The sequence below is a fragment of the Ovis canadensis genome, chromosome 2 (assembly GCF_042477335.2).
Source record: "Ovis canadensis isolate MfBH-ARS-UI-01 breed Bighorn chromosome 2, ARS-UI_OviCan_v2, whole genome shotgun sequence".
NCBI classification, from domain to species: domain Eukaryota; kingdom Metazoa; phylum Chordata; class Mammalia; order Artiodactyla; family Bovidae; genus Ovis; species Ovis canadensis.
In genome coordinates, this window is record NC_091246.1 from 36,180,825 (window position 1) to 36,725,504 (window position 544,680).

The following is a 544,680-nucleotide window of genomic DNA, read 5'->3' on the forward strand; positions in this document are numbered from 1 at the left end:
TCAACAGTGAAAACCCTCTACCAATATAATTTTTAACTCTTTAGAAAAGGCTCTGTATCTTTAAGATGCTTTTAAGCTTTGTGCCTCCTGCGGTTGGGGGGCTATAAGCAATTCACAAGCTGTAAGAGGTCTGGGGAACCTGTTAGGCAGGCTAGAGAGCTATCAGAGGGGTTTAACTGAAACATCCCTTTCAAATGCAGAAGACTAAAGCCCTGAATTGACTTTTTCCAGAGAATATCAGAAAAGTGGAGAAGCAAAGCACAAAAGCCGGCAGATGCTTATTATTGGGGGCGGGGGGTGGGGGGAGGGTGGGTGGATGCTTAGGAAATGCCAGGGGGAAAACCTGAGGTCTGGTTAGCCTTGCCATCAGAGCTCTTGCCGCATGACCTTGTCACGGGTGGTATTCCTCATGCTGGCTCCCGGCAACACACACTTGCTCACGGTATCCATTTAGAGAGAGCCCTGTTTCCTTGAACCTTCCCCCCAGTCACCTAACTTGCCCAAATTGTAGGTCCTTGTAACAGCTTACAGAGATATGCCCTCGTGGTTCTGAAGGTATGTGTTCTTCTTTATGCAGTGAGCAAAAAACCCAGCTTGTTTAATGCAGGTGTGTTCCTCATCACCTGACAATGAGTTGTGGCTGCCCATTTTAGATAAAGCATGCATTTTCCATTTTGTCACAGTTCTCCACTCCTCACTGTCTCCCACATCCCACTGTAACTGTTTTTGTTAGGTCCTTTGATGCTGGGAGAGATTGGGGGCAGGAGGAGAAGGGGACGACCCAGGATGAGATGGCTGGATGGCATCACGGACTCGATGGACGGACGTGAGTCTGAATGAACTCCGGGAGATGGTGATGGACAGGGAAGCCTGCCGTGCTGCGATTCATGGGGTCGCAGAGAGTCGGACACGACTGAGCGACTGAACTGAACTAGGCATTCAAGTATGCAAATCCTGGTGGGGACTGTCATGATTTTGGGACCTTTCCCCTAGCACCAGCTGATTGGATCCTTGGTTAAGGTATGTGTTACTCATTATTAGGTCTGGGGTCCTCCTGAGTGATGGCCCCTGACTTCTCAACCTTCATTCCAAAGTGAAATTTAACTTCTACAGCAGGTAAGATACACTGCATGAGAGGAAAACACTGGAGGAATTAGATTATCCGGAAGGAAATCAGCAACAGGCTACATTTCACATGAGATTCTATAGGAGTTGAAACAATCCCCTATGTTGATGCCCAATGCAGCCTGTGGGCTGGATGTCTAATCAAATTATAATTCCTTGGTAATTGTTAGGCATTCATAACGCCCATAACAGTCAACATTCCAATCTCAGTAATTTTAAATTTACAGATTTGCTCTTCAGTGAAAGAACGAGGGCTTCCCAAGTGGCACTAGTAGTGAAGAACCCACCTGCCAGTGCAGGAGATATAAGAGACCTGGGTTCTATCCCTGAATCCGGGAAAGGGCATGGCAACCCACTTCAGTATTCTTGCCTGCAGAATCCCATGGACAGAGGAGGCTGGTGGGCTACAGTCTGTAGGGTCACAATGAGTCGTGCATGACTAAATGACTTAGCATGTACTCATGCACAAAGGGAGAATAAACTTACCTATTAGTTTCAGAAAATTAAAGTCCCTGGTCGATGGTATCTTTGAAGTCAGGCTGTTTTAATTTCTTGCTTCTTGCACTCCCATCCACTGAAAATTTTGCTCATCAGGTAATCTCTAGTGAAGCGCAGAATGTGAGCACTGAACCTCTGAAGACACCTGGTGACACCCTGTAGGTGACCCAAGGAGTCTGTGGCAGAAACCAGAACCAGAACCCAGCCTTTTCAGCATCCCAGTTCCTGAGCCTGCTTGCTGTACTGCAGGTCACCCTGTTATCCAGGACTTCAAGGATATCATCCCAGATGTTGCCTGATTTGACCTGACCAAGGCCTGGGAAGGTGGAAGGAGACTCTGGCAGGAATTAAGAAGGAAGACTATCAGAGCGCAAAGACTTAAGACTCAGCAGGGGTTCATAAGTTGCCACGCATTCAAGAAAGCAGAGGAATGGGTTTTCAACCTCTGACCTCAGATACCTGTGGATGACAAGATTATAAGAGCTAACATTTGTTGAGCCGTTAGCGTGTTGAGTTTTTATCTCAGCACTTTGCATGTGCTATATATTAGTTCCACAAGCTTATGAGGCAGGCAGCCACCCCATTTTATAGAAGAGAAAAATGTTTAGCCTGAGCTGACTCCAGTGGTGGGGAGTGGAGAGAGAGTCCTACCAGAGGAGATGGTAAGTGGCATTGCAGGACTGAGGAAATATTTGGTTGACATCTGTTTTTGCACCACTGCAAACGTTTTTTGCCTGTCCCTTCTTCCTGGGTGTTAGTGGCTGGGCAGGGGTGTGGGCAGGGCCAGGTGGGGAGCAGCTTGGGTGGGCGAGTTGTTTGAGCTTGCTGTGTCCCTGAGGGCCACCAGAGGGCAGTACTGGTTCACACCACAGCCTCCTTGCGACCATTCTTGGCAAGACTGGAGCTCTGATTCTCAGTCCTACCAGACTCCTTTTTTAGAAAAACAAAACTATTTTCTAATGCCCCCTTTACCATCTTGAAGTGAAATTGACTCCTCTGAAAAGGAGGGAAAAAAAGGAAAGTAATATGTAATAAACTGATGGGGTTCAGTAATATGATGCTTGGACATGGCTACTCTAGATGAACACCATTGAGCTAGTTTGATGCTTTGCCCATCAGATCACTGAGAATGAACAATTACAAATGCAGCTGGATATAGGTTGTTGTGTCTGACAGAAATTCACTCTGATTTTCTGAAAAGATAAGTCATTCTTAGTAAGGTTAAAAATAAAATAGGATACAAATGTCCCTTTATTGCATTCTTGGAAATTTCAGTGTGTATTAAAACTGCAAAGAACAAAACTGCTTTTACTTACGTATAAAACAGAGTTAGCTTCAGTGCTTCTTTAAACAGCCTTAGCCTTTTTCATTTGATCCTATGTGAAGGTTTGGCCTCCCCAGGTGGTGCTAGCAGTAAAGAATCTGCCTGCCAATGCAGGAGACGAAAGAGACACGGGTTTGATCCCTGGGTTGAGAGGATTTCCTGGAGGAGGGCATGGCAACGCACTCCAGTATTCTTGCCTGGAGAATCCCATGGACAGAGGAGCCTGGAGGGTTACAGAGTTGGACACGACTGAAGTGACTTAGTATGCACGCAAGAAGATCCAGGAGGATATTTGAAAATCAATTATTTCTTGTGAAGAACTGCCTTCCCTGAGAACTCTAGCTGGTACTAGAGAATATGAGATGCCCTATCTTTCCACCCCAACTTGGGCTCCCCGAGAGCCAGGGCTTTGTGTTACAGGTGCTCAAGCCCTCCAGAGTGCTCCTCAGAGTACTCACTGAGTACACGGAACTGATTGAGTCCTTTCTCTACAGCTGGAGGTGACTCTCGTCCAGCCTGAGTATATTGGCTGGACAGTTTGAGGGCCTAGACCCTGAGTATGAATGCTGATGTAAACTGAAGCCAGGCAAGAGGTGCCCCAAATAGTCCGTCAGGAAAATCCATGGCTCTACATTTTCTTAGGCAAGACTCGTCCAAAAAGGGCCCTTTCATTCCGCTGGCACCCCATGCATATATTTCATTTGTGGTTCTTGAGACCAAAAAAAAAAAAAAAATGCATATTCTTGTGAAAGAAAACAGGGAATTGGTTCCAAAACTCACTTTCTGGCCAGAACCAACCAAGGCCTGTAAAGCAGCTGGGTCTTGTGGCCCTGATTAGATAGAGAGATAAGGATGCTTCTTCCTGGAGCCCTGTCAGGGAAGTGCTCAAACCCAGCCCACGCTGGCCACACTGCACCTTTCCCCACTGGCGCCTGGTAAGCTGCATGCCAGCGACACATGAGCACCTCTAAGCCCCCCATCGCCTCGCCTGACCCGGCTGCCACTGGCATAACGCCACCTGCTGGCACATTTTCCTGTCAGGTTTTGGCCACAGCGGCTCTGGTGTTGCTCCCTCACCTGCCTAGTGTCCACCACTGACAGCTTTTATAGCAGGAAGGTGGGCAGGTTAACACAAGCCTGGTCTCACAAGAGTCTCTGTAAAGTGGAGTGGGGACTGGGGGCAGACAGTCCTGTACTTCATTCATTCAAATTCCACCTTTGCAGTTTTTAAAAAAAATCCATGAACTGTATGTGTTTTTTATTTACTTTGAAATGGCCCAAAGAGAGGATGAAGAGGTGTGTGGTGTAACGGAACTGCTGGTGAGTGCTCAATTCTGTATGCTTCTCAACTGAGACCAGTCTCCAGAGGGTGCCAACAATAGCCAAGTTTCATTTATTTGTCCAAGTACAAGCATGATCAAGAATGTTCTAAATAAGGTCAGCGTTTACAGCTTTGACTATAGGAGTTCCTCTCTGATCATTTGATTGGGTCACATGAATTTAAACTTAAGTGAAGCTTCATTTCAAAGTTTCCACTCCATTTCTCTGAATGTGCCACAGCATGATGATAAAAGTCTCCCAGATTCCCCCAAATCCACCTGAATAATATCTCAACACATTGTGGTTTATTCACCTTAAGAAGAATCTGGAGAGAACATGGTTTGGGATGGGAGACAGAGTTAACGCCTGATGGGTCTGGACCACTGATATAAACGATTCTCATTTCATTTTAGAGTTTCCATAATTGTAGCAATTATCTCTGAAAGATTTTTGTCCACATTGATTTGGATAAAGTTTTCTGGAGCTGATGGGGTCTCCAGAGTATCGAATTGGGACTGCAGTAATTCAGGGGGCATAAAATGGTCTTTTCTTCTGAGTAAGCGTCCAGAGATGATGTCAAATGACCCAGTCAGATGGACCACAAGGAGCTTCACCTCAACTGGCTTTTCTTCCTTCCCCAAGTCATCACACTTCAGAGGTGCATCATCTTTTCCTTGTATTAAGATGTCTCTATACACTCTCTTCAGAGCTGAACAGGCTAAAACTACATGCTGCCCAGAGGCTACATCTCTGTTTTAAAAAAAAAAAAAAAAAAAAAACCTGGGGAGATGGGGAAGGGGAGATCACAAAGAATGAAGACATTTAAAATAACTGGTGTCAAACCTAGGCTGAGGACTTCAGTCCCACTTCTCTGACAGTAGAAGGTGTTACAAATGGTGGCCAAGTATCAGGCAGTCTTGGCTTTGAGGTAAAGATCTTCCACCAGTGAGCCCTCTCGGGTGATATGTTTACTTCTCTGAGCGTCAGTTCAGTTCAGTCACTCAGTCATGTCCAACTCTTCGCGACCCCATGGACTGCAGCACGCCAGGCTTTCCTGTCTATCACCATACTCCTGGAGTTTACTCAAACTCATGTTCATTGAGTCTGTGATGCCATCCAGCCGTCTCATCCTCTGTTGTCCCCTTCTCCTCCTGCCTTCAGTCTTCCCAGCATCAGGGTCTTCTCCAGTGAGTCAATTCTTTGCATCAGGTGGCCAAAGTATTGGAGTTTCAGCTTCAGCATCAGTCCTTCCAGTGCATAGTCAGGACTGATTTACTTTAGGAGCATCAGTTCATCATCTGTTAAATGTGGCTACTCAAGAGTACCTGCCCACAGAACTGTGGTGGGGAAGTTTATCATGGTGCCCAGCACACAGGAAGTGCTGAGTATCAGCTCTGCCCCTGGGCTATAGGATGTGACTGAGCCAGCACCTGTGGACATGGGTGGCTGCTGGCAGGCACCTGTGTCCCCCACACGGCATGACTCAGGCTCTCCTCAGATTTCCTCCATTCCTACTCTGCAGTATGCTGGACCAATCTGGGGAAGTTACCCATGCAGAGCTGGAGAAAGCAGGAAAAAAGAGAGCACCAGTCCCTCTGTTTTCAAGGTAAGCAGAGAGTGAGTAGTTTTCAGAGATGCTGAAAACTAAGAGAAAAACCTGAGTCAGAAATAGAGGTAGATTGACAAGGCACCAATAAGGGAAAACCTAGACAGCATATTATAAAGCAGAGACATTACTTTACCAACAAAGGTCTGTCTAGTCAAAGCTATGGTTTTTCCAGTAGCCATGTATGGATGTGAGAGTTGGACTATTAAGAAAGCTGAGTGTGGGAGAACTGATGCTTTTGAACTGTGGTATTGGAGAAGACTCTTGAGAGTCACCTGGACTGCAAAGAGATCCAACCAGTCCATCCTAAAGGAAATCAGTTGTGAATATTCATTGAAAGGACTGATGCTAACACTCAAACTCCAATACTTTGGCCATCTGATGTGAAGAACTGACCCATTGGAAAAGACCCTGATGCTGGGAAAGATTGACAGTGGGAGAAGGGGACAACAGAGGATGAGATGGTTGGATGGCATCACCAATGTGATGGATGGGAGTTTGAGTAGGCTCTGGGAGTTGATGGACAGGGAAGCCTTGCGTCCTGCAGTTCATGGGGTCACAAGGAGTCAGACAAGACTAAACGACTGAACTGTACTGAAGGGAAAACCAGTGTGGTCCAACACCATACATGAGGATGAGCCCCCTGACACTAAGCTGATGTATACCAGCCCTGGGCAGGAGAGGTTTGTCTTCTTAGAGCCAGGAAGGAACTAAATAAAGTGGTCAAGGGTCAATGCTGGCTTGGGTACTTAGTAGAGATTTCAGTTCAGAACTGAGAACTAAGAATTCTGAAGGGGCCTGCCTTGATCTATGGCCATCGTAGACTGGAGACCCAGTGGTTGGTGTGTCATCAGCAATAAACCAACGTACTTGAGCCTCCCAGCTCTTCTCAAGGGCATGAGTGAGAGCTTGTTAGTTCTGAGCCTGGAGGTCTGATCTCCGCTTTCCTGACTCTTCACTTTGGCTTCCATCACAGGTCAGAATCTTTGATCTGACAGTCTATTTATGTTAGAGACCCAGTTGGGTAGGAGTTCTCAAATCCTAAAACCTCAAAGCCTTAAAACCCTAAACCCATACAAAGACAGGACTGCCAGCCATGTCTGTGCAGTGTTTTAAAAAAATGTAAACTGAATTTTTAATAAGTATAATGTCATATGGCTCATATGGTTTTAGATTTATAAAACGTGACTTCATCTTAGAAAGCAAGATTTGGAACTCACTCACTGCCACTCCTTTGTCTTCCAGGATTCCCAAGGGCCAGATCCACAGATGGGAGAAGAGGGTCGTTTGCTCGGAGGCATGCTACCGAGCTGGACAGTTTGAGATTTCAGTCCTGGTAGCGAGTTATCTGTTGATTTGCAAATGACCCCAGATCTTCCTGGTTGTCAGAGCTTGAAGTAGGAGGCAATACAAGCGGTGGCTAAGATATGGCTATAACAACATTATTATTTTATTTAGGACTCACTATATATATTAGGTACCATTCTAAGTGCTACCCACGCTTTATTCACTAATTCCTCACAACAATCTGTAAGGACTGTTGTGAGTAGGAACTATATCCCTATTTTTCAGAAGAATAAACAGGTTTATGGAAGCCAAGTTGCTGAGTAAAATTCCCAGCTAGTAATTATGAAGTTGTCTAGAAGGCTGACTCTAGAACCCAACACTCTGTGGCTGATTTAAAGTCATTGTTAGTCACCAGATGGAGGTGCATTTCATTTCTGGGATCCTTTATCATTAGTCAGTTATGATTTCAAGAGTGGTTTCCTTTACTCACTGGCTTATGGGGTCTGACGTTCTCTTACCTTCGTAAAATATCATGCAATTTGCAGAGCCATGGAATTCTGTCCTGAAATTAAAACAAACACAAAGTGGCTTTTCTAGATTTTATTTGTACAGAAACATGTTCATCATGTTCATCAATGTTAAAGTCCAGAGAAATCTCAGTGGTTTTGAGGAGGAGGCCATGCACAGGCTGAGGAATTAAGTCACTGGGCAGTTCAGCACAGAAACATGTTCCTGGTCCAGGTGTCAGAGGTTCTTTCCACAATGATAAAAATTACCCTAAAATGCCAGTATGTAACTCCCCCATGTCAATCTTCCCATTATAAATACACTTTCTTTGGTTCTGATATGTTTGTGTGTGTGTGTGTGTGTGTGTGTGCTAAGTTGCTTCGGTCATGTTTGATTGACTCTGCGACTGCCAGGCTCCTCTGTCCATGGGATTCTCCAGGCAAGGATACCGAAGTGGGTTGCTGTTTTCTGATACACTTACAGATCTTTTATTGTATTTGCATGATTCTTCAGGTGCTTCTGATCTCAAATGCAGAGAGGTATTCATAGAAACTCTTAAGTCAGCTGCCCCCTGGTCCTATTCTTCAAACCCTCTAAAAACAGAGCTTCTTTTGGATAGAAGTATTTTGAGAGTTTTGTATTTTTCCAGAGAAGGCAGAAGAAGTTTACATAGGACACCCTAGAGTGTTACACAAAGAAGTTCCCCTGGGGTAAATACTGATTGGCCGTAATGCATTAAAAAAACCTTTTTATTATGCGAATTTAAAACATATATGAAAAGAGACAAAATGGTACAAAACAAACCTCTCTGTACTCATAACCCAGCTTTAATGATTTTCAGCTCACAATCTGGTCTTCTATATGTCCCAACGCCCATTCTTTACTTATCATTTTGATGCATATTCAAGAAAGAGCATGTCTTTATTATTTAAGGCTTTTTTTTCCCCCCCCCGGCTGCTTTGGGTCTCCATTGTGGCGTGCAGGCTCTCAAGTTGTGGTGTGCAGGCTGGGTTGTGGTATGTGGGATCTTAGTTCTCCAAACAAGAACTGAACCCACCCCTGCACTGGAGCATCGAGTCTTATCCATTGGACCACCAGGCAAGTCCCCATGATGCATCTTTAAAAGTCCTTGCTCTTAACATTTTATAACTACCATTTTATTTAGATTTTTGTATCTGTATAATTGAGATTGACTTGCATTTGTTTTCTTGTGTAGTCCATATTAAATTTTGGTATCAAGGTTATTCCTGCCTCCTAAAAATAAGTAGGGCAGCTTTCCTTCTTTTTTCTCTTCTTTAAAACAGCTTGTATACAATATATTATTTTATGGACTGAATGTTTTTGTTTCCCCAAAATTCATATCCCCCATGTAAGAATATTTGGAGGTAATCAGGTTTAGATGAGGTCATGAGGATGAGGTCCTCGTGATGGGATTAGTGCCTTTATAAGAAGAGACCAGTGAGCTAGTATATACTCTTTCTCTCCTGCTGCCCTCCCCTTCAACCACCCAGTGGGGATACAGAGAACCTCCAAGCTCAGAATAAACAAGAAACTGACCATGCTGGCATCTTGATCTTGGACTTTCCCCCTCCAGAACTGTGATAAATACATGTCTATTGTTTAAGTCACCCAGTCTATGTTATTTTGTTACAGCAATCTGAGCTGAGTGAAACTCATCTGAAAAACTATCTGGGCCTATCTTTTACTTATTTATTTTGAGGAAATATCTCTGATTATAGATTGAATTTATTTAATGAACATTGTATTATATTCAAATTTTTCTATTTTTAATTCAGTTTTGGTGACTGAATACTTTAGAATCAACAAGGTCATGTTTTCACTTGGAGATGGGGGAAGGGCTGAGCAGACTGTGTCCCTAAGCATTGTAATCCTCACCTGAAGAAAGTCTTCCCTTATATACATTATACAAGTCCTCACACTTAGGTTCAGGTCCAGCTCCATGCCTCATACAGGTATCATCTCCCATCTCTACAGAAACATCAAAAATCGTCCTTCCCACCCTCCTGCCTTATATGCATTCTCAAAACCTAGGGGAAAAGGTTATTTAGGTTTAATTAAATCTTGCTACTTTGATTCTGGCACCTGAGAATTTCTCATTTTGCTTTTGACCTTGGGTAAGCCCTTGGTTATATCCCCCATCCCACTCCCCTAATCTTTTCCACCAGGAGCCTTTCAAGTTCTCGAGCTCTGGGTGAGGTCTTTCAGCTCCTGAATATTTCCCCTGGCTTAGGCTTTCCCTATTTCTTATTCAGAGTAACTAGCTCCCCAGTAAGTTAAGTTTCATTCCACCAAGGCCATCACTCTGTGCTCAGCAAACTAAAGACCTTCTAGTTACTAGGATCCACCCTTGTCAGGAAGCAGAGCAGGATTTTGTACACACACATGCTACATGCACACACACTACACACACACTACACACACACTACATGCACATATGCTACACACACACACAGTTAAAATTTTTTCACTATATGTATCTTTTCATAGTAAATAATATTTTTTAAAAGCACGGTGTGCTAATATTGGGTTAAGAGTCCTGGAAGTTTTATTAGTCACATAATTCTTTAAAGACTTTACCTCTGCGTACACATTACTCAATCAGAGACCACTTAAAAGTTCAAATGCAACAGCTATAAAATCTGCACAAGACAGAGATCAAATGACAACTATTACCTAACTTACATGAATAGTATCTTAAATAACAATAACTACATAATTCAGATACTATTACTCAAATTATAACAGCTACTACAATGTACACACGATAGCTGAAATGTATTTAATGAAAGCCTTGTTTATGTTAGCACTTGTCTGAGTATTCAGTGGACCCAGTGTGGTTATTTCTAAACAAAGTAACAAGATGACGAGGCTTACCAGTTCTAAACTTGCAGACCATAAAGAACTTTGTGCTCTATGGGGAGACTTACATGCTCCTGGAAAAGTGTATATGTTTAAGACTTATTCTTGCCAAGATTTTCTGACATCGTACTCAAAAACTAAATGTTCTAGAGAAGTCTGTGAGGAGAAAAGAAGTTGTAGCAGCTGTACTTATGGAACCTGAAATTGCCACCGTAACACAGTATTTTCTAGACTCAAGCCCAGATTTGGATTTCCCTTTCCTTCGTCCATTTGCAAGTATCTGTTGTGTGCTTAGGGAGACCCAGACACTATTCTGGGGCCTTTCTTTCAATACTCTACACATGATCACCCTGAGTTTAACTTCTAAGATTCCATTTGCACCCAAATTTCTAAATTCCTTTCTCTTCTGTATTCTCATTGTGAACAGCTAAGCTTTTCTACTACATTCATGAACTAATAGGGATAAAAAAGAAAACACTATCATTTATACAAAGACCTTAAAAAAAATTTTTTTTAACCTCTTGGCTGTATCTTCCAAAACAGCTTCTCCAACAGAAGGCTGCAACAGAGCAGGGTGACTGGGCCTTGAAGACTCACATGTCAGCAACATGACCAGTTTCCTACCTAGGACCCAGACCTACAAAGATACGGTGCTTTCCAAACCCGTAGGAAGGCCTGCACAGGCAACTTACTTGGCAAAGTGCTGTACTAATTATCACTGGGACTAACTTCAGTGTGTGTTTTACATGTAAATAGAGGTGTCCGGCTTCGAGTTTAAGAAATGATGTCAACTTCTATAAAGTTAAGGAGTCTTACAGCATATGGGGGCCACAGTGAGGTATCTTCCTAAGCACTTGGAACAGAAGGAAAGAAGCTTGTTCTTTTAGTCTTTAAAGATCAACACTTAATAGAAAGGGACAGAGATGTCTAAACTCATCTGAAGAAGTAAAAAATGACCCTCAGGCTAGCAGTGCATCACTATGATCCAACTATGTATTTTTACACACATAAAGGAAGCACGTGAGGCTTGGGAGTGAACACCCAGGGCAGGAACACTATAGGATTAGACAGCAAAGTACTGTCCAGAGGACATGGAGCTCTGGCCTTATGACTTCAAACATCATGTTCTCATTAGCAAACGTCTTTGTCTAATGGGGTGGGTGGTCTCACCATTAGAAACTTAAGCTTTAACTCTCCTACTCTTTTGATTGCATGTTCACTGAGATATCTGACTGCATTTTGGCTTCTGAAATCAGATTGATGTGTTATGGGCCACGTGGCAGTTAAATTTCTCCTTGTAAATTAATCAACTGGCATTCTGGTTTTATGTAGAAATCTTGTGAACCTGACTAGTGGGGTTCTCATATGAGACATGAACCTGTGTTCAATGTGTTGACAGTATCAGGGGTTGAGCCAGCAAGACAGAGCCTGACTACCCTGGTCCCATCTGGGTAGTCAGGCAGCCTTTTCCACAATGCATTCCTGTCACTGTGCATGTCTCTAGGTGAAACAAAATCCTGAGACTAGTGCTGATCTCCATTCAGCAAGAATGCTTGGTTTGGAAGAGGTAGTAGGAAGGTTGCTCAGTCATGTCCGACTGTTTGCGAGCCCATGGACTGTATAGCTTGCCAGGCTCCTCTGTCCATGGAATTCTCCAGGCAGGAATACTGGAGTGGGTTGCCATGCCCTTCTCCAACTTGGAAGGTTCAGACGGTCAAATGGTAATCACATATTCAGTATTCACATACCTACTTAAGAGTTCAAGAAGCAATTATAATGATGCACTAGGACTGATTCACAGATGAAAACACAACAAAAAATGAGCTGTACTTCTGCATGAGTAAAATGTTCATAGTGGCTTTGGATGCACCAAGGAAGGGGGATAATTTATTTAATTCCTAGTACTTGAGCTGTCTTACCTTTCTTCCCACTAGCAGAGGAGCAACCTTGTGTTTTGTTATTTTAATTAGATTGCACAATTCCTCCAGCCCATCAGCACCAAATCTCTTTGTCCAGAGATCAATCTCTGTATTATTTTATGGCTTATGTTATTGCATTAAGCTGGATATTGACTTTATTAGTCATTATATTTTCTGCATGCCTGAAATATTTCACAATAAGGATGAGACAAGTGAATTAAAAAAAAAAAACAGAAAACATTTGGGTAATAAACTTCCTACCCTTTGTACAGGTAAACAGAACTTTACTTTGAATCCCTGCTTTTTTATTATTTACCAGTGTCTAAATACGTGCCTTAGCTGAGAATTACGCATGTTGCTTCACTTAGTCACAATAAAATTCCTCAGAAGCTCAACCATGAAAACTAATATTAATAAATGGAAATATAAAATAGATGCTTTCAGACATCTGCCCAATCAGAATGCATGTTGGACCAGTTTATTCACAGCACCAGTAAGGTCTGGGTCCACCAGCCACAAAATCAATGAGAGAAGGCTGGAGAGAGCAATGAAGTACTTTCAATTTTATTTTACAGAAGTTTCCAAGTATTCAGTCACAGTTATTACACAGTTGGGATCCTTCCCTAGAGGGTCACAGGAGGCCACAAGGAGAGAGTTCTTCCAGAGTCGCTCCAGGTGCTACGTGAATTCCCAGGGGGGACACCAGCATTCTCATCCCTGGTCTGTGTGAAGACAGGCATCACCTGCCTCAGGTACCCATCCAGGCCTAGATCCCTCCAAGGGATGTGCTCGCTGAGGGCTACGCCTCTCTTCTGCTCTATCACCCTCGCTTTCACCCTTTCCGTCTCCATTTAACCAACCCTGACTCATTTCTCAAAGATTGGGTGTGTGTGGAGTATCAGGGCCTTTAACACAGTAGAAAAAGTAGGGTCTTAGAGGTTAGATCCCCTTGACTCTGTGCCTCCCTTTGTTCATCTGCAAAATGGGGGAATCATGTAATTCACTGATCTGCTTTGGGATTTAAACAGGAAAAGGAGTAGACTTCATTTTAAACATTATCTTTTGGGGCTGATTTTATAGCTGCAATAAACGGCATCGGTTTCCAACTTTGAATCTGGAAAAGACCTTTAATAAATGAATTTGGTATGCAGTAGATTCTAATTCCACAAATAATGAATATTTAATATGTGCAAAGCGCCATATAGAGCATTGGGAATATAATATGAATGGTGTGGTTCCTGTCCTCAAGGGGGTCACAGCCTGATGATGGGTATCTATCAGTTAAACTACACGTAAGGCAGAGATGAGGGCTCCAAGGGATATACCAAGAAGGGCTCTGACTGGAGAGTAGAGGGAGAGATCAATTTTAATCAGGCCCTAGGAAGACTAAATCTTCAAGGGTAAAGAGGATTTTAACGGAAACAGGGCCTGCTGAGCAGAGGGCAGGGTAAGACTGGGAGTATTAAAAATTAGAGATGGAAGACTCTAGTAAGCGGATGAGGTAGGAGCTTAGCACTGCCGACCAGATGTGGGAGTTGCTATGTGAGGAGGGTGAGGAGAAACTCTCAGGAAGGATAGTCAAGACTCTGAGTGAGCTGCTAAGGAGTCTGGCTTTTACTCTCAGGTCTTAGGGAGAACTTGACACATGAGATCCAAATTTTGTATTCATGCTGGACCATGGAAAAAGCAAGAGAGTGCCAGAAAAACATCTATCTCTGCTTTATTGACTATGCCAAAGCCTTTGACTGTGTGGATCACAATAAACTGTGGAAAATTCTGAAAGAGATGGGAATACCAGACCACCTAACCTGCCTCTTGAGAAATCTGTATGCAGGTCAGGAAGCAACAGTTAGAACTGCACATGGAACAACAGACTGGTTCCCAATAGGAAAAGGAGTATGTCAAGGCTGTATATTGTCACCCTGCTTATTTAACTTATATGTAGAGTACATCATGAAAAACGCTGGGCTGAAAGAAGCACAAGCTGGAATCATGACTGCTGGGAGAAATATCAATAACCTCAGATATGCAGATGACACCACCCTTATGGTAGAAAGTGAAGAGGAGCTAAAAAGCCTCCTGATGAAAGTGAAAGAGGAGAGCGAAAAAGTTGGCCTAAAGCTCCACATTCAGAAAACAAAGATCATGGCATCCAGTCCCATCACGTCATGGGAAATAGATGGGGAAACAGTGGCAGACTTTATTTTTTGAGGCTCCAGAATCACTGCAGATGGTGACTGCAGCCATGAAATTAAAAGACGCTTACTCCTTGGAAGAAAAGTTATGACCAACCTAGATAGCATATTCAAAAGCAGAGACATTACCTTGCCGACTAAGGTCCGTCTAGTCAAGGCTATGGTTTTTCCTGTGGTCATGTATGGATGTGAGAGTTGGACTATGAGGAAGGCTGAGAGCCAAAGAATTGATGCTTTTGAACTGTGGTGTTGGAGAAGACTCTTGAGAGTCCCTTGGACTACAAGGAGATCCAACCAGTCCATTCTGAAGGAGATCAACCCTGGGATTTCTTTGGAAGGAATGATGCTAAAGCTGAAACTCCAGTACTTTGGCCACCTCATGAGAAGAGTTGACTCATTGGGAAAAACTCTGATGCTGGGAGGGATTGGGGGCAGGAGGAGAAGAGGACGACCGAGGATGAGATGGCTGGATGGCATCACGGACTCTATGGACGTGAGTCTGAGTGAACTCCGGGAGATGGTGATGAACAGGGAGGCCTGGCGTGCTGCGATTCATGGGGTCGCAAAGAGTCGGACACGACTGAGTGACTCAACTGAACTGAACTGAATGTTTGTGAAGAAAGGCGATGACTAAGATTTTCTCTTCACAGAGCCAGAAACTGAGGCCAAACAGAGATACTAGACCAAATTCACTGAATTCTGTGTATAAATACTACAGATAGTATCATAATTAGTAAAGTCAAACACAGAAAGTCTTAGAGGAAAGAGAGGAGGAAACAACATAATCCAAATGAGCATCCAAGTTTACTGGATTGCTATTCTAGGTCCCTTCATTCCTGATAGTCCCTATATGCAGGGGTAGGGGTGCAGTGTACCCTGAGCCCCCAGTCCAGGGCTTAAGCACTGAGGGCTAAATCAGAGCATCATGAGGACAGAGAATGCTTCCTTGGCCTATCTAGAAAAAGAAAGTGTCTTCTGGAAGGGGATGACAATTAAAGGGCAGGCGCTCAGAGGAACAGATGGAAGAGGAGTGTGTGCAGCATTGCTGGGGGAGGTGGAGAGAGGGCAAGGAAAGTGGGAGGGGAGCAGTGGAGGTGAGGGACCGGTTTTATCTGGTGCAAAAGTGAACCTAAGCCCAGAGAGGGAAAAATGCATATAAACAAAATATATACCCCCCAAAGATGGGTATACATATCAAATTCAATTAGTAGGTATTTTTGGAAGATGAAACCAAGGGTGATCTATTCTGTGAAAGAATTTGTAGGTATTGGTCAAATGTCTTATACAGGATAAGTATTATATTTGTAATCAGGAACAGAACTGTCCAAAACCTCTCTTTTAAATCGACTCTCAGGTTGAAGTCTGCTCAAGTGTCACCCCATGGGCTGCCAGAGCATGGACCTGGCACATCAGGGAGACTCACAGACAGCTTGGAAATCATCATCTCATCATGTTAACCACGCATCCCTGCCTGGGTGGCGTATCCTTCTCCACCAGCGCTGTCCAACAGAGCTTCCTGCCCTGATGGAAATGTTCCCTACCTGCGCCGTCTGGATTAGCAGCCATCAGCCACATGTGGCTTTTGAACACTTGAAGTATGGCAGTGCAATCCCAGAACTGGAGTTTACATTTAATTGAAATAGCCTTAAGGTGCCCTTGGTATATTCAGCTCAGGTTCTTGATCTTCAAATCTTAGCCTTCTGAGTACAATGAGTGTGTATGTGTGTGTGTGTTAGTCACTCAGTTGTGTCTGACTCTTGGTGACCTCATGGACCTCCCCAAACCATCCTGAGAATCTCCCCCAAGGTATACCATTACCTCTGCCTCTAACAGTCTACCTGAAGCTCAGCACAGTATCCTCTGGGGGACAGGGGCCTGCGGGCTGGTTGCCAGGGCAATGAGGTCGTGGTGCCAGCTCAGCTGTGACCCACACCTTCGCGCATAGACTCCCTGGGCTCTCATCAAAAACATTAGCCATCTGCTGTTTCACTGCATTCCTCTCTGCTTCACTCGAATATCAGGCAAACTTGTATAGCTTCCTCTGAATATATTTAGTAACTCATTATGTTTCTTCCAGTAATTGATAACCTTCTTTTCTGTACAATAAATTCCTCCTCTCAATTCTCCTCAGCCCCCAGCCCCATCAATACTGCTCACTTAACAAGACTCACTTGTGAATAAGAGGAACGATGCTTAAATGCCATTATAAAAATCTGTCCATTTGGGGTTGCTTTACTTTGTTAATTTTGTACTCAGCAAGAGGAAAAAGAAAATAACTCTAGCACGGTCACACTTTACACACTCCACAGAAATGTGTGACATGTATGCATATATAGATACGGTATTGACAGCAATAGTAAGTGATATTCACTGAATGCTTCAGGTATGTCTCTGTGCACTTTTCACTTTATCTAATCCTCTCAAGGACCCAATAAAATAGATCCTGTCACCATTCCTACTTCACAGGAGGAAAATGAGGCAAAGAGAGACCAAGCCATTTGCCAAAAGTCACACAAGCTCAGTGGTGGGGCCAGGTTATCCGCATTATGTTTACTATCTCTAGTACAGTACCATTGTTAGGTTTAAGTCGTTACTCTGTGTCTGCTTTTGGCTGCTCTCCTCTCACCTTCTAAAGTCGAAGGTTGTAAACTTAAATTTTGATGGTTTAATGTTTAAACCTGGGGAGCACTTCCTGAAACAAACAGAAACCCTCAGAGTGCTCTAGAATTAGACCTAATATGGGTTAGTGACTCCAGTCCTTCAAGGCTGAACAAAGAGAAGAAAGTGGAGCACAAACTGGGGGAGCTGAGTTCATGAAAGTACAAACACCAGTGTTGCTCTTTGGCCAATTCCATCCCAATACTGGTCCTTTGGACACGCTTGGCATGTGGACCTGCCTGGGGCCCCTGCTGCCAGCTGCTCTGTGGACCCACCCTAGGCCCTGCCCTCAGTCTCTCCTGGGTTACAGCTAGTTCTATGAATCCACAGTTTGTGACCCTGGTTTGAGAAAGACCCTCTGGAAAAGGCCCTCACAACAGTGCATAAAGGAATGAGATGTCAGGCCATTCATTCTTTCACTTATTCTTTCATTCACAAATTTGCCACAAATATTTTCTGATATACACTGTGTGTCAGGCTCTGGGGATATACAATGGTTAACAGAAATGGCCACAATGCCTGTCCTTTTGGAGGTAAAATCTAGTTACAGCAACAAATATTAATCGAATTCTCACACCATCAAATGTCATGTTACAACTGGGACATGGATGATAAGGGATTTGCTGCCCTGAGAGTTCATTAGAGGAGGTTTTATCTAGAAGTCAGGGCGAGCTTCCCTGAAGAAGGGACACAGGTGCTGAGACGTGATGCATGAGCAGGTAACTGAGAAGAGTGGGGAGGCGCATCCCTCACAGTGGGAACAGCAGACACAAAGGTCCCGGGGGAGGAGCATGGCAGCAGAGCCACTGCAAAGGGCAAGGATGGCTCCAGTGGAGATGGGGGTAGGAGAGTGGGGGTGGGATGTGGGAGGGTGGGGTGAACCCAAAGAGACTGGAGTTGGGCACTGCCAACTTGGCCTGACCATGTACGTGTAGGAGTTTATGTGTCTGGTCTTGACGCTGAGATAATGGGAAATCTCCAGAGGGCCATCTGAGTTTGTAAAGATCACTCTAGCTTTGGGGTGGGCACCAGGGCCTGGAGAGGTAAGGCTGGTAGGTCCTGGGAAGAAAAGGTGAACTTCCACACATATGAGCTACAGAGGAGCCTGTGCCCTCTCAGGAATTACACTCTGCAGATTCAAATCCCTCAACGAAGTGTTCTGGCAGATCCTGCCAAGCTGGGGCTGATGGTAGCATCAGTCCTGATGTCAGTTTAGAGTTTAGACAGGAGTTCGGGGCCACAGCTCACATACATGGCAGAACTGCTGTGCGCCTGGCTTCTGGAGCACTGTCTTGAGTGCGTGACTTAGGGACTCTACTGCACCAAGCGCTGCAGGCATCTTCACCTGCATCACTCAGCTGGGACATCTGTTGGAAATAAAAACAGACAGTGCACCTTACCTTGTCATTCAGTGCTATCCCTTTCTGCATCTTCATTCGATTTTCCTCTGGGTGGTAGTCATCTGCATCGTAGAATTTCCATCCTAGCTTTAAGAACAAAGTGAAAGAGGGTACGTAGCAGGTCATGCGGCCCATGTGATGGGCACCGTGGGTTCCTAACACTAACAGCAGGTGCAGAAACAACCCAGCCACCCTCTTTCCCACCGGCAGCCACGTGCAGGAGCAGGGAGGTCTGTAAGGATGTTCACTAATCCCACCCACTGGGTTGCTGCAGCTGTTTTTTCATTCATTCATCATTATTTTCCATGACCAAGGAGAGAAACAAAATTGCTCCAAGGGGTTTCAAGCTTTGTGGAGGTGTCTGCGGTGAGTTTACAAACCACACAGGCCAGAAGCAACAAGATAAGATGAGACTTGCAACTGGGAGTGTTAGCACAGGTTACCTCAGATGCCAGCAGGGCGCCCACGGTGGATCTGTGGAGAGGACACAGATGCCATGTGACTACCCTTCCCCCATCTGCCTCTTCCATCCAAGGAGCCGTGGGAAGCACACGGCTGCCCCACCGATATTAAACACCAACTTACAATATTGAAACTGAGACACGTGCTCCTCACCCTGGAGTCTAGAGAATGGCTTTAGTTTTCTCCAGGAATTTAAATAATTATCCATTTTTCACTAAAATTTCCCCCAAAAGCAATACATAAGATCTCATTAAACTCCTAAGTTTTTTTTTTTTTTGTCTCTTAAGTTTTTGGTCCCTGTTTTGTAGATAATTATTTTTTGAAAAAGAACAGGATGAGATGGTTGGATAGCATCGTGGACTCAATGGACATGAGTCTGAGCAAACTAGGAGGTAGTGAAGGTCGCAAGGAGTCAGACATGACTTAGTGACTGTCATGTCCAGTCACTACATAGACAACAACTGAATAAAGTAATAAATTCTACTGAGGATACTGGAGGCAGGGGTCTGACAGGGAATTTAACCTCTAAGCACCCACACAAGGTTCACAGAGCTCATAAAAGCATTAGAACATTGGGACTTAAAAGGGACACATGCTTCAAATAAAGGACTTGGAGAATTACCAGCATTCATTATTAAGTATGGGAGTTGAATGCTTTCTGTTCAAACCCTAACAACTCCAGGTAAGTGAAGAGGGTTTCGGTCCCAGAGCTTGAGATCTGGCCACAGTCTCCATTCTGCCACTAAATGACTATGCCTAGCCTGTCCTCTAAACCTCAGTTTTCTCACCGGTAAAACAAGGGAACTGAGCTACATTTATCCATTCATGTTCTCATTTCATTCAGCCAATATTTAATGAGCACCTACTAGCTCCCAAGACATAATGGTCAGCCCACTGAGACTGGTTTCAGCCATCTTGAGGTTTACGGCTAGTGCAATGGGGGTAGGGATGGAGGCTGGCAGGCGATGAGTTAGAAATGAAGCCTCCTCTTGCTCTCAACTTCTGAAATATTACCCAAATGCCAATCACTGACATAAAACCTTCAGGATTTTTTTATTGTACCCTCCTACTAGTTCATCATGCCTTCTCACCTAAGTTCTACATGCTACTTTTAGAATTACCTATGTGTTACTTTTATTTAATTGCTTCACTCTTTAAACAAATGTGTTAAAGAAGGAAATTCTTTCCGTCCCTTATACAGTAAGCCATCCTCACTTGCCTTAAGTAGGAGGTCACTGAAAAGATGCACACAATGAAAATGAAACTTTATGAAGAAATTCTATACTGTTAATTACCAAGGGTTCTCTCTTTTGTTAAGAAAGTATCTGGAAGGTGTTAAAAAGACACACTGAGACCTCCTCCCTAAAGTGACCACAGGATTGAGAGAACTAGAACCTCTCCCATTATGTTTACTCCAGTGGAGGCTGCATAGGGTGATATGTTGCAGCCTGCTGGTGATTAAACTGTCCCAGCCAAACTCCAGGGCTGGAGAAACCAGTGCTGTGTACAACAGAAATCACACTGAAGACCAAGTTAGACTAGCCAGGAATGAACATGTCAGCCACCAGTTACAATTTAAAACAAGAGCTAACTAGACTAGGGTGTAGATGGGCAGAAAGGAGATAGAAGGAAACTGAAAAACCATTCTCTACCACTCTAACCAAACTTCTTAACCAGGGGACATGGTTTGAAGATGGACCAAGGACCCTCAGTAGAAATAAAGCACAGTGCTCGCCTCACAGGAGACTGGTCAGAGTGGAGCATTACAAACCAGTTTGGCACCCAAATGCCACAGTAATTTTTGTAAAGCTAAACCTACCTACCTACCTGGAGCAAGGAGTCTTGGAAATACACTGGACCGCATGGGCAGTCCCAGATTCAGAACATTCTAGAAGGGTGAAAAGCCTTTGGAGGTTGTGAAACTTAAGTTGTCTTTTGGTGCCTCTGGTTTAAGGCTGCCTGTCTTTTCTGATAAAGGGCACTGCCGGACTCTGGACTAAGCGGGAAGCCAAAGGCTTCCTCGGCACCTCCAAGTTGGCCAGACGGGCCTGGCCAGGGGCTCTGTCGTGTGGAATGCTCTTCCTTCCTCACAAACCTGGAGCACTCTTCATATTTAATACTCCATACTTCTAGTTGAATGGGGGACACAGTAGGTTAGATAGTTACATTCACTTTCTAAACTCTAATGGGAAAAGTCCAAGGCCAGGAAGGAGGGAGCTATGTCCAGCCTGACAAATGTCTCTAGGTGCTTGCGAGGTTTGCCCGTTCTCCGTGGTCCCTTGTTCTCCTGCACGCTGTTCTGACTTGAGGCCCCCAACAACCTGCCCGGGCCGCTCCAGGGGCCAAGCAGAACCCGTTACCCCAGCAGGCGCCTCTGCCTAAATTCAGAGATGCAGAGCCCGAGTCTGGGATGTGGCCCCGGGCCAGGCGCTCCCGGAGCGAGCAGGTTGGCAAGTGAGGAGAGGGAGCAAGGTGCTCTGGGCCTGTTTCCTCATCGGCAAAGGGAAAGCAAGGGGGCTCCCCAGGGAACTCCAGTCGCCACGGGCCCAAAACGGCGGCAGGTCTGGCCTCCGCCGCGCGCCGCCTCCCCATTGCGCCTCCCGAACCTGGCCCCCAGCACCTACTTCCCCGAGCCGCTCACGCCCATCACCAGCAGCGCGTTGGGCGCCGCCATCGCCCCAAATCCGGTTCCTTCCCTCCGCCTTCCGGAGCCCGTCCGCCCCGCCTTCCCAGCCGCGGAGGGCGGAGCCGCCCGTGACCCCGCCCCGCCCGCGGACCGGACCGCGAGGAGCTCCCGGGCCCCTCCGGGCCCCCGTCTGGACCCCGCCCCAATGCGCCTGGTCCCCACCGGCGTCGAGACCCGCCCCACCCCGCGCCCCTTCCCTGTCGGGACACGCCCCTGGCCCGGGCCCCGCCCCCAGGCGCTCCGCCCGCCGCAGCGCCGCGGAGACCCGCACACACGGCGCCCCACCGCTTCCCCTTCTCCCACCTCCGTCCCTTCCCCGCCGCGCCTTGCTTCCCTCGCCTCTGTGCGGTAAGTGGAGCCCGCCTCAGGCAGGGGAACGGGCCCCGCGTCCCTCCATCTGCGGTCCTCTTCGCCTAGCCTCTCTCCATCGCCTTTACAGGCCGGACCCTCCTCCTCCTCCACCACCAATGAGCTTTAGGAAGAGCTTTAGTTTATTTTCTAATGTAAAAGTAATAAGCAGAAAATAACACTTTACCACACCACGCGGCAGCAAGCATCAGTTCCCCCGTCCTGTATAGATAAACGGGTAGGAATATTGTTTGAAATTAGGATCGTGCTGTACACAGCGAATACAAGGCAGATTTCTTTTGATGTCAAATATAGAGTGGGCCATAGCGGCATATGTTATTATGGCTCTGCTATTTAATCTGCTTCCTGTTTTCGGGTAAATTACTTAAGCGGAAGAAGCACCCCCTTTAAAGGACCCTTTTGCTTTAAAGCAATGTGTTAATTATGTGCCATTTAAAATGTTTGATTAAAAGAACATCCAACGACATTCTGCCCAACTTCCTTTGTTTCCCAAGTTCATACTACTCTGTGTCTTTGAAAACAATGAAGCTGACATAAAAGCATTTAATCAATATGTCGATTACCTCTGCAGTGCCTTTTTTTCTTAGCCCAAGTGGGTGACATTTCGATGTTCCTGGATAGAGTTTGTACAGATGAAGTACCTGAGACCTGGAGAGACAGGTGACTTGTGTAAGGGCTTACAGTTCAGTTATGCTTGAGGAACATTTTTTGAGCATCTACCATCCACAGAATTCCAAAGGTGAACATCGTAATTCTCCAGGTGCTCCCTGGCAGGAAGGGGGTAAATAGATGTGTAAGCACAGGTGTTACTTGTGCTCTGCTTTACCAGCTCAGATAAAAAAAAGTGTTCACATTTCTCTCAAAGTTCAAATCAGAACGATCAGCAGAAAGTCTGGTTCTTCTCCCCAGATATCCAACCCAAGACATGTCCACGGACCTCATGGTTTCCGTACTAGTCAGGGTGGTGGCGCGAAACAACACACTCGAGTTGGGTCATTTGAAAAGGATTCAACAAAGATCCTCTTTTCAGAGATGCAGGTGGGGTCAATGAAAGCAACGGGATCTCAGTACGTGAGGGGAGATGTGAGGGGGCAATAGAAGGGAGTCTTTATTGGGCTAGGCTGGGAGGAGAGACAGAGAGGAAAGGAGGGAGAAAGAGCACGTACATGTGGATAGACATGTCTGAAGTGAAATGTGGCCTCAGAAAGAGAGAAGGATACCCCTATTGACCCAAGAAGGGAGGAATCAGGAGAATCAATGACCTCCCCTCCCCTTCTCTTGACCTCTGATCTGCTAGTGACCGAACCCCATGGGCCAATCCCAACTGGAAGGCAGAGAGCCAGGGAGTCTGTTGAGTTGGCCCATGCATGCCAGTCTCCCAGGCACAGAGCCGGGAAGAGAAGGTTGGAAAGTGTATCTGAGTGATGGGGCAAAGAAAAGATATCCAGCACTGTTGTTCTCAAGAGTTCAGTGAATTAATTCTCCTGCACTTGCCTCCAGGACATCAGAACTCCCAGGTGATGCTAAGGGCTGAACTTCTCATTTTTTACTTCTGAGAGTACCACCTACTGGTCCTAGTTGTCTCAGGGCTTCTCAGCTGTTGAGCAGCCAGAGACCCAACGTTGGTCTGATGTTAGGTTCTGTCTGTCTACTGCAGGAATTGCTATATTAGCTGAGGCACATGATGCCTGGAAGCCTAAAGAAACTCTTGGCGAGCCACTGTTTCCTGCATGTGTGACCCAGATCCCGATCACCCCCAGACTGAGGACAGCCTGCATTGTGAGTCTTGTCCAGTAATGGCGGCAGTGGAAAGGTTCCTGTAAGCACCCCGCATTCCGTGGGGGTTAGCTGGGGTGTGTGTGGGGGTGGGGGTAGGGGGGAGCATCTTCTCACAATGCACACAAGGAATTCCTGGGAAGCAAAGCAGCTATCAGGATGGCTGGGAAGGGCAGCTTTCCCATTAAAGTGGCATCACATCTGACAGGTCTCATTAAGAGAAGAGGTTTCATCTGCACCTCTTCCCTTTCAGACGGTCTTTGATCTTGGTTGAATTTTGAGAATTCAAATAATTGCATGGACGCGTTCTCCATACCAAATCACAGGTCTTAACCAAGCCCCAAAGTAGCCTGTGGTACCTTCTTCTGGAAGTAATGGTTGTAAACTTGCTTCACATGTTCATAATTAAGGGTCACTCAAAGGGCCCAGAACAAAGTTTGGACAAAGGCAAGATGATTTTTGCTACCTCAGTAGATGCAGAAAAAGCATTTGAAAAATTAAACATCTCTTCATGATAGAAGTACTTAAAAAACTAGGACTACAAAATACTCAGCCTGATAAAGAGCATCTATGGGCCCCATAGGAGATATTTTACTTAATGATGAAACACTGAATGTTTTCACTATGATTAGGAACAAGGAAGGGTGTCTGTTCTCACCGCTTCCATTCAACATTCTATTGGAGGTTCTAGCCAAGGCAATTAGACAAGAGAAAGAAAAAAAAAAAAGCATCCAGATTAGGAAGGAATAAGTAGGGACTTCCCTGGTGGTCCAGTGGCTAAGACTTCACACTCCCAATGCAGGGAGCCCAGGTTTGGTCCTTGGTCAGGGAGCTGGATCCCACTATGCCATAACTAAGAGTTCACACACTGCAACTAAGAGTTCTCATGCCACAGTTAAAGATCCCTTGTGCCATAACTAAGACACAGTGAAGCCAAGTAAAATTTTTTTTAAAGAAAGAAATAGGTAGAATTATACTTCCAGATGATATGATGTTGTATACAGAAAATTCTGAGGCATCTACAAGGACCCTTTTGCTGCTGCTGCTAAGTCGCTTCAGTCATGTCCGACTCTGTGCAACCCCAGAGACGACAGCCCACCAGGCTCCCCCATCCCTGCGATTCTCCAAGCAAGAACACTGGAGTGGGTTGCCATTGAGCTAATAAATGAGTTCAGACAGGTTGCAGGCTACAAGGTCAACATAAAAAAGCAATTATATTTCTATACACCAGCAATAAACACCTGAAAAAGAAATTAAGAAAAATCCTATTTATAGCAACATCAAAAAGAACAAAATAATTTTTAAAAAGTTTAATAAAAGAAGTACAAAATTTGTACTTTAATGATATATATATGGGATATGAGAAATTAAGAACACTCATCCTAACTTCCACTAGAAATGTAAACTGATATCACCTCTCTTGACAGTTTGGCATGATAGAATAAAGCTGAATAGGTATATATTCTGAAAATCTGCAATTTTATTTCTAGGTTAACACTTGAGAATATAAATACTCTAATGTACAAGAAGTTGTGTTCATAATAGCCCCAAACTGGAAACAAATGGAATATTCATCAGCAATGAGATGGTTTAATAATCATTGCATATTCAAGTAATGAAACATTGTACAGCCAATAATATGAAAAAGCATATCAAAACCATAAAGGGTTAGTTGCTCAGTTGTGTTTGATTCTTTGCGACCCTGTGAACTGTAGCCCATCAGGCTCCTCTGTCCATGAAATTCTCCAGGCAAGAATACTGGAATGGTAGCCATTCCCTTCTTCAGGGGGTCTTCCTGAATCAGGGATCGAACCCAGGTCTCCCACATCGCAAGCAGATTCTTTACTGTCTGAACCACCGGGGACGTGCCTAATGCTGATTAGAAGAATTCGATCTATGTAAGTACCATTTCTTTTTTAAAAACAAAATTAAGCAGTATGTTTATGTTCTAAAGATATGTATACATATAAGAAAACTATGCAGAAAAGCAAGAGAATGATTAACCTAAAATCCAAGATGATGGGAGTCAGAAGGGGCACAAAACGTCTTCTGGTAAATTGGCAGTATTCTGTTTCTTAACATAGACATTGGATAGTGTGATGGTTAATTTTATGGGTCAACTTGACTCGACTAAGAGTTGCACAGATAGCTTGTAAATATTATTTTTGGGTATGTTGTGGGAGTGTTTGCAGAAGAGTTTAACATTTTACTTGATAGACTGAGTAAAGCAGTTCATCCTTGCCACTGTGAGTGGATATCATTCCGTCATTGAGGGCCCAAATAGAACAAAAACAAGGAAGAAGGGCTTGTGAAATCTTAGTTTGCTGAGATCAAAACCCAGGCCTGTGGGAGTCTAAGCACCAAGTCTTAACCACTGGACTGCCAGGGAATTCCCTAATTTGCTCTTAAAAAAAAAAAATTCAATCCTAGTAAAACACATATGTGAAATTTATCATATAAACTATTTTGAAGTGTGCAGTTAAGCAGTGCTGAGTATATGCACAGGTCTCCAGAACTTTCCATCTTGCAAAATGGAGTGATTTTTTTAAAAGCTATATGTCTTAAGTGTTAGCAAATAGCATCACCCTGATTTGGTGCTCTGTTTTGTTTTAGCAACTTATTATTTCTGCATGTCTGAGCCAAAGCCTTTGACTATGTGGACCACAACAAACTCTGGAAAATTCTTAAAAAGATGGGAATACCAGACCACCTAACCTGCCTCTTGAGAAATCTGTATGCAGGTCAGGAAGCAACAGTTAGAACTGGACATGGAACAACAGACTGATTCCAAATAGGGGAAAGGAGTATGTCAAGGCTGTATATTGTCACCCTGCTTATTTAGCTTATATGCAGAGTACATCATGTGAAATGCCAGGCTGGATGAAGCACAAACTGGAATCAAGATTGCTGGGAGGAATATCAATAACCTCAGATATGCAGATGACACCACCTTTGTGGCAGAAAGTGAAGAAGAACTAAAGAGCCTCTTGATGAAAGTGAAAGAGGAGAGTGAAAAAGTTGGCTTAAAGCTCAACATTCAGAAAACTAAGATCATGGCATCTGGTCCCATTACTTCTTGGCAAATAGATGGGGAAACAGTGGAAACAGTGACAGTCTTTATTTTATTGAGCTCCAAAATCACTGCAGATGGTGATTGCAGCCATGATATTAAAAGACTCTTGCTCCATAGACGAAAAGTTGTGACCAACCTAGACAGCATATTAAAAAGCAGAGATATTACTTTGCCAACAAAGGTCTGTCTAGTCAAGACTATGGTTTTTCCAGTGGTCATGTATGGGTGTGAGAGTTGGACTATAAAGAAAGCTGACTGCAGAGGAATTGATGCTTTTGAACTGCGGTGTTGGAGAACACTCTTGAGAGTGCCTTGGACTGGAGATCCAACCAGTCCATCCTAAAGGAAATTGGTCCTAAATATTGATCAGAAGGACTGATGCTGAAGCTGAAACTCCAATACTTTGGCCACCTGATGGGAAGAAGTGATTCATTGAAAAAGACCCTGATTCTGCGAAAGATTGAAGGCAGGAGGAGAAGGGGATGACAGAGGATGAGATGGTTGGGTGGCATCACCAATGTGATGGACATGAGTTTGAGTAAACTCTGGGAGTTGGTGATGGACAGGGAGGCCTGGCGTGCTACAGTCCATGGGGTCACAAAAGTCAGACACGACTGAGCAACTGAACTGAACTGAGGTATATTGACGATTCTTCCTGTTCTTCCTGTGCTCTACCCACACCCATTGCCTTTGCCATGTAACTTGGCAGCTACTCCCCCAGAGCTGAGTGTAACTTTCTGCTCCTTGAATCTGAGCTTGGCCATCTGATTGACTGACTGATGGAATATGGGGAGAAGGCACAGTGTGCGTATTTTGAGCTGAGGCTTTGAGAAGCATTGTGTTTTTCTTTTTGTCCTCTCATGCTTCTGTCATCACCTTCAGAAGAGTTTGTGTTCAGTAGCTGTTGTCCTTTGAGTTAGAGCTCCAGACTTGACACACACAGAACTGACCTGAGCCTAACTCCCTGTGAAGAGCCGCACCTGTCTGGACCTGCAGTTTTTTTGTTTTTTTTTTTTCGGACCTGCAGTTTAAAGCCAAGTCACTCAGGTGAGCTTTGTCTGGACCAGCCAAGTGCCACTCAACCTACAGACATGTGGAAGGGCTTAGCTGAAATTGCCTGGGCTACCCCCAGTCATGAACACAATGTTTTATGCTGCTGATATTTTGTGGTTATTTGTTACAAAACATTATTATAACATTGGGAAATGAATATTCTGCCCCTTTCCACTCTGGTCTGTCTGCCAGTGAGTTCCCAAATACACTACACACACACACACACTCTCGCATATATCACATTGTTTTCACCTCTGCTCTGTCATGTCTGCTGTTGGAATTGGCTTTAGCAGGGGAGTCCATGATGGCTCAATGAGTACAGAATCTGCCTGCAGTGCAGGAGACACAGGAGATGGGTATCGATTGCTGGGTCTAAAAAATCCCCTGGAAGAAGAAATGGCAACCCACTTCAGTATTCTTGCCTGGTAAATCCCATGGACAGAGGAGCCTGGGGGCCTACAGTTGAAAGGATCACAAAGAGTTGGACATGACTGAGCAACTAAGCACAGCAGAGGGTCTGAAAGTAGTATGTTCACTGAAAATAGGAAGGAAAAGAATAACAGTTCCTCATAATTACAGATGAGAAAAGCACCTCAAGAGGGTTTCTGCCCTGCACAGGGTTTCTGGAAAGCAGCTGATTCTGCCATGAATGTTTGGTTTCCTGATGGGGAGTAGAATCACACTCTGCAGGCACCCCTGTGGAGTACTCTGGGGCAGAGTCTTTGCCATGGCTCTCTGCAAGATAGGGTGTGCTGAGTAACTGTAGACAGTTTGTGATTGATTGTGATGGATTCAATATGGATAGATTTGTAATGGATAGTGATAATATTTGCTTTATGTGTTGATTATTCAGTTATTTCCTTCACTTCAGAGGATCATTCATAACCATTTCCATAGCCTTTGTCCTCCTGCACCCTTTCCCCACTTCTCCTCAAACATTGGTGTCTTGAGAAGGTGTATCTGTAAGTATATTTCACCTTCGCTGTGCCTCATGTTCATAGCACCTAGCACACTGTTGAGTTCACAATGGATGCTCAAATATCAATGAACTTACACACTGCCTTTCATAGGAAGTGCTAAATAAATATTTGAAATAAATATTTGAATATTTGAATATTTATTTCAAATATTTATTTGAATAAATAAATATATTGACTAGATAGAATAAAAATGAATCACTTCTCTTGGCCTCAATTTTCTCAGCTATTAAGTCAAGGAGGGTGGAATGATAAAGTAAATGATTTCTAAGATCCCTCTCCAGCCTCAGCCAGTATTATACTTGTGTGACACAGTACTGTGGAGCTAGCTATTGGCCCAACCCCTGAAATCCTGCCACATGGGGAATGGGAGAAGAGGGGGTGCTCACACGGTATGCTTAGTATTAAAGAGCATGGCACTTTCATACACTGTCTCCTTTACTTTGCAAAATGATCTTGTGAGATAGGGATTTATCAGATGAGAAATGGCACAGTGAGGTTAAAGAACTAGTTAATAAATGGTGCAGCGAGAGCTAGAAAAAATATTTGCCTGAGTCCAAAAGTTCAGTTTTAACCATAGTTTTAACCACGTGATCCACCATTATTTATATCAGGACCTTGGTTTTGATAGTGTCCTATTACACATTTGAGATGGAAAGTTCTAAACCAAGTTGTTTTTACAGTATGTACCTTATTACTTTTCAAAAATATGATTAAATGTATTTAGAATAAGGAATATTTATACAAGTGCAAGATTATAATATTTTACATTGAACACAGACAGCCAGAGTTACAGAGATGATGAATGTTCTTAGCCCTTCAGGAGAAGTGTGTTTCTGCAGTCTGCCACTCATTACTGGTGTAACATTGCATTTTTATATGTCATGCAGACAGAATGGTCTCAGTCCAAATTCTTGCTCATGTGGGTGATTTCTCTTGAGAATAACTGGCTGTTAGCCAGGATATGGGATTTGGTTATGAAATCAGGACTCCAACAGGCAACAAAGGCAAAAATCAATAAGTGGAACTAAATAAACTAAAATGCTTCTGCACAGCAAAAAAAAAAAAAAAAAACAAACAATCAACAAAATGAAATGGCAATCTGTGGAATGGGAGAAAATCTTTGCAAACCATATATTGGATAAGGGGTTAATACCCCAAATATATAAAGAACTCATATAACTCAAAAACAAAGCAAAATATAATAATCTGATTCAAAAAAGGGCAGAAGAGTTTGGCACATGGAAAGTGCTTAATAATTGTTGGAAATCATGATTGTTATACCAGCTCCACCTGCGACAGTCTGACCGTTGTTTGTAAATGTTGAGGTTCCCCAGCACTCTTCTGGGTCGTGTTCTTTTCTCTTTCCACCAGGTCTCCAGTGCCAGGCTGTTGTCTACACACAGAGACACAGATCCCCCGTGTCCTGAGTTTGCCCATTTCCATGCCAGCCCCCTAGTCCTAGGTGCCTGGTTTCTCCCTGAATTGCTGCAATTGGCTCCTGTTGCTCAGCCAACATCCACTCCGGAGGTACCCTGCACCTCCCCACCCCCAAATCCATTGCGTACCTGGTAGCCACAGGGTCTTTTTAAATTAGACCATCCCACTTCAATGGGGAATCACCACACTAAGAATGAAATCCAATCTCCTTTACATTACCTACAACATCCTTTATCCTTGGTCCTTCCCAACTCTCTGGCCTCATCTGGGGCCATTCTCCTTCTTTGTCACCACGTACTGGCCTTAGTTATACTTCTGTGTCTGGTCAAGTGCTTCTTCTCCTGGGACTCTGCACTTAACTGCTTCTTCTGAAAATTCCCATTGCACTCCTCCCCGCAACTCCTGTTAATTCCCATGAGTCTAGCTCACATTCTGTGGTTGCTGAGCACATCCAAGTGAACACAGCCCCTACAGAGCTCATGGCCACATCAACCTTTCCATGAGTTCTCCCTGCTGCATTGAGATGATCCTTATTGAAAAAGAGCACATTGTTTCTAAACTAGAAGAGGAGGTTGCACAGAAGAAAAATACATCCTAGGTGAAAGTGAAGAAACACAAGCTTATGGCCTGGAAATAAATTCCACAAAAAATAAATGTAAATAAAAGTTAAAAAAAGAAACTACAGGGAGAGAATTCCGGGAGCATAGAGAGGTCTGAGAGGGCACGTTGAGGAGAAGCCATAGTGTTGTCAGGGAGAACATTCCTTGACTTGGCCAGGGGGGGGTCAGGTGGGGTCCAGGTGAAGCTAAAATTAAATATAGAGTCTGGCTGTGTCTGTTGAAGTGCTGCTGGATGGGGAGTCCCCTCTCAAAGCCACCATTTGTCTGAGTTGATGTGAGTATGAAGGAAGAGGCTCTGTAATGAGAGATGATCTGCATGACAAAGAGGGTGGTGGGCAGCATGGCATCCGACCCTGCTGGGTCTCCAGACCGGGTGTGGAGTAGGACGCTTAACCTGGCGGGCTGATGCTTGACTCTCAGCATGGCTCCTGGACAAGGAGGACCTCGTGAGGGCTTCACTCTGGGTCATCCGGAAACAGCTTTGTAGTCCACTCCTCACACCAGGGCTGGCATCAGAAAGGCCGTCCACTGGGAAAAACCTCAGAGGAGCCTGAGAGCAGCACCCTGTTTATTGCTAACACTCTTCTGGTTTTCCATAGTGACCATCTCAAACCTTCTCACTTCTTCTCAAAGCTCAGATTATCCTCCACCCACGGCCTCCTTCACTCTGTAGATGGCTTCCTTTAATTTCTCATTGGCAGAGACAAAAGAAACCTCAGCTTCCTCCCACCGTTCTTTTAAGATGGTGGTTCTGAAAGTTTTTGGTCTTAGGACTCTTTTCCACTCTTAAAAAATTTTGAGGGCTCCAAAGTGATATTTTATATAGAGATTATGTATATTGCTATTTACTGTATTAGAAATTACCATTGGGACACTTGAAAATATTGTTTAAAAATAATAAATCTATTATATGCTAACATAACCAATTTTATGAAAGGTATATTTTCTAAAACAAAAATTATTAAAGAGAAGAGTGGCATTGCCTTACATTTTTTGCAAACCTTGTATCTGGTTCAATAGAAGACTGGAGGATTCTTATACCTACTTCTGCACCCAATTAATATGTTTTTGTTTGAAGAACATGAAATTCTGGCCTCACATGGAGATGGCTTCCCTAGTGGCTCAGATGGTAAATAATCTACCTGTAATGTAGGAGACCTGGGTTCAATCTCTGGGTTAGGAAGATCCCTTGGAGAAGGGAATGGCAACCCACTCCAGTATTCTTGCCTGGAGAATCCCATGGACAGAGGAGCCTGGCAGGCTGCAGTCCATGGGGCTACAAAGTGTCAGACAAGACTGAGCAACTAACACACACATGGACATGTGTTGGAAATACCAGGTGGGGCATTTTAAAAGCCTTTTAAGAGAATTATCCTTATTCTTCTTTGATATTATATCAAAACTTGATAAGTGGTAGCTTCTTAAAGTCTAGTTGCAATGTGGAACATGAAACCATGCAAATGAACTTTTTATTCTCTCTTACATTAAAATCTATTCATGTTCTTGTACTTTGAAAGGATCTTTTACCCATGCAATGATTTTGTAATATCATGCATGGGTCACTTGGAAAATATTGATTCACAGGTGCAAATCACCCAGATGTTGACACACTTCATTACACAATATATTTAAAAATCACTTTTGTAATATCAGCATTGATCTCATCAGAAAAGACTCCAAGTTTTGGCACGCCGCTGTCAAGCTCCCAAGGAGCTTGTGGGGACCTCACTTGAAGAACTGCTGATTTAGGAATTGTTAGTTAACTGCTGACTGAGGTGACTGAGGCAGTTAACTTCTGTTATGATTACCTTTTCTAACCAAGATTAAGTTAAAGAATACAAGGTTTGTAATTTCATTTCCATGTTTACTTTGTTACAGGTCTGCCTTCAGGCTACTTCCCTCTCTGGGACTGTGGGAGCCCTGTGTGTATCCTCAGAATCTGTTGCTATGCCTGGTGAACAGCAAGTGCTCGAAATACACCAGGTAAGTGAGGAGCTGGGAGAGGAGGGAAGAATGAAGAAAGGAAGAGGGGGATGGGAGAGAGGAAGAGGAAACTTACCTCTGATACCTCATTGGCAGGGTAAAGCCTGACCCCTAGTGGAGCTAGTTTGTTGGGTAAGTTGGACTGAGAACATTTCAAGCCGAAAGCGATGCTATTATTTCTCCTTAGACCTCCCTCAAGTGCATTCTTTTATCCTGTTTTTCTCTGCCCTTGTATGAAATTCTGAGCATATCCCATAGCCTTTCTGTTCCTCATTGGAATCAACATATTCCTAATAAAGTGTTTGATTCCTGTTTTGCAATTCCCTAATGGTTAAGGAAATGGCAACCCACTCCAGTATTCTTTCCCGGAGAGTCCCATGGACAGAGGAACCTGGTGGGCTATAGTCCATGGGATCGCAGAGTCAGACATGACTGAGCAACTGACACTTGCGGTTCCCTAAAACTGATGTCTACGTGCTTGGAGAAGTGATTCTGAAGCAGACTTACGATAAGTAACAGATTTATTTTGTTATCTATAAATTTCTGTTTCAAAATGTCAGTTTCTTTTTAAATTTTGAATTGAGATATAATGGACATATAATGTTTTTTAAGCTTAAGGTGTATGTTTATATATTACAATATGATTAGCTGACACCTGATAGAGGTGTTAGCTGACACCTCTATCACGTCACATACTTATTACTTCTTTTTTGTGGTTGTAGGAAAAATTAAAATCTAGCCTCTTAGCAACTTTGAAGTTTATAATCCAGTATCTTCGTCTGTACCAGTTCAGTCTCTCAGTCGTGTCCGACTGTTTGCAAGCCCATGGACCGCAGCATGCCAGGCTTTTCTGTCCATCACCAGCTCCCGGAGTTTACTCAAACGCATTGAGTCGGTGACGCCATCCAACCATCTCATCCTCTGTCGTCCCCTTCTCCTCCCACCCTCAATCTGTCCCAGCATCAGGGTCTTTTCAAATGAGTCAGTTCTTCGCATCAGGTGGCCAAAGTATTGGAGCTTCAGCTTCAGCATCAGTCCTTCCAATGATTATTCAGGACTGATTTCCTTTAGGATGGACTGGTGCACTGGATATCCTGTATTTATATCTACCAGTTGTGAGTTTGTACCCTTAAACAACATCTCTCCAGTCCTCCTACAAGTTAGTTGTTTGTTTTTTTTTTTTTTTAATATGAGACTGATGTATGAGCTAATTTATGCATTGGTGATTTACAGTTCATCTCATCCCATTCAGGTTCCAAAAAACCCGAGAAAACAAATTATTAATCAGAAGATTATTCGGTGGGCATGGATTCAGAGGGAAAATTATTGAATGGGTTCAGCAGATTTACCACAAGCTGTGAAGATTCCAGTGAGCTATAGTCATTACTCTGTGCTGCCACTGTTTCCTGTCCTGGGAGTTCCTGGAGACTTGAAGAGACCTGTGTATTTGTAGTTCCTTTTATGAGCAATGCCTATTCATGACCCTTCTCCATTTATTATTGGTTGTTCATCTTTCTTGTGTTGGTAAAGCCTCTTCTGTATTTGTTTGTAATTTTTTTCCTATTTGTCTTTTATTGTCTTATTTACAATAACTACTTGGAGTAGTTTAAGAGTTTCTTTAATATAATTAATATATAATTAATTTTAATATAATTTCTGAATTTTTAAAAAGTGAAACTCAAAGTCATAGCCCTTTTCATATAATCCCCTGAAACATGTAGATGGTTATTTCTGTCACGTTTACTAGAAATCATTTTACCAGCAGAAAAAAATGTTTCATGCCTATCAGAAAAAATATATATGGTTAAAAGATTCAGCAGAATTTATTGTTATCAGTTTATTGTGGTTTTTTTTGGCTGTTTTTGGTTTTTGGCTCTGTGGGCTCTGGGGTATGGGGGTTTCACTAGTTGCAGTGCATGGCCTTAGTCACCCTGTGGCAGGTGGGATCTTAGTTCCCCATCCAGGGGTCAACGCTGCATTGGAGGCATGGAGTCTTAAGCATTGGACCAGTAGGAAGTTGTCTCAGTTTATTGTTTTAATCATTTACTGATGATGCTCATTTATAGAGAAAGTTGGCATGTATCAAAAATGTGAGAAAACATCTGAGAGAAAAACAATCTTGAGAGAATTCTATCCATACATTTCCTTTAACTATGTGTATTGGTAAGATGTGACTTGTCACTGTATGACTTTAATTGGTCCATCTCATAGAAAAGTGAGTGTTCCTTGTGAACATAGTTTGCCAGCCCCTGTGTCATAATTTTGATTTTTTTCTGTCTGTAGGAACTCTAATGAGTATTCAAGACATAGATGAACCAAAAAATTTCAGTTAATTAAAAAATATACTTGTCACACATCTCTAAATCTTAAAGCCAAATCTTTAAAAATTAATGATAAAAATGATAATGTGTTTCTGTTGATAGGAAGAATGACATTGTTTGATATCCTTCACTGAAGCCTCTCTCTATGACTTGATAAAGTTTAAGTTACAGGTCAAGTTAAATACTTCATTGATTTATTTCCTTAGACTTGACTTCTGTGAATTTAGAGAAGCAAATTCACAATGATAAGTCATCAGGATGACAGCAAGCACTGGGAGCTCTGTCAGCACTGGTGTTGGATTGTACAGAGATGATGATGGAGCTCCTTGGGGAGTGCATTCAGATGCTAAGCCAACCAGCATGTCGCACATATGTTGCCATAGAGAAGGATTCCTACCCCAGTCTGGCTTCATTCAGCCTTAGAAAGTCATTTTCATGTTCTGTCACAAGAATATGCGTATGGTGTAAAGATATGTCCAGCAACATGCTCTGTTTTTATTCTTGAGCAAATGAAGGGTCATGAACTGTTGGGAAAGAGCCAGATGCCACATCAGTTGTTTGCACAATTGTCATTATTCTTAAGATATCCTGATATCCTTGTTTTTTTCATTATAAGTTGAGAAATGTTAGCCCTAAAGGGAATAGATAAGATAATTTACTTGAGGACTATTAAGCAGGCTAGTTGAAATAATAAAAACTTATCCTTATCTTGAGTTATTTATATCATAAAATAATCCTTGGTTTTGAAAAGTGTTGTGCCTGATGTAGTTCATAAACAGCAATGAAAAAAAAAATTGATGGCATTTCAAATGAAATTAGTCCCTTGTCCTCAGTACAAAGTGATCTGAAATAAAAGCAAAACCAAATTCTCTAAATAATTCATCTTTGTAAAAAGAATGGTAGTTTCTCTTGCATTGTATTTCAAAATTAATGGAACTACCATTAATGGATCAGCTTTGGGCATACCACTTAAATTAGTAGGTTTACAAATAATGAACTGTACTTGTTCCATCTTACAGTGTTATTTAAATGAAACTGAAAGCATTTGAAAATTGTAAAATTTTATGAAAATATTGGAGGCTTTATTAGTTGATAGCAATTTAGAAGAAAATTGTTCAATTTTATTCCTATCTTAGCTACTACAGAAGAACTATACAAAAAAGATCTTCACGACCCAGATAATCACGATGGTGTGATCACCAACCTGGAGCCAGACATCCTGGAATGCGAAGTCAAGTGGGCCTTAGAAAGCATCACTACGAACAAAGCTAGTGTAGGTGATGGAATTCCAGTTGAGTTATTTCAAATCCTAAAAGATGATGCTGTTAAAGTGCCGCACTCAATATGCCAGCAAATTTGGAAAACTCAGCAGTGGCCACAGGACTAGAAAATGTCAGTTTTTATTCCAATCCCAAAGGCAATGCCAAAGAATGCTCAAACTACCATACAATTGCACTCATCTCACATGCTAGTAAAGTAATGCTCAAGATTCTCCAAGCCAGGGTTCAACGGTACGTGAACCATGACCTTCCAGATGTTCAAGCTGGATTTAGAAAAGGTGGAGGAACCAGAGATCAAATTGCCAACATCTGTTGGATCATCGAAAAAGCAAGAGAGTTCAGGAAAAATATCTACTTCTGCTTTATTGACTATGCCAAAGCCTTTGACTGTGTGGACCACAACAAACTCTGGAAAATTCTGAAAGAGATGGGAATACCAGACCACCTGACCTGCCTCTTGAGAAATCTGTATGCAGGTCAGGAAGCAACAGTTAGTACTGGACATGGAACAACAGACTGGTTCCAAATAGGAGGAGTACATCAAGGCTGTATATTGTGACCCTGCTTATATAACTTATATGCAGAGTACATCATGAGAAACGCTGGGCTGGAGGAAGCACAAGCTGGAATCAAGATTGCCGGGAGAAATATCGATAACCTCAGATATGCAGATGACACCACCCTTATGGCAGAAAGTGAAGAAGAACTAAAGAGCCTCTTGATGAAAGTGAAAGAGGAAAGTGAAAAAGTTGGCTTAAAACTCAACATTCAGAAAACTAATTTCGCAGCATCCAGTCCTATCACTTCATGACAAATAGATGGGGAAACAGTGGCAGATTTTATTTTATTGGGCTCCAAAATCACTGCAGATGGTGACTGCAGCCATGAAATTAAAAGATGCTTACTCCTTGGAAGAAAAGCTATGACCAACCTAGACAGCATATTAAAAAGCAGAGACATTACTTTGCCAACAAAGGTCTATCTAGTCAAAGCTATGTTTTCTCCAGTAGTCATGTATGGATGTGAAAGTTGGGCTGTGAAGAAAGCTGAGTGCCGAAGAACTGATGCTTTTGAACTGTGGTGTTGGACTCTTGAGAGTCCCTTGGACTGCAAGGAGACCCAGCCAGTCCATCGTAAAGGAAATCAGTCCTGAATGTTCATTGGAAGGACTGATGTTGAAGCTGAAACTCCAATACTTTGTCCACCTGATGCAAAGAACTGACTCATTTGAAAAGACCCTGATGCTGGGAAAGATTGACGGTGGGAGGAAAAGGTGATGACAGAAGATGAGATGGTTGGATGGCATCACCAACTCAAGGGACATGCATTTGAGTAAACTCCAGGAGTTGGCAATGGACAGGGAAGCCCGGTGTGCTGCAGTCCATGGGGTCGCAAAGAGTCGGACACGACTGAATGGCTGAACTTAGCTACTATGTTAGATATTAATCTTGTATCAAAAATAAGATGCTTGGGCTTCTCTTGTGGCTCAGTGGCTAAGAATCTGCCTTGCAATGCAGAGGACACTGGTTCAATCCCCAGTCCAGGAAGAGCCCACATGCCATGCAGCAACTAACCCGTGGGCCACAACTAAGTCTGCACCCTAGAACCCTTGAGCCACAACTACTGAAGCTTGCACCTGAAGCCTGTGCTCTGCAACAAGGAAAGCTACTGCAATGAGAAGCCTGTGCGCGACAGTGAAGAGTAGCCCCACTTTGCTGCAACCAGAGAAAGCCCATGGGCAGCAAAGAAGACCCAGGACAGCCAAAAATAAAATAAAATAAATCTTAAAAAAGAATAATATGCTAATGAGGTGAAAATACACAGATTATTAATAAAAGACAAAATCTTGGAAGTATGTATACAACTTTAAAAAAAATAATGGCTATTAAGAATAATAGGATGTCTGTAAAAATTGTGATTTAATATTACATTTAAAATTTTTGAAATCTGTGTCAACAAAATGATTTGATCACATATTCCTCTTAAATGGCCAGACTGTCAAAAAATACTTGATAGACCTTTGGGGACCACCTATGCATGTGGACAGTATTGGAAGGAGCACAGCCCCCTATTAATGGAATGGAATCTGTCCCCTCCAAGGGCATAGACTGGAAGACCTAAGACTGCCATCATCTTAAACCTGGGTAATAAGGCTTTTCTCAGCTCGTTGGTCCAAAACATGACAGTTTCAGTGCTCCTTGTAACCTCTAGTTCATCATCTTTCACTTAAACAGTGTTGGGTGTCTTGAGTCAAGTACATATTATTAATGATCATTTATGGGTGGAAAGAAATTAGATGAAGATTTTCTCAAGGTCACAGAGCAAGTGTAACTACCATCTAAATTTAACTCAGCTCTTCTACTTGAGTGTGGGTGAAGTTATCAGGTGGAGGAAGTTTTTCACTTTAAATTCACAGAAAACTCACTTTATTTTATATATTGTTACTTGGCTTTGTTTCTTGAGTTATCTGACTTTTATCACATGGTGTTAAAACGAGACACCTGAACCAAGCTTACCATGTTTCAACCTCACCAAAATTTAGCACACCATGGAATGGGAACCTCCCTTGAACGTGCCTTCAGGTTGGAGTGAAAGGAATAGCAAAGCAACCAAGACTGAATTGCCGGGGTCCAGCCCTGGTGGATCCAGGGAATTTGAAGCAGGGACAGCGTTGGCGAGGAAAAATTTATTTAATTAGAAATATAAAGAGATTAAGAGGAAATAGTATAGTAGGAAATTTTAGTGGAGAAAAGAGACTGAATAACTTGTTTTACATGGAAGTCAATAAAGTTTCAGACAAGGAGCTTGCACCATCTATGTTAGGCCACTGGTGTCCTCTTGAATAACAGAGGGTGCCCCACCTTGGGCTCCCTCTTGCGTGGATCTTAGAAGCCGGGACAAGTAAGTAGACATGGCGAGCCTCCACGCCCCAGATGGGAATCAGCCTGAAATTAGAGTAAAGAGGAGACACGGGGGAAACCAGTCCTTCCAATAATTGGCCTGGTCTCTATTGTCTAGAAAGGCCTTTTATACCTTTTTGATTGTACATAGAGATCAATGGGTAATACAAAACTATTCAGCGTTAGCAGCCCAGACTCTTATCAAAACCAGGCTTTTCTCTCTGCATACCTAGTTGTATACACAGGTCTTAGGTGATTTACATCATCTTCCAGCCAAAAGGGCCAATTAACATTTTACGGCCCTTTCCTGATAAGGGTTTGTCAACCAGAAGACTTATTTGTGTTGATCTTCCCGAAGTCTAGTGCCACTCTCAGAAAACACTAAATAAAGTTACATTCTTACATAGCAAAGATACAGCAATTTATAACAAGTAAAAGGAGTACAGTGATTTATAATGAAAAGTAATTAACTCAAAAGTCTAGTGTTGCTAACATCAAAACTATTATATATCTTTTTCCATATCCCGTTTACATTGATTAACATCCTCCCAGGTGCCTAAAGATAAAGAATATGGAGGCCTGGCAGCAATCATTGAGTCAACAGTGAAATCCATCACCAATATGATTTTCAGCTCTTTAGAAAAGGCTCTGTATCTTTAAGATGCTCTAAGCTTTGTGCCTCTCGCGGTTGGGGGGCTGTAAGCAATTCACAAGCTGTAAGAAGTCCGGGAAACCTGTTAGGCAAGTAGAGAGTTATCAGAGGGGGTTTGAACTGAAACATCCCTTTCAAATGCATAAGACTAAAGCCCTGAATTAACTTTTTCCAGAGAGTGTCAGAAGAGTGGAGAAGTACAATAAGGCAGGCAGATTCTTATTTTTGGGGTACATGCTCAGGAAATACCAGGGGGAAAACCTGAGGTCTGACTCGCCTTGCCCATCAGGCCTCTGCCGCATGACCTTGTCACGGGTGGGATTCCTCACGCTGGCTCCTGGCACTGAATCAGAGCAAATGAACCGTGAATCATCTGAAAAGCCTGCTCGGCCTCAGATGAACTAGAAAAGTGTTGACTCACTAACCTATATTCTGCTCGGCTTACACCATTAGCCTGCTTTAATTACACAGTATGTTAAATAACTTGGATCCTCAATGTGCAGCAGTTGACTTAAAATTTTTTGCTTCTATAGTTGTGTGTGGGAGGTACATTGTCATAAGCATATAAGAACAAGGGGGTAGATGTTGAGAGAGAAGAAGGAGAAGAATCATGTCTCATATCGTAAACATGGTTCTGATTATATATTCAAGGAAAACAGTTAAATTTTTGCCAGTCTTACCCAGGGAAAAGGAAGAAAAATGATCACGCAAGTGAAAGGCTTTCTTGTTCAGCTCCCGAATATTTACTGACATCCAAGCCAGGTCATTGAATTTCTTCTTACCCTCACTGGTTGGGTGGAAATACCTCCTCTCTCTCCTAAATGGCAGGGATGGAGTATGACAGAGTCCAGATGAAACTACCACCTTCTTTCTGTTTGAGACTAGGAAGCATACTGAACAAAACTGTGAAATGAGAAAAAGCTTCTCTTTCTTGACTTTACATTTTAAAAATGTGGTAAAATACACATAAAGTAAAATTTACCATCATAACCCTTTATTGTTGTGCAACCAGTCTCAAGAACTTTTCATCTTGTAAAACTGAAATTCTATACCCATTAAACAACAACTTACCACTCATTGCATGGACAGGGGAGCCTGCCTGGCTACAGTCTAGGAGGTCGCAAAGAGTTGGACACCACTGAGTGACTAACACTTTCACTTCACTCTCACCACTCCCCCAGGGGCCATCATTCAACTTTCTGTCTCCGTGAATTTAACTCCTTCAGATGCCTCATTTAAGTGAAGCCATACTGTATTTGACTTTTGTGACATGTTTATTTTACTTAGCATAATGTCCTCAAGGTTCTCCTGTGTTGTAGCATGCATCAAAACTCCCTCTTTTAGGATTGCATAGTGTTCTACTATATGTATATACCGGATTTTGTTTATTCATTTGTTGATGGACATTTGGGTTGCTTCTACCTCTTGGCGATAGTGAATAGTGTTGCTGTGAATGTGGGTCTGCAAATATCTCTTCAGAACCCAGCTTTCCGTTCTTTTGGATATATACCCAGAAGTAAAATTGCTGCGTCACATGGTAGTTCTAGTTTTAACTTTTTGAGGGACCTCCATAATGTTTTCCATAGCAATTGCACCATCTTTCAATCTCACCAATAGTGTAATGTGTTCATTTTTCTTCTCATCTTTGCCGACATTTCTTTTTCTTTTTTTTTCCCTCCTTTTTTCTTCTTCCTGCCTGCCTATCTGCCATCCTAATCAGATGTGGTGAAATATCATTGTGGTTTTGATTTGCATTTTCTGTACAGTTAGTGAAGTTAATCATCTTTTTATATGCCTGCTGGCTATTGTATATCATCTTTGGGGTAATGTCTATTCAAGCCTTTCTTGCACTCTTTCTCCATCTTAGTGGACTTGTCCATGTCTTCTCTTATTTATTTATGCCCCACCTATATCCTGAAATAGGAGTTGTGGCAGCTTATGAAGACATGTATAAGAACACAAAAAGTAATAGTTGAGAAAGTGGAGTAAAGGGAAACAGAACGAAGAGAAGGTGAAGCCAGGAGCAGGATGAGTGCACAGGTACGTTGCAGAGGACCTCGCTTGCTGTTGTACTGTAAGCTCCTTAGCAGCCAGGACGAGGAGGCGAAAATGAACATTCGTCGTATGGTAAAACCAAACCAGTTTCTCAAAAGATCACGGCCCTTTCTGTCGCTGCAGCCTGAGAGAGATTCTCCTTACACAGGGGACACTGAGAAACGCTGAAATAGAAGTAAATGACACCCTCTATTCCTCCATTACAAACAATTAGAATTAATAAGAATTATTTATCTTTACTTTTGGCTGTGCTGGGTCTTTGTTGCTGCGAGGGAACTATTTTTCTGTAGTTGCGGCAAGCAGGGCCTACTCTCTAGCTGCATTGGTTCTCATTGCCATGGTTTCTCTTGCTGCAGAGCACAGGCTCTAGGGCTTGTGGGCTTCTGTAGTTTTGGCTTCCAGGCTTTAGATCACAGGCTCAGTAGGTGCACAGACTTAATTGTTCCACGGCATGTAGAATCTTCCTGGACCAGGGATCAAACCCATGTCTCCTGCATTGGCAGGTGTTTTTTTTTTTTTTTTTCACCACTGAACCATCAGTATGTGCCATGCTTAGTTGCTCAGTCGTGCCTGACTCTTTGGGACCTCATAAACTGTAGCCCACCAGGATCCTCTGTCCATAGGAATTATTCAGGCAAGAATACTGGAGTGGGTTGCCCTGCTCTCCTCCAGGGGATTCCCAACCCAGGGATCAAACCCAGGTCTCCCACATTGCAGGCGAAATCTTTAGTGTCTGAGCCACCAGGGAAGCCCCTATTTTTGTATTGTTTATTCACTAAGTCGTGTCCAACTCTTTTTGCGACCCCATGGACTGTGACCCACCAGGCTTCTCTGTCCCCGGAATTTCCCAGGCAAGAATACTGGAGTGAGTTGCCATTTCATTCTCCAGCAGATCTTCCCGACCCAGGGATCGAACCTAAGTCTCCCAGATTGGCAGACAGATTGTTCACCGCTGAGCCACCGGGGAAGCCCAAAGGCCCCATTAAAAACAATTTAATAGTAGTTTTAATAAGCCTCTTTCTTAACACATCCCTTCGCATCAGGTAGTAGCAGGAGAAGACGGTTATCTCAGCCCATTCAGTCAGAGAAAGAGAGGGAGAGAATTTAATTCTCAATTCAATTCTCAAAATTCAAGAATTTTGCCTTTCTGTTCTACTTGGATTCTCAGTGGGTTGAATGATGACTACCCACATTGAGGAAGACCATCTGCTTTACTGAGTCCACTGATTCACATGTTTTCCCTCACAGACACACCCAGAAATAGTGTTTATACAGCTCTGTGGGCATTTGTGACCCAGTTAAGTTGACACCACACCTCCCTCAGCAAAATCCTTCCCCATTCCAGTGCCAGAGTTCTCCACCACTGATCCCAATACACTCACTCTCCATCCAAACAGCCTAACTGGCTTTTTGTTACCTAGAGCAGAATAGCCAAGCCTTTTCATGTCAAGGGATAGAGAAAGTTAGTCTGCATTGTAGGTAGATTCTTTACCACTGAGCCACTAGGGAAGCCCGCCAGATACCTGGGAAGACGTGAAATAAGTAATTGGCATTAAACTCCAAAATAATGCCTCTTCCATTCATTTATTGAAGTATAATTTATATACAATAAATACAGATAAATGTGATAAAATTTTACACATACACATATCCATGTGCTCACATCCCGGAAGGAGATATGGAATATTCCAGCATCCCAGGAAGCTCCCTCTGCTCTGCTTCCAGCTCATGACCTTCAAGGTTTGAATGCCCTTCTTACCTGTATCATCGTAGATTACTTTCATCCATCTTTGAGCTCCATATATATAGATGTGTGCCAGAACAGTATCTGAAGAGTACTAGAGTATAGACTCTGTAAATGATTTCTTTTATTCAAAATCACATCTATGTCATTGATGAACGAACTGTATTGGCCAACCATTTCTTTTTGTTGCTGGGCCATATACCGTTGATTAACATAACACAATTTATTCATCCATTCTGCTGTTGATAACCATGTAGGTTGCTTCCAGTTTTTTGGCTATTATAAATTAAGCTGCTGTGAATATTCTTACACTTTTGGTGGGCATAAGAACTCATTCGTTTGGTACATACCCAGGAGGGAGTTGCATTGTTTAAACCTTCAGCATTATTACCACTTTTTCATTTGTTTGCTTGTTCTATCTATTAGCTAAGAAAAATTATTAAAGTCTTCTGATTTGATTGTGAATTTGTTTGCCTTTCCCAGTATTCTGTTAGTTTTTGCTTATATAATTTGGAACTATGGTATTAACTGCATACAAATTTAAGATTAAAAAAATCTTCTTATTGAAATTGTTCTTTCATTTTTATTTAATTTTTAATATATATATTTTATTTAAGTATAGTTGACTTAAAGTGTTTCAAGTGCACAACAGGTGATTCAGTTGTATATACATATACACATATATTATTTTTGAAATGATTTTCCATTATCAGTTCAGTTCAATTCAGTCACTCAGTCGTGTCTGACTCTTTGTGACCCCATGAATCGCAGCATGCCAGGCCTCCCTGTCCATCATCAACTCCGAGAGTTCACTCAGACTCGCGTTCATCGAGTCAGTGATGCCATCCAGCCATCTCATCCTCGGTCGTCCCCTTCTCCTCCTGCCCCCAATCCCTCCCAGCATCAGAGTCTTTTCCAATGAGTCAACTCTTCACATGAGGTGGCCAAAGTACTGGAGTTTCAGCTTTAGCATCATTCCTTCCAAAGAAATCCCAGGGTTGATCTCCTTCAGAATGGACTGGTTGGATCTCCTTGTAGTCCAAGGGACTCTCAAGAGTCTTCTCCAACACCACAGTTCAAAAGCATCAATTCTTTGGCTCTCAGCTTTCTTCACAGTCCAACTCTCACATACATACATGACTACTGGAAAAACCATAGCTTTGACTAGACGGACTTTAGTCAGCAAAGTAATGTCTCTGCTTTTGAATATGCTATCTAGGTTGGTCATAACTTTTCTTCCAAGGAGTAAGCATCTTTTAATTTCATGGCTGCAGTCACCATCTGCAGTGATTCTGGAGCCCCCCAAAATAAAATCTGACACTGTTTCCACTGTTTCCCCATCTATTTCCCATGGAGTGATGGGTGGATGCCATGATCTTCATTTTCTGAATGTTGAGATGTAAGCCAACTTTTTAACTCTCCTCTTTCACTTTCATCAAGAGGCTTTTTAGTTCCTCTTCACTTTGCAAACCACTTCAGTATTCTTGCCTTGAGAACCCCATGAACAGTATAAAAAAGCAAAATGATAGGATACTGAAAGAGGAACTCCCCAGGTCAATAGGTGCCCCATATGCTACTGGAGGTCAGTGGAGAAATAACTCCAGAAAGAATGAAGGGATGGAGCCAAAGCAAAAACAATACCCAGCTGTGGATGTTATTGGTGATAGAAGCAAGGTCTGATGCTGTAAAGAGCAATATTTTCCATTATAGGTTATTACAAAATATTACAATATCTATAGTTCCCTGTGCTATACAGTAAACCTTTATTGCTTGTTGCATATCTATTTTTTAATTAGAAATCTAGCATGCTATTCATGCTAAGTCAAACAAGTCGAATCAAAATGTCATAAATTTCTTAGGCAAAAATTCATAAGTTTTCTAAAATACATATGTATTATACATATTATTTATATATGCGTATACAAAAACTTTCCTGCTACACTTGATAAAGACTTGAGAAACATCATTAAAAAAAGATGGAGAAATTGGAAAACATAAACTAAATGAAATGGGAACACTGAATATGAAATAGAAAAAGTGAAATGAACTAGATAAAAGTAAAAAGTCATCATATAGTCCAGTTGTTTCTAAACATCAGTGCTCAATGGAAATATATCTGGAACTCTGGAGACAAAAAGCAATACCTGGGCATTTGTATTTTTCAAAAAATGAAATTATTCTTCCATTATTATGAAAGTTCCTTCTTTATCTCTCATTTGCCATTTGGGATACTCACTATTCCTTTCTTCAGGAACCAGCATCAAATATCTAATTTCCCTAATTATGTTGTACATTCACAAGCCTAAAAAATCTTATGGGATAACTTATATGTCAAATTTCTGTACCGTTTGGGGTTATATTTGTCTGCATGTATCAGAAAAGCAAAAAAAAAAAAAAGAGGATTAACTAAATTGAAAATTTATTTTTCTCTCATATGAAAGAAATCTAGAAGAAGGCAGTTCAAGTCTAGATGGCAGTTTCACAAAATTGTAGGGAACGCAGGCTCTTGTCTATCTCTCTGTTAGCACAGGCTTCCAGACTCATGGTCACCGCGTGGTTGAAGATGGCTGCTCAGAGCTCCAACCATCATGTCTACATTCCAGGCCACAGAGAGGAAGAAGAGAGAAGAGTGTAAACTCACTTCTGCTTACATCAAAACGTCAAAACTTAGACACATAGCCACACCCAACTTCAAAGGATCCCAACTTAAAGGATCCCAGTTATATGTACAATTGTAACTGTTATGTATATGTGTTGTACTGAGCCCTGGTGGCTCAGCTGGTAAAGAATCTGCCTGCAATATAGGAGACCTGGGTTCAATCCCTGGGTTGGGAAGATCCCCTGGAGAAGGGACTGGCTACCCACTTCAGTAGTCTGGCCTACAGAATTCCATGGACTGTATAGGGTCATGAAGAGTTGGCTACTACTGAGCGACTTTCACTTTCACTGTGTTTTATTTAGTATTTTTTTTAAAGACCATGTCTGAAAGCAAGGGTATCATCAGTTAGATTTATTAAACTATATCTTGCTTAATAAATAAGTACTGTAATCTGCCTTCTCTGACTAAGCTCACTTTAATTATATTGCAAAAGCTTGTATGTCCTTCAACTGTCACCTGGCCTAAATAATAAGGTGTTTGCCCAAGCTGTTATTCACGAACTTGGAGGCAGCTGTGTTCAATTTGAGCTTGAGCCGGTTAAGACTGGTTGGGATCCACGATGCACCAACTGGGCATGTGCTTGAGTGTGCTTTTGATGTCATAAGGCCCAAAACTCAACCCTCAGAACGTGCTAACACATCGTTTTCTGAACATGAGTCAGGTGAGAAAGCTTGCAGCTTAGTTGCTCTTGCCGCGATTATCTCACCTTTTTCTTATTTCCAATCACCTTTCCCCAGTGCTCGATAGGACTCAGCTTTATCCTGTAAATATCCTGAGTCTCTGGCCTTCTGGGAAGTGGATTTGAGATTTGGTCTCCTGTCTGTTGCTTGGCTGCCTTGGAATAATAAACCCTTTCTCTGCTGCACACCTTGGTGTCTCAGCATCTGCCTTGCTGCAAGCTGGGGAAACACCTGGTTCGGTAAGACCTCTGTCTCTTGTTGGGTTCTCTGGGCACTTAGGCCTTCCTCCTGGGCTGCTTGTGTTGCTGTATTCAAGGAACCACCCCACTCCTCCTGGCTGGGCGATGTCTCCATTTTGTATAGAGTGAGTCTGACCCCTGGCTGCCTTGTGGATTTCTGATTCACTCGCATCCCTTCTTTATCTGTGGGTAAGAGTGCTACCTGTCCTCCAAATGAAAATGTAAACCTTTCCAGGGATTTTTTTGTGGTTCTAGTTTAAGAAACCTTGGACAAACACAAGAATCCAAATGCTTTATTCTTGTTCCCAGGAAGCCCTTGTCTTTCAGTGTCTATGATATCATTTATTTAATTCAATTCAATAATAGGAGTTCTGGTATAATGGTAACAGCTAACACTACCTGCCAGGGATCTTACTTGTACTAGTATCACGTTATTTCACAGACCAAAAACTGACATACAGAAAGGTTAAGTAATTTCCTGAAGTTGCACAGCCAATAAAAGGCAGAGTCCTAAGCTTGTGTCCTGGGAGAGCCACTGGCCATCCCTTCTGTTGCCTTTTGAGAGAAATTGGAAGAGTTATGGCATAATTCTGAAAGTAAAGTGAAACTCGCTTAAAATCTACCAAGACACTGGTTTTGAGAAATGGTAACTTTCTAGCCTCTTTCCTCCATCCCGGTTAGTGTTAGGAAGAACAGCACTAGGGTATTTCTGTTATCTCATCTCACCTTCCCTTGCAAGAGCTCAACCGCCTCCCTCTTGCTCTCAGCTGGCTGATCTTATTGCCACTGAAGTATCAGCTGACAACCATGGAGGCTGTCATGCCCAAGAGGCAGGGATCTGTGGGAGAATTACAGACCTGGATAAACCCTGTGTAGGTAGGATGTGTTTCTTCAGAAAGGAAAGTTGTGTCTTAAGTCATCTCAGATCTAACTTTCCCTCTCAACTTGCCCTTCTCTGTCCATATTTTTCTCTGGTTAGAAAACAAATCTATATTTTCCATTATAGTAAGTAATGATTTCCTAAAGGAAAGCAGTCCTGAATATTCGTTGGTAGGACTGATGTTGAAGCTGAAACTCCAATACTTCGGTCTCCTGATGTGAAGAGCTGACTCATTTGAAAAGACCCTGATGCTGGGAAAGATTGACGGTGGGAGGAGAAGGGGATGACAGAAGATGAGATGGTTGGATGGCCTCACCGACTCAATGGACATGAGTTTGAGTAAACTCCCGGAGTTGGTGATGGACAGGGAGGCCTGGCGTGCTGCAGTCCATGGGGTCGCAGAGTTGAACATAACTGAGTGACTGAACTGAACTAATAGTAATAACGTGAGATGCTTCAAAGTCCCCTCTGTTATACAGTTTACAGAATACACACACAAACAGCAGTCTGAATATACTCTTTCCCTCAAGCTTTCAAGGAGGAAGCTCATTTCCTCTTTTAAAGAGTCCCATGCCTTCCACAGGCAGCTCCTCTGTTCAAGTGACCTCCAGCAATGGCCCCCCTTAGGGGAAAGCAGATACCTTAAGGCAAAGATTCTGATTTTTCTGCATCAGATTCCCCTGGAGGGCATTCAAAATGCAGATTGTTGGGCCCCCATCCCAGATTTACTGATCTGGCTGGTGTGGGGTCTGAGAATTTCCATTCATAGCAGGCTTTCAGGCGATGCTGCTGATCCAGGGACCAGCTGCCCTGTTGTCTCCAGCCATTCAGGCATTCCAGGGAGACCAAGGAATACTCCAAGCGTCACCCAACTTTGGGGACTCTCTCCATCAGCTTTCTTCTTCCCTCTGTCAGAGGGTAAGGGAGGAAGAGGTGTTAGGATGAGGATTTTCAAGTGTCTTTTAAAGACTTTGCTACTTGAAGTTACTGGGATTGGGTGCTTACGTGTGTGTGTGAGTGTGTGTGTGTGTGTGTTAGTCTCTCAGTCATGTCCAGCTGTTTGCGACCCCATGGACTCTAGCCTGCCACGTTCCTCTGTCCATAGAATTCTCCAGGCAAGAATACTGGAGTGGGTAGCCATTCCCTTCTCCAGGGGATTTTCCCAACCCAGGGACTGAACTTGGACTCCTGCATTGCAGGCAAATTCTTTACTTTCTGAGCCAATAGCTGGCCCCAAACGTTCCTTCCTTTTGTTTATATGTTAACAGTACCATTGTATGGAGAAATTGCTGTGTTGGATCTGTTTTATACAACATCAAGTTAGTAATTTACTGGGATCCTAATGCTCTTCTAGAAGCTCAGGGAGAGCAGCAAATCTTTGCTGTTTTTGCTTGATTAAAAAAAAATCCCCAAAGTGAAATATGTTCACTGTAAAAAATTTAAGTGGTATGAACTTGTATAGAGCATAAAATGAAAGTCTCTAGAAGTCTCTCTTTTCTTTCCCGAGTCATCCCATGATAAAGTGTTTCCTTTTGGACCTGTCTTTGAGCACATATTTAGGACATACACCTGACTGGTTTCCGACTATAGGGCTGTCCTAATATTGCTACTAAGATATTGAAATGCTTCTGTGAGCACCAGTAAACAGCCTCTGTCTGAGCCCCTCTGAGTTCCCTGCCTTCCAGGTTTCACACTGCAGGGCACAGTTTAAATTTGAGTTGTTTTTTGTTTTATTGAAGTATAACTGACAGTCTCAGATGTACAGCATAGCGATTCAGTATTTTTATACATTGCGAAGTGGTCACCATAATCAGTCAACATTTGTCCCCATGCAGAGTAATTGCAATATTATTGACTATATTCTGGGCTGAAATATTACATCCCTGCGACTTGCTTTTAAGGCTGGAAATTTGTACCTCTTGGTCCTTTTTGCCTATTTCGCCCACCTTTCTTCCCTCTGGCAACCACAGGTTTATTCTGTCTCTATGAGTTTGTTTCTGTTTTGTTACGTTTGTTTGTTTTGTTTTTCAGATTTCACATAAAGTTAAATCATATGATACTAATTTTTCTCTGTCTTATTTCACTTAGCAAGGAGCCCTCAAAGTCACCCATGTGGTCATAAAAGGCTGAATAATATTCCATTGTATGTATACACCACATCTTTTTGTATCTTTATTTACTGAGGGACATTCAGGTTGCTTTCATATCTTGGCTATTGTAAAAAATGCTTCAGTAAGCATGGAGGTGCATAAGTCTTTTTGAATTAATGTTTTCATTTCTTTGGCTAAATATCCAGAAGTGGAATTGCTGGATTGTATGATGGTTGTATCTTTAATTTTTTTGAGTAACTTTCCTGTTGTTTTCCGTTGTTCAGTTCAGTTGCGTCCGACTCTGCGACCCCATGGACTGCAGCCCCCTGTCCATCACCAACTCCCGGAATTTACTCAAACTCATGTCCATTGAGTCAGTGATGCCATCCAACTATCTCATCCTCTGTCGTCCCCTTCTCCTGCCTTCAATCTTTCCCAGCATCAGGGTCTTTTCAAATGAGTCAGCTCTTCACATCAGGTGGCCAAAGTATTGGAGTTTCAGTTTCAGCATCAGTCCTTCCAATGAATAGTCAGGACTGGTTTCCTTTAGGATGGACTGGTTGGATCTCCTTGCAGTCCATAATGGCTGCACAAATTTTAACATTCCCACCAACAGTGAAATTGGAGTTCTTCGTGAACTCTGGTCAAAGGAAATCTGGTAGGGTGGCCACAGCATGTCCAGTGGATTCGGTGACACAGTTTAAGTTATTCCTTGAGAAAAATGATAAAAATGTGCTTTCCTTCTGGCCAAAATATAGCAGAAATATGTCCAGTACTGTGGGAAAATTGGGGGAAACAAGCATTTGCATTTTAAGATTGCTGCTAGCATTGCTCTACTACTCCCTCTGGTGACAGAGATGGAACCTAGCTGGTTTTGTGTTTAGGAGAATCAGGTGTGAACAGGGTGATTAAGTTCTTAGGGCTGAAGTTTTCCAGAGTGGAATTTAGCCAGCTTTTTTTTGAGAATAACCTGAGCAAAGTAAATTTTTACAGGGAAAAGTTTGTGTGCAGAAAAGGCAGTAAAAATAGAAAAGAATAATTTCATTGAAATGAATTCTCAAAAATAGAGGAAATTTGAACGTCACAGGATTATTTTTCAGATGAAAATAATTGTTAATTACTGTTGGCTCTGGAAATAAGTGAAGGGTCAGGAAGAATTCTAATATTACCTGAAAAGGACTTAATATTTACTGGAGTAACTTCAATTTTAAAAACATGTTGCTTTCTCATGAGTGAGATATATTCCACATTCAAAACTTCTGTGGACAAAATGACTACAGACTGCAAAATGACTACCTCAATTGCAGTTTCTCCTATTATTAGAGATTGATTTCTGGGTCTGTTTGAGAAGTTTCCTCAACTCCTTCACTAATCGCACCTGATCTTAATTCTAAGTCACAAAAGGAACTTAAGTTTGAGAACTGACTCACTGTTACTGAAGTTAATGTTTGGAACCTTTCCAAATACTACCAACTCTGGGGAATTGAAATGAAAATATAGCATATCACCAATATTTCATTCTACTACTTAATTTACGTTAAGCTTATAATCAAGGACATGTGAGTAACTTTCGTCATGCTTTCCTTTGTTTAGGTTAAGGGAGTCCAGTGTGGAGAGAGCTTTGTCCCTCATCCGAGATTGTAATCAGAGCACACTGTTATATGGAGAAGTTGGTGACATTGGGGATGTTCCAGTGTAAAAGGAGGTAACATTTTTCTATCTTAAAATTTTAAAATGAAAATTCTATTCTTTATAGCAATATCCAAATGCTAAGTTCCCTAATTAGGCGATTTTAAGAGAAAATAAACTCTATGATATCACTTTAGCTAAATTTAAGATCAGAAGTTTTCTTAAATTTTTTTTTTTATTGAATTATAGTTGATTTACAATGTTAGTTTCAGGGTATATTCAGTTATATATATTCCTTTTCAGATTCTTTTCCATTATAGCTTAAGATATTGAGTATGGTTCTGTCACGCGAGTGTATGTTCCTAGATTCTTTGTCTTGTCAAAACAAAGATTTGGAGTGACGGACATTAAAGCCCCCTCGGCGTGTCACAGCTCTCAGGTCTTGGATAGACCGTGTTATAGCTCTTAGACAAATCAGTGTTACAGCTCAGTGTTACAGCTCTATTTTATTTAGAAGATAGCAGGAAAATCCATCTTCAAGGCGTGAGGGCACATAGATCCAAAGACAGGAGTAGAAGAGCGCCCCAGCGCGGGAGGGAGAGAGAGCTAGCTTTGGCTCTTCTTTTTATATGTTTCTCTCTCCCTGGGCCGGTCCTATGTAAATTGGGCCAGCCAGGAGTGTGGTTTGTTTTACCTGAGGTCCTCACTCCGGTCCTCGGACCTTCTTTTGTTCTATTTTTGGGGGCTTTTCTCTTCCTTGTCTTGTAGCCACCGCCATTTTGGACTCCTTTCCCCTGTTTAACCTACCTAACAGTTCCCTGTGCGTATACAGTAGATCCTTGTTTGTCTGTTTTATATGAGCAGTGTATATATGTTAATCCCCAAATCCTAATTTATCCATCTCCCCTGCTTTCCCCTTTGGTAACCATAAATTCATTTTCTATGTCTGAGTCTATTTCTGTTCTGTAAATAAGTTCATTTGTATTATTTCAGAAGTTTTCTTAAAGATCCACTGCTGTCTTTCACTGAACCTGGAATGCTTCCAGTTTCCACATCTGATATGGGTCTTGTCTCAAGACTTGAGGACTGGATTTACTGTGGTGATCCTTTCATATAGTACGCAGAATGTCAAATCTCTACATTTCAATAAAAAGACTTGATTTAGATAATTCTTTTTATAATGGCCTTACTGAGATATAATTCTGATAGCATACAGTTAAAAGCATACAGTTCAGTGGTTTTCAGTATATTTGCAGAGTTGTACGAGCATCATCATTGGAGCATTTTTTTGTCACCCCTGAATAAAACCCTGGACCCATTAGCAGTTCATCCCATTTCTCTTGGGGAGAGAATGCCCCTGCATTCTCTAACCCATTCTGGGCATTACATATAAAATATTCATTAAGTATGTGGTCTTTTGTCATTTAGTATAATATTTTCAAGATTTATATTACATGTTATAACATATAGAACTTTGTTTTTATTTTCAAATGCAAGTTATTTGTATTCATTGTATGAATACATTCATTGTATGAATATGCCATATTTTATTTATCCAATAATTAGTCGATGAACTTTAGGGTTAGTCCCACTTTGGGGAAGCATTTTGAATAATGTTTCTATGAACATTTGTGTACAGGTTTTTGTGTGGACATATGTCTTTATTCCTGTTGAATATACATCCTGTAAAAAATTATTTTTAAAGTTTTTGGCCATGCTATGTAGCATGTGGGATCTTAGTTCCCAAACCAGGGATCAGACCCTTGCCCCCTGCGTTGGAAGCACAGAGTCTTAAGCACTGGACCACCAGGGAAGTCCCTGTTGGATACACATCTAAAAGTGGAATTGCTGAATCATTTTGTAACTCCCTACTTTATATTTTTAATCTTCTGATTAATCTCTTTAATCATTTGGTAACTCTGTGTTTAATCTGCCAAACCGTTTCCCAAAGTGGCTGTATCATTTTACATTCCCATTAACAGTATATGAGAGTTTCATTTACTTCACATCCTTGTCAGTACTTGGTGTTGTCTGTCTGCCTGATTATAAGCATCCTAGTGAGTGTGAAATGATATACAGTTGTGATTTTGATTTACATTTGCCTAATGATTAGTGATGTTGGGCATTTTTTCATATGCTAATTGGCCAGTTGTATACCTTTGAAGATCTGTGTAGTTACCTTATTTTTCCTGCACCATCATGTATTGGGTAGGGGTCGGTTACACTGATCGTTTTTCTACTAGTTGCAAAATCAGGAAGAAACATATCTGGGCCAGGTTGGGAATTTACTAAAGAAATAATAGATATTACCTAAAGATCTTGAATGCAGAACAGTGACTCTGTGAAATCTCTTCTCAGTGCAGTAGCTGGGTGTGACTTTGCCATTGGGGAGATGATAGTTGTATGTTAGGTAAGGTCATTTTTGGAATTTTATGTGCACTAGAAGAGTGTATGTGTTAGGTAGAGAAGGCAAGGATCTACAAAGATATCTACTGAGATGACAGCCCTGCTAATTTTGAGGATGGTCTCTTCCTTTCATCCACATGCTTACAGTGGTGGGACTCCCAACAGCCATGTTTTAAAAATACAACACAACACTTTGGCTGCTTTTGATTGATTCAGAGGTGTCTGTCTGGTCCCAACTTGGCCAAAGTTTCTTGAGGAATGAAGGCAAAGCGGAAGAGATATGACAGACAGACAGACGAGTCGTGCTGTGTTCAGGTCTCTTCCTCCAGCTTACTCCCAGGGTCCTGCTGTTTATCGTCCTTCGGCTCTGTGATCCAGTCCTTAAGTCAGACCACCCTTTTTGGTTTAGTCAATTTTAGTAGATAGCAACTACTACTTTATTGTAGTTGTTTGTAACATTCTACAACTAAGAGAATATTAACTAATGTTGTCTGTTAAAGAGACTGACATCCTATTTGCCGCATAGTTTTAGTATAATGGCTTTATTATGCAAATCAAAACATATCGATATCATTCTTAGCCTCTATGCTTCCTAAGTAAAAGGCTACTATAATTTCTCCTTCCCTTCTTCCTTCTTTTTTGCATCCTTCTTTTTATATATTTTTTGTATTCTTGGAGCCTAGCTCAGTGTCCAACATCAGTAGACACTCAATAAATGTTTAATGACCTGAATAGAACATCGGATAAAAGGAAAGTAAGAAATTCCCTCCAAATCCTGCCATTAAGTGAATTACACAATTTTACTTTTCCCTGGACTTAGATTTCGTCCATATCATTTTTATTTAAGTGTAATCCCAGAACAGACTCAGTTTTGTATACTACTTTTCCCCCCAATAACAACATGTCATAAACATGTTTTCATGATGTTCACAGTCTCCAGGTTGCTATTATCATTGCTTCAATAATGGGAAAGATAAATTTACAAAGTATTTATACTGAATATTTCATAAGGCGAAACAGAAATTGTTTTCATCACAGCCAGCAAGGCAAATCTGCTCTTCCCTTGCTGTATTGTCTTTCCTTGCAAAATCACATACCACTCAAATCCAACTCTTCTCTTACACCATGCCTGCTCCTGCACTTCTGAATATGACTGGAGAAAAAAACCACAGCCACACTGGACAGTCTCACTGTCAGTTCCTGATCGCTTAACCCCTTGATGCTGCACAGCAATAATTCCATATTTTTTGAATCTATTCACAGTCCTATTCTCCAAAAGTATTTCATTCTTTTATTTTCAACCTCTAACATGGTCTCCCCCAACCACTGTGTGAGCTGATGACCTTTCTGTTTCATAGAGATACAAGAGGCAATCAGAAGAGAACTTACAAGACGCAACTACCATCTCTCTTAGCTGCGTTCATATGTGCCAATATGCTTTACTTCTCCTGTTATTATGAATGAACCGAACAAATTCCTCTATAAGGCCAGCTCTTTCTTGGCACTTATTCTACCCTCTTTTACCAACTCAAGGATTTTGCTTCAGCAGTTCCCTACCATCCTTCCCACCCTTCACTGTAAGGTAAGCAGACACTTACTAGTTTTGTTTATGCTGTATGCTCAGTGTCTAGAGGAGTGAGTGACCAATGGTAGCTATTTAGTAAATGTTTGTCCCATGCTGCATGAGTGAGTGCAGGTTGGTGGAGGAGAAGGGAGTTAGCCTGAACCAACTTGCTGGACAGAAACTCATGCTGAAAAATCTGGTGAGAACTTGAGAAACACCCCAGAAACTTTGTGAAAGTGAAGGTGTAGTCACTCAGTCATGTCCGACTCTTTGCGACCCCATGGACTGTAGCCTGCCAAGCTCCTCTGTCTGTGGAATTCTCCAGGTAAGAATACTGGAGTGTGTACTTACCCTTAAACTTTGGAGTTTTCAGAAACTAGTGTTCCAGAGAATTTTAGCCTCTGTGTTGAAATGTTTTCAACTCAACACAAAATAACTGAAATAAAAAACTAGCATGGAAAATTCTCAAGTGATTTCACCCTCAGATGACCAGGTCAGAAAACCTGAGAGCTAAATTGATAAAATTGGGAATGGAAACAGCAGCATCAAATGGCAGTTTTCCTTCTTCGATTTGAGTCTCGTGGCCGGACAGAGGAAGGAACCGCTGCAGACTTCTGAAGATGGGCTGGACGTGAGGCAGCACGCTCTCACCTCAGCCCCCAGGACAGGTGGATGCCTGCGGAGGGGTCCAAGCTCTTCAGAGTGGTTTGGAAGAAAGTCTATTTATCCAAAAAATCACCTACCAAAGGAGAGAGAGCTCCTTGAGTGTTACCGAAGTCTCTCAGCCCATCTAAGATAAACATGCTTGATAAAAAGATGGCATGAGTCTTTTTTAAAATTAGCATTAACTACCTACTTGTTTTTTTGGTACAGTTCCATATCTGAACACTTGGCAGCTCCTCAGTCTACCTTCAGAGAGTCTCTGGAACATTCAGGCTAGAATGTTTGTGACCAAGTCCTCCCTTTTCTTAGACTATTATCTTTGCACACAAAAAAGGCTATCTGGACAACTTCAAGAAAACAAAACTGGTTGTACAATCCTACTGCATATTGTCTTGACTGTTCATATTTTCTAATACTATGTCACATGTTTTGATTTTTTCATATAGCATAATTTAAAATATACTCAGGTATATTTCTGCATAACCTTTATAATTTTTATGTCAGTAGCTGTACTAGATTCTCCAGAATTAATACATGGCCATTTCCGTATGTTTGAATAGTTGGACTGTTTATCATAAATAATGCTTTACACTCCTACTTAGGAGCCTCTAAAGTGAAGTCGCTCAGTCGTGTGCATCTCTTTGCGACCCCATGGGCTGTAGCCTACCAGGCTCTGAGGAGCCTCTCAGTGCATGGAATTTTCCAGGCAAGTGTATTGGAGTGGGTTGCCATTTCCTTCTCCAGGGGATCTTCCCAACCCAGGGATCGAACCTGGGTCTCCCACACTACAGGCAAATGCTTTACCGTCTAAGCCACCAGGGAAGCCTTTAGGAGCCTCTATTCCTCTCACAAATGGAGTATGCAGAACTGGCTCTGCATCAGCTGACTAACTGATGGTTTCTTTGGTGTAAAATGAGAACAGATCCCAGATTTCTCTATTAGCCTACTATATTGACTAAAATCCCTATCATTAGTGAAAGTCAGGTCAAGGCTTACACTTCAGTTTAAGTGTGTGTTAATTTAACTTGGCAGCATGACAAACATGTCACTATCACCCATCACGTCCATGTCACTCACTAACAGATTGACCTGACATTCACCAGCCAGATGTGAAAGGAATGGACTGGGGACACCTGGAGTTTGGTCTAGGGTCTGGACAGTGTCTGTGCAGGGACTAAGTGTCTTAGACCCAGGAACCCTGTGGCTGGGGAGGAGGCCCTGGGAAGAAGAGTCCTGCTCTGGGGGTGGACGTCCCAATGCTGAAATCAGCTTTCTTACACTTCACCTCTGGGTCACATGTTCCTCCAGCTCTCCTTCTTCCTCATGGGCCTATTGTGAAACCATAGCATGTACCTCCAATAGTCCAAAGTAATGTTGACATCAATATAAGACTTTAACACTAGGTACTTTCATATCTTCTCATGATGACTGGGCACAGCAAGGCCCAGTGAACCCTAAAGGATTGGGCATGCTGCCACTGTGATGGGCAGTGGTCTCTGCCCTTCACTTCCATTTCAGAAATAGCATCAGACATCTCCAGAATATTTCAGCAGAATAAGGGAGAAAGGAAGGCCCCTGGAACGGTTGTGTACATGATAAAATCTCCTTCTTCTTGGAAGATGGGGTTTCAATGAACAAATTCACACTGTGGTTACATGGGGAAAATTAAGTTAAATATCTGTGGCATCAACAACTAGCCAACTCCAACTGGGCAAAGGCCTTCAGCCTAACATAGAACATGTTTCCAACATCTTCTGTCTTTGTTTTGAGGGGATTATTTATCAACTTTGCTCAGCGCCCTCAACTTGGCCGGCCTGCTCCACATTGATGTTAAATTCTCCAAGCCAGGCTTCAGCAATACCTGAACCGTGAGCTTCCAGATGCTCAAGCTGGTTTTAGGAAAGGCAGAGGAACCAGAGATCAAACTGCCAACATCCGCTCGATCATCGAAAAAGCAAGAGAGTTCCAGAAAAACATCTACTTCTGCTTTATTAACTATGCCAAAGCCTTGGACTGTGTGGATCACAATAAACTGTGGAAAATTCTGAAGGAGATGGGAATACCAGACCACCTGACCTGCCTCTTGAGAAATCTGTGCAGGTCAGGAAGCAACACTTAGAACTGGACATGGAACAACAGACTGGTTCCAAATAGAAGGAATACGTCAGGGCTGTATATTGTCACCCTGCTCATGTAGCTTATATGCAGAGTACATCATGAGAAATGCTGGGCTGGAAGAAGCACAAGCTAGAATCAAGATTGCCGGGAGAAATATCAATAACCTCAGATATGCAGATGACACCACCCTTATGGCAGAAAGTGAAGAAGAACTAAAGAGCGTCTTAATGAAAGTGAAAGAGGAGAGTGAGAGAGCTGGTTTAAAGCTCAACATACAGAAAACTAAGATCATGGCATCTGGTCCCATCACTTCATGGCAAATAGATGATGGGGAAACAGTGGCTGACTATTTTGGGGGGCTCCAAATCACTGCAGATGGTGATTGCAGCCATGAAATTAAAAGATGCTTACTCCTGGGAAGGAAAGTTATGACCAACCTAGACAGCATATTCAAAAGCAGAGACATTACTTTGCCAACAAAGGTCCATCTAGTCAAGGCTATGGTTTTTCCTGTGGTCATGTATAGATGTGAGAGTTGGACTGTGAAGAAAACTGAGTGCCAAAGAATTGATACTTTTGAACTGTGGTGTTGGAGAAGACTCTTGAGAGTCCCTTGGACTGCAAGGAGATCAGTCCTGGGTGTTCATTGGAAGGACTGATGTTGAAGCTGAAACTCCAATCCTTTGGTCAGCTGATGTGAAGAGCTGACTCATTTGAAAAGACCCTGATGCTGGGAAAGATTGAGGGTGGGAGGAGAAGGGGACGACAGAGGATGAGATGGTTGGATGGCATCACCGACTTAATGGACATGAGTTTGGGTGGACTCCAGGAGTTGGTGATGGACAGGGAGGCCCGGTGTGCTGCGGTTCATGTGGTCACAAAGAGTCGGACATGACTGAGCAAATGAACTGAAACTGAAACTTGATGTTAAAAAGCTGATAGTCAACTTTGCTGTTATCCTGGGTTTTCCCTTTGATAAGTTAAGTGGAGTTTCTTTAAGAAATATATGCGGTTTTTTTTTTTTTTTTGCCAGCAGTGAGAGATATCTGATGACTGAAGTGATGTGTGTGTGTGTGTGTGTGAGTCGCTCAGTTGTGTCAAATTCTGTGAAACCTCATGGACTGTAGTCTATCAGCCTCCTCTGTCCAAGGAGTTTTCCAGGCAAGAATATTGGAGTGGGTTGCCATTCCCTCCTCCAGGGGATCTTCCTGACCCAAGGATCATAACTGGGTCTCCCACATTGCAGGCAGAGTATTTAACTAACTGAGAAATGATGGTTCTTTTTAAAAAAATATGTATTTGGCTGTACCAGGTCTTAGTTGTGGCATGTAGGGTCTAGTTCCCTAACCAGGGATTGAACCTGGGCTAAGAGCCACTGGACCACCAGCAAAGTCCCTGAAGTGTTGGCTCTTGAGAACGAAGAATGGGTGTATTTCTTTCTCTACAAATGGTCCCATACCTGCCAGTTCAGCATAGACCAACCCACAAGAAGCTTTGGATAACTGAAGCAGATCAGGGATGTACTTTCCTTGGAATATCAGATTTCTGGTACTTAGTCTTGGAAATCAGCCCTTGTTTTCACCTACTGCTCTCAGTTGGGCTTTTGTATCAAGCTGCTGGGTTTTAGACAATCTGGTTGTGATGGGAGACTTTGAAGTCATGCAGATGTGCAAATAGAAGAAGTGGAGACCTGACCCTGACAATGGTTGCTTTCCCCAGACCATCCAGAGCGTGGCACTTAATGGGGATTTAAAAAATTCCTCCCTCCTTTCCCTTTCTTCCTACTTATTTGGAGTAGAATAGGAGAGGAATATTTAGGCAGAAAGTGGACACAGTTTTATACAGCAGTGGAGATTATTTTTTTTTAAAATTAAGGACTTCCTTGCTGTTCCAGTGGTTAAGAATCTTCCTGCCAATGCAGGGGACGTGGGTTATGATCCCTGGTCTGGAAACTACGACCTCACATGCTGAGGAGCAACTAAACCCATGCACCACAAGTACTAAGCCCACGTGCTAGAGTCCGCAAGCTGAAACTACAGAAGTCTGTGCTCCCATTACAACAGAAGTCACCACGTGAGAAGCTCATGCAGTGCAACTAGAGAACAGCCCCTGCTCACTGCAACTAGAGAGAAGACTGCACATCAGCAAAGACCCAGGTTAGCCAAAACTAAAATAAGTTAAAAAAATAGATGAATTGCCAGTGTTCTCAGTAGGTCAGTCAATGACTCTTTGCTTATGGTCTCCACTGTTGATGTGACTGCTGTACTTCTAGATACTTGTGGACTGACTCAGTCAGAGAATCAGCCTCAAGACTCCTGGAGGGTAGATGGGACAGAGACCTGAACATGTCTTTCTAACTGGCAATAGCCTTTAAGTATTTAAATATCATGACAATGACTCTAAAGCTGTTAAAGACTAAGGAACTGTTTCTGGTGATTAAGTTTCATCAGAGGTGGACTCACTGAGTTGGCATAGCAAAGTAGGAATACCATCAGGTGACTGATTTTAAATACATGTGTCAGAATGTATACAGCAAGTATGTTCTTGTTTGGATATTCTTAGTCCAATAAAACGCTGCCAGTGAAAGTGCTTGGAAGACCCTCACACACTTTGGAGCAGAATGATGTTTGAGAGGTGGACTAGTCTCCCGAGCCCCATGTCTCTTCATCTGATCTTAGAAGTCAGAGAAAAGAAGCCTTCTTCCTGGCTTTGCCTTTAGAAAACCCATGCCCTCTGTGACCTGGAGAGGATGGGGGCATAGCTAATATGCTGGGAAGCCATGGAGAGGCCCTTATCTAGACTCGCTGGGGTGGGTGGTTGAGCTGCTAAGAGAGTAGATGGCCAGTGGAGCCGGGGGGAGGCATTTTCCCTCAGGGGCCACCAGGAGCTGCACTGTGGCCTTGGTTTGAGCATCAAGGAACCAACCGGGATCCCAGGCAGTGCTCACCGTTGAGTCAACATCCTTCACCATCTGAGCCAGGGGCTAGGATAACTCAGCTTTCATCAGGGTCTGTGGAAATGTTACTTTCACTATCACCAGCACTTAACTCAGAGGCTGTGCAGCAGGACTCTCACACTGTGAGGACAGTCCCCTGTCCCTCTGTCAGGGCACCTGTTGGACCCAAGAGAAGTGGCATGGAGTCTTAAGACACCCAGCAGGTGGGGGTGAGATGAAGGGACAGTTCCTCAAACTCTCCTGGAAAGTGGAGAAGTTGGGCAGGGGGACAACTTGGGAGGCCTTCAGGTGGGACAGTGGTTAACCCAACCTCGTTATACCAGAAATGGTCTGGGTTGGATGGTAGAGGGCCTGGCTCTTTTAAACAATTAATTTATTATTATTATTTTATTTTACTATTGGAGTATAATTGCATTACAGTATTGTGTCAGCTTTGCTGTATAACAATGTGAATCAGCTATATGTATACATATATCCCTCCATCTCGAGCTTCCCTTCCAACACCTTTCCCCCACCCCATCCCTCTAGGTCATCACAGAGCTCTGGGCTGAGCTCCCTTGCTGTACAGCAGCTTCCCACTAGCTATCTACATTACACATGGTAGTGCATGTATGTAAATGCTGCCCTCTCAAATCATCCCACCTTCCCCTTCCCCTCTGTGTCCACATTTTTAGGGCCTGGATTTTAATCACAGCTCTGCTTCTAAGTCACCATGTAATCTTGGGCACAATACTGCCTTTCTTTGAGTCTCAGTTTCCATGTTGTATGTGTACATCTCTTCAGTCTCTCATTTGAAATTTTAAAAAGTTAATATTTATTTACTGTTCACATCTCACTTGTTCAGCAAACATTTATTGAGCACCATTCATAGATGAAACCCTCTGCTGGCCACTGGATATACAAACAGACATGACTCTGTCCTCAGGGAGCTTCCATCCCAGAGCTGTAAGATGAGGAGGCATAGGCTTTTGGTCTCTAAGCTTCTGCCAACCTGACATTCCATAATTCTATTATTATTGCAAGTTTTGCATTGATGTCTTGCCTCCCCCTCCCCCAAAGTGTAAAATCCTTCTTTCACAGAGCCTATGGTTCAGCGGCAGCAAATTCTTGCCCTAAGGGATTGGTTTCAATAGTTGGAAATGGCTAAAGGTCATGTGGAGCCAGGTGCAGTGGAAAAGGCAGCTAAGCCTAGAAAAGAACCAAGTTCCAGGTGTCCTGGCAGTGGAGTCTTAGGATCTTGTATTTATTTCTGGCCAGAGTCACCTTGAGCACCGCTTTGAATGCCTGGTGGTGGTCTGTCCAGGGATGTGGTTTCGTTAAGCTTTCAAATCGTTTCCCCAGAGCACACTTGCTGATGTCACAAGCACCTCCCAGCTGCTTGTGGCAGCCTCTGTCCATGAGGTCACTGCGGTGACCTGCTTTGTCGTCAGCTTCTCTCTCTCTGCCTTTGCCACAGATAGTACGAGTTCATCTCCTCTCTCCCCCAGCTTCCTTCAGAGACTGACAACCAATTCAAGTAGTAAAGGATGACGCATCTCTGAACGTACTCATCATAAATGCTAATTACGTGCCCACTCTCATCTCAGTTTATAAATACTCTTCTATTTTCTGGGCAAAGAAGACTATTGAATTGAAGAAGTCGCTGTGATTCCGTTGGTATTTCATAAATATCTAGTCAGATTGTCCTGTGAGTGTTCACTTGCATATCTCACACCTTCTCTAGACTGGGAGCACTTGATTCTGACCACACCTTTATTCCTTTATTCTCCAAACAAATAATAGTTACCTGGTAACAAGCAGTGTGATAGCCTGGGATGATGCGTAAGACCTGACCCTGTCTCTTAAAGCTTATGATACTGGAGATGGAATGGCCGTGTAATACAATTACTTGTGATGCCACATAGTAAGTACAGATAGAGGAGTATATGAGCAACAGTGGAAGCACAGAGGAAAAGAGGGCAGCCTGGGTTTTTCTTTGTGGTAGATTGTGTTCTTCTTTGCATAAATACACTCTGTTCTCTGTGGCAAGGGTTATATTGGGTTGGCCTGAAAGTTTGGGTTTTTCCATAACGTGTTATAGAAAATTTCAAATGAACTTTTTGGTCAACCCAATACTTAACATATTATTGTTATTCTGCTTCTGTTACTGTCAGGCTTGGCTATGAAACTTATTTGGCTGATTGAATGATATATGTATCATTTTGAGTCACAAGCTTTAACATCCAGCATGTGAGCTGTCATATACTTTCCTTTTACTCTTTGCCATGATGACTAGCTAATATTCCAGATTGTTCTATCAGCCTGGGTCCTGGAGTGGAGCTGACATGTGACAGCTACAGAGTAAGCAAGAAATAAATTGGCTAAAGTCATGAGATTTTAGGGTCATTTGTTACTGCAGCATAACCTAGTAAATTCTCATTGATAAACTTTTATTTGTCTTTGTACCCTGGTGTCTGGTGCATACTAACTACTCCATAAAACTTTTTTTGAATGAATGAAGAGTTGAAAGGATCAGATAGGCTTGAAGGAGAGAGTAACTAAGGGAGGTTCAGTGTGATCCAGAAGGCCTTATGTAAAGAAATTCCACTGGGGCTTGGCCATGATGAGTGTCATAAACTTCTTGATGAACTGGACAGGAAAGGCTCACAACACTATTGTCTCTTAAAGTCTTCTGTTAGATTGCTATGTCACAAGCAAGATTTGGAAGCTCACTGATTATTCAGAAAATAAATCATAATGTGTGTGCTTAGTCACTCAGTCATGTTTGAGTCTTTGTGATCCCATGGACTGTAGTCTGCCAGGCTCCTCTGTCCATGGAATTCTCCAGGCCAGAATACTAGTGTGCATAGCCATTCCCTCCTCCAAGGTATCTTCCCAACCCAGGGATCAAACCCAGGTCTCCCACATTGCAGGCAGATTGTTTACCATCTGAGCCACCAGGAAAGCCCCATAAGTGATAATAAAAGGAAACTATTATCCTTTAATATAGTATTATTTCTATAATACATGGGCTTCTCAGGTGGTGCTAGTGGTAAAGAATCCACTTGCTAGTGCAGGAGACACAAGAGACCCAGATTTGATCCCTAAATCGGGAAGATCCCTGTAGTAGGAAATGGCACCCCACTCCAGTATTCTTGCCTGGAAAATTCCATGGGCAGAAAAGCTTGGTGGGCTATAGCCCATGGGGCTGCAGAGAGCTGGACATGATTGAGCAACTGAGCACAGCACAGCTGTTGCTGCTGCTGCTAAGTTGCTTCAGTTGTGTCTGACTCTGTGTGACCCCACAGACGGCAGCCCACCAGGCTCCCCCATCCCTGGGATTCTCCAGGCAAGAAAGCAGCATTTGCATGTTATTATTATATTCTTTTATTAGGGTAGCTCATGAAATCATTGGGGAGGGGGATGCAGGATAGAGAAGCAGAATTGGGGCTAAATCTTTTAGGAGTAACACCTCAGAACTTCCCAGAGAAGGCAGTGTCTCCCAACTTCATTAATAAGGGTAAAACAGTGGCTATAACAAAAATGCTCAATAAACTGTGGTTTAAAGACTGTGGAACTTACTCTTCTTCCATCTAACAGTTCCATGGAGAGCAGTCTAGGTTGGTGGTCATCTAGGGACCCAGAATATTTCCAGGTCATTGTCCCATTATTGCTTAGGGAATTTTCATCATATGAATTATCAAAGCTGAGTGGCTTCCATATCTGAGTCCTTGCCATTGGGCAAAGAGAAGAGGAAGCACATTCATGGTCTTGCCCAGATCTGAAAGTGATATCTAACACTTCTGCTTACAATTTTTTTGGTAATAAGTTTGTCACATGCCTGTACTTAACTGCAAGGTACTTATAATGAGGCGGCCATGTGTCCAGCAACAGAACTATTAGTATGTGTGTTAGATAACAATCATAGCAATAATGCTGTGTAACAAACCCTTCCTAAACTGGTGGCTTTAAACCACAAGTATTTATTCTCATTCTTACAAATTTGCTCATTGGTTACTGTTCAGTTGACCTAAGCTGAGCTGGGTGGGAAGGCTCTGATTAAGGCTACAGGTTGGCTGGGCATGGTTTCAGGCTGTGGGTTGGGTTTAGGCCTGTTTCACATATATTTGTTCTGGCATCCAGGCAGAAAGTGCAGTGTTTCTTTGGGACATATTCTTCTCATAAGAGAAGGGCACAAGAGTGCTTAGGAATGCTTGATGCCTCTGGAGACTCAGTGCAAAATGCCACATGGTCACTTTTACTCACATTCCATTTATTGAAGCAAGTCACATGACCAAGCTCAACATCAATAGTGTAGGGAAAATATTCTGCCTACTCTGTTGGGAGATGCTGACAGCTTAAATAGCAAAGGTGTAGATATACAATTCTAATACAGGGAGTATATGAATAATTGAGAACAATAATTCAACCTACACCCAATGAGTTAAGGGGAAAGTAGTATATTTTGGTTGAAATATAGAAATCTCTGCCATACTTTTTTCATTTCTTGGTAGTCATAGAATTTGTATAGTACACTGGAAGGAATTTGAGGCCATCTATGTGGGACTTGGTGGAAAAATTCAGTATATACTTATAACAAGATACATAAAATATAAAAATATTAGGGAAGATAGTAAATATTAAATGAATATTAAACTTATAAATAAAATATTTTTCAATTTTTAATGAGAAACATGGGTATCCTTATGTGAACCTAATTATTGAGGTATAATTTATGTATGAAAATATATCTTTTTAAAGTATATAATATATAACTGCTTATAGATATAAAATTTTATACTTGAAAAGGCTAGTTTCAAATCTTGTGGAAATTTCTTGTGATAATGGTGATAGATTTTAAATAATAGATTGGGCCATGTGAAACAGCCAGGATTAGATTATTCTTGGCCTTCAAAAAGTGCCAATTTCATGTGGTTAAACCTAATATAACCAAACTTTGTCTAACAGAGATTTAAGAATGTAGTTAAACCTTTTTGTCTCAGCATATATTGATGTCAGTTAATATAATTAACTTAATAATTCATTCATAACACTAGCCAAGTGTCATATGTGAACCATTTTAACTTCATCAAAGTTGGCATTCTGCTTTGAATCCATAACACTTGTTAACACACACATATTTTACACATTTTTAAATTTAATAATTTTGCAGTTTTAATTTCATTTCAGGAGAATTGAAATGTTAGTAAGTTACTTAAGTTAGGAATATCTTTCAACAAATCTGCAAGGTGAGATTCATTTATGAAAAATTGTAATTTCAACTCATACATTCTTGACAACTCTTGCTTTGAATGCCAACACACTTTGGTATGAAAAACAGAGTGGTACTCTGATCCTGTGCTTCACTGAAAGCTGAAACCAGATGGACTCTTAAAAGCTTGTGTTGTGTTAGATTTCCCCATTTTGGTTTCATCATTCAATGTGCAATTCAGAGCTATAGACAAACATTTACATATGCGAGCTTCTCTCTGAATAAAACAACATGTGTTACTTGAAACTCAAGATTTCAGACAAAATTCATGCCTTATAAGGCCTTTACATCTTTCTGACACTGCAGCAAAATCATGAGTGCACAACACTTGCAATGTTTCCATCATATTTCATGTTAAAGGAGTCTTCATTTATTACCTCAAATAATTCATCAGCAGTAGTTGATTTGGCACTTTGCTTATGGAACAAATAGTGATCCTCCAAGCACTTCTTTCTGAGCCTTATAATTAGCACTATTAGCTGACACAGTTATTGATATCTGTAGTTACATCAATCAATTGATAAGCTTCTGAATTAGCATGATTTCTCTATTATATGAAATGTCACCTGTGTGTCTGCTAATAGTATCATGTGATGGGGGACTCTTTTCTTTTCCCTTTACTTTTGGTGGTCCCAGTTAGTTAGGTTTTGGACAATTCCCATGCAGGCAGATAACAATTTTGCTTTTATGTGAGGCATTTTAGGTTTAACTACTAATTATATGACTTTGGTTTCAGCATTCTGATATTGTTATCAATCTCATAAAATAATTTTATTTCTTATTTTGAGTGTTCAGATTCTTAGAAAGGATTACATCTTTTCAGTTTAATATGTAGGAATTGACCTGAGGTGGTGATGTAGTTTTCATGGGGCCATTGCTTTCTTTGCTAATTGCAAATATGACATCTAAGCTGAGGATGAGAAGATTTATCAGGGCAGACAAATCCAAAGTTGAGGCATTCCTTATAAATTTATAGCTATTGACTCAAAATCACCTTTTTTTTAATGCTCTATTTTATGAATCAAATAGCTTTTAAATTTTAGTTTAAAAATTTCATAAATAATATATATAAATATAAATATTTAATTATAAAACACTCAATGAAACTAGACATCTCTGTTGCTTCAGAAAATCTTTAGATCAACTTATTTCTAGGTCATATTCATTCTTTAAAATATTTTAAAACAAATTATGGTGGGGGGATTCTTGGAAGATGGTAGAGTAGGAAGTACCAGGAATCTGTCTATACACCTAGGCAATAATTAAATTGGTAGAATCTGTCTAATGTAACTATTTTGGAACTTAGAAATCTGTTGGAGGCTTACAACTTTCAGACGAAGCTTGGACAGTAAATTATAAATTGTGGTTAATTTTAATCAATTACAGCTCTTAGCATAGTAACAGCTACCCTTCCCCATCCTCTAGCTCCATGGCAGAAGACCTGAACAGAAATTATCCCTGAAAAAACATGATGGCAGATCTCCTAGGCAAGGGCTTTAAAACAACTCTCTTAAAGATGCCTCCAAACTAATGCAAGATATGGAGAAAGTAAAGAAAACCATGCATGAACAAAATAAAAATATCAATTAAAAAACAATTAAAAAACACCAAAAAGTAATTCTGGACCTGAAAAGTACAATAAATGTAATGAAAAAGTCACTAGAGAGATTCAAAGGCAGACTTGAGCAGGCAGAAGAAACAATCAGTAAACTTGAAGATAGGACAAGAGAAATTTTCTAGACTGAGAAAGAGAAAGAAAAAGATTGAAGAAAAGCAAACAGAGCCTAAGGGACCTGTGGGATACCATCAAGCAGACCAACATAAGCATTATGGGAGTTCCCAGAAGGAGAGAGGAAGGGGCAGAGAGAATATTTGAAGAAACAATGGTGAAAAATCCCCAAATTTGATGAAAGACATGAATACAAACGTCCAAGAAGTTTAAGTAAGATGAACTCATATAAATCCATGCATTAAAACAGTAGTCTAAGGTCTAGTATCATTGTGACTTTAGGTTGTAACTACAAAGTTAAGTTTCTACATAATTCAAGAGACTAATGCATTGAAAAGAATTGTTTGTTTATGGTTTGGGGTACACAGGGCACAAAGATATACTGTGACATCAGTAATTAAAAGGGGGTGGGGACAGAGCTGTGAAGGAGCCGAGTATTTGTATACTGTTGAAATTAAACTGGTATAAATTCAAATTGGAGTTTTGTAGCTCTAGAGTGTTAAATACAACCCCCATGGTAACAACAAGGAAATAGCTATAGAATTTACATAAAAGGAAATGATAAAGAATTTTAAAAATTCTCAAAATTGTGAAAATTAAAGAACACAGTCTTAACTAGAGGAGCAAAGAAAAAGTAACAAGGGAAATTAGAAAATACTTAGAAATGAATGAAAATGAAAACACAACATATCAAAATATATGTGATACACTGAAAGCAGTGATAAGGGGGATATTTACAGTTATAAATGCTTATAGTAAAAAATGACAACCCAAATCAGCAAACTAATTTTATAGCTTAAAGGACAATAAAAAGAAGAGGAAGCTAAGCCCAAAGTTAGAACAAGGAGGAAAATAATAAAGGTTAGCACAGAGATAATTAAAATAAAAACAAAGAGAAAATCAATGAAACTCAAAGTTGATTCTTTGCAAAGATCAACAAAATTGACAAAACTTTAGTTGTAAGGAAAAATAGACTCAAACTATGAAAATCAGAAATGAAAGTAATTACTGATTCTAAAAATAAGGATTATAAGAAAGTACTAGGGACAATTGTATGAAAAAAATTGGATAATCTGTATAAAATGGAAAAGTTTCTAGAAATTCAAAATCTACCAAGGCTAGATCACAAAAAAATTAGAAACTCTGAATAGACTATCTGAATAGTAAGGAGACTGATTCAGTTATCAAAATCTCTGAAGAGAAAGCCTGAGTCTGATGGCTTCTCTGGTTAATTCTACCAAACATTTAAAGAGCTACAGCTGGTCTTTCTCAAACTTTTCCAAAAGTTGAAGAGGAAGGAACATTTCCCAAGTCATTCTGTGAGGCCAGCATTATCTTGATACTCAACCCAGAGTCACTACTTGAAAACTACAAACCAATATACCTTATGAATATTGGCAAAAGTCTTCAACAAAACATTAATAAATGGAACTCAGAAGCATATTAAAAGGATTATATACCATGACCAAGTGGTATTTATTCCTGGAATGCAAGGTTGATTCAATATGAAAAGTGATAAATGTGGTACACCAAATTAACAAAAGAAAAACCCATATGATCATCTCAATGGACACAGAGAATTTGACAAAGTTCAGCTTTTTCAGAGTTCATGATAAAGACACTCAACAAACTAGGAATAGAAGGACATTGCCTCAACATAATAAGAGCCATATATGAAAACCCCCAGTAAAAATCATTCTCAATGGTGAAAGACTCAAAGCTTTTCCTCTAAGATCACAAGAAAGGCTAGGATGCCCAGTCTTGCCACTTATATTCAACATTGTACTAGAGGTCCTAGACAGGGGAGTTAGGCAAGAAAAAGAAGTAAATGCACCTAAATTAGAAAGGAAGAAGCAAATTTACCTCTGTAGATAATATGAGCTTATGAGTTCAGTTCAGTTCAGTTGCTCAGTCATGTCCGACTCTTTGTGACCCCATGAATCACAGCACACCAGGCCTCCCTGTCCATCACCATCTCCCGGAGTTCACTCAGACTCACGTCCATCGAGTCCGTGATGCCATCCAGCCATCTCATCCTCGGTAGTCCCCTTCTCCTCCTGCCCCCAATCCCTCCCAGCATCAAAGTCTTTTTCCAATGAGTTAAGTCTTCGCATGAGGTGGCCAAAGTACTAGAACTTCAGCTTTAGCATCATTCCTTCCAAAGAAATCCCAGGGTTGATCTCCTTCAGAATGGACTGGTTGGATCTCCTTGTAGTCCAAGGGACTCTCAAGAGTCTTCTCCAACACCACAGTTCAAAAGCATCAATTCTTCGGCTCTCAGCCTTCTTCATGACCACAGGAAAAACCATAGCCTTGACTAGACGGACCTTAGTCGGCAAAGTAATGTCTCTGCTTTTGAATATACTCTCTAGGTTGGTCATAACTTTTCTTCCAAGGACTAAGCGTCTTTTAATTTCATGGCTGCAATCACCATCTGCAGTGATTTTGGAGCCCCATAAAATAAAGTCTGACACTGTTTCCACTGTTTCCCCATCTATTTCCCATGAAGTGATGGGACCGGAGGCCATGATCTTTGTTTTCTGAATGTTGAGCTTTAAGCCAACTTTTTCACTCTCCTCTTTTACTTTCATCAAGAGGCTTTTTAGTTCCTCTTCACTTTCTGTCATAAGGGTGGTGTCATCTGCATATCTGAGGTTATTGATATTTCTCCTGGCAATCTTGATTCCAGCTTGTGTTTCTTCCAGTCCAGCGTTTCTCATGATGTACTCTGTATATAAGTTAAATAAGCAGGGTCACAATATACAGCCTTGACATACTCCTTTTCCTATTTGGAACCAGTCTGTTGTTCCATGTCCAGTTCTAACTGTTGCTTCCTGACCTGCATACAGATTTCTCAAGAGGCAGGTCAGGTGGTCTGGTATTCCCATGTCTTTCAGAATTTTCCACAGTTTATTGTGATCCACACAGTCAAAGGCTTTTGGCGTAGTCAATAAAGCAGAAATAGATATTTTTCTGGAACTCTCTTGCTTTTTTGATGATCCAGCGGATGTTGGCAATTTGATCTCTGGTTCCTCTGCCTTTTCTAAAACCAGCTTGAGTAGAAAACCCTAAAGATTTTTATAAAATCCTGTTATAAGTAATAAGTGAATTCAGTAAAGTAGCAGGATACAAGATTAACATGCAAAACTTAGTTACATTTCTATACACAAGGAACAGTATGAAATGGAAATTATAAAAATTCAATTTACAATAGCACCAAAAAGAAAATGCTTAGGAATTAACTAGGTGGCGCTAGTGGTAAAGAACCTGCCTGCAAATGCAGGCGGCATAAGAGACCTGGGTTCAATCCCTGGGTTGGGAAGATCCACTGGAGAAGAGAATGGCAACTCACTCCAATATTCTTGCGTGGAGAATCCCATGGACAGAGGAACTTGGCGGGCTACAGTCCATAGTGTTGCAAAGAGTTGGACACGGCTGAAGCAGCTTAGCACGCAAGAAGGCAAAAGACTTGTACAGTGAAAACTACAAGACATGTTAAGATAAACATGTTTTAATTTTATTTTCCTGTGTTTATATGCTAGAATATTTACTATTCTTAAAGAGAGTATAATGTCACCCAAAGTGACCTGCAGATTCAGTGTAATTCCTGTCTGAATCCTAATGATGATTTTGGTAGAAATAGAAAAACCCATCCTAAAATCCATGTAGACACTCAAGGGACCCTGAATAACCAAAGCAAACTTGAAAAAGAACAACAAAACTGGAGAATCAACACTTGCTGACTTCAAAGCTTGCTATAAAGCCACAGTAATCAAAACAGCATATTACTGGCATAATTAATATAAAGACCAACAGAATAGCATAGAGAGCCTAGAAATAAACTCGCATATGTGGTCAAATGATTTCTGACAAGGATGCCAAGACCATAGTTGGGAAAATTACAGTCTTTTCAACACATGATGCTGGGAAAAGTGGATATGATATGGACCAGAATTAAGTTGGACAATTAGCTAACACTGTATACAAACATTGACTCAAAATGAATCAAGGACCTAAATGTATGATATAAAACAATAAAACCAGTAGAAGAAAACATTGGATGAAAACTTCATGGCATTGAATTTGGCAATTATTTCTTAGATATATCAAAATTACAGGTAACAGGAAAAAATAAAAAAATTGAACTTCATAAAGATTTTAAAAACTGTACAACAGAATAAAAAGGCAACCCACAGAATGGATGAAGATATTTGCAAATCATATATCTGATAGGAGATGAACATCCAGAATATAAGAATATATCAGTTCAGTTAAGTCTCTCAGTCATGTCCAACTCTGCGACCCCATGGACTGCAGCACACCAGGCCTCCCTGTCCATCACCAACTCCCAGAGTTTACTCAAACTCATGTCCATTGAGTCGGTGATGCCATCCAACCATCTCATCTTCTGTCGTCCCCTTCTCCTCCCACCTTCAATTGTTCCCAGCATCAGGGTCTTTTCAAATGAGTCAGTTCACATCAGGTGGCCAAAGTATTGGAGTTTCAGCTTCAGCATCAGTCCTTCCAATGAATATTCAGGACTGATTTCCTTTAGGATGGACTGGTTGGATCTCCTTGCAGTCCAAGGGACTCTCAAGAGTCTTCTCCAATACCACAGTTCAAAAGCATCAATTCTTCGGCTCTCAGCTTTCTTTATAGTTCAACTCTCACATCCATATATGACCACTGGAAAAACCATAGCCTTGACTAGACGGACTTTTGCTGGCAAAGTAATGTCTCTGCTTTTTAATATACTGTCTAGGTGGTTCATAGCTTTTCTTTCAAGGAGCAAGCATCTTTTAATTTCATGGCTGCAATCACCATCTGCAGTGATTTTGGAGCCCCCTCCAACAAAGAAAAATACAGAGAGAGAAATACTACAGAATACAAAACAACCCAAAAATGGCCATAAGACTTGATAGACATTTATCCAAAGACATATAAGTGACCAATAAGCACATGAGAAGATGTTCAGCATCACTAATCATTTAGGTAAGTATAAATCAAAACAACAATGTTTACGCCCATTTGGGTAACTACTATCAAAAAAACAGAAAACAGCAAGTATTGGAAAGAATGTGGTGAAATTGGAATACTTGTGCATTGTGGGTGGGAATATAAAATGGTACAGCCATTGTGGAAAAGAATATAGTGGTTCCTCAAAAAATTAAAACTACCATGTGATTAAGCAATTTTGGATATATACCCAGAAGAATTGAAAGTGTCTCAAAGAGATATTTATATACCTATGTTCATAGCAATACTATTCATAGTAGCTAAAACATGGAAGCAATTCAAGTATCTATCAGTGGGTGAATGTATAAGCAAAATGCGGTATACATATAATTTAATGATATTCAGCCTTAAACACAAATTAAATTCTGTAATATGCTACAACATGGATGAACCTTAAGGACAATATTCTGAGTGAAATAAGCCAGTCACGAAAGATAAACACTGTATCATTCCACTTATGAAGTACATCGAGTTGTCAAAGTCACAGAGTGGTGAGTGCTAGGAGCTGGGGGAAGGGTAGGATGAATAGGGAGCATTGTTTAATTGCAGAAAGTTCCTGGAAGAAAGGCGTTCTGGAGATGGATAGTGGTAGTATTCGGTCACCATTATGAAATACTACTGAACTGTACCCTTTAAATGGTTATGATCGTGGATTTTATGTTATCTGTGAGTGAAGTCACTCAGTCGTGTCCGACTCTTTGTGACCCCATCGACTGTAGCCTACCAAGCTCCTCTGTCCATGGGATTTTCCAGGCAATAGTACTGGAGTGGATTGCCATTTCCTTCTCCAGGGGATCTTCCCGACCCAGGGATCAAACCTGGGTCTCCCGCATTGTAGACAGACGCTTTACCATCTGAGCCACCAGGGAAGCCTGTATTTTACCACAATAAGAAATTTAATAACATCAAAAATTCAAAGAAATGAGCGTGCAAAAAATAAAATGAAAAATTGAAACTTTAATTTTCACTTAAATAGCAAAAATTCTGACAAGGGCACAATATGTAAATAGTACTGCCTTCATATAGCATAAACTATTTTGAAAAATCAATCTCCTGAAGTTGCAAAGATACATTTGATGAGTAGAATTCATTAAATTATGTTTCTTCTTCTGTTTTTTTAAAAAAATTATTTATTTTAATTGGAGGCTAGTTACTTTTCAAGATTGTGGTGTTTTTTTTTTTGCCATACATCAACACGAATCAGCCATGGGTGTACACTTCTTCTGCTTTTAGAAATACAAGGAAATTCCAGCAATACCTGAATTTGGCTAATGCGAATTTCCAAAGCAAATAAAAAATGAAAAGAAGCAACAGTGGAAAGAAATAATGAAAATCAATAATTTAATATCAAATATTATCAACAATGAAAAACCAAAAGTATTATGTTAATTGAAAAATTACAAAAATTAATTTAATAACACTAAATATTTTATATTCATCTGAAAGGCAAAGCATCTTACTGATCAAAACCAAATTAGTTAAATTAACCATCAGATGAATATGATGATATGACAGGCAATCCAAGGCACAGGCAGGTGCTATGTAGTGATGCCACTGCTGGGTGATCTCCTGTGATGTCAATAATGCATGGAATTATACGTCCTCAATTATGATTTACTCAATGCAAGAATTTAATAGAAGGAGCCATATAAATGGTGTTCAAAATATTTTCAGTGGCAAGTTTTTGTTGTTGTGGGCTTAAACAATGGAAATTAGTTTCCTCACAGTTCTGGAGGCTGGGAAATCCAAAATTAGGTGGTGGCCAGTTGGTTTCCTGGTGAAAGCTCACTTCTTCTTGCAGATGGCTGCCTTTTCTCTGTGTCCTCACATGGTGAAAATTGATCTATTTTTAAGTACTCTTAATTTTTTTAAGAGCACTTTTATGTTTATAGAAAAACTGTGCAGTAAGTACAAAGGGTTCCTACATATCCTACCTCCTCCCTCCCACCCCTGCTTTCCCCTATTATTGTCATCTTGGCCTTTCCCAGAATGTCACACAGTTGGAATCATACAATATGTAGCCTTTTCAGACTGGCTTCTTTCACTTAGCAGTATGTCCTGGGTTGGCCAATAAGTTTGCTCGGGTTTCTCCATAACATCTTATGGAAAACCCAAAGGAACTTTTTGGCCAACCAAAAATTTGGGGTTCCTTCATGTCTTTTTGTGGCTTGATTGCTCAATTTTGAGAATTTACTTTTATTGATGAATAGTATTCCATTGTCGGAATGTACTACAACTTATCCACCTATTGAAGGACATCTTGGATGTTTCCAATTTTTGGCAATTGTCAACAGAAAGAGCTGCTGTAAACATTTGTGTGCAGGTTTTTTTGCGGACATAGTTTTCTTCTCATTTGGGTTAGTACCTAGGAGTACAACTGCTGGATTGTAGGGTAAGCCTGTGTTTAGCTTTGTAAACTACCTGTATTCCAAAGTGGTTGCACCATTTTACATTCCCACCAGCAATGAATGGGAGTTCTTCCTGCTCCATATTCTTGTCAGCATTTGGTATTGTCAGTGTTGTAAATTTTAGCTATCTAATAGATGTGTGCTGCTGCTGCTGCTGAGTCACCTCAGTCGTGTCCGACTTTGTGCGACCCCATAGACTGCAGCCCACCAGGCTCCCCTGTCCCTGGGATTCTCCAGGCAAGAACACTGGAGTGGGTTGCCATTTCCTTCTCCAATGCATGCAAGTGAAAAGTGAAAGTGAAGTCGCTCAGTCGTGTCTGACTCTTAGCGACCCCATGGACTGCAGCCCACCAGGCTCCTCCATCCATGGGATTTCCCAGGCAAGAGTACTGGAGTGGGGTGCCATTGCCTTCTCTGAATAGATGTGTAGTAGTATCTTAATATAGTTAATTTTGCAATTGTCATATGAAGTTAGATGTTGAGAATCTTTTCATATGTTTATTTGCCTTCTTTGGTGAAGTGTCTGTAAAGATCTTCTGCCTATTTTAAAATTGGATTATTTATTACTTTGAATTGTAAGAGTTGTATATTTTAGATATGTATCCTTTGTCTGATATGTGTTGTGCAAATATTTTCTTTCAGTTTGTAGTTTGTCTTCTCATTCTCTTAACAGTGTCTTTTGCAGAACAAAAGTTTTAAATTTTAATCAAGTCCAACTTATGCTTTTGTTGTTGTATCTAAAAGTCATCACTGAACTCAAAATTACCTTGATATGTTTCCTATATTATCTTCTAGAAGTTTTATAGTTTTGTATTTTACATTTGGCCTTATGACCCATTTGAGTTAATTTTTATGACTAGTATCTAGATTATTATTATTATTTTTTTGCATATGGATATCAGGTTTTTCCAGCACACAGAAAGGGTAGTGAAAAAGAAAAAATCCGATGACTATTATTTTTCCACTGGATTGACTTTGCTTTTTCATAAGAGACCTATTTGTGTGGGTCTATTTCTGGGCTCTCTACTCCATTCCATTAATTTATTTGTCTGTTCTTTCACCAGTACCATGTTGTCCTGATCATTATAGCTTTACACTGTTTTAAAGTCAGGTAGTATTAGTCTTCCAACTTTGTTTTTCTTCAGTATTGTGTTGGCTATTTTGGGTCTTTTGCTTTGCCATATAAAATTTAGCAAAAGTTTGTCAATATCTACAAAATAACTGCTGGAGTTTGATTTGAATTGCATTGAATCTATTGACAAGGATGAGAAGACTTGACATCTTAACAATGTTGAGTCTTCCCACTCGCAGACATGGAGTATCTTTCCAATTATTTAGTTCTTTGATTTTTCAGTAGTGTTTTTATATAGAATGTGTATATATTTTGTTAGACTTATACCTAAACCTTTATTTTTCAATCATCAATCATGAAAATACTTTAAAATAATTTTTTAAACTCAATGCACAATATTTACAGCCATCAGTTTTTAAGTATTTTTTAATTCTCAGATTTATTTATTTTTTAACTTTACAATATTGTATTGGTTTTGCCATACATTGACATGAAATTAGGGGACAATTGCTTTACAGTCTTGTGTTGGTTTCTGCCATACATCAACATGGATCAGCCATAGGTATACATATGTCCCCTCCCTCTTAAACCTCTCTCCCACCTCCCACCCCATCCTACCCCTTTAGGTTGTCACACAGCACCAATTTGAGCTCCCTGAGGCATATAGCAAATTCCCACTGGCTATCTCTTTTACGTATGGCCTCTCAATTTGTCCTACCCACTCCTTCCCCTACTGTGTCCACAAGTCTGTTCTCTATGTCTGTGTCTCTATTGCTGCTCTGCAAATAGGTTCATCAGTACCATCCTTCTAGATTCCATATACATATATGTGTGTGTGTTAATATACAATATTTGTTTTTCTCTTTCTGACTTACATCACTTACATCACTTTGTATAATAGGCTCTAGGTTCATCTACCTCATTAGGACTGACTCAAATGCATTACTTTTTATAGCTGAGTAATATTCCATCGTGTGTGTGTGTATATATATATACACACACACACACCACAACTTCCTTATCTATTCATCTGTTGATGGACATGTAGGTTGCATCCATGTCCTAGCTTCTGTAAATAGTGCTGCGATGAACATTGGGGTACATGTGTCTTTTTCAATTATGGTTTCCTCAGGGTATATGGCCAGTAGTGGGACTGTTGGCTCATATAATAGTTTTATTCCTAGTTTTTAAAGGAATCTCCATATTCTCTGGAGTGGCTGTATCCATTTACATTCCCACCAATAGTGTGAGAGGATTCTCTTTTCTCCACAACTATCAATCACTCTTTTGTGGCTATTTTCCAGTGGCTCATCAAAGGGCTATGATGCATGGGCTGGGATTTTTTTTTTTTTAATGTTTGGAAGTCCCTTAAGAGTTTAAGGTTTGCATTAAAATTTTTTTTAATCTATTTATTATGGGCTGTGATGGGTCCTCACTGCTGCCTGAGGGCTTTCTCTAGTTGTGGCCAGCAGGGGCTACTCTGCGTTATGGTGCATGCGCTTCCCATTGTGGTGGCTTCTCTTGTTGCTGAGCATGGGTTCTAGGGCATGCAGGTTTCAGTAGTTGCAGCACGTGGGCTCAGCAGTTTTGGCTTGTGGGCTCTAAAGTACAGGCTCAGTAGTTGTGGCACATGGGTCTTAGTTGCAGCATGTGGGATCTCCTCAGATCAGGGATCAAACCTGTGTCCCCCCTGCATTGGCAGGCAAATTCTTAACCACTGAACTGTGAGGAAATCCTGGGAAGTTTTTGATAAGGAACTGCAGCTACTACCACTGAGCATGAGGTTTTATAATCTCTTCCACTGCCACTTCTTTATTAAGAATTGGACCTTGGCAGTTCTTCTATGCTGTGTCCAATTTCTTACTCCTCAGGTTGATTTATCTTTCCTTCACTCAAATGTCTCTGCTTGTCTGTAGGGATGGGTGCAGACTTGAAAATTTTTTAGGAGAGTTTAATGTGTCATTTATTGGTTAGACCTAGAAATTTGTCTGTTTTACAGATCAAGGACTTTAGTTGGATGTCTAGTGATCCGCAAATTCCTGCGGGTCATATTACTCTGAAGCGATTTGGGTCCCCCTACTCATGAGTGTGTCCCCATGCCCTCCCAGGCACTGAAAGTTAAGTATCACTATTTGTCCTCTGCTAATCCAGGTTCCCATTATCTCCATTTAAATCAGGGAGCTCCTTTCAGCTGCAGGGTTTTTCACAGCACCTCTGGTTACAGAGAAGAGCCACTGTGGTACTTTTCAAAGATGGTGTTGCTTCCTTCACCAACAATTCTCCAGAAGCCGTGGTGGAGGCCCCCCTCAGGTTCATCATTACGGGAGATGAGCTGTCTATATATGAGCATTTACTTCAGTATTTCCTTCTCCTAGATTCTTTGGACGTTTTCCTTTACAAATATCAGGGAATTTCCTTCTCATTTTTATTTAGCTGAGACCAGAAGTCAATCAATTTATATAAAAGGTACATTGAAACCAGAGTCACTGGGACCTGCACTCAAATCAACAGATTTAGGTTTATTTATATACATACTTTGCAGTTTAAATTAGCAAGACCTTGCAATTCTTTCTCTCCTTGGGGTTGACTTTGTAATTGGCTTTCTGTGGGTGTCTGGATCTGACTCCAGTATAAAGAGTGAGAGTAGTCAGAGTTGGTGGGTGAAGTGTGGCAAGGAGATTGGCTGCCCTTTCCAAGGTAACTGCCTCAGGTGAGATCAGAATAGGGTCTTCAACCAAGGCAGGAACAACCTAATTAATATAAGGGAAGAGGCTTTGGTTCTGCTATCAAGAGGGGCTTGGGGACTTGATTTCCTAGGAATTATCCAAATGCTCCTTTATGGATTTATTTCTACACCCAGATTCCCACTCTTTCCTGATGGTAACTATCTCTCCCACATGAAATCTGGTGAGGCTGGTAACTCAATTGACTTTATCATTTGGAAACTTGTAGAAAAGATTTTGAGTCTGCTTTTTAGCGATTCAACTGATAAAGAATACTTTTATCTCTGTCATTGAAAGAATACAGGTTGTGAAAAGGTTGTGAACTGAGAATTTCGGACTCTGAGTGTGTCATTGTTTTTCTTTAAGTGGTCCAGTATTAAGCTTATCCTTGAGTTCATTCTTTGAATACATCTTGTTCTTCATGTTATTTTTTGACCATGGCCATTCAGTTTTTAAAAGCCTTCTCTTCAGTGATATTTCACCCCAGGTGACCATATACGGTAATATCCCCAGCTTTTTTCCATGTATTCCAAGGGCTTCCAAACTGTACATTAAAGTTGTTGAATCTCAGCCTTCCAAACCAGGTCAGATAGCCAATCTCAGATTCTCCTCATTTCTTCAAAGACTGTTGCTTGCAGTTCTGCTTTGGGTGACCTTGGTGCTGTCCTTTTTCCTCCTGTCTTTCTTCTGCTTCCTTTAAATTTGAGGAATTTCAATTTTGGGGGTATTGCGTTTTAGGGTATTGAGCATGACTCTTTCAGAGATAAAAGGTTGCTACAATAATGAGGGACAAGGATATAGCTTTAAAAGAGAAGTTTGGGTTCTCCGTCATGGTGACTTTTCCTTGATCTCTAGGCTATCTTAGAACTGCTCTTTGGGTTGGGAGAGACGATTCAACCCCAAGTGTACTTTTCATATGGGATTGGAACACTCAACACTTCCATCTCATATGCACATGGAGCTTTACAGAGTATAGACTTGTCTCGCCTTGCTTCATCCCAGTTTCTCAGCCACCTGTGACATGTGCTCATCTTTGAAGTTGAGAAAAGAAATACAGAGACTTTCCCAGGATTCCTAGGGTTGGCCAGTTGAATTCCCAGCTGGGCCAAGACTGCAATCCCAGACTCTCCACACTGACCTTCCCTTCAGGTCCTGCCTTAACATTCCTCAGCCCAGGAAAGACTACACATGGAGGTCCACATACTACTATCTAAATGGTAACAAGCAGTGATCTCCTATCTTAAGTTTGGAGTTTCCAGAAGCAAAGGCTGAGACTGAATTTGGCCTGTTGGGTATTTATTTGTTGTTCAGTTGTTCAGTCGTGTCTGACCCCATGGACAGCAGCATGCCAGACTTATTAACTATCTCCCAGAGTTTACTCAGACTTATGTCCATTGATTCGATGATGCCATCCAACCATCTCATCCTCTGCGGTCCCCTTCTCCTTCTGCCCTCAATCTTTCCCAGCATCAGGGTCTTTTCCAGTGAGTCAGCTCTTCACATCAGGGTATTTATACTAGCTATCAACACAGGGAAGAAGCAGGAGGGGGTAGAAGGAGGAATCTGACTACAGTGCAGACCTCAGGCAAGCCTCAGCCAACCCCAAGGGGGTGTCTGAGAGTATATATGGTCCATCAGAGTGTATCAAGTTTAGGTGAAATGACTAGACCGTCCCTCCCCACCCAAAGACAGGGCATATCTTTGGATGGGGGCCTCTGAAGCAAGAGCTGACAGTTGGGCAATGAGCCATTCCTGCAACAAATACCCCGTAATAATGACCTATTGAGCTCAGAAAAGGGCAGCAGGGAGAGAATCTCCCTCTTTCCCCACTGCCGGATGGCTTGGTCTCCATGTCCAGTCTCAGTCCATCTGCCTCCATAGCTGCCCCTTGGATCTATGGGCACATCACACAGGGGCCTGAGCCACCCTAGGAAAGACAGAGGGGCAGGAGACTCTCATCCCCAGCATCCTGGAGGTGGAATCTCGGTCCCAAGTGCAGAGACTGGCCTAAAACTGGATGCGTCACACCTCCATTCTTAGGCAATAGAATCCATTCCTGGGGAGCAGAAGGAAATCTCAAAGGGGAAAGGGCCAGGATAAAGACCTTCTCCTTGAGGTCTAAAGTACTGCTGTGTGCTATGCTGTGCTTAGTGGTATCCAACTCCTTGCCACCCTATGGACTGTAGCTGCCAGGAGCCTCTGATAGTGGAATTCTCCAGGCAGGAAGACTGGAGTGGGTTACTATGCCCTCCTCCAGGGGATCTTCCCAACCCAGGGATCGAACCCAGGTCTCCACAGTGCAGGTGGATTACCAACTGAGCCACCAGGGAAGTCCGAGAATACTGGAGCGGGTAGCCTATCCCTTCTCCAGGGGATCATCTCAACCCAGGAATCGAACCAGGGTCTCCTGCATTGCAGGCGGATTTCTTCATCAGCTGTGCCACCAGGGAAGCCCAAAGTGCTGCTACCAAAGATCTTAGCGAGGTGTTGGGAGACATAAACGAGAAACTGATTAAGGAAGGTTCTGAGTTTCTTAGAGGAGACTGACTCTCAGTTAATATTAAACAAAGGCTTACAAAAATCCTCACGAGTACCAGCGACCGTGTCTACTAGCCTTAATGCTTTTGTAGCCAGGCAAGGGCCTCATGCTACTCTCGGGGTTCCTGAGGTCCAATAATCCGCTCCCACGGTGGAATCCTCCCTGCGGGTGTAGGTCGGGATCGCCCTCCACGCCCCCTTGCCCGCCGCCAAGTCGCTGGGGCCAAGCAGAGCAGGGCGCTGTCGGGCGCGTGGGGGAGCCGGGGCAGGGACGAGCTCTCTCAGGAGCCAGAGCAATCGCGGCCGGAGAGGGAGGAGGCTGCCGGGCCCAGCCTGACGCAGAGGCGGCGGCGGCAGCGGAGCAGGCCACTGCCGGGGCGTCCCGGCCACCAGCGCCAGCCCGCTTTCCGCCTTCTCCTGCCGCGGCTCCTCAGGCGTGGGAGTGAGTGGTTCGCGCGCCCGCCTGGGGTCACGGGCTCTGGGCATCTTCGGCCAGCGAGCCCGAGCGGAGGGAGGTGCAGGAGCACTCTCAAGGGGCGGAGGCGGGGAAAGGAGCGGGCGAGGCGGAGGCGAGGGAGCGGAGGGAGGGGACGGTGGAGAGGGAGGGACCCGCCTGCCGCGCCCTGGCCGCTCGGCATGTGTGGCTGCAGGCGCCGGTTGTCGCTGCTGTCCGGGGGCTGAGCCGCGCCCGGGTGTCCAGGGCAGTGTGTGTGTGTCCGCGCGGGCGAGTGCCGCGCCGGCCCCGAGCCTCCCGCTCGCTTCCCCGGGCCGCGGTGCATGTTCGCCTCCTGCTACTGTGTGCCGAGAGGCAGGAGGACCATGAAAATGATCCACTTTCGGAGCTCCAGCATCAAATCGCTCAGCCAGGAGATGAAATGCACCATCCGGCTGCTGGACGACTCGGAGATCTCCTGCCACATCCAGGTGCCGGGGCGAGGGAGTGGACTACGCGCCGGGCATGGGACTCGGGGGCCTCTACGGGTGGGCGTGCGCGTGGAGGCAAGGAACCCACCCGGGGGCCTACTAGAAAGCCAGATTTCTCTTCCTCCGCTCTGAGTCTAGGAGCCCTACTAAGGGATGGGGTGGGGAGGACTGTCCCCCTCAGGCACCGGGCGTGCGTTATCAATTGCCGGGGCCCCTTCCTCTGGCTTAGACACTGCGCGCTCACATCTCGCTGCACCTAGGACAGTGGACACAGGGCAGCTGCCTCCTGGGGGGACTCTAACCCCTCTGTTTCCTAACCTGTCGGGAAATATGAGTTCTGAGAATCCAGAGGGGTACCTGCATGTCGCCCAGTCTTCCTTCTTCCACGTGGAGAAGGCATGCATCAGCATGGATCCACTCATTCTTTCTCTGGTGCCTGGGCTCCGAAGGTGCCTTCAGTCCCAGGGACCTGCTCCAGCTCCCTGCCTCCCCTCTACCGGTGGCCTTTACTTCTTAGCGTGGGGCAGCAGGGAAGTTTCCTGGGAGTGAGAGAGGCCAGGCAGCCCGGTGCTCCAAGCCTTAAGGGATGGGGCACTCTGCTCGAACTGGAGCTACCTTGAAAGGAATCCTTTGAAATCTGAGTGTTTCAGGGAAAGGAAAAGGGCTGTGAGGCCAGCAGGGAAGGAATGCTGCAGGACCTGGGTCCTGGGAGAAATCGCCCTTTGGGATATTGGTGACATGTGCTGGCTACCAAGTTGGAGAAGGCCAGAGTTGTGCAGGTGAAGGCAGCTTTGATGGCAACTCCATCCTCCAGTACTTAAGTGCCTCTGGGCTTGCAGGAGATCTGTGAGATGCAATGGTGTGTGTGTGTGTGTGTGTGTGTGTGTGTGTGTGTGTGTGTGTGTGTATGTGTGTATGTGAGTGAGTGCACTCTCAGTGTTTGTGTATGTAGGCAGGTGTGTGCCCTCTCCCAAGATTCAGGACACACAACCTGGAAAGGTCATGTTAGGGTTAAGCACTATTAGCTTTTGACTTTTAAGTATCTTTACTTATTTATCTCTGGAATTTCCTCTTCTCACCTACTCAAGTCTTGAAGGTCTGAGACTGAGTGAGCTGTGTTTAAAACACTGGGCACCCATTCTGTTGAGAGATGAATGGGAGCAGCGTCTCCCAGTGGCAAGAATCTGCCTCTGGGCTGTGTTAACTAAGAATGAATGAATGAATGGTCTCCTCTTCCCCCCCTCCTTTTTTATTTTTTCTTTTCGTGGGAGCCTGTGACACGGGGACAGTGACTCCTAACTTGTAAGATGACAACGGGGTAAGTTTCACTGCGGGAATTTAGTGCCCCATGACCTCCCGTTAAAATGGGCTCCCACTGACTTTTCTGGAGAATCTTGGATTTCATTTTGAACAAAGGACTGCTATTAAACTTAATAATAAAAGGATTAATGGGATAGGCAGTTTTTCTGCTGCCACAGGGTTGCATGGAAACATTTGGCATGTACTGTCTTGTATTTCAGAGAAAGGAGTTTGCACATTTTACCTTAAGTCCTAAAGTGGGTGTACAGGAACTTTAACCCGTATTGAATATGTAGGTAATAAAGGGGTCAGCCACAGAGAGTGGGGCTGTTGACTTTTTCAGAGCTGTCTCCACCCTCTCTCTGCCGTTTCCTGTCCCACTTGGAGTTGACACTACTGTTTTGTTTTGTTTTTCTGTTTGTGGGAGGGAATCTTTCTTAGAATGGATAAATAGTTCCCAGATGACATGTATGTGCTGTCTCATGATCTGGCAAACAGTAGATTGTAGCCAATCTAATAACAGTTTGGAACATTAGAGTTTGTATGGCCCAACTGATGCCAAAGAGGTTAAAATGCTATGTTCCAAAGTGTTGATTTTGGCATTGCTTGAGAAAATCAAATGTTTTATTTGGAAGCACATCTGCCCCCAAATGGTGATTATCATTTAATCAATTAAAATGAATCAAAAGGTGATTTTGGTGATTTTGGTGATTTTGGACATTATATCTGCCTAGACTATTTCAAACCTGGGAATTGATATTATACTTCTGAACATAAGGTCACAAAAACCTTCCTATTTGTTTAGGACAAAGACAAAGTTTCTTTTTTTTTTTTTAATTATATAGAAAAGATTTATTTATACCATAAATATTTCAACAAATTCCACTTTCTACGATGAGTTCAATCTTCACAAAAGTAGGATGAACAGCACCTGTTTCCACTAGGATCCATAGCATTGCACAAAGTGACAGTGAGCGTGAAAATCTTAATGATGACCGCCAGAAAGAAGGTCAGCACGGTTGATATCACAGATTTTTCAGTGTTCCAATACAAGTTCTACCCAAATCCATAAAGAAAGACATATGCATAGGAAACTACAAATTGAAAGCAAGTCTATTGAGATAAATATTGGACATCAATTGTATGAATCTTTAAGGCATAACTGCAGATATTCTTCAGACATTCTTCAAATTCATAGAATGACAACAAAGTATGGCTACGTACAATCCATTCGGTTTTATAAACCACTCATGAATAACCTCACAAGCCATTTGAAACTAGATGACAATTTCAAATAGCTTTGATCTATAAACAAGGCTGTAAGACAGAAAATTAAAATCAAAATACATGAAGTAAATCCTCGGTAGATATGAAAACATCCCATGGTAGTGAAGTCAATTAGCATTAGTTATTAGGGCTTTCATGCACAGACTCATCTCTGATCGATGTGATCCCAATTCATATTTGGCAAAAAATACGAAAGCTGATCTTAACAGTCATATTATTTTTCTTTGTACCCCTAAAAAGAAAAATGAACATGAAAAACTAAATTAAGCTTGGAGGCTCACATTTCCCAATCGGTATACAAAGCAACAGCATGTCAAACTTTCTAATTCACATATGCATTTAAATGAAATTGGATGAAATATCCCTAAATAAACACATACTTCTATGCCCAATGTTTCACAAGGCAGAAAACGCTCAATGAATGAAACTGAGAGGGTAACAGCCAGGAAGGCCAGGGGTCTCCAAAGGGAGGAAATGGGGTGCAAGTGTCAGACAGTTGTTATCTGTCACTTCCGAGGCAGGAGGAAACAAGCTGTTATCTTTTCTCCCCTTCTTGATACAAATTTAAAAAGAGGTTTTCTCTTACAATTCTGTGTTGCTATAATGACACCTGGTTCCGCCTGAACTTCACTTTTCTCATACTTTGAGCTGACCAAGGCATTTTTCTTATGGAAAGGTTTGCCTTAAGCTATGTGAATGTACTATGTATTTACCCTAGACTCTATCTTCAAGTAGGTTCTGCCTAAAGGCTCAGAACTGACTTGACAAACCAATATGCGTTACTCATACATGGCTCTCCTGATCTATGTGAATGAAGCTATCCATTTGCTCATATCAATCGTTTTATGGCCCAGGATGACTCACCTGGTGCCACGGTCATCTCCATATATCTTGTGGGTGAGGGGTCTGCTGCCATTCCTTTCTCTAATGAGTAGACTGCTAGTAGCTAGATAACATCCAGCCAAAGATGAGTAGGGGGCACTCTTTCTGCCCCCTTCTGATGTCTATGTCAGAAGCTTTCTCTCTTTTATACTTTAATAAAACGTTGGGACACAAAAGCTCTGACTGATCAAGCCTCATCACTGGCCCTGGGTTGAATTCTTCCTCTAAGGAGCCCAAGAATTCAAGCATCTTTCATGGTTAGACAACAACCTTTCCAAACAATGGTCTTTTCAAAAAAAATGATGATAAGTGATGAGTATGCATATGTCTACGAATGAAATGGGACCCATATGTCAAACCACATAAAAATATATCTTCCCTCAACATACATATAACACAACCAGGCCTTCACATGCATCGATTCTCCAACTATCAAGTCATACAAATATGGATGTAAAATATCACAATACATTCCAAAGTTTAAAAGTGATGGATATTGACTTTCGCCCGCTGGTGCTTCTTTTTATGTCATCTCCATTATATTAGCTATGACAACGAATCATGTGCTGTGCGAAGTCACTTACATTGTGTCCAACTCCTTGGGATCATATGGACTAGGCCCCACCAGGTTCCTCTCTCCATGAGATTCTCTAGGCAAAGATACTGGAGTGGGTTGCCATGCTCTCCCTCAGGAGATCTTCCTGCCCCAGGGATGGAATCCATACCTCCCATGTCTCCTGCATGGGTATGTTCTGCATGTTCTTTACCACTAGAACCACCTGGGAAGCCCCAAGACACATGAACATCAGTGGATTTGGGGATCCACGGGGCATATACAGAACCATTCCTCCAACAAAACTGAAGAATGACTTTAAAATCTCAAACAAAACATGAGTATATGTGTTCACAAACTTCATGGAGCAAGGGTTTCTTCGATCTGAAAACTGGCATCGATGAAGGACTGTGTGAAGAATACTTCAAAGTCTATTTGGCAAACACAGCCTACGTTGGCTATATTTAGTCCTCAATTGAATGGAATGTCATGAGTACTGGTCATTTCAAATAAGTAGCCTGTGAAGCTGTTTACACTTATTGGGACGCGTGGTATACCACATTCACACATTTCAGTAGCATTGGTGCAAAAACGATACATTTCTCAGGGGAAGCTTCTACATGGACTCTTGGGATCAGAGCTCTAACTCATACACACATACTTTTCCTTTTAAAATGATCCTGCATGATAAGCAAACAAAACACTGGATGAACACCTAGACGGTGAGCTCTGTACTAAATGATTTTAAAGCCAGTAGATGGAATGAGCTGATGAGGAAGACTACAAACGAGTCATCTTCTTCAACTTGGTCAAACTGCTCATAGTCATACAAGTGAATGAAAAGTTGAGCCTGTTGTCATTAAATCCAGATGAAGTTCAAGGGAAGCTGCGATGCTCACTGCCCGTGAAGGAGTCCACGTGGAATGAAGAAGTACTGTGGGAAGTCTATTAGTAACCACCATGTCTTGGGTCCTCTGGATGACCTACTCCCAGGATCCACTTCGCTGGAATCCATCTCAGCTGAGTGATGCGTGTGCCCCCAAGAAGGATCCCAATTCAGAATGCCTTAAAGACATGGACAGATACTCCATAGCGATGAAAAGGCTTCAGTTGGCAATACCATGGAATGCATCTTCAATCTGTGGCCCACAGCCCTGCGCTCTGCTCGCTGGATGCCAATCGACGGGGACCCAGGAGCCCACGAAACGAGCATTCCCAGCTGCAATGGCGAGCCCTGAGAGCCCTGGCCCCCGTCGCGCCGCCATGTTCATCCCCTCTTTTTTTTTTTTTTAAAGAACCTTTGAAGTCACTAGTATATGCCCTGGGGAATCCATCTGTGTTTCGTTTCTTGTTTGCCTTTCTCCTCCAGTCTAGAGAATCACAAAGTTAAGAGAGTGTATAGAGTGTTATACAAATTTTCCCTCTATAACTTATGCAAGGTGTGAGTTATGTTTTTTCTTTTTTTTTCAAAACAATAGCTTTTAAATATTCTTTTCCAAAGTATATGATTTGTGTGGTTATTGACAAAGAAAACTTTCAGTGCAATGGCTCAGCAGCCTGATAGCCACTTGCTCTGTCTCTTCATAGGATCTAGGATGCTGTACAAACAATAAATGTGTTTATTGTTTATTTATTGTGTCATTTGCATGTGTCTGTTTAGGTGGAGTGAAAGAGGAATTCCCACTGGATAGGGAGCAAAAGGAGAGTCTAGGGCACTAGACAGGGGCCTGGGGAAGGAAAGGAGTTGCTGAATGTTCCCTATTGTTGTTGTTCAGTCGCAAAGTCATGTCCAACCCTTTGTAACCCCATGGACTGCAGCATGCCAAGCTTCCCTATCCTTTGCTGTCTCCTGGAGTTTGCTCAAACTCATGTCCATAGACTCGGTGATGCCATCCAACCATCTCATCCCCTGTCACCCCCTTCTCCTCCTGCCCTCAATCTTTCCCATCATCAGTCTTTTCCACAGAGTTGGTTCTACTGGTCTTTTCCAACGGAGCCAACTCTGCAAGTCTGGAGACTGTGGAAGGACATGGCTTAGTTCTCCTTCTTTGATTCAGTTGTGCTGTTCAAGCAGAGTAGAGTTCTAGTCATCTTCCCCATTCCATCCACGTTTTCAGATGCTGGCAGGGTGTTCACCACTCCTTCTAATGAGCTTGCCATTTTTAATACTGATTTTTATTGTGTAAGTTGTAGACTTTTCATATTATTTATTCTTTATTAAGTCCTGGTAAGCATAATTGTTATTATTTGAATTGACTGGAAAATTATAAAAATTTATATTTGAATAGAAACTCTGGCACTATGTGAAGCACCTAGTACGTGCTTAATAATTATTTGTAGATGTAGAATGCATAATTTGTGTCTGGGCTGTTAAATTCATGAGGGTAGGAACTCTTGTTATGGTTGTTGTTCTTCAAGGAGTCCTCAGTACCTAGAGCTGAACCTGACATATAGTTGTGGTCAATAAACACTTGCTGAATGAACAAATGCTACTGACCCAGTATTTAATATAGCTCATTACCTGTCATCATGAGGACAGCATGACAGCATTGGGTTGAGAATAAGGAGATACATAGTTTAGTTATGTTACCAACCAGGGTGACATGTAGTGAGTCATTTGACATTTGGAATCAGTGTTTCTTCTTTTGTAAAATAAGGGATTTGGGTTAGAATGTATGTCTCCGGTTTATGAAGTCTACAGTTTATCTGTTACCTAGACCAATTACCTTTGACTAAAACATTGCTATTGACAGATTATATACATATTATCTCATGTGATTTTCATTCCTGTCCCGGGTTATCTCCATTTTATTGTGTTATTGAATATTTTCTCAATTTTATGAGTATAGAAAATGAGGTGCCAAGAGATGAGGCAACTTCAGTCACCTGGCAAGTAAGTAGATTGAAGCCATGTCATTTTACTTAGAATCCAGAACCCTGTCTTCTCTTCAGCTGCCTCCAACTTGAGAGTTAGGATGTTTAGGCTGCAAGTGAAAAAGCAGCTGAGTTAAAGTGGCTTGAGTAATAAGGACTTATCATCTCACCTAATGAGAAGTTCAGAGGTAGGGTAGCTTCAGAGTTGTTCAGCAGCTGTGCATGGTCCAGGTGCTTTCCATCTTTCTACTCTGCCTCCTCAGCACGTCTCCTTTGTCACTTGTAGTTCTCATTATAAGGTGGTTGTGAATGTCCTTCAGGTACTAACACATCCACCATGTAAGAGATGGGATTTCCTCTTGCATTTCTTTTTATCATAGAGGAACACCATTCCTGGAGGCTCCCATCAGTCCTCCCATTAGAGTCCATTGCCCAGGATTGAATCCTATACCCATGACTTAGCTGTAAAAGAGTCTAGAAACATGAATATTTGGTATTTGTACTCCTCACTCTCTATAATGAGAGGTGGGCTTTGACTTCATGGAAGCAGTGGAGGGGTGGGTGTGGGTGGGTGGGTGTGGGGGGGTGTGTGTGTGTGTGTGTTAAGGGGCGGGGAACTGCTGGTGGCTAAGCAAGCAGTAGTGTCTTTCAGAATAGGTCAAATTGAGTCATAATTATTGTTACAACAAAACTGTCAGTAACGTTTAATGAGATGTTAGCTGAGCCCTGGCTTATTTTAGGCAATCTTTGTATGATCAAATTCTGCAACAAGAACAATTATTGGATAATCCTTTATAGCTTGTGTTGTTAAATATCAGTTCAGCTCTTACTGAGCCCATGGGTTCTGTGCAGCTACACACTGTCTTGTGTAGAGCAAGCATCTCTGCTCTTGCTGAAGTGGCAGTATGGCCAAGTGGTTGAGAGCTTGTGGTCCAGAGAACTACTTGCCTGGGTTTGAACCCTGGCTCTAAGCATTGACTAGTCAGGTGACTTTGGACAAGTCACTTTACCAGTTTGGTTTCAGTTTCCTCATCTGTAAAGTGGGGGTAATAATGGTACAACCTCATGGTCTTGTTGTAACAATCAAATATGCAATATATAGTGCTCATGCTAAGTTGCATTCAGTTGCGTCCGACTCTTTGTGACCGCAGGGACAGAAGCCCACCAGGCTCCTCTACCCATGGGATTCTCCAGGCAAGAATACTGGAGTGGGTTGCCATTTCTGTCTCTAGGGGATCTTCCCAACCAGGGATCGAACCTGTGTCTCTTATGTCTCCTGCATTGGCAGGCAGATTCTTTACTGCTAGTGACACCTGAGAAGCCCATGCAATATATACCAAGTACTTAATACCTGGCCCATAGTAAGAGATGAAAATATACTGACTGTTGTCTTACTATTATGTGAAGGTATATTGGATTTAATCCTAAATAGTGTGAAGGCTCTGGCTTGGAATCTAATGTCTTTAAGCCCAAACTCCATCACTTTCTGACTGTGTAAGACCTCAAGTGAATCACTGGGCCTCCTGTTTTTAATCTGTGAAATGGGCATAATAATTCCTCAATTGCCAATCTCCATTGGGTTGTTGAGATGAAATCTATAAAAGTGTGTTGTAAATGCTAAAAAATCACCCAAAAGCAGAATGCTATTCTAATTAATTTAGTTAAAAAAGAGAAAGTTGTTTACTGCATCCTAAGTTTCTTATCTGTTTTTAACAGGAATTGGTGGTCACATGCAAACATACATATGTGCTCAATATCGGGCCCCATGATGAGGCTGCAGGTGAAATCCACACTGGGTTTGGATAACAGCCACACATGTTCTGCTAATAAGGACGACTCAACTCTTTTCTCTATCAGACTCATCTGGAGTGCCATTCAGAGTACAGTGAATATCAGACACTAAAGGAATAGAAGAGAGAGGCAATTTGTTAAATACCGTGGTCTAGCTCTGATGTATTTAGGTCTAGATTACATGGGCCAGCTCTTTGTGTTAAGTATATTCTGACAGAAAAGTAATGTTATTTCAATACTCTCCTAAGATCTTATCCCTTGATGTCCTCACAGCAAAGGCAAAGTGTATTGACCATGGGGAGGATGCAATCCTGTTAGCTCCACATCACTGAACAATATATCAGCTGGGTGCTTTTAACTGACAAATTCCAACTCAAACTGGCTTTAACATTAAAGATATTTACTGGATCAGCACTTCCCTGTTGGCTCAGATGGTAAAGAAACTGCCTTCAATGCAGACCTGGGTTCGATCTCTGTGTTGGGAATATCCTCTGGATAAAGGAATGGCAACCCACTCCAGTATTCTTGCCTGGAGAATCCCATGAACAGAGGAGCTTGGCAGGCTGCAGTCCATGGGATCACAAGGAGTCAGACACAACTGAATGATTAACATACACAAACACATACAAACACACACAGGATCACATGTCCAGAAATTCTGAGTTAAGTAGGGACCTAATTGAGAAACGCTGGGCTGGAAGAAGCACAAGCTGGAATCAAGATTGCTGGGAGAAATATCCATAACCCTTATGGCAGAAAGTGAAGAGGAACTAAAAAGCCTCTTGATGAAAGTGAAAGCGGAGACTGAAAAAGTTGGCTTAAAGCTCAACATTCAGAAAACGAAGATCATGGCATCTGGTCCCATCACTTCATGGCAAATAGATGGGGAAACAGTGACAGACTTTATTTTGGGGGGCTCCAACATCACTGCAGATGGTGATTGCAGCCGTGAAATTAAAAGACACTTACTCCTTGGAAGGAAAGTTATGACCAACCTAGATAGCATATTCACAAGCAGAGACATTACTTTGCCAACAAAGGTCCATCTAGTCAAGGCTATGGTTTTTCCAGTAGTCATGTATGGATGTGAGAGTTGGACTGTGAAGAAAGCTGAGCGCCCAAGAATTGATGCTTTTGAACTGTGGTGTTGGAGAAGACTCTTGAGAGTCCCTTGGACTGCAAGGAGATCCAACCAGTCCATTCTAAAGGAGATCAGTCCTGGGTGTTCTTTGGAAGGAATGATGCTAAAGATGAAACTCCAGTACTTCGGCCACCTTATGCAAAGAGTTGACTCATTGGAAAAGACTCTGATGCTGGGAGGGATTGGGGGCAGGAGGAGAAGGAAATGACAGAGGATGAGATGGCTGGATGGCATTACCGACTCGATGGACGTGAGTCTGAGTGAACCCCGGGAGTTGGTGATAGACAGGGAGGCCTGGCGTGCTGTGATTCATGGAGTCGCAAAGAGTTGGACACGACTAAGCGACTGAACTGAACTGAGGGACCTAATTCAAGAACTATCCTGCCTTTTTGTGAGGCTTTATCCTCAGACTATAGTGAAATGGTTATAGTAGTTCCAGTTCCGAGGGACTTAATTCGAGAACTATCCTGCCTTTTTGTGAGGCTTTATCCTCAGACTATAGTGAAATGGTTATAGTAGTTCCAGTTCTCACACTTTCATGGGACACCCTCCAGAGGAATTGAAAAACCACTTCAAACTCAGCATTCTAAGCAAAAGTCCTGCAGTCATTTCAGTCAGACCTCCTGGGTCACCTGCCACCCTGAACAGTGAGTGAAATCAATTGAAATGAGTGTGTTGAGTAGCTTAAGGTGCCTTCAGACTCAGTGGAATCAGCTTCCTTCCTGGTGGTGGTCTGCATGGAGGAGAGAGGTCAATGCCTAGAAATCAGGGTTCTCTTCCAAAGGAGAAAGAGGGGGAGGGGAAGATGGCTGCTAGGAAGTTTACCATACTAGATGTTTTGTCTGGGTCAGTGATTCTCAAAGTGTATTCTGGGGACCCGCAGGAGTCCCTGAGATCCTTTCAGGGGGTCCTTGAGGTTCAAACTATTTTCAAAATAATACTAAGATGTTTGCCTCATTTAGGTTAGGAGTTTTACATACTATAGTTTACATACTATAAAATTCATCCATTTCAAGTGTATAACTTTAAGATAGTCACAGAATTGTGCAACCATCACCACAATCAGACAATCCCCCAAAGAAACCCTATGCCCTTTAATAGTCATACTTCCTTTTCCACCTAAACTTCCCAGCCCTAGGTAACTGCTGATCTACTTTTTGTCTCTATAGATTTGTCTGTTGTGGCCATTTGATGAAAATCAAGTCACATAATGATCTTTTGTGTCTGACTTCTTTCACTTGCATAATTGCTAGGCTCATCCACGTTATATCGTGTATCAGTATTTCTTTCCCTTTAATTGGTGAATAATATTCTATTGTATGGATAGATCACAGTTTACCATCAGTTGATGAAAATTTGGGTTGTTTCCACTTTTGGGCTATTTTGAAGAATGTTGCAGTGAATATTCTAGTAAAATTTGCCATTTTCCTTGGGTATATACCTGGGAGTGAAATTACTGGGCCATATAGTAACTCTGTTTAATCTTTTGAATTGAATAGTTTGCCAGACTATTCTCCCAAGCAGCTGCAACATTTTACATTTCCACCAGCAATGTATAAGGGTTTCAGTTTCTCCACATTCTTGTCAACACTTGTTATTATCTATTTGATTATAAACTGTCGTAGTGGGTGTGCAGTGATACCTTATTGTGGTTTTGATTTGCATTTCCTTGATGCTAATGATGTTGACCATCATTTCATGTGCTTATTGGCTGTTTGTCTATCTTCTCTGGAGAACTGTCTATTTGGATCCTTTGGCTATTTTAAAATTAGATTGTTGTTTTATTATTGAGTTCTAATAATTCTTTACATATTCTGGATACAGACTCCTTATTTAGTAAATGATTTACAGCCATTTTTCTCATTCTGTGGGTTTTTTTAGTCTGATGGTGTCAAAATTTTAAAAATTTTGATGAAATCCAATTTATCTGTTTTTTCTTTTTTTTCCTTGTGATTTTTGTGTCATAGCTAAGTAACTGTTGCCTAAGGTCATGGGATTTATACCTGTGTCTTCTTTAAACAGTTTTATAGTTTTAGCTATTATATTTGGGTCTTTGATTCATTATTTTACTGATATGTGATTTGGATATCATAAATGTCACCATTTTAAAGTATAAAATTCAGTAGCTTTAGTATATTCACAATATATACTATATATACAGCCATCACAGCTAATTCCAGAACATTTTCATCATCCCCCAAAATAAAACTGTTCCTGTTAATAGTCACTCCCCATCTGATCCATTTTGAGTTAATTTTTATGTATGATGTGAGGTAGAGGTCCAACTTGATTCTCGTGCATGTGGATATCCAATTGTCCCAGCACCATTTGTTGAAAAAACTATTTTCCTGTATGTCACTCTTGTTGAGATGTTGATCGCCTTTTCCACTCTCATTCTCTCGTAAGTGAACAATGGAGTTTTCCAGAGGCTGGATAATATGTGCCATAACAACACATTAACTACAGAAGCAGATGGGAGAATCCAGCTGTCTTCTATTGAGCCAGACACTAAAGATGCTAAAAATGTAGAAAGTGCTACTGTTCTCAATTAATTGGCTTTATTTTGTAAAACAAAGCTATTTTTCATAAAAGAATGCTATTTATGTTCATGTGCAATGGGTTTGTTATTTTTTTAATGAATCAATTATTGATTATTTTAAAAAATTATCATCAGCAAGTATTGAGATATACCACCCAAATAAACAAAAGTTCTATAGACCCTCAATAGTGTAAAGGAATTTTGAGGCCAATAAGCTCAAGAATTGCTGGTTTTGGTGATTGTCAATTTACTGAACTTCCTGAAAAAATTTTAATAGTCCTAAGTAAAAGAACTACTCCTGTGCATCTTGGGTCTCCAGCACTGCAAATTATAAGTATTTGAAATGATGTCAGTTAAGTAAAAAATCCCAGCGTTGCATAAAAATGTGTATATGTATATTTGAAATTCTAAATATTAACCATATACCTGTGTGTGTGTGTGTGTGTGTGTGTACATTGCAATGTTAAGAGTAGAAGATCAAGGGCAGGCTCTTCTGTCATAAGCATTTCCCAATTACACTTGCTCTCCAGCTGAATCTCATTTTTTTTCAACTCTAATAATTCGAAGTCTTACTTTGAGACCTCTCTTTTGATTACAGAAAATGTACAGCAACAGTGCATTGTGTTTAACATATAAACTGCTTGAATCAAGTCCCTCAGTCACTGAATTCTTAAGTTGTTACTTCTTGTACTCACTAGGCATTTTGGGAAGTCTTGGAAACATGGCAGGAATGGAAATATCAGGATTTGTTGCACAGAGAATCTGAGATTCACATGCATGAGTGACAGGCATTCGTAGCTAGCATGGTCCTCTCTCTGTTTCTACTTTGTGTGGGAAAGGATGCAAGTTGCTCCTCCTATGAAATAGCAGAGAGCTGGATGTGGAGTCCGTAGATGGCGGAAAATGGGATTATGATCAAGAGCCTTAGGGCAGGTTTTGCAGCTGAGATCTGAATTTAATTCAGGCTAAAAGGAGTTGGCGTTCAGCTCCTGGGAGGGACGTGTAAATGCTTCGCAGTTTCGGATAGTCTCATGGATCTTCTGTGCCACTGTTAAAATGCATATTTCTGATTCAGGCGGTCCTGAGGAGGGCCTTGAAATTATGCATTTCCAGTACTCTTGCCTGGAAAATCCCATGGACAGAGGAGCCTGGTAGGCTGCGATCCATGGGGTCGCGAGGAGTCCGACACGACTGAGCGACTTCCCTTTCACTTTTCACTTCGATGCATTGGAGGAGGAAATGGCAACCCACTCCACTGTTCTTGCCTGGAGAATTCCAGGGACAGGGGAGCCTGGTGGGCTGCCGTCTATGGGGTCACACAGAGTCGGACACGACTGAAGTGACTCAGCAGCAGCAGCAGCAGCAGCAGGCTTCTAGATGCCTCGTTCTCTGAACCACATTCGGAATAGTAAGGCTTTAATGGAAATTATCTATTTCATAGTAATATTAACTTCCTTGAGTGTGGAGCTTTTTGACCCTTAGCTCTCTGGATAATACCTCACCTGGCACATTTCCCTTGGTAGAGGGTCAGTGAATGTTTGAGCAGGTGAGTGAATGAATGAGTGAATAAAGAAATCCATCCAGGTGTGTCTATCACAATAAACTGAAGTACCGATTAGACATTGATGCTGGAGATGAAATGCCTCCTTTTGGTTCCCATCCCCTGCCAAATCAAGAGACTGTTTTTCAAACAGGATTTCCTGTGATGACCAGTCTGATGAAGTGTCGAATGTCTGTGAGAGTGTTTATGGGGGCTCAGAGTTAATGAGAGAATTCTTGTCCCTCTGGGCCACGTTTCCCACTCTTGCCTTCCTGTATCCTGGACTCTTGGTGGCATTGTGGAAGAGCTCTGGCAACTCCTTGGCACAAACAAATCATTGTGTATAGAGCCAGCCATGCCTGGAAGATCCCAGAGGCATAGGAGGCCCAGCTGTTCTCACTGGCAGGAGTGACCTCAGGGGACTGTGACCCCAGAGGACAGTGGAAAAATGCCTTCGAGGTGTAATACAAGCTCTCAAGCTGTTTGTTTGGTGACTCTGCCTGAAGGTGCAGGAGGGAAGTGAGAGGATCACTCTGGGAAAAAATGAAGCTCATTCTAAAGGAAAAGAGCATTTGTATAGATCAAGTCATCATGCTTTTCAAAAGTGGATTAGTAAAGGTTTTTTGAAATAACTTCAATCTTAGTCAATAAGCATTTAAAAATATCTTCTATATGCCAAGCACAGAGCTAGGAACTGGAGACAAAAAGAAAAGAAAATCAGACCTCAAGAGGCTCACAGTCATTTGGAAGAAGAGAGACAAGATAATAATTCAAGGACAACGTGACAGACAAAGGGACAGGTGTATGGGTGGAGGACCAAGAGGAGGCATCTGTATCAGACTGGGGCATCAATCAGTATCTCTGGTATAGATGAGTCTTGATTAGTAATTAAAGGGTAAATGAAAATCAGTTCTTTGAAGAAGGGAAAAAGGCATGCAGAACACGGTGAGCTTGTGCTTGATATAAAACCTTGGGCATGGTCAGCGTGACTGGATGTAGAAATGAGGGGAGGGGGGAATCTTGGATTAGTCCCAGGTGGTTGGTTTCAGGGACAGGGGTCATGGTGTCACCGATACAGTACAGGCCACAAGTTTGGGGGATCCACTGGAAAATAAAAATCTGAGGCCTCTTGTCAAAAATTATTAAGAATTTCAAGATCACAGTGAAAGTGAAGTCGCTCAGTCATGTCCGAATCTTTGCGATCCCATGGACTGTAGTCTCCCAGGCTTCTCTGTCCATGGGATTTTCCAGGCAAGAGTACTGGAGTGGGGTGCCATTTCCTTCTCCAGGGGATCTTCCTGACCCAGGGATTGAACCCAGGTCTCCTGCATTGCAGGCAGACGCTTTACCATCTGAACTGTGAGGGAGGAGACCATTAAACAAAGCATGGGTCCCACACCCACGAAGCTGATTCTGAGAAGGCAGAATAAAGGAGAAGCAGATGAGGGGAGGAGTTTGGGCATGTAGACTTCATAGTGCCTGTGGAGTATCTGGGTAGAGAATTCTCAGGTAGCCAGGCAAGAATACCAGACTGGGTTGTGGTCCCGAAGGGAATGGCAACCTATTCCTGTATTCTTGCCTGGAGAATCCTGTGGGTGGAGGAGCCTGGGGAGCCCCAGTCTGTGGGGTTGCAGAGTCGGACATGACTGAGCAACTAACACACATACACAGTTGGAAATAAGGAATGAAAGTCAGCAGAGATGTCTGACCTGGAGACACAGAAAAGAGAATTCTTGGTATTCACGCAAGTGGTTGTAGAAGTCATGTGGTATGAGAGGAACTATTACATGAGTCTTACTTTTTTGTCTGTCTTTCTGTTTGGGGCATCCTTGTAGATCAAACCAATGGAGTTTGAGTTTTGGAATTGTTTCCAAGAGTGCTTGATCATATTCCCTTTGTTTGGCAGTTCCCACCTGAATGAGAGCTTCTCCATTTTATTTTGCAAATAGAGCAGCTGCCTCAGAGGTCTCAGTGGAAAAGCTCTTTGCTTCTCTTAATTTTCATTTTCTAGCTTGGACTAACAAATGACAAAAAGTCCTCTCCAAGCAATAAGACTCTGAGTTACAAAACATAGAACTTTCACTCTAGGGAAGTTACCCTTTGAGACAGTGCCATGGACATTATATAATACATTTTAAAATCCTATCAAAAGGATACAAACTTGAAGTAAACATGTCATGGTTATGCTGCAATAATTTATCTTTTCTTTACTATTTATGTGTCTCAGATATATCCAATGGCAAATTTTGTTTCCTGTTTAGTTTCCAGGAGATTATTGTGAATGTTGATTAAAATAAATTCAAGGTCTGTAAGATCCCTCAAAGAAATAATTTAATATTGGTAACATGATTTGGATATTAGATGTACGGTAGAGCTTTGTCTGAATAGACCTATTATTATGCTAAGGTTTTAAATATGATTATTCTGTTGCAGGGGAAGCAATTAACATATTAACAGATTACGATTTGGTCTATTACCTCTCATTTCAGAAGTGTAATTTGCATCTTTGAGGCACTAGACCTTAATGGTGAATGTTAGTGTGAAAAGGATTGACTGAATCAGAATTTTCACATGCAAACTGTGAAAATTTGAATACAATATCAGTTACAAATGGATTGATAATAAAATTAAGCAATCTTAAAAAAATCAGTAACTAATTAACTTTTTTAATAGAAGAGAGGACGAAAGCCTAATCAATAAATTGGCTAGTAATTTTTCCTTGATGTTACTAGCTTATGTTATTTTTGAGGGCTGGGTTTTACATGTATGCCTGCCCATTGTTCTGAAAATAATGCTAGTCTTTGTGATCTTTATCATATGTAGGTATCATCTACAGTGTTATGATGTTGGGAATTATTGATTCTTTATTTAGCAACATCTTTCTCTCTGTTCATGTGCCTCTTGATTTTCTTGAGTTGTATGTTCATAATGTGAATTAGTTGATTAAATTGAGATCCAGAGGTGTGATTTGCCTGAATTTGCTTATTTAGCAAAATTAGGACGAGATATGTTGTCTTGGGGAGAAGGCAATGGCACCCCTCTCCAATACTCTTGCCTGGAAAATTCCATGGACGGAGGAGCCTGGAAGGCTGCAGTCCATGGGGTTGCAAAGAGTCGGACACCACTGAGCGACTTCCCTTTCACTTTTCACTTTCATGCATTGGAGAAGGAAATGTCAACCCACTCCAGTGCTCTTGCCTGGAGAATCCCAGGGACTTGGGAATATGGTGGACTTCCGTCAATGGGGTCGCACAGAGTCAGACACGACTGAAGCAACTTAGCAGCAGCAGCAGCATGGTGTCTTGGATTATTGCTAAATACTACCGTTATTGTGTTTTTGAATCTTTTTTGGTAGTCTAAGGGATATAATTCTTTTCCACTGACAACTGTTAATAACACAGGGAGAAAACCTCACAATGACCACATTTCTGGGTAAAGAAGGTAAATTGATTTCTTAAGCGTCATCGAAGGACCTCAGTTTTAGTTCTCTACTTTTCTGTAGTCAATATGTGGCTTAATGTAGCTCAATGTACCTCCAAATGAAAATTACCATCAGTTGTTCAGGTATTTTTGAATATTTTGCCATCTAACATTCCTACACAATTAAAAGAGATCTTCCTTTTCCCTTTATAAGTTTGGCATGGGACAGACATTGCGTGTATTTTGAACTTTAAAAAAATTACAAAGGGAAGGAAAAGAGGATGGTGTCATAGAATTATCTATTTATCCAAAGTAAATTTACCTTGTAGTCTTCGGATTGACTCTGGAAGTCAGTTCTTAGTAATCCTAGGCCATGGTATTTAGAAAACTTCTAGAAAAATATGAAAATAAAGTTTTTTTTTTGTTTAGGTACTAGCTATGTCCTTGTCAGGCTCTGTTTGTTTTGAGGGCTTAGCAAGAAGCGTAATAAAATCTCTGGAGTCAGAGGAGGAAAAAACACTGTATACCACCTGGAGCTGAGTCAAGGATAACTTCACCTAACTTTTGTGTTTCCAAACCTCAAGGGAGATTATTTCTGCTAGGGGATCATGGTGGTAGGGGGTGGGGGTTGGTCGCCTTGACAGACACCTTTTGTCTCCATGTTTGGAGACACAGGGTTCTCACCAGGTGTAGACGGCACCTTCTTGGTTCAGTGCTGATTAAAAGGGAAAAAAAGGAGGAAAAGTTGTACAGTAATTCAAGGGCAGCCACGAAGTCTGAGTTTGCAGTGCCAGCAGCAGTGTGGTAATTTGAGAATAGCAAATTAGAAGGACAAAGCAGATTTTAATCAGATGCCACGGAGAGGAAGGTGGTTTAGGTTTGTCTCCAAATTGTACCTCCATTAGAGTAAGGGAGGTTTTTAATGCTGTAATTCAATGTTTATTGTTAAAGATTTCTTTGTTTCTTTCCTCCAGTGTTTCTTTAGCACAGTCACTGGGTGGGAAATGCCAGCTTTTTTCCCATCAGTGAACTCAGCAGTTGTTAAATATAAAACATTTTCTTGATGTTATTGGAAATAGAATGAGGGAGAAAGAGAGACAGAGCTTGAGATTCAAGAGCGCTACCCTTTTGGAGACTTTAGTCTGAAGGCATAATTGTCCCATTCCATCCTTTCTGTCCATCCATCCATCCATCCATCTGTCAACCCATCCACCCACTTCTCCACTCATTCATCCAATAGCACCTCTCTAAGGACTGGTCTGGGTACCAGAGATAAAACGGTAAGTAAGAATATGGTTCTTTCCAGTCTGGTAGAGAAGACAGACACATAATTTCAAGATGGTACTGTTATGATTGAAGAACACTAGGATATTACTGGAGCAGAGAGAGAAACCAAGGTATCACTTAGGGGAAGGTATAACCCTCCTTTAATCTCTAGTCACCCTCTGCTAAAGTCACTACTCCTCAAAAGGGTGGATCACAGATATTTTCTTTGAAATGGATCACAGATATTTTCTTACTCCCATTTAAATGCAAATAAGAGCATCTTGAAGAACTTTGTGCTTCTGCTTGCAGATATCTCAGCAAAAGTTGTACCTTGCTATAAAAGGTAATTTCAAGAGAAGTCGCACATCCCCTTTCCTGCTTTCTACTGGGTCTTCATCCTCACAGTGTCTCCTGTATAGAAATTCTGGAGCAGCTGCTGGGGCTCCCAGTGCAGCCTCAGCAGACCAGGGAAAATTTTCTGGAGGATATCATGGCTTAGATGAGTTTAAAGAAAAAGTAAGCATTGTCTGGCTGACAGACTGGGGGAATGTGTTGAGAAGGCGGTATAGTTAGGGAAAGAAGGGCCTCTGGCAGAAGGCTGTGCATAGGAAAAGGCATAGTATTTGTGAGGAACTCGGAGAAATGCACTGATTTTATAGGTCACCAGAGAAGTCCATAATATGCAGTGGGGAGCTGGCAATTATGTGATCAGACTGTGCAGACAATGGAGTGGACAGCTGGAGTCTAGAAAACAGTACTGGCTACTGTTGACTACAGAATAATTAGGACAGCCCTACTGAGGCATGGTATGTATGGTTCAATGACCATTGCCATTGTTTTGCAGGGTCAGCTTGACTACTGTACCAGGGCGAAAGAGTGTTTTGTCTCAGACACTACCCCAAGGAACGCTGGAGGTTTCAAATTCTTAGCTGAGGTTTTACACTTTCATGTGCTGTTGAGAGCGGCAGTAGTTCCATGATCCGTGATCTTCAGTGATGAAGCAAATCTTTCTTAATTACAGATCAGAACATTGACAGGCTTTTCCAAAGCATCCCTTTAAAGTGTTGTGGGCTAACTTGCTTCAGTCGTGATCGACTCTCTGCGATCCCATGGACTGTAGCCTGCCAGGCTCCTCTGTCCATGGGATTTTCTGGGCAAGAATACTGGAGTGAGTTGCCACGCCCTCCTCTAGTGGGTCTTCGTGACCCAGGGGTCAAAACTGCATCTCTTTTGTCTCCTGATTTGGCAGGTGGGTTTTTTTTTTTTTTTTACCACTAATGCCACCTGGGAAGTCCTTTAACCTGTTCAGTTCAGTTCAGTCGCTCAGTCATGTCTGACTCTTTGCAACCCCATGAACTGCAGCATGCCAGGCCTCCCTGTCCATCACCAACTCCCGGAGCCTACCCAAACTCATGTCCATTGAGTCGGTGATGCCATCCAACCATCTCATCCTCTGTTGTCCCCTTCTCTTCCTGCCTTCAATCTTTCCCAGCATCAGGGTCTTTTCCAATGAGTCAGCTCTTCGCATCAGGTGGCCAAAGTATTGGAGCTTCAGCATCAGTCCTTCCAATGAACACCCAGGACTTATCTCCTTTAGGACGGACTGGTTGGATCTCCTTGCAGTCCAAGGCACTCTCAAGCGTCTTCTCCAACATCACAGTTCAAAAGCATCAATTCTTTGGCGCTCAGCTTTCTTTACAGTCCAACTTTCATATCCATACATGACTACTGGAAAAACCATAGCCTTGACTAGATGGACCTTTGTTGACAAAGTAATGTTTCTGCTTTTTAACATGCTGTCTAGGTTGGTCATCACTTCCTTCCAAGGAGTAAGCATCTCTTAATTTCATGGCTGCAGTCACCATCTGCAGTGATTTTGGAACCCAAAAAATAAAGTCTGACAATTTTCCCCCATCTACTTGCCATGAAATAATGGGACCAGATGCCATGATCTTTGTTTTCTGAATGTCGAGCTTTAAGCCAACTTTTTCACTCTCCTCTTTCACTTTCATCAAGAGGCTTTTTAGTTCCTCTTCACTTTCTGCCATAAGGGTGGTGTCATCTGCATATCTGAGGTTACTGATATTTCTCCCGGCAATCTTGATTCCAGCTTGCGCTTCATCCAGCCCAGCATTTCTCATGATGTACTCCGCATATAAGTTAAATAAGCAGGGTGACAATATACAGCCTTGACATACTCCTTTTCCTCTTTGGAACCAGTCTGTTGTTCCATGTCCAGTTCTAACTGTTGCTTCCTGACCTGCATACAGGTTTCTCAAGAGGCAGGTCAGGTGGTCTGGTATTCCCATCTCTTTCAGAATTTTCCACAGTTGATTGTGATCCACACAGTCAAAGGCTTTGGCATAGTCAATAAAGCAGAAATAGATGTTTTCCTGGAACTCTCTTACTTTTTCAATGATCTGGCACATGTTGGCAATTTAACCTGTTAGGGTAGTCCTAAGTCCAGCCAGAGAGGACCTGATGGAACTAGCTGTGGGGGCTTCTGGAAATAAGTATTGAACAGAGGTGAGGGGAATTGAAAAAGCCTCTTTCTGTACTTTATTTACATTAGCACTCTCCAGTAGAACTTTTGTGATGATGAAACTGTTTTAGATTTGTGCTGTTCATTTGGTAACCACTAGTCTCGTGTGGCTTTTGAACACTTAATGTGTGACTAGTGTCACTGAGGAACTGAATTGTCAATGTTAATTAATTTAGTTATTAACAACTAAATTTAAATAGCTACATGTGCTAGAGGCTGTCATACTGAACAGCATAGTGTTAGCCTCTTAATGGTGGTTAATGGTACCTCTCTTGAATGAGAGAGACGTTGAAAGTCAGGGTGGGAATAGTATGGGAAAACTTTTCTGCTTTTCTCTCTGTACTTCCATACCATTTGAACGTGTGTATATGCAGGTCAGGAAGCAACAGTTAGAACTGGACGTGGAACAACAGACTGGTTCCAAAGAGGAAAAGGAGTACATCAAGGTTGTATATTGTCACCCTGCTTATTTAACTTATATGCGGAGTACATCATGAGAAATGCTGGGCTGGATGAAGCACAAGCTGGAATCAAGATTTCTGGGAGAAATATCAATAACCTCAGATATGCAGATGACACCACCCTTATGGTAGAAAGTGAAGAGGAACTAAAAAACCTCTTGATGAAAGTGAAAGAGGAGACTGAAAAAGTTGGCTTAAAGCTCAACATTCAGAAAACTAAGATCATGGCATCTGGTCCCATCACTTCATGGCAAATAGATAGGGAAACAGTGGAAACAGTGTCAGACTTTATTTTGGGGAGCTCCAAAATCACTGCAGATGGTGATTGCAGCCATGAAATTCAAAGACACTTACTCCTTAGAAGAAGAGTAATTACCAACCTAGACAGCATGTTAAAAAGCAGAGACATTACTTTGCCAACAAAGGTCCATCTAGTCAAGGCTATGGTTTTTCCAGTAGTCATGTATGGATGTGAGAGTTGGACTGTGAAGAAGGCTGAGCACTGAAGAATTGATGCTTTTGAACTGTGGTGTTGGAGAAGACTCTTGAGAGTCCCTTGGACTGCAAGGAGATGCAACCAGTCCATTTTGAAGATCAGTCCTGGGTGTTCTTTGGAAGGAATGATGCTAAAGCTGAAACTCCAGTACTTTGGCCACCTTATGCGAAGAGTTGACTCATTGGAAAAGACTCTGATGCTGGGAGGGATTGGGGGCAGGAGAAGGGGACGACCCAGGATGAGATGGCTGGATGGCATCACCGACTCGATGGATGTGAGTCTGAGTGAACTCCAGGAGTTGGTGATGGACAGGGAGGTCTGGCGTGCTGCGATTCATGGCATCGCAAAGAGTAGGACATGATCGAGCAACCGAACTGAAGCATGTGTTGCTGGTGGTGTAGTTGCTAAATCGTTTCTGACTCTTGTGACCCCATAGACTGTAGCCTGCCAGGCTTCTCTGACCATGGGATTCTTCAGGCAAGAATACTGGAGTGGGTTGCCATTTCCTTCTCCAAGGGAAGCACGTGTTACTTTTGTATTTATAAAAACTATATTACATTCTGGAAAAGGCAAAACTATCGTGACAGTGTCTGCTCACAGTTAACACCCCTAGGGATTATACCTTCATTGCTTGAACTTGGTGGTCTTGGACAGACCAAAGTTCATACCTCAGCCCACTGCTTACTGTCTGTGTGTCCTGAGGGGGGATGCATTTCTTGGCCCATTTTCCCAACCCATAAATCGGGATATTAAGTCCCCATTTCGTAGGGCTATTTCTGAGGATTAAATGGAATGAAAGATGCTTTTTATCATCATGATATTTTTGCTTTTTCCAGTTTTTTGTCAATTCTTTCAAATTTTCTACATAGACAATCATGTCATCTGTGAACAAAGACTGTTTTATTACTTTCTCCCAATCTTTCTCTTGCCTTTTGCACTGGGAAGGACTTCTATTATAGTATTGAAAAGGAGTGGTGAGAGGGGACTTATTGATCTTAGAGGGAAATCTTTGAGTTTCTCGTCATTGAGGATGGTATGAAATGTAGACTTTTTGTAGATTTTTTTTAAAAATTAAGTTGGGAAAGTTCCCTTCTATTCTGAGTTTACTAAGAGTTTTTATCATGATTGGATGCTGGATTTTTTCAAGGTTTTTCTGCATTTATTGAAATGGTCAAGTGATTTTTTTCTTTTTTAGTTTGTTCTTGTGATGGATTGCATTCACTGATTTTGGAATTTGATCTTGCTTTGCATACCTGGGATGAATACCACTTGAACTGGGTCATCTAATGATTTAGACAAAAGATATTAGCTCCTAACACTTGTCATTACAGATAAATAAAACAACACATCTCAAATCAATTATTTTCCCCCCATTGTTTATTTTGGAGGTGATATCTTTCCTCTTTAATAATTACCATGGAGCACATATTATCAGTTCAAACAATACAAAAGATGCTTTTTTTCTTTATTTTTTTATTGAAGGATAATTGCTTTACACAATTTTGTTGTTTTCTGTTAAACCTCAACATGAATCAGCCATAGATATACATATATCCCCTCCCTTTTGAACCTGCCTCCCATCTCCCTCCCCATCCCACCCCTCAAGATTGATACAGAGCCCCTGTTTGAGTTTCCTGAGCCATACCGCAAATTCCCATTGTCTATCTGTTTTACACATGGCAATGTAAGTTTCCATGTTACTCTTTCCATACATCTCACCCTTATCCTCCCTTCTCCCCATGTCCATAAGTCTGTTCTCTATGTCTGTTTCTCCATTGCTGCCCTGAAAATAAATTCTTCAGTACCTAAATAATACAAAAGATTCTTAAATGAAAAATAAATGTTCCTCTAACACAACACCCCAGACACATTCCTCAGAAGCCACCACTCTCCAAGGACTTTTTTTTTTTGGTACACCCTTTCAGAATTTTCAGAAAACAGTAATAATTTCCTTTTATTAGGGACTAATAACAATGCTATTGATGTGTAGTTTGTAGGGCCAGGGGACCTAGAGACTTTTTTTATATGGCTAGCTTGGCTGACACTTCTAGAACTAGAGGTAAGATGCACTGGGTTTTTGTCTCAGGCTCCACATGCTCTCAGAAATGTCGGGGTCCGCTTAATATTTCAACCCCTTTATTCTCTTTGGTGGGCTTGTTTTTGTGCTGGATGACTGATAGTTACATCCTGGATATTTGGGAGTATCCTTACTGCTTCCATTGTGTCATTTTATTTTTCTCCTTGTAGCTTGACTGGAATAAATAAAGAACCTATCTGTTCTCTTCACCTTCTCTGTTCACCTCTATGTCCTGCAGACTTAGGATGTCTTCTGAGAGGACCTTTCCTCCCAAAGACCCTGTGTAAGATTCCATTCCCTCAGTGATGTGTGAAGAACAGTCAGAAATGCTGTAAGACATTTGACATGTGAGATTCATTCTGGGGAATAGTGACTTATTTAGATCCCAGAGGACCCCAGTCAGTGAGGGGCAAGAAGAAAGGAAACTTGGCCTGAGGATAAAGGGGAGCAGAAAGGGAAGGTGAAGGCATTTGTTCAGCAGGTGTGTGAACGTGCCTGGCAGTGAAGGTATTGGGTGCCTCTGTGACCACGGTGGTTCCTATGAATGTTGTTTTTTTTTTTTTTTGCAGGAGGGAAAAGAAACATTTTACAGTCACAGTTGATCAGCCAGTAAGCATTCACTAAACCAACAAAATTTTAATGCCTCATCACATACACTATCTGAGTCTTCTCTGCACTAATAAGTGATTAAAGCAAGATTATAGGATACAAGGTTAATATAAAAAAAATCAATCTCTTTCCTATATACCAGCAATGAGCAGTTTAATTTGAACTTAAATCATAGTATGTCACTTAAATACACTTAGATAAGTATGTCACTTAGATACACAGAAAAAACAGTGATATTAACCAAGCGCACATAAACAATGTCCTAGAATGAAGCTGAAAGAGCTATGAAAACGGAAATCTAGATGCCTGGGTCCTAGTCCTTTGTCATTCACCAGGTTAAGCGAATCCCTTCTCTTTTCTGGACCCCAGATGCTCCCTGAGAAAGCTGCAGGCATTGGGCTAAAAATCTAAAATCTTTTCCAACTTTCTAAGCCCTCTCTGAGAATAAAGGCACATATTTATTCTCCAAAATATCTTATTTTTTTTCTTTGTAGAACAGTTTTAGGTTCACAGCACCATTCAGAATAAGGTACAGAGATAGCTTTCCCTTATACCCTTCATCCCTGTATATGCAGAGCCTCCCCCATATCAGCGTCTTCCACCAGAGTGTTACATGTGTTGTAACTAAAACTGATAAACCTACATTGATACATCATTAAAATCCAAAATCCAGAGTTTACATTAGGGTTCACTCGTGATTTTATACATTCTGTGGGTTTGGGCAAGTTTATATTAACATGTATCCATCATTAAAGTATCATATAGAATAGCTTCATTCTGTGCTTTCTTACTATACATCTCTCCTTTTTCTATCCCAAGCAACCACTCAGCAGAAAGGGGCCTTGCAAGAGGCGCAGGTTTCCACCATGGCCGACCAGGCATCTGCTCTTCAGGAATTTAAATAGAGACACCCAGACAGCCTTCAACACGGCACTGCGGGGTGGGTTTATCCCTGATGCTTGCAAGTTCCTGGTAGATATTTTGAGCAGTTGTGAATTATTTAGGTGCTGAGGCAGAAACACTTCCTGGAATTGAATCCTGAGAATTGTGCATGAAATTGAAGTCAAGAGGTTCGACAGTTATTTATTTATTTTTCCTGTTAACAAATGGGGAAAAAGCCTTATGTTTCATCTCTTGCTTCTCTTTCCTGGCTCTCCAAGTGGCCTCTTGGCACTTTGTGAATCTTCTTACTTTTATTATATTGTATTTTGCAAAATGCCTGAGAGCTGTTTTCACCATCCTGGTTGCCCTAAGAGTGCTCAGCTTGATCCACTTTCCCACCAGGAGAGAGAAATGAGGTCTAATGAGCCCCTCATCATGGCAAACTTCCTCCTCCTCCTCTGGGCCCTCTGCGAGCCTCACTGCTTTTGCTCCTCCTGGGCTCTTGTGCTATTTGGGGATCGATTGAGCTATTATTGTGAATTTATACACACATTATATGTTGTAAAATGCCTCATATTCAATTTACCAGTCTTTTCTCAAGTAAGTCGCTAACTAGGGAAGGAGAAGAACTCATAAGAATGTAGGTCCAACCTGCTGGCTTATCCTAGCGGATTAACCTGGTGAGGACAAAACTTGTAAGAGGGATGAAGTGCATCTTCTTAATGAGGGTTGGTGCTGGTCAGCGTCTCTGAGAGGGATCCTCCCATGTTTTCACGTCTTTTTTTGGGGGGGGGCTGTGTCACTTGGCTTGTGGGATCTTAGTTCCCAGACCAGGGATCAAACCCAGGGCCAGAGCAGTGAGAGTACTGAGTCCTAACCGCTCGAGCCAGGGAATTACCCTGTCTTTTTTTAAAAAGCAGTTTTATTGAGATACACTATACATACCATACAAATCACCCATATGAGGTGTATAATTGAGTGATTTTTAGTATATTCACAAGGTTGTGCAGCCATCACCGCAGTCAGTTTTAGAGCATTTCATCACCCCCAAAAGAAACACCAGACCACTGAGCCATCACTCCCCACCTACCCCTCAGTTTCCCCCAGCACAACTAATCTACTTTCTGTCTGTATAGATTTGCCTATTCTGGACATTTCATCTACATAGAATCATAAGATATACGGTCTTTGTGACTGACATCTTTCAGTTAACATAATGTTTTCCAAGTTCATTCATGTTATATCAGTACTTCTTACTTTTATCAGGATGTTTCAGTAAATTTATTTCTTTTCATTGCCAGATAATATTCTATTTATGGATATACCAGTTTGTCCATTTTTTGATGGACATTTGAGTTGTGTCCATTTTTTGGCTGTAATGAATAATGCTGCTTTTAGCATTTGTATGCAAGTTTTTGTGTGGACATGTGTTTTCATTTACCTCAGAGTAGAATTACTGGTTCATGTGGTGACTCTATGTTTAAGTTTTAAGGAACTAGCAGACTGTTATTCACAGTGACTGGACTGTTTTACATTCTTGCCAGCAGTGTATGAGGGGTCCATTTCCTCTACATTCTCACCATAGCATTGTTATTATCTGACTTTTTGACTGCAGCTATCCTAGTGGGTATGAAGTGGTAAAGTGGTTTGGGTTTGCACAAGTGGTGGCTTCTACTGTATTTTGACAACAACTTTTTATATATATTTATTTTTGGTGAGAAAACTTTAAGTTCTGTCCTCTTAGCATATTTCAAATATGTAATACAGTGTTATGACTATAATCACTATGTTTAACATTAGATTCTCAGACCTTATTCATCTTATAGATGAAAGTATGTACCCTTTACCTACTGCTCCATATTTTCCTTAGCTCCTGGCAACTACTTCTTAACTGTTTCTCTGAGTGTAACTTTCCCCTCCCACCCCGACTTCCCATATAAGTGATACTATGCAGTTGTTGTTCTCTGATTTATTTCACTTAGAAAAGTATTCTCAATTTTTATTCATGTTGTTGCAAATGGCAGGATTTTTTTCTTTCTCATTGCTGAATAATATTTCCATTGTTACGTATATATATGTATTCCCTGATGAACTCTTAGGTTGTTCCTATATCTTGGCTGTTGTGAATAATACTTCCGTGAACATGTGGGTGCAGTTATCTCTTCAACACCCTGCTTTCGAGTCCTCTTGGATGTATATGCAGAAGTGGGATTGTTGGGTCATATGGTAGTTATGGTGCTGGACAAGACTCTTGAGAGTCCCTTGGACAGCAAGGAGATCAAACCAGTCCATTCTAAAGAAAATCAACCCTGAATATTCACTGGAAGGACTGATGAGGAAGCTGAAGTTCCAATACTTTGGCCACATGATGCAAAGAGCTAACTCATTGGAAAAGACCCTGATGCTGGGAAAGACTGAGGGCAGGAGGAGAAGGGGGTGACAGAGGATGAGATGGTTGGATGGCATCATCGATTCAATGGACATGAGTTTGAGCAAACTCTGGGAAATAGTGAATGACAGGGAAGCCTGGTGTGCTGTAGTCCGTGGGGTTGCAAAGAGTCCGGACATGATTGAGTGACTGAATAACAAATGGCAGTTGTATTTACAAAGTTGTTTTTATTGAAGTGTAGTTGATTTACAACATTGTGTTAGTTTTAGGTATATACCAGAGTGATTCAGTTACATACATATATTTATTTTTCAGATTATTTTCCATTATATGTTATTATGAGATATTGAAGATAGTTCCCTGTGGTTTAGTTGCCAGGTTGTGTCTGACTTTTGCAACTCCATGGACTTTAGCCCTCCAGACTCCTCTGTCCATAGGATTCTCCAGGCAAGAATATGGAGTGGGTTGCCATTTCCTTCTCCAAGGAATCTTCCGGACCCAGATTTTTTACTGACTGAGCTACCAGGGAAGCCCCCTGGGCTATACAGTATAGTGTTATAGTACCCTGTGCTATACAGTAAATTTTTGTTGCTTATTTATCTTATATATAGTAGTGTGTATCTGTTAATCCACATTCCTAATTTGCCACCCTTTCCTTCTTTCCCCTTTGGTCACCAAAAATTTGTTTCTATTCCTGTGAGTCTGTTTCTGTTTTGTATATATAAATTCATTTGTATTAGTTTTTAGAGTCTGTGTAAATGCTATCATCATATAGTACAATATTTGTCTTTCTCTATCTGACTGACTTCACTTAGTTTGATAATCTCTAGGTCCATCCATGTTGCTGCAAATGACAATATTTCATTCTTTTTTATGGTTGAGTAATATCCCATCTTAAACCAACCATCTATTGATGGGAATTTGGGTTGTTTCCATGTCTTGATAATAAAGTTTGAACTTAGGCAGTTGGATGTTCTGCTGGGAGTTAATATTGAAACAGGCAAGGAGAGTGTCTATCATTGGAACCCTCCTCTCCTCAGGCAGCCTCACACCCATGGGACAGCCCTCATCCTGGAGCTTTTTCTGTCTGTAGGTCTGGGGGAGGGAGCGGATCATGACTGAACCACTGCTTCAGGCCTTCACTCCATTAGCCACCTTCAGAGTTGGCCTTCTGCTTTATTGGTCATTCTTAATTATCCCTGACTCAGAAGAAACATGAACATTTAAACCAATTTGTTTTTAAAATTCAATTATAGATGTTATCCTTTCATTACTATAACCTAGGTTATGAAAGTTTCTTAAGTCACAAGTGTTTTTATGAGGATACTGTATGTTAAGCCCTCGGCACAGAAGAAAGTGTGTGTTTTCCAGCTTTCCTGTGTCCTCAGAAATGAGCGAATAAACTGAGCTATAATCCTTGGAAATATTTTTTTTTTTAATTCTTGAGACAGTTGTAGATTCATATGCAGTTGTAGGAAATAAGACCAAGAGATACCATACTTAGGCTGCTTAGCTGTGGGAGAAAATGAAGATTTACTGAGAGATTGGAAAATAACTCTGGAAGCATGCCAAGAATTTCAACTATTTCTGCTGCCATCAGCTCCTTGCTTTTCCTGGGGTGAGGACCGTATGACCCAACAGTCAAATAAGCTGCTCTCAAGGAGTGGTTACTTATTGGCAGCAGTCCCTCAGGGTTGCGATTTCTCTTCTTCAAGTAGACAAACCTCATAGCAGCACCCACCCCTCTCTTCCTTCTTGTTCTTAAGGGTCAGTTGCTAATACTGAATCTTTCCTGTCATGACTGCTGCTGCCGCCCCTAATCTGTTGCACCTTAAAAAGACGTTAAGCCTGCCAAAGATATTTTAACTTAGACCTGCTCACACTGGGAAAAAATCCTCTAAATGAGGCAAGGAATGTAAATAAGCTAATGAATATAAAATTGGTCAGTGCAGTACCTGGCATTATCTTTTGAGTTTCTTTCATTGACTCGACACATATTTATAGAATTATAACTCTGTGTTAGATACTGTTTGAGATGCTAGGAGTACAATTAGAAAAGAAAAAAAACACAGAAATTTCTGCCCTCATTTAGCTTATATTCTCCCTAAGGGAGACCACTAAATTATAACAGAAAACAGCCAAAAGTAAAATGCTCTATCAAAAGTTGGGAGTGGGGGCAAAGTGGTGAGGGAGAAGGAGTGGAGATAGATTCCACTAAAAAAACCCCTCTTTTAATATTATGCTGTACATCACATAGAAAGATTGAAGGCAAAAGGAGAAGGGAGTGGCAGAGGATGAGATGGTTAGATAGCATCACCGACTCAACAGACATGAATTTGAGCAAACTCTGTGAGATAGTGGAGGATGCAGGAGCCTGGTGTGGTACAGTCCAACTCTATGCAAAGAGTTGGACACAACTTAGTGACTGAACAACAGTTGTATCACATCCCCAGGACTTATTCATCCTATAACTGAAAGTTTGAACATTTTGACCCCCTTTCACCCATTTCACACCCCTGTCCCTCTTACCTCTCACCTCTGGCAACCACTTATCTGTTCTATGTGGGAGTTTGGCTTTTTGCTTTTTAGATTTCTCATATACGTGAAACCACACATTATTTGTCTTTTTCTGTTTGACTTATTTCACTCAGCACAATACCCTCCAAGTCCATCCATGTTGCATATGGCAAATTTCATTCGTTTTTTATGGCTGAGTAGTATTCCATTGTGTGTGTGTGTGTGTGTGTGTGTGTGGTTGTGTGTATGTGTATGCTGTCTTGTTTATCCACTCTTCTGTTCATGGACACTTAGGTTGCTTCCATATCTTGGCAGTTGTAAATAATGCTACACTGAACACCAGCGTGCATGTATCTTTTCAAGTTAGTTGATGTTTGTTTTGGATATATACCCAGGTATGGGATTGCTGGGTCTCATGGTAGTTCTATTTTTAGTTTTAGAGAAGCTTCCATACTGTTTTCCACTGTTGCTGCACCAATCTGCATTCTCACCAGCAGTGTATGAGAGTTTCCTTTTTGCCACATCTTTGCTGACATTTGTTATTTGTGTTCTTTTAAAGATAGCCATTCTGACAGGTGTGGTATAATACTGAGGTATTATACCTCAGTATTGATTTTGATTTGCATTTCCCTGATGATTAGTAATGCTGAGCATCTTTTCATATGCCTGTTGGCCATCTGCATTTCTTCTTTGGAAAAATATCTATTCAGTTCTTCTGCCAATTTTTTAATCAGGTTTTTGTTTTTGTTTTGATGTTGAGCTATTTATATTTGTTGGGTATTAACCCCTTATCAGTCAGATCATTTGCAAACATTTCCTCCCACTCAGTAGACTGTCTTTTCCTTTTGTCAGTGGTTTCCTTTATTATGCAAAACTTTCAAGTCTAATTAAGTCCCATTTGTTTATTTTTGCTTTTGTTTTCTTCAGGAGATAGATCCAAAAAATATTGCTGATTTATGCCAAAGAGTGTTCCACCTCAGTTTTTCTGTAGAAATGTTATATAGTATCTGGTCTTTCATTTAGGTCTTTAATCCATTTTGAGATTTTTTTTTTTTTGTATGTGGTATTAAAGAATGTTCTGAGTTCATTCTTTTACATGTAGCTGTCCAGTTTCCCCAGAATGACTTACTGGAGAGTGTATTTTCTCCATTGTATATTCTTGTCTCCTTTGTCTTAGGTTAATTGACTATAAGTGAGTGGGTTTATTTTTGGACTTTATACTGTGGTTCCATTTATTTGTATGTTTGTTTTCATGCTAGGACCATACTGCTTTGGTTACTGTATCTTTATTGTATAGTCTGAAGTCAGGAAATATGATTCCTCCAGCTCTGTTCTTCTTTGTTAGGATTATTTTGGTTATTTGGGGTCTTTTTGTTTCCACACAAATTAGAAAAATTTTTGTTCTAGTTCTGTGGAAAATGCCATTAGTAATTTGATAGAGATTGCATTGAATCTGTAGATTGCCCTGGGTAGAATGGTCATTTTAACAATATTGATTCTTCTAACCTAAGAACACAGTATATCTTTCCATCTGTTGGTGTCATCTTCAATTTCTTTCATCAGGGTCTTATAGTTTTCAAAGTATAGGTTTTTGCCTCCTTATGTAGGAAATGACACTTTCTTTATCCATTCATCTGTTGGTGGACACCTTGGTTTCTATGTCTTGGCTATTGTAAATAATGCTGCAGTGAACTTGGGGTTGCAGATATCTTTTCAAGGTACTGATTTTGTTTCTTTTGGATAAACATCCAGAAGTGGAATTTCTGGATTATATGGTAGTTCTATTTTTAATTTTTTGAGGATCTTCCATAATATTTTTCATAGTGGCTGAAAAAATTTACATTCTCACCAGCAGTGCACCAGGGTTCCCTTTCCTCCACATCCAGTAGATTCCAGTTTTAAATGAAGTCAGGGCAGACCTCACTGGGAAGGTGGCATCAGAACTGGGGCTGGCAAAGCTTTTCTGTAAAGGGCAAGACTTTGCTGGCCAAGTGCTCAACAACTTTTTAGTGCAAAAGCAACCCTATGCATTACATAAAGGAATGAACATGGCTGTGTCTTACAAAACTTCATTTATATGAATAGGCAGAAAAGCAAGTTTGGCCATGGACTGCAGTTTGTCAATCCCTGCACTTGAATAAAAATGTGAAGGAGGTAAGAAATCAGGCCCTGTGGATGGATATCTGCAGGGAGAGCGTTGCAAGCAGAAGCAACAGACAGTGAAAAGGCCCTGAGATGGGTTTATGTCTGGGGCCAATCCTATGGGAGTTTGTAGGCCAGGGTGCACTCAGTGCATGTTAACTCTGTGTGTGTGTGCGTGTGTGTGTGTGTGCGCGCATGTGCTCAGTTGTGTCCGACTTTTAGGACCCCATGGACTGTAGCCCAACAGGTTTCTCTGTCCGTGGGATTACCCAAGCAAGAACACTGGAGTGGGTTGCTATTTCCTACTCCAAGGGATCTTCCCAACCCAGGGATCAAACCTGTGTTTTTTGTGTCTCCTGCATTGGCAGGAAAATTCTTTACCATTGTGCCACCTGGGAAGCATGTTTACTAAGAATATTCATAAGAATAAACAATGAACTACTTCTTCAACAGTTGAAGTACCTGAGAGGCACACAGAAAGGTATGCAAGCATACATCATGACACACTGGTATAAAGTGAACTCTTCAGGTGACAGTACCCAGATCCAGAAACACAACTGGACTGGCACCTCAGAAGCCCTCCCCAGGCCTCCTCTCAGGCACTGTCCAGTCAGGTGACCACCAGCCTGAGGTGAGTGTAGGTGAGTTGTGCCCATTGTTGAACTTGATATGACTTTTCATAAGAGGTACCTGCACTATTCTGTCTGTTGCCTGCATGCATCTATCTCCTTGGACTTAATGTTATATTTCTGAGATTCATCCTTGTCGCTGCTTGGGGTTATAATTCTTTAATTCTCACTAATGTATGTGAGTCAGTATTATGGAGATGATATTACTTAGTTGTTTTTTCCACTGTTGATGGACATTTCTGGTTTTGGCCATTACAACTGCTTTGTTAGCTTTACCATAAAAAAACAAAAGAAAATCTCAAGCACAGAATCAGCTAAATATTTAGGGGCTTTTGGAGTTTTGGGAAACAGTTCAAAATGTTTGAGAACAGGACACGGCTGGATCATTCAGACTATCCAGGGATGAGGTTGTTGCTTTCCTGCTGCAGCTCAGGAGGTCTGAGGCAGCCAGCACTGCAGCTGCCACAGGCCTAGCTGTGAGGCCCCCAATCATGAAGTTGGTACAGTTGGTTCAGGTGGCCAAGCCACCCTCCCCTGTGGCATTCCCCTAGGTGACGTCTGTCGTAGTGTTCCAGAAAGAGGCTCTTGTGGTGGGGCCTCTGGGGCGCCCATGAGCACTGCTGCAACCATGGTCTGTAGGGTCACAGAGAACGCGTATTCCCTAAATCTGAAAACCTGTGATGCAGAAACATGAACTTTTTAGGCGATGACACTTTTCTTCCCACATCTTTGAAGAGCATGTGAAAGTTTAGGCAACTCAAGATTGAATCTGCTGGGAGAAGGGAAGACTGTTTTGTGAATATTCTTCATGAAGTGCTCAGACAGCCCCATGAGCAGATCACTTTCTGATGATTCGGAAGCTGACCTTTCCAAGCATGCAGGTCTAATGCTGAACATACGGGCCAGGTGCACTTTGCAGCTGCAGAGTCACGAGGTGGAAATCTGATCACTATGAGGAGGACCTTGGTGGCTCTCACGTTTCTCCCAATTCTCTCGGGCCACCTGTCCCGTTGCCCCTCTGCTCAACCAGCACACCCCTCCCATCTCCGTCACCACCTCATGACACATCATGGCTCCAGCTGCCCAAGTGCTGGCCTCAGCGCTTGACTAATCTTAGGACACTCCTGGGTCATCACTGGGGCTTCCACAGCCTCCGTGTCCTTCTTGAGCACTTTCTGATTCAACTGGAGGGTGAAAACTTCCTCCTTGTGGACTCACTCTAAATTGAGGAGTCCAAGAAGACATACCAGTAGATAAAGACACACCAGATACACACCTGAGGATATAGGTAGGCTGGAAAAAGCTAGAGAGAAGGCAACTCTCCGTGTTAGTAATGCTGAATGTTCTCACCTGTTGAGAGATGTAGGCTATGTTTTACAGGATTTCCCAATAGCATGAATTTTTCTAGACCATTCCATCACTTCTCAGTTCAGTTTGGTCACTCAGTCGTGTCCGACTCTTTGCGACCCCATGAATCACAGCACACCAGGCCTCCTTGTCCATCACCAACTCCCGGAGTTCACCCAAACTCATGTCCGAGTCAGTGATGCCATCCAGACATCTCATCCTCCGTCATCCCCTTCTCCTCCTGCCCCCAATCCCTCCCAGCATCAGAGTCTTTTCCAATGAGTCACCTCTTCTCATGAGGTGGCCAAATTACTGGAGTTTCAGCTTTAGCATCATTCCTTCCAAAGAAATCTCAGGACTGATCTCCTTCAGAATGGACTGGTTGGATCTCCTTGCAGTCCAAGGGGCTCTCAAGAGCCTTCTCCAACACCACAGTTCAAAAGCATCAATTCTTTGGCACTCAGCTTTCTTCATAGTCCAACTCTCACGTCCATACATGACCACTGGAAAAACCATAATACCCTTGACTAGACGGACCTTTGTTGAGAAAGTAATGTCTCTGCTTTTGAATATGCTATCTAGGTTGGTCATAACTTTTCTTCCAAAGAGTAAGCATCTTTTAATTTCATGGCTGCAATCACCATCTACAGTGATTTTGGAGCCCCCCCAAAATAAAGTCTGACACTGTTTCCACTGTTTCCCCATCTATTTGCCATAAATAGGGGACCAGATGCCATGATCTTTGTTTTCTGAGTGTTGAGCTTTAAGCCAACTTTTTCAGTCTCCTCTTTCACTTTCATCAAGAGGCTTTTTAGTTCCTCTTCACTTTCTGCCATAAAGGTGATGTCATCTACATATCTGAGGTGTTCTAGGAGAATGTAAGGGCTTCCCTGGTGGCTCAGAGGATAAAGCGTCTGCCTGCAATGCAGGAGACCCAGGTTTGATCCCTGGGTTGGGAAGATGCCCTGGAGAAGGAAATGGCAACCCACTCCAGTATTCTTGCCTGGAGAATCCCATGGACAGAGGAGCCTGTGGGCTACAGTCCATGGGGTCACAAAGAGTTGGACATGACTGAGTGACTTCACTAAACACCCCTTTTGTTATGCTTTATTATATGGGGATTGTGCTTCTTCTTTTGTATGGAAGAAATTCTCATGACAGGAATAGACACTAGGCATAGAGCAGATGTGTGGAAATTGTTTGCTGAAAGAATGAATAAGGAGAGTATGACTTTGAACTTTCTACAGCAATTCTGATATCACACTGTGTTGTGGTCTCCTGAACTCTTGTTGTCTGACTCTAGCTGACCCAATCTGATGGCCCAACATCACTTAGAACAGTGGTTCACAGCCTTTTTGGCACAGGGATTGGTTTCATGGAAGAGAATTTTTCCATGGACAGGGTTGAAGGGGTCGGGTGGTTTGGGGATGATTCTCTTAAGGAGTACACAACTTAGATCCTTCACATGGGCAGGTCACATTAGGATTCATGATCCTATGAGAATCTAATGCTGCTGCTGATCTGATAGGAGGTGGAGCTCAGGCAGTAATGCTAGCAATGGGGAGCAGCTGTAAATACAGAGGAAGCTTTGCTTGCTTGCCCGCTGCTCACCTCCTGCTCTGTGGCCTGATTCCTAACAGGCCATGGTCCATGGCCCAGGGATTGGAGACCCTTGTCCTTGATGACTTCTTGTTAGTCATTCATTCCCATTCATCAAATATGCTAATTTGTGAAGGGTCCTGAGAGAGGATCTGGGGATGTATTATAGCAGTGAGTGAGACAAATTACTTTGCTGACTAAGGTCCATCTAGTCAAAGCTATGTTTTTTCCAGTAGTCATGTATGGATGTGAGAGCTGAACTGTGAAGAAGGCTGAGTGCTGAAGAATTGATGCTTTTGAACTGTGGTGTTGGAGAAGACTCTTGAGAGTCCCTTGGACTGCAAGGAGATCCAACCAGTCCATTTGGAAGGAGATCAGCCCTGGGATTTCTTTGGAAGGAATGATGCTAAAGCTGAAACTCCAGTACTTTGGCCACCTTATGTGAAGAGTTGACTCACTGGAAAAGACTCTGATGCTGGGAGGGATTGGGGGCAGGAGGAGAAGGGGACGACAGAGGATGAGATGTCTGGATGGCATCACGGACTCAATGGACGTGAATCTGAGTGAACTCCGGGAATTAGTGATGGACACAGAGGCCTGGCGTGCTGCGATTCATGGGGTTGCAAAGAGCCGGACATGACTGAGCGACTGAACTGAACTGAAGACATGTTCATGGAGCTTCTATTCTAGTGAGAGGAGCTGGCAATAAACAAACACTCATACCAATAAAACTCATGACAAGTGGTGATGAATTCTATGTAGAAAAGATCAGTTGGGTTAGAGGGATGGGAGAGTGAGGTAGAACAGGGTTGAGACAGTGTTCTTTCTAGGGTGGCTGGGAGGGTTTCTCTGATGAGATGGTGTTTGAGCAGAGGTGTGGAGGAAGTGAGGGAGAACCAAGTGGGTATTTGGGAAAAGAACATCACAGGAAAAGAGAAGAGGTTCAATGGTCTCGAAGTGGAAGGGAGCATGGTGTGTTCGAGGAACGGGAGCGGGTGAAGGAGTGAGGGGAGAGGGCCAGGAGGAAAGCCTAGAGAGGTGAAGATGGGCCCACTGGAGGATCTTCCAGGTCACTGGAAGCACCTGGAAGCCACTGGGAGCTTTTGTAGAGGGTGGCATGGTCAGACCTGTGTGTTTTAAGATCACTCAGTTGCGGTGTTGAGAATGGAGCCAAGGGGGACAGGAGCACAAGCAGGAGGCCCGTCAGAAGGCTGATGCACTCTTACCAATGAGAGATGTACCCGTGTGTGGTGAGAATTTGTAGAATGTCCGTGTCTGCCAAGCTGTCCGATGGTCCAGAACATGGTGCTCTACTTTTATGTGAATTTCAAGCTCAGGATATAAACATCAGCCTGCAGTTGGAGAGGGAGCTGACAAGGGCTTCCCTGGGCCCCTGCTCCTCTTCCTCTCCAAGGGCCTTTACCTCGGAGTGCTCTGGCGCACAGACCCCAGGAAGCCAGGTGGAGTCTGGGTGTCAGCAGCAGTTGGTGCACACCTGAAGTGACAGCAGGCCCCTGACCATGTTGTCACCAGCTTCAGGGCAGCCCCTTCCTCCTCCTGTGAGGAGGAGTTGCACCTAGCATTCATCACACAGGGCCCCCACAAGCCACACTCCCCCTTCGCCATCTTGCTGGAGTGAACTGGGCCTTTTCTGTCCTCCCTCTCTCCCTTCCCTCTTCTCTCCCTCCCTTCCCCTTCTTTTTCTGTTTTAACTGAGATATAATTTACATATGGCATTGAATGAAGCATACAATGTGTTAATTGGACACATTTATACATTGTGATTTGACTACCACTGTTGCTTTAGTTAACACCTCTAACGTCACATAATTATCATTTCTTTTTTGTCATGAGAATACTTAATATGTAATCTCTTAGCAATTTTGAAGTATATAATATAGTATTGTTGGCTATAATCACTGTGCTGTGCATTAGATCTCTAGAATTTATTCATCTTCTAGTTGCAAGTTTGTGCCCTAAACATCTCCCCAGTTTCCCCACATCCCAGTCCCTGGTCACTACCATTTTACTCTGTTTCTGTAATTTCAGCTTTGTTATATTTCACATACAAGAGCTATTATGAAGTATTTATCTTCCTCTGTCTGGCTTAGCATCATGCCCTCGAGGTCCAACTGTGTTGTTGCAAATGACAAGATTTCATTTTTTTTAATGGCTGAGTACTATTCTATATGGCATAAAGATATTTATACCATCCACTTATCCCTTCATTTACTGACACTGAGGTTGTTTCTGTATCTTTCCTATTGTGAATAATGCTGCAATGAACATGAGTGCAGGTATCTTTTCAATACCTTGTTTTTGTTTCCTTTGAATGTATACTCCGAATTGTGATTGCTAGATCATTATGGTAGTTCTATTTTTATTTTTTGAGGAACCTCCCTACTGCTTTCCATAGTGGCTGCACCAATTTCCATGCCCACCCACAGTGTACCGGGGTTCCCTTTCTGCTATGTGCTTGCAGCATCTGTTATGTCTTACCTTGATGATTGCCAGTCTCCCAGGTATGAGGAGTAGTTGGGTCTTTTCTGTCCATGATTTCAACCGTGTCATCTGGGGTGCTGCTTTTCTTCCACATCTCTGGATCTCAACTTACCCAGTTCACTTAGATGCTGGAGATGTGGCCCTTAAATGTTGGCCATACCAACCCTCAGGTCAGTTTACACTGTCTTATCTTCACCATTTGGATTCTGTCTTGGTTACCTACTGCTATGTGACAGATGACCACACAATGAGAGTCTTAAGACAACATCCATTTACTAGCTCTGAAGGCCAGGAATGTGGTGAACTCAGTTGGGTTCTGTGCTCATGAGATCATAAATCCACAGTCAAGGTTCAGCTGGATTGGCCTTTTAGTTGGAGGCTCAAGATAAAAATCTATTTCCAAGGTCATTCATGTTGGTGGTGGACCCAGTTCTTTCTGGTTGTAGAACTTAAGACCCCATTTTCTTGGCTGTGGCCAAGAACTACTCTCAACTTCTAGAGGTCACCCACATTCCTTTTCAGGTGGCCCCTTCTGTCTTCAAGCTGCAGTGGTGCATGGAATCCTTCTCATGCTTTGACTGTCTCTAGCTTCCCTTCTGCTACCAGTTGGAGAAATTGCCCTACTTTTAGGGGTCTTGTGATTATATCTGGCCCATCTGGATAATTCAAGGTCGTTTCCCTACCTGAAAGTGGGCTGTGCTGTGTAGCACAGCGTAAGCACAGGAGTGCTCTCTCATCATCATCATTGGCCTGGGGACAAGGACAGGACATTGTTAGGGCCATTTAGAAATTCTGCCTACCCTGACAGATTCTTTTGCTTCCAATTTCTATAGTATGTGTGAACCTGACTTTGCCCTCATGACTGATATACCTTGGTGATTACTGCAGTGTGCTTTTACTTCTAGGACCTGAGTTTTCTTTTTTAGAGAAACAGTTGGTATTTTGAAGCCATGTGGTGCCCTTACAGCCCAGCATAGTGACCAAAAATCAGTGTTTAATGTTTCTGACTCTGAATGGGAGAGAAGCAAGGAAACAATTGCCTGTTTTATCATTTTATGATCATTAAAGCTTCTCATTCAAGATAAAATGATAAGGGCTGAGATGTTCAAGGCACCATGTGTTTGAAGTCTCCTGGATCATGAAATGGGAAGTAATCTCTAATGTCCTAGTGTGTCTGCTTTTTCCTGTCGCACCCAACATCCAGGAAACATATTGATGTGTCTTCCCACCTCTGCTGGAAGCTCCCACGACTGGGAACTCATTACCTTACAATGCAGTCTCTGCCATTCTTGGACAGGTCTATTTATTAAAACATATCTTCCTTCTATCGGCCAGTATTGGCTTCCTTCTGACTCACGCAGTGTTCCTATTTATGGTCTTTTGCTTCTTTTCTCTTATGAAATATGGTTCAGAGGTTTAGAGGCAGGCATCAGGAGTTGGAGCATCTCTTCTTCAACTAAACTCCAACTTTGCCAGGCAACGTGGTACGTGGCCTTCTCTTCTGGTGCTGGGTACTCCTTCGGAATGCAGGCTGGGTTGAGGGCAGGGGCATTCTCAGTTGTCCTCACCATTGTATCCCTGGCTCCTAGCACAATGCCTTGAACACAGTAGATAGCAGTCGATTTTTACTGATGGACCACAGTCTCCTTTGGAACGTGGGTGTTTGCATGTTCTTCCTGATTGGCATTGCCCAGTCTTGCGAGCCATCCCTAGTCTCTACCTAGACACAGTTACTATTTTCTGTCTTAAATCTTTTCCAGAACTAGGCACACAAACAAATAAAACAAGTTAATGATTCAGGTGCTTGAGAGAAGTTGCTTCCATAAGTAACACATTTTGGTTCTTGATTTAAATTGTACCTCATTTGGAGCTGCAGCAGGAAGGAAGAGGTAACTTCATTACAGATAAAAAAAGACCATATTAAACTTGGAATTGGTTTGCCTTCTCCTCTCTACTCAAGGGCATGGCGTCATTTAATCCGATGCATCTCTCAATGCGGGCACTTGCTGCAGGGATGGGAATGAAGTCCCACTGACAGTAAGAAATTCTTTTCCAGAGGAAGTACATGTGGTTGCCTTGCTGCTTGTTTACATAGCAGTCGCCTTGGTACCTAAAGGTAGCAAATGGTGGGTACTTGATAGAATATTCTAATATTACTGCTTTATTTAAAAGGCTTAGTTTTGTGTAATGTAACTATTGACACATTTGCATCATTTTTCTCCAGGAAAAAGTGTAGGTAATTGTATTTGTAAGAAATTGCAAGTTAGAGCCCCTAGCTTGGTAGCTCAGCTCTCTAACCTGAATGCTTCTATGAAGGAATGATCCACACATAAAAATTTCAGGATGTAGCTCTGCTCTTTGAAAAGTGAATGTGGTACCTTCTATGTAAAATAGGGGTCTTATCTTGTCTTTGTAACATTTCTCTTTCGTTCTTCCAACAGATATTTACCAGCTCCTGTAATATATAGAGACGTACAGATTTTAAGTAGAATTTTTAAAAGAAAATCTCTAGTTATATCCTTTAAGAGTGAAAGAAAAGAAATTATAGAAAAGTCATTTATTGTGTTTGAATACTGTTTGATCATCAGACTAAATTAGTTTGTTATTGACAACTTTGATCTGGAAATAATGTATTTCACACATATTATGCAAATCAATTTAAAATAGAGCTCACTATTCTAGGCAGGAAATTTCAGTTGTTTAGTTCTTTGTATTTTCTCCCAATAGTGTTCCTAATAATTAACTGACATGATTATACAACTTTGAATTATAAGTTACAAAGTAATAGAAGCTAACTCCTATTTTCCATTCTTATCCTCTTCTCCAAACTCATATTCTTCTGTCTTTAGATTTTTGCATGTAGTTAGAGTCCAAAGACAGAGAAGGCAATGGCACCCCACTCCAATACTCTTGTCTGGAAAATCCCATGGACGGAGGAGCGTGGTGGGCTGCAATCTATGGGGTCTCTAAGAGTCAGACACGACTTCACTTTCACTTTTCATTTTCAGGCATTGGAGATGAAAATGGCAACCCACTCCAGTGTTTTTGCTTGGAGAATTCCAGGTATGGGGGAGCCTGGTGGGCTGCTGTCTATGGTGTCACACAGAGTCAGACACGACTGAACGACTTAGCAGCAGCAGCAGCAGCAGCAGCAGCAGCAGCAGCAGCAGCAGCAGCAGCAGAGTCCAAAGAATACTTTAATTCTGCAGCCTTTTAAGGCATATTTCATTGACTAATTAACTCAGTTATTCAGCAAACATGTATCAGGCCTGCCTTGTGTTTAGATCACAGTGCTAGAGTTAGAAGAAAAACTCCATGAGATAGAAAAGTTTTTTTTTTTTAATGTCAACACATCCATCACCTCACGTAATTAATTTTTGTGTGTGTGGTAAGAAGTTCAAGATCTAACTCTTAGCAACTTTCAAGTATGTAATACAGCATGGTTACTATAGTCACCATGCTGTTCATCAGATCCCAAGTACTTATTCATCTAATAACTGGAAGTATATACCCTTTGACCCACATCATCCCATTTTCCCTACCTCAGCCCCTGCAACCACCACTCTACTCTTTGTTTCTTTGAGTTTAGCTTTTTTTAGATTTCACATATAAGTGAGATCCTAAATTATTTCTCTTTGTCTGCGTATTTTATGTAGTATAATGCCCTTGATCCATCTATGTTGTTGCAAGTGACAGGATTTCCTTCTTTTTAATAGAGGAATAATATTCCATTATGTATAAAACTATCACACATCTTTATCCATTCATTTGTGAATGGACTCTTAGGTTGTTTCCATGTCTTGGCTATTGTAGATAATGCTGCTATGAATGTTTGGTTACTGTAGACAGTGTTCCTATGAATGTAGGCATACAGATATCTCTTTGAGATACTGGTCTCCTTTAGAGGAGCCTTAACTGTAATGGGTGTGAGAGTTGGACTGTGAAGAAAGCTGAGTGCCGCAGAATTGATGCTTTTGAACTGTGGTGTTGGAGAAGACTCTTGAGAGTCCCTTGGACTGCAAGGAGATCCAACCAGTCCATTCTAAAGGAGATCAGTCCTGGGTGTTCATTGGAAGGACTGATGCTGAGGCTGAAACTCCAATACTTTGGCTACCTCATGAGAAGAGTTGACTCATTGAAAAGACTCTGATGCTGGGAGGGATTGGGGGCAGGAGGAGAAGGGGACGACAGGATGAGATGTCTGGATGGCATCACTGACTCGATGGATGTGAGTTTGAGTGAACTCTGGGAGTTGGTGATGGACAGGGAGGCCTGGCGTGCTGTGATTCATGGGGTCGCAAAGAGTCGGACACAACTGAGCGACTGAACTGAACTGAGCTGACGGTAATGACTCTCCAGAGCAGTAGTTCTCCAAGTGTGGTGACACCCCAGTGTTGATGTTGTGTATGTGTGTGTGTGTCTGTGTGCACTCACATGCTTGTACTGTGCACATACTGATAGCTCTGGAATTTGCTAGAGTAGGAAATGGACATTCATGAAGATTTAAATAAAAGTAGTGCACTTTGTTTTTTAGAGCAGTGTTTGATATAAAGAAAAACTGTGTCGTATATACATAATTTCCAGTACCCCTTCTCTGTCCTCTCACTCTCCTCTATTATTAACATTTTGCCTTAGTCTAGTACATTTGTTGCAGTTGATGAACAAATATTGATACGTTATTATTAACCCAGAGTTAACATCAGGGTCATTCTTCCCGTTGTATATACTTTGTTGAGTTTTGTCAAATGCACAATGTCCACAATAAGAGTCATATAGCATAGTTTCACTGCTCTAAAAATCCTCTGATTTCTATCTATTCATCCCTGCCTTCCTTCCTCCAAACTTAAGCAACCACTAAAAATTTTACTATCATTTCTATAGTTTTTCCTTTTCCAGATGGTAGTGTAGTTGAAATAAGATATTCATAGTGTTTTTAGACTGGCTTCTGTCACTTAGCAATGTGCATTTAAGGTTCCTCCACGCCTTTTTGTGACTTGTTGACCCATTGAATAATAAATATTCCATTGCCTAGATGTGCTATGATTTGTTTATCTATTGGAGGACATCTTGGCTGTTCCCAAGTTTTGGCAATTGTGAATAAAGCTTCTATAGACATCCATGTGCAGGTTGTTGTGTGAATAGAAGTTTTAAACTTACGTGAATAACTACTAAGGAACACAGTGCTGGATCATATTGTGAGATTATGTTTAGGCTGTAGATTCTGCCAAAGTAACCGTAATATGTTATATTTCCACCAGCAGTAAATGAGAGTTCCTGTTGCTCTACATCCCCACCAACATTTGGTGTGAGCATTTTGGAATTTAGCTACCTAATAGGTGTGTAGTCAGATCACACTGTAGGATATTTATTTATGTTAATTGAAGTAAAGTTGATTATAAGCTATGTAAGTTACAGGTATACAATATAGTGATTCATATTCTTTAAAGTTTATACTCCATTTATAGTTATTATAAAATATTGACTATATTCTCTTATTGTACAGTGTATCCTTGTAACTTATTTTAGACATAATAGCTTATACCTTTTAATTTCCCACCCCTCGATTGCCTTTTTCCCTTCCTTCTCTCCAGTGATAACCACTAGTTTGTTCTCTATATGAACCTGCTTCTTTTCTGTGCTATTCACTCATTTGTTGTATTTTTTAGAGTCTACATATAAAGTGATATCATATAGTATTTATCTTTCTCTGTCTGACATTTCATTAGCATGCTGCTGTTGCTGCTGCTGCTGCTGCTGCTGCTAAGTCACTTTAGTCATGTCCGACTCTGTGCGACCCCATAGATGGCAGCCCACCAGGCTTCTCTGTCCCTGGGATTCTCCAGGCAAGAATACTGGAGTGGGTTGCCATTTCCTTTTCCAGTGCATGAAAGTGAAAAGTGAAAGTGAAGTCCCTCAGTTGTGTCCGACTCTTAGTGACCTCATGGACTGCAGCCTACTAGGCTCCTCCGTCCACAGGATTTTCCAGGCAAGAGTACTGGAGTAGGGTGCCATTGCCTTCTCATAATACCCTCCAATTCAAACCATATCGTTGCAAATGGAAAAATTTCATTCTTTTTATTGCTCAGCAGTATTCCATTATATGTCTGTATATATATACATCTGAATATAGATATGGATACCACATCTTTATCCATTCATCTGTTGATGAATACTTAGGTTGCTTACATATCCTGGCAATTATAAATAGTGCTTCAGTGAACACTGGGGTCATGTATCTTTTCAAGTGAGTGTTTTAGGGTTGTTGTTTTTTTTGGGGGGGGAGTGGGTATATACCCAGGAGTAGAATTGCTGGATCATATGTAGTTCTATTTTTAATTTCTTAAGAAACCTCCATACAGTTTTCCACTGTGGCTGCACCAATTTACATTCCCACCAACAGTGTATGAGGATTCTTTTTTCTCCACATCCTCACCAGGATTTGTTGTGTTCTTTTTGATGCTAGCCATTCTGACAGAAGTGAGGTGATAGCTCATTGTAGTTTTGATTTGCATTTCCCTGATGATTATCTATGTTGAGCATCTTTTCATGTGCCTGTTGGCCATCTGAATTTAGGCTAATTTATTTTTTAACAGAGCAGACTAGGCACCTGAGCCTCACAAGTGCACGGCAGAGATAGGCAGGAGTGGAAAGCTGTGACTTATTAATGCATTCCAAGTCCTGCATGATTAAAAAATAATTTTCTTCATCATCATTTGTATTCATTAATGTAGCTAGTTTCAGTCAAGTGTCAGAACTGATGAGCACTCTCAGAGGCCCTCTCACCCGCTCCCCCATTCATACTGAATTTTTTTCCCCTTGCAGCACATCCTTCACTGATCCTCAGTTTTAGAGAGCTGGTCCTGTTGGGCTTTTCATCTTATTGTCAGTGCAGTGAGTTTGCAGCTGATTTGCCTGCAGGGGAATAGCATCTTGCTGGAGGCATCTTCTGGTGTCATTTTGGACAGTACCTCATTGAGTTTGTGTTTAGGTAGATGGTCTGTCGGAATTTTCTGGCTTTAGTTTTCTCTGGTGCCTGATGGAGGTCAGTGTCAGTAACAGTCATGATTGTCAGCTCACCAACTCTGTTTCAGGATTTTTGCATCTTGGTGGTAAAAACCAAAGATCTGGAAAATCAACAGGATATTCCCATGTTAGAGGTAACATACACTTTGTACATCACGTCCCATCTCAAAAATCTTTTTAAAAGCCCTTCTAAAAAAATCTCAGAGCTATTTCTCCAAAGTTTTGCCTTTCTCAGTTTTATCTCATTAATAGAAATTATAATACTAATGGGAGAGGGTGCTGGGAGTCTTAGAGCTATTCTTGCCTAGAAAATATAATTCTTTTGGTCTTATAAACATATGTATGTATTGTTCATATAAAATATATGTGTACATATGCATATTATATATAACAAACATATATATATATATATATATATATATATATGCTTCCTGGTGGCTCAGTGGTAAAGAATTCACCTGCCAATACGGGAGACTTGGGTATGCTCCCTAGGTCAGGAAGATCCTCTGGAGAAGGAAATGGCAACCAGTTTGAGTATTCTTGCCTGAGTAATCCCATGGACAGAGGAGCCTGACAAACTATAGTCCATGGGGTCACAAAAGAGTCAGACATGACTTAGAGACTAAACAACAACTATATCCATATATATATGTATATGTGTGTGTGTGTATATATATATATATAATTATCTAAGGTATTCTAGGCCAGCACTGTCCCATAAAACTTCCCTGATGATGAAAATTTTCTGCACCGTATACTACGGAAGCCTCTTGCCACATATGTCTATTAAACATTTGAAATGCAGCTAGTGCAACTGAGGAACTGTATTTTTCATTTTTAATTAATTTAAATGTAAATTATATGGTCCTATGTGCTTAATTGCTGAGAAATATAGGGGAGGACATAGATTGCTTGTTCAGTGCTAACTCTTTCCTTTGGCAAATTCACAGATATTTTATAGGAGGTAGAAATAAACTAAATTTGGAAAGCTTTTGGCCTATTAACTTTAACTATGAAATTTGAGATGCTTACTTAAAAATTTGTTTCTTGATGTGATTTTCTGTGTCAAGTTTGGCCCCAGATAGTTCTTAAGAAGTTTCGTAAATGGTGCACAGGACGTTTTAGGAACATGAGGCTTCAGTCTTTCTCTTGATGTCTTCTGTGGGCTGGGGTAAAGAGCCAAACAACGCTGAGCTTCAGAGTCCCATGTATAACAGGAACCACAGAGAGTAAGTACTCTGTTAAGAGGTCTAGCATCAGTGATGGATGGGACTGAGCAGAGCTATGGAATGAATTCCCTTTGCTCTGGAAATTTCTGATTTGGAAACCAGAGAAGTCAGGTGACTGGGAAGTGTATTAGTCAGGACTGGCTAGGGTATGCTGTGATAACAACAGGTTCAGCCTGAAATCTCAGGGACTTAATATCACAAAGGCTCAGTTCTTGCTCTTTCCATATCTAATGTTATTGAGCAGCTGTTAATAGCCTTTGTCCCTCATGCCGTAACTCTGTGATCCTGGCTGTTGCCATCTTGCTCTTTCATCATTGAAGCCACCAAGTTCCATGCAGGAGAGAAAAAGAGTGTGAATGGTGGCACACACCAGCTCTTAAGTGTTTAGACCCAAAAGGGACACAATCCCTTTTGCTCACACTTCAGGGGCCAGTGCTTGACCTTGGCCTTGACTGTGTAAGGGGGCTATAGAATGTGGAGGAGCACAGAGATATTTGGTAAGTTGCGAATTTGTTAAGCAATTAACAAAGCCTCTGCATTTAAAAAATTCCAACAGTTTAGAATGATTTTGGAATTTTCAACTGTTTCCATTAATTCCCTTAGATATAATTTGGGAGGTTGTGCAAAATATTTTATCTCTAGGCTTTTGTCCCAGTTTGGAATTTACTGGGATACTCTGTTTATGTAAATTTGACTTCTGTTTCATTTTTAACATTTGGTGTTACAATGCTAATTCACCTTAAGATCCTTTGGGCACAGGCATTCATAGATTTAAAAGAAAATTATGATAATTTCATTATCCATTTGAGCAGTTTTAGTTCACATCTTTTGGCATGTCTATTGGAGAAGGGAATGGCAACCCACTCCAATATTCTTGCCTGGAGAATTCCATGGACAGAGGAGCCTGGCAGGCTACAGTCCATGGTGTCACAAAGAGTTAGACGTGACTGAGTGACTTACACTTTAAAATACAAATGGAAAGAGTATCGTACATAATTTCCTCAAGCTTGTACTGTAGTTGGGCATTACTATAAAATTTTAGAAGCATGCTATGATTTGTTTTGTTTATTTTTAGCTTTGCAAAACCAAGTGTACTACAGATATGGTGAAATGCATTCTTCATTCATAACAGCCAGCTTTAAAGTGGCAAACATGGAGAAATCACTGTTTTCCCTAAATCTCTTTTTCCCATATCACATCTTAAGCCAATCATCTGTTGATGGGCACTTGAGTTACTTCCATGCCTTGGCTATTGTAAATAGTGCTGCTGTGAACATTGAGGTGCATGTTTCATTTTGAATTGGAGTTTTCATTTATTTTCCAGATATATGCCCAGGAGTGGACTTGCTGGATCATATGGTAGCCCTATTTTTAGTTTTTTAAGGAACCTCCGTATTGTTCTCCATAGTGGCTGCACCAATTCACAATCCTACCAACAGTGTAGGAGGGTCCCTTTTGTCCGTATCATTAGCATTTGTTATTTGTGTACATTTTCAAGATGGGCTTTCTGACTGGTGTGAGTTGGTACCTCACTACAATTTTGATTTGTATTTCTCTAATAATTAGCAATTAACAAGCACTTCTTTTTTCTCCTCTTAAAATTTTATTTATTTTAAATTAGAAGATAATTGCTTTACAATGTTGCGTTGGTTTCTGCTGTATCACAGTGTGAATCAGCCATACATAGGTATACATAAGTCCCCTCCCTCTTGAACCTCTCTCCCACCTCATCCCACTCTTCCAGGTTGTTGCCGAGCACCAAGTTGAGCTCGCTGCGTCACACAGTGAATTTCCATTGGATATCTATTTTACATATGGTGATGTACATGTTTCAGTGCTCGTTTCTCAGTCTGTCTCACCCTCTCCTTCCCCCGCTGTGCCCGCTAGTCTGTTCTCTATGTCTGCGTCTACTGCTGCCCTACAACTGTGTTAATCGGTACCATTTTCCTGGATTCCATATATATGCATTAATATATGATATTTAATAAGCACTCCTTGATGATTCTATATGATATTTAATAAGCACTCCTTGATGATTCTAACACTGGGATAGTCTAGGAACTCTGCTTAATTTTATTTTGAAGTAACCAAGTTTATCCAGGAATAGGAGGTTGAATTCTTGTCGGGTTGAAAATAGGACTATTGTTACATAAATAGGGTTAATGACAAAACACTAGTTAGTGTCCTTGACAAAGTACAGGTGATAAATTGGGTTGTATTTAATCAGTTTCTCAAACTTCAGTCATTACTCTGCAATTTTCACAATTTTTGCATGGTCTCATAATTTGTACAGTTATTTGTTTAATGCTTTTCTTTCCAATAAACAAACCAACTTATTGAAATGGGAAATTTCATGCTGTGAAATTGTGATTTTATCATCAAAAAGTTTTGTATACCACTTTTAATTATTTCAAGTACTCAGTGTGGAACCTGCAACATATTTGGGGGACATAGTGTAAATTAATTCATTGTTCCAATGTAAGAAGGTTACTGCTTTTAAGTACCAGTTTATGGATTTATTGGCTGAATCCCTGTAAGCTTGGGATATGCAAACACGCTTGTCAGAATTCAAGCATTTACGTTTCATTCGTAGCCTTCATTAAAGCAGAACATTTTTGGTTACACTAAGGAATGGTTAATCATAATAAATGATCATTACTGACATTTTTAATGTAATCATTTGTTTGACCTCACTTTTGGTTGGCCATGTTCATCTCTCTATTTGCTTATGGTGACCACAAAAAAATTACTATTTTCAAATAGCCTTTTAAAAAAAGTAAATACTAAGTCCATTCACCATGAATTTTGTTTTAGAAAAGTTGCTCACTCTACAAATCACTAGATACATGTACTTTCAGACATGGAACATTTTCTATGTTCTGCAGAAGGTTCTATAAGGTAAATGTGTGCACCATTGGTATTTTTGGCAATTTGAAATAATATCTAATAATTCCATCTTAACTGAGAGCTACATTTTTTCAATTTTCTTGTATTTACCATCAGCCTATCACCCTCTCTTGACCCTGTGTCCTCCTCAATTACTACCTTGAAAGGAAATTTCTCTCCACCCATGCAACCCACTCCAGTGTTCTTGCCTGGAGCATCCCAGGGACGGGGGTATCTGGTGGGCTTCCGTCTATGGGGTCACACAGAGTTCGACACGACTGAAGTGACTTAGCAGCAGCAGCAGCAGCAGCATGCTTCCTTTGCCCACTCCAGGTAGGTTTTTCTCCTCTTATTAAGGGGATCAATGGCTTTTGCTTTATTTAATTCAGCAGCTGGTTCTCAGATCTCATCTTACTTGACCTATGGGCTGATGTTGACACAGATGGCTATCTCTTCCTGGAGACTTGTTGTTACTTGGCTCTCAGGACCCTTTCCCTCCACCTTGATTTCCTTGTATCTCTGGGTCTCTACTTCTCCATCCCCTTGGCTGAGTCCTCATCTGTCCTCATCTCATCTGAGTCCCTTTATCTGGACTCAGATAAAGACAGTGAAATAAGGACAAAGATGCATGTAGAAAGATGTTTCATAGCATAATTTAAGTAAATAATTGGAAAAAATAGGAAGGTTAAATAAATTATGAAATGTCCATGTGATGGAATATTGTACACCTGGTAAAGTATTTTTTCAAAGAGTAATGGAGGATACTGGAAATATCAGTGATATTTTAAATTAGGGTATTCAACTGTGCTTATAGAATTATGCAGTTTTATAGAAAAAAAATCAAATACATGTTCAGTTCAGTTGCTCAGTCATGTCTGACTCTTTGCAACCCCATGAACTGCAGCACACCAGACCTCTCTGCCCGTCACCAGCTCCCAGAGTTCACTCAACCCGTGTCCATTGAGTCAGTGATGCCATCCAACCATATCATCCTCTGTCATCCCATTCTTCTCCCGCCCTCAATCTTTCCCAGCATCAGGGTCTTTTCCAATGAGTCAGCTCTTCGCATTAGGTGGCCAAAGTATTGGAGTTTCAGCTTCAGCATCAGTCCTTCCAGTGAACACCCAGGATTGATCTCCTTTAGGATGGACTGGTTGGATCTCCTTGCAGTCCAAGGGACTCTCAAGAGTCTTCTCCAACACCACAGTTCAAAAGCATCAACTCTTTGGCACACCCCTTTTTTTTATAGTCCAACTCTCACATCCATACATGACCACTGGAAAAACCATAGCCTTGACTAGACGGACCTTTGTTGGCAAAGTAATGTTTCTGCTTTTGAATATGCTATCTAGGTTGATCATAACTTTCCTTCCAAGGAGTAAGCGTCTTTTAATTTCATGGCTGCAGTCACCATCTGCAGTGATTTTGGAGCCCCCAAAATAAAGTCTGCCACTGTTTCCACTGTTTGTCCAGCTATTTGCCATGAAGTGATGGGACCAGATGCCATGATCTTAGTTTTCTGAATGTTGAGCTTTAAGCCAACTTTTTCACTCTCCTCTTTCATTTTCATCAAGAGGCTTTTTAGTTCCTCTCACTTTTTGCCATAAGGGTGGTGTCATCTACATATCTGACATTATTGATATTTCTCCCAGCAATCTTGATTCCAGTTGTGCTTTTTCCAGTCCAGCATTTCTCATGATGTACTCTGCATATAAGTTAAATAAGCAGGGTGACAATATACAGCCTTGACATACTCCTTTTCCTATTTGGAACCAGTCTGTTGTTCCATGTCCAGTTCTAACTGTTGCTTCCTGACCTGCATACAAGTTTCTCAGCAGGCAGGTCAGGTGGTCTGTTATTCCCATCTCTTTCAGAATTTTCCACAGTTGATTGTGATCCACACATTCAAAGGCTTTGGCCTAGTCAATAAAGCAGAAATAGATGTTTTTCTGGAACTCTCTTGCTTTTTCCATGATCCAGTGGACGTTGGCAATTTGATCTCTGGTTCCTCTGCCTTTTCTAAAACCAGCTTGAACATCTGGAAGTTCACGGTTCATGTATTGCTGAAGCCTGGCTTGGAGAACATACGTATATATGCACACTCAAAATATATATATGCACAGACAAAAGGCAGGTATAAATATATCACAATTTTGACAGATGTTAACTATTTGAAAAATTCAAAAGGATTATGCATTAATACCGTCCACGGAATTCTCCAGTCCAGAATACTGGAGCGGGTAGCTATTGCCTTCTCCAGAGGATCTTCCTGACCCAGGAATCAAACCACGGTCTCCTGCATTGCAAGTGGATTCTTTACCAGCTGAGCTATCAGGGAAACCCATAAAGGAAATAGTTTTTGTGAAAGCAAAAACCTGTCAAGATGGCAGAAAGAGCTGTTTCCCTGGGTAGGTTTCCAGGGAAGAGTATGGCAAAGGGATCAGTGGAGAAACATCCCAGATTTTCCTGAACCACTTCTTTTGATGTTGCCTTTTTATTTTAAACTAGTGTGAGGTCCAGGGGTATACTGCACATCACATTCTAATCTTATAAGAAAAATACCCATGGAAAAACTTGATGTGATTTTTCTGAATATCCATGACCTAAAAATATTTTACTCCTGGAGGACTCAAAACAAAGGGAGATGGAAGGAAGCCTTCTACACTGTACTGGCTGGAGTCACCAGCTTTGACTCTGAGCTTAAGGTATAGGACCGAGTTGTAAATACCCATCCACACCTGTTCTAACATCTTTGAGTGACCAGAAAGTTATGGAGTGTAGACATCTTTCAGTAGGAAAGTGGAGTTTGATGAGGCACATTTGGGGCCACTTTGCAGGGAGAAACCAAGACAAATCCCATACCATGTTTAAAGCCCAATGAGACGAGATTTTTTTTTAAAAAGACTATTTAATTAATTTATCTGGTTGTGTCTGATCTTAGTTGTGGCACGCAGGATCTTTCATTGTGGTGCACAGGTTGCTCTCTGGTTGTGCTGAGTGGACTCTGTAGTTGCAGCACGTGGGTATAGTTGCTCCGCGGCATGTGGGATCTTAGTCTCCCCATCAGGGATTCAACCTGTGTTCCCTGCACAGGCAGGCAGATTGTTAACCACTGGACCACCAGGCAAGCCCCGGAGACAAGATTTCTTAATGAGTAGGTTGTAGGTGCTTTATTATCATGTCCCCTGTGAAGTGCTGCCGTATTAACCAGGACTTATGGTGTGGTTGCTGTCTTTGTTGAACTCTCTCAGTGTGTCACTTTGCAGTTTCAGAAGAAAGATATTTCAATCAAATCACCTTCCATTTAGGATATTAATTAATGAGGGCAAGATTGCCCTGCAGTGACCTAGGAGAATGACAGGAAGTCTTGATTTATTCTTAATACATATGGGACTTTTCCCCTTGGGCCCAGGCTGTGATACATATACATTTTATAATTAAAATTATGTATTTCACAAATACATACAAGAGTAGATAGTAACTGACACCATCAACCGCCATCCAGTTTCAGAAGCAGCATGTTAACAAATATATTTTAAAAGGATTAACAAATATGTGAGCCCCACCCTATGGTCGCTGGTCCCTGTCCCTTTTCTTCCCTCTCTGGCATTACTGCCGTCCTGAATCTGGTGTCACATGCACAAGTCAATTTGCTTTGGGGAGGATAACTTTTCCTGGCAACCATACCCAGTTAAGTAGACGAGAGCTCAAAATACCACTTCCTGACAGACTGTAATGTAATCGCTCTCCTACAGTGGTCAGGGTGAGCCTCCAAAGTGGTTTTCTTGGCTGACCTTCCCATTTTCCATTGTGCCGGTCCCACAAGGGTTTGTGTGGAAGGACATGGATCGACAGAAGCTTTTGGTGTTGCTGATGTGCAGAATCTTTCAGACAGGTGACCCTGATGACTCATCACAGACCCGGAGTCCTGGTTGGTGCCCTTCAGCATGTGGGATCTTTCTCCAAGATGGGTAGGTGAGTGTGTGTGTGTGTTTGCGGGGGCAAGGTTCACTGGGCAAAGCTCCTCAGTATGCCTGTCCTTCCCAGGGCTCTGGCAGAGTACATTGAGTCCAGGGAGTCAGGAAATCCAGCAAGCATCACCTTTATTGTCTCCAATCACGTTTATGATCTTTTCTTGATCAGAGTTCAATTTGTTATCAAAACCCTCCCCTCTTATGCCTGGTGGAACAGCAAACTAATCACTGTTTCCTTTTATCTCAAGTTCCTGTAGTCAGATGTCCTAATTGATGTAGCTAAGAGGATACAAATTAAGTGCAGTGATACTTCCTGAAATAGTCTAGGTATTCCACTAAAAAAGGGGTTTCATGGGATATGCTAGTTTAAATAAACATGTTGAAAAATGGCAGAATTTCACAGAACCGTCAGTGTCCTAGTGCTTCTTGGGATTCTCCAAGAGTGAAATAAACATACATGGATGATTATCAAAGTCATCTGACATGAAATTTTTAAAACTGAAGCACCTCATGAAATGATGAACTTGGGACAGACTTTGGGCTCTACTGGAGTGTAGTATTTACTTTCCATGCATTTTCCCCCACTTTATTATGCTTGCTTTCTAAATGGTTGCTTTGGGCAACCACAGGAACTCTGTGTGTACGTGTGAGAGAGAGAGAGAGAGAGAGAGAGAGAGAGAGAGAGAGAGAAAGTGAGGGGAGAGGGAGAGAGAGGTGTGTTAACAAGTTGGATATTTCACAAACTGGTTAATTAGTCTGTAAGTCTGCAAATTATAGAAAGCTCACTAAAGGCATTTTTTTGGAAGGATTTTGGTGTTCTGGCATCTGCATCTCCTCATTCTCCAAATCCCAGTTGTGCCAAATAGATGAAAAGTTAATTCCAGTATGGAGTGCAGAACTGCAAAAGGAAGTTCAAAAAAGGCCCTTTTGTTTTTCCATAGCAACATTTCCCAGGAGTGTCCATCTTTGGGACCTACTCTGCCGCTAACGGTCTAGTGTTTTTGACAGATTTGCGGTTGTTTCTGCTTCTGGGATGAGCAGACTGCAGGGGAAGTTCCTGTAATGACTGTGGGGAAAGGCAGAGTTAGCAGATAAAAAGCCAGGTGATAGAAAATAAAAAGAGATTGGGTGTTAAGTGTGTTTTAGGGTTGGACACGACTGAGTGACTGAATTGAACTGAGAGTGGGGGGATTGACGGTAAGAAGATCAGGAAACACAAATCATATTTATTGGGATTGGAACAATGTTTGGCTGTCTCTTGTCTTTGAGATTTCAGTGATCTGCCCCTGGGGGTGTCTGACCTGGGAAGGCCACTTTGTTTCTCTTATGTTGATTGGACTTGGTTGTTACATTTATTGAGATTTTCATTAGTGAATTTTTTACCTGAAGGCATTAATTTTTAAGAGTATTATTATTTTAACATACTATTATTTTTAGCAGTATTGTATACATTTTTTCTCAGCTACTTGAAGGTTGAATCAAAAATAACAATTTTTAAAAGTGGTGAGTTCAGTATAGCTGTATAAAAGACCAGTTTTTAAAAATCTCATGTTGAATGACTAAATTTGCATTTGAAGATGGTAAAGTCAATGGCACTGTGTAGAGCTAATGTCTGAGACAAAGGGAAATGGCACCTTTGATTGTTGTGGGCACCAGACAGTCCAAGTGGCTCTGCTGAGTTTTGTGATGAACTTATATTAGTTTGTTACTCTAAATGCCCAACTCTCTCCTAAAACATGGTGCCCAGGCCCCATAGTACAGTGGTTGGAACTTTTCTTTCTTTCCACCTCTGCTTACCTAATATGAGATCTTGCAGGCTTCTGCCACAGGTCACACCAGGGCCACTTGACAGGGCTGTTGAGATGGCTGGAGACTTGAGCAGAATAAAGAATATCCTCTTTTCCTCCTGTCATTTATGAAACACACACACACACACGTCTGTGGGAGTGAGCTTCTGCTGAAGGGGGAAATGGGGGACTTCTGACAGTTTCACAATTTAGTCACTCTTAATTTCTTTCCCCCATTTTCCTTGTTGGATCTTCTTCATTATGCAGCATGGACAACGTCTAAATTATTTCCTGTTCCTATTTTTCACTTTGTCAAACATTTAGTGGGGGACCATTAAATGGGAGGACCATGCTGATGGTCCAGCCTTGGGTTTTGTGGGTGGGAAAGAGATTTTTCAATGAAGGAGACATGGTGCCTGCTCTTAAAAACCTCACTATTGAGTGGGTAGAACTTGTGTGGGTAGCTGGAGAGGCCTTCATGGAGAAAGTGAGTTGTGAGTGTGAAATGAAGTGAGGAGAATGATTCAAATATCAGGAGAGTGCAAGTATTGTGACCATTTTTTTTTCAAACATGATTCCCCTTTTCTAAATTGTAGATATTCTACTTATGGCTTCATTGGCCATTTATCTTCTTGTGTAATCCCTTGTGTTCTAATCCATAGGATTAAGCAATGAAATATTTCTTTTCACTGTTGATCAATTCCTCTGTGGGTTGCAGTTGCATCCAGGACTAAATTTGCTTTGAAAGATGGCTAAGCTTCAGTGGAGCTGTGTGAAATTAATGTTAGCTTAGGACTAAATGCAGAGTAAAGTATTTCAGAGGGGCTCCAAACAACATTTTTATTTCCATCTTTCCTTTTTGTGCATTGGTATGTTCCTTCTGTAGCTGAGTTGAAGGAGAGCATATTACCAAGATGTTTGTGCATCCTTGATGCCAATTATTTCCTTGTATGTAGGTTATGTAACTATAATAGAATTCTAGGGAAAAAACCTCAGTGGTTCAGTGTACTTCTTTACAAAAGAGATAAAAGCAGTATATATTTTAATAGAGTCAGATGTAGGACTACTGATGCTATAGGAAAACCTGTGAGAGTTAATAGCTTGGGCTCTGTTTCTGTTCTGGCTAAAACCAAATATTGGTGAAAATTCAACCTTTGTTGTTCTTGATGGGAAATTGAGAGAAAATTCATTTTGACCAGCCTTTCATTGCTGTGATGGGTGGTTAAACCATGGTAAGTTTCTGGTGGTGAAGATACTTTGGTGAAATTTAAAAAATAATTTTTGGGGTGCTAGATCCTTGAATTTACCCACTCCAGTACTCTTGCCTGGAAAATCCCATGGATGGAGAAGCCTGCGAGGATACAGTCCATGGGGCCGCAAAGAGTCGGACGTGACTGAGCGATTTCACTCACCCCAAACTTCAACTCTATTCATATGCAAAGGCCCCCAATGTGTAGTCAGACCTGGAAAGTCTCTTTGCACTCTCCTGATACATTTAATCATTCCTTTTTCTGTGCTAGCTCCTTATACAGAATGATTTGTGGTTAAATCTCTCTCTCAGGGACTCTCCTCGTATGTCTGCATTCCTCAATCTGCAGGCCAGGACTGTCATGTAGGGAGGGCTTAGAAAATATTTGCTGCATTCAATTCATTTGTTGAGGCTCCAGCAGTATCCTGGAGATCTGTTATTACATCCCATCTATGTCTTCAGAAGCCTTTCAGAAGATTTCTGAGATGAGGTGGTTTGTATTAAAATTCAGTTTCTTACAAGTAGAGAGAAATATACAGATGGTCTTTATCTCTTATTCCACTGAGATAGGCTTTTTGGAGTGGGGAGGAGAGAGGGAGGTAGTGAAGTCTTGGTGCTTAGGAATAATCAGAAGTGCTTTTGACAAAACCTGTTTGATTCATTTGGTAAGGTGGCTTTTTGGTGACCGTTCATAATCCACTACTAATGGTATTTTCCCCACTGGCATAAATTTTACTTTCTGTTGATGATAACTTGGGTGACGCCATTAATATTCTCTTCTTGCTCTTTTGAAAACAACAGCATGTCAAACGAGATGAATGGCAGGGGTTAGATGGGAAGTAGTGCTGTTTGCAGTGCAAGCAGTGTTGAAAGGATCCCTGCTAACGAAGTGCTTAGACAAAACATGCTTACAGCGGTGCTTGGGAGGATATTCAAAATCAGTCTATGGCATCATGTTGATTCAGGATGTCTTTGTTAATGCAAGAATTTATTTCAAATTTAGGCATAGTGCTGAATATTCAGTGATTGCTATCAAAGGACTTAGTGGGGGGTGTGTGTGTGTGTGTGAATGGAAACATTAACTAATGTTCTTTTAAACAAAGGCATAGAATAAGTCCCATTATGTCATAGGTTTTAATGACTTAGACATAGATTCATGGGCCAGTGGAAACAGGTGGGCTCACCTGGTAGAATACATAAGCTGAGATGAGCTGGGGAAGGATTTGGTCACTTGACTGGCAAGCACCCTTGAACTGCCATGTTTGAGAAAGTGCATTCTTTTCCCTGCCGCCTGCTGGCTGCCAAATGTAGCTTCCCAGGGACTCTGGAGGCCCTGATGATGGGCAAAACCTTAGGCTATCGTAAAGTGTACAGCCTAGAAGAGATGCTCAGTGCTGGTCTGCCTTGGCGAGCTATTATAAGTAGGCAGAGTATGTTTTTATAGCCCCTTTGGTCTCAGCTTCAAAACTGAGTCTCTGTATCCCACCGCTGCCACCTCTATAGGGCTTCCCTGGTGGCTCAGAGGGTAAAGCATCTGCCCGCTATGTGGGATACTGGGGTTCGATCCCTGGGTCAGGAAGATCCCCTGGAGAAGGAAATGGCAACCCACTCCAGTATGCTTGCCTGGAGAATCCCCTGGACGGAGAAGCCTGGTAGGCTACAGTCTGTGGGGTCACAAAAAGTCGGACACAACTGAGCGACTTGACTTCACTTCATGGAATTTAGTGAATGTATGTTATTCACTGTTGATCAACAGAGATGTTTTGCCTGTACAAGGGGGTAATGTGAATAATTTTTTGCGGTAGGATTATACATTAATATACTCATATATGCATTATAGTATATTTTACATTGAGCTTCCCTGATGGCTCAGATGGTAAAGAATCTGCCTGCAAGGGAGGAGACCTGGGTTCAATCCCTGTGTCAGGGCTCTTCTTGAGAATCTTCCCCTGGAAAAGGAAATGGCTACATTTCCTTGGAAATCCATGGACAGGGGAGCCTGGTGGGCTATAGTTTTTGGGGTTGCAAAGAGTTGCACATGACAAACATACACACATTTTTTACATTATGTATAATATATATGATACACATTGAACTTGGTACCATATATCCATTAATATATTAGAATCTGGTAAAAGAGCTTTAAACCACTCCAGTGTTCTTGCCTGGAGAATCCCATGGACAGAGGAACCTGGTGGGCTGCTGTCCACGGGGTTTGCACAGAGTCGGACGTGACTGAAGCAACTTATCATGCATGCATGCAAGAGCTTTTTTCCTCAAATTTGTTGAAGGTGTTTAAGAATCACTGGCATGTAGGGAACTTGTATTCTCTTGGTTAAATCCACCTAATTTTTATAGATCTTATGTGTGTGTGTGAGAGAGAGAGAGACATGATACATTAGTGCCTGAGTACAGAGCTGGAATTCAGGTTTTGTGACACCTGGCACAGCACTCTTTTTACTGTACTGTGCTGTGCTCAGTTGCTCCAGTCTTGTCCAACTCTTTGCAACTCCATGGACAGTAGCCCGCCAGGCTCCTCTGTCCATGAGATTCTCCAGGCAAGAATGCTGGAGTGGGTTATCATGCCCTCCTCCAGGGGATCTTCCTGACCCAGGTATCGAACCCGAGTCTCCTGCATCTTCTGCATTACAAGCGGATTCTTTTCCTACTGAGCCACTGGGGAAGCCCCTCTCTATGTACTACCCCAGCTAGCCTGTCCTTTCTTTGCTCTTCCCTGAGTCATATCTCAGTAGTGGGAATCCCAAAAGTGAACTCTTAATGATGCAAAGTAGTATTTCCCAATGGGCTTCCCTGGTGGCTCAGACAGTGAAGAATTTGCCTACAATGCGGGAGACCTGGGTTTGATCTCTGGGTTGGGCAGATCCCCTGGAGAAGGGCATGGCAACGCACTCCAGTATTCTTGCCTGGAGAATCCCATGAACAGAGGAGCCTGGCGGGCTGCAGTCCATGGAGTCACAAAGAGTCAGACATGACTAAGCGCCTTTCACTACCACTAAGGAGTATTTCCCATCTGTCCCCGCAACAGAGGATCAGTGAGGCTGCACCGCACCCCAAGGGTTTGACAGGAAAGCCAGCTTTAGCTGTGAGACATGATACGTCTCTCATTCAGAATTTAATGATCTGAAGAACTCAACTACTTCTAAATTATTTTTCTCAGTTTTAATGAAATTGCTTAGTGTAATTAAGTGCTATGTGGCAGTAAAGCACAATGGACTATTTACAGATCTCCTATCTCCTAAAGATCAAAATGGGATTGGAAAATTAGTCATGTTCCTGTTAAATTATTTATGACTTACTCTGTGGTTTAATGAGATGGTTGTTAGTATAAGGCAAGCCAGCTGATTTTCTGCATCAGATTACAGAAGGACATTTTAGATCAGAAATATAAACTATAAGTGTATATAATTTTACACACCAGTGAGAAAATGGCATAACTCAGGTTGGCTGTCTGTGAACAATCTTCTCCAGCCCCCTGTGCAGAATTCTGATCTAGGTTCATGTGTCTGATGTCATCTTGATGAGGATTTATTAGTGAATGCCCAGACATAGCTAGTCATTGATGTTTGTTTCTCTGCCTGAAGCCTAGGGACAGAATTACACCAGTCCTCCAGAACCCAAGGAAGCTAAGGCATTGACATATGTTTATTTAGTATCCATAGCAGTGGACTTTATTATATGTGTTTTTCTTGGGGAGGGGGGAATTAATAGACTATATCTCTAGATATATGTCAGAGCCTTTCTCTATATTGTTTCTTTCTTTCTTTCTTTTTTTTTTTAACAACTGCTTTGGTTTTACTAGGGTGCAAATAATATTTCCCAAGCTCAAGTCATTTCCCTTCCAGTAGATTTGAGACTTTTTCTTGACTAATCATTGATATTTTTACTTCTTTAAAAATTGGCAACACGTTTGTAAAATACAGATGTCTACGCTTGACTGAGTCCTTTTTCCTTTGCCACATTTCCCCATGATTGATTGAGGGGATTCTGTGACTGGGAAAAATTCCAGTGCCTATGTTATACTCTGTATTGGCAAGGAATATTATTTAAAAACATGCTTACTTGCTTAAGGTTCCTTCCTATAGCTAGTGTGGAAACAGAAGGAACATATCTAGATAAATTCTTTAAAGAAATTTATTAATATAAAGGGTTGTGGGGGGAAGTTTTATACTAATTGTTAAGAAAGACTTTAAACATATTTTCCTAAGGAATGCTTCCCTGGTGGCTCAGAGGTTAAAGCATCTGCCTGCAATGCGGGAGACCTGAATTCGATCCCTGGGTTGGGAAGATCCCCTGGAGAAGGAAATGGCAACCCACTCCAGTATTCTTGTCTGGAGAATCCCATGGACGGAGGAGCCTGGTGGGCTGCAGTCCACGGGGTCCCAAAGAGTTGGACACGACTGAGCAACTTCACTTTCTTTCTTTCTTTCTCTTAAGGGGTAAGCACTTACCCTTTTTTTATTTTTATGAGTTTTTAAAAAATTTTATTGGAGCACAATTTCTTTACAATGTTGTATTGGTTTCTGCTGTCCATTAAAGTGAATCAGCTATACATAAGCATATGTTGCCTCCCTCCCACTCCACCCCTACCCCACCTTCTAGGTCATCACAGAGCTGAGCTGAGCTCCCTGTGCTATGCAGCATATTCTCACTAGCTATCTATTTTACACATGATAGTATATGTATATGTCAGTGCTAATATATACTCATAATATATATCTTTCAACTTGTCCCTCCCTCTCTTTCCCCCACTGTGTCCACAAGCCCATTCTCTATGTCTGTGTCTTTATTCCTGTCCTACAGATAGGTTCATCAGTACCATTTTTGTAGATTTCATATGTATGCATTAATATAAAGGATTTGTTTTCCTTTTTCTGACTTCACTCTGTATGACAGACTCTAGGTTCATCCATGTCACTGCAAATGACCCAATTTCATTCCCTTTTTGGTTGAGTAATATTCCCTTGTGTATATGTACAACATCTTTATGCATGCATCCATCAATGGACGTTTAGATTGCTTCCATTTCCTGGCTATTGTAAATAGTGCTGCAATGAACACTGGGGTACATATATCTTTTCAAATTTTGGTTTTCTCAGGGTGTATGCCTAGTAGTGGGATTGCTGGGTTACGTGATAGTTTTATTCCTAGTTTTTAAAGGAACCTCCATATTGTTCTCTACAGTGGTTGTATCAACAGTGCAAGAGGTTCCCTTTTCTCCATATCCTCTCCAGCATTTATTGTTTGTAGATTTTTTTGCTGATATCCATTCAGTCCACTGTGAGGTCATACCTCATTATAGTTTTGATTTGCATTTCTCTAATAATCAGTGATATTAAATATCTTTTCAGCACTTATCCTTAAGCTCCAAAATTTCACCAGAAATATTCTCTTCCAGTGATGAAAATAAATTCTCTGTAGTGACTCTGAAGGCCTACTGTGTGCCTTTAGAATCAGAAGCTTTGTCTGAAACACATTTTCCATGGCCCATAGGGGTGTGTGCAGGCTCAGTACTGCACTTGGATTCTTTACACCCAACATAGTTTTAAATTCACACCCTGTCATTTTACACTGTGCCACAGTTTACATTTGCATCAGACAAGGTTTTAGACATTAGAATCAGACGTTAGAATCCACAATAGCTCACTTAAACACAAAGGGGTTTATTAAGTGGTGTAGGCTCAATGGCAGGGTGGTAAATGGATTCAAACAGATTCAGGGCGGAGCTCCCAGGAACAGTTCCAAAACCACACTGTCGAAGCAGACTGTCAAAGGTGCTGCTGTCGCTGCCATGACCAGGAGGCTGCCTGCCATGCCAGGGTGTCCCTGCGACAGCTCCTGGTCCGGAATCACGCCTCCTCTGCCACCTCCTGAACTTACAAACACAGCTCATATGGCTCTCAGAGGTGGGAGTGGGCCCACATTCGTGGTTGGATTCTTTGACTTAAATTGGTTTGCTGGTGGCATCTATGCTCCTTCCTGCCCGTGGGTGTGCACGAGCTCTTCCACCTAATTGGGGTACCTCTATTTCTTCCCTTCTGATTGAATTTCCATCCTCCTTCCTTTTTGGTTTGTAGCCCAAGATACCTTATTTCCGAATCCACCCCTATAGCTGCTGGCTTCAGAAATGTTCCTATTTCATAATGTTCTACAATACTTTTTTTAAAAATAAAAATTGTGTATATTTAAGAATGTAAAAATGATACTTTGATATATATATTGTGAAATGACTACTACACGTCTATCACATCACATAGTTATCATTTTTGTTGTGAGAACACAAGATCTACTCTCTTAGCAAATTTTAGTATAAAATGCCATATTATCAACTGTAGATACCCTGCTGTACATTTAATCTCTAGAACTTATCATCTTACATAATTGAAACTTTCTTCCTACTGACCGGCATCTCCCATTTCCCCTACCTCTCTGTCCTGGTAACAGTCACTATACTCTCTGTATCTATGATTTTGACTATTTTAAGATTCCATATATAAATGAGATCAGACAGATTTTTTTTCCTTTCTGTATCTGGTTTATTTCACGTAATATAATGTCTTTCAGGTTCATCTATGAGGACAGAATTTCCTTCTTTTTTAAGGCTGAATAGTATTCACTGTGTATACATATATGTTCCACAAATTTGTTCATCTGTCGATAGACACTTAGGCTGTTTCCGTATCTTGGTTGTTGTGAATAATACTGCACGGAACATGGGAGTGAAGATATCTCTTCAAGATACTGATTTCATTTCTTCCAGATATATATGCTGAAGTGGGATTTTTGGATCCTATGGTAGTTCTATTTTAGTTTTTTGAAGAATCTTCATACTATTTTCCACAGTGGCTGTACCAGTTTACATTTCTAGCAACAGTTCACCAGGGTTGTTTTTCTCCATATCCTTGCCAATACTTGATGTCTTTGTCTTTTTGGTAATAGTTGTGCCAACAGAGTACTTATTGTATTTATGAAAAGTGAAAGTGTTAGTTGCTCAATTGTGTCTGACTCTTTGTGACCCCGTGGACTATAAACTACCAGGCTCATCTGTCCATGAAGTTCTTCAGGCAAGAATACTCAAGTGGGTTGCCATTCCCTTCTCCAGGGGATCTTCCTGACCCAGGGATTGAACTCAGGTTTCCTGCATTGCAGGCAGATTCTTTACCATCTGAGCCACTGGGGAAACCCATCATATTTATGTACCAATTATTTATGTTGTACTATTAAGAAGTTTACATGTCCTATTTTCCTGAGTAGTAACTCCACACTTTATACCTGTTTTCATCCCCTAAACCTAGTAGAATATACTATAGTAGACCTTTGTTGTTGGTGTTAACTATAATCATTGACAGCATCAGTTCAGTTCCGTCACTCAGTTGTGTCTGACTCTTTGCGACCCCTATGGACTGCAGCATGCCAGGCCTCCCTGTCCATCACCAACTCCCAGAGTTTACTCAAACTCATGTCCATTGAGTCGGTGATGCCATCCAACCATCTCATCCTCTGTTGTCCCCTTCTCCTCCCACCTTCAATCTTTCTCATCATCAGGGTCTTTTCAAATGAGTCAGCTCTTCACATCAGGTGGCCAAAGTATTGGACCAGCTTCAGCATCAATATTCAGGGTTGGTTTCCTTTAGGATTGACTGGTTTGATCTCCTTGCAGTCCAAGGGACTCTCAGGAATCTTCTCCAACATCACAGTTCAAAAGCATCAATTCTTCGGTGCTCAGCTTTCTTTATATCCAACTCCCACATCCGTACTTGACTACTGGAAAAACCATAGCTTTGACTAGAGGGAACTTTGTTGGCAAAGTAATGTCTCTGCTTTTTAATATGCTGTCTAGGTTGTTCATAGCCTTTCTTCCAAGGAGCAAGTGTCTTTTAATTTCATGGCTGCAGTCACCATCTGCAGTGATTTTGGAGCCCCCCAAAATAAAGTCTGACACTGTTTCCCCATCTATTTGCCATGAAGTGATGGGACTGGATGCCATGATCTTAGTTTTCTGAATGTTGAGCTTTAAACTAACTTTTTCACACTCCTCTTTCACTTTCATCAAGAGGCTCTTTGTTCTTCTTCACTTTCTGCCATAAGGGTGGCGTCATCTGCATATTTGAGGTTATTGGTATTTCTCCCAGCAGTCTTGATTCCAGCTTGTGCTTCCTCCAGCCCACGTTTCTCATGATGTGCTCTGCATATAAGTTAAATAAGCAGGGTGACAATATACAGCCTTGATGTACTCCTTTTCCAATTTGGAACCAGTCTGTTGTTCAATGTTCAGTTCTAACTGTCGATTCTTGACCTGCATACAGATTTCTCAGCATGGAGTCTGGTTTTTCTTGGAATATTCCATCAACCCTCTTTCAGGCTTTCTACATAGTAAATGCTTAAGGATGCTGTTGGCCACTCCATAGACAGATTTTAGTATCCATCTATGTCTTTAAAAAAGAACTCTTTGCCCATTGTTACTGTATGTAACTCACAAAAAACTTTACAGTCTTTGTTGAGATCATCTGGTGGGGAATCCAGCAAATAAATATCCTTTGAAATTTTCAAACAGGTGGATGCTGCTTCCAAAAATATACTTGGTAGGAACTCCCTGTAAATGAACCTTCCTTATGGCTTCCCAAGTGATTCAATGGTAAAGAATCTGCCTGCCAATGCAGGAAATGCAGGAGACGTGGGTTTGTTCTCTGGGCCATGAAGATCACCTGGAGAAGGAAATGGCAACCCACTCCAGAATTCTTGCCTGGAGAATCCACAGACAGAGAAGCCTGGCGGGCTACAGTCCATGGGGTCACAAAGAGTTGGATATGACTTAGTAACTGAGCACATACACTCATCTGCAAGCCTTGTCACCAATGGTTAAGTTGTCCTGGAGACAGTGAAGAGCCTCGAAAGAAGAAAGGCTGGAAAAGTGCTAGTGGTTTGCTCTCTTCACTTCTGTTTGTTTGCCTTGAGTCTGATTTGTTAGGAATTTACTTTATATGTAATATATATTTAAAAAACCTAAAACACACCAACAGGATTTCCCAAGTCAGGATATTGGCTGTCTGCACAAAGGGTTCTGTGATCAAATACCACTGGAAAAGATTACAATACCCTTCTTGGTGATCACAGGGCTCATTAGCATGTAAAGTGCTGTGGGAAAAAGAAACAGGTTTGATTTTATTGAGCTTTCAGAGTTTCCCTTCCTTGACTGAGGACTCCTCTTTTCTAAATTACTTTGAAACATCTCATAGAATTATTCTTGAAGTGAATACCCTGGAAATTTGGGACAAACCAACGTTTCATACATGGAATTTGAGTTTAAACAAATGATGGTACTTACCTTGTAAAAAAGTTAGTATTGAACTTCTTGCTAATGTGAATTTGTATATACTGATTTTCCTTTAATGGTGTCATTGTAGTATTTGGTTTGACAATGTATGGATAGTCTTCTAAATAACAATCATTTTAAAAAGCTGAAAGTAGATTTTCTCTTAGAGAATTGTCCTTTTTTATCATTATACCTAGAAAAGCCATTTTCCCCCTTTGATTTTTGTTTTTCCTTTTTTTTTTTAATTTTAAAATCTTTAATTCTTACATGCATTCCCAAACATGAACCCCCCTCCCACCTCCCTCCCCAGAACATCTTTCTGGGTCATCCCCATGCACCAGCCCCAAGCATGCTGCATCCTGCGTCAGACATAGACTGGCGATTCAATTCACATGATAGTATACATGTTAGAATGTCATTCTCCCAAATCATCCCACCCTCTCCCTCTCCCTCTGAGTCCAAAAGTCCATTATACACATCTGTGTCTCTTTCCCTGTCTTGCATACAGGGTCGTCATTGCCATCTTCCTAAATTCCATATATATGTGTTAGTATACTGTATTGGTGTTTTTCTTTCTGGCTTACTTCACTCTGTATAATCGGCTCCAGTTTCATCCATCTCATCAGAACTGATTCAAATGAATTCTTTTTAACGGCTGAGTAATACTCCATTGTGTATATGTGCCACAGCTTTCTTATCCATTTTTCTTTAAAATGCCTCTGGTACACAGAATTCGATCAATCATAATTCCTAGTTTATGATACACTCACATCATTGGAACATGGAAGATATTCCTCTTTTTTGTTTATAATAATGTAATTAGTATCCATTAACCTGGGACCTTAGCAGTAAATAACATCTAACATATACGTACTCTCCAACCCCATCTTTCTGCTGCATTCTACCTGGGATAGAATAAGAAGGAAGAAAGGACAAAGTTTGTTAAAAATTACATGCTTAAAAATAATCATTTGATATATTAGGCAAGAGTCAGACACAACTTAGTGACTGAACAGCAACAACAACAAATAGTACTTCTATTTTAATTTTTGGAGGGATCACCAAACTGTTTTCTATAGCAGCTGCACCAGTTCACATCCCACTAGATCTCCAATTTCTTTACATTCTCATCAACACCTGCTGTTTCTGTTCTCTTTTCAATCAATAACCACTCCAGTGGATGTGAACAGGTATCTCATCGTGGTTTTGATTTGCGTTTTCCAAACGACTAATGATTTTGAGGCTCATTTCATGTTCTCAGGACTCTCTTGGAGATCTTATGAAAAATATGGACTTTCTCTGCTGCTGCTGCTGCTGCGTCGCTTCAGTCGTGTCCAACTCTGTGCGACACCATAGACAGGAGCCCATCAGGCTCCACCGTCCCTGGGATTCTCCAGGCAAGAACACTGGAGTGGATTGCCATTTCCTTCTCCAATGCATGAAAGTGAAAAGTGAAAGTGAAGTCGCTCAGTCATGTGTGACTCTAGTGACCCCATGGACTGCAGCCTACCAGGCTCCTCCGTCCATGGGATTTTCCAGGCAAGAGTACTGGAGTGGGGTGCCATTGCCTTCTCCTGGACTTTCTCTATAGAAAAGCAAACATATTTTCCCCACATACATTTGCAGAGCATCACAGAGCCCCTGAAACCTGTATGTGGAGTCACAGGCCTAGATTTAGAACCCTCCTTAGGGGATTGATATTACGGTTAGGTGGCTCTCTCTAAGCCATTGCTGTAAAGAGAATGAACTGTATAGTTTTACCTTTTGTTAAGCGTGAGAAATTCATAGTTCTAAATGGAAATATAAGTCTTTGGACACAGGAGTTTTCATTTGTCAGAATATAGTTTTGGGATAAGAAATAGAAGTAAGAAGGGAAGCCAGTCCTAGAAAGATGAATAGGGCTATGGTTCAGGCAAAGAAAATTGGGCTAAGCCTTAAAGCAGTGTAAATAGTATTTTAGGATGTACTCATGGGGTGAGATGAGAGTCTGATGGCTCTTCTCACACTGGGAGTTCAAGTCTCAGTGGAAAAGGACAAACAGTATGTAGATTCTTTTAAGGAAAAGATCCAGACAAGGTCCAAACCTTGGAATGTCTAAAGTGTGTGGAGGAGGGGTGGATAACTGGAAGTCCCAGTAGGCAGCACCGGGGAAGCCTAAAAACAGAGGTAGGGATGGTCAGGGGACTGAATATTCAGGTCAAGAAGCTAATCATGAGTTGTGGATAATATCTAGAAATACTAGGGCAGAGAGAATACTTTTGCTCCATAGTTTCAATCAAATGATGCTGATAGTTGAGACAAAAACCTTTTCTTCATCAGAAGAAAGACCTTGACATGGGAGTGTCTTGGTAATCAGCTAAGAAAAGTACAATCAAGGATTCATTGAGGATGCTGGCAACAAAACCTTTGTGTTCTAGGAAGGGGAGCAGAATGTGATCAAGTTCTGTGTGAGACCAGCAGCCAGCTGGCCCAAGGTCAAGCTGGTCATCTGCTGCCCTTAGGGCTGGGCATAACCCATGACTGGAGAGAGGCTTGGACACAGTCTGGGGTACACCTGATTAAGAGGCTTCAGCTGTAGTATTTGGAATTATCCAAGGCAGTGTTTTTCAACCTTGGCTGGGCATTAGAGTCACCTGGGGAACTTTACAAATCCTTGTGGTCCAGCATGCTCCAGACTCATTAAATCAGAATTTCTAGGAAGATGAGGTGAGATCCAGGTATCAGTATTTTCAAAAACCATCAGTGATGCTGAAGTGACCCTAAAGAAGAACCTCTAATTTAAGGGCAAGCAGTCAGACAGTAGTTACACAACCTAGTTGATTTTGAAAAATTTAGCTCTCAAGTAATTTTGGTTAAGGGCTTCCCTGGTGGCTCAGAGGTTAAAGCCTGCAATGCAGGAGACCTGGGTTCAATCCCTGAGTCGGGAAGATCCCCTGGAAAAGGAAATGGCAACCTACTCTAGAATTCTTGCCTGGAGAGTCCCATGGACAGAGGAGCCTGGTGGGCTACAGTCCATGGGGTTGCAAAGAGTCGGACACGACTGAGCGACTTCACTTTGAAACCAGGTTGCTGAGTTCAAAACCATTTCCCTCATCTCCCTCTACTCATTCAGGGGGAGATTTTCCTGGTCTAGTTATAGAAAGCATCTACAGTGAGCTTTTCAAATTTCACGTGCATACAGATCAGCTGTGGGTTCTGATGCAGTAGGTCGGGGGTAGAGCCTGAGAGAGTGCATTTCTAACAAGCACTCAGGGGATGGTGATGCTGCTGGATCACACTTTGAAAAGCAGGATTCTGGGCTCATAACCATGGAGCTGGTTTTCCTTGTTCTTTTATTCATCATATTTGTGGAATGGTGCTTACTACCTGCAAGATACTTTGCTGGGTACTGAGAATGTGATGGTGAACAAGAGACAGCCCTTTCCCTCCGGGATCATAAAATCTAGGAAGAAAGGCAATACGTTCATTGCTTCATCAAACATTACTTAAATACAATTATGATTAGAGCCACAAAGGAAAAAGTACAAACTTCTATGAAACCATGTGATAGGGAGTCTTGTTCTAGTTAGTGGGACAAGATTGTGACTCACGAGGTAAAGTAAGCCCCAGGAGACCCATGTTGTGTACTGATGCTCACTCTGGTTGTGGGAAACCGGTGACTTTTTCCTGCAGTTTCCAAAAGTATTGGCTATATTTAGCATATTAACCCTCTTTTCCTGCTGTACATTTTCCCATGGTGGCCTCAGCCAATCTCTTGACTTTCCTTATCCACCCCATCTCCACTTCCACCTCTCTTCTGAGCTCCAGGTTTCTATTGATGAACATCTTCAATTTGGAGACACCTTAACCCTTAGAACCCACGTATTCAGGGGGCAAACTCCTTATCTTCTTCACCACACCAGCTCCGACAGTGTCACCACTATATTTTTAACCATTCAGGCAAACACCCAGCATTTTGTTTGAACCAGTGTGGACTAAGGTTTTAGCCAATCGTTGTTGTTGATTCAAGGAAGCGGCACATATTTTTCTCATGTTGTTGTTTGGTCTCTCAGTCGTGTCCGACTCTTTTGTGACCCCAGGGACTTTAGCCCACCAGGTTCCTCTGTCTGTGGGACTTTCTAGGCAAGAATACTGGAGTGGGTTGCCATTTCCTACTCCCCAGGGGATCTTCCCAACCCATGGACTGAACCTACGTCTCCTGCATTGCAGGATTGTTTACTGCTGAGCCACTTGTCTACATTTTTCACATAGGATCTGAAATAGGTACGCGTTACACTCATTTGATTCGTGTAGTTACTGAAGCTGGGTATACTCAGCCAATACCCAGTCAGTGAATACTGTTTAAATAAGTGAGACCTGGAGAAGAGAAAAGTCAGAGGCTGTTCATTTAGTCTGGGTATTTTTGTTGTGTATTTTATATGCCTTTAACTCGTTTGCTTCTCCCAGGACCTTTCTAGGCAGATATTGTTGCTTTTCATAGACAAGGAAATTGAGGCTAGTATGTCCAGGTAGTGGATGACAATAGCATGTAAACTGAGTTTATTCCAACTTCAAAGACCATTGTGTCCTTTTACTAGGCACCACACTTCATACACTGTAAAGTGTTCTCTAAACTTGTTATTATTGTGAATATATTTTTGAAACCAAAGCTCTTTCAAATATTATAAATGCTTTTCCCTGAAATTTGTCAAATGAAAATCAGTGAGTAATGAAATCAGATTTAATTACTTGATAACTGTGTCTAACCTGCAGCATGTACTCAATAAATATTTGTCCTCTTTCGTGGATTCAGATATTCTCTATTTTGGTTTTCTTTGGATTTTTCCTTTTCCTTTCCATGCTCTACTCTGGATATTTTCTTCTTCTTGTTGTGGTTCAGTCACTCAGTCATGTCTGACTCTTTGCGACCCCATGGACTGGAGCACGCCAGACTTCCCTGTCCTTTACCATCTCCCGGAGTTTGCTCAAACTCATGTCTATTGAGTCGGCGATGCCATCAGCCATCTCATCCTCTGTCGCCCCCTTCTCCTCCTGCCCTCAATCTTTCCCAGCATCAGAGTCTTTTACATTGAGTCAGCTCTTCACATCAGGTGGCCGAAGTATTGGAGCTTCAGCCTCAGCATCAGTCCTTCCAAAGAATATTCAGGGTTGATTTTCTTTAGGACTGATCTCCTTGCTATCCAAAGGACTCTTAAGCGTCTTCTCCAACACCACAGTTTGAAAGCATCAATTCTTTTCTGCTCAGCCTTCTTTATGGTCCAACTCTCTCATCCATACATGACTACTGAAAAACACCATAGCTTTGACTATATGGACCTTTGTTGGCAAAATAATCTCTCTGCTTTTTAATATGCTGTCTAGGTTTGTCATAGCTTTTCGTCCAAGGAGCAAGCATCCTTTAGTTTCATATTGAAATTTTTTCTACTGAAGCATCTTCCAGAACACTAATTCTCTCTTCAACTGGATTTATTCTGCTGTAAATCCACCTGTAGCATTCTTAATTTCTTCAATTACACTGCATCTTAGTTCTAGAATTTCCATCTAATTTTTAAAATATATGCATTTCAGTATTTGCTGAGATTTCCATCTTGTCATCTATTTTCTTAAACATGCTCTTCAGTGATTTTTAGGCTAAGTCTAATAATGTCTAATAACCCCACTATCTGGATCAACTCAGAGATAATTACTATTGTCTGATTTTATTTTCTTCTTTGTCTTGGTAGTTTTAAATTGGATCTTGGGTATTATAAATGAAAAACTGGGGAGGCTCTTGATGATATATTCTTTTACAGAGGATTTTTTTCTTTAGCTTCTGGCAGGCAGGCAAAGTTTTAGAATAGGAGCAGATAATTTTAATTCAATAATAGAAGGTGTAGCTCTTCAACTGAACAATTGGAGTGTATTACAAAGGCTTCTTTGCTGTGATGGTTTCTGAGTTCCAATGATATCTCCTTATTAGTGGTGAGAGCTCTGCTTAGTTTACCATCCCTCTAGCAGGTGTTTTTTTGCTCTGCTCCTATTTTTTCTGTGAAGTTTACAAATCAGCAAATGCCTAAGTGGTGGTGGTGGGGAGACACTGTGGGGAAACTTCAGGCTTCTTTACTCTGGGAACTTGGCCTTTCAGGCTTTGGTTGTCTTAGTAACTCTTTGAAACCTTGAAAGAGAATTTTTTGTTTGTTTTAATGTTTTGTCTAGGTTTTCTATTTGCTTGTCTATCATTGCTAGAAAGTGTTACCTTTTTTTTTTTTGAAGTCTTAAAATTTAATTAAAGTTGGATTTTGATTCATCAGATTGCCCCAGAAACAGATGCCATTCAGATGCACAGGTGAGAGATCTGTTTGGGTTGTAGTCTAGTGTGCTATGGGCTCCCCAGGTGGTGCTAGTGGTAAAGAACCCACCTACCAGACCCTGGAGATCCTGGTTTGATCCCTAGATCGGGAAGATCCCCTGGAAGAGGGCATGGCAACCCACTCTAGTATTCTTGCCTGGGAAGTCCCATGGACAGAGGAGCCCAGTACAGTCCATAGTGTCACAAGGAGTCAGACATGACTGGAGTGACTTTGCACACCTGCTAGTGTATTACATGTTCGCCCCACAAGAATCTTGGACTTTTCTCTCATCATAACTTTTGCTTTGCATTCTGAGGAGGTAACTCAAAAATGAGTGAATAAAATATTATATACTTTATCAGATGTAGAATGTTGGGTTTATTTAGCAGGAAATGGGCTTAAATAAATGATAGAGACAAGAGTAACTCAGGCTCTAATTTCTAGTTTGGTCTCCCAGACAGTAACAAAGGCAGTAATTCTTTCACAGGGAAAGGCAAAACTATGATGATTTCTAGTGGTCTCACCATGCTGGTATTTTTAGTGTACTTTGTCTTTTTAAAGGTTTGCAATTTTGAAGGGTGTGGTAACACACATTGAAGTGTTTTCAGTGCTGTTTCTCTGTGTTTGTGTCTGTGTATTGATAACATATGTGTGCATCACACACAGAGTACACAGCCTTGTTTTTGTGCCCTCTGCTCTCTCATAAGCACTGAATGCAAAAACATGAGTTCTCCTCAATCTCAACTTCTAGGAAAGAGAAGAAAATGTAACCCAGAGGTTGCCAGGAGTTTATGGCTGTAGGATTTCATCACCTTGCTGTCCTACCTGGAACAGATGGATCTGTCCCCATTTATTTGTTTTTCTACTTCCTTCTCTGCCAACACTGAGCCTGAATCCTGAAGGTGGCCAAGACAAATTCCTTGTGATAATTTTGAGGGAGGAGCCCCAGCTCTTTGGAGAGCAGTTCAGTTCAGTTCAGTTCAGTCGCTCAGTCGTGTCCGACTCTTTTCGACCTCATGAATCGCACCACGCCAGGCCTCCCTGTCCATCACCATCTCCCGGAGTTCACTCAGACTCACGTCCATCGAGTCCGTGAAGTCATCCAGCCATCTCATCCTCGGTCATCCCCTTCTCCTCCTGCCCCCACTCCCTCCCAGCATCAGAGTCTTTTCCAGTGAGTCAACTCTTCGCATGAGGTGGCCAAAGTACTGGAGTTTCAGCTTTAGCATCATTCCTTCCAAAGAAATACCAGGGCTGATCTCCTTGCAGTCCAAGGGACTCTCAAGAGTCTTCTCCAACACCACAGTTCAAAAGCATCAATTCTTCGGTGCTCAGCCTTCTTCACAGTCCAACTCTCACATCCATACATGACCACAGGAAAAACCATAGTTGGCATGAATGCTTTCCTTCAGAGCTTGGTTTTTCCCATTGGAGCTTACTGACTGGCCTCTTCCTTTTCTCTCCCCCTCCTCTTGTTTTTATTATTGTTAGTGGGATTACAAATCAAGTGGATGATGCTGTTTCTAAGAAACTGGAGTTTCATTGCATGGAAAGTCAAAGACATGAAAAATGAAGCATTACTAGAAAAAATTAAACAGCAACAGAAGTTAGTACAAGAGGAAGTATGACATGGAGAGTACAGGTTCTGCTGTAGAAATCTGATGAGAGGGGGCACTTGATTGGAGTCACATGTAAGATTCTGTGGACTTGAGAATTAGGAATTGAGGATTAGGATTTAGAGTTGGGTGGCCATCTCTGTTGGCGAGACTAGATTACAGAAAGGCTTGGGTTCAGGAAGAAGCAAGGTGAGCTTAGGACCCTAGAGTGTCGTATAAGACCATAGGGAAGACATGGGGTAGATGAAGTCCTACTATGGAGAGCCTCAAAGTCCAGTTGCTGGTTGTGTTTGGACATCCTACAAACAAAGAGGGGACCTCCAAGGTCTGCAAGGGGGTGTACAGTGATGCTTATTTTAGGAAGGTTGAGTCAACCAGTGCAGAATGAGTTGGGAAGGGTGATCCTATAGGCATGGCTGTGATCCCAGTGAGTGTGGTGAGGGTTGGTGACTTGAAGAGGCAGGTTGGAATGTGCTTTTTTGAAAGTACACTGGTGAAGGGTTGGCTATGAATAGAGGCTATTGGCACTTTATGCAAATGAAAATTATGTGCATTTGAAGTAGTATAATGTAAAGATATTAACAAAAATTGTTTGATAGGAACATTTTTAAAATGACCCCAAACCCTTTTTTCTCACCTATGGCAGTCACCTCTCTTGGTCTAGCTTCTATACTTTACAAAATGGATCTATTCACGTGAAAAGCAGTTTTTCTGTAAGAAGAATCTGACTTTTCTGTTAACTTGCAATATAAATTTAGAGAGTTATTCTCATTAAAAAAAAAAAAAACACCAAAAACCAAAACCCTGATGGAATTCCCCTGAGCCTCTAAGAGGAGGAGCTGGGATGGGATGTGTCTGACCTCCCTGGGGTGGATGCTCATGGCCTCACGTGAGCTGGTGTGGTGTTCCTCTGGCTGGTGTTCCCCTTTCTTGGTAGCATTGTCTTCATTCCTGACTCCAGAATGTCTCCTCCATGGTGATGGTGCCTGGGTAGATGCCAGTCAGGAAACGTCATATCCCACAGGGTGTCTGAGTGAGCCACTCTCTCACATGCGTTCCTGTTGTAGTTTGTTCTGGATTAGCATTTCCTGAACTGTGGGCCATGGGACTCTCTTCTTTTGTCAGGAAAGGAGTTCTTGTAGAATTCAGTTTGAGAAATGCTGCATACTTTATGCCCCGCCTTGAGTCTTCTCTGAAGATCATGGTGCCCATTAGTACCTTCATGGCTCTGAGAAGTTGGGCAAACCAAGAAATTGGCTGAACATTGTTGAGTGCAGTGTTCCCTATACTTATTTGCCCATGGAACAGTACTTGCACATTATGCTTAGTGACGCTGGAATCCAGTTCTTCCAGGTGGCCTCTCTGAAAGCAGCAGAGTCCGTCCAGTGGATGAACAAGTGAATGTGCGTGAGGTCCTGCTCTGCACTGTCACGGAGCAAGGGGATTTACACCTATTCTTGCCTTCTCAACTCAGAACAGCCCTCCCAGATCTGAGGAAACTGAAGCTCAGATGAGTTGGGACACCTGTCTAAAGTGACACAGTTAGGAGTGACAGGGCCAGAACCAGAGTCCAGATCAACCCAAACCCCCGGTGGGACACCTTTGCTAGCTCTCTGGAGAGTTTTGAGTTCTCTCAATAAAACAGCAGCCGCTTCATTCAGAGATGTCCACCGCTTAAATACAAATATCTCTGTTGGTAAATAGACATCCCACGTATTTTCAGAGGTGACCTATTTCATTGTGGTCAGAAGTTTTGAACCAGGTTTTGAATGTGTCGTGGCTCCTTTTCAGCCTTTTCTTATGGGAGAGAACCTGAATACCAGTGCCGCCCACTGACTCCTCTCTGCCTTTGGACTGAGCGGTGTGGATTCTCGAAGACCTGTCTGTTCAGCCCTCAACATCCTGCTCTCATTCTTCAGAAACTGGTGTCCTGCCCATCCCCATTGATCCGCCACTGTGTCCTCAGGTCCTTCTCTGTGAATGATAGCTTGAAATGGTGAGAGGAACATGGTCACCTCCCAGGCATCCTCGCATAAGGCCGAACATTCTGATATAAGACAACGAACAGGGACATGCAGGTCATCATCTGTTTTTCCAGTTGCTTGAAAGGTTGCAGGATATTCAGATGGGCCCAGGAATTTCTGACTTGCTCAGAAAGTTTCAGTTTATTGTTCTTGCTTCTTCTTACCAGTACTGGTCCCCTCTTGGCCAGGCAGCCAGACTGGCTTCCTGTGTTGCTGAATCTGTTCTGTGTGTACTTATAGAGCAACTGCTTGTTCATTCATCTTTTTTCCCCTCAGTTTCCTATTACTTGTCAAGAAGTGGAGGGTTGTCTACCTTGCCCCTCTAATTATCATCGGATAGAGTTAGGTGAATTATCATCGGATGGAGTTAGGTGTGAGCAGTTTTCTTCTAGCAGTTAAGCAGGGCCATTTAAGTCATTTGCGTCTGTTCTGTTGTTTTTGTTGTTAGTCACTCAGCGTGTCTGACTCTTTGCGACCCCATGGACTGTAGCCCACCAGGCTCTTCTGTCCGTGGGATTTTCCAGAAACAAGAAAACTAGAATGGGTTGCCTTTCCCTTCTCCAAGGGATCTTCCCAACCTAGGTATCGAACCCGAGTCTCCTGTACTACAGACAGATTCTTTACTGTCTGAGCCACCAGGGAAGCATGTTCTGTTAGTAACAGTTAATTAATTTTAAAGACTTAGCAACTAAATAGATGAGAGGAAATGTTCCATCTTGTTTAAGACTTGATCTTTCAGTCAGTTTTGTTGAAAGTGAGGGAAAAATAGAATAACCCCAAAATGAAATCCACAGGTTATCTCCAACCTTCGAGTCATGCAGCCCTCAAATATTAACTTATTGCTTGTTGACAACATGCAGAGCACTATGTGAGATCTTGGACATCAAAAAATCATCTCATCAGATCTTCCAGATCAATGTGTGTGCTCTGTTTGTCAATGTGGACCCTCCAGGGATGTCAAAAGGAGCTTCCCTGGGGCAAGATGTGCTCTGTGCTGTCACCAAGCAAGGTGAGTTACATGTATTGTCATACTTAAATCTCAAAACATCCCCATGTGACTGATCTGAGGAAATTGAGGCTCAGAAGAGTTAGGGAGCTCATCTAAAGTTACATGGGACATGGCAGGGTCCGAACTGGAGCCCAGATCAACCCTGAGTCCCCTGTGGGATCCCATTGTCCTTTTTCTTATGAGATTGGATCCAGAACCTTCTTCCCTGGAGCTCTTCTAGATGTGCTCTGGGGGAAGAGAGACTTCTGTTGGAGCTTCAGGGCAGTTGCCCTCAGGGGCTGTGTGTAGCAAGATCCTTTCCTTCATTAAAAATATCTTTTCCACTTGCTGCATCAGTTTTTCCTGGAAAATTGGAGGTGGTTAAGAGCTCGTAGATCCTCTTAGCCAGCCTTATTGGCTTCAGCACTCTGGACCAGCTGCATTTTATAAAGTACAGATGCCCAGTGCTGTCCCCAGAGGTCCTTGTCTTGGGAATGTCTGCTTTTGCAAAGCTCCATGGGATTCCGGCATACATACAAGTTTGAGAACCAGTGGACCTGCGGTGACTCATTCTGACCCTTTAACTCATTACTGCTCATCCAGGCTTCCTCCCCACCCCTATCTTAGTTTTCTGAGACATCCCATGAGTGAGGAGGCATTGGGTGCATGAGTTTTAATTATGTATGACTATGGAGCCCTTATCTGACAACGACTGGTTTCTAATTTCCATCTTAGCTTTGAATTCAGTCATCTCTCTGACCCTTAATTTAATAATTTAATGCTTATTTTTTAAAGGATGCTCATGTTCTTATTTAGTTTTGTGCATTTAATAAGATGTTTGGGCATTTTATCTTTTTTTTTTACTTTTATTTAAAAAAATTTATTTTTAATTGGAGGATAGTTACTTTGAGTATAGTGTTGGTTTCTGCCGTACACCAACATCAATCAACCATAGGTGATACATATGTCCCCTCCCTCTTGAACCTCCTTCCCACCTCCCATCCCATCCTACCCTTCTAGGTTATCACAGATCATACATCAGATTCCCACTGGCTATCTGTTTTACATATTGTAATGTATATGTTCCAATGTCACTCTCCCAATTCATCCCACCTTCTCCCTCCCACAGTGTATCACAAGTCTGTTTTTTAGGTTTACGTCTCCTTTGCTGGGCATTTTACCTTTATCAGTGACTTGGAGGTGGTGAAATGATTAGGTTTTAAGTTTCTCTTCCACAAGTGATAGCCTCATGAATAAGCTATGACTCCTTTCGCTCACCAGGCACTTCTGTACTGCCCTGCACTCTCTAACTTGCCTTTGCAATTTTGGGCTGTAGAAATTAAAATTCCTCATGGCATGGGAGATATCCTCAAGCCCTTTGACCTGTAGCTATACCATCTAGTGATGGTCCAAGGAACATGCTGGCTTTCTCAGAACTGGCGTTATCAGGGTGTAGTTTTGCTTGAATCTCTCCTGGGTTGAATTTGCCACAGTTGAGCTCTTTCAGAGCAACCTGAATAACAGTTAACCCTGGGTCATGAACTGCTACATACCAGCTGTGGAGATGAGATTCTATCCTTGGCTTGCTTTGGGTAAACCAGAGTTTTAGTTTTTGTCTGCGTCTTTCTCTGACTTGGGTGGCCTTTATTCATTCGCTTGGTAATGGGTTGTCTCCAACCAGTGTAATTCCTCATCCCTGTTGACAGCTGTACGTTGTCAGATTTTAGCTGAACCTCCTTTGACTGTCTACATAGTTGGACGTTGGTAGGACAATTTGGGGTGGCCTGCTTGAATTAGCTATAGCAAGGGCTGTGTCTTTGCTCCTGGCATTTCCAGAGCTGGTGTCTTTTATCAGCTTGGAGTGTGTGGGTATGTTCATGAGTGTCTTCAGGGCTCAGGGCAGGCCTCCAAGTCAAAGCCACAGCTGTCTTTTGGCTGCTTGGCTGCTGTCATGGGTTCAGAGGATCTTCCTATCCCTTTCCACTCACTCCCAGGCCCTGTGCTGCCTGGGTGCCTATTCCTCCCTGGGCCCCAAAGTGGGGGCACAGGTCAGGAGACTGGGTGAGCAATTATGTTTATCCTTTCTGTTAATTGCCCAAAAGTTTCTACAAACAAGTTTACTAATCTTGCTGTTGGACGAGGGTGGGAACAGTTTGTTGTTATTCAGTTGCTAAGTTATCTCTGACTCTTTGGGATCCCATGGGCAGAAGCATGCCAGGCTTCCCTGTCCTTCACTGTCTCTCAGAGTTTGCTGAAACTCAGGTTCATTGAGTCGGTGATTCCATCCAACCATCTCATCCTCTGTTGCCTCTTGTCCTGCCCTCAATCTTTTCCAGCATCAAGGTCTTTTCCAAATGAGTTGGCTCTTCTCATCAGATGGCCATAATAATGGAGCTTTAGCTTTAAGTTTTTACAGTAAAATTCATGGTTAGTTTCCTTTAGAAATGACTGGTTTGATCTCCTTGCTGTCCAAGGAACTATCAGCAGTTTACCAAGCCTCAGGTTTTCTGAGGAATCAAGGACAGTAGGGATTTGTGGAGTTCCCATGCACTGGCATCTAGATCTAGCAGGACTTGACTTGTCTGGGCTCTGAATCTAAATGGTTTCTCATGGTTAATATAAAGAACAAACAAACTTACTCACTCCCGATGCTTGGGCCAACTCTGTTCACCTCGCTGCCCTTCTCTGTGTGGCATGTGCTTGCAGAATCATTTAGTTCAGAACTCTGCTGCCTGAAATTCCTGGTTGGGTTACTTCTGTCTGTAAAGCAAGGATTCACTGAATGTGATTTGAGAATTTAACTTCAGGTGGTTGTTAAGGTTTTTGGTGATATTCCTGGAAAAGACACATAAATTGAAATGACTTAAGTTCTATTTTCTCATGGAAACAAAGTTTATCAAGGGGCTATCCTGGATCTCTCTTTTAGCTTCTTCATTTGAAATAATTTCAAATGACTACAAAATTTATAGTTCACTTTCCTATGGAAATGATCACAAAACTACATTTTATCAAAGGGCCTTAGCTTTAGGCAATGTCATTTTAACATGGTGTCTAACAAGATGTATTACTGACAGTGAGCTCAGAATAGATTTTTTTGGCTGATGTCTTTATTCTCAGATTAAAACAATTTTTTTTCTTTCTAATGGTAGCTGGCACTGAGATCTTGGCATGACCCACATCCATCTGATGTTGTATGACAGAGAAACAATAAAACTTGCATCTTAACATCTAGCAAGACCTTGGATGATTAAAAGCATCTCATGTTTGTTAATACTTCAAAAAATCAAACTGTTCACTATGACAGAAATCAGTGGATAGGATTTTGGTGGCAGGGAAGTTTCTGTGAGTTAACAATGCAGTATTCAAACTGAGAAAGTCTCTGGTGGAGCCCATGAACTCTCTGGAGACAAGAGTCAAGAAGGCAGAATTCTGTAGAGCGCTGGCCAATCACAGAGTAACCACTTCATCCTGTGTTGGTGAGGCTAAAGGAAGTTTGGTTTGCTTGCACAGCTTTCAAAAGTACACGTCAGCTGGGATTTCCCTGGAGGTCCAGTGGTTGACACTCTGTGCTTCCACTGAGGGGGCACAGGTTCAATCCCTGGTCAGAGATCTAAGTATGTATGGAGCAATTAAGATGGAATCAACTCAGGTAAACTTTTGTCTAACATGGTGCATGCTGTGGACTGCTATGCAGTGTTGACATTATTTTACTGGGACAAATTAGAAGGAGGTGTGAATTTCAAAAGGATCTCTTTTGGTGAGCTTATCACAGGTGACTTAGAAGAATCTTTTAGTTATGCTTGCTTAATGGCCTTCTGAGAAATCAAGTCAGAGCTTTCTGCTTTATTATTACTTTTCACTCAGAGCAAAATTTCTCCAAATCCCTGCGATGATAATAGTTTTGAAGATAGTTTGTTTTCTGACCAAACACAGAGAACAGGTACTCAGCCACTGGGTTTCCTGTTGAGGTCAAATTGTGCTGTAATTCTTTCAAACTAGCCAGAAAACATCTTTTGGTTTGGCTGACACCTGCCCATTTCTTCACCATTTATGAAAGACATGTTTCTAGCACTAATGCTTTCTTTAAGGATATCTTTATGGGAGATGGTTTAGTGTTTTACCAAAGGATTGACACATCGACATTCTTTTGCTTGTTTAAGAACCTGCTGGATATTAAGATGCAAGTCTTTAGAGGACAAACTTATGGTTGCCAATGGGGAAGGATGGTTGGAAGGGCTAGTTAGGGAGTTTGGGATTAACATAATACACACTGCTGTATTTAAAATGGATAACCAACAGTAGGATAACTTACTCTGCTCAATGTTATGTGGCAGCCTGGATGGGAGGGGAGGATGGGGGAGAATGGATACATGTATATTATGGCTGAGTCCTTCTGCTGTCTATCAAAAACTATCACAACATTTTAAATCAGCTGTACTCAAATATAAAGTAAAAAGCTTAAAAAAGATGGAAGTCTTATGATGTCTCTATTAAACCTAAGCACAGTTACTGATTAGCTGGGAGAGGGAAGATTAGGTGGAAACTTGCCTGTCAGCAATGGGAATGTGATTTTTCTAGTCCCGCTTACCAGCATCTTTTAGGGGTGGTCCAGATTGGATTCTTCCATTTCAAACTTTCTCACGAAAACTCACAACCTCCATCAGGTTTACTGAACAGTTGGACATTTTGTAGTTAATCTACCCTCTATGCGTGTGAGTATATAGCAAGTGTTAGAATTATTCTGGGTTGCTCACAGGGAATTTGAGTTGAAGTTCAACATGCAAGAGATGTGTTTTGAAATGATACACCTCTAGATACTGTTTCAAGCTCTTCCGTATTTACTCATACCAGTTGGCACCCATTTCCTTTGCAATCTTTCTATGAACTGGGTTACCTAGAAAGGTTTGACTCTCAGTGGCCTGGTGGGGTGTGGCATCTGTTTAGGTAAATGCTCAGCACACAGGGTATAAATCTGCTCTTTTCCCTGATGAACAAGCAGATCCCTTTCTCAGAAACATGCAGCAGACAAATATGCAGCACAGGCCCAGAACTTTGGACCTGGGAGGATCACAGATCTCAGCCTCATAGCCTTTCTGTGTCATGTGAGAGTTTACAACAAGGATTTTGCCAATTTGTTAGGGGCTGGAATCAAGATTGCCGGGAGAAATATCAATAACCTCAGATATGCAGATGACACAACCCTTATGGCAGAAAGTGAAGAGGAACTAAAAAGCCTCTGATGAAAGTGAAAGAGGAGAGTGAAAAAGTTGGTTTAAAGCTCAACATTCAGAAAACAAAGATCATGGCATCCAGTCCCATCACTTTATGGGAAATAGATGGGGAAACAGTGGAAACAGTGTCAGACTTTATTTTGGGGGGCTCCAAAATCACTGCAGATGGTGATTGCAGCCATGAAATTAAAAGAAGCTTACTCCTTGGAAGAAAAGTTATGACCAACCTAGATAGCATATTCAAAAGCAGAGACATTACTTTGCCGACTAAGGTCCACCTAGTCAAGGCTATGGTTTTTCCAGTAGTCATGTATGGATGTGAGAGTTGGACTGTGAAGAAGGCTGAGGGCCAAAGAATTGATGCTTTTGAACTGTGGTGTTGGAGAAGATGCTTGAGAGTCCCTTGGACTGCAAGGAGATCCAACCAGTCCATTCTGAAGGAGATCAACCCTGGGATTTCTTTGGAAGGAATGATGCTAAAGCTGAAACTCCAGTACTTTGGCTACCTCATGCGAAGAGTTGACTCATTGGAAAAGACTCTGATGCTGGGAGGGATTGGGGGCAGGAGGAGAAGGGGACGACAGAGGATGAGATGTCTGGATGGCATCACGGACTCAATGGACGTGAGTCTGAGTGAACTCCGGGAGTTGGTGATGGACAGGGAGGCCTGGCAATGAGGTCGCAAAGAGTTGGACATGACTGAGTGACTGAACTGAACTGAGGGGCTGAATTGAGTCCTAAAATCCATGTGTTGAAGCCCTAGTCCCCAGTACCTCAGAATGTGACTGTATTTGGAGATAGAACCTTTAAAGAGATGAACATTAGGTAAAATAAGGTCATGTGGTGAACCCTAGTCCAATAGACTGGTGTCCTTATAAGGAATGGAGGTTAAGTCATGTGTAGCAGAGTTGATGGACCTACAATGCAGAGTGAAGTAAATCAGAAAGAGGAATACAAATGTCATATATTAATGCACATATATGGAATCTGGGAAATAGTAGATGAACCTGTTTTCAGGGCAAGAGTAGAGACCCAGACATAGAGAATGGATGTGTAGATGCAGACAGGGAAGGAGAGGATGGGACAAATTGAAAGAGTAGCATTGATATATATATGCTACCATGTAAAATTGTATAAAGGAAGATGGATTCCCCTGGTGGCTCAGTGATAAAGAATATACCTGCAATGCAGGAACCACAGGAGATGTGGGTTTGATCCCTGGGTTGGAAAGATCCCTTGGAGGAGGGCACAGCAACCTATTCCAGTATTCTTGCCTGGAGAGTCCCATGGACAGAGGAGCCTGGCAGGCTACAGTCCATAGAGTTGCAAAGAGTTGGACACAATTGAAGCAACTGAGCACATGTGTAAAGTAGCTAGTGGGAAGCTGCTCTGCTGCACAGGGAGCTCAGCTCGGTGCTCTGTGATGACCCAGAGGGGTGGGATAGAGGTGGGTGGGAGAGAGGTTCAGGAGGGAGTGGATATATGTATACTTATAGTTGATTCACTTTGTTGTACAACAGAAACCAATGCAACATTGTAATGCAATTATATGCCAATAAAAAATAATAATAAAAAACAAATGGAAGTAAAAACACAGACACATACAAAGGGAAGACCCTGTGAGGACTCAGGGAGACACTGGCCATCTACAAGCCAAGGAGAGAGGCCTCAGAAGAAACCAGCCCTGCCGACATCTTTACTCAGACTTCCAGTCTCCAGAGCTGTGAGGCAATAAATGTCTGCTGGGTAAGCCACCTAGTCTGTGGTGTTTTGTCATGGTGCCCCTGGCCACTCGATATACACCCTGCTAGGCAGTCTTTGTTGCCAGAAGGAAAGCAAAATGTCTTCTGGAGGTATTTGGCTCAAACCAGAATACAAATTCTTAAAGAAATAAATTGCTGAAAAGCCAAACCCACTTCTCCTGGTGGTGATAACTTCATAGACAAGACCTCTGCTCTCGTCAGGGGGCCCCCAGGAATCACAGAAAAGCCCGCTAATGTCCAGACTGACTGACAGGGTCTCGACAGTTCTGCTTGTCCATTTGTGTTTTGTTGCCTTTTATTTGCCCCCAGGATTGGGTGCTCGCAGTCCTCATGTTACAGAATGTTGAGGACCTGGATGGCTGCCTGAGGTGCAGCAGTTGGTTTTTGCAAATGAGATGAGGCACTTCCAAGTGGAAACCATTTCTTATAGAAAGCCCCAGAATGGTCTAAACAGATGAGCCCTTTTAAGGCATTTCATGATTTATCTTCAAAGTGTCTTTGAGAATTTTGTTGTTGGTCAGTTTAAAGTGCATGATTAAGACTTTTTCTAATTAAATAAAATTTTACAAATGAGTTGAATACCAGTATAATTGATTTGCTAGAAAATAGGCCTTACTTTCTAGTACTTTATTCCCCACTGCCGGGAGCCAGCGTGAGGAATTCCACCCGTGACAAGGTCATGCGGCAGAGCTCTGATGGCAAGGCTAATCAGACCTCAGGATTTCCCCCTGGAATTTCCTGAGCATCCACCCCCCCAAAAAAATAAGCATCTGCCTGCTTTTCCACTCTTCTGATATTCTCTGGAAAAAGTCAAATCAGGGCTTTAGTCTTCTGCATTTGAAAGGGATGTTTCAGTTAAACCCACTCTGATAGCTCTCTAGCTTGCCTAACAGGTCCCCTGAACCTCTTACAGCTTGTGAATTGCCTACAGACCCCCAACCTCGAGAGGCACAAAGCTTAAAGCATCTTAAAGATACAGAGCATTTTCTAAGGAGTTAAAAATCATATTGGTAGAGGGTTTTCACTGTTGAGTCAATGATTGCTGCCAGGCCTCCATATTCTTTATCTTTTTGGCACCTGGGAGGATGTTAATCAATGTAAATGGGATATGGAAAAAGATATATAGTAGTTTTGATGTTAGCAACACTAGACTTTTGAGTTAATTACTTTTCTTTGTTATATATCACTGCACTCCTCTTGTGTCCTTGCTATGTAAGAATGTAACTTTATTTAGTGCTTTCTGAGAATGGCACCAGACTTTGGGAAGATCAACACAAATAAGTCTTCTGGTTGACAAACCCTTATCAGAAAAAAGGCTGTAAAATGTTAATTGGCCCTTTTGGCCGGAAGATGATGTAAATTACCTAAGACTTGTGTATACAATTAGGTATGCAGAGAGAAAAGCCTGGTTTTGATAAGAGTCTGGACTGCTAATGCTGCATAACTTTGCATTACCCATTGATCTCCATGTTTATCAAAAGTATAAAAGGCCTTCTGAACAATAGAGGACGGAGCCAGTCGCTGGACTGGTTTCCCCCGTGTCTCTCTCTCTTCTTCTCTCCCTTTCCCTCCTTTTCCTCTTTACTTTAACTTCAGGCTGAATTCCCATCTGGGGCGTGGAGGCTCGCCAAGTCTACTTACTTGCCCTGGCTGTTAAGACCCACATGAAAGGGAGCCTAAGGCGAGGCACCCTTAGATATTCAAGCGAGCACCAGTGGCCCAACGTAGATGGTGCAAGTTCCTTGTCTGGAATTTTATTGGTCTTCCACGTAATCCAAGTTATTCAGCCCTCTTTCTCCACTTAATTTTCCTACTATACTATTGTTTCCTAATCTAATCTTATATTAATAAATAAGTCTTTCCTCTCCAACGCCGTCCACCCTTCCAATTCCCTGGATCCACCAGGGCTGGACCCCGGCACCCCACCATATGCTGGATTTTAAAGGTGAGAGAGAATTTCAGTTTAATCAAGGTAGCTGGATGCCAGGGGAAGCATGTAGACAGGTTCCATTGTTAGGCCTTTTATGATATTAATGTAAAAGTTTGTTTCTGTGACTTATATGCAGATTTCCCCTTTCCAAAGAGTTTTGTTTCAGCACATAGAGGACTGTTTTTCCAGAACACTGGAAAAATGAAAAAGAAAAGAAAAAGTCAAGCAGAAAGGCCTGGAATTTTCCTGTAATCTGGAGAATGATTTGTGGGGTATCTGCATTAGGGAGGGAAGAAAGAAGGAAGGAAGGGAGGAAGGAAAGAAAGGGAGACTGGAGTTTGGGGAAGAACCTGGATCAGGAGTCAGGATGCTCAGCTGTTTTGAATGCACTATGCACTTCCAGGCATGTTCATTACCTGTTCCCCATCTGTCCCATCTTCATCATCCCCTATCAGCTCACAAGGTTGTTGGTGAGATTGAAAGGAAAGAGTGTGAAAATAAAGAACGGAGTGCCAGTTGAGTTTAATAAGAGTCTCTAGGAGTCAGTGATCCTAGAGAACCTCATTAATCTTTGATCAGTTTTATTGTCCAAGTGGGAGAGAGCATCTCAGAGGGGCTGAAAACCCACGACATGGGAACAAGGTGTCAGTTAGAAAGAGCTATTCATGGTTAAACTGCCTCTGACACAGATGAGTCCTGGGAGGCCTTTAGTCAGGCCTTGGTGTGTCTGGGAAGCTTGAGCCCACTTTCTGAGAGCCTTTTCTCCAGGAAATGCTGACCAAGAAGATCCCAGACCTTTTGAGGGAGTGAGTGCATTTAATCTCAGGGTGGGGAGGTGTGACCTGTGAGATCTCCTACACTTCATCATCTGATGTGAGAGAGCAAGTGCCCCACTTGGGAGAGATGCTGATTCCTGAACCAGCAGGTGAGACTGAGGCTTTGGGCTTAGATCTGGAGGCAGCTGAGGGTTACTAGCTGGTGTAGTGGTAAGTAGGAGATGCTAGAGACACAGGTTTGATCCTTGGGTCAGGAAGGTCCTCTGGAGTAGGAAATGGCAACCTACTCCAGTATCATGCCTAAAAAATTCTGTGGACAGAGGAGTCTAGCGGGCTATACAGCCCATGGGGTCACAAAGAGTTGGACATGACTGAGTGACTGAGCACATAGCATACACTCACACACTGGAAGCAACTGCCTGGTCCTTTGAGAACCCAGAAAATGATGGCTGGATAATACTATGGTCTCTGATCAGAATTAGTTTGCCAGCCTTGAAGAAGAGGCTTCTGAATAATTCAGGAGGATTGACGACCTTCAGCAATAACAATGGGAAAGGCTCAGTCTGAAGTTCAGAGGGTGCTGGCTACTCCTGGCAAGTGTCACATGTATTATTCTACAGTTCTAGAGCTCAGAAGTCTGAAATGGATCTCACAGGGCTTAAATATCAAGGTGTCAGTAGGGCTATGTTTCTTCTGGAGGCTTTAGGGGATAATGTTTCCTTGCCTTTTCCAGCTTCTGGAAGTCTGCTGCACTCCTTGGCTTCTGGTTCCTTATACCATTTTCAAAGCCAACATCTTCAAGTATTTCTTTAGCTCTGAATATCTTTGCCTATTTCCACATCTATGGACCCTGTGATACTGTTTGGTTCACCTGGATAATCCAGGCTCCTCTCAAGGTCAGCTGATTAACAACCTTACTTCAACCTGCAACACTAATTCACCTTTGTCCTATAACCTCACATATCCATGATTTCTGGGGAAAATGACATGGACATCTTTGGGGAGCAGTTCCTCTGCCTACCATACCCATCAGCACTCTTGTCACTCATATGGTAATTGCCTCTCACTTTGGTTCTCTTGTAGACTCCTAGAGCTCAGGGTTTGTTTGTTTCTTGCTGCCTTTCCAGCAATTTGTACAGACATTTCAGACTGGAAGCTTTGAGATGATGGTGTGATCTGTGCAGTGTTATGAATAGATTAAAATTGTTTACCAACATTGAAAAATTAGATTTTTCATGAAAACTGTGAGTCCTTTTTTGTGCAAAGCATGAAGCTTGGCAGCACTGAGCATGTGGCACAAGGGGATGTCTTGGTGGCCTCTGTGTCTTGGGGAAGCCCTGGGGCAGAAGTGAGGATGAGACGCTGTCAGCATAAAAATGAGCTGGAGCCTGGGTCAAGCTAGGTTGAAATAAGGGGTGAGGCTGAGAGCATGTGAGTCAGGGCACCAGATGTGTCTGCTCGCAGAAAGTTGGAAATGTTCCAGCTGGGGATCAGGGTTCAGGGGGCCCAGGATTAGGAGACAGGGGGTGAACAAGCAGACAGGCTGAACTCACTGATAGAATGTCAAAGTCCAGGGCCAAGTGGCCAGAACTCTGAGGAGTGTGTGGGTTAATGGCCATGAACACTCTTAAATGATGAATAAATGGAGTCTGTCGATTCTCTTAAGACTCAACTTCAATTTTCCTCTCCCAGCTGCCTGGATTGCATCACATGACCTTTTACTATTGCTGTTTACCTGAGTAAGGTCAACTGCCAGGAGTTTAACTTTTCCTTCTGTTCACTCTGTTGGGTGGGGGCCAGCTAATGAACAGTGAAATTACCTGATGGCAGGTGGCAGAAAGCTAGCTGAGTATAACCAAATGTCTATAATGATAAACATTTATTAAATGAAAGAATAATTACTTCATAAATGTAAACTGACCATATTTTTTCTTATTGTAGGTCTTCAGTTTGTTTCCTTAGATTTTTTTCTGCTACCAAGTTCCTTGTTTCATCTAGCAGTTTCTTTGCCTGTGGAATTTCTGTATTTGATAAAGCTTGCCTTATGACTGTATTTTTTTCCAGATTTATTGAGGTATAATTAACATATAATGCTGTGAGTTTAAGGTGTACAATGTAATGCTTTGATACACATATATATTGTGAAATGTTTACCACAATAAGGTTAGTTAATACCTCTATCACTTCACATAATTACCCTTTTGTTGTTTCTATTATGGAGAGAACATTAAAGCTCTATTCTCATAGTAACTTTCAAGGGTACAATATAGTATTGTTAGCTATAGTCCCCATGCTGTACATCAGATGCCCAGAACTTACTCATTACTGGAGGTTTATACCCTTTACCCACATCTCCCCATTTCCTCCACCTCCTGTGACCCTTGGCAGTCCCCATTCTACTTTATTTTTCTGAGTCTGATGTTTTTAGATTCCACATAAAAGTGAGGTTATATGATATTTGTCTTTGTCTTATTTCACTTAGCATAATGCCCTCAAGGCCATTACTGCATCTTGATTTTGAATATTTTCTGCTAACTTTTCCATTTTTCTGGATTTTAAGTTAATTCAATGTAGTCTTTTTGTTTCCCTCATCCCCTTGCCTTTTATTTCTGTGAATTGGGCCCCTCCTGGAAGTCCTCAGGACTCATTATCCCATCACAGGCTTTGCAATTGATGACTTGGGAATCCATTTGGTGGAATCTGTCTGTTTGGCTTTATGGCAGCTGTGTGTACAGATGAGATAACCAGTACCATTGTAAGGGTCTTGAGCTGAGTGAGTTCCATGTCCTCATAGAATTTATCAATTCCAGATTTCAGAATGCATTTCTCATCCCCCTCAGATAGAAGGGGGTATGTGATAGAACAGACACTCCTGTCAGTTGACGCCTTGGACAGGTCCCAGGGCACATAGAAATCTCTGTTTTTTGGTTTCAGTGGTTACTGACCCCCAAGCTGTAGCCATACATCCAGCAAATGCATGTCAAAAGTGAAGGGGAGTGAAGGCCTCTTTACCCAACCACTTTTAGAAAAGCCACTCATCATCCATTAATCATAATACCAGGAATATATTTTCAGCTGGGAGGGACCTCAAGGAAAAATCCACTTCAGTGGATTTATTTTCAGTAGTCTAATAGATAAGGAGCTGGAGGTCACAGGGGTCAAGTGATTGGGCTAGGTTCACTCAGTGAACCGGTAGCTAAGACCTGTCTCATTCAGAACCCAGGTGACCTAACTGTTGCTGATCTGAAGGATGGGATTTCATGGGGTCAGTGAGAGTGTGTGCAACATGTGAAGAACCACTTTGTTTTACCCTCAGTTTGGCCTCCATCTGTTTTTTACTGGTTAAGTGCAGGAAAGTCATATAGCATAAAGCAGACTTCCATGTATAGCACTGATATTTCTGAGTAGTTGAACTTAGGCGGGTGTTGGGTGGTATTCTCTCTACAAGTTTTTATAAGGCTTTTACCTGTGTCAATATTATACATTAGTTTATTAGAAGAGATTGGGCAATATTGTAATTAGGTGTTTGTCTTTATTGCTCATGTGAACCTAATATATCCCTTTATAGAGTAGTGTCATGCCTTGAGTTTTATAGCTTGGTTTCTGTTAACAAATTCAGAGTGTTTCATTCATTAGCCTTCTTGTATCCCTTAGCTTGTATTAAGTTGTACTTTTCCCTATTGAAAAAAAATTAAAATTACAATGTATGGCAAAACCAATACAGTATTGTAAAGTAAAAAAATAAAAAATAAAAAATAAAAAATTCAGAAGTTACCATTTCAGTGAGATGATATTTATCACTTAGCTCAGTGAACACACACAATACGTTGTATTGACAAAGAGGAAGTGAAGAAAGATGCTCTTATACCTATCTGGTAGGAATTAAATTGTATAACCCTTTGGAGGACTCTTTTGTAACCCTAATCAAAATATTAAGTATATGTATATATATAATATATGTATATAGTAACCACTCTTTGACTCAGCATTCATTCTAGGAATGTGTTATGGACATTCTTGAGGATTCTGAAATTGCATATATTTGGGAGTATTCAGAGCAGTACTGTTTGCTTCAGAGGATTTGAAACTACCTCTCCACTATCTATGGGAGAGAATCTAAATCAAACATGGCACATCTATGAGGTAGTATATACAGATATTAAATCATTACTGTACACCTGAGACTAATACAATGTTCTGTGTCAGTTTTACCTCAGTTAAAAAACAGAATGTAGCAGCTCCATACACACTAATCTGAAAAGATCTCTAAGATAAACCATTAAATGAAATCAGCAAGGTGTCACCATTTGTACTAAAAGGGGCAGATAACATATACATGATTGCTTATTTATGTGTGGAATCTCTGGGCATATGCATAAGGAATAATATTGGTGATAGCTCAGTTGGTAAAGAATCTGCCTGCAGTGCATGAGACCCTGGTTCGATTCCTGGGTCAGGAAGATCCCCTGGAGAAGGGGTAGGCTACCCACTGCAGTATTCTTGGGCTTCCCTTGTGGCTCAGCTGGTAAACAATCTGCCTGCAGTGTGGGAGACCTGGGTTCAATCCCTGGGTTGCAGGAAGATCCCCTGGAGAAAGGAAAGGCTACCCATTCCAGTATTCTGGCCTAGAGAATTCCACGGACTGTATAGTCCATGGGGTTGCAAAGAATTGGACATGACTGAGTGACTTTCACTTTCACGTATGGGGATGGCCACAGGGTGGCTGGGATCAAGGGCAGGAAGAGGCTTACTTTTCACTGTAAACACTTTTGTATATTTTGTACCATTCAAAAATCCTAATGTAAAGTTTATTTTGGGAAGGAAAAAAGACATATGTAAGTAATTTCCAATCTGTCCACTAAAAGCTTTTAATGATTATGAAATACACTGAACTCTTCCTACTGTTCTTACTGTGAACTGTATGCTATGGGTATGAACATTTGTAGTCATGTGTAATATTTAAATTTATATTCCTTTATATGTTACTTGGGTGGTAACTTAAAAAAAATTATTTTTCTATCTGAAAGCTTAGTAAAAAATTTCTACTGTCACTTATCTCAAGTTAAAAACATCTTTTAAAACACACTTATACATATGCAAATCTAAAATATGCCAAGTCACATAACTGCTTAGGGAGACATGAATTTATAGTGAAAGTATGATGAAATGTACATGCATCCTAAACACTAATGCTGTGAGATCAGTGATGAGGGAAAATATGGGGTAGAATTCAGGAGGGATGGGTGCATGGTTGTTCATTACATTTTAAAAATATCTTCTTGTATATTTCAAACATTGCATAATAATTACAAACATTAACCTGTGTTTCTAACTGCTGAGAAATTATAGTCAGGCTTCTGTGAAATCATAGGATGCAGAAACAGTGTGGGCATAGATCACTTTTGTTTTCCTTGCTTTCTGTTGTATTACATTAGTACCTAGAACAGAGCCTGGCAGAAGGTAGGCCCTAAAAATATTTGTAAAAATGAATAAACAGGCATTAAAGCCCTTTGAAGTGAAGTGGTGAGTGATGGGTTGTGTGATCTCCCAGTGTATCATCTTGTGTCATGGGAACCCAGGAAAAAACATGGATGGAACTGACAATGAATGCCTACCACGATTTGAATAGGTAGGAAGAAAAGAACCTTGGGAATTTCTTGGTAATGGATAAAGATGACATAGAGAGAGGTGATTGGGTACATAATAAAGTCCATTTGCCACACTGACATTTTAGGAATCACTGAACTAAAATGGACTAAAATGGGTGAACTTAACTCAGATGACCATTATATCTGCCACTGTGGGCAAGAATCCCTTAGAAGAAATGGAGTAGCCATCATAGTCAACAAAGAGTCCGAAATGCAGTACTTGGATGCAATCTCAAAAATGACAGAATGATCTCTGTTGGTTTCCAAGGCAAACCATTCAATATCACAGTAATCCAAGTCTATGTCCCAACGAATAATGCTGAAGAAGTCGAAGTTGATTGGTTCTATGAAGACCTACAAGACCTTCTAGAACTAACACATGAAAAAGATGTCCTTTTCCTTATAGGGGACTGGAATGCAAAAGTAGGAAGTCAAGAAACACCTGGAATAACAGGCAAATTTGGCCTTGGAATACGGAATGAAGCAGGGCAAAGACTCATAGAGTTTTGCCAAGAGAACTCACTGGTCACAGCAAACACCCTCATCCAACAACACAGGAGAAGACTCTACACATGGACATCACCAGATGGGCAACACCAAAATCAGATTGATTATATTCTTTGCAGCCAAAGATGGAGAAGCTCCATACAGTCAGCAAAAACAAGACCAGGAGCTGACTGTGGCTCAGATTATGAATTCCTTATTGCCAAATTCAGACTCTAATTGAAGAAAGTAGGGAAAACCTACTTGATGAAACTAGACCATTCAGGTATGACCTAAATCAAATCTCTTATGGTTATATAGTGGAAGTGACAAGTGGATTCAAGGGACGAGATCTGATAGAGTGTCTGAAGAACTATGGATGGAGGTTCATGACATTGTACAGGAGGCAGTGATCAAGACCATCCCCATGGAAAAGAAATGCAAAAAAGCAAAATGACTGTCTGAGGAGGCCTTACAAATAGGTGAGAAAAGAAGAGAAGCAAAAGGCAAAGGAGAAAAGGGAAGATACACCCATTTGAATGCAGAAACCCAAGAATAGCAAGGAGAGATACAAGAGCCTTCCTCAGTGATCAATGCAAAGAAGTAGAGGAAAACAATAGAATGGTAAAAATTAGAGATCTCTTCAAGAAAATTAGAGATACCAAGGGAACATTTCATGCAAAAGATGGGCACAATAAAGGACAGAAATGGCATGGACCTAACAGAAGCAGAAGATACTAAGAAGTGGCAACAATACACAGAAGAACTATACAAAAAATCTTCATGAGCCAGATAATCATGATGGTGTGATCACTCACCTACAGCCAGACATCCTGGAATGTGAAGTCAAGTGGGCCTTAGGAAGCATTACTACGAACAAAGCTAGTGGAGGTGATGGTATTCCAGTTGAGCTATTTCAAATCCTGAAAGATGATGCTGTGAAAGTGCTGCACTCAATATGCCAGCAAAGTTGGAAAACTCAGCAGTGGCCACAGGACTGGAAAAGGTCAGTTTTCATTCCAATCCCAAAGAAAGGCAATGCCAAAGAATGCTCAAACTACCACACAATTGCACTGATTTCACACACTAGCAAAGTAATGCTCGAAATTCTCCAAGCCAGGGTTCAACAGTACGTGAACCCTGAACTTCCAGATGTTCAAGCTGGATTTAGAAAAGGCAGAGGAACCAGAGATCAAACTGCCAACATCCACTGGATCATGGAAAAAGCAAGAGAGTTCCAGAAAAACATCTATTTCTGCTTTATTGACTATGCCAAAGCCTTTGACTATGTGGATCACAATCAACTGTGGAAAATTCTGAAAGAGATGGGAATACCAGACCACCTGACCTGCCTCTTGAGAAATCTGTATGCAGGTCAGGAAGCAACAGTTTGAACTGGAACAACAGACTGGTTCCAAATAGGGAAAGGAGTACATCAAGGCTGTATATTGTCACCCTGATTATTTAACTTATATGCAGAGTACATCATGAGAAATGCTGGGCTCGCAGAAGCACAAGCTGGAATGAAGATTGCTGGGAGAAATATCAATAACCTCAGATATGCAGATGACACCACCCTTACGGCAGAAAGCAAAGAGGAACTAAAGAGCCTCTTGATGAAAATGACAGAGGAGAGCAAAAAAGTTGGCTTAAAGCTCAACATTCAGAAAATGAAGATCATGGCATCTGGTCCCATCACTTCATGGCAAATAGATGGAGAAACAATGGAAACGGTGACAGACTTTATTTTGGGGGGCTCCAAAATCACTGCAGATGATGATTGCAGCCATGAAATTTAAAGACGCTTGCTCCTTGGAAGAAAAGCTATGATCAACCTAGACAGCATATTAAGAAGCAGAAACATTATTTTGCCAGACATTGCTTTGTCCATCTAGTCAAAGCTATGATTTTTCCAGTAGTCATGTATGGATGTGAGAGTTGTACTATAAAGAAATCTGAGTGCCAAAGAATTGATGCTTTTGAACTGTGGTGTTGGAGAAGACTCTTGAGAGCCCTTTGGACTTCAAGGAGATCCAACCAGTCCATCCTGAAGGAACTCAGTCCTGAATATTCATTGGAAGGACTGATACTAAAGCTGAAACTCCAATATTTTGGCCACTGATGCAAAGAACTGACTCATTGGAAAAGACCCTGATGCTGGGAAAGATTGAGGGCAGAAGGAGAAGGGGACGACAGAGGATGAAATGTTTGGATGGCATCACTGACTCAATAGACATGATTTTGAGTAAGCTCTGGGAGTTCTTGATGGACAGGGAAGCCTGGTGTACTGCAGTCTGCGGGGTCGCAAAGAGTCAGACATGACTGAGCAACTGAATTGAACTGAACTGATCCTGTACTCCAGAGTACATTGCTTGAAAAAGATCTCTTTATGATTCTTAGTAAGACTTTATTTTCTCTCATTGTGTCACACTCAATGACCCTCTTTTAAGTATTTGGTTAAGATAGCTAAAGTGGATGTAACTCTTGAGCTCCTCTTAGCAGTGTTGGGACTGTCTGTCATGTAATTCTGCCCAGCCCAGGAGCCAGGTCGTGGAGTGACTCGCATTTACTGTTGCCCACTGTCAGTGGTCGGATAACCTTTGCTTGTTTATGTAGCCGTCAGTCATTTGGTTCACATATTTTTTAATATTTAGAGGTAGGATGAAAAACGTACGGGAAAATAATAAACATTACAATAATACATTACTATTACAATAATACAATAACTACAAAAGTGTTACTGTATGGAGACAATAAATGAATAATATGCTATTTTTGCTAGTTACCCCACCATATGTAGCCCACTAGAGCAGCGATGTCCAATCAAAGTGTAACGTGAACCACATATTTAATTTAGAACTTTCTGGTAGCCACATTAAAAGATAAAAAGAGATGAAATTAATTTTAATCATATATTTTATTTAACCTAATATGAAATATTTACATCAAAGGCTCAAGCAGTAAAGAATCCTCCTGCAACGTAAGAGATGCAGGAGATGAGGGTTCGATCCCTGGGTTGGGAAGATCCCCTGGAGGAAGGCATGGCAACCCACTCCAGTATTCTTGCTTGGAGAATCCCATGGACAGAGGAGCCTGGCAGGCTACAGTCCACAGGTTGCAGAGTCGGACACAACTGAAGTGATTGAGTATGCACACATGAAATATTTTCATTTCAGTACATAATATTAAATATTAATGAGGTTTTATATTCTCTTTCTTTGTAGCAACTCTTGGGAATCCTATGTGTATTTTACATCTCCAGTAGGGTGCTAAATTTTCATCAGAAATACCTGATCTGTATTTAGTGTTTATAGAATTTACAGTTGAGAAGATAAATTCACATACTCAGGTTGTTCCATAAATACTTAAAATTATTTTCTAGTAACAGAATCAGATACTCATTTTATAATTAAAATTAATTAAAATTAAATAAAATGAAATATTTAGTTTCTCAGTCTCAGTAGTCACATTTCAAGTGCTCAATACAGTGCAGAGCTAAAATTTATTCATAAATTTCTATAATAGATTTTTTTCTCCTTGATTCCAAGAATCTGTCAGTGTGATTTTGAGAGTATGATTGAGGTTAGACATATTCTTACTCTTGAGTAGATTAGAAATGAATAAAGCAGATGTAATGTATTGTTTTCAGTTAAATTAGTTTTCTGAGTGAGTCTTATAGCTGTTTTGACAAATCCTGTTCCAAGAAGTCAGATTTAAGATCTGAGATTTAAGGTAAATAAAATTCTGGATGATATTTAAAAAAATTTTTTTAATTTTATATTGGAGTACTGTTGATTAACAATGTTGTCTTAATTTCAGGTGTACAGCAGAGTGATTCAGTTATATATATACATGTATCAATTCTTTTTAATTTTTTTCCCCATTTAGGTTATTACAGAATATTGAGCAGAGTTCCCTGTGCTATATAGTAGGTCCTTGTTGGTTATTCATTTAAAATGTAGCAGTGTGTACAGTCAGTCCCAAACTCCCTAACTATCCCTTCCCCTGATTCTTCCCCCTCTTGAGGGGGGTTGGGGGGGATAGGTTCATTCTCTAAGTCTGTGAGTCTGTTTCTGTTTTGTAAATTTTGATATGCTTTTTTACATATATACTCAAGCTCAGGTCAAGAGATCCGAGTAGCTCTTAGCCTAAGAAGTGATATCTAATTTTCTAGTTTTTGGAGAAGAAGATGATACATTTGGGGACAAAAGAAAGATCTTTTCACAGATAATCAAACTGAACTTCAAAAAACATGGAAAATATAAACTCATGGTTTAAATAAATCTCAATTAGCTAACAAGGGGATGACTAATTTAACTACTAGTATAGTAAACTAATAGAATTGAAACCAAGCAGGACCCTACGGGGCCTTCTCCAGGGACAGACCTGCTTCTCAAATCTGTGCTCTCCTTGCCTCTTGTTTGAAAAAAAAAAAAATGCTTTGGCTTCCTGGGCCTTTCCTGAGTTCTGAAGAGCAAGAGGAGTGAGAAAATGCAGAGACAGAGAAAAACAGCCAAGCAAGATAAAATAATAATAGCTTAGCCATAAAACTAAGTCAAGGACCTTTAGTTCCTCCTCAAGGGCTTGGAGAAGGAAATGGCAACCCACTCCAGTGTTCTTGCCTGGAGAATCCCATGGACCAAGAAGCCTGGTGGGCTACAGTCCATGGGGTCGCAAAGAGTTGGACATGACTGAGCGACTTAACTTTAACATTTAACTTTCAAGGGCTATAGAGAATATCCTGAGCCATAGCCTTGAGTTGTTCTGCAAATACTAAAACCGCACCAGCTGGAAGAAGTTAACTGCACGCTAACCACTGGCATGTAGACATCAGCCCAGTTGTAACCAGGTTGATGATGGAGACTCTAGAAACATCATCCTGTTAACCTCCCCATCAACCAATTGGAGGATCATGCGCGAGATGATGACAGACCCTGTGACCCTCTCCCTCACGCTGCTTTTAAAAACCTTTCCCTGAAAGCCATGGGAAGTTCAGGTCTTTTGAACATCAGCTGCCTGTTCTCCTCGCCTGGCTCCAACACTGGGTACCTTGCAATAAGCATCGTACTTTCCTTTGAAACAACCCAGTGTCAGTAAATTGGCTTTGCTGTGTGTCAGATGAGTGGACCCAAGTTTTGTTTAGTAACAGAATTTGAAATTGAGCACACCTACTTTGAGTATAGATTTTATTACAGACTTTCGACACCTCCCATATCATGTAGGAGACTATTGATATAGTCTGCTGCACCAGAGGTGAGAGTTACTAGAAGAGGCTGTTGGAGGAAGGTCACAGTTACTGTTTCCCACTGTTTCCATGGCTGCTGGAAAGTTCTAAGAACCCAGAGGAAGTGGTCTTAGGGCCTCTAGTCTCCCTGCTGATTTCTTATTATCTTGAACCAAGTCCTGGGGCTTGAGCTTTTCAGAGAAAATAGAATTAATTCTTCCCCTTACACTCACAAACCACCAAGAATTCACCAGGGATCCTTGAAATAGTCGTTAATAATGTACAGGCACACTGACTGGCACTTTTATCTGTCAAAATGAGGGTCAGAGCAGGGACCGGATCTGATTTGAGTGCTATTTTGTGGGATGGATCCTGTGAACAAGTCATTTTCAGGAGAGAAATGGCTGCCTCGTCTCACCTCACCTCTGCCGCTTCACTCTCGCACCTGGTTAAACCATCAACCTGATTGCACAGCCCGTTCTGTAAGAAGCTAGCATGGGTGCCTCCAAGAAAAGTCAGCGTGCCTGTCAGACGCCTGCTCTGTCTAGCTGGCGGCTACCCTCATGACACAGTGGTTCTGCCTCCCTGCAGGGTTTCAGAGACAATCACCAGGGAAGTAGTTATTGTTCCCTGTTCGAACAGAGACCCAGCAGGGATCCTCAGTATTCACATGTGTGCGTGTGTATGTGTGCACTGGGGCAGTGGAACATTTCTTTCTAATGCTTGTAAAAGAAGTTCAAAAACTATCTTTTCTGAAAAACATGTACATATTCTGGGAATATGGAAACCTACTAAGATCAATATAACTTCTCTTAATCCTCCCTCAAGATAATCACTGAGGAAGCCTGTCTTTGCACTGTTTTAAAACAGTCCTTTACAAAGATTTCCAGTGACTTTGTTTAAAAGGATAGGGTTCATTGTTTTCCATCATAAGAGCTAGCAAACAAATGGCTTACAGCACATAGCACGTGTGCTCTAGAGTTGAGGATAATTTTGCAGTGGCCTACTTATGCCTCTGGGCTTCTGTACAAACCATATTTTGTGTGTAAAGTGTTAGTCACTCAGCTGTATTCCAACTCTTTGCAACCCCATGGACTGTAGCGCGCCAGGCTCCTCTGTCCATGGAATTCTCCAGGCAAGAATACTGGAGTGGGTAGCATTCCCTTTTCCAGGGAATCCTCCTGACCCAGGGATCAAACCCAGGTCTGCTGCATTGCAGGCAGATTCTTTACCATCTGAGCCACCAGGACAGCCATACTTTGTGTGTGGGTACTTTTTAAATGGGCATTCATTAAAGTCTCATTTCTTATACTTTATCCCTGTGGGGAGATCTTGCTCCCTGCTCCTCCAATTTGAAATAGTGTCTTTTTTTACACTGCTTCCATTTTGAATTATCTTGCCAGTGCAAAAGCATTGACATGTCCTGGTTACTGGCTCTGGTGCTTGAGTTCTAGTGTGGTATTTTTCTAGAGATGCCACTTCCTAATTATTTTGTTTCTCCTGCCCAGGAAGATGGACAGGCAGTCTCTGCAGCAGCAGGCACGGCCGATCAACATCCAGCCCAGTGGCCACCGAGACCCTGGGTCTACCATGTCCCCAGGGTCTCAGCCCTCCTCTCCCTCTTCCGAGGGAGCTGAGGGTCTTTGTTCCAGGCTGCCACATGGAAACCCTGCTGTTCTGAAGAGGAGTAGAGAGAAGGCTGATGAGATGCATTTTGCCCATAACTGCCTTTTGGGCAATGGTCTTAGAAGAAAACACGAAAAACGAATGTGGAAACTGAGAGTGACAGTTGGGATCTCGTTAGCGTAGTGGCTGTCACAATATATCCAGCAAAGAGGCAGCGGGCATGCGGCCGACTGTCTTAGGAGCCGAAACAGCACGTGTGTGCATGTATATGCATGTGTATGTGGTTTTGTGTGTGTGTGCGTGCGTGCACCTGTGTGCCTGGAGGTGGCTCAGGCTTTGCTATGTAATTACTTCCTTCAGCTTTAAAAAAAAATTGTCAGTTGCGTTGCATCAAGCTTGGTTGTTTTTTCTTTATGGATGCATCTGTGAATATCTTTAAATTTCAGCTTAGGTTGTTTAGAAAGGCATTCACTGTGAAGAATAAACCTGCTATGGCTTTGCTTTTGTTTTTTACCTTGTTTTGCGGCTTGAAATGCATGCAGCAGATGCCTCAAGTACAGTATCTTAAGCCAACAGCCTAGATCAAGGTGAGAGTATTTTAGTTGAACCCTAGATCAAGTTCAGAGGGTATTCTGAACTCTGGAGGGTATAGGTCCTGACTTGGTCATTCTAAGAATAAATTATTTCTAGTTACAGTGAACCACTCCTGTCCTTCCCTGCCAGTCCAGTTCCCAATTTCTGAATCTTCCTATAAAGCTGTGGGATGAAGCCTTTCACTTGGTTGTGATTTCCAACCAACCAGAGTGATTCTAGTGCTGAGATATGTCTGCACCTGTTTTCACTTCAGATGAAGCTGAGGTTGATAAACAGTGCACAGGGTTTTGGAGATCAGAGAGGCACAAATGGGGGGATCTTGTTGCCTGAAGATTTCTGGAGTGGGAGTCAGAGTTCTGCGTGCTGGAGTCAGCTCTGTTGTGCTGGCAGGGATCCTCACTGTGTTTGGGCTTGATGTCTGAAGTCCTACTCTACAATTTGATGGCAGTATGATTCCAGTGGAAATATGACCTTTCATGTAAAAAGGATAAGCCCCATAACCCTAGAATTCAGCCAGGAAACTTCCATGATCTGTGGACGTGACCAGATGTCCCTCTTCTAAAAGACACTTTACAGCTGTTCACTGGCCTCATTCTGTCTTCCTGGAGGCAGTGGCCAGGCCTCTCAACAGGCTAAATGGAAGTTTATAAAGCCATGCACTGGTTGTGTGTTTGTCTTTTTATTTTTTAATTTTTAAAATATTTGGCTAGGTTTCCGAAACCTCAAAATGTGGCTAATAATATTCCTTTCTCCAAGGGTCTGTGGCTGGTTGGGGACTCATCCTGGTTCGGTGTGCTGCCTTGCTGTTCCCTGTCGTAAAATATTTTGAACACGGCCCGTAGCCCCTGAGAACATCTGATGAGACCCCGAGCATATCCCCTCAGGAAATGCAATTTTCCCCCCTGATTTCCCTACTGTCAGCGGTGGTTCAGAAAGCCTTCTGCTTGTGAACACAATCATGTTTCAGATGAGTAAGACCCCAAAGCCTGTTTGGCTACATCATTGCTGTGAGCTGAGCAAGACGGCAGGTTGTAGGAGATCCGGGAGTCTCTAAGGAAGGCTGGATCTGCTCTCTGGGTGTTTTCTGCCTTTGCTTCTCCCAGCTATACCAATGGAGCTACAAGAAATCCCAAGAACAAACTGTTTGTCGCTGCTGCCAAGATCGTTGGGGATTTGTGGAGACTGGGTGCTTTCAAGGTTTGAATAGCCTAAGTCAGCTTAGCAAAAGCAGAGTAGAAGCTTGAAAATCAGATCCCATTTCAAGCACTTTTTTTTTTAACCTCCAAGGAAAGGATTTTTTCCCCTAAGGAAAGGATTGGAAAGTGGCTCATGTGCCTTAATTTACCTGGGTAACTGGTTCTATTATGAGGTTCAGTGGAGCTTTGGAGACTGAGCTGATGTTGACTTGCTGTTTGCACTGGCCACCCTCAAAGGCTGAGGAGCCACCTCCTTTTTTTTCCCCTCCCTTCTCAAGGCTGCTGTGTGCCTGGTGCCACCTGAGGACTTAGGGCTGCTCTTCTGGGGTTGGCTCTGCTGCCAGGGAGTGTACTGTAATGTCTGTGGACATGCTGTCTGTGGCAAGGTCTGGGATGGGCTGGATGAACTGTTGCTCTTCTTTGACAGGCCTAGGCCTCTGCCTGCTGCTTGCTCTGATTCTTGGACAGGGGTCACAAACTCAGATGCCTACAGGACCAGGCAGGTAGCATAAATTGCAAATTGGGCTGGGGCAAGACAGTAGGGAGTAGGAGACTGTGGCAGAGATGGGCATGTCTCTCATCAGATGACGATGTTTATTTTTAGGTAAGTGATATAATATCTCCTGGAGAAGTGTAGGGGGGCATACCTGTAGGAAGACTAGAAAGATGTGAAGGCTGTAGGGAAAGTAACATTGAAACTTGACTTTTATACGTACTCAATAACCAATTTTTTGATATTCAAACTTAAAACCCCTCCACTCACATCTGCAGGTATTTAATGCTCATAGAAACCCTGTGAAAGAGGTCTCTTATATCCAGTTTTTAACTGAAGAAACATGGGCACCGTGACGAGAAGCCATTGGTTTGGGGTTACTCAGGCAGGACAGAGTAACGTTAGGATTTGACACTCTGACCTCCATCTTCTGGTCCAGAGGCTCTTGCCCTGCCCCAGTGTTGCTGGGTTGGTGGCCTCTGTGGTCCTCTGGTTTCTTCCATCACTGTTGATTGTCCTTTGCCCTCCGTGGGGTCTGTCTGCCTCCTCTGGACTGACTGTCTGACTTCCTGATCCAGGCTGTCATCCACACTCCCTGCTGATGCTGATGGCAGATCCTGTCTGCTCCCATGATGGGTCTTGCCTCAACCATCATGGCGCCTTGGGCCTCTAGCTGGTATTCATCCAGCCTGGCCTGGTCCTATGGTCCAATTGCTGGTTGGGGCTCCTTGGGTTTTGATCCCTCTCTGCTTGGTGTGGGTGTTAGCTCGGCCTGGATGTGGACCTCAGCCCATAGACCATGACTTCAGGACCACCAGGCCCACCCTGCAGGGGCCCCACTGGAGGAGAGCAGCTGTCTCACTCTCATTTCATTAGAACTGTGATCTGCCGCTGTGGGGAGGGCTGTGTGTGTGGAGAAGGGGCAGTTCACTGTTCAGGGTTGCATTTTCCTTCTCTTTTGCATATTCTTGATTATAAATAAATGAGAACATTTGGAATCCAGTAAATTTAACATGTCCTCCTCAAGTGCCCCAGAAATGCTTTCCTGTACATGGGGTAAATACAGAACAATTGGTGGAAAGTACAAGAAAAGGACTTTTCTACTTGGCATGTGTTTTCTTGGGTGTGGATGTCAGCTGCAGCAGACGGAGATTTTTATTTTCAAGCATGGGTTTCAGTTTCACTCAGAAATCTGTATTTCGGGTTAAAATGGCTCCCCACTCCAGTACTCTTGCCCAGAAAATCCCATGGATGGAGGAGCCTGGTGGGCTGCGGTCCATGGGGTTGCGAAGAGTCAGACATGACTGAGCGACTTCACTTTCACTTTTCACTTTCATGCATTGGAGAAGGAAATGGCAACCCACTCCAGTGTTCTTGCCTGGAGAATCCCAGGGATGGGGGAGCCTGGTGGGCTGCCGTCTATGGGGTCGCACAGAGTCAGACACGACTGAAGTGACTCAGCAGCAGCAAGAATGAACTGCATGGAGTGGAGCCATGTGGGGTGGGGGGATGGATCACATGAGAGCAGGTTTGACACCCTGGGGCCTCCTGTTCCAGGGTTCCTGCTCTCTGTTCCACGGGCACCACAGGGTTACATTTTCTGCTGGAAGTGACCTGTACTTTTATCTCCCCTCTGTTGTAAATGAATTGTGTGCTCTTGGACAAGTTACTAACCTCTCTGAGCCACAGTTCTCATATTTACATCATAAGGAGAATAATGAAAACTTACACAGTTGTTTTGAAGATTGTTGTTGTTTAGTCGCCAAGTTATGTCTGACTGTTTTGTGACCCCATGGACGGTGGCCCACTAGGTCTCTCTGTCCATGGGATTTCCCGGACAAGAAAACTGGAGTAGGTGTCATTTCCTTCTCCAGGGAATCTTCCCGACCCAGGGATCAAACCCATGTCTCCCGTATTGCAGGTGGTCTCCGCCGTTGCAGGCAGATTCTTCACCCGCTGAGCTACCAGGGAAGCCCATTTTGAAGATTAGATGAGATTCAATCTATAAAGTATTCCTTGTCAATCCTGTCATGCTCTTAAGCACAAGCTACTGTAAACATCGAGGTCTTCAGACTTCCAGGGTTGTGTTTGGATGTTTGTACCAAGTGATAAAATACGTGAGTGACTCTTAGCCCCTTCTACTCCCTCTCTCATGTATGCAGAAGCTTTGTAGTCTGTGAGCTTTCCTGTCCAAGAAAAGTAATTCTCCAACCATGCAAATGTTCCTGATCCCCAGACATTCCTCTTATCTTTCATCAAATTCAATCATTCTTCTTCCATTTTTCTCTTTTACTAAATCCACACCTGTGCTGAGTTATGCATGATTAGACAGGATCAGAATAAAGTTCTTTGCAAGGATAAATAGGGAGAAATTGTTCCCAGGTATATTTACTTTCTTACCCAAGAATAGAAAAAGTAGTTTTGCTAAATGAATGGATTTCAAACAGTGAAGCAACATAAGTTTGAGACAAGGTTGCAGTGAAAAAAGGGGCACCTTTCTGGTGCCTCTGGGGGCCTACCCTCCAGATGGCACCTCTCTTACATGGTTGGCCTGGTGTCTTGTTAATTTATTTCAAATATATTTTATGTAGGATTAGAGTTGGCTAACAAGTGATATTAGAATAAAAATATTAAGTAATGATGGACGTGAGTCTGAGTGAACTCCGGGAGATGGTGATGAACAGGGAGGCCTGGCGTGCTGCGATTCATGGGGTTGCAAAGAGTCAGACATGACTGAGTGACTGAACTGAACTGAATGATGAACGTGAAAGAGGAGAGTGAAAACGTTGGCTTAAAGCTCAACATTCAGAAAACTAAGATCATGGCATCTGGTCCCATCACCTCATGGCAAATAGATGGAGAAACAGTGGAAACAGTGGCAGACTTTATTTTGGGGGGCTCCAAAATCACTGCAGATAGTGATTGCAGCCATGAAATTAAAAGACGCTTACTCCTTGGAAGGAAAGTTATGAACAACCTAGACACCATATTGAAAAGCAGAGACATTACTTTGTCAACGAAGGTCCGTCTAGTCAAGGCTATGATTTTTCCAGTGGTCATGTATGGATGTGAGAGTTGGACTATAAAGAAAGCTGAGTGCTAAAGAATTGATGCTTTTGAACTGTGGTGTTGGAGAAGATGCTTGAGAGTCCCTTGGACTGCAAAGAGATCCAAGCAGTTCATCCTAAAGGAGATCAGTCCTGGGTGTTCATTGGAAGGATTGATGTTGAAGCTGAAACTCCAATACTCTGGCCACCTGTTGCGAAGAGCTGACTGATTTGAAAAGACCCTGATGCTGGGAAAGATTGAGGGCAGGAGGAGAAGGAGATGACAGAGGATAAGGTGGTTGGATGGCATCACCGACTCAATGGACATGGGTTTGGGTGGAATCCAGGAGTTGGTGATGGATACGGAGGCCTGGCATGCTGCGGTTCATGGGGATGCAAAGGGTTGGACATGACCTAGCGACTGAACTGAACTAATGGGGACAGAATTTCAGTTTTGGAAGGTGAAAAATTCAGAAGATGGATGATGGTGAGATTTGCACAACCATGTGAATGTACTTAGTGCTGCTAAAGTGTACAGCTAAATATGGTAAAAATAGTATGTTTTATGTGGATTTTACCACAGTAAAAAAATGCAAAGGAACAGTCAGGATAGATGGAATGTCAAGACCATACGGAGAAGATGAATGCAAGTTTGTGGGCGGTGTGATTGTGCATTTGCTGTGGGCAGGCCATGTGTTTGGTTGTGAGCTTCCTGGAAGGCAAGTTGAAAAGGAAATAGCAATCTAGCCATGAGAGAAAAAAAAAAATCATCAGTTTCTGTGGAAGGCAAACATTTCTCAGTGCTTAACTCCACTCTGGGGCTGCACAGACAACAGGAGTTTTAGTCAGCAGTGGCCTCTACAACATCACAGCAAACTCAGAAGTGGCTTTCTAATCTCCCATTTCTTGGCCTATGACTTCCAGAATCTGGTGTTAATGGGAGCCTGCCACCTTGGGTCAACATGGTCCAAAGACACAGCTCTCTATGGCTGTCTTGACTTTGGTTTGGGATGATGAGAACAGACTTCACTCGTGAGCCAAAAGACACATGTGTTTTGAAGGAAACTCCAAAGATAGTCCACAATGCTTCCTATTGTGCCTGGGAAGATTTGAAGAGGACAGGCTGTATCTTGTTCTCAGCTTGAATTTTCCCAGGCAGCCAAGAGCCTTGACTGGGAGAACCATCACTGAATGAGTGACATGGAGGCTAAGCTAGACCTAAGCTTGCCTTTATGTGTAAAAATGGTCACTTTGGGAAGGGTAGGGGGAAGGTCGTTGATTTGTCAGGAGGAGTATAGAAGAACCTGACTCACTGACTGAGGTCCAGCCCCCTGTGTCATGAGAAGAGGTCCAATGGCCATGGTCTTGGGTCCCCCCATATCTCTCTGTAATAAATGCTGTTCTCTCAGATCCACTAGGGTTAACACAGCCTATTCACAGTGTCAAAGGGACATGAGGCTAATCAGCTTTAAGTGCAGACTGGATTTTTCCCTGTGCATTAATTGTAGCATGTGAACATTCTTTTAAGTAAGTAAAAACAAAGAAACATATTTTTAGTGACCGAAATACCCTTGTTTATTTTGGAAACAGTAAGTGCAAATGTTAAAAAAAAATTAAAAAGAGCCCAGTAATTTTCTTCTATGGCTTTGAAAACAACTTGATTTTTTTCCTGCTTCCACCAAAAAATGCACTCATTAGACATAAAAAAACTTAAAAGATGGTAAGTTTTAGTTAATCTCAAATCTCTTGATTCTACCACCTAGGCATAATCATTGTTAACATTTCCTTCTATTTTTCTATCTTTATATATACATGTCCAAAGCCATTTATATTTTTATGTTGCTATCTGTATCTTCTTAGGTCAATGGGAAGATTAGTATAAACATTGTTATGTTTCAGAAGTCTTTTTAAGACTACTGAAGATTCCAGTTTCAGAAGTAATATTCCAGATAAACCATTGGGAAAAATGGTGAAAAGGTAAAAAGGAGCTGGTGGGTAGACTGAGTTGGATAGAAGAAGGGAAATGAGAGAAAGGAAACTAACACTGACCGAGTGTCCACTCTGGGTGGGGGCAACACTGTGATTTCTATTACCCTGAGAGTAGGTTTATGGAGTCAGCGTCCTCCAGAATAAGAGTTCAGGTTTAGGAGCCAAACGGGTTTGAATTTGCATCTTGACTTTACTTTCTGCTAGTTTAGAGCCTCATTTTTTTTTTTTTAATTTGTAAGATCCATGTTACTCCTTCCTTCAGTCGGTTATTGTAAGGATTTAAAAGTAAAATGCACAGGAATTACTTATGCCTGGCATATAGCAGGCACTCACAAATGGTAGCTCTTATAGTTAGCATTTGGAGAAGGAAATGGCAACCCACTCCAGTACTCTTGCCTGGAGATTCCCATGGACGGGGGAGCTTGGTGGGCTACAGTCCACGGGTCGCAAATAGTCAGACATGACTGAGCGACTTCACTTCACCTCACTGCATAGTTAGTATTTTTCTAAATATGAGTAAACTGAATCTAAGAGAGGATCATGTGCCTCAGGTCATGCAGCTAGTAAGTGATAAAGATGGGATTAGAACTCAAATCTGCCTGGCTTTTGTTGTTTAGTTGCTAAGTCATGTCTGACTCTTTTCTGACCCCGTGGACTGTGGCCTGCCAGGCTTCTCTGTCCGTGGGATTTCCCAGGCAAGAATACTGGACTGGGTTGCCATTTCCTTCTCCAGGGGATCTTCTTCATCCAGGGATCAAACTTGCTCTCCTTCTTCATCGAATGTCCATAAGGAGTGATTGTCAGTGCTTGGTTGTTCATATTGACCTTTTCTGGTAACTCTAAGGAAAGTGAAGCACTCTGCTCTCTGTTTGGATGTAAAGCTCCTCTCCTGTAGTGGCGACTATAGCTGATGGCATCTGCAGATGACAAGGGAGGAAGGCTTAACGTGTGTTTGTTTTCCCCCAGGAAAATGGGAATGAATTTCATGCTTGGGATGCTGACTACTATTTAGCAATAAAGCTTTTTCCCCCTCCTGGATTAGGAAACAGATGTTTTCTGGTCCATTGAGGAATTTGAAAGCTGGAAATACTTAAGACTTATCTTTCAGGGCTGTTGACCTCAATTCTTGGATTATGATCATTCTGGCTGGGGCCCAGCACTCTAGAGCTTTCAATCTGCAGAAACTCTGTTGTGTATTTATCCTACTCTGTTCAGTGTGACCTTTTAAATCTGTAATTCATGGCAGTATATTTCAGTATTAGGAACTGAGATTATTTATTTTTGCTTCTTTTAAGTTCTGAATAACTAATGTATGAGGGTCCTTGCCTGGTGAACTGCCTAGGGATCCATTTTTACCCAGTTCAGTTGGAATCTTTGACTTCTCTGGCATTCCCACCTTCGTTTTGAACATAGCATTTTGGAATAACAAAAGCAGAATCACATTAGCTATAAATCAATGAGGTTCTTTTTTTGCTTCAGATGGTTTCTTTTTTAATTAATTTCTTTTAATTGGAGGATAATTACTTTATAATATTGTGATGGTTTTTGCCATACATCAACATGAATCAACCATAGGTGTACATATGTCCCTTGAGTCCTGAACCCCACTTCACACTCCCTTCCCACTCTGTCCCTCTGGGCTGTCCCAGAGCATTTGTTTCATGCATCGAACTTGCACCAGTCATCTGTTTTACATATGGTCAGGTATATGTTTCAATGCTATTCTCTCAAATCATCCTATCCTCTCCTTCTCCCACTGGGCATGTACCCCAAGGAAACCAGAATTGAAAGAGATGCGTGTACCTCAGTGTCCATTGCAGCTCTGTTTACAATAGCTAGGACATGGAAGCAACCTAGATGTCCATCAGCAGATGAATGGATAAGGAAGTTGTGGTGCATATACACACTGGAATATTACTCAGCTATAAAAAGGAACACATTTGAGTCAGATCTAATGAGGTGGATGAACCTAGAGTCTATTATACAGAGTGAAGTAAGTCAGAAAGAGAAAGACAAATACAGTATATTAATGCATATATACGGAATCTAGAAAGATGGTACTGATGATCATACATGCAGGACAACAATGGCAAGGCAGACATAAAGAACAGACTTTTGGAATCATTGAGTTTTATTCTCTCAGTATGCGATAGGTTTTGCTGCAGTAACAAAAACACTCCCAAAGCTCAGTGGCTTCATGTAACATTTATTTTCTTGCTCATACTGTTTCCTTCTATAGGGGATTTCTGTTCACCATGGTCACACAGTGACCCAGGAAGGCAGAGGCTTCATCTGGGAAGCTTCTCTGCTCACCATAGTAGTGGGAAGGGAGTGTGGGAAGGGAGTGAATATCTCACTGGCTCTTTAGGTTTCATTGGCCAATGCAAGTCATGTACAGGCCAAGATCCACCTCAAGTGGAGCTGGGAAGTGTTGTACAGAACCAGAATACATGAGGACCTCCCAGGTGACTGTTGCACCTCCTGGGAACCAGACTGTGCTAGGTGCCTCACATATGTCAACTGTAATCTTAACTCTAATTTCTGCAAAGTACAGGTCCTATTTCTACAGACTCAGAGAGATAAGGTGAGTTGCCCATGGGCACACAGGGTTGGTGCTGAAATCCAGTCTGTCTGATACTAAAATTAATGCTCTTCTGAGATAATGAAGGACAGGGAAGCCTGGTGTGCTGCAGTCCATGGGGTTGCAAAGAGCCGAACATGACTCAGTGACTGAACAGCAACAACATCTGGCTCCTCTCAGCTCCCTCTTAATTTATACATGCTACTGCTTGTGTTACCTTTGTTAACTTTGATATAACTAATTGTTATATTCGTTGATATATATTCATGTTGATGTATAACTTTGATATAACTAGTTGTTATATGACTGAACAATTTCTGTTGGCTTCTCATTGACTACAAAGTAAAGGTCAAACACTTTAGCAAGGCACACATAGCTCTTCATGATCCTGCCTCCACATACTAATCAAACGTTTATAATATTGCTGAGGCAGTGCCCAGAGGCAGATGCCAATCCCGGTGACACACAGAATACACAGAACAAGGACAGTTGTTTCCGTCTTTCTTTCTTCCTTCCTTTTTTAATTTAATTCTTCCTTTCCCTTTTATATTTTTGAGTGTGCTGGATTTTGGGTGCCACATGCGGGCTTTCTCTAGTTGCGACAAGTAGGGGCTACTCTATTTGCGGTGCACAAGCTTTTCATTGCAGCGGCTCCTCTTGCTGTGGAGCATGGATTCTAGAGTAAGAGGGCTTCAAAAATTGCAACACGTGGGCTCAGTAGTTGTGGCGCATGTGCTTAGTTGCCTCGTGGCATGTGGGATCTTCCTGGACCATGGGTCAAACCCATGTCCCCTGCATTAGCAGGCAAATTCTTTACCACTGGACTACGACGGAAGTCCCAGGAAGACTGTTTCTAAGTCTTGTCGCTAATGAGGTTGTTTGGCCTAATTTAGGTGCTGCGCCCTGGGTCAGGCCTGACTGTACAAGTCCACATTTGCACGGAGAAAGCATTTTCCTTCAGAGACACATAGACTGGGCAAAGGGAAACCACCTGTGTCTCCTTTTCAGTGCCCATGTTCAAGACCCATTTAGGACATCTTCTGTAAGGAAGAGTCATGATTTTCCCTAAATAGACAGTTAAGCGTTTATTTCAGCAATGAGAGAAATGGAGTTCATAGGTTTTATCCCTTTGGGGTAGTGCTCTATGTGCTTAGTCACCCTATATTTTGTGGTTTACTTTGGAAAATACATTTTCTTTCCTTAAAAAAAAATCCAGTAAGGTGTTTCCTTGAGTCAGATCTTTTCTTGGTATGCTTAATAGTAATTTAGCAGAAATTTTTAGCCTCGCACTGGCACTTCCAGCCTCACTGGGAATCTGCTTATAGCACCAGAGCAGCCAGTGTGTGGGAGGTGAGGCTGAGAGTAGAGGCTAATTCTGCAAAAGTAAGTGTGTTCCCACATGTGCCCTTGCATGCCCTCATTCTCTCTCTCCCCTGGCTTCCTTTTATTCCACTCCCTTTGGGGCTCTTGAAGCAAATGTGGTTCAATGCTTCATTCATTTAACTTGACTCTACCACTTCCCATGACTTCATGTTCTTCTAAAATGCTAAGTCTGATACAAACTTCATGCCCTAGAGCATAAACGAAATAGAGTACTGGACTTCAAAAGATGTAAGGGTGTCTTGGCTCTGTTTTCTTTGCATTTTGTTCTGCTCCCATGGAAGACTCAGTTCTGTGCACCTTGCTTAAATGCTGAGTCTGAGCCTGGTCCAAGGATGACAGGATCGGTAGGAAGGACTGCTTGGTGCTGGCTGAAGAAGGAGCCACTATGAACTAGGTCAGTGGTGATGGGCCAGAGAAAATTGTGAGCTGGATGGAAACTCCTTAGGCTTCATGTTATTATGAAAATAACTTTCAAGCTCAGACTTCAGCGAGAAAGAACAGAGCAGGCATTTGTTTCCAGGACAGGAAGATGGGTAGGCCAAATGATAAAGAAAGTCTCCATATATACTTTTCAATAAGTTAATATGAATAAGGCTTTCTGAGACACAATTTCTGACATATGTAATGTTACATAAAGTGATAAAACTATAATCTTGGTTTAGTTCTTTTGTTGGACAGAAATAATTTGTAGCTTATCAATCTTCTACAAGTTAACATCTAACTTTACAGTATCTAGACTCTACAGAACAGTGACTATTAAGTTAAGCCAACTGTCTTCCATAAAGCATCAGGTGCCGTTGTGTAGCTTTGTGAGACAGTGCTCTATTGCTCTATGTGACCTGGGAAAAAGGGTGCCTAGTCATATTTTTGCCTTATCTCTAAATTTCAGATAATATTTCCAGATAGTACCTATGGAGCTATTGAACAGTCTTCTGATTTCTTGTTTGACATTAATTATAAATGGCTAGCTATTTCAGGGGTACCCAGGGTTGGATGTGGTCTCAATTTGCTCCATCTGTCTATATTTCCAGTGTGATATGTTGTGACTATTTTCAAGTATGATGATCTTTGGAGAAAACACTTGGATCAATATTCTTTCCTTGTCCAGTTCTCTTGTTGTTTTTTAGGTTGGAAAACTTGGTCCAGGTTGGAAAACTTCAGTCACAGGGTAAAAATGTGTATCTTTAAATGGCGTGATTATTTTGGGGAAGGCATGAGTTAGAAATAAAAGTTTGTTTCTGTTGAGGTCCAAAACAGAGTTGTTATTCCTTGTGAAATAACTGGCTTTAGTCTAGATAAAATGGCTATTTTATCTTTAAGTTTATAGGCAAAAACTTTTCTTACTTTTAACTGAAAACTTTTAAAATCATCTCTATTGCATGAAGCAAGGTTTTCTTTGCTAATGGGTTGATCCCTTGTGCATGCACAGGAACACAACACACAGATATACCTACAATAAATCTTATTAATTTAGACTTCACCAAAGAAAAATGTTTGATTAATTCAGACATGCTAGCTTCTTATTTAGGAAAAAGCTAAATATTGTCCTTTGTAATGCCTGCTGTGCAGATGGTTTTATGTGTCAATTACTTTATTTAATTATGTTTCAAGAGCTATGATTTGACCCTGAAAGTGACAGAAAAGCAAACAGTTTTACTAGATTTACACATTTGTTTCTTCTGGGACAACTTAATCTCAAGGAAGATGCTGCAGAGTCAGAATCCAAGATCAGAACCTCCTGAAGGGGACTGAAGGGGATAGGAGCAGGGAAAGCTGGAGCCAGAGTGAAGCTAGGAGCTGTGAGTCAAAAACAAGACCCAACTCAGCTCTTTGTCATCGACAAGAAACCCTCTTCAAATATAGAGACACATACAGGTTAAAATTAAATGGATGGAGGAAGATACACCATGATAACACAGATGAGAAGAAAGTGGGAATAGCTGTATTAATTTCAGACAGAGCAGATTTCAGAGCAAGGAAAATGATGAGGGATAGAGAGGGGCATTACAGAATGATAAAGGGGTCAGTTCTCCAAGAAGATATAATAATCCTTAACATGTATTCACCTAACAATACAGCATCAAACCAGGTTAGGCAGAACTGACAAAACTGCCAGGAGAAATAGATGATCCACGTCACAGTGTCATGGGCTGTAATAGTGTACACTCAGTCATGTCCCACTCTTTGTGACCCCATGGCCTGTAGCCCACCAGGCTCCTCTGTCCATGGGATTTTCCAGGCAAGAATACTGGAGTGGATTGCCATTTCCTCCTCCAGTAGTTGGAGACCTCTCTCTCAAACGGAACTGTGGGTGAACAAAGTTGGTGTGGTTCAGGGCTGCGAGGGAGGCCTTGGCACTCCAAGAATTCCCAGATGTGTGCATATTCCAGGGTTCTTTTTCCTACTAATTAGTTTTGGGGGATTTAACTTCTGTAGCAAGCCAGGTTCTAGGGATTTTTGAATGGTACAGCCCAGCCAGTTTTTCTATATTGTGGTTTGAAGTCCACATTAGGGTCACAGGAACAGGGGAGGTGTTAAAAATATGTATACTCATGTTTCCACCTCAGATTTACCAAATCAGAATCTAGGGGTACATGGGTATCCATTTTCAACAAGCCCTCCAAGTGAGTCTCACAAATTTGAAAAGTAACTTCCCGGGTGGTCTGGTCGTTTGGGAGTCTGCACACCAGTGCAGGAGAAAGGGGTTCAGTCCCTGGTCCAGGAAGATCCCACGTGCTGTGGAGCAACTAAGCCTGAGGGGCACGACTACTGAAGACCTCATGTCCTAGAGTGTGTGCTTGGCAACAAGAGAAGCCACCATGATGAGAAGCCCAAGCAACACAACTCAAGAGTATCCCCCACCCGCTGCAACTAGAGAAAGCCCGGGAGCAGCAGCAAAGACCCAGCACAGCCATAAATAAATGACACTTAAAAATTTGGGGGAAATGAACTGAGGGCAGTTGTATGTTGACTAAGCGGGAAGGAAGTGGAAGCCTATGTGTGCAGAACTGATGCTCCACGTGAGCATCTGCAGAGCTGGAGAAAACATTGCGCAAGGAGCACTGCATATGGGATTCAGGTGTTAGCATCATATGTTAATTAGAGGTTCCTTTTTATAGGAAAGGTCATGGTGAGACCCTTTCCCCTTTGCTTTACTTTGGAAACCGCAAGAATCACCAAGCAATGTTAAGTCTAAGACACTGGGAGAGAAGTGTTCATACACATGGCTTGAGTCTGCATTGGTATGAACTAGTTTGCTTTTAAAAGCTTATTAAGATGACTGAATAGTTCAGAAACTCTGCTGGCCTACTATGGTTATGTTGTGGCTGAGGGATAGTTGAGTTGAGGTTTGTTTGGCTCCTGCCAGCTGTCAGGTAGGGTGCCGAGTGCTCCATCGTGCCATTTCATTTAATGAGGGACACATGCCAATTTGGAGGTGAGAAAACTGAGGCTTGGAGAGCCAAGTGATGTGTCCTAGGTGACACAGCCAGGAATGACCAAGGCTGGGTTGTGAACTGAAGTCCCTTTCTGTCTATTGGCATTGCGTGAGCAATAGTCAAACTCTTTTTCTGACCTTGGAGACCAATGGCACAACGTCCTAAAAGGGACTTAGCACTCTACCTGGGACTCGGGACCAAGCGTCCAGTAATCAATGCATAGAATAAGCCAGGAGTAGCGTTCATTTTCTAGTTTGCAGAGAATTTGATATTTGTGAAAACAAATTACTAAGTCAGTGGCCTTGAGGAAATAAGTCAGTGAAGATGCCTCTGCCTCCCTTCAAGCTCACACAGAGCGCCCCCTGCTGCTGTAAAGAAGAGTAGGCAAAGGGGGAATTTGCAGAGCTGAGCAAGGTGGCAGCTCTTGATATATCCCCTCTAAGGAGTGTAGCCTGTGAAGAAGACAGGAGAGGGACAGGGTGTGGTTTGGGGGGATGGTCTAATCTTTCTTCCCCTTATATTGTTTTGTTGTTGTTTAGTCACTAAGTTGTGTCCGACTCTTTTCTACCCCATGGACTATAGCCCACCAGGCTCCTCTGTCCCTGGGATTTCTCAGGCAAGAATACTGGAGTGGGTTGCCATTTCCTTCTCCAGAGGCTCTTCCTGACCCAGGGATAGGGCCTCTCTGTCATGCTTGTCAGTAGGATTCTTTACCCTCTGAGCCATCAGTGAAGCCCCTTATCTTAGCTTCTATCCAAACCTCTTATTTCACCATTATTGCTGAGCATGCAGAATTTTACAAAGTGGCTAAACGTCCCTTCCACCCATGTCCTTTGTTAATACAAGGCAGGAAGCAAGCTCTAATGGGCTTCCTTACTGTCCCTAGATTTTTTGTTCATGTTAAGAATGAAAATGATTCAAACACTATCACGTTGCACTCGAACTTACACTGTACTTGCATTTATATACCTTTGATATTATACCTGCAAGCAGATATTTCTGCAGGTTTTGTGTGAGTGATCTACAATCCTTGCTTAAAAAGTTTAACCTGCTGGGCTGCATAGCTTTGCAAGTTCCAGAGAGCTTGGGGCTGTGGGTGGCATTGTGGTGTGGTGATGGGGTTATGGGGTAAACTGTGATTCACACATTAGACTTAGGAATGTGAGTGGGCCATTGGGGAGTGTGGGCCTGGCCAGACTATGGGGAGGCAGCCACACAAAGGACACACAGTCACATTCCTCTGGGGCCTCTGGGCAAGCGTGGTGGCTGCCTGCCACTTGGCAGTGGTCTCTGGTATTTGCCTGGGAGAGGTTTCCTGGATTCCTTGGTTCAGGGAAGCACAGTGGCCCAGGCAGAACACTGTTTCTGGCTCCGTGGCAAGGCCAGAGCTGAACAAGCAGTTTTTGGAGGAGCCTGCAAGGTTTCTGAAGGACCATCATCGTGGGAGGGGGCTAGGCATACAGAGGGTAGGAGCATGGGGAGGACTCTTGAATTGCAGGGTTTTGATTTGGGCCCTCCTAGGTGTGGTGAATGGTCCCCTCCAGCCTCCAGATTTGGGAGTACATTGTGGAAGGAAGGCTGGGTAAAGGGTTCAAGTAATAAATGGGATGTTTGGTGCCTCAAGAGGATTGTCTGTGCTTAGAGTTACCACAGGTTCCTTCTGAAGAGTCACAGGGTTTCTCTGAATAAGGCATGGCTTCACGTTGAACCAAATGGCCTTGTCTGTATAGTGGCGGGCTAGCAGCTGGCAAGCAAACATATTTATGACTTGGTTATCTTTTGATAACTGCTCATTCCTGAAAGGCAAATGGAAACTTCCAGTTAGAATTCATGTCAGGTCACAGGGTGAGAGTATGGAAAAATATCACCAAATGCAGGCACAAACTAGGAAAGCCAAAATAATAAGGGAGCTACAAGATTGTAGAAATGTAAAGAGGCATTAGAATCCAGAGGAAAGGGAAGGCCAAGGTAACGGACACTCTCTTCACCATTATATGTTCAGCAAAAGCTGATACTCCTGGGGACTAAAATAGCAGAGATGTCAAATGTTTAACCTCAGTGTTAAACAAACAAACAAAAATGGAACCATAAAGCTTTTTAAGGTTATAGCTTATGGACTGCAAATTAAAAAGTTAAAATAGAACAGAAAAAAAAGAAACAGAATAGAATAAGGAAAAAAGGACTGAAAACAAACTAAGATAAATTCAAGCTTTGGAATTTGTTTGTCTTAGAATTTTTAAGAAAAACAATCTTGGACGGCAGAACAAATCATCCTAACTCATATTCCTGGAACTGTGCTAGAATAAATTATTCACAAGGGAATAATAAACACTTGGTGCACACTTGGTTCTAGTATCATTTTGCAAAACAAGAAATATATTACACTGGTATCGTACTCATTTATGATTGGAAGTCTTGTTGGATGAAGGAAGTAGTAGTACCTTTAAAGTGGCTGATGGTATGGGGAGGGAGGATGGAGGGGGGTTCAGGATGGGGAACACGTGAATACCTGTGGCGGATTCACGTTGATGTATGGCAAAACCAATACAATATTGTAAAGTAATTAACTTCCAATTAAAATAAATTTATATTAAAAAAAATAAAGTGGCTGATGTTTTGAGATACCCACACTATCGGACAATCTGCACAAGCTAGAAATACACATTCTGAAACACACATGTTCCTTAAATGGGTTCAGTCAATCCCACCTACAAGGAAGGCTAGTTATTGTTGTTTTAAAACATATATACACATATATACAGGATATATTTTGTGTGTCAGAGGGCTCTGAAGTCATATAAATTGCAATAAAACTTCATTGTTTAAACTAGGGATTAAAGCATGTAACTCCTAGTGGGTCAGACAACATGATATTAATGAACTAATGGAAAGAAAGTGGATAGCCTGGCCAGTGGGTGGCCATTGTTATGCTTTCTGCCATGGGCATGCTGAGCCAGTGTTACCTGAGCAGGTGGGTTTTCAAGGCAGACGAGCTGTTTCAGATTTTAGGGGAAATCTAATTTTTAAACATTCGCTTTTGGATATCAAAGATAATGGCTGTCTGGTCACCAGTGTGCTAACTCTGGCTTTAAATGTTAGAGTAATGAGATAACAGGTGAATGTTTTCTGGCTCCTTGGCATGAAATTAAAAAAAGAATTAAAAAAAAAACCTGAAGCAAGTTTGTGAATGTAAACAAAGTTCTTCTTTTATCAAGGTCATAATTGTACAATTTTAACAACTTGAAGGATGGATATGTGAAGAAAAAGATGGTGTGGCATTTCTACTCTGAGCCTTAGTCAGGTAGACCTTTGTGATCCATATGTACCTAGATACATATATATTTATATACTTATACACATGTCTATAGATAAAAATTCTCCCACTTGGCTCTTGGTACTGATTACTCCCTTTCTACCAAACTGAGCTGATTTTGGCTTCTATTTGGCAGATATGGTGGGCTGCAGAAAGTGCGAAGTGGCAGTACAGAGCTGTACTTTATGAAAATCCCTCTGAAGTGGTTTGGAGGATAAAGAGGAGGAGGGAGAGTTTAGTTAGACAGGAATCTCTTGAAGTTGTTGCCACTAGAGTTGTCAAGACTAGGAGTCAGGGATAAAGTAGCTTCAGTTTGATAAGGAAGGGCTTGATAAGAACATTATGGGTTGTATAAAATAAGACTGAACTTAGTAAGTGGTTAGCAATGGGGAGATAAAGGAGTTTCTGATGGTTGCCAAGGCTCAAATATAAGAAACTGGCAAGTGGTGGCAAGCAGAAGCCATCGGTGAGAACTGGGGATCAGAGTGGTCCGTGGTGGTGAGTTTGGTTTGGGACCTGTTGATTCACAGGTGAGACTTCAAGTCTGAATCTAGAGCTTAAGTGCCATCTGCTTCTCTACACAGAGGTCACAACTGGATCCAGGGGATGAATGAAGTCCCTCAGCAAGTGACAAACAGAAGTAAAGACAAAGATCCTGACCCAGGGAAAAGAATAGGGAACTGAATGGAATCTGGGAGAGAAAAACACTTCAAGAAGTGGAGGACTAATGAGCTCCCACTTGGTACCTGGCATCATATACACGTTCTCACCGAAGCCTCTCGAGGAGTTAAGAGACAGGGTTGCCCAGTTGTTATAAATGAGGAGGCAGTTAAGCCAGGAGAGGCTGGCAAGGAAGTGGGACCGTGGGACAGACAGGGTTCCTTCAAGAAGTGGGTGATGAAGGGAGTGAGGGGGAGCTTGATGGGGAGAGCACAGCTGAGAAAGGAGGAGATTCTGGAGGATGTCCTGAGGAGCATGTTTGTCACCCAGTGGGAAGGATCAAAGGAAGAGGGAGATACAGAAGATGAAAGCTGGAGATGGGTTACATAATGGATGGAGCTGAGAGGAAAAGCGAGCATGGGAGATGGGATCAAGAGAGATCCGCAGAGTGACAGGAGCCAGAAAGGAAGCTGTCTATGGACACAGTACCTGAGCCCCAAGCCCTGGGGAAGCATCAAGCACCAGGGCCACAGGTTTGAAAGGAGTGACCAGTTTGGGAAGCCAGTGGCCAATTCCACATTACCTGGAGTAATGTTGTTAGTCATTTATTTTCTTTTTATCTAAAGATTTTCTATGAATTGTTCACATTAATTCTCATGAATTATAGATACTTTAGTATTGATCCTGTATTCAGGGTTAATACATGAATCCAGCCTAGATTCAGTAAAGATGACTTTACCTTTCGTTTTTTTTCCCAAGGAAACTATGCTATTTCTAGGTGCTATCACAAGATTTTGTTTTTTGCTTTTTTGTTTGTTTGTTTGTTTGTTTTTCACTTCAGTGAAGAACAGGGCTACACAATCAAGAGCAATATAAGAGGAGTTAGTGATTGTGTTTATATCATTATCAAGACAATGGGTTTAACACATACTGTGGAGATTAAGATTTTTCTGGAAAAAAGCTTCCAGTTATATGTTAAGAAGGAATTTGGATTTTGGAGTTATTGGTACACATATGAAAATAGTATTTCCCAGTGAGGTGATCTTGGGCCAAAGGAATTGCTTTATATCCTCTAAGGTGGAACTCTTACAATGTTCCAATGATAATTAGAAATCTGTGAAAATGCCTAGAACCTGCCTTAATAAATGGTGAAAATAATAGTAAATCACTAAATGAACTGAGGACTAAATTTACAAAAGATATCAACATAAAAGCATACTATGTGTGTCTGTAATTTGTGTATGTGTAGTGTGTGTGTTTATGAACTTTATTTTGCCATTCTCTTACTGGATATTTGAATTGTTTCCAGTTTTATTCTATTACAAAGCATGCTGCTATAAACATTTTCTTACATATCTCTTGGTACACACCTGCTAGACTTGTTCTAGGCTTTCTCCCAGAGAATGGAAGGACTTTTGTGCTCACCTTCACCTCTGCTAGGTGTTGCCAAACAATTTTTGAAATTGGTTGTACTTATTTGCATACCTACAGGCCAAACTTTAAAAATTTAGCTTGCCAATCTCATGGGTGTGAAATGGAATCTTGTTCTTTGATTAGTATTTCCCTGATTGTAGATCAGTTGAGCATCTTTTCAAGCTTGCTAGCCTTATGAGTTTTCTCTTCTTTGAAATGCTATTTATGCTTTTTGCCCCCTTTTTTTTTTCTAGACTCGTATTTTAAAAGGTATAAAAGGTATAAGGGCTCTGAATCAGGCATCTATCTATCTGTCTATCATCTATCAGAGTTCAAGAGTCAGTTTATATTATCATTAACTGATACTTTATCTGGCAGAAGAATCAATTGCTTGTACATATGATGCTGAATGATGAGTATCAGATGAATCAGATATGGGAGAAAAATAAGCCTGCCGTTAATGATGTACAGTGGCACATCAAGTGTGATATCTTTCCATAGGGTGTGACCCCAGGAATCTGAATTTTAACAAATGCCACAGGTAATTCCTATTTCTTGATGTCTTCAGGAAATCTGGCTCAAGCCCCATTCCCGAGACTGATGTTCCGTGAGGGAAGGTCCTTTGGGTGCTTTTCTTATTTCTTTGGCACAAATCTAGCTGAGAAGCGGTATAATTAGGGAAAACAAATGGCTCCAGAAAGAAGTGTCCTTGGTTTCATATAACCAGCTACGCTCCCCTGTCCAAGTGATCAAGCCTGTGCCAATGATTCTTGGCTCCTGCTGACCCACTGCTGGCCCTGGGCCACCTGACCTCCTTGGTGTCCCACAGCCGGGTACAATGACGTGTGTTGTGATTTTCTCCATGGTCCTCCAAAGTTGCTCTTTCCCTGCTATTGCCAGGATGTTCTTCCTAAATGTCTCCTTTCAAGGAATTTGAGAGCTCTTATGAGAGAGACCTTAGAGAAGGGAATGGCAACCCATTCCAGTATTCTTGCCTGGAGAATTCCAAGGATAGAGGAGCCTGATGGGCTACAGTCTTTACAGGGTTGTAAAGAGTCAGACACGACTGAGCGACTAAAATTTTCACTTTTTTCACCAGCAACCTGGCTGGGTCCTATCCCTTTTCAGAAGCACTTTCTTTGACCACTTCTTGCCTCTCACTTACTCTGTGCTTTGAACATGTTGATCTCTGTACTTTTGGAATGTGGGACCACCTGTCTAACACCAGTCAATTTTCCTCTGCTCTTTCCTCTGTCTTAGATCTCCTCTCCACTTCTCTGCTTCCCTGGTAACTCAAGTGGTAAAGAATCCACCTGCCAATGCAAGAGACGTGGGTTTGATCCCTAAGTTAGGAAGATCCCCTGGAGGAGGAAATGGCAACCCATTCCAGCATTCTTGCCTAGAGAATCCCATGGACAGAGGAGCCTGGCTGGCTACAGGCCATGAGGTTACAAAAGAGTCAGACATGATTGAGTGCCTAAACAACAAAACAACCCACTTCTCTCCCTCTGGCTACTCATCCTTATCCTTGAAGATAGTATTTCTCAGACTTTAACATACATGCAGATAAACCAGGGATCTTGTTAAAATAGAGTCTGATTCCACTGGTCTATGCTGGGGCCTGAAATTCAGCTTTCCTGGCAAGCTCCTGGGTACCACAGGAGGCTGCTAAGTCTGGGGACAACACTTTGAATCACAGAATGTAAAGGCACAGCTTGGCATCACCTGCTTCTCCCTGAGTTGTAAATGCCCCTCCTTTGTGTTCTTAACACCTGGGCCGGCGTTTGCCATGCTTCTCACACTGTATTATGACAATTGCCTTATCTGTCAGTAAGTTCATTGAGGGCAAGAATTGTGCCTTGTTTACTTTTATTTATATTTGCTGTGCCTGGCATGTAGGAAACACTCAACAAATATTTGCTGAATGAATAAACGATTCCAGCAATCCAGACAGATATTTGTCTGGCTGCGTTTTGCTGTTTGTGGCTGTTTTCCTGTTGAGCCCAATGACTCGTTTCTTTTCCAGATGGCGCCCTGTGGCCTGAAGGGTTGGCTCTACTTTCTACAAAGCGGCAGACCTTGCCAGGGGAGGATCAGCGGAGTGGGTGGTTAGCTTTGGCGTTGGAAGGATCCCACTTCTTTGTGCCTAATTTAGGTCAAGATTAGTGGGTTTAAAATTAGCCCTGAATTTTGCGTTTTCTCGGTAGGGTTTGCTCATGCTTGTGAACACACACGCACACACATCTCTGAGGTTGAGTAGCCTCTTCCTTTTCTGATCCTGTTCTACATAGATGCTGGAATGAGTTTTCCCAAATAGAAATTTGGGTTATGCCACTCTGGGTGGCTCCCTTTCCCTTTAGGGAAAAGTCCAAATCTCTCTTTCTGGCTCATGCATTCAGTGCCTGGGATAATGCGTGCTTACTCCTGCTGTCCCTGAGTGCCTCCTTCACTATCCAAGTCGTCTCAATTAGGGTGATGAATAATGTGACTGCCCTACTCCTAAGCCTCCCCCACCACTTTCCCCCACACATCTCATGCTTTACCTTTTCAGTGAAGTCACTGGGTTGTGAGAATGTTTGCATTGCTGATCCAGCCCCAGGCTTCCAGCTCCAGCTGCAGATTCTCATGATGGGGACCCTGCTACCAACTCACTGTTGCCTTGGCTCTGGACAGCTATTCTATGAACTGGGATATATGTTTATTGTAACCTGTAAGCTGTACGTACTCTAAAACCCAGCAAGATCAAATAATGAACACAGTGGTTAAGGTTCTCCCTTAGCACTTTTGGCAGAAATCTCTTAATGATGGCATTAATCCTTTAATGGATGAATGGGTGAGGCATTCCACTTATGGGTGAGGAAATAGTAGCTAGATGGGAGAAGAAGTTGCTGGTCTGTAGTAGTTATTTTGCTTAGAGTGTGTAATCTCCCTCCTCTCATCTCTTCATGAACTTGTTCTTCAGTGCTAGTTGGAAAGACTGAGTTGGAAATCCAGAGCGATCTGGATGAGGCCCACATGGTTTCTCAATTCTTCTGAGAGTTAGTATTCACACCTGTCAAAATGAAAATAGTAAGACTTACTTTGTGTGGATAGTTACGTTGGTTAATTGAGATAATGTGGAAATGTGGAATTATATTTAATGTAGGTAAGACTTTCTCCTTGTTTTCAAAGACTAAACCAACTGAGTTATTTCAGTTAGAAAACAACGACAGTGCTTCAAACATATTATTTGGTCCTGAGTTGTGGCACTAGGATTTTTCTGTTTTTAAGCTGGGAGAGCTTCTTTCTTTCCGTTTGTTACTCTGTGTATTTCACTAATGCAGCCACGCCGAATCCCAGCACATGCCTGACTGTTCCTCTCTGCATTACCACTGTGTCTGGTATATAAAAGGGCTGCGCTTATCTTCTGAAAACACAGCTGCTTCAATTATATCACGCCAAGCTTTCTGTCAAGGAAATCTCCATTGCAGATTGTGGAAACGTCGCAAAGATCGAGCTTCAGTGCTCTGCACAGTTTTTCTGTAAATCTTGGAATTTTTTAAAACCAGAGAGTGCGAAATGGAGAGGTAGGCAAAGGAGAAGGATTTAACAACTTCTATGTGGTTGAATGCTCATTATCTTGAGGAACAGTGACGTGAACATAGAAGGCACTCTTTGTATTAGAATAGGGCAAATATTTACCATTCAGTGCAAGGAGAGCATTTAACAGAGTTGCTGTGAATCCACTCCAGCCTCTCAGGGGTCCACAGGCCAGGACTATGAGTATCACCGGGAGCTTGTTGGAGATTCAGTCATAGGCCCCATCCCAGTCCTACTCAGTCAGAAGCTGCATCTTAACAAGATCTTCAAAGAGACTCAAAAGCAGATTAAAGAAGCTTTGCTCTTGGCTAGCGCTGTCTAACAGAACTTTCTGTGATGATGGCGATGTTCTGTATGTGTGCCATCTAGTACAGTAGACACTTGGCCATATGTGGCTGAGAATTTGAAATAGGACTAGTACAACCAAGGACTAAAGTTGAATCATATTTAACAATTATAACTGGAATGTAATTAGTCACATGTGGTGTGTGGCTACAAAATTGGGTAGCACAGCATGAAACTTTACCAGGTTTTGCTTGCAGGATTCCTGGGGAGAGTAATGCTGTCTCCCATCACTGCCAGGGCATAGTCAGTTTTTCCCACGTGAACAGGAAGTACCACTGCCCATTCCTCATCCTCGCTGTGACCATGGTCCATGCACAGTCCCTGGAATAAATCCAGGAGCTTCGGCATTCATAATACCCTTACTCTCTCCCGGAGGCTCCGAGTGGTTAGCTGGATAGGAAAAAAGTAACTTCAATTGCACTAAGCCAACACAAGACACTGATAACTGTTCCTTTTCTAATTGTGTTATTTCTGTTATTTCACAAATCCCTGAGTATCAGAAGATTTTATTTCTCTACTTTGCTTCATCTGCAATGTATCTAACTTGCAAACTAGAAATTGATGCTTTTTTATTGATCTTCTTTCTCCTTTAATATTTTCACTTTCTCCATGGAGAACTCTAGTTCAAGTTATTTTCGTTATGGTCCCCTGAAGGGGTCTTGAGAAACTTTCCTTTCCACATCTTTGCTCAAGCATTCCTTCTCAGTCCTCCTAAGCCATCCCCCTATGGGGCATCTACTCCATAAATACCACCTGTGCTATTGTGAGAGGAGACGGCAATGGCAACCCACTCCAGTACTTTTGCCTGGAAAATCCCATGGATGGAGGAACCTGGTGGGCTGCAGTCCATGGGGTCGCTAAGAGTCTGACACGACTGAGCAACTTCACTTTCACTTTTCACTGTCATGCATCGGAGAAAGGAAATGGCAACCCACTCCAGTGTTCTTGCCTGGAGAATCCCAGGGACGGGGGAGCCTGGTTGGCTGCTGTCTATGGGGTCGCACAGAGTGGGACATGACTGAAGCGACTTAGCAGCAGCAGCAGCTATTGTGAGACACAGGTTCTGTAACTTTAAGATGTCTCTTGTTTTTGCTACCTTCTCCATGCTGATCATCTCTAATCATCGTTTCAAACGTAACTTCTTTTCTATCAAATTTGGCAACACAAAACATTTCCCGGCTGTTCACTGGGGACACATAGCCAAGCGATGATGCAAACATCTGTTCTGGTTGGAACAGCCCTCATAATTCACCAAATGGAGTTCTGGGACCATCTGTCTCCCTCTCCTTCCATGTGACCCCAGAGTTCTGTGGAGGTCAGGGGGAGTAAAGAATCATTTGATGGATGAAAATAAAGTTTAGTGTGATAGCAAACTTTCATTCTAAAATGGAAACATTTATCAATCAGTGTACATTTGGTTACACCTCCTAGATGTTTTATTATCAGGTATAGGGTTGTAATTTCTTTATATTAACGTTTGTCCTTAAATAGTGCCTGATTAGGAGACCACCCCCATTTAGACCCTGAGCATGGGAAGAGGCTGGAGTGATCATCTCAATGTATGGAGAAGTAAAGGGCCTTCCATAGAGCTTCCCTGGGCGTGGCCTAAGAGTCAGCTTGTAACATTTTTGTAACATTCAGTTTGGGTCTCTTGACATACTGGTCTGTAAGTGGGCTTCAGGGAGTCCATGAATCCCTAAAATTGTAGCAAGGTTTCGTGTGTGTATGTGCAGTGCTGGGACAAGGAATTCAATACATTTATTAGAGTCTCAGCGTTGCATCATGCTATTCTTATCCTTTTGAATTCTCCTGATATGGTGATTAGTTTGACCAACTTCTCAGATTTAGGATGAGGCATATAGAACATTTGCTAGAAAATTATAATATGCACAGAAGTTAGCATTACTGGTGGGGAAATTTGTTACAAACCATTCTGCCATTGGTGACTGCTGGCTTCAAGGAAGAGAGGCTAAGAATATTTAGCCTGATCAGAGGAAAATCAGCTTCCCAGATGGTACAGTGGTAAAGAATCTGTCTGCTAGTGCAAGAGATGGGGGTTTGATCCCTGAGCTTGGGAGATCCCTTGGAGGAGGAAATGGCAATCCACTCCAGTATTCTTGCCTGGGAAATCGCATGGACAGAGGAGCCTGGTGCGCTATAGCCCACGGGGTCTCAATGAGTCAAACACGACTGAGCATGCACTCAAGAGGAAAGTCATCACTGTGGTAAGAAAAAATAAAGCCCAGCCACTATCTTATTGATCAGTAGTAGCTCTTTGCATGGTTTCTACAGAGTTTGGAGCCAAAGACTTGATCTTGGATCTCTGCTCTGCTGCTCCCTGGCTATGTGATCTTAAGCGAGTGGTTTGTAGTTTTTCTTTGAACCTCAATTTTCTCATATTAAAAACTTAGGGATAGTAATATGTGCTTTGCAGGGTTGTAATGAGTCACTGCAAGAATGTATACAGGGTTCTGAGGACACAGCAGACCCTCTGCAAATGGTCACTGTTTCCATTATCTCTGCTGGCCATTTCAGAGCTACTGAGGACTTGCGTCTTTCTAGATCAAAAGGCATCTTTCAGATTCACTGTCACCGTTAGCAGAGGAGTGGGCTACTGAGGAAACCCGGCTGCTGGGACAGCCTGCCTTCGAACTCCTATGGGAATATGTATATTTGCTAACTTGGAGACAGCAGGAGGTATAACTGTTTGCTTATAGTGCCTGATTGCTTAAAACGTAAATGCTCAATGCCCACATCTCTGAAGTCAGCTTGTCCACTCTCTGCTGTTCAGCCTTTTGAGGGAGTTCAGGATGCTATGGTGGATTATTCTTTTCTCGGCTAGCTCTTCCACTTTTTCTCACCATCCACGGTATGTTCCCGTCTATCTGCTGGAGTTATGTTTCCTGCAGTAGAGTTTACAGGCTAACAGAGCACATGATCTTCCAGGAAGTTCAGTGCTGGCTGGACGCATCCTTTGGGGAACAGAGCCATTAAGACACTGTGTTTCTGGCAAATGTGATCTGTTTTATAGTGATACATAGGAGAAGGATATGGCTTTCTATTTTAAGCCACAGATGAACCTTCACGTGTAGGGAGCAGGCAGAGCTTCTGTCTGTGGTCTACCTTAGGTTGTTCTGTGCCTTGGGTCAACTCAGTTTCCCTCCTCTGTGGAAAAGAAATGACTTTAAGAGGTGGTATAAGGTACAAACATTTGTTTTATAATAATAATAATTGAGCATTTGGGATTATCAGAGGCAAACTATTATGTATAGGATGGATAAACCACAAGGTGCTACTGTATAGTACAGGGAGCTGTATTCAATATCCTGATACATCATAACAGAAAAGACTATGAAGATTTTTTTTTTTATTTTTTAAAATTTTAAAATCTTTAATTCTTACATGCATTCCCAAACATGAACCCCCCTCCCACCTCCCTCCCCATAACATCTTCCTGGGTCATCCCCATGCACCAGCCCCAAGCATGCTGCATCCTGCGTCAGACATAGACTGGCGATTCAATTCACATGATAGTATACATGTTAGAATGTCATTCTCCCAAATCATCCCACCCTCTCCCTCTCCCTCTGAGTCCAAAAGTCCGTTATACACATCTGTGTCTCTTTCCCTGTCTTGCATACAGGGTCGTCATTGCCATCTTCCTAAATTCCATATATATGTGTTAGTATACTGTATTGGTGTTTTTCTTTCTGGCTTACTTCACTCTGTATAATCGGCTCCAAAAAAAAATAAAAAAAGAGACTATATGTGAATTACTATCACTGTGCTGTACAGCAGAAATTAACACATTGTAAATCAACTATATTTCACCCTCCCACCCCCCCCACACAAGCCACTTTGCTTTCCACAATCCCTACTATCACACCAGCCCTTCATGATCCTGAATCCTGTGATGACATCTCTTACCTCTTGTGAGACTGGGATATCTATCGTAATACCTGTTCAATACACATATTTTCTTTTAAGGTTTCTCTCTTCCCAAATTAAAAAAAAAAAACTTACAGCAAAAAACTCAGCTGTAGACTATTTAAAAGTAACATACTTCACTAGTCAAGTTCTCTAGGAATGGAAAATTCCAATTCAGGATAAAAATTAGCCCTGGCTTATGTGTCTTGCCACCAACACAAATCTTATTTTCCCTCCAAATATATAACAAATGCATCCCATAGAACATGTCCGTGTTTTTAGCTCTAGGTGTTTTGAGTTAATATTCAGTGCATTCTCGAGAGAGCAGCACTGGTGAAAGGAATGATTCTGATAGGTGCTGTTTCGTTCTCAGCTGGAAAGAATTTCTTTCGTAAGCACCACCCCTGTGGTGGTACTTTCTTCTTCTTCTGTGTGAGACCTGAGAGGCTCGCTCTAGTGACTGAAGGTAGCTTTTCTCCTGTCTACCACCCTCTCTCTCTCTTCCCTTGGGTACCCTTGCAGCTCACTCCTCCCCATTTCTTTGCTTCACCCAATCTTCGTTCCCTGTCCTTCCTGGAACCCGTGACCTTGAATTTCCATTGTTAGCCAGCGTCATCCTACACCAGTGTCCTCAAATTATGGCCCCAAACTAGAAGTCTCAGCATCATCCTGCGTGCTAGGCAGGATGATGACCTTCTAATGAGGTCTGCATCCTGATTCCTGGAACCCGTGCACATGTGCTCAATCATGTCTGACTTGGCGATCCCGTGAACTATAGCCCACCAGGCTCCTCTAGCCATGGGATTCTCCAGGCAAGAACACTGGAGTGGGTTCCCATGCCTTCCTCCAGGGGCTCTTCCTAACCTAGGGATTGAATCTGCATCTCTTGCATCTCCTTCATTGGCAGGCAGATTCTTTACCACTGTGCCACCTGGGAAGCCCATAGAACCTGTAGATATGTTAAATTACAAGGCAATAGGAAATTAAGGTAGCATGTATCATTAAGATGGCTTAGCACTGACCTCAAAATAGGAAGAGAACCCTGGATTATCCAGGTGAGTCCAGTGTAATCACAGAGTCTAAGTGTGGAGGAGGGAGGCAGTGTCAGAATGATGCAGGAAAGACTTGCCCAGCCATTGCTGGCTTTGAAGATGAGAGACTGTGACCATGAGCCAAGAGATGCAATTCACATCTAGGAACTGGAAGAAGCAAGAAAATGGATTATCCCTAGAGCCTCCAGAAATAAAGACAGCCCTGGAGACAGCTTAATTTTAGCCCAGTAAGACCTGTTTCGGACTTAACGTTTTGAATTTCAGAACTATAAGGTAATCGTTTTGTAGTTTTAAGTCATAATTTTGTGGAATTTCTTATAGCAGCGATTGGAAACTAATACCTCTGGGAATTTCTTACAAACAAAAATTCTAGGATGCCTCCACTCCAGACCTATTATATCAGAAGGTTTAGGGGTAGCGTTCAGAAATCTGCATTTTAACAGCCCTCTGGGGGAATCTGATACATGTTAAATCTGAGAATCTCTAGGGCATCTATTTTCCCTTATGAGGTCTGAGTGGAAGGGAAAAGGAGTGGTATTTGGAGAATGTGGTCAGGAAGATGCTGTGGGTTAGATGAAATGGCATGGTCAGGTGGCTGCATGTGGGTTCACCATTGAGATGGCTGGCCTTACATGACGTGGTTGTCCCTAGTAAGGGACAATGTGTAATTTATGACGTGAAACAGCATGGCAAACTCTGCTTCTGCAGCTTGTCAGCCAGCTTTTCAAAGAGATGTTTTAGGGGCTTCCTTTAGTCTCTTTAACTTATCACAAATGGACTCGTTTATTACAAACATAGCCAAGTTAGAGTGGGTGGTAGAATTAAAGCCAGGTGCTGCCAGTGGAGAAGTTAGAAAATGTCACATCCAGGGACTTCCTTCATGGTCCAGTAGTTAAGACTTTTGCTTCTAATGCAGGGGACACGGGTTTGATCCCTGGTCAGGGAACTAAGATCCCACTGTGTGGCCAAAAAGTTTTTTAAAAAAGAATGTCATGTCCAATTACTCATGTATTTGGCATACATTTAGCCTTCAGTTCAGTTCAGTTGCTCAGTTTTGTCTGACTCTTTGAGACCTCATGAACTACAGCGCGCCAGGCCTCCCTGTCCATCACCAACTCCTGGAGCCTACCCAAACTCATGTCCATTCAGTTGGTGATGCCATCCAACCATCTCATCTTCTGTTGTCCCCTTCTCCTCCTGCCCTCAATCTTTCCCAGCATCAGAGTCTTTTCCAATGAGTCAGCTTTTTGCATCAGATGGCCAAAGTATTGGAGTTTCAGCTTCAACATTGGTCCTTCCAAGGAACACCAGGACTGATCCCCTTTAGGATGAACTGGTTGGATCTCCTTGCAGTCCAAGGGACTCTCAAGAGACTTCTCCAACACCACAGTTCAAAAGCATCAATTCCTCTGCACTCAGCTTTCTTTATAGTCCAACTCTCACATCCATACATGACTACTGGAAAAACCATAGCCTTCAATGGATGGACCTTTGTTGGCAAAGTAATGTCTCTGCTTTTTAATATACTGTCTAGGTTGGTTATAACTTTCTTTCCAAGGAGTAAGCGTCTTTTAATTTCATGGCTGCAGTCACCCTCTGCAGTGATTTTGGAGCCCCCCAAAATAAAATCTGTCACTGTTTCCACTTTTCCCCATCTATTTGCCATGAAGTGATGGGACTGGATGCCATGATCTTCGTTTTCTGAATGTTGAGCTTTAAGCCAACTTTTCACTGTCCTCTTTCACTTTCATCAAGAGGCTTTTTAGTTCCTCTTCACTTTCTGGCATAAGGGTGGTGTCATCTGCATATCTGAGGTTATTGAGATTTCTCCCGGCAATCTTGATTGCAGCTTGTGCTTCCTCTAGCCCAGCATTTCTCATGATGTACTCTGCATAGAAGTATATACAATGGAGTAAAGACAATCTCTTTAACAAGTGGTGCTGGGAAAACTGGTCAACCACTTGTAAAAGAATGAAACTAGATCACTTTCTAACACCGCACACAAAAATAAACTCAAAATGGATTAAAGATCTAAATGTAAGATCAGAAACTATAAAACTCCTAGAGGAGAACATAGGCAAAACACTCTCAGACATAAATCACAGCAGGATCCTCTATGACCCACCTCCCAGAATTCTGGAAATAAAAGCAAAAATAAACAAATGATATCTAATTAAAATTAAAAGCTTCTGCACAACAAAGGAAAATATAAGCAAGGTGAAAAGACAGCCTTCTGAATGGGAGAAAATAATAGCAAATGAAGCAACTGACAAACAACTAATCTCAAAAATATACAAGCAACTTATGCAGCTCAATTCCAGAAAAATAAACGACCCAATCAAAAAATGGGCCAAAGAACTAAATAGACATTTCTCCAAAGAAGACATACGGATGGCTAACAAACACATGAAAAGATGCTCAACATCACTCATTATTAGAGAAATGCAAATCAAAACCACAATGAGGTACCACTTCACACCAGTCAGAATGTCTGCGACCCAAAAATCTGCAAGCAATAAATGCTGGAGAGGGTGTGGAGAAAAGGGAACCCTCCTACACTGTTGGTGGGAATGCAAACTAGTACAGCCACTATGGAGAACAGTGTGGAGATTCCTTAAAAAATTGCAAATAGAACTACCTTATGACCCAGCAATCCCACTGCTGGGCATACACACCAAGGAAACCAGAATGGAAAGAGACACATGTACCCCAATGTTCATCGCAGCACTGTTTATAATAGCCAGGACATGGAAACAACCTAGATGTCCATCAGCAGATGAATGGATAAGAAAGCTGTGGTACATATACACAATGGAGTATTACTCAGCCGTTAAAAAGAATTCATTTGAATCAGTTCTGATGAGATGGATGAAACTGGAGCCGATTATACAGAGTGAAGTAAGCCAGAAAGAAAAACACCAATAGAGTATACTAATACATATATATGGAATTTAGGAAGATGGCAATGACGACCATGTATGCAAGACAGGAAAAAAGACACAGATGTGTATAACGGACTTTTGGTCTCAGAGGGAGAGGGAGAGGGTGGGATGATTTGGGAGAATGGCATTCTAACATGTATACTATCATGTAAGAATCGAATCGCCAGTCTATGTCCGATGCAGGATACAGCATGCTTGGGGCTGGTGCATGGGGATGACCCATTGTGATGTTATGGGGAGGGAGGTGGGAGGGGGGTTCATGTTTGGGAACACATGTAAGAATTAAAGATTTTAAAATTTAAAAAATAAAAAACTAAAAGAAAAAAAAAAGAAGTTAAATAAGCAAGATAACAATGTACAGCCTTGATTTACTCCTTTTCCTATTTGGAACCAGTCTGTTGTTCCATGTCCAGTTCTAACTGCTGCTTCCTGACCTGCATACAGATTTCTCAATAGGTAGGTCACGTGATCTGGTATTCCCGTCTCTTTCAGAATTTTCCACAGTTTATTGTGATCCACACAGTCAAAGGCTTTGGCATAGTCAATAAATAGATGTTTTTCTGGAACTCTCTTGCTTTTTTGATGATTCAGTAGATATTGGGAATTTGATCTCTGGTTCCTCTGCCTTTTCTAAAACCAGCTTTAACATTTAGCCTACCAGGTGCCAACTGCTATGTGAGGCCCTGAGGAAGGCTGAACAAGACAGACAAAATCCCTGCTTACAAGGATCTTTGTTCTAGTGGAGTTGACAGCAGACACATACTTTGATAAATAAGGGAATTTTTTTTCATGTTCATTAAGTCTCCTGCATAGATTCACTTGGTTTTTGCTTTGTACTGTAATACAGGGGGTTTCCCAAGTGGTGTTGCTGATAAAGAACCTGCTTGCCAGTGCAAGAGAAGTAAGAGACAAGGGTTCAATCCCTGGCTCAGGAAGACCCCCAGGGGAGGGCATGACAACCCACTCCAGTATTCTCACCTGGAAAATCCCATGAACAGAGGACAGACTGTACAGAGGATAGAAAATCACATGGACAGACTGTTGCCTGGAACACTACAGTCCATAGGGTCTCAAGGAATCGGACATAACTGAAGCAACTTAGCATGCATGCACAATACAAGGAAGTTTAGAGTGGGAAGTAACGGAACTATGTCCCAGATTACCTTATAGACTGAGGCTGGTGAAAGAGAAGTATGTATCTGCGTGCCTCTTGATGGACACTTTGAAAGTCTTCTAAGAAAATCAATGTAGACAACATCTTGGATCCTGCACTAATGGAAACTGTGGTTGAGAACTGAGTGGGGGGTGGATAAGGAAAGTTGGCTCGTGGGAGCAGGGTGTGGCAGCTGAGAAAGTATGTTATGATGGACGGGAGGTGGGAGGAGAGGTTGCAAGGTCCCTTTCAGGCTGTTCAGACAAAGAAGTGGGTATTGAACAGAAGATTCACTTTATATCTTTGGGATAATAACCTTCCCTGAGTACCCAGATACTAGCTCTGAAGCAAGTTTAAAGAACAGCCCTCTCCAAGAAGGTATATCATTTATTCCTGAGGATGTCTATTTCACTTTTGGACAGGAGTCAGCTCTATATCTGATCGATAGAAAATAAATTATGCAGGGCATTATCTTGGCTGAGTATATAATAATGAACTGCTATTCCTTTCCCCTCCTCTTCTCCTTCATAAATTGCATATGAGAAGCTTGTATAATGTCTATAACGAATCCCCTTTTTTGTCTCCCAGGAGCGTAGGTTTACTGGTTGTGGTCTCTGTTCATGATTTATTCCCTCCATATTTAGAAAGAGATTCCAGGCACCTTGCAATGGCATGCCAGGTCCCTTCCATTTGCCCCTCCAGAGCCACTCTACCTTCTCTGACCCAGGAGACTGATCTGATCAAAGACATAGGTATGAGCTGCCTTGTTCTTTGGCTTCTGGTTGGGTTTGACCGATAGGGGTCCCAGCCAAGAGGCCACATGGATGACGGAGTGCGGTGTGGGTACTCTAAATTGAGTGCACCATTAACTTTCTGTTGGGATTTTGAGAGATGTGGATATCAAAATATATAACAAGGAAATAAGCACCATTAAAGAAAATGAAAGGCATAGGAATCAGAACGAGGAACTGAGGTAGCCATCATGTCTGTGTATCTTTTTGTGTGTGTTGGACAATTAGATCTGTCTTTTGTGAATAACCTGTTCAAGTCTATCGCCCATCCTAAAATTGGGTTGTTAGTCTTTTTATTTGTAGGTGTGTCTTAAAAATAAAATCTAGATATCAGTCTTTTGTCAGAAATAAGTATTGCAAATATCTCTCCCCAGCATGTGGCTTGCATCTTCACAGTCCTAATGATGTCCTTTGTCTAACAGATATTCTTAATTCTAATGAAGTCCAGTTTATCATTGTTTTTATTATATGGTTAATACTTTTAGTGTTCTATTTAGGAAATCTCTGCTTCCTCTAAGATCATGACGATTATATTTTCTTCCAGAAACTTTATTGTTTTACCTTTCACATTAATGTCTATGATTCAACTCAGATTGATTTCTTTAAAAAACAGCTTTATTAAGGTATAATTTATACACCATTAAGTTTACTCATTTTAAGAGTACCATTCAATGATTTTTTTAAAAGTGAATTTACAGAGTTGTGCAACTATCTTCATTATCTAATTTTAGAATATTTTCATCACTAAGGAAAAAACCCTTGTCTGCATTTGTAGTCATTCCCCTTTCCCACCCGGTTCAGTTCAGTTCAGTTGTGTCAGACTCTTTGAACCCCATGGACTGCAGCACACCAGGGCTCCCTGTCCAACACCAACTCCTGGAGTTTACTCAAACTCATGTCCATTGAGTTGGTGATCCCACCTTGAGCGCCAGGCAACTACTAATCTACTTTCTCTCTATATAGATTTGCCTTTCAGATTCATGTATATGTGTGTGATGGGTAGTTATTAAGCACAGACCTTTAATGCCAAGCTTTCTAGAAGCCAGAGCAAAAAGAGAGTCCCATTTTTTTCATAGTCTTCCTGACTTAGGACTTCAATTCCATCATTTCAGGAAGAATCAAATATTTGTGTCAGGTCTTACAACAGACATTGGGTAGTATAACAGGCAATGTGTTTGACTACATCTTGGCATGAGATAGGAAAAGCTCAAACAGTTATTTCTTCTGTTGGCACCCTCTAAGAGTTAAGGGATTATCAATCCCCCAGTTGAGATTAGGGAAAGCACATCTGTGAGAAGCTATGATAATAAGGATTGTGCACATGGATTTCTGGACGCACTGGGGGAACTTCAGGCAGCTAAGGCACAGGCAGGCAGTGTGGTTCTGCTAAACACGTGAGTCTGAAGCAGGGTTTGGGTGAGGATGGATCAGTCTTTTTCGTAGTTGGATTGTCTGATGGGTAAGTGCCTGAAGTGCCAAAGAAGTCATATTATTTATTTTTCTTCTAAAATTTTCCCCCAGCTTTGTTGAAGTATGATTGACAAAAATATAATTTTAATATATTTAAGACCTACAATGTGATGTTTTGAGATACATGTACATCATGAAATGATGATTACCACAATCAAGCTAATTAACACAAATCTCATTTCACATAGTTACTATTGTATGTGTATGTGTGTGGTGAAAACAATTAAGATCTAATTCTCTATTCTCATAGCACATTTCAAGTATACATGCAGTATTAACTGCAGTCACCATGCTGTTCTCTAGGTTTCCACAGCTTTTGTTGTTCAGTCGCTAAATCGTGTTCAACTCTTTGCAACCCCATGGACTGCAGCGTGCCAAGCTTCCCTGTCCTTCACTTTTCCCCAAAGTTTGCTCAAACTCTTATCCATTGAGTCCATGATGCCATCCAACCATCTCATTCTCTGTCAACCCCTTCTCCTGCCTTCAATCTTTCCCAGCATCAGGATCTTTTTCAATGGTTGGGTAGCCAGCATCAGGTAGCCAAAGTATTGGAGCTTCAGCATCAGTTCTTCCTGTGAATATTCAGTGTCGATTTCTTTTAGGATTGACTGGTTTGATCTCCTTGCAGTCCAAGGGACTCTCAAGACTCTCCTCCAGCACCACAATTCGCAAGTATCAATTCTTCAGTGCTCAGCTTTCTTTATATCCAACTCTCACATTCATACATGACTACTGGAAAAACCATGGCTTTGACTATATGGACCTTTGTGGGCAAAGTGATGTCTCTGCTTTTTAATATGCTGTTTAGGTTTGTCATGGCTTTCCTTCCAAGGAGCAAGTATCTTTTAATTTCATGGCTGCAGTCACCCTCTGCTGTGATTTTGGAGCCCAAGAAAATAAAATTTGTCACTGTTTCCACTTTCCCCTCTTCTATTTGCCATTCCAAAGCTTATTTATCTTATAATTGAAAGTTTGTACCCTTTAACCTTTATCTTCTCTCCCCTGCCCCCTCCCCATCCTCTCCCAGCCCACAGCGACACCATTCTATTCTTTGTTTCTCTGAGTTCAATTTTTAGCTCTATTATTTATTAAAGTAGGATCCATGTGCTGTATATAACTACAAGACATACAGGTGGCAGAATTGACATATTGTGAACATATATGGGGTCTGGTGTGTCCTTATACTTCTGCTCATCAGTAGCTCGCAGCTTTATCCCCTGTGCATGGATGCCAGGGGGCCATGAATAGGGCCAACACTCCTCACTAGAAAGAACCTTTCATTCTGCTCCCATGCCTGGAAAAATAGATGGCTGGTTCCTGAGATTCTTATACCATGAAGTATGAGAAAAAATAGTTTGGGGCCTACATAGTTTTAAGAGTTCTTACCACTTGGTCACCTCAAAAGATGCACTTAAACTTTTGATATACCCAATATGATCACTTAATTTTAAAATATAGCCTTGCATAGCTGTTTGAATTGACTAGCTGAGCAGAGTTACTTATAGGCCATCAAATATTGAATACCTGCCAACTGCAGTGATTTATTTGGACCATAATTTGATGTTGAAATGTTTTCAAGTCATCATTTAGCCGACATGTTCGGCTACTCACAAAGGCTACTCTTCTAGTCAGTCATGGCAAAAGCCATATTACTGGCATGGAGAAGTTTGCTTCTCTATCTGCTGCAGTAGGGTATGCAGCCACTGTATCCCAAAGCTTCATGAACCAAACGTGCTTAAAAAGGACACTCTTGCACTACCAGGGAGACTATAAATTGGTATGACCACTTTAGAAAGCTCTCTGGCAGAATCTACTAGAGGCAAACATATACATCCTGCATGTCTTACTAATTCCACTTCTAAGTATATACCCAATAGAAATGGTTATGTATGTTCACCAAATATATGTCCAAGTATGTTCATAGCAGCTTTACTTGTAATACATAAACAAAACTGAAAACTACCCAAATGTCCATCATTGTACAACTGTTGAATATATTAATGAATTGGGTAATCATACAGTAGAAAAACTGTACAGCAATAAAGTCAATGACCACACAACAACATGTAGGACTATCAGAAATTACGTTGAACTAAATGTCACTATAAGGTTCTATTCACTTAAAATTCAGGAATAGGCAAAACTGATGATAGAAGTCAGTAATGGGTGTCTTTAGGGAGATGATGACTGAGGGTGTGAAGGGGCTTTTGAAGCATGAGTAATGTTTTAATGTTTTATCTGGGTGGTGGTTATATAGATTTGATCACCTTGTAAAAATTTGCTGAGCAGCATCCTTATGGTTTGAATAATTTACTGCATGTATGTTATATCCATAAAAATATTTACTGAAAAGAGGGCAGCTAGAACAGTCCTGCCTTATGTGTTGAGGATTATCTGATAGAAGTCCGTTTCTGTACATTCACTGATTCTAGAAACGGTGCAGATTTTGAAGAGTCATGAATAACCTGATATAAAATATGAATGGATAACTTGACTCAGAGAGAGTTTCTGTATTTAGACTCAAAGTTTGACAAGAATTAATGAAGTAAGAAATTGCACATTTTTCCACGTTCACCTCTCTTTGAGATGAAATAATCTATAATAGTGAGCTTCAGTGAAGTAGCTGTGTCTCAAATGGCTGAGTTCTCACCTGATATTAAACTGAGAAATTCAGGTTTGTGCCCTCCACCCACCTAGACAGAATGGCAGCCCAGCTTTACAAAGGGATATCTGGCAGAGTAATGGTCTGTAGTTTGAGGACTTCTCTCCTCTATCCCTCCCTCCATCCCTCCATCCCTCCATGAGAAACTGGTGCAAAATATTATGCTTCATGGCCTTGTTAGGGAGTTGAATCATTCAGTGTGCTTTGGGGCCTACCTTTTTCTTGATCCCATAGGATCTGTCACCTTCCCTTCTCTACCCTCATCTGCACCTGCCTCCCTGGTTCACTCTGCTCCAGCCCCACTCCATCCTCCTGACACTCCTCAGACTCATCCTGACACTGCAGCCTTTGTACCTTTGCCCAACCTGCCCGCCCTCTGGGACACATGCCCTCCTTCATTTCTACCCCAGATGCCTTCAAGTTCTTCAGGTCTTTGATCAAATGTCATGCACCCAGTGAGGGCTATTCTGACCGTCCTATTTAGAACTGCAGTCAGCGGCCCACCCCCGCCCACCGCCTCACCGGACTGCTGAGAAATTTCTGGACGTATGTAGGAGACAACATGATGGGATGGAAGAAACATGGGCTTTGGAACAAATCAAACTGGAGTCTGAAATTTGGATTTTGCGACTTGCTTCCTATTTCTCTGGGTCTAGTGTCCTCAGATGTAAAATGAGGCCACTTCATAGGATCATTGCCAGGCAGGATACTGTAGGTGAAGCACCTAGCCAAGGGCTTGCACGTGGCAGTTCTCAGTAAATATAATCTCTCATCTGTTTCTCTCTAGCAATTTCTCCCTGCCTCAGTAGGGACTGATTTACACAGTAAAATATTCTAGAAAGTCAGTTCCAAATAGGATTAACATATTTTCGTAGGATAAACAAACTAGCATTGAAAATTGAACCTCTCATATATTAACTGAAATTATTATGGTTAACTTTATCTTACCTACTCAAAAATGACTTTGTTAGAAGCCTGGGAGGGGAAATGGCCTAAAGCCTTTGACACAGATGGGAATTGACTATTTAACAAGCCAAGTCTCTGATGGGCAGCACTAGAGGAAGGTGAGACAGTAAAGATCTTCACTCTTGCCCCTGACACTCTGAGGTATTCCAGGGAGGAGCTGTGTTGTGGACAGTTATGTTCTGAAACACCCTGAGGATCAACAAAAGGTACCATTTGCCTCTGGGGCACAGGGATGTGTGTTCTAGTTACTAAGCAACTTGGCCTTATGAGCTGGCTGGGCCTCATTATTCTGCCTGTGGTGGTGGGAAGCAAATCTGTTGTTTTTGGAAAGAGAAGCTGAGGCTTCCTGGTCCTTCCATTTGTTTTATTCTTAAACTTTTAATTTGAATTGGAGTAGAGTTGATTAGCAAATTAATGTAATAATTTCAGGTGAACAGTGAAGTGACTTAGCCATACATATACATGTATCCATTCTCCCCCAAACTCCCCTCCCATCCAGGCTGCCATATAACATTGAGCAGAGTTCCATGTGCTATAGGGTAGGTCCCTGCTCTTTTAAATATGACAGTGTGTCCATGTCCATCCCAAACTCCATAACTATCCCTTCCCCTCAATCCTTCCCCTTGGCAACTGTAAGTTTGTTCTCTAAATCTGTGAGTCTCTGTCTGTTTTGTAAGTAAGTTAATTTGTATTATTTCTTTTTAGATTCCACATGTAAGGGATGTCATATGATATTTCTCCTTCACTCTTACTTCACTCAAAGATCCTTGTGAAAAATGAGTAAGACCTAGGGATGATTTTATCACTTATGTGGTAAGAACAAGATTAGGAGGGGTCTTGACCTGTCAAGAGAAAATTGAGGGGCAGGTATCTGTCCACTTTTACACTTGCTGCTGCTAAGTCATTTCAGTCATGTCCGACTCTGTGTGACCCCGTAGATGGCAGCCCACTAGGCTCCACCATCCCTGGGATTCTCCAGGCAAGAGTCCTGGAGTGGGTTGCCATTGCCTTCTCTGACTTTTACACTTAGGCCAGTGAGTAACTGGGAAAGACTGTTTGGGTAGCAGAAGCACTTACTGAGAAAGAAGCATTCTCAAAGTGTGCACACCAACGTTTGAGAACCTGTGAAATTGGTAGGAAGGAGCAGAGGCTTTAGAGAGGCATAGAAGGGAGTTTAGGTCTTGGTCCAGATCATATTTGTTGTTTGAGTCTCCATTTCCTCATCTGTAATGTATCCACCAAAGCGATTGTGAGGATTCAATGAGCTAATACATATCCATGACTTAGCATAGCATATATTACAAAATGTTTGCCTTTATTGACAAATTTGAGAGGTTGTAACTGTATACAAGAGTATGCTGTGGCCACTCTCTTCATCTCACATTTTCTTACAAAAGCTCTTGTCCATCTTTTTCTGAACCAACATGAGAAGAATCTGGTAGAGCTTTTCCCTGTGCTGATGGAGAGTTTTTTTTTCCTTGGTGAGGGGGCAGAAGCTGGTCAGAGAACAATTAGGAGCTTCATAAATAAGTGTTAGGTTAGATGGAAATGTGAGGAAGGGAGATGTAAGCTAAGGGCAGCAAGAGTAGATCAACGGATTCTATTTGCAAGCCAATAACTTGCAAAAGCAGTAGTGGGCATTCAGTTCCGGTGGTCTGGCATCTTACCCTGGGTTGGATATTGTATACTTTAAAGACATTTTGTTTATTTATTTATGGGCTTCCCTGGTGGCTCGGACGGTAAGGCGTCTGCCTGCCATGTGCTGCGTGTGGGCTTTCCCTGGTTGCAGCGAGCGGAGGTTACTCCTTGTTGTGGTGCACAGGCTTCTCATTATGCTGGCTTCTCTTATTGTGGAGCCCTGGTTCTAGGCCTATGACCTCAGTACTTGTGGCTCAGGGGCTCTAGAGCTCGGTTTCAGTAGTTGTGGTGTTCCACCACATGTGGGATCTTCCCAGGCCAGAAACTGAACCTCTGCCCCCTGCATTGGCAGGTGGATTTTTAACCACTGCACCACCAGGGATATTGTGTACTTTTAAAACACCCTGTGCTGCCATCTTCATGGCCTTTCTGCTCCGCATCCCTCCTCCATCAGGGCTTCTCTCTGAGATCCTGGCACAGAAAAAGTTAGCCTTCATGTCTGCAGACCCACAACTTTTACACTCCCAAGTGTGCTGCTGATCTGTGCAGAACTGATTATTTTGGAAAATGGAGTAGAGTGTATAATTTATTGTAACATTCTTGGAACTGCCTAGGGAGAATTTGGGGACAATAGATTAGGTATTAGATTGGTTTTAGCTGAATAGCTGTCCTCTTCCTTCTCTTCTTTTCCCCAGGGTGGGATGGAAAATCCATCTCCAAGTTGAGCTCTGGGTTAGTCTCCCTGTCATCTTCTCTGCACTTGAATGGCTGAATTTTCAGTCTACGTGCTGCTGTGTGCCTGTGGTAGCTTAACTTTGCTCTGGTAATTGTAACAAAAGGAGACAACCAGAGGGCTCAGCTTTGAGAGATAGAATCTCTCTTTCTGAATACTCAAATTGGAAGCAGTAAAAATCAAGGTCCGATACCCATGTTATGACCGTGTCCGTCCCCAGTGAGGGAAGAAGTCTGAGCAAAGGGAGAGAAAATAGGGATTAACAAATTCCTTAAATTAGCATCTAAAAATTTCACCCTTGCCCAGTTTAATTTTGACTTCCATTAGGATGTAATTCCATTGTTGCACTCTCCATGGGGTTGGCTATTTTTATATTCTTTTGGGTTTGTGAAATTGATAGGTACAATTTTAAATCATGTACTATGTACAAATTATTCTGTGAATTTCCTATGAAAAGTTCAAAGAAGACATTTCCTTGAGAAAAGAAAGCTGAGAGGACTGATAAACCCCGAGTTATACCATCGTATATGGCAATGAGAGGACCAAGGTAGTGCTCCATCAATTTTTGAATGAGATCAGAGCACAGAGGTGTCATTGAGGGTGTGGTAGTCTCTGAGGGCGCTAGCACAGGGACAGCTCCTGCAGTGAATTCTCGAGCTTGAGCTAGCAAATACCTCAGTGACAGAATTTTGTTAAGTAGAGGCAGGAGGGCTTTGTTCATGCAAGGGATTGGCATGAGTGAAACCACTTTGAAGAGTATTTGAGTGATAAAATGAACTGGAGGAAAATAAACAACAACAATAATAAAAGCTAGCTGAACCACAGATACATAGAGTTTGCATTTCTGAATTTGTCTGTTCTCTTCATTGGTATGTGTCCTTGCTGACACTGGCCAACATCTGCTGACCACCAAACAAGACCCTTTGGCATCCTGTTCATTGTTTAGTGCCCAGGGAAGTAACTTTTTGAGATGTAGCTTATAACGTGAGGGAGTAGCATTCATGGGTTGGAAGTGTGTGTTCTGCTCTGGGAGGACTGTCACCAGGATCTTTCTTTGATTTGCAAGAGAACCTCATCTTTCTTTCTTGAGAACTTTGTATTAATAATTAACCATTGATTTTTACTTGTAGGGACTTTCTTCCCTCCCAGAAGGCCTAGGTGGAATCTCTGGTGGCTCAGATGGTAAAGCATCTGCCTACAATGTGGGAGACCCGGGTTCAATCCCTGGGTCGGGAAGATCTCCCTGGAGAAGGAAATGGCAACCCACTCCAGTATTCTTGCCTGGAAAATCCCACAGACAGAGGAGCCTGGTAGGCTACAGTCCATGGGATCGCAAAGAGTTGGACACGACTGAGCAACTTCACTTCTCCTTGTTGGCACAAAGTATGTGTCTGAAGACTCTGCAGTGGCACACTGGACTCAGAATAAGACTTCCAGACTGTTCTACAGGGCACGTCAGGTCGTGGTAAAGAATCCTTTGGCTCTGGTGGCATTTGACCTATGTCCTCATTTTCCAAATTTTGGCTGTGTAGATGATGAGGAAAGACTGGGGGGCCCTTTGCAAAAAGAGACAGGAGCCAGCAAGTGCAGAGTCGGGGACGGTAGAAGAAGCAGGAAAACCCGGTATCCGCATGGCTGGAGGTGAAAGAAGCAGAAAGGGACTATGTTCTAAGAGGCCTAAAGATACATAAAGTTTCTAAGCAGTGCTCTTAATCTGTTTTTCTGATTTCCTAACCTTGGCTGCTTTGCATAAATATCACAACCAACTTTTCAGAGTGTGTGTGTGTCGGGGGGGCAGCAGGGGCAGGCATGGAAATAGGGAATGGAATTTGATAGAATTGCTGCAAAAGATACAAAGTTGTTTACATAAAACAAAACACAAGTTACTTTTTTTTGGCTTATAGTTTACCTATCGATATTAAGAGGTTGGTGGTTTCTGACTCTTGTGACCCCATGGACTGTAGCCCACCAGGCACCTCTGCCCATGGAATTCTCCAGGCAAAAATACTGGAGTGGGCTGCCAGTTCCTTCTTTAGGGATATGAGGTTAGTCATGGTATTTTTCTGTTTCTTACCATCTTTCCGGCTTTATTAAGGTATAATTAACATATAACATTGTGTAATGTTAAGGTGTACAACATAATGATTTGGTTTATGTGTATAAGATGCAAAATGATTACCACATCTATCATCCCGTATAGTTGTCATTTTTTGGTGTGTGGTGAGAATGTAAAAAAAAAATCTCTTACTAACTTTTGAATACACAATACAGTATTAACTGCAGTTAATATGTGGTAACTGCATGTTATTATATCCCTAGAACTTGTTCATCTAATAACTGGGAGCAAGTACCATTTTCACACTTTCCCCTCCCTCCATAAATTATTATTTAATCTGTGATTGAGTAAAACTGTCAGAATTTCCATCAGGACAGAAAGCAAGAGCCAGTTATGCAGTTCTGCCCTGTTCCCAACAACATTTTCAAGCTAAAAGCCTCTGTCAACCCTGGTTCCACCCTCATCACAGACATTGACTTGGAAGAGGGGTGGTGGACATGTTCAATATCATCTTTCATTATTCGAGAGCCTCTCCCTCCTTGTTCCATGATGTCAGTTTCAAGGGGCACCCCTGCTAGTTGGGTTTGGGTGTGAATGAATCCACATGAGTGCTAGACAAAGTAGGGCAGCCCTCTTCATAGGAGGCATTGTGGAAACCCAGAACTGCTGGAGCTCAGGTCTGGGATGGAGGCTCACCATCATTAGGACCAGTCTGTTGTTGCACACCTGGGCGCCTGGAGGCCCAGAAAGTTTGGTTGGTGACTTGTCTGGGGTCATCAGTTGGCAGAGGCAGGGAACTCTAAGTCAGTACTGAGAATTCACGATAAGCATCTTCCCTACCTGCAACCTCTTATCTCTTGCTTCTTTTACTTCCCTGATGAAAAGGAGGTGAGACTTTTAGATAATATGATGATAACTGGAATTCTGGTTTGTGAGTCTTAAGGATACCTCAGGCCAGTGGCACAAGGGAGGATAGTCTTTATGTTCCCTTCAGAGAGGAAGCCAGTGATTAAACCTTAGCAATTAAAAAGTGATTAGAAAGAAATACCTTATACTGATAACCAATCTATTGCTTGTTATTTGTAGAAAAGCTGGAAAATGCAAATAGGCACAAGGAAAAACTAAAAATAACAAGCTCTCATCTCCCGCAGATATCATCATGAATAGTTATTTTAGCTTTTAAATCTTTATTATTCATGTCTACATGCACATATAATGCATGTGTATAAATACACACATGTATGTAAAAATGAGAATTTTTAGAAAATGTTCATCCCATCTTACAGTCTTACTTTTCCCATTTTATGTTGTTGTCTTTAATATCTTCTCATACGTTCTTAAGAGTGAATTCCTGATGGGGTTCTCACTTTCATACTTGTATTTGAACAACAGTGTCTATGCATTATTATGTATTTATACAGCACCATGAGACTCTGTGCTGTGCACTGCTAAACAGTGGGCCCAAATTCCTTGGTATAAGGAGCTGGCAGATTGCATCTTATATTTTCCTTCTTCCAGGAAGCTCCTGGCTGCTGGAAGGAGTGAAAAGAAAAAACAGGCAAAGGAGAGTTAAAGAAGACTGATTTGTAATAGTTGATAATGGCTGTTATTAATAAAATTCACATCAATCATTCTTTATACTTTAAATTTCATTAGGAAAAAAAAAAAAAACGCTTGGCCTGGGTTGCTGTGTAGTCAGAAGAGATGTAAATATAACCAAGATGTTGTTCCTCCTTTGTGACTCATCTCTTGCAGAGAGGGGGAGTGTGATAGTCGGGGAACCCAGCCTACATCTTTCAGTCTTTAAATATTTGTGATAAATCATTTGTGTGTGAGTGTGCATGTGTGCGTGCGTGACCGGGAATTCCCCCCAGTACACAGAGGGTTGTTTCAGGAGTTTCAGAGGCTATGTAGACTACAGACCAGCTAATCGCCTGACTAGTGATGCGAGAATCTTCCAGAATTGAAGCACAGACATTAGGACTTCACAGAGTGTAAGTTAAGGACCATGCTGGGTTGGTCTTTAGCCAGAATAAAGAGTGGCGTCTGAGAGGGAAAAAATTGTAGCTTAGAAGAGTCAGGAATGGAAGTGGGTGGAAATCATACATTTCTAGAAGGTCATCCACCCAAATAGGGCTGATGCTAGCTAGGGTTGTTGGAAAGAGCAAATGACGTAATCTCTGTGCAGCCTTTAGCGTGGCCCTCTTTATAGTTAGCACGCAGTCATCTGTAGCTTTAATTCTCACTGTGATGATGGCCTTTGTCATAGTACTTATCACACTGAATTAAATTCCCAGTGGGGCAGCCATGCCTAGATATATTTATGCTGCTGTAGTGCGAGATATTCTGGGACTAACTCACTAGTTCAGTGAATCTCCTCTTTCCTTCCCAGCCTATTCCATCCCCAGTCTTAGCAACTTTGTCAGGATACTTCCTGGGTGGTGATGTGTCCTGCACCATTGCAGAGTGCCCTTTCAAGAGTGAGATGGTTGAACCTAGAGGCTGTTATATCGGAGAAGGCAATGGCAACCCACTCCAGTACTCTTGCCTGGAAACTCCCATGGACGGAGGAGCCTGCTGCAGTCCATGGGGTCGCTAAGGGTCGGACACGGCTGAGCTACTTCACTTTCACGCACTGGAGAAGGAAATGGCAACCCACTCCAGTGTTCTTGCCTGGAGAATCCCAGGGACAGGGGAGCCTGGTGGGCTGCTGTCTATGGGGTCATAGAGTTGGACACGACTGAAGCGACTTAGCAGCAGCAGCAGCAGCAGCAGCAGCAGCAGCAGCAGCAGCAGCAGCAGCAGCAGCAGCAGCAGCAGCAGCAGCAGCAGCAGAGGCTGTTATATAGAGTGAAAAAAACATAAAGAGGAAAAAACATATCATATATTAACGCATTATCATATATATGGAATCTAGAAAAAATGGTACTGATTTGCAGGGCAGGAATAGAGATTCAGATGCAGAGAACAGACTTGTGCATGTAGTCGGGGAAGGAGACGGAGGGACAAATTGAGAGAGCAGCATTGACATATGCACTGGCATGTGTAAAACAGATCGCCAGTGGGACGCTGCTGTACAGTACAGGGAACTCAGCTCAGTGCTCTGTGATGACCTAGAGGGCTGGGATGGCAGGGGTGGGATACATGTATACTTACAGCTGATTCAGGTTGTTTATAGCAGGAACCAACACAACATTGTATAGCAATTAACCTCCAATTAAAAAAAGAAAAAAAAAGCCTCATCACTTCTGTAGTTCTAAGCATGCATGAACTTTCAAGTTGCCCTTCTGCCCAGTTTCTCCCTCCTCCTTTCTCCTGGGGAGGAAAAGTTATTTCTTGTTGTGAATAAGGCTACCAACATGTATCTTAATAGGGGAGAGAAAGGGGATGGGGATATAAAAGATGAAGCCTTTAATTCAGCAATGGAGTGGGAATTTGGGAATAAGAGTTTTCACAGCACCTGGAGGGCAAAATTTGGAGAGGCAAAAGAGGGTTTGGGAACTGTTGTGGGTTAGACCTTGGATTCTCCTAAATGTTACTTGAAAACAGATTCTGGAGAATTGAATTTCTCTTCAGTGCTTAAATGTGTTCGGGTAGGGTGTGAAGACAGCCATGTCGAAGCTCATGAATGTAATAGAGCTACATGTATATGATCTGCTTGCAAATTCATCTCTTTGCCTTTGTTTAGTTTTCTTTCTTTTTTAATTGCCTGGATGGGGGAAAGTCTTTCCTTAAGCTGAGTTGGACTGTGAAGAAGGCTGAGCGCCGAAGAATTGATGCTTTTGAACTGTGGTGTTGGAGAAGACTCTTGAGAGTCCCTTGGACTGCCAGGAGATCCAACCAGTCCATTCTGAAGGAGATCAACCCTGGGATTTCTTTGGAAGGAATAATGCTAAAGCTGAAGCTCCAGTACTTTGGCCACCTCATGCGAAGAGTTGACTCATTGGAAAAGACTCTGATGCTGGGAGGAATTGGGGGCAGGAGGAGAAGGGGACGACCGAGGGTGAGATGGCTGAATGGCATCACGGACTCGATGGACGTGAGTCTGAGTGAACTCCGGGAGATGGTGATGGACAGGGAGGCCTGGCCTGCTGCGATTCATGGGGTCGCAAAGAATAGGACACGACTGAGCGACTGAACTGAAATGAACTGAACTGAAGCTGAGCAAAGCCTCACTAACAACATAAGTGGTTTTGAATTTCTCCAGAAACAATTCAATGACTCTTGTTCCAGCTGCTTTACTTCATCAGAGGTTAAAGCGTCTGCCTCCAATGCGGGAGACCTGGGTTCGATCCCTGGGTTGGGAAGATCCCCTGGAGAAGGAAATGGCAACCCACTCCAGTATGCTTGCCTGGAGAATCCCCTGGACGGAGGAGCCTGGTAGGCTACAGTCCGTGGGGTCGCAAAGAGTCGGACACGACTGAGCGACTTCACCTTCGCCTTCACCCTTTTGAATGGACCAAGATCTGACTTGTCAGATTAGTCTCAGAAGCTGGAGGATCCCTCTGCCTAGGGCTCTAGACAGACAGATGGGAGGGACCATGAAGGGGATCTATGCATAATGAACCTGAATGGGTTTTTTTCTTTTTTTTAAACTATTGAGCTCACTGTAGATATCTGTATGTAATTTCAGGAGGAAGTCTATCTTCCTTATTAAGTTCCTGGGTACCTTGAGAATTCCATAAATAGAAATGATCTCTTTGCTCTCCCTGCATTTGAATGGCAGCTCCTAGTTCACTATTGCCATGTTTTTCTTAAAGCCCTATATTCTTACATAATTTAAAAAATAATGTGATCGGCTAGTGATTCCAGGTAAATCTCAGACTCCAAAGGCACTGAATTCCTTAAGTAGTTAGAGGTGCCCAAGGTAAATTTGTGAAGATTGCAAAGTGGGTGGCAATACTGTAGTTCTAGGTGAATATTTAAAAAATTCTCTTTCAGAGGGCAAATCTAGCATATTATGCTGATTAAGTTAACTGTCAGACCAACCCTTGTGTGATAAATATTAGGATTCTTCATAAGTATTTCATTTCTCATCCTTATGGGCACACGGAATTTCATTTCCCAGCCTGGCATGTTGCAGTCCATGGGGTCACAAATAGTAGAACACAACTTAGTGACTGAACAGCAATAACTCATCTTAAAGTCAGGCAAGATTTTTAGCTTGCTTTGGCTAATGAGCTGAGGTGACATACTTTTTGTTGAAGAGCTGATTTATAGTGCTGTGTTAGTTTCTGGTGTACAGCAAAGTGATTCAGTTATGTATACATGTGTGAAACAGTTATATATATGTATGTATATATTTCAAATTCTTTTCCATTATTGTTTATGGTATTGAATATAGTTCCCTGTGCTATACAGTAGGAATTTATCTATTTTATATGTAGTACCTTGCATCTCCTAATCCTAAACTCCTAATTTATCTCTCCCTGCCCCTTCCCCTTTTGTAGCCATAAATTAGTTTTCTAGCTCTGTGATTCTTTCTGTTTTGTAAATAAGTTCATTTGTATCATTTAAAAAATTCTACATATAAGTGATATCAAGTGATATTTGTCCTCTGGCTGACTTGCTTTGCTTTAGGTTCATCCATGTTGCTACAAATGGCATTATTTTATTCTTTTTTATGACTGAGTAATATTCCTGTTCCTCTAGTCAAGGCTATGGTTTTTTCAGTGGTCATGTATGGATGTGAAAGTTGGACTGTGAAGAAAGCTGAGCACCAAAGGATTGATGCTTTTGAACTGTGGTGTTGGAGAAGACTCTTGAAAGTCCCTTGGACTGCAAGGAGATCCAACCAGTCCATTCTGAAGGAGATCAGCCCTGGGATTTTTGGGGAGGAATGATGCTGAAGCTGAAACTCCAATACTTTGGCCACCTCATGTGAAGAGTTGACTCATTGGAAAAGACTGATGCTGGGAGGGATTGGAGGCAGGAGAAGAAGGGGGCGACAGAGGATGAGATGTCTGGATGGCATCACTGACTCAATGCATGTGAGTCTGAGTGAACTCCAGGAGTTGGTGATGGACAGGGAGGCCTGACGTGCTGCGATTCATGGGGTCACAAAGAGTTGGACACGACTGAGCGGCTGAACTGAACTGAATATTCCTGTGTGTGTGTGTGTGTGTGTGTGTGTGTGTGTGTGTGTGCGCGCGCGCACCACATTGAAGCAACATGTTTCAAAGCAGGCATAGGATTCACCATATTCCCTTCCCACTGCTGTGGTCATTGCTAAAGCTGCTTCCAAGAAGAATTCATCATCTGGAACCCCTAAGCTATGATGAGAAAAGCCCTCCCCTACAAAATCAGCATCAGCTATGTATTGCAGACAAGAAATAAACCTTTGTGATATTAGCCCAATGACATGTTGGCCTTTTTATAATGAAGTGATTTTTTAATTTTATATTTATTTTTGGCCATGTAGGTAGTATGTGGGATTCTAGTTCCCAGCCATGGACTGAACCTGCACCCCCTGCAGTGGAAGTGTGGAGTCCTAACCTGGACTGCCAGGGAGGTTCCTGGAATTTTTTGTTACTGCAGCTTAACCTAGGCTACCCTGACTGGTATATCTTGGCTCCAATTCTTGATTCTATATCTTGACTCCAACTCTTGATTTCAAGTCTCAGCTCCAACACTAAGTTATTTCATTTTAACCTCTCTGAGCCTCAGTTTCCCTATTTCTGAAATGGTTTGGATCAGATTCTCTCTATAGTATCTTTCAACTCTAACATCCTATGATTCTTCCCCTTTTAAATAAAGTAAGAACCCTCCTGCCAATGCAGGAGACATAAGAGACTCGGGTTTGATCCTTGGGTTGGGAAGATCCCCTGGAGGAGGAAATGGCAATCCACTCCAGTATGCTTGCCTAGAGAATCCCATGGACAGAGGAGCCTGGCGAGCTATGGCCCATAGTGTCACAAAGAGTCGGACATGACTGAAGCGACGTAGCAGGCAAGCATTGCTCCTTTAAATAATTCTGGTCTTTCCTTTCCAGACTAACTCCAGGCTGGAGTTCAAACCTGAATTTTGCCATTTGCTTGCTGTGTGACTTTGGGCAAGTTACTCAATCACTCTAAGCTTTATTTTCCCCTCCTAAAAATGGAAAAGCAGCTAGCTCTTGGGCTCATGTGGATTAAATTAAATGCCTAGTTGAAGTAATTTAAATAGTGTGGCCCACAATGCCAGCCACTCAGGGGTCTCTAAGCAAATTCCTGCCCATTCCAATCTCAGAAGAAGAGGTAACGCTCATGCCTGCTCTCCTAATGCTGGGGCTCAGGGCAACATGAAACCCAGAGGGCTTGGCCTGTCTATTTCACAACACCTGTTAGAGAGACAAATGTTGCAGATCATAGGCTAGACTAAGGGAAAAAGCAGGTATTAAGTGAAGATGCACTTAAATTCTGGAAGTATTGATTAATGAAGACAGCTTGAAAGCACTTTGCTTAAAATCTTGTCTCAGCTACCAAAGTGGAGATTACTTAAAGCTGTACTTTTCCCCTTTGGAACTTTAAATAATGAAAAAGAGATCGTTATGTTCAATTTTATTCTGGATAATTACGAGATTATTTTGTTAAATTTATTTCCTTGGTCAGTCTCCCGAGTTGCAAGTTTTATGTTCATATCCCCTGAGGTGCTCTGCCGGTTTCCTCCTCCCCTCCCTTCTCCCTCCCCCCACTTTCTCTTCCTTCCTTTTTAGGTTGATAGACTCTGTTTTAGAGTAGCTTTGCTGCTGCTGCTGCTGCTGCTGCTGCCAAGTCGCTTCAGTTGTGTCCGACTCTGTGCGACCCCATGGACCGCAGCCTACCAGGCTCCTCCGTCCATGGGATTTTCCAGGCAAGAGTCCTGGAGTGGGAGAGTAGCTTTACATTTACAGAAAAATTGAGTAAGTAGAGATACATCCCCTCCCCTCCTAGTTTCTCCTGTTACTAACATCTTGCATTAATTAGTGTGGTACATTTGTTAGCTTGATGAACCAATAGTGATACATTATTATTAACTAAATTCCCTAGTTTATATTAGGGTTCCACTTTGTTATATAGTCTATAGATTTTGACAAATATGTCACAAATCCACCTCTAAGTGTCACACAGAATAGTCTCACTGCTCTAAGATGATGTTCTCCCTCTTCACTCCTCCCTCCCACCTTAATTCAGTTCAGTTCAGTCGCTCAATTGTGTCCGACTTTGCGACCCCATGAACCGTAGCACGCCAGGCCCCCCTGTCCATCACCAACTCCTGGAGTCCACCCAAACCCATCAGTTGAGTCAATGATGCCACCCAACCATCTCATCCTCTGTCATCCCCTTCTCCTCCTGCCCTCAATCTTTCCCAGAATCAGGGTCTTTTCAAATGAGTCAGCTCTTTACATCAGGTGGCCAAAGTATTGGAGTTTCAGCTTCAGCATCAGTCCTTCCAATGAACACTCAGGACTGATCTCCTTTAGGATGGACTGGTGTGATCTCCTTGCAGTCCAAGGGACTCTCAAGTGTCTTCTCCAACACCACAGTTCAAAAGCATCAATTCTTCGGTGCTCAGCTTTCTTCACAGTCCAACTCTCATACCCACACATGACTACTGGAAAAACCATAGCCTTCACTAGATGGATCTTTGTTGACAAAGTAATGTCTCTGTTTTTTAATATGCTCTCTAGGTTGGTCATAACTTTCCTTCCAAGGAGTGTCTTTTAATTTCATGGCTGCAATCACTGTCTGCAGTGATTTTGGAGCCCTGCCAAATAAAGTCTGACACTGTTTCCACTGTTTCCCCATCTATTTGCCATGAAGTGATGGGACCAGATGCCATGATCTTCGTTTTCTGAATGTTGAGCTTTAAGCCAACTTTTTCAGTCTCCTCTTTCACTTTCATCAAGAGGCTGTTTAGTTCTTCTTTCTGCCATAAGGGTGGTGTCATCTGCATATCTGAGGTTATTGATATTTCTCCTGGCAATCTTTATTGCAGCTTGTGCTTCTTCCAGCCCAGCATTTCTCATGATGTACTCTGCATAGAAGTTAAATAAGCAGGGTGACAATATGCAGCCTTGACGTACTCCTTTTCCTATTTGGAACCAGTCTGTTTTTCCATGTCCAGTTCTAACTGTTGCTTCCTGACTTGCATATAGGTTTCTCAAGAGGCAGGTCAGGTGGTCTGTTATTCCCATCTCTTTCAGAATTTTCCACACTTTATTGTGATCCACACAGTCAGTAGCCACTGATCTTTTTACTGTCTCTATAGTTTTGCCTTTTCCAGGATGTCATTTGTATACAATATAATAGGTAGCCTTTTCAGACTAGCGTCTTTCACTTAATAATGTGCATTTAAGTCTCCTTTCCTTGGTGGCTCAGATGGTAAAGAATCCTCCTGCCAATGCAGAGGTCCTGGGTTTGATCCCTCGGTTGGGAAGATCCCCTGGAGAATGAAATGGCAACCCACTCTAGTATACTTGTCTGGAGAATTCCATGGAGAGAGGAGCCTGGCAGGCTACAGTCCATGCTATCACAAAGAGTTGGACACGACTGAGTGATTTTTACTTTATTCTTTCATGTCAGGGCTTAAAAGCGAATTTCTTTTTACCCCATTATATAGATGTACCAATTTTTTAATACATATATCTATTGAAGAACATCTTGGTTGCTTCCAGTTTGGGGAAATTGTGAATAATGCAGCTATAAACACTTGTGTTTACATTTTTGTATGGCCATAAGATTTTTACTCATCAGGGTAAATATCTAGGAGTAAAATTACTGGATTGAGCCTACATTTAACTTTGTAAGAAACAGCCAACTGTCTTTCAAAGTGACTGCACCATTTTATGTTTCTGTCAGGAGTGAATAAGAGTTCCTGTTGCTCCACGTCCTTGTCAGTATTTGGTGTTGTCAGTGTTTTGGATTTTAGCTATCTAATAGGTATGTGGTGGTATTTCATTGTTGTTTCAGTCTGCAATTCTCTGATGACATACGTTGTGGAGCTTCTTTTCATGTGTTCGTTGATGAATTGTCTGCTAAGGTCTTTTGCCCACTTCTAAAACTGTTTGTAATTTATTGTTGAATTATGAGTGCTTTGTGTATTTTTGGATACAAATCCTTTGTCAGATATGTGTTTAACAAACACTTCAAATCTTGGCTTGTTTTTTCATTCTCTGAATAGTTTTCTTTTGCTGAATGAATGTTTTAAATTTTAATGAAGTCCAACTTATCAATTTTTTTTTCTGTCATCAGTTGTACTTTTTGGATTGTATATGAAAAGCCACTGAAACCCCAGGTCACCTAGATTTTGTCCTATATTTCCTTCTGGGGGTTTTATAGTTTTGTGGTTTACATGTAGGTCTATAATCCATTTTGAGTTAATTTTTTTAAAGGTGTAAGGTCTGCATCCGGATTTTTTTTTTTTTGCATGTGTATTTCTAGTTGTTCTAACACCATTTGTTGAAAAGACTTTCATTTCTCAATTGAACTGTCTTTGTCTATTTCTGGGCTCTGCTGTTATGGGCTCTTTATTCTGGTCTCTGCCTTATTTGACAATTACCCTGCCAATAGCACACTGTCTTGATCACTGAAACTTTATACTAAGTCTTGGAGTTGAGTAGTGTCAGTCCTCTGATTTTGCTCTTCATCAATATTGAATTGGCCATTCTGGATCTTTCCGCCTTTCTGTGATAACATTAGAATCGGATTGTTGACATACACAAAGGAATGAAATTGTGTTCTTTGGAAGAGATGATGCTAAAGCTGAAACTCCAGTACTTTGGCCATCTCATGCGAAGAGTTGACTCACTGGGAAAGACTGAAGCTAGAAGGGATTGGGGGCAGGAGGAGAAGGGGACGACAGAGGATGAGATGGCTGGATGGCATCACCAACTCGATGGAGGTGAGTTTGAGTGAACTCTGGGAGTTGGTGATGGACAGGGAGGCCTGGCGTGCTGTGATTCATGGGATCGCAAAGAGCTGGACACGACTGAGCAACTGAACTGAACTGAATCTGTAGTTCAAGTTGGGAAGAACTGACATCTTGACAATATAGAGTCTTCTCTGCCTGAACATGGAATAGCTCTCCATTTAGTGAGATATTCTTTTGCTTCTTTCATCAGAATTTCATAGTTTTCCTCACATAGATTTTGTATACATGTGTACCAGTGTGTTTAATATTTTTGGTGTAATGTAAATGGTGCTGTTTTCAATTTCAACTTACAGTTGTTCTTTGCTAATATATAGGAAAGCAATTCACTTTTAGGGGGCTGTGCTGGGTTTTCATTGCTGCACGCAATGAAACTCTCTAGTTGTGGAGAACAGGAGCTACTCTAGTTGTGGTGTGTGAGCTTCTCATGGCTGTGGCTTCTCTTGTAGAGCACAGGTTTACAGTGTGCGGGCTCTAGTAGTTGCTGCATGTGGGCTCAGTAGTTGCAACACATAGGCTTAGTTGCCCTGCAGCACGCGGGATCTTCCCAGACTAGGGATCAAACCAGTGTCCCCTGCATTGTAAGGTGGATTTTTAACCCCTGGACCTCAGGGAAGCCCTCAATTCACTTTTGTATATTTTGCTTTGTATCCTGCAACCTTGCTATAATTACTTTTTAGTTCAAGGAAATTTTCTTTTGTCTATTCTTTTGGGTTTTCTACAAAGACAATCACGTAATCTTCAAATAGAGACAGTTTTATTGCCTCCTTCCCAATCTGTCTGCCTTTCATTTACTTTTATTTATTTGGCTGCACCAGATTTTAGTTGTCTTTTATTTCCTTCTTACTGTATTAACTAGAACTTTCAAGATGATGTTTTAGAAGTAATGAGGAGGCTGTCCTTGCCTGTATCTGATCTTAGTGAGGCAGCATCTAGTTTCTCTCAGTTAAGTATGATGTTAGCTTTGGCTTAAAGCGTCTAGTTTTTCTCTGCTAAGTATGATGTTAGCTGTTTTGCAGATGTTCTTTATCCAGTGAAGAATCATTTCATATTTAATCATTGGCTATAATAACCAAATCAAGCAGACTTGGTTTTAAATATTGACGTTGCTACTTTCTAGCTGTGTTGACCCTGAATAAGTTAATTACACTTTCTGAACCTTGGATTCCTTAGCTTGAGATAAAAAAACAAAAACACGACAAAACACTTTTTGAAATTGTGGAAAGGACTGGAATTGGAAAACTCTAAAATCATTCAGAGGTTCAGTTCAGTAGCTCAGTTGTGTCCAGCTCTTTGCAACCCCATGGACTGTAGCACGCCAGGCTTCCCTGTCCATCACCAGTTCCCAGAGCGCTCATTCAGAGGTGAGTGCCCTTAAAAATTGGGGCTGACAGTGTCACTAAACTCTGAAACAGGAAGAAGAGTAAAAGATGGGGAAGAAAAAACATTTTGAGTATTGGGCAGTGGTAGAAATTGCTAAGAACAGTGGATACATCAAATATGATTTCTCAAACATTGGAACGGATCTGCGTGCCAGTCAGAAGAGAGACAGCCCTCTGACTCAGTGCAGACACACAGCCCATCCTTTAGGATGGAAGCTATGGAACACTGGAGAGATAACTGAGGTGGAAAACACTCAGAAGAAAAGCGAATAGATGGAACCATGACTGACTAAACCACTCTGGCAGTCACCTTGGTCTCCCTTCAGAAGACGCCATTCAGGACTCGGGCAGTGGAGTGAGTGGCCAACCTGTCCCGGCTGCTTTATCTTCTTGTGGGTGTAGTTTTGTTTTATTTCTTCCATGGGACCCCTTTATCTTCCCCAGCCTTGATACAGGTACGCTACTAGCTGTGAGGATGGCAGTATATTTCTGTTTCCTCAGAGAGTGTAGAGGCTACCACAGAACTGAGGTAGTGGGTTTTGACTCTCTACCAAAGACCCTGGTGGGTCTAGGTGGCCACTTTTGTCCAACCTTTACTTTTAGCCAGATACTCATTTTCAGGCAGTTGTTTTTTTCCCCAGTAAATGTCTGGCTTTGGTATTTGTTTTGTTATTTTCTAGCTTTTAGGTCACTGCTACAGTCATAACTATGCCCTCCCTTCTCCCACATTATAAATATGTATTGTTTACAAAAATGCCTATCAATCTAGCCTATATTTTCCTAATTATATTAGCCATAATATGCTGATTATTACTATAAAGGAGATAAATATTCAGAATTAGGTCTCCAGCTTCTTGAAACCTTGGTTTTACCTTTTATATTTCTGAAAAGAATAACATAAATGAAAAACTTTTAATTTCTGTGTAAGAACCACAGGTTGAACCATGAGAGATTATACTTGTTTTTCCTTTAAATTTCTCTTCATTTAAACAGCCTTCATATTACTTCTTTCCTCACTGTCTGAGTATGATACAATTTCCTGAATATATGTTCCAGCCAGATATTAAATACCAGTTACTGGCTGCAATAGGAAGGAACAATTAACAAAGTGATATATCACTTGCTATTTAAATTCCAATTATAAAAGCTAATTCCTTTCTAACACGATACTCTGTTTTGGTTAAAGCTGAGGTGTCTCCCAAACAAAATGTATGAATTTACACAAATACGGTTGAACTTTTTAAGCATAGATATAAACAGAGCATTTTTTATGTTATTCAATGAAACCATAATCTTTCTTAAATCAACAAATGCTTTTTCTTCACAATAGAAGCAGAACTATTCAGTTTGCCAGTTTTCTAGTTCTATCTTTCATTTATCTTCCAATGAAAGTGAATGGACTGAGGCTCTTAATTCATGCAAGAAATGTAACCACCTGTTCCTAGAAGACACGCACGCATGCATGCTAAGTTGCTTCAGTTGTGTCTGACTCTTTGTGACCCCATTGATTGTAGCCCACCAGGCTCCTCTGTCTGTTGGATTCTCCAGGCAAGAATACTGGCGTGGGTTGCCATGCCTTCCCCTAGGGAAATCTTCCTGACCCAGGGATTGAACCCACGTCTCTTAGTCTCCTGCATTGACAGGCAGGTTCTTTATCACTAGCACCACCTGGGAAGCCCAGAAGACATGCTCCTGGCAGCTAACTGAGTATGCGGTTGCTGTTTTGGGCCTCACCATTGTCTAGAAGCCCCATTTGGAATCTCTAGGTATCTACATGGGAATTGGATTCTTCCTTCTCAGGTGAAAGACCCAGCAGAGACTGACCAAGCTGCTCTTCCCTATACGTGCAGACACAGGGGCCGCTCCTTCTCAAGAGCAGCTCCTGCAACTGAAGAGTTCCAAACAAAAGGGCCCTTTGAACTGGAAATTCACAACCTTTATTACTAGAAAACTAGGTCTGGCAGCCCCACTTCTGTTTGTCAGAGACGGTTCCTGGGGTGCCAGCCCCAAAATGAACTGTTTCCAGTGTCCTGGTCTGTGCTTCAGATTCTTCAGACCACTGCCTGTTCCCCTCATCTCAGTGATCCTCCCTACAGTCTGGCCTGTGTTGGGGCCTTTTTCCCTCCAAAGGTCCTAGAACTTCAGTGGCTGGACAGCTTCAGAGGGCAGCTCAAAGCTGTGTCCACTGAGGACTTTTCCTGGCTATGAGGATGCTTCTGAGTAGTTAAAGGAAAATTCTTCCAAGGAACCCTTTCAAAAGCCTCTAGTTTACCTCAGATTAGGGTTGTAAACACATTTCTCTAGGGGTTAGAGAAGTGAACATCTGGAAGTTCACGGTTCATGTATTGCTGAAGCCTGGCTTGGAGAATTTTGAACATTTTTACTAGCATGTGTGCGGTAGTTTGAGCATTCTTTGGCATTGCCTTTCTTTGCGATTGGAATGAAAACTTACCTTTTCCAGTCTGTGGTGTTGGAGAAGACTCTTGAGAGTCCCTTGGACTGCAAGGAGATCCAATCAGTCCATTCTGAAGGAGATCAGCCCTGGGATTTCTTTGGAAGGAATGATGCTAAAGCTGAAACTCCAGTACTTTGGCCACCTCATGCAAAGAGCTGACTCATTGGAAAAGACTCTGATGCTGGAAGGGATTGGGGGCAGGAGGAGAAAGGGATGACAGAGGATGAGATGGCTGGATGGCATCACTGACTCGATGGATGTGAGTCTGAGTGAACTCTGGGAGTTGTTGATGGACAGGGAAGCCTGGTTTGCTGCGATTCATGGGGTCACAAAGAGTCAGACACGACTGAGCGACTGAACTGAACTGAACTAGAGATGTGAGGGAAGTGGAAGCCTGGGTGATGATATGTGGAAATGTGGTGGATTGCAGGGTTCCCCCACCATAGAAGAGGCAGTGATCCTGAGCTGAGCAAACCTTCATAGTCTACCTTCCAGACCCTCTACCTTTCCAAGAGCAGCTAGCATCCAGATATCATATGCAGTCTCCCAGTTTAAAGACACAAAAACACCATGTTGGCCAAATAGAACCTGTTGGTAGATGGACTTAACTCTCTGGTTCTTTAGTCAGTAACCTCTGACTGTGTTTCACATCAGCACTGTCATTCTCCTCGTGCTCTTCTGCTTGTCTTGAGGCACTGCTTTACCTTCTCACCAGAGGCAACATGTTGAGCATGATAAGCAGAAAGATCAACTTGTACTGTCAGAAACAACAAGGAATGTTGTTGGGATCCTTGGAAGTTCTCACATAGGGTGAACTTCCTGATTGATGATCTGCAAACACAAGCTCCACTTTCCTTGTAAATTGTTTGGTTTCAAAATGGCTGCAGCAGTTCCAGGCCTCAGGCTTTTATGTAACAACATCCAGAGTGAACAGAAAGTCTCTTCCATAAGCTCTTTCAGAAGAGCAAGTGAGAACCGTCTCAGAAATGTCAGTCAGGTGCTCCTCAGGTCTCATTGGCCTAAACTAGGTCATGTGTCTTTTCCTGAACCAATCAGATAAGGGAGGTGTGAAAATCCTTTCACTAACTCAGCTTGAGTCCAGAAGATAATAGTGGCTTATGGTTTCCTGAGGCTCATGTTCTTTGTGTCCACTTGTGTTTGCATATAACGTTTATACACATGCATGTGCATGCCTGAACTGAACAAAATCTGGGTTCTTTTAGGAAAGACAAAGGGGTGTATCAATGTTGGGCAATTAGCCTGTTGACGTCTATGCTAATATGGTTTGTGCTTTATAAAACTGCCTCTCTCTAGATCTGGTATAATGGTCGATAACCCAGTGCTTCTTCCTACCAGGGTCCAAATTCTAGTAACTGGGGCACTTGATACTGTTCCCTAATCCTCATACCATTGTTTTCTTCTGTCTCTACATAGAGAAAAGGGGGAATATTGCAAATTGGGTTCCTACAACTGCTTAGGCATGTTGGACCTGGGTTTGACACACAAACAACTTTTCTGAGTCCATTTAAAAAATCTGTGACATGGGGAGAACATGAGTTACCTGTTAATCTACCTGTTATTAGGAGATTAAATGTATGTACCACAGTTCTTGGGGTACAGTAAGTGTTCAGTATATAGTAATTATCATTGTTATGCTCATACCTTCATTTCTGAAGTTACCTATTCAGACCCTGAATATTGGTTTATAGCAACACATTAAGTATTTTGGGGGTTGGTACTCTTTTCCTCATTTAACCAATATCTAAAATGTAGCAAAATGTCTTGAATATACATATGTATAATGGAATCACTTTGATTTACATGTGAAACTAACATAATATTGTTAATCAACTATATTTCAATAACATTTTAAAATTTTATATAAAAAGGAATTCTTCAGCAAAACAAAAACCTTGAACTGAAGTTTTAGGAATTAGGGGTTGAAATCTGCCATACTTTTTCACTGAAGACAAGCCATGGCTGATTTAGTCAGTGGATTTTTCATGTTCTTTTTCTTTAAGCACAAATATATTGTTGTTTTAACCTTGTCATTGAACCAGGGAGTTGAAGTAAATGCATCATCAGCAACTGAAGACAAGGAGTTAAGAAAAAAAAAAGAGTTATTTGTCTCTTTGTTCAGTTTTTCTCCCATAGAGGCCAATTCTCAGAAGTGAATACAATTTCTCTCAACTTCTTTGTATATTATTATTAGTAGTAATGATATCTTACATTGGTATAGTGCTTTACAGTTTGCAAAAATGCTTTCATGTTTTACAAACCACAGATTTTTAAGGTCTGTGAGATTATAGATTGTGTTTTGCTCATTATTTTTCTCTAATTCCTATCCCAATGCATGTTGTATGACAGATGTTTAACAAATATGTGAATGAGCCTCAAATTAACCTGGTGGGGTAGATTTGGGAGTTATCATTGTTATTCCCCTTTCATGCAAGAAGAAACTAAGTCTCAGAGATTTCATGACTTAAGGCTTTCTAGTACAAACTTTGAGGTGAGGAGGAGAGAGGGATTTTCTGAAAAATAGTCTAGTTTTTGAATGTGAAAATTAGGTTCTTTTCTAATCTGTGAAAAGAGAACCCTGAGATATTGTGGGATTACTGGAAGAAGTTCAGGGATCACATGAAAAATAAAGATTGTCAAAAAAATGGACAGAGGAGGTGGAGAGAGGGCCCAGCCCCCTTCACTGTTTGAGGCTCTTGGTATAAAGAGACCCCACACCAAACCCTCAAACATGGCAGCCTGGTTTAGGTCAGTGTGTTAAACTCTGGTGAGAAACTAGTACTGGATTTTGTTCCCCCAATCTGATTTTGAACAATACTTGTAGAAAACACAGTACAATAAATTACTGTAATGTCTGCTCTTATGATGGCCCAGTAACAAAGATTCTACATTCTAGCAAGTCCATAGACCACACCTTGACTGGATTGGTTTAGATTTTTAACACACTAAAAATGTGGTAAAGAAAGAATCCACTTGCCAATGCAGGAGACGCAAGAGATGTGCTTACGATCCCTGGGTTGGGAAGATCCCCTGGAGGAGAGCATGGCAACCCACTCCAGTATTCTTGCCTGGAGAATCCCATGGACAGAGAAGCTTGGTGGGCTACAGTCCATGAAGTCACAGAGTCAGACATGACTGAGCAACTGAGCATAGTGCATACAAAAATGTTAAACAACAATATTTACAATATTTTAGGATAGTCTTTGTAAGTATCAATTCACAGTGCACTGTTGGTTGTGTGGACCAGTTTTGGGATGCGAGTTTGTGTATGGTAAACAGATTATTCTTTCAACCCCGAGACTATATAACTTCATTTAGAGAGGGCATCAAAAGTCTGTATTTCAAGTGCTTTCTTGAGATGTGGACCATAACATCCTACTGACCTTTGTAGAAGACCCTGCTCACACATTTGTGCCCTATTGTTCTCCACATGTGTGAAATGCTGTTGTGATTAATAAATCACAACTTGTGTAACAGCTCTTAGGAAGCTAGTTGGTTTTTCTTTACTCTTCAGTTGGTACTAAAAATATAACTGCTATCTTGAGGGAGAATCAACGAAATTTTGACATTAAAAAGAAGTCTTGATATTAATACTTGAAATCCTTGGTAACCACTTCTCTGTGTAGACCTTGAAGGATTAGGGTGAAAGTCAACTAATTCTACTATGTTTGAAGAATCTCTAAAAATAGAACTGGGTATCTTGCCTGAGACTCACTGTTAGTTTCCAGAACCTAGGTTTTCCATGAGAGAAAACAGTGCCTCATTTTTTGATTCAGTAACACTCAGTGTGCTAGACACTGGCTTAGGTAGACACTAAGAGTGTGATTAATGGCCTCTACTATCAGAAACCTCAGGAGGAAACCAATGGAAGGTCTGAGTCATTCACCAGAGTTCTAGGGGTGAGAGGTGTGGGGTAGAACCAGCGATCACCCCTAAGCTCATTTGCTGAACTGAGGTGTGTGGGACTGGCCACTGGACTTCTACACCCTTGCATTACTGATCGCCGAACAAACCTTTCCAGTTCTTGATACTGGGTCCAGGTGGTCTTTTTGTTTAGGCAAGTGCTGGGCTTCATGCACAAAAATGAGACTGATAGGAATTTCCATGACTTCAGAGCATTGTCATGCTCTCCAGGCAGGAGTGGAACAGAGCAGAACATGAAGATGTAAACTGGCTTCCTTGGCACGAGGAAGCAACACAGAGCATCTAGAGATGATGAGATTGGCTGACAGCCTGCAGATTCTGTTTCTGTTTCAGATTCTGGGCAGTTTCTGTTCTCTAGGCTGGAAAAATCTTTGATCTTTCTGACTGAGGAATAGACAATTCACAGGGGAAAATGGACATTTTTTTTCTTCTTGAGAAAAAAATGTACCTTCTGGATACAGATACAATTTTTACACTCTTCCCAGGGACAGGGGAGCCTGGTGGGCTGCCGTCTATGGGGTTGCACAGAATCGGACACGACTGACGTGACTTAGCAGCAGCAGCATATGGGAAAGTTCTCTAGACCAGTGCTTCTCAAACCTGAATAAGCGTATGAATAACCGAGAGATCTTACTGAAGTGTAGGTTAGGTTCACTTGGTCTAGGACAGTGCCTGGAATTCTGTGTTTCCAACAAGCTCCCTCCTAAGTCAGGCTGAGTTTGCTACAATATTGCTGGACTGAGAGTGGTGCTCTGAGGAGCACAGACCTGGAATCCACGTGGAAGCCTAGACCCATGGGAACTGGCCTCATCTGCTTTGGCGGGAGGCATTGATCCCTGTTTCTGATGCAGGTGTATTATCCAGTCAGTATACTGTCTGCATTGGTGTTTCCTTCTCTCAAGGTTCTTACGTAGTCAGAGATATTGCTTTAGAGTATATATTGATTGCTATGCTTAATCATTAAAAAAAATCTTTGTTGTGCTTTGGAATACTACTTCTTCTTTAGGGCACAATGCTAGCAGTAGCTGTCTTGCACAATCAAGGCCTGTTCAATCCCCCGTCATTAGAAGGCATTGCCTTAACCCACAGGTCTTGTGTGTCTCGCATATGTTGGGGGTAGTCCACCATAGTAAATTCTGCTGTGGAGAGCTTGGCAATCTAATCATAGAATGATGAACTCGTGTTATGTTCAGTGACTTGATCCTAAAGCTGCATCTAAGATGGACAGGTTGCAGAATAAATCTCTGAAAGGTACTATATCCATTGATTATATTCTGGACATCAAATGTAGCCGTCATCAGATATAGCTTGTCATTTGAGCCTCCTGGTTTAAAAACTGTTACAGAAATCTATCCATTTTGACGTTTTGTCCCTTTTGAGCTACATCAAATGGGTTCTGTTAGAAAGAAAGAAAAGGTTAAAAGCTCATCTGAATTTATACTCAAAAGCGATTTCAGGAAAATTGAGGCTTCACATCAGTATCTGCTTATAAGCACTAATCCTCTGTTCAGTGCACTGCATCCCAGGCCAGTGAATGACTTCTTCATCTGGTAGTAGTGGTTTCTAATGAAAAAATAATCATGTAGCATAGACCAAACCAATCTTCTGAAATTGTTTTAAAGTGGATTGGAAGAGTGGCTCACTTAAGGTCTCTGATTTCTTCATTTACTTTTGTAGGTCACATTCCATCCCTACAACACTCCATGGGTCTGTCAGCGACTTTGATTGAAGCAGAAAGTTATCAAATATCCTGATGAGGGCTTGGAAGAGTCCTTGCTATTAAGGAGTTTTGTTGTAATATTTATCTTAATCAGATTTGGCTGATATGTCTCTTACTCATAGAACTTTAGAGGGCAAAATCATCTAGCCAATTTAGAATCTAGTCCAACCAACTCATTTTACTGATATGGAGACAGCTGGGAAGTTTGCTCAAGGTCACCCAGACCTGTCTCTGAATCCCGGTCCTGGTCTTCCCCTCAAACCCTGATCTACCACGTGCTTTTGTATGTTGATTTATGGGTGTGACGTCTGTGAGGCCTGAGGCAGCAGGTTTTCCACCTTCCCTGATGGGAATTGGGGTGGTTCCACTGATACATTCATTGCATTTCCTTACCATCTAGACCCTGTGTTCTAGCAGAGTCCCAGTAGGTTCACCAATGCTCTAGAAAGGCAAAATGACACAGAGCCCAGATTCTGCAGCCTGGTGGTCTAGGTCAAATCCTGCTTTGCTCCGTACATATTTTGTGACTTTGGGCAAGCCACTTAACCTCTCTTTAAATATAAAATGGGGACCTTCCTTGTAGGGCTATTGTGAAGAGTGAATGAAAGGATACTACAGAGCAGTTGGAGCAAGCAGCCAGATGTGTAGTATGTGGAATTGTGTGTGGTTTTGTAAACTATGGATCTCTACTAGGCACTAAGCTCTGAAATCAGTGTTCTAAATCATTAATAGCATTCTAGAAAGTAAATGGCAATGCTAGAATCAAATAGTCAGATGTGCTGCATCTATGCAGGGCGTTGTTCGGTGTTCTTTTGGTTCCTTTTTTGGTGTCCCTTTGGTTTCATGTGTGTGTGTGTGTGTGTGTGTGTGTGTATAAAATGACTTACAGTGTGAAAATGAATTTCTCACTGTGGATTGCACTCAAGAGTTTGGAAGCCCAGCTCCAGAGACTGGAATGAGTGAATTGATTTCTGTATATGCAGCCCTATGGGAGTGAATGAGGCACATGTTAGACATGAAAGTACAAGGCAAGCTCTGACTGAAACATAAATGTGCTTCTTTTGCAGAGGGAGACCAAAGGGCAGTTTCTTATTGACCACATCTGCAACTACTACAGTTTGCTGGAGAAGGACTACTTTGGCATTCGTTATGTGGACCCAGAGAAGCAGCGGGTAAGAGTTCCATTTTGGGGAGGGACTCAGCCTTTGAGGGTGCTGAATAGGTTCTTCTTAGAGCAACTGTGATGCATTTGATCTCATAATTATTGATCACATGGTTATTGACCAGCCCGGGGCATGTGTATATATGTCTGTGTGTATATAAGAGTTTGGCACTGTTCTCACTGGACTTATTGAGGCAGGGGGAAGGGAAATTTAACCTTAGGTCTTTCCAGAAAGCTGCTCCCACCTGACTGAAGAGAGAATGTTCTTGTGCCCTTTGAACCTAGAGTTTGCCGAAGCTTCTCAGACAGTATCTTATTATAGAGAAAAAGCCACCTTTCGCTATAAAAAGCCATTGTTAGAGCAGGGAACAAGGAAGTGATTGCCTGATGGGCACGAGGTTTTCTTTTAGGGTGATGAAAATGTTTGACACTTGATAGAAATGATAGATATATGCCATTGTGAGTGTTTTAAATACCACCTAAAATGTATACTTTAAACTGTTATGTTAATGAGCATTGCCTCAATTAAAAAAAAAAAAACTTTGGCAGATTATGGGTAAAGTTACTTTGAAAAGTGTTAGTTGTTCAGTTGTGTGTCTGACTCTTTGTGACTCCATGGACTGTAGCCTACCAGGCTCCTCTGTGCATGGGATTCTCCAGGCAGGAATACTGGAGTGGGCTGCCACTTCCTCCTTCAGGGGTTCTTCCTGAGACAGGGATGGAACCTGGGTCTCCTGCATTACAAGCAGATTCTTTACCATCTGAGCCACCAGAGAAGCCCAAAAGTTACTTTGAAAGCTTTCTCCTTAGGAACCACCAAATTTGACAGCCCCCATTGTATTTCTTGGAGTAGGAAATGGCAACCCACTCCAGTATTTTTGCCTGGAGAATCCCATGGACAGAGGAGCCTGTCAGGCTACAGTCCATGGGGTCACAAAGAGTCAGACACAACTGAGTGACTGAGCATATTGTATTCCTATTCCTGGACAATATATCCTTCATGGCCTCTGTTGGTGCATGAGTAGTCTTGCTTTTTGAGCGGGGGTACCAGTCTAAGAGTGTTCAGGTATGACAAACTCACAGTGATATGTGTCCCTCACATTGAAAAGACCCCAGGAATCTCCATCCAAGCTCCTACCACCTAGGGCTTCTCATTCCTGCATGAGTCCCAGCTATGCATAAAAAGGCGCTGTATCTGCTCCAGTCTATGTTCTTACCCTGCCCTACTGATAAGCATGGCAGTGTGTGAAGGGATCAGCTGAGGGTGACTACTTTTTTTAATTTGCTCTCTTCCTTACCAGTGGCCCTGGTCATCTTCCTATTTCTTTTTCCCCTCCTGGTTCTTGGTTTTGTGTTTACTGACCTTATACAGTGAAGGAGAGGCTCACAAAGTGTATTTTTGTAAAGGAGGAGGATATTGAAGGGATAGATTAGTTTTCTGAAACATGGAGAATCTTATTTGCATTTCAGTAGGACCTAACCTTCTATAAAGGGATATAAGGCAGTGGCTCAGAAGAAGGAGATTTTGGTTTCCTGTAGCACTTGCAGGAACCCTTGAATGAACCAAGTATTTACCTGAGTAAGAGGAACGTGGCAGGACACTGTGAGGATGTGGGACTGCTATGAGACCACAGAGGGGATTTGTATGGCGTTTACTGTTGAGTAACAGTGACTCCCAGACTAGCCCTGCAACTAAGTCAGTTTAGGTGTTTGCTAAAATCGGTTAGTATGGACCTTATTCTAGACCCCCTGAATCAGAATTCCTGAGGCTAGGGCCAGGAAAAGGTATTTTAATTCATCTTGATTCTAATTTTGATGCAGCCATCCTAGCTTTGACTTCTGGCCAGTGTTGGAGACTATGGCATAAAGACATTCATAGACATAATTTCTTATGGCCTATGAAGATATTACTTACTCTTGTATGGAGAGAGTTCGAATCTACGTCTCTTGCGTCTCCTGCATTGGCAGGTGGATTCTTTACCACTAGCGCCATCTGGGAAGCCCCATGGAGAGAGAAACCTGCTCAAAAACATTTGTTACTTACCGGCCCTAAGGGTAACAAGTGATGAAGTAAGTACTTGAATTTAGAATTATGGTTCAGAGTTCCCCTGGCCACACAGGCTCTGTGAACAACATCAGTCATCTAACCACTGCTGAAAATTATTTTTATACAAAATTAACAGCCTACCTGCAGAAGTAATTCTAGCTACCATTCAGTTCAGTTCAGTTCAGTCACGTCCAACTTTTTGCGACCCCATGAATCGCAGCACGCCAGGCCTCCCTGTCCATCACCAATTCCCAGAGTTCACTCAGACTCACGTCCTAGTTGAGCATTTATCATATGTAAGGAAATTTACTCATATGGTCTTTAGTCTTCCCCCCAAAAGGGGGAAACTGAGGCCCAGAGATACAAGTACAGCTAGTAATTGTAGAAGGAAGAATGGGATTTAAAACCACACTATTTCCATTTTATCTCTCAAGTGAAAATTTGAAACACAGCCTAGATTAGGAACCTGTGAATCCTTTTTGTAAAGGGCTATACATAAAATATTTCCAGCTTTGTGACTGATAAAATTTCTGTTGCAGTTCCTAAGTAATTAAATTCTAATGGAAAGTAGCCGTAGACAGTACCTAAATTAGTGGATGTGTGTGTGTTCCAGTAAAACTTTTCTCCAATGAAAGTATTTCTCAAAAAAGACAATTGGCCATAGTTTGCTGACCCTTGGCTTAGACAATAACTGGATACCACTTAAATGCATAAGCCTTTTTTGTCCCTCTTAACCCTCTCAGTGGGGAGATTCTGGATAAAACATTAATAAGCAAAGCCTTTCAAATTAGATTCAGATATGAATATGAATTTGTGTTCTTAAATATACAGAGATAAATACAGAAATAAATATGTATGTGTATTAAGGTGGATAGCTAGTATGTATACGTATATTTCCAAGTTCCATCCACGGAGCTGGCTTAGAGGCAATGATACCACAGTAGTAATGAGCACACCTAGCTCTCAGACCTTGGTTTCAAATACCATGTTAATAAAAGGAAGAAGAGCTTCTTGCAGAAATGGCTGACTCTAGAGCCAGTATAGGGAAATAACAAGGTGAGCCTGGAGCATCATGCAGCACCAGGAAATTAAAAAAAACAAAACAAAAAAAACCTCACAAAACCAAAATGTAGAGCACTAGGAAAGGCACTGAGCCAACATGAAAGAACTGCCAATGACCGGAACTGAAGAAACAGAAGTGACCAAAACAGTAATAGTATTGAATTATAATCCATAGAATAAATATTCATGACTTCATACTGATATAAATAAATAACTTAATAGATAAATAAAAGAAGTGGTAGCTCTTCCTTACAGAGCAGTTCCAATTAATAAATATAGAGAGAATGAGAAAAATAAAAAGCCATTATTAGAGTGCCAAAATAATAATTGCTGTGGGCAAGATCCATTAACGAATGCTAAAATTAGTGGACAAAAATTTGAGGAGAATCAAGATATTTGTGCAGTCTCAAGGTATCCTCTCCCCCAACCCACTCTCAGCCTGGTATTTTTTAATTACAAGAGGAAAAAGAAAAGCTTTATAGTGGAGACTCTTGGCAGACATCACTTTAACCAAGCGATCAGGATTAACATCAGCAATAAAAAGCCTTACCAACATCATGGACTCCTGGATATCAAGCACTGAGAAGAGCACTCTTTCTCTGTGGTATTCTTTGCAATAATGCATAATTTCATTCAAATCTTGAGGGAACATCAGACAAACTAAAGGGAGAGACATTCTCCAAAACAATTCACCCACACCCTTCAAGAATGTTCAGGTCATGAAGGACAAGAAAAGATGGGGAAACTCTTACAGAGTAGAGAGCTACATCACCTACGATAATGTGGAATCCTCGACTGGATACTGGAACAGAGAAAAGTGTAGGAGTGGAAAAACTGGTGAACTCCAGGTGAAGTCTGTAGCTTAGTTAATAGTATTGGGTTAATATTAGTTTCTTAATTTTGACAATTGCTCTATGGCTATATAAGATGCTAACACTAGGGAAAGATGAGGCACCTTTTCTGTATATCTACAATTATTTTTTTAACTTGAAGTTTCTGGGTTATGTGCTTACTGTTCTTTATATTTTGATGTGGCTTAGCTTAATTTTTAGTGTCCAGATTCAGATAGTAGATTAGTGGAAAAAATAAGGGCCACTCCAAAACAAAACCATTTTCTCTGATGTATTCACTAAACTGCTTAGAGGGTTACTGAATAGTTCTGATTTTCCTGTAATTTAGCTGTTACTGCCTTTTGATTTTGAGGATGCAATGTGAGTGTATCTTCCACATGGACTGCAGAGTAGTTACTATTCAAAATTGTATGAACTTTGTACACAGAAAGAGGCTTGGACTTTTTGCTTAGAAAGATGCTTGGACTTTGTAATCACATGGATGCAAATTAAATCCCATCTCTGTTGGTTAATAAGTGTGATCTTGACCAAGTTATGAGCTTCTCTGAGTCTTTGTTCTGATTGTTAATATAGATAACAACACCTACATATGAAATTGATATGGGAATTAGATACGATATGTAAATGCTGAATAAATGATATATATGGAGTACTACATAGCGTGTACTATTTTTATTATTGATTGTTATTATTACTGTTACTATGCATTAGCTGGGCTTCCCAGATGAAGCTAGTGTTAAAGAAATCACCTACCAATGCAGGAGACATAAGAGACATAAGTTCAGGTCCTGGGTTGGGAAGATCCCCTGGAGGATGGCATGGCAACCCACTCTAGTATTCTTGCCTGGAGAATCCCATGGACAGAGAAGCCTGGCAGGCTACAGTCCATAGGGTCACAAAGAGTCAGACATGACTGAAGCGACTTAGCATCCTTGTACACATGCATTAGCTAGGTCTAGGTGAGGCAATTACATGAGGAAATACAGCCATGATTGGCAAGTCTAAAACCTAGAAATGTTAATGATAACTGCTTTCAAAGGCAGGATGGCCATTATTATGATCTTTGGGGAGAGAAGAGGGAGGAAGAGAACCTTGGATAATTAGAAAAAGGGCCCAAAGACAAAGCAAAATGCTGATATGAGAGTCTTAAGCAGAGATTAGTTGACAAACCTTAGTTTGTTTTTTGTTTATTTGTTTTTAACCAGCTCATGTGCTTTTTCTCCATGGAAAATACTGAATTATTTAGATAGAAAGCTAATCAAGAAAAAATCAAGTTAGTTAGAAAGACTGATGTGGAACTTATTCTGTTGTGGGAGTTGGTGGTTTGCCTACAACTCTTCACAATTTGATTTACAGTACACTATTGTGGAATATTAAATATTTAGCACTATTACATTTGGAATACCATATGTTTGACAAGATGTCTTGTGTCCCATATGCTGTGAGAGTGGTGAGGACTGAATCAGTAAATGATGACTACCTTTACTATTTAAGAGCAAAGGCCCAGAATTTCCATTATTTTAAAATATTGATGTAAGAAGGGACAAACTGAATACTGGTTAATAAAATCCTCTCTAATGCCCACCACATTTATCTTCTAAAGAATTCATATAATCTTAGTTGCCTAAGATTAGGAAGAAAGTGAGTAGTATTCTCCTCATTTACTGAAAGAGAAAGCTGAGACTACAAGTGTGGAAGTCTTGGGAGAAATAATTCCAGAAGAAAAAGATCTTATTTGGCTTATCCAAGTATTTTTTTTTCCTTAAATGCAATCTTTCTACTACTTCTGCTCAGGTGCTGAGGTAACTTCTCTTTGGAAAGATGAAGTTTTGAAATAATTAGTTGGGTTTCATATTTCTAGTTCTGTGGCTTTGATTTTATGTTCATCCTCTGGATTTTCCTGCTTACTCTTCCACACTTCCCCTTTCCCCAAACCCAGCTAGGGAAGTCACCCTCACTGCTTTAGAGCTAAGGACATACCCCAACCCTAGCCAGTCAGAGGAGGAATTATGCCAGGGCTTTGATGTAGGTAGTTGGTTTATAGACTTCAGGGAGACTGAACCCAGTGCTTTTGATTTTTAACTTCCCTATCTCTAAGCATCTGTTTAACCCACTTACATGAGGGCCATTGACTTTTCTAACTTAAGGGATATTCTGAAACATACCCAAGGACAGCAAATTTACTTTGTAAAATCACACCTCTGGGGCAGTCTCTGCAAGCACCCTTGTTTTAGGGCATTCTGTGTCACGTGGCCACTGGATGTCCTTTCTGATAGGATGACCTAGGAAATCATGGATGCAGGGACATGCTGAACTTCCTCCAAATATAATTACAGCCTTGAGGTTTTTGTGTTGGCAGCCAGAAAGAACTAGTGAGCCTATCAGTGAGTTTTGTTAACAATGGGAAAAGATCTTGCCTATGTTAGAGCAATTTGCTTTTGTTGGAGGTACCTTTGGGGGAGGACATGGAATGGAAAAAGAAACAGGACCAGTGATTTGAAATTTCACTCTGGGGATGGTGCCAGGAAGCTAGATAGCATTATGTCCCACCAGCTGCTCCTTCCATTGAAAGGCTGCTTTCTGCTCCTGGGGAAATGGCTTCACAGATGCTTGAAACTAGGAATGAGAGGGGTACCTGAGATCTAGGACATCCCTAAACTGAAGAGGAGGGCTGTACTTCTGCCTCAAGTCATTGGTAATGAATTTGTCTGCTTAATGAGTCCTCTTTTTTTAAAAAACATTTTTTAAAATTAGAGGATGATTACTTTACAGTATTGTGATGGTTTTTGCCTTATATCAACATGAATAGATATTAGGTATACATGTGTCCCCTCCCTCTGGAACCCCCCTGCCATCTCCCTTCCAATCCCACCCCTCTAGGTTGTCACAGAGCAAATGATTCCTCATTTAAGTATCAGGGGCATCAAAAATCAAGATTACTTGGATGTCTGTTTTAGGAGAGGTGTGGACAAGTAGGAATCAGAGAACTAAAATGGACTGGAATGAGTGAATTTAACTCAGATGACCATTGTATCTACTACTGTGGGTAGGAATCCCTTAGAAGAAATGGAGTAGCCATCATAGTCAACAAAAGAGTCCAAAATGCAGTACTTGGATGCAATCTCAAAAACGACAGAATGATCTCTGTTCGTTTCCAAGGCAAACCATTCAATATCACAGTAATCCAAGTCTATGCCCCAACCGGAAACGCTGCAGAAGCTGAACGGTTCTATGAAGATCTACAAGACCTTCTAGAACTAACACCCCAAAAAGATGTCCTTTTCATTATAGGGGACTGGAATGCAAAAGTAGGAAGTCAAGAAACACCTGGAGTAACAGGCAAATTTGGCCTTGGAATGAATCAGGTCAAAGGCTAATAGAGTTTTGCCAAGAGAACGTGCTGGTCATAGCAAACACCCTCATCCAACAACACAAGAGAAGACTCTACACATGGGCATCACCAGATGGTCAACACCAAAATCAGATTGATTATACTCTTTGTAGCCAAAGATGGAGGAGCTCCATATAGTCAGCAAAAACAAGACCAGGAGCTGACTGTGGCTCAAATCATGAGCTCCTTATTGCCAAATTCAGACTTAAATTGAAGAAAGTAAGGAAAACCACTAGACCATTCGGATATGACCTAAATCAAATCTCTTATGATTATACAGTGGAAGTGAGAAATAGATTTAAGGGCCTAGATCTGATAGACAGAGTGCCTGATGAACTATGGATGGAGGTTCGTGACACTGTACAAGAGACAGGGATCAAGACCATCCCCATGGAAAAGAAATGCAAAAAAGCAAAATGGCTGTCTGGGGAGGGCTTACAAATAGCTGTGAAAAGAAGAGAGGTAAAAAGCAAAGGAGAAAAGGAAAGATATAAGGATCTGAATGCAGAGTTCCAAAGAATAGCAAGGAGAGATTTTAAAAAAGCCTTCCTCAGTGATCAGTGCAAAGAAATAGAGGAAAACAATAGAATAGGAAAGGCTAGAGATCTCTTCAAGAAAATTAGAGATACCAAGGGAACGTTTCATGCAAAGATGGGCTCGATAAAGGACAGAAATGGTATGGACCTAATAGAAGCAGAAGATATTAAGAAGAGGTGTCAAGAATATCCAGAAGAACTGTACAAAAAAGATCTTCACAACTCAATTAATCATGATGGTGTGATCACTCACACTCACCTACAGCCAGACATCCTGGAATGTGAAGTCAAGCGGGCCTTACAAAGCATCACTATGAATAAAGCTAGTGGAGGTGATGGAATTCCAGTTGAACTATTTCAAATCCTGGAAGATGGTGCTGTGAAAGCGCTGCACTCAATATGCCAGCAAATTTGGAAAACTCAGCAGTGGCCACAGGACTGTGACCAATCCCAAAGAAAGGCAATGCCAAAGAATGCTCAAACTACCGCACAATTGCACTCATCTCACACACTAGTAAAGTAATGCTCAAAATTCTCCAAGCCAGGCTTCAGCAATACATGAACTGTCAACTTCCAGATGTTCAAGCTGATTTTAGAAAAGGCAGAGGAACCAGAGATCAAATTGCCAACGTCCGCTGGATCATGGAAAAAGCAAGAGAGTTCCAGAAAAACATCTATTTCTGCTTTATTGACTATGCCAAAGCCTTTGACTGTGGATCACAATCAACTGTGGAAAATTCTGAAAGAGATGGGAATACCAGACCACCTGACCTGCCTCTTGAGAAACCTGTATGCAGGTCAGGAAGCAACAGTCAGAACTGGACATGGAACAACAGACTGGTTCCAAATAGGAAAAGAAGTACGTCAAGGCTGTATATTGTCACCCTGCTTATTTAACTTATATGCAGCATACATCATGAGAAACGCTGGACTGGAAGAAACACAAGCTGGAATGAAGATTGCTGGGAGAAATATCAATAACCTCAGATATGCAGATGACACCACCCTTATGGCAGAAAGTGAAGAGGAACTCAAAAGCCTCTTGATGAAAGTGAAAGTGGAGAGTGAAAAGGTTGGCTTAAAGCTCAACATTCAGAAAACGAAGATCATGGCATCTGGTCCCATCACTTCATGGCAAATAGATGGGGAAACAGTGGAAACAGTGTCAGACTTTATTTTGGGGGGGCTCCAAAATCACTGAAGATAGTGACTGCAGCCATGAAATCAAAAAACTCTTACTCCTTGGAAGAAAAGTTATGAGAAACCTAGATAGTATATTCAAAAGCAGAAACATTACTTTGCCAACAAAGGTCCATCTAGTCAAAGCTATGGTTTTTCTAGTAGTCATGTGTGGATGTGAGAGTTGGACTGTGAAGAAAGCTTAGCACTGAAGAATTGATGCTTTTGAACTGTGGTGTTGGAGAAGACTCTTGAGAGTCCCTTGGACTGCAAGAGATCCAACCAGTCCATTCTAAAGGAGATCAATCCTGGGTGTTCTTTGGAAGGAATGATGCTGAGGCTGAAACTCCAGTACTTTGGCCACCTGATGCAAAGATTTGACTCATTGGAAAAGACTGATGCTGGGAGGGATTGGGGACAGGAGGAGAAGGGGATGACAGAGGATGAGATGTCTGGATGGCATCCCCGACTCAATGGACATGAGTTTGAGTGAACTCCGGGAGTTGGTGATAGACAGGGAAATATGGCGTGCTGCGTTTCATGGGGTCACAAAGAGTCGGACACTACTGAGCAACTGAACTGAACTGAACTGATGGACAAGTAACCTGGCTTGCAGGAAAAGACTTGGGGTATTCAAGTTACGAAGAATACATCACTATCATAACAGCTTGAGAACCAGAATTGTTGTCAGTAATTTAATTGTGGTCCAAGGTATTAATGCTGACAGATTTTGAGAAATTGTCATTTTCTTTCAGAAGAAAGCAGAATATGATGTTTAACTAAAATGATTGCTTGCCAATGACTATCTACATACACCTGATGTCTTCTCTTCAGAAGGAATGGGATACCTGATCAGAGGTTGCAGTCTGAAAATCACTTAGCCAACTGAGATATTATAATTTTAGTGACAAGGAGGAACCAATTCATGAACTGGTCATCTTGTTCAGGTCAAAATGCAGAAATAAGGAAGAACTTCTGAGAATATGCAGAGTAGGAAGACCCTGAATTCACTTTCTTTTGTGGGCACATCATAATTATAACTGTTAAAGGGCAGCTATCTATGAAAACAAGCTGATGGAGAAAAGATCTTCCACGATTAAAGATACAAGGAAAGAACCACAATGTGACAGGTAGAAGGGGCGGTTACACAGAATGGTCACACCCAGGGGAAGCAATCCAAAAACAGGAGGATAGTCACAATTGTAGAGATTTTCTTTAAGAAGTTTAAAGTGTATGGCGGGGATGGTTTGGTATACATATTCATTGTAAAAGGAACCCCCACCCCTTTGAATTAGTTAACATATTCATCATCTCACATATTTACCTTTATTTGGGGGGAGTAGTGAGAACATTTAAGTTTTACTGTCAGCGAATTTCAATTATATAATACAGTGCAACTATAGTCACCATGTTATACTTGAATTCTTGGACCTTATTCCTCTTATAACTGAAAGCTTATACCCTTTTACCAACTTCTCCCTTTGTTTATTGTTATATGTTTTCTGGTACATATTTCTAGTTATGAGTCTGTAAATATTCTTACCTTTATTCAAATTATATAGTGTATCTTAATTGCACTCATCTCACATGCTAGTAAAGTAATGCTCAAAATTCTCCAAGCGTGAACCGTGAACTTCCAGATGCTCAAGCTGGTTTTAGAAAAGGCAGAGGAACCAGAGATCAAATTGCCAACATCCGCTAGACTATTGAGAAAGCAAGAGAGTTCCAGAAAAACATCTATTTCTGCTTTATTGACTATGCCAAAGCCTTTGACTGTGTGGATCACAACAAACTGTGGAAAATTCTTCAAGAGATGGGAATATGTATGAGAAATCTGTATTCAGGTCAGGAAGCAACAGTCAGAACTGGACATGGAACAACAGACTGGTTCCGAATCAGGAAAGGAATATGTCAAGGCTGTATATTGTCACCCTGCTTATTTAACTTATATGCAGAGTACATCATGAAAAATCCTGGGCTGGATGAAGCACATGCTGGAATCAAGATTTCTGGGAGAAATATCAATAACCTCAGATATGCAGTTGACACCACCCTTATGGCAGAAAGTGAAGAAGAACTAAACAGCCTCTTGATGAAAGTGAAAGAGAAGAGTGAAAATTTGGCTTAAAGCTCAACATTCAGAAAACTAAGACCATGGCACCTGGTCCCGTCACTTCATGGCAAATTAGATGGGGAAACAGTGACAGAGTTTATTTTTTGGGCTCCAAAATCACTGCAGATGGTGACTGCAGCCATGAAATTAAAAGATGCTTACTCCTTGGAAGAAAAGCTATGACCAACCTAGACAGCATATTAAAAATCAGAGACATTGCTTTTCCAACAAAGGTCCATCTATTCAAGGCTATGGTTTTTCCAGTAGTCATGTATGTATGTGAGAGTTGAACTATAAAGAAAACTGAGCGCCGAAGAATTGATGCTTTTGAACTGTGGTATTGGAGAAGACTCTTGAGAGTCCCTTGGACTGCAAGGAGATCCAACCAGTCCATCCTAAAGGAACTCAGTCCTGAATATTCATTGGAAGGACTGATGCTGAAGCTGAAACTCCAATACTTTGTCCACCTGATGTGAAGAGCTGACTCATTTGAAAAGACCATAATGATGGGAAAGATTGAAGGTGGGAGGAGAAGGGGATGACAGAGGCTGAGATGGTTGTATGGCATCACTGACTCAATGGATGTGAGTTTGAGTAAACTCAGGGAGTTGGTGATGGACAGGGAGGCCTGGCGTGCTGCATTCCATGGGGTTGCAAAGGGTCAGACACAACTGAGCAACTGAACTGAAACCTCATTCAGTAAATTTCTTATTTCAGAGTTTTTTGGCTTTAGAAGTTTCATTTGGTTACTTTTGTATCTTTCATCTCTCTCCTCTTTATGTTAATGCATTCTTTAGGTATATTAGCTATTTTTATTTCTACCATAGCTGTTTTGAAATAACTGTCTTCTAATTACATTGTCTATAGAATTTATGGCTGTTTCTACTGACTGAATTTTCTTCTGGTTTGGGTCAGATTTTCCTGCATCTTTGCAAATCTGGTAATTTTATATTGGATGTTAGATATTGTGAGTATTATACTGTTGAATGTCTAGATTTTGTTGTCTTTAAAGAGTATGCAAATTTGTTTTGGTAGATATTTTACCTTATAGTCTTATTCAAAATTTTTTTTTCAAATAAAACTTGTTTTTAGACTTAGAAAAAATGAAGACCCTGAGCCCCATACCAGGTTTCCCAGCACCAGGAAGATGGTCCCCTTAGAACATTTTGTTTTGAAGATAAGCAGGGCTTGCATATAGGAGAGCCAGAGAGATATAGGAAACAGATCCTGCTCTTAAATGGTGCATTTTATATGAGTATAAAATCTCATATACTCCAAATCCCAGTACAGGGGCAGTGATTTGAAAGGATCCTGGATTAGATCCAGTTGCTGATCTTAGAGAGCCTCCTGGAGAGGCAGAGGCAATTGGGACTCCTGCTAGGTACATAGACACTGGTAGCAGCCATTTGGGGAAGCTCATTCTATCACAAGGACAATATATATATATTCTATCACAATATTAATATATTGCCAAGCACTATTTTGGAGCCCTTCTCTAACCTATTAGCACTGGGGGCTTACCTGTACACCAGTGGGCTGGCACCAACCAGGGGACCCTCTAGGCCCTGCAGCTAGTGCCTCAGAACCCGGCCTCTCCCACCACCCCAGATCCTGCAGCCAGACTTCTTGATACCCAGGCCTGCCTACCTACAGGCTCACACCAGCTGCAGGACCCTTTAGGACTCTGCATAGTCAGCTGTACTGAGACCTGGCCCTTCCTACCTGTGGACCAGCAGCCAATGAAGCAGGGCTTGACAGCCAACTGTGCTGGGTACCAGCCTTTCCTATGAGCATGCCCACAATAGTCAACTCTGCAATGATAAAAGGTGGGGAAAAGACCTAAACTGACTTTTCTCCAAAGAAGACATACAGATGGCTAACAAACACATGTAAGGATGCTCAACATCGCTCATTATTAGAGAAATGCAAATCAAAACTATAACAAGATTCCACCTCACACCAGTCAGAATGGCCATCATCAAAAAGTCTACAAACAATAAATGCTGGAGAGGGTGTGGAGAAAAGGGAACCCCCTTGCATTGCTGGTGGGAATGTAAATTGATGCAGCCGCTATGGAAGACAGTATGGAGATTCCTTTAAAAACTAGCAATAAAACCACTGCATGACCCAGCAATCCCACTCCTAGGCATATACCCTGAGGAAACCAAAACTGAAAGACACGTGTACCCCAGTGTTCATTGCAGCACTATTTACAATAGCTAGAACATGGAAGCAACCTAGATGTCTGTTGACAGATGAGTGGATAAAGAAGCTGTGGTATATATATATACAATGGAATATTACTCAGCCAAAGAAAAGAATGCATTTGAATCAGTTTTAATGAGATGGACAGACCTAGAGCCCACTGTACAGAGCGAAGTACATCAGAAAGAGAAAGATAAATGTCATATACTAACACATGCATATGGAATCTGGAAAGATAGTACTGATGAATTTAGTTGCAGCGTGGCAGTGGAGAAACAGGCATAGAAAACAGACTTATGGACAGAGGCGGAGGGGAGGAGGGAGATGTATGAAAAAAAAAAAAGAGTAACATGGAAACTTCTAATACCATATGTAAAATAGATAGCCAATGGAAACTTGCTGTTTGACTCAGGGATCTCAAACAGGGTCTCTGTAGCAATCTAGAAGGATTGGATGGGGAGGGAGATGGGAGGGAGGTTCAAGAGTGAGGGGACATATGTATACCTATGGCTGATTCTTGTTTATGTTTTACAGAAAACAACAGAATCCTGTAAAGCAATTATCTTTCAATTAAAAAATTAATTTTTAAAAAGTAATTAAATGTAAGTGGACTAGATGCTCCAATCAAAGGACACAATGTGGCTGAATGGATTAAAAAAATAAGACCAATATATGTCCTGTCTACAAGAGTTTCATTTCATATCTAAACACACTCACACAGACTGCCACTGAGAGGGTGGAAACAAGTATTTGTGCAAATGAAATGAAAAAAAAAAAAGGCTGGAGTAGCAAGACTTTTATCAGACAAAATCAGTTTTAAAACTGTAAGAAGAGACAAAGGAGATATTATGTAATGATCAAGTGATCAATCCAAGAAGAAGACAGAAGAATTGTAAATATACAGGAGTTCCCAGGTGGCACTGGTGGTAAAGAATCTACCTGCCAATGCAGGAGACACAAGAGACATTGGTTTGATCCCTGGGTTGGGAAGATCCCTGGAATAGGAAATAGCAACCTGCTCCAGTATTTTTGCCTGGAAAATCCCACAGATGGAGTAGTCTAGCGACAACTGAGTGACTGAGTCCACATACACATGCTCCAATAGAGGAGCACCTAAATACATAAATATTAACATATATAGAGAGAAACTGACAGTAACACAATAATAGAGGACTTTAAACACCCCAGTTACATCAATGGACAGATCAGCCAGCCAGAAAATCAATAAAGAAACACTGGCCTTAAACTATACTCAAGACCAGAGGACTATATATTAGCATATGTATGTGTACACACACACACACACACACATATATACATATATGGCAACTGCATACACATTTTTTCAAGTGTACATGGAACATTATCCAGGATAGATCACATGCTATGCCACCAAACAAGTCTCAGTAAGTTTAAGAAGATTGAAATCATATCAAGTACCATTTCTGACCACAGTACTATAAGACTAGAAATCAACTGCAAGAAAAACTGGAAAAAAAAAAAAAGAATGTGTAGAGGCTAAACAATATGCCACTAAACAACCAATGGGTCGGTGAAAAAAAGAGAGGAAATTTAAAAATGGAAAAAGAATGATCCAGAATCTATGGGACACAGTGAAAACAGTTTCAAGAGGGAATTGTATAGTGATATAAGCCTGCCTCACGAAACAGGAAAAATCTCAAACAATCTAAAATATCTAAGTGAAAGTGAAGTTACTCAGTTGTGTCTGACTCTTTGCAACCCCATGGACTGTAGCCTACCATGGGATTTTCCAGGCAAGAATACTGGAGTGGGTTGCCATTTCCTTCTCCAGGAAATCTTCCCAACCCAGGGATTGAACCTGGGTCTCCCGCATTGTAGGCAGATGCTGTACCGTCTGAGCCACCAGGGAAGTCTAAGGAACTAGCAAAAGGGCAAGCAAAACTCAAAGTTAAAGAAAGAAATAATAAACATCAGAGCAGAAGTAAATGAAATGAAGACTAGAAAAACAATGAAAACAATTAATGAGACTAAGAGCTGGTTCTTTGTAAAGATGATAAACCAGACTCATCAAGAAAAAAAAAAAAAAGAGCCTAAATAAGTAAAATCAGAAATGAAAGAAGAGAAATTACAGTGGACACAATAGAAATACAAGGGATCATAACAGCTGGCAGCAAGGATACGCCATGTCCAAAGTCAGGGGCGGCCGCTGAGAGGAGCTACCCCACGTCCAAAGTAAGGAGCAGTGGCTGCACTTTGCTGGAGTATCTGTGATGAGATACAACACGTCCAAGGGAGGAGAAACCCAAGTAAGATGGTAGGTGCTGAGAGAAGGCATCAGAGGACAGACAGACTGAAACCACAATCACAGACAACTAGCCAATCTGATCACATGGACCACAGCCTTGTCTAACTCAATGAAACTAAGCCATGCTGTGTGGGGCCACCCAAGAAGGACGGGTCATGATGGAGAGGTCTGACAGAATGTGGTCCACTGGAGAAGGGAATGACAAACCACTTCAGTATTCAGAACCCCATGAACAGTATGAAAAGGCAAAAAGATAGGACACTGAAAGATGAACTCCCCACGTTGGTAGGTGCCCAATATGCTACTGGAGATCAGTGGAGAAATAACTCCAGAAAGAATGAAGGGATGGAGTTAAGCAAAAACAACACCCAGTTGTGGATGGACTGGTGATAGAAGCAAGGTTCGATGCTGTAAAGAGCAATATTGCATAGCAACCTGGAATGTTAGGTCCATGAACAAAGAAAATTGGAAGTGGTCAAACAGGAGATGGCAAGAGTGAACGTCAACATTCTAGGAATCAGTGAAATAAGATGGACTGGAATAGGTGAATTTAACTCAGATGACCATTACATTTACTAGTGTGAGCAGGAATCCCTTAGCAGAAATGGAGTAGCCATCATAGTCAACAAGAGTCTGATATGCAGTACTTGGATGCAATCTCAAAAACGACAGAATGATCTCTGTTCGTTTCCAAGGCAAACCATTCAATATCACAGTAATCCAAGTCTATGCCCCAACCAGTAATGCCGAAGAAGCTGAAGTTGAATGGTTCTATGAAGACCTACAAGACCTTCTAGAACTAACACCCAAAAAAGATATCCTTTTCATTATATCGGGCTGTTATGTAAAAGTAGGAAGTCGAGAAACACCCGGAGTAACCGGCAAGTTTGGCCTTGGAATACGGAATGAAGCAGGGCAAAGGCTAATAGAGTTTTGCCAAGAACACACTGGTCATAGCAGACACCCTCATCCAACAACACAGAGAAGACTCTACACATGGACATCACCAGATGGTCAACACCAAAATCAGATTGATTATATTCTTTGTAGCCAAAGATGGAGGAGCTCCATATAGTCAGCAAAAACAAGACCAGGAGCTGACTGTGGCTCAGATCTTGAAATCCTTATTGCCAAATTCAGACTTAAATTGAAGAAAGTGGGGAAAACCACTAGACCATTCAGGTATGACCTAAATCAAATCACTTATGACTATATAGTAGAAGTGAGAAATAGATTTATCAGATAGACAGAGTGCCTGACGAACTATGGACGGAGGTTCATGACATTGTACAGGAGACAGGAATCAAGACCATCCCCAAGAAAAAGAAATGCAAAAAAGAAGAGTGGCTGTCTGAGGAGGCCTTACAAATAGCTGTGAAAAGAAGAGAAGCAAAAAGCAAAAGAGAAAAGGAAAGATATACCCATTTGAATGCAGAGTTCCAGAGAATAGCAAAGAAAAATAAGAAAGCCTTCCTCAGCAATCAATGCAAAGAAATCAAGGAAAACAATAGAATGGGAAAGACTAGAGATATCTTCAAGGAAATTAGAGATATCAAGGGAACATTTCATGCAAAGATGGGCTCAATAAACGACAGAAATGGTATGAACCTAACAGAAGCAGAAGATATTAAGAAGAGGTGTCAAGAATACACAGAAGAACTGTACAGAAAAGATCTTCATGACCCAGATAATCATGATGGTGTGATCACTCACACTCACCTACCGCCAGACATCCTGGAATGTGAAGTCAAGTGGACCTTAGGAAGCATCACTACGAACAAAGCTAGTGGAGGTGATGGAATTCCAGTAAAGCTATTTCAAATCCTGAAAGATGGTGCTGTGAAAGTGCTGCACTCAATATGCCAGCAAATTTGGAAAATTCAGCAGTGACCACAGGACTGGAAAATGTCAGTGTTCATTCCAATCCCAAAGAAAGGCAATGCCAAAGAATGCTCAAGCTATCACACAGTTGCACTCATCTCACATGCTAGTAAAGTGATGCTCAAAATTCTCCAAGCCAGGCTTCAGCAATACATGAACCGTGAATTTCCAGATGTTCAAGCTGGATTTAGAAAAGGCAGAGGAACCAGAGATCAAATGGCCAACATCCGCTGGATCATCGAAAACACAAGACAGTTCTAGAAAAACATCTATTTCTGTTTTATTGACTATGCCAAAACCTTTGACTGTGTGGATCACAATAAACTGTGGAAAATTCTGAAAGAGATGGGAACACCAGACCACCTGACATGCCTCTTGAGAAACCTGTATGCAGGTCAGGAAGCAACAGTTAGAACTGGACATGGAACAACAGAATGGTGCTGGCGACGGAATGAAACACCAACACTGCAGAGTGGTTTGAATCTTTGTATTTTAACACTCGCTTCTTACAGCTGCTTTATTTTATATCCCTTGCACAACAATCTACAGGGCAAGTTGCCAAACACCATAATTCAGCGACTATACAGTACACAGGCGCAGGGCGAGATAACCTTTACCTTGACTTATTTACAGCAGCTAAGACTTTGTTTTGGGGAACTTCCTTATCAACTTAGAATCCGTTTTGTCCCTGGGTCTGTTCCTTTTGAGGAATCAGAGAAACATCCTTGTGTGCAAGAAATGTTCTTTTCCCACGGGAACAAACAGAGGATTCTTAGCTGAACATCTTGTTTGCAAGAATGTTCAGCCCTGGTTGAGAGTCTCGTTTGCAAGCACTTCTCAACCTTCCTTATACCTTGTTCCCTACATCTCCCCCTTTCTTTTCTTGTAGGTGCTGAATAAGCGCTTGAATACGCAAAGCTTCTTCTCTCAGTTGTTTCCCTTTTTGTCAGCGCCGGTAGACTATAAAAGCAATAAAACATAAAGCAACAATTAACAAAGTATTTACAAAGGATGTTGTTAACAATGTAGATATAGTCCTAAAGGATTAAGGTTATCTAATCTTTTTTGAAAACTCTTCAGTATATCAGAACCAAGAATATCAGGCAGCGTCTTACTAAAAGTTGACAGTATAGTTTGTTCCAGTTCCATGATTTCAGCAGTTAAATTCTGGTGTCCCACTAAAGACCTTTTCACCTTTTCCCAACCTTCACTCATATTAAAGGGAACAGGGGTTACACATAGGTGAGATGAGTTCCAATCACATTTTAACACACTCTTTGTAGCTAACACAGTCACTTGATCTCCTAACCAGGAAACAGTGTGTTGTAAATTCAATACATCAGTAGCCAATTGAACATCCAAATCATGCTGTTGTTGCCACAATAAATGAGCATCTTTATGCCACTCCCTGACAAAATCAGCAGTCTGTATGCCCTGATGCAAAGCAAGACCTGCTACCATTGCTGTTGCTGTTACTGAAGCCACGGTGAGAACTGATGCGATGACAATGCCAAGCATTCTTCGAGATCGATGGAGAAGAGTTTGTACAGCATTCACAAGATGAGTGACAGCAAAAGAGTCCGACCAAGGTTGAGTAAGATTAACAGGCAACCAAAGTTCAGTCCAGGCTTTCACAATGACCAAAGAGTAATTACTGGAATGGACCATCTTGTTTTCAACATTTTCCCACCAGGAACGATTTATACATTGAGTCAAGTTACAATCAGAACATGATATAACTCCCAGAATTTCATTCCAAATCCATTGCCCATACAGTAAAGAATAAGGAAATTTTACACATGCTATAGCAGAGTAAGATTTATTAATATGCAAGTGAACTTGAAATGGCCCCTTAGGATCATTAATATTTAAAGTAAAATTTCCCATCCATATAGTAAGGTTACCTGACACTGCCCATGATTATACACTGGAATAGTAAAAGCAAATTTATTTCTATCTTTTATTTGCAAAGGAATATTAAAAAAAACAATCCTTCAAATCTAAAACCATCAAAGACCAATTCTGTGGAATCAAAGCAGGAGAAGGGAGACCTAATTGCAAAGCTCCCATAGGTTCTATACATTTGTTAACTTCCCTTAAATCAGTCAACATTTTCCATTTACCAGATTTTTTCTTAATGACAAAAACAGGAGAATTCCAAGGAGACGTGGAAGATTCAATATGGCCAGATTGAAGCTGTTCTTCTACTAATTGTTCTAAAGCCTCGAGCTTCACTTTTGGAAGCGGCCACTGCTCAACCCATTTAGGGACATCAGTTAACCATTTCAATGGGAGAGCTCGAGGAATCTGAGCAGTGGCTACAAGTTTTCCGACAAGATGGTGAGCGTTGTTCCTAAAGAAAATAAAAGATCCCTTCTCCAGATAGTAATAGGTATATTAACAATGTAAAAAGAAATAAATACTTTCTTTCCATTAGACAATTGGCACGACAAAGGTTGAGCGCTTTTCCACACATCTGCTATAGATCCTAAGCCTGTTAAAACAAGAGGAATTTTTTCTTTTTTCCAATCATTAGGCCACTGCTGGAGAGAAATAACCGAAACACCTGCTCCTGTATCCACTAATCCTTCAAACTGTTTATCTTCAATAATCAGTGACATTAAAGGATGAGAGTCATTAATAAGCATTTCCCAAAATATACTTTGTCCCGTACTTCCAAAACCATTGACTCTCTCTTCCTACCTCAGCCTTGTCGGCAGCTACTGGAAATAGGGATGCATAAGGTGGTGCAGAAGGGTTAACAGCCTTGGAAGTTTGTTTTTTATTTGATAAAACCTTCCGAAAGGCAGTAGTCATTGCCTCTACAGAATTTGAATCCTCCCCAGAACTCACATCTCTATCTGTCTCAGTGGATGAATTTATACTATCATCCGGAGGTTTGGGCGGAGGCCGAGGTGAAGCCCTCTCCTCAAGATAACATGAGGTGGCCTCACTGTCAGCAGCCATTAATTTTAAAGCCTGCGTTATAGCGCTACATAGAGTCCACAGCCTTAAAGGAATCACATTTCCTTTTTGATGCTGCCTTCTTAACTCCTGCACCACTTTCCATTCCTTCAAATTCAGCTGTACTTCTGTTTGATATTGAAACCAATAGCAATGCTGCTCTATAAGGCAGAACAACTCACTCAAGCGGTGAGCAGACGTTTTAATTCCTATAGAATGCAGGAGCCCCTTAACCAGCTCCATATATTGTGACTTTAAAGACGGGGAATTCCCGTCATTTTCTTTTTCTCGACAGTCCCCCTTTCAGCGTTTCGCTCCGGGGTGCTCACCCTTTCAGATTTTTTTTTCTCTTCTCTTTTTCTCTATTTCCCCGAAAGTTCCCCTTTCAGCATTTTGCCCCGGGGTGCTCACCCTTTCGGTTCCTTCGTGCCCCACGCTGGGCGCCAGATGCTGGCGACGGAATGAAACACCAACACTGCAGAGTGGTTTGAATCTTTGTATTTTAACACTCGCTTCTTACAGCTGCTTTATTTTATATCCCTTGCACAACAATCTACAGGGCAAGTTGCCAAACACCATAATTCAGCGACTATACAGTGCGCAGGCGCAGGGCGAGATAACCTTTACCTTGACTTATTTACAGCAGCTAAGACTTTGTTTTGGGGAACTTCCTTATCAACTTAGAATCCGTTTTGTCCCTGGGTCTGTTCCTTTTGAGGAATCAGAGAAACATCCTTGTGTGCAAGAAATGTTCTTTTCCCACGGGAACAAACAGAGGATTCTTAGCTGAATATCTTGTTTGCAAGAATGTTCAGCCCTGGTTGAGAGTCTCGTTTGCAAGCACTTCTCAACCTTCCTTATACCTTGTTCCCTACAAATGGTTCCAAAGAGGGAAAGGAGTACGTCAAGGCTGTATATTGTCACCTTGCTTATTTAACTTATATGCAGAGTATATCATGAGAAACGCTGGGCTGGATGAAGCACAAGTTGGAATCAAGACTGCTGGAAGAAATACCAATAACCTCAGATATGCAGATGATACCACCCTTATGGCAGAAAGTGAAGAAGAACTAAAAAGCCTCTTGATGAAAGTGAAAGAGGAAAGTGAAAAGGTTGGTTTAAAGCTCAACATTCAGAAAACAAAGATCATGGCATCCGGTCCCATCACTTCATGGCAAATAGATGCAGAAACAGTGGCTGACTTTATTTTTGGGGGCTCCAAAATCACTGCAGATGGTGACTGCAGCCATGAAATTATAAGACGCTTACTCCTTGGAAGGAACGTTATGACCAACCTAGACAGCATATTAAAAAGCAGAGACATTACTTTGTCAACAAACATCCATCTACTCAAGGGTATGGTTTTTCAGGGGTCATGTATGGATGTGAACGTTGGACTATAAAGAAAGCTGAGTGCCAAAGAATTGATGCTTTTGAACTGTGGTGTTGGAGAAGACTCTTGAGAGTCCCTTGGACTGCAAGGAGATCCAACCAGTCCATCCTAAAGGGGATCAGTCCTGGTGTTCATTGGAAGGACCAATGCTGAAACTGAAACGCCAATACTTTGGCCACCCGATGGGAAGAGCTGACTCATTGGAAAACACTCTGAAGCTGGGAAAGATTGAGGGCAGGAGGAGACGGGGACAACAGAGGATGAGATGGTTGGATGGCATCACTGACTCATTGGACATGGGTTTGGGTAGACTCCGGCAGTTGGTGATGGACAGGGAGGCCTGGTGTGCTGCATTTCATGGGGTTGGAAGAGAGATGTTGTGGGGAGGGAGGTGGGAGGAGGGTTCATGTTTGGGAATGCATGTAAGAATTAAAGATTTTAAAATTAAAAAAAATATATACTTTGAATTAATGTAAAAAAAAAATAAAGTGAACATTACCCATGTGAAGATGCCAAAAAAAAAAAAAAAAAAACAAAGAGTTGGACACAACTGAGTGACTGAACGAAACTGAAGAGCAATTATATGCCAACAAAATGTACAACCTGAATGATGCATAAATTCTTAGAAATGTGCAATTTTCCAACACTGAATCAGTATGAAATAGAAAATATGAACAGACCAAGTATCAATAATGAAAATGAATCAGTAATTAAGAAAAACCTCCCAACAAATAAAAGTCCAGGACCAGATGGCTTCTCAGGAGAATTCTACAAAGCATTTAATACTTATTCTTCTCAAACTATTTCAAGAAATTGAGGAGGAAGGAATGCTTCTGAACTTATTCTATGAGGCCAGCATCACCCTGATACCAAAACCAGATAAAGTCACCAGAAAAAAGAAAATTACAGGCCAGTATCACTGATGAACACAGATGCAAAAATCCTCAACAAAATACTAGCAACCAAATTCAACAATACATTAAAAGGATCATGTACCACAATCAAGTGGGATTTATGCCAGGGATGCAAGGATTTTTCAATATCTGTAAATCATTGTGATATATCACATTAATAAATTGAATAATAAAAATTATATGATCATCCTAATAGATGCAGAAAAAACTTTGATAAAAGTTCAATTCTATTTATGATAAAAACTCTTAACAAAGTGGGTATATTGAAAACATACTTTACATAATAAAAGCCATATATGACAAGCCCATAGCTAACATTGTACTCAGCAGTGAAAAACTGAACACTTTTTCTTTAAGGGTAGGAACAACACATGGATAATCAGTCTCACCACTTTTATTCAAGTCCTAAGCACACCAGTTAGACAAGAAAAAGAAAGAAAAGAAAAATGGTAAGGAAGAAGAAAAATGTCACTGAATGCAGATGACATGATACTATATATAGAGAATCCCAAAGTCACCATGAAAAAACTATTAGAACTAATAAATGAATTCTTTAAAATTGGAGGATATGAAATTAACATACAGAAATCTGGTGTGTTATTTTATACTAACAATAAACTATCAGAAAGAGAAATTAATAAAACAATCCCATTTATAATTGCATTGAAAAGTATTAAATACAGAGAAAAAATTAAAAGCTAAAATTCCTACACTCAGAAAACTATAAGACATCGATAAAAGAAATTGATGACAACACAAACAAATGGCAAGTTATAGGGTTATCATGGATTAGAAGAACTGACATTGTTAAAATGACCATTCTTCCCAAGGTAATCTACAGATTCAGCACAATCTCTATCAAAAAACCAATTATATTTTATACAGAATTAGAACAAATAATTTTAAAATTTGTATAGAATCAAAAGACCCTGAATAGCTAAAATAATTGCAAGAAAGAACAAAGCTGGAGATATCATGCTCTCATTTCAAGTTATATTATAAAGCTATAATAATCAAAACAGTATGGTACTGACATGAAAACAGACACATAGATCAATGGAACAGATTGGAGATCCCAGAAATAAACCCACATTTATATGGTAAACTAATCTATAACAAATGAGGCAATCATATACAATGGGTAAAATATAGACTCTTCAATAAATGGTGATGGAAAAATTAGACAGCTACATGCAAAGGAATCAAACTGTCCTACTTTTTCACACCATACACAAAAATAAATTCAAAATGGATTAAAGACTTAAATGTAATAAGACCTGGAACTATAAAACTCCTAGAAAAAAGCATAGGCAATATGCTCTTTGGCATCAGTCTTAGCAGTATTTTTTGGATCTATCTCCTCAGTCAAGGGAAACAAAAGCAAAAATAAACAAAATGGATTGTATTAAATTAAAAAAATTTTGCACAGTGAAGTAAACTGTCAGTGAAATGCAGCCTACTGAATTGGAGCATATGTTTGCAAAGATATCCAATAAGGAGATAATACCCAAGATGTACAAAGAACTCATACAGCTCAACATCAGAAAAACCAGATTAAAAAGTGAGCAGAGGACCTAAATAGACATTTTTCCAAGGAATACATACAGATGGCCAACAGACACATGAAAAGCTACTCAAAATCATTAATTATCAGAGAAATGCAAATTGAAACCACAGTGAGACATCACCTCACATCTGTCGAAATGACTGTAATAAAAAAGATAACAAACACAAAGTGTTGATGGGGATATGGAAAAAGGGAATCTCATGCACTGTTGGTGGAGATGTTTATTGGTACAGCCACTGTGGAAAACACAAGAGATTCCTCAAAAAGTTAAAAGTGAGATTGCCATATGATTCAGCAGTTTCACTTGTGGATATTTACTCAAAGAAAACAAAAACACTGATTTGAAAAGATATATATACTCCAGTGTTCACTGAAGCACTATTTACAGAAGCTAAGATATGAAAGCAACCTAAGTGTCCACCAACAGATGAATGGATAAAGATGTGATTATATATATATGTGTGTGTGTGTATATATATATATATATATATATATATATATATTTCACTTCAGTTCATTTGCTCAGTTGTGTCTGACTCTCTGTGACCCCATGAATTGCAGCATGCCAGGCCTCCCTGTCCATCACCAACTCCCAGAGTTCACTCAGATTCACGTCCATTGAGTCAGTGATGCCATCCAGCCATCTCATCCTCTGTTGTCCCCTTCTCCTCCTATCCCCAATCTCCCCCAGCATCAAAGTCTTTTCCAATGAGTCAACACTTTGCATGAGGTGGCCAAAGTACTGGAGTTTCAGCTTCAGCATCATTCCTTCCAAAGAAATCCCAGGTTGATCTCCTTCAGAATGGACTGGTTGGCTCTCCTTGCAGTCCAAGGGACTCTCAAGAGTCTTCTCCAGCACCACAGTTCAAAAGCATCAATTCTTTGGCCCTCAGCCTTCTTCACAGTCCAACTCTCACATCCATACGTGACGACTGGAAAAACCATAGCCTTGACTAGATGGACCTTAGTCGGCAAAGTAATGTCTCTGCTTTTGAATATGCTATCTAGGTTGGTCATAACTTTTCTTCCAAGGAGTAAGCGTCTTTTAATTTCATGGCTGCAGTCACCATCTGCAGTGATTTTGGAGCCCAAGAAAATGAAGTCTGACACTGTTTCCACTGTTTCCCCATGTATTTCCCATGAAGTGATGGGACCGGATGCCATGAACTTCGTTTTCTGAATGTTGAGCTTTAAGCCAACTTTTTCACTCTCCTCTTTGACTTTCATCAAGAGGCTTTTTAGCTCCTCCTCACTTTCTGCCGTAAGGGTGGTGTCATCTGCGTATCTGAGGTGACTGATATTTCTCCCGGCAATCTTCATTCCAGCTTGTGTTTCTTCCAGTCCAGCGTTTCTCATGATGTACTCTGCATAGAAGTTAAATAAGCAGGGTGACAATATACAGCCTTGACGTACTCCTTTTCCTATTTGGAACCAGTCTGTTGTTCCATGTCCAGTTCTAACCGCTGCTTCCTGACCTGCATACAGATTTCTCAAGAGGCTGGTCAAGTGGTCTGGTATTCCTATCTCTTTCAGAATTTTCCACAATTTATTGTGATCCACACAGTCAAAGGCTTTGGCATAGTCAATAAAGCAGAAATAGGTGTTTTTCTGGAACTCTCTTATATATAAAAATATATATAATATATAATTTTAAATTTTATATATTTATGTATATACACAATATTGTGTATATAATTATATATATATAATTTAAAAATGAAATCTTGTCATTTGCAATAATATGGATGGATCTAAAAGGTATTAAGTTAAATGAAATTAGTCAGAGGAAGACAAATAGAACTTGATCTCACTTATTGTAGAATCTAAAAAACAAAACCAAAACAGACCCATAGATACAGAGAAGGAACTAGTGTTTGCTGGAGAGGAGAGGGTGGAAGGATGAGTGAAATAAATAAGAGAGATTAAGAGATACAAACTTCTGGTTATAAAATAAACTATGGGAATATAATGTACAGTATGGGGAATATAGTTAATAATATTGTCATAAGTTTGTATGGTGACACATGGTAACCAGACCTACCATGGTGATATTTTTTAGTGCATAAAATTATTGAATCACTATGTTGTACACTTGAAATTTTTTAAAAAGCAGACAAAAAAATAAATAGGGCTGGGAAATACCATTTTATATCTGTTTGAGTTAGAAAAAATGCGAAGATATCCAATGTAGGACAGTTTTTCTCCTTTGTAGTGGGAACCTCCTGGGTTTGGTTCAGATGAAGATAGAAATTAATTTGGGAAATAAGATTTAAGTACCATTATTATAAAGAAAATCACTCACTAGAGACTTCCAGTGGCAAGACATTCAGAGCTGAATGTACACAAGCAGGTTTGGAAATAATATTAAAGGCAGTTTTTAAGTTCAGCTGAGAAGAGACTGGAATGTAAGTGTGAGCATAGTGTATAACTTAGATTAAAAACAGTATAGATTAGGAAATGAGAATTTGAAGCAGACATATTTCTTCTTCATTTATGCTCCAGCAGATAGATATCTTTCAAAGTTCAATTGTAATTATATATGGATGGAGGTAATAATGAGAATGTCTTAGGCGTCTTGGACCGCTGCAAGAAAACACCATAGATCAGGTGCTTAAGCAGGACATTTATTTCTCATAGTTTTAAGAGGCTGGATAGTCCAAGATCATGGTACTGATGGGTTTGTTTCCTGGTGAGAACTGTCTTTCTGGTTGGCAGACAGCTGCCTTCTCCTATGTCCTCACATGGTGGAGTGGAGTAGGAGGGCTCAAGAGAGTTCTGGTCTTTCTTTGTTGTCTTATAAGGACACTAATCCAGTCGTGTGGGGTGTACTCTCATGACTTCTTTTGAACCTTATTACTTCCCAAAGGACTTACCTCCGGAATCATCACATTGGGGTTAGGGTTGCAGCATGTGAGTATAATGGGTGGGGGCACATTCAGGTCCATAACAAGGAGCAAGAGTTCTAGTGATCTATTGCTATGTAACAACTCTCTTCAAAACTTGCTGATTTAAAATAACACAGTTTTATTAAATTTCAGGATTTTGTGGGTCAGGAATTTGATTAGGGTTCAACTGGATAATTCTGCTCTGCATGGGGTTGTCTGGGCTCACTCAGCCGGTGGCTGGTATGGTCTGAGTGTGTCCAAGACGTCTTCATTCATGTGCCTGGTGCTTCAGTGGGGGTGACTAGAAGGTGGGGCTTGGGGACTCCCTTCCTCTGCATGTGTTTTCAGGGCCTTTTCCACATGGCTTTTCTAGCAGAGTGTTTGGACTTCTTACATAGGTTCCAAGTACAAGTGGAACCATTTACCAAATAACTGTACAAAAACATTGGATTGATAAGTTTTGGACATGTTGAGTTGGGATGACTATGAGCTGTTGAGGCAGAGAGGTTTACAGTTTTCTAGTATTCATGTATGCATGTGAACGTTGGACTATAAAGAAAGCTGAACACAGAAGAATTGATGCTTTTGAACTGTGATGTTGGAGAAGACTCTAGAGAACCTTGGACTGCACTGAGATCCAAACAGTCCATCCTAAAGGAAACCAGTCCTGAATGTTCATTGGAAGGACTGATGATGAAGTTGAAACCCAATACTTTGGCCACCTGATGCAAACAGCTGACTTATTTCAAAAGACCCTGATATTAGGAAAGATTGAGGTGGGAGGAGAAGGGGACAACAGAGGAAGAGATGGCTGGATGGCATCACCGACTCAATGGATATGAGTTTGGGAAAACTCCAGGAGTTGATGATGGACAGGGAGGCCTGGCATGCTGCATTTCATGGGGTTGCAAAGAGTTGTACACAACTGAGTGACTGAACTGAATTGAACTGAAATGATATCAAATCTGGTTTTGAATTAATCTAAGCAATGCCTCAACCTAATGGAAATTTGTTTAGTCACTTCTGTGGAATTTCTTTGGTCCTGTATTGCATATCTGTCTAAGCATTGAGTGTTAAAAGGTTTTAATATGGTCAGCAGAGGTAAAGGGACCAGATTACACTCTGAAATGAAACAGTTTTGGACATCAGTGTCTGATGATCTCCATTTTCTGAGAGTTTAATGATCAGAGATAGACAGTAAATAAGTGTTGTCATCACTGAATTAAAATAGCAAGTTTGTTAAGTACTATGAAGGGCAAAGATGAATTACTACTAACATGTAGGACAGGAAAACCTTTAGGCTGGGAGTCAAAAAAGATCAGAGACTAAGAGAATTGCAGCTGTTAACTATGTGGGATTAAAATATGAATGAGACTTAGAGCTCCATATAATAAGATGAATTCCAACTAGAGAAAAGGATACCCCATCATTTATCTAAAATATGTTATAATTAAACTTTATAATAAATTAATGCTGAGATTAACTTAAAAAAAGAAAATATAGATCTGAATCTTAGGCCCTAAAATGAAATGGATCTAAAATTTTAAAGAAATTTAGGTTACAGATGGAGATTTTGGGAGTCAATGAGCTCCTCACTATTTTAAAGCCCTGAAGAATAGATTGCAGTGTTAAGGGAGAGAGTATAAGTTGAGAGGAGAATCTGAAAGCTGAATAAATGTCCATATTTTAAAGGATGGTCCAGAAGGAGAAACCTGCAATGAAGACTGACCAGGAACATACAGAGAAGAAAGAATAGAAGGAGGGGAGAGGGAGAGAGAGAGAGACATTTTAGAAGCATGGGTAGTTACAGAATTCATAAAAAGGAATGAACTGCAATTATTGCTCAAATGCTAAGAGATTTGGCCCCAGGAAGGCTGGGTCAAATCCTGTCCCTGCCATCTGCTGTTTGTATGACTTTGACAGCCTGTGCCTCAGTTTCTTTACTTGTTTAATGAGGATCCTAAAAGCAACTGTGCCATAGGGTTGTTGTTTAAATGCATTATTCCAAGTTATCAACATATAGAACTTATCCTTTTACTTATTCCATGCTTTAAAGAGTTTGAAAAGATCCATGAGTCTGGCAACTAGGAGAGCTTTGAACTTTAGAAAAGTTTGGTGATAGTATTGTTAAATTTATATGACATGACAGCAAATGTTCCACAGTATGTAACTGGGTACTGATAATGGTAAAATCCATTGTAACAAGCATGAAAGAAGCCCATAATTTCCTTAATGATTGCATTTTGGTATTTTAATGTACTTTAAAATGCACATCAATAAACTTTTTTTTTTTTTTTTACAAACTCTATTGTATTTTCAGACCACTATTAGTTTTTTTCTCATACACTATGGATTTCTTGAGGTTGGCACGCAAGGGTCAGGATGACACTCATCTGTTTTTGTAAATAAAGTTTTGTTGGAACACAGCTACTTCTATTCATTTCTGTATTGTCTGTGGCTGCTTTTATGTTCCAATGGCAGAGTTGGAGTCCTGACAGAGACCATATGGATCACAAAGCTTAAAATAATTACAATCTGGTTCTTTATGTAAAAAAAGGTGCTTTTGCTCTCCTGCTCCTACAGTGTTTCTTCTCTTGGCAGTTACTTCTGTTTTGCTCATCCCTAGGAACCTAGAAAGCAAACGCAGTTATGGCTGAAGGAGTGAAAAAACACTATTCCAAAGCCATGGAGGCTTTCTTACATAGATTGGCTTACAAAAGAACAATAACTTCTGAGAATACCTGATCTACAGATATTTTTGTTGCTGTAGATTTTATTGAAACTGGAGTGGAAGTCATTGTTACTAGGAGTGAAATGACTAAGGCCTAGGCTAACTTTCTTATCCAGGACACTGTTAAGGCTGCCTTCATTTTGATGGCATTCTTTTTTTCCCAGCAAAGGGCTTAGAAATGGCATAAATTGGCTAGCTAATGCAGGGGCTGAATTACTCTGGGGCTTTGTCCAGGTGGGACGTGAGAATCAGGCCACCTTTTCAGATCAGATTTGGTTACTATTGAGGAGAAAAACAGTCTCCTGTTTGGGAAGGTCTATTCATTATTGTTTAAAGCCCCATTGGTTACTTAACACATTTCTCTAGTCTATGGATTAGTTTTGTGTAGAGAACCAAGGGTTTTGAGAAAGATAAGAGAGAGGTGTGTAATTTATTCTGTAATCATAAGCTAGGTCAGTTTCAACAGAAGCCCAGCCTTGAAGATCACTAACTTTTACATTGTTTACTTTTGGTAGCTTTTAAAAAAATCTACCAATTTGAAAATCAGTCTACTCAGTCATAAATCACCAACTCATTTCTGCCATCTTTTTCTCCATATTTGCCAGAATTAGAGAGTATGAAAGAAATGTACCATTTCTATGATGAGAAAGAGAAAAATTATCTTTTAGAGCTAAATGCAGCAGCAAAATTAAAAAGAAAGAAATATTTGTTGGCAACATTCTCATCTGCTTCAATTCATAGTATATGAAATGTGAGACCTAAAGGAACCTTAGAGGTTCTGAAATCTGCTACCCCCAACCCAGAGATAAGAACTGGCTTGAAATGTGGTCAGATTTTCAATGCTGAAACCAGTGCTGAATTGGAACCCTTCACAGGGAACTTTCAGGCTACTAGGGCTCAAGTCTAAGGCAAAAGGAATAAAAGAATTTGAGAATTCTTCTTGAGTAGAAGAATTTCAAATACCATGGAGGGCAGTTTTGGGTGGAAAGTTAGGGAGGCTGTCTTAGGTTCAGTTCCGAGAACGCAAATCCTGAGATAAAAATTCCAGTTTTATTAGGAAATGTTCCCAGAAGGAGACTTGTAGGGGAGTAGGGGATTGGGACATTAAGAGAAGGAGGGTGTGCCAGGGTACGATGTTAGGCAGTCAGAGAGAGAGTAACTTGGGCTCAGTTCCACAGAGGAGTTCAGGAAGAGTGTAGGTCATGGCCAAGGGAAGAGGGAGTATTTAACCTCCCACATCTGTCCCTTAGTTGTTGTTGTTGTTCAGATTCTCAGTTGTGTCTAACTCTTTGTGACCCCATGAACAGCAGCATGCCAGGCTTCCCCATCCTTCACCATCTCCTGGAGTTTTCTCAGACTCATGTCCATTGAGTCAGTGATGCCATCCAACCATCTCATCCTCTGTTGCCCCCTTCTCCTCATGCCTTCAATCTTTCCTAGCATCAGGGTCTTTTCCAATGAGTCAGCTCTTTGCATCAGGTGGCCAAAGCACTGAAGCTTCAGCATCAGTCCTTCCAATGAATATTCAGGGTTTATTTCCTTTAGGATGGACTGGTCTGCAATGGATTCCAGTAACCTGAGGGCAGCCTTCTTTAAAAAAAAAAAAAGTTAACTCTTGTATAACTAAAGGAAAAGGGAACCTGGGCTGAGCCTTCAGACACTCTTCCTGCAGACATCTTCCTAATACCTTCAAATCATGCTAAGGATGCCTCCTCTGTTTCATCTTTCTGTTGAAGCTCAGTAAGTACAATCAGTGATTGGGTATTACATTCCTTAGTCTTTGAAAATTTTATTCTAAATAAGATTCGAGGAAATGAAGCTTTCAGCCACAAATTCAGATATTTGGTTGGCAGGTTTTCGTTGCTTCCTCTCTCTAGGAATATCAGTTTTCAGCAAGGAAACAGACTTTAAAAGATCACATATATTCCAAATAGCAATTGAAGGGAAAATAGCAATGTGATAAATGTTCTAAGCCTTACATCTAATTACCAAGCACACCACAACATGGTTGTTATTTTCTCATGGGCGTGTAATCCATCTGTACATGCAATCTCAGCAGGAGGTGTTGGTATAGTACAGACTATTTCATTGTTCAACTCCTACCTCTAAAAGGAAGAATGAAAAAATGAAAGTGAATTATCTGTTCATGTAGCACAGAAGGCAGGTGGGGTAGGGAGGGAGAGAAGAAGAGAGTGACAAATATGGTCTCACTGAGAGGGCCCATGTCACCAACTTAAGAATATCTCTCAGTGAATGGGAAGAAGATCAGAGGGAACAGCTGGTGTTTATTCAGCCTTCACTATGATTCAAGCTCTGTTCTTAGAGCTTCTAAGTGAGTTAACCCACTTAAACCTCATATGATGCTATAACTGAGGAAACAGAGGAACCTGATGGAGGTCACACCACTCACTAGTAAGTGGCAGAGCTGGCTTCTGAATCCAGGCCTTCTGGCTCCTGAGTCAACCCTGGGTGCCTGGCTAGATTTGGCATTGGCCTGTTATGTATGGATTCTTCCTCTTGAGTCTAACCTACATGAAATCCACTTTTATTCTTTGGATGATGTTATTTGGATGTTCAGTCTTGTCTGACTCTTTGCAACCCTATAGACTGTAGCCCTCCAGGTTCCTTTGTGCATGGGATTCTCCAGGAGAAAATACTGGGGAGGGTTGCCATTTCCTTCTCCAGGGGATCTTCCCAACCCAGGAATCGAACCCATATCTCCAGCAAGTCTCCTGCATTGCAGGCGAATTCTTTACTGTGAGCCATTTTCATGATGGAGTTTAGCTATTTCTTTTCAACTGATTTTTAAACAGTCATGTACTGTACAAATGCATGTGACAATTGAAGTTAAAGTATCACAGATAAAATGGAAGTTGTGGTTTCATGGTTTTCTTTGACTAGCAACCTTAAATTCCTGTTCTCTCCCTGTAACCCACCTCACTGGGTCAGTTTAGTATCACTTCAAATGTTTAAAAATACATTTAGATGCTTGTTAAGTCTTCTTTGAAAATATATGGTACTGTTTTGTACTTTTTATTTAAAAAAGAAAACACATTTAATCATATGATACCATAGTTCAGCTGCTGCTGCTGCTAAGTCACTTCAGTCGTGTCCGACTCTGTGCAACCCCATAGACGGCAGCCCACCAGGCTCCTCTGTCCATGGGATTTTCCAGGCAAGAATACTGGAGTGGGGTGCCATTGCCTTCTCCAACCATAGTTCAGAGGGTCTCAAATTGTCTTGGTTTATGGCTCTTTCAGTATCTTAGTAATTATTTCATGGTGCTCTAGGTCAAAAGAATATTTAACAGTTCCATCTAGTGAGAATTAGATCCAAAGAACTTAATAAGTATTTATGTCCTAACATAGCCATTATAGCCTTAGTAGCCATTCAAAATATTACACACATGAAAATAGTATCCAGTTCATTCTTAACCATAATTACCTACTAACTGTATGTGCCTATTGGACACTTCATGGCTCTCAAACCCTGGGATCAGATCAGACACTGCCACACTCGTTGCCTGTTCCACACCAAATTTCTGATTTGCACAGAACTTCTTCTTCTTCTTCTTCTTCTTCTTCTTCTTCTTCTTCTTCTTCTTCTTCTTCTTCTTCTTCTTCTTCTTCTTCTTTTAATCACAGCAACCATGGGAAACCCAAATTTTGAAAAAGTATGACGTTAAAAGGAATTCAGTGTGTGCTAATATTGGGACTGTGGACCTCCTTGAGCTCAGGGTTTGCACGGAGTCCTGCAGATGTCTACTGTGGCTGTGCTTCCCTGTGCACAATTTGGGAACTAACTGTGGTCATGGTTATAAATTTTGCAGTTCACTTTTTTCATCCTACACTTTGCCTTGGGGATTCAACCATGTTGCACATAAAGATCTACTTCCTAGAAAAGACTGCCACAGAATCTCCCAGATTTTATTTACCCATTTTCCTGATTATGGCCATTAATGTTATTTCTAATATTTTGTAATTTTATATAATATTGCAGTGAAAATCCTTGTTTCATTCCTCTTCATTCACATGGCCAAATTAGGGTAAAGGAATTGCTAGGCCATAGGCCAGTCAGGTTTTTAAATTTTAGTGAAAGCATTAGTCACTCAGTTGTATCTGACTCTGTGATCCCATGGACTGTAGCCCAGCAGGATCCTCTATCCATGGACTTCTCCAGGCAAGAATACTAGAGTGGGGAGCCATTCCCTTCTCCAGGGGATCTTCCCGATCCAGGGATCAAACCCAGGTCTCCAGATCTAGGGATAGATTCTTTACCATGAGTCATCATGGAAGCCTTTGAAATTCAGTGCATACCAATAAATTGAGCATGACCCTCTTTGAAGAAATGATTCCCTAAAATTCTCTAAAGCATGATTACTTCCAGCTTATTTTTCTTATAACTCTATATCCTATGACTATCCCATTGGGGAAGAATAGTTGTTTTGGAAATGTATGTAGTAGTTAAATTTTAGACAAAGGTAATTGAGAAACAAGGGCAGGATATGAGTAGGCTGAGAGGAAGAGGAAGATAAGAGCTGATCAGAAACTGCTGGACATATTATGTAGGACAATGAGAAGGCCAGATCATTTATAGTAAATAATTTATGTAGAGCACAGATGGTAAATACCTTGCAGGCATGCCTTAAATGTTCCCTCCCCTTCCATGGGAGACATAGCCAATCCATCATGAATGGCAGACATAACCAATCCATCATGACATTCATTCTCCCCAAACCTTCACCCAATCTTGAGTTCTCCTCACAACCCTGGGAGATTACCATCAACTTTTGTGAGCACACAAAATGAAATTTGCCTGTCATGCCTGGGGGCAGCGAGAAGGTGGGAAGATAGGTTGAAATTAGGCAGAGAAGGGCTATGGAGTTTAAAGAATGCCAGGCAAGGAGCATTTGGATAGCTTATTTACATTTCAGACTCTGTTGACAAAATGACTGGCTATCCTCCTCTGTGAAACAATAGCAGTAGGTATTGATCTCAGGCTGCTATTATCTGTTTTCGTGCCTTAGTTCTAAAATCACCAAAGGCCCCTTTTATTATTCTTTTCATGTGTCCCATATATTGAAAAATGTGGTCTCCCAATTAAACTGTACTTATTAAATAGCAATGACAATATCAGCAAACAAGCATTCACTGAATATTTTTCACATGACAAGCACTGTTTAAGCAACTTACATTTATTAATTTTTAAAATCTTCACAACAACCTTACAAGGTAGGTACAATTACTGATCTCATTTTATAGTTGTAAAATAGAGACAGAAAGTAAACATTTTGTAGCTGGTAGGTGGTGTAATCAATACCTTTCTCATTGTTCAATTTTAACTGTGTAAAGTCCAAGCATAATTTCTGATTAGAAGGAGATAACCAAAAGTACAGTGGTGGTTTCCAAGGTCTGGGAGAAAGGGGGAAATGAAAGTTAATGTTTAATAGGTAATTTAAATTTTACAAGGTGAAGAGTTCTAGAGATGGATGGTGGTGATGGTAGCACACCATTATAAATGTGTTTAATACGCCAAACTGTACACTTAAAAATGGTTAAGTTGGTGAATTTTATGTTATGTATGCGTGTGTGCGTGCTGACTTGATTCAGTCATGACTGACTCTTTGACCCTATGGACTGTAGCCCACCAGGCTCCTTTGTTGGGTTTCTCCAGGAAGAATACTGGAGTGGGTTGCCATACCCTCCTCCAGGGGGATCTTCCTGATCCAGGGATTGAACCCACATCTCTTATGTCTCCCATACTGGCAGGCATATTCTTTACCACTAGTACCATCTGGGAAGGCCCATGTTAGGTATCAGTTCAGTTCAGTCACTCAGTCATGTCCGACTCTTTGCGATCCCATGGACTGCAGCACGCCAGGCTTCCCTGCCCATCACCAACTCCCAGGGTTTACTCAAACTCATGTCCATCAAGTCAGTGATGCCATCCAACCATCTCATCCTCTGTCATCCCTTCTCCTCCTGCCTTCAGTCTTTCCCAGCGTCAGGGTCCCAATGAGTCGGTTCTTCACATAAGGTGGTGAAAGTATTGGAGTTTCAGCTTCAGCATCCTTCCAATGGATATTCAAGACTGATTTCCTTTAGGATGGACTGATTGGATCTCCTTGCAGTACAGGAGACTCTAAAGAGTCTTCTCCAACACCACAGTTCAAAAGCATCAATTCTTTGGTGCTCAACTTTCTTTATAGTCTGGCTCTCACATCCATATGTGACTACTGGAAAAACCATAGCTTTGACTAGATGGATGTTTGTTGGCAAAGCAATGTCTCTGCTTTTTAATATGCTGTCTAGGCTGGTCATAGCTTTTCTTTCAAGGAGCAAGCATCTTTTAATTTCATGGACGCAGTTACCATCTGCAGTGATTTTGGAGCACAAGAAAATAAAGTCTCTCACTGTTTCCATTGTTTCCCCATCTATTTGCCATGAAGTGATGGGACCAGATGTTATGTATATTTTACCACAAAAATATAAGGGAAAAAGGAGTTAACCAGGGTTTCCAACATAAGTTGGTGGAATTCTGGCCAGAAACAAAGAAATTTGCTATATTAGTTTGATTGTGCAACAGGTCAGGGATAAATGCACGGTTTTCTGGCAGATTCTTCATTTAGAAGAATTAGATTTAAATAGCCAGGAGACCCCATTTTTCTTTAAAGAGTGCAAAGATCTGAAACCCTAGACTGGAATCTGCTGACTGGACACTCAATTCTCTAGTTCCTAGGAAGGTAGGGGGTGTTCACCGAGGAGAATAATACATTTTAGAATGAACTGGCCAGTGGGGAAGCCACAAACCCAAGGTAAAGGGCCTCTGCACTAGAATTGCACTGAAAGCTGGCGTCACCATTTCTTCACTTTGCCATTTCTTTGGCAAGTTCTTTAACATCCCAGGCTCCAGATTTCTTGTCTGTAAATGGGGTAGTAGTGATGGCTCATAGAAACTCTGGCACTTAGTGAGCCCTCAACAATACTAGCTCCTAATTCAACTTCATGGCTATGTATTTACATCAAACAATAGGGATAATACAGAATCCTGAGGCTTACTGGATCCTGCAAATGAGATAAACTGAGGTGTAAGTGCTTGACTGATGGTAAGTTTCCTCCTCTTCTTTTGTCTCCAGTATCTAGTGAGAGAGGGTGCCCCATAAGTGAGGACTCCCCAACATCTTGATGGATACTCAGTGGCACCCCTCTTACCATCTGTCTATCTAAACTTCTGGTGTATAAAGTGATGCTTCCTGATAGTCCTTAAGCAGCTTCAAGGGCATCATGTTTTGTAACATCAAAGGCTGCCCTGGGGTTGGCATGTCAAAGTGACCTTCACTCATGGAGTGGAGAGAGCTGGTTGCTGGGTCCAGCATTGTGTCTGCTTCAAATACTTATTGGTTACATGATTCTGAGCTATTCAGGATTTGGGGCTTCTTTGTTTTGTGTTGCAGCTGATTTTTCTTCTTGACAACCTCAGGCCTCTGAAATAAGATGTTTGAAATAATTTGTTCCTCCCTACTGTGAAGGGAGAACTGCCTCTGTGTGTGACAGGGCTAATGGTTGCTTGCCCCACTGTTAACTTGAAAGGATGGTCCTGGACTGTGACTCTTAGAGGTCACAGATGTCAAAGTCTTTAACAATCTGTGGCTTGCCCAGAGTGATGGAGCTCAAAGAATCACCTAGGAGCCAACAAGAGCCACTGGAACATCCCATTTAAGTGCATATTTTCTCCCTTGTCCTTCTCTCCTAGCAACTGTATGACTCAAATACTACTCAGAAAGTATTAATTCTCTGTAATTTATACACTTGCCTGTGATATTATTACTGTCCAATTGCTCATGTTGATCTTCAGAGGGTGGAACCCCAAGGAATATCTATGGGGAACTGAGGCTGTACTTTGGAAAAAGAATATCTTTGTTAAGTTCCTTTTATTAAGTATGCATCACATGGTCCAGCCATTTGACCCACACTCTCTGCTTTTTTTTCTCCCCAGCACTGGCTTGAACCTAACAAGTCCATCTCCAAGCAAATGAAATGTAAGTGTCAATCTGTGGGTTCGCTTTTGGTATGAAATGTCCAATGATAGATTCTGTTTCTTTACGAAGTTTCTCTTGCCAGGAAAGAAATGGATGGAGTTAAAGATCTGGGGGTGGGGAGGCTTCTCCCTCCCTGTGAGCGCTGTGTAACTTCTCCTCGCTTATTTGCTGGCTTTGGTGCTCCCCATGGTCACTATTCCTAGAGGCCTGTGTCTCTCCCCATCCCCACCATCTTACCCTCATGTTTCATGGTCGAACAGGGGCACAGGTGCCTAGTTCCCCTTTGATTGTGGGGTTTGGTAGTAAATGGTTCAGAGTGGAAAGTCAGTGTTGTGGGGGGATGGTAAGAGGGGCAGGTGTATTTTGAAATTAAAATCTTGCTGATAACGTTAATGAAGATTGAAGTATTCTTGTCCACCCCTCAAGCTCCCCAATATACTTTCCTGAGTAATGTTTTCAAGCTCTGGTGTTGTGACCTGCCTCCCCTCCTCCCCCGATGAGCTCTTGGAAAAGCTGGCTTGGGAGACATCTCTGTAGTGCATAGAATATCTGGCCATCCACTTGGGGGCATTGTGAATAGGGTGTTGCCTGCTGGTCCTGGGTGGCATGCTGTTTTGTCCTGGTCACCTGTGCTAGGCTGTAGTCAACCTGCTTTTACTTATGGTTTAGAGGAGAACTTCTGAAATGCACCTCAGAAATTCATTGCCTGCCCTGGAGTCCATTTATCCCTTCATGTCAACCTTCCCAGGACTCTAAAATGTGGGTGATAAGTCAGTTTCTCATCAGAGATCAGGTTAGTATGTATTAGCTCACTAGTCATCATTCAAGGGAGTCTTTTCTTTTTTTAAATATGAAGAAATTATTTGAGGCAAGGTTTTTAAGTAAGAGAAGGAAGAAACTGAATTATGATGGCAAACTAGTAACCAACATATCAATTCCTTAACTCTTCCCTTTTACTCTCCTGCTCTCTCCCTTTTCTGTCCTCACTCAGACCTCTGTCTGTCCCTTGCCTTTCTTTTCCTGTCTCTCAAGAATAGACTGTCTGATCAGTGCAGGACTCACTGCCAGCCGGGCTGTTCAGGCTAGCACCCAGAACTGCTGTGGGTGAAAGATGCTGCAGGGAGAGGGCAAGAAAGATGTGTGAGGTGCAGGCAAGGGGCAGCAATGCATGGAAAGTTCAGAGAAGTCAGCCCCTTGAGGTGAGGCTGGAACAGAGTTGGGACAACCATCCAAGATTAAGCAGCAGGACACAGGTACCAGGGAGCTCTGTATAGAATGACATGTAGGCTAATGAGAATAAACTAATTTATCTGAAAAAAACTAGTTGATCCTTGGCTTTTATCCCTTAACTACTTTATCCCTTAAAGCTTTAATATTGTTTTTATATATTTTAAAATATTTAGGCAAATTTCCAGTAAAGTTATTTTTAGTAAATCGTTCTTTGACTTTGGTTCTTAAATGTCATGAAATAGTTTCCTTAAGCCACACACATTTTTAAAATATAACATCTATAAAGTAAGATGTATTTCAGTACTTAATAGAAGAGAAAATTTTAAATTGGTGAATATTTTTCTGCTTAAGAGCTTTGTATCTACAATTAGTAAATCTGAACAACCAATTCAGAATATATAATGTTTTGTAAAAATAGTTTCAAGATTGACATATGACTACTGGCTGGTTTTAATCTAACGACAAATAGAATCTGAATTTGGAAAAATAATTGTGTAAAATTCAGTTTCTAACCAGACATGGTGACTCACTGATTCTAGGAACTAGTAAGGTTCTTACCCGAAGGGTAAGGGTCTTACCTGTTACCTGGTCCTCTGTTGTATTGTTAAGAACATTAGCAAACAAAAAATTATGTAATTTTTCTCAAGATCACAAGGCTAGTTTTGTGGTTGTTGATGATGTCTTTTAGCATCAAGAATTTATTGTTTTCTTATACATGTGTCCTAGAAACAGTCACTATAATGTAAATTAGGAAAAAATTTAAACTAAGGCATATAGACTGTTAACCCGGAAAAAATGGGTCCAACCAATCCATGGAACTCATCCATGAACTTATCAACAGATCTGGTTGCAGAACCCCAGGCAGCTTCCTCTTTGGTTGTTGTTCATTCGTTGTGTTCAACTTTTGCAACCTCATGGACTGCAGCACACCAGGCTTCCCTGTCCTTCACTATTCCTGGTGTGCTCAAATTCATGTTCATTGAGTCAGTGATGCTATATAACTATCTCATCCTCTGCGTCCCTCTTTTCCTTTTGCCTTCAATCTTTCCCAGCACCAGGGTCTATTCCAGTGAGTCAGTTCTTCGCATCAGGTGGCCAAAGTATTGGAGGTTCAGCTTCACCATCAGTCCTTTCAAAGCATCAAGTCCATTCAGGCTTGATTTCTTTTAGGATTGACTGATTTGATCTTACTTTGGTTGTGGATATGCAGTTTATATTCTGACTGCCTTTGAGGAGATAGTAAGAGAATAATTCCTTCAATGAAGAATTTACTCCATTCCCATCTCACTCATGAGTGATAACCAGCTTTCCAGTCCTTTGCCCTGACCTCATTAAGATCCCTCAGACTATGTGGATTACCAGAGTAGTCAGGAGACCAGCTCTCCTGATGAATAAACTTTCTACAAAATCGTTATTATATCTTACTAGTATTTTTAAAAATAATTTTTTGATAGTATCATGCTTGTGGTTTTTCTAGCAGTTCAGAAAAGTTTAAACTATTTCCTTTCTCTTCTCCCTTATATCTCCATGCTTACTTCAAAGAGATAACTAACAATATTTGTATATCCTTCTGGAAATTTTTCTTTACATATAAGTTCCCCCAACTTATATAAGGCCTTTTGTAAACAAAAATGAAATCAGTCTCTATGCATGACTCTTCATCTTGTCATTGTCTTAATAATTTTAGAGTTTTTAAATCAAAATGAGTGATTGATGATTAACTTCTTTTAAAAAATGGTTTTCAGGAATTCCTTAGTGGTCCAGTGGTTAGGACTCTGAGCTTCCAATGCAGGGAAGTTGGGTTCTATCCCTGGTCAGGGAATTAAGATCCTGCATGCTGTGTGGAGAAGGTAAAAAATGAATAAACAAAAATTTTAAAATGGTTTTCTGATATTTAATTGTATACATCTATGTGATTTACTTATTAATGAACATCAACATTGTTTATAGTCTTTTCCTATTATAAATTATGCTGTAGTAAACATGCTTATATGTATATTCTTGCATATTGTCCATCTGTACTAGAATTTCCTAAAAATAGAATTGTTGGATCAAAAAGAATATACATTTAATCTTTCCTTAGAGATAAATACCCATCCAAAGAGCTTATAGTAATTTACTCCTCTAATGTTACATGAGAGTCCTTATTTCCCCCAAATCTTGTTAAAAATAAGTATCATCAAACTTAACTTTTACGGTGACCTCAAATCTATTAGGAAAATGCAATATTTGATTTAAAAAAACTGGACAGTCATTAATTATAAATTTTAAAATTGAGAAACTTCTTAAACTAGTCTTATTTCTCCTCTGAACTTAGGAGTTACTTTAAATTTGGCTTTTTAAATGAATACACGGTAAAACTGGCTTCGTTTTGTTCTATAGTGCTGTGAATTTTTAACACACAGATTTGTGCAACCATCTTCACAGTCAGGATACAGAACACATCTCCCCAAAAACCTTACTTTTGTGGTCCTTTTGTAGTTACTCTCCACTCCCCAAACAACTAACAACCACTGATCTATTCTCTGTCAATATAGTTTGTATCTTTTGAGAATGTCACAAAAATTGAGTCATACAGTTTGTAATCTTTTGAAACTGGCTACTTTAACTCAGCATGAATAACTCAAATTCATCCAAGTTCCTGTATTTACCAATATATGATACAGAAAATTAAAAGAATAGTTGGTCTTTGAAAAAATCAAGAAAAATTGATGAACCTCTAGCAAGACTCATGAAAAAAAAAAAAAGACACAAACTACCAATATCAGGAACAAAAGAGGAGGTGTCACTACAGACCCCACAGAACAACTCTAGGTATGTAAGTTTGACAGTTCCTCAAAACCCACAAATTACCAAAGCTCACCCAATATGAAATACAAAATGTGAGTAGTTTTACAAGTAAAGATACTAGATTTAAAACCTTCCTGAAAGAAAATCTTCTGCCCACTTGCTGCTATTTTTGTTGCTGCTGGAACCCCTTTTCTTGCTCTTCAGGCCTTAACTAGGAGCTTCTAAGTTTGTACTGATGTCCAGGTATCTCTGAGTTCTGTCCAGGGGACACAGAAGAGAATATGTGATGATCTCAACACTGGTTCGCTGATCCTTTTAATTCTTGTCTTTGTTTCCAATCTTCCTGCTATTGTTTACTTTCCAGAGACCTCAAATTGCTGCTGCACTGTATTCTGTCCAGGTATTATAGCTGCAGTCAATACAAGAAACAGAATGGGGTGTAATTAGTCCATACTACCCAGAACTGAAATTTTAAAGTCAACTTTTAATCATTCCTTGTACATTAGGTAAGAATTTAGATAGGCTTTATTTACTTGGGAAGCACTGAGGGAATATCTTTCTCATTTCCCTTTTCTATCATTGTATCCATAGGTACAAATGTGGAGTGAGCTGGTGATTATTATTTTCTTTCTAAACTACTCAGATAATAGACTGCCTGTAAGCAAAGTGTTAAATGAAGTGCGTATTTTGAATGTTTTGTTTTCAGAGTCCTTGCTTTCCATGCAGGAATGTTGCTATGTAATACACACTGACTTCTCACTTCAAACCTACTAGCTTTTAGCCTTGTCCCCATGACTCTGGAATGTAGCCCAATGTGTATATATAGAGAGACACACATCAAGAGGACAAAAATTGTATGTCCAATAGGATCTATATAATCACACAAATTATACAAGCATGTAAAGGTTTTAAAAAGTTATTATGACTCAGAAGTATGGAAGTGAAGTGAAAGCCGCTCAGTCGTGTCCAGCTCTTTGCGAACCTATGGACTAATACAGTCCATGGAATTCTCCAGGCCAGAGTGGGTAGCCTTTCCCTTCTCCAGGTAGAAGTATGGAAATGGAACCTTATTTCCCCATGATTGAATTCCACTTGCTGTGTACCCCTGTCTCCTCTGAAAAGTTTAACCTTGTTACTTCAGGGTAACTCAGGATCTGCCAGTTTAGTATTTGATCTCTTTCAGCAAATTACTTAGTGAATTCATAATTTAAGTATGAAAATGCATACCATATGTTGTCCTTCTCCGCAAACAGTATCATGTGGCACGAGAAGCAAACTTAGCATCCATCATGGCTGCAAGGGTGACATCTCTCAAGCCCAGAATCCTCTGAGTCCTGCAGGACTCCTGTGTCTTACACGATTTGGCCTCTGGTTGCTGGCACCGCTCCCATTGCATCCTCTCTGGATGCAGTGGTGCCACTAGAGTGTGCGCTGGCATGTGCTGCTGAGACCTCTGGCTCCTGCCATGGTCTTGACCTTCACGGCTATAGGCTATAGACTCTGCCCTCCTGTGGTCCCCACTGCACGTCTCTTTCACTGGTTGCATCTCAGCACATCTGTATTCACCACTGAGACAAGCTGAAATTGCTTAGCCTCTTCCATGCCATGCTTCAGCCTCAGGGTTGAAACTTGGCACACTATCTATAAGGCTCACTCTCTGCTTAAACACGTCATGCTGCCATTTCCTTGGTGTGCTCCAAAGTTCCAAAGGGTCACTTTCCCTAAGCTCTGGGATTTCTTTGTCTTGCCCGTACCCTTCACTCTGTTAGCCAAGCCTAGGGTGCTGAGGGATCTGAATTCCTTCTCAGAGCTCCATAAAACATCTTAACCTTGGTTACGTCCTCTCTGGATCTCTCCAGGTTCTCCACCTGCCTTACTTCCCTACCCCTTTCCAACAACTAATATGGCTTTTAACCTTTGATATAAAATTAACATTCTAATACAATAGCTTTTTTATATACAAGCAGTAACAGTTTCTCAAATGTAATAAAAAAGAAGTGCTATTATTTTTAATAGCAATAACAAGTAAAAACATAAATTTCTTATAATTTGTAAGATCTATATAAATAAAACTATGAAATTTTACTGTGGAGTTACTGTACCTAAGAGAGCTCAATAAATGCAGACTTCTCATGTTTCAGGTTAATATTAATGAAATCAATTTGTCACATATTAATATATACATTCAATAATTTTTCACATCACAGTTTCAATCAGGTTCTCTATGGCATTTAACAAATTGATTCTAAGGCTTATTTGCAAAATAAAATGCTCAAAAGTAGCCAATAAATATGCAAAAAAGAACAATGAACAATGATGGAGTGCTTGTTCTGTTAGATAGCAAATCAAGGACTATGAGCTATAGTAATTAAAAGAGGCCTCATGATAGACTCATAAAGTAATTAAGATAGAGTTAGGAATAGGAAAAGAATCAGTAGAACAGAGAAAAACAGTCCCATTATGTTTGGAAATATAGGTTGTAAGAAAGGTTATATTTTTTATCAGAAATATAAAGATTCAAGGTATAATTTTAGGGTTACGTGTTCACTTGGGGAAAAACTAAAGCCATCCTTCACATCATGCATGGGATTAATAACAAATGAATTCAAAAGCTAAATATATTTAATAATTTATAGGAAGTTTAAGTAAAAATTTAGGAGTTTTATTTTTTGGTAATACTTTATTTTTTGGCCTTGTTAGAGGATGTCAGACATGACTTAGTGACTAAATAACAACAGAGGATTATACAATAAGCAAGTGATTTGCTATTAATCTATTAAAATAGAGAAGGATAATTGAAAAAATTGTGATATTTCAATTGCTAAGCATCAAAGATTATGATAAAACTAACACTATTGAAGAGACTGTTCTTTTCCAATTGTGTATTTTCTGGTCCTTTGTCATAAATTAATTGACTGTATATGGGTGGGTTTATTTTATGGCTCTTTCTTCTGTTCCATTGGTCCATGTGTCTGTTTTCATGCAAATACCATATGGTTTTAATTATTATAGCTTTGCAATAGAGTTTAAAATCAGGGAGCATAATGCCTTCAACTTTATTCTCCTGTCTCAAGATTTTTTGGGGGGGTTATTTGGGGTCTTTTGTGGCCCTATACAAATTTTAAGATTAAACATTTTCTGTTAAAAAATGTCATTGGAATTTTGATAGGAATCGCATTGGATCTCTAGATTGTTTCAGGTAGTATGGCTATTTTAACAATATTAATTTTTCTAATCCATGAGCACAGAATATCTTTCTATTTATTTGTGTCACCTTCAACTTTTTTCCTTACTGTCATGTAGTTTTCAGTATACAAGTCTTTCACTTGTTTGGTTAAATTTATTCCTAGGTGTTTTATTCTTTTGATACAACTATAAATGGGATTGTTTTCTTAATATCCATTTCCAGTAGTTTGTTATTAACTTATAGAATCACAACAGATTTTTCTGTATTGATTTTGTATCCTGCAACATAAATGAATTCACTCATTAGTTCTAATAGTTTTTTGGTGGAGTCGTCAGGGTTTTCTCTATATAACATCATGTCACCTGAAAGTAATGACAGTTGTACTTCTTCCTTTCCAACTTCAATTCAGTTCAGTCTCTCAGTCGTGTCCGACTCTTTGTGACCCCATGAATTGCAGCACGCCAGGCCTCCCTGTCCATCACCATCTCCCGGAGTTCACTCAAACTCATGTCCATCGAGTCGGTGATACCATCCAGCCATCTCATCCTCTGTCGTCCCCTTCTCCTCCTGCCCCCAGTCCCTCCCAGCATCAGAGTCTTCCTTTCCGACTTGGATGCCTTTTATTATTTTGCTTGCCTAATTAGTGTTGTAAGACTTCTAATACTATGTCAAATGAAAGTTATAAGAGGGATTATCCCTGTCTCATTCCTGATCTAGAAGGAAGAGCTTTCAGCGTTTCACTGTTGAATATACTAGCTGTTGTTGTTGTTGTTCAGTTGCTAAGTTGTGTCCAGTTCTTTGCAAACCCATGGACTGCTGCAGCACACCAGGTTTCCTTGTCCCTATCTCCCAGAGTTTGCTCAAACTCATGTCCACTGAGTCAGTGAAGCCATCCAGCCATCTCATCCTGTCACCCTCCTATCCTCCTGCCCTCAATCTTTCCCAGCTTCAGTGTTTTCCAATGTGTCAGCTCTTCGCATCAGGTGGCCAAAGTATTAGAGCTTTAGCATCAGTCCTTTCAATGAATATTCATGGTTGATTTCCTTCAGGATTAACTGGTTTGATCTCCTTGCTGTCCAAGGGACTCTGAAGAGTCTTCTCCAGCACCGCATTTCAGAAGCATCAGTTCTTTGGTGCTCAGTCTTCTTTATGGTCCAACTCGCTCATCCATACACAACTACTGGAAAAACTATAGCTTTGACTATATAGACCTTTGTCAGCAAGTGATGTCTCTGCTTTTTAATATACAGCCTAGGTTTTTCATAGCTTTTCTTCCAAAGAGCAAGCATCTTTTATTATCTGTAGCTTGTCACAAATGGCCTTTATTGTGTTGAAGTATGTTCCCTTTATACATACTTTGTTGAGAGTTTTTTTAAAGATCATAAGTAGATTTGAGTTTTATACATCTATTCTGATAGTAATATGATTTTTATTCTTTATTTTGTTCATGTGGTGTATCATATCAGAAGTATTTTTTTGTAATTATGGAGTCAAATAGGATTTCCTAAGGAAAACATCAAACCCAGAAGTAACAAAGCAAAATGCTAACAAATTTATACAAAATTTAAGTGTTTGTACTAGAATATTTGGTTTGTTTTCTCTACAGAATCGATTCCTAGTAAATATTTGTTGGATGAATGACTATGAAATGAATTATAAATGAATTAAAATACAAGCAAAATAATGGGAAGAACATTTGTCAAGTATGTAAAAAGTAGTAATATGCAGACTATAAAAAGTCAATGCTATAAGCCCAAAGAAAAACTCAGTAGAAAAATGTGAAAAAACACATAGAAGGAATAAAAATAAGTGGGCGATAAACTTGTAAACAGATGTTCAACATCGTTAGTAACAATGAAAATACAAATTAGAACAAAATATTTTTATACTGCTATTCAGTCACTTCAGTTGTATCTGACTCTTTGCCACCCTATGGACTGTAGCCCACTGGACACCTCTGTCCATGGGATTCTCCAGGCAAGAATACTGGGTTGCCATGCCCTCCTCCAGGGGATCTTCCTGACCTGGGGATTGCACCTGCATCTCTTATGTCTCCTACAGTAGAAGCCAGATTCCTTACCACTGAGTCACCAGGGAAGCCCTTATTTTACCAGGAAAATTGTAAATATTGATAATAGCCAGTTGATGAGGATGAGGGTAACACTTCTGGTGGGAGTATATAAACTGGTAAAGCCATCTGGGAGGGAAATTTGGCTGTATCTTTCAAGATTAAAAATCCCTATGTCTTTGGTACAAGGTCATTTGTGAGTCTGTTGAAAGCAAAATTTATTCCAGCATGTGTATATATTATGCAAGGATGTCCATTGTGTCCATTGGAATATTGCTTATCACACTGGGAACTGGAAGGAATAAAAAGCTTAGAAGTTTTGGCCAGACTAAATAAATTATGTGGAGTGCATGTAGTCATTTAAAGAAAAAAAAACAGACATATTTTATTGACACAAAAATATTTATTAGATATATAGTAGAGTTTAAAAAGCAAGTAAAATACCAAGTATAGAATGATCATAAATTAAAATATAAAGATCATTATTTGGAAACAAATACATATTATCTATATGACTATGAAAATGCACAGAAGACGGACTAAATAGATGTATACTGACTGTAGTTACCTCTGGGAAAGAGAATGAAGTAGACAGAGGTGAGGCCTTCATGTCTTACTACATATAGTTACATTTCACTCTGATCTTTTCAGTGAGAATATATTCATATATCACTTGATAATAAAGAGAGAACATAAAAGGGGAGGGAGCTTTATGCAAAAGTCAAGAAAGGAGTAAAGATAGGAAGAAAGGAATCAAAATGCATTATGCATTAAGCATGTACTACAGAAATAGAGACCTGGATGAAAGAAAGCCCACTTAGTCTTCTAAACAGACTCTTTGCTTAATCCTGGCTGGTGCCTAGTTAGACCAGGAGAAGAGTTAAAATCTTATTCTTGCTCTATATATCAAGTACTATGGTGCCACCAAGCACTGTGAAGGGATAAAGGTTCTTGGAAATGGCTTCTGCATGCAAATCAGGGTGCAGAGAACCCCATTCTCTGTATAACACATGGACTTGGGTTCAGCCATAAGAACACTGTTGAGTCAAGTTGCTGGCTGATATCTTTGGTGCTTCCTCCCCAAAGTTATGATTGTTTTTCATGGAAGCCTGAGATGGTTTATAATTTGTGTTTCTGGTAATATTTATGACACTTTATGCTTGTGTATCATTCCTTGGTTTTCCAGTAGTCCTGGGGGCTAATGTAATTTTGTTAATAGGGAGCATGTACTCTGCTGTAGCACAGACAGAGGGTACCAGGAGCATTTCCTGGTGGCTCAGGGGTAAAGAACCCACCTGCCAATGCAGGAGATGTGGGTTCGATCCCTGGATTGGGATGGCAACCCACTCCAGTATTCTTGCCTTGGAAATTCCGTGGGCAGAGGAGCCTGGTGGGCTACAGTCCATGGGATTGCAAAGAGTTGGACACGACTGAGAAACTCTGCATGCATGCATACACCAGAAGCATAGATTTTGCTCTGGTGTCAGGAACAGGAGAACAGCCACAGGTCCATACCCAGTCATGGGACTCGTTTGGATGATAATTCTATTCTTCCAATTATTCCCTTTGCTATTAGTTCCTAAGGCTGCGAAAACAAAGTACCATACAACGGCTGGTTTAAAACAATAGAAATTGATTCTGCCGCAGTTCTGAAGGCTAGAAGTCTGAAGTCGAGGTGTCAACAGGGCCGTACCCCCTCTGAAGGCTCCTCTCACTCTTGAAGATCCCTGGCCAGCCTTGGCATTCCTTCCTCAGCTTGAGGCTGCCTCACTCCAGTGTCTGCCTCCATTTTCACATTGCCTTCTCCTTATGTTTCTCTGTGTCTGTATCTTAATTTCCCCCTCCATCTTTTATAAAGGATATCAGTCACTGGATTTAGGGCTCACCCTAACCCAGTATGGGGCTTCCCAGGTGGCACTGGTGGTAAGACGTGAGACTTGGGTTCAGTCCCTGGGCTGAGAAGATCCCCTGGAGAAGGGCACGGCAACCTGCTCCAGTATTCTTACCTGGAAAATCCCATGGACAGAGGAGCCTGGTGAGCTACAGTCCATAGCATTGCACAGAGCTGGACCCAACTGAAGAGACTTAGCACACATGCACACAGGCTAACCCATAATGACCTCATCTTAATTAATTGCATCTTCAAAGACCCTGTTTCCAAATGAGGTCACATTCAGGGATTTCAGGTTTCTATGAAATTTGGGGGTTACACTACCCAGCTCACTGCACCAAGCACCCCAATTTAGATTTCCCACACCCTTTATCATTCCTATTTACTGTTTGGGTAGCCTTCATGATTTTGTTTTGTGGCTCATTTCTTCTCCTTTGTATATGTGTTATTCTTTGTTGACCTTGATCATATGTTCTGACAGTAAAACTTCAAACATTTTACTTCTTCAAACACGCCTTGGACTGTAGCCCCATCGCTAGATCTTTGGGGGCCTGGCCTGTTGTCCTCAGGCATATAGATATACTCATCTAATCCCTAGTATTTAGTTTGGAAGATTTCTTACTTGGTCCATGGCTTACTATAAGCCTCTGCAAGTGGTAAGTTCATAATAAATGCTTGTTGTCTAGAACCAAACTGCTCCTTTTAGAGAACAGGCAGAAGAATTTAAACTGCCATATTCTTTAAAGACAAAGTAAAACTCACACATCTGAACAAAACCCCTTGCATCAGTCAAGTGCGTAACACTAAGTCCCCGGCTGCTGTGGTTTAGTTTTGGCTGGTTTTGCCCTCTTCAGTTTTCTTCTCTCCAGTGCTTCTTTCCAGCTTTAGGGGCAGGTTTTTTTTATTCTCATCATAGCTTAGTAGGTTTGGCCAACTGTCTTCCTTTCTCCCAGGTTTGACTATTTCATCTAAAACTTCTTTTTTTTTTTTTTTTGATCCTTCTCTGAAAAAGTCCATTTATAGGCAGTTTGGGCCTATAAATAATTTCCACATTGTGTTCTTTCTTTATTTCACAACATGGATAGAAATAATGATAACAAAAGTAATGACAAAATACCTAAAATTTATAATGTACAATTCTAATTGACTTGCACATTTGGTAAGCCATGGGTTTCTAATTTTTAATAGTGTGGTTGGTGGTGACATGGATGTCACTTTGATTGAGTACAATGTTATGCTTTGGGGAGGACCCAGCACTTCTTATGGAAGAGAGGGAATGTGGCAGGAATGGTGGAGAAAGTGGAGGAAAAGGAGCATCCTCCAGCGGAAGCCTTTATGGCACCAGGGAGATACTTTCAGGGCTTCCTTTCTCCTTCCAGAGTGCCCATGTTGTTTCATAATGGGTGATGTGATTCAAAACTTCATGTGTTGGCAGCACAAAAGTCGAAATGATAATTGTGATGGGCCAAGAGAGTCCATGCTTGGTATATGAATCCTAGAGGTGGTTCAAATCTGGGTCAACTGGGTTAGGAAAGCTCTATTCATTTCTGTTTCCCTTTGGCTGGAAATACTTTATAACGCCTCATTTTTAGATGCATTTTTGTGGTAAGAAAAAACACCTCAGTACCAAGTTACATAAGTAATTTTGCATTTTGCTGTTATAATAATAATTATTATTATTACTAGTTGATTTATACCAACCAACATTACTCCTGAGGGGCCAGTGAGTTACACAACATCTGCAGCAAGCAGGCACCTGGGTCTCCTGCCTTCGGTTTCATGTACTTTTACTAACATTTTTTGACTGAAATTCTCAGGTCCTGCACCCTAGTCCCAGGCAGCAAAGTTCCTCTTTAGAAGCAGAACTGCCAAATATCTCTTCATCTGGGCACCTATTTCATGAGTATTCCATCCCCACTCCTTCCTAAGAAATGACAGTCCCCCTCTCTCCCTTTGAACCAAGATATGTGACTTAGGTCAAGTTAAAAGACTCTACGACATCCACATGGGTTTCTTCTTCAACCTCTAGGGTGATAGTAACTCCTCTGGTTTGAGTGTGAAGGTCTCAGGCAGTCTGCTGGGCACTCTACTTCATGAACTGGTGTCATCCTCATCATGGTCTCTGTTAACAGGACCCCTGGGCCAGACCCAACCTGCCATCTGGTTTTGTATGGCCATAGGCTGGGAGTAGGTTTCATATTTTTAAATGGTCAGAAGGAAAGAATATTTTGTGACATGAGGAGTGTATTAAATTCAGATTTCAGTGTTTTATTAGAACACATCATGCCATTTGTTTACATCATGTCTGTGGTTGCTTCTACCCTGCAACTTCTGATGGAAGTAGTTGAGATAGCTGCCATGATGCCAGCAAAGTGAAAAATAATTACTCTCTTATCCTTTATAGAGAAATTTCACAGATCCTTACTTTTAGGTGGTTGGTTGCATTCTTATCCCCATTTTGCAGATGAGGAAATGAAAGTTGAGAGTTTTAAGTTTATACCAATTTGTTCAAATGGTGAACTTGAGATTGGGCATGTTGAATATCAAAGTCCCTGATGGAGCTTCTCCTGTGCAGCACAGGCAGTCAGAGAATTCCAAGAACAAGCATTTGTGAGGCAGCTGCTCAGCACTCCAGTGTCCCCTAAAAGAGTGCTTAGAGGGTGACTTCATTCTCCCCATGCGGGTGTGGGTGTGTGTGTGGGTGTGGATGTGCCTGTGCCTGTGTGTGTGTGTGATTAAAACATAAGAGAGAGCTATAACAGGAGGAAGATGAGTTAAAGAAATGTTTTTAATCTCTGCTTTGGAAGTAGAGGAGGTGCAGTACCAGTAACATCTTGGAGGCTGCTGCATGTCATTTTAGTCAAAGAGGGATGGAGGGATTACCTGTGCCATTGATGATGATAGTAACAGTTGTCACTTAATGGTAATAATCATTTCCAACTAGAAGAGAGCAGTTGTTAAGAGAGCAGTTCTCGGTGGCTGATTTATTTGAGTTACAGTTTGTTATGAGTAATGCTTTGCCCTTTCAGCACGCAGTGCCTTTTTCCACATACTCAGAAAGAGCATGTGCTCCCGAGCTGTTTCTTCACCGAACGTGGCTCATCAGTGTCCCTTTGCACTGCTGCCCAATGGAGACGTGGGGTGTGGACCTCAGCTCTCAAGCTAAAGCCCCTGAAAGGACCTGGGAGGGACTTTTGGTTAGGAATAAAAAGGTGTCAGTTGTGCTGAACAGGCCAAGGACCCCTGATGCCTGCCTGATGTCCTTTGAAAAGTAAGCCTCTTACTTGCAGTGCTAGGGGTCCTTTCTGCAACACCAAACCCTTTGCAGTGGTTTTTCCAGAGTCTGAAAGTCTGAAAAATGGATCACACTTCTGTTTTCAAGAGTCCAGAGGGAGGCATGAGAGACACATTCTTAGGTATAAGTACTGTCCTGACAAATGCCTGTTGGAGCCATGGGTGCTATGCTTTAACTGCTGTTGAACAGAGTTGGGGTGGGGGAGGTGTGTGGTGGGGTGGTTCATAGCTGTCAGCCAAAATGTGCATGAGAAGGATCATGAGTTTATATGTACGTTCCCAAAGTTATGTTTTTCTACTGTTCTTTATAATGATTGGAGGAAGACCACTGTATTTTAGGAAAAATTGCTGAGGTATGTTTCACCAGCCAAAAAATTATTTATTTTTATAAGATTTGAGGATGGTTACTGGTTAAAAATCCCTGGAGATGGGAATGGCAACCCACTCCAGTATTCTTTCCTGGAGAATTCCATGGACAGAGGAGTCTGGCAGGCTACACTCCATAGGGTCACACAGAGTCGAACATGACTGAAGCGACTTAACATGTTTGCATGCTGATTAAAAATAGAAAGTCTTTTTTTTATTTGCATTTTCACCGGGGAGGCTGCTCACCTAATCGTTTCTTATCCCTATCCTCATTTCTGGGCAAGATCTCAAAGTGGAGATGAAGTCTGTCTCTGCTTTATAAACGGTTGTTCCTCTCCCCATGTTCTCACTGTTAACAAACCACCCAAATGACAATGCCCTGGGATCTGCTGATGCAAAAAAGGGGCCCCTGAGCTTCCCTGCAGTGGCACTTGGCCTCCCCAGCCTTTGTCTGGCAGGTAACAAAGGGTTGTGCCAGAGGAGCCCTGCTGTTCTTGGGGCGATTACCTGCTCCCAGCATTTTAAAGTGGATTTTACATTTTTCCCTACTCTGCTCCTCAGTGATGTTCTCATTTTTAGCACTTACATGGCTGAGTAAATGCTTTTCAGCTGTTGACTTAAGTGCAATTCAGTCTTCCCTTCCCTCCCATATCCAGCCTTCCTTTTCCTTCTGTTCTTCTGTTAGGAGTGCTTACCTAAATGTGAACTTTGTTGGGATGCTGTGCCATGTGTGTGTACCAAGAACCTGCTGGATCTGTCCAAACACCTCTGGGGAGGTTGACATGCCCCCCGGTGCTGTTCCCTCTTCCAAAGCAGGAAACAGAGACGTTAAGTGTCTTGCTTAAGATCACTGTCTGAAGTCTCTTTTGAGGTTTGAGCACTCCTGATGGGCTTGGGTTTCCCGTCATCCTGTGTGCTTCTGTCACTGATGCCAGAGCCTTAGTACCACAGTAGAAGTGAACGAGGGTGTTGTCCCCTGTGGGGTGCCCCATGTAGTAAAGCCACATAGTGGCTTTTCATGATGACACTGTTGGGGAAGGGCCCCGAGCAGAGCATAGGAGTTACTGCCTACATGTTACCTCTGTGTTGGGTATTTCTTGTTCTATAGATAGCTCCTTCATCAGACATTTCCAATTCCTCTTCTGAACCAAATGTTTGGGCAGATAAGTGCCATCTTTTACCCTGTTCCTCTTTCTCTGTAGCTTAAGAATAAGGCATGGAAGCTGGAATAGCAGAGAGACTGAGCTGCTAGACAAAGGGAGTGGGCTCATCTCCACAAGAGGATTTTAACCTTAGACTAGTCCTGGGGAGCGCATGCCAGCTGTCAGCTGGAGCCTGGAAAAGCTCCTTTTCCAGCATTTATGCAGCTGGTGGTGTGTCTGCCAGTGCTCCAAAGCTGAGCTTTTGACCCTAAACCACTGCCAACATATTTAGGTTTAATGATTTAAAATTTTACATAATTGTATTTCTCCCCTTGTTTAATTTTCTAGAAGGTAATAAAGAGAATTGCACTTAGGTTGGGGGATTTGCTTGTGTGGAGATGAGAAAAGGTAACAGGGATGGGAATGGTCTTCCCTCTCCCCTTAAATTCTTTATTCTTCTCCATAGCAGTTATGAGCTTCAAATGTCCTACATATTTCATTTATTTATTTTCATTTTATATCTGTTTATCCCACTAGAATGTGTTCTCCATGAAGACAGAATTTTTTGTTTATATCTAAACCTGTGCCTGATACCTAGGAGGTGCTCAAAATTTTTGTTGATTTGAATTAATCCTCCCACTAGAAGTAGCTATTGTGAACAACTCCAGAGTCCCTGAATCTGTTCCAGCTGTTGAAGGGCAGAGATGGATTTGTAGGACCTGAGATTGTTCAAAATAGAAATCCTAGAAATTGCTGTAGTGACTCAGACTGTGGACCTTCTAGACCAGTGTTCTAATGGGATGAATGTGATAGCAGCACATGGCTGTTCACCTTAACATCTGCCTCAGAGGTTGGGCACCATCATTCATTCATTCATCTAGACAGGGAGAGAACTAACCCTTTATCAATAAGCAACTCTGAGGTTGGAAACCTGAATAACACGTATAGGTCCAAACCCTCATAAATCTTGTCATCAACATTTTAGGGGGAAATGATTTATCTTTTCAGCTTCTTCCAGCCCTGTGAAGGAGCATTCCTTGGCTTTACTTCTTGCTCTATAATATAATTTTGCATCCACAGCCTTCAGTGTGTTCTCTAAGGAGAAGCCTGCTACTACCTGTGGTTCATTATGTCAAGATCATGCACTTCTTTTAACCTATAGGAAAATTTTTTTCTTTCGTTGGCAACACAGGGCCAATGATGCTGGATCAGTATGAGACCACAGTGGGGGTATATATGATGGTAGAAAAAAATGGGTAGAAAATTTCAGACTTGAAAAGTGCTACGTCTAGGCTTCCCTGGTGGTTTAATGGTAAAGAATCCGCGTGCCAATGCAAGAGACACAGGTTCTATCCCTGATCTGGGAAGATCCCGTATGCTATAAAGCAGCTAAGCCTGTGCACCACAACTATTGAGCCTGTGCTCTAGAGGCCAGGAGCGGCAACTACTAAAGCCTAAGCACCCTAGAGCCTGCGCTCCACAACGAGAGAAGCCTCTGCAACAAGAAGCTAGCACCACAACTAGAGAGTAGCCCCTGCTCTCCATAACTAGAGAAAAGCCTGTACAGCAATGAAGACCCAACCCGGTCAAAAATTAAACAAATAAAAATATTAAAAAACAAGAAAAAAGCCACCTCCTAATTCTTCTGCTACCTGCTTGGCATCCCTTCTCTGATAAGGGGTCTAGTGGTGAGCCCACCACTGGAACCTTGTATTAATTTCTTCCATGATCACATCCCAGAAAATGGAGGGGGAGATGGCAGGAGCTTAGTGACTTTTTCTGTCTGACTTAGCAGCAACATGTATGAAAAGAATTACAGCTGTTGGTCTGCTGTAAACTCAGAGTGAATCAGCACTGAGAGGAGGCTGTTGATAGGGAGCAACAGTTATGTTCAACAGTTATGTTCGAAGCCTGTGATGGTCCCCTCACCTGAGTAGCTCTGGCAACTGCTGGGGCTCCAAGCTTGAGGAAGCACAGGGGAGGCAGGAGTATATCCAGGGTGAGGGCACTCAAAACTCCCATATGAGGAGCAGTTACAAGAACTGGGGATATTAATTTTATTTTATTTGTGTTAATTTTTTGGCAGTGTGAGCTTTTGATTGCAGCGTGCCAGCTCCTCTAGCTGTGGCACATGGGCACAGTAGCTGTGGTTTATGGGCTCTCTAGTTGTGGTGTGCACGCTTAGTTGCCCCACAGCATCTGGGAATCTTGGTTCCCTGACCAGGGATAGAACTCACATCCCTTGCATTGGAAGGCAGATTCTTAACCCTTGGACCACCAGGCAAGTCCCTAAGGATGTTTATTTTAGAAAAGGCTCAGAAGGACCTTGAGCTGTGTCTTCAAATGCTGGAAGGGCTCTCCATGTGGGAGAAGCATTAGATCATTCTGAAGCCTCAGGTCTTGGAACAAGGATGGCTGAAAGGCTAGCCTACAGTCATGGAATTCAAAGATGGCTGCCTGGGGACCACCTCTGAGCCTCACTGCGTGGTCCCTTAGGAGGAATGCAAATCCCAGTTTGTATCCAATTAGCTCAGATACCTATTGAAGCCAGCCTAGGGCATGGCAAGGAAATACACTAACCAGGTAGAAGAGAAAATGACAGCTCTCATTTGAGTCTACCTTCTGTGAGCCTCCTTTTCTCTATTTGCCTTCAGCCAGCTGATTTTATTCCCCCAAATTCAAATATTGGGAGTCTATATTAAAATATATATATTTAATAATATATGAAATAGTTAATGATATATGGAATAAAAACACTTGCATTTAATGATATAACTCATTATTACATATATCAATAATATATATAGTATACATTATAGAATGCATGTATTATAATGTTGGAACAACCTGAATAATTAAAAAAGGTGAATACTAGTGTATCATATGAACTATTATGCAATTGTTATAGACAGTGAGTTAGATCTGTACCTGATGTCCTAGATGGATGGGCAAGATAGTTGAATGAGATAAGAGAAACATACATAGTATGATCTCATTTTGTGAGAATAAATTAAAAAATTACTTATGTGTGTAATCATGTGTGAGGATGGCAAAAGTGGAGAAGCAGAGAGATGAAGTGGTTGTTAACAGTGGTTGGCGAGTCTGGGGTGGGGTGAGGAGCTGGGGGACAGAAAGGGCAGGAATGGAGACAAAAGTGAAGGAAAGTGAAAGGGGAAGGCTCATCTGTCTCTCTATCAGTATCCATCTGTCTATCTGTCTTTCATCTCTTATCTGTCTCTCTAGCTTCATTGGTTGTGCTTAAACATGTATTAATTTTGAGGACTTTAATAAAACAGGAAGAAAGAAAAGAGAAAAAGCCTTTTTTAAATGCTGTTTTCTTTTTTGTTCTGTTGCTTGTATAACAACTGTCTCAATCTTTCTATTAAGGACACATTTTATCATTAAAAACACTAGTAGTTCTCATTTTTTAGAGATGATGATTTAAACAAATTGAAAAAAACCTGGGGAACATGTAAAGATAAAATATTTTGTATCAAAACCGAGTATCCATTTGTGTTTTTCTTCATTTTTTGCTGTATAAGAGGTGTACATTTTTCCCTAGTGCTCCAGAAAAATGCTCCCTTTCTTTTTATTTATTTTGTTTATTATTATTATTTTACTTTATAATACTGTTTTGGTTTTGCCATACATTGACATGAATCCGCCACTGGTGTACGTGAGTTCCCAATCCTGAACCCCCCTCCCACCACCCTCCCCATATCATCTCTCTGGGTCATCCCAGTGCACCAGCCCCAAGCATCCTGTATCCTGTATCGAACCTAGACTGGCATTCTTAAATGTAGGGAACATATGGTCAGTTAAGAAACAGTTAAGTCAAGTCAAACAACTCAGTTAAGAAATTTGCTAGTTTCTGGTGGAGAAGTGGAGCATTGAGTAAAGGGTTCTGACACCTGTGTGTGTGCATGTGTATTTTTAATCAGTTTTTCTTTGGGGAGGTACCTAGCAAGATGCTGCTATGTTTTCCTGGGACTTGGATGCTTTCTTTCAAACTGTTTTAAATAATTATTTTCCAGATTAAATTATCCTCATTATACATTCATTTTTGATACTGATAGTCCTTTCTACATAAAGAATTTGTCTACATACAGAATAGTCCCAGACGTTATAGAATTGACTGGTGATTTAACCCCTGCTTATTATGAAAGAAGATTTGAGACAGAAGAGAGTGCTGTTTCATAGTCACATTTGGATGTAAACTCAGAGATGATGTCAAGCATCATCATGATTCAGAGACAAATAATAATGTCAGGTCCATAGAAATAATAATACTAACCATCGTACTTCTTTGATTTTAAGATGCTCATTTTGTATATTAACTGAAATCTAAATGTATCTTATGATACTTGTGTGCATTTATTAGGTTAATATTGCAAGTCAACAGTGGTCTTATAATTAAAGGTATCAGAAATCCTATAGAATCCCCTTGGGAGCTTACTGAGTTCTGGATGTTTTAATGCAATTAGTACATTCCAGAATCAATAAACCTCAACCAGAATTTTAGTCTACATATAGCCATCTTGATTCAGACAAAGCAAGAAGTTATAAAAGTGTTTCTTTTCATGCAAGCGACTGCCTCATTGATAGATAACACTAAAATAATAGTGAAAATTATACAGAGTAGGATCTGTACATGGCAGACTGCATTTTAAGAATCTTGATTTTAGTTCAAAGGCACTATCACTTTGGGAAAACTAGTCATGTATGGTGACATTTTTCCATCTCACAGGCTAAAAAAAATATTTCACTAGGCCAAAATCCTGAGTGGTACTTATAAACAATGTATGTGTCAGAAGAGAGTGAAAAGAAGTGGAAGAGAAAATGTTATTTGAAGCTGTGGCCTGGAGAGAAGGAAGGAGCCGTGACATGGAAAGCTGTAATGACTGACCAGGTTGCCCGTATCCTAGTTTGCTTTAGGTGTCTTGTCAAGCATTTCCATTGAGTTTTGTGGTCACTGTTGCTTTGTTTCTTCTTCTTTCAGAAAATCCTCCTCCCGCTCCCCCCAGGCTCGATGGAAGGCTGCATGGCTGACTCGCCTGTGTGTGCTTGAGTTCATGGTCTTTGCTGCTTTTCTCATGCTGTTTCTTTATGATGTTTCAGCTCATCCACCATACACCATGTGCTTTAGAGTGAAATTCTACCCACATGAACCCTTGAAGATTAAAGAAGAGCTCACCAGGTATTTTGCTTGTTTGTTTGTATGTTTAACGTGCCCCCTGAACCAAAGCCAGGGCCGCTGAGTCTTCCTCCTAAAGCAGAGCATCTCCACCAAGCAGGCACCTCAGCTCAGTATTTGGCTTGGAATTGTTTCTCTTGCTCTTAATTGTCTTGGGATTTTTCAAACCATTGTCATTAGGAGTGTAATTAACTGTGCAAAAAAGCAGTGGGTATAAGGAGGAGCTGCTCCCTGAAAACATCTGACAGTGGGTTGCTAAAAATAAACAGAAGATGACTGTCTTTAGGATATGGGCAAATTCATAGCTAGTGCAGCCCCTAGGACTTATCTTGGGGAGCTAAGATTTTCTGGAGAGGAAAAGATCCCTTGACAGAATGGAATGTTTGTCATTCCACATTCCACTTGCTAAATGACCAACTGTGGAGCCAGCTACCCTCTCCTTGTAGAGTGTTCTCAGCCCAGCTATTTGTATTTTCTAGTTCTTGGGCCTCCCCCACTTCTTGTCCCTTTCTGCCGCAGCCACATGCAAATAGTCTACCTTCTGGAGGTTCCACAAGCAGCCGTGGCAGTGCCACTGAGCGGAGTCCCAGGAGGGCCAACTCGGTGGATAAGAAGAGCCCATGCTCTTAGTGCTTAGTTCTTAATGAGGCTTTGATTTGATGCTTAGTTCTTAATGAGGCTTTGATTTGACGAGTGTAAAAAGTTGTTCCCTCTAGTCTTCTCAGAATAATCTGTGTGGGTCCAAACGCAGAAGAGAAGCAAAGGCAGTTGGCCCTGATCATTGTGTGCAGAGGCACGTGTAGGGTTCTTGGAGGTTGTGTTATCTTATTATCCATGAGGGGCCAGTCAGGCTCCACCATACTGGCAAAGGGTGACATTGGAAGGGAGCCTTTCTCTATTAGTAATTTGTGCAAAGCCATTGGAGGTTTGTGCTTGGGGGTGGGGCAGGGTATCCAGGGGAAAGGAGATGATGGACATCGTAAGTGGTGGTTGGCATTTTGCAATCTGGCCTGTCTTTTTAAAAAATTAAGATAAAATTCATGTAACAAATTATTTTTCGTTGTTTCAAAGTGCACAATTCAGTGCCATTAAGCACATTCACCATGGTTGGGCAACCATCACCATTATCTAGTTCCAGAGCATGTCATCATACCCCTGACCCCCAGAAAGCTCATACCCATGAGCAGTTACTACTCACTCTCTCATCCCCCTGGCCCAGGAAACCACTCATCTGCTTTCTGTCTCTATGTATTTACCTGTTTTGGACATTTCATGCAAATAGAATCAAATTGTATGTGGCTTCAGCCTGCTTTTGGCTTGAAAAATTTAATCATTTATTTGTTAAGTTCTTCCTCAGTTCTGCTATCTGCAAGGGCTATATGAGCTACTTACATAAATAGAGAGAGAGACATATTTGAAGATATTTGGCCTGCCCTCTGGGTGCTAACAGTGTAATTAGGAAGATCAAATCAAATACTCATGCCAGGCATTATTTTATCAGGGGGCCAAAAAGGCTCACTTTTGTCACTTGTTTTCTTTAAAATCTTTTCTGGAGGATAAAAATTGAATATGTATCACAATATAAATTAAGGATGTAATTTTTTTTTGTTGATGTTGAGAAAAGCCCCTTTTGAAAGTAAAAGGGTACAAAGTTTTAGTTACTAACTCCAGTTAAATCCCTCTTAGTTAGATTTGCTAGCATTTTCCTACTTTTGTCTGAATAGCTAAGGTATTAACAGTGGAATATTTTTATGTCTCTGATGGAAATTAAGATAATACTGTGTCCTTGCACAGGTAGAAATGGGCTTTTCTGAGTTAACACTGTCCTTAGAATTTGAAAGGAATCTGCAAACTGTGGAATGACTCAGATACTTATGTTTAAACCCTATCATCTTGAAAGAGTTTAGTTTTTCTTGTTTGATAAGTTATTTTATCATAAGTTAATCTAAAATTTAAGAAGAATTTAATAAATGAGAAGCTAAGATCACATTTACGACCAGGCTTAGGTGTAAATAAACCCTGAGAAAGAGAAGCAGTTTTAAAAGAGCAAAACAAGAATACTTCACCAAGAAGGACATTTGAAATAATTTTCTAACCTTTTTATCTCTCCATTTACATAGTCACCTTACAATCTTTTGGATTTCTAGGGCTTAAGTAAACGCTATATACAATTGAATGTAATAAAAGCATATTGCTTTAAAATTTTTTGGTAAGAACCATCTTTAAATTCATATTAGATGGAGAAGTATATCATTAATGGTGACATAATAATGTGTGGCCCCAATCCTCTTGTGTTTTCATTGCTTAATTCTTTCATTCAGGGAGGGGTGAGACTAAATGTAAATGCATTATTATTGTGGTTTTGTGGTGACTGTTACATTAAAAAATGAGTATCTAAACCTGAAGCCATTTGCAAGGCTCAGTGGATTATGTGGAACCCATAATAATCCATGATTATTTCTAGAGTTTGCTAATTTGAGCAAGGACCCAATCTCAGCTGTTGTGAAAGCTGATTTTCTTTCTCAGGAAGCTTTCATCAGACTCAATATCTGAGTTATGGGATCAGAACCCAAACCTCTCATTTATGAGTAAATATTTATTTGAAACCATTTTTCACTGCTAAACTCACCAAAACGTGGAAAGGAATGCTTTTTGTTTAATGCATACATTCAGCATGTAGCAAAGAAACTTGATGGCATTCAGCCTGGTAGTTTAAAATCTTTAAGAAAGATTTCATCATCTCAAGTATTTGTATGACCCTGGTATTCTGAATAGTCAAGGGCCTTGGTCCTCAAAGTCAGGTCACTGGATTAACAGCAACAGCGTCACCTGGGAACTTGGTCTCTGCCCCAGGCCTGGGATGGGATCCTGCAATCTGTATTTTCATAAGCACTCCGGTAATTGTTGGAGAAGGAAATGGAAACCCAGTCCAGTGTTCTTACATGGAGAATCCCATGGACAGAGGAGCTTGGCAAGCTATGGTCCACAGGGTCTCAAAGAGTCAGACACAACTGAAGTGACTTTGCAGGTAATTGTAAAGCATGTTAAAATTTAAGAACCACGAAAAGTTATGACCAACCTAGACAGCATATTCAAAAGCAGAGACATTACTTTGCCAACAAAGGTCCATCTAGTCAAGGCTATGGTTTTTCCAGTGGTCATGTATGGATGTGAGAGTTGGACTGTGAAGAAAGCTGAGCGACAAATTGATGCTTTTGAACTGTGGTGTTGGAGAAGACTCTTGAGAGTCCCTTGGACTGCAAGGAGATCAGCCCTGGGACTTCTTTGGAGGAAATGATGCTGAAGCTGGAGCTCCAGTACTTTGGCCACCTCATGTGAAGAGTTGACTCATTGGAAAAGACTGATGCTGGGAGAGATTGGGGGCAGGAGGAGAAGGGAATGACAGAGGATGAGATGGCTGGATGGCATCATTGACTCGATGGATGCGAGTCTGAGTGAACTCCAGGAGTTGGTGATGGACAGGGAGGCCTGGCGTGCTGCGATTCATGGGGTTGCAAAGAGTCAGACACGACTGAGCGACTGAACTTGAACTTGTGCTGTGCTGTGCTTAGTGACTCAGTCATGTCCAGCTCTTTGCAACCCCATGGACTACAGCCCACCAGCTCCTCTGTCCATGGGGATTCTCTAGGCAAGAATACTGGAGTGGGTTGCCATGCCCTCCTCCAAGAACCACTACTGCAAAAGTAGTGGATTTTCAAAAGTATTAGTTCCCTTAGGTAGACATTAGAGCATACAGTTCAGGGGGTTTGGTATGTTCCCAGAGTTGTGTCACCATCACTGTGATCCCCTTCCAGAACATTTTTATCACCCCAGCAGCAACCCAAGTACTCAAGCGGTCCGTTCCCATTCTCCCCTCCCCTCGGCCCCTGGCAGTTATGAAGCTGCATTTCTATCTCTGTAGATTGGTCTATTGTGAAAATTTTATGCAAATGGAATCATACAATATGTGGTCCATACACCTTTTATGTCTGACTTTTCACTTAGCTTAATGTTTTCAAGTTTCATCCCTGTTGTAGCAAGAAGCAATAGGTACTTCCTTCCTTTTATGGCTCAATAATATTCCATTGTATGGATATACCACTTTTCTTTATCCTCTCATCAGTTGATGGGCATTCAGCTTCGCTATGATGAAGAATGCGGCTATGAAAACTCATGTACACATTTTGGTGAGGAACAAGATTCTGATTTAATTAGGTCTGGGTAGGATCCATGTTGGTATTGTCTGAAAGCTCCCCCATGTAATTCTGATGTGCAGTCAGGCTGAGAATCTCTGGTTTAGAATTTTTTTACTCAAGTGAGGGCCATACACCTGCAGCTCAGCATCACCGGGGAGCTTATTAGAAATCTGGACTCTTGGGCCTCACCCAGACCTACTGAACCAGAATCCACATTCTAACAGGATCTCTGGGTAATTCACAAGCTCACTAAAGTGTGAAAGGTGTCAGTTTATGGAGATACTCTGGGTCCTTGACAAAATGGGTCCTTTGACAAAATGCACACTAACCCAGACAGGAAATTTATTAGGGACTACCTTTATGTCCTGCACAAAATTCCATAGAAAGCTGGGGACAGAGAGTGTCATTTGAGCTTCCACTGTGTCCCCAGTGCCTAGCACTGTCTCAGCCTAAAGCAGGTGTGAGATAGATTCATCAGAAGAACCACCAGGGAGCCACTGAACTCTTCAGGGAATCTAGTGTGCTTTCAGGGAACCAGTGTCCAGAAATGGCGCATCCCAGGGCTCTGGGGGTGGCAGCACCCAAAACACATGGCAGGGAGTAAAAAATGAGATTATTTGAGCTCTGGAGGTAGTGACTGGGACTGGGGTGCTGCCCCCACCTGGCCTCAGGAACCTGGGAAAAAAAGAAAAAAGAAAAAAGAAAAAGATTGGTCTCTGCGACTTAAACTGTAAAATAAGCAGAAAGAATCTGCACATGTCTATAAAATTACTTTAGTTAGAGATAAGGACCCTAGTTAGAGATAAGGACCCTAGGCCTGACCCTTCAGTGAAAGAATCAATCCAGCTAAGAAATAGGAGGAGATCTGAAGAGGGCATGATTGGTGTGGAGGAACAGAGGGGACAGCGGTGAGATGACCTGAGCTAGGAGTGACAAGCTGACACCCCGCCCCTCACCCATCCCCAGCTGAATCAGGCCAGGCATATTCTTTTTTGTTTGGCACTACAGTGTTTTCAAAAATAGAGTTTGCTGCAACATTAACATTCAAAGGAGTTTACCTCTCAATGAGTCTCTGCGATGCTGAAGCTGCACCATGCTGACCCTTCCACAGAAGCCGGCACCCTCTGTCCTCTGCTCCTCGACCCCTCACCCCTGCCCCTGTCACTCAGAATCAGGTTTGTCTGACCTGGAGAAGATGGCAGGAGAGGATACTAAACAGATGACAGCTCTCACTGAGAATAAGCTGGCTTCCTGGCCTTGTAACCACGTCTTTTTGAGGTTGATTGACTGGGACTGGTCTCCATAAGACTGAGTGTATTTCTTGACTCCTCATTCCACCAAGAGCTCAGGCATCCTGTACCTGAGGTGCTGATGGGGGTGAGGGCAGCTGTGGTTGTCACTGTGTGGGACTTTTCTCCCAGGGACGGTGGCTGCTAGGCCCCGTGGCTCTCCTCTGTCCTCCCTGTCTCTCTTGGAAGTGGCTGCAGACACTTCAAGTTTTCTGAACTCTGGGGGCCCCTCCCAGTTTTCCTCTGCTTGCCCTCCAAGCAGTGCAGGTAGGGTTCTGGTGACCCAGATGGATGAAACATAAACAATCCTGCTGCTGCTTGCAGGCCTCAGCCAAAACTTATGGCAACTCTTTCTCCTTTTTCATTGCAGGTACCTTTTGTACCTGCAAATTAAAAGAGATATTTTCCATGGTCGACTGCTCTGCTCCTTTTCAGATGCTGCCTACCTGGGTGCCTGTATCGTTCAAGGTAAGTGTGGGCCCAGCTGCTGATCCCCACTGTTGTATGGGACAGCAGAGCTTCGGCTGTTCAGAGCCTCTCTCCTCCCCAGCCTGTGCTCATCCTGTCTGTGCCATGGTTGGAGGTCAATCAGGGCTGGGTGGTCAGCAGTGGAGCCCCCCTCATTACCTCCCAAGCCCCTGGGGTCCTGGTGGAAGATGGGCTGTTGTGGTCCCAGGGGCCTCCGCATGAACAGAGTCCTCAAGGCCCCAAGGGAGAGCTCAGAGTCTCTGTTTCGAAGGGGACGGAATGCATGACCTTATAAGAAGCTCTGAAGGATTATGGGATCTTCTATGCCCTGAGCTCCAATCACGAAGTATGGGGCATGCTGGGTATATTGAGTGGGTGATCTGTGTCCAGGAAGGCAGGTGTCAAACAGGTGTCATTTCAAACCTTTGATGAATGCCTTGATGAAATGTCAAGGCATTTATACAGGTATATCCACATGTGTAGTATGTGTATATATGTATGTACCATATCTAATTCTTCACCTTTACAACAGTCACATAGCGTGGTGAGGAGAACCCCAGGCTCATAGTCTGTCATTTCCCAGTTTGAGCCTGAATTCCCATTTCCTGGTTATTTCACCACAGACAAGTGATTTAAACTCTTTAAGCTTTAATTTCTTCACATATTGAAAGAGGTGGTTATACCTTCTTCACATCTGCATGATTTCATGAGACCTAAGTCTCAGGGTTGAATAGGCCCCCAAGGGAAGTGACAAACACTTAGTGGGAAGTGGCAAACACTTAGTGGGAAGTGGCGAACACTTAGGACCCAAGGTTGGTTTTCATATGTTTCTACCTATAAGAAAAAGTTGTTGGAGGGAAAGCAGTCTCCAGGACCCAAGGCAATGCATTGCCATGGGGAAGGGCTCAGGACACAAGTGGAGAATGACTCAGATGTTCTGTTCTCCTGGGCTTGCTGGGAGGCAGCTGGGCCTGTTCGGAGGGACTCAGGTGTTCCAGCCATTTGTAGCTTGGATGCTGATGACACATTTATGAGAAAAGGGGAGGGTGGAGAATGGATGAGGGAGTAAACCAACCACTCTTTCCCAGGTACAGAGATAGAGCATTCTCTGGTGCAATTTATGCAAGTGCCCTGGTTCAATTAACATAGTGGAGAATTTACTATGTGCCAGAAACAGGGGTACTGCAGTGAAAGAGACTCCCAGAGTCCCACTCCCGTGCAATTTAGATTCTACATAAGAAGCAATGCATAATAAGCCCCCAACCAACTTAACAAGATAATTTCAGATATGAGTGCTTATTAAAAGACAACAAAACAGAGACACTAAAAAGAATAATGTGCAGAGAGAGGCTCCTTTAATAGTCCAGAAGACTTCTTAGAGGAAGTGACATCTAACAGAGTTCTGAATAGCTAGAAGGAGCCACAGACCCACAGGGATTGGGCATACCAGGAGTAGGAGATAATATCAGTAATCCTGACATGTTACTGTTTTGCAGAAGCAACAGGAAAATAGGTGCACCAAGAAAGGCCAAAAATAGATCCCTAGGGCTTTGTGTTTGTTTTGAAATTTCCATTATGAAAGCAATGCAAAGCATGCATTGAAAATACTCACATTCATTGTGTACAGGTAGCAAAACTCTGGGTGGCTGCCTGTTTTATATACTCAGAACATTCTGAAAGCTTAAAACATGCTCCTTCAAAGAATGTTAGCAAACAAGGTGTCAATAAAAAGTCACATGTCCTGGGCTTTCTAATCCTTTACCCCACATTTCCTATCACTCTGAAAGCATAAGCAGTTCTGACAAAGCAGATCTTTATCTGCATTTGCAATGATCTCCAAGGCTGCTGTAATAACTCTCCCAACCACAGAGAGTTTTATGAATCCAGCTTTTACTAGATTTGCTACAAATGGCCCGTGGACACCACTGCGTTTTAGAGCTAAAAGGCTTCTTTGAGGTCTGCCAGTCCATTTCCAACTCTACTCTCCAGACAGCATCTGTGAGTGTGGCCAGTGATAATAGCAACGAGGGTTGAAATGGGACCCTGATCATCTGGATGGGGGCTTTGTGGTTTTATCTCAGACATAAAACAGGATGGAGAGTTTCCCATTACAGATCTATATTGAGCTTGCCCTTGGAGAATTGACCATGATTCGCTAATGCTTAAATGCGTTCTGAAACGCTCATAGGCTAGTCTGCTGCTCAGATTAGTATTGATTTGCTTTTCCTTTATGGAAGACAGTGCACCCTAACCAGGAACTTGCAGTCTTCACAGGAAAAAAGAACCATGAGGTTCGAACATTCTTTAGCTCTGTGTATGAGAGGCAGCTTTCAGAAGCACACACTCCACCTTGGAGTAGATGGAAGGACTAAATCTCATCAGGGCATCACTGTCATCTTGATTTTTAACTTGAATATCTCCAAGGGTTTTAACAAAACCTGCTGAGCAGCACTATGTTGCTCCCAGAGGAAGGGGAAAAGCAATACAGATAGACTTCAGATTTCTCAAAGAGTGCACGCACCCAGAAACAGGGTCCTAGGAACCATTTCACAGCACAGAGCATCCCCTGGGGATAGTGGTGAGTGACAGTGAAACCCCAGGAGAATGATGGGGGTTTCTCTTAAGCTGTGAATGAAGCCTGGAATTGTGATCAGACAGGTGACTGTCATGAACCACTTATGACCCCATCATAAGCTCCTTCATTATTTCAGATCCTTTATAAGGGTGACATGCTCACTTGGTAATCTCTCTCTCACCCTGTTCCCTCCTTCCTTCTTTCCCTCCCTTCCTCTCTCTCTTTCCATCCGTCCTCTCTTCTAATTCCCATGTGTTCTCCAAACATTTATTAGACACTCCTAGGTGGCAGGCATTGTTATGTGAAGTCCCTTTGCAGGGTTGGGGCAGACAGGTAAACAGGAAGTTTTGATGGTGTCTCAGTGTCTACATGGAGGGACGCAGGGGGTCCCCACTGTGATCCCATGAGGCCCCTCTTCAAGCAAGTGTGGTGAGGGAAGTCTTGTGCAGAAGTCGACCCTGGAGCTGTAATGTCTTGTATCTCAAGTTCTTTTGCAACAAACTCTCCCCAAAGAAGGGAAATGCTGCTGCCATGTGTGCCCTTTACAGTCAATACTGATTTTGCCATCATCTGACCACACTCATCATTTGACTTCAGCTCTTTGGATTTTGCTGACAATTAAATTCTCTTTTATTTTAATTTAATTTTACATTCTCACATGCCGGCCCATGTGCTATATGTTATTTGTTGAAACTTTGCCCTCAATACCATGTGCGGGAGAGAATCACATGCTGCTTACCCAACTCCTCTTGGGATGGAAAACAGAATTTTAAATGAGCTTAATCATTCATAAGCTTTTGCTTCAGGTGAAGTCAAAGGTAAAGATAAGCTTCAAAGAACAAGAAAGCAGGGCAAGTGGTGGGGCAGATGTTGACATTTACCTTGTCAGCAACCCTGTGCGGGTTCCATGGTGTTCCTTCTCTTAGTTTGCTGGCATTTGCCAGGCTACTTATTTGCTGTGTTTGGCAGTTCAAGGCCATTGTATCTCACAAGTTTTTCTGAAAGGAGAAGTACCCACCATAATCAATACAAACGCAACACAAAACAAAATAAGCACAAACAGTGCTAACCACTGTGCAAGCTGACATTTGCATGGGATGTGGCATAGTTTACTATCAGTGATCCATTCCCTATGGAAAAGTAGGCTCTGAGTTATACCATTTCCTAAATTTTTGGGTCCATAGTCAGCTCACAGGGGTCATGTGTATGTGTGTGTGTTTGTATGTGTTGGTGTGTTATGGGTGGGTTTTTTTTTTTTTTGAAGATTAGATTGAATTAATCACTAGTTGGTGGCTCACTTTCATCCCTGGTTCCATTGGCCCCCCTATTGGTTGAGTTTCCTTTTATTCATTATTCTTTATTTTCATTCCTAAAGGCAACAGCTGGATTCTTGTATATCATTGACTTGACATACATCCTTATAAAATGATTAATATGGTTTTATGTGTATGTATTCTTCAGTTTCATAAATTAAATGGGGCTATATTTAATCCTTCCTTTTTATGCTCAGAACGCTGTTTGGGGAATCTACTCACATTTCTGGGTATAGTTCTATTTTGTTGCTTTTAATTGCTGCAGAGAGTCCAGTGGGGGTACATTGCCCTTGTGCTATTTACTGTTCCCAGCAGTAATGAACACCCAAGTTGCCCCATATCTTTTGTTGCACCTAGAGTTTTTCTAGAATATATGTCCAGAAATGGGCTTGCTGGGTTGTAAGATTAGACAAAATACTCTCAGCTTGCTCTCTAGAAGAGCTGCATGCATCAAGAATCTTCAGATATGTCATAAGCAATCATCCGACTTACTAAACTTTTTGTTAATCTTATAGGTATAAAGTGACGTCTTCGAGTTTTGGTTTGCATAGCCCCTAGCACTGATGAGTTTGAGCAACTCTCCACACACGAGCTCTTTGGGTCTCCCCTTCTGTGAACTGGCTGTTGACATCCCTTCACCTTTTCATATTGGAGTTCCTGCCCATTTACTTACAGATTTTAGGAATTTCTTTTTCTTTATTCTAGATATTAGCCTTTGTCAGATTTCTATTTTGCAAATATGCTATTTCAACTTATGATTTCTACTATATTCGTGAAATATTTTAATATTGATATGATCAAATTAATTTCCCCTCTGTGGCTGATGACATTTGGGATCTTATTTTGAAAGTCCTTCCTCATGTAGTGTACATTTAGGTTGTACTGTAATTTGAACTCTGTTGAGAAGCTTTAAAGAGCTTTGCTTTCCTCTCAGTTTTGTCCTTTTACCATCATTAGATGATTCAACAGTACAGGGACAGTATATGCAAATTACAGAGTTGGATGTGATTTTGCAGATGTGCTCAAGGCAGATTGATTTCTCTCTACTTCAAAGTCATGTTGATGATAAAGTTCCTCCAATACAGTTTTCCCACCACCTTTAATTTACTTTCCTGGGCTATTTCTGCCTGAGATACTTGCCCCTTCTGCCTCGTTTTTCTTAGAAAGCTTGTGGAGTCAGTAGAATGTATTCCCATCCCAAGAACAGCCCCTTTGCTGCTTCAGGCTGTGGTCAATGCTCATCCTTAGTCCATCTTCTCATAGACCTTCTGGGGGCTCAGAAATGTGCAGGCATTTCTTTTTACCCCTAGAGACCCTCTGTAGGAACCCTGTATTAGAACCCAGCAACTTTAATCTGGGATGTGCAGCCATACTTAGACACACATTCTTTAATTTGAAGAGCAATCCATTTATTTTTAAATAAATAAATCCTCTTGGGTCCTTTATGTTTTGATTTGTTTCATTGAAAGGGCCACACCTGCACAAATCTCAGAGTAAACAGCTCCAGTCAGGGAACTCTTCGACTCAGAGAAGATGAACTGTGAAAGGAGGCTTGAGGAACACTCAGTGGGTTCCAAATAGAGGTGGTAACACTCCTATCATGGGGAACACTGGAAAATATTGTGAGGCATTTCGCAATAATGGGTGTGCTACCACCACCTAGAACCTGAAGGGTGGGAGTGCTCAATGTCTTACCATACCTTGGAAGGTCTGAAACATAAATTCTTTTATGTATAGTTGAAGAAAATGAGACTCAGAGAGTTCATTCAACAAGTGTCCAAGATCACACAGCTAAATCTAAACTAGAATATGACCTTCTAGACACTCAGGCTGTAGTCTTTCCATAGAGACAAACACATTTTATTTTGTGAGCTTGTTCCTCTCTCTTCTTTTGGGTGGCAGGAGCTGTTCCGTGTATATCCTGTTTTTGTTGTTTTTAATCTTTCTGTTTATTTTTTATTGGTTACAGCTGAGCTTGGTGATTACGATCCTGATGAGCATCCTGAGAATTACATCAGTGAATTTGAGATTTTCCCCAAGCAGTCTCAGAAGCTGGAAAGAAAAATAATGGAAATCCATAAAAATGAACTCAGGTAATAGCGGTAGACATTTGTAGGAATGATAGAGGTGAAAGAGTATTCATACTACAGGGAATGTGGAAATCATGTCGTGAACTAAAAATATTTATAATGTGGGGGCAGACTGTTTCAGGAGGCAGGGCAGTATTTCTGGGCCCTGGCAAGGTCCCCCATCAGTGACAGTCTCGATGATGTGGGGTCCCCGGGTAGCTGTTTATGAACCATCAGCAATTATTAGAGCCATATATTTTCTTATGGGTTTTGACTACCCTGAGTTTCTGAAAGTGAAATCTAGGATAATTAAGTAATCCTTTCTGTTTTGAACTTTGCATTGCCTCTCCCCTGTCCGGTGGTCTTTACAGAAATTTTGACCCCAAGAATTAATAAAATAGAATCCATTGGCAAGGTTTCCTTTACCGAGCTGCTTTCAAGATAACAGATTCAGTGTCTGCTTCTCTTTGCCTTGTCTGTGAGGTTCTAGGATGATTGTTAACTACAGGGTAGTACCATTAAAAGGAGCAAAATCACATACAATATTTATTCACTGTGTATCAGACACTGTTCTAAGTACTTGTGCATATTGATTCGTTTAATCTTTGCAGTAGTCCAGGAATTAGGTGCCATGGTTCTTCCATTTTACAGTTGAGGGAACTGAAGTGCAGCGAGATTAAACATTTTACCGAAGATCACACAGCTAGCAAGTGATAGAGGCAGGATTTGAATCCAGGCGGCCTAGCTCCAGGCTTTTGAGTATTGTGGTACATCTACTATGCATAGGCTAACAGGTAGGAATGAAGCATGGATAGGAATCATCACCAGTTTGGAATCCAGGTAACTCAGGTATTCTAGTCTGTAACTAGAACTTAGATTCCTGCAAATCACAGGGAATTCATTCTGATAATAATAGCAAGCATGGGCTGTGATATGACAAGTATGGATGAAGAACTACAAGTGATGAGATGCTTCTACTTTCTGGGATCCTGGTAATTATATATATGTGTGTGTGTGTGTGTGTGTGTATAACTAATGTCATTGGATTATGAGCCCTGGAATAAATAACTGTCCCCTTGAGAGGGAGTGTCGAGATCCTGCTTTATGCAGGCACTCCCCCTTCTGGTGAGTTTGAGAAGACTGTACATGTGGGCCTTAAAGGTGGCAGCATGATTCTGCTTTAGCAAGACCTTTGCACTTACGAGATAAAGATGATTAGACACCAAGAAATTGTACCAATTTCAGAAACTAACGTACCTTTTCCGGGAGTAATTTTAGGGTATCGTCTCCTAATGAAAGTTTTGTTGAAAATATGACAGTCTGCCTACTCTTTCTCCATTGCGGGGACTAGCAAGCTGGAGGTAAAAGTAAAGTCCTGATGTTGCCATGGGTCTTCCCGGGAGGCTCAGTGGTAAAGAATCTGCCTGTGATGCAGAAGATGCACGAGATTCCACGAGTTTGATCCCTAGGTCAGGAAGATCCCGTGAGGGCGTGGCTCCTCACTTCAGTATCCTCACCTGAAGAATCCCATGGACAGAGGAGCCTGGCAGGCTGCAGCCCATGGGGTCACAAGGAGTCCAACGCAACTGGAACAACTGAGCACAAAGTTGCCATGAGGGCTGTGGACCAGCAGCATGTGAGCAGCATAGGATGAGACCCTTGGGACGAAGGAGTCACAGCCACTGTGTAGTTTAATAGTGAAAGGAGGTGGAACAGTCTGCTCTGAACATAATTTGCAGGGCCTCAGATGCTTGGATCATATGATAATAAATGATTGTTGAGCTCTTACTGGATGCCACAATACTGTGCTAAGCGCCTAATATACATCACCCCACTCAGTCTTCCCAAACTCTACGAGATAGTTTCCACTGTTGTTCCCCATCTGAGGTGAAAAAAGCACAGCCTGGAGTGTAGGACTTGTTAGCAGCAGAGTCTGGACTTGAACCTTGTTCTTACCTAACACTAACACCCATGCTCTTATCCCCTGGGCTGAGCAGCCATAAGGCAACCTGGTAGTCATGTTGATGTTCCGCAGTGATCACCATGGTGAGGGTGGAGACTGTGATAAGAGAACCAGTTAGTTCTGTCATCCAGGTCACATGCTGGGGACCTCACAAGAATAGGAGTAGAAAAAACTAAAGAGGTTCTTGAGAGACATTGAAGCAAGACTTGGTGACCTACTGAGTTTCATGAGTAAATGAGTGGATCAAAGAAGATTCCAGATTGCTTTTCGTAATCAGAAAGCTGTAGATTGGACCTTGTGCCAGCTCCTGAATTTGTTGATAACCCTGAAAGTAGTCATCATGCATCTAGAGAATATAGGGCATCAGCAGTCAGCCATGGTTTGTAGATCCCAGAAGTAAATGCCATGGCTTGGCCAACACTGCTTTGCTGTGTTGCGACACGTTTGTAACGCCCAGAAGGCCCTTGTGAATAGGTCAATGTTGTATGTGTGGAGGATGAAACAGCCAGAAATCGTGTGATACTGCAAAGAGAGATTCAGAGGATATTTTCCTGTGTGTCTTTGCTCCTTTTTCTCCTTAAGTAGACATATGTTTGCTTCTGCATCAGTGCAGCAGAGAGAGATTTCAGGTTTGATGAGAAGATAAGAAGAGCAGCCAAGCTGATAAGGTAGAAGAGAAGGGGCTTTCTAGAATTGGCTGGAAACTTGCTGCAGAGACTGGAGGTGACCCTGGGGATCAGCAAGCCCTTTGTGCAGAGGTCATGAAAGTATTGATCTTCTTGTGTGGGGAGTGGACCTTTGGCTGGACTGCTCTGCACACCTAAGAGTGCGGGGGAAGAGTCATAGATGGTAGAGACCCATCTGAGACTTGGTGAGGCTGCACCAAGGTGTTACTATCTTACTCTCCATGGTTATCACAACACCTGTGACCCTCCCACACAACAAAGGGATAAAGCATGATCAATGATCTGTTGTTATGGAAAATTCCTGAAAGGTTTCTAGTTGGCCTGTATTGGGGTTTGAAGGGCCCTCCCAATAATGTTACACTCCTACCTGTTTTCTGAAAAAATCCAGAAAGAAAACAAAAGAGACGGCAAGAGAGACTCTCAGACACTAGCAAAAGGACCATGATTTGCCAGATAAACAGTACTAGCTCTGGGGGTTCACAACCTTCTCCACCCTTTTTACTTGGTTAGAATCATTCTCTTCCTATGCTCTCTGTTGAAGGACTAAAGTTGTGATTCTTGAGAGAAAATTAATCAGAGAGGAAAAACTTTCCTTCTTAGGAGGCTACAGAGCACTTGAAGGTGGACCCAAGGTGGCTTGATGGACAGGCCTTAATAAGAGAGTTCTTTAAGGGGGAAGAAAGAGAAAAAGAGAAAGACTCCAGAATTTTGAGGTGCTTGAAAATATAAGGCCAAGATTTTAGTAAGGGTCTGCTTGGACTAAGTGCTTAGACTCTTTTAGATGTTGAAGAGACTTGTGGATGAAGTTCATGGGTCAGCTTTGCCTCTTCAAAAGTGCCACGTCACTGCCTGACAGAGGGGAGGAGATGTAGTTTTGCAAATGTAATGCTGCAATTATTGATCATCTCTGTATCAGTCAAGGTCAGCTAGATTTTCCTGAGGAAACAACTCCTAAGAGCTCAGTGGGTTAGAACAAGAAATGGTTGTTTCTTGCTCTGATGTACACCCACGAGAGGTCAGCTGGGGGACTTGATTCACCATTGGCACTTAGGGCAGTCATGAGCTTGGATTTGCCAGGAAAAAGAGAGCTATGGAAAGCCCTGCTTTAGCTTGGAAGTGATACATGTCACTTCTGTTCATCCACTGTGCCAGAACTAGTCACCTGGCCCCACTCAACAGCCCGCCAGGCTCATCTGTCCATGGAGTGCTCCAGGCAAGAATACTGGCGTGGGTAGCCATTCCCTTCTCCTGAGGATCTTCCCAACCCAGGGATCGAGCCCAAATCTCCTGCATTGCAGGTGGATTCTTTACCATCTGAGCCACCAGGGAAGCCCGAACACAACCGCCAGGAAGTGCAGTTCTATCAGGCGTCCAGAAGGTGTGACGTGGAAACAGCTGGCAAACATCTCTTAATGGCCTTCACAATCTCATTGACTAATGGAGTTTTTGTTTTAATAGACTTTACTTTTTAGAAGACTTTTAGTTTCACATCAGAATTAAGAAGAGGAAATTATACAGATTTCCTCTATATTCCCTGCCCCTCTACTTGCACAACTTCCCCCATACCTATGCCCATCCTCCACCAGCATGGTACATTTGTTATAATAGATGAAACTACATTGATTTGTAGGTATTATGCACAGTCCACATACTTTAGGATTCACCTTTGAGGTTGTACATTCTGTGGATTTGGACAACAGTATAATAACATATATCCACTATTATAATACCATACAGAAAATTTTCACTGCCCTGAACATATTCTGTGCTCTGCCTTATTCATCCCTCCCTAACCTCTGGCAACCACTGATCTGTTGCCTGTCTCCATAGTTTTGCCTTTTCTAGAATGTCATGTAGTTGAAACCTTATAGTGTGCAGCCTTTTCAAATTAGCTTCTTTCACTAAGCAGTGTGTGCTTACGATTCCTGCCTGTCTTTCTATTGATAGTTCACTTCTTTCTACTGCTGAATAATATTCTGTTGTATGTACCACAGTTTATTTATCCTTTTACCTAGAACATATGGTTGCTTTCAAGTTTTGGAAATTATGAATAAAGTTATTATAATCATCCATGAGCAGGCTTTTGTGTGGGCATAAATTTTCATCTCCTTTGGGTAAATATCAGGAAGCATGATTGCTGGGTTGTATGGTAAGAGTATATTTAATTTTGTAAGAACTGCCAAACAGTCTTCCAAGTTGGCTGTACCATTTTGCATTCCCACCAGCGATGAGTTCTTGTTGTTCCACAATCTTTACCAGCATTTGGTGTTTTCAGTGTTCTGGATTTTGGCCATTCTAGTAGGTATATAGCTGACAGAGGTTTACTTAGAAAGATTTTTTGTGAAGACATCTTTGGGCCTCTTAACGTCCTCTGAACTAGAGAATGTAGGTACGTATCATTCACATTTTCGAATATACGTCAGTGCTAAAGCTTGCTGAAGGCAAATGCTTCTTTTAGATCAGGGGCAGTTAATGAATTTGTTTGGCTCTTTGGGCTGTATGGTCTTCATTGCATCCGCTCAACTCTGCTTCTGTAGTGACATAGACAGTACGTAAATGAGTGAGTGGTGATTCACTAAAACTTTATTGACGAAACAGATTGTGGACCAGATTTGATCCGTGGGTTCTAGTTCGCTGACCTGTTTTAAATATCTGACTTCCCTGGTGGCTTAGATAGTAAAGAATCTGCCTGCAATGCAAGAGACATGGGTTCGATCCCTGGATCAGGAAGATCCCCTGGAGAAGGGAATGGCTACCCAGTCCAGTATTCTTGCCTGGAGAATTCCATGGACAGAGGACAGTCCCTAGGGTTGCAAAGTGTCAGACTGACAGACTACAGTCCCTGGGGTTGCAAAGTGTCAGACACGACTGAGTGACTAACACTGACTTTTCAGGACAGATCTAGAATCAACTTTTTCTTCACTGTCCTGTCTCTGGTTGGATGGCATCACCGACTCAATGGACATGAGTTTGAGCAAGCTCCAGGAGATGGTGAAGGACAGTGAAGCCTGGTGTGCTGCAGTCCATGGGGTCACAAAGAGTCAGACATGACTGTGTGACTGAACAACAAATCCTGACTCTGCAGATAATTTTAAGGCAAAAAGATCCATATTTGTTTTTAAAATCTGGTATAAGAAACAAGCTCATGATTTATAGATTTTGAGTTTGGTATGCAGAGATGAGATTCTAGCAATGGGATTGCTTGTGATTGTGAAGTCACTCAGTCGGGTCTGACTCTTTGTGACCCCATGGACTGTAGCCTACCAGGCTCCTCTGTCCATGGGATTTTCCAGGCAATAGTACTGGAGTACTAGGACTGCTTCAGTTCAGTTCAGTTCAGTCGCTCAGTTGTGTCCGACTCTTTGCGACCCCATGAATCGCAGCACGCCAGGCCTCCCTGTCCATCACCAACTCCTGGAGTTCACTCAGACTCACATCCATTGAGTCAGTGATGCCATCCAGCCATCTCATCCTCTGTTGTCCCCTTTGCCTCCTGCCCTCAATCCCTCCCAGCATCAGAGTCTTTTCCAATAAGTCAACTCTTTGCATAAGGTGACCAAAGTACTGGAGTTTCAGCTTTAGCATCATTGCTTAGAAATAGGATATTCCTCCTTCTAGAGCCTTCTGGTGGTTGGAGGATGCCATTGCCATAATCCCTGCTGAGTGTATGTGCTGTTGTGTCTGACTGTTTGCGACCCCATGGACTGTAGCCCACCATGCTCCCCTGTCCATGGGATTTCCCAGGCAAGAATACTGGAATGGGTTGCCATTTCCTTTTCCAGGGATCTTCCCAACCCAGGGATCTAACCTGTGTCTCTTATGTCTCCTGTGCTGGCAGGCTGGTTCTTTACCACCAGCACTACATTGGAAGCCCCCACAATCCCTGGAGATGTGACAGTTATGTTTTACTCTCTTGGTTTCCGTTTTCCACAGCTTTAATCCCACCATCTGGGTTGAGAGGGATGACCTCTGCCATTAGCCCTGCGGGTGCTTGGAGGGGGTTGAAGATCAAGAATAAGAGAGACTTTACTATCAGGAACCCTGATAGGCTTCCCTGAAGTTTTTCCTGGAGTTTCTACTTAGCTAATCCTCTCAATACCAGTTCATCAGGTTTCTCATTAGAAGCCAAGATTTTTGAATCAGTTCCAGTCACAAGCCATCAGCTTTTAAATATTCAGAAATCTCAACTGGCAGTGAGGTGGTTTGATGGTGTATTCCTTGACTTAAAGAGCATAAAAATGATTGGATTAGCCATCCCCCATAATGATCTAATACAGTGTGTTTTGTGCTAGAAGTAATGACGACACTGGATGTATTTTAAACAGACTTGTTATCTCTTTTTATTTCTCAGAACTCACATTCTGTGTAAATCATGTGCCCTGGCTTCCTGGCAAGAATTTATAATTTCAAAAATGTCTAGCTTTCCAGAAATAAGTCCCCTGCTATGGAAGTATCCTCTACCTGTTCTTCCAATTAGTAGTTTACAGGAGGCCTCTTAGGAAACTATTTCATACAGTTTTGTGAAGAATGTTTACTCTGTAAAAGAAAGAGGGGAAATGTCAGATTATTTTACTACTCCAATCTTCCTTAAAATGTGCTTTTGCTCTGTCAGCCCTCTTTCCCTTTGCCCTGTATCCTTTCCATTCTCAAGGCTCTCATTCCCAAAGCCTAGAATCTCCTTTCCTCTCTTCCTCCCGCCCTCTACCCTCCTCCTCCCTAACCCTGCCCCTGATTCTCTTTCTCCTTACCTTTCTCTCTCTCCCTGCCACCCCTCTCCCTCTCTCTGGTAGGTTATCAAATCCATTTTCATTCTCTGGTATAATACTCTTCTTAGGAATGGGAAGATGGAATGATTTGGCATCAAATGCTCCTCCTGTAGAAGCTAAATCTTTATATTATGTGGCTTAGAGTCAGGGACATTTCTAGAAAGCCTTGAAAGAAAGAAAGTTAGCGCTAAGTCATCTCCAACTCTTGTGACCCTATGGACTATAGCCTGCCAGGCTCCTTGGCCAGGGAGAAATGATGTGTGCACCCAATCCATCAACATTTCTTATACAGATGACATCTGGCTAAGGTGACTTGAAGGGAGAAAGCAATGTCATGGAAATGCAACATAGCTTTGAAGAAGGACAGAAGGGTAGTATTAAAAGCTGGACTCAGTCATTACTTATTACACTCTTTGATTACCCTTGACATGTGGTTCTAAATTATGCATAGAATCAAAGACATTTTGAACTTTTAAAAATATAAATTTATTTATTTTAATTGGAGGTTAGTTACTTTACAATATTGTATTGGTTTTGCCATACATCAACATGAATCCACCACAGGTATACATGTGTTCCCCATCCTGAACCCCCCTCCCTCCTGAACTTTTGATGAAATTATAACAGTGTATTTATCCATTCGTCTATCCACACACTTATCCATGATACATCCATCCATCCATCCACATATCTGTCCATCCCTTCATGAAGCAAATGTCTGTTGAAGAGTAATTATGTGTCAGAAACTGCAGAAGTGTTGGATGACCTACTTAGCCCAGTGATCTTCAGCTGCTTCTCCAACAAGCTGGAGCCTCTTCATCATCTACGTGCTCCATGACCTGATGTTTTTGAAAGATTCTATCTGAAAACAATATTCATGAAGCAACAACTAATTTGCTTCTGAATTTTTTATTGGTCATCCATAGCTATAATTAACATTCAAAGCCTTTGAATATCAAGAGGTCACTAGTCCAAAGCAAAGAAATTTGACAGCTAATTATGACACTGGAGAGACTATTGGAGTCCAAAGCAGGGGTTATAATGATAATCCTTGGACTACCATCTGACACAGATATATGTTTTTAGGCCAAATAATAGTTTTGAAAAATGGAAATCAGTTGGAATAAAATTCGAGCTTTACTTGCACCTGGGGGATTTGTTAACACAAAGCCCTGACACCACAGCAAAGCTAAGCAGCAGTGCCCTTTAAAAGAGTCATTTGTTCCCTGAGTCACCACCATCCTGCTCAGCCTGTTCGCATTCTTCCTTCCTCCGTTTGATTGTTTGTGACCACCTTGTTTCACCAATAAGGAAACAGAGACCTGAGAAACTCACTTATTCAAGGCTATACAATTATGAAGCAGTAGAACTTGACCTGAAACCTAAGTGTTCCTATAAAGTACCCTGAAGTTTATCTAAGTGGCTGCTCTTCTGTATGTCTTGTCCCTGCCTGGCCCCAGAGCATCACCACCGTCTCCTCCAGAGCTTGTCAGTCACCCATATTTGTAGCGTTCTAATGCTCTGCATAGATGTGGTCCCTAATGGTCCTCAAAGATTTTACAGAATATAATTTCCCTAAGTAAAGAGAAATGACAGACTGGGCTCTCTTCCAGTTAGGATGTGGAAAGCATGAGGCATTGATCTCCCTCTAACACCAAGATAGCATCAGTAAGCTAGATAAATTACAAAGTCGTATTTTAAAAACTCATCTGAACATGAGGATGCAAAGAAACCTCAATGTACTAAAATCCAGAGTGTCCTTCCTGGGGCAGCAGAGACCTGCAGCTGCTTTCACCTCTGGTGGTAGGGAGAGGAGGAGGAATATGCCAGAGGTGGGGGGCAGGGAGGAAGCTAAGCCTTTAGTGACTCTGAGTGGGCTGACCTGACTGGTTGGGACCCCAGAATCTCTAGTGTGAGTTGGAGTCTGGGACCCCAGAGTCTTCAGAGTGAGTTGTGCTTTCCCACCATCGCTGGACCCCAGGCCTTCCCTGAGTGAAGAGGGGCAGTATGCCAAAGCTAGACAGGGTGGGAAGGCTGAGTGAAACCCCTCTGAGGCACTGCTGACCTTGAGCCAGGGCAGAACATCCCTTGGCCATGGCGGCGGACACGACCACAAGAAGAAAACTAATCACCTGAGGTACAGAGAGCCGTGGGTGAGACTGAACATCAAAGGAGATTTCCTGAAGCTCAGAGAGTTGGCAGCAAAGCCATAAAGCATAGCAAGCTCTCCAGAGTCTCATGGATGCTAAGAATCCAAGCCCTGCTGAAGGGCAAGTTCTGACAGCACTCTTAAGCTTTTGAGCCAGTGGTAAACAAACTCTAAAGTTGCAACCCAGTTGCAACAAAACCTAAGCTAAGGCACGTTGAGAATTCTACTTTGCAGTAGCAGATCATTCTATTGATCTTATACCCATGAGCCTAATTCTGAAGCTTGCAGACCCAAATGGATCAGGTGGAGCCAAATCCACCCCCTTCACTGTCCAGCTGTGCTCCAAGTGGCCCAAGTCATTGCTGGCAAGATTCGCACCTCACTCCACAATTAGGGTCCACTAATAATTTGCATTTCTTCTTGAGATGCTGTGCATTTTTGTACTCTATGCTGCTGCTGCTGCTCCTGCTGCTTTAGTCGTGTCTGACTCTGTGCAACTCCAGAGACGGCAGCCCACCAGGCTCCCCCGTCCCTGGGATTCTCCAGGCAAGAACACTGGAGTGGGTTGCCATTTCCTTCTCCAATGCATGAAAGTGAAAAGTGAAAGTGAAGTCGCTCAGTCCTGTCCGACTCCTAGCGACCCCATGGACTGCAGCCTACCAGGCTCCTCCATCCATGGGATTTTCCAGGCAAGAGTACTGGAGTGGGGAGCCATTGCCTTCTCAGTGTACTCTATGCAGTGGTATGCTAAAGGAGAATCAATAAGAGAGTGTTCCTCTTGGCCATAAAAAGGTATTCAAGACAGGCAGAAAGAAGATATATAGCTAAATACATAATCACTTGACCTTGCCTATTTTATTAGAAAACCACATCTTAAGAATTATTAGTTCTCAAAAAAGAATTCAGCTTAACACTGGTCTTTATCTCTAAATATCTCATTAGAGACACTATTAATCTTAGTAAAACTGTTCCTGGTACAAGATTTAAAGGATAGAAAATCATTATTTTCCATTACCAAACAGAGTTTTTGCCAGAAACAAATGGCCAGTGGGAGATTTGAAAGAAAAACAAATTTCTATTTAATTGAGCTTAGTGTCTTACTGAAAACCTACTAAATGGTTGCTTCCTTAATGAGTCAGGGGAACTCAGGATTTTCTTAGTGCTGTTGAGATCTCTACTTTTTCCCTTTTGGTTTTGAACCCTTTTCCTTCTCTGAACATTTGTAGCCTTTCTTTGTATATGATTTTTTAGATTAACTCTGTTAAGTGTGTAGCCATTGGAGATCTAAGTCAAACCCAATGCGAATGATACCAATTTGAGTACTTTTATTCTGAAGAGGGGTCATTGCTGTATTGTAAATATCTTGACATGCTTCCTGATGCTTCCACCAAAGAAAGATTTCTGATTTCAGTCATGTGCAGAGCTAGCAAGGGAACAAATGCTTTTCTGAGGACAAGGAGGGAGCACGCTGTGTGCCAGGCACTAATCTGATGGCTTGATATCTGTTAATTGTTTATTCTTTATACCAAATCTTAGAGATAGGTACTGTTTTTAATCTTCATTGTATGGAAACAGACACAGCTTCAGTTGTTTTCTATTCCTGTGTTCAGTTCCTAGATCAGGGTTCAGTAAACTTTTCTATCCTAGGCAATTTAGTAAATATCTTAGGCTTTGCAGGACACATGGTTTCTGTTGCAATAATGCATTTTGCCATTGCAACATGACAGTGTCCACAGATGGTACCCAAGCAATGGGTGTGTCTTTGTTCAAAAAAAGCTTAATTGATGGAGACTGAAATTAGGACATCACATAATTTTCACAGGGCATGAAGTTATTCTTTGATCGTTTCAGGCCATTTACAAATGGTAAAAAAAAAAAAAAAAAAAAACACATTCCTAGCTCCAGGGCCTTGCAAAACCAGACAGTGATCTGGATTTAGCCCACAGAGAGTCTAGTCTGGGGATCTCTGACCTAGATTAAAATGGAGACATCACTGCTGTCTAATCAGATCTAAATATCTGTCATCGGGGATGGAGTGCCTCATCACTGATAAGATGAAAAATGCTTAGAGTTTGAAAAATGCTTTCTAGAACAACCAGTAGAAACCATGTCAGTTGGAAATGCTCAGCCTGGTATCCACGAGAGCAGGCAGATGGCCCTGGACCATATCGTGTTGGTAGTGCAGGTCCTGAGAAGCATGTTGGAACCAGGCTGCCTTGAATTTGTATTTATTCCTCCACTTAATACTTCAGTAACCTTGAACAGATTACTTTTCCTCTTTAAATGTCAGAATCCTCATCTATAAAATAAGCGTTAGAACTCCTGCTTAATGAATATTAAGTGAAAAAAATATATATATCTACTGCTTGGCAATATAAACAATTATATATTGGTCAGAACAGGAGAGTTTAGTAAAAGGTGGCTCTGCATGGATATCTATTATATTCCTGAACTATTCTGTTTAATTCAGCAGTGCTTTTAGATTGTATAATACTTCACCCAGTAATTCTTCTATTAAAAAAGGCAGGATTTATTTCTCTTTAATCATTGTAAATGAATAAAATATAAGAGTATATGCAATATATGTGTAATTTAAAGAGTAGTTGAAAAACACCCATGACCCCATAACTTTGCTTATGAATTAGAACAGTACTAGATGCTCTCAGGTCTCCTAACCTGACCCTCCCAAACTACCTCCCTTCCTTCTCTATGCTATTCTGAATTTTAGGTTACTCATTCTCTTATTTTGCTTTTATAAATATACTCCATACATCAGTAAGTAATATATACTTTCTTTTCCTGTTTTTGACATTCATACAAATGAAATCAAACTCTTTCCAAGTTTTTCACTTTCCCCCCACCAATATTATGGTTTTGAGGTTCTTCGCATTGATGCATACAGTCATAGGTGTTCATTTCTGCTTCTGTGTAATTAGTTTTCTATCATATGAACATGTCACATTTTATGTATTCATTCTCCTGTTGATAGACATTGTCTCTAGGTTTCTGCTGTGATAAACAAAATTACTATGGCTTCTTGAATACTTCTCATAGGGATATAAGTAAAAGAGACCCTATCATAGATACAACCTAGGTGTAGAAAGCAGGCACAGACCTGGGCCATGGGGTTTGCACAATTTTAGCTTTTCTGGGAAATGGTAGCTTGTTTGCTGAAAGGGCTGCTCCCTTCACATCCATAATGTATGAGTTGCCAGTGCTTCACAGTCTTTTCCCTTTCCTTTCCTTTTTTTCTTAAACTCTTAGAAATGGAAGCACAATACCAGCTCAGAAAAGTCAACAAAACATAAATTACAAAGCAAGTGTGTATGTAACCACCACCCAGGTCAAAGAGAGAATTGGTAATTCCTCAGAAGTCTCTATTTTGCCCCTTTCCAATATTTATCTTCTCCCTTCCCCCTGAAAGGTAATCACATCTCTGACTCTAAATATTTTAGTTTTGTTTTGCTAATTTGAAAAAGTCATATAAATGGAGTTCATTCAGTGGGTATATGTTTGTATCTGGCCTGTTTCATTCAATTTTATTTTTGTAATGGTCACTCATTTTGTGTGTGGCTTGAATTCATTTATTTTCACAGCTGTATAGTGTTTCATTGTATATCCAATCTACTGTTGGTAGACATTCATTTCCTATTTTTTTTATTGCAAATGGCACTACTGTGAAAATTCTATGTGTTTCTTGATGCAACAGGCCTAGAGCCTGTTGTATGTATAATTTTGAGAGAATTACCGTGTTATAGGGTAAGCATGTTTAACTTCAGTAGATAATGTCAGTTTTCCAGATAGTTCTACCAAATTACTCTTCCACCAGCAGTATATGAAAGTTGCTTTTGCTGCACAGTCTCATGAGTGCTTTATTCTTTTAAATTTTGGCTGTCAAATGAATGTGTAAATAACTTCTTAAAGTTTTTTTCATTTTCCTGACCTTAAAGAAGTTGAGGACATTTTCATGTGATTATTAGCTATTTGAATATCTTATTCTGTGAGGTATGTATTCAAGTCTTTTGCCATTTTTCCTTCTGAGTTATCTTTTAAAATTATTTTATTGTTCATTATTGATTTATTGGAGGCTTTTTAAAAAAAAAATTCTACACAGGAATTCTACACGTTGCCAAAATCTTTTCCCATACTGGGGCTTGCCTTTTCACTTCTGGATGATACTCTGGATGAAAAGAGGTCTTTGAGTTCAATGGTGTGTTCTCCAGAGCTGTATAGCACTGCACCCCTGCTACTATCTGGGCTGGAGTGTTTGCAATTAGATGGTCATTAGATAAAAGTACAGGAAAGTGGTCAGAAAGAGACCACCTCAGTCAGTCAGTCAGTTCAGTCACTCAGTCGTGAGTAAGCAAAAATTCCTCACTTTCCAATATGAACTTCTAAATTATAACCTTTCAAAATTAACTTGTTCCCAGACTGAATAGAAAAAGGTGTGCTTTAAAACCGAACTTGAATTTCAAGAATAAACAATGTTCAGCTTACAAAAACTATAAAACTCTTAGAGGAAAACATAGCCAAAACACTCTTTGACATAAATGGCAGCAAGATCCTCTTTGACTCAGCTCCCAGAGTAATGGAGATAAAAACAAAAATAAACAAATGGTTCCTAAACTTAAAAGTCTTTGCACAGCAAAGGAAACTATAAACAAGATGAAAAGACAACCCTCAGAATGTGAGAAAATAATTGCAAATGAAGCAACTGACAAGGGATTAATCTCCAAAATATACAAGCAGCTCATGCATCTCAATATCAGAAAAACAAACAACCCAATCAAAAAATGGGAGAAAATGTTTCTCCAGTTTTTGGAGAAACAGACATTTCTTCAAAGAAGACATGCAGATGAGTAATGAACACGTGAAAAGATGCTCAACATCATTCATTATTACAAACATGCAAATCAAAACTACAATGAGGTATCACCTCATACTGGTCAGGATGGCCATCATCAAAAAGTCTACAAACAATAAATGCTGGAGAGGTGTGGAGAAAAGGGAACCCTTTTGCACTGTTGGTGGGAGTGTAAACTGACATAGCCACTATGGAGAGCAATAGGGAGATTCCTTCAAAATCTAGGAATAAAACTACCAGCAATCCCACTACTGGGCATACACAATTTGAGAAAACCTTAATTCAAAAAAACACACATACCCCAGTGTTCATTGCAGCACTGTTTACAATAGCTATGACATGGAAGCAACCTAGATGTTCATTGGCAGATGAATGGATAAAGAAGCTATGATATGTATGTATATATACATACCCACATACAATGGAATATTACTCAGTCATAAAAGATGAATTTGAGTCAGTTGAACTGAGGCAGATGAAGCTAGAGCCTGTTATACAGACTGAAGTAAGTCAGAAAGAAAAACAAATATCATATATTAATGCATATATATGAAATGTAGACAAGTGTTTCTGATGAACCTGTTTGCAGAGCAGGAATGGAGATGCAGACATAGAGAGCAGACCTGTGGACACAGTGGGGTAGGGAAAGGGTGGGATGGTTTTTGAACGAGTTGCAATGAAACATATGTAATACCATGTTTATAATAGGTAGCTAGTGCAAAGTTGCTGTATGACACCAAGAGCTCAACCTGGTGCTCTGTGACAAACTAGAGGAGTAGGATGAGGGAGGAGTTGGAAGGGAGGTTCAAGAGGGAGGGAATATATGTATACTTGGGGCTGATTCACATCATTGTACAGCAGAAACCAACAAAACATTGTAAAGCAATTATCCTCCAATTAAAAAAAAAAAAAGCCAATATGAGGCTTAGACAAAAACAGGCTGACAGTTTACCACTAAGGGGAATGGCCAGCTCTCGAGCAGAGGAGCTCTTCTTAGTATGGGGCAGAGTGAGAGCCTTTCATGTGAAGCAGCAGGATTTCCTGGAGCAGAGCTGATGGCCTGCGGCTGTGGGAGGCATTGAGCCGCTTTAGCTCTAGTCCTGGTTCTCTTTGGCCTCCATCTGGGTCATTGGGCTAAAGTTTTGCTTTGAGGGTACACCAGAGTGGGGTGCTGCCTGGGAACATGCAGGTCAGCTCAGCTTTGTGCTTTGTTCCCTGCCAAGGGTAGAGTGAGTGTATGAAAGAATGAGAGAGAGAGAATAGAGACAGTGTGTATGTGAGGGTGGGGTGGGCATGGTAAGGAGGCAGGAAGCCCCCAATATCTGGATTCAATAATTTATTTTCTGGTGAAACATAGGCTATTACTTCAGGAATTTATGAGAGAGCTATGAAGAGAGAAATACCTGTATGTTTTGGAAAAAACTTTCAGAAACTCCCTTTCCCCTTCTCCAACAAAACACTTGATGATTTTCTTGAATCTTTTGTTATGTTGTCAAGGAGAGAAATAATTATGACTATGACTTGGAAAAAAAAGAATCAAAGAAATGGTCCTGATGGATTTGATGGACTGAAAGGGTCATATATTGCCTAGTGGGGTCAATAAATAAAGAGGCGCATTGTATATATATCCCAGTGAAATTTCAGAACACCAAAACTAAAGAGAAAATCAGGAAAGGCTTTAGACAGACTTAACTCTCCTAAAGCAGGTGTTTGAGTTAATCCCTCAGGAATATATTCTGTAAAGGATGGATTTAAAGATTATCCCCTCTAAAAGAAAAAGGTAGCATATGTGGCTCCCTTCCCTTCCTTCTCCAAGTCCCTGTGGATAATAGAAAATGTATTAGAAAGCAGATGCAAGAAAGACTACCATCTTTGCGTCAGCAGTCCTGTGGTATCTCTGGAAGATAGGAAACAAATGGAAGAAATCCAGGTCAAACACATATAGAGAATAAGAGTGGTTCTGTGTACTTCTGGCAGCAGATAACAGGGCAGCCATCATGGTGGGTGCATTTGGAACATTGGTTCCCTTGTGCTAAGTCATGGGCAATAGCAGGCTTGAGCTGGAGGTACCTTGTATGGATAATACCCTGAAGGAACTATAGTCTTCAGCCTGAAATCAAGTTACTAACTCATACTCTTCTCATATGGCACGTTCTTCCCTTCCCTTCACCCTCTGGAGGCCATTGTACTAAACAAATAACATAAAATACAACAATGAACATCAAACCAAGAATCACCAAACACGAAGGAAACATCAGTTCATTGAATAAGACACTCTGATGCAGCAAACCAAAGGGCGGTCACCAAGAAAGTAGTATTAGTGAAATCAAAGGGATTGGACTTTGAAAGAAAACAAGTAGAATCCTCAGAGGAGAAAGAAGAATTTATTTCATAAAACAAGAACAGGTATCTATTTCAAGGGCCAAATAAATATTACATTGGAAGTGAAACATTTAACTGATATTTTAAAAATCAATTTTAAATGGGATGAAAAATAGGAAATATACAGCTGAAGAAGAAATTAAACTGGAGGCTTGAATAAATAAATAATTTGCAATGTAATATAAAAAGCAGATTTAAAGAATGAAACAAAGCTTAAAAAGACATGGAGGATAATACTAGGAGTTTCAAGATCCATTTACTAGGGTCTCTCAAAAGAGAGAAGCGAGAGAGAGTGGTTGAGGTGAGGAAGGAGAGTGGGAAGAGAAGAAAAAAATCAAATGGCCAAAGATGAGTTGTCTGGGGGCCTCCCTGGTAGCTCACTGGTAAAGAATCTTCCTGCCAGTGCAGGAGACACTGGTTCAGTCCCTGATCTGGGAAAATCCCACATGCCTCAAAGCAGCTGAGCCCATGCTCTACAGTTATTGAGCCCATGGTGCTCTAGAGCTGAAGCTGCAACTACTGAAGCCTGTTGAGTTCTAAAGTCCGTGTTCCACAACAAGAGAAACCACTGCAATGAGAAGCCTGTACATTGCCACAAGAATGCAACCCCCCACTCGCCGCAACTAAAAAAAAAAAAAATCCCATGCAGCAACAAAGACCCAGCACAGCCAAAAATAAAGAAGGAAAATTATAAAAAGAGTTGTCTGATGACAAGTGTCCCTACAGTGCACGGGCTTCCCAGGTGACTCAGTGGTAAAAATTCTGCCTGCTAATGAAGGAGACATGGGTTCTATCCGTGGGTCAGGAAGGTCCTCTGGAGAAGGAAATGGCAACCCACTCCAGTATTCTTGCCTGGGAAATCCCAAGAACAGAGGCACCTGGTGGGCTATATAGTTCAAGGGGCTGCAAAAGGGTTGGACACGACTTGGCGACTAAACAACCACAGTGCTCATCTTGACAAATGAATAAAGATGTTCCTTAGACGTAGCAGGGTGAATATTCAGAGTAAAGAGATCTTGAAAAGCTTCACAGAGAAGAAAAATGGGATACTGTTTTGATTAGAAGCATAATGACTGTTAGCTGTCTTGAGGGAGTGGGAAGGGAATCCATCTTTGGGGAGAGGCATGCATGGAAATAGAGTTAATGCAGTATAGTTTTACACTGTGAATATAAAAGTGAATTCCTGTTGTTAGCAAACTCTTCTTGGTTGCTCAGGTTACTTATTACCCTTGGACAATGGTTTGGATTCTCTATGATACATGTGAGATTAATGTTAGTCAAAAGCAGAGTCTTTGAAATGCTGCACAATCCTGGTTTGGAAGCTAGCCCTGAAAGGACTTCACAGCCATCTATATTTGCAGCCCTCTTTCTCTTCCTGGGGCCAAGACCTTGTTTACCACCCTGGAGGACACAGCTCAGACTAGAAGTGGCCGAGATTTCCTTTCAAAATCCAGGGCTTTCTGATAGAATGGTTGACAGCTCTTCTTTCCCAGAAAGCTCTGTTTAGGCTGCTGATGGTGTAACAATTTCTACTCCAAATAAGAAAAAAATGCCCTATATCCTGGAGAATCTTTTGAAATAAGTAGGAAAGAACAGATGCTGAGTTTTAGTTCATATTAAGATTGGATTTGCAAAGGCCTACTTATTGGTAACTTGATAACCTTGATTTAACTGTCCAGGTCGCTGGAGTCTTTACAGTACATGTGTGTTATGGAACAATTAACCAAGGAACACGGGCTCAGATTTCTTAGCAAAAGCTCCTTGTGGGAGGAATAATGACCAGTTTATTGATCACTATTTCTATAGGGATTTCTCTCTTGATTTAGCTAAGAATATCATATTTTATTGATTGAAGGGACTCCGTGGTTCTGTTATTTTTCATGTTAACTCCCTGAATCTTGTGTGATTTCAGAGGGCAGAGCCCACCGGTTGCTGAATTTAACTTACTCCTGAAAGCTCACACTTTGGAAACCTATGGGGTGGATCCTCACCCATGCAAGGTAACTACCTCTCTCTGCAGGTTGACAGATAGATTGTTTCACCCAAAAAACAATTAATTGGTATGTAGGCCTAAAGAAGCCCTTCTAGGATATTCCCACAGCCTGATCCATCACCCCTAATGGGAAGGGACAACAGTGTACTGCAGTCACATGTTTGGGTAGTTGATTTTCTCCATTAGAGTCTTCTAATTGCTTGCTCATTCACTCATCCATCAATTGGATGGTTTTACCCCCTGAGAAGTTGTGGGATCCTAACAGGTTTGTTTGCAAAGGCCATTGCCAGCAAGAATGCAGTCTTTACACCCCACTCCAGCACTCTTGCCTGGAAAATCCCATGGATGGAGGAGCCTGGTGGGCCGCAGTCCATGGGGTCGCTAAGAGTCGGACAGGACTGAGAGACTTCACTTTCACTTTTCACTTTCATGCATTGGAGAAGGAAATGGCAACCCACTCCAGTGTGCTTGCCTGGAGAATCCCAGGGATGAGGGAGCATCATGGGCTGCCATCTCTGGAGTTGCACAGAGTTGGACACGGCTGAAGCGACTTAGCAGCAGCAGCAGCAAGCAGAATACAGGGCTTCCCAGGTGGCGCTAGTGGCAAAGAACCCACCTGCCAGCGCAGGGAGATGTAACAGACGTGTGTTTGATCCCTGGGTTGGGAAGATCCTCTGGAGGAGGACATAGCAACACACCCCAGTATTCTTGCCTAGAGAATCTCATTGACAGAGAAGCCTGCCAGGCTATAGTCCATGGGGTTGCAAAGCACTGGACACTGCTGAAGCAACATAGCACACACACAAGTGGAAAGAAAAATCTTTTAATTGATTTTTAGAGTATATATTTTTCTTTCTTCCTTTACTTGAATTACTTGACAGTTTTTCTCTCAAGTGGGAGATCAAGACCATGTGTATCAGAAACACTCAGGTCCCATCCCAGAGCCACCGAACAGCATCTCTGGGGAACCTGGAACCTGCCTTTTAAACAAGCTCCCAACATGGTACTCAAGCACATGTGTTTCAGAAGCGTTTTATGAAAATAGTGTTCTTTTCATATCCTAAACCCACTGCACATCAACCAGGCACTAATCTGAATCCTAAACTAAGCATTTATATCAACAAGGCTCTTAAAGGTGTGTTTTTGAGTCTTACTAGAACATTTCTTTACCCAGGTGGGACCAGCTAATGGTATTCGGTGAAGTCCCTTGTTCTAGAGCTCATAGCTCAGACTGGACCTTAGAAGGGCCTGGGGAGCCCCATCACCCCCTGTTGTCCGGTCCCATAGGGATGTGAAGGTGCAGCCCAGGCAGAGAGCTGGCAGGCTGGTTGACAGTGGCATGTGCATCTTCTGCCTCTGCCCACATGATTATTTTAGAGTATTTGCCAGATGTCTCTTCCTGCTAATGGTATAAATTAGATTATTCCACTTCATGAATTAGATTTTATCCACAAATCTGAGCCTCTCTGTCTGTCTTATTTATTACCTGGAGACTGACTTGAGTTTTGTTGTTATCATTGTTGTTCCTTTGCCTTAATTTATCCATGCTTAGTTTTCCTGCTGGAGACTGGAATCAAAGTAGGCATTTCCAGGCATATCTTTATTTTTAAATTACCAGAAATCCCATTGACTAGTTAGTTTAGATGCTCAGGGCTTTGGTTTCAGGGCTGATGACAACCAAGAACAATTTTCCTACTGACATGGTGGATCTGACAGCTCAGGCAATCCCATAAGACACTTGGAAGTAGACTAGTGGTTTGGGACTAATCTGTATTTTCCCAGGAGGTTTCTAGGGAGGCAGAGGTCCACTCCTCAAATAGAAAAGCTACACATTCCTGGCCCCCGCCCACATTTTAGAGGTACTATCCTCGGAAGTCCCATCTTAGAAACTTAGTTTATGGCTATGATCTTTGTCGGAGAAGACAATGCCCCCCCCCCCACCCACCCCTCGCCCACTGCAGTACTCTTGCCTGTAAAATCCCATGGATGGAGGAGCCTGGAAGGCTGCAGTCTATGAGGTTGCTGAGAGTTGGACATGACTGAGCGACTTCACTTTCACTTTTCACTTTTCACTGGAGAAGGAAATGGCAACCTACTCCAGTGTTCTTGCCTGGAGAATCCCAGGGACGGGGGAGCCTGGTGGGCTGCCGTCTAAGGGGTCCCACAGAGTTGGACACGACTGAAGTGACTTAGCAGCAGCAGCAGCATGATCATTGTACTTAACCTAAAATTCACCCAGACTGAGGATGAATAAGCATATAATTTACCCTTTATTTGATATTCCTTAATTGAATATGTTATTTCTGTTTCCCGCCCCCCCCCCGCCCCCAGGATTCAACAGGCACAACAACATTTTTAGGATTCACTGCTGCAGGCTTTGTGGTATTCCAGGGAAATAAGAGAATCCATTTGTTAAAGTGGTGAGTACTTCTTTGGAAAACAATTCTTGTTTTTTCTTAATCTTGTTTTTCTTTCCCAGTCTTTGACTTTCTATTTGGAACTGCCAGGTAGAATGCCTAAGATCCATTTCCCTGCCTTGGAGCTTCTTACAAAGAGATTATTCATCTATAAATGAAGTTCAATCTTGGTTTCTCTAGACCTCAGGAGACCTGGAGTGTGTCCCAGGCTCAGAGGCTCTGCCTCCAAAGGGAAGGTGTCCAGGATTCCTGGTGAAGAAATACCAGGGGTGACCACAGGGTGCCTCAGGGCAGGGTTAGGGTGCAAGTTCCCTCAGACAACAAGAACCCTCTCTATTTCTGTCACTTCTTTTCATTCGCTTCTGTTGAATTCTTGCTGCAGACCCACCCCTCTGTAATCCAGTATATCCGTGAAGATGCTTTTGACTCAAAGGAACAGGAATGTCTGCTCACAGTGGCTTACAGATGAGAAGCCAGCAAAAGTTCCAGGGGTCTGGCAGCCCCATGGCCCTTTAACTTAACTACCTGGCAGCATCATGGAGGACTTGCGCCTTTGCATTTTCTTCTCTGCAGTCACAGGGTGGTAGCTTTTGTCCCCAGGTTCGTGCTTATAAAATGGCCATGCATGCAACTTCAGTTGTCAGATCTTCCCATGGCAACACCCTCAGGGAGAACAGCCCTTTGCATGTGTCTCCTGGGAAGACAAGGATAGCTTTTTCAGAAGCTCTGTAAGAGACTGCCTGTGTATGTAATTGGGCAAGGTGGGTCATATGTGCCTCCTTAAACCAACCCTTCCAAGAAGTAGAATTCTGTGATGAGATTGGTCAAATCAAGATTCATCCTCTTGGGGAGAACATCATCTATATGAACACTTGATCTAGAGGAAGAATAAAGAATGGAGTCTGTCAGTAAGGACGTGGGAGAATGGACCAGCAGTGCCCGCTGTGTCCAATCAGGGAACAAAATAGTTTTAGTAAAGAGTGAAGAAGTCTGCATTTAACACAGCATTGTTAAACAACTATACTCCAATAAAAAATTTAAAAAATTTTTTAAAAGACAAATCAAAAAAAATTGGACTTATCTTGACTGTACTTTAAAACACAAAAAGTGAAGAAGGCTGAACATTTTGTGTGTGTTGGAATATTGTAAGGGCTTAGTCTTACTCATAGCTTCAGCTTGATTTGGTTGCCTCTCTGATGGTCCTTGACAGATTAGTCACCTGGTCTCTCTGGATGGTGGACTCACTCTCTTGGCTTGAGCCCTAGGGGTCGGAAGTTTTTGATGGGCCTCTGGGCATCCACCCTCAGTCCTGGATTGAAAATGCTCTCTCATGTTTATCTGAACCTCCATTTCATGGTTCTTTTAGCATCAGGATTTCTTCCAGCACCTTTTTATCAAGTCTCCATCCACCCCCATCGCTTCTTGCACTCTCCTCTGAGCCCCTGCCTTCCCTTCAAACCTTCTCTACAAGAATAGAATCGATTGGCTCATGTCCACTTTGCTTCCTACACCTTCTGCTCTGTTTTTATGATCAGCCTTCTCTTCCTAAGAACCCTAATTTGCCTAAATATCTTCCCTACCTACTCTGTCATTGCCTTTATTCATGTCATACTGTCAGTTCGCATCTGCGCCCACATACTCTCTTCCTCCATAATGAGCATTCTCAAACTTTTGTGTGTCTCTAATAAATCACTTAACTCTCTGAGTCTCAATGTACTCATTCATAAAATGGGCATTCATTATATCCAACTACTTTTCAGGAAAGAAAGGAGATGGGGGAGAAGGAAATGAAATAGTGTGTGTGAAAGTGACTTGATTTGTGAACTAGGATGTTTTATAAATACATAGCATGGTGGGTTACCTACTTTCTTCTCTGTGTTTTCAGTATTTATAAAGAAGCTCTGATGTTAACCACCCTTCACTCCATTCCAGAATAAGTTCCCTAGGGATTTTCTGACTTTGGGGAGCATAGGCAGGGCTTCCCCCATTCTCTCCTACAATTACAAAAGGCTTGAGGGTCCTGCAGGGTGTTTGATCCTTAGGTACTACTCAACTCTGGAGTCCTTGGGTTAGACACATGCATATTGATTGCAAGTCTCTCCCCTTGGAGCTTTAGTTTCTTCCTGGGTCCATTGAAGAGTTGAGATGGACAGTTCCCAGATCTTTTGTTTCTAGGTTCTAAATCTCGGTATTTCTGGTGGGATGTTGTCATCCCCATCTCTTCCAGCTGTGGCTTAGGAACACATTTGTAACAGCCATGTACATGTTACTGAAATAAATTTTCTTCCCACGTTAAACCTAGTGTTGTTTTGTTTTGAACATTCACTGAACTTTATCCCTCTTGCAAATCCTCACCACAGCTTAATATGACCTCACTGTTCTTTTTCCCCAGGAAAAGCACAGGGGTACATATCACTGTCCTAGGAATTAGATCAAAGGAATAAAAATAGAATTCCCTCCTCTCTTTACACTTATCTTCTTACCAAGGAGGTGACCTTAGGTCTACATTTCAGGTAGATTTTAACTGAGCATCTCCTTTAAATGAAGCCTCAAGTCTTTTGACTATAGTTCCTCCAGGTATCCTTATAGTTTTGAATATTTCATTATCTAACAAAATAGTTCATTTATAAACAGGGAGGGCAGAAATGAGAATTTTGCAATGTGGTGCAGGTCTTGGAGATGGATATGAAAGGATACGAATATTGTGAATCCATATGGTTTCATTAACCAAATCTGAAATAACTATTACATACTTCCTACCTCACAAAGTGAGTTGGCCAATTAATATTGTTTTGGTCATTAATATTCGTGAAACCTCTAGAGCTCCTTGGAAGAAAGATGCAGCTTAACTGTAAAAAATAAAATAAACAATTCTGAGCTGGATCCTCTCTTGGGAAGAAAATTGCTGTAGAATTCACTTGGGGGCTCTTCCCTGCTCATTTGGCCTCCAGCAATGATAAGATAATATCTTGTTTCATTGCTGTGTGCTTGGCATTTGTGAGTCAGATGGATTCCTATGGGAAAGCGGGTACCTTAATTAGCTGCCACTTTTTTTTTTCTTCTCACCCAAAGAGATTTTCTTTTCTTAGGCCAGATGTCTGCAAATTGAAGTTTGAAGGGAAGACATTTTATGTGATTGGCACCCAGAAGGAGGTCAGAAACTGCTTTTCTACCTGTCTGTTGTTGGGTGTGCATGCGTGTGTTTGTACATGCGTGTGTGCAGGTGTGCCTGTGCATGAGAAAGTTTCAGGTATGACATGTACCTGTAGTAATGTAGCCCCCAAAGACCATGATGTTAAAGTTTGTGGTGATACCGGAAATTTAGAGGTAAATAACACCAGGTTTACACATTTAAGAAGGCAATGGCAACCCACTCCATTACTCTTGCCTGGAAAATCCCATGGATGGAGGAGCCTGGTAGGCTGCAGTCCATGGGGCCGCTAAGAATCGGGCATGACTGAGTGACTTCCCTTTCACTTTTCACTTTCATGCATTGGAGAAGGAAATGGCAGCCCACTCCAGTATTCTTGCCTGGAGAATCCCAGGGACAGAGGAGCCTGGTGGGCTGCCGTCTATTGGGTCCCACAGAGTCGAACACGACTGAAGCGACTTAGCAGCAGCAGCACACATTTAAGAATTAATCCAGTGAACAATGCTGACCATATACCCCTGTGTAAGAACTAGGTTGTGATAGACTTGGGCTTTCCAGTGCCTCAGATGGTAAAGAATACACCTGCAATGCAGGAGACCCAGGGTTTGATCCCTGAGTCAGAAAGATCCCCTGGAGAAGGGAATTACAACCCAGTTCAGTATTCTTGCCTGGAGAATTCCATGGACAGAGGAGCCTGGTGGGCTACAGTCGATGGGGACACACAGAGTCAGACATGACTGAGATACTAACACTTTAACTTTCACTGACTGGAGAAATAGCTCATGGCTCTACTGACTGGAGAAATAGCTCATGGCTCTTCTCCCTACCTCTATCAATTGCTAGAATACAAAATTAGGAAATGAATTAACAATATTTAAAGATAGATATCAACCAGTGTTGATTAGAGTTTTATAAAAAGTATAAGTTTTGGGAATCTTAAAATCAAGGAGTTACCACATGTAGGTTGGGTTTATCACTTGGGAGGAGGCCATTACTGAAGAGCCTCAGAGCTCAGTCTGAAAGTTTCTTGATTTTCTTGAGCCTAGTGTTTAAGCACTAGATATTCAAGAATGGTGAGTAAATTTTTAAATTCATCCAAGTCTGATTGAGAGGTAGGTGATGCCTGGAGTGTTGAGAAAGATTATGAAGCTGTTCTTTATCCAGAACAGGACCTGGAAAGGTTAGTAATATCTGCAAAGGGTGAGGGAAGGAGGAATATGCCTTTAGCATCTTCTAAGTACATGGCAATGCATAAATTACTTCAGTTCTGTTTGGTAGGTGGTGGGAAACAAATAGGTAAATTCTTAAAAGAAAAATATGAAAAACTTACACTGTGTTTAACGTGCCCTTAATTGTTTTGTTATATTTTATCAGAAAAAAGCCGTGTTGGCATTTCATACTTCAACACCAGCTGCCTGCAAGCATCTTTGGAAGTGTGGGGTGGAGAACCAGGCCTTTTATAAGTAAGTCACTTTTATTCATTTAATCATAGGTTTGAAAAGCGCTTCTGGAGTCCTTTATGTTTTGTAAACAGCTACATATTCATTTCTTTTAATATAGTCATTTTTTATTATATTTAAGTGAGTTATAATTTTGCTGCATTGTTCAGAGTGACTCCCAACCACTGTTGGCCTGACCATGTCTTGAACTTTATACTGGGTGTTTCCTAATTGCTTTGGGCTTTTTGGGGGGAGGGGCACTGTTGTTTCCATTCAACATGTCACAGGATCTGTTTTTGGTTGGTGCCCCCCTTAGAAGCAGACCTTGGGAAGAGCTTAGTGCAAATGGGGTGTGGTTACTGAATGTACCAATAGGGGAGTGGAGGAGGGAGAGGGGAAGCAAGAAACATAGGGCATGATATTGAGTAGTCACTACTGTGAGCTGCTGGACTCAGCTGTGTCTGCTGGGGAACCCTGGCAGACTGCAGAATATGCCTCAAAGTTCTCCCACTGACTGGCAAAGAGATTGGTCTGTTTATCTACCAATTCCCCATTCATTTTAGTTTAGAGACACTTAGAAGGGCAAAGTTAATACTCTCTAGCACTTCTGGCTTACTCTGAGCTTGGGTTGTATGTGCTCTCAACAACAGAAAAAGAAACCTTAGGCAGAGAGTCACACATATTCCTGGTAAGAAGGCTTCAGTGTTTAGAGATGAGGGCCAAAGGTTTGTAGGTAGAATGCCATCAGGGTCTTCTAGGATCATAGAAAGTCAGTGCTGCACAGAACTTCAGAAACCATCCATAAAACTCTCAGGTTTTAAAAAAGGTTCAAATTTAGGATTTTTCCATAAGTTCTAGTTTCTCCTCGTGATAAAACAATACATGTGCAAAAACCATTCAATGTCCTGAACCATTGAGATCATTACTGATTGGAAGAGCAGTGGTGATGGACACAGTCAGGAGCCTAGTGAGCCCTGCCTGAGGTATCAGCACCACTCACCCCTGGAGTTCATCCAGGTGGATTTTGTTCCACTCTGCTATCCTGCCCTGCTACACTGAAATAGTCTTACTTATTAGACTCACCTGAAACTACTGAATCTCTGATCATCCTGGGCTTTGGCTTACAAGGGCCTTCAGGAGAATGAAGGCTGAAACAGTGTTTTTCAACCTCTTTTAAGCCACAGAACTCTTTTCCTTACACAGAAAGTGTAGACAAAGCCTATGCAAAAAAAGATAAAAGTAGAGAAGCTGTGCTGTTGGTGGGGACCAAAGTTGGGACTGGGAACTAGAGACCCTTGACTCATTGCTCACTGCTCCGCAGGAGGTTGGGTGACCAGTTGTCTGAGTTTGCCCATGACTTTCCCAGATTTGGAATGAAAACTCCTAAGTCTTGGGCAGATGCTCTCAGGAGCATAATTTGAATACGCTTGGATGAGATGATTCACAAAATGCTGTGCTTCTAGGAATGATGATGCATATCAATAAGACATCAAGGCATCTGTGAGTCTCCTGCAGTGTTTGAAGACTGGTAAGCATAGAATAGCTGATGACCTCTGAAAACTCAGCATGTCTAGACCACTCCATTCACATGACAGCAGAGAGAAGGAAAGGCAGACAGTCTGATGTTCTTAGTCTTAGTTGGAGCCTACACATCTTTTTTTTTTGTTTTTAACCATTAAAAAAATTGAGATAATACTCACATACTATAAAATCAACTGTTTCAATGTGTGAGTTCAGGGGTTTTAGTATAATTCACCAATTTAGGCAACCATCACCACAATCCGATTATTCAGGACATTGAATAATTTTTGCACGTGTATTGTTTTATCATGAGTGAGAGAGTCAGTTGGCATACGGAGTAAAATAAATGTAAAAACACAATTGAAAAGAGAGGAGAGAAAGGGGGAAAACCCACAATCAAAGGAATCCATTTGAGGCATTTGGAGTATGCTTATTATCTGCCAGCTAACAAAGTAGTCTGACAATTCTATCATTGAATGGGCCAAGTAGGCATATCAAAGATATCACTCCCAGTCATCTGTAGAAGCTTCAGAACACCCAAGGAGTGTAACTGTGAGAACAGGTGGCACCATACAGAGTTGACTGGGTCCTTGCGTCAACACCTCTGCCAGGCTACCCCGTCTCTCCCATTAAGACTTCTAATCCCTAATATTTATCCTGACCTGAGATTTGTCCAAACATTGTTTCACCATTATCCCATAATTATCCCTGTTCCTTAAGAAAGAGGAAAGATAGAGCTTATCCTGACCCAGCAGTGTGACCTTGAACCAGTGGCTGACCACATCTGGCTCATCTGTTGAAGGGAGGAAGCTGGGACTCAGGTATGATTTGCTTGTATCACTGTGGCCTCGTGTTAAGAATAGTGGGCTTTGGAGGCCAACAGACTTGGATTTGAACCTTGATTCTGTTGCTTACTAGTCATGTGACCTGAAACAAAACAATGAACACTTTGAGCCTTATCTTTATTTTTCATCTATAAAATTCAATTGGTAATCCCTGCCCTGCAGTGTCTAGTCCTGCCAGGCACACTGACCATCAGTAAGTGGTAGCTGCTGCTATGACTATGACGACTCCCTGCTCCATGAATGGGAAATATTTTCTGAGTGCCAGTTGGTTGCAGAGCCCAGTCCCTTTGCTTCTGAAGGGCTCTGACTCTGTGAAGCTCAGAGCTTCCTCCACTGCCAGGAGCCAGTGTGAGGAATCCCGCCCATGACAAAGGTCATGAGGAAAGAAGCCCGACAAAATGCAAAGGCATGACCCGGCTTCAGGGGTTCCCCCTGGGTTTTCCTGAACATCTACCCACAAAAACCAGAGTTGGTCTGATTTTATCGTACTGTGCTTTCCACTCTTCTGACATTCTCTGGAAAAAAGTTAACTCAGGGCTTCAGTCTCCTGCATATGAAAGGAATGTTTCAGCTCAAACCCCTCTGATGGCTCTCTAACTTGCCTGATAGGTTCCCCCAGACTTTGTACAACTTGTGTATTGTTTACAGGCCCCCAACCGCGAGAGGCACAAAGCTTAAAGCATCTTAAAGATACAGAGCCTTTTCTAAAAAGCTAAAAATTATACTGGTAATGGGTTTCACTGTTGAGTCAATGACTGCTGCCAGGCCTCCATATTCTTTATCTTTTAGGCACCTGAAAGATATTAATCAATGTAATTGGGATATAGGAATAGGAATATAGTAGTTTTGATGTTAGCAACACTAGACTTTTGAGTTAATTACTTTTCTTTGTTATATATCACTGCACTCCTCTTGTGTCCTTGCTATGTAAGAATGTAACTTTATTTAGTGCTTTCTGAGAGTGGCACCAGACTTTGGGAAGAACAACACTTTTAAGACAAATAAGCCTTCTGGTTGACAAACCCTTATCAGAAAAGGACTGTAAAATGTTAATTGGCCTTCTGGCCAGAAGATGATGTAAATCACCTAAGACTTGTGTATACAACTAGGTATGCAGAGAGAAAGCCTAGTCTTGATAAGAGTCAGGGCTGCTGATGCTGCATAACTGTATTATCCATTGATCTCTATGTACAAAAAAAAGGTATAAAAGGCCTTTCTGGACAATAGAGGATGGGCAAGTCACTGGACTGGTTTCCCCTGTGTCTTCTTTACTCTGTTTTCTGGCTGAATTCCCATCTGGAGTGAGGAGGCTCACCACGTCTACTTACTTACCCTGGCTTTTAAGTCCCGTGAGAGAGGGAGCCCAAGGCGGGGCACCCTCCGCTATTCAAACAAGCGCTGGTGGCCTAATGTAGATGGTGCAAACTTCTTGTCCTGAAGTTTTATTGGCTTTCCCCATAAACCAAGTTATTCAGCCTCTTTTCTCCACTAAATTTTCCTACTACACTATTTCTTCCTAATCTCTCTTTATATTTCTAATTAAATAAATAAGTTTTCCTTGGACTCTTTGCAACCCCATGGACTGTAGCCTACCAGACTCTGAGGAGCCTCCTAGTCCATGGAATTTTCCAGGCAAGAGTACTGGAGTGGGTTGCCATTTCCTTCTCCAGGGGATCTTCCCAACCCAGGGATCAAACCCAGGTCTCCCACACTGCAGGCAGACTGTTTACCATCTGAGCCACCAGGGAAGCCATATTTCTAACTAAATAAGTAAGTTTTCCTCACCTAAGCTGTCTCCCATTTGAATTCCCTGGATCCACCGGGGCAGGACCCCGGCACTCCTCTGCCTGCTTCCTTTCCTGGCCCTGTTTCCAGCTGATCATGGTTTTGGCCTGCATGGTCTGGGCTGGCAGAGCAAGGCGCTGATCTTTTTTTTTCGTATAATTGGAGTATAATTTCTTTACAGTGTTGTTAGTTTCTGTTGCACAACATGAATCAGATATATACATATATATATACATATACACACACACACATATACACACCCCCACCTCTTGAGTCACCCCCGTCCCACCCCTCTAGATCATTACAGAGCACCAAGCTGAGCTTCCTTTGATATACTTCCAGCAGCTTCCCACTAGCTATCTAGTTGACACATGGTGGGGTATATACGTCAGTGCTATTCTCTCAGTTTGTCCCACCCTCTCCTTCCCCTGCTGTGGCCACAGGTCTGTTCTCTATGTCTGCATCTCTCTTCCTGCCCTGCAAATAGGTTCATCAGTTCTACTTTTCTAGATTTCATACATATGTGTTAATATGCGATGTTTGTTTTTCTCCTTCTGTCTTCACTCTGTATGGCAGACTCTGGATTTATCCATGTCACAAAGCCCTGATCTTGTTTCCTGGATTGGGAGTGGTTTGTCTCCTCCTTTGCACTTCACCTGTCATGAGAATAGGGAGGCCGCATGGCCAAGAATTCTCTAGTATGCTTTTAACACATGAATGTGGTGCTAGTTGTCAGCTGGCCCGGGGCCACCGATCAGGTTTGAGAGCCCTGGCTCTGAGATCTGCTGCCTGGGAACAGAGCCCAGAAACAGAAATTCTCCCTCCTGCTCCAACCCCCTGGGGGTCCCCAACACAGACTTAGACAGTCACCATCTGAGAGCTTCCTCCCTGCCATGTGTTTTGGGTGCTGCCATCCCCAGAGCCCTGGGATATGCCATTTCTGGACACTGATTCCCTGAAAGTGCATTAGATTCCCTGAAGAGTTCAGTGGCTCCCTGGTGGTTCTTCTGATGAATCTATCTCACACCTGCTTTAGGCTGAGACTGTGCTAGGCACTGGGGACACAGTGGAAGCTCAAATGACACTCTCTGTCCCCAGCTTTCTATGGAATTTTGTGCAGGACATAAAGGTAGTCCCTAATAAATTTCCTGTCTGGGTTAGTGTGCATTTTGTCAAAGAAACAGTATCACACTTGGTCATCAAGATTACACTTGGTCGTCAAAGACCCAGAGTATCTCCATAAACTGAACTTTCACACTTCAGTGAGCATGAGAGTTACCCAGAAATCCTGTTAGAATGTGGATTCTGGTTCAGTAGGTCTGGGTGGGGCCCAGGAGTCCAGATTTCTAATAAGATCCCTGGTGATGCTGAGCTGCAGGTGTATGGCCCACACTTGAGTAATGAGGTTCTAAACCAGAGATCCTCAGCCTGATTGCACATTAGAATCACCTGGGGGAACTTTTAAACAATAACAACATTGACCCTACCTGAGACCCAATTAATCTGAAATCTGAGTCCTCACCAAAATGTGTACACGAGTGTTCATAGTAGCATTCTTCATCATAGTTAAAACAGATGCCTATCAACTGATGAAAGGATAAAGGAAAGTGGTATATCCATACAATGGAATATTATTGAGCCATAAAAGGGAGGAAGTACCTACTGATTCCTGCTACAACATGGATGAAACTTGAAAACATGATGCTAAGGAGTGAAAGAAGGAAGGGACTTTTAATAGGTATTGGGAGGTTCTTTTGAGGGTAATGAAGATATGTTTTTTATGAATCTCTAACTTTGTAAATTATACTGAAAACCACTCAAGTGTACAGTCTAAAAGGATGAACATTATGTTTTGTGAATTATATCTCAATAAAGCTTTTATTTTAAAAATTCAGAATCTGGGATGAAGGATCTCGATATTAGTGGTAATATACCTTTTCCAGGCAGGGTGAGCCTGCAACCTAGGGTTGTGTGCTCTAGTCATGTGATTCTCAAAGTTTGGGTCCCTGGACCAGCATCAGCATTTCTGGGGAACTTGTTTTAAAGGCCTGGCTCCAACTCAGACTTACTGAATCAGAACCTTGTATTTTCAAAAGCCCACCCAGTGATCCTGATGCATTCTGAAGTACGAGGACCTGCATGGCCAAGACATTATTTTAAAAATACAGAAAAGCCTGGGTTTGCAGCCTGGTTCCTCCAGCTTCTATGATGTGACCGTTATTAAGTGAATTTACCCTTTTGTGCCTCAGTTTCCTCATGTAAGAATGTGGATTGCTTCTTCCTATGAGAGAGCTTGAGGATGAAATAAATTAGTGTATTTAAAGTGCTTTTTAAATAATAAATTAGTGCATTTAAGCACATCCCTGGTGGCTCAGCAGTAAAAAAAATCCACCTGCAATGCAGGAGATGGGGGACTTATCCCTGGGTTGGGAAGATCCTCTAGAGGAGGAAATAGCAACCCACTCTAGTATTCTTGCCAGAGAATCCCATGACAGAGGCGCCTGACAGGCTTCAGTCCATACGGTTACAAAGAATCAGACGTGACTGAGCAACTGAGAATGCAGTGTGCTTTGGATGGTGAATGATGCCTAGTAGGGCTCAGTAATAACATATATTGTTATTACAGTGATTACTCCAGAGGCTATAAACCATAGGGAAAAGGGAAATTGTATTGTTAGTTCTAGAGGTGGCCTTTAGAGCACCAGCCAGTGTCTCCCCAGCACCTAACCTGACCTCCGTCCTCAGCTCCTGTACTAACAGGTACCAGAGGAGAAGCTGGAAGCAAGGGTGAGTGGGGACATACTCCTGCAGAGCTGTGCTGTGTGTACATAAGATGACACTGATACTTAGAGAATGCTTTTTCTATTCCAGGCACTGTGAGTATGTATGCACGTCTCACAAATAGTATCCCATTTAAAACAGACTTTCAGTGTCAGGACTGAACTCCATAACGCCATGGGAAGGGGTCTCTAGGTAGAGTGACTCTGCTCTGAATGTTCTGCGGGTGGGGGAGAGTTGTGACAGTAGAAAAGAGAGAAATAATGAGACCACCATTTGAATACACAGGCATCACCCAGTCAGGTGCTGGTCAGCTGGGGACTGGATTTCCCTGTGAGGTCAGAGATTTGAGAATAGCCAGTGCTTCTGTGCTGAGGTTTTGATGAGTAGCTGGAGATGGAAGTGGGGAGAGGAAAGACCAGAAAGGAGGCGAGAGGAGAGAGAACTGCTACTGCTACTAGGCTGTGCCCGCATTGCCTTCACTGGGAGGAAGGCTTGCTCTGGGCTCATGGATGGGAGAGCCTGGGAGCAGAGATCTGGAGCGGGTCAGCTAGAGCTGGAGCCTGAAGCTTTTATTTGCCTTCAGAGTGTTTGACATGGTTCCCAGTATGGCCACGGCTTAGAGAATTGGCTTCAGTAGCTCAACAGTGAGAAGGCAATGCAGAGGTTTGGGGAGTGATATCAGGGGTAGGGGAAGAGAGAGAGGGATGGAGGGTGTCATATAATGAGCAAGGAGTACCATACATGTTTTCAGATCATTTCATCTCATTTAAGCCTTCCCAGGTAGCACCAGTGGTAAAGGGCCCACCTGCCAATGCAGTAGACAAAAGAGATGCGGGTCAATCCCTGGGTTGGGAAGATCCCCTGGAGTAGGATATGGCAACCCACTCCAGTATTGTTGCCTGGGAAAATCCCATGGACAGAGAGGAGCCTGGCGGGCTACAGTCTATGGGGTCGCAAACAGTCTGACACAACTGAAGTGACTTAGCACTTCTTATTTAACCCTCCTCAGAACACTATGAATTAAGTAATCTAATATCATCATTCTTTAAAAAATTTGTAAAGAAACTAAGGCTCAGAGAAGCTATATGACTTGACAAAGGTCACAGGACCAAAAGCAGGAAAGAATCCTGAGCTCCTGTGTTTTGGGGTAAAATGCCACCTGGGAGTCATTCAAGGAGGATGTGGGGACTCCGAGGTTCTCCGATGCAAGTAGGTGGCCTTGGAATGGCCTTGGAGTGTTTGATAAAAATACAGATTCCCGGGCCTCTATTTAGAGGGACTGAATGAGCCTCTCCAGTGATGGCTCCTGGGAGCTGGTACTCCTAACCCTGCTCCAGCATCTACTGATATACAGCCAAAGGTGGCCACAACTGCATGCGTGTCCTGTGACCCAGCCACATTTCTCTTGCCTTCATTCATTTCCTTCCCATCCCACTGTCCATTTCCCACTTCCCAGGGGTTTTGTGGGGTTCACACTCTCAGAATTAATTCCCCTGTTAAAACTCCATAAAAGATCTCAGGCCAGACATTATTGGGTGTCTCCCTGAACATTTGGGAGGGCAGGGGATTGGTGGTAATGCTCTCGATAGAGTTCTCTGAGACAGTGAAACCACACAAATAACCATTGAGGGCACTTAACTGTTAGAAAGAAGCCTCTCACCCTGACCAGACAGCTATTCACTTTCTCTGTAAAACATGCCTTCTAGCCGGTTTTCCTTGACGTACTTGGTGGGTTTGTGTAGATGCAGTGGAGCACTGTGAGGCCTTCCACCAAGAGGCTGTTCTGAGGCAGTAGCCTCTGCATGGGACTTAGAAGGGCAGGAGCTGAGGCTGAACTGGCGAGAGACAGAGCCACCCACTGCTCCCTAGACGAGCCCCCATCTGTGGAATTGCTGTGCTAGCCACACCTCCATAAAATGGGTACAGAGTTGAGTCTGAATTTCAAAAACTGCCATTAGGACTCCTAGTAAGCTTTTTTAGCAGACGACCTTGCCGTGAGCATCCTTAGGAACCTAGAGCAACAACAACAAAACAATAAAAAAGCAGAAACTGCTTTAAAAGCTTCTCCACCTCCTACCTCTGAATACTTGGGAGCAACAACTCTGCTGAGATGGGAAATGTGTCCAGGCCTGTGCCTCTCTGGGGCTAAGATTGGAGGTAGGGTAGCAAAGAGGCCCAGACCAGGCACATCCTCAAGGGAGGAGGCACAATGATGCTGACTCCATTAGCGAGGCTTGCTGGGCCATTTCTCCTCTTGAGTGCATGTGGTCTGTAGCCTGGCTTTGGCCAGCAGCCTGTCCTAGGCATCTAGACCCCTCTGCAGTGTGGGTTTCATGTGCTCTGCTTATCCTTAGGGCTCCCATGCTGTCTTCTCTGGGCCCTGCCTTGACAGGAATCCCTCTCCCTGGGCTTGACCCCCTCTCCTGCCCATCTTGCTCCCTGGATTCATCCTTTGTAGCCGGTACTCTTCTCTGTGGGTTCGGGTGGTTTGCAAAATAGTATTTTTTGTGACTTTCCATTGTCCTGAGGACAAAGACCGAATCTTTAACAAGGACAGCTGAAGGTCAGGTCCCACTAAATTAGTGGGGAGAATGTGTGAGTGAGACTGTAAAACAGTTGTAATAACAGCACAGGGAATTGTACATCAGATCATCTTAGTTCCCCCAGTGCTCAGGGTCTGGGCTTTTACCTGCTGGGCCTTCTGCCTGGAACACAGCCACCACCCGCTGTGTTGACACCTTCCCACCCCTGAAGCTCAGCTTAGAGATCTCTTCCTCAGGCCACCTTCTGTGGCTCCCAGATCAGACCAGCACCACCTCCATACTCCCATTGCATCTTTTTCTTCATAACACCACTGCTTGTAATTTACCTTTGTTCTCTTCTTTGTGGGGTTTCTGGATGAATATCCATTTCCCTCTGGGCCTTACATTCCATGAATGCAAAGTTGTGTCTTCCTTGAGCTCTGCGGTGCACAGAGCAGAAGAGACAATTGGTTAATAGTGCTAAGTGATTGAACCCAGGCTTCATGGACTCAGGGATGGGGCTCACTGCCCACACCGAAGCTTCCAGACACAGCCCTCATTGTGTGATTGTCTCTACTCAGAATTCCATAGAGCATATTGTTCTGTTTGGTTTTTATTGAGATTTTGTAATGATCAATAGTTTAAAATTATCCTGAACTCTGTAGACCCATTCTTTCTAATTTGTTGGGTTTAACCGCATTAGGCTCAAGGTGTCTGACTTTGAGGTATACTGAGGTATCATAGGAATCAAATGCCCCGTGTGTGGCCTCTGGACTGCACATGTTCTGAATTGTTCTTTCAGAGTGGTGGTATTTTGTTCGTATTTATGGGAAGGGCTCAGAGGTGCTGAATCAGGGCTTGGCTGGGCTTCTGTTCCTCGTGTATCTTAGTCATCGACTGGTGTGGTTTCTTTTAAAGGGCACTAGGTCATGGTGACTTAACCCGTGTTAATACTCAGAAACCAGGGATCATTTCCATGGTGACATAGGCCCCTGTGCCATCTCCCAGAAAATACACAGCAGGTGAGTTCTATGTGACATGGGGCATGACCTGTGTCACCAAGGAACCGCTTTCTGCTGCAGTGCTGGCATAGCTCCAGGCAAGAAAGTCTGCCCAGCAAAAAACTGTAATGATGCCCTCTGCCTGAGCCCACCCTCTTCCTGTCACTACAACAGAAACTGGGAAAGAATCCCTGCTGATCATCAGTATTGCCTGATCCTTTTTGCAGATCATGACCTGGTAATAGATTATGATACCAAATGTGTGGGTCACCAACAGCATATACAATAATGAAAAGAGATCACATAGAAAAGACCAGATTGCAACATACATGGTGAAAGAAACATTTCTTTCAGGTGTGTGTGTGTGTGTGTGTGTGTGTGTGTAAGAGAGAGAGATAACAGTATAACGTATCTGTTTCTTGGCAGTCAGAAATATCCGATTACCACACATTACAGCATGTTCCGCTTGGACTTTGCAGTGTCATACCACCTCTGCTCTGCTTTTTCTTACAGGTATGCAAAATCCAGTCAGATCAAGACAGTGTCAAGCAGCAAGATATTTTTTAAAGGAAGTAGATTTCGATATAGGTGGGTACCCACGGTTCCACTTCGATGATGGGGTTGGCCTGGGCACAGCCTTTGATGTTGGAATATGGTACTGATACTTGTAAATCAGTGCAGTTTGGGCCATATCCCAGTTTGGAGACTCCCTTTCCGCTCATGTCTTATGCCCACAGGATCTCTCTAACTCTGTAGTAATATCCCCTCATGGAGGAGGAGAAGGCATGGATTCTTAAGAGTTGGTTCAGACCACTGTGAAGTTTAAAAAAAAAAAGTGCACACACCCCTCCCCTTCCACTCTGAGCATCTGTGCACAGACACCGTGTTTCTGTCTTTTTTGCAGCGGTAAAGTTGCCAAAGAGGTGGTAGAAGCCAGCTCCAAAATCCAGAGAGAACCCCCAGAGGTGCACAGGTGAGTTGGGGTAGTCCCTAGGGCTCTGGGAGGTTTCTGGGTGGACAGGAGGGTTTCAAGGCAGACTTCGCCAAATCCACTAGAACAATGAAGGGAGCAAGGGCACTAGCTGCCTGGCCCTGTGTTGTTTTCAGCCCCGGTTCCAGGCACTCCCATCATCCCCCGGGTCTCACTCAGACAGGTCTGGCCGGGCTCCATTCTGAGTTACCGGCTCTGCAGGGAGTCATTGCCCTGATCTGGCCTGGAGTATCACATGAACAAGCAGGAAGTGCGCGAGGCGTGGGTGAGCTGGGCTGTCCCCTGACTGAGTCCCTCATTCTGTCCTCTTAGAAATGCTCTCTGCCCTTGCCTCTGTTCATCACTCGTGGCCAGTTCCCACTGGCCCAACTCCTCCTAGACTATTGCACATGAGGGGGTAGGGTGCCCATCGCTCATCAGACCTTTAACTCCCCAAAGCCACTCAGAGGAATGAAGAACTTAGTCATTATCGGGACAAGGGTGTGCTTCTCTGTTAACATGGCAATATATGTAATTCTGGGGAATAATAAATATTCTCTTAACTATGCTGGACCTCTTATCACCACAGTTTACACAGATCATTGTACATCCTAAACTTCAAGTATGCTCCATATCTAAAACTGGAAGTTCTCATCCTGATTTTCCTCATTTTGAAGGCAAGATCATCATAAGATATATTCTTTAGGAAGTTTTCACACACTGGTGGGCACCAGTCCTTCCTTCCCCACCTTTGAACTTGGATTCTCCCTTATGCTCAGATTTTTTGCTCAGCCTCTTCTATCTCCAGGGTGATCCAGTGAGCTGGGTACCTCTCAACTGGTCCTTGCGGCAGTCAGGCAGGAGGAGGCCACGGTCTCTCAGAAGTGTAGCTAAGCCAGCCAGCGTGGGCACCCACACAGGCGAACAGAACTGCAGTCAGAATGAAATCTGGTGCAGATGTGTACAGAGAATAATTCGTTCTTGGTTTGGGGTGATCCAGTGGGAAGCTTTTCATACTGTTCATGGAGTTCTCAAGGCAAGATTATCGACGTGGTTTGCCATTGCAGGGAACCACGTTTTGTGAGATAGGGAAGCCTGGAGTGCTACAGTCCATGGGGTTGCAAAGAGTCAGACACAACTTAGCAACTAAACAACACATGGGAAGCTGTCACATGCAAGTCTGCAAAGCAGTCTCTCCTGCTTTAAGAAGCAGGAGAAAACTGTAGAACGAGGGAATCAGGGGCGCCCCAGCTGGGCCCCCTTGGAGCAATGCCTGTGAAAGTCTTAGAGTTTACCTGTTCATGACAATGGTCATTTTTTTAAAAAATAGCCTTTTTATAGCTCCTCCTCTACTTCCAATTGTGGTTACTCAGTGAAGCAGAAACAAAAAAAAAAAGAAGAAATAGTAGGACATATCATTGGAATGTTTCCAGATTCTTTGGTCTAGAAAGACCTCAGGGATCACCTGGTTCAATGTTTCGATTTTACACATAAGGGAACTTGAGTCTTGGAGAAGTTAAATGATTTGTCTGAGATCATAAATATTTTGGTGGCACAAGTAAGCCTAGAACTCCAGTGTTGTGCCCCTGAGTCCTGTGCTCTTTTCTCTGCAGCATCTGCTGTCTAGAAAGCCTCTGCATTCTCCTAGAAGCTGGGAGGCAAACCTACCCCAGGGGCTCAGCTTGGGCTTTATTCTTCCAGCTTAGAAGCATGAGTGTTTGATCTTAAAAGAAATACTCGATTCTGGGGAACCCCCTTGAAGGCACAAACACAAAGTAGGAAAATGTTTTTAACGGTATACTTTCAGAAAGACCTACTCCAAATATGCAAGGTTTTCCAAAAGCCCATAGTTACTGTCTACAGAGGGTTAATGAGATCAGGAACTGCTAAGTCACTTCAGTCGTACCCGACTCTGTGCAACCCCAGAGATGGCAGCCCACCAGGCTCCCCTGTCCCTGGGATTCTCCAGGCAAGAACACTGGAGTGGGTTGCCATTTCTTTCTCCAATGGATGAAAGAGAAAAGTGAAAGTGAAGTCGCTCAGTCGTGTCCGACTCTTAGCGACCCCATGGACTGCAGCCTACCAGGCTCCTCCGTCCATGGGATTTTTCCAAGCAAGAACACTGGAGTGGGCTGCTATTATCAGGAAAGAATATTTTAAAACATTTGTCTTTTAAATTTACATTTGCATCATTTGTGAGAATCAAGCCTTCCTAGATCAAGGCTTCTTAAACTGTACCTTGCACAGGGATCATCTAGGGTTCCTGTTAAAATCAGATTCCAATTTGTGAATCTGGCATTTCTAATGTGCTCCCAGATGATGGCCATGTGGCTAGTTCATGGTTTGCACTTTTGAATAGCCAGACTCTAGATTACTGGTGGTGGAGGTGGTGGAGGACTCAGATTCATCCTAGTGAAAAGCTTTTCCTGGAGTGGACTGATCCACCAGAGCAGATGAGAAATGAGACATCCATCAATTCAATTTATAGTTTTTCTTTTCTGGAATCTCCTAAAATCTCCCAGAATATTACTGCAACCAAGGCTCTATAGGCCCTTTCAGCCCTGATTCGCATGCTCTTTCTCGCTCTTCCTCTCCCTTCTCTTACATGTTTGTGAAAGGAGGCCTTTCCGGCCCTCAGTTCTTTGGCAGTATCTCTCAAACCTCTGACATCACAAGGAAGAACTTGTTTAAGGTAATGATACCAAGTACGCTCTGGGAGGACAAGGCTTGGGCCTATCTTGGTTACCTCCATCTTACCCACCACTTTACACAACGCTTGGTCAAAGTAGGTCAGTAGACATTTGTTGAATGGATGTATGCACTGGGAGTATGGGATGACGGCTTTACTTCTAATTTTCTGAGACTTGAGATCTGTCTGTGGTGCTGCCTTGGGGACCTCGCCCTCCCAAGAAGCAGCACTGTGGTCAGAGCCAGGGTGACGTGTGCCACTTTCAGCAGCCACTTCTTGTTCCTTCCCAGTAGCTGGCTGCAGGGCAGGAAGTTGTTTCTCTGGAACAATTATCGTATTTTCGAATTGTTTTTGACCTCTTTGCAGCGGCTGTCAAAAGTGAGAGCATAGTAGTGAGCTCTTTCTCTGGCAGGGCTCGAGGAGCTCTGCTCATCTAGAACAGTGACAGTAAGACTTCACTTAGCTTTCTTCCCTCTCCCTTGAGATTCTCCTTTTCAAAGTATAGCCAGTTCTTGGACTTCCACTTCTGTTGATACATGTGTGACATAGAGAAACAGATGCAGACTGAAAACACTGTCTTGGGATTTTTCTTTTCTTCAAAAAGAGAAGATGCTCACTCTCATGTTAGCTCACTGATCTTTGCTGATGACAAGATCTTTCAGCTGATGAAACTCTATCAGCTGGCTACTTGGTGAGAATTACCTGCCCATTCCAGGGCCCACTGAAGTAGAGGGCTGTAGCTCAGAGTTCAGATTCAACTCCTTAAACCACCTGGCCATAGAGCCTCCACCAAGGGATTCCCAAAAACAGCACTCATTCCTGAAATGAGCAACAAGCGAGGAGTCATGAATGGGTCTAATCTTGGCTTTGTTGCTGTGGTATATGTCCTGCATAACTCAGTGTCTCAGATCATCAGTTTGTTCATCTATACAATGAGATTCATGTATCCCTCCTCGACTTCTAGGTTTTCTTATGGGCATTAAAATTATGAAGTGCAATAAAAATGAGGTGGTGATATTCTTGTTATCACTGCTCATCCAAAAATGGGATGCTAGAATCTGACAGACACGTTCACATTGAAGTCTCTTCAGATGGAGCTTTTGCTCACAGGCCAGCACTTCCTTTTGTTCCAAGGAGTGGTGGCCTTAACTCCACAAACCTTGTATTTGTTGCTCGATGTTATGCCATCATTTTTTGAAGCCACTCTTAGAACACACTTTCAGTTCCCGAAGGAAACTTCCCTTCTCAATAGAATCCTTACAGCAGTTTCACTCAGAAACTGTTCTATGGAGAATGCTCATGAGTAGGCTGCAAAGCAGGTCTGGCACTTTGGCAGAGTGTGCTGGCAGGTGGCCTCTGAGAGTGAGGGGCCACAGCACAGAAACTCACCTGATAGGGAAAAGAAGAGCCTCCCTAAAGGCTCGCTATGGGTCCCTCCTGGTTGTGATCTACAGTGTGATTTCTGGAGGAGGAGAACCTTTGTCAGTTCAGCTGGCATGCGTGTTCAGAGATGGATGATCCGGAATTAGTTTGTGCAAGAACACAAAACGGGCTTTTCAGAGGTCAGAAAACCAGATAGTCTGCACACCCAACATGTGCTTTGCAGAACTAAGACTGCAGTCATGAAAGCCACAGGGCTGACAGAAATCCCATGAAAATCTCAAAAAAAGAAGAGAAAAAAAGAACCCTTTACAGTAAAAGAAGCCTTCGCTCCTGGTGATTTTAATCTTCCTCTTACTCCTCCCATCCTTTCTTCCCCTGTGAGGAATCCCTGCTTCCCCTCCTTTTCCTATAGACCACTGCACCTGCCAGCACTTATCAGACATTACCTTCCCTGGGAGGTCTTTCCTGGCTCTCCCCTCACTCACAGCAAGATCAGGTGCCCCTTTCTGCTGTCCCCCTGGACCCTTGGCCGTCTCCCATGAGATGTGTGCTTTTCTACACTACAGACTCATGGAGTGAAAACAGTGCCCAAGACCAGGGCTTTAAACGATATGAAGTAGGATGGAAAGTAAAACATAGAGTCTCACACATAGCAAGACTACTGCTGTTACAAGAAACCCTTTAGCTATGTCTTCCTGCAGGAAGTGTGTGCATGTGTGTGTAGGGTGTGCATGTGTGCTAAGTAGCTTCAGTAGCATCTGACTCTTTGCGTCCCTATGGACTGTAGCCCACCAGGCTCCTCTGTCCATGGGATTCTCCAGGCAAGAATACTGGAGTGGGTTGCCATGCCCGTCTCCAGGGGATCATCTCAACCCAGGGATTGAACCTGCATCTGTTATGTCTTCTGCATTGGCAGGCAGGTTCTTCACCACTAGCGCCACCTGGCCTGGTGTGTGTGCAGAGAGATGATATCAAATGTATTTCTGTAATGTGAGTCTCGGTCCAAAAAGTTTGAAAATCATGGTTCTGGGGAGTGAGTAGTTTAGGATGAGGACCATGGTTCTCCAGAATGATACATAGATATCAGCTGCAAAATAAAGGATTGTAGAATGAGATAATGAAGACAAGAACTCCATGGTTAAGCAAGTCCTTATAAATTTCCTTTTCAACCAGTGGCAGCTTTTAACTCTAGATGCTACCAGCTTCTTCTCTGTCTGGCCCCAATGCCTAACAGAAATGCCTAGGCTATTAAGGCAATCCCATCAACTAGCCTGGAGAACACCCATGCCAGTCTGAAAGGCCAACTTAATGCCAAGTTTGCTTCAGTTTCAAACTGAGCACCCCTTAACAAGATGGCAAGAGAGGTGCTAAAAGGCACATGAGAATGGATAGGTCAGTCTCTGCCTTAGAAAAGGTGGGGCTGATTAATACACCAGTAATTACAGGGCAACAAATATAATAAATTTGAGTTGTGAAAGAAGGGACACTAGAGTGAGAAGAAAGGGGAAGAGAGAATTAGTGGCAAAGGCAATCCAGGAGGGCTTCAAGAAGGAGACATTTGACATCATCTTTGAAGGATGGGTTGGTGTTAGTTTGGACGGGAAATATGGAGGTGGGAAGGGTGCTGAAACACCCACCAGAGGCACCCACCTCTTTGTCAGGGCATACAGTGTAAATGGGCTGCCTGGCTATCCTCCAATAGTTTTGATGAGACAACCTGCACAGTTTCTTTGCCATCTGCTCCCTGTTGCAGCTACCAACACACATGTTCTCCTTTCAAAAGGAGAAAGTGGAGCTGCATTCTGTGGCTGCTTGGTGAGTAGGGTGTGAATTTGAGTGGGAATATTAAATATCAATAGTAGATGTTGGACATCCAGCAACACCAAAATAACTCTCAGCTGTAGATGGCCTGTGCCATCTTCTGGGCAGAGTTTTTGTTTTTGTGGGTTTTGGTGGTTGTTAAATTACTTTGAATCATGCCCTCCATTCACTTTTCTGCATATCTAGTTCAGTGATACCTTCTCTTGTGTATTTCTGCTTCCCATGTCTTTTTTCAATGCCTTGTCTTGTCACACAGCATGTACAAGTCTGAGGACATATGGGGAAAGATATTTTCTTTCACTGTGTTGCATTAGCACACATGGACATTAGAAGACATGTCAGGACCTTAAGGATAAAAAGGGCTGTGTGTCATCTTTAACACTGGCCTAATGCACTGTGTGAGTCTAGAGACAGGGGCCAGCTTGGGTAGTCAACTGAGACGGAGGGGCCAGTGTTCCTGATGGAAACCAGATCCCTCTGGCTTATATCTGTTTTCAGAACAAATATTTCTCAGAGCCGCAGCTCCCACTCCTTGAACAAGCAGCTCATCATTAACATGGAGCCCCTGCAACCCCTGCTGCCTTCCCCCAGCGAGCAGGAAGAAGAACTTCCACCAGGTGAGGGTAAGTACGCTTCTTTCCAAAGGCCGGCAATTGCAGGCTTACCCTGGAGGAATGAGGGAGGCATCAATCCTGGGCACCTTGGGTAATGTGTTGGGGCGGAGGTCAAAGTGAGTCATAAACTGTGTTTTTAGTAAGTAAACTGTTCACATCTGGAAGGCTGTGTTATCCTGAGAGTTCTATCAGTTTCTCCCAGAGAGAGTTCACTGGTACAAAGCATTCCTAAAATTACATGTTAAAGAAGTAATGGTGTTAGACCTGTATCCAGTATGGTAGCCATTACCCACGTGTGGGCTTCCCAGGTGGTGCTAGTGGCAAAGAATCCGCCTGCCAGTGCAGGAGATGCAAGAAACACAGGTTCAATCCCTGGGTCAGGAAGATCCTCTGGAGTAGGGAAATGTCAACTCACTCCAGTATTCTTGCCTGGAAAGTTCCATGGACAGAGGAGCCTGGCGAGTTACAGTCCATGGGACCACAAAGTCAGATGTGACTGAGCACATGAACAGGCACCCATGTGTAGCTATTTAAAACTAACATCATTACCTAAAATAAAAAATTCAGCTCCTCAGCCATATTAGCTAGATTTCCAGCCCTCAGTAGCCACAAATGGCTAATGGCTACCATCTCCATCCTTCCAGAAAGTTCTACTGGCATGTTCTTGGCTATAATCACAATTATATTAGTGGTTATAAAAAATTCTTCATAAATATCTCTACACTAGTCATCCCCTTTCTGCCTCAGTGCTTTTACATGCCCTTATTCCCTTTTCCACTGGGCCTTGTCTGACAGTTTTAATACAAGCTAAAATATAAAGGGTCCATTTCAGCCCCAAAGTTGTTATATTTGTAAATTATATAATATATGTGCTTCTAGGTTTCTTGTTTTATTTGTATGGGCTTTACTTACTTCAGGGAAGAATCTTACCCCACTGCTTGCTGCACACACCTGGTGAGGCAAATTTCACTCTCATTAATTTCAAAGGAAATTTTTAAAAACTCATATAAGATAACATTATTAGAACCATGAACCCAAACATAACAGGCTTTTCCTTAACTTTATGATGACATTTAAAATCTGGATACTGGGCAGTTTCAAGAGGGTGGGTCATTCTGTCCCCAAGAGATGAACTTCACCTGCAGTTTTAATTCAAGAATCCTTTCCTTAGGGGGAAATTCTTCAACCCATAATAAGAACATGACTTGGCATATGACCAACCTAGACAGCATATTAAAAAGCAGAGACATTACTTTGCCAACAAAGATCCATCTAGTCAAGGCTATGGTTTTTCCTGTGGTCATGTATGGATGTGAGAGTTGGATTATAAAGAGAGCTGAGCACCGAAGAATTGATGCTTTTGAACTGTGGTGTTGGAGAAGACTCTTGAGAGTCCCTTGGACTACAAGGAGATACAACCAGTCCATCCTAAAGGAGATCAGTCCTGGGTGTTCATTGGAAGGACTGATGTTGAAGCTGAACCTCCAATACTTTGTCCACCTGATGCGAAGAGCTGACTCATTGGAAAAGACCCTGATGCTGGGAAAGATTGAGGGCAGGAGGAGAAGGGGATGACAGAGGATGAGATGGTTGGATGGCATCACCGACTTGATGGACATGGGTTTGGGTCAACTCTAGGAGTTGGTGATGGACAGGGAGGCCTGGCGTGCTGTGGTTCATGGGGTCACAAACAGTCAGGGACGACTAAGCAACTGAACTGAACTGGGCATGCAAATATCCATGGGGGAGGTCATAGCAACTGATTCATACTGAAGTGTAAGGGATTTTAATAACTCTTTCCCCGAAAGGAATTTTCAGGGTTGGAATCAGGACTGGGCAACTGGATGCCACAAATTCCATGAGTAGAAGGAAAATGTACAAAATACAAAGAATGGTGGCCTCCGGAGACATCTCTATCCCCCTCTTGGACATAGCATGATAATAACAAGAACCATTTGTTATAATTTGGCAATAAGGAGTTCATGATCTGAGCCACAGTCAGCTCCTGGTCTTGTTTTTGCCGACTGTATAGAGCTTCTTCATCTTTGGCTGCAAAGAATACAATCTGATTTTGGTGTTGACCATCTGGTGATGTCCATGTGTAGAGTCTTTTCTTGTGTTGTTGGAAGAGGGTGTTTGCTATGACCAGTGCATTCTCTTGGCAAAACTCTATTAGCCTTTGCCCTGCTTCATTCCATATTCCAACACCAAATTTGCCTGTTACTCCAGGTGTTTCTTGACTTCCTCCTTTTGCATTCCAGTCCCCTATAGTGAAAAGGACAGCTTTTTTCGGTGTTAGTTCTAAAAGGTCTTGTAGGTCTTCATAGAACCGTTCAACTTCAGTTTCTTCAGCGTTACTGGTTGGGGCATAGACTTGGATTACCGTGGTATTGGATGGTTTGCCTTGGAAACGAACAGAGATCATCCTGTCATTTTTGAGATTGCATCCAAGTACTGCATTTTGGACTCTCTTGGTGACCATGTTAGCTACTCCATTTCTTCTGAGGGCTTCCTGCCCACAGTAGTAGATATAATGGTCATCTGAGTTAAATTCACCCATTCCAGTCCATTTTAGTTCGCTGATTCCTAGAATGTCGATGTTCACTCTTGCCATCTCTTGTCTGACCACTTCCAATTTGCCTTGATTCATGGACCTAACATTCCAGGTTCCTATGCAATATTGCTCTTTACAGCATCAGACCTTGCTTCTATCACCAGTCACATCCACAACTGGGTATTGTTTTTGCTTTGGCTCCATCCCCTCATTCTTTCTGGAGTTATTTCTCCACTGATCTCCAGTAGCATATTGGGTACCTACTGACCTGGGGAGTTCCTCTTTCAGTATCTTTTCATTTTGCCTTTTCACACTGTTCATGGGGTTCTCAAGGCAAGAATACTGAAGTGGTTTGCCATTCCCTTCTCCATTGGACCACCTTCTGTCAGACCTCTCCACCATGACCCGCCCATCTTGGGTGGTCCCACAGGGTGTGGCTTAGTTTCACTGAGTTAGACCAGGCTGTGGTCCATATAATTAGATTGACTAGTTTTTTGTGATTATGGTTTCAGTGTGTCTGCCCTCTGATGCCCTCTCGTAACACTTACCGTCTTACTTGGGTTTCTCTTACCTTGGATGTGGGGTATCTCTTCACGGCTGCTCCAGCAAAGCGCAGCTGATGCTCCTTACCTTGGATGAGGGGTATCTCCTCACTGCTGCCCTTCCTGACCTTGAACGTGGAGTGGCTCCTCTCGGCCCTCCTGCGCCCACACAGCCACCACTCCTTGGACATGGGGTAGCTCCTCCTGGCTGCCGCCCCTGACCTCGGACGTGGGGTAGCTCCTCTTGGCCACCACCCCTGACTTCGGACGTAGGGTAGCTCCTCTCTTTGGAAGGAATGATGCTAAAGCTGAAACTCCAATACTTTGGCCACCTCATGCAAAGAGGTGACCCATTGGAAAAGACTCTGATGCTGGGAGGGATTGGGGGCAGGAGGAGAAGGGGACGACAGAGGATGAGATGGCTGGATGGCATCACCGACTCAATAGACATGTGGTTGAGTGAACTCCAGGAGTTGGTGATGGACAGGAAGGCCTGGCATGCTGCAATTCATGGGGTTGCAAAGAGTCAGACATGACTGAGCGACTGAACTGAACTGAACTGATTTGTTATAACGGCCTTTATGCTCTGTCTCAACAATTCAGTCTGTAAGCTCTGTGCTAAATTAATGTTCTTAGCCCAAGGGTCCCTGAATCCATGTTGCTGGTCTACATTTTTCTGTGCCTTCTCTATCTTTGTATGTTTCCAAAAGCACAATAAAAGCAGCTTTTGTTTCTGATCACCAGTGATTTTTCAGGGCTTCCTCTTATATGCCTGGAAGATTGTTTGGAGTGGAAATCACTTTTTCTGGACATCAGGATTAGCTTAAGATTGAATGAAGGAAGATGTGGCTAAGGGAGAAGAGGAGGGGAGAAAAGATAATCCAAGCTTGGGATTGTGATTTTGCATCATCTATAGACATGGAAGTCTAGATGGGAATAAAGGTTGGAAGAGCAGTTACCATGGAGAGTATTGAAACCAGACTATTGATGCCATCAGAATGCCCCAGATGTAAGGGCGGGGTAGGGGCGGGCGCTTGGGTAAGCTTTCCCCTGGACCCTTAATTACATTTAATTAGAAACTCACATTTTGCTTCATTTTCTATAGGGGAGTTCCATTGCTAAATACTAACCTTGTCATTAACATTACAACTGTGTGGACAAGAGACATATGCATTATGAAAAGTGAAAGTGAAGTCATGTCTGACTCTTTGCCACCCCATGGACTGTAGCCTACTTGGCTCTTCTGTCCATGGGATTTTCCAGGCAAGGGTACTGGAGTGGGTTTTCATTTATTAGATATTTATAGAGCTATTTTGGACTTCTCTTTTTTTTACAGAAATTCTTTCACCAGCTGTAAAGTCACAGATAGGTATCTCTCATGAAAAGTCCAAAATAGCTCTTGTAAATATCTAATAAAATTCTCTTTTCTAGAAGAAGTTTTGCTTTATGGAGTATCTTTGTGGGTTTTGAAATCAAGCAAATCATAGTAACTTCCAAGATATAGAATCAACTCAAAAGGGAAAGAAGTAGAAACAACAGTATTGTTCAATGTCCAGCAGATAGAAAGAACTCCCCAATCTAGAGAAGAGAGAAAAATTGTCTTCAGTTCAGTTCAGTCGCTCAGTCATGTGCGACTCTGTGCGACCCCATGAATTGCAGCACGCCAGGCCTCCCTGTCCATCACCAACTCCTGGAGTTCACTCAGACTCACGTCTATCAAGTCAGTGATGCCATCCAGCCATCTCATCCTCTGTCGTCCCCTTCTCCTCCTGCCCCCAATCCCTCCCAGCATCAGAGTCTTTTCCAATGGGTCACCTCTTTGCGTGAGGTGGCCAAAGTACTGGAGTTTCAGCTTTAGCAGCATTCCTTCCAAAGAAATCCCAGGGCTAATCTCCTTCAGAATGGACTGGTTGGATCTCCTTGCAGTCCAAGGGACTCTCAAGAGTCTTCTCCAATACCACAGTTCAAAAGCATCAATTCTTCGGTGCTCAGCCTTCTTCACAGTCCAACTCTCACATCCATACATGACCACTGGAAAAACCATAGCCTTGACTAGACGGACCTAGATGCTATCTAGGTTGGTCATAACTTTTCTTCCAAGGAGTAAGCATCTTTTAATTTCATGGCTGCAGTCACCATCTGCAGTGATTTTGGAACCCCAAAAAATAAAGTCTGACACTGTTTCCACTGTTTCCCCATCTATTTCCCATGAAGTGATGGAACTGTGAAATTCAAAGTTATAATTCCCACAGGGAACATAGCTGTGTTCTTGATACCTTTATATTTTAGTTACTATTTTTGAGTCATATCCTGCTTCCTATGTCTTGTCTTTGAGTATCAGATAGTGGAATTTAGATATTCCATAGGGATAAGTATATAATTAAATAGATTCAAGTATCTCTGATATATAAAGAGAAGAGAGGCAGAGAATACAGCTTTCAACAAAGGTGCCTCCACCTTTGTGGATGGGCTCTCTTTCTGGGCAGATACAGTGTGATGAATTTAGTTTTATCCTTGTTGTGATACTTTAGCCCTTTTTATGTCTCAGCAAGAGCCAAACCAAGCAGCAAAGGCATGCTGAGGAGCACAGGTATTCAGTAATCGTGGCCCGCAGGCTTAGTTGCTCTGTGGCATGTGGGATTTTCCTGGACCAGGGATAAAATTGGTGTCCCCTGCTTTGCAAGGCGCATTCTTAACCACTGGACCACCAGGGAAGTCCTGACAGTCTCTGTTTTTCCTGGAACTTGAAGATTCCCAAAGATAGCTGGGGAGAACACTGTTGCCCAGATGAGCTCAGAGGTGTTCTGGGTGAGAACATGTTACCCAAGCCACTCAAGCGACAGCTGGAGGATCAGCTGTGAGACTGGCTGTGTCTGAGTAGAGAAAAAACAAAATCAGTTCCTAGGCATCACTAAGCAACAGAAACGTTTTCAGTGTCACCCCAAAGTTGCTTAGTTACAGGATCCCAGTAGATTAGTGCTGTGGACAGCTTGAGATGAATAGAGCAAAGCATTTGAAAAGTACCCCTCAGAGTTTATGAAAATTTCCAAAGAAGAAAAATTTCAGAATGGGAATTTTTCTAGGTGAAAATGACATTTTCACATGAATAAGGTCCCCACAGTGCAGGGAGCAAAATGCTTGCATGTTTTATTAGTAGAGTGTATTTTTCATTAAGGAAAAAAAGATGATGGTAGAGAAGGGGAATGCATTGCTGTCCACCAGAGCGATGGTACAAGTTGGCATAGTTCAACAGGCAGGAAACCATGCTTTCATCTTCTTGATAGATACAACTAATAAGAATGGAAAATGTTTGACACCCTCTTGCTGGCAAAACAGAAGCACAGTGGAGATACCAAAGTTTCCATAAAGGAGTGCCTTGCAAGTAGCAATGTGGTTGGTTTGATGGTGGCTTAAACCTGCATTTACATATGGTTGAGAAAAGTATCTATATCACAGAATAGATGGGAATTAAGTAGATGGTAAAATTTATTCTCCCAAGCCACCCCTTAGCTCTGTTTCTGTGTGTGTTTGTGTGTATAAATGCACATATATGTCATGGATGTGACTGTGTGTGGGCAGAGGGGAAAATGGGGTATTTTAAGGGTTATTTACAGTGTTTAGCCCTAATCCTAAGTGATTTAAGTTGGCACCGTTGAAATTCTAAAACATCTATATGTGAACCTGTGAAGGCATTTTGAGCATACAAAAAAGTACAGTTCTCAGCCATCAAGCATGCCATACTCGTGACCACCCCACTCCACCCTAACACTTAAAAGGTGACCCATGGGGCCAACTCTGTTCTCTAAGTGCAGGTCTTTCTGCACCATACCAGGCAGAGCCTCACATACCCTACACAGTTGTTCCCATCCCATCACTGCTGGAATGTCTAACAGCCCAAGGCTGCCATGCTTACACTGCCTTTACTGAGTCTGGTCTCCTCCCTGCTTATCTGATATGAAACTTCCTCTCCCTCTTTTGTTCCTTTATAGAGTTCCCTGGCCAGGGCTGAAACAGATTTCCTCAGTGTATTAGTGTCTCTCCTCCGTGCCATTTCCCACCGTGTCCTAAGTAATTTCTTCCTTTTGGCTTAGGGTATATATCAGCATGTGCACTATGAGTGATGCAATTGTCTATCAGAAATTTTTTTTACGTTTCATCGAACTCCAGGAACTGTTTATAAATCCAATGGGCTCACCTTTCCCCTTATAGGTAGTGCTACCTGGTAATAGCAGATGAGTTAGCACAGGCTCTTGTCCCTGCCATTGGATTTGGGGTTTCCTGTTTGTTTGTATTTTCTTATTACAAAACTAATTCATCATCTTCTAGAAAATCTGGACAGTACAAAAAGGCATAAATAAGCAGAAAAAAATTACCTCCCAGATTGTCCCACCTCCTAGAGGCAATCATTGTGTTAACAGTTTTCTTCCGTATCCATTTTAATGCCATTTCAGTCATCCTGTGTGTGCAGTTTTTAAAATTCCTGCTTTGTTTGCTTAATGTTGAAAGCATAAGTGCATGAAAATGTATCATAAAGTGAACTATAGGTCAAACAATGAATTGGGAACATACTTAATTCAAACGTGGACAAATGGGTTAACATCCTGAATTAGAACTCACACAAAATACTGTTTTAAGCATCTTTTTGGCATTGCACAGGTTTGGACTCTCCCAAACTTTTCCATGTTATGGTCCCAGTCTCCCACTGCTAATAAGCAGAGAGCAAACCAAGCCTGCTTCCACAGGAGCTAGGAGCCTCAGCAGAGCTGAGGTCAGCTTCTGGTTTTATTTGTAACTGCAGATCCAAATTTCAGAATTCCTTATCACATTTTTTGAATTCGAGAAGTTTGGGTCGGCAACTCCTCTAGGGTAGGAAATGCCGAGAGCAACTCAGGGGAAGAAATAGAAGCCTGAGCAAGCTCTGCATATTCACTTTTGCAAGCTCTTCGAGGCTTCCACCTTCCCCACTTTGTGCTTTTCTTTGGAGTTTCTGTCATCTTTGGAACTTTGGTTTCTGGTATCTTCTGATGAGTTACGTACTCGTAAGTTCATTTCACTTGAAAGAGATCTTTGAAATTTGAAGTGTTTACATTGCTGGAAGGAAGCTAAATGCTTGGTTCCTGATGCAATTTAAGTGTTTTTATCTTGCCAGGATTTTGAATTTTTACATCATACGATGCCAACAGTGTGTGCATCACCTCAGTTCTGTAGTTGGCTAAATCCCTTAAATTGTTCATTTTAAGACATATCCTACTCCTTGGCATAAACACAACAGGGCTGTGGATAGCTGTTCTGTTTCTCCACTAATGCCTTGCAGCAGAGAGAAACACAAGCTCTGGTCTCGGCTCATCCACCTTTGGGAGCCTCATATTCTTCGTCTCTAAGACAAGAAGATAAGACTTGAGCACTACTCAAATGATTCCTAGCTCTAAATTCTTCAGTTCTTTTGCCTAATGTCAAGGTCAAATTCCCGGACTGTGGTTTGAGGTCTTTCGCAATGAGAATGGGAACTTGCAGACAGGAATATTTTTCATAGCTTTTGGAGGTTAGAAGGAATCTTAAGGATGTTCTAGCCCAAGTGTTGGCAAACTGACTGATAGTCCATGGTCTCTTTTCTTTGGAATCTACAGGTGAGAAAACCCAGAGAGAGGACAGTGTGCCCAAAGTCACAGAGCTAGGTACATCTGGGTTTGGGATCAGGTTCTGATTACCAGATTCCTGGCTTGAGTGTCTTACATGACATCAAACACATCTAAAACAGTTCGACTTCTTGTGAAAACAGAACCATTAACTAGGGAACTGCATTTAGTTTTCAATCATATCAAGTGAATTATCAAAAGAGACATCTTACTCTGTGTAAGTGTAGGGAACTTGTGTGAGTGGTAAGAAGAGCTGCTGCATACTCAAGGCAGGGTTTGAGCGTTTGGTTCAGTCACAGCCTGCCAGGACCCAATGTCTCCTCAGAAATGTCCAACCCACTGGGAGCATCGCCTCCCCGGGGCCCCCATGGTGGGAAGGCTGTGGATAGAGGTGCCGACCAAACAGAATTCCTGATAGAGCTGGGCTGCAGGGCAAACAGCCTTTGTGCAGGAAGGCTGTCTCCCTCTGGGAATCATGTTCTGATTTTTAAAGCTGAATCTGTTAAATAAAGAATAGCTCACTCCAGGCCTAGTTCTAATTACTCATTGTCTTGTGCTGAGAATCTTTGTCTTATTAGTGAAAGCAATTCAATTCGGAGCTTCCCACATCACCGCTCCTGCTCAGGTTGGCTCTTGGCTGCTGCACTAAAGTATTAATACTTAATTGCTTTAAAGGCTTCAGCTGGGGTAAAAAAAAATATCAGTCAAGTGTCCCATGGAGTAATTCAGTCGCGCTCCTTGAGGGTTGGGATGTGAGCCAGGCAAGAGCGTCAGCGTGCGCAGCTGTGACAGCCAGTGTGGTCTGTGACAGGCAAGATATTCTGCTTTGGCATTTGGACAAGAAAACACTCCCACCACCATCTCTAAGAAACCGCAGGAGAAGAAAAGTGAAGATATTGCTAAGCCAGTGTCATTAGAAAGCAGAGGCTATAATTTTCTGGATTCCATAGTCAGCATGGGATTCTATTTTCTCATGCTTTTATTAGCGGATTGGTAGTGAGTGTTAAGTAAATACGCTTTATGATACCCAGGCTGACATGAAGGCAGCAGCTCACAGAATCTCCCTTCCTCCCTTCCTCTTCTGTTAAGGCCTGATGCCAATTATGTGAAAGTGTTGGGCAGTACAGGCTAGTTCCACTCTTTTAGGTAGGTCTGGGACAGTATGGGCAGGGTTCAGCAAAGAGGCTCTGGTTAGTTGGTACAAGACTGGATGTTGGGCATGTCCACTGGGGTGCATCAAGGCCACCTGCAAGGTAGGGCAGCCTTCCTCTTGGTTTGGCTGATGGAGAACTGGAGGCCCTGGAGCCATAGCTCCCAGACCATGGGTTTCCCCAGTGGCCCACTGGGGTGGAGGAAATGACTATTCAGACTTCTAGGGATTTAGCTTTTATCACCTCCTCAAACAATTTCTATTGTGTAGATTTTATAAAGGTTATAATATATCAAGACTGTACACAGGACTTCCCTGGTGGTGCAGTGGTTAAGAATCCACCTTGCAATGCAAAGGTCATGGGTTTGATCCGTGGTCTGGGAAGATCCCACATGCCACGGGGCAACTAAGCCTGTGAGCCACAATTACTGTAGCCCACACGCCTAAAGCCCATGCTCCATAAGAGAAGCCACCGCAAAGTGCACCGCAGCTAGAGATTAGCCCCCCTTCCGCAACTAGAGAAAACTCCATGCAGCAACGAAGACCCAGCACAGCCAGAAATAAAGAAACAAGTTTTTAAAGAATTGACAGCTGTACATGTATCTGATTTATAAATACTCATTTTGTACTTAAGTATGAGCAAACATATTCCCCAAAAATTAGGTTTGGCTATAGCTGCTCTAGATCTTACAGATGAGTCCACCAAGAATAAAATGAAGGGCTTGTTTTTGAAACTCTGAAATCCCTGTTCACGCCAAAACCGCAGATTCCTAAAATAGATGTGAGATCTATCTGCTCTAGTTACAGTGGTGACATGCCATTTTACATACTTTCAGTCTTCCACGCTAGTAAACCAGGGTGAGTCACCCAAACAGAGTCTAGACTTTCGCCAAGCTCTTCGGCAGGTGCTGTGTCACTCTTGCTGACTTGTTCTGCGGTTGCCCAGAGTTCCCAATTTACACGAGTGCTGGACTCTCTTTTTGTCGCTGTTGTTATTGTTTCAACATCCTTCACATTCTTTTTTTAAAATTTATTTTACTGAAGTATAGTTGATTTACAGTGTTGCTAATTTCTGCTGTACAGCAAGGTTATTCATTAATATATATATTAGCTTTCATATTTTTCCCATTCTGGTTTAGTACAGGACACTGATTATAGTTCCCTGGGCTGTACAGTAGAACCTTGTTGTTTATTCATCTTACATATAATAGTTTCCATCTGCTAATCCCAAACTCCCAATCCATCCTGCCCTCCACCACCAGTCTATTCTCTATGTCTGCGAGCCTGTTTTGTAGGTAGGTTCATTTGTGCCATATTTCAGATTCCACATATAACTGATATCATATGGTATTTGTCTCTCTTTGTCTGACTTATTTCACTTAGTATGCTAATCCCTAGGTTAATCCATGTTGCTGCAAATGGAATTACTTCATTCTTTTTCATGGCCAAATAGTATTCCATTCCATTACATTACATTTACGTGTGTACCACATTGTCTTCATCCATTCATCTGTTGATGGACAGTTAGCTTGTTTCCATGTCTTCACTGTTACGAATAGTGCTGCTATAAGTATATGGGTGCATGCATCTTTTCAAATAATATTTTTGTTCAGATATATGCCCAGGAGTGAGATGGACTCTACTTTCTGAGTGTATGCAGGACACAGCCTTAGTGGGGATCCTCTGGTAGTAGAAAGAGCATTGGATAGAGATTTTAGAGGGCTGGAGTTCATTCATTCACTTGATAAGTATTTACTTCTTCTCTGGAACATGCTGGACACTGGCAGTACCTGGATCTTATTTCCTCTTTTAAAAACAAGGTGAGATGGCTTCTAAGTTTCCTCCACACTCTGTCCTTCACTGTTGCTTTCCCACATTCCCGCTCTTCTTAATGACATGTTTTTGGATCATTCATCATTACCTCAGAAAAGAAAAAGTATAAATATCTTTTTTAATGTGGTTAATGAAACAGTAAGCACGTAGCACAATGATCTATAAAAGCAGGGTTACATTTTTTTTCTCTTTTGTAAATTGTAAACTTCCAGCATGAAATTGAAAATTAATAGCAACTAGCTTAAAAGGGAATATAAAATGAACACTTCCTCACTTAAAAGAGCCCTCACATCCTTTAATGTCTCCTAGAAAAGTCCAATTTGAAAATTTTTAATCCCCCAATCTCCACTTTAGCACAAAAAAAAAAAAATTTAAATGGGTCAATGCTCTGGCTGAAAGAGAAATAAACAGGGTTATGAGGATGACCCACATGATAACCTGAACACAGACTGGATTTTGCCATTAAAGGAAGGAGTATCCATGTTAGAAAAAAGAAAACGGCTCTTGTGATCTCTGGGCTCGTCAGTTCCTGCCTGAGCCCCTCTGCTACAGCTGTGTGATTTGGTCTCTAAATGCAGGCTTAGCTCCACCCCTGACTCCAGGGCCAATCCCACCCTACTCTGCGAGGGGATGAATAAGATGAAGCCCAGCTCTGTGGCACAGGATGTGAGTCTTGCTTTCTCTTACACCCTGCCTGGTCTTCTCCCAGTCCATGCGCCAGCCTTGCTCTCTTCCTTAGTCCCAGCCCTGGTGGTAGCCCTGGTAGTCTACGCCTCCAGGGCCTTGACGGCCCATCTCCCTGGGGCTGGACCATGCTTTGCTGGTAGACAGCCTGCATGCAGCTCCCGTCCTGTCTCACGTCTCTCAGGGCAATCTTCTGTTCTTCCCCAGAACACTTTTCCCAGCACTGGCCCCATCTTGAGTAGATGGGTCTGATTTTAAATGCCCATCTTCTCTGGTTAATCTTCTCCCACTGGCCAGTGGTGTGTCATGAAATACAAAATTGTCAGATCCATCAGCAAAATCCTATTCACTTTCAAATACACCCCGGAATCATGGCCTCCGCATCATGCTGGCTGCAGGCACTCTTGTTTCCCTCAGGAGATAACAATAGCTCTGCTTCTCCACTGGCCCCCTGCCCCCACCCATGTTTTCCACACAGCAGCCAGGGTGCTTGTCACAACTGGAACTTGTATCTAGTTAAGTTCAAATCTGAGCTCTTCACTTTGGCCTCTGAGGTTCATGCTTGGCCCTCTACTCTCCCTTAGACCATTTTCTACTGCTTTCCTCTTGAATCTCTGTGTTCCTACCACGCTGGTCCTCTTAGTTTGTGGCCACCACAGGGTCTTTGAACAGCCGATATATCTACCTAGAAGGGCGTCTCCTTTGATCTTTGCATGATTGGCTGTTTCTTTAAGTCTTACCTCAAGTTTCAGCTCCCTGGAAACCCTAAGTACCCAATTCTGAGTGGTTCTCTAAACCTAAGAGAGAACCAGTTGTTCTCTCTTATGCCACCACCCTGTTTGATTCTCATCAGAGTGTTTAGCACTTTTAAGCACTTTCTAATTTATTTATTTGTCCTCCTGTTTGTTGACTGTCTTCCTTAACTAAAACATCAGCTCCATGATAACAAAAACTTTGCTTGCCTTATCCCCACATTATACCCACCACTTAGAGATGTTCTGATACACAGTAGGAGCTAAATTAATGCTTGCCAAATTAGTGAACAAATGAATGAATGAATTCTAAATGCAGCTAGGACAGCCTTTGTTTATGTAAAAGAAAGTCTATAAGGAGAATGATTTTCTAGGATTAGGGTTTGCCAGAAGTCAAACATGTTTTGTTCTGTTTTTGTTTTTAATCTGAAATCAAAAGTCATAGTATATATATAGTCATCATTGTAAAAAATTTGGAAAATACAGAAGCCACAAATCCAAAATTTAAAAGGAATCTGAAATCCCCTATGTTCAAACTATGGTATTCTTTGTTTTTGTTCAATCACTAAGTCATGTCCAACTCTTTGTGACACCATGGACTGCAGACCAGGCTTCCCTGTCCTTCACTATATCCTGGAGTGTGCTCAAATTCACGTCCGTTGAGTCAGTGATGCTATCTAACCATCTTATCCTCTGCCTCCCTCTTTTCCTTTTGCCTTCAATCTTTCCCAGTATCAGGGTCTTTTCCCATTAGTCAGCTCTTTGCATCAGGTGGCAAAGTATTGGCACTTCAGCTTCAGCATCAGTCCTTCTGATGAACATTCAGGGTTGATTTCCTTTAGGATGGACTGGTTTGATCTCCTTGCTGTCCAAAGGACTCTCAAGAGTTTTCTCCAGTACCACAGTTCAAAAGCATCAGTTCTTTGGTGCTCAGCCTTCTTTATGGTCCAATTCTCACATCTGTACATGACTACTAGAAAAACCAAGAAGCAAGAACTAAAATCCTACAGCCTTTAGAATGAAAAACACAGCCACAGAAAGCTAATCAAAATGATCACGTGGATCACAGCCTTGTGTAACTCAGTGAAGCTATGAGCCATGCCATTCAGGGCCACCCATGACAGACAGGTCATGGTGGAGAGTTCTGACTATACATGGTCCGCTGGAGAAGGGAATGGCAAACCATTCAAGTATTCTTGCCTTGAGAACCCCATGAACAGTATAAAAAGTCAAAAATAATTGTGGTATGAATGTATATAATCCATTTATATATTTTTAATAAATATCAGAATACACTAGATATACTGTTTTGTAATCCGCTTTTTCACTTAAAATATAACATATCTCTGTGACATTAAATAGTCCCCTACAATTTTAATTTTTTATTTATCTTTATTAAATTATAGTTGCTTTACAATGTTGGGTTAGTGTCTACTGTACAGCAAAGTGAATCAGCTATACATATGCATAAATCCTCTTTTTTTAAAATTTTCTTCCCATTTAGGTCGCCACAGAGCATTGAGTAGAGCTCTCTGTTCTTATTAGTTATCTCTCTTATAAGATAGTAGTGGATGTATGACAATCTCAATCCAAATTCATCCCACTCCTCCTTCCCCCTTGGTATCCATACTTTTGTTCTCTATGTCTGTGTCTCTGTTGCTGCTTTGCAAATAAATTCATCTGTGTCATTTTCTAGATTCCACATATAAGCGATATTATACAATACTCATTTTTCTCTTTCTGACCTATAAAAAAATAAACTCAAAATGGATTAAAGACCCAACTATAAGGCCCGACACTATAAAACTCTTAGAGAAAAACATAGGCAGAACACTCCATGACATAAATCATAGCAAAACCTTTTTTCAACTCACCTCCTAGAGTAATGAAAATAAAAACAAACAAATGGGACCTAATTAAGCTTAAAGCTTTTACACAGCAAAGGAAACCATAAACAAGACAAAAAGCCCTCAGAATGGGAGAAAATATTTGCAAATAAAGCAAATGCAAGGGATTAATCTCCAAACTATACAAACAACTCATCCAGCTGAATATCAAAAAAAAATAAACAGCCCAATCAATGGGCAAAAGACCTAAATAGACATTTCTGCCAAGAAGACATACAGATGGTCAACAAACGCATGAAAAGATGCTCAACATCACTAATTATTAGAGAAATGCACATCAAAACTACAACGAGGCATCACCTCACACTGGTCAGAATGGCCATCATAAAAAAACAAACAATAAATGCTGGAAAGGGTGTGGAGAAAAGGGAACCCTCCTACACTGTTGATGGGAATGTAAACTGGCACAGCCATTATGGAAAGCAGTTTGGAGGTTCCCTAAAAAACTAAAAATAGAACTACCATATGATTCAGCAATCCCAACCCTGGGCATATATCTGAAGAAAACCACGGTTCAAAAGATACATGCACCTCAGTGTTCACTGCAGCGTTATTCACAATAGCCAGGACACAGAAGCAACCTAAATGTCCATAAACATAGGAATGGATGAAGAAGATGTGGTACATATATTCAATGTAATATTACTCAGCCATAAAAAGGAACAAAATTGTGCCATTTGCAGAGACGTGGATGGACCTAGAGACTATCACACAAAGTGAAGTCAGTCACAATTTTAAGATATATACATTATTAATCACATAAATATACAAAAGTATCTTTCATTCTCCTACCTCCCACCAAATTAAATATATGAATGTCTCTTATTGTAGCTTTACAAAACTGTAAAGTGGTATAGAGTGGCTAGACATTTTTCTTGCATTTCTTGGCCCTTTGTGTTTCTCATCTTGAGCATGTAATTAAAGTGCAAGAGAGAGAGGCTCCGGGCTGCTGTGCTGGGTAAAGGACTGAGGCTTGATGCCTCTAGCTCCTTGGTTACAGAGCAGCAACATAAGGAGTCCATAGTTCCAGAAGAGCCTGGATTTTTCCCAACAGAGAGACACAGATGCCTGATTCTTAATACCAGTTGTAAAGCTGTTGGGAAATATGGAAAAAAAAATGGAGCTCCATTTATTAATGTAGCCCAATTCAATTTCCTCTACTCAGACAAAAATGGTTTATCTGTAATGGTGACTTGTGCCTGGAGGGAGTGAAATAATACAGCAGAAGTAATGAGAAAACAAATTCACCCTGTATAGAGGCTAAGGAAATAGACTCTTGGTTGAGAGTCCTAAACAGACCGAAGGCAGCTGTGCTAACTGGGGCCAGTAAGGACAGCATTGGCACCTGTTTCTTCCAGGAAAACCTCTGGGCACCCACGTTGGCATGTGATGAAACTGCACTGTGCATAAATTGCCTTGATATGTCTAAGTTATGGAACATCTCAAAATTTTAAGTCCTGGGTTTGACCAGGATAGGGGAAAAGCTCTTCATTTATATGGAAGGAAAAATCTGAATTATAGGTCATCTTAGTCAGAGAGATGGCTTAAATTCTTCTCCAGGGAAATTCCTCATGCATTTTTTTGAAGAATGCATTATAGCTGTGAAATTCCTAGTCCCTATCCAATGTCTATGGGAGATTTTCATCTGGTTTCATGTATGGAGAGCTCTGGAAGGTTTCCAAAATGTTACCACCATCCTATGGAGGATATCTATAGGTATTCAGGCCATATCTTTATTCACAGGGTTTTAAGTGTGCCATGGGCCAGTGAATAAGAGGGGAATGGACAACTCTGCATCTGCACAATTGATGGGTGGCTTGTTGGGTGATGACACCCATGGGGCACCTTATTGCTGTCAACGAATGCTACCTGATCCTCGCAGATTAGGTATCTTATCTCACACTCTCCTCTACTTGTGACCCCTTCAGTTCTCCTTTTACTTAGAGTGTGGCTCCTTTTGTGCAATTTGCAGCTAGGGGAGGTGTGTCTGTCTTGGAGAATGGTTTGTGAGATTTACAGTTACGTCTTTGTGGTGGTTGTTTTATTGTTGGGTGGGATAAGTTTGCTATCTGGGCTGAGGATCAAGAAAAGGCTTCCGGGACTTTTGTGAGCATGGATGAATTAATCAATTAGGTATTTTAAAACATTATCTTAACCACCATTGGAAGACAGTAAAGCTTGCTTTTCACTGGTGTTTGGAAATGGAGACCACTTAACTTGGAATAAGGAGACAGGATTCAAGATGCAGTGTTTTCACTAATGAGAGTGTCCTTGACCTTCTCTCTGTTTCTCTTGGATTAGCCTCCTTGTATTAGTGCTCAGCCCCACGCTGCCACCCTGCACTCTCCTCTGCTTGTTGGCCACCTCCACTTGGATGCCATGTAATAGCTCACAGCTAACCCATCAAACTTAATGGGCTTATAACTACCCTCATGTTCTCTTCCTTCCTCAAATCCCAGTCTCTAAATTGCCCCTGCTTTGATTTGGTGAATGACAGAATATCCATGAAGTTGCCCCAGCCAAAGACCTGGAAGCCATCCTTGCCTTGATACCTCTCCCGTGCCCACATCGACTCGGCCACCCCTGTCAAGTCCATCCCAGGGGTAACTGACGTTGCCCCAACTCTTCAGCCGGCTGTTACATCTTCATTCCAGGTCCCCTCTTCTCTCTCAGAGGACACTGCAGTATCTTCCTTACTTATCTTCATCTAACCCATTCTCTAAACTCCTGCTGGAGCCATCACCCTTATTAGAAGTAGTTTCTAGAACCTTCCCCATTGACTGTGGAGCAGAGTCCAGCCCTGGTGTTCATGGCTGCTCACAATCTGGTCCACACTCACCATATTTCCCTCCATTGGTCCTGCCTGACCCTCTCATCATTCTGTGACTGCAGCTCTCCACCTCCCCACCCCCCCCAACACACACACCCAGTACTGCAGACCCATGCAGGATCCTCTCTGCTGTTTCCTTTGCTGGGGCTGCTCTTCCAACTTTCCTCTGCTCCACCGGCTCAGTCCATACTGTTTGGTCAAGTGGCCCCTCCCCTATGACATGCTCCTGGCTCTGAAGAAAGTATTAATAGCTTTCTTTTCTTTCATTCTTGCATTTATTCTTCTTTTTATCTTTATTGAGACATAATTATACCGTGTATAAATTTAAGATGTACAGTGTATTGATTTGATACATTTATATGGTACAGAATGATGATCACCATAGAGTTAGCTAACACTTTCCTCCCATAGCATAATTATCATTTCTTTCTTTTGGTGAGAACATAAGATCAACTCAGCAATATTTAAGTATATAATATTGCATTACTAGCTGTAATCACCATACTGTACATTAGATCCCAGATCTTGTTAGTCTAACAACTATAAGTTTGTATCCTCTGACAAACATCTCCACATCCCCACTCCCACAGCTCCTGGTAACTACCACTCTGCTGTCCATTTCTCTGGAGGTGCCACTTATATTTGATTCCTAAAACCCCTCTTTCTAACCATCAGTTTACATGTCTGGTCTAACTGCATGCCCCTCCTTGCACAATGCCTGGGATCTTCTCACTAAAGGGTGGATGGTTAATGGAAGGGGAGCCATTCTAGCTGACTTTTCTGTTCCTGACCCTAAGCCCTAAGATTACATATAAGCCATGCTATGGAATAAAACAAAAAATTCAGAGTTCTAACCTGCTTCCACTGAGAACTCATAAGTACAGTGCACATTAGGCTTTTTATGTCATTTAAAAATAACTTGTTAGTTTTTTATATTCTTTGCTCTATTTCTATTTTTTTAAGTATGTAAACATTTCCCTATTCAAACAGAGTATGCTCATTTTAAACATTTTGTTCAGAAATCTTATAGTCGATTTTGGAGGGGCAGGGACTAAATTAATTCTTTGGAAGATAGAGGTAGTAGCCCAGCAATACATCTGTCTTCTCATGAACATGTTTTTTTAACTTTTATTTCTTATGGAAAGCTGACTGCTTGGAGTAATATGCTCTTTCTTGTTTGTAGATAAGATGAAGATCCACATCTTAGTGGAAAGTTAGGATAACATGAGGGATTGCGGGAAGTTCTTAGAGCTGTCAGCAGGCCTTGTGATTCTCAGTCTTCAGCGGGTCCTTCATGACTTTTCTTGTTGGCAGAAGAGATTTGGAAATAGAGGCTGAGATGCCCATTTCCTTGAAGCTAAAGCATCTCATGCTACTTCTCAGGCTTTCATAGAGTTCGGCTTATCCTGCCCCTCACCTCACTGTGGCCGCCCTTCCTCTTAGATTTAACTGATAGAATCTGGAATACCAGAAAATGAAAAGAAAAAGAATCCTAGAAGACAAAACATTAAGCTCATTCACTTCAAAAGTTAATACCTTTTCTCCTGAAGCTCTAGAGACGTTTCTAGCATCATACTTTGGAACCTAATTGGGAAGGTAATTTAAGCAAATGCTGTGTATTGTTCTTCATCTTTAGATTTTCCATTAAGTATATGAAATCAGTCTTTAGTTGTTAAGATTCTGTGTCCATGAGAAATTATCACTAAGCTTTTGTTCTAAATTTATGAGCTAAAGGTTCCAAGAAAATCCCTGCTGGGTATGTCTGAAAGAAGCTATCTGACAGTTTTAAGTGAGTGAAGTTAACATATTAGTGTTTTAAAACACTTGCTTTGTATCTAGATGCCCTGAGGTGGATGTGTCAAAGGGTGAGAGGGCAGCTGCATCAGACTCCAAAGAGGTGGCTAGGACTGGGAAGTGGGTGAGGAAGAAGAATTAGGAGGTGGAATTGACAGGGTGGGTGACTGTCTAGAAAAAGGGTGATGCTGTGTGTTTAGGGGAGGGTATGATGTTTATTTTTGTAGGAAGTAGCTCCTAATCTTAAAGCCTCTGTTCCCTTATCTGTAAAATTTATAGATAATAACCCTAGTTAACAGGGTTGTCATGAGTATTAATTGACCCATAGCAATAGAAAACACATTTTTTTAATATGAAAAAGACAAAGACACTCTGAAAAATAAGATCAGCATCCCCAAGAGAATATATATTAAGGGCTTAGACCAAAGCCTGCTGCTAACCTATCATCACTGTAAAGCAAAAGTAATGAAAACTCTGACTTGGGGGCCAGAAAGGAACCCCTAAATAAACTTCTGTATGACAGAGAAGCATTCAGTATATGATAAGGTACCTTTGCAATAATGGACCCTTCTGTCTCCTCTTCAGATGTAGGGTAAATTATCACCCTAAGACGATCTTTCCACAACAGCTCCATCTGAAGCTTTACCCCCCAAAACGCTACTCCTGCCAAGTTATCAATGATGAATCCTGTTATTCCCTTCATAGCGCTCACGTTATCTTGTCTGTGTGTTGGTTTAATTGTTGCACATCTGTATCACCCTCCAGGATGGGGCCAAGACCATAATTGGGCTCAGACTCAACTGTATTCCAAGTGTCTGGGCCAGTGTCTAGCACACTTAAGTGCTCAGGGAGTATCTGTTAGATGAATGAAAGATGAGCAATCCAGTTTGTGAACTGGCTCACATGGATGCAGGCTTGTCTGTGTTCAAGGAGAATCTTCTAAAGCAGCCCTTCGTGGCTACTCTGTCAGAGAAGGGGGGAGGGAGAGCATGGGCAAACTGAACTTGCTCAGATCTTGGTAAATATCACTCAGAAAGTCAGTTGTTGTTTAGTTGCTGAGTTGTGTCTGACTCTTTGCAACCCCATGGACTGTAGCAAGCCAGGCTTCCCTGTCCTTCACTGTCTCCTGGAGTTTGCTCAAACTCATATTTATTGAGTCATTGATACTATCCAGGCATCTCATCCTCTGTCGCCCCCTTCTGCCCTCAATCTTTTTCAGCATCAGGGTCTTTTCCAGTGAGTCAGCTCTTCACATCAGGTGGCCAAAGTATTGGAGCTTCAGCTTCATCATCAGTCCTTCCAATGAATATTCAGGACTGATTTCCTTTAGGATTGATAGGTTGGATCTCCTTGCAGTCCAAGGGACTCTCAAGAGTCTTCTCTAGCACCACAGTTCAAAAGCATTAATTAATTCTTCAGTGCTCAGCCTTCTTTATAGTCCAACTCTCACATCCATACATGACAACTGGAAAAGCCACAGCTTTGATTATACAGACCTCTGTCAGAGGAGTGATAGCTCTGATTTTAGTACTGTAAAGAAGAAATACAGTTTTAAAAGTTTCAAAACATCACACAGAATGATTTATAGCACAACACATTGGTATCTTTGGCTTTGAGGTTAAAATTTCATACTCCATTCTGACTTTTCTAGGCCTCACCAACTTGTAAGTATTTTAACTATGTTTGCAACCCTTTGAACTTAAAACTCCTGCAGGTCTGGTAGGAAACAGAGCACATGTCAGCAGCAGTTTTCTCTGGGCTGTCACCTTTGAGGGACTACTGGGATCTCCTCCACCCATTTCCTACCTTCTAGTAGTTCTCTACTTCCCTGCACTGTGCAGGTAGTGCTTTTTTGATAATAATAATAATAACTACCACCTAAGATTTATTTTCAAGAATATTAATTCTCTAAGTTTGGGGTAAAAAAGTCAGAATCAGAACACAAGGAGGCAGCAAGTGAAAGCAGAGCAGTGTCTGAGGGAGTGTCCAGTCTGTTTTTCCTGCCTGTCTAGAAATCGTCACCAGTGGTCTGGGCAGACAGAGCACTGTGACACTCTGTCTGCCCTTCCTGTCTCTCTTACTGTCTCTCCCTCTCGTCTGTCCTTCTCCGACACAGCTCGCATAAGCTCCCTATTTAGAGATGCCACAGTTGTCAGTGTATCGGATGGTCAGGGAAACAGATGAGTCCTATGTTCGAATCCTCTATAGCAGGGGTCCCCAATCTCCGGGATCTAATGCCTGATGATCTGGGGTGGAGTGCATGTAATAATAATAGAAATAAAGTACACAATAAATGTAATGAGCTTGAGTCATCCTGAAGCCATCCCTTCCCATCCGTGGAAAAACTCTCTTTCACGAAACAGGTTCCTGCTGCCAGAAAGACTGGGGACCGCTACGCTATTATAGGCATGAAGTTCCTGTGAAGAGCATTCTCTTTCCCTACAGTGCACAGCAGCACTGTTTGAATTCTGTTTTGTCTGCAGCTGTAATTCTCCAGGAGGTTTACTGGCCTTTCTCCCACCACTGCATGTGATGACTGGCCGCACTGAGCAGTGCTCTTGTGTTAAAGGGAGGAGGCACTCAATGAGTGCTTCATCTGATAAGGGAGATAATAAGAGGAAGAGTATCCAATATGCCAAAGCATCTTACATATTTTCAGAGTTTTTTCCATGGATTACTATAATTTGAGACTCATGACCATTTCTTTGAAATGGATAGGACAGATAATGTCTCATTTTACAAAGGAGGAAATTGAATTATACAAATGACTGACTACCTGGTCGAATAGCCCTGTCACTTACTGGTGCTGGGAACTGCTTCCATTTCTTGTTATTATATATCCAAGAATATACCCATTGTATCACAAAATATTATTAAAATATTTTATAACATTAAATTTCATTATATGAGAAATATGATATGTGACAGTGCCAAGGATTTTCAAATAATTTAGACCTCAAATAAATTTAAGCATCAAATAAACTGAGATATCAAGTATCCAGTAACTGATACTTGATGTCTAAATTTATTATGAAGAACATTTAATATGTATAATAACTTTTTATTATCTTCCTAACTGGAGTTAGCAGTCAGCTAAAATTTCAGTGAATCTCTATAACTATTTTAACTAAAAGCTAAACCCACTACACCTGTGAAACCTGTTAGTTTTCAAAATAACTAATAAGGTACATGGTATTACTGATGATAGAGTGGCTAGCATTTACTGTGCCTGCTACTTATCAGGCACTCAGTTACATGAATGTCAACATCAGTACTATTTTACAGGCAGAAAACTATACTTCAACAAGCTTATATAGCTTCCCCGAGGTCACAGGGCTGGTCAGGTAAACTTAGCCTGCAATGCTGAGTGAAGTCGCTCAGTCGTGTCTGACTCTTTGCGACCCTATGGACTGTTGTCTGTCAGGCTCCTCCGTCCATGGGATTTTCCAGGCAAGAGTGCTGGAGTGGATTGTCATTTTCCTCTCCAGGGGATCTTCCCAAACCAGGAATCGAACCGAGGTCTCCTGCATTGCAGGCAGACGCTCTACCGTCTGAGCCACCGGGGAAGCCCCATTTAGGGAAAAGTAACTAGAAATGTTAGAAACAGATGGCTGACAGAAGGGAGAAAATCCAGACTATTTAAAATCCTCACTGTCTTCCCCTTGAGTAAAGGAGAGAGCATGTGTTAGGAAAAAATCAGTAATTTTTCTTGAGTAATTCCTGTGATAGCCCCTGATCTGAACATGCCTCATGGATCCCCTTCATTAATCCTCCTAGCAGCCCTGGGAGATAGGTCCTGCTTTTGCTCTGCTCATTTTACAGGCATGGAAGCTGAAGTCAGATAAATGGTACAGCCAGGATTAGAACCCGGAGGTTGTGCTTTTACTTTTACTTTCTGTAAATCCTCTAAGTTCTCCTTCATCAGCCAGGAGCCAGCACTATGCAAGGCAGTTGATATAGTCAATCTCATTTCCTTGTCCTAACACCCGTGGGAGATTTATTGTCTCCATTTTCAGATGCCCTAGGGTTCCAAGTCATGTAGTAGCTCCCAGTCACCCACAAAGCAAAGACAGACTTGTCCCCTTGCCTCAGATCTGTGCCAGGAAGTTTGTCCCCAAAGCAGACATGAAATCCAGGCTTATGAACAGCTCTTATCATTGAACTCTCTTCTGTTGTGGCTTCTGCCTGATTTATCAGTGTTTCTGGCATCTCATTGTGGAAAATCAATTCCTCTCTTCACACATATCTGCTGCTTTCTTTAGCTTCTTGTCACTGCCCAGACATGCATTCCTGATTCTTCAAACAAACAAAACAAATCTAAACAGGAAGGGTGTTCAAGGGCATCCGAATGTTGTGTTATTGCTGTCGGGACTGTGAGCACAGTGCCTGGAACAAGAACACGCTTCTTGGGCAGTTTCTCCCAGAATCCTTGGGTTGGCTCTGCTTCCCTTTGTTTCTTCCTCTTGAAATGTAGCCACACCTCTGGGTAGAACAGGACAAGGTAGACAGAAATGGCTGGGATAATATGGGATGCTGGTTCTGCTAGGTTCCTTCCCTCTAAATAAAAGCTGAAGGTCCCTGAAGAAAGAGGATAAAAGAATCATACTTAAGATCTGTGAAAAGTAACTTAAAGAGTGGGAACCAGTTAAAGTGAGAAAAAAATTTTACATGCACGAGATGCAAAACATTTTTTCATCATTAGTTATAGTTACTAAAAGGAAAGGACACACTTCAAAACTATAGTGAAAATTGAAGCTTGAGAATTAAAAGAGAATAACTCCGTGGAAAAGAAAAGATATAAGGGATGGTGGTGGTTTTGTTTCAGGTTTTTTATTTGCTTTTAGGGGTTTTCATTTTGGTTTTTGTTGTTGCTTTGGGGTTATTTTTTGTTGTTTAGAGTGTGCTATCAAGTCACATCATGTTGTCTTTATTTATAATGATAAACACACAGATTCATCTATATTCCATCCAAATAGACAAAGGGAGGTTTTCTCAATATCTCAGGCCTGGTCTACTGCCATGCCAGTGAGCCCACAGTAATCTTTTAAAATCCTTGATCTGTGTTCCTGCACAGTATTGATTCATTTGGCATGGGGGCTTTCTGATTTGTTTTTCAGTATCCTAAAGATTTTCAGTAGTTTTTCAGGAACTGCTGTTGGTGGCTAGTGACAGAAGGCCTAGCAGGTACTGTCCCAGGGCCCCACGTCTGTGCAGCCTGCTGCTGCTGCTGCTGCTAAGTCGCTTCAGTCGTGTCCGACTATAAATAGGGATTCTGCTCAGTATTGTATCAAAAAGTGAATTGCAAAGGGGTGAAGATATTGTGAATTTTTAGGAGTATTTTCAAGTATCAAGTTTGGAAATTGACTAACCCTGGTGAGAGGAGGAACTGCCCTGTTGAAACTGGAACTAATAACCTGTGGGTGGGAAGAGGGAGCCCTCTGGGAGATATCTACAAGTGACCTCCACCCACAGTGTATAGCTGGCCTCCCCATTCTCCCCTATCAAAATTTATAGTCTGGTCTGTAGCGTATTTTTTATATAGTTGAGGTCATACTGCTCACATGAACTGCTTCTTCCAGTAATCAATATATTGCAAGCTTTTCCCCACATCATTAAACTCCTAAACATACACTTTAATGGAGGTACAATATTCTATCACATGTATTTAATCATTTTCCCACTGGAAATTTAGATTGACTTTTTTTTCTTTTCGCTACAATAAATGACACTGATGAAAATCTTTGTCCATAAATTTTTGTCAACATTTCTCATTATTTCCTCAGGCTAAATTCCTAAAAGTGGAATTTTTGAGTCAACAGATATCACGCCTATAAAACTCAATGTATTTTGCTAAACGTTTTTTCCAGAAATCCTAGATCAATTTATATTCCCACAGTGAGATATAACAATACATAATTTCAACTGACTGCTCTGCATATAATGTTTTGTTTTGTCAAGAGAGGAGAAAAAAAGAATATTTTCATTAGAAAATTATCTTTTGCCCTCAGTAGCTATTTAAAGAAGAAAAATGCATATATGCATAATAGTGGGAGGAAAAAATTTTTTCTTCTAAAAATGAGAGTGAGAAAATGTACCAGCCAAGACATAGAACTGAATGATAGTATATGGGGCACAGTTACTAATCAGCTAAAATATTTTCAAATATAGGAATTTTTCAGTATTCCTAAAATATTGAAAACATTTTGCTCCCAGAATACTAACTCTGGGATGCAAGCACATTTCATGCTCAGAGGTACGAGTGCAGGACTTTCAAAGTCTTGAGAGAGAGAATTACATTATATTCAGATCCTACATTTGAAACATGAGGTTAGAAGTAGGGGTACCAGCAGCTGTCCTGCTGAGAGACTGTCTTCTTAGTCAACCAATATTGGATACTTAGGTTCAGATCATGGCTTTGCCACTTACTTTGTGAATTTGGTCAAGTCAGTTACTCTTTCCAGGATGCTGTTTCCTTTTCTACCCAAAAAGGGACATTTTAGCATCCTTGTGAGGACAGAAGTAATGCCACGAGGTCCTCAGCACTTTGTCCAGAGCTGTGCTGTCCAATAGGGCAATCTCACGTGGCTGCAGAGCACCGGCAATGTTGTTGTTCAGTCGCTAAGTCATGTCCTGCTGTTTGCTGAATTGAGACATGCTGTAAGTGTGCAAATGCACACAAGTTTCAAAGACTTAGTACCAGAAAGTATCTAAACTATTTTATTATTTTGATATTGTCACATGGTGAATGATACTAGTTTAGATATCTTGGCTTCAAATAAAACACATCATTAAAATTAATTTTATTTCCTTCACTTTTCAAATGTTTCCTTTTTGTTCTTTAATGTGGCTTGCATTTTATTTTTATTGGAAAGCACTGCTCTAGAACATAATAGAGATTCAAATATTTTTTAAAAGAAATCAAGGTGGGTTGTTTCTCTATCACAGAGTTGCCTCGGTATTGTTTTATTTTTGCTGTAGGAATTGGGCTGGGGTCCTCTGGCCTGGATGGTTTCAAATTGGCTAGGGTAAGGATGTTGTATATTATTTCATTGTTTGTCAAGGGAGTGAGTGGAGAGCTTAAAAATAGCATCCCCCTCCCTCCTCTGGCCCCATGCTGATCCCTCCTGAGTTATTTCTGTTGGCTGCATTAGGAGCCTGACATTTGATTCATTCAGTGGGCCCTACCTCGGTCCTTTAAAACAGAATGGACAGTTAGTGAAAGGTCAAAGCCACTATGGCTGGTGGTAGCTGCCCTGGACCGTGACAGGCAGAGGAGACACGGAGAACTGAAGAAACAGTAATGGCAAAATGCTTGGTCAAGATCCAGACTCGGAGGGGCCTCCGCCTGCAGTTGGTGAACCACTGCAACAGCAATGTGTTTGTCCGTCTGCTGAGACACAGTTCCAAGATCACAGCCAGAAACACGGGTACGTGCCCTGCAGTGGGCTCTGGTCTGCACCTGAGAAGGGTGCAGGCTTCCAGCTGCCACTCACCCGAGAATGTCAGAAGTCTGTGATAAGGATGAGAAGGAGAAAGAGGGGGAAAAGCAGGGAGGCAGGAAGGGGAGTGGGCAGGCACTGAGGGAAAATGGGAGGGCTTCAAACAGAGGTCCTGACACTCTCATTAAGTGAAATGGTAGGAAGTCATCCTAAAGGCTAATGAAATACATGCTAGTCAGTAGCTCGGTTAGGAAGGAGGCAGTGGTGGTGTGTCCAATCCACTGGCTCAGGAATGAGGGATGATTACAGACAAGGCAGACTGGATGATCAAAACATGCTCCTCCCTCCTTTCATTGTTTAAAGGGTAAGATCTTCAAGTGTGCTTTCCTGGATGAGGCAAGACCCTCCTATATCTTCAAAGTAGAGCTGTCCTAAAATATGGTCCTGAAATATAGTATCAGTTAAAGAATTGGGATCAAACGGAGGTTCTGCTAGTTTCCTTTTCATTGAAAATGTATTTTGTGGTCCTTGGAGGAAATGGGAATATATATATATATATATATATATATATATATATATATATATATATATATGAAATAATATGTGGTTTTCACCAAGTGATTAAAATTTTAAAAATCCTGGGAAATGTCTGGAATTGGCCGTACCTCATGGACATTTGTGGAAATCATTAAGTGAACTTAGTTGTATTTGTATAATGACATAGATAATAGATGATGTGTTCTTATAAAAGATATTTTAAGTATAGCTTTATAGAATGTTTTCCTTGACCCTAATGTTCCTGATAGCCAATCTATGTACATTGACATGTAGAATGCATATAGGATTTTTTTTATCATAAATAGGATTGTTTGATATATTATTATAGTTCTTTTTTCAATTTATCATATGTCATGAAGAACTTTCCATATCAATACATATTAATCTGTATCCTTTTAAAATTGGCTGAATAATATCTTATAGTGAAGACATATCATAATTTATTTAATCACCAAATTATTACTGGAAGTTGATATTTCCTATTTAGTGCCTGTAACAGACAGTGCTGCCAAGGAATATGCATATACAAGTATTTCTTTATGACAGATTCTTAAAAGCATAATTGCTGATTTGACAGATATACACATTTTAAATTTTGATGGAAATGGGCAAACAAATTATCCTCTGAAAAACTAATACTCACTAAAAAGGTGAGTACAAGAATGACTTCTTCCTCACATAAGCACTAACCCTGATGTGACCAATTTCTAAGACTGAAAAAAAAAGAGATTTTATTATTTTAATATACGTGTTCCTTTTTACTTGTAAAGGTGAGCATCTTTTCAGAGGATAATTAGCCATGTGCATTTCTGCTTGGAATTACTTGTTTCCTTTGTGCGTTCCTGTTTCATTTTTTTCCTTCCCTTATAGATTGTGAGAATTCTTATATTATCTTTTTTCCTCCTAATTTGTTCTTGGCTTTTAATTTTGTTGTTGTTCAGTTGCTCAGTAGTATCCAACTCTTTGTGACCCCATGGGCTGCAGCACTCCAGGCTTGCCTGTTCTTTAATTTCCATTGAGTCACTGATGCCACCCAACTGTCTCATCCTCTGTCGCCCCCTTCTCTTCCTGCCTTCAATCTTTCCAGCATCAGGGTCTTTTCCAGTGAGTCAGTTCTTCACATCATGTAACCAAAATATTGGTGCTTCTTATTGCCTTTAGGATTGACTGGTTTGATCTCTTTGCTGTCCAAGGGACTCTCAAGATTATTCTGCAGCATCACAATTCAAAAGCATCAATTCTTCGTCATTCAGCCTTCTTTATGTTCTAACGCTCCCATCCTTACATGACAACTGGAAAACCATAGTTTTAACTAAGTGGATCTTTGTCAGAAAAATGATGCCTCTGCTTTTTAATATGCTGTCTAGATGGATCGTAGCTTTTCTTCCAAGGAGCAAGCATCTTTTAATTTCATGGCTGCAGTCACTGTCTGCAGTTTTTTTGGAGCCCCAAAAAGTAAAGTCTGTCACTGTTTCCATTGTTTCCCCATCAGTTTGCAATGAAATGATGGGGCCAGATACCATGGTCTTAGTTTTTTGAGTATTAAGTTTTAAGCCAGCTTTTTCACTCTCCTCTTTCACCTTTGGCTTTCGGGGTAGCTCAGCTGGTAAAGAATCCACCTGCAATGCAGGAGGCCCCAGTTTGACTCCTGGGCCAGGAAGTTTCCCTGGAGATGGGATAGGCTGCTCACTCCAGTTTTCTTGGGCTTCCCTGGTGGCTCAGATGGTAAGGAATCCGCCTGCAGTGCAGGAGACCTGGGTTCGATCCCTGGGTTGGGAAGAACCCTGGAGGAGGGCATGGCAACTAGTATTCTTGCCTGGAGAATCCCCATAGACAGAGGACCCTGGTGGGCTACAGTTGCAAACTGTCAGATGTGACTGAGTGACTAAGCACAGCTTTCACCTTCATCAAGAGGCTCTTTAGTTCTTCTTTGCTTTCTACTATTAGAGTGGTGTCATCTGCATAGCTAAGGTTATTGATATTTCTCCCAGCAATCTTGATTCCAGCTTGAGCTTGATTCCAGCTAGATGTAGCCTGGCATTTCACATGATGTACTCTGCATATAAGTTAAATAAGCAGGGTGATAATATACAGCCTTGACGTACTCCTTTCCCAATTTTGAACCAGTCCGTTGTTCCATGTCCAGCTCTAACTGGTGTTTCTTGACCTGTATACAGGTTTCTTAGGAGGCAGGTAAGGTGGTCTGGTATTCCCATCTCTTTAAGAACTTTCCACAATTTGTCGTAGTCCACTCAGTCAAGGGCTTTAGAGTAGTTAATAAAGCAATAGATGTTTTTCTGGAATTCCCTTGCTTTTTCTATGATCCAGTGGATGTTGGCAATTTGCTCTCTGGTTCCTCTGCCTTTTCTAAATCCATCTTGTACATCTGGAAGTTTTCAGTTCACATGCTATTGAAACCTAGCTTGAAGGATTTTGAGCTTTTACCTCATTTTAATGTTAACTTTGTAGCACAGGTACTTTTCATATGCACAGACAATTTCTACATGTGCAGACTTCTTTTCTGAGTTTTATGTTTTGTCAGCATCCCTCATTCCAAGACTACAAACATGTTTCCTGTGTTTTCATCCTCAAAATTAATGTGTTAGCTTTAACTATGTGAAGTTTCTGATAGTCAACTGCCTTTGACCTACAAATATAGTGATTTCATGTGGTTTGATCTAATATTTGCTTTTAATTGACTTGCTGACTTCTTTGGAATTTTTAATATGTGTTTGACATGAAGTAGGGATATACTTTTTCTCCTTCCCAATTGGTTAGTGATTTTTCTCAGAGTTATTTAGCATAAGCTCTCATTATTTTCAAAGGTGTCTTTCTGAATTGCATATTTTAGTATTCCTGCTCCATTATGAACAATAGTATAGTTTTGACATCAGATAGGTCAAATTCCCCCTTATGGATCTTTTTTATCCAGAGTTTCCTGGTAATCATGTGCACTTTCTCATTTGTCATTTTTGAAAATGTGTTGTGATTTGTATTAAAATTGCAGTGAATTTTAATTCAAAGAGATATGGATCTTCAAAATAATTAAGTTCTCCTATTCAGAAACATTGTTATATTCCTTCATTTTTCCAAGGTATTCTTTTATGTTATTCAGCTATGTTTTAGTATTATCTTCATGCAAGTTTTGAATATTTCTTATGGATATCCTAGATATTACGTGACTGTTTTAATTTGTGCATTTAGCTATTTTGAATGGGATTTTCCATCATCATATTTTTACATGGTCTTTGTTGCTTTCAAGCTGAACACCTGACTGACTTATAATTAATCCCCCTAGCTTCTTATTAGAATCTTTGCCTTTTCCTGTAGCTGATACAATAGCCTAGAGAGAGTGACAGTTTTGTGCCCTCCTTTCCAATATTTATGCTTCTTATTTTCTGTCTTTATCACATGGCATTATTGAAGTTCACCACAATGATGTCGAAGTGCAGTGAGGGTTTTCTGTCATGTTCCTGATTTTGGTGTGATGATTGATTGTGATGACAGAGAGACCCATGAGATGGTGACAGCTGCATCAGTTAGGATACCATTAGCAGCAAGTAACTCTAACAAACACTGGTTTAGATAATAAGGTGATTTATTATCCAAGACTGCACCAAGTCCAGAGCCAGGGAGGATTCCAGGATTGAGAAGCCAGGTTCATTTCATCTCTCTGCACTGTTATTGTCAGTTAGCCAGAACTCCCCCTCAAGCCATTTGCTGTCAGCATCATAGGATAACTGCCAGAATTCCTGGTGTCTTCTTCACATACAATGTCAAGGGAAAGTCCATTATCTGTCCAGTATGTTCTTCTTAGAAGCAAGAAACCTTTCTCAGAACTTCCCCCCTCCCCAGGCAACTCTTCCCTTCATTTTTCACTTTCAGGGTTGGCTCACATGCCCACTTCCAAACCAGAGAGAATGAAATTACTGTGATTGGCTTAGACTAATTATCTGGGAGAGAAATGGATGAGTCAACCATGGAAACTATGAGATTAGCATCTATGTAGGAGAGCCTTCCGAGAGAAGGTGAAACATTAAATCTTAAAGAATGAGTAGGAGCCATCTGGGTGCAGAAGGACTTTCCAGGGAAAGGCAGTTTGTACAGTCAAGGAGGCATGATATAGTATGACATATTTGGGCATCTGATGCGAACAAATGACTCATTGGAAAAATCCCTGATGCTGGGAAAGATTGAGGGCGGAAGGAGAAAAGGGCATCAGAGGATGAGATGGCTGGACGGCCTCACCAACGCAATGAAAATGAATTGGGCAAACTCCAGGAGATGGTGGGGGACAGGGAAGCCTGGCGTGCTGCAGTCCATAGGGTCACAGAGTTGGACACGACTGGGCGACTGAACAACGAAAACAAAATAAATAGGAATGATGGAAATGTGTGGGGTAGAGGTGTGCTTTATATACTAAAATGGAGTTTAAATTTTATCCTAAAAGGCATGATAAAACCATTTAAGAAGAGAATTCATACAACTAATTAGGCATTTAAAACTATTTTTCTGGCAACAATTCAGGAGTGAGACTGAGATCAGGGAAACCAGTGAGGAGGCCACTGCTCTTATGCAGTTGAGAAGTGATAATCATGGGGTGATAAAGAGGTAGGGATCCCTTCAAAGGGAATGGCTACCCATTCCAGTATTCTTCAGGCTTCTGTGGTAGCTCAGATGGTAAAGAATCTGCCTGCAATGCAGGATACCTGGGTTCAGTCCCTGAATCGGGAAGATCCCCTGGAGAAGGGAATGGTTACCCACCCCAGTATTCTTGCCTGGGAAATCTCATGAACAGAGGAGCCTGGTGGGCTACAGTCCATAGGCTTGCAAAGAGTTGGACATGATTGAGTGACTAACACTTTCACTTTTTTTCATTCTCAAGCATGGGGCGATAGAGAGGCAGGGACCACTTTGAAAGTGAATATAGTGGCAGAGTTTGTAGAAGCTGGTGACGGGTTAGGAGTAAGCAGTGAGTGAAAAGTTATGGCCAACCCTTAGATTGCTGGTGTGGGCAGAGAGTGGTGCTCTTTATTATGTAGTAACTAGTAGAGGAGGAAAAGGCTGGGGTGGGACATACATTGCTTGGATTTGGAAATCCTGGGGTTGATGATCCTACACTCAGGTGTGTGGTGAGTCTGCAGCTCACTGGATGGTTTTGAGTTGAGATGGGTCAGAGATGCAGTAACATGTATTTCTCAAACTAAGTTATGTTCAAACACCTCTGGTCAAGTTAAACCAGTTTTTTAAAAACTAATTTTATGTATTTATTTATTTTGAGTGTGCTGAGTCTTCATTGCTGTGCAGGCTTTTCTGTAGTTGCGGTGAGCAGGGGCTCATCTTCATTGCAGTGTATGGGCTTCTCGTCGTGGTGGCTTCTCTTGTTGTGGAGCATGGGCTGTAGGACATGCAGGCTTCAGTACCTTGCGTACATGGGCTCAGTAGTTGTGGCCCACAGGCTTGAAGGGCTTAGTTGCTTCATGACAAATGGCATCTTCCCCGACTAGGAATTGAACCCATGTCTTCTGTATTGGCAGGTGGATTCTTTACCACTAAGCCACCAGGGAGGTCCTAAACCAGTTATTAAGTTAAAGAAAACTGGTTTCTTCTCGTTAGGATCTTTCAGACATTTTAATATGTAAATAGTAATGTTTTTGAGTGTTTACTAAGTGCCAACCACTTCCCACATGTTTATTTATGACTCCTCTGTGCATAATATCCCCATATGATATGGCCTGAATTTTTCCCATTTTATAGATTTTACAGAAAACAGTGACTTATTAGCTTGTCCAAGATTACATCACAATACAAGGCCAGGATTCAGATATAGAATATTTAAGAGAGAGCTTTATAATCTCTAATTTCAGTTTATCAAGGCATAATTGACAAACCTGAATGATATTTAAAGTACACATTGTGGCAATTTGATACACATTGTGAAAAGTTCCCTCTAATTAGTACATGCATTACCTCACATATTTATCTTTTTTTAATGAGAACACTCAAGTTCTACTCTCTCGCATATGTCAATCATGTATTGACAACTATACAATTATGTATTATCAACTATAAAGATCATGTTTTACATTTGAACATCAAACCTTATTCATCTTTCAGCTGAAAGTCTGAACCCTTTCCCCATTTCTCTCACCCCCTAGTCCATGGCAACCATTTTACTACTTTCCGTTTCTATGAGTTTGACTTTTCCTTTTTCTTCAGATTCCACATATAAGTGATACCATGGTGTTTTTGTCTTTCTCTGACTTATTTCACCTAGCATAATGCCTTCAAGGCCCACCCATGCTGTCACAGATGGCAGGATTTTCTTCTTTCTTACGGTTGAATAATATCCCATTGTGTCCATATACTACATCTTCTTAGTCCATTCATCTGTGCTGTGCTGTACTTAGTTACTGAGTCATGTCTGACTCTTTGCAACCCCATGGACAGTAGCCTGCCAGGCTCCTCTGTCCATGGGGATTCTCCAGGCAAGAATACTGGAGTGGGTTGCCATGCCCTCCTCCAGGGGGTCTTCCCAACCCAGGGATCAAACCTGGGTCTCCTGCATTGCAGGCAGATTCTTTACCATGTGAAGCACCAGGGAAGCCCATAAGTCAACCACATTTCAATAAAACTTAAAAAATAAAATGTTGGCTATATTCCTGGTATTGTACAATATATCCTAGTTGCTTATTTTATACCTAATAGTTTGTACCTTTTAATCCCCTACCTCTATGTTGCCCCTCCCTCCTCCCGTCCCTCCACGGAAACTGCTAGTTTTTTCTCCTTATCTGTGATTTTCCTTCTATTTGTTAAATTTGCTGGTTTGTAGTGTATTTTAGATCCCCCATATAAGTGATAATTACAGTATTTGCCTTTGTTTGACTTATTTCACTTAACATAATGCCTTTCAAGTCCATCCATGTTGCTGCAAATGGCAAGATTTTATTCTTTATGGCTTAATAGTATTCCACTGTATGTATACACAACATCTTCATTGTTCTAATACCTGTTGGTAGACAGGTTGCTTCCTTATCTTGGCGATTGTAAATAATGTTGCTATGCACACTGGGGTTCATCTATCTTTTTGAATTAATGTTTTTAAGTTGTTTTTTTTCTTTGATAAACTGAAGTTTTTTGGATGTACACAAGAGTGGAATTTCTGGGTCATGAGGTAGTTCTATTTTTAGGTTTTTTTTTTTTTTTTGAGGAATCTCCATATGGTTTTCCACAGCCATAACTTTTTGATGAGACCTTGCACTCTTAACCTTAATAGTAATATCCAAAAGGTGATAGTGTGTACCGTTTCCTAAATTGACTTCAAGGAAAAATGGGCAAGGAGACTAGTGACTAGCAGAGCTGTACAGAGGAATGCTGCAGGAGCATGGTGGAGCCATGCACATGGCTGAGATTCCAAGCGGCAGGCTCCAGTGTGACAAGAGCAGAGAGCTGAGGCTACTACAGGTAGACAGGAAAAGACTGTGGGAAAGACAGAAGTAGCTCAGAATCATGAGACGGAAACCAGGAGAGTGCGGAGTCAGAGGCACAGTGGCCAGGAGAAGGACAAGAAATGCACGTTGTCTTCAGCAACATGCTAATCACTGGATACCTCAGAGACACTTCAGTGGTCTGGAAGGGGCAGTTGACTGTTGCAATGTAAGGACAAGGATTGATTCTCTTGAATTCTAGATATTGAAATCAAAATCATCGTAAAAGGTTTCAAAATGTTCAGCTACTCTTATTAGAGGCATGAGCAAGACATTGGTGGGTGATAACAAAGGGAAGTGAGATTTGGTGCTCATGGCTGGGAGGAACATTAGGATTTCCTGTGAAGTGTGTGTCTGTGTGTCTAAGTTTCCATTCGTCTATACTTTCCTGAGTCACTGGGATGACTCTAACGGGTTTTAAATAGAATGAACAGGCAGCCTCCCAAGTTTATTCAGAGGCATCAGGTACATTTCTAGTGTGACATATTTTGCAGTGCCCATGCCTGAAAGTGAAAACTCTCCTCTGAGAATGTACAAGTCATTCTCAGGATATTTTCTTTTAAACCTATGTGACACAAGCTTCACTTGAAGGATTAGACTTTATCCCCAACAAAGGGAAGATAAAAGAGTCACATAGGTTTATGACATACTATGTTACTACAGTTGGAAGTCTGCATGCTACTTAATGTGGATACAAAACATTTTATGGACTGAGAGCACATGCAGAATAAAATAAACTTGAAGGTTTATTTCTAATCTAAACCACTAATCCCCACAACAGTAAGTGGTTTTATTTATTTATTTTGCTTCTCTCCTGGCCATGATACAATCACAGGAGCTGTGACATAGAAACATAATTAGATGACTATACAATCTACTAGGCAAACCTTTTGGGGGTAAAATAGGCATTTTAATGCTGCTAGGACAGCAGGCAATAGGAACTATACCCGGCAAATAGAGACAAGTGCTCACCTTACATATAATAATACCATGATTTCAACAAATGAAATTGGCCAATAACATGGAAGATTCTTCCTCTTTTATTGAGAAGTGAGGGTCCCCCTGGGCCTCCCAGATTGCCTTCTCTTCAGGAATGTAAATAAGACCATGGTGGTTACTCCAAAGCTTTGGAGTCAGGCAGGCTTGGGCACAAACTCCTGCTGTGTTGTTTCCTGGAGTCATGACCTTGTGCAAGTTACTTAACCTCTCTGAGCCTCAGTTTCCTCATCTCGTTTTATGAATATCACATGATCACAGGCCTAAAATGTCTAGCCCTGTAAAAATTAAAAATCTTAGTGCCTTTGTCTTTTTCCCTCTTCTGCAATGTTCTTCTATAGATACAGCAGAAATAGCTCTGCTTGTTATATGCAGGTGATTGGTGCTTTCAGGGAAAGCACAGGTATAGTTTTAAGTGGGACATTTTATCAAGAGCTAGACTAAGACCAAGTCACAGAATGCTGGAACTGGGAAAGGTCTGGTCAATTTTTAGGTTAAAAAGTCCAAGATTCATAGACATATCCAAGGACGCAAAGAAAGTTGGGTGGAATGAAATCTAGGTCCCCAGAATTGTAGGCTTTAGCTCCCTCCACTTCATCCTATTTCCTAGAAGTGGCGTGATGACCTCTTTCCTTCCCTCACACTCTTCCTTCACTCCTCTCTCCCTACCCTCAATTCAAGAGTACAGCACACTTCCCAGAGCCAAGATGGCTACACTGATCAACCTAAGTAGGTCAATCAGAAGGTAGCTCACCAGAGCAAGGATGGTTCCAGTTAATAGGCAACAAATACGTGACCTTTGTAGAGACCTGACAGTTTTGTGAGTTCTTAAGCAGTGATTGTCGTCCTTTCAGATTCAGTGTCTCCACGTAATAACAAAGATCTTAATATCCTCTCTACCATCCTGAAATGAAACTCAGAAAACACAGTCTACTTACACATAACTTTAAAAGTCAAAATAATGCTCTAACTATAATGTCATGGGAAATTATAAGTAATTTACAATAAACCAATCAAGTCTTTCCAAATGTTTTTCTATTTATCTATCTTTGGCTGTAGTGGGTCTTTGTTGCCACGCGTGGGCTCTAGTTGTGATGTGCAGGCTTTTCACTGCAGTGCCTTCTCTTGCTGTGAAGCACGCTCTAGGACATGTGGGTTCCAGCAGTTGCAGCTCACAGACCCCAGAGCTCAGGCTCACTAGTTGTGGTACCTGGGCTTAGTTGCCCTGTAGCATGTGGAATCTTCAAGGACCAAGGCTTGAACCCTTGTCTCCTATATTGGCAGGCAAATTCTTAACCACTGGATCACCAGGGAAGTCACAAAAGTTTTTCTTAAGCATGATTCATCAAGAGGCAGAATTAAGGAAAGGAACGCTAGCTCTTCGGTGAATGTAATGCGGGGACATGGGTGCCACTGAACAGATACAGAAATGTGTGCTACTGTGTAGGCCTCTTGGACACCTTGGTCATTCCGGACAGCATGGTGTGATGTTCTGAACAGATAAACAACTCTTGGCAAGATACTTCCTTCAATTTGCCCAGTGTGGTTGCATGAAAAGTTCAAAGTATGTTAAAATCTAATCCAAATGCTTTAGGTTTAAATGTAAAATACAGGTAGATTCTAGATTCAGATCATTCTAAATAGGTTTCTCACCTACATATATAATATTTAATGGGACACCTAAAAGTCATGTAGGATGCACGATAATTCCTTGTGGGGCCATCCTATGTATTTTTGGATGTCCGGTATCCTTGACACCCACCCACTAAATGATGCTGACCCTGCCAATCTTTGCGACCTCCAAAAAATCCTCTACAGTTTTCCAAAATAACCCCCACTCCCTGCCAGGTGGTGGTACTGCTTTCTTTGTGTCCCTGTCCTGCAGGTTTAGGGGGCATTCCATAGTTGAGTATCAGCATAGGGTGACTTGGAGTGCCACAGAGGGAACCAGAGTGGTGGGTCCCAAAGATGCCATTTGCCAAAGCCTTCATCATAGAGAAAGGCCCAGTGTTCCCAGGGGGAGGACTGTGTGGTCATGGCAGGGGGAGCAAGCAACAGGGCTGAAAGACTGTCTCCTGCAAAGTGAGCCAGTTTGGTTTCAGCCAAATGTCAGCAGTAGGTTCCAGATAGGAAAGGCATTGCCAAGGGGGTGTAAAGTTACCCCAGGTAACCCAAAATCTTGGCTAAGGAAGTTAGTGTGGATAAATGCAAATAACAATATTCTGATATTGATATTGCCAAGGGCTTTCTCACATTTCTACATACTTTTAAGCCTTTCCACAAACTCATGAGATAGATAGGGGTTCCTGTTATCCTGTTAAGACATCTGCTCTGGTGACACCCAATACTGCACTATTTCATTCATAAAGATCATCACACACAGGCAAACTAGATAACGACCATTAGCCACTGTCTTTAGCTGTTTTGTACCATACAAGTTGCTGGTAATTGCAGCTGTGGTCTTTGGACTCTGTCACAAATATGCTCAGTGTTAATAGAGAGCTGATTTCTGAATGTAAATGTGACCAATGCTTATTCCATTTTTACCTGCTACTAATTTTCCTGCTGTACTAAAAAAAAGTCTTTATGTTTTGCCTTTGCAATAAGAAAAGAATAGTATTTTCAGCAACAGCATCTGTCAGCAGCCGGCTGAGTAGGCTGTGTTGTGGTACATGGTGAGTCTTTAGGAAGTGCCATCACATTGGGATCATGTGAAAGGTGTTGACTGGAATGAGCAGTGTGCGACCTGCTTGACCATACACAATAGGCACACTGCCTGTCCATCACTGATGGCCAGTCTTCTCCTTCTGCATCTTTTGATTCCTGCTATTTCACTTCATAAAGTATTTCTTCAAGTTGAATAATGATGGTAATGATATAAAAAGTTACTATACTAAAATATAATTACAATAGTCAACATTTATTGTTTCCTGGCCACAGGACTGGAAAAGGTCAGTTTTCATTCCAATCCAAAGAAAGGCAATGCAAAAGAATGCTCAAACTACTGCACAATTGCACTCATCTCACATGCTAGTAAAGTAATGCTCAAAATTCTCCAAGCCAGGCTTCAGCAATACATGAACTGTGAACTTCCAGATGTTCAAGCTGGTTTTAGGAAAGGCAGAGGAACCAGAGATCAAATTGCCAACATCTGCTGGATCATGGAAAAAGGAAGAGAGCTCCAGAAAAACATCTATTTCTGCTTTATTGACTATGCCGAAGCCTTTGACTGTGTAGATCACAATAAACTGTGGAAAATTCTGAAAGAGATGGGAATACCAGACCACCTAACCTGCCTCTTGAGAAATTTGTATGCAGGTCAGGAAGCAACAGTTAGGACTGGATATGGAACAACAGACTGGTTCCAAATAGGAAAAGGAGTACATCAAGGCTGTATATTGTCACCCTGCTTATTTAACTTCTATGCAGAGTACATCACGAGAAACGCTGGGCTGGAGGAAGTACAAGCTAGAATCAAGATTGCCAGGAGAAATATCAATAACCTCAGATATGCAGATGACACCTCCCTTATGGCAGAAAGTGAAGAGGAACTAAAAAGCCTCTTGATGAAAGTGAAAGAAGTGACTGAAAAAGTTGGCTTAAAGCTCAACATTCAGAAAACGAAGATCATGGCATCTGGTCCCATCACTTCATGGCAAATAGATGGGGAAACAGTGGAAACAGTGTCAGACTTCATTTTGGGGGGCTCCAAAATCATTGCAGATGGTGACTGCAGCCATGAGATTAAAAGACGTTTACTCCTTGGAAGGAAAGTTATGACCAACCTAGATAGCATATTCAAAAGCAGAGACATTACTTTGCCAACAAAGGTCCGTTTAGTCAAGGTTATGGTTTTTCCAGTGGTCATGTATGGATGTGAAAGTTGAACTGTGAAGAAAGCTGAGCGCTGAAGAATTGATGCTTTTGAACTGTGTTGTTGGAGAAGACTCCTGAGAGTCCCTTAGACTGCAAGGAGATCCAACCAGTCCCTTCTAAAGGAGGTCAGTCCTGGGTGTTCTTTGGAAGGACTGATGCTGAAGCTGAAACTCCAATACTTAGGCCACCTGATGTGAAGAGCTGACTCATTTGAAAAGACCCTGATGCTGGGAGGGCTTGCGGGCAGGAGGAGAAGGGGACGACAGAGGATGAAATGGCTGGATGGCATCCCCGACTTGATGGACATGAGTTTGGGTGAACTCCGGGAGTTGGTGATGGCAGGTGCTGCGATTCATGCGGTGGCAAAGAGTCGGACGTGACTGAGTGACTGAACTGATGTGTCAGAACTTCTAACTGGGCTACATAATTATATAAATTTGAAAGCTATTTCCTTTTCCTTAATCATTGGTTTATCACTTGTAAAAAAAGTTTTCAGCCATTAAGCTTTGTGGATACATCCAGGAGGCTTCTCATATATAGATGAAGTAAAAGAAATTTAATGAAACAATGTGGGTCGTCTTACTAATTTAACACTTCTGCTTCTTTGGACATTGTTAGAATTTATCAGGAAAGGGCATTTAGGAAAGAAAATTTAAGCATCTGTCATATAAAGAAAATTAAGAAAATTGGATAACTAACTATAATGCAATTTTCCTTGTACTCCATATTAGTGGATTTGCAAGAAAACTAATCTACATGTTTATAAAATGATACTGCTTCATAATAGACCAAATGTACATATTTCTTGGTATAGATCAATGTAACCTAATGTTCTTTGGTAAGATAGTAACATCTAATTCCTGAAACATTTAATTCTTGATACAGATAGCACTTATGCATCCATAATTTTGTCTAGCCCTCACCCAGCCTTATGAGGTAGGAGTTACCCTTGTTTTGTGGTTAAGCAAACTGAGCTCTGTGAACTTTTTAAACATTTTTTTATATTGGAGTATAGTTGATTTACAGTATTGTGTTAATTTCAGGTATACAACAAAGTAATTGTTACACACATACACATACTTGTATCTATTTTTTTCAGTCTTTTCCCATATAGGTTATTATAGAATATTGAGTAGAGTTCCTTTTGCTATAGTGCAGATCCTTGCTATATCTACTATAAATATAGTAGTTTGTATCTGCTAATCCCAACTTCCTAATTTATCCCCCACCCCTCCATTGACCTTTCCCCTTTGGTAACCACAAGTTTGTTTTCAGTCTGTGAGCCTGTTTCTGTTTTGTAAATAAGTTCATTTGTATCATTTTTTATTCCACATATAAGTGATATCGTATGATATTTATTTGTCTTTCTCTTTATGACTTACTTCACCTAGTATGATAATCTCCAGGTCCATCCATGCCCATCCAAATAGCATTATTTCATTTTATGAGTTAAATTCCATTGTACATATGTACTATATTTTGTTTATCCATTCATCTGTCAATGGAAGTTACTTAAGAACTAAAGTCTTGTAAGTGGCAGAGCTTGGCTTTCCAACCTTTGGTCTACTTTCCACTCCATCCCACTACCTTAAAATGTGAGCACAGAGATGAGGGGGAAAGTATTATGAAACTCCGGCACATCTAATGCTAGTGGTCAGAAATACTATGACAGGAAAGAAAGCATTTATTTCCATGCCTACCTCCTCCTTTCTACAAAAATAAGTGAATACTTTTGTTGTTGAGATCAAAGTACTGGAGCACTTAGGTGACTGAAACATCAGGCATATAGCTGATTCTATCACTGCATTTATCTAGAAGCATTTATAGATCAGAAGCCTTGTTGTCCTTCAGTCATGAAGTTGTGTCCGACTCTTTGCAACCCCACGAACTGTAGCATACCAGGCTTCCCTGTCCTTCACTATCTTGCAGTTTATTCAAACTCATGTCAATTAAGTCAGTGATGCCATTCAACTGTGTCATTCTCTGTCACCCCCTTCTCATCCTGCCCTCAATCTTTCCCAGCGTCAGAGTCTTTTCCAGTGAGTCGGCTCATCGCATCAGGTGGGCAAAGTATTGGAGTTTCAGCATCAATCCTTCCAATGAATATTCAGGGTTGATTTCCTTTCAGATTGACTGTTTTGCTCTCTTTGCTGTCCAAGGGACTGTCAAGACTATTCTCCAGCTCCACAGTTCAAAAGCATCAATTCTTCAGCACTCAGTCTTCTTTATGTCCAACTCTCACATCCATACATGACTACCTGATAAAAACCACAGCTTTGAGTATATGGACCTTTGTTGGCAAAGTGCTGTCTCTCCTTTCTAAGATGCTGTCTAGGTTTGTCATAGATATTTTTCCAAGGAGCAAGTGTCTTTTAATTTTGTGACTGCAGTCATTGTCCATAGTGATTTTGGAGCCCAAGAAAATAAAATCTGTCACTGTTCCCACTTTTCCCCCCAACTGTTTGCCATGAAGTAATGGGACTGGATGCCATGATCTTCATTTTTTGAATGTTGAGTTTTAAGCCAGCTTTTTCTCTCCTCTTTCACCCTCATCAGGAAGCTCTTTAGTTCCTTTTCACTTTCTTCCATTAAAGTGGTATCATCTGCATATCTGAGTTTGTTGATATTTCTCCCAACAATCTTGATTCCAGCTTATGATTCATCCCGCCCAGAATTTCCCATGATGTACTCTGCAAATAAAATAAATAAGCAGAGTGACAATATACAGCCTTGACATACTCTTTTCTCTATTGGTTCAATAGATTGAATCACTCTATTGTTCCATGTCTGATTGTTGCTTCTCGTCCTGCATACAGGCTTCTCAGGAGACAGGTAGGGAGGTCTGGTATTCTCATCTCTTTCAGAATTTTACAGTTTGTTGTGATCCACACAATCAAAAGTTTTAGTGTAGTCAATGAAGCAGATTTGTTTAGAATTCCTTTGCTTTTTCTATGATCCAGCGGATGTTGGCAATTTGATCTCTGGTTCCTCTGCCTTTTCTAAATCCAGCTTGAACATCTGCAAGTTCTAGTTTCACATACTGATGAAGCCTAGCTTGAAGGATTTTGAGCATTACCTTGCTAGCATGTGAAATGTGTGCAACTGTATGGTAGTCTGAACATTCTTTGACATTGCCTTTCTTTGGGATTGGAATAAAAACTAACAGTTTTTCCAGTCCTGTGGCCACAGCTGAGTTTTCCAAATTTGCTGGTATATTGAGTGCCGAATTTTAACAGCAGTATCTTTTAGGATTTGAAATAGCTCAGCTGGAATTCTATCACCTTCACTAGCTTTGTTCATAGTAATGCTTCCTAAGGCCCACTTGACTGGCATACTCCAGGTTGTTTGGCTCTAGGTGAGTGACCACACCATCATGGTTATCAGATCATTAAGCCTTTTTTTGCATAGTGTATTCTTGCCATCTCTTCTTAATCTCTTCTGCTTTTGTTCTGTCCTTGCCATTTCTGTCCTTTATTGTGCCCATCTTTGCATCAAATATAAGTACCTGTTATCTCCCATTTTCTTGAGATCTCTAGTCTTTCCCATTCTATTATTTTCCTCTATTTCTTTGCATAGTTCACTTAAGAAGGCTTTCTTATCTCTCCTTGCTATTTTCTGGAACCCTGCATTCAGTTGGGTGTATCTTTGCCTTTCACTTCTCTTCTTTTCTCAACTATTTGTAAGGCCTCCTCAGACAACCACTTTGCCTTCTTGCATTTCTTTTTCTTGGAGATGGTTTTGGTCACCATCTCGTGTACAATGTTACAGACTTCCATCCATAGTTCTTCACGCACTCTGCCTACCAGATCTAATCCCTTAAATCTATTGGTCACCTCCACTGTATAATCGTAAGGGATTTGAGTCATACCTGAATGATCTAGTGGTTTTCCCTACTTTCTTTAATTTGTGCCTTAATTTTTCAATAAGGAGCTCATGATCTGAGCCACAGTCAGCCCTGGGTCTTGTTTTTGCTGACTGTATAGAGCTTCTCCATCTTCGGCTGCAAAGAATATAATTAGTCTGATTTCAGTATTGACCATTTGGTAATGTCCACGTGTAGACTCATCTCTTGTGTTGTTTGTTGGAAGAGGGTGTTTACTATAGTGCTTTCTCTTGGAAAACTCTGTTAGTCTTTGCTGTGCTTCATTTTGTACTCCAAGGCCAAACTGGCCTATTACTCCAGGTATCTCTTGACTTTCTACTTTTGTGTTCCAGTCCCCTATGATGAAAAGGACATCTTTTTTTGGTGTTAATCCTAGGTCTTGTAGGTCTTCATAGAAATATTAAATTGCAGCTTCTTCAGCATTAGTGCTTGGGGTATAGACTTGGATAACTGTGTTGTTGAATGGTTTGCTCTGGAAATGGACAAGATCATTCCGTCATCTTTGAGATTGTACTCAAGTACTACAGCATTTCAGGCTCTTTTGTTGACTTTGACTTTTATAGGCCTAAAAATACTCACATTTTGTGTAGACTGCACAGATGTTTTTTAAAATTTGAATAATAAAGCTTTCAGACAGAGCTCAATATGGTCCATTTTCCCCCAATCACCACCACTTCCTACTGTCCCATACCTGGCCCTTACTCATTCATGTTAAGTACCTGCCTGCTCTGTACAGGTTTGACTTTTGTGATTCTGGATTAATGACCATGATTATGTCTCCCCCAGAAACCAATACTTCATTTTGCCAGTGCTCTGTTTTTCGTCCTTAGATCCTAGATTTCTCAGAAGAAAAATAAATAAGGAAAGCAGTGTGGATTTGATCATGTCACTCAACTTCTCAGGGTCCTCTCATGGTTTATTATCTTCCTCAGATTATAAGCCAAGTCCTTGCAGGGGTGTCTAGGGCTGACACCCTAGAGTGATGGGGAGACAGACTGAAATTTTACATAGTGTCACTGAGAAGGTGACATTTAACAACCTACCAAAAAAGAGTGTGTGTGTGAACCTGGCTGAAGGGAGAGTACTCCAAGCAGAAGGAACAGCAAGGAAGAGCATATGTGAGGGACAGCCAGTCTCCTGTGGCTGGAGTCAAGTGAACAAGGGGAAGGGTCCCAGGATAACAAGGTCACCTCAGTGGTTAGGAGAGGAGAAGAGGGCTCACTGAGTAGGGCCCTAGAGCAGTTGAGTGACATGATCGAATCCACACTGCTTTCAGAGGATGACTCCCGCTGCCAAGTTGACAGCGACCCTTACACAGGCAGGGGTTGAAGCAGGGGGATCAGATGAGATGCTACTGCCATAATCTAAATGAGAAAGATGGTGGCTTGGACCAGGTTGGTGGCAGTGGACATTGTATGAAGTGTGGTCCAATTCTGGGTATGTTTTGAATGAAGAGACATAGAAGTTGCTAACAGGTCCATTGTGAGAGTGAATAGAGGAAGTCAAAATTTTTTGGTCTGAGCAAGTGGTAGACCAGAGTTGCCATCAACAAAATAATGAAGTCTGGAAACTTGAGGTTTCTCTTTCCCTCTTGTTTTAGGAGAAAGATATGGAAAGCAGAAGGCATAGGGAGAACAGGATTTATAAGGAAAAGGAGACTTATGGAGGAAAAACCATTTATATGAGAAAATGCCTTAGGTAAGACATGGAAGATCTGTGCGGCCATAGGATGGTGAAAATAGCCAAAGGAGAATAGGAGTGGTCTTCCTAAAGCGGTACTACCACTCGTATACAATATGTTTCACTGCTTTCCCAAGTAGGAGAGTAAAATGACCCTTCTTCTTGGGATATGGAATACCAGATAGGTAAAGAGGCAGTATTCCAGAAAGTCCTAACTCCTGTCTACACTGTAAACATTATCTCCCTTCAGGTTTCATAGGATATTATCTGGTGGTAGGAAAATTATGGCTTGCGTTTATTTTTTTAATTTTTTTTATTGAAGTGAAGGTCACAACATAAAACCAACCATTTTAACATGAAAAATTCAGTACCATTTAATACATTCACAGAGCTTTCAACTTACATCTCATCTAGTTCCAAAACATTTTCATCACACCAAAAGGAAACCTGATACCCATTAAGCAGACACTCCTCATTCATCCCTTCCCTCAGCCCCTGGCAACCATCAGTACGATCCCTGTCTCTATGGATTTACCTGTTCTGGATATTTCTTAGGGAGATAAAAAAAAGCATATGTTATGTGAGGTTCTGTGACTATCTACTTTCACTCAGCATATTTTTGACATTCATCTACGTTGTCATACATCTACAACAATTGAATAATAGTCCATCATATGAATAAGCCACATTTTATCTATTCATCCATTTATGGACATTTGGGTTGTTTCTGACTTTTAACTTGAATTAGTGCTGCTTTGAACATTTCTGTACAAGTATTTGGATACTTGTTTTCAATTCTTTGGAGTTATATATACCTGGGAATAGAACTGCTGGATTGTATGGTAATCGTCTGACTTAAGGAACTGTCAAACTGTTTTCTATGGCAGCTAAACCATTTTAAAATCCCATCATCAATGTTCAAGTGTTCCAGTTCCTCCCCACCCTTAACCAAGACTGGTTATCTTCAGATTTTAAAAAATAATAGCCATTCTACTGGATGCGAAGTGCTATCTTATTGTGGTAATGATTAATGACATTGAACGTATTTTTATGTGCTTGTTGGCCCTTTTTATTTTGCTTGCATGTTTTATGGTATCTTTCATCTAAGATGCTCAGTACTGTCATACCAGAGCTATCAGGAAATAGCTACTGATATTTCAAAGATAAAACCAATAATTCAGTCCTGCACATCATTTTCTCCCAGTTTTACTGAGATATAATTGACATACATCATTATATAAGCTTAGGGTATACAGCATATGAATTTGAATAAACTCCAGGAGTTGGTAATGGACAGGGAGGCCTGGCACGCTGCAGTCCCTGGGGTCACAAAGAGCTGGACACGACTGAGCGACTGAACTGACTGACTGATACATCATAATGGCTTGACTTACAAATGTTGTGAAATGATTACTGCACTACCTTTAGTTGGCATCCATCATCTCATATAGACACACACACACACAAATTTTCCTTGTGATAAGGATCTTAGGACCTACTCTAACAACTTTCATATATATCATATTAGCAGTATTAACTGTAGTTACCCCTTATAACCAGAAATGTGTATCTTTTAACTCTTCCTCTGCTTCTCCCTCTCACTACTCCCTGTCTCTGATAGTCACAAATCTGATTCCTTTTTCAATGAGTTTTTTTTAAATTAGATTCTATATATACATGAGATCATATACTGTTTGTTTTCCTCTACCTGAACTTGTTTCATTTAGCATAATGCGTTCCAGATTCATCCATGTTGTCACAAATGGGAAGACTGTCTCATTTTTTTGGTGGCTGAATAATCTAGTGTTTGAGTGTGTGTGTGTGTGTAACTGCTTTTTGTATATGTATTCACAGATAAATGGACACTTAGGTTGTTTCCATGTCTTGACTATTGTAAATTATCCTGCTTCACACACAGGGGTGCAGATGTCTTTTCAAGTTAGTGTTTTTGTTTCTTTTTGATATATTCTCAGAAGTGGAATTGTTAGATTGTGTGGTAGTTCAGTTTTTAACTTTTTGAGGAATCTCCCTATTATTTTCTATAGTGCCTGAACCAGTTTACAATCCCACCATCAGTGCACCAAGGTTCCCTTTTCTCTGCATCCTCACCATCATTTGTCACTACTTGTCATTTTGATGATGACCATTCTAAAAGGTATGACACAATGTATCATTGTGGTTTGGATTTGCATTTCCCTAATTATTAGTGATGTTGAACATAGTTTCACGAAACTGTTGGTCTTTTATGTATCCCCTTTAGAAAAAAATGTCTTTTGAGACCTTTTGCCCATTTTCAAATCGAATTATTTGTTCTTTTACTATTGAGTTGTATGAGTTCCTCATATGTTTTGGATATTAACTCCTAAATCAGATAGAGGTTGGAAATATTTTTCTTCCCATTCCGTAGGTTGTTTTTTCACATCGTTGTTTGCTTCTTGTTTCCAGGAGCTTTTCTGTTTGGTGTAGTCCCGCTTGTTTTTGATTCGGTTGCTTGTGCTTTAGGTGTCATATATAGAAAATCATTGCCAAGACTTATGTCAAGGAGCTTTACCCTCCCCTCATCGCCACGACGTTTTCTTCTGGGAGTTTCATGGCTTCAGGTTTTACAACTTCTTGGTGAAAGTTCTGGGTGTAGTTCCTTTCTTCCACATGTGAATAGCCAATTTTCCCAGCACCATTATTGAAAAGTCCTTTCTTCACTGAGTATTCTTACCTCCCATGTCAAACATTATTTGAGTAATATGCTTGGGTGTATTTCTGGGCTCAAGATTCTATCCCACTGATTTGTCTGTCTTTATACCAGTACTATACCATTTTGATTATTGTAGTTTTATATATAGAACAGCTTGAAATCATAAAGTGTGTTGCTCCTGCTTTGTTCTCCTTTCTCAGGATTGCTTTGGTCTTCTGTGGTTCCATATAGGGGCTTCCTTGGTGGCTCAGATGGTTAAGAATCTGCCTGCAGTGCGGGAGACTCAGGTTCGATCTCTGGGTTGGGAAGATCCCCTGGAGAAGAGAATGGCAATCCACTCCAGTATTCTTGCCTGGAGAATCCCATGAACAGAGGAGCCTGGCAGAGTGTTTTTTTCTACTTCTATAAAAAAGTGCATTGGAATTATGATAAGGACTGCACTGAATCCAAAAATGGCTTTAGTAGTATTGACATTTTAACAATATTAATTGTTTCAATCCATGAACAAGGGATACCTTTCCATTTACTTTGTCTTCTTCAGTTTCCATAATCAGTGTCTTATAGTTTTCAGAATAGAGATCTTTCACCTTCTGGCTAAGGTTATTCCTAAATATCTTACTGTTTTTCATGCTGTTGTAAACAGGATTATTTTGTCCGGATAATTTGCTCTTAGTATGTAGAAACACTACTAATTTTTGTATGCTAAATTTGTATGGTGCAACTTCACTGAATTCATTGATTAATTCTAATAGCCTTTGGTGGAGTCTTTAGGATTTTCTGTGTATAAAAACACATCACCTGCAAATAGAGATAATTTTACTTCTTCCTTTCCAATTTTGATGCCTTTTATTTATTTTTCTTGCCTGACAGCTCTAGCAAGGACTTCCAGTATTGTGCTGAATAGGAATAGTAAGAATGGGCACCCTTGCCTTCTTCATGATCTTGGAGGAAAAGCTTTCAATCCTTCACCATTAAGTATGTTAGCCATGGGCTTATCATATATGGCCTTCATTATGTTGAGGTACATTCTTTCTAAACCTAATCTGTTGAGTTTATATCCTATAAAGAGATGTTGAATTTTGTCAAATGCTTTTTCTCTATCTATTGAGATGATCATATGATTTTTTCTTTCATTTTGTTAATTTGATGTATCACACTGATTTGCATATGTTGAACCATCCTTGCTATGCCAAGTATAAATCCCATTTGATCACAGGACATGATTCCTTTAATGTGTTACTGGATTCAGTTTCCTAGTATAAAGAATTTTTGCATCAATATTCATGAGGGATATTGGTCTGTAGTTTTCTGATAGTGTCCTTTTTGGCTTTGGTATCAGGGTAATAAGGGCCTCATAAAATAAGACTGGGAAAGGGTTGGTGTTAATTCTTCTTTAGGATTTGCAGGTGAAGTGATCTGGGCCTTGGCTTTTCTTTATTGGGAGACTTTTGAGTACCAGTTCAATCTCCTTCAGTTCAGTTCAGTTCAGTTCAGTTCAGTTCAGTTGCTCAGTAGTGTCCGACTCTTTGCAACCCCATGAATCGCAGCACACCAGGCCTCCCTGTCCATCACCGTCTCCCGGAGTTCACTCAGACTCACGTCCATCGAGTCCGTGATGCCATCCAGCCATCTCATCCTGGGTCGTCCCCTTCTCCTCCTGCCCCCAATCCCTCCCAGCATCAGAGTCTTTTCCAATGAGTCAACTCTTCACATGAGGTGGGCCAAAGTACTGGAGTTTCAGCTTCAGCATCATTCCTTCCAAAGAAATCCCAGGGTTGATCTCCTTCAGAATGGACTAGTTGGCTCTCCTTGCAGTCCAAGGGACTCTCAAGAGTCTTCTCCAACACCACAGTTCAAAAGCATCAATTCTTTGGCACTCAGCCTTCTTCACAGTCCAACTCTCACATCCATACATGACCACAGGAAAAACCATAGCCTTGACTAGACGGACCTTTGTTGGCAAAGTAATGTCTCTGCTTTTGAATATGCTATCTAGGTTGGTCATAACTTTTCTTCCAAGGAGTAAGCGTCTTTTAATTTCATGGCTGAAGTCACCATCTGCAGTGATTTTGGAGCCCCAAAAAATAAAGTCTGACACTGTTTCCCCATCTATTTCCCATGAAGTGATGGGACCAGATGCCGTGATCTTCATTTTCTGAATGTTGAGCTTTAGGCCAACTTTTTCACTCTCCTCTTTCACTTTCATCAAGAGGCTTTTTAGTTCCTCTTCACTTTCTGCCATAAGGGTGGTGTCATCTGCATATCTGAGGTTATTGAGATTTCTCCCGGCAATCTTGATTCCAGCTTGTGTTTCTTCCAGTCCAGCGTTTCTCATGATGGACTCTGCATATAAGTTAAATAAGCAGGGTGACAATATACAGCCTTGATGCACTCCTTTTCCTATTTGGAACCAGTCTGTTGTTCCATGTCCAGTTCTAACTGTTGCTTCCTGACCTGCATACAGATTTCTCAAGAGGCAGGTTAGGTGGTCTGGTATTCCCATCTCTTTCAGAATTTTCCACAGTTGATTGTGATCCACACAGTCAAAGGCTTTGGCATAGTCAATCTCCTTACTAGTAATTAATCTAGTCAGACTTCCTATTTCTTGTTTCAGTCTTGGTATTTTGCATGTTTCTGAGAATTTTTCCATTTTTCTAGGTTGTCCCGTTTGTTGACATATATCAATATTTCTTCATAGTAGCCTTTTATGATTCTTTTTATTTATGTGGTATCAGTTTCAGTGTTTCTTTTTTTCATTTATAATTTTGTTAATTTGGGTCCTCTATCTTTTTTCCCTTGGTTATCCAGCAAAATTTTTGTCAATTCTGTTCATCTTTTCAAAGAACTAACTCTTAACTTGGTTAATTTTTCCTATTTTCCTGTGTTCTATTTTATTTCTGCTCTAATCATTAGTTTTTACTTTCTACTGTTAATATTGTGCTCAGTTTGACCACCTTTTCCTAGTTCCTTAACCCACAGAGTTAGGTTTTTTAAAATCAGTATTACTTCTTCTTTTCTAATTTGGATTCCTTTCATTTTTCCTCTTCTGATTGCCATGGCTAGGAATTCCAAAACTATGTTGAATAAAAGTGGCTAGAGTAGACATCCTTGTCTTTTTTTAAAAGATATTTTTCTTAATTTTAGTTGTATGTTTTAACACCAGAGCATTTGTACTGGAGTATAACTGAATAACAATGTTATGACAGTTTCAGGAGAACAGCGAAGGAACATAGCCATACCAAAACATGTATCCATTTTCCCCCAAGCCCCGCCCCCATCCAGGCAGGCACATAATCCTTATCTTGATCTTGATCTTAGGGGAAATGATTACTTTTCATTGTTGAGTGTGATGTTGGCTATAGGTTTGTCATATATGATCTTTATTATGTTGAAGTATGTTCCCTCTGTTAGTCTTTGCCCTGCTTCATTTTGTACTCCAAGGCCAAATTTGCCTGTTATTCCACGTATCTCTGGACTTCCTACTTTTGCATTCCAGTCCCCTATAATGAAAAGGACATCTTTTTCCCCACTGGTCATAGTAAACACCCTCTTCCAACAACACAAGAGAAGACTCTATATATGGACATCATCAGATGATCAATACCAAAATCAGATTGATTATTTTCTTTGCAGCCAAAAGTGGAGAAGCTATATAGAGTCAGCAGAAACAAGACTGGGAGCTGACTGTGGCTCAGATCACGAACTCTGTATTGCCAAATTCAGACTTAAATTGAAGAAAGTAGGGAAAACCACTAGACCATTCAGGTATGACTTAAATCAAATCCCTTATGATTATTATACAATGGAAGAGACAAACAGATTCAAGGGGTTAGATCTGATAGACAGAGTGCCTGAAGACCTATGGACAGAGGTTCGTGATATTATACAGGAGGCAGGGATCAAGACCATCCCCAAGAAAAAGAAGTGTAAAAGGCAAAATGGTTGTCTGAGGAAGCCTTACAAATAGCTGAGAAAAGAAGAGAAGTGAAAGGCAAAGGAGAAAAGGAAAGATATACCCATTTCAATGCAGAGTTCCAAAGACTAGCAAGGAGAGATAAGAAAGCCTTCCTCAGTGATCAGTGCAAAGAAATAGAGGAAAACAATAGAATGGGAAAGACTAGAGATCTCTCCAAGAAAATTAGAGATACCAAGGGAATATTTCATGCAAAGATGGGCACAATAAAGGACAGAAATGTTATGGACCTAACAGAAGCAGAAGATATTAAGAAGAGGTGGCAACACTTCACAGAAGAACTATACAAAAAAGATCTTCATGACTCAGATAACCATGATGGTGTGATCACTCACCTAGAGCCAGACGTCCTGGAATGTGAAGTCAAGTGGGCCTTAGAAAGCATCACTATGAACAAAGCTAGTGGAGGTGATAGAATTCCAGTTGAGCTCTTTCAAATCCTACAAGATGATGCTGTGAAAGTGCTGCACTCAATATGCCAGCATTTTTTGAAAACTCAACAGTAGCCACAGGAATGAAAAAGGTCAGTTTTCATTCCAATCCCAAAGATAGGCAATGCCAAAGAATGCTCAAACTACTGCACAACTGCACTGATCTCACACGCTAGCAAAGTAATGCTCAAAATTCTCTAAGCCAGGCTTCAACAGTACATGAACCGTGAACTTCCAGATGTTCAAGCTGGTTTTAGAAAAGGCAGAGGAATCAGAGATCAAATTGCCAACATCTTTTGGATCATGGAAAAAGCAAGAGAGTTCCAGAAAATCATGTACTTCTGCTTTATTGACTATACCAAAGCCTTTGACTGTGTGGATCACAACACACTGGAAAATTCTTCAGAAGATGGGACTACCAGACCACCTGACCTGCCTCCTGAGAAACCTGTATGCAGGTCAAGAAGCAACAGTGAGAACTGGACATGGAACAACAGACTGGTTCCAAATCAGGAAAGGAGTATGTCAAGGCTGTATTGTTATTGTCACCCTGCTTATTTAACTTGTATGCAGAGTACATTATGCAAAATGCTGGGCTGGATGAAGCACAAGCTGGAATCAAGACTGCCTAGAGAATTATCAATAACCTCAGATATGCAGATGATACCACACTTTTGGCAGAAAGCAAAGAAGAACTAAAGAGCCTCTTGATGAAAGTGAAAGAGGAGAGTGAAAAAGTTGGCTTAAAGCTCAACATTCATAAAACTAAGATCATGGCATCTGGTCCCATTACTTCATGGCAAATAGATGTGGAAACAATGGAAACAGTGACTTTATTTTGGGGGCTCCAAAATCACTGCAGATGGTGGCTGCAGCCATGAAATTAAAAGACTGCTTTCTCCTTGAAAGAAAAGTTATGACCTACCCAAACAGCATATTAAAAAGCAGAGACATTACTTTACCAACAAAGCTCTGTCTAGTCAAAGCTATGGTTTTTCCTGTAGTCATGTGTGGATGTGAGGGTTGAACTATAAAGAAAGCTGAGCACTAAAGAATTGATGCTTTTGAACTGTGTATTGGAGAAGACTCTTGAGAGTCCCTTGGACTGCAAAGAGATCCAACCAGTCCATCCTAAAGGAAATCAGTCCTGAATATTCATTGGAAGGACTGATGCTGATGCTGAAACTCCAATACTTTGGCCACCTGATGTGAAGAACTGACTCACTGGAAAAGACCCTGATGCTGGGAAGGATTGAAGGCGAGAGGAGAAGGGGACAACAGAGGATGAGATGGTTGGATGGCATCACTGACTCTAGGGACATGAGTTTGAGCAGGCTCCAGTAGTTGGTGATGACAAAGAAGCCTGGTGTGCTGCAGTCCATGGGGTCACAAAGAGTTGGACACAACTGAGTGAGTGACCTGATGTTCCCTCTATGCCTACTTTCTGGAGAGGTTTTTTTTTTTTAATCATAAATCGGTGTTGAATTTTATTAAAAGTTTTTCTGCATCTATTGAGAAGACCATATGGTTTTTATTCTTCAGTTTGTTGACATATTTATATCACACTAATTGACTTGTAGATACTGAAAAATCTTTGCATCCCTGGGATAAATCTCACTTGACCATGTGTATGATCCTTTTAATGTATTGATAGATTCAGATTGCTGGCATTTTGTCAAAGACTTTTGTGTCCATGTTCATCAATCATATTGACCTTTGCAATTTTCTCTGCATGTTCTCTTTGATTTGGCTGTCAGGGTATAGTGGCCTTAGAGATAGAGGCCTTCCTCTAAAATGTTTTTGGAATGTTTCAGAAAGACAGGTGTTAACTCTTCAAGTGTTCAACAGAATTCACCTGTGAAACCAAATGGTTCTGGACTTGTGGGAGTTTTAAAATCACAGTTTCAATTTTAGTACTTATAGTTGGTCTGTTTATATTTTCTATTTTTTCTTGATTCAGTCTTGGGAAGATTGTAACTTTCTAAGATCTGATCCATTCTTCCAAGTTGTCCGTTTTATTGGCATATAGTTGCTTGTAGTAGTCTTGCTTGTAGTAGTCTCCTGATCCTTTGTATTTCTGTAGTGTCCTTTTTTATTTTATTGATTTGAGCCCTCTCCCTTTCTCTTGATGAATCTGGCTAAAGATTTATCAATTTAAAAAAAAAAACAGCTTTTAGTTCCATTGATCTTTTTCTATTATTTTGTCTCTATTTTTGCTGTGATATTTATGATTTCTTCCCTTCTGCTAATTTGTAGTTTTCTTTCCCTAGTTGCTTTGGGTATAAGATTAGGTTGCTTTTTGACATGTTTCTTGTTTCCTGAAGTAAGATTGTTATTATAAACTTCCCTCTTATAACTAATTTTGTTGCTCCCCAAAGGTTTTCGATCATGGTGCTTTTGTTTTCATTTGCCTCTAGGTATTTATTTATTTCTCTTTGATTTCTTCAGTGATCCACTGCTTCTTTAAGAGCATATTGTTTAGCCTCCACATGTTTATATGTTTCACAGTTTTTTTACTTGTAGGTGACTTCTAGTTTCATTGCATTTTGCTCAGAAAAGATGCTTGATATGATTTGAGTTTTTTAAAATTTACCAAGGCTTACCTTGTGGCCCAGCATGTAGTCAATCCTGGATAATATTCCACGTGCACTTGAGAAGAATGTGATTTCTGCTACTTTTGAATGGAGTGCTCTATAAATATCAATTAAGATAATCTGTTCTAATGTGTCGTTTAAGGCCTGTGTTTCCTTATTGATTTTCTGGATGATTTGTCCATTGATGAGAATGGGGTGTAAAAAGTTAACCACCTGTAAAAGAATGAAACTAGAACACTTTCTAACACCATACATAAAAAAACTCAAAATGGATTAAAGATCTAAATATAAGACCAGAAACTATAAAACTCCTAGAGGAAAACATAGGCAGAACACTCTTTGACATAAATTACAGCAAGATCCTCTATGATCCACCTCCCAGAGTAATGGAAATAAAAGCAAAAATAAACAAATGGGACCTAATTAAACTTAAAAGCTTTTGCACAACAAAGGAAACTATAAGCAAGGTGAAAAGACACCCTTCTGAATGGGAGAAAATAATAGCAAACGAAGCAACTGACAAAGAATTAATCTCAAAAATATACAAGCAGCTCAGGCAGCTCAATTCCAGAAAAATAAACAACCCAATCAAAAAATAGGCCAAAGAACTAAACAGGCATTTCTCCAAAGAAGACATATAGATGGCTAACAAACACATGAAAAGATGCTCAACATCACTCATTATCAGAGAAATGCAAATCAAAACCACAATGAGGTACCATCTCACGCCGACCAGAATGACTGCTATCCAAAAGTCTACAAACAATAAATGCTGGAGAGGGTGTGGAGAAAAGGGAACCCTCTTATGCTGTTGGTGGGAATGCAAACTAGTACAGCCACTATGGAGAACAGTGTGGAGATTCCTTTAAAAACTGGAAATAGAACTGCCATATGACCCAACAATCCCACTGCTGGGCATAGACACCAAGGAAACCAGAATTGAAAGAGACACATGTACCCCAATGTTCATCACAGCACTATTTACAATAGCTAGGACAAGGAAGCAACCTAGATGTCCATCAGCAGACGAATGGATAAGAAAGCTGTGGTAGATATACACAATGGAATGTTACTCAGCTATTTTAAAAATGCATTTGAATCAGTTCTAATGAGGTGGATGAAACTGGAGCCTATTATACAGAGTGAAGTAAGCCAGAAAGAAAAACACCAATACAGTATACTGATGCATATATATGGAATTTAGAAAGATGGTAATGATGACCCTATATTCAAGACAGCAAAAGAGGCACAGATGTAAACAATAGACTTTTGAACTCTGTGGGAGAAGGCAAGGATGGGATGATTTGAGAGAACAGCATTGAAACATGCATATTACCATATGTGGAATAGATCACCAGTCCAAGTTCAATGCATGAAACAGGGCACTCAAAGCTGGTGCACAGGGACAACCCTGAGAGATGGATGGGGAGGGAGGTGGGGGGGGGGGGTTCAGGATGAGGGACACATGTACACCCATGGCTGATTCATGTCAGTGTATGGCAAAAACCAGTACAATATTGTAAAGTAATTAGCCTCTAATTAAAATAATTGTTTTTAAAAGTCCCTCACTCTTACTGTGTTACTGTCAGTTTCTCCTTTTATAGTTGTCAGTATTTGCCTTATATTCAGGTGCTCCTATGCTGGGTGCATATATATTTATAATTGTTGTATATTCTTCTTAGATTCATCCCTTGATCACTATATAGTGTCCTTCTTTGTCTCTTGTAACAATCTTTAAAGTCTATTTTTTCTGATATGAGTATTGCTACTCCAGCTTTCTTTTGATTTCCATTTGCATGGGATACACCTTTTTCTATCCCCTCAGTCTTTGTGTGTCCCCAGATCTCAAGTGCATCTCTTATAGACAACATAAATATGGGTCTTATTTTTGTGTCCCTTCAGTCAGTCTGTGTCTTTTGATTGGGGCATTTAATCTATTTACATTTAAGGTAATTAGCAATATATATATTCTTATTGCCATTTTCTTAATTGTTTTGGGTTTGTTTTGTTTAGGTCTTTTTCTTGCCTTCCACTCTTGTTGTCTTGTGATTTGATTTCTAACTTTAGTGTTGTGTTGGGTTCCTTTTTCTTTTTTGTGTGTTTGTAACTATCATGGATTTTTGGTTTGTGGTTACCATGAGGTTTTGATATAGCATTTTCTATGTAAACAATATTAAGTTGTTGGTCTTAATTTTATATGAATTTCTATATCCTGCATTTGTACTCTCTTCTCATAATTGCCAGTTTGGATATCACATTTTTGTGCAGATGATTTCTTGCCTCCACTCATAAACATGAGTTTCACTGGTGAGCTTTTCCATTAGTAATTTTCTTGTTTCTCATAGTGGCCTTTCCTTTTCACTTAGAGAAGTTCCTTTAGCATTTGCTGCACAACTGGTCTAGTGGTGTTGAATTCTTTTTGTTTTTGCTAGCTTTGGATTTCTCTGCTGAATCTGAATGAGAGCCTTGCTGGGTAGAGTATTCTTGGTTGTAGGTTCTTCCCTTTCTTCACTGTAAATATATCATGCCACTCTCACGACCTGCAGAGCTTCTGCAAAGAAATCATCTGATAACCTTATGGGAATTCCCCTGTAGGTTATGTTACTTTTCCCTTGTTGTTTCAATATATTTTTCTTTAATTTTTGTCTGATTGATTACTGTGTATCTTAGCATGTCCTTCCTTGCATTTATCCTACCTGGGACTCTCTGTGCTTCCTGGACTTGGGTGACTATTTCCTTTCCATTGTTAGGGAAGTTTTCAGCTCTTATCTATTCCTATATTTAGTGTTGTCTCAGAAGTCTCTCAGACTGTCTTCATTTCTTTTTTTTTTCTTTATCCTTTGTCCTGCCACAGTGATTTCCACCATCCTGTCTTCCAGCTCACTTACCTGTTCTTCTGCCTCAGTTGTTCTGCTATTGATTCCTTCCAGTGTATTTTTCATTTCAGTTATTGTACTGTTTATCTCTTTGTTTTTTAGCTCTTCTAGGTCTTTGTTAAACATTTCTTTCATCTCCTTGATCTGTACCTCCATTCTTTTTTGTAATCTTAGATCATCTTTGCTATCATTATTCTGAATTCTTTTTCAGGTGGATTGCCTATCTCCACTTCACTTAGTTGTTGTTCTGGGGTTTTGTCTGGTTCCTTCAACTGGGACATATTCTTCCGCAGTCTTATTTTGTCTAACTTTATGTGATTGAAATTTCCATTATGCAGGCTGCAGAACTGTAGCTCTTGCTTCTGCTTTCTGCACTCTGGTGGATGAGACTAAGAGTTTTTTGCAGGCTTTATGATGTGTGGACTCCTTTCCACTATTGGGTGGAGCTGTGTCTTGTCTCTCTGGTGGGCAGGGCCATGCTCAGGAAGATTTTCAGCAGCCTGCTGATTCGTGGGGCTGTGTTTCCATCCTGTTGTTGTTTGGCCTGAGGCATCCTAGCACTGGATCCTCCAAGCTGTTGAATGGGACTGGGTCTCGGGGTGGAAATGGTGGCCTTTAGGAGGGCTCACAACCAACGAGTATTCCCCAGACGTGCCACTATCTTTGTCCCCACAGTGAGCCACAGGCACTCCCCACCTCTGCAGGAGACCCCCTAGTACTAGTAGTTGTGTCTGGCTCAGTCTCTTATGAGGTCTCTGCTATTTTCCCTGGGTACCTGTGTACACGGGACTTTTGTAAGCCCTCCAAGAATGAAGTTTCTGTTTGCCTCAGTCCTTTGACATCCCCATTGGCCTTCAAATCCAGATTCTCTAAAGGCATTCTCCTGCTGCTGCGGGAACCCCAGGCTGGGAAGCTTGACATGAGGCTCAGGACTTTCACTCTTGTGGGAGTATTTCTGTAGTCAAATTATTTTCCAGTTTGTGGGCCACTCATGTGGCAGGTATGGAATTTGATTATACTGTGACTGCACTTCTCCTAGTGTCTCATTGCCTCTGTCTTCAGATGTAGGGTATATTTTTTGGTATGCTCCAACATTTTTTGTGTTTTCTCCATGGTTGTTCAGAAGTTAGTTGTGATTTGGGTGTTTCTGTTAAGAGGTGAGCTCCGTCCTTCTATTCTTCCATCTTGTTGGTCAGGTTCTTGTTAGGTTTTGATTTATGTAACTGGGTGTACCAGTGGTGGGCACATAAATATTTACAACTATTGTATCTTCTTAATATATTGACTACTTTATCATTACCTTCTTGGTCTATCCCTACCATTTTTAGGTTACAGTCTACTTTGTCTGATATAAGTATTGCTACTCCTGCTTTTTTTGGTTGCCATTTCCTTGAAATATCTTTTTCCATCCCTTTTCTCTCAGTCTATGTGTCTTTATGGCTAAAGTGAGTCTCTTGTAAACAGTATATCATTGGGTCTTATTTTTTAATTCGCCATTGTAGATCTTTCGATTGGATAATGCAATCCACTTATCTGTACAAAAAAGATCTTCATGACCCGGATAATCACGATGGTGTGATCACTCATCTAGAGCCAGACATCCTGGAATGTGAAGTCAAGTGGGCCTTAGAAAGCATCACTACGAACAAAGCTAGTGGAGGTGATGGCATTCCAGTTGAGCTATTTCAAATCCTGAAAGATGATGCTGTGAAAGTGCTACACTCAATATGCCAGCAAACTTGGAAAACTCAGCAGTGGCCACAGGACTGGAAAAGGTCAGTTTTCATTCCAATCCCAAAGAAAGGCAATGCCAAAGAATGCTCAAACTACCACACAATTGCACTCATCTCACACACTAGTAAAGTAATGCTCAAAATTCTCCAAGCCAGGCTTCAGCAATACGTGAACCGTGAACTCTCTGATGTTCAAGCTGGATTTAGAAAAGGCAGAGGAACCAGAGATCAAATTGCCAACATCCGCTGGATCATGGAAAAAGCAAGAGAGTTCCAGAAAAACATCTATTTCTTCTTTATTGACTATGCCAAAGCCTTTGACTGTGTAGATCACAATTAACTGTGGAAAATTCTGAAAGAGATGGGAATACCAGACCAGCTGACCTCCCTCTTGAGAAATCTGTATGCAGGTCAGGAAGCAACAGGTAGAACTGGACATGGAACAGACTGGTTCCAAATAGGAAAAGGAGTACATCAAGGCTGTATATTGTCATCCTGCGTATTTAAACTATATGCAGAGTCCATCATGAGAAACGCTGGACTGGAAGAAACACAAGCTGGAATCAAGATTGCCGGAGAAATCTCAATAACCTCAGATATGCAGATGACACCACCCTTATAGCAGAAAGTGAAGAGGAACTAAAAAGCCTCTTGATGAAAGTGAAAGAGGTGACTGAAAAAGTTGGCTTAAAGCTCAACATTCAGAAAACAAAGATCATGGCATCTGGTCCCATCACTTTATGGCAAATAGATGGGGAAACAGTGGAAACAGTGTCAGACTTTATTTTGGGGGGCTCCAAAATCACTGCAGATGGTGACTGCAGCCATGAAATTAAAAGACGCTTACTCCTTGGAAGAAAAGTTATGATCAACCTAGATAGCATATTCAAAAGCAGAGACATTACTTTGCCAACTAAGGTCCATCTAGTCAAGGCTATGGTTTTTCCAGTAGTCATGTATGGATGTGAGAGTTGGACTGTGAAGAAGGCTGAGCACCGAAGAATTGATGCTTTTGAACTGTGGTGTTGGAGAAGACTCTTGAGAGTCCCTTGGACTGCAAGGAGATCCAACCAGTCCATTCTGAAGATCAGTCCTGGGTGTTCTTTGGAAGGAATGATGCTAAAGCTGAAACTCCAGTACTTTGGCCTCCTCATGCGAAGAGTTGACTCATTGGAAAAGACTCTGATGCTGGGAGGGATTGAGGGCAGGAGGAGAAGGGGATGACAGAGGATGAGATGCTGAATGGCATCACTGACTCGATGGACATGAATCTGAGTGAACTCTGGGAGTTGGTGATGGACAGGGAGGCCTGGCGTGCTGCGATTCATGGGGTCACAAAGAGTTGGACACGATGAGCGACTGAACTGAACTGATTGTGAAAATGGGAGACTTACTATTGCCATTTTGTTAACTTATTGCCTGGCTGTTTTGTAAATTCATTGTTCCTTATTTCTTGCCCTGCTATCTTTTTCTTATCTTGATGTTTTGTGGTATCAGTATGCTTTGACTTCTTTATCATGTTCCCTTTGTAATTACTGCAGGTTTTCCCCTGTGTGGTTACTGTGAAGCTTACATAAAAATATCTTAAAATTGTAACACTCTAGTTTAAGCTAAAAACTTCAATATAGTTCCCAAGCTTCACACTTTTACTTCTCCTCTTCCTCACATTTTAGCTTACTGACTTTACAGTTTGCTTATTTTTATATTGTATAACTAATAAAATTATTATAGTTATGGTTATTTTTACTACATTTGTTTAAGTTGTAAACTAGATTTGTAAGTGAATTATGCACCAGCATTATCATATTACACAATCTAACTTGGACTATGTTTCTACCATTACCAGTGAGTTTTACACTGCCATCTTATTTTTTATGATGGTAATTAGCATCCTGTTACCTCCACTCAACAGACTCCCTTTAGCATTTCTTGTAAAGCATATCTAATGGTGATGAATTCCCTCAATTTTTGTTTCGGAAAGCTTCTGAAGAACAGCTTCACCAGTAGTATTTTTGGTTCAGTTTCTTTCTTTCAATATTTTGAATATGTCAACCCATTCTCTTCTGGCCTGAAAAGTTTCTGTTGAAAAATCTGCATCTTTGGGAGCTCCCTTGTATTATTGTTTTTCTCTTGTTGGTTTTAAAGTTCTTTTTCTTTGACTCTTCACAATTTAATTGTAATATGTGTCAGTATACTACTTTTCAGTTCAACCTTTCTAGGATTCCTTTGTTCTCTTGTATCTTGAGGTCTCCTCTTCCCGTGTTTGGGAAGTCTTCAACCATTAGTGGTTTAAATATATTTTCTGTCCTTTTCCTCTTCCGTTTCTGGAATTCCTGTAATATGAATACTGTTTCTTTTCATTGTGTCCTGTAAGTCCTATAGGCTGGCTTCACTTTCATTCTTTTTTCTAGTTGCTTCTCTGATAGAATAATTTCAAATGGCCTATCTTCTGGGTCACTGATTCTTCTTTTGAAAATCTCTATTGATTTCAGTTATTTTTCAGCTGTAGGATCTCTGGTTTTTTTAATGTTTTCTATTTCTTTGTTGAACTTCTCATTTTGTTCATTCATTGCTTTCCCAATTTTGTTTAAGTGTTGTGTATTCCTGTAATTCACAAAACTTCTTTAAGAGCATTATTCTGAATTATTTGTTCAAAGATCTCCATTGCTTTAGGCCTATTAGTGCCTTTTTAGTTTCCTTTAGTGTTGTCATATTTACCTGATTTTTCATGATCCTTGATTCCTTACATTGATATATGTGCATCTGAGTAAGTGACCTCTTCTCCTAGACTTTACAGATTCACTTTGGATTCATTAGTCAGCTCAGTTTGGGTTTCTGGTATCTTCTGGTAACATCCTTGGGCAAATGAGACCTGCTATTAGACTCTATTATGGCGCTAGGCAACTGTTAAAGCTCTGAGGCTGTCTATGGCGGGGGCAGGTGACGGCGGGTGGGGATTGCCACTGGCTGGTAACAGTTGGACAGAATTGCTGGCTTGGTTGCATGCCCAAGTGAGGCTGTACTATTGGTTCTGTTGTTGTCTGGATTCTCTGATCAGGACTAGGGACTAAATTCAGTAGTAAATGGGCTATGGATTAACTCCCCTATCCTGGTAGGGCAGCAGAATGGGACCCAGGGCCTATATGACTCATTGTTTGGGGAATGTTGCAAGCAGGGCTGCTAGATAGGCTACACAGGTTTCTGTGCCCTGGTGAGGCTCCCTTGTCAGATGGACTAAAGGCTATATTCAGCAATGAATGGGTTAAGAATTAGTTTCCCTGACTAAGCTAATTTAGGCATAGTGGTAAAAGTAGCTCCAAGGCCACCAAGGCTGTCATCATCAGTCAAGCTGACCCAGGCCCTAAGTTCTACAGCAAACTTGCTTTGCTCTAAAAGTAATGAGATTTGCCTACCTATTTCTCAGCTCCATTGTTGCTGGGTAATGTAGCTTCCAGGTATTCTTACCAGCCTTCCTGTCAGATGGAGCTAATAACTCAGCTCCTCTCTGGGCTGGACTGGGAGGGCCCATTTTAGGTAACTTCCAAATTTCCCCAAACAGGCTTTCTCCTTGGAAGAGGTTGGGATCTAGAATCCACAGTGGGTGGAGCTATGACTCAGTTCTTTTGCCTGGATGTGAATAGACCAGACTCCAGGGCTCTCCTAACTCTCCTCTGAGGACTGAAATCAGGCAGTCCTGCACCCTACTGAGTTCCCTGGTCAGATGCATCACCAACTTGGTTCTGCAGATGAGCAAAGCCACTGGTTGGGACTAGTACTTGGCTCTGCAGGTATGAATTTGGTCGGCCAAGATCTGAGTGCTAACTGTTGGAAGTCCCTTCCTGCCCCCCTTCTCCCTCATAGATTCCTAGTGGTTGAGCCCTACTGAGTCCCCAGTGATACTAGGGGATTAAATCCACAATAAGGGCTCCTATAAAGGGACCCACAATGCTGGGGAAGTAGCTGGATGTAACCCCAAGCTCTCTTGTCCCACTGAGGCGATCTCTCAGTTGGAATGATGTGCCTGCTTTGGGAAGAGGCAATGTGGTCAACACAGCTATTCCTCTTACCCTTCGAATGCAGGCTATCTTGGTCTCTGGTGCAGGAGGGTACTTTAGCCTCACTTCCATGTTTTAAGATTTTCTCCATTGGTGTCTCATTCATGAATGGTTTTTAGTTGCTGTTCTTGTGAGGTGGAGTGAAGTTCAGTTCAGGAGTGAAGTTAGGAACAACCAGTGTTGGCATCTTGGTGATGTAATTTCCTGCACATCTTGGAGAGAGGGAAATCCTAAAATGTACCCATTAAAAGCAGGCTTGCATATGTCCATGGTCAATAGCTCAGTTGTTAACCCCATGGAACCTGCCTGCCAGGCTCCTCTGTCCATGCAATTTTCCAGGCAAAAATACTGTAGTGGGTTGCCATTTCCTCCTCCAGGGAATCTTCCCAACCTAGGACTGAACCCACACCTCATGTTATCTCCTGCACTGGCAAGCAGATTCTTTACCACTGCACCACCTGGGAAGCCCAAAAGCAGGCTTACAGTTACCTAATGTACTTGGCTCCCAACTTGGTATTATACTGTAGATCCATCTTGGGAACATTTCTTTGATTGTTCCTTCCCCACTAAGAACCCAGTACTCAAAATCAGAAGAGCTGGCCTTAGGCCTGATAGTAGGTAACAGGATTTCCCATTGATAAAACAAAAGTTGAGAAATACCTCTCCCCCAATAAATTTTAAGAAATAACATTCATTCCTTTTGACCAAGTAATTTTCCTTGCAGACATCCATCAAATGAACTGAAACAAAACAGGAGAAATGTAAATAAGAGGCTGTATATGTAATGATAGCTCACGGAATTTTTTTTCACTACTGCAAAGCAGTCTAAATGTTTTGTTGTTCAGTCGTGTCCAACTCTTTGCGACCCCATGGACTGCAGCACGCCAGGCTTCCCTGTCCTTCACCATGTCCTGGAGCTTGCTCAAACTCATGTCCACTGAGTTGGCAATGCCATCCAACCATCTCATCCTCTATCATCCCCTTTTCTTCCTGCCTTCAATTTTTCCCAGCATCAGGGTCTTTTCCAATGAGCCAGCTCTTCACATCAGGTAGCCAGAGTACTGGAGCTTCAGCTTCAGCATCAGTCCTTCCAATGAATATTCAGGATTGATTTCCTTTAGGAAGGACTGGTTTGAGCTCCTTGCATACCAAGGGACTCTCAAGAGTCTTCTCCAACATCACATTTCAAAAGCATCAATTCTTCAGCAGTCAGCTTTCTTTACGGCCCAGATCTCACACCCATACATGACTACTGGAAAAAGCATAGCTTTGGCTTGATGGACATTTGTTGGCAAAGCTTTTTAATATGCTGTCTAGGTTTGTCATAGCTTTTCTTCCAAGAACAAGCATCTTTTAATTTCATGGCTGCAATCACCATCTGCAGTGATTTGGGAGCCCAAAAAAATAAAGTCAGCTACTGTTTCCACTGTTGCCCTATCTATTTGTCATGAAGTGATGGGACTGGATGCCATGATCTTCGTTTTCTGAATGTTGAGTTTTAAGCCAGGTTTTTCACTCTCCTCTTTCACCTTCATCAAGAGGCTCTTTAGTTTCTCTTCACTTTCTGCCATAAGGGTGGTATCATCTGCGTATCTGAGGTTATTGATATTTCTCCTGGCAATCTTGATTGTAACTATTATTGGGCAACTATTAATATTAACAGTTCATATTAACTATTAATAGTTAACAATATTAATTAATCAAATTCAGTTCAGTTCAGTCACTCAGTCGTGTCTGATTCTTTGCAACCCCATGAATTTGCAGCACGCCAGGCCTCCCTGTCCATCACCAACTCCTGGAGTTCACTCAAACTCACATCCATCGAGTTGATGATGCCATCCAGCCATCTCATCCTCTGTCATCCCCTTCTCCTCCTGCCCCCAATCCCTCCCAGCATCAGAGTCTTTTCCAATGAGTCAACTCTTCGCATGAGGAGGCCAAAGTACTGGAGTTTCAGCTTTAGCATCAGTCCTTCCAAAGAACACCCAGGACTGATATCCTTTAGAATGGACTGGTTGGATCTCCTTGCAGTCCAAGGGACTCTCAAGAGTCTTCTCCAACACCACAGTTCAAAAGCAACAATTCTTCGGCACTCAGCTTTCTTCACAGTCCAACGCTCACATCCATACATGACTACTGGAAAAACCATAGCCTTGACTAGATGGACCTTTGTTGGCGAAGTAATGTCTCTGCTTTTCAATATGCTATCTAGGTTGGTCATAACTTTCCTTCCAAGGAGTAAGCGTCTTTTAATTTCATGGCTGAAATCACCATCTGCAGTGATTTTGGAGCCCCAAAAAATAAAGTCTGATACTGTTTCCCCATCTATTTGCCATGGAGTGATGGGACCAGATGCCGTGATCTTCGTTTTCTGAATGTTGAGCTTTAAGCCAACTTTTTCACTCTCCACTTTCATCAAGAGGCTTTTTAGTTCCTCTTCACTTTCTGCCATAAGGGTGGTGTCATCTGCATATCTGAGGTTACTGATTAATCATATTAGGCAACTATTATTGTATTAACTAAACAGAATATTTGGCAACCATTACAAATACCAGTAGGAGTTTATGTCAACATAGAAAATGTCTAAAGGAGCAAGATGTAAATTTGTTCATACAAATATGATTGCAATTACATGAAATGAGAAACCACAAAATTGTGCCAAAAATGACAAAAAAAATACATAACATAATAAAAGATGCTATTCGATAGTAGACTCTCTAATTTTACTACAGTACTGTACTGAATGACAGTATTGACTTCCAAAAGACAATACTCAAAATTATAATAGTGATTTCTTGTCATTTTGTTCTTGCAAACGTGACCAAAATTGGAGGCTTTTCAGACTATAATTGCACATATAAATGTTATAAATATTGCCAACCATTTGAGGCATTTTAGGTTTTTTTGGTTTAACATGTTGACCTTAAGAATTTATAGTATAGAATCTATTCCTAAAATGACTTTGTTAAAAGTCAGGATTCTACAGAACAATTTCTGGATTCCCTCTCATTCAGTAATTAGTTTGGGTTTGTTTCCATTACATATCTTTGTGCAAAAAGAAAACCTGAAATTTAAAATTAAGAAAAATGTCTCTTTACAGGTGTTCCATTGCCCAAAGAAGATATTTCTGCCCCCTTGATCTCCAGCTCACCAGTGAAGGAATCCCACGAATATGAAGAGCCATCAAGTGAAGAGGAAGATAAAATAAAAGAAGAACCCTTGACAATCTCTGAACTGGCATACAACCCAAGTGCCAGCCTACTCCCTACCCCGGTTGATGATGATGAGATTGACATGCTCTTTGACTGTCCATCTAGGCTGGAGTTGGAAAGAGAAGACACAGATTCATTCGAGGAACTGGAAGCAGATGAAAATGCCTTTTTAATGGCAGAAGAAGAGGAGATGAAGGAGGCTCGCCAAGCTTTGTCATGGAGCTATGACATTCTGAGTGGCACTATTCGGGTGAACCCACTGGTCAAGAGTTTTTCCCGGCTCCTTGTGGTGGGCCTGGGCCTGCTGCTCTTTGTATTTCCCCTGCTCCTCCTCCTTTTGGAGTCAGGTATTGATCTCTCCTTCTTATGTGAAATCCGCCAGACGCCAGAGTTTGAGCAGTTTCACTATGAATACTACTGTCCTCTCAAGGAGTGGGTGGCTGGCAAAGTCAACCTCATACTTTACATGTTGGGTTGCTCATAAAGCTCATTTCTCATATGACTAAGGGCTATATTCAATACTAGTGATTTGGTTTTTTTTTTTTTCCAGCAAATGCCTGGTTCTGAATGGTCATGGGACCATCAATAGGTATTCTTACTCATAACTGATTATTCACAGCTTTAAGTTAGCTTTCCATAATTCACTGCAAGTAAGTTTAAATCAAATACAGTTATTTTAGTTATAGGTCAGGAAGATGACCTCTAAATAACCAAAAACATGTTTATTTTTTATTATAGACATACTCTTTATCTATTATAATACATTGAGCTGAATTAGACTCTTTTTTTTTTAATAGCACCATTACAAGCTATAAGGTTCAGAATCAGAATTTTAGTAAAAACCCAAGGGAAAGTTTTTTGAATATAATCCTTAGTGAGAACAATGTCCTCTAACCAATGCCTATACAACTAAATTTATGCTGGGCTTTTGTTTTTGTTTTTTTAAAAATATTTTTATGTGTTCAAAATATTTTGGTAAATTTTTAGCAAAAAAAAAAAAGGAGCTTCCTGGAGTTATTTAAGTGTACAGATTATAAGACTAATGCACAAAGGATATGTCAGGAATTTTTAATGTCTTGGCACTGGTTTGTTTTTTAAAATATTTTTGGCTGAACAATCACATAATTGTTATTATCCACATATGAGATAGAAAAATAGGTAGAAAAACACTGTAGAAAATAAACTCCTGAAACGGATGATGGAACTGGAGGAAGTAGAAATGGAGAGCACCAAGAGGACACTGGGTGGTCCATTTTTCAAAATATTTGGACAAGATGACTTGTTACTTTCATTTGCATTCTGTCCATATATGTTAGCTGAGGCAATGGAATGTTTTTAAAAGAAAGTAAAACTTTTAAAGGAAAATAGTTAAAGGAGATGCTAGTTAATTGTGTATTATTGTACATTAACCCAAGAGTGGAAGCAAATGGGAACTGGAAAAATGGCAAGTAGCCAATGAGTTCTGATGAGACTGATAGGCAAGTGGTGGCAGACAAATGATTTATGAAAGTGATGGTGATGCAAGGTACTGGATGCTGTAAAGAACAGTAAACTCTCTGTCCAAGTGGACATGAATATGTCTAAGTGGATCTAAATAAAAGTGGAGAAACTTGAAGGCACATTTTTTTATCCCTCATGCCATTCATTGAGATTCTGTGGAAGAAACTTTAAAAGAATTCTATACGTGTGTGAAGGAGAGAGCAAGAGAGTCAGAAGGAATGTGAGGAGAATGATCTTGGCTTTTTACCATTTCAGCTAGGATGAAGTAGTGAAATGACCCCACAATTAGATAGTAAGTGGGACAAATGCTCTCGTACCTTCCTTCATGCCACTGAATCCATGACAGAAAGAAAGGCTCTGAAGCCTTCCACGCAGAGTACATACCAACACTATGAAAGAAGAGAGTACAGTACAGAGCTTAGGGCACAGAGCATAGTGATTTTTCCATAAAATGTAAATGAAGACGTGGAATGTTTTCATGGGATGGGCTACCTATAATCTCTCCTAACTTCAGCTCTACTATTAGTTTAATTTCCAAAATGGCCATTCCAGTCCTACTCATTCATGGAGCCCTGAGTGCTTTATTAGACATTTAATTTTGTAAATAAATTTTTTAAAGTCAGCTCATGAAGACTTCAGTTGAGCAAACTATATTATAATTTGCTATTCAGTTTACAGGGTGGTCTTTCTCATGTGCATTGAGTGACTGATTTTTTATTTTTTTCTGATTTTTCTTTTAAATAAAGATTATTTGATACCTGAAATTTGATACCAATATAGAAATGTATTTTCTGTAGGTTATTTGGAAAGTTTGCAAATGATCAGCTTTGAAATTGAAGTGGCTCCCCCCCCCTTGTTTATGACTTAAAGTCATATCTTCTGACATAAGGATGTGCCAGTAGAGTCTGCAGAAAATTAGTTCCCTCTTCTAATCATGCTTAATCTCGTTTTCTTTGAAGTTCTAACCATAACAAATCATCCAGCCCTTGCCCTTTTACATTAATATTAAATGACATTTTAAATTTATAGAATATATTATGCATCATAAAACATTGAAAAATGCTGACAGGATAAACATCACACATAGTCTAGCCAAGTGGATTTATACTAAGGAGTAATGACTATATAATTTTAACATTTCCAGCTAACATCTCTTAGGCAAAAACTTCACTGTTGAATAGAAATAGTTTTAAGTGAAGGACCTGACAGGATAAGCTCTGCTGAATTTAAACAATAGCTACCAAAAGTAAAACTCAGGTCCTGAAATGCCATTTTGTCAGGACAGATCAGTCTTTTAGAAATACTCGCTTTTCTTAGAAAACAGTCACCAGTTGCCTGAATCAAAGAGGAGAAGACTGCTTCCAAAGGTAGAAGATATATAATATAGTAAGATACAGAATTGAAAGCAAGTGTGTGAGTATATGTATATTCCATATAATTGGTATATACGTGTTTATATATGAATATGTGTATATATGTGTGTTTGTATACACACAACTGCTATATGCCCTTCATACACAGATGTTTTTATTTATCCCCAATTGAGGAATTTGTGACATGGTATTATTCATTTTCCCTCTCTGATAACATAGTGGATAAAACCCACAGTCTCAAAGGTTTTAATTTTCCATGAAAACTACTGTGTGTACATTTGTGGTTTTATATACACACACATATGGCAAATACATATACACACACAATCTTTAGTGCTAATGCAAGTTGGATATGAAAAAAATGTAGGTGAAGTATTGTGTATTTCTGTCTGTGCTTGGAACATATTGTAAACTGTTATGTATCTGGAACATATTTTGTGGTTTGTCTAATATAAAGACAACTCTGGGAAGAAGTCAAAATGATTGATTTCACTGAAAAACTAGAGATCTGGGGGCCACGTTACCTATGGTTGGAGCCTTATCTTTGTACAGTGAAATTTGCATTTCTGTGTCAACATCCAGATTGTTTTATATGTTAATATGGTGGCAGGAATCCCTAATAAAAATACTCTGGGGAAAAAATGTTTCTGCAATCATTCAGTTTTATTCAAAGTAAAGTTGTATAAATAGCCTGTTGGAAAACACAGAAAGGTACCATCTGGTGCCATGAAATGAGGTCACCCTTGTATGGTGATACTATGAAAAGAATGGCTAATGGATGGGATTAACACTTTGCAGAAGTCACCCATGCTAAAAGGCAAAATATTGAATGCACTGGAAATGCATCCAAATATAGAAGACAGTATAGTTAGTGGCATCAAGATAGAAAAGCACAGGAAAAAGAACAGAAAAGGGGTTTTTTCTGTGACAGGTAGGTGGGAGGACTTCAGAGTGCTGGCAGTAGGTCCTTACTTCCTGTGCCAAAGAGAGCTACGTCAGACTCGACTCTGCAAGCCGTGCCATTAGACGCCTATCGGTTCACAGGCCCTGGAAGAATTTTCCTATCCTACTCCTGTCTTCCCTGCATGTGTGGTCTAAAAGGCCCTCTTGCTTTGGTTTGGCACAAAGCTACTGATTTCACACCTGACAGTTAAATCAGAAGGTGTCAGTTACTCTGAATGGAGTCAAAGGGACTCTCTTTACTACAGGAACACCATAGGTGTCCAGCTGAATTATACCCTAGCTGTGTGGCCTAGTGGGTGTTTTTTTCCAGTTTTATCAAGATACAATTGACTTATACCAGTATATTATTTTAGGTAGGTAATGAATTGATATGTGTATATATTGCAAACTGATTACCACCATAAGTTTAGTCACTGTCCATCACCTCACAAAGTTAATTTGTTTTCCCTTGTGATAGGAACGTTTAAGATTGCCAACTCTCTTAGTAACTTGCAGGTATACAATACAGAATCATAACTAGAATCACCAAGCTGTACATTACATTCCCAGGACTTATTTATCTTATAACTAGAATTTTGTACCTTTTGACCCCCTTCATCCATTTCAGCTATCCAGGGGTTGGGGATGGGTGAAGTCTTTCCTCAGCAGTCCTCAGGGGTCCGAGCACCAGAGCACAGGAAAGAAAAGGAATCTGGTGGTCAGTGTTCAGGCATGAGATGTCAGGAGTCAGTCCCGAATCCACCAGCTCTAGCCAGCACCTGTGTTTGCACTGTGGCTGCCGACTGGGAGGCTCATACAAAATAGCCCCTGGCCACTTGTCCACTGAGCAGTCCAGGCTCCTAAGCCACCCTTACCTCTTGGGAGAAACCTTTTTCCTTATTCGTACATTCCTTGCTCAGCCAATCAAGGCAAAGATCTCCTAACTACAGTACAGCATGGAAGGAGAGTACTGGGGAGAAGCTTCTACCGGGGTTACCTCAGTTGGGATGGTTGTGGTTGATGAACTTGAGACTCTTGGGACCACCTTTCTCTACTAGGTGGAGATAATGTGCTAAAGGACCCTGCTTACTTGTCCTCCTGCTTCTTCTCTCTCTTTCTGTTTCTCTTGGACCTGCTTTGGGGCTTCCAGTCTACCTGCAGTAAACAAACCCAGTGGGACCTGCCCGTGGTGAGCCCACCCAGGACTCAGCTCTCCACGTTCCAGCCTCGGTCTGCAGCGGGGTGGGTAAGTTTGGTTAGCCCCACCCAGTGGGCTCAGCTGTCATCACTTCAGAGAAGATGAAAAAACCTCACTTGGGCCTCAAATCCCAGCTGTGTTCTTCAACTCGTCAATAAAGCTGATTTTAATCCTCTTCTGGCCATTATGTATATTGTCTATGGAGAAGTGGGGTGGGCGCTGGGGAGTGGTTCGGGGTCTCTGTCACCTCCAGTGTTGCAAGCAAGGCAGGAGCAGAGGAGGCTGCTCCTGGCTGAACCTCAAACATCAGACGATGTCTGCCAGGATATGGGCCCTGTCAGCCCTTAAAGTTGGTTGAGGAAACTTGGGATATAAGACAGGATGTCCCCGACAGGCTCCATTCCAAGAGCCCATTTGTAAGTCCAATTTGTTCATAGTTCACAAAGTTAGCCTACGTACCCAACTAACATAATCAGCTATATAGTACTGTACTGTAAGAGACTTATAATACTTTTCACACAAATAATACATTAAAAAAAATTAAGCAGATATTTTTAATCTAACAGTCCAGTACCTTGAAGAGTACAGTAGTACAGCACAACAGCTGGCACACAGGGGCTAGCATCAAGGGAAGAGGCAAGAAGGGTTACTGACAGGAGCAGGGAGAGGAGGTGAGAGATGGCAGAGCTGAAGGACCATTAGCAATAGGAGGGCAAGCTGCAATTTCACTCACATCTGACGTTGATGGAACAGATTCTGGTTCCTTGCTGGATTCAATTCTGCCTGTCCTCTTGAAGAAACAATCCAGTGATGGCTGGCTAGTAGCTCTGTTTTACTCATCATAGATGACACAGTAGTGCTGGACTGCATTCTGGATGGCTGCTGCAGCCTTTGTGTACCGTTCTAAGTCCAGGTCCCGTACCTTAAAAACTAACAATGCCTCCTCAAATAAAATCCCCTTGCCATTTCCTGCATCATGAACCTCTTCAGTTCTTCAGTTATTTCTTCCTCTTGTCTCTCTTCATCCTTTCTCTGGGCCTCCAATTCCTGGTGTCTCTTGCCAGTACCAGCTACATCACCACTGCTTTTATGCTTGCTTCCGAACATCCTGGACTTTATATAAAGATACTGTACTCTGTAAAGCACACAAAAATACAACCACTTTAGAGGATGCATGCATATGACAATGTACGCAAGACACATGAACTAACTTACATGACTGGATATGCAAATGTGCATTCGCATTTTTGAAAGTTCGCAACTTGAAGGGGACTTACTGTATGCGGTGGACTTCCTGTATTAGTAAAGAACAGGAGTTTTCTTGGAACCACACATCCCTCTTCTTTATCTGTAGCTGATGCTGACCTCAAAAATCTCTGGAACGAGAACCAAATCCATTTTTCCTGATTGCAAAGGAAAACTCTTAGTATTTTAAATAGGATACAGCATATGCTTTGTATGGATACCAAGTATTAAAACCTGTCTTGCAAATTACAGCAGCTCCTCCAGCTAACATGGCTCATCTTGATCTCTTCATCCACAAGCACTATGATTTTGATCATCCCAAGGGTTTTGAGCTTTCTAAAGAGACTACACTTTAAGGGAGAGAACATACTAACAAACTAACATTGGTTTCCACTTTGCTAGGCAGTTATAGTTTTCGTAGTAAGTTAAAAACACAGCATCCTGGTTTAGGGGTCAGTCTCCCGTCACTTCCATGGTGTGAATCAACTCCCTTCCATGCTCAGTCAGCCTCAGTGTCCTGAAAACCCTGGGCTGCTGGCTCTGCAGAGTTGCAAACCAGACCCTGAACAGTGGTGGCCACAGAGAGGTACTGCTCCCTGGTTCTAAGGGTTTCTATTTATTGTCCAAACCAAGACTCTTTTGAGAGTGAAAGGGGATGTTTTTAAAGAATATGTCACAGCAATGGGTATTAACTAGGGCTTTTACCATTTGATTTCCCTGGTGGCTCAGGTGGTAAAGCGTCTGCCTACAATGCAGGAGACCCGGGTTTGATCCCTGGGTCGGGAAGATCCCCTGGAGAAGGAAATGGCAACCCACTCCAGTACTCTTGCCTGGAGAATCCCATGGATGGAGGAGCCAAGCGGGCTACAGTCCATGGGGTCGCAAAGAGTCGGACATGACTGAGCGACTTCACTTTTCCAATGCTCTGTCTTAGGGTTTTACCTCGTAAGCTAGAATGCCCTCTTTCAACAATTCCTCCAGCTTGTTTCCTCTTAAATATGGATAAGGTGAAACAGGGAAGGATTATTGCCCTGTAGTCATAGATCTCCTACTTGTATCAAGCATCAGATTAAAAATCATGGGTTTTGGGGTGGGACTATAAATGACACAGAAGATTATTTTAAAAGAGGTTTCTGGCATTGGATATTTAGTGCTACACATTCAATTTGTTTACCATTTGTAATGATGAATTTCTTATTTAATGTGAAACAAGTAAAGAGTTAAAACAATCTCAGGGTTGCTTTTACCTGTGTAGTCACGAATTTGACACTTCCAATCAGCATGTACAAGTGATGATGGTCAGCTTAACTGTGAGCAACTGAGTCACACTAAGTACACTCAAGACAGTTACGCCAAAACCAACTTGCTCATTTACAACAAGAGGTGTCAGTCATCCTGACACTTGTTTGATGCTAGATACTCCATGCATGACCTTCCTAAAACATAAGCTGTAATGTGAACCAAACACTATTAAGTCCAAGGAGTCACAGCTAGAAAGCTGCTTCTTGGGGAAGTCTGCCCAACAGACATGCCTATCTCAGGAGGGCTGGGGATTATACACATCTTACTCAAAATCTCCCATTTTTGCAAATTTCTTGTGGCGGAGGCTGGCAAGGGATCTCCAAAACCATTTCTTCTTTATGCTGTGCACAGAATTAGACTACATTTCCCAGCGCTCGTGTACATGGGTATGGCTGTATTCCCAAGTTCTGGCCGTTGGAATTTGAATGGGAAGTGATCTGTATCACTTCTAAGCACTGGACTAAATGTGAGCCTTTACAAGCCACTGGATGTCAATACCTGCCAGCAACCTAGATCCTTGAATGACCGTGGAGCAGATCACCCTACGTGCATGCATGCGTACATGCTAAGTCGCTTCAGTCATGTCTGACTCTGTGCGACCCTATGGAGTGTAGCCCACCAGGCTCCTCTGTCCATGGAATTCTCCAGGCAAGAATGCTGGAGCGGGTTGCCCTGACCTCTTCCAGGGGATCTTCCTGATCCAGGGATTGAACACTAGTCTCACGTCTCCTGCACTGGCAGGCAGGTTCTTTACCACTAGTGCCACCTGCGAAGCCCAGAGCACCCTATGTCTCACCCTAAACCAGACCCATCTTAGACTGTTACTTGGGCAACAAAGTCTTAACTGGCAATTTCCAAGGCCACTGTTGTTACCACCCCTTCTCCCATCACTTAAGTTGTCTAGCTTGCCTGAGGAAGGGAGTATAGCTGACAGCAGGTAGAGGAGGAGCTGCCCAGGACAGGAACGACCCAGAAGATTCCACTGGATAATTCCCTGTGCCTCAGAGTACAAAAAGAAGGATTAGGGCCTACTTTTGATGCTAATATATCTTGTCACTCTTGCTTTCAGGGGCTCAATTGGAATCTCACATAGTTAGAACCCAAGGTAGCCCACCCTGAGGAGCAAGATGACACCTGACTGAGAACTATTGGATTCAGGAGTGGTTTCACAGGCACACATGTGATCTGTGAACTTGAACAGGGCCCTGCTCTCAAAAGTTTGGTTTAATGCTCTGCTTGCACATCATGAAATTCTTAATAGTATCCTGGAACTACTGTTATGTCAGTGTACTCCAATAAGATAACAAAACGTGCAAGAGATCAGTCAGGCAACAGTGGGCACCATGCATACTGAGCATTTGATCTGAGTGCCAGGCACGCACACGCACACGCACACACACACACGCGCACACACACACACGGCAGACTGAAACCCCAGGTGTCCCTGAGGGGTCTCTGTGCACCAGAACCTAAGCCCAGATCCTGGCAGTGCAGGCAGCTGCAGTGGAAGCTGGCCCCGGGAGAAAGGAGGTCTTGCAGAGGGAGAGCACTACAGCCTGTGGTGGGAGGCCAGCTTGCCCGTTGGTCCCTGGAGCCCATCTCTGAAGCATCAGCACAGATTTTTTTTTAAGTACTTTACAGTTAATTAACCCTCACAATAATCCTATTAAGTAGGAACTATTATTACTCTTTTTAATTAACTTTTTAAACTGAAGTATAGTTCACATACAACATTATGTTAGTTTCAGGGGTACAAAATAATGATTTGACATGTGTACATACTACAAAATGATCACCACAATAATTCTAGTTGATTCTGTCACCATACATAATTTTTTTTCTTGGATTGGCCCAGATATTAACTCTCTGGTCTGAGTGATGGGACAAAAGACCTGCCACCACTTAGGTCGTTTACTTTGTCATTAATTATAACATAAAAGTGTATACATGGATATTGCAATAAACTAGATCAGAGACTAATTAGAAGTTTTCAAAGAATTTACAATCATTGGTCTTGAAAATCACTGAACATTGCAAAATAAATATCCAAAGGCTTGAAAATAGAAATTAAATTTTAAGATCCTCACATTTCACAGAAAAGGACACTATTTTCATAAAAAAATAAAAATAAAAAAACTTGCATGGACTGGCTACTAATGGACAAGTGTACCATTATTTTTTCTTGTGACTGAAGATATAATATTAGAACGCATAAACAGGCATTTTAAATTTCATACAAACCATGAAACCACTTTTAGCTTCTCATACAATGTCTGCAAGTTATAGAAAAGGTCAGAAAAAACAGGAAAATGCCATTATATATAATTAACATTTAAACCTAAAATCAAACTTACAAAAAACTGATTTGCGGGAAGCATTAAAACATTTTAGAAAAAATTTTATAGAAGAACCACCAGCTCTAAGATATATTTGAATTTATATTTCAAAATAACTGATCAGAACTATTGTAAAGTTGTTAAAGCCTATGAAATACTCTTTTTTTAATTTTTATTTTTACTTTATTTTACTTTACAATACTGTATTGGTTTTGCCATACATTGACATGAATCCACCACGGGTGTACATGCGTTCCCAAACATGAACCCCCCTCCTACATCCCTCCCCATAAAAGTACCAATAACAGTTGCATCAACAGAGATCCTTTTCAAAATTAAAGTTATCAAAAATTACTTGTGATCTTGCATTTGTTAAAAGCTCTGATGTTATTTTCAATTATAGCAATTGAAAATGAAGTTGCTAAAATAAGTTTTAATGGTTTAATAAATGAATTTGCAGAAAAGTGAAGCTTAAAAATTATGTTGCAATCAAGATATATTTATATTGATATATGAAGGGCACTGTTATTTTATTATACAAAATCATGGCACTAAACTATTATTTTCCACAATTTGTAATATTACTTGTTGAAATACATAAATGTTGTTACATATCTGTCACTTGTTTTCTAATAAAATACTTTTAAAAGAAAAACTTTTATATTTTGTGACTCTACACTTTACCCCTGTGTTTTGAACAAGGGGCTCCACATTATCATTTTACACTGAGTCCAGCAAATGTGGGCTCACTGAATTGACATATTGACAAATATGTCACTGGCCTTGACTGTGTTAAAACAATGGAGGGAGGAAATGTTGGAAGATAATCCTTTAATGACTAGAACTGAAGTCTAGATTGTAAGTGTGAAAATCAAAGGCACATGGGCTAATTCTTCCTTTTCTTTGAAGAATTTAAAACCATCTAATGATAAAGAGTCTGTCTTACAGATAAGATCTCTTTCTTTATAAAGAAGGGAGGGAGATATCTTTTTGCTAATATTTTTATTTTCTCAAACTTTGGTGACTAGATTGGGTTAAATACGGTGGCTCTAAGTGAAGGAGAATGTGTAGAAGTTAAAATCAGTATCTAGGATTTAATAAAGCCTTTTCTGTATAATTGAGAAAGTAAATCCTAATTACAGTGTGACAAATCCTTCTGCAGGTCAGGTCATTACTAATTCTTTGTTTTAAATAAAATTTAAATAATAGCTAGCTGAATTGATGAAAGCAAAAACTGATTCTCTGAAAAGAATAAAATCAGTATGCTTCTAGACATGCTAATTAAAATAGAGAGGAAGAGAGAATATGCAAATTACTAATATCAGAAATGGAAAGAGGACATCATCACAGATTTCATGGACATTGAAAAGATAACAAAATACTATGAACACCACCATGCCCACAAATTAAAGTAGATGAAATAGACACATTTCTTGAAACACACAACCTGCTAAAAATCACAAAAGAAGAAATAATCTGAGGAGTACATTTATTAAAGAAATCAAATAATTAACTAATAACTTTCCAAAAGCAAAACCAGCTGGTCCAGATAGGTCCATTGGTGAATTCTACCAAAAGTTTAATGAAGAAATTATAGCAATTCTCTACAATCTCTCTCAGAGTTTAGAAGCAAAAGGAATATGTCCTAAATCATTTTATGTGGTCAGAATCACTCTGATACCAAAACCAAAGGTCTTGTTAAAAAAAAAAAAATTACTCACCAATCTCTCTTATAAGCACAGATATAAAAACCATCAATAAAATATTACCAAACTTAATGTAACAATGTATAAAAAGAACTTTATACAAGGGAGATTTATCCTCATTATGGTAAGCTGGCTCAACATCCAAAATAAATTAATATAATCTATCACATCAATAGGAAAAAAAATCACAGTCGTATTAATAGATGCAGAAAAAATTTTGTAACAAAATTCAGCACTCATTGATGATAAAAACTCTCAGAAAACTAGAGGGGAACCTCAATTTGACAAAGAATAGATGTAAAGAATCTATAACTAACATCATACTTAATGGTGAAAAACTTGAAGCTCTCCCACTGAGATCAGGCACTAGGCAAGATTATCCCCTCTCAGCACTCCTTTTCAACATCATACTGACAGTTCCAGCCAATGCAGTTTAAGACACGGAAAAGAAATAAAAAGTATACAGATTTGGAAGGAAGACATAAAACTGTCTTTGTTCTCAGGTGACATGATAGTCTATGTAAAAAAAAAATAATAATAATAATAAAGAATAGCCAAAATCCCTCCTGGAAGTAATAGACAATTATAGCAAGAAAGCAGGATACAGATTAATTTACAAGTTGATTGCTTTCCTATATACCAGCAGTGGACAAATTGAATTTGAAATTTAAAATACTATACCATTTACATTGTGCTGTGCTCAGTGGCTCAGTCATGTCTGACTCTTTGAGACCCCATGGACTGTAGACCACCAGGCTCCTCTATCTATGGAATTTTCAAGACAAGAATACTGGAGTGGACTGCCATTTCAGAGGTTGCCTACTCCAGAGGATCTTCCCAACCCAGGGATCAAACCTGCATCTCTTGTATTTCCTGCATTGGTAGGCAGATTCTTTACCACATAGATGATATGTGAGGAAAACTAACAAACTCTGATTAATGGGATCAAGGAAATAATTAAATAAATGGGGAGATATTCCATGTTTATGGGTAGGAACATTCAATTTTGTCAATGTATAAATTCTCCCCAACTTGATTTATAGATTCAGTCAAAATCCCAGCAAGTTATTTCATGATATTGACAAACTTATTATGAAGATTATATGGAGAGGGGGAAAAGACCCAGAATAGACAATACACTGTTGAAGCTAAAGAACAAACTTGGCTTGCTGATACTACCTGAGTTCAGCTCTTTACTATAAAGCTATGGTAATTAAGACTATTTGGTACTGGTGAAAGAATAGACAAGGAGATTAATGGAATAGAACAGAGAGACCCAAAATAGAATCAAATAAATTTAGTTAAACTTCTCTTTGACAAAGCTAAGGCAAAACAGTAGAGCAAAGACAATCTTTTCAATAAATAGTGTGGGAACAACAGGACATCCACTTGCAAAAAAACACCTAGGCAGAGAATATACACTCTTTGCAAAAATTAACTCAAAATATAAATCAGCTCTATTTCAACAAAATAAGTTTTAAAAAATTAACTCAAAATGGACCACAAACCAATATAAAACACTAGAAGACAACACAGGAGAAAACCTAAATGAAACTGGGTAATATGGTGATGACTTTGGATATATCACCAAAGGCACAATCCAGGGAAAAAAATGATAAGCTATTTCATTAAAATTTAAAACTTCTGCTGAGAAACACATTGTAAAGAGAATAAAAGGCCACAAACTGAAAAGATTTTTATATACATCTGATAAGGAACTATTATCCAAAACATACAAAGAACTCCTAAATCTCAGCAATAATAAACAACCTGTTTAAAAAATGGGTCAAAGATCTTAACAGACCATACACTATTCTTTAAAAAAATAAAATCAATAAAAATACTGCTATGGAATAAGCAAACTTATGGTTACCAAAGGGAAAAGGGGGAGTATAAATTAGGAAGTTGGGATTAACAGATTATATACTACTGTATATAAAATAGCCATCAACTGTATAGCACAAGAACACTTCAATATTCTCTAATAATGTATATAGGGAAAGAATCTTAAAAAATAGATATATGTATATGTATAACTGAATCAATCTGCTGTACACCTGAAACACAACTTTGTAAATCAACTACATTCCTATATAAAATAAACAACAACAAAAATGTGATACAACAAAGAAAGCTTTACTCTAAAACAATGGTATGTCTAGGTCACACACTACACATGTGTTTAACTTTTTAAGAAACTGTTGAATTTTTTTCAAAAAAGCTAGTGTCATTTTATATTTCCATTAGCAGTGTATAAAAGTTCCAATCCCCCTGCATCCCTGATAATACCTGGTTACAGTTAGTCCTTTTAATTTTAGTCATTCTAACAGTGTAGAGTGGTATCTAACTATAGTTTCACCGTTCATTTTCCTAATGTCTAATTTTGTTAAGAATATTGCCATTCATATATCTTCCTTGGTTTAGCATGAATTCAAATCTTTCACCAATTTTTTTTACGAGGTTTCTTGTTTCCTAATTATTGAGTTTTGAGAGTTCTTTATATATTGTGGACATTACTGTATCACATATACACTTGGAAATATTTTATCCCAGTCTGCATATTTTACTAAAAGCCCCATGAGTTATGAGTTTTTCGGTCTTACTTATGGGAACAGGCACTATTGTCTGCCTCATGTGAGTGCCAGATACTATTTCTTCTCATCTCTTTGGTGGTTCTTCTCCAGTTATGAAATAAACTTGCCCATGCCCATGTGTTGTGTTGACCATTACTCTGATGCATCCTTTGGACTCTGCAGATCTGATTTATTTCTTTGTGCCATGCTCTTTGTTTTTCTGGTTTGTGTTACAAACAAAGAAACTGACACTCCCGAATTTCTCAAATGCCCCATCCAAGCTCACATAGGCAGGAAGTGATAGGGCTAATATTTGGAGCCAGACCTTCCTTAGTACATAGCAGAACTTAGCAGCAGGAGTTGGGGAGAATAACTGGTTTCATTTTCAAGGTCACCTGAGCAATTAATAATGAGAAGTCTGAGTAGAAGGCAGTCAGCTCTCAAACAGTAGAAGAAGAAGGCCTCTAGTGTTGGCTTTTGATGGTGGACAGGAGGCAATTTTCCTCAAAAGATATATGGGTCAGGTAAAACTGAGAAATTCATTTTGCTGGAAGCTCAGTTGCAAATAAAGGAAAACCTTAGTCAAGCAAAGAGGCAGAGATCAAAGGAAGCTCAGTCCTGCTCATGTAGAAAGAAATGTCTGAGAGAATACAGGACATGCCTTCCTCTTGTCCTTGGAGCAGATGATGGCACTATTTATGGAATTCTCCCCTGAAGAACACAGACTCTTTCCTTCAAGCAAGAACTGGCGTGTCTGCAATTGGATTTTCCAAGGTTAGAGATCTCCTTTGAGGGGGAGGAGCAGGGGCAGACCATGAGGATTCCAGTGAATGGAGCAGTCTGCACCCAATTTAAATTTGATCTGGATATTACAAGCCAAACTTTTGGAAACTTAATCCTCTGGCAGGATCTGTGGCATGGAGGCCAGAGATCTGATAGCCATGCTATTTAGAGAAGCCAAAAACCAACACAGTTGAAAAGAGGACCGACTTTTAATGTTGTCAGGCTGGGGCAATGGACCATGCCAAGTGGCCTCTGGGATGGGCAACAGCTGGTCAGGGACAGAACTAAGAGGCTGTGTATCAGAATAACTGGATGCTTGGAGGCAACACAGAGGCATGAAATAGTAAAAGGGAGAGAAGTCATGCAGCCAGGGAATGTAGGATGTCCCCAAAATGAGAGCTCAGTGCTGCCAGGAAGAAGGTTAGAGGTGGTCAGATCATGAAGGCAGAAAACTTCAGATGATGCTCAATGGTGATATTTTTATTGTGAGAAGCCATAAAGCAGAACACTCTGAGAAACCTTCTGCCCAGTACCTCTGCCCCACATTGGAGGATTTTGCATTTTTCAATTTTTAAAAAAATCCAGAATTAACATTGATTATTCTTGTATAGCAGGATTGTGTGAGTAATTTTTATTCTGTTCTTTGTAACATTCTTTTTTAAGCTTTCTTCCATGGGTTTGGATTCTTTTCATAATACTGATGATGAAAACTAGCAGTGTGAAAGCCACAAGGCAGCAAAAATAAGGTGGAGCTCCTTCCAAGTCTCATTATCAGAGAACTGTCATTATTTGACCTACCTAGTGCTTCCCTGAACGGCTCCCCTTGCAATGCTGTCTTGATGCGACCTGGCTCAGAGCTTGCCCTGAGTGAGAAAAGCTTTTTCCCCCAAGGACACTTGTACAATATATTTAGAGTCAATTGTTTAAAGGCTGCCTGAGGCAGTGAATAATTGTGGTAAACAACAGGCTTATTAAAAACCTGAAAAGAAAAAAAATGAAACTCTGGGGAATGAGATGCCCATTGAGCCTTTGAAAAGCTCTGATATATTACTAGGAATCTAGAAAACCATGAGCTTGCAACATACACAGGGCTGTGAACATGTCCTAGAGAGATTTGAGAAAGTTCTAAATTCTCACCTAAGGCTTTTGGCAAGCAAGAAGTGAATGTTAAGGCAGAGCTGTCAACTGTCTGGATGAGTGTTAAAGACACACATTCATACAATCATTCATACACAAACACACACATTGTCCCTCAGCAAAAAAAAAAAAAAAAAAAAACACCTGGGAGATTGGTTCCCAACATTTAGAGAAATCTCTGTCCAATTATTAGCTGGAACTAACCTGAGCAAGTAGAGATTTCAGTAGCTGACAAAGAATACAGATTTAACATAATAAGTTCAGTAGAGTCACTAAATAAACAACAAACAGCAATAACAACAGACTGAGGAGAGGGATCTCTGAATCCCAAAACTTCCACATTATTTAAAATGTACATTTTTCAACAAAAAATTAGAAACACAAACAGTGATGAAAACATGGCCCATAAACAAGGGGATAAAAGGCACAAATAAAAACTGACCCTGAAGGAGGTCAGATGTTTGACTTAACAGACAGAGATTTTAAATCAGCTATCTCAAACATGTCTGAATCATGCCTAAAGAACTAAATAAAAGTATGAGATTAATGTCTTTCCAAGTAAATATTATCAGTAGAGATATAAATTATAAAATGAACTAAACAGAAATTTTGGATTTGAAAAAATACAATAACTGAAATGAAAAAATCACTAGAGGGGCTCAAGAGCAGATCTGAACTAGCAGAAAGAATGAGTAAATTTGAAAAGACGTTGATTGAGATTAACCAGTCTAAGAAAGAGAAATAAAAACAGTAAATATTAATACGAACAAAACCCAAGACATCTGTGAGACACCATCAAGTATGCTAACATTAAAATAATGGAATTCCCAGAAGGAAAGGAGAGAGAAAAAGAGGCAGGTGATATTAATTGTAATCCCCATGGGAAACCACCAAGAAAATGACTCAAAGTCATATGGAAAATAAATGATAGGGAATTAAAATAGTACACTGGAAAATAAATGTTTAGTACAAAGAGATGGCAGTAATGGAAGAAGAGAGAAACAAAAGACACACAGAATGCAAACAGAAACATGTCAGATGCAAATATTTTCGGTAATTATACTAAGTGTTAGTGGACTAAACACTCCAACTAAGAGATAGATATTGACAGAACTAACTAACTATACACTGTAAACAGGGTACCACAATTAGATATCAGTAACTAAAGGAAATATGATATTCACCAACATGTGAAAATTAAACATACTTTTAAACAACCAGCAGAGCAAAGAAGAAATCACAAGGGAAATTAGAAAATACATTGGGATGAATGAAAACAAAAACTCAGCATATCAAAACTCATGGAGTGCAATAAAAACAGTGATCAGAGAGAAATTTATAGTTGTAAATGCCTATGTTAAAAAATGGAGAAGGAAATGGCAACCCAATCCAGTATTCTTGCCTGGAGAATCCCATGGAGGGAGGAGCCCGGTAGGCTACAGTCCATGGGGTCACAAAGAGTTGGACATGACTGAGCTACTTCACTTTCACTTTTATGTTAAAAAAAGAAGAGGTTTCAAATAAATAACATAACTTTCCACCTTCATAACGAGAAGAAAATAGAGCAAAGTAAATCCAAGCAGTAGAATTGAGGAGATAATAAATATTAGAGCAGGAATAGAGAATAGATAAATGATAGAGAAATTAATAAAAACAAAAGTTAGTTCTTTGACAAGGTAAGTAAGACTGACAATTTTCTTAGCCAGAGTGACAAGAAAAGAGATACTCAAATTACTAAAATCAGGAATGAAAGATACTATTTCTGACCTTAAAAACAGAAACAATTAAAGGGGAATACTATGAACAATTGTATGCCAACAGATTAGATAATGTGGTCACAATGGATAAATTTCTAGAAAGATAGAAACTACCAAAACTGAATCAAAAAGGAACAGAATATATGAATAGGCCTATCTGGTCCCATCACTTCATGGCAAATAGATGGGGAAACAGCGGAAACAGTGTCAGACTTTATTTTGGGGGGCTCCAAAATCACTGCAGATGGTGACTGCAGCCATGAAATTAAAAGACGCTTACTCCTTGGAAGAAAAGTTATGACCAACCTAGATAGTATATTGAAAAGCAGAGACATTACTTTGCCAACAAAGGTCCATCTAGTCAAGGCTATGGTTTTTACAGTGGTCATGTATGGATGTGAGAGTTGGACTGTGAAGAAGGCTGAGCGCCGAAGAATTGATGCTTTTGAACTGTGGTGTTGGAGAAGACTCTTGAGAGTCCCTTGGACTGCAAGGAGATCCAACCAGGCCATTCTGAAGGAGATCAGCCCTGGGATTTCTTTGGGAGGAATGATGCTAAAGCTGAAGCTCCAGTACTTTGGCCACCTCATGTGAAGAGTTGACTCATTGGAAAAGACTCTGATGCTGGGAGGGATTGGGGGCAGGAGGAGAAGGGGACAACCCAGGATGAGATGGCTGGATGGTATCACTGACTCGAAGGACGCGAGTCTGAGTGAACTCCGGGAGTTGGTGATGGACAGGGAGGCCTGGCGTGCTGGGATTCATGGGGTTGCAAAGAGTCAGACACGACTGAGCGACTGAACTGAACTGATAGCAAATAAAGAGATTGAATTGATAATCAAAGACTTCCCACAAAGAAAGACCAGACTTCACTGGTTCATTCTACCAAACATCTTAAGAAGAGTTTGTGCTAATATTTAAGAAAGTTTTGTTAAAAAATAAAAATAAATGAGTAAAGAATGTTCCCAAATCATTACCTGGTACCAAAACAAAGAAATCATGAGAAAACTACAGACAAATATCACTTATGAATATATGCAAAGCTCCTCAACAAAATATAGGCAGAGAGACTCCAGCAACATATAAAAAGGGTAATACACTATGACTAAGTGGGATTTATTCTAGGAATGCAATGTTAATTCAATATAAGAAAAGAAATCAATATAATACACCATATTAATAAAGAACAAAAATAATTATTTCAATAGATATGAAGAAATGCCAGGAGCCAGCGTGAGGAATCTCGCCCATGGCAAAGGTCATGAGGAAGGAAGCCTGACAAAACTCAAGGGTGTGATCAGGCTCCAGGGGTTCCCCCTGGAATTTCCTGAGCATCCACCCCCAAAAACCAGAGTCTGCTTGCTTTACTGTGTTATGCTTTCCACCTACTCTTCTGACATTAACAGGGGGCTGTCCCCCCACCACCTTGTTCTGGAAAAGGTTAATTTAGAGTTTTTAGATAATAAATCTCCTGGGCATAATAAGAGTGTTTCAATCCAAAAACCCCTCTGATGGCTTTCTAGCCTGCCTGCTGGACTCTTACAGCTGTGCATGTGATTGTTTGCAGCCTCCACGAGAGGCACAGGAAGCTTAAAACATCCTAGGAATGTAGGGGCTTCCGAGGAGTCAAAATCATTAGAATAGGACTGATTAAAGGTTTCATTTGTTGAGCCAATACTTGCTGCCAAATTTTCATATCTTTTATTTGTAGATATAGTTGGTATATAGAAAAAACAGATAGTAGACCTGGTACTAGCAACATTAGATCTTTAAGTTAAGTACTTTCTTTGTTATAACCCACTACACCTTTGTTCTACAGGAATGTAACTTTACTTAGTACTTTGAGGGTGATACAGAGTAAAGAAAAAAACACTTCTAGGGAAAAAGAGTTTTTCTGGTTGATAGACATTTATCTAGGGAGAGAGCCATAAAAATGTTAACAGGCCTCTTGGCCAGAAGATGATGTAAACCACCTGAGACCTTTTGTATATGGGAAGGTATGCAAAAAGAAAGCCTGGTCTCAATGAGGGTCAGGACTGCTGCCCCTGCATAACTCTGCATATTCCATTATTTATGTACAACTTGCAGTATATAAGCTGATTTTTAAAATAAAGTCTTGAGTCTTTCACCGATGCTGGGCTCCCCCATGTCATTCTTTTCTCCCCTTTTCCAGCTGAATTCCCATATGGAGCAGGGAGGCTCACCACGTCTACTTACTTGCCCTGGCTTCTAAGATCCACGCGAAAGGGAGCCTAAGGCGGGGCACCCTTCAATATTCAAGTGGGCGCCGGTGGCCTAACGTAGATGGTGTCTCAAAGTTTTATTGGTTTTCCCCGTAAACCAAGTTATTCAGCCTCTTTTCTCCACCTAAATTTCCTACTATACTATTTCTTCCTAATCTAATCTTACACCGCTAAATAAATAAGTTTTTCCTCACCTATCTGTCTCCCCTTTGAATCACCCTGGATCCACCGGGGCTGGATCCCGGCAGAGAAAGTACAGGCATACCTCATTTTATCATGCTTCACTTTGCCACACTTCAAGATACTGTTGTTGTTTTATTTTTAACAAGCTGAGGGTTTGTGACAACCCCCTGTTGAGCAAGTCTATCAGCACCACTTTTCCAAAAGCATTTGCTCAGTTCATATCTCTGGCACATTCTGGCAATTCTTGCAATATTTCAAACTTTTTCAACATTATACTATTAGTTATGGTGATCCATTATCAGTGATGTTACTATTGTAATTGTTTTGTAATTGTTACTATTGTAATTGTAATTGTGGTACCACAAACCACACCCATACGAAATGGAGAACTTACCAGATGTGTGTTCCGACTGCTCCACTGACCAGATGTTTCCCATCTCTCTCCCTCTCTTTGGGCTTCCCTATTTCTTAAGGCAACAATATCGAAATTAAGCAAATTAACAACCCTATAATTGGCCTCTACATATCTCTCACTTTAAATAAAAAACTAGAAATGATTCAGTTCAGTGAGAAAGGTATGTCTAGAGCCACAAGCTCTAGGTATGAAAGAGGCCACAAGCTAGGCCTCTTGCCCCCAAACAGTTAGCCGAGTTATGAATGCAAAGGAAAAGTTCTCAAAGGAAATTAAAAGGGCTCCTAGAGTGACTACACAAATGGTATGAAGGTTTAACAGCCTTATTGCTGATGTGGTGAAAGTTTCAGTGGTCTGCATAGAAGATCCAACCAGCCACAACACTCTCTTGAGCCAAAGCCTAATCCAGAACAAGGCCCTAACTCTTTTCAATTCTATGAAGGCTGAGAGAGGTAAGGAAGCTGCAGAAGAAATGTCTGAAGCTAGCAGAGGTTTGTTCATGAGATTTAAGGGGAGAAGCCATCTCCATAACATAGTGCAAGGTCCAGTAGCAAGTGCTAAAGTAGAAGCTGCAGTAAGTTGTCCAGAAGATCCAGCTAAGTTAATATATGAAAGTGCCTAAAAAGTAAATTTTCAGTGTAGACAAAACAGCCTTCTATTGGAAGATGCCATCAAGGATTTTCATAGCTAAAGAGACGTCAGTGTCTGGTTATGAAGCTTCAAAGGACAGGCTGACTCTCTCATTAGGGGCTAATGCAACTAGTAACTTTAAGTTGAAGTCAGTGTTTATTTACCATTCCAAAAATCTTAGTGCCTTTAAAAATTATGTTCAATCTCCTCTGCTTGCACCCCATCAATTAAACAATAAAGCCTCTATGACAGCACATTTGCTTACAACATGGTTTGCTGAATATTTTCAACCCACTATTGAGATCACAAAAGAGATTCCTTTCAAAATTTTACTGCTCACTGACAATGCACCTGGTCACCCAAGAACTCTGACAGAGATGTACAATGAGATTAATGTTTTCATGCCTGCTAACACACATATCCATTCTGCAGCCCATGGTTCAAGAATTTTCAAGTCTTAAGAAATACACTTCATAAAGCTATAGCTGCCATTGGTAGTGATTCCTCTGATGGATCTGGCCAAAGTAAATTGAAAACCCTCTGAAAATGATTCACCATTATAGATACCATCAAAAATGTTCACGATTCATAGGAAGAGGTCAAAGTATCGACAGAGGTTTGGAAAAGTGACTTCAACCCTCATGGATGACTTTGAGGGGTTCAAGATTTCATGGAGAAAGTACAGATGTGGTAGAAATATCAAGAGATTAGAATTAGAAGGGGAGACTGAAGATGTGCTTGAATTGCTGCAGTGTCATGATAAAATTTCATCATGAGGTTGGTGCTTCTTATGGACAAGCAAAGAAAGTGGCTTCTTGAGATGAAATCTACCCCTGGTGAAGATGCTATGAGGATTGTTGAAATGACAATATAGCATTTAGAATATTACATAAAGTTAGTTGATAAAGTAGCAGAAGATTTTGAGAAGATTCACTCCAATTTTGAAAGAAGTGGGTAAAATGCTATCAAATAGCATTACATGCTACAGAGAAATTGTGAAAAAAAGAGTCAATTGATGTGGCAAACTTCATTGTTGTCATTTTAAGAAACTGCCACAGCCACCCCCAGGCTTCAGCAATCACCACCCTGATCATTCAGAAGCCATTGACATTGAGGCAAGACCCTCCACCAGCAAAAAGATTACAACTAGCTGAGAGCTCAGATAATGGTTAGCATTTTTAGCAATAAAGCATTTTTAAATTAAGGTATGTACATTTTTTAGACATAATGCTATCACACTTAATAAACTACAGTATAGTGTAAACTTAACTTTTCTATGCTCTGTGAAACCAAAATAATTCATGACTATTGCAATATTCTTTATTGCAGTGGCCTGGAACTGAACCTGCAATATCTCTGAAGTATGCCTCTTTTTGACAAAATCCAACATCTTTTCCTGACAGAAACACTCAGCAAACTAGGAAAATAAACTTCTTCAGCCTTGTCAAGAGCATATTAACAAGAAAAACCTACAGTTATCATGCCTAATGAGCAACAAATGAAAACTTTGCCCCAAAAATCAGGAAAATATCTTATCTTACCATTTCTATTCAACACTGCATTGGAGGTTCTACCCTGAGCAATTAAGCAGAGAAATAAAATAATAAGCATATATAAATTGGAAAGGAAGAATCAAAACCATCTGTATTCTCATCTATAAAATCTACAGAACACACAAACTATTAGAGCTAACAAATGAGTCCAACCAAGTTGTAGGATACAAAATCAACTATTTATTTCTATAATCTAGCAATGAGCAATCAAAAAGGAAAATAAGGGCTTTCCTGGTGGCTCAGTGGTAAAGAATCTGCCTGCCAACGCAGGAGACACAAGTTCAATCCATGATCTGGAAGGATCCCACATGCTGCAGAGCAACTAAGCCCATTTGCCACAACTTTTGAGCCTGTGCTCTAGAGCCCAGGAACCACAACTACTGAGTCCACGAGCTACAAATACTGAAGCCGGTGCCCTAGAGCCCATGCTCCACAAGAGAGGCCACTGCAATAAGTCTGCGCGCTTCAATTAAGAGTAGCCCCCACTCGCTGCAACTAGAGAAAAGCCCATGCAGCAACCAAGACCCAGCAGAACTGAAAACAAATAATTTTTTTAATCAATTTAAAAAATGAAATTGAGAAAATTCTATTTACAATAGCATCACAAACAATAAAATACTCAGTGATTTAACAAAATAAGAAGATGGCGGAGGAATAGGATGAGGAGACCACTCTCCCCCACAAATTCATCAAAAGATCATTTGAATGCTGAGCAAATTCCACAAAACAACTTCTGAACCTTGGTGGAAGACACCAGGCACCCAGAAAGGCAACCCATTCTCTTCAAAAGGACGTAGGACAAAATATAAAAGATAAAAAGAGACAAAAGAGTTAGGGACGGAGACCCATCCCAGGGAGAGAGTCATGAAGGAGGAGAAGTTTCCACACACCAGGAAACCCTCTCACCGGCGGGTTTGTGGGGAGTTTTGGAATCTCAGAGGGCAACATAACTGGGAGGGAGAAAAAAACAAACAAACAAAAAGCCCACAGATTACGTGCCTCAACTCCCAGCAGAGAAGTAGCCCAGACGCTCAAGTCTGCCAGCAGCGAGCGGGGGCTGAACAGGGAGGTGCGGGTTGCATGCTTAGGGTAAGGTCGGGGCCTGAATACCCTGAGGACAACCTGAGGGAGCTAACGTGAGAGAGCAACCCAAACTGTGGGATAGCCAGAGAGAGAGGGAAAAAGAGAGAGAGAGAGAACTTTCCCATGAAAAGCTCTAAGGCAGAGCCTGGTCCGCTCATGGAACAAAGGACTGAGCAAATACCAGAGGAGAGCTAGCCAGCTGCAGACCAGCCCATTCCCCGCCAGAGGCAGAGAGGCAGGCAGGCGACAGCCAGAGCGGGAAGGCAAGGGGCAATCAGGGTCCCAGAGACGGCATCCGCCACCAAACTGTGAGCAGGCTCCCAGTTGCTAACCAAGTCTTCCTGAGATCCTGGACGATTGACATCGCCAGGAGGGTTGCAGTCAGAGATCAGCTCCCCAGAGGAGACACACGCCACACCTGAGAGCGCTCTCCCTGAGCACCCAGGAAACCAAGGGGCTGGGAAGGGGGAGGTGGTAAGACGCACCGCCCACCTGGGAGAGTGCACCTGGTCACCTGAGCCGTTCAGACATGGGAAGGGCACAGAACGTATGCCTAGCCGAGTCTGTGCCTTTGTGGAGTACCTGAGAACCTGAACAGCTTATACCTGGGAAGTGCATGCAACCCAGGACCCACTTTAGATAGTTCCCCTGCAGAGCAACCTGGAGCCTGAGTAGACTGGGAAAGCACAGAGGCCATGAGGGGGGCATACCCAGTGTGGCCCAGGCACTGTGAGCACTCCCCACACACACTAGTGATATTTGTTTGCAGCGTTCCTCCCTCCCCACAGCACAACTGAACAAGTGAGCCTAAGTAAGTGACCACCTTCGCCCCCTTGTGTCAGAACGGAAATTAGACACTGAAGATACCTGCAAACAGAGGAAGCCAAAATAAACAAAGAAGAGGCAACCGCTTTGGAAGTGACAGGTGCCACAGATTAAAACCCTGTAGCTAGCATTGACTACATTGGAAGGGGCCTATAGACCTTGAGAAGAAGTATAAGCCAGAACAAGGAACTATCTGAAACTGAACTGACCCGACCCTACCCTCAACAGCTCCAGAGAAATTCTTTGACATATTTTACTATTATCATTTTTTAATTAAAAAAAATTTTTTAATTTATTAATCCTTTTTCACTTTTATAACCTATTACCTTGCAAAAAAATAAGATCCTATTTTTAAAGCAATTTCATTTATATATTTTTAAATAATTTTTGAGATGTTTTGTTTTTATAATACTTTTGATTATTTTTGAGATCTAAACTCTACTCTAGATTTTTAATCTTTGCTTTTTGGTATTTATCAATTTTGTACCTTTAAGAATCCAATCTTCAAAGTGTGATTACTGGCTTGATTGCTCTCTCCCCTTTTGACTCTCCTTTTTCTCCCCTAGGTCACTTACCCCCTCCCTCTCCCTTCTCTTCTCTACCTAACTCTGTGAATCTCTTTGGGTGTTCTGGGCTGTGTAGAACACTTAGTGAACTAATTACTGGCTAGATCTGTCTCTCTCCTTTTGACTCCCTCTTTTCTCCTCCTAGTCACTTCTATCTCCTTCCTCCCTCTTCTCTTATGTAACTCTGTGAACCTCTCTGAGTGTTCCAAACTGTGGAGAGTACATAAGGAATTGATTACTGGCTAGATTTTTCTCTCCTCTTTTGATTACCCCTCTTCTCCTCCTGGTCACCTCTATCTCCTTCCTCCCTCTTCTCTTGTCCATGTAACTCTGTGAACCTCTCTGGGTGTCCCTCATTGTGGAGAATCTTTTCACCATTAACTTAGATGTTTTATCATTGGTGCTGTATGGATAGAGAAGTCTTGAGGCTACTGTAAGAATAAGACTGAAAGCCAGAGGCAGGAGGCTTAAATACAAAACTTGAGAACACCAGAAAACTCCTGATTCTAGGGAACATTAATCGACACGAGCTCATCCAAAAGCCTCCATACCTACACTGAAACCAAGCTCTACCCAAAATCCAATAAGTTTCAGAGCAAGACATACAAGCTAATTCTCCAAAAATGCAGAAACATAACCCTGAGCATTAAAATACAGGCAACCAAAAGTCACACCAAACCCACAGACACCTCAAAGCTCACTACTGGACCCTTCATTGCACTCCAGAGAGAAGAGATCCAGCTCCACCCACCAGAACACCAATGCAAGCTTCCCTAACCAGGAAAACTTGACAAGTCACTTATCTAATCCCACCTACAGGGAGGAACCTCCACAATAAAGAGGAACCACAAACTTCCAGCATACAGAAAGGTCACCCAAAACACAGCAATCTAAACAAAATGAAAAGGCAGAGAAATATTCAGCAGGTAAAGGAACATGATAAATGCCCACCAAACCAAACCAAAGAAGAGGAAATAGGGAGTCTACCTGAAAAAGAATTCAGAAAAATGATAGTAAAAATGACCCAAAATCTTGAAAACAAAATGGATTTACAGATAAATAGTCTGCAGACAGGATTGAGAAGATGCAAGAAATGTTTAACAAGGACCTAGAAGAAATAAAAAAGACTCAGTCAATAATGAACAATGCAACAACTGAGATCAGAAGCACTCTGGAGGGAACCAACAGTATAACCTCAGAATAACTGAGGCAGAAGATAGGATAAGTGAGGTGGAAGGTACAATGGTGGAAATAAGTAAAGCAGAGAGGAAAAAAGAATTAAAAGAAATGAGGACAACCTCAGAGACCTCTGGGACAATGTTAAATGTCCCAACATCCAAATCACAGGAGTCCCAGAAGAAGACGACAAAAAGAAAGGCCATGAGAAAATACTTGAGATAATAGTCGAAAACTTCCCTAAAATGGGGAAGGAGATAGCCACCCAAGTCCAAGAAACCTAGAGAGTCCCAAACAGGATAAACACAACACAAGACACATATTAATCAAATTAACGAAGATCAAACACAAAGAACAAATATTAAAAGCAGCAAGGGAAAAACAACAAATAACACACAAGGGGATTCCCATAAGGATAAGAACTGATCTTTCAATAGAAACTCTTCAGGCCAGAAGGGAATGCCAGGACATACTTAAAGTGATGAAAGAGAAAAACCTACAACCCAGGTTACTGTACCCAGCAAGGATCTCATTCAGCTATGAAAGAGAAATCAACAGACTTATAGACAAGCAAAAGCTGAGAGAATTCAGCACCACCAAACCAGCTCTTCAACAAATGCTAGAGGATCGTCTCTAGATAAGAAACACAAAAAAGGTTTATAAACTCAAAAAAAAAAAAAAAGTAAATGGCAATGGGATCATACTTATCAATAATTACCTTAAATGTAAATGGGTTGAATGTCCCAACCAAAAGACAAAGGCTGGTGAATGGATACAAAAACAAGGCTCCTATATATGCTGTCTACAAGAGACCCACCTCAAAACAAGGGACACATACAAACTGAAAGTGAAGGGATGGAAAAAGACATTTCATGCAAATGGAGATCAAAAGAAAGCAGGAGTAGCAATACTCATATCAGATAAAATAGACTTTGAAATAAAGACTGTGAAAAGAGACAAAGAAGGACACTACATAATGATCAAAGGATCGATCCAAGAAGAAGATATAACAACTATAAATATATATGCATGCAACATAGGAGCACTGCAATATGTAAGGCAAATGCTAACAAGTTGAAAGGGGAAATTAACAGTAGCACAATAATAGTGGGACACTTTAATACTCCACTCACACCTATGGATAGATCAACTAAACAGAAAATTAGCAAGGAAACACAAACTTTAAATGATACAATGGACCAGTTAGACATAATTGATATCTATAGGACATTTCACCCAAAAACAATGAATTTCACCTTTTTCTCAAGTGCACAAGGAACACTCTCCAGGATAGATCATATTCTGGGCCATAAATCTAGCCTTGGTAAATTAAAAAAAAAAAACCTGAAATCATTTCAAGCATCTTTTCTGATCACAATGTGGTAAGATTAGATGTCAACTACAGGAAAAAAAAAAACTATTAAAAATACAAACATGTGGAGGCTAAACAACATACTTCTGAATAACCAACAAATCACAGAAGAAATAAAAACAGAAATGAAAATATGCATAGAAATGAATGACAATGAAAACACGATAACCCAAAACCTATAGGATTCAATAAAAGCAGTGCTAAGGAGAAGATTCATAGCAATATAAGCTTACCTCAAGAAATAAGAGAAAAGTCAAATAAATAACCTAACTCTATACCTAAAGCAACTAGAAAAAGAAGAAATGAAGAACCCCAGGGTTAGTAGAAGGAAAGAAATCATAAAAATTAGGGCAGAAATAAATGAAAAAGAAATAAGGAGACTATAGCAAAAATCAACAAAGCTAAAAGCTGGTTCTTTGAGAAGATAAATAAAATTGACAAACCATTATCCAGACTCATAAAGAAGAAAAGGGAGAAGAATCAAGTCAACAAAATTAACAGTGAAAATGGAGAAATCACAACAGACAACACAGAAATACAAAGGATCATAAGAGACTACTATCAGCACCTATATGCCAATAAAATGGACAACTTGGAAGAAATGGACAAATTCGTAGAAAAGCATATCTTTCCAAAAATGAACCAGGAAGAAATAGAAAATCTTAACAGACCCATCACAAACATGGAAATTGAAACTGTAATCAGAAATCTTCCAAAAAACAAAAGCCCAGGACCAGATAGCTTCACAGCTGAATTCTACCAAAAATTTAGAGAAGAGCTAACCGCTATCCTACTCAAACTCTTCCAGAAAATTGTAGAGGAAGGTAAACTCCCAAACTCATTCTATGAGGCCACCATCACCCTAATACCAAAACCAGACAAAGATGCCACAAAAGATGAAAACGACAGGCCAATATCACTGATGAACATAAATGCAAAAATCCTTAACAAAATTCTAGCAAACGGAATCCAACAACATGTTAAAAAGTTCATACATCATGACCAAGTGGGCTTTATCCAAGGGATGCAAGAATTCTTCAATATTCACAAATCAATCAATGTGATATACCACATGAACAAACTGAAATATAAAAACCATATGATTATCTCAATAGATGCAGAAAAAGCCTTTGACAAAATTCAACACCCATTTATGATTAAAAAAATAAAATAAAACTCCAGAAAGCAGGCATAGAAGGAACATAGCTCAAGACAGTAAGAGCCATATGTGATAAACCCACAGCAAACATTCCTCAATGGTGAAAAAATGAAAGCATTTCCCCTAAAATCAGGAACAAGACAAGGGCCCCACTCTCACCACTACTATTCAACATAGTTTTGGAAGTTTTGGCCACAGCAATCAGAGAAGAAAAAGAAATAAAAGGAATCTGGATTGGAAAAGAAGTAAAACTCACTGTTTGCAGGTGACATGATCGTTTACATAGAAAACCCTAAAGGCACCACCAGAAAATTACTAGAGTTAATCAATTAATATAGTAAAGTTGCAGGATATAAAATTAACACACAGAAATCTCTTACATTCCTATACACTAACAATGAGAAAACAAAAAGAGAAATAAAGGAAATAATTCCATTCACCATTGCAACAAAAAGAATAAAATACTTAGGAATAAATCTACCTAAAGAAACAAAAGACCTACATATGAAAACTATAAAACAATGATGAAAGAAATCAAAGAGGACACAAATAGAGGAAGAAATATCCCATGTTCATGGATCAGAAGAATCAATATAGTGAAAATAAGTATACTACCCAAAGCAGTCTATAGATTCAATGCAATCCCTATCAAGCTACCAATGGTATTTTTCACAGAACTAGAACAAATAATTTCACAATTTGTATGGAAATACAAAAAACCTCGAATAGCCCAAGCAATCTTGAGAAAGAAGCATGGAACTGGAGGAATCAACCTCCCTGACTTCAGGCTATACTACAAAGCTACAGTCATCAAGACAGTATGGTACTGGCACAAAGACAGAACAAAATAGAAACAAAAATGGAACAAAATAGAAAGCCCAGAGATAAATCCATGCACCTATGGATGCCTTATCTTTGACAAAGGAGGCAAGAATATACAATGGAGAAAAGGCAATCTCTTTAACAAGTGGTGCTGGCAAAACTGGTCAACCACTTGTAAAAGAATGAAACTAGAACACTTTCTAACACCATACACAAAAATAAACTCAAAATGAATTAAAGATCTAAACGTAAGACCAGAAACTATTAAACTCCTAGAGGGAAACATAGACAAAACATTCTCTGACATAAATCACAGCAGGATCCTCTATGACCCACCTCCCAGAGTAAATGAAATAAAAGCAAAAATAAACAAATGGGACCTAACTAAACTTAAAAACTTTTGCACAACAAAGGAAACTATAAGCAAAGTGAAAAGACAGCCTTCAGAATGGGAGAAAATAATAGCAAATGAAGCGACTGACAAAGAATTAATCTCAAAATATACAAGCAGCTCAGGCAGCTCAAGTCCAGAAAAATAAATGACCCAATAAAAAAAATGGGCCAAAGAACTAAACAGGCATTTCTCCAAAGAAGACATACAGATGGCTAACAAAGATGAAAAGATGTTCAACATCACTCATTATCAGAGAAATGCAAATCAAAACCACAATGAGGAACCATCTTATGCCAGTCAGGATGGCTGCTATCAAAAAGTCTACAAACAATAAATGCTGGAGAGGGTGTGGAGAAAAGGGAACCCTCTTACACTGTTGGTGGAAATGCAAACTAGTATAGCCACTATGGAGAACAGTGCAGAGATTCCTTAAAATACTGGAAAGAGAACTGCTATACGACCCAGCAATCCCACTGCTGGGCATACACACCAAGGAAACCAGAATTGAAAGAGACACATGTACCCCAATGTTCATCACAGCACTGTTAACAATAGCCAGGATATGGAAGCAACCTAGATGGCCACTGGCAGACGAATGGATAAGAAAACTGTGGTAACACCTTGGAATATTACTCAGCCATTAAAAAGAACACATTTTAATCCATTCTCATGAGGTGGATGAAACTGAAGCAGAGTGAAGTTGGTCAGAAGGAAAAACAGCAATAGTAACACCAAAATTACCAATAATACAAAACACCAGTATTAGCACATATACATGGAATTTAGAAAGATGGTAATGATAACCCTGTTTTATTATAATACATTATTATAATATTAATATTAAAAATCATCTATTATACAGAGTGAAGTAAGCCAGAAAGAAAAACACCAATACAGTATCCTAATGCATATATATGGAATTTAGAAAGATGGTAACGATAACCCTGTATGCGAGACAGCAAAAGAGACACAGATGTATAGAACAGTCTTTTGGACTCTGTGGGAGAGGGCAAGGGTGGGATGATTTGGGAGAATGGCATTGAAACATGTATAATATCATATGTGAAACAAATTGCCAGTCCAGGTTCAATGCATGGTACAGGATGCTTGGGACTGGTGCACTGGGATGAGCCTAAGGGATGGGATAGGGAGGGAAGTGGGAGGGGGGTTCAGGATGGGGAACACATGTATACCCATGGCTTATTCATGTCAGTGTATGGCAAAAACCACTACAATATTGTAAAGTAATTAGCCTCCAATTAAAATAAATTAATTAAAAATAAAACAAAATAAGTGCAAATCTGAACACTGTAACAACAAAATATCATTGAAAGAAATTAAAGAAGACCTAAATAAATGGAAATACATCCCATGTTCACCAATGAGAAGATTCAGTATTAGTAAGATGGCAATACTCCCCAAATTGATATCCAGATTCAAGGCAATCTTCATCAAAATCCTAGCTGCTTGTTTTGCAGAAATTGGAAAGTAGGTTCTAAAATTTCATACGAAAATGCAAGGCACCCAGAATAGCCAAAACAATCTCAAAAAGGAACAAATTTAAAGGACTCACACCTCTAGACTTCAAAAATTAATACAGAGCTACACTAATCAAGGCACTATAGTACTGGCATAAGGATAGACAGGTTAATCCATGATATAAAATTGAGATTCCAGAAATAAACCCATATGTTTATGGAAAACCTAGGTTTGACAAGGATACAAGACAATTCAAAGCAGAAATAGCTTTTTCAACAAAAGGGCAACAGGACATCCACACAGAAAATAATGACATTGTACCTATTCCTCATACCAAATTAAAAATTTAATTCAAAATGGATCAAAGACCTAAATGTAAGAACCGAAACTATAAAACTCTTAAAAGAAAACATATGCATAAAATTTGGTGATTTTAAATTAGGCAATGGTTTTAAAATATGACACAAAGCACTATCAATAGAATTAAAAAATGGATAAATTGGAACTCATCAAAATTAAACACTTTTGTGCTTCAAAGGACTCTATAAAGAAAGTGAAAAAGAGAATGAGAGAAAATATTTTTAAATCATGCATCTGTCAAGAGTCTAGTATCTAAACTATATAAAGAATTTACAATTCAGTAAAAACAAACAAAATAAATTTTTATGAGTAACAGATATGAATAGATATTTCTCCAAAGAAGACATACAAATGTCTACTAAGCACATGAAAAGATGCTTCACATCATTAGTCTTTAGGAAAATGCAAATCAAAAAGCTCAATGAGAGACCATTTCATACCTGCTAGGATGGCTAAAAAAATTAAAAAGATGGTAAGGATATGGAGAAATTGAAACTCTCATGAATTGCTGAAGTATAGCTGCTGTGAAAAACAGTTTGGGAGTTCCTTAAAAAGTTAAACACTGAATTACCATACAACCCAGCAATTCCACTCCTAGGTATATAACCAAAGAAAATTGAAAACATATGTTCATATGAAAAAAATTAAACATGAATGTTTGTGACATTAGCCATAATAGCACAAAAAGTGAAAACTCCCCCCAAATGTCCATCAATGAATTAATGGATAAATGAACTGTGGTATATCCACAGAATGCAATATTATTCAGCTACGGGAAAAAATGAGGTACTGATGAGACATGTGGGACCTGGGACCCTTTGCTACAAGTGCTTGTACCTGGACAACAAATGTCTCCTGGAGAAACAGAATACAAAGATAGATAGGTTGATCCAAAAATATAACTGAGACTCCAGAGATAAACCCATACATTTAGGGCAGCTGATTTTTGATAAGGGTACCAAGACAATCCAACGCAGAAAGAAAAGCCTTTTCAACAAAAGGATAACTGCATAGCCAAACAGAAAATAACGATGTTGAACCTATTCCTCACACCAAATTTTGAAAATTAAGTCAAAATGGATCAAAGATCCAAATAAGGACTAAAAATAACTGCATTCATGCAGAGTTAGGGAAAATTATGAACAAAACCAAAAACCCAACTTCTATGTCCCCTGCGCACAATACCACCAGAGAAGGGGCCTAAGTCACCCCATCCTGCCTGATCCTGGACCTGCCCCTACCCTCACCCCATGTAAGGTAACAACTCACCTCCACTCAAGGAGTGAACAAAGGAACCTGTTACTTGTTTTGTTCCCTCCTGCTGCAGCATGAGTCCCAATAAAGCCTTATCTAAATTTCTTCTCTGGCCTCTTATCAATTTCCATCGATTTAAAGAGTCTAAGAACCAGCTCTGTTACACCGATGTGTGCTACAACATGAAAGAAAAACCACATACAAAAGGCTATCATGTTGTATGACTCCATTTCACGCAATGCCCCCAAACTCAAAGAGACAGAAAGTAGGCTAGTCATTTCCGGGGACGTGGGGGATGGGAGAATGGTGCGGAATGACTGCTAATGGGTACAGAGTTTGACTGGGGATAATGAGAATGTTCTGGAATTATATGATGCTGATAGCTGCACAACTCTGAATAGATTAAAAAGCATTGTACTGCATAGTGCAAATGGGTGAATTTAAGAAAGCTGAGCACAGAAGAATTGATGCTTTTGAACTGTTGTGTTGGAGAAAACTCTTGATAGTCCCTTGGACTGTGGTTCATGGGATCGCAGGTCAGACACAACTGAGTGACTGAACTGAACTGAATAGTAAATGAATTGTATCTCAATATTTTAAAAAGTCAGACCACACCATTCTTCTCAAAATGCTCCAACAAGTTCATGTCTCAGAGAAAAAGTCAAAGGAACACAAGACTCCCCAGAGCCACTGCTCTGACCACTGCTTTTCTGACCTCAGCTCCCATCACTCTCCCATCCGGCAGCCCCCACCAGTCACACTGCCTCCTTTCTGTTCTTCAAACACACCATCATGCTTCCACCTCAGGGCCTTTGCTCTCAGTTTCCCCACAACCCTGGATTCAAGCCTCCAACACCGGCACAGTTAACTTCTGCACCTCTTGAAGTCTTTGCTTGAATATCCCCTTTTTAGTGAGGTCTATCCTAACTGCATGCCTGTACTCCTTTCCCCCAACCCTGTTACTTTTGCATTTATCCCTGTCTAAAACATAACATGCTTCTCTTATTGCTTACTTTGTATTTATGGTCTGTTTCCTCCCACTAGAATCTAAGCCATGTAGCTAGAATTTCTGTCTGCTTCTTCACTGCTCTATGTTTCACAATCTGTGGGCATACAGGAGGTGCTTACTAAATATCTGTTGGTGACCACAAAATAAACAAACATCTACAGGGGTAAACAGGTTTGGAGGACATGTTCTGAGAATGAATACATCTTCACAGACATACACACAACTTTGGGAATGAACTTTTTTGAAGACTGTCTACTGCTTGTTATCAAACACTTTTTCAAGCCTAAGAGATGTCAGATATTTTCTGACACCTGCTGTTTAATTACTGTGACCATGCATGAAAGCAACGGGCCCCAGGCCCTTTTCTTTCAGCAGCTGAGTATGTGAGACTTGCTCAGCTTCACATCTTTGATGCTCACATTTCGCCTGTACTTCTTCCTTGGTTTCACACAGTGACACGAGCTGCTGGGAGTTTCTCTCTGCCTCTCTCAGGACATCTGTGCTTTGAGTCTAACTCTGGGTCAGCTCTGCAGACTGAAGACACTCTGGGTGTGCCTGTCAACAGGAGGAGAAGCGCTCCAGCAGGAACCCCACACCACCTGACCTCACAGCCTCCTAAGCTCCAGACAGCATCTTTGTTGTGCTTAAATGAGCCTTCCATGTGCTCCCGACAGGAGCACACATAATTAAACGTACTAACATTTAAGAGCAGGCTTAACCCACAGACTTTTCTATTATCGTTTTTAAGTTTTGATTCATCCACTCTAGAGATTCAGCCTTTCTTTGATGGAGACTTAAAACATGAGAGAGAAGTTTCTTGGGCGTCCAAAAAATCATAATGCTTTTGGGAAATTGAGTCTTAGCATGAAGAAATCCCTCTGTGTTCTGCCATCTCCATTCTCTATTTTTCAGATAAAATAGCTATTACTTTGTGTCTGTGTGGAGCACAGCGAAAAGGAAACTCAGATTTCAAAGAACCATCTCTGTCACCTTCAAAATCTTTTTGTCCTCGGGTATCCTAAAATGTCTATCCTCTCTAGTCACAAAAATGTTTTCTCTGCAGCAGCTGACCCTATCTATGTTAATGATTTTAACAACTTACTGACTGGAGATGTATGAATACGTCTCTTGTTACCCTAACATTACTGACCAGGGTGTTTCAATACTCACTTACATAACAAATCACCAGCCACAGACATTAGTTTCTGCAAAAGTCCTCCAGTCAATAACATGTTACGTGTTAGTTGCTCAGTTGTGTCTGACTTTTTGTGACCCCATGGACTGTAGTCCTCCAGGCTCCTCTGTCCATGGGATTTCCCTGGCAAGAATACTGGAGTGGGTAGCCATTCCCTTCTCCAGGGGATCTTCCCAACCCAGGGATCAAACCCAGGTCTCGAGCATTGCAAATGGAATCTTGACCGTCTGAGCCACCAGGGAAGTCCCCAATAATGTGTTAAGTAGCACCTATAATACAAATTTATATCATCCAGAATACAGCCCCAACACACCTGTTTTTGGTTCACTTAAGTATCCCACGGGTCCTTCAGGTTCTATCCAAGACTCTTATTATCTCTCCACCAAAACACAAAATTTTTTTAATTTTTAATTTTAAAAAATTAATAAGAAATAAGAAACCCTGGTATTGCCAGGCCTTACTAATAGCATTACTTTCTCCCACTCAAGGAAACTAGGAAATTCAAAATCAAACTTGGCTCTCTTCTCTGGCTCTATGCAAATTCTGTCAGTCAATGAGTCATTTGCTTTGACCCCATTTTAATGAACTTCCAAATTTGTCCTGGCCATATATCTTCTGAAGAAAGATTACCTGCTGCTCACACTTAAAAGGAAACAGTGGGGACTTCCTTCTGCTCACGGTTTGAAAGCTGACTGCCCTCTATTCCCACTTTGAAAACACTAATTACTCAGGTGACCAAGAAAATGAAACCAGTTGTTCTCCCCAATCCCTGCCATCTGCCCTGGCACTGGGCCTGGGTTCTATCTTGTGCTAAGCAAGATCTGACTCCGTTACCAAACCAAACTTGGGTCCATTCACCCAACATACAACAATGCCAACATACAGCATATATACAACAACATATAATGACATGCAACAACTGAGCTGTGGGGAAGGAAAGTATAGTGTTGACTGCAAGGCACACTCCAGTGTTCTTGCCTGGAGAATCCCAGGGATAGGGGAGCCTGGTGGGCTGCCTTCTATGGGGTCACACAGAGTTGGACACGACTGAAGCGACTTAGCAGCAGCAGCAGCAGCAAGGCACCCAAGATGGGGCCAATCAAGAACAGGCAGCTCATGCTCAAAAGACCCAAACCCCCTGATGCCTTTCAGGGTAGGTTTTTTAAAAACAGTGTGAGGGAGAGGATCACAGGGTCTTTCATCAGCTCGTGCACAATTCTCTGACTGGTTGATGGGGAAGTTAACAGGGTGATTTCAGGAATCATAATCATCAACCTGTTGGTTCCAATCAGTCTGGGGTTTCTGTGCTAGTGATCAGCATGCGGTTGACTTCTTCCACCTGGTGGCGGTTTTAAGTATCTGCAAAATAACAATGATATGGCACAGGATATTAACTATAGCGCTTGGGGAGGAACTAAAGGTCCTTTGTTTAATGGCTGAACTATTATTATTCTGTCTTGCTCGACTGTTTTTGCATTTTCTCACTTCCCTGATTAAATTGCCCTTTGGAATTCAGGGAAGGTCTAAATGGCTAAAGCTCTTCTACAAAAAAGTTGCAGGGACACAGGGCATGTGTTCCTGGGAAGGCCCTGCAGGATCCTGCTTAGTTTCAGCCCTATCACTTCCAGCCTATGTGAGCCTGGATGTGATGTTATATGCCATGCATGCAATAACAACATTCCCAGGTGGCTCAGTGGTAAACAATCCACTGCCAATGCAGGAGACACAGCAGTCTCAGGTTCAGTCCCTGGGTGGGGAAGATCCCCTGGAGGAAGAAATAGCAACCCACTCCAGTATTCTTGCCTAGGAAATCTCATGGACAGAGGAGCCTGGCAGGGTCCTCTATAGCCCATGGGGTTGCAAAGAGTGGGACACGACTGAAGTGACTGAGCATGGCATAAGAGGAGCACATGGTACATATGCAATAACACAGAAATCAAACCTGTAAATATAAGTTATCCTAAGAAAGTATGGTATATAAATGCATAAGTCAGTAGAGACCCATAGGTTAACCCATTCTATTGAGCTCAGCCTATCTAGATCTCTAAGAAAGACTGCGCAAATTTGGTAGGTTCCATTTTTACTGTCATGGAGGACTACACTATGGGAATTCCCCACAAGTGTAGCTGCTGTGTCCCTCTCCCATTTCACCACCATGTTGCCTCCTCAAAGTGGGCAAATGAGGCTCATGGTTCCCCAAGGTCCAGACCTAACTCTGAAGCCCAGCCAGGGCCAAGGCTGTCCAAATCAAGATGGAGGTCCCATCCCATCGTCCAATAAAGGATAAGGCCCAGAGAGCTGAGAAATCTGTTTTCTGGTGCACATACGTTACTCTCAACAAAAACATTATTTCTTCACAAACACAGATGCATTGTTCTGAACCCTAAGTGTGAACCAGGAATTGGAGCTAAGAGAGTCTTTACATTTAGAGCTCTAGGTTCAGCTACTGTCCCACTCCTCCTAAGGAGACGACTCTCTGCACCCAAGATTCGCTTTCTAAAAAGACCTTATATTACGGAGACTGCAGCTGGAATTAACTGGACTAGAGACCGACGGCCACGCTTTGCCAAATGAATAGGAACGAAGGACCGGGCTGCCCTCAAGTGGGAAACCCGCAAATTGCAGCGACGCTTCCAATCAGTTACACTTTAGTTCCAGAAACTGAACCGGGTTTCCATTCTCAGCTAGCAGAAATGCCCCTCCTTGAGAACCGCTAGGGAGGAAACTGAGGTGTGGATCCTTTTACTATCACCGCGGCGCGCTGAGAGAACAGGCGAACCCATCGTCTCCCAACCCCCCGACCCTATAAAGCACCTGGTTAAATGCAGATTCTGGGTCCTCACCGCGGACACTGATTTAGCGAGCCAGCAGGAGTGAGCACCTGGAGTTCTGGTGTCTAACCACGTGGTTCGGATCATCTGGCAGATTTGGAGATTGTGGGCTGGGAAGCGACTTTCTGTTACCCTTCGTGGGTCCTGGGAACCCCGAATCCGCAGTCCTTCTTGTGACCTTTCTCGCAGCCCCCAGCCGCCGCTTTAGCGTCTCCCCACCAGCCACTGCGGAACCCCACCCACCAGCCCGGGTCTGCCCCGGGTCAGCCCAGCCAACGTGGTTTCCATGGCGACCCGGGCTGCGCCGCGTGCCGCTTCCCTCGCGCGGTGTGAGGTGGCATCTTTTCTGACCCAGCGCCCACCTCCCCGACCGAGAAGGGAAATTCTAGTCCAGGATAGTCAAGCTAAAAAGTAACTTTGTTACTATTATTGAGTATTTCTTGTGCCCATTTTTTATTTAAAATAAGATGTAAGAGTTTTGTTTTTGCCAGGGTGGGGGGTCGCGGAATTCGTGCGACCTGTCTTCTTAGTACTATGTAACATCTCAAATTCAGATTCAAACTCTTGGGATAGACTGTCCCCCGCCCCAGCTGAAGGAATTAATAATTTCGACTTGCCTTAGAGACTTACCTTTCTTTGCACAGCCCTCCCGTGGTACCAGAACACCTAGGTGTGTGGTTTTTGTCTAGCAACCTCGGGAAACACCGAGGTGATTCCCAGACCGTGGGCTTCCTGTTCCTTCTGTACTCTCCAATCTGCCCTTCTTGCCAAGGACTGCTGCCTCTGCTGAACCCGATGGAGGAGGTCAGGTTCTTAAGGGCCCCGGGAGCGAATGCGGAGACTGTATTCTCAGAAGCATCTGGGTTGAGCTAGGCCCTCAGAAGTTCCTCGTTATTCTAATCAAGGAGCCCCGGCATACTCTAATCAACTTCCTTTAGGAGAAGGCCACATCTGGGTATACTTTCAAAAGGAGCATGATCCAACACCCCAGGTCCTGTCAGCTTTTCTTTTTGGTCATCCATGAGGACTGCTGAGTCATGGTACTTCCTTGGGGCGTTTAGCAGTTCAAGATGGCTGGAGGCTGAGTGAAAATCTAGGCACCTCTGAAATCCTGTTGATATGTGGAATAAATGACCTTCAGAATGACCAGCTGTGGAGGATACTGGGAAATGTCTAGTACTGCATGGTCATCTCATAAACATGGAGATGTGAAGACAAGGTTTGACTACTCTTGTTTTGTCACATAGTAACATTTTCAATAGCTAAGTGTAAGCGTTTGGCAATCTTCTGAAAAATTAGATACTTTCAGAGATGGAGTCGATCCATTTTGTTCAGAGTTTTCAGAGCCAGACATCACAGAAGACCATCTCACAGTCTCTGTGTAGGGAACCATCCATTCTTCATTAAAGAAGTGAGTGTGCGTGCTAAGTCGCTTCAGTCATGTCCAACTCTTCGCAGCCCTATGGACTGTAGCCCCGCCAGGTTCCTCTGTCCATGGGATTCTCCAGGCAAGAATACTGGAGCAGGTTACCATGCTCTCCTTCAGGGATCTTCCCAATCCAGAGATCGAACCTGCGTCTCTTACATCTCCTGCATTGGCAGGAGAGTTCTTTACTACTAGCGCTGAAGAAGGGAAGAAGCAGATCACCCAGACTGAACTAACTCCATCTTGCACTTTTAATGAACTCTGGACTACATATCTGGTAACCATGGAGATAACATACCAATGATGGAGCAGGCCCCCCAGAAGGATAAACACCAGACCAGGCTGACCTCATACCCAGACTCCCTGGAGAAGAAAAGTACGATAACTCACTGTGTTATTGAATACCTTCTGTAATCTTAATGGTGCCTAGTAATGTGGGCTGCACTGCATGGCTAGTTGACCTTCAGAATGTGAAACATGACTAACTTAATTGTATCTCCTTCTAACATTTTCCAGAGCAGACTTGAGAAAATTGGGAATGTGGGCTTGGGCATGTACACACTAGGTATAAAAGGCAGACACAAAAAACAGTCAGGGTACCTGGCTTGGACCCATTTATTACACTGAATAAACTGCGCTTCATTATCTGCACTGTCCTTCTGAGTGAGTTTGTTTCCCGGGGTGTCTGGCTACAACAGCGCCACCTGGGAAGTCCCATTAAAGAAGCAGCGCTAGAGAATTTTCTTCAGTCTAAGAGCTGACCAAACTGTACTGTAGAGCTGTGTAAGACTTCAGTTCGTCTCAGTCCAGTTCAGTCGCTCAGTCGTGTCTGACTCTTTGCAACCCCGTGAATCGCAGCACTCCAGGCTTCCCTCTCCATCACCAACTCCCGGAGTTTACCCAAATTCATGTCCATCGAGTTGGTGATGCCATTCAGCCATCTCATCCTCTGTCATCTCCTTCTCCTCCCGCACCCAATCCCTCCCAGCATCACGGTCTTTTCCAATGAGTAAACACATTGCATGAGGTAGCCAAAGTATTGGAGTTTCAGCTTCAGCATCAGGCCTTTCAAAGAACACCCAGGACTGATCTCCTTTAGGATGGATTGGTTGGATCTCCTTGCAGTCCAAGAGACTATCAAGAGTCTTCTCCAACACCACAGTTCAAAAGCAACAATTCTTCGGTGCTCAGCTTTTTTCACAGACCAACTCTCACATGACCACTGGAAAAACCATAGCCTTGACTAGACAGACCTTTGTTGGCAAAGTAATGTCTCTGCTTTTGACTATGCTATCTAGGTTGATCATAACTTTCCTTCCAAGGAGTAAGCGTCTTTTAATTTCATGGCTGCAATCACCATCTGCAGTGATTTTGGAAGGTGAAGGAAGCTGAAGTCGCTCAGTCGTGTCCAACTCTTTGTGACCCAGTGGACTGTAGCCTACCAGGCTTCTCCATCCATGGGATTCTCCAAGCAAGAATACTGGAGTGGGTTACCATTTCCTTCTCCAGGGGATCTTCCCAACCCAGGAATCAAACCCAGGTCTCCCACATTGGGGGCAGACGCTTTAACCTCTGAGCCACTAGGGAAGACCAATCACTTGCAGTGATTTTGGAGCCCCCAAAATAAAGTCTGACACTGTTTGCCCTGTTTCCCCATCAATTTGCCATGAAGTGATGGGACCAGATGCCATGATCTTTGTTTTCTGAATGTTGAGCTTTAAGCCAACATTTTCACTCACCTCTTTCACTTTCATCAAGAGGCTTTTTAGTTCCTCTTCACTTTCTGCCATAAGGGTGGTGTCATCTGCATATCTGAGGTTATTGATATTTCTCCCAGCAATCTTGATTCTAGCTTGTGCTTCTTCCAGTCCAGCGTTTCTCATGATGTACTCTGCATATAAGTTAAATAAGCAGGGTGACAATATACAGCCTTGACGTACTCCTTTTCCTATTTGGAACCAGTCTCTTGTTCCATGTCTAGTTCTAACTGTTGCTTCCTGACCTGCATACAAATTTCTCAAGAGGCAGGTCAGGTGGTCTGGTATTCCCATCTCTTGAAGAATTTTCCACAGTTGATTGTGATCCACATAGTCAAAGGCTTTGGCATAGTCAATAAAGCAGAAATAGATGTTTTTCTGGAACTCTCTTGCTTTTTCCATGATGTTGGCAATTTGATCTCTGGTTCCTCTGCCTTTTCTAAAATCAGCTTGAACATCAGGGAGTTCACAGTTCACATATTGCTGAAACCTAGCTTGGAGAATTCTGAGCATTACTTTACTAGCATGTGAGATGAGTGCAGTTGTGCAGTAGTTTGAACATTCTTTGGCATTGCCTTTCTTTGGGATTGGAATGAAAACTGACCTTTTCCAGTCCTGTGGCCACTGCTGAGTTTTCCAACCTTGCTGACATATTGAGTGTAGCACTTTCACAGCATCATCTTTCAGGATTTGAAATAGCTCAACTGGAATTCCATCACCTCCACTAGCTTTGTTCGTAGTGATGCTTTCTAAGGCCCACTTGACTTCACATTCCAGGATGTCTGGCTCTAGGTGAGTGATCACACCATCGTGATTATCTGGGTCATGAAGATCTTTTTTGTACAGTTTTCTGTGTATTGTTGCCACTTCTTCTTAATATCTTCTGCTTCTGTTAGGTCCATACCATTTCTTTCCTTTATTGAGCCCATGTTTGCATGAAATATTCCCTTGGTATCTCTAATTTTCTTGAAGAGATCTCTAGTCTTTCCGATTCTATTGTTTATAGAAAGATACAAAGCATGACATGCAGTAGGCACAGCATCTTCATGTTATCCAGGGTCTCGGCAACAAGCCAAGGGACAGCTCCTTTTGCACTGTCTCCCATATGAGGGGTGCAAGTCTGCTGTGGGTGTGAATGAGGACCAAGGCATGTGGCTTACTTGGACACATAGAAGCCATAACTCATCTTCCCCATTAACGTCTTTTATGATTCTAGACATGCAGGCCCAATGCCTATGTGCCAACGCACAGCTCCCCCTACCCTGGTACATGTGATGGAGTGGGAAAGGCACTCCCCATTTATCTTCACTCTGCTCTTTTCTAAGGTGGTTCCAAGGGAACCATCTGTGGGCCTGAGGTCAACACTGCTTATCGTCATGAATTTAACATGTCTCAAGTCAAAGCCTGATCCTCTCTACCCTACCTGTCCTTCTGACAGCTTTTTCATCTTAGTCAAGTCCAATGCCACCAGCCAGTTGTGCAGACAAGCACCTTTTCTCTTCCAAGTGCCACACCTTCTGCTACCTCCTGGCCCTGGCCACTGTCATCCCCAGCCTGGGTGATCAAGAGAGACTCCCAGCTGGTCCTCCTGCTTTGGCCCTTTGCCTTCCCACAGCCCATGATCAACGGATGATTTTAAACACGGCAGTCAGAGTGAGCTCTCAAAAAGGAGAGGAAAAGAAAAACCTTCTTCCTCGGCTCAAAGCCATCGACTGACCTCTCCTCTCGCTCAGTCCCTGTCCTCCACTCCTGTGCTTGTTCCCTCCCATCTTCATCTCTAGCCACCAGCCCTGCCTCTTCAGAGCACTGACAGCTTCCTGACCTTCACATACAAATTTTTGCTTGTTGTCTTTATTCTCCTATAAGTATGTTTGCTCTGTGAGGGCAGAAACTCTGTTTTTGGTTTGTCTGTTTTTCCACTACTGTATCACCAGTGCCTAGAACAGAGCCTGGCACGTGTAGGAGGTAAATGAGTGTTAGTTAATTAAGGAACCAAAAAAATACATGAATGGTTGACTGACTGACACGACTTATCAGCACGGCCACAGGAGGCCTCCTTATCCTGCACCCCATGTGAGGATGACTCCACCCAGTCGTCTGCTTCCTAGACAACCCCAGGCCCTCCTCACAGGGGCCAATGGCAACCGCTGCCCCTGCTCTCCTGTTGGCACAGTGGAGAGAGAGAGCTCCCTAGGGTTGAGCTGACTTAGTTCTCACTTTCAGAACCACCAAGCAGACAATTCACCATACCTTGCCTAGGGCAAGGAGTGGGTGGGAGAGAAGGCAGGATAATTGCTCAAAGTGAAGTCCCACCACAGAAAAGCACAAAACCCCAGACACCTGACAACCATAATTCAGTAAGAAGATGCCAGAGGGCCAAGCCTATCAGTTGCAATGTTATCTCGAAGTGCAAAAACCTACGGCAAACCCCCAGTGCACAGATCTTGCTTTCTAGGACCATCCACTCATAAAAGGAAGCCAGTCTTCTTGGAGAAATGGCTGATTCCAGGGCTGGGACAGTGGGTATAGAAGATGAACTGGGACTATCTTACAGTACATACCAGAAATTAAGAAATTGCTCAGAAAGAAAAAGGAATGGGCCATGCTGAAGGGATGCAGGAGCCATCCTGGAAGAGTTGATCAAAGCTGGAATAATTTAAGCAATGAAATAAGTAAGGTAGTATTGGATTTTAACTGAAAGTATAAAATATCCATGAGTCCTTGCTAATGTATAAGAGAATGAATGAATAAGTAGAGGAGAAGAGATCAATCTTCCTTATAGAAGAATTTGAAATAATTTATTTATTATTAATTTATATAATAAGAAGGTGGAGCTTAAGCTTACCCCTGTTCCCCCCAGTTAGAGTACATGCTATACTTAGTGACTTATTAGAGTATGGAAAGGGAAAAAAGTAACCTTACAGTGGAGAAACCTAGCAGCACTATCTTGGTCAAGGTCAACATCATCAGTGGCAAATCATGTTGATAGCTTGTGACCCATAAAGGCACTATGCCTCTGTAGTCTTCTTCCCCAAAACCCATAAACCTAGTCTCACCGTGAAAAAAAAAACATGATACGATCCCAAATCACAGAACATTCTACAAAATACCTGACCAGTACTCCTCAAAACCATGAAGGTCGTAAGAAACAAGAGGGGTCTAAGAAAACATGATGACTAAATGTAATGAGGTAACCTGGATGGGATCCTGGAAGAGAAGAAAGATGTTAGTGGGAAAAAATGTTATTAAACTCTGAGTAAACTGTGGACTTTGTTTAATAGTAATTTGCCCATGTTGATTTTTATGGGGTTTTTACATGTATTTTTAATTGAAGGATAATTGCTTTACAATATTGTGTTGGTTTTGTCCATGTTGGTATTTTAGAAGTGATAAATATAGCATGCTGGGGCTTCCCTGGTGGTCTGGCGGTTAAGAATCTGCCTTCCAAAGCAGAGGATGTGGATCTGATCCCTGATTGGGGAACTGCGATCCCATCTGCCAAAGGGCAACTGAGCCCACAAGGCACAACTAGAGAGCCTGTGCACTACAGCTACTGAGCCTACATCCTCTAGACCCCACACTCCATAACAAGAGAAGCCCATGTGCCACAAGGAAGACCCAGCACAACCAAAAAAAAGAAGGGACAAATATACCATGGTAAGGTAAGATGTAACAGGCACAATGGAGTGGGGGGTACACAGGAACTGTCTGTATTACCTCTGCAGCTTCTCTGTATATCTGAAACTATTCCAGAGTAAAAGATTTATTTTCAAAAGTGACGCCGACTTAGTGAATACTTCCACTTACGGCCCCCCTGAGCCCATGCAGCCAGGAGCTTCAGTAACTGACCCTCCTTGATTCTTGGAGGATCTTTATTGGGGATGTGACTGAAGAGACCTTAAATATAAAAGGTCTTTGAGGGCATCAGGCTTCAGGATACTTTGGCTTCCCTGGTGGCTCAGATGGTAAAGAATCCACCTACAGTGCGGGAGACCTGAGTTTGATCCCTGGGTTGGGAAGATCCCCTGGAGAAAGACATGGCAACCCACTCCAATATTCTTGCCTGGAGAATCCCCACTGACAGAGGAGCCTGGCAGGCTACAGTCCATAGGGTCACAAAGAGTCAGACACAACTGAACGACTAAGCACACATCTGTTTATGCAAAAACTGTAGCCCTTCAATCTTGCTGATTGGTTTTCAGCCATTTACTGCCTAATTTACTCTCTCCATCTTTATTTTTTTTAGACATATGATTCTGCTTGTCTCGGTCATCACATTCACTACCATAAAGAAACAGTTATTTAGATTTTTAACACATAACTCCATATGCATGAGGCCATTTAGATGGAGGAAGCAATCATTTATTGGGTACCTCCTGTGTGCTAAGTACTGAATTTGGTTTAGTTTCATTCAATGCAAATAACGCAGTGAGTTTGAATTGCACCCACCTCAGGAATGGATTCTCTCTCTAGAGCACATTGAAATGCTTAGAATTACTGGCATACTAATCTTGTGTTTGAAATTGAAGGGTTAATAGGGTAGCCGAGATGTGCCTGCAAATGGGTCTCTCTGCTCAGGCTGAGCATCCTTGCATTCGAGGCGTTCTGCCAAACAGTCTGGACACAGCCTTGAGTTTAATGGTCCCTTGCAAACAAGGGAGCATTCCCTTCTTGAGATAAGAAGGAGATGAGGGCTTTGTGCAGACTCTGCAGTAGACAGAGATTTCACTCCCCTTTGCTGTACGATAACATGTATGCACCTGCACTGTACTGAAAAGGCTTATTCTTACAGTCTGGAATTCTGCCTAAGGAGGGCTTTGTAATAATAAACGGCAATTAGTTTGCCCAGTTCTTTTCCCTCTGGCCAGAGTGTATGTCTCTTGTGTGCATCTTGTATGTCTTGTATGTTTTGTGTCATTTCACTCGTAGTAACCAACAGAAATCCCGTTCATACCAGTGAGGGTGGAGAAAAGATGTTCTCTAGGTGCGTGTCCCCAGTTCTTCAGTTTCCTTATCTCTGATCTCACATAACTATAGGTAGTTATACCTTAGACAGGAGAGTAAATCCCTCCTTGTTCTCTGTCATCTTTCAAAACAAGGTTGGTTTCTGTATTGCCTTCTGGCAAGTCTGGCTGTGGAGTGTGATGCTGGTTGACTCATAGAGGCAGGCAGTCTGGGCAGGGGTCTGGGACCAGAGCTGTCCCCCAGGAGTGGGGGAGCACAGTGCATGGTTTTGATGATTCTTTTCTGTCCCACTTTCTGGTGTTGGCTATTACTCCCACTGCACTTGGACCACAGAAGCAGAGAATACCAGCAGCTCTGCCCAGCAAACACGTTCCTTCTTCTGTACCTGGAACTTCAGAAAGGTCTAGCATACGGTTGGATGCATTTATTTAACTTCTGGAGCTTATTATTTGTTCCTCGCAGGATTCCTGGGCACATTGTCCAATCCACATTCTTATGTTTTTCCATGGTAAAATCATCCTTATGAGAAACAGGAATAAAACAGTTTGCATTTCACCATGATGCTTCCGTTTCTTTCTCTGTGGTTAAACTGCACTCTTCATTGCTTCAGTTAACCAAAAGCAATTTGCTTTACTTGCTCCTGATGCAGTCTTTATCATTATTTTTATTATCTAACTGGTTTTTTAACTTTTTAAAATTTGGAGTAATTTTAGATTTACTTAAAGTTTCAAAGAGAGCACAGTGATCTTTGTGTACTTTTCTGTACGGTAGAAACTAATACAACATTGGAAAGCAACTATAGTCCAATAAAAATTTAAAATAAAAAGGAAAATGATGACTAAAAATTGTGACCAAGCTGTGTCTTACAATTGTTCAGATGAAATGAATGTGTGCACCGGTAGCTTTGCTGTTTGCATCACCTGGTATTCTTTTATTTTTAGTCTGTCAGGAAGTAATAAAGGGAAGCTATGAGGTGGAAGGAGCTGTTTCTGCAGGGGATTGCAATTGGTGCCTGCTGGTTCATCACTTGGTAATAGGACAATATAATCGAACTAAGACGCCCTCTGTGTGCAGAAGGGCCATCATCTTTTCTGGAGCCTTTGTTTGCGATGTGGTTTTCCTGGTGATTCAAAGTTCAAAACCCATGGATTTGTCACAGCTTACAGCTGAGGCTTTCCTTTCTCTGAATTAAATGCAGTTACTTGCAAACTCCTTGAGGCTGTGGGGGTATTTGTTCATTACACTAGAGGAATATATTGCTGTTTGGTTTCTTCTGATGGATCTCATGTGCTGTATTTTTTACTTCTTCTAGAATCCATTGAAAAAGGCTTTTGTAAGAATGTGCTTCAAGATGTGGAGAGAGAAAATGAGGTACCCAGGCCATGCACTGTATGAATAATCAACCTACTGGTCTCAACGTTTCTTAAATTTTGAAGAATTCCAAACAGGAAAAACCTTGCTTGAGTAAGACCATCTTTTGGTGATTAGATGGGTATGGAATTTGGTGAGTCGCTGAATTATGGTTTTTTCCTAAATCCAAGTGAGACTCTCAAGAGTTTTTCCCAATAATCATTGCTTTAGCAGAGTTGTGGCAATTGGAGTGAAAATGCCTTTAAAAGGAATGATGTGTAATTATCTGGAGGAGGAAATGGCAACCCATTCCAGTATTTTTGCCTGGAAAATCCCCATGGACAGGAGCCTGGCAGGCTACCATCCATGCAATCACAAGGCGCATCAGAGGCAACTGAAGTGACTCAGCACTTAGCACATGGGTAATTATGTATATTAGCAAACGATTTAATGCAGGTGGGAACAAATAGCCACAGCTTCTCCAGGTGTTCTATTCTTATTTTGGCACATTTTTTTCTAATATGCAGTTGTTGTCATTAAATAACAAGATAAAAAGTATAGCTTCACAGAATAAAACTATTGAGTGTTGTGAAATCCATAATCATAAATAAGATGAAAGTCTGAGAGGGTAATAATACAGTGTATTTTTCACATTCTTTTAAAGGGCATGTTTCCACCGAGGAAACCAGAATTGAAAGAGACACATGTACCCCAATGTTCATCGCAGCACTGTTTATAATAGCCAGGACATGGAAACAACCTAGATGTCCATCAGCAGATGAATGGATAAGAAAGCTGTGGTACATATACACAATGGAGTATTATTCAGCCATTAAAAAGAATACATTTGAATCAGTTCTGATGAGATGGATGAAACTGGAGCCGATTATACAGAGTGAAGTAAGCCAGAAAGAAAAACACCAATACAGTATACTAACACATATATATGGAATTTAAAAAGATGGCAATGACGACCCTGTATGCAAGACAGCAAAAAAGACACAGATGTGTATAACGGACTTTTGGACTCAGAGGGAGAGGGAGAGGGTGGGATGATTTGGGAGAATGGCATTGTAACATGTATACTATCATGTAAGAATCGAATCACCAGTCTATGTCCGATGCAGGATACAGCATGCTTGGGGCTGGTGCAAGGTGATGACCCAGATAGATATTATGGGGAGGGAGGTGGGAGGGGGGTTCATGTTTGGGAATGCATGTACACCGGTGGTGGATTCATGTCAATGTATGGCAAAACCAATACAGTATTGTAAAAAAATAATAATAAAATAAAAATTAAAAAAATTAAAAAATAAAGGGTGTGTTTCCCATAGGGCTTGTGTTATTCATATAGTTCACATGCAAATACTTCATGTAGCAGGGACAACAGATTATAAGTATAGGACTATTTACAGTCTCTCTGGCTTCTTGGAAAGCCAACTTCTTCATAGAAGTTAGTGTTGATGATTAGAATATTGTGGGAAAAGTGATGCAGAAAGCCAAATAGGCCCCTGAGATTTTGTACCAGAAAGGAATAAAACCAGGGAAAGGAGGAGATAATGAATTCATAAAGGGAGGAGGATGGGAGTCCACTGGATGAGGCAGTTTTGGGGGAGTTTAGAGAAAGAAGTATAGTCTTGGGCGGGGAACTCCATGTTGTGAAGAAGTTTGAAAGAAAAACAGGGAAGCATGAGGTTAAGACATTTGATGGGAATTGAGTCTCCTTTGATATTTTTAGAAAGATTCCAGTAAATATTTGAATTGCAGGGGAAAAAAACCACAAATTTTTTGATGGCTAAATTGATGTTTATTTGAACGAGACACACAGAGAGGCTCTAGACAAGACAAGTTACATTTTTGCCACAATGACATATAGGATTTTAACTTGGAGGTAAGTGTCTCAGATTTATTCCAAAACTGAGACAAGAGTACAAATTTATCATGTCTGTCTTATCTATGGAACATATTAGATTATAAAGTAGCAACAATAAGACATGAAATATCATCATTCTTAGAGTTAGGCTGAAAGCCAGAAGGGAATGGAGTTGAAATTGAGATTACAACTTTCCAGAAACTACATGGTTTGGGAATAGATGTTCCATATGGAGACCCAGTTTTGTGGGATGTTATGAGAGATCTCCAAGATGAGGAAATCTGAAACATTTCCTAATAAAATATAATCTGAAAGTTAGATTTTTATCCAGTCTCAGTAGTAACCCACTTTCTCAAGAAACTGGAGTCATCCATGGAAGAGGATGGAAGGCTGGTGCCAGAGACACTTTGATCAGTTTAAGGCCCCTTTCCCACACCTACGGCTGAAGCCACATGTGGCCATGGGATTGCAGTCAAACAGGGAACCACAGAACTGCGGCCGGGTCTTCTCTCTGCCTGCCGCCAGTGACATTTGTGAGCAACTCCATGCCAGAGATCAGTTAGAAGACACTGCACTGTAATTAACCAATACTGATGAGACCCTGCATGGTAGGGAACCTAGAGGAGTTAAAAAGTCTTGGAACTTCTTGGTGGTCCAGTGATAAAGACTCTGTGCTTCCACTTCAGGGAGGCGTGGGCTCAATCCCTCATGCAGGAACTAAGATCCTGCGTGTGGCACAGCCAAAAAAAATGGGGTTTTTTGTCTTCTGTTGGGTTTCTTTACTGTGCTTTCCAAACTTTGAGGTCTGGGCTCTGTGTTGTACTTTGATGACCTAGGCTGAGGTGAGTAGAAGGAAAGAAAAGAGGAGAGACACTTGTCTCCATGCAGTGTATATACTGTATGCAAATACCATGCATTTAATTTCTTTTATTTTGAAGATGTGTGACCCTTCCTCTCTGCACTAACCTTTTAGTTACCCATTGTCTCCTGTTCCATTCCAGGAGCACAAAAGAGATGCTGATTCCTTACAGTGGCTACTACTGCCTGAGGAAACATGGATTTGTATATTTTCCCTTCTGTCGCACCAGGAACTTGCTCCGGTTGCCCAAGTGTGTCACCACTTCCACCAACTTGCAAGTGATGAAATCCTCTGTAAGCAGACACATTTCAAATGAATGGGCCATAATGGGGAGGACAATGTCCATTTGGCTTTATCAGGTTTGCTTTCTAATTTTTCCACTGTGTAAGGGAAATCTTTTGGAAAGTCCACTTTCCTGGCCATTGTCATGTTGGCTGGTCTGTACAATATTTTTAGTTATTAATTTATTTATCCATTTATCCAATCTATAAAATTGGTGCTGTGGTGATGAAGAGGAGATTGAAACATTAGCTCCACCCTAAGAGTCCTTTTGTGCTAAAAGTGACATATCTATTAGCCAATTAACTGAGACACAACAATAATGGCAATAATAATGATAATTACAATCATTTGTTGAGTACTGTCTATGTGTCAGGCATTATGCTGTTTCATGCACTTGATCTCATTGATTTCCTCCAACAACAATGTGACTCAGAATTTTCTCCATCCCCATCTTGCAGATGAAGAAAGTCAGTCTTGAAGAGGTTTAATAATGTGCCTACATTATCTTGGCTAGTAGATGGCAGAGCCAATTGTTGAACTCTAGTACTGCAGATGAAAAGAAAAGTATTGGGTAGCTGTGGAATTAAGGAATAATTCAGGAGGAAATAGCATTTGTTCCAAATATCAAAGAATGAGTAGTATTTTAAAAGGTGGGAAAATGTAATATAGAGGACAGAAGGTCATTCTGAAGAGGGTGAATAATATTGAAGCAAACACAGGTTACATCAGTTAGGGGTTACTTTAGGTTACTGGTTTCAGAGACATGAACTAACAGCTGCTTAACCTAGAAGGGGTTTTGGTTTTTTCTCACATAACATGAAATCTATAGGTAAGTTGCCCAGGACTGATTTAATAGCTCAGTGATATCACTGAGCCAGATTCCTTCTCTATTTTTGTTCTACTATGCCTGGAGAATCCCAGGGACGGGGGAGCCTGGTGGGCTGCCATCTCTGGGGTCTCACAGAGTCAGACACGACTGAAGCAACTTAGCAGCAGCAGCAGCAGCATCCAGAGGTCATGGTTTCTATCTTCAAGTTCACTTGATGCCCGCAATATAGCTGCTGGAGCTCCAACCATTGCATCAGAGTTCCAGAAAGAAAAAATAATAGGAAAGGGTAGAAAAGTAACTATCATCTACATAAACCTCATTTAAAAATTTCTTTTCCTAAAACTTCTTCAGTGATATTTTATATCTCATTAGTCACCTCTTTTTATTAGGGAGAGAAGGAAATTCCGGTTTTTTACATGGTTACATCATCTTCCCCAGTGTTACAGGGTTTCTTTTAGGAAGATGAGGAACATGGATAATGGAGAGGTAATTGGCTGTACTTGCTAAAGACAAGAAGAGTGAGCACTCAGCTTGTGGAAAGTAGAGTTGAGAATATTGTGGAGGAGGAGACTGGGGTCAAGCTATGGAAGGAGTCCTTTAATGCTATATACTGAGTTTGTATTTTATCCTCTAGATAACAGGAAATTTGAAGGCTTTGAGCAGGGAGTGACAGTTTCAGAAAGAACAATCTGGAATCAATGTGAAACTGCATTAAGCAGAGAAAACCCTATAGGTAGGAAGAAAATCCAATATATTGAAGTCTGGAATGTATCTCAGGTAGAAGAAGTTGTCAGGATGCCAATAGTGGGCACAGAGAGGAGAGGATGCCTGCCCAAGACCCTCTCTACTAGAATCAACAGGATCAGGTAGCTGGTGATTGGTGGGGATTGGTGTCCAGAGCAACTGAGGTTTCTGGCTTGACAGACCAGAAGAATGCAGTGGCTTCCCTCATTGTCTTATTGTGGCTTCATTCCATCATTAGAGAAACAATGCTCAATAATAAATTGAGAACAACTCCCAGCAGTATAGCCCTGTTATTTCAAAGGCAGTTCAGTTCAGTTCAGTCGCTCAGTCATGTCTGACTCTTTGCAACCCCATGAACCACAGCATGCCATGTCTCCCTGTCCATCACCAACTCCCAGAGTCCACCCAAACCCATGTCCTTTGAGTCAGTGATGCCATCCAACCTTCTCATCCTCTGTCGTCCCCTTCTCCTCCTGCCCTCAATCTTTCCCAGCATCAAGATCTTTTCAAATGAGTCCTCTACACATCAGCTGGCCAAAATATTGGAGTTTCAGCTTCAACATCAGTCCTTCCAATGAACACCCAGGACTGATCTTCTTTAGTATGGACTGGTTGGATCCCCTTGCAGTCCAAGGGTCTTCTCCAACACCACAGTTCAAAAGCATCAATTCTTTGGTGCTCAGCTTTCTTTATAGTCCAACTCTCACATCCATACATGACTACTGGAAAAACCATAGCCTTGACTAGACAGAATTTTGTTGGCAAAGTAATGTCTCTGCTTTTTAATACACTGTCTACGTTGGTCATAACTTTTCAAGGAGTAAGTGTCTTTTAATTTCATGGCTGCAATCATCATCTGCAGTGATTTTGGAGCCCAAAAATATAAAGTCTGACACTGTTTCCACTGTTTCTCCATCTATTTGCCATAAAGTGTTGGGACCAGATGCCATGATCTTCGTTTTCTGAATGTTGAGATGTAAGCCAACTTTTTCACTCTCCACTTTCACTTTCATCAAGAGGCTCTTTAGTTCTTCTTCACTTTCCGCCATAAGGTGGTGTCATCTGCATATCTGAGGTTATTGATATTTCTCCCGGCAATCTTAATTCTAGCTTGTGCTTCCTCCAGCCCAGCGTTTCTCATGATGTACTCTGCATAGAAGTTAAATAAGCAGGGTGACAATATACAGCCTTGACGTACTCCTTTTCCTATTTGGAAACAGTCTGTTGTTCCATGTCCAGTTCTAACTGTTGCTTCCTGACCTGCATATAGGTTTCTCAAGAGGCAGGTCAAGTGGTCTGGTATTCCCATCTCTTGAAGAATTTTCCACAGTTGATTGTGATCCACATAGTCAAAGGCTTTGGCATAGTCAATAAAGCAGAAATAGATGTTTTTCTGGAACTCTCTTGCTTTTTCCATGATCCAGCAGATGTTGGCAATTTGATCTCTGGTTCCTCTGCCTTTTCTAAATCCAGCTTGAACATCTGGGAATTCACAGTTCACATATTGCTGAAGCCTAGCTTGGAGAATTCTGAGCATTACTTTATTAGTGTGTGAGATGAGTGCAACTGTGTGGTAGTTTGAGCATTCTTTGGCATTGCCTTTCTTTGGGATTGGAATGAAAACTGACCTTTTCCAGTCCTGTGGCCACTGCTGAGTTTTCCAACTTTGCTGACATATTGAGTGCAGCACTTTCACAGCATCATCTTTCAGGATTTGAAAGAGCTCAACTGAAATTCCATCACCTCCACTAGCTTTGTTCGTAGTGATGCTTTCTAAGGCCCACTTGACTTCACATTCCAGGATGTCTGGCTCTAGGTGAATATGAGTGATCACACCATCGTGATTATCTGAGTATTTTTTGTACATTTCTTCTGTGTATTCTTGCCACCTCTTCTTAATATCTTCTGCTTCTGTTAGGTCCATACCATTTCTTTCCTTTATTGAGCCCATCTTTGCATAAAATGTTCCCTTGGTATCTCTAATTTTCTTGAAGAAATCTCTAGTCTTTCCCATTCTATTGTTTTCCTCTATTTCTTTGCATTGATCACTGAGGAAGGCTTTCTTATCTCTCCTTGCTATTCTTTGGCAGAGCTGAGTTTTTAATAAGGGACCAGGGGATTAGTGAAGGAGGTTGCTAATTTGGGTCACTTGGCTTTTTTAGATAACTTAGTCCTTGATGATTGTGGTAAGCTTTTCCCTACGCAGCAGAAAGATCAAAAGGATTCCAAAACCAGGGGCTGTAAACTTTGGCCCAAGGGGCCAAATTGGAAAGCAGCAGTTTTTACAAACAAAAAAATTTTGGAATATAGCCATGCCCATTTGTTGAGATGCCTGTGTTGGCTTTCTTGTTACAGTGGCAAAGTTAAGACATTTGACAAAGACCATATATGTGACCCACAAAACCTATTGCATTTACTGTTTAAAGTTTCATTAAAACTTTCACAGGAAGTTTGTTGACTTCTTTCTGAAACATTAGACTACCTGATTCCTCCACTTCCAGAGTAATTTCTATGGAGGGAGAACACTGTGGATCCTTTTGCTTCTAAGTGTGAGATTAGGGGCTTAATTAGTATTTTTAAAAAATAATGCTTAAACTTTCTTGAAAAACAAAAAACTAAATAGTATCAAATAAAACAACAATAAATTTGTTTTATTTGCTTATTCTCCCAGGTGTTTATGTAAATTATGTGGCTGTAGAAACCTATTAGAAATTAATGGCAAGCTCATGACAGGGCTTTTTTATGTTTCACATTTAATACATATTGTTATTACCATTTCAAGTGTATATTCTGAGTCCTCAAATTTAAATTTTCCTCTGGTGAAGCAAATACCTTCTTAATTATTTGTGGCTCACTTTAATTAAAGGTCATTGTAAGGTTATGATTTTAGGTGTCAGACTTTCCAACACTGGGACAAATGTTTGTAGAAGGATGAAAACAAACAGAGTAACTCTTTTGTGGAGTAAGAGAACTCTTTCAAGAGACCTTCACTCTGCAAATAGTTGCTAAAGCAGCCCCTCTAATTTCCAGGGTAGCTTCATATTCACTAAACTGAGAAGGGGGAAAGTCCAGAATAAATAAGGATCCCCTGAGCTTTGGAGCCACATGGCTGCACCTGAGCAGCCCTGTGTGGCTGCCACAGTCCAGAGCCTGTCAGGAGTCCCATTGAGAGAAAGTGGCTGAGGCCTCCAGTTCACCTGTTCTACTAGGCACCCTCAGTCTCTCCCTGATTTACGTTCAGGCATTCAAGAGCTGAGTCTTCCTGCTTTGCATTGTCAGCTCAGTGGAATCTCATCTGGCCTCTGGCGGTTATTGATTTCAATTGAGAAACAGCCCTAGGAGACTCGTGCTTTCTGGAAGCTTGTTGTTGAGAACATCACACTTTACTTTATACAGACTCTTGCTGTGTCTCCCATGGGCAGGTCTTACTACCTGAAATAGTTGTGCTTCTCCTGACTCTTTTATTTTGTCTCATGACACTGACTTCTATAATTGTGCCACTTTGGCTCTCTAACATGTATAAAGGATTTGGTGGTATTTGTTGTTGACCCCAAATGTGGCTTAGCAGTAAAGAATCTGCCTGCAATGCAGCAGACCACCTGAAATGCAGGAGATGCGGGTTTGATCCCTGGGTAGGGATGATCCCCTGGAGAAGGAAATGGCAACCCACTCCAGCATTCTTGCCTGAGAAATCCCATAGACAGAGGAACCTAGTGGGCTATAGTCCATGCGATCGCAAGAGCTGGACATGACTTAGCAGCGCCGCAACCACCACCAAACCAATACGCAGACTACCAGGTATTTCTCAGCAAAGATGAATTTATTCGGAATTAGCAGAGAGTTGCAGTCCAAGGTCTGCAACCACAGTAAGCCATGTGCAAGTCCCTACACAGCAAGGGGAGGAGACTGCTTTTATAGAGGGAAAAAGAGACTGGGAGAGCTGTAGTAAACAAAGGGTCTGTGGCTTTTCACTGGCTGAGTCCTTGCCAGAAAAGAAATCTTTTTTCTACTGGATGGGCTCTGCTCTTCTGGCAAGGTGTGAGAGCTCCCCCTTCTGATCTCTTTATCCTATTTAATTGAGGCTTCTGTTTGTTGATTGTTCGCATTATTTTGTTGACCAAGTATATTGCTGGCTCTGGTAAGTTTTCCTATCCTTGTTTTCTCTTTACATCATTTTTTGTTTGTATATAAAATACTTTGTACAATTTAAAATATTTATACCCTATAATGTTTACAAGCCCTTATAAGCTGCCTGAATTTGTTTGGGACTTGGGCTTCGTAAAAAGCAGTGGTCTTAAACTTGATCATGGGTTGGACTTACCTGGTTGTTGTTCAGTCACTAAGTTGTGTCTGACTCTTTGCAATCCCACAGGCTGCAGCACACTTGGCTTCCCTATTCTTCACTATCTCCCAGAGATTGCTCAAACTCATGTCCATTGAGTCGGTGATGTCATCCAACCATCTCATCTTCTGTGGCCCCCTTCTCTTGCCCTCGGTCTTTCCCAGCATCAGGGTCTTTTCCAATGAGTCAATATTTCATATCAGGTGGACAAAGTGTTGGAGCTTCAGCTTCAGTCCTTCTATTAAATATTCAGTGTTGATTTCCTTTAGAATTGACTGGTTTGATCTCATTGCAGTCTAAGGGACTCTCAAGAGTCTTCTCCAACACAATTTGAAAGCATCGATTCTTTAGCACTCAGCCGTCTTTATGGTCCAGCTCTCACATCCATAGATGACTACTGGAAAAACCATAGCTTTGACTATATGGACCTTTGTTGGTAAAGTGATGACTCTGCTTTTTAATATGCTGTCTAGGTTGGTCATAGCTTTTCTTCAAAGGAGCAAGCGTCTTTTAATTTCATGGCTGCAGTCACTGTCCACAGTGATTTTGGAGCCCAAGAAAATAAGATCTGTCACTGTTTCTACTTTTTCCGCATCTATTTGCCATGAAATGATGAGGCTAGACGCCATGATCTTTGTTTTTGGAATGTTGAGTTTTAAGTCAGCTTTTTCACTCTTCTCTTTCACCCTCATCAAGAGGCTTTTTAGTTCTTCTTTGCTTTCTGCCATTAGAGTGATATCACCTGCATATCTGAGTTAATACTTCTCCTGGCAATCTTTTTTTTTTTTTTTTTGGCCATATGGCATGCTGGATCTTAGTTCCCTGACCAGGAATCAAGCCGACACCTCCTGTGGCAGAGTGTGGAGTCTTAACCACTAGACCACCAGGGAAGTCCTCTGGGCAATCTTGATTTCAGTTTGTGATTCATTCCGTGTGACTCACCTGGAAACCTTGTCAAAACACAGATGCCTGCCCTCCCCCACAGTTTGTGATTCCATAGGTCTGGGTAGGGCCTGAGACTGGGCATTTCTAGCACATTTCCAAACGCTGATCCTGCTGGTCCAGGAACTACACTTTGAGCTGTTGTTGTTGTTGCTTTTCAGTCACTAAGTCATATCTGATTCTTCGTGACCCACTATAGCCCACCTACTACTATAGCCCACCAGGCTCCTCTGTCCAGGAGGGATTTCTCAGGCAAGAATACTGGAGTGGGTTCCATTTCCTTCTTCAAGGGATCTTCCTGACCCAGGAACTGAACTCACATCTCCTTCATTAGCAGATGGATTCTTTACACCTGAGCTACCTGGGAAGCCCCAAGTATCACTATCAAAAACAGTTTTTGATTATTATATTAGCAATAACTCTTCACATCAAGTGGCCAAAGTATTGGAGCTTCAGCTTCAGCATGAGTTCAAGAGTCGACTCATTGGAAAAGACCCTGATCCTGAGAAAAAGCAAAAGGAGAAGGGGGTGACAGAGGATGAGATGGTTAGATTGCATCACTGACTCAATGAACAGGAATTTCTCCTATCACCCTAGGAGATAGTGGAGGACAGAGGAGCCTGGAGTGCTGCAGTCCGTGGCGTCTCAAAGAGTTGGACATGACTTAGTGACTGAACATGTACCAAGTGTTGAACTAGGTATTGTGGGGTAATGGCGCTTGTCTTGAGGAAATTTTCTCATTGGCTGCACAGATGAGAAATACATATAAATGGGAAAGACGGACAATGTCTAGCCAATTGTTGATCAGGGCGAGAGCAATTCAATGTGAATATGAGTCTTTAAGAAGGAACACAGGATGACATAGAGCTTGAGCTAGTCTTTAAAGTAAGGATGGGGTTTGAATGGTGAAATAAAGGATGGTGAGGAAGGGCCTTGTGGTTATAAGATTCACCTGGGTAAAGGGCTGCTGCTGCTGCTGCTGCTGCTGCTGCTGCTGCTGCTGCTGCTGCTGCTGCTGCTGCTGCTGCTGCTGCTGCTGCTGCTGCTGCTGCTGCATCGCTTCAGTCGTGTCCAACTCTGTGCGACCCCGTAGACGGCAGCCCACCAGGCTCCCCAGTCCCTGGGATTCTTCAGTCAAGAACACTGGAGTGGGTCGCCATTTCCTTCTCCAGTGCAGGAAAGTGAAAAGTGAAAATGAAGTTGCTCAGTTGTGTCTGACTCTTAGTGACCCCATGGACTGCAGCCTACCAGGCTCCTCCATCCATGGGATTTTCCAGGCAAGAGTGCTGGAGTGGGGTGCCATTCCCCTCTCCAGGGTGAAGGGCTAGTACTGGGGAAAAAAACAAACAAACCATAAAGCCATGACCTGCTGCATCTCACCGAACAGAGTTAGAACCTCTAACTCTGGAGAGCAAGATGCCCTTCTTGGCCACAGAGAAGAGCATTCCCCCAAGTTGGAACTACCCTCCAATGTCATCCACTGCTGCTTTCCATCTGGTCAGACTCCTCACTGTTCCCTGACAACTTTCTCTACTTTGGAAGGCCTTTTCTCATCCTTTGTCCCTTTCCTGGGCTCCTTCACCTGACCTACACTTTTTTTCCTTTTTCTACCATCCCTACACGGCACAGCTCAGATGCTCCCAAGGACTTTATGAAAACACTCTGGTTCCTCCCTAAACCCTCCATGAGTGACTAGTGAATAGCTTACATTGACAAGGATATCATTCCTTCCCCCACTTACCTGTGTCCGAGTTGTTCTGCGTGTGTGCTAAGTCGTTTCAGTTGTGTCCAACTCTTTGCAATTCTGTGGGCTCTAACCTGCCAGGCTTCTGTGTCCATGGGATTCTCCAGACAAGAACAGAGTGGGTTGCTGTGCCCTCCTCCAGGGGATCCTCCCCACCCAGGGATCAAACCCGTGTCTCTTTTGTCTCCTTCATTGGCAGGCAGGTTCTTTACCACTAGCACCACCTGGGAAGCCCATTCAAATTGTACTCATCATCTGTAAATTGCAGTTTTCTCAGCTCTTTACCTGCGACAACTCCAGTTCTCAAAGTGTGGTCCAGAAACCAGTAATATCAATCAGCCATATCTGAGAACTTGCTGGAAATGCACATACTCTGCATACCCCATCCACCTAGACATGAATGGGAAACTCTGGGTTGGAGCCCAGCAATCTGAGGCTTCATAGACCTTCGGGCAATTCTGACAAATGGAGGAAAGCTAATTGTTGGCAAGTGGCCCCTGAATCTGCCACAGAGGGCTGCCTACCCCTGGGTGAAATCCCTGTTCGATCATTATTAACAGTCTATTTGAAGAGTTGAGATTTTGCATTTGTTAGAAGATGAACAGTTTTGATTTCCTCAACAGTTTGCTTTAAAAACAAAATGAAGCTGTTCTCTTTGTAAGTTTAACATTTCATTGACATTATCATGTAGTACAAATGACCACTTTTTTAAATGATTATAATTCAACCATAGATAATGAATGCTTTGGAGTGCTGTAACAATTAGATAATAACAATGATTTGATAGAAGTCAAGTTAGCTAACAGTAGAAAGAAAAACCCTGCCAATTAAATTCATTTTTTAAAAACCATGTTCATTTAAAGTAAATTATTTCCGTACCTAAAATTCTCTAATGCCTTAATTTTTGTCTAGTATTTGTGTACTTTCTCATGGGAAGATTTGAAAAAATAATGAGAAATTCAGTCTAAAACACTGCATTGTTCAATGATTTGCAGTGTATTGCTTATTGTCCAGTGAAATGGTAACTGCTTGACCACCCAGATAGAATAGGTAAGAATGCTTTTTCTACACAGATTTGTACATATATGTTGGGTTAGCCAAAACGTTTGTTCAGGTTTTTCTGTAACATCTTATGGAAAAACTCAAATGAACTTTTTAGCCAACCCGATACATAATTCAGTGAGCTTTAATGGTTGTACTCCTGAAACCACCATCACAATCAAGATGTAGAACACTTCTGTTACCTTCCAAAATTTCTTTTCGTACTCTTGCATTCAGCCCCACCCTGTACCCCTGGTCTCAGGGAACATGTTGTTTCTATGGATAAATTAACATTCTATAAAAATAGACCCATACAGTTTGCACTCTTTTGTTTCCAGCTTCTTGAACTTGGCATGATAATTTTGCCACTCATCCATATTGTTGCTTGTAGTAGTTACTCATTATTTTTCATTGCTGAGTCATATTCCACAGTATAGCTGCTGCTAAGTCGCTTCAGTCGTGTCCAACTGTGTCCAACTCTGTGCAACTCCGTAGACGGCAGCCCACCAGGCTCCCCCGTCCCTGGGATTCTCCAGGCAAGAACACTGGAGTGGGTTGCCATTTCCTTCTCCAATGCATGAAAGTGAAAAGTGAAAGCGAAGTCGCTCAGTCGTGTCTGACTCTTAGCAACCCCATGGACTGCAGCCTACCAGGCTCCTCCATCCATGGCATTTTCCAGGCAAGAGTACTGGAGTGAGGTTCCATTGCCTTCTCCTCCGCGGTATAGAGGTACCATGTTTTGTTGATCCATTTACTTACTGGTGGACATTGTTACTTTTTTAGCTATGGAAAATAATGCCTCAACAAACATTCATGTACAAGCCCTTGTGTGTTTTTATTTATTTTGAGTAAATCCCTGGTGAATGGTAGGTCATATGCTACACGTAAAAATGTTAACTTTTTTTTTTTTTAGAAACTGCCAGATTTCAAAAGAGTTATATGATTTTAAGTTTCTACCATCATATGTAAGACTTCAGTTGTTTTGCATTTAGCGTCATCAATCTTTCTTATTTTTGGTCACTCTGATGTGTGTAGCAGTATCTCATTGTGTATTTAATGTGCATTTCCCTGATGACTAGTAATATTGAACAGTTTTTTACATGCTTATTGGCCTTTTGTCTATCTTTTGTAAACTTATTCAAATAGCTTACCCCCTTTTTTTCTTTGAGTTTTTTTTCATTAAATTGTAAGAGTTCTTTATATTCTGGATATAAGTCCTCTAATGAGATACATATATTACAAGTACTTTCTCCCACTTAGTGTCTTGTCTTTTTATTTTCTTAATCATGCCTTTCAAACAGCAAAACTTTTTCATTTTGATAAAGTTCATCTTAATTTTTTTCTGTAATATGTGTTTTTTATATCCTATCTAAAAAATTATTGCCTACCACTAGGTCACAAAACTGTCTATTTTTTAAATAAAATTTTTATAGTTTTAACTTTTACATTTAGGTTATCTATTCATTTTTAGTTAATTTTTGAGTGATGTTCATTTTATTTCCATAATGATATCCATTTGTTGAAAAGACAGTCCTTTTCCCCTGCCCCTCCCCAGTAGCCTCTTTATCTTTATCAAAAGTCAACTAACCACAGAAGTGTACATCTATTTCTATATTCTATTCTGTTTCATTAATCTGTATGTTTGTTCCTATGCTAATTCTGTACTATCTTCCAACTCATGAGCATGGTCTATTTCTCCATTTATTTCACTTTTTAAAATAGTATTTCTCAGCTATATTCTCGACATTTTATTGTAGAGGTTTGCATTTGTTGTTATTTAGTTGCTAAGTTGTGTCCAACTCTTTTGCAACCCCATGGCCTGTAGTCCACCAGCCTCCTCTGTCCATGAGATTCCCCAGGCAAGAAGACTGGAGTAGGTTGCTATTTCCTCCTCTGGGAGATCTTCCCAACACAGATTCAAACCCGTGTCTCCAGAGATTTGCATATCTTTTGTTAAATTTATTATGAAATATGTTATCATTTTTGATGCTACTGTAAATGAACTTGGCTTTGTAAATTTTATTTTCCTGACATTTGTTGTTAGTAAAAAAAAGCATACAATTGATTCTTAAATGTGACATTGTATCTTACTACTTTTTAAGTTCACTTTTATATATGTATATAATACTTGTTTTTAAATTTCTGAGAATATAAATAATGATGTCACCCGAATATAGGGACAGTTTTACATCTTCCTTTCCAATATTTTTGCCTTTTATCTTTAGTGCATTGGGTAGGACCTTCAGGACAATATTGACTAGAAATGGTGAGAACGTTCATTCTTGCCTTTTTCCCAGTCTTAGCGGGAAATAGCATAATATTTTATCATTGATGTTGATTGTTGGTTTTTAGTAGATGACATTTATCAGCTTGAGGAATTCTTCCATTCCTAGTTCACTAAGGGTTTTATCATAAATTAATATTGCATTTTATCAAAGGCTTTTTATGTATCTAGTGAAATGATACAGTTTTCTCCTTTATTCTGTTAATATGAAAAATTACAAGGATTTTAGAGTACTAAACCAATTCTTCATTTGAATATTAAATGTAAGCACATCATGGTACATAATCCTATCCATTGAGTTTGTTTTTAATTTAGATATAATTGACCTAAGAAGCTACGTTAGTTTCAGATGCACTGCATAGTGATTTGCATAGATTATGAACTGATCACCATGATAACTCTAGTGACCGTCTGTCCCTATATAAAGTTATTACAAGATTATTGATCACATTCCTTATGCTGTATATTCCGTCCCTGTGGCTTATTTATTTTTTAACTGGAGATTTTTACTCCTTAATCCCCTCCACCTATTTCACCCACTCCCCTCACCCTGTCCATTGAGTTCTTAATATTTTTTCTTATCTTTCAGTTCTGGAATTTGTTTCCTTATCAAATCTGCTATATCATCTTTAAAGTTTCCAGATTCATTCTGAGATTTTATTTTCTGATTTTTTTTACAAGGTTTTGTTCTTGTTGTCTCCTTATAAGCTTTGTTTTCTTTGATCATTCATGAAATATTGTTTCTGAAAAGTTATCTGTGGGAAAATTTGAAGCCAGGTACTCTTATCTGATTCTGCTTGACCCCTGAGCTCACTACTAACACAGTATCAACTTTATCCAATTTCAGTGCTTGAGATTTTCTTGGCCACCTAGAAAAGTCCAAGTCCTAGACTTACCCTAAAATTTAGATTCAACCCATGAGAATTTGCCCTGTCCTGATCCTTTCAGGGCTGGGTGCTTTCTTGTGATTCTCTCTATCCCAAGAAACTGAGAAAATCACTGCTTGGCCTCTAAGCTGCCTTTGTTGGATGCCTCAAGGAAGAAGTAGTTTCAAATGCTAGACTCAGCACACTGGGTTACGGCTTTTCCAGGATTTCAGCAGGTAGTTTCTCACCATTTAGTTAGCTTTTTAGCACTTTGGGTGAATTTTTTTAAATGGTTTAAATTAGCTTTTTCAATTATCTTCAGTGGGAGATGTGGTTTAAATTACCCAAAATAGATGCCCTGATGTTGCCTCCCTGACCCCTTTGAAAATGCTCCCTAGGTGACCGTCACACTGTGGATTCTGTGTCTGTTCCCTAGGTCATGTGCTTCGACCTGTTCTTTGGAGGAAAGGAGTCATTTCCCAAACATAATTATCCAGTTTTCTTCAGCCTGTCTCTCCCTTGTGGGCATCTTTTTATTTGGGGTTGAGTTGAGTCAATACAAATCCATCCTGTTCTACACACTCCAGGATGTGCATCCAAGCTCCTTGAGAAATCTTAAATTATTCCTCTCTAGGCTTGAGAGGAGAACTAAAGTACATGCTTGTTACCCACAGTACATCAACAACTCTTTCCAAAGAAATTCTCTCAACTCCAACTTCTAGCCTCTTCAACTCCAGCCCTTTGATCCTCTCAAAGTAGATAGATGAGTGGCTAAAGGCTGCAAAACTGGTTTTCAGAAACTCCCCTTAATAAACATTTAGAGTCTGGGTGATTGGCACATATTGCCTTGGTTGCTAAAGGTGAAATATTTCAACATCCTATTATGTATTTTACAAATGTTTTCCCAGTTCATCATTAGCCTTTTGATTTTTCTATGGTGTTGTTTTGATGTAGCAATGTTAAATTTTAATGTAATGAAATTTTTTATGGTTTCTGACTCCGTTCTTTTTTTAAAACACACACACATTTTGTACTTCTGACGTTATTTAAATATTTACCTATTTTTCTTCTGCTACTCTTATGAATTCCTTTTCTACATTTAAATATTTAATCTACCTGGCATTTGACAAGTTATGAACTATATAATAACTTTTTTTCCAAATGGTAAATCACCAAAATACTTGTATGCATTTTTTTCTGTGTTTTTGTATTCTATTCCATCAATCTGTCTGACCATTCTTCTAATGATAATGTAATTGATTAATTGAAACCAAAATATGGATGCATTTGTCTAAGTGTTAACACTTATCCAATGATATCATTCTTTGTTAGACAATTGTTTTTAATTAAATAGCCTTATTCAAAGTGTTTCTATGAAATTATACTTAAAAAGTACATCACAGATTCTCTTTGATTTATAGCGTAGTTTTGATTGTCCAGTGACAGTTGGTGATATATATGTGTAGGAAACTCCCAGTTTTCATGATCCAGCCAAAGGAAGCTTTAAGCTGTAAACAAAACATGTTGAGATGGTGCCAATGTCCGATGACAAGTTGGAATTTCACCTGCTACTAGTCAAAGAGTCTGGTTTCTGTGATGTTCTCACAGTGAAATTCAAAGCTAATAATTAACTGGCTGTGTTAACAAGACAGAATGACTGGAAGCAGCAGATTCTTGTGGCTCAGACACAGTGCATTCATGTTTTAAGCATCAGGAACATTGTTGTTAATAGTGAGTAGGACTCCTGGGCTAAGGTCCTGAAAATGAACCTAAATGCTTTGAGCAGTTTCATGCTCAGAGCACCCAAGGGGACTGCGTGGTCATCTTTGAGCTACGTTAGAATCTCCTTCATCTGAAATAGAATTTCACCTGCCATGAATAAGAGTATAATTCATTTGGGGATATCCTGAACTGGTTATATTTCCCTGTTTGCAGGAGTGGATAAATATACAGAAAGGAGTTTGTACAATATTATCATGAATTTTCATTTTTGTTTACTAAATTATATAAGAAGATAGTTTTATAAGTACTTAGAAGCATTTTAATACATTATTTACTTATTCCCTACTTTTTTCCTAAAATGATTTGAGAGATTTATAAAAATGTAGGAAATATGTTTCATTTTGTAAGATAGTAATTCAAAGCAAAAGAACAATAAGTGTCAGATAGAAAAAGTCAAGGGGGAATAAATACAGAGAAATGTACACTCTTATTATCCTTTCATAATTGTAACATCACTGCACAACGGACTCTGAATTTTACTGGGCTGAGAGAAAAGAGGTGAATGTGCCATTTCATAAAATTCTCATTGCTCAGAAAAGAAAAACAAACCAGTTACTTAGAGAAACAGCTTTTCATAGGCGTATACTGTTTGTTTGGGAGACACTTCTGCAGTGTTCGTTTGTCTGTTTGTTTTTAGGGCAGTGATGTTACTGTCTATGTTCCTTTTTCTGATGCTGTCTAGGTTTTGTGTTTTATAAACACGTTTTATCTTATATATGATGAATACATCCATCAGTCAATTTCACAGACACTGTTTCTAACATGTATATATTAATCAATTATTTAATAAGTGCCTCTTTGTGCACACTATTGCTTCATACTAAGAGACACAAAGATAAAGACCTTCAGTTATCACATTGCCTTTTGAAATAAATCTGGATAGGCAAATAATGATACTGATGGTGATGATGATGGTGGTGGTTATTATGGTGAAATCACAAAGGTAGTTCTCAAATGACTGAAGTTGGAGAACATGGCTGAAGGTGATAGTGATACTAATGAAAAGGTTTTGGTAAGGGATTAAATAAACATTTTGTGGTTTAGAAAGATCACTTTGGTTGCCATGTGAAGAACAGATTGGCAGTGAAGAAAGATGGAAGATTGGCCAACAATAAAATCTTGAATTAAGGCAAAGACATTATTTGAAAAAAGGCCAGCTCTCAGAACAATTTAATGTGAATTGAGAAGGGAGGAGGACCTGAGGAAAATTCCCAGATTCCTGGCTTGGGTGAATAGACCCTTGGATATAGCTAACCAGAATACGGAGTAGATATATAGAGACCAACAGACTTTGGAGAAAAAGAGAAGTTCAGTCTTAGGTGTGTTTATTATTATCATTGAGGTGTCTGTGAGTCATAAAAGTAATGTCCAGTAGGCAGTTGGATTCATGGTGCTGGGGTTCAGTGGGAGCAATTGAGGCATGATATACAGAAAACAAAATACATAAATGAGATATTGATATAAGATATATAGTAAAAAATGTGAATGGATTAAACAATCTAATACAAAGGCAGAAAGGTGTGTCAGAGTGGATAAAATAAATAGATCCAACTGTATGCTATCTATTCGACATACTATAAATTCAAAGACATGGCATAAAGGGATGGAAAAGATGTATCATGCAAACCACAGTCAAAAGAAAGCAGAAGTGGCCTTACTCATATTATGCAAAAAGATATTGAAGCTAAAAAATTACTAGAGATGAAAGGGATGTTTTATAACAGTAAAAAGATTAACCCATCAAGAAGATATAACAGTTATAAACACAAACCACAACAGAGCCACAAATAAATAAATCAAAACCCAGCATAATCAAAGTGAGAAATAGACAATTTAGCAGTAAAAGCTGGAGACTTAAAATTCCACTTTCAATAGTAGAATTACTAGGAAAAATATCAACACATAAATAGAAGAATTGAACAACACTTATACAAACTATAAGTCTTCCCTGGTAATTCAGAGGTTAAAGCGTCTGCCTGCAATGCGGGAGACCCAGGTTCCATCCCTGGGTTGGGAAGATCCCCTTGAGAAGGAAATGGCAACCCACTCCAGTATTCTTGCCTGGAAAATCCCATGGACGGAGGAGCCTGGTGGGCTATAGTCCATGGGGTCGCAAGGAGTCGGACACGGCTGAGTGACTTCACTTATACAAACTAGATTTCTATAAAGCAGTCTACTCAACAAGAGCTGAATACACATTCTTCTCAAGTGCACGTATAAAATTTTCCAGAATATATCAGATATTAGGCCAATAACCAAGCCTGAGTAAATTTAAAAGAACTGAAATAGTACAAAGCATATTCTTTAACCACACTGAAACTAAGTGAATATAGACACAAAGGTTGCAACAAAGTACTAGAAAACCAAGTCCAATAACATCTAACAAGAATTTTATACCATGACCAAGTAGGATTTGGAAGGAATGATGCTAAAGCTGAAACTCCAGTACTTTGGCCACCTCATGCGAAGAGTTGACTCTGATGCTGGGAGGGATTGGGGGCAGGAGGAGAAGGGGACGACCCGGGATGAGATGGCTGGATGGCATCACTGACTCGATGGACATGAGTCTGAGTGAACTCCGGGAATTGGTGATGGACAGGGAGGCCTGGCGTGCTGCGATTCAAGGGGTCACAAAGAGTCGGACACGACTGAGTGACTGAACTGAACTGAACTGAAGTAGGATTTACCAGAAATGCAAAGTTGGTTAACATAGGAAAGAAAAATCAGTTAATACTATATACTGTATCAATAGAATAAAGACAATAGTCAATGTTCATTTCAATAGGTGCGGAAAAGTGACTGACAAAATCCAGTACCCCTCATGATAAAAAAAAGGAAAAAAAAAAACACTAAAACTAGGAATAGAACTTGCTCAATCTGAAAAAAGTGTGTCTATGAAAAATCCACAGTTAACATAATACTTAGTGATGGAAAACTGAATGGTTTTCTCTATGATAAGGAACAAGCCAAAGATATCTGTTCTCATCACTTCTATTCTAACAAACAGAGCAATGAGGAAATAAAAAGAAAAAATAGGCATCCAGATTGGAAAGGAAAACAAAAAAACTATTCACAGGTGACATGCTTTTGAACCTGGAAAATCTCAAAAAATTCACTTAAAAACTAGTTAATTCTATTAGTAGAACTACTAAATGACTTTACTAATATGATAGGATACAAGATTAATATACAAAATTTTTTTTATTTCTATAATCCTGCATTGAGTAATCTGAAAGTGAAATTAAGAAAACAATTCCATTTGCAAAAGCATCAAAATAATAAAACACTTGGAGATAAATTGAACAAAAGGAATGCAAAACTTAGAATATTACAATTATAAGACATTGTTGAAAGAAATTGAAGAGGATCTAAGTCAGTGGAAAGAAATCCCATATTTATGTACCAGAAGACTTAACATTGTTAAAATAGCTGTAATCGCCAAATTGATCTAGAGATTCAATGTAATCCTTGTTAAAATTGCAGCTAGCTTCCTTTTGCAGAAATTAAGAAACTGATTTTAAAATTCATGTGGAAAATCAAGGAACACAATAGCCCAAACCCTCTTGAAAAGGAACAAAGTTTGAGGACTCACACGTCCTGATTTAAAAACAGGTGTCTGATTGAAAAACAAGATGGTGTGATAATGACATGAGGATGGACTTACAGATCAATGGAATCGATTTGAGAGACCAGAAATAAGCTGTTACATTTATCTCAACTTATATTTGACAAGGGTGTCAAAACAATTCAATGGAGAAAGAATTGCTTTTTCAATCAATGGTACTGTGACAGCTGAATATCCATATGCGAAAGAATGTAGCTGGACTCCTTCACACCATACACAAAAATTAACTCAGAATAGATCAAAGATGTCACCTAAGAACTGTAACTTAGAAGAAAACATGAGGGCAAATCTTCATGACCTTAGACTAGGCAGTGGTTTCTTAGCTATGTCACCAAAAGCACAAACAAGAAAGAAAAAATAGATTAACTTGATTTCATAAAAATTAAAAATTGTTATGCTTCAAAGAGTACCATCAAGAAAGTGCAAAGACAGACTATCAATTAAGAAAAAATCTTTTCAAGTCATGTATCTAATACAGGATTTGTGTCTAGAATACTTAAAGAACTCCAATCACAAAGATATAAAGACAAATTACTCAATTAAAAATAGCCAAGGGATTTGCCTATGTAAATAGCCAATACTCAATTAGCCATTGGGGTACTACAGATCAAAACCAGAGTGAGATAACATTTCACACCCATTAGAATGGCTATAATAATAATAAAAAAAATAACAAGTGCTGACAAGATGTGAGAAATTGAAACTCTTTTCATTGCTGGCTTCCCTGGTGGCTCATACATATGAGATGGTAAAGAATATGCCTACAATATGGGAGACCTGGGTTCAATCCCTCAGTCAGGAAGGTCCCCTGAAGAAGGGAATGGAAACTTGCTCTAGTATTCTTGCCTGGAGAATCCCATGGGCAGAGGAGGCTGGCGGGCTACATTCCATGGGGTCACAAAGAGTCAGACAAGACTGAGCAACTAACACACTTCACTGCTGGTGGCAATGTTGGTACAGGTTCTTTGAAAAATACTTCGGCAGTTCCTCAAAAGGTTAAAAATAGTATTAATCTTACGATTCAGTGAGCCCACTTCTACATATATACTCAAGAGAACTGAAAACATACACCCACACAAAAACGTGTACATGAATGTTCATAGCAGCATTATTCATAACAGCCAAAAGTAGAAACCCAACTGCTCATCAACTGAGGAGTGACTAATAAAATGTAGTGTAACTATACCACTGAATAAAATATTCAGTAATATAAAGGACTCCAATATAAAGTATTGATCCAACATGAATGAACCTTGCAAACATTATCTTCCATCGAAGAACCCCATCACAGGGAATTCCCTGGTGGTCCCAAGATTAGGACTCTGCACTTTAACTGCCAAGGCTTGGGTTCAATCCCTGGTTAGGTAACTGAGATCCAGCAAGCCACAGTGCAGCTAAAAAATAAAAAACAAAAGAACCCTCTCACAAAAGACCATGCATTGTATGGTCCCATTTGCATGACATTTCCAGAATAGTTTAATTTAAAGACAGAAAGTAGATTAGTGGCTGCCTAGCTCTGAGGGAGGTGTGAGAATGCGGAGTGACTGCTAAAGAATACTGGTTTTCTATTTGGGGATGTTAAAAGCATTCTAAAATTGGTTTTGGTGATGAGTGTGTACAACTCTACAAAATTAATAACAGCCTCTGAATTGTACATGTTACATGAGTGAGTTGTATGAGAATTATATCAATAGAGAAAAGAATATAGGTAATGTATCCCCAACATTTGTAGAACACTTTTTTTACAAAATGTTGCTGTGTCTAGCATCTCATGAGCTTTCATCACCATCTTAGAAAGAGACTGATTATTGCCAAAGTAACCAAGTTGCAAAAAATAAGGCCTAAAGACTTTCAGTGATTTACCTAAGATATTGGCTGGTTTATGGGGAAGCCAGGAAACACCAGCCCTCATCCCTAAAGCCAAGTCCAGTGTTACTTCCACTGTGCTAGTTTCTCCCTGGGGTTATCTGCTCACACATTTACTTTGCCTCAGTTACCTTATTTCAGTTCAGTTCAGTCGCTCAGTCGTATCCGACTCTTTGTGACCCCATGAACCACAGCCCACCAGGCCTCCCTGTCCATCACCAACTCCCGGAGTTCACCCAAACCCATGTCCATTGAGTCGGTGATACCATCCAACCATCTCATCCTCTGTTGTCCCCTTCTCCTCCAGCCCTCAATCTTTCCTAGCATCAGGGTCTTCTCAATGAGTCAGCTCTTCGCATCAGGTGGCCAAAGTATTGGAGTTGCAGCTTCAACATCAGTCCCACCAATGAACACCCAGGACTGATCTCCTTTAGGATGGACTGGTTGGATCTCCTTATAGTTCAAGGGACTCTCAAGAGTCTTCTCCAACACCACAGTTCAAAAGCATCAATTCTTTGTGCTCAGTTTTCTTTATAGTCCAACTCTCACATCCATACATGAACACTGGAAAAACCATAGCCTTGACTAGATGGACCTTTGCTGACAAAGTAATGTCTCTGCTTTTTAATATGCTGTCTAGGTTGGTCATAACTTTCCTTCCAAGGAGTAAGCGTCTTTTAATTTCATGGCTGCAATCACCATCTGCAGTGATTTTGGAGCCCAGAAAAATAAAGTCTGACACTGTTTCCACTGTTTCCGCATCTATTTGCCATGAAGTGATGGGACCGGATGCCATGATTTTAGTTACCTTATTTGATTACCTTACTTAATTACCTTATTTAGGGAATCATAAATTAGTCTGACTTTGTACCATGTACTTTCTAAGTCCTTCAGGTATGTTAACCACAGTTGTCTTCAGGTATCCATAGGAGAATGGTTTCAGAACCCCAAGTATACCAAAATCTATGGACTTTCATGCCCCTTGTATAAAAGGGTGTAATATTTGCATCTCAACTTCACACATCCTCCTATATCTCTAACTTGCTTATAATACTGTAATACAATGTAAATGATATGTAGATAGTTGTAAATACAATGTAAATGCTATGTCAATAGTTGGCATGATAGAGCACTCAGTCAGTCTGTCAGACTCTTTGTGACCCCATGGACTGTAACCTCCCAGACCTACTTCAGGGGATCTTTGTTTCCCAGGGATCGAACCCATGCCTCCTGTGTCTCCTGCATGGGCAGGCAGATACTTTACCACTGAGCCAGCTACTTGGGAAGCCCAAATAGTTGACAATGCACAGCAAATTCAAGATTTGCTTTTTGGAAAATTCTAGAAATTTTTTCCTGAATATTCTTGGTCCATGGTTGGTTGACTCTATGGATGCAGAACCCATGGATACAGAGAGCCAAGTATAATTAAATTCTTCCAACAATCCTCTGAAGAAGGTGCTACCTTGACCCGACTTGCAGATTAGGAAATGGATGCACAGAGATGAACTATTCCAGGTCACACAGCTGGTCAGTGGTGAAACTAGGATCTGAACCCAGGGAGTCTGGCTCCAGGCTGTATTGCTCTCAAACCTCTACACTCTTCAGAGACCTGCTCTTCCTTGATGGTGTATCTTGGATCTAAACCTCAGTTGTAGAAAGAGATGAAGACAGCCACTCTCTCTGTGCAGGTGTACAGAGCTCTGACCCTGGTAACCTTACTTGAGGGTGCTTGTGGCACTGGCTTCACCAACACTAGAGTCAAAGGCGGGCGGGATCACAGAATTAATAATTTCCAGGCCCAAAGCCTGGAGCAGTGTTTGCTTTGCAACTAAGCAAATCCTTCATCTGTCAGGTGATCCAGCTGCAGTGGGGGTGGGAAGGGCAAGGGAGAGGAGGAGCCGGCAGAGTTGATAAGTGTGTACTCAGTCTTGAGAAAATCCCACCTAGAAACATACCACCACTGAAGAAGAAGCCTGGACAACAGCTATGAGACTCAAATCTCCTTCACTTCACGTATGTGTGTGCCTGCATGTGTAAACACACACACACGCACTTCTTGTGATGGCAGTAATACAGTCCTTACAGCGTCTAACTGCTGACACGGCCACAGACTTGCATATTATTTTACACTCTGGCTCCCAGGATCCTGCGTCAATGGGCAGCCCACAGCTAGTTCCTGGACTTGTCTTTCTTGTTGGTTGTTTAGAAAAGGCTTACAGGTATAATAGTGTTTTTCCTGTGACCTTCATCTCTATTAGCAACTCTTTGTGTCAAATGTAATTATGAATTCTTACCAGGTCACACAGGCTGCACCTGACTGTCAGCGGGGAGGCTTAGCCACTCTTGTGTTTGCCTTGGGGACAAGGGCCAGTTTGCCTCTTTCATGATATGATGGGGCACACAAACAGTTAAACGTGCAGCTCCAGGCTTGGCATGAAGGAATGGGCAGTCTCCTGGCACCAACTTGGGAGAGTAGAGCTGCACTCACCTGCTCTAGAAGCTGTCATACTTGCTGTTCAGGTGGTGATTAAATCCAGGACCGTGCTCTTCATTATTCAGGGGACAGTGTGTAGCCTCCGTGAGGATTAATATTGTGCCTTTAAGAGCATCCTTTTAGAGACAAGACTTTGTTTCTGTATAATCTGGTGTTTCTGGAGTTTGTGTGCTTAGTCGTTCAGTCATGTCCAACTCTTTGTGGCCCCATGGACTGTAGCCTGCCAGGCTCCTCTGTCCATGGGTATTCTCCAGACAAGAATACTAGATTGGGTTGCCATGCCCTCCTCTAGGGGATCTTCCCAACCCAGGGATCAAACCCAGGTCTCCCATATTACAGGCAGGTTCTTTACCATCTGAGCTACCAGGGAAGCCCGAGAATACTGGAGTGGATAGCCTATTCCTTCTCCAGGGGAACTTCCTGACCCGGGAATCGAACTGGAGTCTCCTACATTGCAGGCAGATTCTTTACCAGCTGAGCTACCTGGGAAGCCCTTTCCCTTTAATATACCTGAACATATCATCTCCTTGATGTCCTCTTTTTATTCTTTATTTAATTTTGAAAACAACTTAAATTTGAGCTGTGGTTTTAAGAATAAGACGTTTATAAGTGCTTCTGTGCTGAAAGTTGAAGAGTAGCTTAGAAATGTTGGTAGAATGAAGGGACCATTTAGTTTTATACTAGTTCTAGTTCGTCCTTGTTTCTATTGACTGCAGCTTCCACCACCCTCTGAACTGTTCTCTGCCTTCCGTTTAGCTCTTAGTTAGCTAAGAGGAAGAGTGATAAGAGATAAAGTGACAGGTAAATTGAGCCAGTTTGTAAAGGTTTTATGACACCATTATAAGAGTTGTAGCTTTTAATGTGGAAGGAGATAAGAAGACATTGGAGATTATTGAGCAGACAAATAAAAAACATGCTTACAATCCCATAATCATACCCCACAGATAAGTATTAATAGTTATTAATAATTAATAAATTAATTTTAATAAATTAATAGTAAGCCATTAATTTCATCACACACCCTACCAATATTCATACTTCTAATGATCCTATGTCATACTTTGAAGTTTTTTTTAAAATCAGTATCCAAATAAGAGACACACCTTGCAGTTGGTTGATATGTCTATTAATCCTTTTGAATCTGTGGGTTTCTTTCTCTCTGTATCTGTCTCTCTCTCATACTCTTTTTATATTCTTAAGCTTTTAGTTTATTTGTGGAAAAAATCCAGACTGCTGTTGCTGGATGTGTAGATTCCACATCCTGGACTTGTGATTGTATCTTTTGGTGCACATATCTCTTTTGCCCCCTGTATTTCCTATCAATTGTTAATTAGACCTAGAGGTCTATCAGATTCAGGTTCAATTTTTTTTCAGATTGTTTTTTAAATGGTTGCATTATTCCAGCAGGAAATATATAATGTCTAATGTTTCTTTTGTATGTGTGATGTTTGTAGCTGTTGATATTCATTGCTTAGATTTGTAAGTCCATTAGGTGTTGCAAAATGGTAATATTTAAATTCTATTAAACTTATCTTTTTCAAAAAAAGATTTCACTCTGAGTTGAGAGTAGCTTGGGAGAAACAAGGACAGATGGAGGAGAAATGAGAAGTGACGGTGTCTTAGCTTATGGTACTGGCAGTGTGTAGGTGGGAAGTGATTGCATTCTGGATATATTTTACAGGTAGACTCAAAAGGATTTGCCTATGAATTTAGTGTAGGGTGTGTGAGAGAGAAACAGAGATTTAAGATGACTTCTAGGAATTTTATAGTTTGGCATTTTAAATTTCAGTCAGATCCATTCTATGTCCATTTTAAAGAATTATGTAAGATTGTGTCTAGATTTCATCTCTTTGTATATGGATGTCCAGTTGTTTCAGAACCATGTGTTAAACAAACTGTCTTATCTCCATTGTATTGCCTTTCTATACTCTCCCACCATTTTTTCCATGTGTATCATTTTTAAAGTCTTTATTGAATTTGTTACAGCATCACGTCTGTTTTATATATTGGTTTTCTGGCTGTGAGAGATGTGGGATCTTAGCTCCCAGACCAGAGATCAACCTATATCCCCTGCATTAGAAGGCAAAGTCTAAACCACTGGACTGCCAGGGAAGTCCCTGCCTTTGTCCCTTTTTTAAAAAAGATTAGTTGACTATATTTAGGGAAGTCTATTTCTGTACTCTCTGATCTGTTCCATTGATCACTTTGTCTGTTCTTTCACCAAAAACACACTGTTTTGATTAGTGTAGGTTCATAACGAGACTTGAAGTTGGGTAGTAAGAGTCATCTAACTTTGTTCTTCTTCAACATTGTATATTCTATTCTGGGTCTTTTTTTCTCTCCATATAAACTTTAGAATCAATTCATCAATATCATGAACTAGCTTGCTGGGATTTTGATTTGGACTGCATTGAATCTATAGATCAAGTTGGGAAGAACCGACATCTTGACAATATTGAGTGTTCATATTCATGTACATGACGTATCTCTTCATTTGTTTAATTGTTCTTTGATTTTGTCCATCAAAGTTTTGTAGTTTTCCTCATACATATCTTGTATATATTTTATTATATTTATACCCAAGTATTTCATTTTGGGAAGGTGCTAGTATAAACTCTGTGTGTGTGTGTGTGTGTGTGTGTGTGTATGCTCAATCATGTCTGACTCTTTGCAACCGCATGGACTGTAGTCTGCCAGGCTCCTCTGTCCATGGGATTCTGCAGGCAAGAATACTGGAGTGGGTTGCCATTTCCTTCTCCAGGGGATCTTCCTGACTCAGAGATCGAACCCATGACTCTTATGTCTCCTGCACTGCAGGAGGATTCTTTACCACTGAGCCACCAGGATATTATGTTTTAATTTCCAATTCTACTTTTCATTGGTACTATATACAAAAGCAATTGACTTTTATAGTAACCTGTATCTATATAGTAAGCTGTATCTAAAACCTTACTATAATCACTTGTTAGTTCCAGGAGGGTTTTTTGTCAGTTCTTTCAGCCTTTCTACATACACAATCATATCATCTGCAAACACAGATCGTGTAATTTCTTCCTTCCCTATCAGATGTGATGCTGCTGGGGCTATAGCCACAATCCAGGATTGTCCTAAGCAAACCAAGAAGGCACTAGAGAAAAGGATGTATGATTACACCACTATTAGATAGTCATGTAGGCAATTAGATAAAGAAGCCTGACGTTCCTGGGAGGCATCTGTTCTAGAACACATTTGGGAATCTGTGTGTTTGGGAATCATCAGTATGTAGATCATATTTAAAGCTGTAGATTGGATGGGGTCACCTATGGGAATAAGTGTAATCAGGGAAGAAGAGAGGCCCAAGACTACAAGCTGAGTAGACTCCATCATGGGAAAGGAGATAAGGATGAGGAACCAGCAACAGAGACTGAAACAACTGTAGAACGTCACTTATCAGATTTCAGAGAGTGCCTGAATTTCAGAGAGCCAGAGTATTCCCTGAGTGTTTGCTCTCTGCTTGGAGCTTTGCTATCCTTACAGGGTTGCTGGAGAAGAAGCTGAACTCAGCTATACCCTACAGGCCTGGGCAAAGAACACAAACCCCATTGCAGGTCAGTATTAGAGCAGAGGGAGGAATGTGAATGTGCCAGACGGGTAAAAGCAGACTTCTTCTAAAGGAATGTATAAAACACTTTTACTTTTCACAATCTTGAGAATCAAGGAAGTAGTCTGTGGACCAGATATGGCCCACAGGCCCTAAATTTGTGATACCTGCTACATGTGAAAACTTTTCATAAAGGTATTCCCATGTTTCCACGCAGGGTAAATGCATCCCAGGGCCACATAACTATTAACTGCCAGATCCAGGGTTGGAAACTCAAGTCAGTGGACTGCAAAGTTGGCATTCTTTTCACTGCACTAAACTGCTATCCTGGAATTTCTGCAAACCAAACTTTGCTAGAAATTGACTGATAAATTGAAGCATCGAGTTGGCTCCATCTGTATGTCTGTTGAGATGAATGCAAAAGTGGAGAAAATTCTGTTTTATTTGTTCCAGAATATTTTCATTGATAGCTTTTACGTATTTCCACTCCTACCCCATCCAAGAAATAGAAAATGGAGACACTTTTTTTTAATATATTTTTCACTAGAAGTCCCATATTTTTGAAGTCTGAAGAAAAGGTATAGAACGTAGGGCCACAGATGTAAGAAAAGGATTGCAAAAGCATCCAGGAATCTTAAGGGCCATACAGAGTACTAATGACTATCTTAAGATGACTCTGAAGGACTGAATGACCCCAAAATACTGCCCATTGTTCTTGGAGCCAATTTCCTTTCTGCTTTATCTCTGGATTCCAGCTTACCTCTGGATTCTGGCTGTCTATCTATAATAGAAGACCCGAGTGTTCGTGTTGGCTATGCCTCATGTTTTCCCTGTGGAACCCACTAGGGGAGTGGTTAGCATGTTGACTTGGAGTCAGCAGGCTGGTATGTGGGACCAGGCTTGGCCACATACCATCAATATGGCCTTTAGGCAAGTCACCCAGTCTTTCTGGCCCCTATATTTTTTAATTCTAAAATAACGATAAAAACACTTTCCCCATTATTTCCCTAGGTGGTTTGTGATTTGTCTAAAGAAGAACACTTGATTAACTCTGTGAGCATAAGGATTCTTATTTTAAGAGCAAGGAGGGAAAAGGAGTATGCTGGTGTGGAGAGAGATTTGTGAGCAAGGGAAGAGAGAAAGATGGCCAGCTTTAGATCAAAAACCCACACAGAGTTGACAGAGAGTTAACTCCAAACTTTCTACGCTTTAAAAGTTCTTCAATTTTTAGTGTTTGGGAGGCAACCATGTGTACCCAAGGAGTAAGAACACAATGTCAGGACAGGGGAAGGGAGGAGATTGGCTTGCTGACTGCCCAGCTGTGAGATTTCTCACTGTGACTCTAAAGCAGAGAGGGAGCCAATGTTCTCGGATTCTCAGTCCTTCTGAAATAACAGGACTGAAAATGTGACTATGGATGGTAATTTCAGTGCTGTGGGGAAGGGTTCTAGATAGGTTTGAACTTTTAAATGAGATTTTTTGTCTTTTTTTTTAATTGAAGCATAGTTGATTTACAATATTGTGTTAATTTCTGCTGTACAGCAAAGTGACACATTCTTTTTCATATTCTTTTCCATTATGTTTATCACAGTATATTGAATAGAGTTCCCTGTGCTATACAGTAGGACCTTGTTGTTTATCCATCCTGTATAATCCCAAACTCCCATTCCATCCTTCCCCTACCCTTGGCAACCACAAGTCTGTTCTTTTTGTCTGTGAGTTTGTTTCTGTTTCATAGATAAGTTCATTTCTGTCAAATTTTAGATTTCACAAAACAGAGTCTTATAGGCAAATGGATAAGGCAAGGAGGCTGTCACTCAAATCAGTTTGCAGAAGACTATAGCTCATGGGACTTTCCACATCCCATCACTTCTTTCCTTGTAGTAGCAACACTATGCAAACAGGGCAGATATAATTGTTCTTATTTTACAACTAAGGCTGCTGAGACCGTATTGACTGAGAGCTGGTAAATGGCAGAATGAAGACAAGAACATGGGTCTGCTATTTTAGTCTACTCTTTACCTACCAAGCCATCTGAGGTCCATAGTTGTTGAAGCTTAGAGAAGTTAAGTAACTTTTAAAAGGTCACAGAGCAATAAATAGCTGAGCCAGGACTTTCATGTAGGCATTCAGACTCTGTATCCCATGCACTTTCCACTATCACTCAGGTTCACTAAGAGGCAGTAGAAAGGTGACAACATCTTGGCACTCAGCACGTACTCTCATCCCAGCCTTAGTGAGACGGCATTCCATGACAGTGGGTGATACACCTGGGCCTGCTATCCCTGCCTGGAAACATGCCGCACGGCCTTCACCACATGGTTCGGTGCTGCTTTTGAAGTTGTATTGTTTTATGTCCCATCTTAAGGACTCTGCTACTAAGGACTAGAAGAGAATATCAAAAGAAGGTAAATCAAACAGCCTCATGCAATCTGTCTGGTATGAGAACACAGTGGTGTGGAGGTGGAATTCAAGAGTTTTAGACAAACAGCTGAATTGCTGGATTGGAGGAGAAAGGCCTCTGTCATGCCAGGGCAGTATGGAAGGCAGCTCAGGGTCCGCATGATGAAGAAATGAAGCAAAAGGGGCCCTGGTAACTTGCAGTGGGTACAGACCTCCTCTGAGATTTTGACAGCATAGAGATGGGGACAATTTCATAGTGCCTTGGAAATTTTAAAGTAAATAGTGGATTCCCTTGAATGCACAGGGAACAGTAAGTTTCTTATAAGCAATAACATAGTCAAACAGGAAATGTCTTTATTGGGGTCAAGATCATTTAATAAATGGGGAGAGCAGTAGGTCTGAAATAGAGAAAAGGGGGATGGGAGGTGGTAAGGGGTTGTCTAGGATGTCAGGGGAAGTGATGATGTTCACAATAATATCTCACTGTAAGTGAGTGAGTGAGTGAGTCAGTCATGTCCAACTCTTTGCAACTCCATGGACTGTAACCTGCCAAGTTCCTCTGTCCATGAAATTCTCCAGGCAGGAATACTGGAGTGGGTAGCCTTTCCCTTCTCTAGGGTCATCTTCCCAACATAGGATCGAGCCCAGGTCTCCCACTTTGCAGATGGATTCTTTACCATCTGAGCCACCAGGGAAGCCCAATATCTCACTGTAGGAGAGAAAATTGACTGAATTTATAGCAGTTGAGTTAGAATTGCTCAAACTTGTTTTTCATTTCCACTGTATTTTATATTGCAAAACAAGTTTTCTGAAGCTGGTGTGTGTGTGTGTGTGTGTGTGTGTGTGTGTGTGTGTGTGTGTGGCAAGATTAAGCAGCACAGTCTTGATTAGGCCAGAGTAGAAAACATTGGTCTATTCCATTCTCCAATGGTCTGTTTTATTTTGTTCTGAGTGAAGCGTCACTAACTGCAGTGGAAGGAGTGTATGTGGCTAGCAAGGTTTAGTCTTGTTAACAGTGCTGAAGTTTTCTTATCTCTTTGTAACAGCTGACACTTTTAATACTGTGCAAGGGATCAGAAAGATTGACGGGAAGTAAATAAGCAGAGTTTCTGAGTGATGCTTCAGTTACAGTTTCCGTTGTGTATGTATATACATACATATTCAGAGAATCAAGTGGCCTTCACTGATAATTTTTAGTTTGTAATAACATGAATGTGGAATTCCCAGGAATGAACCATAATGACACTTTTAAAATTTTATTTTTAATTGGAGGATGATTGCCTTACTGTATTGTGATGATTTCTGCCATACATCAAAATGAATCAGCCATAGGTGTATATATGTCCCCTCCCTCTTGAACATCCCTTCCACCTCCCACCCCATCCCACCTCTCTAGGTTGTCACAGAGCACAGGTTTGAGCTCCCTGCACACAATGACAATTTAAAGAGAAACTATTGGCAAGGGAAGCCCTATTAAAACAGTTTCATTTTAGTTCTATACATGAAGAAAGATGGTGAACTTATAAGATGAATAGTGGCCTCGGAAGGAGAAGATGTGGATTCAAATCCTGACATCTTTTCTGAAATAAAGGCTCATTTTCACCCTGGGCTTCCATAGAACAAGGGGAGTAAAGCAAAGCGATGGTGTGTAAGGCCCCTTCAAGTTCCGAATTTTGAATCTGTGATTCATTCTGATGAATGGAAAGCAAAATGCTACTTATCCTGGAACTGTTTATCCTTTCTGTAGAATTTTAGAGCTAAAAGATACTGTTCGGGACAATCTCAGATGAGTTAAATTATTTGATGGAGGCTGCATGTTTGATTTTTCCTAGAGCTGGATCTAGGTCCAGGTAATTGATTCCTAGCCCAGTGTTCCTTCTAGTCCATCTGATTTCCCATCATTTTGCAATTATTGGGCACCTAGCGGCAGCAGCAACCATGTGTGAGACCCTGTGTCTAGGCACTGGGGATATTAGAAAATCCAGTCCTGTTCTCAAGGAGATCCTGCTCTAACTGGGGAGAAAATACATCTGCCTCAAGAGGGAGCCATTGACACATTACAGGTGGCCTCTGTCTTGCCTTGGTTATCGTGATACCGTGCTCTCCTGGTTTTCTTCTACATCTTCCGGCAGCCTTCCTGGACTTCCTGAAACCATGCTTACATTTTTTAAAAACTCTGTTTCTAGAGAAAAGAAATCGGCCTTGCTGCCTTCATACCACCTGCTCTTTAAGTCTAAATTCCAGCTGTCCCAGAGACCGTGACATCTGTAGGCAGTTGTTTCCTGGTGTGGCAGAGTGACAAGCCGTATGTTTCTTTTCAGCATCTCCAAAGGATATTCCTAAAATGCAATTTGGCTGAGTTACTGGGTGCACGTGATGAGCCAAAAATTAACCCTGGGTTTTTTAACTTGCTGTGGGAAAGTGATGGAACCACTTTGGTTTTCCAGTTGCAAACTGGAAATAATATTTGGCAATGGATCCTCTTCTAAATATTAGAGTCATCATGATTGAGAACTATTACAGGATTGAGAACAAATGCCTCTCCCCAGGCAATTGCATCCATTCTTATGGCTTCAGTCCCCCTCTACATACCAGTGAGATAGCCATCCCACTGGGTATCCCCTCCAAAACACTAGGGGCTAGAATGCTCTTCTTCCTGCCCTACCTACATATCCACATAGTCACCAAGCCCTAACACCCAGCACCTACATCTCTCTCAAATTCACCATCCCAGTTAAGTCTCTCTTTTCTCTCCATGGGCTTCTTTCCTGGCGGCCTCCTCCACATCCCTGGCTCTCCTTCAATGCATCTTTCACACCAGTAGTGTCCCGAGCACCGGGGGAAGGGAAGATCTGCCGAGGTGCAGTCAGTTGCTGGATGATCTGACTGTAAAGGGTTGAAAAGCAATAATTATATGTATTAAAAGTCAGCCTGTTGTTTATTACCAGCATGCACAGGAAATTCTAAATAATTTTGGCAATGAAGTACTAACCCCTGAAAAAAATCTTTTTAAGATGTAAGTTCAATTGCTGTGGTAGCTGCTGAATTTTAATAACGATTATATAAGCTTTAGTTAGCCATTTTAATACTTATCCTCTAATAAACATTCCATTCTATTGATACATGGAAATTACTCAAGAAATGTCCTAGTTACATAGTAGTCTCCTGAACATAGCGGATACTTCAGACCAATCTGCATTGATTTGAAAGTTGAGTTCATGACGAATCAGAATCAGAAATTGTGGATTATTTCTAGTTCATGTCTCTAGTCCTTATGTGACTACACATTCAAGCATTTAACCAGTAGATCCAAACTAAACAATAGCATAGGGATTATAAAGATAAGGAAACAGAACTTGAGTTACTTCAGTTCTATTATTCTGTGACCTTTTAGAGATTTCATAATTTTAACATTTAAAACAGCAAAACTTTGCTGCATGTACTTTTTTGTTCATACATGAAGTGATTTACTACATTTCAAAAATGTCTTTAAAATGGAAAATACATTTTTAAAGCTATTGGGGCTTCCCAGGTGGCGCTAGTGGTAAAGAACCCACCTGCCAATGCAGGAGACATAAGAGACACAGGTTATGCAGGAGACTTAAGAGATGCAGGTTTGATCCCTGGTCAGGGAGATCCCCTGGAGGAGGAAATGGCAACCCACTCCAGTATCCTTGCCTGGAGAATCCCATGGACAGAGGAGCCTGGCAGGATATAGTCCATGAGGCAGCAGAGATTTGGACATGACTGAGTGACTAAGCACAGCACACACTACAGCCCTAAAGCTAAACCAGTCCAGAAAATAATAATTATTATAGAAAATAATTTTGCCCTATAGAGGAGGAGAGGTTGTTAAAAATGATTTATAAAACCTCCATGAGGTAGGCAGAGTGATATTTTCTTAAATTCAAATCTGATCCTTGCTTAATCCCATTGAGTTCAGCCTTCATCATGCCCTGCAAAGCACACATAGTGTGCCCTGACCTAACTTACAGCCTTGTCCTGGGTCACTCCTCATCACTGTCTAAATTCTAGTCATGCCAGCCTTTATTATTTTCTCTGTGCCAAGCCCTCTGGCCTCAGAGCCTCTCTCGCCTGCCACCCTCCCCCTTTGACATGTGAATTCTCATCCTCCTCCACTCAGTATAAATTTCTCTCCACCCCTCCTCTCAGTGTTAGGTATCTCTTCCTGGGGAAAGCTTCTCTAACTTTCCAATGTCACCTTGTGATATTGTGATTTGTAAGAAATGTATATTTGGTCATTCAGATGAGCAAAAATATGTTTTTTATATATTTTTGTCTTTGTCCATGTTCCTGGCTCACAGCTCCCCAATTCCTTGGAATTTCCTGGGCAATAAGAGCAATGGGAGTATATTTTGTTATTATATTTGGTCTCTTGTCTTCAGTTCCTGAAAATGCTTCGGAGCCATAAAGGTGGAACAGGTATCTTGTTATTCATAACTTTTCCATCACAACTGGTTTAGTTAATGAGTGACTTTTGGAGACACATATGGATAGGGGCTGGGTGCAGAGAAACTAACCATAGAACTTGGAACTTCCAACTCGTGACCTCTGGAAAGGGAAGAAGGGCGGGACTCTGAACCAGACACCAATGGCCAGTGATCTAACCAATCGTGCCCTTGTAATGAAGCCTCCATAAAAAATCCCAAAGGTTTTTTTCAGAGAGTTTCCAAGTTGGGGAACTGGAACTCTTCCAAATACCACCTATTGGGCCTCAAACTGCCTGAGGACAGAGCTCCTTTGTTCAAGACTTTGTCATGTGTATTGCTTCATCTGGCTGTTGATTTGTATCCTTTGATGTTCTTTGTAATAAACTGGTAATCTAGGGAGTAAAAAGGTTTCCTGAGTTCTGTGAGCCACTCTAGAAACTTAATTGAGCCCAAGGAGGGGTTCATGGGAACCTCTGATTTATAGCCAGCTGATTAGAAGCAAAGGTAGCCCCTGGCCTTGAAGTTATCATCTGATGTCAGGGGCAGTCTTGTGGGACTGAGCCCTTAGCCTGTGGGATCTGACACTGCTCCAGATAGTGTTGGGACTGAGTTGAATTGTAGGACACCCAGTTGGAGTTGGGGAATTGCTTGGTGATTTGGGAACTCTCCCAAACACACAGTAATTGGGTTCAGAACCCTGACACTTCTAATATAATCGCTCAGCATCTTATACTTTAGCATTTATCAGGGTTGCTAATTCAGTTTTGCGTGTGACCACCTGATGAAGGCCAGCCTCCCCACTAGCCTCTGAGTGGCATGAGGGCCGGCACCATTTCTGTGTGGTTACATGTTTCCTGACACATGTCAGCACTTGGGAACCTTTGCGGCACGAGTAGCCCTTTTCTGTGGTGTTGTTGAAGGGAGGCCTTTAAGGTTTATTTTTTATTGTTCTTTAACCCCCCCTCACCATCCCAGGGAAGCAGGCCCAGACTGAAGACTGCTGTGTCCTGGAGGATCATTGGCTGGTGGCTCTGGTTTGCCGCCAGCCCAGCTCTCTCACTCTGCACTGCTGCTGCCATGCTGGCCAGGCTATGACAGACCAGGGCCTGAAGCGACTTTTCCAGCACTTCAGGGGTGTTCTTCAGGTATCACCACGGGCCCCCTTGTAGAACAGTTTTTGCCCTGCAGGGAATTGCATGGATTGGATTCTAATGACTTTCTACCCACTTTCCCACTCCCTCCCCATAAAACAGTATCTCTTTTTCATGGAATTATATAAAAATATAATACAGTGAACGTGACACTACATTCACTCGGTTTAAAAAATGAACATAGCATGAAAAGGCATCCTTTGAGAAGTGTCAGTCTCATTCACATTGTATTAACTTGCTTGTGCTGTGTGTGCTGTGCTAAGTCGCTTCAGTCGTGTCCAGCTCTTTGTGATCCCATGGACTGTAGCCAGCCAGGCTCCTCTGTCTATGCGATTCTCCAGGCAAGAATACTGGAGGGGGTTGCCATGCCCTCCTCCAGGGGATCTTCCCAACCCAGGGGTTCTTTACCACTAGTGCCACCCCAGAAGACCATTAATTTGCTTAGAGCTGTCTTAGCAAAGTTCTGTAATCTGAGTGGCTTCAGTCACAGAAATTTATTATCTTATGGTTCTGGAGGCTGAAAGTCTGAGATCAAGATGTCTCAGATGTCTCAGATGGTTCCTTCTGAGGCTGTCAGGGAGAATACATTCCAGGCCTCTCTTCTTGGTTCTGGTGGTTGGTTGATAATCTTTGGTGTTCCTTGGCTTGTAAAGCATCACCCCAATCTCTGTCTTCATCTTCACATGGCATTCTACCTATGTGCACGTCTTCCTGACCCAGGAATTGAACTGGGGTCTCCTGCACTGCAGGAAGATTCTTTACCAACTGAGCTATCATGGAAGCCTTATAGGTATTTCCTCCCAAAACATTATGGGAAAGACACACGTGTATAGGTATATTGTTGGGGATGAAGAAATCTTCCTCTACCTTTCTAAATTCTTCTGGCTGCTCTAAGAATTAAATTGGCATTAGATAGAGTAACAGGAAGACAATCACACAAAATTATAATAACATGTATACATGGGAAAGACCCAGAAAGATTGAGTAACTCACCAAAATGACTAAAACCCTCACCTTAAATACCATCTTCAACTAAAGATAAAACAGGATGTTGAGGGTAGTGGTTTAGGACTTCAAAGGGGAGGAAGGTAAATTCCATAAAGATGGAAAAGCAGATGTTCATAAACAGATGTTTGCTGGGCCATGAGTCACAGTGGGACACAGAGTGGACTCAGATCTCTAAGAGTCCCCCCACCACACTCAGCCCATATTCATTGCAGATGTCTCTGGTGACAGCTCTATTCCTGTAAGAGATCACAGCCTCTTTCTAAATTCTTCAGGCAGTTAGGTGGAAGGTCAAAGTTTCTTCCTGAGTTTTTTAGGCCTTGATCGTTTTCAACTCAAAATAATCTGCAAGTCAAAGAGAAATTTTAGGTGGCAAATTTTGTTACCCTATAATATATACACCCATACATATATATATATACACATATATATATGGTATATGTATGATATGTATATAAAGATATATATTTATGTTATCTGGGAGGTGCTGAGCATAATAACATTATAAAATGACTTGATTCTACTATTACCATTTAAAATTCCTTTTTAGATTATTAATTTTTTGCTATTCTCCCTTCACTTATTCTCATCCAATTACTGGGGGCTATGCCTTTTCTGCACAATATTGCCCCAAGTTTTCAACAGCCCAACACATTTTAGTTATGTCTTCAGTTAAGTGTTTTTAATATTGGAAAATATGCCTGGGAGTTTGAACATAATGTCCATTTAAAACAATGGGTTCTTAAGTGCCTTGTTTAGCACAAATTAGTTTGAAAACTTGTCTGACAGAAGCTGTCAACAAAGAGTTTTGAATATTCAATAGGAGTTTCCAGGCTTCATCTAAGTTCAGAGATAAACAGTTTAGAAAGACAGAGGGTGTCTGCTCTCTGTTGACTTTCATGGATCATTGGATGTGCAAACACTGGACTCTTTCTGGCTATTCAGTTCAGTACAGTTCAGTTCAGTCGCTCAGTCATGCCATCTGACTCTTTGCGACCCCATGAACCTCAGCACACCAGGCCTCCCTGTCCATCACCAACTCCCAGAGTTCACCCAAACCCATGTCCATCGAGTCGGTGATGCCATCCAACAATCTCATCCTCTGTCGTCCCCTTCTCCTCCTGCCCTCAATCTTTCCCAGCATCAGAGTCTTTTCCAATGAGTCAGCTCTTCGCATCAGGTGGCCAAAAATTGGAGTTTCAGCTTCAACATCAGTCCTTCCAATGAACACCCAGGACTGATCTCCTTTAGGATGAACTGGTTGGATCTCCTTGCAGTCCAAGGGACTCTCAAGAGTCGTCTCCAACACCACAGTTCAAAAGCATCAATTCTTCAGTGCTCAGCTTTCTTTGTAGTTCAACTCTCACATCCATACATGACCACTGGAAAAACCATAGCCTTGACTAGATGGACCTTTGTTGACAAAGAAATGTCTCTTCTTTTTAATATGCTATTTAGGTTGGTCATAACTTTCCTTCCAAGGAGTAAGAGTCTTTTAATTTCATGGCTGCAATCACCATCTGCAGTGATTTTTGGAGCCCAGAAAAATAAAGTCAACCATTGTTTCCACTGTTTCCCCATCTATTTGCCATGAAGTGATGGGACCAGATGCCATGATCTTAGTTTTCTGAATGTTGAGCTTTAAACCAATTTTTTCACTTTCCTCTTTCACTTTCATCAAGAGGCTTTTTAGTTCCTCTTCACTTTCTGCCATAAGGGTGGTTTCATCTGCATATCTGAGGTTATTGATATTTCTCCCGGCAATTTTGATTCCAGCTTGTGCTTCCTCCAGCCCAGCATTTCTCATGATGTACTTTGCATAGAAGTTCAATAAGCAGGGTGGCAATATAATAGGCAAACAACAGCAAGTCTACTCTTCAGAATAGCAAAATTATAAAACACTCACTCAGAGGGCCTGTGTGTCTTTGTATGTGTTTGTGTGTGTGTGTGTGTGTGTTTAGAATTCTTTTTATCCAGGAAACAGCACATAGGACACATAGTAGGAGATCAGTAAGAATTTAGTCAAGAATTACAAGCATTTTTTTCAGAGCTAGAAAGACATCTCTTAGAGATTATCTAGGTTATTCCATCTCCTTATGAGCTCCCCCCTTTTTGTAAATGATGATCCTGAGGCCCTAAGAGAGTGACTGAGTTGCTGGTGATTGCTCAAATACTTGACCTGTTTTGAGGGATCTTATAAAAAGCAGTCATCTTGCAGTTTTGTACCGATGTCTTTAAGGCTTCAACTTGTGAGTCACTGTGTGGCTCCCCAAGGAGTAGCACTGTCAAGAATGCTTTCCTTTTTGCTTTTTTAGCACTTTATTTGCCCTCTTCAAATTTCATGGATTATTAAACTTTCAAGGCAAAATATTGTTTATGGCTATGTTACAGATTGTCCTCTTTATAAGGGTCTATGAAATAAATTTCTCAAGAAACTCAGACCGAGGAATATTTGTCATTCTTCTGACAACTTGTTTGTGTTTACTTTATGGAAAGTATGATTATGCTTTCTTCTTCAACTTTGCTGTAAGGAAATCCAGACTCAGATTTGTGAAATTAAACATGGTTTTTTAATGTAAAAATAAGTATTTATTTTGTGTATATGGTAGTTCTTAGACCCTGAAAGTGAAATCAAACATCTTAATAAGACAGAGCATGTTATGACTTATATTTTGTAAACTACCCTAAAACTTTGTCCTCAGTTTTTTCTGCCTTCTTTTCCTGTTTATTCTTACTTTCTCCCTTCTTGTTTTTATCTTATTGAACTATGGATATTTTGAAGCTGTATGAGATCCTTTTCAATATTATACTTAACAAGCATCTTCTACTATTTATTGCACATCAAAGTATGTGAGAAACTGATTGTAGAATTTGTGGTGAGACAAACTTAAAAGATGGAGAATCCAATTACACTGCCTTTTTAGTACTGGGGAAAAAATCGGGAGCCCTAATCTGTGTGTCTGCAAAGAGTTGGACATGACTGAGCGACTGAACTTAATAGGTGGGGTCACAAAGAATTGGACACAACTGGGTAACAGAACAACAACAACAACAATAGGCAGAAAGAACATAAAAAGAATAGAGGGTTCTTTCAACTTCAAAGAGGTGCTAAATGGGAAAATAATTATTGTATTAAACACGTATTTTAAAATATGGTATACCTTACAAATACATAGTTGACTGCTGAACAGTGTGAGAGTGTGGGGATGGAGCAGGAAGCTGGATAGTTTGTAGAATCAGGACTCAAACCGTAGTTCTTTTGATTCCACATATTGTGATCTCTAATCAAACATAGACTTCCCCCCACCACAGCCAGTTAGTTAAAGATCTGTAAAATGAAAATATAGGTGCAATATTTACTGAAAAGAAAATCCTCATGTAAGTGGGCACATACAGTTAAAACCTGCTTCAAAGGTCATCTGTAATCCATTAAGAGTGAACGTAACCCAGGATTCCCTCAAGTGGTTTAGTAGCCTTGAATGGCAGTTATAGGCTTAAGTCTGACCTGAAAATTATATTGTGGGATGACCCAACCCCAGAAATGTGGAATGTTTCAGTATCTCTTCTGTAAGTTTTATAGTCCTTGTTAAAGATATAAACAGGGCTCTGTCTCACCTGTTTTTTGAACAAGATTTCAGTCTTCATTTCAGCTAATCATTCCAGTTGTTAGGGATTTTTAGAAAACTGAAGAAGCAGCCCCAAAAGTTGATTGGAAAAGTAGTTTGTGATGGCTTAAATTGTTTTCTTTATGAGTTAATAGATTTTCATCTTAGAAGTTAAGACTAAAATGTTGATGAGAATCAAGCCCATATTTTGTGTAAAAAATCAGTAGGTATTTGTGCTATTATAAAGTTTAAGAGGATTTGATTTATTAAAACTTTAACAGATGATCTTATGATTCTAACTGAAAATGTATAACTGAATACACGTTTTTATTAACATAAGCTAGGATTTATATCCTCAAGACTCTGAGGCCTCTTTTTTCTCTGCCTCCTTACAAATCACTGTAAGAAAATAATTAGTGTAACTCAATTACTCACCAGTTTACAGGTTGATGCTTAATTTCTAGGTGCTGTTTCCTCTTGTGTGCCAGCTGTCTTATTTTCCCTGGAGGTACTGTGCACTTTCATACCTATTGTGTTTCTTCAGGCTGTTGGACACTCCCTGTCCTGTTTCTGCTTGGAAAAACATAACCCATCCTTGAAGGCACAGTGGAAGTCTCCTTGACTGACATCTTCCACCTCCTCCTCTTCAAGAAGGATTTTCTACATCCTCTGTGTGTTCTGGTTTCCCTGCCTTGAAATAAGTATGTTTGACTGTCAGTGGTGTGCTCATGCATCCATAAAGGCACAATGTCCGGTCTATAATAATCACTTAATACATATTAAATTGAGCTAACCTAGTGAGTTAGATTGGCATAAGTTAAATATGATGACCAGCTAGATAACAGACCATTCATTACTCAGCCAACTTTTATTTAGGATCTCATAGAATCACGGGGGGCTTTCCTGGTGGCTCAGTGGTAAAGAATCGTCTGCAGGAGATATGAGTTTAATCCCTGGGTCAGGAAGATACCTAGAGAAGGAAATGGCAACCTGCTCCAGTATTCTTGCCTGAGAAAGCCCATGGATAGTGGAGCCCAGTGGGCTACAGTCCATGGGGTTCACGGAGCTGGACACAACTTAGTGAGCACAAGCAAAATCATAGGTATTTGAAAGATAATCTAGTTGTAGCTCATATTTTGTGTTCTATGGAGAATTTAATTTGAAGGAAGGTTTCTGTAAACATGGAACAACATGAAAGCCACTTATTCTGGACAAACTATTTTCTGATGAATAAATAAGAGTTTTTAACATAAAATCTAGGTAGTCTGATTTCTTTTGAAAAATTAAAAGTCCCAGCAACATGGTTTCAGTTTCTCATTCTTAAAAAGTGTCAGTCTTGGAACCCCTGCCACAGTCCTCACCACTCCCTGATGCAGAAGTAAACTATCAAGAGCAGTACCAAACCCCCTAAATACTGACTCTGGCACCATAGAAATACACCTGGCTTCTTCCTTCATGTTATTTGACTATTCACTGAAGGCTATTGAACTTGAGGCTCCAGAGATTTGCAGTAGATGGGTTTCTATGAAGTATTGGGGAGGGGGGGATATTGTTCACAAATTAAACTCTTTCTGAAATGCATATACTCTGCTATTTAGAGGAATCAATTGTAACTGTAAACTAACTCTTCATCAGATGAGCACTGCTGCTGCTGCTGCTGCTGCTAAATCACTTCATTGGTGTCTAATTCTTTATGACCTCATGGACTGTAGCTGCCAGGCTCCTCTGTACATGGGATTCTCCAGGCAAGAATCCTGGAGTGGGTTGCCATTTCCTTCTCCAAGGGATCATCCTGACCCAGGGATTGAACCCTCAAATGAGCTCACTTGATTGCATTTCTGTTACCTTGACAAGAGCTACAGCTCAGTTTGGCAGACAATTCTGAGAGCTCAATTTGTCCTATTAAAATTCTATAATTTTTTTCCCTTTTATTACTTACTTTTGCACAGGGGAAGCTTGAGTTTAGTGTGATTGTTCTTCCTGTGTAGTAATCTGTTTGTGTGGCTTTCTTTTCCTTCATGGATAAGGTCATAGTTCTTATACAGTTTTTGGCATGAGAATAAAATGGTTGGCAAGACAAGCTGGAGTCTGAGCAACAATAATTTCTGCCAGGGGCATGGTGAGCTCATTAGAGTTATAAATTCAAGCTTTTTTTTTTTCACCATAGGAAGTTTTCCTTTTTATATATGATTTTTAAAAACTTTATTAGTGTATCAATTTCATATAAAATTTACACATGCTTAGTGGTAAAGAGTTCAGTGATTTTTGGCTTCAGAACATTTTCATCATCCCCAAAATTCCCTTTGTCCTCACTTGCAGTTAATCCCTTCTCCCTCCCACCCACCAAGTCCTAGCAAAGCCTGAGCTAGGAACATACTCGCACCAGTCCTGACCTCATCACTTCCACCACCAATGCTACTGGACAAGGGTGTTGCCATCACTCCAAATGGAGCGAACTCCCTTCCCCCAGAGCAGAGCCTGCCCCTTGCCTACTAAACTGGATGGGCTCCAGGCAAGATTGCTTCAGACTCCCACTGTTCCTACTTAAAGGTCAGCTCTTTTTCTAAGCACAAATGTTTCACAGATTATTGTTTAATGCTGTTGGGGGAAAAGGGTTTTTTGACCTCCTCACTCAGCCTTCAGCCAGAAGGCTCCCTTCTATATTGTTTTTCTGGATGATATCAATGGCCAGCTGATTGGAACTTTGTAATCTATTGCTGTCTCTTTTTATGTTACCATCTTCATCTGTTTCCTTTGCTCTGCACCACCTTCAAGATGGGGTGTAGTTAGCTATTCCAACACTAGATTTATTTACATTTATGTCATTTCCTTGCTGTCTACTTTTTTCTATCAGCCTGGTATCTCAGTTCTGGTTTTATTGTTTTTTTTCATAATTTTGTGAAGTTACTTTCTTCTGTGTTTTTGAAAATAGATATGCTTTTAAAATTTCTACTTGATTTTATAATATTAATAATTTTTCTCTGTATTTTTACAGCAAGAATATTCTTTGGTTTGCAAATGCCCCATGTTATATAATTTTGCAAAGTACTCAATTTAAACAAAGAAGAATAGGTTCCAGTCTGATATTTGCCTGCTGAGAGGACCCATATTCTATTTGGATTCTCTTGTCATCTACCAATGCACCATCAGAATTCCCTGTTGGGAAATATGCTAGAGGCCAACCAGATGCACACATCCCTAGCATTTAAGTTTTTAATGTCTAGAAGACATTTATCCTGTTCAATATTACTTTATTGGGGTGTGACTATTTTTGTTCCCATTACCTGGTTTTCTAACTATAGTGTATGTATTATCGAAAACTTTGAATCAGCATATAGCTCATGCTTTGTTGGAAGTAGAACATCCAGTCTCCCAAGTGGATTCCTTCCTCTTTCTGCCCCCACCTACTCAGGTCTTAACCCGACAGAGTATAATTTTGATGGGCCCTTGAGCTCATGGCCAAGTTCAAATACTAGTTCTTGTAAGTTTCCCTAGGAATGAAACACTGAAGAATCCTCCAGGAAGAATTCTTTTAGGGAGGAAGATTCTCCTCAGGAACAAGGTCTCTAATACAATGGTTATTTTTTATGTCTGTGTTGCTATCTTTCAGAAACCTTTATATATGAGCTCACCAGCCATCATTTCTCAGTATGACTCATCTACATTACAGTTAGAACTAATTCCTCTTGGTGATTTAAAAACATCCTTGATATCATTGATTTAGTTTCTGCTGCTATTTTATTTTCTTACCACATTACTATCTTAAAGTTGAAGTGGAAACTTAGCAACCTGTTACCATGTAATAAAAGTTTCCAAATACTGGCTAAACTAATGAAATGTTTTCTTATTCAGGGGAGATTTTTTTCTATGATCCTTAATATTTTTAGTTTAAGTTCCTTAAAAATTTGCATTTTCTGCTCTACTTTGTATACAAAGAAGTATCTTGGAGGAGTGTGTACTAGAGCAGCAAATCTCCAATTTTAATATACAAGCCATCTAAAACTTTGGGTGCACAGATCCCCTGGGGATGCTGTTAAGATGAATGGATAAGAAAGCTGTGGTACATATACACAATGGAGTATTACTCAGCCATCAAAAAGAATACATTTGAATCAGTTCTAATGAGGTGGATGAAACTGGAGCCGATTATACAGAGTGAAGTAAGCCAGAAAGAAAAACACCAATACAGTATACTAACACATATATATGGAATTTAGAAAGATGGTAACGATAACCCTATATGCGAGACAGCAAAAGAGACACAGATGTACAGAACAGACTTTTGGACTCTGTGGGAGAGGGAGAGGGCGGGATGATTTGGGAGAATGGCACTGAAACATGTATAATATCATATAAGAAACGAATCGCCAGTCCAGGTTTGATGCAGGTTACAGGATGCTTGGGGCTGGTGCACTGGGATAACCCAGAGGGATGGTATGGGGAGGGAGGTGGGAGGGGGGTTCAGGAGTGGGAGCTTATGTACACCTGTGGTGGATTCATGTTGATGTATGGCAAAACAAATACAGTATTGTAAAGTAAAAAATAAATAAAAAATACAAATAAAAAATGCAGACTCTGCAATTCTCACAAGCTCCCTGGTGATGCAGATACTGCTGTTAAGAGCAGTAAGGTGCTGGGAGGGCTGGCCTGATTTGGAGCCAGCCTAGTTTGGGTTACCATTCAGGAAGATACAAACAGGGAAAATCGTGAAATTTCCAGACTCACTGAGGGCCCAGTGTTCTATAACCTCGTGTTCTATGACCTCTCCCCCCAAAGCAGAGACTGTCACCAAGTGATTACTCTGTCAATAATGTGTGCCATTTCACATTCAAATACTCATGGACTTTTTTTTTTAACCTGGGAGGAGATTGTTAGAGGAAGGAGGTGACAGCCACAGATTAGACTTATCATTTCCATGACACAAATCATGTTATTTATTTAAAATGTCTAAGAGTTTGAGTTTGTTGTGTAGCAAGTGATGTTATAAAAATTCAGACTGGCCTTTGAGGAGCAAGAGGTTAGGTAGCTTCACAAAAGGATTTCTGAAAAGAATGTAATCTTCCTAGGAAAATAGCCAAGGTTGTGTCTGGAGCTATGATTTAGAAAGTTGGCTTGGCTCTAGAAGAGCTGAGTTGTGGCTGTTTTAACATTCCATAAAAGTAAATACCCTTTTGATCTGGAAGATTTAACAGTCAATAAAAATAAATGGCCTTGTCAATTTGGATGATATGTTATAGAAGTCCCCTCAAAATAGATTCCATTGTAGTGTTCTGTTTGCCAAAGGTCTATCTAGTCAAGGCTATGGTTTTTCCAGTGGTCATGTATGGATGTGAGAGTTGGACTGTGAAGAAGGCTGAGAGTTGAAGAATTGATGCTTTTGAACTGTGGTGTTGAAGAAGACTCTTGAGAGTCCCTTGGACTGCAAGGAGATCCAACCAGTCCATTCTAAAGGAGATCAGTCCTGTGTGTTCTTTGGAAGGAATGATGCTAAAGCTGAAACTCCAGTACTTAGGCCACCTCATGCGAAGAGTTGACTCATTGGAAAATACTCTGATGCTGGGAGGGATTGGGGGCAGGAGGAGAAGGGGACGACAGAGGATGAGATGGCTGGATAGCACCACCGACTCGATGGACGTGAGTCTGTGTGAACTCCGGGAGTTGGTGATGGACAGGGAGGCCTGGCGTGCTGCAATTCATGGGGTTGCAAAGAGTCAGACTCGACTGAGCAGCTGAACTGAACTGATGGTGTCAGACTTAAGTCAGAGTTAATCTTCAGAGTAAGACTGCTTTGATCCCCCTGCCTACTTGTCATCCACTATTTCCTAGACCTCTCCTCCAGCACAATTACTTCCTTATTCTAGTATTTTCTTTAGAGAATCTTCTTCATGACTGACAGTTTCAGTGTATGGGTTATATATATATATATTTTTTTACCAGTGGGTCTTTTTGGTTATCTGTTTTAAATATAGCAGAGTGTGCATTTCAATCCCAAAGCCCAGTTTATGGGTTATGTTGTGGCTGAGAATTACAAGGCTGAGAATTCCATACAAGTTGTATGGAAATGCCTAAAAAGTGGATTTGGCTTCTTTCACTTAGCATCATGTTTTTTTTCTTTGTTCATTTCATTTTTTTTTTTTTACTTTATTTTACTTTACAATACTGTATTGGTTTTGCCATACATCAACATGAATCCGCCACGGGTGTACACGTGTTCATTCCCAGTCCTGAACCCCCCTCCCACCACCCTCCCCATACCATCTCTCTGGGTCATCCCAGTGCACCAGCCCCAAGTATCCTGTATCCTGCATCGAACCTAGACTGGCGATTCATTTCTTGTATGATATTATACACATTGTAGCATGGATCAGTATTTCATTCTTTTTTATGGATAAGTAACTCCTTTGTGAATTGATGATAGATACCACATTTTGTTTATCCATTCATCTGTTGATGGACATTTGTATTGTTCCCACTTTTTGTCCACTATGAACAATGTTGCTATGAGCATTTACTTACGAATTTGTGTGTGGATGTATGTTTGATTTTAGTTCTCTTGGCTAGGTACCTAGTTGTCTAATTGCTGAATCATATGAGAACTCTATATTTGATGTTTCTGAGAAACTGCTAGACTCTTTTCCAAAGGAGCTACATCATTTTTCTGCCTCATTGCAGTTGGCCTTTCCTTTCTTCTTTCATTTGGTTATTCTTCTATAGTGGGCATATATTACTTTAATAATTAGGAAACAAGAGGGATTTTTAAAAATTTGTAAATCCTAATCTGTAGGTCCCAGGCCTGTTGCAACGGGCTTTTAATCCATTTGGGTACCAGTTTTGTCTTTAAACTGAGCAAAGACCCACTTATGCTGTATGTAGAAGTTATTGTGATCAAAAGGAAACAGATTCTTTGTTGGAGAAAAGAATCTGCACCCAATCAATTTATCCAAAATTACAGACCTGTTGCAAAGAGGTGTGAGCTAAATGTTCTTCACAGGATTTCTCTGTGTGAGTTGTTAAGGTCCTATCCTAAGTGTTCTCTGTTACACCTACCTGTGAAAGTACACTAAAACCACCTCTGCTGATCAGAAAACTAAGGATAGGGAAGGGGAGAAGAGAGATGGGAATAACTGTGAGTGGGAAAAATCCATTTCAGTACATTTGGGATAGATTGCTTTGTCTATACAACCATCTATCTATATACGTCTGTCTGTATGCCCGTGTTTATGTCTGTAAGTATATCTGTTGAAGTTGGCTATCAGAATTTGACTCATTCAAAGTCCGGAAGTGATTTGCTTAAATAAATACTATATATAACCTATATGTAAAAGTATGTTTCTGAATAACATGGGTGAACCTAAACCAATGTAAGCATCAATTTCTTGTCTGTCACAATCATCATGTGTGATAAACTGGTGGAGCTCAATTTATGTAACTTTCAGAGCTCAGTAACAGTTGTGTGCTATACTGGAGCCTGAGGGTAAAAAGAAAAATCGGTAATATTGATCCTGACTTTGTTGAAGGTTTTGATGTTTTGTTCATCATGGATTTTGTTTGCATTAACTTTGATTTTTAAAAATATTGCACTAAATATTATGTATCTTGATAACTGAGATTTTTGGTATTCTCTTAAATTGTGTGCCCAAAGGGAGTGCCTCATTGGCTTCAGCTTCGTCTCAGCTCTGACACTGACTCTATTTAGAGTTCCTTAGGTAAAGGAACTAGAAAACTGAGTGGCAATTTATTCATGGAGAAACCAAGACATAGATTAGATTATTTGCTATAGTCATACAGTGACCTAACTGGGGATCAGAAGAATTTCTCCTCACTCCTAGTCTTGTAGCAAATCATAGGTGATACTCCCTTGTTATATATTTACTGAAGTCTGATCCCTTCACCTCAATTCCAATTTCACATGTTCAATTAGAAAAATGAAATATTTCTAACTTTTTCAATATTGCCTCTCCAATTTTTTAATACTCACAAAATCAGTACAAATTTCCCAATCAATGATAATTTAATCCTCATTCCTGACCTTTCAGAATTTCCTGTACAGGAGAAGCACTCTGTTTTAAAACCAAGAAGGAAATTAATACTACCCTAGAGTGGAATTTGGATCTTTTTCTGCATAATTCCTTCATTCCTCTCAGAGAGATTAGGGACCAAAATCTCTGAATCTTTCTTTTTAGTCTACTTTTAAGAGCTTTTCAGTTTAAAAGTAAGATAGAAGGACCAGAGGGTTATGGAAATTTAGTGCATCGAAATGTTTGTCAAACCTATTGGAAGAACAAACAACACATCCTGGAGCTATTATTGGCACAGCAAATAATGAGTGACATTCAGAGTTTATGCTGTTTGCTCTCTGATACTGCTGGAATGAGTTTACGTCACACACGGGAGTTACCAAGTGGTGACTCTTTCTGGGCTGACCATTAACTATTTGTTCTTCAGTTTATTATCACAATGAAATACAATCTTTATTTTTTGTAGTTCAGATCACTGGGGAAGAAAGAAACAGATCCATGAGAAGAGAGCATCATTTTAGCCCAGCATTTTCCAAAATTATCCCTTGAGGGTAGTTATAAAAATGGTATCTTGGGAAAAAGAATTGGAAAATACTGCATACTAAGTGCCAGTCTTGGAAATGTACATCCTCATTAGCATAGGAAGGCTCTGAGAAATCCTCCAAGGGGAAACAAAAATCTATAGCATTTTGTTTAAGCCAATTTTGCCCAATTTTTGTTATAGAAACTTTTTTGTGAAACAAATGCCCCCAAACTTAGTCTCAAAACCATAATCATTTCCTTATTTTTCATAGTTTCTATGAGTCAGGAATTTTAGAAGGACTCACCGGGGTGGTTGTGGCTTAGAATCTTTCATGTAGTCCAGACAGGTGGTGACTGGTGCTAGAACAGCTGGTAGGAGCATATGGGAATCTCTCTTTATCTCTCATCAGGGTTTCTCCTTGTGGTCTCTCAATTCAGTCTCCACTGGGCTTCCCAACAGCATGGCTCCCTCAGGGCAGTAGGACTGTTCCACGGAAGCTCAGAGTTCCAAAAGAGTATTTCAGCTCACAAGGTGAAAGCCACAGTGATATAACCTTGAATATAACCTTAGAAATTATGCAGCATTACTTTCACTGTTTTCTGCTAATTACAGATGAGTTACAAGACCACAAGAAAAGGGGAATTCAATTCCACATCTTTCTGAGAAAGTGGCAAAGTTCCATAAGAACCTGTAGACAGGAGATACTATTGCTACTATATTTGGAAAATACAGAACCCTGTTTTCCCTATGGTATCTATTCAGTGTTGGTTCCATGAAACATACTTTGTGAATTTGCTTTAAGCAGTTGTCACCAGAGCTGCTTCTGTGGAAGTAGAAGTAGAAAGACAGATTGACTGGTCAGAAACATCTGTCTTCACAAATTCTGGAGATACCCAAATATGCAAGTCAAAAAAGAATTACTTGGCATGACTGTACTAAACGGTACCATTATTTAAAATCCTATATGGATGTACCCACTTAGGTATTTAGATTTCATGACTCAGAAAAGGTTAATACTCTAACCTTCTTCACTGAGGCCAGTGACTGAATCAGGTTGTACGGAATCTCTTGGCACTTAGATTCTAGACTGCAGTAGGTTCACAAGTGATCTACTATAATCCATAATGGCCCTGGAAAATATTCTGCAAGTAAAGCGGGTCTTTAACAAACTGAATGTCTTTGAGAAAAATACCAATAAGCAACTGGTGTTTTAGAGAGACATACCAATAAGCTACTGGTGTTTCCTGAACCTCCTAACCCTTAAATTCTTGTCCCAGGATCTACTTATGGGGCAACCCAAACTATGACATAGCATTGTTAGGAGTGGAAAAGTATTGATACTTAAATATTTGAAATATTGTGTACGGAATTGCATCAATACCAATAGCACAGAGAAAATCAGTTGAATTTTACAAACAGAGTGGGGAGGAAGATTATGAAATGCATTGTTAGAGAAAATGGAAGGACATTGTTGGATTGAAAAGCAGTAATTTACTCAAGAGAGCTAGCTTGAGAACAGTATCCCCTAGCTGGAGGTGACTCCCAAAACATCAGGTACTAGATTTTCAACATTTGAAAGCTGGGGGCTTAGATAAAATCTTAGTCACCACACTAAAACCATCTCCTCAGAAATGGAGGGCTTGGTGATATGTCTCTCAAAACTTGGCTACCCTGCCTCATAAATATTTTTTTCCATCTCAGATGTTCTTCATCAGTCAGTTCAGTCACTCAGTCGTATCCGACTCTTTGCAACCCCATGAATCACAGTATGCCAGGCCTCCCTGTCCATCACCAACTCCCGGAGTTCACTCAAACGCATGTCCATCGAGTCAGTGAAGCCATCCAGCCATCTCATCCTCTGTCATCCCCTTCTCCTCCTGCCCCCAATCCCTCCCAGAATCAGAGTCTTTTCCAATGAGTCAACTCTTCGCATGAGGTGGCCAAAGTATTCAGCTTCAACATCAGTCCTTCCAATGAACACCCAGGGTTGACCTCCTTTAGAATGGACTGGTTGGATCTCCTTGCAGTCCAAGGGACTCTCAAGAGTCTTCTCCAACACCAGAGTTCAAAAGCATCAACTCTTCAGTGCTCAGCTTTCTTTATAGTCCAACTATCACATCCATATATGACTACTGGAAAAACCATAGCTTTGATTAGACGGACCTTTGCCGGTAAAGGTCTTTTTTTTTTTTTTTTGAGATTACTCTAATTTTATTGCTCATATAACTGCTTTTAAATTTTTTTCACATATTATAAAGTATTTTAAATTCAATTAAATTTATTGGACAAATATTTATTTATTTATTTTTTAAAATTTTACCCAGCAGTGTTTTGGTTTTTTTTTTTTAATTTTTATTTTTACTTTATTTTACTTTACAATACTATATTGGTTTTGCCATACATTGACATGAATCCACCACGTGTGTACATGCCTTCCCAAACATGAACTCCCCTCCCACCTCCCTCCCCATAACATCTCTGTGGGTCATCACCATGCACCAGCCCCAAGCATGCTGTATCCTGCGTCAGACATAGACTGGCGATTCAATTCTTACATGATAGTATACATGTTACAATGCCATTCTCCCAAATCATCCCACCCTCTCCCTCTCCCTCTGAGTCCAAAAGTCCGTTATACACATCTGTGTCTTTTTTGCTGTCTTGCATACAGGGTCGTCATTGCCATCTTTCTAAATTCCATATATATGTGTTAGTATACTGTATTGGTGTTTTTCTTTCTGGCTTACTTCACTCTGTATAATCGGCTCCAGTTTCATCCATCTCATCAGAACTGATTCAAATGTATTCTTTCTAACGGCTGAGTAATACTCCATTGTGTATATGTACCACAGCTTTCTTATCCATTCATCTGCTGATGGACATCTAGGTTGTTTCCATGTCCTGGCTATTATAAACAGTGCTGCGATGAACATTGGGGTACATGTGTCTCTTTCGATTCTGGTTTCCTCGGTGTCTATGCCCAGCAGTGGGATTGCTGGGCCATAAGGTAGTTCTATTTGCAATTTTTTAAGGAATCTCCGCACTGTTCTCCATAGTGGCTGTACTAGTTTGCATTCCCACCAACAGCATAAGAGGGTTCCCTTTTCTCCACACCCTCTCCAGCATTTATTGTTTGTAGACTTTTGGATAGCAGTCATTCTGGTCGGCGTGAGATGGTACCTCATTGTGGTTTTGATCTGCATTTCTCTGATAATGAGTGATGTTGAGCATCTTTTCATGTGTTTGTTAGCCATCCATATGTCTTCTTTGGAGAAATGTCTATTTAGTTCTTTGGCCCATTTTTTGATTGGGCCGTTTATTTTTCTGGAATTTAGCTGCATAAGTTGCTTGTATATTTTTGAGATTAGTTGTTTGTCAGTTGCCTCATTTGCTATTATTTTCTCCCATTCAGAAGGCTGTCTTTTCACCTTGCTTATATTTTCCTTTGTTGTGCAGAAGCTTTTAACTTTAATTAGATCCCATTTGTTTATTTTTGCTTTTATTTCCAGTATTCTGGGAGGTGGATCATAGAGGATCCTGCTGTGATTTATGTCGGAGAGTGTTTTGCCTATGTTCTCCTCTAGGAGTTTTATAGTTTCTGGTCTTACATTTAGATCTTTAATCCATTTTGAGTTTATTTTTGTGTGCGGTGTTAGAAAGTGATCTAGTTTCATTCTTTTACAAGTGGTTGACCAGTTTTCCCAGCACCACTTGTTAAAGAGATTGTCTTTACTCCATTGTATATTCTTGCCTCCTTTGTCAAAGATAAGGTGTCCATATGTGTGTGGATTTATCTCTGGGCTTTCTATTTTGTTCCACTGATCTATATTTCTGTCTTTGTGCCAGTACCATACTGTCTTGATGACTGTGGCTTTGTAGTAGAGCCTGAAGTCAGGCAAGTTGATTCCTCCAGTTCCAGTCTTCTTTCTCAAGATTGCTTTCGCTATTCGAGGTTTTTTGTATTTCCATACAAATCTTGAAATTATTTGTTCTAGTTCTGTGAAAAATATGGCTGGTAGCTTGATAGGGATTGCATTGAATTTGTAAATTGCTTTGGGTAGTATACTCATTTTCACTATATTGATTCTTCCAATCCATGAACATGGTATATTTCTCCATCTATTAGTGTCCTCTTTGATTTCTTTCATCAGTGTTTTATAGTTTTCTAAGTATAGGTCTTTAGTTTCTTTAGGTAGATATATTCCTAAGTATTTTATTCTTTTTGTTGCAATGGTGAATGGAATTGTTTCCTTAATTTCTTTTTCTACTTTCTCATTATTATTGTATAGGAATGCAAGGGATTTCTGTGTGTTGATTTTATATCCTGCAACTTTACTATATTCATTGATTAGCTCTAGCAATTTTCTGGTGGAGTCTTTAGGGTTTTCTATGTAGAGGATCATGTCATCTGCAAACAGTGAAAGTTTTACTTCTTCTTTTCCAATTTGGATTCCTTTTATTTCTTTTTCTGCTCTGATTGCTGTGGCCAAAACTTCCAAAACTATGTTGAATAGTAGTGGTGAAAGTGGGCACCCTTGTCTTGTTCCTGACTTTAGGGGAAATGCTTTCAATTTTTCACCATTGAGGATAATGTTTGCTGTGGGTTTGTCATATATAGCTTTTATTATGTTGAGGTATGTTCCTTCTATTCCTGCTTTCTGGAGAGTTTTTATCATAAATGGATGTTGAATTTTGTCAAAGGCCTTCTCTGCATCTATTGAGATAATCATATGGCTTTTATTTTTCAATTTGTCAATGTGGTGAATTACATTGATTGATTTGTAGATATTGAAGAATCCTTGCATCCCTGGGATAAAGCCCACTTGGTCATGGTGCATGATCTTTTTAATGTGTTGTTGGATTCTGATTGCTAGAATTTTGTTGAGGATTTTTGCATCTATGTTCATCAGTGATATTGGCCTGTAGTTTTCTTTTTTTGTAGTATCTTTGTCAGGTTTTGGTATTAGGGTGATGGTGGCCTCTAAAGGTCTTTTTAATATGCTGTTTAGGTTGGTCATAACTTTTCTTCCAAGGAGCAAGCATCTTTTAATTTCATGGCTGTAGTCACCATCTATAGTGATTTTGGAGCCCATGAAAAGTCTGTCACTGTTTCCATTGTTTCCTCATCTATTTGCCATGAAGTGATAGGACCAGATGCCAAGACCTTAGTTTTTTGAATGCTGAGTTTTAAGCCAGCTTTTTCACTCTCCTCTTTCACTTTCATCAAGAGGCTCTTTAGTTCCTCTTCACTTTCTGCCATAAGTGTGGTGTCATCTGCATATCTGAGGTTATTAATATTTCTCCTGGCAATCTTGATTCCAACTTATGCTTCATCCAGCCCAGCATTTCACATGATGTACTCTGCATATAAATTAAGTAAGCAGGGTGACAATATACAGGCTTGACATAATCCTTTCCCAAGTTTGTACCAGTCCATTGTTCCATGTCTGGTTCTAACTGTTGCTTCTTGACCACATACAATTTTTACAGGAGGCAGGTAAGGTGGTCTGGTATTCCCATCTCTTTAAGAATTTTCCACAGTTTGTTGTGATCCACACAATCAAAGGCTTTAGCACAGTCAGTGAAGCAGAAGTCTGTCTAATAATATCTAGTAATGAAATAAGAAACATAGAAGAGGTGTCCGTTTGGAATGTGTGCAGTGTGAAGCGTCTCATGCACATTATTAATTACTGTTTGAAGTTTTGCAGCTTCTTTTTAATGGTGCTTCAGTGATTTCATCTTGTGAAAATGGAGATTTTATATCTGTAAATGATACTAGTTTAGAATAGCTAAATATAGACAATCAACTCCCTACAATTAAAAAAAGTCCATGGACTCCCTGGATTCCAGGTATTATCACCATTACTACTTTTTAGTTTTCAGTGAAGTAGGAGGGCATGGTGGTAGCTGTGAGTTACTGGAGGCAACTTTGCTCTCCTGGAAAGTTAAACGATGTTCTTATACCTATTTGTTGTTACAATTTTTTAAATTTCAAATAAAAGACTGCATTGTTGTTATCTTCTTTGTGGAATCACAAAGCTAAGTATGCTGAAACAGATGCAATAGTACAATTCCTGTCATTTCATTGAACTGATATGTTTTAAATATATAATAAATTCAAAATAATTACGATGAGCTATTTGTAGTGAGGGACAGAAAACAATATCCAAGACAAGTCCTTCCCTCAAGGTACTTGTCAATTAATTTGAGAGAAAAAAAAAATCACACACACATACAGAAATCTAAATGGCATGCACATCCTTTGAAGAAAAAAAGAGATTGTTAGAGCTTTAGGAGTGGAGGTGGCTTTTGGGGAAAGGGTTTAACCTTGAAGGACTGGTAGGATTTAGGTAGGCAGAAAAAAGGAAAAGAAACTCCAGAAGAGAGAAGATTCTTCTACACTGTGAAATATATATACACACACATAAAAGTGTGTGTGAGTGTATTAGAGTTTACATTTGCCAAAAGCTTCCCTACACAACAGATTCTTGGCACAGTCCTGTGAAGTGCATCGGGCAGGTATTAATATTCCCACCTACTGAATAGGACATTTTAAACCAGAAAGCAACTTGAGAGCTTACCAAGTTAGTTACTAATGTGGGGATAAGAATGGAAAATTGTAGTCAGCTGCCTGTTATTTTACATGGCCTACAAACTAAAAATGGTTTTTACTACTTTAAATGGTTATAATTTAAATGGTTTTATAAAAGTATAAAAACCTCTATTATATCTTTGCTATTTTTCCTCTTAGCCTGTGATCAAATACAAATTAAATCTCACAAAGCCTAAACTATTTACAATGTGGCCTTTTAAGAAAGTGTGTCGACCACTGATTTAGGATTTTCATAATCAAATAAAACATTTTTAGGTTATTGTAATGAAATTAAGATATGGAATTATTACAATATACTTAAGTATGTGTCATGCTGTAAATACAGTTTTGTATCTCTCTCTTTCCATCTGAACTTGTACCATGTTCTTATTCATTATTTTTTCAAAAAACATTGTTTTGATGCTTGCTATTGGACAGAGGAGCCTGGTGGGCTGCAGTCTGTGGGGTCGCTAAGAGTCGGACACAACTGAGCGACTTCACTTTCACTTTTCACTTTCATGCACTGGAGAAGGAAATGGCAACCCACTCCAGTGTTCTTGCCTGGAGAATCCCAGGGACGGCAGAGCCTGGTGGGCTGCCGTCTATGGGGTCGCACAGAGTCGGACACGACTGAAGCGACTTAGCAGCAGTATTCCATTATAGAAATTTGATATTATTTATTTCAATATTATCCTATTGTTGAACATAGAGAACATACAGATTGCTTCTGATTCACTCATGAAAAATATAGTAGTAAAAAATACCCTTGCATGTTTAAATTTTATTATTTAATTGGTATAAAGCCCTAGAAACAAATTTTCCAGTTCAAAAGTTACAAAATGAACAGCTTAAAGGATTTCAAGTGAATATTACTATGTTGCCCTCAGAAAGGCTATACATTTTATTCTTCTAATAGTGATGTATGAAAGTACTGTTTGCCACACCTTTGAACTTCAGTGCTCTCAAATATTTAGCCAACATTATGTCAAGAGTGTCTTACTTTTATTTGTTTTGCTGATGATTCTTGACATTAATTTTTTAATACTGTTACTGGCCCTCTGTATTTCTTGATTTGTTTTTATTTTGTGTGTGTATATGTATGGATTTTTTGGCCCCTTTAACTATTCAAACTTACATCTATTTCATAGATTTGTATTTTTCAAAAAATGTTAGGCAAACTAGTATATATAATAGAATGGACAAACAATAAGGTGCTACTGAATAGCACAGGGAACTAGATTCAATATCCTGTGATAAACTATTTATGGAAAAGAATATGAAAAAGAATGAGTCACTTTGCTATACACTAGAGATTAACACATTGTAAGTCAACTGTACTTCAATAAAAATTTTTTTAATGTTAGGGTATTAATGCTTGGTCTTTAAAATATTTTATAGGTATTTGTCCAAGTATATCATTTATGAAGTTTTCCAGTTAATTCTCTTGGGTTTTCTTTATATATTGAGTATATTTTAAGGTAGAATATATGAGGATATATAAAGTATACATGCTTTTAGATATGTCAAACTGATAAAAACATAAAGCTCTTAAACTTGAAAATCTCTAATTAAAGATAATATGTGAGATAATCATTTATCAATTCAAGAGTCACAGACAAAGCTCTTACAGAACTCACCTGCTCTAAGGTAGCATTTAAGTTGTGACCCACTGATATTCCAGAAGAAAGAAAATGATTGTACTTAGTTTCTTCTTATGGAACTGTGTGTTTAATTAGATATAGGGTCCAGGAATGGATCTGAATGGGGAAAAAAATTGAGCCATATTGGAGAGCATGAAATCAAACTACTCAGGTATTTGTCACTCATTTACCATAGATGTGTTTACTGCACATGTGTAGCACTGTGCTTGCACATTAGTATGCTCACAATACCCTGTTGGGTTTACAAAATTGGTACGCTGCCCCTGCTGCTTACAGTGCTCATGCTAGTGTTAGTCACTCAGTCGTGTCCAACCCTTTGAGACTTCATGGACTGTAGCCCGCCAGGCTCCTCTGTCCATGGAATTCTCCAGGCAAGAATACTGGAGTGGGTAGCCATTCCCTTCTCCAGGGGATCTTTCTGAACCAGGGATTGAACCCCAGTCTCCTGCACTGCAGGCAGATTCTTTACTCTCTGAGCCACCAGGGAAGCCCTTCTTTCTAGTTATACTTCGATCCATGGTCTCCATCATCTATGTAGCAGGTGGTAGATGGAGTAAACTTCTGAGTTCTGCAAACTCTTATATGAGAAAAATCAAAGTAAATAGAAAGAAAGATATAATAAATTTACTGTGGTTCTGTGGGTAAAGAATCCATCTGCAGTGCAGAAGATGCAGAAGATGTGGGTTCAATTCCTGGGTCGGGAAGATCCCCTGGAGGACAGCATGGCAACTTGCTCCAGTATTCTTGCTTGGAGAATCCCATGGACAGAGGAGCCTGGTGGGCTTTAGTCCATAGGGTCACAAAGAGTTGGACATGACTGAAGTGACTGAGCATGCATGTGCACAGTTATAGCTCTGAAGCCTCATTTTAATTTAGGCCCAACTTGTTATTTATGTTTAAGCCCTATTACAGATGGAAATTCTCTCTCTGCATTTGTCTTTCATCTGTGAATATCTGGATAAAGATTGCAGTTATGATCCCTTTGATGAACTTGTTATACATTCTTGAATTTCACTTATAACTATCTTAGTAACATATAATGAAGAAAAAAGTGACTATGGGGTATGCTGGGGCTAACAATAAACCACTGTTAGATTTTTACTACTGATCTTGTCTCTGGGATAAAGTAGCTTCCTTGGGTGATGGAGAACTAACAAAAGGGTAATTCGGCTAGAACCACAGTTTCCTGGGTTACGGACAGTGCTGAGCTTTGAAGGTCAGGTCAATTCCCTAATTAGGAGATCATCTTCATTTTAGATGGAGGTTGTGTCTCTCATTACACAGCAGAAGCTCCAAAGAGAGCTTCATAAGGATAGAACATTGCCAATAGGCAGAATTGAAGATACTTTTTTTTTCATTGTGGCTTGTCTCCAAAGGCCAAGATCACACTAATTAAAGCACAGAGGAGAGAATAACCCCTGACTTAAGGGCTTATTATGCTGCATTTTCAGTTTCCTTCTGACACTGAGATTTTAGGCAGTGTGTGTTTCCTGGAAACTATGGCAACATCCCCATTTTTGTTGGCTTTCCAGGAACTCTCTCAAAGTGTTTCAGGCCTCCATGTTATCTTGCATTTATATTGGCTTGGACAGAAAGTTCATTCAGGTTTTTCTGTCAGATGCAATGGAAAAATCCAAACGAACTTTCTGGCCAACCCAATATTTTACTCCTATGTCTTAAAACATCCTGTTAATTCAAATGTTCACTCAAAACAAGTACACTGTATTGCTTATTGCACCCAAGCCAGTACTGCAGTAGTTTAATTTACAGAGCGGTGACTGAGTAGATAAATGTATGTCAGGCACTCAGGAACATCAGTTCCTCATTGTTTTACTACAACTCTTGGAGCCATGATAACTCTTGAGCAGAGCCTGGCTAATTTTATCAGGATTTACTCAATGATGAGAAAAAAGAATGTTTTGTTCTAAAAGTGATGGGAACTTCCAGTGGCCATTAAATAATGTGAGAGAAGTGTTACAACAGTATAAAACCTGTCCTTTCATTGCATTTCTCACATTAGCAAATTTGTTTTCCTAGAAGCACCAGTCTTGTGCTCATGAAAACACTCAGCAGAAATCTGTCTGCACTCTCTGGGCCAGTAACGAGGTTTTTAAGTTAACTTCTAGGTTAGGCCCAGAAATGAATAAGAACAGTTATACAAAAACAGAATCATGTCTACTCATTCACTAATAGACTATCAGGAATGAGGGGCAGATTCAGTTCAGTTCAGTTCAGTTGCTCAGTTCTGTCCAACTCTTTGCAACCCCATGAACCACAGCACGCCAGGCTTCCTTGTCCATCACCAACTCCCAAAGTTTACCCAAATTCATGTCCATTGAGCCGGTGATGCCATCCAACCATCTTATCCTCTGTCGTCCCCTTCTCCCCCTGCCTTCAATCTTTCCCAGCATCACCGTCTTTTCAAATGAGTCAGCTCTTCGCATCAGCTAGCCAAAGTTTTGGAGTTTCAGCTTCAACATCAGTCCTTCCAATGAACACCCAGGACTGATCTCCTTTATGATGGACTGGTTGGATCTCCTTGAAGTCCAAGGGACTCTCAAGAGTCTTCTCCAAAACCACAGTTCAAAAGCATCAATTCTTTGGCGCTCAGCTTTCTTTATAGTCCAACTCTCACATCCATACATGACTACTGGAAAAACCATAGCCTGGACTAGATGGACCTTTGTTGGCAAAGTAATGTCTCTGCTTTTTAATATACTATCTAGGTTGATCATAACTTTTCTTCCAAAGAGTAAGCGTCTTTTAATTTCATGGCTGCAGTCACCAAATGCAGTGATTTTGGAGCCCAGAAAAATAAAGTCTGACACTGTTTCCCCATCTATTTGCCATGAAGTGATGGGACCAGATGCCATGATCTTAGTTTTCTGAATGTTGAGCTTTAAGTCAACTATTTCACTCTCCTCTTTCACTTTCATCAGCAGCCTCTTTAGTTCTTCTTCACTTTCTGCCATAAGCGTGGTGTCGTAGCAAATGACAAATCTTTATTTCTAGAAGAAAAAAACAGAAGGAATATCTTTGCAACTCTGGGTAGACAGAGACCTCCTAGGTGGGTCACAAAAATATAAACCATAAAATAAAACATTAAGCTGGATTTCATCAAAACTAAAACCATGGGCTCTTCAAAAGACACCATTAAGAAAAGGAAAAGGCAAAGCATAGAATGGGAGAAAAATTTCAAAGTATATAGATGACAGAAGACCTGTTTCTAGAATATATGAGGAATGCTTACAACTTATTAGGATGGCAGCTCAATAAAAAATAGGCACATAATTAGAACAGACAATCCCTTCAAGAAGATACAAGAATAGGCTAAGCATATGAAAAGTGTATATCAGTAACCATCAGGGAAATGCAAATTAAGACCCAAGTGGGATATGAGTACACACTTACTCTTTACACTTTGAGTAAATCTGAGTAACTCACTGTGATGTAAACTTGCTGACACAGTCTTCTTTGTAAACTTTTCAAATTTTCCTTATGACTTCCTTAGGAATAGGAAGCCTTGAGTAGATACTCATGTGAAAACTCAGAAGTTCTTGCAGGGCTGTGTTTGTTTAGGAGAGTTCCTAAACCTACTAATTGGTCCCTCAGTGGTATGCAATTACTTGGATATCTAGTTCCATCTTAATAGGCTTATCAGATCTTTCTGGGGCAGAGTAACTTCAGAGTTAAGTCAAGCTCTGAGGAAGGGTCTTGTACCTGCAAGGAGTCCTTGCGGGTGGATTACAACAGGCTTCCAACAAAAGCCTCTCCCATTTACTGGATGAAAAAGAGGTTAAGGGGTAGTGCTCATTCCCTGTTATAGGAAGTTGGGTCTATTTAGGATGTAGTGGCAAAGGATAATTTCTCATGACTCATTATGCTTGTCATTATCTATCACAAGATTTCCCAAAGTATGTTCCCAAGAGCACTAATTCTGTGGATAGCCCACAGAGATTGAAAAAAAAACCCAAACCTAAAACCTTCCATAGTCAAACACATTTAGGAAATATCCAGGCATTCTTTATCTTAGAAGGGATATGGCAGGATTCTTTTCCAAATGTATTTGTATTTTAGAAATGTATTTCATCACAATAGTATCTTTCACTCTTTTGAGAAACATGCTCTAACAAGATTATCTCTGATTTTTAAAATCCTTGAGCAGCCACAAAGCAAGCTGATCTTTCTAAAAAGTCGTGCTGATAGCTACAAGCAAGCTCTCCTTACCTACCAATTCACTGGCTCTCAAAGGCTGCTCTGTTATCTCCAATTCCTCACTAGCTGTTTCTGGACACTAAAACTGAAAAGAAATGCCTCCTATTTCTTTCTTCTCCTCTCTTTCCCCTAATTCTTCACACACACAAAAAAAAATTGGAGACAGATTATATAACCTTTGCCTTCCCCTGAGTATATTGCTAGAAATATTCAAAAGCATTCCTAAGTACCTTGTGAGGTACTTTAAATACTTGAAAATACAAAAGGCAACTCAATAGGGCTCCTTTAGTAATCTTTTTATAAGCTCAAGATGTGAATGATTTCTCAACAAACAGACTAGAAAGCCTAGAAATAAACTCCAATATGTACAGGAATGTAGTATATGCTAAAGGTGGTATTTAAATCCATGAGTAAGAGACTGTTAAATAAACAGTGTAGAAATAAACTAGGTAGAAAGTCAGAAAACAATAAAGTTGAACCTACAATTCGCACCTGACACAAATTCCAGATGAATCAGTTTTAATATGAAAAATAAAACTGTGAAAAAGACTAAAAAAGAAAAGGAAAGAGCATTTCTGTGGCCTGAGCTGACGTAATACATGCTCAGCAGTGTCCTTATAAGTGACAGGTCACAATGAAATTGTAGAAACTCTGGTAGGAAAAGCAGGATCCAACCCTTCCCCTGAGGCTGAGATATGGTTTGATCTGGCAGAACAGAAAAAAAGACTAAAAGATGTTTGATATTTTCATTTTGTCATGACAATGAGAAGCTATTAAGTTAATCATATGATCAAGTGTGGCATATCTAGGGGACAGTAGGAGCCCTGATGGAGATTAAAGGGAAAGATGTTTGGATATGTAAGGGGCCAGACTGTAGAGGATTTGGGATGCCCAGATGAAGAGATTACCTTGGATTCTCTTTTTATTGGGAGAACCCCCTCTAGGGGTTGATGAGTTAGGGTGCAGGCTTTCTTAACCTCAGGACTACCGATATTTTTGACCAGATGATTTTTTTGTTATGGGTGGCTGAGCCTGTACATCCTAGGATGTTTAGCAGCATCCCTGGCCCCTACCTACTAGATACTAGCAGGATCTCCCACTTTTTGAATTGTGACAACCAAAAATATCTCCAAATATTGCCAAATGTTTCCTGGAGAACAAAATTATCACTAATTCAGAACCACTGAGCTCCAGAATGACAGAATAACTGGCATTTTAGAAGGACTGTCCAGCTGTGTTTGTATTGGGTTGGCCCAAAAGGTCATTTAGATTTTTCCATAATATCTTACAAAAACCTGAACAAACCTTTCAGTCAACCCAATAGAATGAAGAGAGAGACCAGCAGGACAGGAGCCTGAGAGAATGTACCAGAGGCTGGGCATGGTATACTGTTATAGCAAGGGCCCCCAATAAAGTATATCTCCCTGTACCCATGACTTTGTATAATTTCCTCCTCTACTGACTTAGGGCTTGGCCATGTGACTAGTTTTGATCAATGGAATATCAACAAACATGATACAAGCTGAGGCTTGAAAAATATTTGTGCATTGGTACTTCCTCTTGAGACACTGCCACCATGTGACAAAGCTGGTGGTGCCAGCCTCCTGAAGACATATGTCCAGCTAACAGCCAGCACCAACTTCAGACATATGAATGAGGCACTCTAAGACCATGCAGCCATGATAAACCTACCATGACGACACGATTCTAGGCAGGCCAGCAGAAAAACCACCTACACTGGACCCTGCTCAAGTTGAGGGCAATGAAATCATGAACAAATAAACTGGCTGATATTTTAAATCACTGGATGTTTGTTGTGCTGTCATGTAGTGAGAGATAACTGGAATAGGTAGGTCTGGAATAGATTTGAATCAGTGGAAATGAGATGATGTACACAGACATTTGTAATAATCCATGTTTCTTGGTGACTTTTCAATGAAGGGCTTCACTGGAAGGACAGAGCAGGACAAAGAATACAAGAATTCAGAACTGAGTGCAAAGATCAGAGTGAGTTAAGGAAGGAAATTGCATGAGCAGTCTTTATAAAAAACTTCTGCCTAAGCAGTAAAAAAGATCAGTAACTTATCTATTTTAAAAAATACAGATATTTATTAATTGTTAACAGAATAATGATAATATTCAAACACTCAACTTAGGTATATTTATAAAGCTTTATTAAAGGCATTACCAAGCTAGCCATTTCTTAATAGGGAAAAAAATATCAACCTTTAGAATAAGCAAGAAAGCACATAAACTCAAAATCACTAACAATCTATATTGAACTAATAATAAAACTCATTTCAGTGTACTACCATCTACTTATATAGAACTACATTCACTTAGTGATTAGATTGCTAAGGCCAGGGCTTCTAATGGAATGCCTCTCAGGTGGTACTAGTGGTTAAGAATCTGCCTACCAATGCAGGAGACTTAAGAGATGCAGGTTCAATCCCTGGGTTAGAAAGATCCCCTGGAGGAGGGCATGGCCACCCACTCCAGTATTCTTGCCTGGAGAATCCCATGGACAGAGGAGCCTGGCAGGCTACAGTCCATGGGGTCGCAAAGAGTTGGACATGACTGAAGCAACGCATGCACACGTAATCTACCAGTTAAATTTACAGATGGCAATTATCAATGGTAATACAGCTTGACAGATGTTGTGAGTTGACTTTATCTATTGTACTATTCAAGAAGAAACAGTTCCTCAGATGTTTAGCACTTAGCTTTCTGTTTAAGAACATCTGCTTGAGGAAGTGTGTCAGTCCAATCCTCTATTTTTATTATATTGAAAACAATCAAAGTAATAAGAGTAAAGAGAATCCAGAATGAAAAGAAAAGAAAATGAAAAGGAAGAGGAACCAGAGATCAAATTGCCAACATCTACTAGATCATCGAAAAAGCAAGAGAATCCAGAAAAACATCTACTTCTGCTTTATTGACTAAGCCAAAGCTTTGACTGTGTGGATCACAACAAACTGTGGAAAATTCTTCAAAAGATGGGAATACCAGACCACCTGACCTGCCTCCTGAGAAATCTGTATGCAGGTCAAGAAGCAACAGTTAAAACTGGACATGGAACAACACTGGTTCCAAATCAGGAAAGGAGTACATCAAGGCTGTATACTGTCACCCTGCTTATTTAACTTATATGCAGAGTACATCATGAGAAATGCTGGGCTGGATGAAGCACAAACTGGAATTAAGATTGCCTGGAGAAATATCAATAACCTCAGATATGCAGATAACACCACTCTTATGGCAGAAAGTGAAGAACTAAAGAGCCTCTTGATGAAAGTGAAAGAGGAGAGGAAAAAGTTGTCCTAAAGCTCAACATTCAGAAAACGAAGATCATGGCATCCGGTCCCATCACTTCATGGCAAATAGATGGGGAAACAGTGGAAACAGTGTCAGACTTTATTTTTCTGGGCTCCAAAATCACTGCATTTGGTGATTGCAGC

The 544,680-nt window shown here is 41.2% G+C and overlaps 2 protein-coding genes and 2 long non-coding RNA genes across 15 annotated transcripts; 2 read left to right on the plus strand and 2 right to left on the minus strand.

Annotated features, from left to right (window-relative positions):
* Nucleotides 1–4,317: 4,317 nt before the first annotated feature.
* IDNK (IDNK gluconokinase) lies at nt 4,318–22,070 on the minus strand. Of its 4 annotated transcripts, none has more exons than XM_069575852.1 (5): nt 21,806–22,070; nt 19,163–19,193; nt 18,720–18,806; nt 7,679–7,722; nt 4,318–5,017 (listed from the first exon to the last, which is right to left on the minus strand). In XM_069575852.1, exons 1-5 carry the CDS (start codon nt 21,853–21,855, stop codon nt 4,672–4,674), a joined length of 558 nt encoding a protein of 185 aa, XP_069431953.1. In that variant the 5' UTR covers nt 21,856–22,070; the 3' UTR covers nt 4,318–4,671. The 4 variants fall into 4 exon arrangements, with proteins under 4 accessions (XP_069431953.1, XP_069431954.1, XP_069431956.1 ...); XM_069575853.1 differs by having other exon boundaries at nt 18,720–18,802; nt 21,806–21,911; XM_069575855.1 differs by lacking the exon at nt 19,163–19,193 and having other exon boundaries at nt 18,720–18,802; nt 21,802–22,039.
* Nucleotides 21,944–34,707, plus strand: LOC138433349 (uncharacterized). Its single transcript, XR_011254276.1, has 6 exons — nt 21,944–22,215; nt 23,894–24,015; nt 25,503–25,910; nt 26,626–28,132; nt 33,054–33,158; nt 34,411–34,707. It is a non-coding gene; the product is annotated as an uncharacterized lncRNA (long non-coding RNA).
* A 48,240-nt stretch (nt 34,708–82,947) lies between these two features.
* Nucleotides 82,948–435,737, plus strand: FRMD3 (FERM domain containing 3). 9 transcript variants are annotated; one of them, XM_069575860.1, is made up of 15 exons: nt 82,957–83,655; nt 248,430–248,534; nt 286,526–286,568; nt 307,655–307,733; nt 313,586–313,683; nt 319,541–319,664; nt 338,363–338,450; nt 340,775–340,863; nt 343,950–344,013; nt 345,386–345,474; nt 356,419–356,493; nt 356,810–356,878; nt 363,267–363,391; nt 430,438–430,896; nt 435,515–435,737. In XM_069575860.1, the coding sequence occupies exons 1-15, from the start codon at nt 83,509–83,511 to the stop codon at nt 435,526–435,528; spliced, it is 1,668 nt and encodes a 555-aa protein (XP_069431961.1). In that variant the 5' UTR covers nt 82,957–83,508; the 3' UTR covers nt 435,529–435,737. The 9 variants fall into 9 exon arrangements, with proteins under 9 accessions (XP_069431957.1, XP_069431961.1, XP_069431963.1 ...); XM_069575862.1 differs by having other exon boundaries at nt 363,267–363,385; XM_069575864.1 differs by lacking the exon at nt 82,957–83,655 and adding an exon at nt 137,302–137,548.
* Nucleotides 435,738–436,102: 365 nt separating this feature from the next.
* Nucleotides 436,103–469,204, minus strand: LOC138433351 (uncharacterized). The gene is made up of 3 exons (XR_011254278.1): nt 468,931–469,204; nt 436,840–436,938; nt 436,103–436,697 (listed from the first exon to the last, which is right to left on the minus strand). It is a non-coding gene; the product is annotated as an uncharacterized lncRNA (long non-coding RNA).
* Nucleotides 469,205–544,680: the final 75,476 nt, after the last annotated feature.

What these genes read in the sequence shown, in the direction of transcription:
- IDNK (XM_069575852.1), bottom strand. Translation starts at nt 21,855, where the DNA reads ATGGCGGCGCCCAACGCGCTGCTGGTGATGGGCGTGAGCGGCTCGGGG. An exon ending in GCGCCCTGCTGGCATCTGAG is followed by an intron (nt 18,807 to 19,162) that starts GTAACCTGTGCT and finishes TTGTTCTTAAAG; the next exon opens with CTAGGATGGAAATTCTACGA. An exon ending in GGATAGCACTGAATGACAAG is followed by an intron (nt 7,723 to 18,719) that starts GTAAGGTGCACT and finishes TTTTAATTTCAG; the next exon opens with GACAGAATTCCATGGCTCTG.
- FRMD3 (XM_069575856.1), top strand. Translation starts at nt 83,509, where the DNA reads ATGTTCGCCTCCTGCTACTGTGTGCCGAGAGGCAGGAGGACCATGAAA. An exon ending in ATCCATAAAAATGAACTCAG is followed by an intron (nt 319,665 to 338,362) that starts GTAATAGCGGTA and finishes GTGTGATTTCAG; the next exon opens with AGGGCAGAGCCCACCGGTTG. An exon ending in TGGATCCTCACCCATGCAAG is followed by an intron (nt 338,451 to 340,774) that starts GTAACTACCTCT and finishes CCCCGCCCCCAG; the next exon opens with GATTCAACAGGCACAACAAC.